General features: G+C 39.3%; 3 protein-coding genes across 14 annotated transcripts; 1 reads left to right on the forward strand and 2 right to left on the reverse strand.

Annotated features, from left to right (window-relative positions):
• Window positions 1-6,919: 6,919 nt before the first annotated feature.
• MSL3 (MSL complex subunit 3) lies at window positions 6,920-38,581 on the reverse strand. Of its 4 annotated transcripts, none has more exons than XM_058184514.1 (13): window positions 36,402-38,581; window positions 32,071-32,153; window positions 31,363-31,458; window positions 30,307-30,404; window positions 26,818-26,909; window positions 25,043-25,165; window positions 23,035-23,195; window positions 16,444-16,602; window positions 15,945-16,207; window positions 13,755-13,864; window positions 13,327-13,426; window positions 12,748-12,832; window positions 6,922-9,501 (listed from the first exon to the last, which is right to left on the reverse strand). In XM_058184514.1, coding segments are annotated over exons 3-13 (1,293 nt in total). In that variant the 5' UTR covers window positions 31,365-31,458; window positions 32,071-32,153; window positions 36,402-38,581; the 3' UTR covers window positions 6,922-9,401. The 4 variants fall into 4 exon arrangements, with proteins under 4 accessions (XP_058040496.1, XP_058040495.1, XP_058040497.1 ...); XM_058184511.1 differs by lacking the exon at window positions 36,402-38,581 and adding an exon at window positions 36,077-36,205; XM_058184513.1 differs by lacking the exons at window positions 12,748-12,832; window positions 36,402-38,581 and adding an exon at window positions 36,077-36,205 and having other exon boundaries at window positions 6,920-9,501.
• A 40,098-nt stretch (window positions 38,582-78,679) lies between these two features.
• Window positions 78,680-374,750, forward strand: ARHGAP6 (Rho GTPase activating protein 6). Of its 8 annotated transcripts, none has more exons than XM_058184503.1 (14): window positions 78,680-80,755; window positions 306,485-306,644; window positions 315,248-315,313; window positions 318,186-318,257; window positions 346,316-346,572; window positions 351,246-351,441; window positions 353,145-353,200; window positions 355,998-356,148; window positions 358,248-358,396; window positions 359,178-359,357; window positions 364,045-364,142; window positions 367,504-367,748; window positions 370,462-370,542; window positions 371,014-374,750. In XM_058184503.1, exons 1-14 carry the CDS (start codon window positions 80,204-80,206, stop codon window positions 371,706-371,708), a joined length of 2,958 nt encoding a protein of 985 aa, XP_058040486.1. In that variant the 5' UTR covers window positions 78,680-80,203; the 3' UTR covers window positions 371,709-374,750. The 8 variants fall into 8 exon arrangements, with proteins under 8 accessions (XP_058040486.1, XP_058040489.1, XP_058040487.1 ...); XM_058184504.1 differs by having other exon boundaries at window positions 78,682-80,755; window positions 367,504-367,709; XM_058184507.1 differs by having other exon boundaries at window positions 78,683-80,755; window positions 367,504-367,547.
• On the reverse strand, window positions 277,045-306,545 carry AMELX (amelogenin X-linked). 2 transcript variants are annotated; one of them, XM_058184516.1, is made up of 8 exons: window positions 306,436-306,545; window positions 299,141-299,543; window positions 288,319-288,575; window positions 286,905-286,975; window positions 282,794-282,832; window positions 280,368-280,412; window positions 278,366-278,764; window positions 277,045-277,297 (listed from the first exon to the last, which is right to left on the reverse strand). In XM_058184516.1, the coding sequence occupies exons 3-8, from the start codon at window positions 288,347-288,349 to the stop codon at window positions 277,292-277,294; spliced, it is 591 nt and encodes a 196-aa protein (XP_058040499.1). In that variant the 5' UTR covers window positions 288,350-288,575; window positions 299,141-299,543; window positions 306,436-306,545; the 3' UTR covers window positions 277,045-277,291. The 2 variants fall into 2 exon arrangements, with proteins under 2 accessions (XP_058040499.1, XP_058040498.1); XM_058184515.1 differs by lacking the exons at window positions 299,141-299,543; window positions 306,436-306,545 and having other exon boundaries at window positions 277,045-278,764; window positions 288,319-289,190.
• Window positions 374,751-542,907: the final 168,157 nt, after the last annotated feature.

Genomic DNA, 542,907 nt, shown 5'->3' on the forward strand with positions numbered 1-542,907 from the left:
AAATGCTCGGTTGGAAAAAATTACAATTATCATTATTGGGAGAATAGCAGCCATTAAAATGAATGTTTTACCTAGATTTTTATTTTTGTTTCAGATGATACCAATAATTAAGAAAGATAAAAATTTGGAAGAATGGCAGATTGGAATTAATAAATTTATATGGGAAGGTAAAAAAGCGAGAGTTAAAATGAAAATAATTCAAGACATACGGGAAAGAGGAGGTTTCAAAATGCCCAACTTTAAATTATATTATGAAGCAGCTGCTCTTTCGGTAATAAGTGATTGGTTTAACTTAACACAGGAAAGGATTTTGAATATAGAAGATTATGATTTACTATATGGATGGCATGCATATTTATTGTATGATAAAAAACTGGATAGAGCCTTTAAGAATCATGTGTTAAGAATTGCTCTTCTGCGTGTCTGGAAGAAATACTATTACAAGTTGAATTATAAAATTCCTATTTGGGCAAACCCCAGGCATGCAATAGAGAATATAAATATAGAACAGAAACAGGAATTGATTACTTATAAAGAACTTTTATATTTTGAGAGAGGTAATTTACAATTAAAATCCTTGCAACAATTAAAAGAAGAAGGGAGAAACTATACTTGGTTCCAAAATGGGCAATTACGAGCTAGGTGGAAAGAAGACCAGAAAATTGGTATCATGCAGAATGAAGAAAACTTGGTAAAACAAATTATAAATCAAACTCAGGTGCATATAAAGAGATTGTATAATGTGTTGATAGAAATAGATTCTGAAAGGGATTTAATAAAGGATTGTATGATAAAATGGGCACAAAATATTCAAGAACCAATATCTTTGGAAACTTGGGAAAAAATTGGGTTAGAAATGTTAAATTTACGCAAGCACAGAACTTGAGGGAAAATTTTTATAAAATGTTTTATAGGTGGCACTTAGACCCTAAGAAATTATCATGTATGTATCCAGATATGCAAGCAAAATGTTGGAGATGTAATTGTGATGATGCTACATATTTTCATATTTGGTGGACTTGTAAGAAGATTAAGGCTTTTTGGATGAGGATCTGGTGGATTATACAAAATGTTTTGAAAAAGAAGATAAAGTTCCTACCGCAATTTTTCTTTTTGGGAATTATTATGGACTACAGTAATTGAGACTAAGTTGATTTTAAATTAATAACAGTGGCAAGACTACTGATAGGACAATACTGGAAGAAAAAAGAGTTACCTACAATAGAAGAATGGATATTGAAAGTTGCTAATTTGGCTGAGATGGCTAAAATCTCAGCCTTTTTGAAAGACACTACGCAAGAAAAATATCTGAATGGAAAAAATGGATTGAATATACGCAAAATAGATATCAGATTAAGAGATATCAGATTGCTTTTGAATGATTAGGATGTATTTATTTTTGATTTGTATGGGGGAAGTTAGGATTTGAGAAGAAGGAGAGGATTATAATTTGTGTTAGGGAAAATTTAGCGAATGATTGTTTTTTCTTTTGAACTATACCTTGTATTTGTTCTGGGAAGTTGAGGGGGAGGGAGGAGGGTGGTTTTGGAGGGAGGGAGGAGAGGATGGAGTGGGGGGGAGGGGGGGAGGGGGGATAAAAGGGGGTTTGAAAATTTTTGTAAAAACTTTTTCAATAAAAAAAAAGAATCTTGAAGACTTAACCAACTTTCTGCTTGTCCCATCTTACACATGTTCCACTAAACAAAATTGAGGCAGAATTATTTTGAGTTTCTTTCATCTTTCTCAGAGCTCCTTCTTTCCCTATTCCCAAAGCCAGTCCTACATTCTTTGTATCACTTTCCCTGTCAGAAGTCATTCACCTTGGCACACAAAGATAGGCCAGATAATCTGTCAAGGGCAATAAATACAGAATTACTCCTCATCTCTCACTCTACTTGGAGATTGGCTCAACATCTCACCAAAGTTAATAGTCTGGGCAGAGAAGAGTTATATGGAGCTAGTAAGCAAGTGCCTGCTCCATTCCTATTACATGACAAACGTCATTGGAGAGTCTAATGTACAAAAAACTCCTTTGTCCTGGAGTTCACTGTCTATGGATAGGAGTTGGAAGGTAACAATAATGGTGCTTGTGTGTGAATTTCAGATGAACCAGGCAGGCAAAATGTGGTGCATGGACCATCTACATTCTCTCCCATGACCTTTCCAGTTCAGGATAGCCCTAGTCAGCCAATGTGAAGCATGATTGGTGGGGGAGAGAAAGCACTTAAAGAAGCCGGTTGTTGACCATTTGAAAATTGTATTAAAAGATAGAATACTGTCATAGTCTTTATCCCCCTTCTGCAGTAAACTATATATTACATTTCTACTTTATTTGAATAATCCTATATATAAATGTATAAGAAATCTTATTGCTCTACTAAGGACATTTTAGTCCTCTATTAAAATCAGATGCTAGATACGCTATGATCACCACAAAGAAGCAAAATATGAAAAATGAAGATGCTATAAAAATGACTCATGGATGAATTATTTATTATTCTGGTAATCTTAACATCCATTAATAGCTGATGGCCAGCAATGTAACTGATTATTCCATCCGACAGTCATAGAGCATTTCTCTATTATTAGAAACAGTATATACTTTAAGACAGCAGTTATAAATTTAAAAAGGGCATCCACCATCACAAGCACCAAATTCTTCTAGAACACCAATAAATGAACTTTACATTAAGCTGTAAATATTTATTTGTAGTTGCCATTACCCAGTCTTTCAAATAGTATGGCTGATGAGAATACAGAATGGAAAAGCTTAAAATTGCCAAAATTTTCTAGATTGTCTCGTGTTAATTTCAATAGGTGGAAAAAATAAATTTCCTCAATAACCATTATATTTGAGGTGATGGGCTTACAACATTCAGAGCTTTTTTTGTGTGTGGTGGGGAGGGGGCATATCACATTAACCTATGTGGTTTGGTTTAGTGTGTTACTGGTATCTAGGCACTGCAATATGTCATTGATAGGTTATTTAGATAACAAACCACAGTTAAAGAAAAATATAGCTTAGCCCAAGTTTTACAGCCCTGATATTTCATTAGTAGTTTCCCATCCAATACTACACAGATCTGGCCCTCCTTAGCTTTTCAACATCAGCCATGCTAGGGGTTGCTATTTAGCTGAATAATTTATTTACATAATGTTGCTTTTATTTAACTATTGAAATAATTTACTTTGCACTTAGTGTTGAAACTTGGAAGCACACAGCACTGATAAATTCCTGTTTGCCATTTCCATTGTCTCAGATTATAGAATATGCTAGCTAGATGTAATAGATATTACAGTTTAACATCACATGTTCTTAATTGTTCAGATGCCAATTTTTATGCCTTTATGCTTTTAAGCAATTATGGTTGTTGTTGATGCTGGAATTATGCCAATGAGACCATCATGGCTAAACACCCCAAGTTCCTGATTTATAGAAGAAAGTCATATGCCAATTGCTTAAATCTGTGAAGTAACCTTTAAATATACAGTATACAGTATTAGGAAAATATCACTTTGTCACAAATCACACTCTTTGAGCAGGGGACTTTGTTGCCCATAAAAGGCACAAAAATAAGTGATTAACTGAGGTTGGCTCTTATTGACAACTGTCCCTTTAGGATTTTGGATCATTGCTGTTAATTGATGCCAAACTGAGATTCTTGAAACTTCAGTTAATCTCCAAAAAACTTTAGACCAAAGGAGGTGGAATTAGAATAGGAGTAGATAAATAAATCAACAGGAATTACAAACATCTTTTTTTAAGAAGAGATACTGTATCATGAGTTAACAAATGGGAGTCTTTAGAAGATGTCATGCAGCAGTTGCTACGCACAACAATCAACTAGCTACTTTTCTTCTAACAATCATCTACTCCTCTTTGCTGCCCCACATAATTATTATAAAAATGACTCATGCTTCAGCTTCATAATAGCTGTGATTAAAATATCTAGTTTTCCATCAGAAGAGCCTACCGTGATTCATACCACTAATAGCTGTAAAATTCTGCGTCCAATTTTTAAAGATCTGGGACTTTGCAGCACCACATGAGCAAGTTACTAAACACTTCTACTATTCTGTTATTGTACACAGGATCATCCTGGAAGAAATTGTATCTGCATTAGACTCCCCATCTACTGTGGGGGAAAATAAACAGTTTTAAACATTTTCACTGTGCTACACAGGATTATTTTTCAGTTGTGGTGACCAATAGTAAATCTACATGCTTTTGAATTTAAAAAATAGCCACCTTCATAGGGAACCATTGTAAAACTGCTATTCCATGTATCATTTTGTCGTGGTCAATTTTTATTTTAATTTAGAGACAATACTAGGAGCTTTCTGTAAGTTGTTTTCTGCTTTTGTTTTCAAGTTATGCTTGGCATCTAGAATGACATGAACTTTTTTTGAAAATAGTTTGTGACTGCTTTTATCCTAGGGCTGAGACAGAATGATTGGTGCAAAATCATTTATTAGGCTCCCATGCCTAAGACACAATTAGAACTCCATCTTCCACCTTCTAGTCCAATTCCTTTAAATGGTATAGTAAATTGACTTATTTTCCGCATTGTATTTATCTTTTCTGGCAGCTATTGCAGTGAACCAGTTTTAAGTGCTGAAGGAGATGCTCTCCTTTAATTCTGTCAGCCATTGGGCAAAGAAGCCTAAAACATATCCCCCTCCTCAAATTATCATAGCTCCTAAACCATTATTTTGCCTACTTAGTACATTACAGCTGCTTCTTCACATTTGCTTCAGTTCAATATTCCCAGGAGTCCCCTTCCCCAAACAGCATCAATTCACTTAAGGTCTATTTTCTGTACAGGCAATAATATAACAATTTACACATTTTACAATTGTATACATTTACTTTTGAACATCACAAGAACAACTAGAGAAGGAAACAGTCAATTTGCCCATGACAAATTCTTACCAGTTGTCTGGATCAGATCCAATGTATTCAAGATTCTTAAAAAGCATATAGACCAGGAGTGTTAAACTCAAGGCCCGCAGGCCGGATTTGGCCCGTGATGTGGTCAGATCAGGCCTGTGGGGCTGTCCTGGTCTACCCAATGCGAAGAGAAAAGATCGGGCAAGCATAGCTTCGGCCCAGTCTACCAATGCAAAGAATGTTTGTAGAGTGGCATCAAGCTGGCTATGCCTACCCGATTAGCCACACCCACCCAGTTGGCCATCCCCACCTGGCACCCCAAGGTCAACCATAGGCCTGATGCGGCCCTCAATGAAATTGAGTTTGACACCCTTGATATAGAACATGCAGATATAACTGGAACATACTGATAACAGGAAACATGTATTTTAAAATGTAAAAGTGCAACTTGCCTACAGATTCATGATCCAAGATCACTGATTTTTGCATTAAGCGATAAGGACATTCTGCATTCTCACAGATTGTGCTAATTTTCTGAAACATCAATGCACCGACATTTTTTAGTTCCTATTATTATGTAGATTAGGGAACAAATTTGAATCAGATATGTGTAGATTCTTTCATAGAAACTCTTATAATCTGAACTCATATGGTATTTTCTTCTCAAAAAAATTATATTATATAATATAATATAATATTATATTATATATTATATTATATTATTACAATTCTCTGCAAATTAAAATACAATAAAACAGATACATTCAAATGAATATTTTTCTATTTATAAATTCTAAATAAATGTTCCAAAAAAGCTAACATGGAATAGACTGATCTTACTTGTTTATTGAAATCTTTTGTTAATCTATGGCAGGGGTGTCAAACTCAAAGCATGGAGGCCAAATCCAGCCCACAAAGTGCTCAGATCTGGCCACGGGGCCACCCTGGAAACAGTGAAGGACTGGCTCATGGTGCATCTGCCAACGAAAACAGCTCAGGAGGGCCACATGTGGCCTACCTGAGCTCTGTTTTTGCTGGCAGAAGGTTGTAGAAGGTTGTTTTTGCTGGCAGAAGGTTCAGGAGCCCATTTTCGGTAGCAGAGCACTTGGGCCACCACAGGCATCCTCGACACGAGTGATGGATGTCAAGCTGGTCATGGCCACCCTGGCTCCCCGAGGTCAAACACAACCTGATGTGGCCCTCAATGAAATTGAGTTTGACACCCCTGATCTACAGCTTACAATATCCTAATTATAATCCCAGCCTTAGGTACACTTTCTGCTTTTCTCTTGCTCAAATCTTACTGTTATTAACATGCAGGATATGTATATGTGTGGATGCACACATTCCAGATAGCTAGTATAGATGTCAGATAGATTTTACTATAATTGTCACAATTCTTACTCTGGTTTTCCATCCAGTGTAAATGGATTATTTCTAAAAAGATGACAACATAATTACATGCCAGCTGAGTGTTAATCAAGTATAATCAGAAGTGTTTCCAACTTCCATATCCATGTACACTAAAACAGAGGCTTCATTTATCTGGACTAGTGATGCTTATCTTGCAGTAGAATAAAATACTTATTCTAAACATTTTGGCCTTGAAATAGAATGCAACTTTTATGCCAAAATAGTTATCTGTAAAAATCCTTTCAATTAGGTACACTAAAATAGCGTATCTACCTTATTTTTACACGTTTGTATCTCCTATCATTACATTTTAGAAGTTTCTAAAAATAATTGGCTCAATATGTCAAGTAGAACCATTCCTCTAGTAAGGTTGAACAATGAAGTATCATTATAAAGCTTCAGTATACTCCTATTTATTTTTGTGATGTTTAAACACTTTAATGACTACATGAATTAATATAACATTAACACAGGGGTGTCCAAACTTGGTCCCTTTAAGACTTTTGGACTTCAACTCCCAGAGTTCCTCAGCCAGCTTTGCTGGCTGAGGGACTCTGGGAGTTGAAGTCCAAAAGTCTTAAAGGGACCAAGTTTGGACACCCCTGCATTAACAGCTTAATCAGAAAAGAAATCAGCCATTTCTATCTATGAAAAATCTTACCTCAATGTGGTGTATCTTTGTGGGAAAATTTACTTACCATTGCATACTATAGACATGTGAAAGTGAGAGCACAGCTAAGAAAAATGAATATATTGAACATCAAATAAGAAAGATGGAATGAAGTATTTTCAAATGCTGAACTCACATGAAGTATTTTGTGTTCCTGTACATACAAATGCTTCCCATTCCCATTCCCATCTAAAGCATAAGGGATTGGGTCAATTTAGCCATTGTAGGCCGGTTTTATATTACTATGTGTAGGAGAAAAGTGGGCTGAGCTGGAAGGCAGAGTTAAATTATCATCAGTTTGGAGTCACTGTGTTGTCACAAAAGAGCCAAGTTTAGCCCCCCACCCCCCACCCCATGAATACCGTTGACTCTTACCTAGTACCAATTTAGTTTTGACTGTTAGTTAACTTGATTCTTGTGCGTGAGTAACAACAAACTCTTCTGTGTTTTGAACTCAGTTAATGCTCCTGGTTATTTGTGCCTGACACCATGCATGATTTGGATGCAATAAAATACAGTGGTTAGCATTCAAACATGCTGAAAACAGAATGACAAAAATGTTATTTATTATTCTACATTCATACAACACTAATATTTAATTATATCTTTAAAACAGTATTTTACACCAAACTTAATAAATGCTTCACTCACAAGCCTGCAACCCAAAGTCTAAATTTGTTTTAAGATTTAGGACTTATGTCAAAAAAGTAGTGCATGCAATCAATCAACCAACACATTTATACTCAATTTAGCACCAAAATAACAGCTCACAAATTAGAGCTGGTCACACATTTTTTAACAGGTGTCCATTCAAATATTATTTAAGGGCATTAAGATAATTGCACCCATTTATATTAACATGCTTTTTAAAAAAAATTATCTATGTAACAGCAAGAATTTGGAAGCTGAATGGCAGGCATTACAAAGCATGACCTGAGTGTTGAAGACTAGTATCAACAAATTTTTTTTTCTACAGTTTCTGTGCTGAGATTTTTCAACATTTAGCTCTGCTGGTTGAGGTTGCAGCTATAGTCCATATCATCACAGAGATCACAACTGTTATTCCTGTTTTTAACTATTAACTACTTGAGCTTATGCTCTGAATTTCTAAAATAAGACAGTTAGGGTGCCATTACTTATTAGGATTACTTCATCAGGCTTAATTATCCAATTGGCAGAGTACAATATAAAGTATTCTATTTCAGCAGTCCCCAACCTTTCCAGCTAGTTGGCCCAGCGCACTTGTACTTGCACGTGAACCTCCATTCCCACAAAAGGAGCTTTGCATGAGCACAAGTGCTCTCCGCTCATGCGAATGGAGCTTCGTATGCACGCTTGCCTGCCATTCACACAAATGGAGTTTCACACTTGCACATGCTTACCCATCTCTCCCACAGCCCAGTTTTGAACAGGCTGCGGCCTGGTAGTGGGCCTTGACCCAGGAATTGGGACTCCTGTTCTAGTTAGCTTGCCTCATGCAAGCACATTATATTTGTAATGTATCAGATGAGTTGACCATAATAATCCTAGTGAAATTAATGGACTTCTCAAGATGATATAAGACCAATATAAGACTGGACTAACTGAATGATAGCATGACACTTCCATATTTATCAATTTTTTCTGGTTTAGAAGTCAGTTAGCTTTTGTTAACATGAACAAAATATTCTGATTCTTCTCTTACTTTCAGAAATAAATTCTAGTTGATTTACAAGCAAGAACTATAAAATTAAAACAAAACTCAAGTATTTCCAGATCCAAAATTTTGCCAAGTAACTATCACTTCATCATTCTTTCTTCCAAAAATTATGAAGTATATCCTCTTCTTAAATACCAAAAACCCTAACCCCCTAAAGCAATTCAAACAACATATGGGATTTATTAATTCCAATCAAAGCTATTTTGTCACTGTGAAATGGACCTACAGAGAATTAACAGTGCTTCCTTGACGGTATCCTCAAGTCCATCCCTCATACTTAATCACTTGAGATATAAAGGATACTAACATAGAAGTGGTTTCTTACAGATTTTATAGAAAAAAAATATGAACAACCTGCACAATGCAACTGCATTCACTTTTTAAATAGAAATGATGAGAGGTCAGCCTGAAGCAAGGCTATAATAATGTGGAACACAGGATGAATTAGTTCTTTTGAAGTCTGTTTCCAATGCAACCCTTCCTTTTTCTTACTTTATTTGTATGCAGTTCCATGCATTAACAGTTAATGCAGAGCTTCATTTATCTGGTGAGTGCTAGAATGCAACATCAGCATAGCTCTGAAATGAAATGAAATTTTCTTTATGTCAAAAGAACAACATTGTAGAAAGCCTTTGTGATATTATAATTATATCTTCCAATTTTTCTTGATCTTGAAGTAATAGGAGACATGGAACATGCCCAATTTGTACAACTGACTGCATCCAGTTTCAGTAGACAGCACGTGGATTTTTGGTGGTATAATAGGCCTCGCAGGCTGCTACATAAGCTGACTCTGGAAAGAAGTCATCATGATACTCGGCTAGGAACCTGTAGAAGTAAAATATGTATGATTTTTTTTGTTCTGTTAAATCATCCAAGATAATCTTAAAATGCTTCTGAAAAAGTGCTATATATTAACCCTGTACAAAGAATCCCATGCCATAAATCTTATAAATAGTTAATTGGGTATGGTTCCTATTATATCCAAGAGGTCTTACTTTTGAACTTTGAACAGTTGCAAGTAATCCACTGAAATACTTCTGGAAATGCTTTTGTTAAAAAGTAGGATCATTATTTGAACAGATTTTACATATTTTGTCTAATTTATGTAACTCATTTGAAACTAAAATAATTAGATAATATTATAATTTTATACCTGATTATTAAATGCTTCTTTCAGCACATGAACTTTAAAATAAAAATCCAATATATTAAAAGAACTTTTTGTTTGCTGTAGTAATTCAGTCTGGAACTATATTATCTGCATATTAGTACAGACTAGTGGTCACAGGCTATTACTGCAAGTTATATTACCTAACAATATTTTTTTCTACAAATATTCCTAAATATTTTAATTAGAAAACTGATAAAATAAACATTATGCATTATATGGCATTTGTTAGAAGGACTGATTCAGTGCTGCAGAATTAAGATATATTAATTTTGACTGGCAGGTATATTGTTCTATACGAAAAAATAGATCCTAAATATACATCAGCAATGAACCTGCAAGAGGTTATTATTGCATTATATGAACTGACAGTACGAACAAAACTATATTCTTTCACATGAACCCCTTCTTTTAAGAAATACAAGAAGAACAATTATCTTTCTAATCTACTGTATATGCAAGCTCTACATACACTGAAATGTCTCTTTAATCATACATCTGGCACAAAATGTCTGTCAATCTCTTATACACAATAAAACTAGTCTTTGTTTAGTGACTACCTTGATTGGCAACTGTTCACAGTTATAACAGCAATGAAAAGGTAATTTTGTGACCAATGCCCAAATTTACCTTTGCAGGCTCTCTCTCTCAATCATGTGTTCATCATTACAATCAGTTACTGGTTTGTGTTGTACTGGGCCTGACCCTCCCTCCCCCCCTTTCTCTGCTTGCAGAGTGGAAAGATTGCTAAATAAGCTATCTCTTGTTGAACTGTTTTTCTCTGCAGCACACCATATAACTATAAAAAGTGCTAATTTGTAATGGTATGTGGGAATATCCTTGAGGGAAGACAGGAGGAGATGCTGCCTACAGAATGACAAGGGGAGGAGTTAATGGTCAGGAAAAGAAACTTAGGAAGGACCCACTCTAATTGACCAAGGTATAAATAGTGAGTGTATGGGGGTGGGGGTGGGGATTTGTACTTTGAATCTTGCAGGATTGTTAATTTATCCTTATAATAAAATAGCATTAGCTTATCTGGTTGTTTCCTGTTTGGTTTACCTGAGAGCGCTGACATATTCACAAATTAACAAATTCAACTTTGTGATCTTAGATTCTTCTGTCAGCTCATACCTGCTGCCTAAAGTTATCAGGCCTTAATCGGTTTACACAGAAGGCTTTTGTTTATCTCCTAAGCAGCTATGAACTAGCATATTCTTCTAGATATATATTCCCCATTGTGTGCCTGCTTATTCTCTTGTAATCTCTTCCTCTCTAATGAATGTACCGTATTTTTCGGTGTATAAGACGCACCTTAATTTTGAGGGAGGAAAACAAGAAAAAAAGAATTCTGCCTCTGCCTATCAGCATCAGGATCATCGGCATCCTCACTTCCATTCGGATTTTGATAACGGATAGCACAGATCTTTTAATCAGTTTCAAACAAATCTTATCACTCTATTTAACTAGAGTGGGTAGGGTGTGGTGGGGAATGATTTTCATGGGGGCAGAAGAGGGACTTGGCACCGAAGGCTCCACTCTCAAGATGCCCCATCTTCCTATCTAGCACTTCAGTCCTCCTGGACGCTGCCATCATGTAAAAACAGTACCGGGCTTCCCAGCAAGCTCCCTGTGCCTTTGCTGCCTTGGTTGGACCCTTTTCTGCAGTTGGCTTCTGCTCCTGGCCCGGAAGGTGGATCTGGCCAGGAGGAAAGAGAAAGTGAGACTCCAAAAAAGGAGGAGGAGAGCGTGCAGTTTTGTGAATTGCTTTGGGCAATTGGGGAGGAAAAAGAGCATTGCCTCCATGCATTGCATTTTCTGGTGTTTTCCTCCTCAATTCTCCGAAGCAATTTACAGAAAAGGAGGAGGGTGTGTGGCTTTGCGAATTGCTTTGGGCAATCGGGGAGGAAAGAGAGCGTTGCCTCCATGCATTGCGTCTTCCGGCATTTTCCTCCTCAATTCCCCAAAGCAATTTGCAGAGCCGCGCGCCCTCCTCCTCCTCCTTTTCCGCAGTCTCACTTTCTCTTTCCTCCTGGCCAGATCCGCCTCCCGGGCCAGGAGCAGAACTGCCCTCAGCCTGGGTCGTCTGGAGAAGGGGCAGGCTGGGCTGCGAGCCACCTAGCCTTACACCTCTCGCGCAGAAGCGCCCACTTCGCAAGAGCATCGCCTCCATGCATTGCGTTTTCCTCCCCGATGCAATTTGCGTCTTCATGAAAACGCAGCAGCGGGGTTTTTCAGCTGGTTCCAAGCAGCACTCTAATGTGAGGATCCCCGCCGCCTGAAACCGCCAGAAAATGTGACAGACAATCTCTGAAGGGTGGGCAATGGCAGGTGAATGGGGCTACATTCGGCGTATAAGATGCACCCAGATTTGCACCCTCTTTTGGGCAGTAAAAAGATGCATTTTATACACCGAAAAATACGGTAAATACAAACATTAATTCTCTTCTTGCTAATTATCCTAGTACCAGGTGAGCATTCCAAAAGATAGAGAATTGGGGAAAAGAGCTATAAGATTTTATCCTTTTTTTCAGCTTCTTCATGTTCTAGAAACTTTCTCCACCATTTGGGCTCACCTGACTCTTTGGGATCATATCTTATGACACTGTACAAGCAAAGGACAACTGGAGTAAAACTGTAGCAGTCAGGTGAGTTTTCCCTTCACTTAATAATCATGTACCAGTCCTAATTATAGATGCCAAATGAGGATTACCTGTAATATTACAAGGAAAGTATTTTTTACAGAAGCTAAAACTTCCTGATTAGAATCTTCTACTTTTCTCATATAGGATGAATAAGCTACCTAACAAATAACTTTCCTATAACTAAAAAAATTGTTCTGCAAGTTACTAGTTGCTGTTGAATATTTAGGCTTCTAAATTTGCTTTTTATCCATAGGTTACCTTAGGAACAACTCAAAATGCTTTACTAAAGCTTTTAGATTTTTGTCAGAAAAGCTCATCTTCCCAAGTATCTCTGGAAGCTTTACTGTAAAAACAAAAAGGGAAAAAATGTCAACCTTTCCCATTTGACAGTTTTTCTTTCAATTGAAAGCAATTTACCACTAACACTTCCCCTTATTTATTAGTTCCACCTTTTTATACTTCATCTTTGTTTCAAGCATTCAAAGTTACCTTCATCCAATTATCTCTCTCTCCCCCCCATTACATCTTAAAGTAATTTGGGCTGAGAGTTAATAAGCGGCCTGAGATCACCCATGCTTTATAGAAATTATTATAAAAATTAGAAAGTGAGTTAGATTGAAATATAGTTTTGATTTTTTTAAAAAAAAAATCTTCTTAAGAGAGAGAGATATTTCTAAATAGATCAGATAATTTACAAGTACTGTTGCATATATGTACCTGAGTGAACTAAATCCTGCTAAGAATGCAGAATTAATTTCCAATTAAAATTCTCCAATAAATATAGTGCATAAATTAAAGTTATAACAAAAAAAAATTGTAGAAGTTCATATAGGTTACCAAACATGCGCAGCAAATGTTGAGATCCATAAATGTAAGAAGGTGGTGGCGGCTGATCGCCTGGAGGATAGCTTTCTGGCATGAGTTTCCATGACAACACCTAAAAATAAAATTAGAATAAACTTTTTCTTGATCTAAATCTAATTTAAAATCATGTCAGGATTCTACTAAATATTATCAAAATCTTTATCTTAGTAGTTTAAAATACATAAAACACAAAACTTCCTAATTTGTACAACTTTCTTCTGCATCAGAACCATTTTCAAAACTCTTTGTAATCCAACATACTTAGATAGGAAGAGGTTAGTACATATTAAACTAAAATGATGCAAGCTCCATTTCAATAATATCTGAAGGAATGTAGGTTCCTAGTTCAAAGACATCTTGATTCACATCTTGAATCAAAGTCTTGGACAAAAAAAGCTTACCTCATTCAATTCATTATTTCTTCTGCCTTCAAATCCAGCAAATACTGCATTACCCTCTTTGCTAGGGGTTAGCGTAATAGGAGATGACGACCCACTGTGGACAGGAGTTTCTTCAAGAAAAGAGAAGGATATATAAAGTACTCTTATTCAGTCATGAGAGATTCCTACAACTGTTAAGAAGCTCCTCTGACCTTTTTGTGAGTGGATGCTTTAAAACAGTTTATGACTCCTGGAAACTGCTTGGATTCCTCCTCACAGTTTTCTTGGCAAGATTTTCAGAACTGGTTTGCCACTGCCTTCTTCCTAGCTGAGAAAGTATGTCTGGCTCAAGATCACTTAGCTGGCTTTGTGCCCAAAGTAGAACTATAACTCACAGTCTTCTGGTTTCTCCTGATGTTTTAACCGCTGCCCCAAACAGGCTCTCTCCATTGACACAGGTAATCTTATTTTTATAAAATTTCAATTATATAAATGCATGTGATAACCACATTAGTATCTTTGACTAATATTCAAAAACTATAAGTGTATAATTTCTAATAATATTTTTAATACCCCAGTGTCACAATTCCTCACATATTAATATCAAGGAGCTAATAAGTTTAGCTCTGAGTGTGTGCTTTTGAATCAGTTTTGGATTCCTGGTGACTGCCTAAACTAGTCCATGCAATTTTCTTGACAAGATTTTCAGAAGTGGTTTGCTATTCCATTTCTAGGGCTGAGAGAAGTGACTAGCTCAAGTTACCTAACTGGCTTCATGTGTAAGGCAATACATTGCTAGTAGCTGAAATCAGACAAATTATTTTGCTAAAAAAAAATGATAATGGATTCTACAACATTATTAACATAAAGCAAGTTGTTTCACTGCTTCTACAAAACAATCAGAGCAGAACTGATGTTCAAAGTAATCTGCCTATTGCTAAAATTTAAAAAAAGGTTTCTAATATCTAGTCATTCAAAATACATAGTAAAATATAGCTCTGCTTATATTTCTGAGTCATCCTCCTCAAATACCATTATTTGTTGCTAGAACTATCATCATATTTAAGTGAAGACACTTGAAATGCATGTTATTATACCACAAGCATGCTTTTTATCAACTGCAACTGCTGTTATTACAACAAAAATCAGATCAGGAGACATCCCCATGACAAATCCAATATGGACTGGATGTAGCATACTAAGTATGACCCATCTGAAGTACAGGCTAACATTTCAAAGCAGCATTTTAAAAAATGGGGAAAAAAATAAGATTTTTAAAATTTAAATTGTATTTTTTTTCTTTTTATCAAATTTAATAAAATGCTTTTGGCGTAAAAATCTATCTAAAGATCGTTTTCTATTTAAAATACATTAATAATTTAGTTTGTTCAGGATGAAATGGAGCTTAGTTATGTAGCATGAGGCTGTATATTCTGCAATATTTACATTTTTGGTAAACTCATTCTATGAATCCAAGCTCTCCAAGCTGAGATAACATGCACTGCATTAATGCATTCACACAATTTCACAGTAACCATGAGATAAATCATAAAACAAAATTAAGGAATATTCCTTTATCCCATTGTTTTGCAAATCTATGTACACTACAACCTGTATGATTGTTTGAAGAGAAATGCAACTGTACCACCAGGCTCTAAGTGTGAGGAGGAAGGGCAACAGCAAAAATGAAAGTGAAACCTTCTACGCAGGTTATAAATATAATATTAAAGAGCACCTATCATTTCATATCCATCATGGCAATGCCTGTTAGCGGGCGTCACTCACCTGCTGCCTGCCATGTCCCTCACCTTGTTGTGTCACTGCTGCATCACCAACCATCCCATTAAAGTGTAACGGGACTGTCAGTGAGTCAACAGCAGGTCAGAGGAGGAGTCGCTGCAGGATAGAGATGACAGTTGCTCTTTAAAAATTACGATTTAAATTGAATTGATTTAAATCAAGCCTTTCTACTAGTGATTTAAATCGTAATTTAAATCAAATCCACCCTGTTTCAAATTCTATTAAAATAGAATTTTAATTATAAAAGCTTTAAGTACATATGCAATGCCTTTGAAAAATGTTCATTATTAGCACTCAAATTTATCATGTCCAAAGCTTCACTGAGCTTGTTAAAAGACAGCCAATAAACTGAAAACACTTTTACATCATTTTTCCCTTTTACATAATCAGTTATCTTAACAAAGAACTCACTTTTTTCAAGATGCAAAAACAATTTTGGCATTGAAGCAGGAGTCTCAATATTCCGCCTTTTTGGCTGTGGAGAAGCACTGCTTTCTGACAGCCTATCACAGTTGGATGTGTGACGCGTAGAACGTCTTAGAGACTGCAAAATTTCAGGTTCAGTTTTTCTGCGTTTAGGTGTTGCAGGTTCTCCTGTTACAGGCTGACTATCTGTGGATTGTGGAGTTGATGGATTCAGAAGAGGTGGGCTTGGAGAAAGCTCTTCTTGATTTCTGATCAAATAAAAAAATATGGTGAACCAGGATGTTGAGTAGTTATTGTGGGCCAGTACACAAGGCCAATAAAGAACATTTTAAATAGTAACAATGTAACTTTATCATTATTGAAATATCTTCCTTCAGCTTACTGGCTGGCAGTAAAAATTATAGTTTTATGATTACAGGTTTTAAAAAATGCTATTAAAACCATTCTATTTCTTGAAAGGGATGCAAAAAACCCACAAACCCACCTGTTAGAATTTGCTACACTCTCTTTTATTGGTAGAAAAAATTTGGAGGATGTCACCTTCTTAAACTGTGCTTGCTCATAAGGATACAGTAGAATAAGAGGAAGAGCGAAGTCAAAGGTTATTCTTAGGCCATCCACCATTTCTTTACATAATTCAACACTAGAAAAATAAGATTACAAAAGAAATAGGTACTTTACATAACAAAGTTTATGTTAATATTTGATTTATTTTGAAGAACAAAGTCATAACAATCAGTATTATTTATCAAACTTGTATGCTGCCCTTCTTGCCTAAGGCAACTATTATACTCTCTCATACTGTTTTTGGTATTACTATTAGCTCAAGTGTCTATTTGGGGTCAGAATCACACAATTGGAAACAAGCCAAAAATAATACCTAGACAGCTATAATGGAGTGACAACTTATTTTTTATGTGTTTTTTTCTACATTAAAGAATTGAAAGTTGCTCCCAACAATATATGTTAGTTACCCTGAGTACTATATGACCTGAATTTTTTTCATATCTCCCTTCTAAAGCCTGATTTTTGCACAGATTAATGAAATAACTTTAAAAATATTTAATAATTTTAAGTAATTACTAATGTAATAAAAGTTAAAGACAAATAATAGTTTAGATTAAAAGGAAAGAGAAAATGCAGTGATTTTGACAGAATTAAAAATTTTGAAAATTGATGAAAGAGGCTAAGAAAAGAATCTTCCCTAGGATGGAACTCAAACGCAATGGAATGATTTGGGATAGAACTGAAAAGAAGGAATATATGTACTCCTTGGCTTCCAATCAATTGCTTAGCAACCTTTTGAAGTTGTGATGGAGTGCCTCCATAAGGTACTTATGACCCAGTTCTGAAGTTGAGATGGCTGACACCCGCCCAAGTCATTTGACCACATTTTGAGTGCTCAGCAACTGACCTGCATTTATAGCTGTTTGCAGCATCTCGTAGTAATGTGAATGCAATTTATGAGATATTTGTCAAAAATTGCCCTTTTCATCCTGGTTTTGGCAAAAAACACCTCGTAGGGAATAATGGTTCACTTAATAACTGCTTATTTGCTTTATGACTGACATGATTTATAACCATAATAGACAGAGTCCATTAGAGTTATAAGTCGAAGACTACCTCTAATGAAGAGTATTTGAGAGATCTGTATAAGACTGATAGTGATACATTAAAGAATGGAACATAAGAAATGTATGTATGTCAGTAAAAATTTGATGAAAAGAGTACTGTACTGTATTATAGAAAGATTATAGTTGTACTACAGTATTATAGAAAGTTGAGAATTAGGCAAATGATATAGCTGGAGAAAAGTTAAAATATGAATATAGTTGCCTTATTAAATGGCTATATGACTTATTTAAAAGAACAGCATTATTTAAAATCCCCATTTTATTTGCTCCTCCACAGCGGGTGGGATTAGTACTGTCTATTTTATCTCTGATTAAATTAAAATCCCCAGCCACAATTACTTTCCCTACACTTTCATTCTCCAAAATTTTTGTTATTTTTTCAAGAAATTCTCTTTGTTTTTCATTCGGTAAATATAAATTAACAAGTGTCACTTTTTCCTCATTAAGATTTCCAACAATTATTACATATCTTCCATCTTCATCCAAAATTACCTTATGTTTTTCAAAGTACACCCTATCTGATATCAGTGTTGCAACTCCTCTAGCTTTTGAAGTTCCAAATGCTTTTTCATATATTTGCATACCTTTTATATACATTCTATTTGAATCTTCAGATTTCTGATGGGTTTCTTGTAAAAATAAAATGTCTGGTAAATCCCTTTTAATCTTAAGCTCCAATCTTCTTCTTTAATCTGATTCCTGTACCCTTCACATTCCATGACATTATTTTATAACTCCCATTTAAAATATAAATTTTTTAATCCTATCCCCGCATCTTCCTTTCTGTGCCCCCCACCACCCGACATTAAACTACCATATAAACAACAATAAGAAAACAGAAAAAAAACAAAAAACAAAACAAACAATAAAATACAAACAATCTTCTTCCCCCACATCCTCATCGGTTTCGCCTCTATAAAGAGAAAGGGGAGAGGGACGTGCCAATGCCCGGGCACTTCTTTCGGCTGTCTATTTAAATTCATCACTCAAAAAAAGATAGCGATGACCCGCATTCAGCTTCATATTTTCCAAGACTCTTATCTGCTTCTTCTCCTACTGTATCCTCACGACTCTTCTTCTGTTCAACCAACACAGGTGATATTTCTTTCCTCTTTAACCCTTTAGAGTCTTGCCCTCCAATAGCCCCTTTTTCTTCTTCTTAGGTTGGTGGTTTCACGTATGTTTCACCCATCTGAAGCATTTGATCTTTTATCTCCATTAAATCCTCCATCTCAATCAGTCCAAGCTCCGTAAATATAATAATGCATCTATATCTGGGGTGATTGTACGATCCTTCCTTTATAAAAAAATTTCAATTGTTGTGGTGGCCTCCAATTGTATTTAATTCCATTATCTCTCAAAACTTTTGTAATTGGTTTTAAAAAAAATCTCCATGCCCTTTCTTCTCTTGATATATCCGGGAAGACTTGAATAGTCTTCCCTTCAAACTTCAAAGCATCTCCCAACTCTCTTAACTTGGCCATAACTTCCAACTTATCACCAAGATTTGCGAACCTGACAAGCACATTCCTGTTAGAACCATTTTGCCTTCTATATCCAATTCTAAAAACGCTTGCCAGGTCTGCTATTGTGAACGTAAGTTGCGTATCCAAATCATTAATCCATTTCAAAACCCGCTGTTTCAATTTATCTTCCCTTTCTTCCGAGATTCCTCTAATAACAAAATTATATTTCCTCATCTCTTCTTCCAACAGACAAATTCTCTTATCTTGCTGCTCATTTTTATAAAATATTTTGCCAATTTGCCGATCTACTTTTGCCTCATGCACATGCAGCTGCTCCATTTCATCTTTAATCATTGTCATTTCCTCTTTTTGTTTAGCAAAGTTATCATTCATATCTTGCTTTAAATTTTGCACTTCGGATGTCAGTTTAAATGTCAAATTATCTATACGCTCTGATATGTGGATGCTTCGAAACGGCGTGGTTGATGTGTGGAGAGAGGTTAAAGGAATTGAGAGAGTATACACTTTTTTTTCTAAGATATATAATACATATTCTAGAATTGATTATATTTTTCTTTCTAAAGATTTGTTGAATAATGTGGATAAGGTAGATGTGGGAATTTTTAAAGATTCTGATCATGCAGAAGTTATGGTGGACTTAGATTTTAATTTTGAGAAAAAAAGAAGCTATTGGAGATATGACGAGAAATTGTATAAAAATGAAAAGGATAAAAAATGGATACTTAAAAAATTGGAGGAAAGTTGGAGATTAAATGATAACGGGGAGGTTAAATTTGAAATTGTTTGGGATGCGATGAAAGCGGTGTTTAGAGGAGAGTATCAAATTATCAAGTAGGAAATATAAAAATTATAAAATTAAAATGGAAAGAGATAAAATAAGATTAAAGAATTGAAAATCAATTTTGCTTACTAAAGAAAAAAATTCTTCAGGAGCTTAATATGTTAAGAAATAAAATGATAGAAGAAGATACAGAGTTAGTAAAAGAAATTTGAGATTTTAAATAGGAATTTTTGAATTTAGTAATAGAAATTCTAAATTATTGGCAAAGATGGCGAAAGATAAAAGAGAGAAGAGAGAAATTGGAGTTTTGATAGATGATAGAGGTATAAGATGTTATAAAAATTAGAGAAATGTGAAGTGGTTAGAAACTTTTTCAGAATCTATATTCAAAGAAACCAATTAATCGGGAAAATTGCAAAGCTATTTAGAAAAGTATGTGGTGAAAATTGATCAAACATATAAGGAATTGATGGAAGAAGATATAACACAAGATGAGATTAATGGAATAATACAAAATTAAAATTAGGAAAGCTCCAGGTGAGGATGGATTACCTGTTGAGTTTTATAAAGAATTTAAAGAATTAATAATACCAAGACTGCAAAAATTATTCAATGGAATATTACATGGTGGGAAGTACCTTCGTCATGGAATAGAACGGTGATATCCCTAATTCCTAAACCAGATAAAGATTTAGAAAGGATTGAGTCCTATCGCCCATTTCTTTAATTAATCAGGATGCAAAGATATTTACTGCTATTATAAGTAATAGATTAAATAGATTTATAGATAGATATATAAGTTATAATCAAGTAGGTTTTGTGAAGGGTAGATACATGAGTGATATTGTTAGAAGAGTATTAAATATTATAGATGTAGCTGAATATAATGGTGATAAAATTGGTATAGTATCATTGGATATTTTAAAGCTTTTGATTCTGTACAATGGGAAACAATTAAAGTAATTGTGGAGGCTTTAGGCTTTGGTAATAAGTTTATACATGTTATTTCAAAATTGTACCAAAAGAGCAGTGCAAGAGTGAAGGTGAATGGAATATTAACTGAAGAGATAAAATTAGAAGCTGGTACGAGACAAGGATGTCCCTGTCCCCAACATTATTTTTATTGGCTATGGAAATATTGACAAAATGATAGAAAAGATGAAGAATTAGAAGGATATAAGGGTATAAGATAAATTTGTATGGATGATACTTTAATTATTTTGAAAATGTAGAGAAAGATTTGAAAAGATATATAAGCATTTGATAGAATTTGAAGAAATGACAGGATTGAAAGTAAATTGGTCAAAGTCAGAATTATTGATGGATAGTAATGGTAATGAGTCTGAGAATATGCAAGAGCAATTTGGGATAAGGATTAAAACACATTGAAATATTTGGGTATAGTGCTTTCACTTAAGGTTAAAGAATTGAAAAACTTAATTATGATGTGGTGATTAACGAAATTGAGAAGAAGATAGATAAATATAAAATTTTAAAGTTGTCTTGGTTTGGTAGAATTGCAATGTGTAAGATGATGTTGCTGCCCAAGTTCAACTTTTATTCGAGATGCTACCACTAAATCTGACAGAGAAAGATATTGAAGGATATCAGAAAAACTGGATAAATTTTGCAATGGTGGCAAAAGACCCAGATTAGTGAAGAAAATGTGGTATCAAAATCAAAAGGAAGGTGGATTAGGAATCCCCAAATTATTTAATTATTACTGTGCGTATGGTATCCGGATAGTGGTAAAAATACTTAAAGGTGTAGATAATTATTGGAGAGATTTAGAGTTAAGGGATATAGAGAAATTTGGATCAAGGTGGTTTTAGATAAAGCAAATTTAAAATGTGTAAGTAGAAGTTATTGGTTAAAGGATTAAGTAAAATGTGGAACAAATTTGTTAAAATTTTAATTCGGATATAATCTTTTGGGGAGACAACTGAATTTGGCCGATTAAAATAATATAAAACGAATGAAGTGATTAAAGAGGAAAATATAGAAATTATTAAAGATTGATAAAAGTTATGGGAAATGAAAGGAGGAATAAAGAAATTATTGAAAATTAGGTTAAGTTGGTTTGAAAAATACAGATAGAAAATGGACAAAAAACTAAAGGAAAATTATTCGATAAATAGATGTGAAACTGAATTTGAATATTTAGTATCTCGGATTATGAAAGATGAAATTGGGCTAAAGGGACTCGTTAGTAGGGTTTATAAGATTATAAATTCTGATGAAAAATTACAAAGAGTGATGAGGACAAATTGGGAAAAAGATCTTAATATTGAAATACCAGAATCAGATTGGAATGTGAATTGGAAGAGTAGAATTATGAGAACTTTATCTATAAGGATTAAAGAGCACAATTATAAAGTTGTTTGGAAATGGTATTTGACTCCAGTAAGATTGTCACAAATGGATAAAAAACTAGTAAAAATGTTGGAGATGTGAGATGGAATTGGGGACTTTTGAACATATGTGGTATAATTGTGATAAGGTTAAAAAGTTTTGGCAACAATTGCAGAAAATGATATTTGAAATGATGGGGAAAGTAATAACATTGAGAGTGGAAACTATATTATTGTTGGTAATTAAGGAAATAGAATTAACAAAATATGAAAAAGAATTGATTAGAATTATGATTATAATAGGTAGAATTATAATAGCTAGATATTGGAAACTAGATGTGATTTTTAGAATAGAAGAGTGGAATTCTGAAATGTGGAAATTAGCTTTAAATGATAAAATGACATGTGATATTAAAATTAGAAGTGGTGTGTATAAAGAAGATATTTTCTGGAAGACTTGGAAACCATTTGTGGACTTTGCGCTTGGAACATTGGACGCTTCAGTACCTGTACCTCGAGAACGTGGATTTTGGCAATCATGAGGATATATCCGAAGACCCAAATCTTCCTTTTATGTATAGCACAAGGGTGTAATAATGTATTTTCTTTTTGTTTGTTTGTTGCAAAAAAAATAATAAAAAAAATATTAAAAAAAAAAAAAAAAAAAAAGAACAGCATTATTGTTCCTTTGTACAAAGTGAAGTGAATGCAAAACTATAGGAAATACATTTATTAAGCTTGCTAATACCTAATTAGTTGAAATGGAAGCTAAGCTTTTCATTTTAAAACATTTAGACATAAAATTAAATAGTATTTGCTCACTTTTTTTCTGGTGGGATATAATGGAGATTCAAGTTGGTATGCGAAGTCATTTGATGGTGTCGGGATCTCTCATTGGCTGAAAAAGCTGCATTAATGGCAAAATGCTTTACGTATGATTCCAAGATGGTTATTATATTTGTCTGACATGGCAGTTTCACAAGCTAAATTAAAAGGAAACAAATTAATTAATTTACACATTCTATGTTCATACTTTCAAATAAGCATAGTCTTATACAGACAAAATGGATCTTAAAAAAAAAGTTGGACACCCCCTCACACACCTTGTAGTCAAACCTATTCTCTGCTCTACTGTGACTGGTTTGCTCACTAGCCTACAATCTGGACAAACAAGAACAAACAAATATGATAGGAGTACAGCACATTTTTCATCCCATTAGCTTTATTTTTCTCATTCCTTGTCAAGCCTTGTGTAGCTGGCAAGACCAAAGAATCAACAACACAGATGTCAATAGGCTATACTTAAAGCCAGGGTGGAATAAATACAGAATTCTATAAACAATAATAGCTTCATATACTTGTCCATGCAGTTTGTGAGAATTAGACACAACTGAATGGAGGAAAAGAAATTATGGCTGAATGTCGCCGAGTGGTTTTTCCTACTTTTCTCAATAGTTGCCCTTGAATTGCCTTTTTTGAAATAAACCTGGAACTGACTTGACTCTAGCATTCCCACAATTTCTTGTTCCTTAATCATAGTTAAGGCTTTAAAAGGAAATTTAACAAACTCAAAGATAACAAATATATCAATGGTTATTACTCTCAGTTCTATTTCCAGGGTAAGAAATGCTTCAAATATCAGTTGCAGGGAAACCACAGCAGGAGACGGATATGTCTTCATTTCCTGTTTGTGAGCTGCCTACAGGCAATTGGTAAGTCCGTTACTGGTTGCCTGTAGAAACCATAAACAAAATGCTAAACTAAGATGGACGTTGGCCAGGCCAGAAGGGCCAGTCTTAGATTTTCTATCATTAAAACTCAGAGATCAGAAAGTCAGAAAAGTTGCAATAAGAATAAAAATAAAAGGGTGAGTTCATAGATTTAGAATTAAGAAACAAGCTGCCTTTCTGTTTTCACTAAGGAAACCGAGTTTACACTTTTCTCATATAAGTATTAGGTCCTTATTTTTTTCCAGTTTAGTAGCCTAATTTAAGGCAAGATATGAAGTTTCTTTCTTGTTGATATCATATGATTGATAAGGAAATGAATTAATTCAGATAAATAAGAAATTACTTCAATGTATTTAATAAGATAAAATCTATTTTTCCTTGACAACATCCAAGAATTTTAATGTACCAATGCTACCCCTATGCCACCTCAAGGCTAATATGCTCTCAGGGTAGCTGTGGAATAAAAAAAAGGGTGAGTTCATAGATTTAGAATTAAGAAACAAGCTGCCTTTCTGTTTTCACTAAGGAAACCGAGTTTACACTTTTCTCATATAAGTATTAGGTCCTTATTTTTTTCCAGTTTAGTAGCCTAATTTAAGGCAAGATATGAAGTTTCTTTCTTGTTGATATCATATGATTGATAAGGAAATGAATTAATTCAGATAAATAAGAAATTACTTCAATGTATTTAATAAGATAAAATCTATTTTTCCTTGACAACATCCAAGAATTTTAATGTACCAATGCTACCCCTATGCCACCTCAAGGCTAATATGCTCTCAGGGTAGCTGTGGAATAAAAAAGCAATCAAAACGGAGAATCCTGAAGATTTGAATTTACAGTTAATCTACTTCCTTCGAAGTCAGTAAAACAAATTGCTATTAAATTGTATCGAACACTTTTTCACTAGTTTCCATATTTGCTTGCATAGGTTGTACATTTATATACAGTCATCTGGTATCAAATCCTACTGAACTTAATCAGTCTTGTATCTGACAAATTGTGCATGTGATTGTACTGTCAAATAATGTTAATTTTTGCATACAAGTGTTTAATATTACTATAGCCAGTTATTTTAATTTGCATAAAATGTTTCATACCCGCTTTCGTCTGTTAATATAGTAACAATCCTCTTCAAGTTTCTTTTTCAAGATTTCAGGAATTTCAATGTTTATTGCTCTTTCTTCCATATCTCTTTTAGAATGAGTCTCTTGCTCTTCTTTCTGTATCAATATAATCAACATAAAAAAACTTAAATTTACTTATACTGTATTAAATAAAATAGACTTTTAGGAATATTGAAACTGTATAATGAGGCATATATCAAAGCCTGATAAATCCTGAAAGCACAGGTAAGGACCTGCTGCGGATCAAGGCAAAGAGAAACATCCAAAATAGTTTTATTCAAGATAAAAGTCCAATTCTGATCTATATCTTGGTGTTTTCGAATGATATATATCTCAGTGCTTTTACAAAATCTACTTTCTTTTCAGTCTCTTTCCTAATTATCCTTAACATGGATTTTGCCTTTTTTACAGCTATGAGTCAACATCCTTACTGATCTCCTTACAACTCCCAGTCTCATTTTCCTGGTTCATTACAAATAATAGCAATCCATTAAAGGACAAATCCTCTAATCTCCTAAATGCCCCATGACTGTTAAACTTCGTGAAATGCCTTTGACAAGAAACTTTATCAAAGTGTTGTTGAAAGTTAGGCAACGGTCATCCTCCTCTAGGTTCTTACTAATACTTAAAAAAAAATCCTCCAGAAGGTTGGTGAAGCAGGATTCACATTACAAGATCAAACCAATTTTCCTTCCAGCAATTCTTGTTCTTTTCTCTATGTTTAATTTTTTTTAGTTCTTTTTTTATTAACATTCTAACAATTTGTTCAGAAAAGTTAGCTGATCATCATGTAACTTCCCTATCTCCCTGCATCTCCTTGTCTTTTTAAAGAGCAGATAATATACTTCAATTCAAGACATGAATTACACAATGGATATCAGTAATCTGAACATTTCTTTTAAAAATTATTGTCTAGATCGAGGGTCATAGATTAGGGTAAGGAATTTTTCAAAGTTCTGGATCCAGCCCGCAAAACAAAAGTTGTAATAAGTATACATATTCTACAGTGCAAATTTGAACTGATATTAGATAATAAACGTTGCCTTATGGACAAAAAAGTTCACATATTTATAATTTCAAACTAAAATTTAAGATGTGTTATAGATAATTCTTGACTTACAACCATAATTATCTGGAATTTTGGTTGTAAGTCGTTGTGGTCATAAGTTGAATCAAGTGATTGGATTTGGTTTAATGACTGTTTTTGTGATAGTCATTAACTGAATCATTGTAGTTGTTAAGCAAACTACAGTTAAGCAAATCATATGATTTGTCGTAAATTCAAATCCAGCTTATGCAATAGGCATTTTTGCCATTTCTGTAGGATTCTGCAGCTGGCTGTCACGTGACCACAGAACATTGCAAGCCAGTAACATTGAGGACTGTTCATAACTTTGAGTCTATCATAAGTTTGAACAATCACTAATCAATTGGTTGTAAGTCAAGGATAACCTGTAGTTCTGACTAATTTAACAACTCAATATGACATTTTAACCCAAATGTTACAATGTCTCTATATTAACCTGTATTTTTAATAATATTTGTTAACATGAGCCTGAAAATGTGAAAATGTTTTATGAAATCATATGATTTATTGAATGAATTTATTTTATGAAACAAAGGTACTTTTTAATGGCTTCCTTTTTTCCCCAACGGCATCTGCATAACTTAATTATCCGCTCTAAAATTAATATTCTCATTCTTTATACTTAAATTGTTTTGACAAAATTTACGGTATATAAACATACCATTTCTATCTTTTCATCAATGTCACTTTCTTCACTCTTTAGCTCTTCTTCTGTTCCTTCATCACTATCATCATCATCAGAACTACTTATAGCTGTTTAAAAAAGAAATGAATTATCTTTCACATTTAATAACTTGCCACAGTGTTACATTGTTAAATTTCAAAATCAAGATAGCATATTAACTAAAGTTCCTAGCTGAATTACAGAATTTAAACAAACCACAAAAATGCTTAGGCTATTTAACTTCAATGATAGGAATTGGAAGTTTACCTCTACCAAGATGTAGAATGTTACGGAATCTCAATTGGTTTCATGGGGGTATTATGTTGGGTACCACTTTACTGAGAAGCATTTTTAATGACTGAAGCATTAGATAGGTAGGGCAAATTACTTACATCTTGTAAGGTTATTTGAGATTCTTTTGAGCTTGTGGAAGAGACAGAGGAAGCAGATGGGCTCTTCTAGAGCATGAATTCTGCTCCCTGCAAGCTGGATCAATGAATTGTGTGGATGGACAATATGTAGTTAACTTGGGAGATGGTAAACATTTAAGAAAGGGATAATGCCATCAGTCTTGAAAAAAGTGATTACATAATCACTTCTAAACAGATCATCTTTTGATCCAACCATGCAATAACCTGGTCAATATCCAATCTTTTCGATATGGTTTCAGAATTGACACGGAAGGGAAACAGCACTGCGCACCTTAGTGAATAATGGTCTGTATATGGAGGGAGGGAACAGCATTCCTCCTGGTTTCATTGGCATTTGATACTATCTATCATGCTATCCTACTAGAACGCCTAAAGCATTTAAATACTGCAAACACTGTTTTCTATTTGTTTCACTCCTTTAGCAGGTAGCTTCAATTACATGGAGAAGGTAGTTGTTCCAATATGAAATAACACAATTTTGATTTCTTTTCACACTATTTACCATCTACAGGAAGCTACTACAGAAGAAATCTGTTAGTTTGGGACTAGATATCACAATATGTGATATATTGTCATCCCAGAATATTATGAAAATACTGACTTGGTGTCTAGAAAGTCCAAAGCAAGTTGTACAAGACAGAATCCTGTCTATTGTTAAGAATTCTAGCTTTATTTTGGCTTTGATTTGAGCTTCTGGTGGATATAGTGATCCATACCTTAAAAAGCTGGTAATTTGGGATTCTTCTGGATTACAGTTCCAATCAAAGCAACAGATGAAAGATCTGGCCAGGGGTTGTTTTTTTTTTGGCTAACTCTGCTTAATGCAGAGGGCATAGGCAATGATTTGAAGAACAAGAAGAAGAGTCACTATCTAGGCCATGGGTATCAAACTCGCAGCATTATGTTGCCGTCACATGACATTTAGCGACGTTTTCCCCTTCACAGAGCTGGGGTGGGTGTGGCCTGCACATGACACATCTGGCCTGTGGGCTGCCAGTTTGACACCCTGATCTAGCCAGGAAAGTGGGATGTCATGTTATCTGTGGGGCCACCTCCTCCCTCAGGATATTTGCCCATCCACAAGTCAGGCCCCCACTATCAAATGATGTCCATTTATAATGATATGTAGAAATGATCCTGGGAGACAGGAGCAAGCAACATAAATTGGATAATTGGCATGTAAAATAGCAATAGCAATAGAACTTAGATTTAGATACTGTTCCATAGTGCTTCATAGCACTCAGTTTACAAGTGTCAGCATATTGCCCCCAACAATCTGGGTCCTCATTTTATCGACCTCGGAAGGATGAAAGGCTGAGTCTACCTTGAGCTGATCAGGATCTTGGCTGTGGGCAGATTTGCTTGCAATATTGCATTCTAAATACTGCGCCACCAGGGCTCAGTCCACAGAAGGAGAAGGGGAATGGAAAGCATTTCAGAAGGGATCCTCCCTAGTTTTCCAGAGAGTAAAAGGAAAGATGAGGTTACTGTCTTTTTTTACATAAGTGTTTTTTTACATAGGTGGTTTGATGATTGTTAGCTACTTAGGCTATATTGTAGAAGATGGGCAACCATATAACTTTTATGAATATATATATATATATATATATATATATATATATATATATATATATATACATATATGGGTCTTGGCGTATTTGGGTCTTTTCCCGTGTAAGGGTGAAAGTATCTTGGCGACGTTTCGACATGGTCTCACTCGTCATTTTCAGGCTGGTGCTTACGGCTTCATGCTTGTGCAAGCAAAGCATGGTCGGAGCTGCCGTCTCTCTATAAATACTGGTGTGGAGGTGTGGAGTGTTGGCTTTGTTGCTGTAAGCGGGTTGGTTGGCTGTATGATTGCATCTTGATTGGTAGATGGAGTGGATGTTTGCAGATTAGTCTGCTGTTTCGTAGCATCCTGTGTGGGTGTGATCCTAGTTGTGTGCCCATTAGTCTTCTGTGTTGTAATGACCTGGGTAATGGGCTGTGTGGAAACGTCCTGAGTTCTGGTAATGTGACCTCCTGAGTCTTGTGTTGTAATGACCTGGGTTTGCTCGCACAAGCACGAAACCGTAAGCACCAGCCTGAAGATGACGAGTGAGATCTCGTCGAAACATTGCCAAGATACTTTCAACCTTACACGGGAAAAGACCCGAATATGCCAAGACCTACATACCTATACCCGTGAAAACTTACGAATATATATACATACACATATACATATACATACATACATACATCAACACTGTCAGACTATTTACTGAATCTGCACTACTATTACTCGTTTCATAGTTCCCATCACCAATCTCTTTCCATTTATGACTGTATGACTATAACTTGTTGCTGGCAATCCTTATGATTTATATTGATATATTGACCATCAATTGTGTTGTAAATGTTGTACCTTGATGAACGTATCTTTTCTTTTATGTACACTGACAGCATATGCACCAAGACAAATTCCTTGTGTGTCCAATCACACTTGGCCAATAAAATTCTATTCTATTCTATTCTATTCTACATACATACATATATATACATATATACATAATAAAAATTAATAAACCTAGGTTATCCATCTGGTACTGTTGACAAATGCCTACATTTTGCTGAATATTTTAGTGCTTTGACTCTTTTCCTGAAATACATTTACTTTCAAAACCTGAACTCGGAAATCTTGTAAAACTTCTTTAAAGAACACTTGTTCAATAATATATAAAATAAGTGACCCAAAAAGAATCCCAGAGTATACATTTAGTATGTTCATTAGTATCTTTAATGTACTGGTTAAATTCAATTATCCAAGTAGATATTAAAAAGAGAAAACATTCCACAGGTCTATATCTATTTATATTTACAATTTATATAGTACAATATATATTTAAATTTATATTACAATTTAAACTACAACTATCTTAATCAACATTTCTTTTAAGTTGCAAGTACCTGTGGAAGAGAATGTAACCATTTTCCTGCTTATTAACTATAGTAATATTTAATTATTATATACAATTTTTAATTAGATGGAACAAGCATCCTCTATAAGCCAACTTACAATTTTCACTAGTCTTTTCATTCTCTTCAGTAGGAAGGAGCTTCAGTACAGAATCAACACCTGGCAATCTGCAACGCCCTTTCTTTCCTTTTCTTCTCCTAAAGAAGATAGAAGATAGACTACCATTTAGCTAACATGATTTTTTACATGCTTTAAAGCAGTAAAAGTAAAAATTAGGACTGAGAAAAGGGGGCATATTTGTGTCTTTCTCTGAACATAAAAATATAGTTTTCCAATATACAAGGGTCAATTCATACACAATACAAATTACAGTAACATATCTTCTTTTTCTCTCTCCATAGTTTACCATTGATCAGAGCCTAGTTTACTTTTGTCTAATAATCTATTATGTTATCTAAGCCAAAATAAAATCATTATTTTAAGAATTAATAAAAATAAAACAGCAGGATAAATCAGAAAGTAATTCATTCTTCCAGAAGAACAGCAAAAAAGGAAAACTTGTCTTGTTTTTCTACCTGCTACTAATAAGCATTCTCCCCATTTTATAAAACTCCTAATCAGAAATGATTTTCCTGCCATTATATCAGCAATGTGACCTTATAAGGCTGTGCTGGAGAACCTTTGGCACATGTGCCCCAGGTGGCACACAGAGCCCTCTCTGTGGGCACGCTCACCATCACCAGCTGCTCTTCTGGTTTCCAACTGGTCTTCGCAGGAGCCAGAGCGCTGGAAACCGGCCTGAAAACAGCCTGAAAAATGGCCTGAAGATGGCCCGGAAAACAGCCAAAAACAGGCATTCGCATGCCGGTGAGCTGGTCTTTGGATTTCCAGTGCGCGCACATGCACACATATGCATGCGCATTCAGGTTTGCCACTCGGTGCCGAAAAGGTTTGCCATCAGTGTTATAAAGGCACCAAATATTTTACAGTACAAAATATTGTATGCTTTAAAATAACAGTAAAAATAATCTGTACTTATAGAATAGCTACAGCAGATATCCAAAATTAAAGACACTGCAGTTGATACTGAAATTAAGTCATCTGAAAATGACGTAATCTATTTTTAAAAAAGTGTTAACCATATTTGGTCCTTACATGCGAGCCACAGCTTTTCTTGCCAATTTGCGCTGTAATCTGCGGTTTTCATCAGTATCACGAAGTACATGATCTTCAGCTGCCCATCTGTCCCAACTATTTTTTAAAAAAAATCAATAATAAAATATTTTATTATAGAGAATGTCTACCAAGTTGACTGAATGTATCAGATAAACAGCAAATGAATTTGAACGTTATCGTGCATATATCTCCTAAGCTCTCAACTAATCTTAAGTAGCACTCCGTATGAGCAGGTAAGATACATTGATTCCATTAATACAGGTGGTCCTCAATAGTTATCATTTAAACATTGATGTTACTATACAAATGGCATAAACCATTTGAAGATTTTTAAAAGTTAAGATAAAATTAACAGAATTGCCTTATTACAATTATGTAAGGCCATCTAGGGAGTTGTTGAGATAGAAATTTGATTTGCATATAAAATCTGACGAATCAAGATTTCAAATGACTTAAAAATAAAGACAGAAACATGCTGGCAACCAGGGTACTATGTAGATTAGTATGCAGATTAATTACCATGGACTTATGATTTAGCAGCACTTTGTACCAGCAGAAGCTTCCAAATCAATTTTAAAGTCAATCAGAAGAGTCCAAGCTTCATCTAGAGTAGTATGGATTATATCTGAATTACTAATTGTCTCCTATTTGGGAATATGTGATTTTTTAATTTAAATATATGCTCACCTTCTATTCCAACCATTAAAATGGATCAGATATTCTGGGACCTTTCTTCCTTTCTCATCTTTTCCAATAACAATATCAACAATCTAAAAATCAAACACATGTATGCTTATACAAACACTTTTATAGGCAGGCACTCAAATTATTAAAATCCTTTTTTACAATTCAATGGCTTATAACATAGGAGTCTAAGCAAAGTAATTAAGAACATATCCCACCACTTCATTTTAAAAGATTATATTTCAGAGATTAAATGCAGTATTTGGATGCAATAACATCTCTCCATTACAAAAAAATTAAACTGTCCAGAATAAACTACCCCAATTTGCAACAAAAATAAAATAAATAACTGTATTGAGTTTTGGTATTTACTTCCTTTAGAAGTCAGAAAGGGATAGGTGATTGAAGTGAGCAAAGGTGTGATAACATCACACAGCCTGCCACAGCAATATTTCCATAATGATATCACAACCTGTTATTTGGGTGTTATTGTGATGTGTGTCATATTCTATAGAACGGATCCAAGAACATTATCAACAGGCAATTTATCTGAATATAAATTGTCAAAAGTTGTTTTTCAGTTATACGTTTGTTCCAAATATGAATTAATTGCTACTTGTCACTGGATTTTCAAAATGTTATTTCTTACCTACTTTAAGAAATTCATTAACTCCCCTCCCAAATAGTAGAAATAATACCAATTTGCTTTAAAAACTGTTTATTTTGAAAAACTATTATGTACGATTGACGCATCTATACTATTGATATATTAAGCGTATATAAACTAAATCCTGTTGTAAAGTCCATATTATCCCTGCTTCATTTTATTCCCAAGCAAGCCAGATGACAAGAATCCAGTAAGGGAGCGGTTCCCAGCTCCCGGGTTGCAGCCCACTGCTACGCCATGGCCTATTCAGAACTGGGCTGCTCGAGCAGCAGGTCGGCGTCAATACATGTGCAGCTCAACTTGTGTGAGCGGCAGGCTGGCATGCATGCACACACACACACACACAGGTCATCTTCCACAAGTCAAGCTGCGTGCACGTGTGCCAGCCCACTGCTAGTGCAGCCTGATTTCCCTCTCCCCACCTCAGTTGGGCCACCAAATCGCAAAGGTTGGGGACTGCTGCAGTAAGTGAAGCATCACTCCTCATCAAGCTCAGCCTTCATGATTAAGTAAAAATCAATTGCTTCTTCTTGGAATATTCTTGATGTTTCTTCACTTATTTATTATCCTACCTTTATTATTTGAAACCTTTCAGGCTATATTTGGCCCATATGAAGTGGTTCCTGGAATTCAGGCATCTCACTTTGAAGCAAATTCTGTACAGATTATAGAGGTGGAAGGGATCTTAAAAGTCTTCTAGTCCAACCCACCCTGTTCAAACAGGAGATCCTGTATCATTTCAGACAAATGATTATCCAATCTTTTCTTTAAAACCTGCAGTGATGGAGGACCCACAACTTCTGAAAGCAAGCGGTTCCGTGAATTAATTGTTCTGTCATGAAATTTCAGCTAAGTTCTAGGTTGTCTTGTATTTTCTGTTATGGATTGCACCAGTAGAAGCTAAACCAATTTCGTTGTATACATGATGTACAATAACAGTGAAGGCTATTTTTTTTATTATTATTATTACTATTATTATTTCTCTCCTTGATGAATTCCCATTCATTGCTTCTTGTCCTGCCTTCAGGTGCTTTGGATAATAGATTGAAGCCCTCTTTTTTTATGGTAGCCCCTCAAATATTGGAACGCTGTTATTATGTCATCTCTAGTCCTTTTCATTAAACTAGATATACACAATTCCTCCGAAGGTAAGTAGTAAGGCAGCTCCACTACCCTCATCCCCACCCTAGCTTAATTTTTAACCCATGCATCCTGGAGTGGGTGGAGTCTTAATTAGGGCGGGATCTTAATATTGTGGGGGTAGGCTTATATTGGGCGCACATGTAAAAATCAAGCTAGGACTTACTGAGTAGGTCGTATTTTAGGGGCAACACGGTATACACACACACACAAATATATATATTCGTTCTTATGATTTGATGCTTTAAAATGGAGATGAGCACTGCCCCCTAAAGTTGGGAACGACTAGTACACATGTGCGAGGGGAACCTTTACATACATACATATAAAAAGGTAAAGGTTCCCCTCGCACATACGTGCTAGTCGTTGCCGACTCTAGGCGGCGGTGCTCATCTCCGTTTCAAAGCCGAAGAGCCAGCACTGTCCAAAGACGTCTCCGTGGTCATGTGGCCGGCATGACTCAACGCCAAAGGCGCACGGAACGCTGTTACCTTCCCACCAAAGGTGGTTCCTATTTTTTCTACTTGCATTTTTACGTGCTTTCGAAACTGCTAGGTTGGCAGAAGTTGGGACAAGTAACGGGAGCTCACCCCATTACACGGCAGCACTAGGGATTCGAACTGCCGAGCTGCCGACCTTTCGATCAACAAGCTCAACGTCCTAGCTCCTGAGCCACCACGTCCCACCATACATACATATACATATGTATGTATGTATGTATCATGTTTCCCCGAAAATAAAACCCTGTCTTATATTTTTTTGAACCCCAAAATAAGCACTTGGCCTTATTTTTGGGGACGTCTTATTATTTTGGGGCGTGTGGAGCAAGATGGGGCTCCTTTTGCTGTCTTACCTGATTTCCAGCTCTGCATTTAAATTTTTTCAGGGAGGGCTTCTTTTCAGGGGGAGGCTTATTTTAGCGCATGCGCTCAAAAGCCCGATTGGGCTTATTATCAGGTAATGTCTTATTTTCAGGAAAACAGGGTATGTGTATATGAGATAAAGCATCAAATCATTAGAATGAACAATATTTTGTGAAAATGGGTTGATGGGGACTAATTAGTGCATTTATCATGAAGATGAATATTGCTTTGTTGTAGACCCTGAAACTGTTATTGGTGCACATGATGCACTACAATTGTAGCACTGCATGCCATATAAACCCAGGACACATACTGTAGTGTTTTTCGCTTTCCAAGAGACTAAGAGTGGAATGGAATGTGGGAGGCCTATGTTTTACACCTGCTGTCAAATCTATTCTATAACATTGCCTCCACAAGACAATTATTTTGCCCTTGAATTTCATTCCCAAAATCATAGGTGGTCTGCTGGGTGAACCATGATTAAGCAAAGTGTTAAGAATATAGTCAAGTGCAAGCCACAATACTCTGAAATGAAAACTCATTTTCTTTTTAAAAAAGCTTGCATACCAGTAACCAATTAGCAAAAATGGCATTGGGACTGAATAGATATTAAGCCAGGGAACAAAAATAAAAAATCCATTGCCAATTAACCAGAAGAGAAAAAACCTGGCATTCTATGTCTGAAAGCAGTTTTAATATACACTATTGAGCGAACAGGCATGAAATGCCACAGGCAGTTCAACTGTGTGCATTAAACTGCATTGTATCTGGACTGTACTATAAACAAAATACCTTATTACCAAGCGTTTGCCTCTGATTAGGCACCGAAGAACCTGCTTATCTTACACTCACCAGAAAATAAAAGAGCAATCAAATTGTTACCTACACACAGCGTTTGCCTATTGTACCCGACCATTTACTAGTGTTATCCCTGAGGATCACACTAGTTTTAAATGCACATCCTAAAGGGATTGGTGGCCCTTTTGCAACAAACACGATTAGGCATGGATGGAGAGAGAAAGGAGAAGCTTTCTTTCTTTCATTCGGGGCCATCTCTTCCCTTATCCGGTGCCGTACATTTTCCTGCAGCGCCCGTTTCGAAGAGAGGCATCCGCAATCTTAATAATTTTAAATCCTACTTTTTTTTTTTTTAAGAGGGAGAAACGGAAATGGAAGAGAGCTGCTTCCTCTTTCCGAGCTCCTGTCAGAAGCCTCGCAAGTGGCAACAACGACACAAACAACGCCCGGAAGCGCCAGAGAGAAGGAGGCGGCTTCCGTTAGGAGGCGGCGGTTGGCGCGCGGGAAAAGAAGGGCCGCGCGCTGAGCGGAGAAATCCCACCTTGGCATCATAAAGCACCTTCGCCTTGGTCGGGTCCGGCTCGAAGCAAAGAACTCTCTCGCCTTTGTGGAATTTAAATTTCATTCCCCGCGAGGTCATTTGCTCATCATGGCGAAAGGCAAAGCTAGCCACGCCCCCCAGGGGAATGGGGAGAGGGAGGCGCAGCGCGGGCCGCCCAACTCCTGCTAATACTCCGCGAGGAAGGCGTCCTCGGGGCGCAGGCCCACGCGAGCCGAAAGAAACGGGCTGGTTTTATCTTCGCGTGCGGCGTTGAGTGTCGGGCGAATGCCTTCGTGCGGAGAACCGGTCGTCCCAGAGTGCTTACCTCGGACCATGGGAAGGCCGCCTCTTTCCTCGGAAGTACAGTCTTAGTCTAAATCCAGTTTCGAAGCTGTGTACGAAGTAGAGATCCTTGAAATAAAGGAAAAGAGCCAGCACCGTCTCCATTTGAGTTCCTCGGCTGAATAACAGTTGAAAAGGACCTTGGAGGTCTTCCAGTCCAACCCCATGCTCAGGCAGGAGACCCTATATCATTTCAAACAAATGGTTGCCCAGTCGCTTCTTAAACACTTCCGGTGTTGGAGCATTTACAACTTCTGGAGGCAAGTCGTTCCACTGATTAATTGTTCTCACTGTCAGGAAATTTCTCCTTAGTTCTAGCTTGCTTCTCTCCTTGATTAGTTTCCATTCATTGTTTCCTGTTCTGCCTTCTTGTGCTTTGGAGAATAAGTTGTCACCCACCCCTCTTCTTCGTGGCAGCCCCTCAAACATTGGAACACGGCTATCATGTCACCCCTAGCCTCCCGTCCCCCAATCATCTTTGTTGCTCTTCTCTTCACTCTTTCCAGAGTCTCAACATCTTTTTTTATATCGTGACTAAAACTATGCACTGTTCCAGTTATGGTCTTACCAATGGATTATAAAGTGATGCTAGGATATTGTGATCTTGATTCATCCTGTTAATGCAGCCTAGGACTGCATTGGCTTTTGGCAGCTTTTTTGGCAGCGGCAGCTGCTGGCTCTTATTCAAGTGATTGTCCATCAGGATTCTAGCTAAATCAAGACAGTTAGTACTATTGAGCAGGGTACCACCTATTCTATGGCTGTGCATTTGGTTTTTCTTGCCTAAATGTAGACCCTTACTTTTTTCATTGAATGTCATTTTGTTAGATAGGGTCCAATATTCAAATCTGTCAAGATCTTTCTACATCTTGAGCCTATCTTCTGGAGTGTTGGCTATGCCAGTTTGGTGTCATCTGCAAATTTGATGAGTTCACCTATTCCCTTATCTAAATCTTACGAAGATTTTGAAAATTTTGGTCTAAGGCAGAGCTTTGAGTTACTGCACTGCAAGCTTCCCTCCATGTAAATTCAGTTCCATTAAGTACTACTATTGGGCATGGTTCAGTGGTAGGTTGCTACTGGTTCTCCTGGTTCAGGAGAGACAAAGCGCGTGCGTGAAACGAACCAGTGGTAACACCGGTTAGAACCCATCACTGGAGTGGTTGGTCAGCCAGTTACAAATCCATCTCGGGGTGATGCTATCTAACTCACATTTTTCTATTTTATCAAGTAGGTTGTGGTCTTTATCAAATACCTTACTGAAGTCCAAGTAAATGATATCCACAGCAATTTGCTGCTCCACTAATTTTGTCACATTGTCAAAGAATGCAATAAGATTTGTCTGGCATGATCTGTTTTTGAGAAATCAATATTGCCTTCTAATTATGACTTTGTTTGCCTCTAGGTATTTGCAGATTTGTTACTTGATTATATTTTCCAGAATCTTCCCTCTTGCTGTATATTCCATTCATGAGTTTCATCCCAAGTTTTGGTAATAGCAACAATATGGTACCTGCCCTCATGTACTTGGATTTCTAGTTTACCTTTATTCCTCATACTGAAACAGATGTGAATATAATAAAGAACAGATGCATAACAGTGTCTTAATTGTCAACCTCAGTAGCTATTAATGCTACTGTGCTAATATTTTTAGTCAAGTTACTTGAATTCTTTGGATGAGTTAATATAGATTGTAGCAAAATCAACAGAGCAGATAAAAATTTAAAAAATGCAAGTCAAAGCTTCTAATCTAAAGTTCTTGGTTTTATTATGTTGATAGCAATAGCACTTAGACTTATATACTGCTTCACAGTGCTTTACAGCCCTCTCTAAGTGGTTTACAGAGTTGGCATATTGCTCCCAACAATCTGAGTCCTCATTTTACTGACCTGGGAAGGATGGAAGGCTGATTCAACCTTGAGCCAGAGAGAATCGAACTGCTGGCAGCTGGAAGTCAGCAGAAGTAGCATGCAGTACTGCATTTTAACCATTGTTCCACCACAGCTCTGATAATGGGTAATATGTGGATATGAGATAAAATTTACTTAATAGTTCAGTTCTGTAAATTTTAAGAGTCCATTCATCTTGGAAAAAATTAGTTAAGTTCAGATTGATTGGAATTTTATTGAATTACCTTACTCTATAGGGAATCAGAGTAATCGGAGTAAAGAAATCAGAACATCTTAAGGATACATGTTGGGAGTACTGACTTTGACATTAGTTAATAATCAGAGTTACTCTGTGTCTTACACAATTTACTTGTCTGCCCTAAAGCATCTGATGTTCCTTTGATGTAAAGTGACCCATTCCAGTCCATTTGATTTCTTTGGTTCCAAGATGGCTAATGTTCATTCAATCTTAACATTTCTGCTCTGAAAACATTAAATTAGCTGAACAATGGAAAAAATGATGCTTTTGAATTGTGGTGCTGAATAAAATTTTTGAGAATACCTTGAATCACAAGAACAAATCTCTCTCTATATATAAAAGCAAAAACCACTTATGCCGTAATCATGAAATCTCCAGAACTGTAAAGCCTACAAACTTGAAATTTGCCACATATTGGCTTCTAGGTGCTCACTAAGAAAGGATTTTTCAAAATGACCATCAGGGGCATTAGTATTTCCTCTATTATGATTAACATGCTGTGATGCTAAGGAGTTCTATTCCCCCTCCCCACCTGAAAAGAAATTGTTCCAAATGCAAAACACAAGCAGGGGAGAGGAGTTTCAGTTTCAGTTTTACTTTCACAGCAGGAAGCAGCTTTAATATAGAACACTTAAGCTAAACCACAGCCAGGCTCCTTCCTGTCTCCTTGCTCACACAGCAAATACTGCTTCACTTTCCAAACAGCCCTCTGATAAGGAGTTCTACGCCCCCTCCCCACCTGAAAAGAAATCTGTTCCAAATGCAAAACAAGCAGAAGTTTCATTTTTACTTTCACAGCAGCAAGCAGGGGATAGGATAGGGGAGGCTTCTGTGGGGCAAGCCTGAGGGAGAGAAGGGGATAGGATAGGGGAGGCTTCTGTGGGGCAAGGCTGAGGGAGAGAAGGATAGGATAGGATAGGCTTCTGTGGGGCAAGGCTGAGGAAAAGAAGGATAGGATAGGAGACGTTTCTGTGGGGCAAGGCTGAGGGAGAGAAGGTGGATAGGATAGGATAGGCTTCTGTGGAACAAGGCTGAGGGAGGGAAAGGGAGAGGAGAGGCCAATCAGGATCGAAAATTACTCATTAATTTTCAAGCTTTAACTGTCAATTTATCAAGCCCCATCACAGTTTCGTAGCAAAGCAGGGGTATCCTGTTAGTAATTCAATACAATAAATCTAGCAGCTCACTGCAAAGCATTAATAAAAGCTTAAATACTTTGGACACATAATGTAAAGGCACAAATCAATGGAAAAGTTAAACATTGAAAAATTATTTGGAAAAATTGAAGGCAATTGAAAAAGAAGAAGACAGAAGAGACCACGTACTGATGGCACAGGTATTTACACATGAGTTTACAAGAACTTATAGAAGTAGTTGCTAACAGACTTCCTGGCTAAATAAAGTCTTGGGTTATGAAAATTTGGAAGCAACTGAATAAAGAAAAAAAGGGTCTATAACTGGCAGATTTACAAGTAACAGAAAGGATTCTCATTTTTTAAAAAGCCTGTTTAGCCATGCATAGGCATTAGGAGTATTAAAACATAGATTATACAGGTAATTCTTAACTTACAATTCATTTAGTGACCAAAGTTACAGCACTAAAAAAAGTGACATGACCATTTTTTATACTTAAGACTATTTCAGCATCCCCATGGTCACATGATTTATATTCAGATGCTTGGAAACCGACTCACATTTATGACAGTTGCAATGTCCCAGGGTCATTTGATCCCCTTTGGCGACCTGACCAGCAAAGCCAGATTTAGGGGAAACTAGATTTAGTTAACTGATTATTTTATTTATTTATTTATTATTTTATATTATTTATAATTATTTTATTTTTATTTATTTAGTTTGTCACAAGCATGTATGAGAAAACAAGTATAAGTATGAACATATAAACATATAAGTATAAACAGGTATAAGTATATACATAAGGAATGAGTACGAATAAATGGGAATAGTAGGACAGGGACGTAGGCACGCTGGTACGCTTATGCATGCCCCCTTACAGACCTCTTAAGAATGGGGTGAGGTCCACAGTAGACAGTTTAAGATTAAAGTTTTGGGGATTAAAGTTTGGAGGATGTAACAACAGAGTTAGGTAGTGCTTCCAGGCTGTTGCTGAAGTATTTTCTGCAATCGAGTTTGGAGCGGGTTGCTTTGAGTTTGTATCTATTGTTTGCCCGTGTATTATTGCAGTTGAAGCTGAAGTAGTCATTGACAGGTAGAACGTTGTAGCAGCCAATTTTGTGTACTAAGCTTAGGTCAGACCTTAGATGGTGTAGCTCTAGGTTGTCCAGGTCTAAAATTTCAATCCTGGTTGCATAAGGTATTCTATTGCGAGCAGAAGAGTGGAGCACTCTTCTCGTGAAATACCTCTGGACTCGCTCAATTGTACTCATGTCCGTTATACAGTGGTCTAGCAAAGGTTTTGTATGCCCTGGTTTGCAGTACAATGCTACCAGAGAAGAAGCTTCGCAAAATTAGGTTAACAACTCTTAATGCCTTTTTCGCAATGCTGTTACAGTGAGCTCTGGGGCTTAGCTCTTTTGAAATGAGATCTTAGATCTGTTGAAATAATTTAACAACTGCAGTGATTCAATTAACACATGTGACAAAAATTGTAAAATGGGGCAAAACTCACTTAACAAATTTCTCACTGAACAACATAGGTTTTGGGCTCAGTTGTGGTCATAAGTTGAGGACTACCTGTATTAGAAATTACAGATTTCTCCACATAATCATCATAGGTGATGATTTAAGATGAAGACAATAATATGCATTTTTTTAATTTCCCACTAGATGGCCTAAAAGCCTACTTCTATTCAAGAATAACAATGGAAAATATTTATTTCACAAAACCATAGGTCAGACTAACCAAATGGAGCAATGAAACTGTTGAAAATGAATAACAGCTGTCTCTTATTTTTCCAAAGGAAAAAAAAAATCTCAAGTTCTCAGAGGAAATATGGTTGTTTTCTGGTGAATATTTTTTTGACCTTGTGAAAGCAAGATGATTGTTTTAGTGGCTACACTATTTGAAATAATCTTAGTAAATTTTTAAAAGAAGCATATCTAAATACTGATGGGCAGATTTAGAATAATATCAGTCTTCTCCCACTGGAGAATCACAACTGGTTTTTCTTTGTTTTTTCCTTGAAGACATTTTGCTTCTTATCCAAGAAGCTTTTTCTATTCTGACTGAATGGTGAGGAATGGAAGGATTTATATTCTTCTCATCATCTGGTTATTAGCACTCTGAAAGTCAGTCATTAATGTCTGATAGCCATTGAGGCCACTTTTTAATATCAATCTTTTCTAATAAGAAAGGATTATTGCAAATTCTTAAGCATTTGATAATCTTGATTGTTGTTGTTGTTAGTTGCGAAGTTATGTCCGACCCATCGCGACCCCATGGACAACATTCCTCCAGGCCTTCCTGTCCTCTACCATCCTCTGGAGTCCATTTAAACTCATGCCTACTGCTTCAGTGACTCCATCCAGCCACCCTCGTTCTCTGTCGTCCCCTTCTTCCTTTGCCCTCAATCTTTCCCAGCATTAGGCTCTTCTCCAGTGAATCCTTCTTTCTCATTAGATGGCCAAAGTATTTCAGTTTCATCTTCAGGATCTGGCCTTCTAAAGAGCAGTCAGGGTTGATCTCCTCTAGAACTGATTTGTTTGTTCGCCTTGCAGTCCAAGGGACTCTCAGGAGTCTTCTCCAGCACCAGAGTTCAAAGGCCTCAATTCTTTGGCGCTCAGCCTGTCTTATGGTCCAACCTTCACAGCCATACATTGCAACTGGGAAAACCATAGCTTTGACTATACGCACTTTTGCTGGCAGGGTGATGTCTCTGCTTTTTAGTTCGCTGTCTAGATTTGCCATAGCTTTCCTCCCCAGGAGCAAGCGTCTTTTAATTTCTTGGCTGCAGTCCCCATCTGCGGTGATCTTGGAGCCCAGGAAAATAAAATCTGTCACTACCGCCATTTCTTCACCATCTATCTGCCAGGAATTGAAAGGGACGGATGCCATGATTTTCGTTTTCTTAATGTTGAGTTTCAAGCCAATTTTTGCACTCTCCTCCTTCACCCGCATCAAGAGACTCTTTAGTTCCTCTTCGCTTTCTGCCATTAGAGTGGTATCATCTGCATATCTGATATTTGTTGATATTTCTTCCGGCAATCTTAATTCCAATTTTGGATTCATCTAGCCCCGCCTTTCTCATGATGTGTTCTGCATATAAGTTAAATAGGCAGGGTGATAGTATACAGCCTTGCCAGACTCCTTTCCCAATTTTGAACCAACCAGTGGTTCCGTGTCCAGTTCTCACTGTGGCTTCTTGAGCCGCATACAGGTTTCTCAAGAGACAAATAAGATGGTCTGGTACTCCCATCTCTTTAAGAACTTGCCACAATTTGTTGTGATCCACACAATCAAAGGCTTTAGCATAGTCAACGAAGCAGAAGTAGATATTTTTCTGGAATTCCCTAGCTTTCTCCATGATCCAATTATGTTGGCAATTTGATCTCTAGTTCCTCTGCCTCTACGAAATCCTGCCTGTACTTCTGGTAGTTCTCGATCCACATATTGCTGGAGCCTAGCTTGTAGGATTTTAAGCATAACCTTACTAGCATGTGAAATGAGTGCAAAGATGCGATAGTTTGAACATTCTTTGGCATTGCCTTTCTTTGGAATTGGAATGTAAACTGACCTTTTCCAATCCTGTGGCCATTGTTGAGTTTTCCAAATTTGCTGGCAAATTGGGTGTAGCACTTTTATTGCGTCGTCTTTTAAGATTTTGAATAGCTCAGCTGGAATACTGTCTCCTCCACTAGTTTTGTTGTTGCTCAGATTTCCTAAGGCCCATTTGACTTCACATTCTAGGATGTCTGGCTCAAAGTCAGTGACCACCCCATCGTGTTATCAGGGATGTTAAGCTCATTCTTGTATAGTTCTTCTGTGTAATTTTGCCACCTCTTCTTAATCTCTTCTGCCTCTGTTTGGTCCCTGCCATTTTGGTCCTGTATCATGCCCATCTTTGCATGAAACGTTCCCTTCATATCTCCAATTTTCTTGAATAGATCTCTGGTCCTCCCTATTCTATTGTTTTCGTCTATTTCTTTGCACTGTTCATTTAAGAATGCATTCTTATCTCTTCTAGCTATTCTCTGGAATTCTGCATTCAACTGGGTGTATCTTTCTCTTTCTCCCTTGCCTTTCGCTTCCCTTCTTTCCTCAGCTATTTGTAGAGCTTCCTCAGAGAGCCATTTTGCTTTCTTGCATTTCTTTTTCTTTGGAATGGTTTTAGTTGCTACCTCTTGTACAATGTTGCGAACCTCCGTCCATAATTCATCAGGCACTCTGTCTATCAGATCTAATTCTTTAAATCTATTTGTCACCTCTACTGTATATTCATCAGGGATATGATTTAGTTCATGCCTGAGTGGCCTGGTGCTTTTCCCTACATTCTTTAGTTTAAGCCTAAATTTTGCAAGAAGAAGCTCATGATCTGAGCCACAGTCAGCTCCTGGTCTTGTTTTTACTGACTGTATAGAGCTTCTCCACCTTTGGCTGCAGAGCACATAGTCAATCTGATTTCTGTGTTGACCGTCTGGTGATGTCCATATGTAGAGTCGTCTCTTAGGTTGTTGGAAAAGAGTGTTTGCTATGACCATCGTATTGTCTTGACAGAATTCTATCAGCCTGTGCCCTGCTTTATTTTGTACTCCAAGGCCATACTTGCCTGTTATTCCGGTTATCTTTTGGCTTCCTACTTTAGCATTCCAATGTCCCATGATGATAAGGACATCATTTTTTGGTGTTAATTCTATCAGGTGCTGTAGGGCTTCATAGAACTGGTCAATTTCATCTTCTTCAGCACCAGTGGTTGGGGCATAGACTTGAATTACTGTGATATTGAATGGTTTGCCTTGGATTCGGACTGAGATCATTCTGTCATTTTGGGGATTGTATCCCAGTATTGCTTTTCCTACTTTTGTATTGATTATGAAGGCCAGTCCATTTCTTCTGAGAGATTCTTGCCCACAGTAGTATACCTGATAGTCATCCCGGTGTTAGTGCTGTCCCGGTGTTTGGAAGCCATACGGGTCTGGATGGGGAGGAACAGGCTCAAACTTAATCCCTCCAAGATGGAGTGGCTGTGGATGCCGGCACCTCGGTACAGTCAGCTGCAGATGCGGCTGTCTATCGGGGGCGAGTCGTTGGCCCCGATGGAGAAGGTACGTAACTTGGGCATGCTCCTGGATGGTCGGTTGTCCTTTGAAGATCATTTGACGACCGTCTCCAGGAGAGCTTTTTATCAGGTTTGCCTGATCTGCCAGTTCTGCCCTTCCTGGACCGGGATGCCCTATGCACGGTCACTCATGCTCTCGTTACCTCTCGTCGGGACTACTGCAATGCTCTCTACATGGGGCTCCCCTTGAAGAGCACCCGGAGACTTCAGCTAGTCCAGAATGCGGCTGCGCGGGTTATTGAGGGAGCGGTTCGGAGCTCCCACGTAACACCTATCCTGCGCAGACTGCACTGGCTACCTGTTGTTTTCCGGGTGCGCTTCAAGGTATTGGTTACCACCTTTAAAGCGTTCCATGGCTTAGGATCGGGCTACTTACGGGACCGTCTACTGCCAGCCTCTATCTCCCAGCGTCCGGTGCATTCCCACAGAGAGGGACTCCTCAGGGTGCCATCAGCCAAACAATGTCGACTGGCGGCCCCCAGGGGGAGGTCCTTCTCTGTGGGGGCTCCTACCCTGTGGAACGAGCTTCCCCTCGGGCTTCGACAACTACCTGACCTTAGGACCTTTCGCCGCGAACTTAAAACCTATTTATTTTGTATGGCTGGACTGGCCTGATTTTAAATTCTAAATGTAAGTGTAATGTTATTTTAAATTTTCTGGCAAATTTGAATCAGTTTTTTAAGGGTTGTTTTAATTATGGTATATGTTTCTGTTTGTATTTTATTTGCCTGTTCACCGCCCTGAGTCCTTCGGGAGAAGGGCGGTATACAAATTAAAACATTATTATTATTATTATTATTATTATTATTATTATTATTATTATTATTATTATTATTATTATTATTATTATTATTATTATTATTATTATTATTATTATTATTGTTGTTGTTGTTGTTGTTGTTGTTGTTATTATTATTATTATTATTATTATTATTATTATTATTATTATTATTATTATTATTATTATTATTATCTGAATTAAATTCGCCCATTCCTGTCCATTTTAGTTTGCTGATTCCTAAGATGTTGATGTTCAGTCTTGTCATCTCTTGTTTGACCACATCCAGCTTGGCTTGATTCATGGATCTTACATTCCAGGTTCCTATGGAGAAAAAATCTTTACAGCATCGGACTTTCCTTTCACCACCAGATACATCCACAGCTGAGCGTCCTTTCAGCTTTGGCCAGTCGCTTCATTCTTTCTGGCGCTACTAGTACTAGCCCTCCACTCTTCCCCAGTAGCATATTGGACACCTTCCGACCTGAGGGGCTCATCTTCCGGCGTCATATCTTTTTTTCTTTTTGTACTGTCCATGGGGTTTTCATGGCAAAGATACTGGAGTGGGTTGCCAGTGGATTACGTTTTGGCAGAACTCTCTGCTATGACCTGTCCGTCTTGGGTGTCCCTGCACGACATAGCTCATAGCTTCATTGAGCTACGCAAGCCCCTTCGCCACGACAAGGCAATAATCCATGAAAAGGAATCTTGATTACTCGCATGCTTTTCTGTTTTGCATGTTATATATTATAGTAGCACAGTCTCAATGCTGAGCAGTTGTGCATTTTGGCAATAATATGAATAAGATTTCTTTCCCATGATTATTCAATACATTTATCACCTGTAACTAAATCAAAGCTTTTTTGCATAATTGTTATCAATAATAAATACAAATATTTATCATCAGTGCATTATTTAGCAAGCAAAATAAATAGCTAACTGCAAGCTTTTGTGGAAGAATGTGAAAATATATTTTGTGTTCCTTTGAATGCATATAGTATATTTTTCTCAAAGTGGAAGCATTTTATTTACTATGTCTTTGACAAATCTTATCAATTTTTGTATTGATGCAGTTTAAATTTCAGTTAGCTTTAATTATATGTAATAAGTTTAAGCAATTTCACTTAAGAAGGCATAGTGCTTTTTATATTTATTTTTTTATTTTATTTTGTCACAACAATGTATATCACAACTATATATATATATATATATATATATATATATATATATATACAAAAAATTATATATTATATAAACATATATATGAGTAAATATTAGGAGGTATAAGCATATATATATATATATAGGAAGAAGAAAAGAAAAAACAATATGCCAGGAACGGTAGGCACATTTGTGCTCTTATGCACGCCCCTTATGGTCCTCTTAGGAAAGGGGTGAGGTCAATAGTAGAAAGTTTTTGGTTAAAGTTTTTAGGATTATGGGAAGAGACCACAGAGTCAGGTAAAGTGTTCCAAGCACTTATGATTCTGTTACAGAAGTCATATTTTCTGCAATCTAGATTAAAGCGGTTAACATTAAGTTTAAATCTATAGGCTGCTCTTGTATTATTGCAATTAAAGCTGAAGTAGTCTTTAACAGGAAGGACATTACAATAGATGATTCTATGAGTTAAACTTAGGTCTTGTCGAAGGCGACGGAGTTCCAAGTTTTCTAAGCCTAGGATTTCAAGTCTGGTGGGATAAGGTATTTTGTTGTTTTCAGAGGAATGGAGAACTCTTGTAAAATATTTCTGGACACGTTCAATTGTATTGATGTCAGAGATGCGGTGAGGGTTCCAAACAGGCGAGCTGTATTCTAGAATTGGTCTAGCAAATGTTTTATATGCTCTGGTTAGTAGTGTAGTGTTTTTGGAAAAGAAGCTATGCAAGATTAGGTTAACAACTCTTAGAGCCTTTTTTGCTGTGTAGTTGCAGTGGGCTTTGGCACTTAGATCATTTGACATGAAAACTCCAAGGTCTTTAACGGGATGGGGTCATCTGTAAGGTAATGTCCATCAAGTATGTACTTAGTGTTTGGGTTCTTTTTTCCAATATGTAAGACTGAGCATTTGCTGGTTGAGATTTGGAGTTGTCAAGTTTTAGACCAAGCGGTTAGATGATCAAGGTCTTTTTGAATGATAGATGTATTGTCTGTGGTGTTAAATATCATTAACTTTGTTTATATATAGAGTTATTATATGCCTTACAATATGACCATCTTTACTATCTTTATTTGCTGCCACATCATTGCAAGCAAAAGTGTGGATAGATATGAATAAATTCTAGGAACATTTTTCAAATTGTACTGCCTTACTTAAATACTGTCTGCCCAATATAGATTTTTCAGGGATGCTCTTGTGTTATCCCAAGGATGACAAGACAAGGCAAGTTCACATAAGGATTTCAAATTGTGATTGTTTTAAAAATTGTCTTAAAACCATCACCTTCCTTTTGCATTCAAAGTGATCATCACTGATGAAATTGGTAATTTCTTCAGCCTTTCAACAGGAAAGTTAGAACTGCTGAAAAAAAAATTGCTACCAACCTGCCTCCCACTGAGAACCTATATATTGCAGGAACTTAAAAAGACGGCTGTGAAAATATCTACAGACCCCTCACATCCTGGACATAAATTGTTTCAACTTCTACCCTCAAAACGATGCTGTAGGGCTCTGCACACCAGAACAACAAGAACAGTTTTTTCCTGAATGCCATCACTCTGCTAAACAACTAATTCCTACAACACTGTCAAATTAACTACTAAGACTGAATTACTATTCTTCTTCTCATCCTTACTAGAATCTATCTTTTCCCATTTATGGCTATATCTATGTTGTTTGTATCTTTACAACTTACATTGTTTGTATTGTTTCTTAGTATAATTTGATTGCTTATTAGTATCCTATGACTATCACTACGTGTTGTATCCAGTGGTGGGATTCAAGTAATTTAACAACCGGTTCTCTGCCCTAATGATTTCTTCCAATAACCAGTTTGCCAAACTGCTCAGAAAGTTAACAACCGGTTCTCCCGAAGTGGTGCGAACTGGCTGAATCCCACCACTGGTTGTATTTTATGATCCTTGATAAATATATTTCATTTTTTCTTTATGTATATTTATTTATTTATTTAGATTTTTATACCGCCCTTCTCCCGAAGAACTCAGGGCGGTTCACAGCCAGATAAAATAAACAATAATATTACAATATAAATACTATTAAAATACAAATTAAAAAACTTATTCAATTGGCCAGGATTAAAAATTTAAAATGATAAAACCCATATAAAATTAAAAATCATATAAATCTAAAATCCTATGCCAGTCCTGCGCAAGTGAACAAATAGGTCTTCAGCTCGCGGCGAAAGGTCCGAAGGTCAGGAAGTTGGCGGAGTCCTGTGGGGAGGTCATTCCAGAGGGTAGGGGCCCCCACAGAGAAGGCCCGTTCCCTGGGGGTCGCCAGCTGACATTGCCTGGCCGACAGCACCCTGAGGAGTCCCTCTCTGTGAGAGCGCACGGGTCGGTGGGAGGCATTCGGTAGCAGTAGGCGGTCCCGTAGATAACCCGGCCCTAAGCCATGGAGCGCTTTAAAGACAGTAACCAAAACCTTGAAGCGCACCCGAAAGGCCACAGGTAGCCAGTGCAGCCTGCGCAGGAGTGGTGTCACATGGGAGCCACGAGGGGCTCCCTCTATCACCCGCGCAGCTGCATTCTGAACTAACTGAAGCCTCCGGATGCTCTTCAAGGGGAGCCCCATGTAGAGAGCATTGCAGTAATCCAAGCGAGATGTCACAAGCGCATGAGTGACCGTGCATAGGGCATCCCGGTCTAGGAAGGGGCGCAACTGGCGGACCAGGCGAACCTGGTAAAAAGCTCTCCTGGAGACGGCCGTCAAGTGGTCATCAAAAGACAGCCGTCCATCCAGGAGAATGCCCAAGTTGCGCACCCTTTCCATTGGGGCCAATGACTCGCCTCCAACAGTCAGCCGCGGCTGCAACTGACTGTACCAGGGTGCCGGCATCCACAGCCTCTCCGTCTTGGAGGGATTGAGCTTGAGCCTGTTTCTCCCCATCCAGACCCGTATGGCTTCCAGACACCGGGACAGTACTTCGACAGCTTCGTTGGGGTGGCCTGGGGTGGAAAAGTACAGCTGCGTGTCATCAGCGTACAGTTGGTACCTCACCCCAAAACCACTGATGATCTCACCCAGCGGCTTCATATAGATGTTGAACAGGGTAGGTGAGAGAATCGATCCCTGCGGCACCCCACAAGTGAGGCGCCTCGGGGTCGATCTCTGCCCCCCTGCCAACACCGTCTGCGACCGGTCGGAGAGATAGGAGGAGAACCACCGATAAACGGTGCCTCCCACTCCCAAACCCTCCAACCGGTGCAGCAGGATACCATGGTCGATGGTACCAAAAGCCGCTGAGAGGTCTAATAGGACCAGGGCAGAGGAATGACCCCTATCCCTGGCCCTCCAGAGATCATCCACCAACGCGACCAAAGCCGTCTCTGTACTGTATCCGGGCCGAAAACCGGACTGGAATGGGTCTAGATAGTTTCCACCATGTATTGGGGTAACTGACGTGCCACCACACTCTCTACAACCTTCGCCACAAAGCGAAGGTTGGAAACTGGACAATAATGTCCTAAAACAGCTGGGTCCAGGGAAGGCTTCTTGAGGAGGGGTCTCACCACCGCCTCTTTCAAGGCAGTAGGAAAAACCCCTTCCAACAAAGAAGCATTAGCAATCCCCTGGAGCCAGCCTCGTGTCACCTCCTGCGTGGCCAGTACCAACCAGGAGGAGCACGGGTCCAGTAAACGTGTGGTGGCATTCAATCTCCCCAACAACCTGTCCATGTCCTCAGGAGCCACAGGGTCAAATTCATCCCAAACAGTCTCAACAAGACGCGTCTCCGACCTCTCACCTGGATCAACCCAATTTTGATCCAATCCATCCCGAAGCTGAACGATTTTATCGTATAGATAACCACTAAACTCCTCGGCACGTCCCTGCAATGGGTCATCCCGCACCTCCTGTTGAAGGAGAGAGCGGGTCACCCGAAACAGGGCAGTTGGGTGGTTATCTGCCGATGCAATGAGGGAGGAGACATAGAGGCGTCTCGCTTCCCTCATACGTATACTGAGAACATATGCACCATAGACAAATTCCTTGTGTGTCCAATCACACTTGGCCAATAAAAGAATTCTATAAAAGAATTCTATATAGAAACATCATGTCTTTTCTAACTCTTAGCATGTTAGGAAGGCTTTCTATCTTCTACATCTAAGTCTAAAACTGTGCAGTATTGGAATTTTGTGAGGGAATAATTCAAAGTGATCAGAAAGCTTTTCTCATATTGTAGGCTTCATTACTTATTTATATGCAAAGTTTCTTAAATTTATTAATGTAGTTTGAACCAGCATTTGATTCAAGATTGAGTGTGTACTTTGGTCCACCGTCTTCCCCATTGCCATCTCTGTGACTTTATTAGCGTCTACATATTCCTTTTTGATGCTTGAAGATGGCTCAGGCAATAGAAAACAATTCAAAGGATAGGTTCTCATAACTTGCAAAGCCGCAGCAGTACATTTTGGTTTTGACTTAACATGGTGTAAATACCCAGTCACTGTTGTTTAAAGTGATTTAGAATGTTTGGGAATCCAGTCTATAGTGCTTTACTCAGTAAATCATGGCTAAACAAATCCTGGCTTGGTATGTGATTTTGAATTGTCTCCAGATTTGTAGAATCCAAATATCCAGTTTTGCATTTGCACTGACAGACTACTGCTGAAATTTATGGTGTAGCCAATTTAGTTCTGAATTGTCCGTACTTGATTAAAGTTATTTCATAGTGTTTTTCACTAGAATCATGTCATAGTTTCCAAGTGCCTCTGAGTGATAAATATGGTGAATTATGCCAGAACAGAAAATAATACTTTTTAAAAGGTAAAAAAAAAGGCTCTGACGATCACAGCTGAGCTGTGTTATCGTCAGAGCCTTTTTTTTACTTTTAAAAGCATTTTTTTACAACCTCTTTGGCCGAATAGGGTGTAAAAAAATGTTTTTAAAAGTAAAAAAAAAAAAGACTGTGTGCCACAGCTGATCACCCCCCACACCGCTGTTCTATTTACCCCATGCCTCCTTTTGGCATGCACTGTGCACATGTTCACCTCACATTTGCGCAGCCAGCAAACCGGTAGGCAGCTGGTTCAGATTTCACCACTGAACTAAAGTATAGCAAAATCCTAAACATATTTATTTTGATAAACGGAATGATGGATAGCCACCTTGGCTAGCCAATTTCTGAACCAAAAGATGACTCTTGGACATAATCATATACAGTGCATTCAGAAAGCATTCAGACCTTCCAGCTGATGTTGCAGCGAGATTGGCCGCAAGGAGCGGGTCTCCGTCCTGCCGTGCCGAATTTTCTCTGTTGGAGGGCTCCAAAAGGAGCTAAAGGATGGTGAGGAAAAGAGGGGCACCCTGTAGGTTGTGGAGAGTTGCATCTTTGCCCCTTGACCCAGAGCTTTTTTTCCTCTCATCCATGACAAGGAGAAGAGGCAGCCATTATGGCTGCCATGAAGCTGGGACAGCCGAAGCAACAAAGAAAGTGCAGGAGCGGTGTAGATGAACAGTGATTGGAAGATGATTCCTTCTTCACTTCACTTCCTAAAAGGAAAACAAAATTCAGAAAAAGAGACTCTTAGAACTATTTGTTAACGTAGCGAATAACTACTTAAAAAAAACCCAGACCCGAAAGAAAGGAACTAGGGGGAGAAAAGTAAAAAAAAAATTAAAACATAGAAAATTGGACTTTCAAACTGAGTAGGCGCTGCTTTTGGAAAGGCATTTTAAAGTACTGAAATTATTTACTTACTAGCTGACTTTGCTTCCATAAATTGAATTAAATACTTGTGAGATCTGAGACAATGCTGAAATTTAAGCTGAGGGCGCCATGTACTGATGAATGGAAAATATACCTTACTCCTACATGTCTGGGAAACTTTTTGATAAGAGAAATAAACAACATTTATCTGGAGGACTGCAGTGATACTTACTGTTCTATATTTATCTACTTTATGAGTACTGGATTCAACTGTGAGAACAAGGAAGATACCAAAGTAAAGTGACTTTTGAATGTTAAGATATTTGACTAAACTTATAGAGTGGATGTAAGGAGATAGTTGGAAAGCTTCTTGGACTATCTAAATGGAATTGATTGAATAATCCTGGGATATAAAGAACTATGTTTATTATACTCTCTGAGAAGCAACGTTAGGCCTGACTATATGGTTTTTGGACTATATGAGCAAGAGTGAGACTTATGACCCAGAGCATGACACAAAGGCAACACAGCCAGAGAACCGATATGAGTCCCTTTATTATCACCAGCTGTGCTTCCAATGTCCCTTTCCACTCTCCGGCCTGGAGAGAGTTCTTTCATCAGCCTGTAATAATCTTTGGCTGGTAGTACTTAGGTCCCAAACGTTGTAAGCAGAAAACTTCTAACAAAAAAATCCAAAGGCAAGACAAAGTAATTAATCCGGCAGGGCATGCAAAATAAGGAATTCCACAAGTAAAGTAGCACGGCAATAAATCAAACCAGTTGGGAGAATGCCAGGATTCAAAGAAACACCAGATAACTCAACATTTGTTCCTGAAAAACACCCCTCCCATTTGCCTTTCCTTTTAAACTCCATCAGCACATGTGCCTTGTAAGAGGATTGGGTCCCTTCCTCCCTCGTAAGCCACACAACCCATGTTGCTCTCTTCTCCGTTTCTCCATGCACTGCCTAGGATGAGGAGGGGTTGGGCCTTGGTCTTTATCTGAACCCCCTCTCCCTTGTTCTACCTCTCCCCTGCTCTGCCCAGCCTGACTTTGCTCTTCCCCAGTTTTTTCCACAGCCAATGGATCCACTATCTCACTTTCTGTCAGCCGTTCCTCTTCCCCTTCGGATTCAGACTCTGACAGGGGCATGACAGAGACTTACTAAAATAAGATGAGATGCTCCACCGGGGGAAATGAGTGGATTTAAAAAATAAATTGCATTGATGTTTCAAAGTATCAATGACACTGTGACAAAAAACTATAGGGAGATAAAGAACCTAATGCTTAGCATAGTTTGGAAAATGGATAATATTCTACAAGGGACAATGAATAAAGATCAAAATGTCCAGGAAAGGGAGGAGGCAACAGAAAGAATGGAGTAAAAGATAGAATGGACAAATCAGCAAATAAAGCAAGACAACAAGGAGGAGGAGACAATAAAGACAATAATGACTGATGAAATAAAGGAAAAAGTATTTTAAGAGATTTAAAAATGGAATTGGAAAAACAGGAAGATACTGTTGTGACCCAGACCCAAGTAGGTAGCAACAAACTCAGTCCGTGATAAAATAAACTTTATTCGAACAGCTGGGAATTACTTCATTCCCAGCGTCGTTCAACTCAAAGAAAAACAAAGGCCTCCCAAACACAAATTCTTCAGTTATCACAAACCTGAGTCCAATTAGGCAAACTGCCAAAGGCCCTTCCTGATAAATGTCCAGAAGTCACAAAAACACGAAGCAGAGGACGCAGCTACAACGTTGTTTTCCGGCAAGCTGAAACACCGGTGCTGGTCTGTTATTAAGCCTTATGGGAGGGGCCAATCATCTCTTGGCCCTTCTCCCGAGTTGTCCTTTCTGCTTAAGCTGCTCTTGCCTTTTGGCAGCTCTTCTCATGCGTGCATTAGGAACAGGCTCCTCCAGTTCCTCTTCCTCACTATTATCAGTCTCTGGAGGCTCAGGAGTCCGCACCTCACTTCCCAATGGCCCTGGCCTCACCTTAGCCTCATCGCTGTCCAACTCCATTGCCAGCACCGTAGGCTGCTGACGGACCACAACAGATACTTTCGAAAGGGAGATAGGGGCATGGATAGACACTCTGGAGGCCTGGCTGTATAAGAGACAAAGATACAAGAGAGGAATATGGGAGGCAAGCCAAAAAACGAATAAGAATAGAAGTATTAAAATGGGCAAGAGGTGATGGATAGAAAGGAAATGCCTTTTAATATAATAGTGGCTTGATTAAAGCTAGAATAGAGGTAGAAATAAGAATGCACATTTTTATATAATAGAATAAAAGCAATAGCTAGATGGAAAGATTAGAGGTTGAAAGATGGTATTATTATGTATGTTTAAATAATATGATGACTGGCATTAGAATGGCATATTGAAACACTGAACAACTAAACAATGAAGGACTATATTTCAATACAAACGTGTATCAACACTAGGAATAGTAATGGTGGCCTGACTAGAAGCTTGAATAGAGGTAGAAATAAAAAATAGGGGGAATATTTTTATATAATAGAATAAAAGCAATAACCAGATGGAAAGATTAGAGATTGAAAGATGGTATTACTATGTATGCTCAAATAATATTGTGGTTGGCATTAGAATGGCACATTGAAATTCTGAATAATTAAATAATGAAGGATTATTTTTTAATACAAACATGTATTAGCACTAAGATTACAAAAGTTTGACTAATGTAATAAATATTATTAATGTTATTACTGCTATTTGTATCAAAATGAATGATACCCAGATGCCACACTGTTCATGTATTGGTGCTGATGAATATTTAAAAATAAAATAGAAAATATACAAAAAAAGAGAGAAAGCATTCAGACCGCCTTCACGTTTGTCAATTTTGTTATGCTGCAGCCTGATTCCACAGTCGTTGAAATTAATTTTTTATCACTAATATACAGTATCCTATAATGGCAAAGTGAAAACAGAATTTTAGAAATACTTGGAAATTTATTAAAAAGAAAAAAGTGAAATATTATATTGGCATAAGTATTCAGGCCCTTTGCAACAACACTTGAAATTTAGCTCTGGTGCTTCCCATTTCTCTTGATTGTTGCTGACATGTTTCTACACCTTCATTGAAGTTGACCTATGGTAAAAAAAAATTAAATTTAACTTTTTTATTAGCTTATCGAAGTATAAAATACAAAGAAAAAATCATGGAAAAGTAAAAAGAGAGGGTGGGTAAAAGAGGGGGTGTAATTAACGGGAGAAAAGAAGAAAAAGGCACCAATTTCTGACTCTCTTTAGTACAGTAGAAGGTAACATTACAACCACAACTTTTTGCTTTTACACAACAGTATGTACAAGCCATTTCTATAACAAGCCTGTCTAGTTTACAAAAACAGAATCAAAGTTTCATTTTTTTTTCTCATTGCAAACACAAAATCCGGAAGTAATTTCAAAATAGAGACAAAATTAAATATAATCTCTTATTTGGATAAAAGAATCATTTTAACCACCTCTGCTTCGCCTTGCTGTGGGGAATAATATTCATTCTCATATTTTCAAATCTAGTCCATAATATGTTACCAATTTTAGACTATTATTCAGCATTATTTAAAGAACCGGCAGACCTGCTGTTGTGTCCCACTCCGACGAACGAGTCAAGGAAGTCCGTAATGAACTTGGCAATGAAGCCTTTGCAGCTTGCCAAGTTCCTTCGAGGTTTATCAGGGCAGGCAGGAGTCCAAGTTGTGACTTCAGCGATAGAGTCCGATATCAGCAAACTAGATAAAACTTTGCTTGGCTGAGATGGCTAAAATCTCAGCCTTCTTGAAAGACAATGCTCAAGAAAAATATTTAAAAGAATGGAAGAATTGGATTGATTATATTCAAAATAGATATCAGATTAAGAAATTTCAGATTGCCTTTGAATGAAGGACGTTGTTTTTGATTTTAATGGAAGAAGTCAGGTTATGTGAGAGAGAAGGATTATAATTGTGTTAGATTTTAAAAATTTAATGTATGATTGTGTATTGAACTATACCTTGTGTTTGCTCCGGGAAGTCGGGGGGGGAGGGGGTTTTGGAGGAAGGGGGGAAGGAGGGGGAGGGGGGAAGGGAGGGGGAAAATTTAATTGTTGTTGTAAAACCTTTTCAATAAAAAAAAAAGACTTTGCTTGACTCAAGGTTGGAATGCCAAAAGCAGGTCCTTTATATAGGCTATGGGGTGTGGTTCCATGACTCAGCATTTATCCAGGCCTGCCCCACCCCTCCTTCTGCTGGCGTCGCCTCTCAGATCTCCGGAAGCGAGGGTCCTCCTACGCTGAATTGTCTTCAGCTGGATCTGCTGTCAGGGAAAGGGAGGGGGTCAGAGGGAGTAGGGCTGAGTAATTCCAGCACCTGTCTGGCTTCCTGCTCTGACGGCTGAGCCAAAGGAACACACGCTGTATGAGTGAGGTTTATCGGGCTTGTCCTTTCACTCCTGGAATCCTCTCCAGGCATGGGGCCAGGGCCGGCGGCTGGAGGCATGACAGGCCGTTCATCTTCATTATCAGACTCGGAGTCTGATAAAAGGCTCGGTTGGAGACAGGAGAGGCCGGCTGAGGAGAGGAGGGAGGACGAGTCACAACACCTGCATATACATACATATTCATTTTATACATATAAAACTAACACATATATCACTTTTTTTAAAAATCCACCCTAATTAATTAAAACATATTTAATCTTATTACCAGCTTATCTTTGTAGAATAGTGTCTTTTTCTTCACTGGAGAGTCTATCAAGTCTCCTTTCCTGAAGAAGTTCTCAACTTTATTTATATCCATTAAAAAAAGTCTTGACCTCTTAAAAATTGTGAATTTACTTGATACAGTTGTTTCAGTTGCACTGGGAGGGTTGTACTCGCACCATCATAAGAACTGAAGTCAGTTTTATATTCTGAAGTTACAGTTAGGTTATTTGCATTATCTGGTATTTATAAAGTTGACACAGTAGGTTAATAATTTTCTACATCTAGTTGTGTCTCTTGTTCTATTTTAATATCTGTAGGATTAATATATTTTGGCTGATTCAGGAAATGATGAATCTTCTCCAATGACCGGTCAAGAATCTCTTTAATAACTGATACCAGCTCAGAATTAGGCATCATCGTAGCTTCCTCTAGTGGTCAGAGACTGTTATGTATTTAATTATTTTCCTCTTTTTCCAGCCAAACTGAGTCCTTAAAAATTGGCAGATTTCAACCACCCACAACAAAACAACACAGAGCAATTAATTATTTTAAAAATAGTAGATTAAAGTCACAACTTTTATCTTCATATTTCAAACAAAAGTATATTCCATGCTTCCTTATTTTGGCTGCCTCTAGCAATCCTCTTCCTGTTGTTTTATAGTAAAGAAGAAGTCTCCGAAATGGCGTTCAAAGCTTCAAAAGGGGGTGGTAAGCTGTAACTAAAGAAAGCCTCTTTAGCTTGTAAAGGTAATAGTCTCATAAATTGTTTAAGAAATGAAGGGCATGGCTTATTGCCTGTTTAAAAAATAAATTCCAAAATGGTGTTTTATCCAACAATGATGTGGTTTCAACACTGCCTGCCAGCTTCAGCTCACCAGTTATCTTGGAATCAAAAAAATTTATATGACATGTCTATGTAGTCACTAGAATTGAATCTAAGTTGATGGGTCAATGAGCCTTTAATCTTTAAAATACATACAGTATGCATTAATAGAGATGTTTAATTAGGTATAGAGATTATTGCATTATTTGAAGCATATTGCATTTTTCTTACACACAAAATTAGTATTCATTTGCTTGAACTCTAATTTATTTTTAATATCTGTTTTACTACTAATACTACTAATGGTCTATCAACAACAAACTAACTAGATAAGAACTTTATATTTCTTCTCATAGTATAGTTCGTGGTTGTTTCTGATATAGTAGTTCTAACTCAGATTAGAGTGTTGAATATCAGTGATTGATCAAGCTCCCAGTTCACATCAGGAAGTATTCAGCTGTTTATGCATTCCTCAGACAATACATAGGTCAGGGGCCGTATATTTCTCCTGAGATCATTTGAAAAAACAAAGATTAAAAAGAAACTTATCTTCATTGCAATCTACTCATGCGCCTCCAATATGCCTTGTATTTCACTAGTCCAAAGCTCAGCTATTTTTTTTCTTTTGTACCCTTGTAATTTACCTTTTTGTTGCTCCAGTAACAAGAAGTATAGAAAAAAATAATATCTCTGAATGTAAAATATTTACTGCAAGGGTCCCATCACATTATTATTCCATTAGTATAATATTAAGCCACCAGAGATCAAAGTGGTAAAAACAAGAAATTGAAAGCAAGCATGCATTAATAAAAGAAAAAGACCACAGTTGTACTATAAACATAATGGTAGATTTTTCAGTATAAAAATATCATCATTCTAAATTTAAGAGACTGTTTTATATTAGATATGATGTGTCTAGCAGCCAGAATACATGTACTCATTGACCAGAGTTGAAATTTCTAACCCTGACCATACTTTATCTTATACTAATGTCTGCATGTTTACTGGCTGAGGTCAACGATTGCTTCCCACTATCCTCTGACATTAGAAATCCACCAAGTCTACTTCAGATATCTTGTTTATTTTGTTTTCAACTTCCTGTCTTATACCCAGGGGATACATTCATTCTAGATTAAGTTCTCTTGGGCAAATGTATGTGAACTATACTTAATTTAGAGCACATTCAAAAATAATAATTTACATTTTTCATAAAATCCTTTTTCCCAAAGTAAAATTAATGCTATGTCCAGTTATATACTGAAAAATATTGTAACAGTAAGTGGAAGACTACTCAATAGAATTTCTGACTGAAAATCAGCCCAACATATTTTAGAAAGGAATAAGAAACTGATACAAGGCCTAGATAACAGCAGAAGTATGTTCTCAGTTGTGGCAATACGTGTGTTCTTTTAAAATAAGTACATCTTTTAAAATGCAACATGATGTGTGGCAAGACTGCAATTAAAAGATTCCAGCTCCTAAGGACTGAATATGACCTTGTTTTTCCATTAGCTTTCACATTTTGAATGGTTTATGGGACAGATGCACTAGCAATAATAATAAAGATTAAGACATAGAACATCAGTTCAGCAGACAGCTGCTCTAGTGTCATAAGATGATGTATTCAAGAACCAATGACAGTTGAAACAAGCATAACACCCATCAAGCATTGCCAATTTTTCAGCCTCTGTAGCTTTAACAGTTTAATAATGCAGACATTAAGAGCCAATGGATATTTCTGTCCATATGGAAATTGTGTAACTTTCTGATCACTATTGTTTGTTGTTTCTTGAAACTTTATTTTATAATCCTAACTGCTAAATGCTAAATTTAAATTTAAATTTAAATGCTAAATTCTTCATTTGAATACCTGTCTTGAAAAACACACTCACCAATGCACGCACACACACACACTCACACACACACACAATCCTAGATTTGTGGAGTATGGAGAGAATGGTATTCTGCATAGCATTAAATAATTTTTTTATCAAGTTTGTCTCAACAAACAGGATAAGGTATTCAGCCTCTGGTGAACATTTTGAATACTAGCAGGGGATATTAAATTGTTATTTTATTTCAAAGAAGAATTCAAATAACTAAGTATTTGAATTCCAAAATGATTTTAGACTTCATTTTTCTCCTATGTCATCTGATAAGCTATTTCTACTAGACCTTTAGAAATAAAACATTGAAAATGGCCAGGAAAAGTGAAGGCATGCATCTCTTTATGGGCCTAAGTAGAGGGCGCAGGGGAGAGCACTTCAAAGAAGCTGGAGTTTTCGGCCAGTGATGGTTGGCACTCGGATGATTCGAGTCCATGGCATTGTGCTGCGGAATGAGGTCTCATCATTTGCCCTTTGTTCTTGCCAACCAAGCAGTTTAAAAGCAAGTAAAAAATTCAAGTAGATAAATAAGTACCACTCTGGTGAGAAAAGCAGCATCCCATGTAGAAGTAGGAGCTGGCGCTGGATCTGCGTGGATATGAGGTGAAAGCTCAGATGACCTGACATCCCCTGAATGCTGGTGTTGTGACCCAGACCCAAGTAGGTAGCAACAAACTCAGTCCGTGATAAAATAAACTTTATTCGAACAGCTGGGAATTACTTCATTCCCAGCATCATTCAACTCAAAGGAAAACAAAGGCCTCCCAAACACAAATTCTTCAGTTATCACAAGCCTGAGTCCAATTAGGCAAACTGCCAAAGGCCCTTCCTGATAAATGTCCAGAAGTCACAAAAACACGAAGCAGAGGACGCAGCTACAACATTGTTTTCCTGCAAGCTGAAGCACCAGTGCTAGTCTGTTATTAAGCCTTATGGGAGGGGCCAATCATCTCTTGGCCCTACTCCCGAGTTGTCCTTTCTGCTTGAGCTGCTCTTGCCTTTTGGCAGCTCTTCTCATGCGTGCATTAGGAACAGGCTCCTCCAGTTCCTCTTCCTCACTATTATCAGTCTCTGGAGGCTCAGGAGTCTGCACCTCACTTCTCAATGGCCCTGGCCTCACCTTAGCCTCATTGCTGTGTGACTCCGTTGCCAGCACTGTAGGCTGCTGACGGACCACAACAGCTGGTAGTCATTGCTGAAAAGCTAATTTGCCCCGGTGGTGTACCATGGGTGATGCGCATGTATGAACAAAATGAACTAGCAATCTTAATCTGCCAAAAATACTGTGGTAAAAAGCATTATAGACAAAAATGGGCCTATGTTACTATTTAGATCAGTGTTTTTCGAGTTTGGCAACCTCTACATTTATGAATTCTTGGAATTGAAATCTACCATTTAAAGTTGCCAAGTTTGAAAAAAAAGGTTTAGATCAGGGGTGTCCAAAGTTTTTTTGGTGAGGGCCAAATACAGAAAAATAAGCAAAGGCCCGGGCCACACCATTGAACGGGGGGGGTGGGTAATTTTTTTTCGTACCAGTTCTGTGGGCGTGGCTTATTTTGGGGTGTGGCTGAGGAACTCTGGGAATTGAAGTCCACAAGTCTTAAAGAGACCAAGTTTGGACACCCCTGATCTTGACTTTTGTTTTGTATTTGGTATGAACTTGAAACTCCCTTCATTATTCCCTGCCCAAGGGGTGGAGGCGCGAGGAGCCTCGCCAGGCGGCCCGAGGAAGGCAAGGGTAGAACTGCTGGGGTCGGGCACGGCCAGCAGCCTCTTTCCCGCTCGCCGCCTCCTCTGCCCCCTCCCTTCATTATTCCCCGCCCATGGGGAGGAGCCGCGAGCCTCGCAGCGAACCACCGGGCAAGCACCGGGAGGCGGCTGGAAAGGGCCATATTCAATTATACTTTCAGAATTTGCTGCGGGCCAATAAAAACTGACCCGCGGGCCGCAGTTGGCCCGCGGGCCGTAGTTTGGACACCCCTGGTTTAGATCTTAAACTGTTTTTGTTTTTTTGTTTTAAATATTATATTTTCTCTTTCATGAGACATGGTCGTTAGAATAATTTACAATCTACAATCAAAGTAGTACAATATATTTTTACATTTATGTGGTTATGTTGAAAAGGCAACATGAAATATACTGCCCATCAGCTACTTCACAACTGCTTTCTGAGATCCAACGCAATCACTCTATCACATTGATCAGTTAGAAAATACTTTATAGAGCTTTTCCTTCAAGCATCAAAATACCATGGGTCATTTCTGTTATTATTGCTCTGTCTATTCCAAAACATTGCTATTCTGAGATTATAAATTAATATTTATACTATGTAATAATTCATTATGAATGATCTAATTTCAAAGAACATGTGCATTGTATGATAAAAACAATTTTACATATATGTTTTTATTTTAAGGATATTTTGTCATAAATAAAATTAAATGAATTCTCAGAAAATTTGAAAATACACACAAATAACTATTTTGTGTTAGGCCATAAAATCTAAGCAACACAAAATTTTGCTTCCAAAATCAAATGGACCATCAAATGAAATACTACAGATAGCACTAAGACCAGAGCCAAATCAGTTTCTATTTTTAGACTCATCTCCACAACATATAAAGAGCTAAACAAGCAAAAAGAGGGAAGGAATGCATTTTATTTTTAGAAATCTTTAAAGCTTTAATGTACGCAGAACTACATATAAAACATAAAAGAATATATTTCTGAGTGGATTTGTATACAGCAACTTTAGATACTCATTTTAACTGTATTCAGTTCATTACTTGGGCATTCCATAATTGTTACATATATATTTACTACATACTGTATATATTTATCAAATGGTAGTTTTAAAAATAGGTCCTCAGAATGTGATGCAATAATGTTAAAGTTCGTTTGATAAATGTAAGTATTTATAGGCTAAATCTTAATTTAAAAATTTATGATGTTGGAAGATAAGAGTAAGCATAAATGTGAGTTGCCATTTTAAGGAACTACAGGATCTGTATATTACTGAACTATATTATTATATTATAAGCCATTTTTTTTCTGTATTTATGCTGGCTTGACTGTAACCTGGTTTAAGAAAATTCTATCTGGACTGAGGTGTCTTGACAACAGTTGACAGCAGTGTGCTGAGTATTAAGGCTACTATGTCTTATAATTAGACAATCCTGCTAACCTTTAAGAATCGCACTGGAAGATTTGTCCCAGTAGAACACTAGATAGGTTAAGGAAAAGAAATACAGATAGTCTTGACTTACAAACGCAACTGAGCCCAGAATTTTTTGCTAAGCAAGACAGCTTTTAAATGTCACAATTGTCCTGCCACAGTTATTAAGGGAATCCCGGCAGTTGTTAAATTAGTAATATAATTAAGTGACTCTGGCTTCCCCACTGACTTAGCTTGTTGGAAAGTTACAAAAGGAGATCACATGACCTCAGGACACTGCACCCATCAGAGCCAATTGCTAAGCATCTGAATTTTGATTGTGTCATCACAGGGATGTTGCAAAGGTCATACATGTGAAAAACAGTCATAAGTCATTTTTTTCAGTTCCGTAGTAACTTCGAATGGTCATAAATGAAGTAAATCGAGGATTACCGGTAGAAGTTTAAAAAAATAATCCCGCATGGTTTCAGACCAATATTTTGGAAGTCAGGTAAACATTGTAATAACTAAGTCAGTGAAAAACGTTTGCAAGAACATGCACTGCAACAGACTTTATTGAGAAAAATGAAGTGCTGGGGTATTTTTTGGCTCTGGAAAGTAGCCAACGAAAAGGCAAGAGCCGGACTAGAAGAAACTAAAATGCAGCAGATAAACTGGAAAGCAGTGTTTAAAGTGGCAGCAGCTGGAAAACAAACCTGTGGGTTGCACTTATACAGGGAGGAGAATGAGTTAAAGGTAATGTCACCTGTTCCTACTGCTGAAACATGGCTGCTGGTCTGAGGTGGAAACAAAGGAACCTGCTAGTATTGATAAGTCCTGTGTGGCATATTAATTATGTTACATAGGATCATATTGTATCTGGGTAGCATAGAGAAGATTTCTTTTATGCACACTGAGAGCATATGCACCAAAACAAATTCCTTGTGTGTCCAATCACACTTGGCCAATAAAAAATTCTATTCTATTCTAATTCAAACCCGAGAACAATTATTTTGGGAACCGACATTTTCTTGCAAATACTTACCATTTAGAGCATTATTATTTTTTAGTGTATGATGAAAATCTGACATAAGAGAAGTAAATATATACACAGTCCACATCAGGGGTGTCAAACTCGATTTCATTGGGGGCTGCATCAGGGTTGTATGTGACCTCGGGGGCGGGGGGCAAGGTACACGGCCCTCCTGAGCTCTGTTTTTGCTGGAGACTAAAACATGAAGAATGGTTGTAGGATTTGGGTTTGGCTAATCTAGAGAAAAGAAGGGGGGGGACATGATAGCAGTATTCCAGTATTTGAGAAGACGTGGTCAATTTCCAAAGCACCAGAGAGAAGGACAAAAAACAATGGATGGAAACTAATCAAGGAGAGAAGCAACCTGGAATTAAGGAGAAACAGGACAATTAACCAGCTTTTCTTCAGAAGTTGTGGGTGCTTTATCACTGGAGATTTTTAAGAAGAGACTGGACAGTTACTTGTCTGAAATGGTATAGGGTCTCCTGTTTGAGCAGGGGGCTGGACTAGAAGACCTCCAAGGTCCCTTCTAGTTCTATTCTGATTGATTGAATGCAATAGCCAAGGCCATTGTGACTTATTTAACAATCTGAAAATCTTGTCAGTGATATTTAAACCAGTTACAGTTTATTGGCATTGTACTTTAAAAATCAAAATGTGTAAATTAGTCCTAAAATAATGTAATAAGAATAATATAAATAAGTACTGCAAACTAAATACTGTTCAGATTATAAATAGTGATTTTGAGTTTTTGTGTTTAATTCTACTTCTGCTGGCAGAGTTTAATAGAACTGGGAAATAAATTCTGATAGATTTCCTTCTCAGTAGTAAACACTTGCTCATAACAAGAAGATAACCAATGCCTTTATTATGAATATCTGGGAATGCATAAAATCTCAACACCATGTGGCTAATATATATGTTTAATTCCTCTAGAGTCGGTACATTTAGATAAGAATGAGGTTTTTTTAAAAAAAATCAGATGTGGTCTTTTCCATTGAAATCCAGATTATAATTACCTCTAATTATCTAATTTGATCAATGCATAATAAGCCTTTTTGAGAGGTAATGTTTTGAAATCAAAACCTTTCCTACTATACAGAAAGTCATGGACCATTTGTACTTTGTTGATCCATTGGAGAAAGTGAGTGATCAATATGATATGCAATAGAAAATTCTTGCAATTGAGTAAATTTAAAATGTACACTATAATTAGTATAATTGTCATTCTGTGGAATAATAGTAACATTTGCCACAACTACCGTATTTTTTGGAGTATAAGACGCACCTTTTTCCCTCCCCAAAAAGAGGGTGAAAATCTGGATGCATCTTATACTTCAAATGTAACCCTCTCCAGCTTCTCAAATGGAGGTGTCAGAGGCTGAAAAAAGCATCAGAAACGAAGCTTCAGAAAAAAAGTCTCCACACAGAGCTTCAGAAAAGAAAACCCCAAACAGAGCTTCAGAGGCTTTTTTTCTGAAGCTGTTTCAGAGGCTTTCAGAGGCATAAAAAAAAGTTTTTTCTGAAACAGAATTTCAGAAGCAAGGCACAGAGCTCACAACCAAGGAACCTATTACTAAAATTCACCTCTGAAACAGCTGATTGGGGATATTCCAGGAGGCCAATCCACCTGCCAATCAGTTTTTTTCTTATTTTTCCTCCCAAAAACTAAGATACCCTGTGTGTCTTATACTCCAAAAAATATGGTACTTCATTTGTGTCTCCCTCTATCTCCCTGAAAAAATTAAATGTGGTATTTAATACATCCATGCATACTATATATTTTTATAATATATGAACAGACATTTAGCTGAATCATAGAAAGACACAAAAAAACCAGCATGATGGAATGGATAGCAATTTAGTCTAATCATAATTCAATTTTGAAGTGTTCAAAATACTTCACATGCTATCTTAAATCTAGTACTTATATAGAAATTATATAGTATAGAAATTAGAACAACTCTAGAAGTAAGGGAAATTGTTAATATTATCAGAGTATAAATTTCCCACTTCAAGCACAATCCTGATAAAATTCCTTCCATACGCTGAAGTGGCAGACAATAGTTTCTCTTGCTAATGCATGCCAAAGGGAGTGATTTCAATGTGAATTATGACTGGATGAGAAGGATTAAATCTCCTCTTTCTGGGCATTTTGTTCTAGCTAGAAGTTGAGAGAAGCTAGATCCAGGGTTAATGGAGGGTGGAACTCTGACTTGACCACAAGCATGTTAACAATGTAATGTGACTGTGTAAAAATATTCAATATTCATTGAAAATTTTAACCCTAAATTAAGGTCTTGCTTTTCTTCCTCCTTTTCTTCATTTTAAAGCAGAAGACAGAAGTGAGAAATTTCACTTTCCGACTTGCATTAATTTCATTCAGACATCACTTTTTGGCTTAATAACTTCTACAATAAAATATCAATTTGCAAAAATAAACAATAAATCCTTACTTGTTTGTCCATCATTGGTTGTTCATGCTTTATGGGAAAAATGGCATTTTCCCTCTATATTTCAAGGCTCCATTGTCATAGTGGGGAAAGCCATAAGTATAGAAATAATCTTTTTGGTGAAAAGCAACAGGAAGTCTACTTGCCCTCATCCCTGATACCAATTAAATACTATAGTGAACCTTTTGCAGAAGTAGAAAGAGAAGTATTGGTTCATGCGTCTTATCTCATATCTAGGAATTTCTATGAGTTTAACCTACTCATACCTAACCTTCAATACTGTCTGCTCTGAATAACAGTAATTTTGAGAAAAGGCAACTTTTCATCTACCATCCTTCAGAGAAAGGATGTACCTAGAAAGCTTTTTCCCCCATTCTCATTTCCCATTACCTGATCCTTTGAACTTGTAATATTTAGTGTTTTCTTTGAGTGGAAGCTTCCAAGATAGCAGATAATTTGATCAAAAGGGAAAATAATGTCTTTTACCTAGTTACCAATTGCCCATATTTTGGGATACCTTAAACAAGGGGTTCTGAAATGGGTTTTGTGGCTACTTAAAATAATACATGTTTTTGTGTATTTCCACCTATTAAGATTCTATATTATTTATTTAGGGTTATGTTGAAGAAGAAATAAATGTATATATTACTAAAACTCAGTGTTTGTTTGTAACCTTCAATTAGTTGCAATGGTGCCACAAGCACGATTTTTAAACCAAGGTACTTCAAATCTATTAATTTAAAGAATAGATATAAAATCTGAGACCCATGGAATTTAAATTTCAAAGATCTTCAGACCAGTTGTATTTTTAAAGTTGTGACCACTGCAGCACTGCCAGGGTCAGCTGTGGTCAAATGGTCATGAAGTTCAGTGCTCCCTGCAAGCTTCTTACAAGCAAAGTCAATATATAATATATAACAACAGAGTTGGAAGGGACCTTGGAGGCCTTCTAGTCCAACCCCCTGCCCAGGCAGGAAACCCTACACCATCTCAGACAGATAGTTATCCAAAATTTTCTTAAAAATTTCCAGTGTTGGAGCATTCACAACTTCTGCAGGCAAGTCGTTCCACTTATTAATTGTTCTAACTGTTCTAAGTTGCTTCTTTCCTTGATCAGTTTCCACCCATTGCTTCTTGTTCTACCCTCAGGTGCTTTGGAGAACAGTCTGACTCCCTCTTCTTTGTGGCAGCCCCTGAGATATTGGAACACTGCTATCATGTCTCCCCTAGTCCATCTTTTCATTAAACTAGACATACCCAGTTCCTGCAATCGTTCTTCATATGTTTTAGCCTCCAGTCCCCTAATCATCTTTGTTGCTCTTCTCTGCACACTTTCTAGAGTCTCAGCATCTTTTTTACATCGCAGCAACCAAAACTGAATGCAGTATTCCAAGTGTGGCCTTACCAAGGCATTATAAAGTGGCATTAACATTTCACGTGATCTTGATTCTATCCCTCTGTTTATGCAGCCCAGAATTGTGTTGGCTTTTTTAGCAGCTGCTGCACACTGCTGGCTCATATCTAAATGGTTATCCACTAGGACTCCAAGATCCCTCTCACAGGTACTGCTATTGAGCAAGGTACCACATATACCATATGTGCATTTTGGTTTTTTTTGCCTAAATGTAGAACCTTACTTTTTTCACTGTTGAATTTCATTTTGTTAGATAGCGCCCAATGTTCAAGTCTGTCAAGATCTTTCTGTAACTTGAGCCTATCTTCTGGAGTGTTGGCTATTCCTGCCAGTTTGGTGTCATCTGCAAATTTGATGAGTTCCCCATCTATCCCCTCGTCCAAGTCATTGATGAAGATGTTGAAGAGTACTGGGCCTAAAAGAGAGCCTTGGGGTACTCCACTGCATACTTCCCTGCATGTGGGAGGGAATCCAATGGGGAATCCAATAGGAAATTAGAATTCGGTCCCGCTCCTGATGCTTTTTTGCCCACCTATGGTTATTCTGTTTATCTCTAGATAAATAAATATTGGCAAATATTGACCCAACAAGTCACAGGCTGTCTAGTATCAAATAAAACAATAACAATTATAAGGCAAATAAAACGTCCTACTTTTCAATATGACTAATGACATTGCTTAGTTTAACATAATTTGGGGATTCTAAAAGCCGGGGGTGTCACTAAACTATGAGCTGTGAGAAATTTGAGGAAGGTTGCAAATATTTTTGGACTTAAATGCATAAATAACTCATTGCTGTTCTGCCTGGACAAGCCAGCTATTATGTTAGGAAAGTCAGGGGCATGGTATGATAGGGTGCTAATTTTCTTTGCTCCTATGCATTTGTACAGGCAAGAGGCCCACCCATAAATTGCAAAATCATAATTACGATCATCATTTAACATTCAACACATTAAACAGAAATGGATCATCACGCACAGACTCAACAATTAGAGCTTGTACATAGCCACTAAGTCTTTAGCTGTCTTGTTAAGCATGAAAAACATAACCTTTGTTATTTCAGGTCTTCCTGAAATTCATGGAACTGAAAATGTATAATCTGAGATGAATACTGAGCACATATAGCTTTACAATTATGCCTTCACCTATGTTTATTTGCCTCACAGACCCAACAAAATAAAATATTAATACATCAAGAATTCTGGACAACCCAACAATCACTGTTTATATGCAAAAGATTACCAAATATACAGTAAGATATATCAATGTATGTGAAATACATTGAGCACACACAAAAATAGAAATTCTGACTTCTCTATTAAGAAATTGAGCCAGGAAGCTTACAGTATGTCTTATTGTTGCTCCTCTCTCATTTTACTCTCTCATTTAGGGGAGCTGCCAGAGGATTGGAAAAGAGCTGATGTAGTTCCCATCTTCAAAAAAGGAAAAAAAACAGATCCAGGAAACTACAGACCTATCAGCCTGACCTCAATACCGGGGAAGATTCTGGAAAAGATAATCAAGCAACGAATCAGTGAACACCTAGAAGCAAACAAAGTAATAACCAAAAGCCAACATGGGTTTGTCAAAAACAGATCATGCCAGACTAATCTTATCGCATTCTTTGACAAAATGACAAAATTAGTAGACCAGAGGAATGCTGTCGATATAATTTACTTGGACTTCAGTAAAGCATTTGATAAAGTAGACCATAACCTACTACTAGATAAAGTAGAAAAATGTGGGTTAGACAGCACCACCACCAGATGGATTCGTAACTGGCTGACCAACCGCACTCAACGTGTAGTCCTCAACGGAACTACATCCACATGGAGGGAAGTATGCAGTGGAGTACCCCAAGGCTCTGTTTTAGGCCCAGTACTCTTCAACATCTTCATCAATGACTTGGACGAGGGGATAGATGGGGAACTCATCAAATTTGCAGATGACACCAAGCTGGCAGGAATAGCCAACACTCCAGAAGATAGGCTCAAGTTACAGAAAGATCTTGACAGACTTGAACATTGGGCGCTATCTAACAAAATGAAATTCAACAGTGAAAAAAGTAAGGTTCTACATTTAGGCAAAAAAAACGAAATACACCGATACTGTGTATGTGGCACCTTGTTCAATAGTAGTACCTGTGAGAGGGATCTTGGAGTCCTAGTGGATAACCATTTAGATATGAGCCAGCAGTGTGCAGCAGCTGCTAAAAAAGCCAACACAGTTCTGGGTTGCATAAACAGAGGGATAGAATCAAGATCATGTGAAGTGTTAGTGCCACTTTATAATGCCTTGGTAAGGCCACACTTGGAATATTGCATCCAGTTTTGGTCGCCACGATGTAAAAAAGATGTTGAGACTCTAGAAAGAGTGCAGAGAAGAGCAACAAAGATGATTAGGGGACTGGAGGCTAAAACATATGAAGAACGGTTGCAGGAACTGGGTATGTCTAGTTTAATAAAAAGAAGGACTAGGGGAGACATGATAGCAGTGTTCCAATATCTCAGGGGTTGCCACAAAGAAGAGGGAGTCGGGCTGTTCTCCAAAGCACTTGAGGGTAGAACAAGAAGCAATGGGTGGAAACTGATCAAAGAAAGAAGCAACTTAGAACTAAGGAGAAATTTCCTGACAGTTAGAACAATTAATAAGTGGAACGACTTGCCTGCAGAAGTTGTGAATGCTCCAACACTGGAAATTTTTCAGAAAATGTTGGATAACCATCTGACTGAGATGGTGTAGGGTTTCCTGCCTGGGCAGGGGGTTGGACTAGAAGGCCTCCAAGGTCCCTTCCAACTCTGTTGTTATATTACAGTCAGCGTAATAATAATAACTACTATTACATCCTTTTAACTAACATCATTTCATCTGTTATATGTTGCCAAATATACACTGCAGGGATTGCTGTACTACAAGTTATTTTAGATCAGACACTTTTTTCAGCGTTTTTAATTTCCCCCTTCCAACAACAATGAATGTCAAACTGGGATGCTGAAAAGTACATCTGTGAAAACAAATCTCTATTTTGCTAGATCAGTAATAACAGACATATCTGGATTTTTTCCAAAAAGCATGCAATTCCTGTTAATTATTGTGGAATTGTGGTATTACAGTATGGTTCCGATTGCTTTATGCTAATAGAAAAACATTTTAAAATGATATTTCAGAATGCACATTTGAAACATGTGTAAATAGGTGTTAAATTTTATGTATTATATTAACGTTCTAACAGAAAATAAGAGAATAAGACAGAAAAAAAATCAGAATACCATTGCAATCAATGTTTCATCTACCATAAAAGTCAGTTGTTGGGTGCAATAATTGATGTTGCTTTCTGTTTGGATCAGTAAAGATCCAAGGACCAAGTGATGGGAGGCAGTGCTTTCCTATATGGACCTGTAATGAGATCCCTTAGTGAACTTTAGTGAAAGTTGAGTTTGCACAAATGATGGCCAAATATATTTATACCTTTATATATGTTGTCTACTCAATCTTCCCTGATAATATTTTTCTTCCCTCCTAACCTTCAGCCTTAAGTCGTAGCTGGTACTGGGGTTTATCAGGGAGATGCTGCATATGATTACTAACTAGCTTCTGATTTAGTGAATCATCAGCGTATTTCTTGCAATGAATTAGCAAGCTATAAGTACATCAGCCTAGTTGTTACTTGCATCAAAAGAACAAAAGATGGATCCAGAACGTTCTGATCTACTGGTTTGATTTCATGATCAATAAATTGATTTGAAGAACTGACTCTAATATTTGCTCTGTTCTGATTTATTTGAAACAATAGCAACTTTGATGTTTTCCTTTAAATCATAGCCCTGCAAAACTTGTTGATTATTCATTTGCCCAGAGGTTGGAACTCTTCCTTATCCCTCCACCCCAGGCTCCTGGGTCCTATAACTTTCTTCTCTTTCCTCCCTCTCAACAGATTTCAGTATCCTGTTTCGAAAGCTTGCCTCTATACAGTACACTTTTATAACCTATTTCCCCTATTATAGCATGTTGCCTCGGTTAGAGGTACTTGGAAAATGTCTTGTGGAAAATTGCCAATATGCTCTCATTGCTCTTTCACAACTCACAGAAACTTTAAAATACAACAGAGAATGATTTGGCAGCCAATAAAGTTTCCTTGGAATATCAATACTTTTGTTTAAATTCTTTACAATTCATTCTGTTGCTACTCAGATTTTTTTTTATAAGCCACTATATAAATATGCTGAAATACATTTCATACATGGTATCCTGAAACATGTTTATCATATGAATATCTAAGTTCAACTTTATTAGATAACTTTAGCAGAGATTGAATTTTGTATGCAACTACAGTATCATTAAATTCTCTAAGAGGATCCAAAACTATCCAAATATGGTCTCTGTCACCATATGTACACATCAACAAGATCCCTATTTTTCTCAGCCAATATAAGCTACAAACACTCCTTAAGACACACATAGACCGTATTAACACAACACGCTTAATCAACTTGCTGATAGGCTCAGTAGCTGCATTTATACAAACAAAGCTTGGTTATTTTCAATTATGAGGTTGGGCTTTGGGGAGAAGGTGTTAGTGTTTTATAGAGCCTCAACTATTTGGTTCGTTTATGACTATATGTCTTCTGTGAACCCTAATATCCCTGGTAAGTCTGTTGTCCAAATTCTGAAAGATAACTGCAACTCTCTCCTTCTCTTACACGCCTGCCACACATCCATCCACCACATAGCCCTTATTAGTGCTGCACTTTACAGTTTAGCTGTCCAGGCAGTGTTCTGCTGCCCCGACCAGATTTCAGAATCACATCTAGAATGCCTCCTACTATACTATCAAAATGTAATGACAACAGTGTGACATGCAGTTTCTAGGCTTGGGCAGTATTATGTGATTGCAACATCACTGCTGCTCTATGTAGTTTGCCTTTAAAGGTAAAGGTTCCCCTCATACATATCTGCTAGTTGTTCCCGACTCTAGGGGGCAGTGCTCATCTCCATTTCAAAGCCAAAGAGCCAGCGCTGTCTGAAAAATTTTCCGTAGTCATATGGCCAGCATGACTAAACACCAAAGGCTTACGGAACACTGTTACCTCACAAAAGGCTTATGGAATGCTGGTCCCTATTTTTCTACTTGCATTTTTTTACGTGCTTTTGAACTGCTAGGTTGGCAAAAGCTGGGACAAGTAACGGGATCTCACCCTGTTACACGGCACTAGGGATTCAAACCACTGAACTGCCGATCTTTCGATTGACAAGCTCAGCATCTTAGCCACTGAGCCACCATGTCCCTAAACCACTACAATAAAGCAGCATTTCTCTACCCAGCAAATGTCTACCTGCTTCTATTGAACTTGTTGACACCTAAAGCTATTCTTAAAATTTTTTCAGTGCGCTGTATTTCTGTAAAAATCTGAAAAAATACCTGTCATTGCTTTGTATTTCTTCACAAGACTGCCCAAGGAATTAAATATTGCTGGGGGGGAGGGAGGGAGGGAGAGAGAATACATGCACACAGTCTACATGTGAGTTCCTCCCCTAAGAATTGTTAGTTTCCCCCCAGAAAATAAGCATCCAGCAGTTCTTCTTTCAAGATTTGCCAACTTTTGGGGAATCTCTTATTTTGTTCTCTTGTTGCTATCAGTGTTTTCCAGTCATGACTCTGATGTTTGTATATCTTTGGAATGAAATCTGAAAGCAATCATTGCATTTTTTAATTATTTTTTTTATTTGCATTTATATCCCACCCTTCTCCGAAGACTCAGGGCGGCTTACACTATGTTAGCAATAGTCTTCATCCTATTTGTATATTTATATACAAAGTCAACTTATTGCCCCCAATAATCTGGGTCCTCATTTTACCTACCTTATAAAGGATGGAAGACTGAGTCAATCTTGGGCCTGGTGGGACTAGAACCTGCAGTAATTGCAAGCAGCTGTGTTAATAACAGACTAATAATAATAATAAATTTCCATTCAATAAATTTATAATCGTTTAAATATTTTTTCTTGGTTGCTCGTTTCATTCTCCAGCTAACTGCTCCATGGTTTTGAGCTGGTTTCCTACTAAACCCTTTGATAGTGTCTTTGAAAGACTATCCTATCTGTTTTTTTCATGCAAATAGTATTACAAACTGCACTTCTGGAACAAACAGTGGACTAGAGGAGCTATTTTTTTTAGCAGGATATTAGCAGGATTTCTTTCCCTCCAAGCAAAGCCTAATTAAGCATACTTGTTTAAAAGAACATGCATAATAATCTGTATCTTGTTTTATATACACATACACACACATAATTACATTCAATATTTTTTTATGTGTGTGTGTGTGTGTGTATATATATATTGTATATATATATATATATATATATATATATATATATATATATATATATATATATATATATATATATATATATATTGTATACACACACACATACACACATAGAAATGCCAGCACAGCTCTGAGATTCAGTTCCTTATCATTTTTATTTTTGCTGATGTAGTAAGATGAAAATCAGAGAGAGTCTCACCCTTTTGTCTGCCTATGACTTAATCACAGGGTGTGGGGAGACATACTATAAGCTTGTAGCTGCTAAACCAAAATCTTATACAGAAATCCTTGAATGGTTTTCATTTTGGGGATCCTCTAAATTAGGACTACCATCTCCATCATTCTCAGCTGGCTTAGACAAACTCTGCTATCTGAGGATGTTTGGAGAGGTCTATAATTTGGTATATGGTACTAAATTGGAAATGTCTGTAAAGGGGATACATGTACAAATAAAAAACCATGCTTTCTTTGCAGTGAGAAACATTTCAGAGTTCAAGAGAAAAAACTATTTAGAAAACATATAAATCTTTATTATGGATTTTGTATGTGTGGCTCATCCTTTCCACTTGATATGGATCTATACATTCAAGGTTTATATAGGAATTGCTCATAATTTCAGTACAATGGGAGAGAAAAGATAAGTTCTATACTTGATTAATTCTGTGAATACAGAGGTTTTAAGCAAGGAAACAAAAGTATTAACACAGCCTAAGCAGAAGAATGCTTGCTTCATTATATATTGTATATATGTAGCCCAAAATAGGAAAAATATGTGCTAAGGAAGTTGATTTGGCTCATATGTTGCTATGAATATACCTAGGCATATCTTGAAATAATATTTGGTTATATAGCCAGAGTAAATAGATTTTCCCTTATAAAATAAATGACATGCATTGCTCAGTTAAGGAATTCAAACAATTTTATTTTTTACATTAGAATAAGTAGATGTTCCAAACAGATTATATTTTTTTAAACTTACTAAACTTAAACTTACTAGCTTATTAAGGCTAGGTTTAAGAATTGTTTTTCAGTAGCACAGTATGTAGAATAATAATTCTATAGGCAATGACTAGAGGAGGGCAACAGATAAATAGAAAAGTTTATTCAACAACAATTTTGGATTTATCCCATAGGTGCAAATACCAGTAGAGTTGGTTACAATAATTACAAATGTGCATAGCACAATGTGTTTATTTTTCATTGTTGTATGCTTTATATATATTTCCATATATGATTAAACTTTAATTTTTTTTGCCCACCTAAAGCATTTTGTTCCTTATACAGTCTTTTGAATATTCAGACATGCACATTTATTTATTACCTTGGTTTCTTCGTACAATATGGGTTTGTTTAGAGATAATGGAAAAGGGCGCTTATATGTTCCCTATATTTCAGCCACTTCTATTGCCTCTGAAGTAGAATTTAAATGTTAACACAGGGATCATCATCGACCTAAGCTGTTTAATAAGAGATAGAGAGATAAAATATTGTGATGGCCATGTTTTGAGAAAATGTGGCTTTTGTTTGTTATTGACTCTGAACAGGCAGTCCTTCTACACCACCTGGGATAGTTGTTTGCCTATAGAGGCAGGTAAAGGAGTGGAAATGTAGTAATCTAGAAGCCTAAATTTGGTTGGAGACATTATTTTTGCTGGTGGACCTGAATGAACAGTCACTAGCTTTGCTGAGCCCTAGACTGGATTTAGTAGTAGAGACAAGGATTCTGGTGCATACAGATATTAACATTCTGCTTAACTATAGATAATAAGAGGGACATTAATAATCAGTCAAAGCTAATTGGCTGATAGTTGGTGGTGAAATACTGCTTTCCACAGGGTGGCCCAAAAGAACGTACAGATTCAATCCAGTGGTTCTGTTAAGAGGCTATGCATGACATTAGAACAGGGAAGAACATTAGACTGGAATGTATACACAAAAGCGGGACCATTCCTTTCCTCCAGGGACAACTTTCAATCTTTTAAACATGCAAATAAAAAAAAGTCATAGCCTTGGGCAGGTGGCATTTCAAAGTTTTTTTTCCAGAAAATGGAGGGTTATTAGGGGAGTCTATAAAGGCTTTTATGTTGTGATAGAAATCATAGAATGCTTAACAGACGAGATCTTGACTAGAGTAAACAGTTTTGAATTGGAGGAAAAAGCACATGATTTAACAAGAATGACTGGAACGCTATTGATATAGGCTATGGGGGTGTTTCCCAACCTTGGCAACTTTAAGATGTGTGGACTTCAACTCCCAGACTCCCCCAGCCAGGATAGGGGAGTGGAGTAACAGACTCTTTTAAGTTCAACAATATTCCTCCTTCCTTCCCTCCCTTTTATAGTCAAAAGAGCTAAGGTGGGACTAGTTTAAGTTTCTTTCTAATGTCTTCTTATCTTAACCTTAAATGATAATTTTCTAACTGGTATCACATAGTTTCTCCAAGGATATCTCTACAAGCATAATTAGTCTGGTAGCCTTTCAAGATTTGTTACATGAAATATAATTAGTCTGGTAAGCTTTCAAGATGCTGTTATGTGACCATTTGGAAACTGAAGAGCTGGGGTGGTAGTGGTCAAGAAAGCACCTGAATTCAGTCCTTCTGTTTCTATGTCTATTTTCTGAGCAAACAACATAGAAGATAATGGAAGAAACAAGGAGCACTGTAATGCATCATGTTTAACACAAGAAATAGCAAACTCACTGCTGATGAGGCTAATGAGAATGGCTTTTTAATATAATGCAGCAACACCAGAGGGCAGAAGACTAGCATGAAATAAAGGGAAACCAAAGCCAGGATTCGGAATTGGGGAACCTGAGGATGTGAGAAACACACAGCTTCACCAAGTTGGCTCCACAGGTACATGCAAAACCAAAATAATAATAATTATTGGTATAAATATTAATAGAGAAACCAGAAGCTAAAAGGCAAGTTCAGATCTCAGTGGCAACTTGAACAGAGATGATAGAAGGCAGAGCACCAGATTTAACATACTGAAAAAGAGTACATACTGAATATCCTGAAACTGGGTCAGGGATATGGTATGACCCAATAGTATAAAACTGAAAATCAACATTTGCAGTAGGAATTTCCTGAAAAACAGGACAAAGGAAAAGTTTAGCTGCATCTTAAAGAAGGTAATCAGAGAGCCAGTTTGGTCTAGCGGTTAAAGGACTACTAGAAATTAGAAATGAGGAGTGTGAGTTTTAGTCCTATTCCAAGGCATTAAAGTAACTTTGGGCAGTCATAATTTCTCAGCTCAACACATCTTACAGGGTTATGTTGTAGGGGAAAGAGGTGGCAGAAGATGCATTAGGCATGTTTGCCGCCTTGAGTTATTTATAAAGTAATAAAAAATCATGATTGGAAAAATATTCAGCAAGAGATAGGGTTGAACACCTGGATAATTCAAAGGAGGAAATATGGATGATTAACATTTGCTGAAATAATAGCATTGAAATGTCAATTATTTTGTACTAGATAGACTGTACTCTTCTCTTTCTGGTGTGTTTTTTTACACTAAATGTCAAAGGAAGAAGAAGAAAATGTTTTGCTTCTCATCCAAGAAGCTTTAGGTTGTGTCACAACTGATGAAGCTTCTTGGATGAGAAGCAAAATGTCTTTTTCTTCCTCAAAGAAAAAACAAGGTGTGTTTTGAAAAAACCACCTTTGAGACAACTATGACCTGGATGATTAAGAATCTCCTTAGAAATTTTGACACTAAGGCTGGAATTTTATAGGGACTGGAAATATATACCAACTATTATCATATTTCAGTAAACTTAGTTTTAGGGAATTACAAAATTATATTATGCAGGTCCCAAGATGTCGATGGAGCATAGAGTTCAAATCTAACACCAGCACCCAAACTTGATATATGGGATTCCAAATCATACCAACCATCATTGGGAATTTCTGAGAAGACAGTAGTGTTGGAGGAGACCAGCATCACACATAGCTAGAGGGTAATAAGTTATTTGTATCATCTGCATCAGTAAATAATTAAGAATACTGTACACTTATCTCAGTAGCACTGATGTAGGTGCTGTCCAGCAATATTTCTTTGTTTCAACCACTTGTTTCTTTAATATATCATTAGGTGTTTTTTGCAGATTCCTTGTAGGAGACCATTTTTGCATGCTTTTTCTGCCCCCAAATTATAACCTCCCCCAAAATATTCATCTTTCTAAAATTCCTTTAAAATACATTTTTTGCCAATATGAAAAGTTGCCTTACTAGGAACTGCCCAGTTGGATCTTAATGCATCCATCTATTCTATTCACATGGTTTTTTTTTTAATATTATGAGATCCATAAGTTATTATGTATATTGAGCTGAGCTCTTCCTGGAAAATCAGGAGCCACCAGACCATGTGAGCTAGACCTTATTGGCTCTTATGAGTTCCACTCACTAATTCTCATGATTTTTAAAAGGTTTAGAGTCTCTAGATCTCTGTCAAGTCACATATCTTCTTTACACAATTATCTTCACCAGGCTGGGCTTGGAGTAGAGGTCAGCAAGGGCAAGAAATGCGATAAGACTGAAGTTGTTGAATGAAGCCAGATCCCATTTCCCAAACTACACTGTTTCCAAATCTACTGCAGAACCAATTGTTGAGGACTATCAATTCTGCATCCAGTGAGTACAGAAAGTCAACAGCTAATTTTTTTATTTAGCAATGATTGTTTGATCTGCTCTGTAGAAACAAACATTGGGAGGGTTGTGTACTAAGAAGCATGCATAGCACAGTGTATCCATTTCTCAATGCTTTAATATATTAATTTGCTTTCTAGAGTTAAACTTTACATTTTTTTGCACAAAGACAGTTAGTTCCCTGTATGGCTTTTTAAAACACTAAAAAGTCATTGTCCAATCCTAGAATATCATGGCCTAGATACTAATTTATTACCTTGGCTTTCTTGTTTGCGATCTGTATTCTTAGAGATAAGACTCTACTTAGAAGGGATTGTCTTCAGTACATCTGAAGCAAACAAAAAAACTTCTACGCACCTGCACAGTATTTATCAGAAGTAAAAGCTTTCCGACAGGTATTTCTGGAAAGGATGGAAGATCTTCCAAGCTGACTTTTTAAGCAAGTTCTCTGCCACCCCAACTTTAGAAATCAAGTATTGGTGAGAAGAAAAAAGTTAGACTCAGTAACTGTAATAAATAATGAATAAAAATTAATTCATATTGGGAAAAAAGAGCATTTGAATGCTACCTATTTCTCTGTCTTCACTAGTCTAGACAACAATTATTCATTTAGTTTATGGATAGCTACAAAATACTGTTTTCGAAAAAATAAAAATCAGAATGGCCAGGAAGATGGGAGGCAATAAAAACATACAGGATCGGTAATGGAATTCAGCTCCGAATCAAACCTTGATCCGAAATAGTTCAAAGAACTTTCTGAATCCAAAAGCTGCGGGATATCGACCTGATAACAAAATACACCACAGCTCGTTGCGCAATCTTAAAGCGAGCGTTTGTTGAGGGTTGCGCAGCCCCAGGGCGTCTATTTGAGTCGTAGCGGACAACGCGCAAAGGTGGAGCGTGGGGACTCCAGAAAGGTCAAACTTGGAGGGAGGGCCTAAGGCACGGAGGAGGAGGTAGGACTCGCTTTCTCCTGCCAAATTAGGCTGTAATCACGGAATAAGGCTTAGTAATAGCAAGCGAGGATGCCGGAAGGCACGCGTGGGGCCACCCAGCCCATGAACTAGAGCCGAGCCGCACGTCCCGCGGGAGTGGAGGCCTGCGGCAAGAGAACGGGCTGAGATACCGCCGTTGCCAGAGCTGAGCAAGGGAGCGCTGTGTCTAGGGGTGGACCTAGGCGCTGGTTCGCGGGGCGGCTGGAGTAAAACTCGAGCGGCGTCCTCCGGCCAGCGCCAGCGTTCGAGGCAGCAGCCCGCGGAATAAAAGGCGGCAGCAGCGGCGCGAAGGAAGGAGAGATCGAGCGGCTCTTGCGCCGCTGCCGTCGGGATGTCCGCGCACAGCCTGCTCAACAGCGTCTTCTCGTGCTCCTCCTCGCCGGCTACTGCCGGCAGTCCTCCACTCTGCTCCAAGAGCTTGTCCAAGCGGGGACTTCGCCAGACCCGCAGTCTGGACCCCGCCGTGATCGGACGCTCCGGCGGGGAAGAAGGGACGGCGCTGGAAAGTTCTGGCCGCTCCGTGAGGGCCAAAGCGACGAGTAGTCCTTCGGCCGAATACTTGGCGGCCTTTTCTTCGCGCGCCCTGCTGCGCCCGCCCGGCGGGGGGCAAAGCGCCTTCTCGCTCTCCGTGCCCAGCACGCCCCTGGACAAGTCGCCCTCGGGCAGTTTCCACTTTGACTATGAAGGCCCTCGAGGCAAGAGGCTCACGGCGTGGGAGCTGCCTTTCTTGGCGCGCGCGCCCTCAGCCTCGGCTCTCAGCAGCGGCTACGGGGGCAGCGGGGCCAACAGCATCTTCTTTTCCCCCAGAAAGTGGCTCCAGCAGAGGAAAGGACAGCATCTGCCCAGCAGTCACGCCTCTTCCTACGTAGTGTGGAAAGCCGAGGTAGGAGCGTTGTCTTTAAAGCTTAGATTAATCATTGACCCTCTCACCACAGTCGGGTAACTTTTCAGTTAGGAGCTATAGTGGGGCTGATGGGTTGAGGACTTTAAATTAAAATGTCCTGGTTTATGAACTCTGCTGACCTTAGGTAATTATCCTCATCTGTGAAAAGGAATTGATAATCTTGTCTCAATAAAGGGGAATATTTGTAGCTCAGGGTTGAAATAAGGGGTCTTTGGTGCTCTCTAAGCTCCATGGTTGTTTTCTTGCAAAAGTTAAAAGTACTCAAACTGCCCCGATGATAGTTTATCTAGCTTGGGCAATGAAACGTCTGTAAGAAAAACAACCAAGCTCAGAGAACACTAAGGATCCCTCAATTTTGCCTCAGTTATAGAACAGGTTTGTAATTCTCAAGGTACCATATATACAACTATATATAAATACTATGTTAGTATTTGAAACTTTTAGACAAATGCATAATGATCTTTGCAATCTAAAATGGATCCAGAACAGGATGGAGAACCTTTAACCCGCCAGATGTTTGTTGATTCAGCAGTCTCAGTTGACATGATGAATGGGTGTAAGGGTATTGCAATTCAGCCCAAGAAAGCACATGCTTCAAATACTGTACTTGTTGAGAATATTGTTGTCCCATGTTGAGTGAGGGAATGTTCATCCTTCTCCATCATAAGAGTCTTCAAAAACGTATTTTATCAGTATCAGGTTTGCCTGGATGTGTGCCTTAAATATGGATACTTCTTTTTTCACCCTTTCTACCTTTCTCACAACTTCATTTGTTTAATTATGTTTAAACTTTATCCTAAGAGTTTAGTATGCCTGTATAAGAAAGTTTTTCCTCCTACATCGTTATTTTTTCTTGTTGCCAGGTTGCATCTCTTTGGTGATGTAATGGCATGACTGTGTTCTGTCCTAATTACATATAGTTTACAAAAATAATGGATAACATAAACTTGAGTGTTCAAAGAAAAACTCACCTCCCAAAGCATACAATTAATGTGCATAAATTGCAATTAGATTTTTATTGTCTAATCATACTGAATGTAGTCAAATATATATATTGGATTTCAAGAAATGATGTATTTCCAATAAACTGAGCAATAGATAAGCAAAATTCTGCAACATAACAAACTAATGGGAAAAAGGCACCAAGATGGATAGGAGGTTTTTAAAAAAAGCAGTTAAGAGCAAATCACAAATCTAATGACAAAAGAAAGAGGACAACAATATATAAGTGACATTTTTTATTAATAATTTGGATAAAGAGATGGGATAATCTTACCAGATTTGTAGATGACACATACAAGATGGAATACATAATACTACAAAAACAAAATTCAATATGATCATGACAAGCTGAAGGATGCACTGAAAATACAGAAAGAAAAATTAGTAGAAACAAATGCATATTTAAATTCACATTGTAATTTATAGGACATCCAAATCCACCAAGACTCTGGCAGCTTACAAATTTAAAAGTAAAGAACATTATTAAAAGAATGAAGATAATAAACCCTCTTTCTCCATAAAAAGTGAGCCTGGAAGGACTTAAGAAGCACAGATTAACTGCAAGGGTATGGATGATGGATTCCTGGTCAGATAGTAAATCTGAAAAAAAACTTGGAATAGAATTTGGTTACACACTTAATGAGTCAGTAATGTGACATGGATGTAAAGTATGTAAAGCAGGGGTCTCCAACCTTGGTCCCTTTAAGACTTGTGGACTTCAACTCCCAGAGTTCCTCAGCCAGCTTTACTGTTAAAGGGACCAAGGTTGGAGACCCCTGAGGTAAAGGACTATCACATGGAAGAAGGATATGATTTGTTCTCTGAACTGTCAGAGTACAACTTACAAAATCATGGTCTTAAGCTGCAAGAACATAATTTTCATTTGAGTGTTAGTAAAAAACAATAAGCATAGTCTGACAGTGGAGTCATTTACCTCCTAGACAGTGGCAGGATCCTCTTTGTTTTTAGTGTGTTTGAGCAGACCTGTATCTGGAAGGCTTTAAACTGGATTTCCTAATTTTATGAACTCAATAATTTTAACTCCATACCTAAATGGCTCATTCCAACTGTGTGAATCTAATATACTTGATTAGCTATAACTTCTCCCAGTCTCCCTGAGTTTCCACATATATAGACATCAACCAGCGCCCTTCTTCCCTGGCCTCCCTGCCTTTGCAAATATACACCCTGTGACCTCTTTCCCCAACATCCTAATGTTTGCACACACACATGCATCCAGTAATTCTCCACTTCCCTGGCCTCCCTGCACTCGCAACATGTACCCTGTACCTTCTTTCCCTGGCCTCCCTGTGCTCATACACACATGCACCCAAGCAGTGCCATGCTACCCTGGCTTCCCTGCACTTGCACATACGTTTCCACAATTCTCTCCTGGGTCTCCCTGCATTTGCACACACATGCATCCACTGGCATCCTTCTTTCCTGGCCTCCCTTGCTCACATACATCCAGATACACATGCATGGACCCCACCCCCTCCTCCTGCACTTGCACACATGCATCCTTCATCCTCTTGCCCCAGTCTCCCTGAGTTTATGCCACACTGCATCACTCCCTCACCCAACACACTTGCATGCGGACTGCACAGGCCTTCCAGGCCTCCCTTCCATTGTCTGGGAGTCACTCTGCTTCCTGCTTTATGACTTTGGGGTAAAACAGCAACCGGGATTGCCTAGATTGCCATTGTTAAATGAGTCATGTTATGCCACACTTTATGACTGCATCACTTAACAACAACTTAAGGGCCGCCGTGTGGCTCAGGCTGTAAGAAGCCTGTTACTAAACATAGCTGCTTGCAATTACTGCAGGCTCGAGTCCCACCAGGCCCAAGGTTGACTCAGCCTTCCATCCTTTATAAGGTAGGTAAAATGAGGACCCAGATTGTTGGGGGGGCAATAAGTTGATTTTGTATATAAATATACAAATAGGATGAGACTATTGCCTTACACAATGTAAGCCGCCCTGAGTCTTCGGAGAAGGGTGGGATATAAATGTAAATAAATAAAAAAAACAACAGCAATTTTGTTGTCAGTTGCCATTGTAGCATTGCAATTGAGTTGTTGATTAATAAAAGTTTGCAGAACCTGCATGTGTGAATTTATTTACTGTTGAGCAAAAATATTTTTGACACAAAATTTTATAATTAGTGGCAGACAAAAAAGAACCAAGAGTTTAGGCCTATATTTATCATAAAATATAGTGCATTTCTATTACAGCAGCAGTATTGTTTCAGTAAAATAACTGTATAAAATCTATTTAATCTAGGACTTCCTACTGAGCTCTCCTTTTTGTTTGCCTCCTCTTCCTCCATTTTAAAGTCGGGGTGAATCTACAACTTATTGGTTGAATGTGGTGCACCTCCCAAAATCCTCTAGCCTGTAGTTTCAAAAAGAAATATATCCGCCTGGCTTGCCTGAGAAAAGGAGAGAACAGTTTGTCACATCCTTCTGTAGCCGTTTTTGGCAATGCCTTTACAGTTCTCTTCACATGGGCAGAGTAAGAAGTCTTCTAGATAGCACTGGCAAGAAGGAGAAGGAAATAAAATGGTATGGGCTCTGACTGTGTGGAAGAAGATTGCAAATCTCTGTTATAGGTAATACAGTATATGTAAGAATTTTGAACAATTACAAATATGTACATTCTTCTTGTGTTCTGCATAGGCAGAATTACTGATGCATTTAGGCTAAGGATCTAATTAATTTTATTTATAAAATAAACGTAGCTCAGTTGGCCATAAGGATAAACCTAAACCCTTAGTTAGATAGAACCATTATTTATTCAGTTCAAAGGTCATCCCAAAACTGAACTTTACATTAGGGTAGATTTTTTTTAAAAAAAGAAACAACTTGCATTTTTCTCAAGTGACAATGTTCCTAAAAGTATAGAAACTTTTTAAAAGTTCTAAAATGTGTTCTTTCGTTAAACATATGCTTTTTATTTATTCATACAACTTCTTAAAAGACGTACTAGGGAAAATTATTGCTAATTTTGGTATCTTGCTGCGCCGGTTGGGGGGATTGGAAGTGGGAGGCACCGTTTATCGGTGGTTCTCCTCCTATCTCTCTGACCGGTCGCAGACAGTGTTGACAGGGGGGCAGAGGTCGGCCGTGAGGTGCCTCACTTGTGGGGTGCCACAGGGGTCGATCCTCTCGCCCCTTCTGTTCAACATCTATATGAAGCCGTTGGGTGAGATCATCAGTGGCTTTGGGGTGAGATACCAGCTGTATGCTGATGACGCTCAGCTCTACTTTTCCACCCCGGGCCACACCAACGAAACTGTTGAAGTGCTGTCCCGGTGTTTGGAAACCGTACGGGTCTGGATGGGGAGAAACAGGCTCAAGCTTAATCCCTCCAAGACGGAGTGGCTGTGGATGCCGGCACCCCAATTCAGTCAGCTGCAGCCGCGGCTGACTGTTGGAGGCGAGTTATTGGCCCCAAAGGATAGGGTGCGCAACTTGTGTGCTCCTGGATGAACGGCTGTCGTTTGAAGATCATTTGACGGCCGTCTCCAGGAGGGCCTTCCACCAGGTTCGCCTGGTTCAGCAGTTGCGCCCCTTCCTTGATCGGGATGCCTTGTGCACAATCACTCATGCGCTCGTTACCTCCCGCTTGGATTATTGTAATGCTCTCTACATGGGGCTCCCCTTGAGGTGCACCCGGAGGCTTCAGTTAGTCCAGAATGCAGCTGCGTGGGTGATAGAGGGAGCTTCGCGTTGCTCCCATGTAACACCGCTCCTGCGCAGACTACACTGGCTACCTGTGGCCTTTCGGGTGCACTTTAAGGTTTTGGTCACTACCTTTAAAACGCTCCATGGCTTAGGGCCTGGGTACTTACGGGACCGCCTGCTGTTACCTCATGCCTCCCACCGACCCGTACGCTCTCACAGAGAGGGACTTCTCAGGGTGCCGTCCGCCAAGCAATGTCGGCTGGCGGCCCCCAGGGGAAGAGCCTTCTCTGTGGGGGCTCCCACCCTCTGGAACGAACTTCCCCCGGGTTTACGCCAAATACCTGACCTTCGGACTTTCCGCCGCGAATTGAAAACACATCTATTTATTCGCGCAGGGCTGGCTTACATTTTATTGGTTTTAAATTTTCTATTATTAAGGGTTTTTTTAGTTTTATATATTTTAAAGTTTTTAGGCCAACTATATAATAAGTTTTTTAATCTGTATTTTAACTGTATATTGTACGTTTGTTTTACTTTGGCTGTACACCGCCCTGAGTCCTTCGGGAGAAGGGCGGTATAAAAATCGAATAAATAATAATAATAATAATTATTATTATATTCCTCATCCATATTTTATTTTATTTACTTATTTATTTAAAACATTGCCCATCTTACATTGAACTCAGTGTGGTTCGCAATCAGCAATTAAAGCAACACAATACAAAAATACATTAAAACCATAAACATTAAAAAAAACTGGCAACAAAGTTAAACTTTTAACATAAAGTCCCTCATAAAATCCTCTCACTTGAATGAAATGCTAGGTCCGTGATGGCGAACCTATGGCATGCGTGCCACAGCTGGCACGCAGAGCCCTCTCTGCGGGCATGTGAACCGTAGCCCAGCTCAGCTGCACATGCACACATGCCGGCCAGCTGATTTTTGGGATGTGCAGTGAGTGGGGTGCATGTGGGAGACTGTGTACATGCACAGGGGGTAGCGCAGGAGGTGCGGCACGTCCACCCCACAGCCTGTTTTTGGGTGCAGGAGGCTACAGGGAGGCTTCCTAGGCCCAAAATGGGTGGTGGTGGGGGTCGCGGCAGGGGTGGGTTCAGCCAGTTCGAACTGGTTCATGTGAACCGGATGCTAATTTTACATCTGGTTTGCCAAACCGGTAGTTGCAAGGACCTGCTGGCCCTGCCCACCCTGCCACGCCCCTCCCAGGAGTCTCCACATGGCCCCTTTTGGATGCCAGATAAGTGCAGGACCTGCATGAAGGTTCTGGGAGGGTGAAAAATGGGCCTCCCGGATGTACAGAACCGGGCCCATTTCTGATCTCTGGAAGGCCTCTGGAGCCTGGGGGAGGCCGTTTTCATCCTCCCGGAGGCTCGCAAAAAGTCTCCAGAGCCTGGGAAGGGAAAATGGGCCTCCTGGAAGTCCGGAACCTCCCTCACCATGGTGCAGGAGGCTGAGTACTCCACGCCCACCAGGGCCATACCCAACCAGCAACTGGACAGAGAACCGGGTGCTAAAGATTTTGAATCCCACCCCTTGCGCGTGCATGCGTGGGGGGGCGTGGGGGGATCACGTGCACATGCACAGGGGGTGGGGGGGTCATGTGCGCATGCACAGAGGGTGCATTGCATTATGGGTTCCGGCACGCGCGCATGCTGTCGGCACACGAAGAGAAGATTAGCCATCACTGTGCTAGGTCTTTGATCGTTTTTGGAAGGTTAGGAGGAAAAGGCCTGTTGAACTTCAGGGGAACAGTATCTATAGGGTAGGAGCTGTCACAGTAAAGACATGCTTTCTAGCTCCCAATGATGGCAATGCTAAAGGGAAGAGATTAGGAACGTGGCCACCTCATCTGAACTGGTAAGATTGATAGATGTCCTTAGGGAGAGCTAGACCTGCAGATCCTGTGCCATGTAGGGCTTCACATCACTTCTAGTAGCAGGTTGTTCTTTAAAGTTCTGTTCAAAGGTGTGTTTTCAGTTTGTAGATTCAATTTATTCCATACATAGTTGAAATGAGCATACAGAACTCTTTTTACACTGTGAATGCATAATAGTAACCACTAATAACCCTGCTAGGCTAATTATTTCTGCTATACTCGAGTTACTGTTTAAAAACCAAAAAATTTCATAACAGTAAAATTTAATTAGTAACGAAGTAATGAGGTTCTGAGGCTGACAGATATCTAAAGTTGCCATGACATCCATAAATACCTGAGCTTCTCCTTTTTTTAAAAAAAAAAAGAAAGTAACATGTCTGCAACAGTTGGAAATCTTCATCAGTCCATGCTAGATTCCAGACATTTAATAATAGTGTCAATAGTTCTGTGTGCCAGTTGCAGGCGTTTGCTGAGATTGTCAAAAAGAGGATTTTGGAACTGCTATCAACAATGTATCCTCACATGAAAACCAAAGAGTTGCATCTATATGTCTCCCATCTAAAATGTACCATACTTTGTAATATTCTTTTGTAAGAAATAATTTGTACAATATATTCATAAAAAAGAATTTTTGCAAGACAGTAAAATAAAACAGCTTTTTTAGAGTTTTGATCATTAATATTTCACAACAAATCTGATCAGATGTTCAGCTGATCAGATGTTCAGTCTGTCTTATATCAGGTAGCCTCTTTGGGAAAAAAAACCCAGCATACTATTGGATTTATAATATCAAAGTGAATTTTCAGCTGCTTTTTCTTTTGTAGATACAACGATCTTGAGAGAGAATTTCCTTGGTTCTTGGGGCAATTAAAAAAATGTCTTTATTGTGGTCAACGTAAGAAGAAATGTATACAAAGTCAAGGAGGAGGAGAGTGCATAAAATACTAAAAATGGATATTAAATTACTGACATTTATAATATATAGTGCATAAGTATAGTAAAATATTAAGACTACTGGCTAAGATAATCAATAAGTGGCTGTTAATTGCAGATGAACCATACAAAATTACATGGAAAATTTGGATGCATTCAACTTTAGTTTGATTATGTTTATTATTTAATTCCATTTATATGCAGTTTCAATTGCAGTAGAAGGCAATTGCAGTAGTATGGTGAATACAAGTTAAAAATAACAGCAAATGAAGAAAAATCAGCTACAACAAAAAGCGTTAAGAAACCCTGCAGAGAGCAAGGAATATGATATGGAATGGAAATATGCCAGCTGTGTTGCCAAAATGACAAGAGGCAAAACATATTTTACGTCCACAACAGCCAGATAATATTTGGAAGCAGCTCAGCAGACATTTCCCTAATTCACTGAGCTATAAGTAAGAAAAGGATGTATTTTTATGAAGAAACTCTCTAAAAATCACAGTACAAGAGAGCATAAATCAGTAATTGAGCTATGCAGACTCTTAGAAACAGATTCTGTTAGCATCTTTTAAATCTAGGATTTCTTGGAGTAACATTTGCATACCATATGAAGCACAGTAGTATAAAAATATATCTGTAATATGTAAATATTATTATTTTTATTATTATTTATTCGATTTTTATACCACCCTTTTCCCGAAGGACTCAGGGCGGTGTACAGCCAAAATAAAACAAGCAATACAATATACAATTAAAACCCGAATTAAAAAACTTATTACACCATTGGCCTAAAACTTTAAAACATATAAAACTAAAAAACCCATTAAAATTCATAGGAAAAATTTAAAAACCCAATAAAAACCCAATAAAATTTAAGCCAGCCCCGCGCAAATAAATAGATGTGTTTTCAATTCGCGGCGAAAGGTCCGAACGTCAGGTATTTGGCGTAAACCAGGGGGAAGTTCGTTCCAGAGGGTAGGAGCCCCCACAGAGAAGGCTCTTCCCCTGGGGGCCGCCAGCTGACATTGTTTGGCGGACGGCACCCTGAGAAGTCTCTCTCTGTGTGAGCGTACGGGTCGGTGGGAGGCATGAGGTAACAGTAGGCGGTCCCGTAAGTACCCAGGCCCTAAGCCATGGAGCGCTTTAAAGGTAGTGACCAAAACCTTAAAGTGCACCCGAAAGACCACAGGTAGCCAGTGCAGTCTGCGCAGGAGTGGTGTTACATGGAAACTACGTGAAGCTCCCTCTATCACCCGCGCAGCTGCGTTCTGGACTAACTGAAGCCTCCGGGTGCACCTCAAGGGGAGCCCCATGTAGAGAGCATTACAATAATCCAAGCGGGAGGTAACGAGCGCATGAGTGACTGTGCACAAGGCATCCCGATCAAGGAAGGGGTGCAACTGACGAACCAGGCGAACCTGGTGAAAGGCCCTCCTGGAGACGGCCGTCAAATGGTCTTCAAACGACAGCCATTCATCCAGGAGGACACCCAAGTTGCGCACCCTTTCCTTTGGGGCCAATAACTCGCCTCCAACAGTCAGCCGCGGCTGCAGCTGACTGAATCGGGGTGCCGGCATCCACAGCCACTCCGTCTTGGAGGGATTAAACTTGAGCCTGTTTCTCCTCATCCAGACCCATACGGCTTCTAAACACCGGGACAGCACTTCAACAGCTTCGTTGGGGTGGCCCGGGGTGGAAAAGTACAGCTGAGCGTCATCAGCGTACAGCTGAGGCGAAAGAGGAAATGATCTGACCATGACATCGGTTCTGTTACTAAATCATCTAATTCCAGATCATTAAACCACTGTCCAGAAATATAAATTAGATCCAGCGTGCCTCCTCCCATGTGGGTAGGGCCATCATTTACTCGAATCAGGTCCAAGGCCGTCATGGAAGCCTGGAACTCCCGAGCTGCAGTCGATGACAAGCCGGTCAATGGCAGGTTGAAATCCCCCATGACTATAAGTCTGGGGGTCTCAACCGCCACCCCGGCAAGTACCTCCAACAACTCGGGTAGGGCTGTGGTCACGCAGCAAGGAGCCAGGTACGCGATCAACAGACCCAACTGTTGGTGTGCCTGCTGTTTCATAAAGCATAATTTAATTATATGTTTCTAAAGATGACTATTCTCATGGCAATTTTTTTGTACTTCATTAAATTGCTTGAACTAGATGAAGGCATATTTAATATTAAGACATTTTGATAAATTGCTGAACAGTAAACATATCAAAATAGACTGCTGCAAAACATTGAATTTCAAAATGTTACAAATAGTTTTTAATTTGGATTTATTAATTTGTTAAAGTGGTCCTGGGAGAATTAAAAGAACCCAAATATGGAGAGAATTTGAGTTATTATTATTATTATATTAAGATTGTACTAAAGTTCATTTTATTACAGTATTTTTCATTAATTGTAAAGCTTCCTTGTCTTTCAGATTTCAGAACAATATGTAAAAAGATGGTACTAACACAAAGTCAGTTGGTTCATACATCCTGCTAAGTCATTAATCATAGTTTACAAACCATAATGAATGTGTTCATTGTTGAAAGCCAAAACCAAGACAAATGTTCAACATGACGAGTATACCCAGCCAATTTTTGTACATTTAGAGAGTAAGGACACACAAAATATTTATCGTTTATTATTGATTTGGTGTCTCTGTAGAACTTAGCAAGCAAACTATTACCAGCCTGCTATTTGGCATTTGTCAGCTAATGAAATCAAATTAGTTACTAGTAGAGACACACTTTTAAAAATTTATTCTAGAGTGTGATTCGAAAAGAACTTTTAAGAGACACAAATATTACTATTAGATATTTATCTTTGCCAATAACAAATTTAACAGGGCTAGGGAAGCAAGAAATTATTACTATTCTTTTTATTTGGAACTCTATATCTGGCATTTGAAGGGAAAATTTAAGGACGTAGTTCCATTGCTGTTGAATTTCATTTGTATATTAAAATTTATGGATGAAGGATGCATGTGATCAAGTTTTGAATTGGGAATAACATTTATTTGACTAGTGTCAAATAGTTAGAGCGTCATGTATTACAATAAACTTTTGAAGAAGGGTGTGCATAGGTGTGGAGTTTCTGAGCAGTTAGATTAAATGAAGATAGATTTTGGAAGAAAGAAATGTATTTCATATTTCCTTCTCTTTTATATATGATAAGGAAAGGAAAATTATGGCTCTGAAGTGAATCCTCAAGGCTAATATTCCTGAATTTTTAAATCCTAGAAGTCTCTGCAGCTAAAAGGAAGTTTGGAAGAATTTAGTTACATCAGAAACTTTTTCTCCCATCTAAATAAATCTCAGCTGTGGACCATCTTGGCCTCAAAACAATCTGAACCTCTTAAAATATTCTAGATGCATGCGGAGCAGAGGTGGTATTCAGCCAGTTCGGATGAACCGGTAGTGGAAATTTTGAGTAGTTTGGAGAACTGGCAAATACCACCTCTGGCTGGCCCCACTCCCTGCCCACCCAGTTGCCCGGTTGCCGCTTGCTCCTGTCCACCCTCTCACCGCTGGCCCTCCCCTGAAGTCTCTGAACTTCGCAAGATCTTTTTCTTTCGCGAGAAGTTGTAATTGATTGAGTGAATTTTTTTTCTTAGACTCACAAACTTTTTTTCCCCTGCACACAATGGTGAGAAACATGAAGGAGCTGGAAATCAGGTAGGCAAAGAAATCCTTGGGGAATTTGTTCTCCTAGCCAGCACAGCCATGTGACTTCCCGGCCAGGGAGGCGAGTGTTCCCAGCCAGTGTGGCCAGACAGCTTCCCGGCCAAGGGGGAGTAGCCTGCCTCCCAGCCAGCGTGGCCAGGCAGCTTCCAGCAACGGGGGAGAGCATTCTCCCAGCCAGCGTGGCCATGCAGCTTTCTGAGAGCGTTCTCCCAGCCAGAGCAGCCATGCAGTTTCCCGGTCTGCCTGGGATGCAGCCATAGTGGTAAAGCAAGGCAGGCAAGATGGAGACTGGGGACGGTGGAGGGTGCAGCTTGCTAGGCATTTTCTTCGCCCATCTTGTCTGGGAGGCAGGTCACTGGCTCCTGCCATTTCCCGCCATTTCCTGGTTGCCTGCACTGTTTGGAGGCAGGCCACTGGCCCCTGCCATTTCCCGCTTGCCTGCACTTTCTGGGGGGGCAGGCTGCTGATCCCCGCCATTTTCTGCCTTTTCCTGCTTACACATGCTGTCTGGAGGCAGGCCGCTGACCCGCCATTTCCCACCATTTCCTGCTTTCCCACGCTCTCCAGGAGGCAGGCTACTGGCCCCCACTCTTTCCTGTCATTTCCTGCTGTTTCCTGCCCTTTCCTGCTTTCCTGCACTGTCCAGAGGCAGTGTCGTGTCCCACTCCTCCGCTGACGGCCGGGTCGGGGAAGTCCGTATCAAGCGTGCCTCTGCAGCTCTGCCAAAGTCCTATCAGAGTTCTCAAGGCAGGCAGGAGACCAGGAAGTGACTTCAGCAATCCAAGTTAGACTTTGCCTGACTCAGAGAATGCCAGAAAGCAGATCCTTTATATAGGCCATGGGGTGTGGCTCCATGACTCAGCACTTATCCAGGCCTGCCCCTCCCTTCCTTTTGGTGACGTCGCCTTTCCATTCTCCAGAAGCGTGGGTCTATCCATTGCATCATTTCATCTCCAGCTGTTGGTAATCTCAGCTCGTGGCTGGCTTCAGGCGCACATGGTATCGGAGGGAGGTTTGTTTGTTCGGCCTGTCCGGGCATGGTGCCAGGGCTGGGGGCTGGAGGCATGACAGGACATTCTTCAGCACTATCAGCGTCTGGCAGGAGATATCATTCTTCAGCACTATCAGCGTCTGGCAGGGGGAGCGAGCGAGACACAACAGGCAGGCTGTTGGCCCCCACCATTTACCGCTGGCCTCTGAATGCCTGCTGAATGCTCTTCTCCCATGCCCTTTTGCCGATTGCTTCCCAACACTTCTCCTTGTAGCAGAGCTCCTTTGCTTTTGAAATCCAGCACTGCTTCTCTGGCTGCAGAGCCCAAGCTGCTGATCCAAGAGTGCTGGATTTCAAAAGCCAAGGAGCTCAGTGCTACAAAGAGAAGAAGTGCCAGGAAGCCATTGGCAAGTATCACAGGGCATTGCTGGAGCTGAAGAGCTGTTGCTGCCCCAGGAAAACTCCGAGGATGCTGCTTCAACTGCCTCCTCTGTAGGGGCTATCAGCTTAGCAAACTCTTACAACAGCCTGGCAGGTATGGTAGTCACCTGGATTTTTGCCCCGGGGTGGGTGGGAAGGGTGGGGGGAGAATGGTTATGGGGAAGGAAAGATTAATTTTTTTTAATAGATTAGAAAATAATATGAGGGACTTTTGAGGAGAAAGCCCTGCACATTTGTGGTGTTGGAATGGATTATATGGCAACTCCTAATGACCCTATAGATTTTAAGCGTTGGAATTAACCTCTTGGAAACTTTTAGAAGTATTCACTTTTGATGACTGAGGGCAAAAGGTTATTTAATGGTGGTACGTTAGAAGTACCTTAGAATTGAAAACAATTATTTTTTGCGACAATGCTTTATGAAAATAAAAATATTGGACCCTGTTTCCACACAGTTACTTTGTACTGTATTTTCCAGTTATTTAAATAAGCTCACGTGATAACTTTTCCTATAAACTGTTCATGTTGACTATTTTGATAGGCTCTCTGAATTTGCAGAAAGGGTCCTCTGAGAAGGGTGGATTTGCAGTATTAAAAAAGAAGACAGAGAATGGTGATTTAATGACTGATCTATATGCTCTATCAATTATCTGAGGCCTACAGTCCTCATTTCAGCGGTGAAAGCCAGCCGGATCTATCTGGCTCATGTGAAACACTATCAGCCAGTGTTTTGTTTAGAAGTGCGTCCACCTGTCTTGAAAAAATCAGAAAAATTATAAGCGTAGGACTGTGCTTTGCTATGGTGGACAGAGATGCATTTGTCTGCAATTCTTTAAACAAAATATGGCCTTTTCTGGGGAAGAAAGGCAGCTGCATAATCTCGGGAAAAAGGAGTTTCCACAGAAGATCACGGAGAATAATAGAGCTAAGAACCTGTGGGAGTTCCGGATTTAGAAGGATAGACAGGCATTAGGTAATCAACCAGAAACTGTAGTAGTCGACAAATTAATAGACAAAGACCAGAAGAACTCAGTGTCAACTTGCAAAGCCAGATCAGGCAAGCAGGGCGAGGCAAGGTGCCCCTCGATGTGAATGATGTGGAGTTGGCCACGTCCACCCAGTCACATGATCACCAAGCCATGCCTGTCCAGTCACACACACACCAAGCCACGCCCATGAAGCCGGTAAAACATGTGAATCCCACCATTGATGTGGAGGGATTATTCAGAGGCTGAATAACAATAGACATTCTTACCTGAACCTAATCCTCATTCCAGTGCTTTATATTTGTTTGTTCGTTCAGATCTCTCCATTTTTATACCACTGGGTTATTTTCCTTTGAACTTTCTCTTGCTTCATTGGTTTATATTGGTTGGGGGAAAAAAATGAACATGCTTAATTTTACAGGAATGTTTCTAAACTTTATGAGTCAATATTTTTCTGCATACTTTGGAAGATACCCACCCCCAACAGGTTTTCAGAAATACTTGTTATGATTTAAAGATGGCTCTATTTCATGCTTTGTAACTCATAAGGTCCAAATGAACAAGCTTGCTATTTGATAGATGTTCACATAAATGGGATGTGTGCTCCCGCTGCCTAAAAGAGGAAGTTATAAGACCATTATTGAACAGAGCCTTTATGTGACCTGAGATATATATACAATTAACGATTGGTCTCAAATATTCTGTTTCTGGGAAGGTACATTTTGTATGACTCTGATTATTTGAATCTGTTTCAAGCCATCTGTTTTGCAATGTTCACTTCCAGTCCTTGAATTTTCTGTTTTGTTGGGACATATTAATATATTGCAACATTGGTGACTGAGTTGGATCGTAGAGATGTTATATTTGGCCATATATATAAACAAAATACAATACCACACTTGAAGCTCTTCATTAACTCCAGTGGCATCAGTGAATAGTATTGGTTTCATACAGTGGTGGGATTCAAGTAATTTAACAACTGGTTCTCTGCCCTAATGATTTCTTCCAACAACTAGTTTGCCAAACTGCTCAGAAAGTTAACAACCGGTTCTCCCGAAGTAGTGCGAACTGGCTGAATCCCACCACTGGTTTCATATTTCTTTTCATTGTCTCAGTTTTCTGAAAAACTGAAAAAATATTTCTCCAGCAGGAAATGTTTTTCATTTGTCATGTTATTTGCTTCCCATAGTATTATTTCTAATTTACTGAATAAACATTTCAGTTGTATTCCCAAAGGTTCCTAGCAGTGGTGGGATTCAGCCAGTTTGCACCACTTTGGGAGAATTGGTTGTTAACTTTCTGAGCAGTTTAGCAGACTGGTTGTTGGAAGAAATCATTAGGGCAGAGAACCGGTTGTTAAATTACTTGAATCCCACCACTGATTCCTAGGTATTACAGAAATGTCAGTATATATAGCTCAGTCCTATTTTCAGAAAATATGCAAACTTTTATAGGGACTGGAAGCAATGGAAGATTGTAAGCTACATGAAGTGTGATAGATGGAGGACTAAGAGGAAATATATCCTGATATAATTTGATTGCGGATTAAAAAAAATAGTCCAGTAACATCACTTTGTACGTATTTTAAAAATGATGAATGAAGTATTTTTTCTTATTTTTTTTGAAAAAATGTTTGGGCCAAGCTTTCAAGTAGGGTGGATAAAAATTAATGATTTTAAAAAAATCAGATTTTTAAAAAATGTAAATTGGATTTGTTTTATTTTCATCAAATTGATTTTAATAAAATGCTTTTGGAGTAAAAATCTATCTAAATATAGTTTTCTATTTAAGATACATTAATAATTTAGTTTATTCAGCATGAAATGGAGCTTAGTTACGTAGCATGAGGTTGTATATTTTGCAATATTTACATTTTTGGTAAACTCATTCAATGAATGAGCTCTGCAAGCTGAGATAACATTCACTCTAAATAGGAATCCTTCATTTTGTTTGCAAATAATAATATTAAAGATTATAACTACTAGCAAGAATGAGTCCTTATATTTAAAGAGCACTTGTCATTTCAGATCCATCATGGCAGCATCTGTTAGCAGGCATCCACTCACTTTCTGCCTGCCATGTCCCTCACTTCGTTGTGTGACTGCTGCATCACCAGCCATCCCATTAAAGTGAATGGGAACTGTCAGTGAGTCAACAGCAGGTCAGAGGAGGAGCTGCTGCAGGACCAAGATGGCAGTTGCTCTTTAAAAATTATGATTTAAATAGAATTGATTTAAATCAAGGCTTTTTAAATCACGATTTAAATCAAATTGATTTAAATCAAATCCACCCTGTTTTTAAGTATTGAAGTAGAATTTCTTTTGTTTTTGAATACTTACAGAGATTGAACTTGAACAGTATACTTTTTTTCCTTCTGGAATCTTGTAGTAGCTCATGAGCCTATTTGGTATAGTTGCTAAGGTTCTGGCCTGGAAACCAAGAGACACTGAGTTATAGTTTCGCCTTATGCATGAAAGCTGAGTAACTTTGGACCAGTCAGTCTCTCTCAGCCCAACATACCTCACAGGGTTGTTATTGTGGGGAAAATAGAAGAAGGATAAAGTTATGTATGTTCACCATCTTGAATTATTGGTACTTACAAAGTAAAAACGGCAGGATAAAAATCAAATAAATAAATAGCTGCATATGGAAGCAAGGATGCCATTGAATGAAAGATAATTGCTGCATTTTAAGTGTTGCTAGAGGTTTGGCATTGATATACACAAGCCTCTTTTGCAAGCATTGCTCAGCAAACTTGTTTTGTTTTAGTGATTTCATACTACTAACAATACTGCCCAAATATTGTTGACTCAGTAAGGAGGAAAGGGAAAGCCCCCTCAGAGGTAAGCACTGGAATATAGATCTCTATGTACTGTGTGGCTTCGATTATGTACTCTGTAATAGGCATGTATTTTTACCAATAGTAAAGCAGATAGTCTGGGTCATGTACATTAAATAATTAAGTTCCTGAATATGTGGTTAGGTGTTTGGAGAATCAAGTTCTATTATCACATTGGTGTGAAGTCTGACAATGCCTTTTACATGCTTTGGAGCACAGTAAGTCTCCCATAGTGGCCATGCTGGCTCTAGCGTGGACATCTCAAGGGTACCAGTTATCACTCCCTGGATTAAAATGTAAGCACTAGTTTTCCAGTTTGACCACTGAAAAAGTGAACAAATGTACCTTGTTGTTTTGTAATTGTGATGATGATTTAAGTTAAAAATATAGATTGCAGCATTAATATTTGATGTCTGTTAACTTTGCTAATATGCTTGTTGATATTTGGCTATGCTGTAATCCTGAAGTTTTTACATTTCATATAATATGAAATACTACTTCTCAGATTATCATCTTTTCTTCTGAAAAGAACACTTGGATCAAACAAGAGTGAATCATAAAGGACTCTTTATAAATATTCTTGCTTTGAGAGGGGAACAGAGTGGCAATCAAATAGTAAACATTTTGACGTATATTAATCTCTGTAACAAACACTAACCATTTACAGTATTCACCTGCTATTAGAAAAAAAAAATTGAGTATTCTTGCTCTGGATTATAGCCATGCAAGCTAACCTCAGATCTTCCCTTCCCCTCCCCTCCCTTCCCTTGTTTTAGGAATTTATAATTTTCTAATTTTGTCTTTTGAACATTCTTCTACATGATGGAACTGCTGCCCCACTGTGTACCCACAATTCTATGGACCTAAGTAAGGTATTGTGCCTAGATTAGGAACATGAGCTGATTAATAGCTCAGCTGCTATTCTGCTACAGAGAATTAGATATTTTTCCAGTCATTCATTTCCCCAAGCCATGAGGAAAAGCAATGAGCACATTGAGACAGGAGTGTGCTAGGTTTCTACCCAGACTAGTATGTAGTTCAAAGACTTAGGAAGTTTTTGCAGTGTCATTATTAGAGTATGCAGTAGATAATTTTGCAGTAGATCTTCTAAATCATCTACCTGAATCTTGTTTCCATACTTTTTCTACAAATTTCTATTTTAATTCTAGATGAATTATTAAAAATTGCATCAGTGAAGTTTAAGGAAAGCCTTAATAGACTCCAATGGTCATGAGACTGAATGCAGGATAGAATATTCATCTAGCTACACCCTTGTTCATGCTGTAACTGAATTTAGTAGAATGTTACTGTTTAAAATCATGCTCATACATTGTTTATTTAACTCTGGCAGGGTATTGAGAAAGTCTCAATAATACTTTTGTTATGAGTCATGTTTATGTATAGCAGTATTAAAGTCTTGTTTTTTTCATTATTATTTGTTTCTAAAAGAAATGGATTCATCTTTGGTTTAAAATTAAACTCAGTATGAAGGTAGAAGCTATATTCATTGCTTTCCTGATAAAATTATAAAGTACTGTGAAGTCCAATTTGAAGTTCCCTGCTTTAATTAAATCTTTCTTATTTTATCTTCATATAGATCATCGCCAAAATTTTCCTTGTTTCTCCTCCCAGCCAATCCCTAATTCTAGCTATTACTAATAAAAAAATCATGTCCCTTCTCATGCTTTGAAAGTAAAAAGCAATATGGTACTATCCAGATGTTTTAAATTACCTTCTGCAATCTCCTACCAATTGATATACTAGATAAGAAAGCTTTAATAAATGACATCTGGAATGTACCAGTTTCCTGCCCCTTTCCTATATGAATGGACATGTGAATAAACATCTGGAACTACAAATGATTCTTCAAGTATATCTTTCTGTCATGAGAAACTCCATTCTATTTGTATCAGGAGATTTCTTCTTTTATCCCAGACATGTCAAACGCAAGGCCCGCAGGCCAGATCCGGCCTGCAATGTGGTTAGATCTGGCCTGCAGGGCTGCCCTGGAAACAGTGAAGGACCGGCCCGCAGCATCTCGGTGCAGCTCAGCCTGATGAGGTGCTGATCTACAACCTGGTAACAGCCATCCAGCCTGGAACATGGTCAGCCTTATATTGGCAGGGCCGCCATGGAGCCAGCTAGGAGCCACCTCAGTCCTACTCCCTTGGGCATGCGCACAGGAGGTGGTGACCACACAGGGCCTGGCATCCCTGAGGACCATATTGTCTCACAGGCTTATTGCATTTCCCTTTCACCCAGGATGCCAGCGCTTGCCGCCTCTTGTGCGCATGCCCAGGGAGCAGGGCCAAAGTGGCAAGGCAGTCCCTTGCTGGCTCTAGGGCAGCCCCACAGTTCAGATCTAAGGCTGACCGCGTTCCGGCCCAGATGGCCACCACAAGTTGTATATCGGTGCTACGCTTACACCAGCTCCTCCATGCCCTGCTCACCGGCCTGGCCTCACAGCCCACGAGCCTTCCCTTTCACCAAGGCAGCGAGGTGGCCCCTCGCTGGCTCCAGGGTGGCCACACAGGTCAGATCTAAGGCTGAATGTGTTCCAGCCTGGATGGTCATCACAAGCCTCTCCCCACCCCTGCGGCATGGCCACCAGCAGTGCTGCCAACCTCTCCCATCTCGAGGAAGGAAGGAGATGGGAATGAGAAGGAGGGAGGCAGGGAAGGAGGGAGGCAGGGAAAGAGGAAGGAAGGAAGGAGAGGCAACTTGGTTGAAGATGCCCCAATACACACAGTTTGGCATCAATCCTGGATCCATTGAGACTTGGACTCAAAGGAGAAAGCAATTTTGTGTTCTGTTTTGTCACAGACAAGACTTACTTGGCAATCCAAGTTAACATTGGTATTCTTGAATTGTGAGCTCTTAGGAAAGTATCCTTTTCTTGTGTGTTGCAAACAGCCATTTCCAGTGAGGAAAACAGAACAAAGCAGAGTGGGGAAAAATATTTTCCTTTGATATATTTCAGTCTTAATTTGACCATGGCAGGGTTCCTACAGGAGAGCCTTTTTAAGAATTATGTATTAATAGAAAAGCAATTAACTTACCTCTCTTCCTAAATGCTAAAGCTGTTGTAGATAAAAAAGAGAGGAGTTCTGATCAACTATCATAGCCACCATTTTGACAGTTTTGCTATACTGTTGTCTGTGGATGCCCCCACTAAATGGAAGCATGGGATAAACTTAGCCTGGTTTATTCTCAGTTTTTTAAGTGGCCACAAACTACTAGCAAAAGTGACATTTGATCACAAGGCAAGGAGGCATTGAGAAATGTTTTCTCTTTTGCATTTGAGCATCCAAGAAGGGACAGGAAGGGAGAAAGGGAAAGAGGAAATACAAAGAGAAGGAAAGATGGGAAGAGAGCAAGGAAGGAAAAAGAAGGAAAGAGGGGTAGAAGAAAGAAAGAATGAAAAGGGATGGAAAAAAAAGAAAAGGGAAAAGAGAAGGGAGGGAGGGAGGGAGGGAGGGAGGGAGGGAGGAAGGAAGGAAGAAAGGAAAAGGGTAGGGATAGGAAGAGTAATGGTGGGTTGAGAAGGAGAAAGAAGAAGGAAGAGAGGAAGAGGGAAAGAAAAAGGAAGTAGGGAAGATGGGAATGGGAGAGAAAGAAGGAAGGAGGGAAAAGGGTAGGGATAGGATGAGTAAGGGTGGGGAGAGAAGGAGGAGGAGGAGGAGAAGGAAGGAGGAAGAGTCTGAGGGAAGTCCTGCCTTAGCACTTGGCCACCAGCAGCCCTGCTGCCTTTTCGCCATCCCCTTGCCCCCTTCTCTCCTGGTGGTCTCCCATCCTATAGCTGAGGATGCTTTCGTTATAAAACTGGGTCTTTTTGCAAGGAGCACACGCTTTGCCCTCCCACACATACCATGAGCAACCTGGCCAAGGAGAGCGAGCATAGCAGCAGCAGCCTCGAGGAAGAGGTAAGCACAGCCAGGTACCCCCTGGGGAACCGGGGCTGGGCTGGGCTGTGGGATCCTCGTGCCCTGGAAGCTCAAGGGCCAGGCTGGGTGCTTGACCTCCACTTCCCAGGGCTTTGGGCAACCTGAAAGGGATGGCGAGGTTCCTCTGGTGGATAAGGGTTTGGTGCTTGCCCTAGTCTCGCCTTCCTTTGCTGGAGACAATGGATCCCCCAGCCCCACCTGGGCTGCCACAGCTGCCCTCGACATGAGCAGTGTCACCTGGCCACATTTTCCCAGCCCCCCAAGATCAACTACAACCCTGATGTGGCCCTCAACGAAGTAGAATTTGAAATCCCTGGTGTATATGGTTTATCTCTTATGTGCCTGCTGATATTAATTAGTACCAGGTTTCCAGTAATAACCCTAGTGTTTTTGGATTTAGCTTGGTGTAGAATAACTCAGTTTCCCATATAACTATGGTGAAATCCATGTGTTGTAAATTTTATTAAAGATGTTATCTAGCCAGGCAATGAAACCTCTGCGAGAAAACAACCAAATTCAAAGAGCACCCAGGACTCCACAAATTATAATTAGAATAGAATCCTGGTCATTATATTGTCTAAACTCAGACATTAGATTGAGCAAAAAATTTATGGTTTTAGCACACGATGTCAATCCAATTTAATGTTTCATGCTTACTAATCCTAGTGGAATTTTTATTATTTTATTTCTTTGTTATATTTAGATGCTACTTTTTATCCAGGAGCTCTCCTCCAAACAAGAAATCTGTGTAATAGAATATGTTGAGGAATTGTGGCTGGACCAAAGCTATGCAATAAGCTTTCACAATGAAGGTTGACTTTAACATGAATGTCCACGTTCATGTTATAAATTGATAATTGATACCAATTGATAATTGATATAACAATTATATCACATTGCAGTAATGTCTATAAGGAAGCAAAGGCAAAGAGGGTCTGATTGACCAAAGCAATATTGTTGGGTAAATCCTGCCTCTTTTTTATGTGTGTTATGATGGCTCCTCCAAAGAGGTGAAACTAGCATATGTTGTGGCATCACTATTTTCATCAAAATAGTCAAACTAGTGTGTTCCTGCAAATGCAGCTGTTACATTGGCTCTTCTTTTTATATGTTTTTATGATTTTATAGTTTTTGTAGTTTTTATTGTGTTTTGCTCTTCCAGAGTTGTGTTCTAAGATGGGCAGTCATACAAATCTTTTAAATTAATATGTGTCTCTGTTGTAGACTCCAGGTATGTATGTATGTGTAGGAGACTATCAACTATGATTTGTTGTGATGTCTGGATGCAGTTGCTGGATAAATACCAGCATGACGTGTACAATTTATAAAACATATTTTACAAATTTGAAAATGTAAGTTAGAAATATTCAGTGGTAATTGTTTCACCCTACTTCTAGTTTGTGAAAGAATTTCTGAAATTCTACTTGTTTATAAGGCAGATATGTATTTATTTAGTTGTTGGTTTACATATCTCTATTGTACTTGTGACAAGCATCAGGCCTAGCTATATATCAATTTGCCTTATTTGCAACAGGTTTGGCATTATTTGAGTCTGCAAATGGTTTCTTTTGTCAGTTCACAAATGGAAATTCTTACTACTCTGGTGCCATAGTTATTTAGATCACCCCAAATTAACATTGTGAAAGAGTGTTATGCTACAGTGTAAAAACATGTATAAAATAAGACTTTAACAAAAAAGTGAGGAAAAAAACAGAAGAGAGTTATGATAAAAATGAGAAAATGGAAAAGAGTTATGATAAAGTGACAAAATGGAAGAGAGTTATGACAAAATGACAAAGATTTAAAATGAGTTAAAAATCAAATTTCATTCATAAACATATACAGGAAATGCATGCAGGTAATCCCGTGTTATGACAGTTCACTCAGTGACTGTTTAAAGTTCTGACTTATGACACCGTCTCGAAATTACGAATGTTGTAGCACCACAGCAGTTGTTCATACTTATGAATGATTGCAGAGGCTCTGCAACATTCACCCTGCCTATTTCCCCCCGGCTCGGTCTCTACAGGCACTAGGCCTGTGGATAATCACCTTACAAAGATCTAGTGAGCCTTCGCTTTTTTTGGCCTGTTTGGTGCTTCAAGACTTTGGTGCATGAGATCTGACGCTACTGATCTTACCTGATCTCACGGTACTTTAGGCCTCTGTTCTCTGCAAATGTAGGCCTGGACAAGATCTGCAGCAAAAGGTTTTGCAAATGGAGGAAAGATCTGAAGCACTGAAGCCTTGTTTATAACTTGTTGCTGGCAATCCTTATGATTTATATTGATATATTGATCATCAATTGTGTTGTAAATGTTGTACCTTGATGAACGTATCTTTTCTTTTATGTACACTGAGAGCATATGCACCAAGACAAATTCCTTGTGTGTCCAATCACACTTGGCCAATAAAAAATTCTATTCTATTCTATTCTATTCTTTGTAAATGGACAAAGACCTCTTTGCCATTGAAAATGGAGGCTGGGACGGTAAGGTGACCAACTTTTTTACAATGAGAAGGAGGACACAAATAAATTGAAGAAAAAGAATATTGTAAATAAAAGAAACATTTTATTCTTTGCAACAATAATACAGAATACACTATAATATGATAAATGCATAACAAAAATATTTGTAAGAATAACATTTTATATTGTAATTATGCTTACATGCCTCTTAATTATTATTTAAATGAGTACTTTTCCATTGAATGAATATTTATTGTCAATGTATTATCTTCTAACAATATATTGGAAATATCTGAACAAGAAATATCCTTCATATTGAATTTTACGACAAGTGCTGCATCTAGAGTATCAACATTCAATCTCAATTTCTGACTTTTCCAAAAATCATTAGCAATTGAAAAAACCCTTTCAACTGCTGCATTAGTTCCAGCGCAGCACAATATAAATTGAACAAGAATAAATAAATTTTCAAATGGAATATGTTCGTTTTTGAAATGGCTGAATATTTCCACCCATCTTTTATCAATTTAAACGTGTTTATTTTCCCATTGTATTAATTTTTTAGAATTTAAAAATATATTCAGTCTTCTAATTTCTTCAAAGAGACAATTGTCTATTTTAATATCTGGCATTTCTTTAGATAAAAACTCTATGCAAGATTCAATATCTGTCCAATATACTTGCAATGAAGTCAAAAAACACCATTGAAAACTTATTTCAGACCATTCTTCAATATATTGAAAACATGTTTGGTAAAAATTCTGCACTTCTTTGATAAACTTTTCCGTTATGCCCGGATTTGATTCCTCTAAGTATGACAATTTTCTTTTTATAACTAAAGGAATAATTTTTTTTTCAAATCGAGTTTTATATTGAAGGATAAAGTCATTCAAAATAAGACTAACTTCTGTAGCTGAAATGTGTTTACCTTCAGTCTTTTGAATTATTTTGTGAAAAATAGATGCTTGATTATGTACAAAATACATTAATATCTCAGATATTTAATTATTGAAAAATGATTCCAGGATTTTAGGACATTTGTCAAAACTTAAAAAATATGGAGAGGCTCAAATAATTGTAAAACACGCTCTATAGCAGATGTTAGAGCAAGCCTTCTAACTTTTGAATATCCTAAAAGTTTCTTGTATTGAGCATTCGCTTCTTCACAAAATCGTTTTAAAGTAGCCACATGAACGGTAAAATGACTAAAATACAAATAAATTGTAGTTATTATTACTTCTACATCAATTGGTATGGCACATGACACCGTGTTGATTGCATTTGACAAAATATGTGCATTACAACCTATTCCTAGTATTTTCTTTTGGAGTAAATCTTGTAATTTTACATACACATTATTCACCCCTTTGCGTCTTCGCCCTTATACTGTGATTTACGTTTAATAAATATACTGTAGTTCTAGATGGGATTTGAGTATGGTTTGATTTTGAAATACTGATAATATCATTGTGCATTTCATTAATTAGACTCTGAAACTGTTCCTGGAGACACCAATTTTCTTGTAAATAACTCTTTTGGTGTCTACCAATTTTCCTGCTGAAATAGAAATTTGGCACTTTAGAAAAAGTGGATCCTGGAATGTTGCAAACCAATTTGCCTGCACGAGCAGCATCTGAGACATATATATATTTATTTGATTATAGAACCCTCAAAAGCTTCTTTTTTAAACGATTTTTTTATTTTTTACACACATACAAACAAACAAACAATACATTTTTTCTGAACAGAGTATTGGCCAAGTCACAATTTGTACCGCTTTTAGTTTTCTGCAACACAATTTATATATTACACTTTTTGCCATAATATTTTTTCTCTCTGAGCATGGGACCAGCAGTCAGGAATGGGTTAACTCTGTCATCTGATCCAGGACTGAGTCTGCAAGTTGTTAAGCTCCTCTCTTCTTCTTGCTTCCAAACTTTCAGACTCAGTGGATCTGGATGGACGTTTTTTGCTGAGCTGCCCATCTCTGCTTTTTTCAAGATTGTTTTGCTCCCAACAGTGGTCGATACGGTCCAGAGCAAGGTCTATCTTTCTCAGGAATACCTGTCCAGCTTGCGGTCGCTGGTCAGGTTGGTCATTTCAAGGAGGACCATCTCCTTGAGATCACTTTCCCAACTCCTCAGAAATATGGTGTCTTGCATTGGCATTGTTCCATGGGCACGGCTCCACTGCAGGGAACTGCAGTGGCTCCTTCTTCCATATCAACGGGCTCACATGAGCTCCTCTGCTTGCATGATTCGGCTGCCCCCCCCCAAAGTGATCCTCTCTCTCCGGTGGTGGTTGTCCCCACCTGTAACTAAAGGTCATCAGTTCAGGGAACCTCGCTGCCTGGTCCTTATCACGGACACTAGTCTTTACGGCTGGGGGGCTCACCTGGACTCAGCCATGGCTGATGGTCGGTGGACTCAGGCCAACCTCTGCCACAACATAAACAGGCTAGAGCTCTGGGCTGTTCATCTAGCCCTTCAAGTTTTTCAGGACAAAGTGGAAGGCCAACACATCTTGATTCGGATGGACAGTGGAGGAACCCACTCCCGGCACCTAATGCAGGAAGCAGGGAGGTTGGGTCTCTGGGCAGAGACACACCTACGATCCATAAGAGCTTCACACATATCAGGGAAGGCGAACACACAGGTGGATTGCCTCATCAGATCCCCGGTGAACTCAGGGGAGTGGCAACTGCCTCCGGCCCTCTTCCAACTCATAGTGAGGTGCTTCAGCTGTCCGTAAATCGACCTCTTCACCTCCCAGACCAATTGTTAAGTGGAGAGATTTTTCTCCAAGTTCCCAGTTCCGGGAGCGGAAGGAGAGGATGCCCGGCGCAGCCCTTGGCCACAAGGGTTGTTTTATGCCTTTCCCCCAATTGCGGTGATTCCCAGACTTTTTCGAAAGATGCTGGAGGAGGAGGCTCAACGCAACTTGATAGCTCCTCACTGACTGCACTGTCCCTGGTTCGCGGACCCAATGGCTCTGTCGGTGGCTCCTCCTTGGAGGCTTCCTCAAGAGAAAGTTATCCTCAGCCGGGGGCATTGGTCCACCTGTATCCCAGGTGGTTCCAGCTGACCGCGTGGTGATTGAGCGGTGCCTCCTGAGGTGTCACAGCCTCTCTTCAAGGGTCATTGCCACCATACAGGCATCATGCTGTCCCTTCACTAACCGCATCTATTCATCTACTTGGTCCTTTTTCACTGCTTTGTGAGAGCTGCAGAACCTGATCCCCATGGAGGCCTCCACAGTTAATGTTCTGGAGTTCCTACAGAATGGATTTGAGGCAGGCTTGGCTCCTAACACTCTGACCCTTTCCTCTGTTTTGGCATGCGGATCCGCAAGGTCCTTATCTGGCCTTCCCTTAATCCGACAGTTTCTCAGAGGGGTTGCGAATCTCCCCCCCCCCCGCACTTCATCGGTACCCTACCTGGGACCTTTCTAAGGTGCTTAATGCACTCAGTCAGGGCCCCTTTGAACCTCTGAGGGAGGTAAGCCTATGTTTCCTGTCCTACAAAGTGGCATTTTTGATCACCATTACTTCCGCCCGCCGAATTTCCGAGCTGGCGGCCCTTTCCCCCAGGGCTGACCTATGTATCTTTCATGCTGACCGGGTCATCCTTCGTTTGGACCCCACTTTTATTCCAAAGATTAATACACCCTTCCATCGGGCTCAGGAATTAGTACTCCCTAATTTTTGCCCCAATCCTTCCCACTGGTTGGAAACTATCTGAAACACTTTAAATGTTTGTAGGGCTCTTCGCATCTACCTTAAATGTACCTCCTCACTTCAGAGGTCGGAGAGCCTATCTGTGCCCTTCCAACTGGGCCACAAGGTTTCGTCATCCACCATTGGATGTTGGCAAAGCCTATGATTCTCAGGCTTTGCCAACTCCTTGAAGAATCACTGCTCATTCGACCCACAGTGCCGCGATTCCAGTGGCTTGGGCCACTCAGGCTTCATTAGAGGAGGTGTGCAGGGCTACTACTTGGCCGTCCCCTTCTCCATTTATCTGCCATTATAAATTAGACACCAATGCCTCAGCAGATGTGGGATTTGGCCGGTGGGTTTTACAGCAGGTTCATTCTGAGTGGGGGACTATGGACTGGTCAGTTCCCTCCCATTAGGATGAAAGCTTTGGCATGTCCCATTCCTGACTGCTGGCCCCACGCTCAGAGAGAAAGGATGTTGCCTTACCTGAAGGCCGTTCTGCTTAGCAGGAGGGCCAGCAGTCAGCCTGTTGTGACCCAGGCCCAAGTAGGAAAACTCAGTTCATGAAAAAAAACCTCAAACTTTATTCAAACAGCTGAGAATTACTTCATTCCCAACGTAGTTCAACTAAATTAAAACAATTAAATTAAAACAAATTCCTCCCAACACAAATTCCTCAGTCCTATCGCAAACCTTGGTCCAATTAGGCAAACTGCCAAAGGCCTTTCTTGGCAAACGTTCAGAAGTCACAAAAATAAATGCAAGATGTAGACGAAGCTACCAACATTGTTTTCCAGCAAAGCCCATATGCCGTTGCTGGTCTGTTTTAAGCCTTACGGGAGGGGCCAATCATCTCTTGGCCCTACTCCCGAGTTGTCCTTTTTTCTTGAGCTGCTCTTGCCTTCTGGCAGCTCTTCTCATGTGTGCATTAGGAACAGGCTCCTCCTGTTCCTTTGCCTCACTACTATCAGTCTCTGGAGGCTCTGGAGTCTGTACCTCATTCCCCAATGGCCCTGGCCTCACCTCAGCCTCATCGCTGTCCGACTCCATTGCCAGCTCCACAGGCTGCTGGCAGACCACAACCCAACCCCACCCTCGTCGGGGGTTGGTCATTTCAGCTCAGCACGCCAGTCTGCCATATCTCCCTCATCAGAAAGCTGGGAAGCAAGAGGAAGAGGAGGAGCATAATAACTTGCAGACTCAGTTCTGGATCACATGACAGAGTTAACTCATTCCTGACTGCTGGCCCCCCCTGCTCATCAGAACAGGCATTCAGGTAAGGCAAAGCCCGTTCTCTCCAATTTTTGTTTTATTTTATTTTATTTTTATTGAAAATTTTCCCCCCCTTTCCTCCCCTCCCCCCTCCCTCCCCTCCCCCCTCCCTCCAAAACCACCCTCCTCCCTCACCCCCGACTTCCCAGAACAAACACAAGGTATAGTTCAAAAGAAAAAACAATCATTCGCTAAATTTTCCCTAACACAAATTATAATTCTCCCCTTCTTCTCAAATCCTAACTTCCCCCATACAAATCAAAGATAAATACATCCTAATCATTCAAAAGCAATCTGATGTCTCTTAATCTGATATCTATTTTGCGTATATTCAACCCATTTTTTCCATTTAGTTAGATATTTTTCTTGTGTAGTGTCCTTCAAAAAGGCCGAGATTTTAGCCATCTCAGCCAAATTAGCAACTTTCAATATCCATTCTTCTATTGTAGGTAACTCTTTTTTCTTCCAGTATTGTCCTATCAGTAGTCTTGCCGCTGTTATTAAGTTTAAAATCAACTTAGTCTCAATTACTATACAGTCCATAATAATTCCCAATAAGAAAAATTGCGGTAGGAACTTTATCTTCTTTTTCAAAACATTTTGTATAATCCACCAGATCCTTATCCAAAAAGCCTTAATCTTCTTACAAGTCCACCAAATATGAAAATATGTAGCATCATCACAATTACATCTCCAACATTTCGCTTGCATATCTGGATACATACATGATCATTTCTTAGGGTCTAAGTGCCACCTATAAAACATTTTATAAAAAATTTCCCTCAAGTTCTGTGCTTGCGTAAATTTAACATTTCTAACCCAAATTTTTTCCCAAGTTTCCAAAAATATTGGTTCTTGAATATTTTGTGCCCATTTTATCATACAATCCTTTATTAAATCCCTTTCAGAGTCTATATCTATCAACACATTATACAATCTCATTATATGCGCCTGAGTTTGATTTATAATTTGTTTTACCAAATTTTCTTCCTTCTGCATGATACCAATTTTCTGATCTTCTTTCCACCTAGCTCGTAATTGCCCATATTGGAACCAAGTATAATTACTCCCTTCTTCTTTTAATTGTTGCAATGATTTTAATTTTAATTGTAAATTACCTCTCTCAAAATATAAAAGTTCTTTATAAGTAATCAATTCCTGTTTCTGTTCTATATTTATATTCTCTATTGCATGCCTGGGGTTTGCCCAAATAAGAATTTTATAATTCAACTTGTAATAGTATTTCTTCCAGACACACAGAAGAGCAATTCTTAACACATAGTTCTTAAAGGCTCTATCCAGTTTTTTATCATACAATAAATATGCATGCCATCCATATAGTACATCATAATCTTCTATATTCAAAATCCTTTCCTCCGTTAAGTTAAACCAATCACTTATTACTGAAAGAGCAGCTGCTTCATAATATAATTTAAACTTGGGCATTTTGAAACCTCCTCTTTCCCGTATGTCTTGAATTATTTTCATTTTAACTCTCGCTTTTTTACCTTCCCATATATATTTATTAATTCCAATCTGCCATTCTTCCAAATTTTTCTTTTTCTTAATTATTGGTATCATCTGAAACAAAAATAAAAATCTAGGTAAAACATTCATTTTAATGGCTGCTATTCTCCCCAATAATGATAATTGTAATTTTTTCCAACTGAGCATTTCCTTCTGAATTTTTTGCCATAATACTTCAAAGTTATTCTTATACAATTTCACATTTATTTATTTATTTATTTATTATTTACATTTCTATACCGCCCTTCTCCGAAGACTCAGGGCGGTTTACAGCCAAGTTAAAAGACATATACAAAAATTAAAACACAATATTTGAATTTAAAAATCTGAATCCATAGGCCGAATATTAAAATAACAAGTAATAAAACCACCCATTAAAAATTACCCTTAGGCCAACCCTGCTCGGTGAAACAAAAAAGTCTTAAGCTCGCGCTTAAAGGCCCGGAGGTCGGGAAGAAGGCGTAGCCCCAGAGGCACTTCGATTCATAGGGTAGATGCCCCCACAGAGAAGGCTCTTCCCCTGGGGGCCGCCAGCCGACATTGTTTGAAGAAGTAATATAAATCCCTAGGTATTGAACCTTTTTTACAGTTTCAAATCCTGTTGTTTCCTCTAATTTTTCTTTCTGTTGTCTAGTCATATTTTTTGTTATCACTTTTGTTTTATTCTGATTTACTTTAAACCCTGAAACTTTTCCATATTGATCAATTATTTCCAACAAATATACACTTGAATTTATAGGATTTGACAAAATAATCACCAAATCATCAGCAAACGTTCTCACTTTATACTCATGTTGTCTAATTTTAATTCCCTCTATCTCCTTTACCTCTCTTATTTTATCCAATAATGGCTCCAGAGTTAAAATAAACAATAATGGTAATAAGGGGCACCCCTGTCTTGTTTCTTTCTCAATCTTAAAAACTTCAGTCAAACTACCATTAACTATTATCTGGGCTGTTTGCTCTCCATAAATCGTTCTAATTATTCTCATAAAAGAATCTCCAAATTGCATTTTATCTATTAATTTAAATAAAAATTCTCAATGCAGTCGATCAAAGGCTTTCTCTGCATCCAAAAAAATAAATGCTGCAGAAATCTGATTGTTCTTTTCTAAATATTCCAATAAATTTACAATCTGTCTAACATTATTCCTCATCTGTCTCCCCTTTATAAATCCAGATTGATCAGTATGAATTCTTTGTTGCAAAACTAACATTAATCTATTCGCTATTATCTTAGCAAAAATTTTATAATCGTTATTCAAAAGTGAAATTGACCTATAATTCCCAGGTTTAGAACAATCCTGTTCTTCTTTTGGTATCAATGAAATGAAAGTAGTTCTCCATGATGGGGGTATTCCCCCTCCTAATTGTATCTGATTAAATAATTCCTTAAGTGGACCTACTATCTCATTCTGTAAATTTTTATAATAAATTGCTGTAAGTCCATCTGTACCAGGGTTTTTTCCCATTTTTAATTGTTTTATTGTCAGAATAATTTCTTCACAAGTTATAGGCCGATTCAATTCTTCCCTTTGTTCTAAGGTTAAACCTTTAGCCTTGTACTCTTTCAAATATTTATCAATATCCATGTTCAAGATTGTATCTTTAGCATATAAATTTGTATAATATTCTAAAAAAGCTTTTTTAATTTTATCCTGTTGATATCTCTCTTTACCTTTATATTCTATTTTTTCTATAATACGTGCTTTTTGTTTTTTCCTTAAGATATATGCTAACCACCTACCAGGTCTATTTGCATTACAAAAGGTATTATGTTTAGCATACTGTATATTTATTGCCACCTGGTCTGCTATTATCATATTAAATTGATTCTAATATCTTTATTGCATCTTTAAGCTTTTGATCATGTGGATTATGTATTAATAATTGTTGTTTATTTTGGATTTCCTCTTCTAAATACCTAAGCTGTTTTTGTTTTTTTATTATTTCTTTTTGTCATATACACAAACAATTGTCATAGATAAAACAACATATTTTGAAGAAAATATATATATATATGTAAAAAATATGCATCAACTATATTAATTTGATATAACGAAGGGAACAATAGGACAGGAAAGGTAGGTACTTTTGTGCTCTTATGCACGCCCCTTATAGCCCTCTTAGGAATGGGGTGAGGTCAACAGTAGACAGTTTTTGGTTGAAGATTTTGGTATTTTGAGTAGAGACTATGGAGTCAGGTAATGAGTTCCAAGCATTAACAACTCTGTTACAGAAGTCATATTTTCTGCAATCAAGTTTGAAGCGGTTGGCATTTAGCTTGAATCTATTTTTTGCTCTTGTAATATTGCGATTGAAGCTGAAGTAGTCTTTTATAGGAAGGATATTGCAATAGATGATTTTGTGTGTTAAACACAGGTCATGTCGAAGTCGACAGAGTTGTAAGTTTTCTAATCACAGGATTTCAAGTCTGTTGGTATAAGGTATTTTGTTGTTTTCGGAGGAGTGAAGAACTCTTCTAGTAAAATATTTCTGGACTCTTTCTATTGCATTTATGTCAGAGATGTGGTATGGGTTCCAGACGGATGAGCTGTATTCAAGAACAGGTCTGGCAAATGTTTTGTATGCTCTAGTTAGTAGTGTAGAGTTTTTAGAAAAGAAGCTGCGTAAAATTAGGTTTACAATTCTTAAGGCCTTTTTTGCTATGTAGTTGCAGTGGGCTTTGGCATTAAGGTCATTTGGTATGAGAACTCCAAGATCTTTGACAGGGTGGGAGTCGTCAGTTAGGTAATGTCCATCAAGTTTGTACTTGATGTTAGGGTTCTTTTTTCCAATATGTAAGACTGAGCATTTGCTGGTTGAGATTTGGAGCTGCCAAGTTTTAGACCAATCGGAAATTAAGTCAAGGTCTTCTTGAAGGGTAGAAGTATTATTAGTGGTATTAAATAGTTTGACATTGTCCGCAAAGAGAACACAATAACTTGAGATGAGGTCGCAGAGATCATTTATGTATAGTATGAAGAGTGTTGGTCCAAGAACACTACCTTGGGGAACACCACTTTTGACAGGAATAGGATTAGATATAGCGTTGCCAATTTTGACCACTTGTTGTCTGTTTGACAGGAAGGCATTAATCCAATTGTGAAGAGGTCCCGAAATGCTGTAGGATTTTAGTTTGAGGAATAGTTTATCATGTACTACTGAATCAAAAGCTTTGCAGAAGTCTATGTAGATTGCATCTATTGCTTTTCCTTGATCAAGGTTGGTAGTCCATATGTTTTTGCAGTGGAGAAGTTGTAGGTTACAAGACAATTTTATTTTTTTGTTTTTTTGTTGTTTACTTCTCTGTTTATTGTTCATATATATTAAGATTCCTCTCATAAAAGCCTTACTCGCATCCCAAACCATTTCTATCGATGTTACTCTATTCAAATTATCATCAAAAAATTCTTTCATTTGTTTTTTACATTGATTTACATTATTTTCATATCTAAACAAATTTTCATTTTTTCTCCAGGATTTTCTACCATCTTTTTCTTTTTGCAATTCCAACCATACTGGAATATGGTCAGATAAACACCTTGGAAATATCTTCGTTTTCTTCACCCTAAGAAACAAATCATTGGTGATTAATATAAAGTCAATATGTGAAAAAGATTGATGCCTATTAGAAAAAAAAGTAAAATCTCTGTCTTCAAGATTCCGCATTCTCCATACATCTCTCAACTCAAAATCTTCCATCATCTCAAAAAAGGATTTGGGCAGCTTTGCATGTGTAGGGATTTTCTTAGAGAGAATTCTCTTATCCTTTCGGGTATCTATTACACCATTCCAATCCCCTAGTATAATAAACGATTTATAATCCCAAAGAGTCAGCTTATCATACAACATCCTATATAATTTTTCTTGTTGCTGATTAGGTGCATATATACCAATCAAGAGTGTCTTTTTCCCTTCTAATAGAAGTTCAATAGCGATATATCTCCCTTGGATATCTGCTTCAATTAATGTAGCTGGTATATCTTTTCTCAAATATACCACTATACCATTTTTCTTATCCAAAGCTGAAGCAACAAAGTGATTTCCTAATTTTGAGTTTATTAGGTATTTTTGATCTGATAGTTTAATATGTGTCTCTTGTAAACAAATCACACCATTTTTAAATTGTTTAAAATAATGGAATATTTTTCTTCTTTTCTGTGCTGAATTCAAACCATTAACATTCCAAGTCAGGAATTTATTTTCCATCAATGGCCGCATGAAGCTTTTGAGCAATCAGCTGAAGATCCTCACTCCCCTTTGTCTTCGGCCTCGCTCCTCCCACTGCTTCTGCTTCTGTAGTAGAACCCTGACTTTTACTTTGAAGTTGATCCTCCTTTTCTTTACGCTTAGTAGCGCCCTTGTCATCCTTTGTTCTTGTGGCTGCTCTTGGGATAATAACATCAAAGAGGCCACGTCAGCTTCCATACTCATTTGCCTCTCTTGTGGGCTTTTATCTGTTGCTTTGGGATCAACTTTCAGCACATTAAAAAGAAACTCTTTCACTTTCAGCACAGTTTCAATACAATATCTCTTTCCCTGAAAAAACACTGTGAGACCAGCTGGAACCTCCCATCTAAATTGAATCTGGCATTTCTTGAGTTCTTGTGTAAAAAATATAAACTCTTTCCTATCTTTTATCATCTTAGGGGGAATCTCTTTCAGAACCATCACCTCTTGTTCTCCTATTTGCAACTTTTTCTGATATGTGGCTTGCAGAATCTGATTTCTCGTTGTTCTTTTTAACATTGTGTTAAAATAAACCACAGTGTCTTTTGACAATTTTTTTGTTTTTGTTGTTTACTTCTCTGTTTATTGTTCATATATATTAAGATTCCTCTCATAAAAGCCTTACTCGCATCCCAAACCATTTCTATCGATGTTCCTCTATTCAAATTATCATCAAAAAATTCTTTCATTTGTTTTTTGCATTGATTTACATTATCTTCATATCTAAACAAATTTTCATTTATTCTCCAGGATTTTCTACCATCTTTTTCTTTTTGCAATTCCGACCATACTGGAATATGGTCAGATAAACACCTTGGAAATATCTTCGTTTTCTTCACCCTAAGAAACAAATCATTGGTGATTAATATAAAGTCAATATGTGAAAAAGATTGATGCCTATTAGAAAAAAAGTAAAATCTCTATCTTCAAGATTCCCCATTCTCCATACATCTCTCAACTCAAAATCTTCCATCATCTCAAAAAAAGATTTGGGCAGCTTTGCATGTGTAGGAATTTTCTTAGAAAGAATTCTCTTATCCTTTCATGTATCTATTACACCATTCCAATCCCCTAGTATAATAAACGATTTATAATCCCAAAGAGTCAGTCTATCATGCAACATCCTATAGAATTTTTCTTGTTGCTGATTAGGTGCATATATACCAATCAAGAGTGTCTTTTCTCCTTCTAACACAAGTTCAATAGCGATATATCTCCCTTGGATATCTGCTTCAATTAATTTGGCTGGTATATCTTTTCTCAAATATACCACTATACCATTTTTCTTATCCAAAGCTGAAGCAACAAAGTGTTTACCTAATTTTGAGTTTATTAGGTATTTTTGATCTGATAGTTTAATATGTGTCTCTTGTAAACAAATCACATCATTTTTAAATTGTCTCAAATAATGAAATATTTTTCTTCTTTTCTGTGCTAAATTCAAACCATTAACATTCCAAGTCAGGAATTTATTTGCCATCAATGGCCTCACGAAGCTTTTGAGCAATCTGCTGAAGATCCTCACTCCCTCACTTGTCTTTGGCCTCGCTCCTCCCACTGCTTCTGGTTCTGTAGTAGACTCCTGACTTTTACTTTGAAGTTGATCCTCCTTTTCTTTATGCTTAGTAACAACCCTTGTCATCCTTTGTTCTTGTGGCTGTTCTTGGGATAACAACATCAAAGGGGCCACGTCAGCTTCCATACTCATTTGCCTCTCTTGTGGGCTTTTATCTGTTGCTTCGGGATCAACTTTCAACACATTAAAAAGGAAGTCTTTTGCTTTCAACACAGTTTCAATACGATATCTCTTTCCCTGAAAAAACACTGTGAGACCAGCTGGAACCTCCCATCTAAATTGAATCTGGCATTTCTTGAGTTCTTGTGTAAAAAATATAAACTCTTTCCTATCTTTTATCATCTTAGGGGGAATCTCTTTCAGAACCATCACCTCTTGTTCTCCTATTTGCAACTTTTTCTGATATGTGGCTTGCAGAATCAGATTTCTTGTTGTTCTTTTTAACATTGTGTTAAAATAAACCACAGTGTCTTTTGACAATTTTTTTTGTCTAGCAATCCAAGAATTAACCCTATATACTTTGTCAATTTGAAAAGCAACCTCTTGTGGATCACATCCTAGCATTTCAGCCAAAGCTTCTGATAGGATTTTCTTAAGATCTTCATCCTTTACTTCTTGCAAGCCCCTGATTCTCAAAGCCCCCTCCATCACCCTGTACTGTAATACCACCATCTGATCTTCATTTTTATCCACTTTTATTTGCAGTTCTCCCATTTTATTTTCCAAATGCTGATTAGACTGATTAATTTCTTCTACTTTCTCTTCCAAAACCTCCAAGTTCTTTTCTAAGCCTTGAAAAGCCATCAAAATGTCATCTCTTATTTTTTTATTCTTTCATTTCCTCTCTGGTCAATTCATTCACCTCAGAAATGTGGTTTATAACTTCTTTAAACCTTTCTTCAAACATTTTTATCTGTTCTTTAAACATATATTCCATACCCACTTCAGATCCCCTTCTTGTTGTAGGTTTAGGTGGTTTAGAAGCCATTTCAATTTCCAAGTTAAAATTCAGTTATAAAGTCAGAATCAAAGATATAAAGTTAAAAAAAAGAAAAAAAATTTCTATCTTCTTCCTTTCAATATAGGAGAGCCTCCACTTTGTTACAATCCACAAATACAGTCTCCACAGTCTCCACAAACAGCTTCCAACTTTCACTTCCTCTCAGCAATCTTAATTAAAACAATAGACAGTTTCTTTTCTTAAAGGGTAGAAGTCAGGTTTAATACTTGCAATCCCAATGATCGAACACTTGTGTTTGTTCCGTCTGCATCGAGAGATCCAAAGAAAAATCACTTGAGCACAGGTGGATGCTTTCTTCTTTTCCTGCTACTGCAGGAGCGTGCTGGATTCAGAGCTCAGCAGAGTTATGCAGGACTCGACCCTCCGAGGCTTCACTTTCATAAAGCAAAGCCTCTGGGGAGTTCTATCGCTTTTCCACTGCTCTTTCCCTTCCCTTTCTCCCAGGGAGGGTACTTCAAGCCAGCGAGCAGCTGATTTTAGCTGTTTTCGCTGGCTTTTACTATATCTCAGCATGGGGCGCCTTTACAGGCATCCAGCAAAGAGAGCGGCGCCACCGGAAATCCCCAATTTTTGTTTTATTTTCTTTCTGTTTCTTCTGGTATATAAACGATATTACCGTTGCCCTAATCCCTAATCTGGATCATTTTTTATTTTTTCTCCCTCTCATTATTTTTTTCAAGTTGAAACCCTTTAAACTAAAGTCAATCATTTTTCTAAAACCTAACCCCAATTCTAAATCAGAATTTCAAATGTTTCCCCTGGATTCGAATATTATAATTCTAAATATTAATATTCATACAGTTTTACATATATAACCCCTTTTTCCTCCTTTTCTATTTCTTTTTTATCAGCTTATACAAATAATACAATTAGTTATATTACTACATTTCACTTAAGTATATAGCAAATATACAGGGACGTGGTGGCTCAGGGGCTAAGACGCTGAGCTTGTCGATCAAAAGGTCAGCAGTTCAGCGGTTTGAATCCCTAGTGTTGCCGTGTAACGGTGTGAGCTCCCGTTACTTGTCCCAGCTTCTGCCAACCTAGCAGTTCGAAAGCACGTAAAAAATGCAAGTAAAAAAATAGGGACCACCTTTGGTGGAAAGGTAACAGCATTCCGTGCGCCTTTGGCGTCGAGTCATGCCGGTCACATGACCACGGAGACATCTTCGGACAGTGCTGGCTCTTCGGCTTTTAAATGGAGATGAGTACCGCCCCCTAGAGTCAGGAATGACTAGCATGTATGTGCGAGGGGAACCTTTACCGTTACCTTATATAGCATTAAAATCATTCATTTCTGTTTTTCAATTCCAATTGTTTTTTTAAATGAACCCAATTTTCCATTCCTTTTTCAAATACATATATAATTCCATTATTACAATTAAATATATTCTAAGTATTGCAGTCACATATAATCATAATCAGTAATATTTCCCCCTCCTGAAAATTAATTTCAATTATTGCTAACAGTGTCTTAATCTCTTCATATTAAACAGTAAACAAAGTCCAATTTTCATCTTCACAATACAATATAATTTCAAATGCTTTAGCTGAATTTCCTTATTACTATTAAAGATATCCCAAGTATTGCAATCACATATATTAAACTTACTATATAGATCTTACTACAATTCATTTATATTTCTACATATGTAACCTATTTTCCCTTTTCCTTTCCATTAACTACTCCTTTCTTCCTTTATCCCATTCTCTTATTTTCTTCTCCCCCCTCACTTTTTTCTAATTTTAAAATCCCTTACTCTTCTAATTTGCCCTGTATTTCCATCTGCTCTCCTCCCTTTTCCCCTTTTCATCTTTCTTATTTTACCACTGTTAATCCCAGTGCAATCATTTGAGTTTTTTGTATTTTGTCTCTTCCCTTCTTCTTTCTCTCCTTGTCTCTTTCTAACCTCTCTACTTTTGTCATTGTTAATCCCAATGTAATCTTTAAAGTTCACATTCATTTCTAATCTTTTTTCCTTTTCTTTTGTTCCCTTTGTTTCCTTTTTTCAGTTAATTTTCTTCTAGCTCCTCTCTTTTTTTCATTGTTACTCCCAGCATAATCATTTAATTTTTCATAATCAATGTCTTTATCTTAGTACTAATTTTTTGCTTTTCATTTGTGGTTTCTTTGTCCACTAGAGTATGTTCTAACACAGTCTCTGGTTCATCAGGCTTAGGTTTCTCATGCATTGTTATAATCATTTCATTTAGTTCCAATTTGAATGATATATACGCATCATTTTAATCATTTCAATTAGTTCCTGTGCCATTTTGTTGTTTCTGAGTTGTCTTTGTTCCAATTTTAAGTTTTATTATATTCCACCCTCTTTGGTTGTCGAGATCAAACAGCTTAAACTTAAAAACAAATCCTCCTCAAAAGTTCCCACCATTCTTATTACTTTAAGAAAAGTTTTTTTTCCAAAATACGTTAACTATTGTAATGTTTTTTCCCACCTGTAGATGTTTCTCTCCAATCAACAAGCTAAGAAAATGTCCAATTTATTTATTAAATCCAAGTTTCCAATGTGTGCCAATTTATCTTTTTCTTAATTTTGTATTCCCCAACTTCCAATTTAAAATCCAGTTCCAAATCCAATTAAAAAAAATTCTGTTGCAGGGCTTTTTAATTTTAATTTTTTCTTTGTTCTTCTTTCAATGGTCAAACATTTTAAAATTATCTCCAGTCTTTTTCACACCTATTTCGGGTTTCTTCTAATAATTTAATTATCTCCACTCAAATTCTAAACCAAAAATCAAATTCCGTTTTGGGCTTTACCACTTTAAACTTCCGCTTTGTTCTTCTCTCTCCATTAACATTCCCCAACACCCATTAGCGTCTGTTTCTTTGCTGGGGTACCTTTTAACAATTTAATATATTTCTTTTTATCTGTGAGCTGGCCAATCACTCACCAAATACTAGTACTCTGTCCAGATCACCGCTCCTGTTCAAACTTAGTCCAGTTGTCCCAGCTTTATGATGGCCGCTATGCTCTCCCCCCACTGCTGCTAGGTCGAAGAGTTTCCTCTGACCTCTGAGGAACTTGCCTGTTCCTCTTGGTTGTCCAAGGTGTTTCTCCTTTTTCTCCGTCCCTACAGGACAGAACTGGACCAAAGACCCCTCGACAATAGTTTGTGAGCCTGGAATTTCGCAGGGCTCATCAGAGCCTGCTAGTTCCTGACTGTCTCGCTGCGACACTTCCGGTTGAATGGTCCCTCAAAAGCTTCAAAAGCTGCATATGCTTCAAAAGCTGCATATGCCAAAGTCTACAGTTTGTGGCTAACGTAGAAATTTTGGAGTTGAAAAACAGATTAAAAGCATGTTGGTTTAATCTTCTGTTGGTGTACAAAGTAAGGAAGGTGACCTTGATGGAGATACTGTATGCAGGTATCATTTCCTATACACAAGGGCTTAATGCATTCTTAAAGTCCAGAAAAAGATAATATTTTGAAGGGGTTCAGGCAGACTGCCCCTAATTCATTGAAATTTTTGTGCAACAGCAGCACCAGTAGTACCATAGTAGTAGTAGTAGTAGTAGTAGTAGTATTAATAGTAATAGTAGTAGAGGATACAATGTAATCAGACTTGAAAGATTCTGTTACCATAGTCAGTTTCTATAGAAGGTTTTAACTTTCCTATGGAGTTGATTCCTGGTCTGGAATCTAGTGAGGCTGACAGTTGTAGAGGATCCCTGGACAACTTAGCAATGCATATTACCCCACTATATTTTTCTAGTTTCTATCTTGGCTGTTAGTGATGGAAGCACTTGAAGATTAAGGGCAAAGAAATCCAAGTCCAAATTTGGTGATAACTTTCATATGGTTCCTGATTATTAACTTAATATGCAGTCTTATTGTGTATGAACTGTTTTCCATCTTGCTTGACCATCCCATTTTTCTATCTGTTAGAATAGTTTGTACATAAATACATGATTGAACTTGGCTAGGCGGAAGGGGGAGTGTGCCAAAAGATTACAGCCATAGCAGTCAGAGACATTGCTATGAATGTAATGGCTCAGTAATTGAAACATTATCTGTGACAGAGTGGTCTCTTGAATTTGTTCTTCAAAAATTAAGGAGAAGAAACATTTCAGGCACAATAAACAACCTAAAAATAATAGGTTAGATTTTACATCAATCTTTGAATTGCTACTTTGATACATAAGTTTTCTCAGTCAGATACTGAAACTTGTCACTAAGTTGTGCAAGAAAATTTCTGTGAACCTTATTTTCTAATGTTTTGTCTCTATTGCTCTCTTTGGTTATAATGATAATAATGTTTTATTGATTAGTCAATAGCCATAATACTGGTAATCCTTGATTAATGACCATTCATTTACAAAGTGTTTGAAGTTGCAGCAGGGTTGAACGAGTGGTACATACAATCTTTTTAGATCTCTCAGCGGCTTTCGATACCATCGACCATGGTATCCTGCTGCACCGGTTGGAGAGTTTGGGAGTGGGAGGCACCATTTATCGGTGGTTCTCCTCCTATCTCTCTGACCGGTCGCAGACGGTGTTGACAGGAGGGCAGAGATCGACCGCGAGGCGCCTTACTTGTGGGGTGCCTCGGGTCGATTCTCTCGCCTCTCCTGTTCAACATCTACATGAAGCCGTTGTGCGAGGTCATCAGTGGCTTTGGGGTGAGTTACCAGCTGTACGCGGACGATACTCAGCTGTACTTTTCCACCCCAGGCCACCCCAACGAAGCTGTCGAAGTGCTGTCCCGGTGCCTGGAAGCCGTACGGGTCTGGATGGGGAGAAACAGACTCAGACTCAATCCATCCAAGACGGAGTGGCTGTGGATGCCGGCACCCCGGTACAGTCAGCTGCAACTGCAGCTGACTGTTGGGGGCGAGTCACTGGCCCCAATGGAAAGGGTGCGCAACTTGGGCGTTCTCCTGGATGGACGACTGTCATTTGAAGATCAGTTGGCGGCCGTCTCCAGGAGAGCCTTTTACCAGCTTCTCCTGGTGCGCCAGTTGCGCCCCTTTCTTGACCAGGATGCCTTATGCACAGTCACTCATGTTCTCGTCACTTCTCGTCTGGATTATTGCAATGCTCTCTACATGGGGCTACCCCTGAAGTGCACTCGGAGGCTCCAGTTAGTCCAGAATGCAGCTGCGCGGGTGATTGAGGGAGCCACACGTTGCTCCCGGATAACACCGCTCCTGCGCAGTCTGCACTGGCTACCTGTGGTCTTTCGGGTGCGCTTCAAGGTGTTGGTTACCACCTTTAAAGCGCTCCATGGCTTAGGGCCCCGGTACTTACGGGACCGCCTGCTGTTACCTTATGCCTCCCATCGACCCGTATGCTCACACAGAGAGGGTCTTCTCAGGGTGCCATCCGCCAAACAATGTCGGCTGGCGGCCCCCAGGAGAAGGGCCTTCTCTGTTGGAGCACCTACCCTCTGGAACGAGCTTCCCCCCGGTTTACGCCAATTACCTGACCTTCGGACCTTTCGCCGTGAATTGAAAACATATCTGTTTATCCAAGCGGGACTGGCTTGATTTTAAATTTTCAAATTTCTGGATTTTTATAATTTTAGATTGGGGTATTTTAGTATAGGTCAATTTGACGGTTTTAATTTGCAGCCATCTTTGAATATGTATTTTAATTGTTATTTTAATTCTGTATATTATTGTTTTAATCTGGCTGTATACCGCCCTGAGTCCTTCGGGAGAAGGGCGGTATAAAAATCTAAATAATAAATAAATAAATAAATAAACCCGGTTTGAAGTTCTGGCCACTCAAAAACCCTGTGGTCGCATGATCACAAACTGGGTGTTTAGTAACTGGCGGGTACCCTATGACAACTTGCAGTCATGTGATCACCATTTGTGATTTTCCCTGCCAGCTTCCCACAGCAATAACAATGGGGAAGCCAGCAAGGAAGGTCACAAGTCACTCTGGTAAGTCTTCATGACCTGGCAGAAGCCATCCTTGGCCCTCATCTACTTGGGCCATGCCTCATGGGCCAACTGTGTACTCTTTTCCACCCAGCAGAAGCTGCTTACCTGCCCACTGGAGGGACTTGGGAGCAACCTGGGACTTGTAACTTCTTGCCAATTTCCCTATTGATTGGCTTGTTGGAAATCTGCAGAAAATTGTGAGTAGGTCCTCACTTAAAATGACACATTATCCTTGCTTAACAATAGCAACCAGGACTGCCAGGATTGCTGCCAGGCTTGGTCACATGACATCATGCTTTAAAACCACAAAGCTTAGTGATGGACATTACAGTTCCAATTATTGTTGTTAAGCAAGAATTACCTGTACTTTATTGATTAGCCATTAGGTTATATAAAAAATAATAGTATAAACTACAGTACAATTAAAGACTGTATAATACAAGCTAGAGTAAAAGGCATAGCTAAAAGAATATGCATTCATATTTCTGGGGCACCTCTACAATTTATCACAGTCAGATCTACATATGCAGTTTTCAAATGATCTGTTTTGTTCAGATAAAGGGCCATACTATTTGAAATTTTGAGGTTCTGACTGCATATGAAATACGTTGTCTTAATGTGAGAATCCTAATAGGCCATTCATGTAAATCTCTCTAGATCAGTGGTGGCTTTCTACCAGTTTGCACCAGTTCGGGCAGACCAGTAGTAGTAATTTGGCCTGGGTCACCGAACTGGTAGCGACCCCTGGCTGGCCATGCCCCGAACCCGTAGCCCTGTCGCCGCTCGTTTGCCCCGCTCATCTGTACGACTGCTGGGAAGCAGCTGGCAAAGAGGTGGCAGTTGGAAGACTTCTCGCAGTAGCATTGAAAAAGAAAAAGCAGGCCACCGAAAACTAGCGGAGGTCACCGAAAAAGCTGCTGCTGTCGCATCTCATTGCCTGCTGCATTACACTTGGACTGACGCATTCCATCTCAATCTGAGCACGACACAGCAGGCAATGGGATGCACATGCACAGCTGGTGCAAGGAACAGGGCGGTGACAGCAGTGGCTTTTTCGGTGATCTCTGGTAGTTTTCTGCGGCCAGCTGCCACATATTTGAGACCCTCTTTATGGCTGTGGCAGATGACCACAGGCCACTGAAAACTACCAGAGGTCACCGAAAAAGCCGCTGCCATCACATCCTATTGCCTGCTGCATCATGCTTAGACGGATGCATCCCATTGCTTGCTGTGTTGTGGCCTTGGGGGCTTTTTCTTTTTCGATGCGACTGCGAGAAGCCTCCCAGACGCCTACTCGTTGCCAGCTGCTTCCAGCAGCGGTGGCTGGCAGGAGGCCACCGAAAACTACCAGAGGTCAGCTTGCCTTCCGAACTACAGACCAGCCACTGCGGGAGGAAAGTAAGCAGCCCGAAGAAAGAGGCGATGGTGGGGGAGGAAGTGGTGCTAGGGCCGTGGCTGCTGAAGGAGGGGAAACGGGGCGAGGCGTGCAACTGGCGAAGGGAGAGTGGGGTGGCATGCAGGAGGAGGCCTTTGATAGATTAGGCCAGGCCTGGGCAGAAAATAAGTAGATAGGTAGAAATTCAAAAAAATTTCCTACCTTTTTCTGTGGGCATGGCTGGGTGGAGTGGTCATGTGACTGAGTGGCCGGGGCCATGAGTGACGTGAAGTTGGCCATGTCCACTCAGTCACATGACCACCAAGCCATGCCCACAGAACCAGTAGTTAAAAATTTTGAAACCTACCACTAAAACCCTAAATATTGATCTCTCTTTTTCCTGTAAAGTTGACATTCAAATAATACATGTTCTATATCTGGGGCTCCACAAGTACAAGTATGTTCTTTATAAGAAATTTGGTCAAGCACAATATTTAATCATTGTGTCCATCAAGTGAAATTTCATTTGAGTAAACACACTACTAAGATACTTGAATATTTCTGTGTTAAGTATTTGGCAATTGGGAAGGTACATTTATAGTGTCTCATTTATTTTCAATGTGCTGGTCTTAATAAGAGTAACTATGACTCTTTCAGCTCCTACATCCAAAATCCTCTTGCAGCAATCTTTTTAATTTGTTTTCAAGGGACAATTGGATAAAAAAAACCTGGGAAACCACATCTCCTGATATAATTTATCTGCTGTACAATCCAAGAAAATTCTAATTGAGTTTTAGTCTGTTCTATCTGACACAATTTTGCGAGTCCATCGATTTTCATATTTTGCACTAATAATTGTATATTGTATATCTTGGTTTTAGACATAAATTGTATTAGTTCCCAGTTTTGCTCTAAGTGCAGCAGCTGAAATCTTTTTTATCTAGTCCCAAAATTCTTCCCAAATGCTGTGATTATATTTGTTCTAATAATGATACATGATAAAGCCCTAAACTTCAGCTCCATATAAGAACACAAGGATAACCTTGGCTATGTATACCTTAATAATTAGGACTAAGGAACGTGGATAGCAGTGATTTATTAATTTTAACAATGAATTCATATGTGCCCTCATTCTGAGTGAGCTCTTTTGATGATGAGGGAGCCATGATCAAATCTCAGAGAAGATTCCTCCTAAATAGAAGGGTATTGACTTGTCTATTGGCTCACCATGTAATATCCATCTAAGGCAGGGATGTCAAACTTGTTTTCATTGAGGGTCGCATCAGGGTTATGTTTGACCTTGCGGTGGGGCTGGCCAGGGTGGACGTGCTATTTTCGCTGGCAGAGGGTTGCAGGAGGCCACCACAGCTGAAAATGGAGATTGGAAGGGCCACATGCAGCCCTCCTGAGCTCCATTTTCATTGGCAGAGGCACTGCAGGCCAGTCCTTCGCTGTTTCTGGGGCGGCCCCATGGACCAGATGTAAGCAACCCGTGGGTCTTGAGTTTGATACCCTTATAATAGACTAATCACAAAATGACATGATTGTGTGCAATGCCTCTTGCTCCAAAAAAAAAGAAAAAGACACAACAAGATGTAGTTGTTTAATAGCACTGCTGACCACAACCCCCAACTTGAGAACACCAACTTGTGAACCAGTTCCATTTGAAGGAGCATGACCTCATCCAGAGCTCTAGAAAAAACTTACTTGGTTTCAAAAACTATAATCAACTATTGTGAGGGTGAGGCTGGAGCCCAGTGGCAGGAGTGTCAAAAACTAGATTTCATTGAGGGCCGCATCAGGATTGTGTTTGACCTAGGGGGCCAGGTGGATGTGGCCAATTCGATGTCACATGTGTTGTGACAGCCTCCTGAAGACCTCTGCCAGCGAAAACGGAGCTCAGGCTGCAGAAGGCCGTTGCTGCCAAAAATGGAGCTTGGGAGGCCACATGTAGCCCCCTGAGGTCTGTTTTTGCTGGCAGAGGCACCACAGGCTGGTCCTTAACTGTTTCTAGGGTGGCCCTGTGGGCCAGATCTAAGCACCCCATGAGCTGGATCCAGCCCACGGGCCTTGAGTTTGACACCCCTGATCTAAGGTTTTGATGTCATTTTCCAAAATACATGATTTTTAATTTTGATTTAGTGATTATCAGATAATCATTATGAAAGCCTACCCGATTGCTCTCTCTTTTAAAATGCATTAAGTTAGTTATATGAGCAATTAAAATTTCATAAGTTATCTTATTTAATGTATTGTAAGTGTCATGGTGGGCTCAGATTTGGCATCAGAGGAGGAGATCAATGAACAGTCAGCTCCAGAAGTGCCAGCAGAAAACAAGCAGCCAGCTCCAGTGCCACCAGGCAGACTGCCATCTGAACAGGCAGAGGAAATCAGGCCAGCAACCAGCATGCACGGCCACCATTGCTCTCTTAAGATGAGATGATCATGTGGATTTACTACCCTCTCCCAATGCAAGACCTTGGTGGGATGCAAAGAGTAGAGTGAAGGTGTCACTAAAACTTTCTTTTCATTAGACTAGCCAAACCCAAATCGCGCAATCATTCTTCATATGTTTATTCTCCAGGACTTTAATCATCTTAGGTGCTCTTCTTTGCACTTTTTCCAAAGTCTCAACATCTTTTTTGTAATGTGACCAAAACTGGATGTAGTATTCCAGGTGTGGTCGTACTAAGGCTTTATAAAGTCGTATTAATACTTCCTGTGATTTTGATTCTAGGCCTCTGTTTATACAACCATATTATTAGTATTAGCTTTTTTGGCTGCTGCTACACACTGCTGGCTCATACTTAAATGATCGTCCACTAGGACTCCAAGGTCCCTCTCATGGTTACTGTTTTTGAGCCAGGTTTTGCCTAATCTGTACTTGTATCTTTCATTTTTTCTGCCTAAGTGTAAAACTTTGCTTTTCATGTTGTTGATAGGGTCCATTCTTCAAATCTGTCAAGATCTTTTTGGATCCTGAGCTTGTCTTTGGGGATGTTGGCTATTTCTGCCAGTTTAGTGTCATCTGCAAATTTAATGTGTTCCTCTTCTATTCGCTCACAAAAGTCATTTATGAAGATATTGAAGAGTACTAGGCCTAAGACAGAACCCTATGGCACCCCTCTGCTTATTTCTCTCCATGTAGATTTAGTACCATTAAGAACAACTCATTGTCAGCCAGTTACAAATCCATCTGGTGGTGATGTTGTCTATCCCACATTTTTCTAGCTTTTCAAGAAGTAGGTTGCAGTCTACTTTGTCAAATGCCTTGCTGAAGGTTAAGTATGACCACAGCAGTTCACTGGTCTATTAATTTAGTCACTTTGTCAAAGAATGAATTAAGATTGGTTTGGCATGATCTATTTTTAACAAACCCATGCTGGCTTCTAGTTATAACTTTATTTGTATTTATATCCATTCCACCCCTAAAAGGATCTAACGGTAAAGAATGCAATGATGAAGCAGTTAAAACAAACCTTTTTAACACATTCTTCGGCTCAGTCTTTGTTAACAGCAATTCCCTAGTCGTACCAATAATGACTACAACGATCTAACACAAATAGATTTCACAGAAGATAATGTTGAAAAGGCACTACGTAGACTGAAACCATCTCTATCTATTGGACCTGATGGACTAGTGCATACTTCTTAAAAAAGCTTTCCACTGTTATAGCAGAACCCCTAAGCATATAATCTTTGAAAAATCTTTCAGGACCGGCTCCCTTCCCAATCTATAGTCACTACCCACGGACATTCCTGTCTTCAAAAAGGGAGACTCCAGCCTAGTTGAAAATTACAGACCAATCTCTTTATGCTGCATCACCTGCAAAGTAATGGAATCAATCATCAACCAATCCATTACCCTCCACCTAGAAACAAACAACCTACTCTCTAATAAACAATTTGGTTTCAGAAAAAAATTATCCTGTAATCTACAACTTCTACACTGCAAAAACATATGGACTACAAATCTTGATCAGGGCAAAGCAATAGATGCAATTTACATAGACTTCTGTAAAGCCTTTGATTCAATAGTACATGACAAACTACTTCTAAAACTAAAATCCTATGGCATCTCTGGACCCCTCCATAATTGGATAATTGCGTTCCTGTCAAACAGACAACAAGTGGTCAAAATAGACAGCGCCCTATCAAATCATGCACCTGTCAATAGCGGTGTCCCCCAAGGCAGTGTTCTAGAACCAACACTCTTCATATTATACATAAATGACCTTTGTGATTATATTATAAGTAACTGCATTCTCTTCGCCGATGATGTTAAACTATTTAACACTTATCAACAATGCTGCTACCCTTCAAAAAGACCTTGACTTTGTGTTGGAATGGTCAAAAAATTGGCAACTCCAAATCTCAACCAGCAAATGCTCTGTTTTACGTATTGGCAAAAAGAATCAGAACACAAAATACAAGCTAGGTGATGGCATGCGTATTTATTTTATGAAAAAAAAGTGGATAGGGCTTTTAAGAATCATGTGTTGAGAAGTGCTCTTTTGCGGGTCTGGAAAAAATATTCTTATAAATTAGATTACAAGATTCCTATATGGGCGAGCCCCAGACATGCAATAGAGAATATAAATATAGAACAGAAACAGGAAATGATTACTTATAAAGAACTTTTGTATGCTGAAGGAGGTAGATTGCAATTAAAATCATTACAGGTATTAAATGAAGAAGGGAGGAATTATACTTGGTTTCAATATGGGCAAATAAGTGCTAGATGGAAAGAAGATCAAAAGATTGGTATAATGCAAAGGGAGGAAAATTTAATAAAGCAAATTAGAAATCAGACCCAGGAGCATATAAAGAGATTGTATAATGTGTTGCTTGAAATAGATTCGGAAAAGGATTTGGTAAAGGACTGTATGATAAAATGGGCACAGAATATTCAGGAACCAATAATGTTGGAAACATGGGAGAAAATCTGGGTTAGAAATGTTAAGTTTACACAAGCACAGAATTTAAGGAAAATTTTTATAAGATGTTTTATAGATGGCACTTAGATCCCAAAAATTATCATGTATGTATCCTAATATCCAAGCGAAATGTTGGAGGTGTGATTGTGATGGCTACATATTTTCATATTTGGTGGACTTGCAAGAAAATTAAGGCCTTTTGGATAAGAATTTGGTGGATTATTCAAAATGTACTGAAGAAGAAGATAAAGTTCCTGCCACAATTTTTCCTTTTGGGAATTATAACGGATTGTACAGGGATTGAGACTAAACTGATTCTGAATTTAATAACAGCAGCAAGACTGTTGATTGGACAATACTGGAAGAAAGAAGAGGTACCTACAATAGAAGAATGGATACTGAAAGTCATTAATTTGGCTGAGATGGCTAAAATCTCAGCTTTTTTAAAAGACAATACGCAGGAAAGATATTTAATTGAATGGAAAAAATGGATTGATTATCTACAAAACAGATATCAGATTAAGAAATATCAGATTGCCTTTGAATAATTAGGAAGTTATTTTATGTAATGGGGAGGGGGTTGGGAGATGAAAAGCTTTGGATGAGGTTAATTGGATTGGAAGGGAAATTTTTATTCTATGTTTGGTTTATGTATAACAATACCTTGTGATTGACCCGGAAGCCGGGGGAAGGAGGGGAAGGGGTTTTCTGGGAGGAGGGGGAAAAGGGAAATGTTTTTGTTTTTTAAAAACTTTTTCAATTAAAAAAAAAAATACAAGCTAGGTGGGCATGACCTTGTAGATGACCCTCACTCTGTTAAGGACCTGGGAGTAGTCATATCAAATGATCTAAGTGCCAAAGCCCACTGTAACAACATCGCCAAAAAGGCATTAAGAGTTGTAAACCTAATCTTACGTAGCTTCTTCTCTGGTAAGATTACACTACTAACCAGAGCATACAAACCATTTGCTAGACCAATTCTCGAATACAGCTCATCTGTGGAACCCACACTGCATATCGGACATTAATACAATTGAGCGTGTCCAGAAATATTTTACAAGAAGAGTCCTGCACTCCTCTGCTTGCAACAAAATACCTTATGCCAACAGATTTGAAATTCTGGGTTTAGAAAATTTAGAACTACACCACCTTCGGTATGACCTGAGCATAGGTCATAAAATCATCTGCTACAATGTCCTTCCTGTCAATGACTACTTCAGCTTCAACCACGATAATACACGAGCACACAATAGATTCAAACTTAAAGTGAACCGCTCCAATCTCGATTGCAGAAAATATGACTTCAGTAACAGAGTTGTTAATGCCTGGAATGCACTACCAGACTCTGTGGTCTCATCCCAAAATCCCCAAAACTTTAACCTAAGATTGTCTACTGTTGACCTCACCCCATTCCTAAGAGGTTTGTAAGGGGCGTGCATAAGAGCACCAGCGTGCCTACCGTCCCTGTCCTAATGTTCTCTTTAATTGTATTCATTTTATGTATTCAAGTCATACTTATATATATTATTTAATATGTATTCGATAAAATAAAATAAAATAAAATAAAATAAATAAATAAATAAATAAATGTTCACAGATCTGGTTTTTTTTTATTATCTTTTCAGGTATTGATATTAGGCTGATTGGTCTGTAGTTTCCTGGGTCTGTTTTTTCCTTTTTTTTTTGAAGATGGGAACTACATCAGCTGTTTTCCAGTCCTCAGGTAATTCCCTGGTGTTTCAGGATTTTTGAAAGATATGGTACAATGATTCTGAGATTACATCTGCCAGCTCCTTCAGAACTTTGGGATGTAAACCATCAGGTCGCAGTGATTTATATCAAGATCAGATACATGTTTTCTAACTATTTTCTTGTTTTTTTAAATTTTTATTTCTAGTTTGTCTTTTACTGTTAGGTTCTTGGTAAGTTGGGCTATAGTTTCTTTTTGCATGAAGACTGATGCAAAGAATGAGTTAAACAGCTCTGCTTTCTCCCTGCTGCCTGTTACTTCCTTGTCATCTTCTCTCTTTTGTGCACCTACTGTTGCCTTGACTTTTTTCTTGTTATTTACATGTTGAAAGGAACTTTTTTTAAATTATGCTTTATTTTTATTGCAAGTCTTTGTTCATTTTGAGTCTTAGCTTTCCTGATTTCATCTTTGCAGATTCAGGCTATCTGCTAGTATTCTGCCTTAGTTATGTACAGTGGTGGGATTCTACCGGTTCTCACCGGTTCATTAGAACCGGTTGTTAAGTAGTTAAGCAGTTCAGAGAACCGGTTGTTAAAAGAAATCTCCTTTTGTTTTTGTTTTCACTTTACGGGCTTAATCCTGTAAAGAATTACAATTTTCTGTGTTGTTTTCTAGCCTAATCTTTATTGCCCTGCTTACCGAAACTGCCTCTCTGTTAACCCTTATTACATTCTTGGCAGTACTTCGGGTTCCGGAGCTTCTCAGAGTTTTTTTTTTCTTTTTTTTTGATTTTCTTAAAGGGGAAGGGTTGTTTTAAGCTTTTTAAACCTCTGTTGGGAGGAAATACTCCTCTGTTGGAGTTCATCCAGCCAGGATGCAATGATCAGCTCTTTGAAGAAATAATTGAATAACGAAGCAGAAGCTTTTAATGACAAGGAACCAAGCTGAGTGACATTCAGCAAGGCTTATTGGCTAACTAGAAAGATTGACATTCAAACGTAAGTTTACCTACCCTTTCTGACTTTTGGTCTAAAACTGGTTTTTGGTAAAGTTTAATTCTGTGCTTGGTGATGAGATAATTTTCCCTATTCAGCTTTGTTTGGAAGGAAAAACGTTAATCTCTGTTCCTGAAAGAAACTGTTTCGGATATCTGACTAGTTCCTGTATCTATTTGTTCTGGTAATTGGTAGATACTCCTTTTGTCCTTTGCTTCATTCTGGAGAGCTTAAATGACCTCTCTGCTAAAGGGTTTCACTTTATGAGCAAGAGTTGGCTGCTGATAGTTACCATTGCATTTTAACTACTTTAATTCCTCAAGGTGCTCTGGCACCCTGCCTGATTTGTATTTCCAGTTTGCAGGTATTTCTAATCTAATGATTGGTATTTAGGGCAGCTTTTTGTATTTTTGAACAGGTAATCCTTGACTTACAACAGTTACAATGGCACTGAAAAAGTGACTTATGACTATTTTTCACACTTACGACCGTTGCAACAAACTGTCATTAGGGCAAAGAAGCTATGTCACATCACCATCTGGCCATGCCCACCTGGTCACATGAAGCACCGCAGTTGTGAAATGAGTGACATGGTTGTTAAGAATGCTGCAACAGGCATAAATGATGACTGTTCATAAGTATGAGGACCGGTCAAAAGTGTGAGGACCTGTCAGAAATAACTTTTTTCAGCCCTCTGGGTAATCCCTATGTGCATAGGGACTACTTAGAGGGCTGAAAAAGGTACTTTTGACCGGTCCTCGCACTTACACCTGTCTCACATTTTACGTTTTGTGCCCTATCTTTTCACCGTGGTGAAGAGAAGCAGTTGTGAAATGAGTGACACAGTTGTTAAGAATGCTGCAACGGGCATAAATGTGAGGATGGTTATAAGTGCGAGGACCGGACAAAAGTGCGAGGACCCGTCAGAAATGACTTTTTTTAGCCCTCTGAGTAATCCCTATGCACATAGCCACGGCCACCTGGTCACATGACCTGATAGCCACACCCACCCAGTCACATGACCAGCAACCCACACCCACCCAGTCACATCACCAAGCCACGCCCCAAAATAAGCCACGCCCACAGAACTGGTTGTTAAAAATTTTGAATCCCACCGCTGGTTATGTATCCCTCTTTCCATTTTTTATACTTGTGCTATTTGCCTGATTTTCTTTGGGGGTAGGCATGTCTCTATACTACAAATGTGTATGAGCTGGCAAATTTCATTTAGGAAAGAGAACAAAATATATCTTTGTATGTGTTTGGCCTGAAACAGGACAGTAATAAGCTTTGATATTTTCCATTGTACATAACATTTGGCAGGATTTTTGCTATATTTTTAGTTGTATATGTTAATTTCACTTATTTATTTTATTTCTATACAATATCTGCAGTAAAAATAATAAAGTAATATTGTCAAGAATTAAAAACATTCATTATTAACTGAAAACCAGAATAATATATTAGAAGTTCCAATAGTACTTTTAATTAATTAAAAAGTGTTCTAGATGAGCTGCATTTTATCCTGATTCTGGAATATCCCAATTGAGCAGGAAGAAAGTTAACCTTTAATGGAAGAGTAATCCACAAGAAAATATATTTATTTAGTGAAATTGTGAGATATTTCCTGATAAAATAATATTGTAGATGCTTTCTGTATTTTTATCCAAAACTCTCTGGGTGGTTTTCAATAAAACACACTAAAATTTAATTTGAATAAAAATATAATAAAATCCAAAATAAAAACATAAACTAGGCAGCAGCAAGATGATAAAATCCGAACTAATAACATCTCCAATAATTTCTGCCCACCCAGTAAATTTGGGCAAAATGCAGTGATGGTATTCAGCTGGTTCTCACCGGTTTGGGAGAATTGGTAGCTAACCTTATGTGCAAATTGGTGAACTGGCTGAAGCCTTGCCCCTCCCCTCCCAGCCACTCCTCGCTTGGCCTTCGAAATAAGCACAACATGGAAGGCTTCAAAACCATGACCTAGATGACTGAGAACCTCTACAGACTTTTAGGCAGTTATATGTTTATGAGAGCCAATTGCCGAGAAAAGAAAGGTGCTTTTGCAAAGTCTTCCAATTTACTAGGTGGCCAGGCTGCTTTTGAACAATGCAATGGTTCCATGCTGCAAACATCTTTTTGCATGGAGAACTCCAGCTGGGAAATGCATGGGACATATGCAGAGTTGCAGTTTCAAGCTCCAGGTACTTAAGCTGCAACTGGACTGCACCTCCCCCCTAACGCGCTCGGCATACCCAGCCAGGCACCGCTCCTTTCCCACCCAATGGCTGCAACCTTGAAGGGAGAGAAATCCTTCCCAGACCCTGGCGGTGGCCAATCCACTTCTCCCAAAACCAGCTTCCCTTACACCCCCCTCTGCACCATCCTCCTGCCTCACCCACCTGCCTTGCAGATTTAGAAAGAAATCTAAATTTCTTTTCTACCAGTTCTGTGGGCATGGCTTGGTGGTGGTGAGTCATGTGAATGGGTGGGCTTGGCTATAGAACCATGTGACCAGGGGATCAAAAGACAGAAACTCACTAACAATATCCTGCTGGAGCAGGGTTGGACTAGATGACCTCCAGGTCCCTTCCAGCCTTGGATTATCCTCTGAAGCTGCATCTAGTGCCAGGTTTGTAGTCCGTCCTTCCTCTCCTTTTTCCCTCCCTCCCTCCCTCCCTCCCTCCCTCCCTCTCTCTCTCTTTCAAAAAACAGACCCCCCCACCCCCCAGTTTTGGCCTAGCAGGCTTCAGCGAAGTCTGCTGGGAGCAAATACGGACCCTCCCCCCCATTTTTGGCCTAGACCCCCTGTTTTTGGTCTAGCATGCTTCAGGGAAACTTGCTGGAAGCAAAAATGGACCCTCCCCACCCCTGTGATCATCGCAGCCTTTTTTTACTTTTTAAAATCATTTTTTTACTACCGGCTCGGGAAAACAGGTTGTAAAAAATGCTTTTAAAAAGTTTAAAAAAGGCTCTGAAGATCACAGCTGAGGTGTGCGAACGTCGGAATCTTTCTTTTTACCTTTTAAATGCATTTTTTTTTATTACTGGCTCAGATGAATAGGTAGTAAAAAAATGCTTTAAAAAGTAAAAAAAAGGCTCTGATGATCATGTGGCACAGCTGTGATCATTGGAGCCTTTTTTTTTTTTACTATTTTTTACTAATATTCATCTGAGCCAGTAGTAAAAATAATGCTAAAAAAGTAAAAAAAAAAAAAGTTCCGACAATCATGGGTCACTCAGCTGATCGTCGGAACTTTTTTTAAAAATATTTTTTACTACCAGTTCGGATAAACCGGCCTGAACCAGTAGCATTTCACCCCTGATCTAGTTTACAGCTGCAGTGCAGACAAGACAACAGTGCCAGCATGTAACATTCTGAGCCTAGCAAACTGGGTGTCTGACGTGGATCAGAAGTAGAGATCTACTAGATTTCCCTGCCTTCGAGATCCCCATCAGAAGCGTTGCTGCTGGTGTTATTTGGGACTGAAGCTATTTCTGTGATCTGACCTCTAAAGCTAAACAGGGCCAAGCCTGGTTAATATTAGAATGGGAATCCACTAGAGAGTGGTCGGAAATGGAAGAGTCATCTTGTTCCATAGAACACTGTAAGGGGTGGTCTACAAAGCCATCAGGAGTTGAATTAAGGAATTTTTTTCCAACAGAAGAATCAACCACCGGATCAGTTTGCCTTCAGAAGTTGTGGGAGCTTCATCACTAGAAGCTTTCAACAAGAGACTGGAATGCCATTTGTCAGAAATGGTGAGTGGGTAGCCGGGAGGCCAGGATTTGAGCTATCTGAGCAGGTGTGAGCGATCAGTTCGGCACAACTGCACACCATACAAGCAGCGCCCTGACGGGAGTGTGGAAATACCTGACCTCCTGGCCACCCACTCACCTGGGGAGGAGGCACCGGATTCCGAATTCGTAGTAAAGAACTACAGAGGGGTTGGATTTAAACACTTGTTTACATCCGTGTTCTGTCAGTTTTAAGACACGTTTCCGACACGTGTTCTGTCAATTTTAATTTGAATGTCATCATATAACTCATGAACATCAGCTTCCACATCAGTTGTTGGAGCATATATTTTGATGACTGTCATATTAAAGGATTGTTCATGAAATCTAATTTAGAACATTTTGTCTTTGGTTGTATTGTAGCAAAGTATAGATGATATTTAACGTATATCCATTCCTTCAACGATCTTTCAAAGTTATGATGGAGGTGAATGATAGGGAACTATGACAGGTCCTTGGAGTTCTGGCTGTCACAGCATCTCCGTGGTTGAGTGATCACAGTCTGGAGCTTGGCACCTGACTCATAATTATGACATTATAGTGTCACATGGTCACATAATCACAATTTCTGACATTCTGTGCTTGCTTCCCACAAGCAAAGTCAAATAGAAAGTTGGCAATAAGTCACAAGTTGCAGTCATGTGAAGTTCTTGCTTAATGACCCATGCTCCCTGGTTAGTGATGGCAACTGGGATTTCCAGAACAGCTATTACTAAATTACGTAGTACTGTGATATTGTGCATTATAACTGAATCATTTTGCAATGGCAATTCCAGTTTTAATATGTCATTATCTACTGCATACTCTAACAATGACAGGAAAAGATAAAGTAGATGAATGCAGGAAATAGACTGAAAAAAAGACAAGAATGAATAGAGAAACAAAATGAATAGATAGAAGAGTGAACAGGTAGTATATATGCATGACATGACATTATATTATATCAGCAGTTAAGACTGGAAAACTGTCAGCCCAGGTTTAAGACCTGAGCCCTGTGCAACAAGATGAGCTCCCATCCTCACGCCAGCTCCTGCCAACCTAGCAGTTCGAAAACATGCAAATGTGAGTAGATTAATAGGTACCACTTTGGTGGGAAGGTAACAGTGCTCCATAATGTCATGATCACAGAAATGTCTTCTGACAGGACTGGCTCAGTGGTCTTGTAACAGAAACACGCATTGCCCCCTATAGTTGGCAATGACCAGCGGCGTAAAATCCACAGGGACTCCTTTTTATAGTACAATCTACTGGTTTGTGTTTCTATAGAGTATTTAGAAAAAAACACTTGACCTCCTTTAGTACTTCATTAATAATGACTACATTATTAATCTATTGCACGCATGCATAGACAAACACAAACAGACATATATATTGTGTGACTGCAGTTCAAGATTGGTCAATGAATGTTTCAGACATCAATACCTGATAGAAATACTGTAGTGATTTACATATATATAATAGAATAGTGAACTTCAGGAAGTTTAGGCTATCTGTCTCCCACAGGCACATGCTTTTTGTGTAGGAATTAAATATGCTATATTTGAAAAGAGAGTGTATTGTATATGCAGTGTAAGTAATAACATTTTGTCAAGTTCTTTGTTGAGTATTTACTGACTTAAAAGTAAACTGTTCTGTATTCTCTAAACATGGCATTTAAAATGCATGTAAAGCCAGTAGGGCAAATTCATGGGGGGATTTGAATGTATTTATGAAAAAATGTTAAATAATTTCATGTTCTGCACTGAAGAAAGCCTAAGTGCATCCTTAAGGCTATCATTAGATTTTTTTAAGGAGCTGAGGATCCCTTTTGTGTCTCTTCATTTTTTAGAGACTTCCAACTTCCTAAACAGATTCCATAGTGGAGAAGAAGATGAAAGGTGCTGCTAAGCTTTGCATTATTTATTATGCTGATCCTCCCCCCCTTAAAAAGCTTCTGAGATAGACTCCCTTTGATTGCACTAGTACAGGTAGTCCTTGACTTACAATAATTCATTTAATGATTGTTCAAAGTTACAACAGCACTGAAAAAAGTGACTTATGACCGTTTTTCACACTTACAACCATTGCAGAATCCCCAAGGGCATGTGATCAAAATTCAGATGCTTGGCAACTGGTTCATATTTATGATGGTTGCAGTATCCCAAAGTCATATGATTACCTTTTGCGACCTTCCTGCAAGCAAAGTCAATGGGGAAGCCAGATTGACTTAATAACCACATTACTAACTTAACAACTACAATGATTTACTTAACAACTATGGCAAGAAAAATTGTATAAATTGACATTTAACAAATGTCTCACTTAGCAACATAAATTTTGGGCTCAATTATGGTCGTAAGTCGAGGACTACCTGTACTAAACAGATTGATTCTGAAGTTTTGCATCCTTGCTGTATCAGTAACTCTCTGTTAATGGAGGGGATTAGTACTAAATCCTTTTCCCATGAATTTGTTTTTGTGACTACAAACAGAATAAACTTTATGCATTTAATTATGTATTTTTTAAAATCTCTTTGAGATGTTTCAACATGTTAAGCTAAAATGAGTTCCTGTAAGAACCTTAATAATAACTTTTGTCTTTGTGGAATAATCTTGGAACTTCATAAAATTTGCATAGCTTACAGTTTTGAGGCAAAATGACTAACTTTTCAGTAGATTACTGTTTGTTAAAAAAAAGTTAATTGAAGAGTAGATTTCTTCTGTATTGTAACTTAACATTTCCATTCAAATTATTCATTAATATTATAATCAAGAGGAAAAAAAACATGGTCAGGTCTGTTTCACCAGATCACTTTTGTAGCATCTTAAATGGAAAACTGCTGTAATTTTAGATGTGATTCCTTCTTGTCGTGACCATAGCCACCTATGCCTATAGCTGAGTTAAAGAGCTTATGGTCCAATGAAACCCAGGTGAAGCATCTGAATGATTTCATTCCCACATTTTAGGAGACCCTTTTTAGTCGAAGCAATCATCATTATACTAGGATTTAGACCTTTTTATGTGCATAAACAGTATTGGATGTTGAAAATCTTGTCAAGGAGCCATGGAGATTAACAAAAATTGACTAATACGGTGACTCTACTTATTCATAGGAATTAGCTGAACAGATTTGGGTGTGCATTTGAAACAGGAGCTCTGAGGTCAAGACTCAAGACAAGACTTTAGCCTAACCTTGAATCTGTTCTGTACATGCCCCTTGGTTATAATGTCAACAGGAAGGTGGGCCACTTCTGATATGGGGTCTTTCATGCATTCTGAGGTTGGTGGTTTTTTTGCACACATTTCATTATCAAGCTAGATAACGTCATCTACCAGCATTTATGATGCTTCAAGATTTGCTTAAGACCTTGCCTGACTTTTGCTGCATTCAGTTCATTCTTAATAAAAGTACCTTTTCTCTGAATTTATGGAGTCAAGGGTTTTTTCTCCCCCTAGGAATTGATCGGAGACAGCCCTGACACTCTGCATTTCTAACCTGATACTTTAACCACTACATCAAACCAGCTCTGAATTTGACGTAAGAAGCCTTATGTACAATTTTGCTTTGATATTAGTGGAGATTATAAAGAAATTACAGAAATACTATCCTAAAATTAATTGGCTAAGATACTTTTCCCCCAGGAAATGACTTACAGGTAGTTTTCAACTTATAATAATTCATTTAGTGACCATCTGACATTATAATGGCCCTGTAAAAGTGACTTTAGAACTGTTTTTCATACTTATGACCGTTGCAACCTCTCCTGGTCACATGATCAAAATTTGGATGCTTGGCAACTGATGTGTATGTGTGATGGTTGCAGTGTCTTCGGGTCATGTAATCACTTTTTATGACTTCTGACAAGCAAAGTGAATGGGGAAGCCAGACACAACCCTTTTATTAATTTAACAGCTGTAGTGATTCATTTATAACTACAGTGGCAAGAAAGGTCATAAAATGGGGGCAAAACTCACTTAACAACTGTCTTCCTTAGGAGTGGAAATTTTGGGCTCAGCTGTGGCCATAAGTTGAAGACCATGTGTATTTCTTAGAAATACCTTTTTCAAAGTCTAGCTAAGATAGATGAACTAGTTTCAATTTTCAAATTTACATCAAATTCCAGATTTAAGAGACAAATAACAAATTAGTTTCCATTTCAAAGCTGAACCATCTTATAAAAGGTTAAAAATACAGTGATACAGTACCTTGATGAACGTATCTTTTCTTTTATGTACACTGAGAGCATATGCACCAAGACAAATTCCTTGTGTGTCCAATCACACTTGGCCAATAAAATTCTATTCTATTCTATTCTATATGATATGTAATATTCCAAATATACGTGGAACTTATACTGTGTACATATTATTTTAACATATTAGTCAAGAGATTGGCTGCATTTTTGGAAATGTTTACCTATTGTCTCAGGATCCATTTATTTAAGTTTAGTGCTTGTTAAGCTTTATGTTGATATCCATATTCCATCGGGGAAAGTGGTAAAGAAAACTATAAAGATGAAAGGCAATGAACCAACTAAATTTAGTAATCATAGGGATAAACAAATGATAATTTATTCACAAAAGGAAGCATGAAAAGGAAATTGCCATAGCCTAAGAATACTGAGTGGCAATTTACAAAACTAGCATTGGAGCATGCTTTTTCAGATTCTCTGACATCATGGGCACACTCTTAATGCAAAATTGAATATCCAGTGAAGAAACAGTTGTGGGAGATAGCTCTGTCTTGAAAAGTTGGTGGTATTCCTGATTGTCTTTCATTGAAAGATGAATGCATATCAGCTGAGTGGGGATAGCTTATATAAAAAGTTCTACATAAAAATAGAACGTATTTTAAAAAACACTTGTTTTGCATCTTTGCCCTTTTATGCCTGAGTTTCTGATTCAACTTATTTGTCTAGACTTTTGAACATTGACCTGATCCTTACTGTATTTTGTTCCACCTTTAATCTTCTGGATTTTATGGAATTATCTCTACCTACCAATGTTTCTCAGAAAATAAGACCCAGCCTTATTTACCTTTGGGCCCCAAAATAAGCACTTTTCGGGGAGGTCTTTTTTTTTATATGCAGAAGGCAGCAAGCTCAGGGGCTGATGGGATGGGAGAGCTACTACCGCCAGCTCCGCCCTCTGTCCCACCATCTACTTGTCTGTGGCTGCAACAGCCCAAACTCTTGGCGTGCCCCGGCCTTTGCCCTCCCTCTGCTGGCCCTGCTGCTGCTGGGACACTGGAGCTTGGGTCTTGTGCCGGTGGAGCTGTTCGCAGCAGAACGCTGCAAGGCTTGTCTCACTGGTGGAGCTGCTATCAGCAGGATGCCACGAGGCTCATTGTCCCAGTGGAGCCGCTCTCAGCAGGACACCGTGAGGATCGTTGTGCCAGTGCAACTGCTCGCGGCAGGATGCTACGTGGTGCATTGTGCTGTTGCACATGTGAATGGCTCCACTGGTGTGATGAACCTCATGGTGTCCTGCCATGAGTGGCTCCACTGGAATGATAAACCTTGCAGCGTCCTTCTGAGACTGGCTGCACTGGTGCAACAAATTTGGCTGTGAGCGGCCACAAGCGGCTGCGAAGAAGTCAGGCAGTGACGCAACGGGTGTCGGGGCATGGGAGGCCTAACTGCAGTGGTCCTAAGGTAAGCAGGTGCAGGGTGCATGGGGCACCTCCAACCCCCCACCCCTTCCATAGGTTGATTTTTATACCTGTGCCTTGACCCATCTCATACAACCAGAGTGGGTGGGGCTTAATTAGGGCTTATTTTGGGGTAGGGCTTATATTAGGTGCAGGTGGGAAAATTAGGCTAGGGTTTGTTTTGGTGGTAGGTTGTATTTTTGGGATAACACAGTACTTTACACTATTGGGCTTGGATGAATTCTGCCACAATCTTTCTACTATAAATGTTTTGTTGGCCTATTCTGTTATTTAATCTCCTGTGGCAAGAAAAGATCCATGCTTACATTTAAAAATAAATTTGTGGTTGCAAAAAAATCCAGTTAACCTCAGGAAGGTAACATGGCATTAATGTTTTCTATATTTATTTGTTGCCAACTAGTCCTAGTTCATATTTTTGCATCCCAAATCTGCAGTTCTAGCAGACTCCCCAAAGAACTGGCTCTTCAGTTTCTCTTCTGGAATCGGATCAAAATGTTGGTCATAGAAAGAGGGGCAACTGTTACCTGTTCTTTGATCATTTTCAGAACAAGTTTACCTATATCAAGAAATCCTCCACGGGATATGACAGGAATCCTCTCTAACTCTATTTGACTTGTTCAGACAAATTTAAATTATTTTGCTTATATTTGCTTTTGGCCCTTAATTGTTCTTTGTGCTTAATATGTTATATGTTTTACTTTTTCGTAATTTTTGTATTGCATATTTTATTACCCAGACAAAGAATGTTACAATTAGGGCATGGTATAAATATGAATCATAGACTTGTATGTTCTCCAAAAGTGAAGCAGGACAAAAATAAAAGGAACAGAATACAAAGATTCATATATTAATTAAAAAATGCAATATATGTTTTAAAAATCAGTGAAAAAATACAAGAGAAAAAAATTCAATATAGAATATAATATATTACAACAGTAAACAGTTACAATTCTATATAAATTATCTTATGCAAATATTGTGTGTGAGTGTGTGTAAATTGTAGCTACATAAGTATTTTAATTTATTGTATGTAAATACATATAACTATCATGTTTTTAGCTTACTGTAATTTATATAAATAAATCCCATATTTCATTATAGCAATATCACTTAGACTTATATATCACTTCACAGCCCTTTCTAAGCGGTTTAGAATTAAAGGATAATATTGTCTTGAATTACATTTCTATTACATGGAATTTGACAAATGGACAATGTAAGTGGATTGGCTTTGCCTTTATAATAGTTAAAATAGTTACATTGCAACATTGGAAAGATAAATATATGTCCCCATTTATTCAATAGATTGAAGAGTTGATTATACTTGCTACCAGTAAGAGGATTGCCTATAGACATAGACTTTGTATGAATAAATATAATGGAGCCAAGAATGACTTGAAGAAGTCTTTAAATTACTCTAGATTAGTTTATCTTTTTCGTATATTAGTGGATTTAATTATGTTCTGCATGGTTGAAAGAAATAAAAGAAGTGGAAGGTAACAGATAACATAGAGACAAGAACAAAAGAGTAATTGGATATAATGGGAACCTCTATTAGGTCAAGTCAGGATGGCAATAATTTATTTACATAAATTTATATAATCACCATATATGGCTGTGAAAGTTGGACCATAAGAAAGGCTGAGCACCAAAGAATTGAGGCCTTTGAACTCTGGTGCTGGAGAAGACTCCTGCGAGTCCCTTGGACTGCAAGGCGATCAAGCCGGTCCGTCCTAGAGGAGATCAACCCTGACTGCTCTTTACAAGGCCAGATCCTGAAGATGAAACTCAAATACTTTGGCCACTGGAGAAGAACCTAATGCTGGGAAAGATTGAGGGCAAAAGAAGAACTGGACAACAGAGAATGAGGTGGCTGGATGGAGTCACTGAAGCAGTAGGTGTGAGGTTAAATGACTCCAGAGGATGATAGAGGACAGGATGGCCTGGGGAAACGTTGTCCATGGGGTCGCGATGGGTCAGACATGACTTCGCAACTAACAATGACAAATATAATTACCAGGAGTATGAAAATTAACTTCCTAGTATTCATTTTTTTTTTAAAATTAAGAGCAGTTATATGTAATACCATTTTGCAGCTTGTGTGTGTATATGTGCATATGCACAAACTGGATGTGACATAAAATTTAATAACTGAAATGTATGGCTTAATTTTTATATTATTATTAGCACTGGTGGTCCAGGCAGTTTTTTTCAGGGCCACCAAGAGTAAGAGAAAAAGGATTATTTCATACTCCCCAAGCCTTGTAATACTGATGAAAATCTTCTTCTGTCCAGCAGGCCTACAAGTTAAAGTTATATTTGATTGGTTTGTACACCAAATAAGTCCAGCTAGAGATTTAGACATGGACAACTGTTAGTAAATTTCACTGTTTTGATATGTAATGATGTTTTTTGGATACAAGATATTAAGAAATGGTTGCAGACTCTATACTGATTTTGCCAAACTGTTCTGGACAGGAAAAAAATGCAGTAATCAGAATTTCTGAGGATGACAATTTTTTAAAATGACCATTTCCTATATATTCTTATTGGCATAATTTTCTTATTCTGGCCTTTTAATCTGTTTTCTATTACATTCAGATTTCATAAGGGTGGCTTACTTTTCACTAAACTGTTATGCCACCTGGAACATAGTTTGGTTGCAAAAATATGACTCAGATTTGCATGTGACTCCAGACACTAGGTGAAATATAACAGTGGCATAAGGGCTTGAAACTTTACCACAGCCAAGTTTTCAGTGGTTTATCAGTATCACTTTTATTATTAAGCATAATATTTATGATTTAGCACAGTAGTATGTAAATATTTCAGTTTGAAGTACAACTAATCATTTTGAGCTTTGGAAATGTACTTTCTGTGCCAAGCCTCTGATGTTTCACCAGCTTCTCTCAGTATCAGTATTCCCATCTTCATGAATTAGAACTAAGGCAAGAAGCAGGTTCATTTTATTGAAAGTCAGTCACTCTATTGCTTTGCCTAGATAGTGGCTTTAGTGGCTAGATAAAATGCACGTCTTTTTGGCAAACATAATTGCTCCAGTATCTGCTGCATATCCTGCAAGGTCCTTATCTGTGTGGAGTTTCATATCCCAGATCAACTTCACCATCGCTAACATAAGAACACATATTAAAAAATGTCTTGAAAATTCAGAAGTACATTTATTCAGGAGCTGTTCAACTGAGGTTTCAGCAGTTCCATCTGTCTCCAAATACTTTAAATAGAATCTGTTTCTAAATCTAAATTTCTAACTCTTTCTAAATTTATAATATTTTGTGAATTATAATGGTATAATGTTTGAAATTATACTTGATAGCTAATGATTCCTCATTATCTTAAAAAGAAAACCTGAGAAAAGTTTGCCTCCCCCTTTTTTGGTAATAACGAGTCCAAAGGCATCAATGTAATTTTTTTGGTGCTCCTTGAATCAGATTCAATATGCAAGCATTACATATTTAGACCATTACAGTGTATTTAGATAACTCTGGTTATCTTTGCCTTACTTTTTGGAATGAAGAAAACTATTCAAGATGTCGGAAGAAAAAATCTGGTTCCAAGCCGGGTGAAAAATGCTGGAAATAAAATGGAGGCAGACTGCAGGAAAGGAATTTAGTGACAGCAGTATGTTTCTGAGATGGCTGACAAAATGGAGTTGAGAGTAGGTGGATTTTTATACATTCTTTGGGAATGTATAAAAAATTGAGATGACGGTTCATGTGTAAGAATGGGAATCTTAATCAGAAAGCTTAATATTTTAATGGCTGTTGCCAAATTCCTATGTGGTCATGTACGGGTCATGGCTGGCTCTACAGGCAAGAGGGGAAATGCAAATCTTAGGTGTTTTGTTTCTCTAAGTAAGAGATGACATTAATCATGTTCACTGTAGGGCTATGAGATCTGAACTGCCAATCTATGGATGACCACTAGATGGAAGCTGACATACATAATATTCTAAATTTTTGATGGCATTTAATGGATGTCTAGGTTTATGTAGGAGAGTTCTGATTACCCTAATATATAGATTTGAATCTATATTTGTATATGCACCTTTAAGGAACAATAAATTCACATTAAAAAGAAAAGGTGTGATCTATTTCTATATTTGCTTTTCAAAGAAAATGTTCAAGAAGACACTAATGTATTGTGTTACAGTATATTTTTTATATGAAGAAAAACTTGGAAATGCTGTTACCAGCCTGTGTTACAATTCTCAAAACAATTAAACAAAATTGCAAATAGGTTAACTTATTTTAAGGCAGATCTGCCTTGGTGTGTAAAACAGGGTGGTTGCAATTATCAGAACAAAAAGGTCATATGAATAAGACAGCTGGATAACAAATCTATTGAAAATAAATTGTGAGTGGAGAGAATTCAGCTTTACTTCCTTTGCTCCTAACATTGCTTCCCTCTTTTAAATATAATTGTGTCTAAATTTGGGTTTCTACTGGAGGAATGTGGGTTCAACACTCTGAGTTTAGAAAGGTTAAGTTCCGTTAGACATTTCCCAGCATGCTAATAAATCAATGAAAACATGCTAATCTTTGTAAATGAAATGTATTTAGATGCTATGGGGGAATAATTATTATTTAAAAGAATGAAAGATAATTTTTATGAAATTCTGAAACAGCATTTCTCAGAACTTGCTTTAAAATGATAGACTGAGAGGGTTTTTGTGACTTGAGAAACTGACGGTAGAAGAATCCTGGCCAAATAAATGGGCAAGAGTACAACTTTTGTAAATTCCTAAAAACAATCCCAAGAGGGTAACTTCCAAAAATAGTATTGCAGGCTCCAGCAATCTAGCACGTGTCAGAAAAAGAAATTTTGGAAGGGATAAAAATGAAAGGATTTGCATTCCTGTTCTTAAAGTAACAGATTGCAATGGAAGCTGTTCTTATTAATCCATTATTTATAAATAAATAGTTCATGAAGCACTGTAACTGGCACACCAGCCAAATCTGGGTTTCTTTAGCCTGAGCTGACAGTTTAGTGCTCTTTTATAGAAAGTGGGACCAAGTTCTAACAATCATTAGAACTTTATTAGTATGTTTTTGAACACCACAAACTGGAGATCTTTATTTATTTATTTATTTATTTATTTATTTATTTATTTATTTATTTATTTATTTATTTATTTATTTATTTATTTATTTATAATTTAATTTCTATACCGCCCTTCTCCCGAAGGACTCAGGGTGGTTTACAGCCATATTTAAAAACCAACACAAAGTACAAACAACAAATTTAAAAGGCAAAATTAAAAACCAAATATTTACAATCGGCCAAATCAAACTAAAATGGTCATAGACCGACATAAAACCCATTTAAAATTTCCATTTAAAATTTCGCTTAGGCCAGTCCCGCACGATGAAATAATAAGGTCTTAAGTTCGTGTTTGAAGGTCTGGAGGTCGGGGAGTTGGCGCAACCCTGGCGGCAGTTCATTCCAAAGGGCCAGTGCCGCCACAGAGAAGGGTCTCCCCCTGGGGGCCGCCAACCAACATTGTTTGGTCGACGGCACTCTGAGAAGGCCCACCCTGTGGGAGCGCACAGGTCGATGGGAGGCTATCGGTGGCAGAAGGTGGTCTCGTAAGTAGCCCGGTCCTAAGCCATGGAGCGCTTTAAAGGTGATAACCAGCACCTTGAATTGCACCTGGAAGGCTACCGGCAGCCAGTGCAGGCCGCGCAGGATAGGTGTTATATGGGAGCAATGTGGTGCTCCCTCTATCACCCGCGCAGCCGCATTCTGGACTAGCTGGAGCCTCCTGGTGCTCTTCAAGGGGAGCCCCATGTAGAGAGCATTGCAATAGTCCAGACAGGAAGTGATGAGGGCATGAGTGACCATGCATAAGGAGTCCCGGTCTAGGAAGGGACGCAACTGGCGAATCAGGCAAACCTGATAAAATGCTCCCCTGGCGACGGCCGTAAGATGTTCCTCTAAGGACAGCCGGTCATCCAGGAGAATGCCCAAGTTGTGCACCCTCCCCCTGGGGGCCAGTAATTCACCCCCAACAGTCAGCGATGGCGTAAGCTGACTGTACCGGGACGCTGGCATCCACAGCCACTCTGTCTTGGAGGGGTTGAGCTGGAGCCTGTTCTTCCCCATCCAGACCTGCACGGCTTCAAGACACCGGGACATCACCTCGACGACTTTGTTGGGGTGGTTCGGGGTGGAGATGTACAGCTGAGTATCATCAGCGTACAGATGGCACTGCACCCCGAAACCACGGATAACCTCACCCAGCGGCTTCATATAGATGTTGAACAGGAGAGGCGAGAGAACCAACCCCTGTGGCACCCCACAAGTGAGACGCCTCGAGGTGGATCTCTGCCCCCTTGCCAACACCGTCTGCGAACGGTCCAAGAGATAGGAGGAGAACTACCGATAAACAGTGCCCCCCACCCCCAATCCCTCCAACCGTCGCAGCAGGATACCATGGTCGATGGTATCAAAAGCTGCTGAGAAATCTAAAAGGACCAGGACAGAGGAACACCCGCTGTCCCGAGCCTTCCAGAGGTCATCCACCAACGCGACCAAAGCCGTCTCCGGTTTACTCTGAGCTTGTTTTTTCATCCAGTGTTTGAAGCATCTCCACAACTACTGTGGGATGGTAATGCGTAACTGATTATCACAGGCGTACTATACTATTCACTATACTGATTATTTTTTTCAGGATGTTATGTAGTTGTTAAGCAGTATAGGGGGAAAGGTCAGGCCTTGGTATTGGAATGGGCAAAAGATCAACTGCCCCTTCCCCAGGGCTGTCAACTGGCTCACCATAAACCAATGCTCCTATGACCTCTTATAAGTGGTCCAAAAGGATTCTATTATTGATGGAATCAAATATGATTGTGAGGTCCAAAGGGATCAAAAGGTATAAATACTGGCATCCAGATAATAATACCTACCCCATACATATGGAAAGTGCTGTCTTGGCCCATGCCCAGATCTGAATTGCAACTGAAATGATCTAGTACCGGGGTGGCAAACCTATGGCATGCATGCCACAGGTGGCACACGTAGCCATATTGGTGGGAAGGCAAGCTCAGCTCCGGCGCGCATGTGCATGCCGGCCAGCTGATTTTCGGGCATTCTGGGCCCACTATAGGTAGGGAAACAGGCTGTTTCCTTCCTCCAGAGGGCCTTGGGGGGGGGAAGGTCCCACCGGAAGTTGGCAAATGGGCTGTTTTTGGCCTCCGGGGTGGGGTGGGGAAGGCCGTTTTCACCCTCCCCAGATTCCTAGAGAGGCTCTGGAGCCTGGGGATAGCAAAAAATAGGCCTTCTGGTCCCACCAGAAGTTGGCAAATGGGCCATTTCCAGCCTCAGGATGGCCTCCGGTGGGGGGAGGCCGTTTTCGCCCTCCTCAGACTCATAGAAAAGCTCTGGAGCCTGGTGACAGAGAAAAACGGGCCTACTGGGCCATCGTGTGCCAGGAGCGGGGGAGTGGGAGGATTGTGTGCACATGCACAGGGGCGGGGCACATAGATTTATGGGTGTGGGCACGCATGTGCATGACCCTCCCCCGCTCCTGGCACGTGATGGCAAAAAGGTTAGCCATCATTGATCTAGTAAATGACTATAAATGACTCTATGATTCCTCTATAGCTGATGTATCGCTATCTTCTCTAGAAACTTCCCAATATTTTACCACATTTATTTATTTTATTTTATTTATTTATTTATCAAACACAACAGTATATATAAGTATAAGCATGAAATAACCATACGAATTGGATACAATCAAAGGGAACATTAGGACAGGAACAGTAGGCACGAACATGAAGACTACTTCAGCTTCAATCACAACAATACATGAGCACACAATAGATTTAAACTTAATGTGAACCGCTTCAATCTTGATTGTAGAAAATATGACTTCAGTAACAGAGTTGTTAATGCCTGGAATGCACTACCTGACTCTGTGGTCTCTTACCAAAATCCGCAAAGCTTTAACCAAAGACTATCTACTATTGACCTCACCCCATTCCTAAGAGGTCTGTAAGGGGTGTGCATAAGAGCACCAGCGTGCCTACCGTTCCTGTCCTAATGTTCCCTTTGATTGTATCCAATTTGTATGGTTATTTCATGCTTATACTTATATATACTGTTGTGTTTGACAAATAAATAAATAAAATAAAAATAAATAAATGTGGTAAATCAAGAAATAATCTCTTCAAGAAGGTTGCACTATTACTTCATTCAGGTTTGAAGATGCTAGTAAATATGAAAATAAACAGCAAGTGGGAATGTTTCTTTGAAATAAACATTGTAAGGAAAATAAAAAATATGTAATACTTGAAATTATAAAAAATAATAGTATAAACTACAGTTGATGTGAAACTTGTCATCACTGCTTGCCTTCCAAATGGAAAATGCAACCAATCTCACAAAGTTCTTTGTATCACTTGATCCAGATTCTAGAGAGGCCTGTGCTAGACTGTGCCTCCTCTAGCTTAGGACTTTTACCATTGCATCTACACAGCCAACGAGAATTGTGGCATTGTTTACTGTATTATAATCGGGTGGGTTCTACTTACCTTTACTACTGGTTTGCAACGGGAGTGTGTGTGCGCTCTTGCTTCGTGTGTGCGTGCTTCTGTGCATATCATCCATGGTGATGTCTGGGTGGGTGGGTGGAGCCTCCTGCCGCTTTTACTACTAATTCGCAAGAACTGGACCAAACTAGGAGCAACCTACCACTCATTATAATATGTACAGTTATTGAATGCTATTTGCATGGGAAAGCATTTTAGGGATGATGTTCACCATAACAATAGCTTATTGAGAGCAATTTTTATTCATTAGGAATCTTCAATGACCGATCAGCCTTGTACTTCGAAAAACATCCTATCTGACAAATTATCCTGATGGTCTGACTCTGACCCTTTCTAATCTGGCTTTATATTTGTTTTTACCCTCTAGCATCTCAAGTATCACCTGTTTGGATATACATATGTATGAATATGTAAGCTATACATTTGCTACTTTGTCCATCTTAATTTATTATTACTGTAATATAATTAATTGCATACTTCTATCAAAGTTTGAATGTTGCTGCATATTTGTGACACCTGAATCTTATCTGTCCTCTGTAGAATGTACAGATGGGATCAATGGTAAAAGGACAAAAACATGACAACCTGCCATGTTACTTGGATAAAAGAAAGTAGATACTTGTGAGAAAAATTACAGTTTGTCTGATTTTCATTTTATTTTTCATATCAATTAATGCAGTTGTCAGATGCCCTCAAGTGGAAATCAGATGCACTGCATATGCCTTAAAAGCAATCATGAAATGTTTCTGCACACATCTTCAAACTGAAATAAACAGCAAACAAATGTTTAACAAAAGAAGCAAATGCTCCTTAACTTATGTTGTTCTTAGTAAGTTTATAATATACTCAAGACTTTATTTTTTTAAAAAATCTTTCTTCTCATAATAGTTGTTAGTTTGTATGAAATACATATCTGTAGATCGGGTATAATTTTTGAACTATTCGTTCTCTCACTCTCACCCTCACTGTATGGCTGTTTTTTTTATCCTTTACTGATCATTTGTTTTTAATTTTCTTGATGCAATCCTGAGCATTTTTATGTTAGAAGGATAAATCTATCAGTATTAGCTAAATAGAAATATGCATACTGTGACACAGTAGGCTATGTTTACATGGTGAGCTCTCTACCTTCTGGATAAAGATTTGTCCCTGCTGTGATTATGAGCATATTATGAGTTGAACATGGAATGCCTAGAAAAGCCTGAAGTTTGGGGACTATTTTGGCTGAAATGATATTACAGATAAGCTGACCAGACGTCCCGCTTTTGGCGGGACAGTCCCGCTTTTGACAAATTTGTCCCGCGTCCCGTAGCATTTTAAAAAAGCCCCGCTTTTTCCTGCGGAGGCGACAACTTTCAAGACACGTGGACTTCAACTCCCAGGATTCCCAGCCACGGCTTCCCGTGCTGCATCGCGATTGGCTCCCTCTGGCCTCCTCTCAAAAAGAGAGGTGCAGCTTTGCTATTGGTTGCACAGATGGGGCGCGCTGGCAATTGGGTGTTGCTAGGGAGACGGAGGCATGTTCCTGCTCCACCTGGGCCCCGTTCGAATCTCCGGCCTTGCACCTGCCTGGCGCCGGCGGATTAAGTTCCCTCAAGCCCGTCCCGACGGCAGGGAGCAGCCGAGCCCTCGTAGCAAGGTGGGTGCGTGGGAAGGCCCAGGGGTGTCGCTCGGTTCCCGCAGGAGGTCTCTGCACCTGGACTGGGCCATGAAGTGTGTTGTCCACCCAGCAGGACTGTCCTGCGGCCGCCTCCCACCCACGCAGCGCCAGCCTACCCTACCCCATCTGGAGAAAGAGTGATGGAGAAAAAGAGGGGGGCAGAAAATGATGAAGGAGAGAAAGAGAGATAAAGGATAGAAGGGAGAAAGATGAAAAAAAGAAAGGGGGTGAGAAAGATGGAGAGAAAGAGAGGGAGGGAGAAAGAAATTAAGGAGAGAAAGAGAGAAAGGGGGAGAAAGAGATGGAGAGAAAGAGGGAGGGAGAATTGATTTGTTCTGGTAATTGGTTTAACAAGCATGGCACTGAAAAAGTGACTTATGACTGTTTTTTCACACTTACGAACATTGCAGCAAACTGTCATTAGGGAAAAGAAGCTATGTTACATGCCCACCTGGACATGCCCACCTGGTCACATGAAGCACCACAGTTGTGACATGAGTGACATGGTTATTAAAAATGCTGCAACAGGGATAAATGATGACCGGTCATAATGTGAGGACTGATCAAAAGTGCAAGAACCTGTCAGAAATCACTTTTTTCAGTCCTCTGGGTAGTCCCTATGTGCATAGGGACTACCCAGATGGCTGAAAAAAGTGATTTCTGACAGGTTCTCACACTTTTGACCAGTCCTCACACTTATGACCGGTCATCATTTATCCCTGTTGCAACATTTTGTGCATAGGGACTACTCAGAGGGCTGAAAAAGTTATTTTTGACCTGTCCTCACACTTTTGACTGGTCCTCACACCTACAACTGTCCTCACATTTTACATTTTGCACCCTATCTTGTAACCGTGGTGAAGAGAAGCAGTTGTGAAATAAGTGACATGGTTGTTAAAAATGCTGCAATGGGCATAAATGTGAGGATGGTCATAAGTGCGAGGACCGGTCAGAAATTACTTTTTTTAGCCCTCTGAGTAGTTTCTTTCTTTTTTTTTTATTCAAAAAGTTTTACAAAAAAAAAATATCCCCCTTTCCCCAACCTCTCCTTCACAAACCCCTCCCCTCCCCTGGCTTCCCGGAACAAACACAAGGTATAGTTAAAATAAAACAAACATATGCTAAAAAATTTTTCCCAAAACTATTATACCAATTCTCCCTCTCTAGCTCTGACTTCCTCCTTACATAACCAAATCCTTCAAAAAATTAACAATAAACAGTAATAAAATATATAAATCAGTAGAACAAATTAATCCTAAAATATTTAAAACCAGCTAAAGCATAAAAATCCAATCCAGTTCAGAGAATATCTCCTTATAGCTTCTATAACCATATAACCATATAATTTCCCCAAGTCTTTCTTACATAAGATCTTTCAAGAATATTCTATTTAAAATTCAATACAACAGATTATAAAATTTATAAAATTCAATAGAGAAAATTACAATATTATTTAATTAATTACAATATCTATTCAACTTTAGTCCTTCCTCATCAAAATCCAGTATATCCAAATATCTAGTCTCTTATAATCACAAATTGCCTTTCGGGACACTAATATTTTGTCTATTAATATTTTAAAAACCTTGTTTCAAAATAATACTTTTGTCTCTTGCCATTTTTTGGTGCATTAATCTCTGTCTTTCCTTCGTTGCTCCTTTTAAAAGTCAATCACAATATTTCCTAGTAATTCCTTATGTCCAGAAATCCAAAAATTACTGCCGTATATTCCATCAGTCCAAAAGAGAACTCTTGGGAAACATTAAGCTTGTGAGTCTTTTCCATTTGAGGACAATCTCCTGTAGCACAAATTCAGGCAGCTCATCCAAACTATTTAAAGAAAACTTCTTTAGATCACCTTGTTTCTTCACGATCAAATCTTCATATTTATCCACTTTTATTTGTATGTCCTCCATTCCATTTTCCGAATAATTGCACTGGTTAATTTGCTCCAAACTCTCATCCAAAACGTCCCCATTTTTTATCAATTCGTATTTTTGAATAATTAAATACATACTTTCTGTGTAGTCCTGTATAAAGTCACGAATCCATTCTTCTGAAAGAACCTCCATAACAAAATTCCTGCTGAGAATCCCCTTGTAAAGTACTTAAACAGCGTAATATAATCCAACAGTCCACAGTCAAACACAATAAGATAAAATCTCCATTCAGTTTCGATTCAACAGCAAAGCTCCCTTTGATGTATCGCTCTGCTTTCAGTTTCTCTAAAACGAAACTGAAGGGGGGGCGGAAGTCAGAAAATAAAAAATACTTGCAAACCAATAATTGTTCCTCATACTCGTTCCACCTGCTTTTTGTATCCACAAAAAGAAATCAATTGATAGCAGAAGTGGACACCTTCCTCTTTTCCTGCTTTTTCAGGAGCGCAGAGAATACTGGAGATGAGGAGGGTAAATAAGGATTCGACCGTTCAGGACTTTGTATTACAAAAACAAAGCCCTAGGGAATCTACCCAATTCCTCCCCCTTGCTCTGTCTCTCTCTTTCAACCAGAGAGAGAAATGAAGCCGGGATCAGTTGTTAAATCCGGCTTTTACCATATTCAATGCGGAGTGCCATAAATTAGCACCCAGCGAGAAAGGTGGCGCCACCCAGAAGCTCCCCTCTGAGTAGTTTCTATGCCCATAGCCAGGGCCACCCGGTCACATGAGCAGCTAGGTTCACTCACCTAGTCACATGACCAGCTAGCCACGCCCACCCAGTCACATGACCACCAAGCCACACCCCAAAATAAGCCACGCCCACAGAACCGGTACTAAGAAAATTTAGAAAACCCCACCCCCACCCCAGTCAATGGTGTCCCACTTTACCAATGTTAAAATCCGGTCACTATAATTACAGACCATGGCTGTTTGGGACTAAAGCTAACTCATTCTAACTCCAATGCTGTTTCAATTTGGTTCTTATCATGACATAACTCTCTACTAGACACAGTTAACTGTGTGTGCGTCTGTGTGTGAGAGAAAAGTGCTGATTCCATATAGTTGCAGATATTGCAAAGGGTCCTGCTCATATATAATCACACCATTTTAAATTTAGAGCAGTTTCATTTTGAAAAGTTTCTGAACAAGTGCTAGTATACCTTTCCATTTCCCATGCAATTCTTGTGTCATATAATTATTCACAAAAATTGTGGAGAGATGGTTACATTTATATATTATTTTATCTTACACCATTTATATACTATAAACTATGGCTTATTTCTAAAATTCAACCTAAAACCAAATTTCATAAAAACATTACAATAATATAATTAGCTATTTATCTAATCAAGCAACGAACCACCGAACACCTAGAAGCAAACAGAGTAATAACCAAAAGCCAGCATGGGTTTGTCAAAAACAGATCATGCCAGACTAATCTTATCGCATTCTTTGACAAAATGACAAAATTAGTAGACCAGAGGAATGCTGTCGATATAATTTACTTGGACTTCAGTAAAGCATTTGATAAAGTAGACCATAACCTACTACTAGAAAAAGTAGAAAAATGTGGGTTAGACAGCACCACCACCAGATGGATTCGTAACAGGCTGACCAACCGCACTCAACGTGTAGTCCTCAACGGAACTACATCCACATGGAGGGAAGTATGCAGTGGAATACCCAAGGCTCTGTTTTAGGCCCAGTACTCTTCAACATCTTCATCAATGACTTGGACGAGGGGATAGATGGGGAACTCATCAAATTTGCAGATGACACCAAGCTGGCAGGAGCAGCCAACACTCCAGAAGATAGGCTCAAGTTACAGAAGGATCTTGACAGACTTGAACATTGGGCACTATCTAACAAAATGAAATTCAACAGTGAAAAAAGTACATTTAGGCCAAAAAAACCAAAATGCACCGGTACCGTATATGTTGTCGTGTCCCACTCCTCCGCTGATGGCCGGGTCAGGGAAATCCGAATCAGGCGTGCCTCTGCAGCTCTGCCAAAGTCCTAGCAAAGTTCTCAAGGCAGGCAGGAGACCAGAAAGTGACTTCAGCAATATAAGGTAGACTTTGCCTGACTCAGAGAATGCCAGAAAGCAGATCCTTTATATAGGCCATGGGGTGTGGCTCCATGACTCAGCACTTATCCAGGCCTGCCCCTCCCTTCCTTCTGTTGACGCCACCTATCAACTCTCCTGAAGCGAGGGTCACTCCAGTCTCCAGCTGTTGGTAATTGACCTTCCTCAGGCTCACATGCTGTGGGGGAGGGGGAGGGGTCTAGTTGCTCCGTTTGCCTGGGCATGAAGCCAGGGCTGGGGGCTGGGGGCACTTCTTCTTCCTCAGCCTGTCTGGGCATGGAGCCAGGGCTGGGGCCGGGAGGCATGCTAGGACATTCCTCAGCGTTCGGAAGCAGATAAGACGGGCCCGGCTGCGGGGGAAGCGAACGAGACACAACATATGTGGTACCTTGCTCAATAGTAGTACCTGTGAGAGGGATCTTGGAGTCCTAGTGGATAACCATTTAGATATGAGCCAGCAGTGTGCAGCAGCTGCTAAAAAAGCCAACACAGTTCTGGACTGCATAAACAGAGGGATAGAATCAAGATCACGTGAAGTGTTAGTACCACTTTATAATGCCTTGGTAAGGCCACACTTGGAATATTGCATCCAGTTTTGGTCGCCACGATGTAAAAAAGTTGTTGAGACTCTAGAAAGAGTGCAAAGAAGAGCAACAAAGATGATTAGGGGACTGGAGGCTAAAACATATGAAGAACGGTTGCAGGAACTGGGTATGTCTAGTTTAATAAAAAGAAGGACTAGGGGAGACATGATAGCAGCGTTCCAATATCTCAGGGGTTGCCACAAAGAAGAGGGAGTCGGGCTGTTCTCCAAAGCACCTGAGGGTAGAACAAGAAGTAATGGGTGGAAACTGATCAAAGAAAGAAGCAACTTAGAACTAAGGAGAAATTTCCTGACAGTTAGAACAATTAATAAGTGGAACGATTTGCCTGCAGAAGTTGTGAATGCTCCAACACTGGAAATTTTTAAGAAAATGTTGGATAACCACCTGTCTGAGATGGTGTAGGGTTTTCCTGCCTGGGCAGGGGGTTGGACTAGAAGGCCTCCAAGGTCCCTTCCAACTCTGTTGTTATGTTATGTTATACTAGGATAAAGCAGTTGCTCAAGGCCTGATAGCCTGTTTTCCAAATGCTGTATAGAAAATAATAATGTAAACTTATTTCCTGAAAATTAGGAGACCTTCTTACTTCCATAATGCCAGTGTGGTGATAGTTTCTACTGGATCCTCTCACTTACATGATCTGAGAGTCTATACCAGGGAGTCAAACTCAAGGCCCATGGGCTGGATGCAGCCCACAGAGTGCTTAGATCTGGCCCGTGGGGCCACCCTGGAAACAGCAAAGGACTGGCCCGTGGTGCCTCTGCCAACAAAAATGGAGCCTGGGAGGGCCGTGCATGTCCCCCCAAGCTCCGTTTTCTCTGGCAGAGGGCTGCAGGAGGCCTCACAGCTGAAAATGAGGCCTGTGGGGAGCTGCATGTAGTCCCCTGAGCTCCATTTTTGCTGGCATAAGGCTAGCAAAACAAACTAAAAACGAAACAAAAGGAGAAATGTTTCCCCTTTTGCATTTGAGCATGGAAGAATGGATGGGAAAGGAGAAAAGGAAAGAGGAAAAAAAAGAAAAAAGAAGGAAAAATGGGAAGAGACCAAGGGAGGAAAAATACAGAAAGAGGGAAGGAAGGAAGGAGAATGAAGAGGGAAGGAAAAAGAAGAAAAGGAAGGAAGGAAGGAAGATTATAATGAGAGTGAGGGAGGGTCTGAGGGAAGTCCTGCCTTAGCACTTGGCCACCACAGGTGCCCCCTGACACAAGTGATGTTGAGCTGGCCAGATCTACCCTGGCCACTCCCACCCCAGCCATGTGCCCCACCCGCCCTTCCCAAGGTCAAACACAGCCCTGATGCGGCCCTCAATGAAATTGAGTTTGAGACCCCTGGTCTATAGCAAGCCCTCCTGAAAAATTATACTTGAAGCAGATGGTCTCTCAGGTATCTGACATCCAAGTCATTACAAGCTTAACATGTAATAACATACAATTAAATTGTACTCAGAACTCTTCTTCGGGGTACAGTGCAAGCCAGTCTCAAACTCATGTTGGAACTATTATGGTTCTATTTCTGAATAGGCCACTGCCTCTCATTCATCCCTTTTAGATCCTCAAGTTAGACTTCAAGTTAGGCTTTCTACTGTACTTCTTTCTTTAAAATTCTGTGGGGATGGAATTTTATAGCTAGGTGTTATCAGCATATTAATGATACCTTATTCCAAATTGATAGTAATCTATTCTATCAGCTTCATGTAAATGTTAAATAAGATGCTGACATGTCTGAATCATGTTGCAAAGTGTATTCTGGGCCTTAATCTATCATGTTGTAGAATTATCCACATCCTTATATGTACTGCCACAAAGAAGGGGGAGGGGGCAATGTACAGTATTTTCCAAAGAAGCAGAATGCAAAACAAGAAGCAATGGATGGAAACTGAACAAAGAGAGAAGCAACCTAAAACTAAGGAGAAACTTACAGTGGAAGTTTCTTGTTTCCAGAGGTTCTGGGTCCTTGATCACTGGAAGTTTTTAAGGGAAGACTAGACAGCCATTTCTCTGAAATGGTATAGGTCCCTTCTAAGTGTTATTCTGTTATTCTGATACCTTTCCCAGGCTCTCTACTCAGATTTTGGCATCCTCAGTTTTCCTGCTTGAGCAGGGGGTTGATCTAGAAGACCTCCAAAGTCCCTTTCAAGTCTGTTGTTCTGTTATTCCTGAGCTAAATAACTAACACCCTCATTGGGATCCTATCTCTTTTGCTCCCTCTGGACTAATGAATTAAAGAGCTGCCACTAGACGTTCATTTTAATAAGGTGTTTAGAAACCTGCAGTTGAAAATTCTTCATGTCTCCTTACCCTGAAGACCCAATTTCATTTGGAATTTAATCCCAAACTGATTGCCCTTTTGTCATTTCTTCTCATACTTGTCCAAAATGCATCCCCAAGAAGCCACATCTCTCTTTTTCTCTCTCTCTTTCTCTCTCTCTCTCTCTCTCTCTCTCTCTCTCTCTCTCTCTCACACACACACACACACACACACACACACACACACAATTTAAGCAAATTACCTTGTCTTGGAGACTTCAGAATCGTAGGCTAGAAGATACCTTGAAGGTCTTATAGTTCAACCTCCTGCTCAAGACAAAAGACCTTATATATACTTGCGGGTTTGCAGACATCCTGGCTTTGGCTGCAAGAACTACAGGCAGCCTTCCTGGCCACACACTTCCTCGTCCCGTCTCCCCATGCAAGGTGGGAGGCCCAAGAGAAAGCACCTGGTCTGGGCACACAGCCCTTCATGACAGAGCCCTTCCCAGGGAGCAAAGCATGGCTGGACAAACTGATCCATCCCAAAGGCGAGCTCCAGAGTAGTGGCGGTTGCGGCAGAAGGAAGAAAGCGAGCTCCAGAGCAGCGGCGGAAGGCAAAAGGTGAGCTCCAGAGCGGTGGTGGTGGAAGGCGAGCTACAGAGTGGCTGCAGTGGCGGCACTTCAGGAGGGTCCCAGGGCACTGTAGTGGAGCAGCAGTCTCGGCCCCAGCGCAGCCCCCAGGGTGAGGGCCTCCCAACTACCCACTGGCTGGCTTGGCTCAGAAGCGGCGTGGCCCCCATCATGGGCTGGATGCGGGATCCGAGGCGGAGGGGAAGGCAAGCAGGTGTAAGTCGCCCAGAGGCCCCGCAGAAGCCGAACGTTCCTCTCCATGTCCCCCCTTGACTCTTTGGCCAAGTGCAGTCTCCTTCCCCCAACACCAGCATCGACCTTATCTTCCATGCACCTCTGCCGGCCTGAATACCATACCCTTCAGATCCCAACAGGGCCAGTGCCTGGCTAACCATGAAGGTAAGGCTGATGGTGGGCGGCCTTTGGGGGAGACACCACCATGGGGCTGAGACTGCTGATCCACTGCGATGCACATGTCCAGCCCTAGGACATCTGCCCACACTCTCAGAGCACTGCCACCGCCAGGTGCTAGCCCCATTGGGATCTGAAGGGCAGGGCACTTGGGCCTCAAGAAGCAGGAGAAGGCTAATGGAAGGAACAAATTGAGGTGGAGCAAAGCGGTAGGAGCCAGAGGGTGAGAGAAACAGGAGGCTTTGGACACAAGCACCCTTCCCAGCCCTGCTTCCCTGAGGGGGCACCTGGCCACGCTCACCTCTGCCTCCAGGCTTTTGCTGCTAGAACGGGTGGGAGCAGGCCAAGGCAGCTGGGCGAGTCTAGTCTAGGTGAGCAAGGAGGAGCAGAGACCGGTGAAGGAAGGCAGAGGCAGAGAGTTGGATTGCAGCCGCCATGTGGTAGGCCGCGGCAGAAGGCATTCAAGCTGGCTGGGCCACATGGGAGGCAGCTAGGCCGGGATTTGGGGCTTGCTTGCAGGCTCACTCAGGCAGATCAGGGCTGCTCAGCTGGGCTGCAGGGAGAGCGCTGTGTGGGATGAAGCCACAGCAGCAAAGGCAGGCAAGCTGGCTGGCCCGCAGAGACTGTGTGGTTGAGGCAAGCGAGGAAGGCAGACAGAGAGCAGCAGCAGCTATGCTGGGCAAGTGGGCAAGATGAGGACTGACTGGGCAGGGTGGGCAGAGCAGGGCCAGCACAGAATTTTTATAACAAGTTTCCCCAAACTGGCTGAATCCCACCACTTTGGGTGGGATTTGTTGCAGCTATTTTTTAAGTCTAGTCCTTGACTTACAACCACAGTTGGGACTGGAAAATCCATTGTATTTCTGTACACACTACACATTCTTAGAGACTTGTAGTTTAAACAGCAACATGGTTGTCTCCTGGCAGGAAAAATAATACTTCATTCCTTTGTTAAATGACTATATCTGCTAAATGACTATTAAGAAGTAATAATAAGCAGGTATCCATTTCTGTGTGTTGATATGGGAAAACAAATGAACATGTGCTTTTAAAATCTATTTGAAGGATTGCAACTTATATTAACAATCTCTTCTGAAACACCCAAAGTCAGAAAAAGTAAATGCACTCACTGATAATTTTTGTGAATGAACCTTTCAGAATGACTTTGCATTTAGATGTCTTTAGTTTATTGTTTTCCTTCCCTCTCCCCAAAATCCCTCTGGTGAACCCTTGCAAAAATGATTTTTAGGGAAAAAAGACAAATATATGTAAATAATTAAGGGTACTACTTAATTGGGAACAACTATATCTTTATCCCTCTCTGTTTCTCAGTGAATTACAGGAGCATGTTCTGACATTAGAATTATAAACCAACATAACAATCAAAGACAATTTCCTGTTTGTTGAGATGACCAGTAGTATGATACATTTGGCTGGTTCTGCAGCCAAATATGTTGTGTTCAAATATTTCCTAACCTCAAAGAATCAGCTTGCCCTTTCCTTCCTGCAGCTTTCTCTGTGACTCATTGTGTATCCTATATTACATTTTTAAAAATGTCTATGAACCATGAATGGTGCAGTGTCCTTTGGACATGCTACTATTATTCACCGTAAAGCTTCTAAAATTTTCTAGATGTAGAAAAAAGAACATGGGAAAGAGCAGGAAAACAAACACTGGAGCAATTGTTATTTCACTGCCAATAGTGACAAGATAGCTTGCTCTAGCCTTGTTTTCTTCATTGAAGGTAAAGGATGCAGCCTTCTAATGACTCTTAGTCATTGTATCAAACCTGCCCAAATCTGATCCCTTAGGAAAGAAAGGTCCTCAACTCCATTTGATTAAAGCAAAGGGTTCATTTACTAAAGGTGTTGGTTGCAGTAAAGTCAAGCCAGCTCTGAAATCTCCCACATTTGATAGATACAAAAAAGGTTTGCCCACAGCCCATTCCTCAGCCCGTGACCAGTCCATTTCCAGCCAACTGGAAGATGTTTTGAAGATGTTTTGAGAAGATGTTTTGAGAATACGGAGATGTTTTGGGGGTTATTACACATATTTCTTAGGATGCCTTGTTGTGGGATGTTGGCACAAACAGGATATGGCTGCTCTGGTTCTTATCACCTGCCATTCCCCCCTCCCTATTCCCCATCACATGTACACAAAGCTTTATTGCCCTTTCATCCCCCCACCCTTCCCTTTGATGGCAGGATCCCTTGAGGCTTCAAACCGAACCAAGCAGAGCTGACACATTGTCTTGTCTTCGAAGCTGTATCTCTTTTCAGTTTTAGATGTTGCACCAAATAAAAGTGCATTGACTTTTCATATTTATTTCTTTGAGCATTAGTTTTATGGCCACATGATGATGCTATAGCCTGTTTAATTGAATTGGTGGTATTGACATGTTACAGTACACACACCATAGCATAGTCAGGCCTGGGTTTAGAACACCTCCACACTTCTGTAGAATTGTTTTAGATTGATAATGCAGTAAACTTTAGTCTTATGATTAGCTGTATTGGGAAAACATAAAACAAAGAATTAAGGTTGACTTTCTGCATCAGTGAGAACCTAGAATGATATTTTTTGATAGTTTTATTAATTTTTTAAAAATACAAAGTTAAACAAACAGAACAAACAAACAGACATAGAAAATTACAAAAGAAAAAGGCTCAGAAAGGAATACATGTAAAAGTAGAGAAAAGAAAAAAGTAAGAAAAATAGGAAATAAATTACTTCCAACTCTTTTGGTACAGATGTAGATATAAGAATACATCACATTGTTACTCTAAGTTTAAAATTTGTGTATGTTATTTTAATAATTCCATCTAATACTAATCATCATCTCCCCAAATCAGCTTTTTATTTCTTTCAGTTTGCACAAAAAGTCTAATAATGCTTTCCAAGTAGAAATAAAATTTGCCAAAGTCTTTTCTTTCATCAAGGCTACCAATTTTGCCATCTCTTCTAATTTCATCAGCTTTATTATCTATTCTTCCATTATTTGTATTTGTAAGTCCTTCTATGTACCTTTGAGCATATAAAAGTCACATGTAAAAACAAAGTTCCATTAAGTCCAAAAAAAGTCTCTGGTTTCAATTATACATTAACTTTTAAAATCTTTTGCATGGAAATATCTACTTGAACCCAATATTTTCTAGCTTTGTTGCATGTCACCAAAGATGAAAAAATAGATTTCTCAGTTTGATCACATTTTCAACAAATATGTGAAATTCCCTTATAGAATAGAATAGAATTTATTGGCCAAGTGTGATTGGACACACAAGGAATTTGTTTTGTGCATATGCTCTCAGTGTACATAAAAGAAAAAGAAAAAAATACCTTCATCAAGGTACAACATTTACAACACAAATGTATAAAGTTAATGTATAATTGAAACCAGAGACTTTTGGTTTGAAACCAGAGACATTGTTGAGGGAATTATTTGTTTAGCAGAGTGATGGCCTTCGGGAAAAAACTGTTCTTGTGTCTAGTGGTTCTGGTGTGCAGTGCTCTATAGCGTCATTTTGATGGTAGGAGTTGAAACAGTTTATGTCCAGGATGTGAGGGATCTGTAAATATTTTCACGGCCCTCTTCTTGATTCGTGCAGTATACAGGTCCTCAATGGAAGGCAGGTTGGTAGCAATTATTTTTTCTGCGGTTCTAATTATCCTCTAAAGTCTGTGTCTTTCTTGTTGGGTTACAGTACCAAACCAGATAGTTTTAGAGGTGCAAATGAGAGACTCAATAATTCCTCTGTAGAACTGGATCAGCAGCTCCTTGGGCAGTTTGAGCTTTCTGAGTTGGCGCAGAAAGAACAGTCTTTGCTGTCCTTTTTTGATGATGTTTTTGATGTTAACTGTCCATTTTAGATCTTGTGATATGATAGAACCTAGAAATTTGAAGGTCTCTACTGTTGATACTGTGTTGTCAAGTATTATGAGAGGTGGAAGTATGGAAGGGTTTCTCCTAAAGTCTACCACCATTTCTACAGTTTTGAGTGTGTTAAGTTCCAGATTGTTACGGTCGCATCACAAGGCTAGTCATTCGACCTCATGTCTGTCTGTCTGTCTGTCTGTCTGTCTGTCTGTCTGTCTGTCTGTCTGTCTGTCTATCTATCTATCTATCTATCTATCTATCTATCTATCTATCTATCTATATTTGACAGCTTATTTGGCATCATATACCAAAAATACATCATTTTATTAAAAAATTCTTTAATTCAATGTAAATTTCAACCCATTGTTGAAATCTCCCATTGGTGTGATTATATACAATATCCAAAACTTTTTGCCCATTTTACTATACAGTCTTTAATTTGTTCATCCTCTGTTTCCATTTTCAACAAAAGTGCATACATCTTAGCAATAATATGATTATCACTTGTACAGAGCTCTACATCAAATTCAGTGTTACCCTTTTTAAATTGATAATTCTTCTTATTCAACTTAAATTTTTCTTTTAGATGTATATAGGAAACCAATGGCATGTAAAATCTAACTCCCAAGTTTTCTCTTATTTTTAAATTAAATTCTTAACTTAATTTAACAAATTTGCATAGGTTAACTATTTTTGTTTAACTATCATTTCCTTTCTAAAAAAGACTTATTGGGGTGACAATTATAAAGGGATTTTAGGAGGCAAATTTACATTATACCTATTCCATATTCTCAATATAGCAGTTCTATCAACATGATTTTTAAAGTCCACATTCACCTTAAGTTTATCCTACCACAAATAACTACCCAAATTTAAAGTCAATTCCAATATCCTTCTATTTCTTAAGGTCACCCACTCCAGAGTAACAGGAAGCTGCAAAATATGATTTCAGCTTGGTAACCCTAACCTGTTTCTTTAATATCCTGTAAGAGCTTAAATTTAATTCTTAGTTTCTTTCCTTGCCAAACAAATTTGGAAATATCTTTTAGCCATCGCATATATGCTATATAAGTTATCAGTATAGGTAACATCATATTACCTATAACAATTTAGATAAAATATTCATCTTGATCACAGAAATTTTCCCCAACTACGTCAGTTGTAATTTTTCCCACCTAAGCATATTTAAAGATCTCAATGAGATTTCCCATCTCGATTTTTTATTTTTAAACCCATTATCTTCTCATGTTGTCTAATGTCCCTATTCAAACAAGAACCAAAAGAAACAAAGGAGACAAAGAACAATTGTATATTATCTCTTCTGAATATCAAATGATTTAGTCAGTTCACCATTAACTAATTCAAGCTCTTTGTGATGTATATATTGACTTTATTCCATGAAGTAGATTCTCACCAAAATTCCTATGTTCCAGAACTTAAAAAAAGAATGGTATAAAATGTGAGTATATAATATTTTGTTTTGCTCTCTCATTATTGTCTGCTGGTTTTTATACTGTGGTTTTGTACTTTATTAGGTTTTGCAGAATTTTCAGCAACTTTGTTAGAACCACCTTATTTGAGTTGGGCAGCCATGTAACTATAAATATTTTGAATATTTTCTTTTAAAAAGTAATTTTTGTTTTAAACGTTTTTTTAAAAAAAGTATATACAATATTGAAGGGATCTCCAACCCCCGGGCCATGGTCTACTATCAGGCCATAGCCTGTTCAGAACTGGGCCGCGGAAGTGGTGAATGCGGGCACGCAGGTCCACTTGCACAAATGGAGCTGCCATCGCTCATGTAGAACTATCCCCTTTATCCCTAACCTGCCGGTCTGTAAAGCCAGAAAGTTTGGGGACTGCTGTAATATTGTGACAAGGGTCCTAAAAAAACTTTGGGGTTGGGTTTCTCATAGCTGATTTCTCCTCTGTGCTCCTTCTTTGTATTTTGTGAGGCAACAACATTTTCTATCTTGTCTGGGTCTCCCAAATAGAATCTTTGCTATTCTATTGCTTTGCAAAGCAATTAAAATATAGTTTTCTTTGCCTCAGGAAATATTTTTAAAATATTTTATTCATTGTGTTATAGAACGATTCAACATTTACTGTATTTTTTCGGAGTATAAAACGCACCAGAGTATAAGACATACCTTAGTTTTTGGAGAGGAAAATAAGAAAAAAGCTGATTGGCAGGTGGATTGGCCTCCTGGAATACCCCCAATCAGCTGTTCCCAGAGGTGAATTTTAGCAACGGGTTCCTTGGTTGTGAGCTCTGTGCCTTGTTTTTGTTTTTTTTTGCTTTCTTTTCTGCCTTTGAACTCCATTTCAGAAAAAACGTTTTTCTGCCTCTGAAAGCCTCCAAAACAGAGCTTCAGAAAAAAAGCATCTGAAGCTCTGTTTGGGAGCTTCTTTTCTGAAATTCCGTTTGGGGCTTTTTTTCTAAGCTCCGTTTGGGGCTTTTTTTCTGAACCTCCGTTTGGGGCTTTTTTTCTAAGCTCCGTTTGGGGCTTTTTTTCTAAGCTCCATTTGGGGCTTTTTTTCTAAGCTCTGTTTGGGGCTTTTTTTTCTGAAGCTCCATTCGGAGTATAAGATGCACCCAGATTTTCTATTTTCTCACCATTCTTTGTTTTTCCATTCTGCTTCTGTTCTGTTGCCATATTTTCCAACTTACTCATTAAGTCTTGATCAAATCCCTTGAGACTTCAGAAAGGGTTAGCTATTTAGATATGGCTGAAATGTAGATCTTTGTTCTTTTAGGTCTACTGAGTCAAGTTCAATAATTTACACAGCTATGTCCTGTAACATCAAACAGTTTTTTGTCATATTGACAGCACTTATATGACAGTATGTGTATATTATATTTTTATTTGAATGTGGGTGTATCTTCTCTTTTATTGAATGATAAACCAAACAGAAATTTTACTGAGCAAGAATCCAAACTGTGAGGGAAGAATAGTATATTTGCATATTTAGATATTTAAAAACTGAGTACATGGAAATTTAAGTACCGAAAAATAGGACATATTCAGGGGAAAAATGTATGATGGCCTTATATGCCTACGTTTAAAAGAGATCGAAAAAACGTGCCACCTAACGCAACTCATGATGCTTCCCCCCAAGGTGACTTTCTCATTATTTGAGTGTTAAGCCATCAGATTGGCTTAACAAAGATTATAGCCCTATTCCTACAACCAACCCTTGACATGCAATTTACCCCACAAAGTTTTCTTATCAGTTTTCTTTGGCACCCCATAGGCTCACCAACTGAGTCAAATTGTGGGAAGAAATATCCATCTGGTTCAGTTCCAAGCCAGGAGAAAGGTACTGGAGACAAAATGGAGGATGGAGGCTGATTGGAAAGAGGGTCCATTTATTGATGAATGTAACCACGTTTGTGGTTCTGGTGCAGCTGACAAAATGGAGTTGAGAGTGGAGGGTTTTTATACCTTCTTTGAGCTTTTCACTTGAGCTTCCTGTTCCTGTGCAAGAACATGTATTCTATTGGCTGTTGTCAGACTCCCATGGGGCCAAGTAGGGGTTATGTAGGGGTCATAGCTGACTCTACAGGCAAGGTCAAACCCTAGATGTTTGTCTGAGCTTAGTTTGGTTGAAGCTTGAACTGTTCTGAAAGGGTGTTGGGCAATTCCTATTGTGGCTTAATAGCTTTGCCCTGTGTTGGATCTTGAGTGAGGGCTAATCCTACGATTCTGCATTTGTTTCAAAATATCCTGTCTTGAATGGATTACCAAATCTGTATTTCTAAAAGGTGGCCTACTCAGTTTGGTTTCTGAATAGGCTGGCCCAGTCTTTCTTAATGGGCACAAAATATCTGCTGATGCTATGAAGAAAAGGTGGAGGTTGCTTTCTATCTCTAAAAAGCATGTTTCTCCATTTCTCCCTTTGGGAAATATAATATTCTACCTTTTTAATATTTCCCAAAATATTTCATTCTTCTAAGAGAGGAGTGGGTGCTAACTTTCTACGAAATCATCCCTTTGGGATTTACATAGTTCCCACCCATCTTCTTGTAGAAGTCCCTGTTTTTCTATGAGCCTTTGGCCCATATTGGCATGTTTTCATGGCATTGTCAGTATCTTCCTTGTTATCTAACAGGCAGCATTAGGCATGATTTGGCTTGTGACAGTCAGATTTCAGAAGTACTTTCTGTGCTGCCAGATGATGTCAGGGAATTTTTTTATAGAGCCACTTAGTTTTATCTGCTTTTTATTATTGTTTTCTTGAAAAACAAGGCAGGCAAAGCTTGCAGCTGATTTGATTTAGGGATTTCTGCAATGCAATTGATTTGATGGATTTAGTTTAACTAAGTGCATGACTGGCTTGTTTTTGGACTAAATTTAACTCCTGGGAATTTACTTCATTGGCTCAATTGACTTCTTTTTATTTTCCCACAATATAGCAATTTTCTTGCTGAGACATATATTCTTCAAACAAGTAACTTATATTTTATAAAATATTTGCTATATAATGTTACTTTATAGAGGCTTATATTTTATAAAATATTTGCTATATAATATTACTTTATAGAGAAACTAGAATTTTTCTAAGGTTCCGCTAAATGAAATAAAAGGGAATTCCCCACAAATTAAAACCAGGCTAAGTTATTCTGTTTTTTGGAACACAGTTACTGACACTGTGAAAACACTAGAGGGCAAGATCACTATGCTACTGTAAAGAAGAGAAAAGTCTGATTATTGTATGAAGTATTTTTCTCTCTCTCAATCTTTCTTTCGGTTTTCAATTTGAATTATTTCATTCTTTAAAAAGTTATATTACATATAGTAACATAGCATTTAGAAGGTGGCAAGATAATCGCAACCATGCCCTATTTGCTCTTGCTCTATTTGAGGTTAAATATCTGGTTCACCTCTTACTGGGTTTTAAAACTAACTAACAAAATCACAGTCTTTAAGAATACCTGGATTACAGTCTGATGGTACATTTGTTGACATATCTATAACTGTACAGTAGGTAAGTATTTAGAAAGTTAACCTCATGAACTGCTCCCAGATATATAGCTCACTGATAGTCCTTGTGAATAAATAACCTAAGCTTTTAACTCCTAAAAATCTTGGAAAAGGTTTACCAGTGTTAATCATCTCAGCTATTTCTGATGAATATGCTGTGAATTTACTGATCCTCCCTTTTAGAACAATGTCATTGATCCATCTGGCCAGTGTTTTTCTATTTTAATGATAATTACCTAAAATTCTGACAGAATACTACCAACCTTTGCACCCTAAAAGACTCTGTGTATGAGGAGTATGAGATTTTAAATCTCTTAATTTAAGAACAAGATCTGGTAAACAACAGTGCAAAGTTAAGGATGATTTGGTCTGAAAGAGGCAAAATATGTCTACCTTCTAGCTTAATAAAGGCTGAATTAACTGAAGCAGACCCACAATAAAGGAACTGGCCTAGGTCACAATTGTAGGGAAGATGGATACAAACAATGATAAAACATGCAAGGTTCTTCTGTAGATTTTGCACATTTGCATTTATTCATCAAGAATATTTTATGGAGGAGAAGATTTCATTCCACCTTGCTTGTCCAATTTCAGGCCAGAGTTTATTCAATAATCACATATTGTAATGCTGGCCATTATATTTATATAGCTACCTGAAAAGCCAAAAAAATTATTTTACATCCATACCAGTCTGAAAGAAGTATATCCTTAATGGTAAGAATCTTGATTTATCAATAAAAAATAAACTTGGTTAGGTTTAGGTTTAGGATTATAATTTGTTCAAACAGCTATAAAACCTTTTGAGCTGTGTGCTCTATCAAAACTTGAAATATTGTTTGCTATACCTTGATATGCTATCTATCTATCTATCTATCTATCTATCTATCTATCTATCTATCTATCTATCTATCTATCTATCTATCTACCTACCTACCTAGGTCGGCAGCTCAGCAGTTCGAATCCCTAGTGCTGCCGTGTAACGGGATGAGCTCCCGTTACTTGTCCCAGCTTCTGCCAACCTAACAGTTTCGAAAGCACGTAAAAATGCAAGTAGAAAAAATAGGGACCACCTTTGGTGGGAAGGTAACAGCGTTCCGTGCGCCTTTGGCGTTGAGTCATGCCAGCCACATGACCACGGAGACATCTTCGGACAGCGCTGGCTCTTCGGCTTTGAAAAGGAGATGAGCACCGCCCCCTAGAGTCGGCAACAACTAGCATGTATGTGCAAGGGGAACCTTTACCTTTACCTTATACCTTGATAGCAAAAAAAATTCATTATTGAATTCAGATTAAAATACTTCCTGGATTTAGTATTTGGGAAGTGCATATTTGAAATACTTGAATATGAAATAAATCAAGAATAATGTTGAACAATGAATAGATTTCTCATTAGGAAAAATTAATAATTTCATTATAGAGGTAGCAAAAAATTGGGAAGAGAAAGCATTGTAGAAATGGGTTTACTTATCATAAATAATTAAATACTAACTGTTTGTAATTATATAAACTATATACCGTATTATTTATCAAATTTATGCCTTGTCATCTTGCTTATATAGTTCAGGCAATTTATAATTAATAAAATAAATGTATAAAGCATAAAACAGACATTTGAAATTCCTAAACCCTGGGACAATGGAGGCAAAACACATTACCTAAGGACTGAGCTGTATATATTCTGTTATGTGTAACGTAGACCTTTCCCACATTCTACAGGTAGTTCTTGACTTACAACCATTTGTTTAATGGCCGAAGTTACGACAGCACTGAAAAAAGTGATTTATGACTGGTTTCCACAGTTATGACTGTTTTAGCATCCCTAGGTCATGTTATCAAAATATGGGTGCTTGGCAACTAGCATGTATTCATGACAGTTGCAGTGTCCTGGAGTTGTTTGATCGCCATTTGTAATCTTTCTAGCTGAGTTCTGGGGAAAAAGTCAATGAGGGAAGCCAGATTCACTTAATAACTGCTTGATTCATTTAATAACTGCAGTGATTTGCTGAACAGTTGTGGAAAAAATGTTATAAAATGAAGCACAATTCATATCATAATAGGAAAAGTAGGGTTAGGGTTGGGATCAGGATTAAAGTTAGCGTTAGGGTTATTAAATTATTGATGTAGTCTAGTGTTTTGGCTGTAATAGATAATAAAAAGTGCCCAGAAATTGCACTTAGTGAAACATGTGGCAGCTTAAACTGCTAATTAATATAAGGCCAATTGGATCGTATATAAAATATACTAAAAGACTTTTTACAGTCTATACATCATTTTTAAGGTAGTGCTGTCAGTCTTTAAAATTCTGCTGAATAACTTTGTTTTTCACCAAAACAATAACAAAAAATGCAGGCAACATGTGTATGTGGAAACAATGTGTTAATATTATAATGTTCAAGTTACTTGAAGAATTTCCAGGTTATTCAATTATTTGCTATAGCAGCAACTAATTTACATCACTTCTGCAGTACTGTATCGCTATAATAATTTGTTATACAATTTGACTGATATTATCCTATGCAGGATTCCTGAACATCTCTGTCTTTCAGCCCTTCTCACATTCATTCTCATTCTCTCTCTCCCTCCCTCCCTCCCTTTCTTTTTCTCTCACACACACACCTCTTGTAATGTATCTTTAAAAGTTTTGGCGGGGAAAAAGCACGTTGCTGATTGGTTGAAGCCACCTGCTAAACTGTATATAAGGAGGGGTTTTTCTGGGCACTGGTTGCTGGGTTCACCATATAGTAAAGAGCTGTTGTCACTATCCTGGTCTCCTGCCTCGTTATTGCCCGAATCTAACACCTCTATTGGATTATTTAACAAGCACTCTACCCTGCATTGCCATTCTGCATGGTATGTTGCGCTGGAGCACAGAATTTACAAGTAGTATTGAAGCGGGCCTTTTAATAAAATCATAGAATCTTAGGGCTGGAAGACACATTGCATATCTTCTGGTTCACCACCTGTTGTACTTTGACCTTGTGGGTCTGTAAAGTCCATATTTTGGATACTTCATTTGTTCTGAATTTTTTTTAAAAAAAAAAATTATAAACCCAAATTCAGTTTGGGTCTTTCCTGCCAAGATTGATATCTTCTTAGATTTCATAATGATTTTTATATCTTTTCACTGTTAAAGCACGACCTTCTGCAAGAATCACTTGAGAAAAAGGCATGATATGAAGACTCCTTTTCTAAACAAGTGCTAAAATAACAAGAGTCATGATTTCTCATTTTGTAAATTGACTCCCAAAAAAGGCACTATGTTCTAAATTTGTAGCTCATGCACTGTTGCTGGTTAATCTTGTAAATGGTCTGGAACAAAGTGTCCTAGTGGGCTTTCCACTCTATTTGCATCTCATTTCTGCCCCTTCATTTGGATTCAGTGATTATAATAAAACGTTTTAGAGAACTAGGTTCTTCATTTTACATTTAAATATCCAATAACCTAGGCTTTATAAATGTAATTAACTCCAGAAAAATGTTCCAATAAAAGCACACTGGGTATTAAAACTATCTTTCTAAAAAAAAGGCAAAATTGACCACACTGGATACATACAGCAGTTGATTTTAAGATATTTAGTGATAATGCTGTGTGGCCATTAGTGTTTTATATATTTGTGCCAAACTCTCATTTTGCAGCGATTAACATAATTTAAATTTTGTAATTGAGAACTCCAGTATTCAGAATATGTAGTACAAAATTCATAGAAGTAGGATTGATGCAAAACTTATGTAATCTATATTATTAATACCAAAATGTTTTCAAAAACAAGTGAGAATTTTGGTTATTGGAGATTTATATAATTAAGATTCCTGAAAATTTCTACAACCAACTTGTAAATTAATTATTAGCATATTTCTTCATGCTTTTCTAATCCTGATCAATCTCCATTCTTACAACACAGGACATGTGGTTAAACTATATTTTGTAGAAGTTACATTCTGAATTATTATTACATTTCTTAGAGAAACCGATAGATAAAAACCCATAAACATAAATTAGTTTCCATTAATAACCCAAATAACTTTTGTAGATGAAGATAGCATGTCTACTGATAGATGTATTTAGGGCTCACCAAAGTATAATTATTGCTTTCTGGTAATAATTTGCTCATGTTACCTGCATGCTTATTTTTCTTCCATAATCCCAAGACCTATTTCCAAATTTCTTTGCTTGGACCTACTGGAAGATGCATTCACACATTCTCATGCTCACAAGTGAAGCTGAGTTTTGGACCAATCTGTAATGTGGTTACGGAAGATTGGTTATTGCAAACTATCTCTCACACTCTTGAGGCAATTATGAAGGCACGCTTTGAAAATTCACAGCAGTACAACTTATATATGATTTAAAAAAAACATATATGTTCTTTTTTTACTTTTAAAATAATTTAAATAGCTTTATTTTCAAGAAGATTTATACATAAATATTTTAAAGTAGTATTTTATTTATTTATTATGTCAAATACATATTAGTTAATATATATATAAGCATAAATTGAAAACATAAAATGAATACAACTAAAGGAAACATAAGGACAGGAATGGTAGGCATGCTGGTGCTCTTATGCACGCCCCTTACAGACCTCTTAGGAATGGGGTGAGGTCAACAGTAGACAGTTTTGAGTTAAAGATTTTTGGATAGCTGAACAGCATTCCCAATGATATCGGTAGTAAACTGATCATAGAATTTTATGTATTTATAAAGATCTGCCTTGAATCAGAATCTGTTTAATTCCTTATTTAGAAAGCGTTATTTGAGAAGATATGAACATATTTTAGATTCCTCTGGGTTTTTTTAGGAGGCTCTGGCGTACTGAAGGCTGAATTTATTGACATAGCCCACATAGCAGTCTCTTTCTCAATTGAACATGTTAATAACATATAATATCAATGAGAAAATTGTTGTTGTTGTTTTGCTGTGTAAATGTGAATTTTAATTATTTTTAAAAATTCAGTCTATATACATATTCAGGAATAAGAACTAAAATTCAGTTTGTGGATTTCTTGTCTTGTCTAGCTTCCCTAAGTTTTGCCAACTATAGGCACAGAGCAATTTCTCCTGGTAGCTTGAAATTGCTTTTCTCCTATATTGGAGGCATGCTGGAAATTACTGATCAACTGGCAAAGATGCTGGCCCAATGTTCTGACCAGACCTTGACTATCATGGACTATTGAATTCCTCAATTTCTTCCCATCCTTATTAGAAAAGCAAGTGCCATTCATTTTTCTTTTGGTGAGTATGTCATTGGGAACATTTTGTTTCCGTTTGTGTAGTCATAGAATCATGATTGTTGACATCAACTAGTCAAATCCCTGCTCACTATAGAAGTTAACCAGTTCATAATTTCATTGTTCTTGTCCTTATTTAGCTAGAAAAGAAAACTGGCATGGTTCAGTCAATTTCAATTTTGCCTTTGCTTTCAGTTTAGAAAATGCCAAAGGATCTTTCTTGTCTGTTCTCCTTCTTGCAATATTCCCCTTCTGTTTACTAACCCACTTGAGGTTCTTGTCTCTGCCGTTTCTCTGTCTTAAAGTAATTTCTACGAGAATGAAAAAGACAATAACAAAGCACAAAATGAAATGTCCACGGTTTTAGCCATGATCTGGATAAATGAAAACAGCAATAATAATAGTAATAATAGTAATAATAATAATGATGATGATGATGATGATGATGGAGTTCGGCCTGGACAAATGTGCCACAGTGGCACTGAAGAAAGGGAAGATCGTAGAAAGTGATGGAATTGAAATGCCCAATGGACAAACCATCAAATGCAACCAACCCGAAGCCTACAAATACCTGGGCATACTGCAGCTGGACAATATCAAGCATGGGCAAGTGAAAAATGTGGTCAGCAAAGAATACACACAAAGGGTCAGGAAACTTCTAAAAAGTAAACTGAATGGCGGTAACACCATCAAGGCTATAAACAGCTGGGCCATACCCGTTATCAGGTATACTGCTGGAATTGTAAACTGGACACAGGCAGAACTGGACAGCCTGGATAGGAAAACAAGAAAACTGATGACCATACACTATGCGCTGCACCCATATAGTGACGTTGACAGGCTATATTTGCCCAGAAAGATAGGTGGCAGAGGACTTTTGCAAGTGAAGCAGACAGTTGAAGAAGAGAGACATGCTCTGGCAGATTATGTGAAAGACAGTGTTGAACCAGCTTTGGTGGAGGTCAACAAGAGGAAGCTGCTAAAAGTACGGCAAACCAAGTATTAATATAGGAAAACAGCGATGCAAGCTCAAGCTGACAGCTGGTATAACAAAGCACTGCATGGACAGTTCCTTGAAAAGATCCAAGGAAATAGATAAGGAAAAGACCTGGTTATGGCTGACCAATGGAACATTGAAGAAAGAAACAGAAGGCCTAATTCTTGCAGCCCAAGAACAAGCCATTAGAACAAATGTAATCAAAGCCAGAATAGAAAAATCTGCTGATGATCCCAAATGCAGACTCTGCAAAGAAGCAGATGAAACCATTGATCACATACTGAGCTGTTGTAAGACAATAGCTCAGACCGACTACAAACAACGTCACAACACAGTCGCTCAGATGGTCCACTGGAACTTGTGTCACAACTACCATCTGCCTGTAGTAAAGAACTGGTGGGATTATAAGCCTGAAAAAGTGATTGAAAGTGAGCATGCAAAACTACTGTGGGATTTCTGAATACAGACTGATAAAAGTTTTGGAACACAAATACCCCAGATATCACGATCGTGGAAAAGAAAAATGTGTGGATAGTCGACATTGCTATACCTGGTGACAGCAGAATTGATGAGAAACAACTTGAAAAAGTTACCAGATACCAAGATTTGAGAATCGAATTGCAGAGACTCTGGCATAAACCAGTGCAGGTGGTACTTGGCACACTGGGAGCTGTGCCTAAAGACCTAGGCAAGCACTTAAAAGCAATTGGCGCTGACAAGATCACCATTGGTCAGCTGCAGAAGGCCACCTTACTGGGATCTGCTCGCATAATTCGCCAATACATCACGCAGTCCTAAACACTTGGGAGGTGTTCAACTAGTGATCTGTGATACAAAATCCAGCATAGTTATCTCGTTTGCTGTGTATACTGTCATTTTTGTGTAAATAAAATAACAACAACAACAACAACAATAATAATAATAATACACACCATCCCGCAGCCAAACAAAATGACCTTGGTGGACAGTGACCAGTGACTAGAGCAAAAACTCATGTGCACACTAGATACTACCTACAATGAAATGCAGTAGCACAGACAATCCATACAGCACAGAGTGCCATTTGTGCAAGGAAGAAGTTGGAAAACATTCTGAGTAATCTATGGGGGTCAGATGGGGATGGAATTCCCTTCATAGAACAGATAAAAAGGAACAAACACGATATATGGGTGAGCAGAACAAAGTTTTAAATTTGATTAGTGTAAAATGGTAGATTCTAAATTACTATTGCATTCATTTTGGAAATTCCGTTTTTATTTTAACTTGGGGTCTGGGGTGGGAGTGTTAGTTTTGAAAGTAGCTAGCATTAAAGAAATTTGAATAATGTTACAAAGATGTGTTGATGAATTATTTAAATATTATCATATATTGGGAAAATATCCAATTCTGTAAAATATAGTAAAGAATATAGAACAACCAGATCACACATCAACAAATAACACAACCAGAATGCATATTGTATGTTACCTTATAGGGTGAGCTTATCAACAACATAGTCATGGTGTCTGAGGAAACTTAAAAGCTTTTTAAAGGCTAAGACAGTCAGGGCTTGTTGGATTGTGTAATAGTTCCTTTCCACTATATCATACAGCATATACTGAAGGTAGTCTGCCAAACCTGGAGCCATCTTTGACAATCTTCAGGGTTGCCACAGCAAGGCTGGATGGAACTGTGGAAAAGGGAGTGGGAAAAGAGATAGCTAGGGGAATATGTAGCCAAAATAACATTCTTTCTTCTGGGAAAGAAGGACACTCTCACCAGCACCTGGAGGGGTATGCATCCAGGACTGGGAGAGAGACCTGATTGGGGCATGTGATGGTTGTGTGTGATGGGGGGGGAAGAACTTTGGATTTTGAACTGGGTGGGGAAAACCCAGGGAACTTCAGAGTCGGGTTTTCACCAGCTATACCAATATGACATGCCTAATAAATCTATACTTTGAGGAACCATGCCTTGGAGTTTTGATTTCATATGGGCTGTTACTTGGAACCCTGACATAGTCCTTGACTTACGAGCGCAATTGGGACTGAATTTCGGTCATGAATAGAATAAAATGGAATAGAATAGAATAGGATAGGATAGGCTAGGATAGGATAGGATAGGATAGAATAAAATAGAATAGAATAGAATAGAATAGAATAGAATAGAATTTTTTATTGGCCAAGTGTAATTGGACACACAAGGAATTTGTCTTGGTGCATATGCTCTCAGTGTACATAAAAGATACGTTCATCAAGAATCATAAGATACAACATTTATTGATAGTTATAGGGTACAATAAGCAATCAAGAAACAATCAATATCAATATAAATCATAAGTATACAAGCAACAATGTTACAGTCATACAGTCATAAGTGGAAGGAGATGGGTGATGGGAATGATGAGAAGATTAATAGTAATGCAGATTTAGTAACTAGTTTGACAGTGTTGAGAGAATTATTTGTTTAGCAGAGTGATGGCATTCGGGGAAAAACTGTTCTTGTGCCTAGTAGTTCTGGTGTGCAGGGCTCTATAGTATCATTTTGAGGGTAGGAGTTGAAACAGTTTATGTCCAGGATGTGAGGGATCTGTAAATATTTTCACAGTCCTCTTTTTGACTCATGCAGTATACAGGTCCTCAATGGAAGGTGGGTTGGTAGCAATTGTTTTTTCTGCGGTTCTAATTATCCTCTGAAGTCTGTGTCTATCTTATTGGGTTGCAGAACCAAAGCAGACAGTTACAGAGGTGCAGATGACAGACTCAGTAATTCTTCTGTAAAATTGTATCAGCAGCCCCTTGGGCAGTTTGAGCTTTCTGAGTTGGCGCAGAAAGAACATTCTTTGTTGTGCTTTTTTGATGACATTTTTGATCTTAGGTGTCCATTTTAGATCTTGCGATATGGTAGGACCTAGAAATTTGAAGGTCTCTACTGTTGATACTGTGTTGTCTAGTATTGTAAGAGGTGGAGGTATGGAAGGGTTTCTCCTAAAGTCCACCACCAGTACTACTGTTTTGAGTATTTTTATTCCAGATTGTTCTGGTTGCACCATGAGGCCAGTTGTTCAACCTCCCGTCTGTATGCGGATTCATCATTGTCTCGAATGAGACCAATCACTGTTGTGTAATCTGCAAACTTCAGTAGTTTAACAGTTGGATTGTTAGAGATGCAGTCATTGGTATACAGAGAGAAGTGGGGAGAGCACACAGCCTTGGGGGGGCCCTGTGCTAATTATACAGGTGTCTGATGTGATTCTGCTTAGCTTCACCTGCTGCTTCCTGTTTGTTAGAAAGCTTATGACCCACTTACAAGTGTGTTCAAGTACCACTAGCTGGTTTAGTTTAGTCAGAAGAGTGTCTGGAATGATGGTATTGAATGCTGAACTAAAGTCTACAAAGAGGACCCTTGCATAGGTCTTTGAAGATTCAAGATATTGTAGGATGTAGTGCAGAACCATATTAACAGCATCATCTGTTGATCTATTTGCTCGGTATGCAAACTGCAAGGGGTCTAATAGCGGATCCGTGATGGTTTTCAAGTGGGACAGCACTAGCCTTTCAAAAGTTTTTATGACTACAGATGTTAGAGCAACTGGTCTGTAGTCATTCAGTTCCTTGATGGTGGGCTTCTTTGGCACTGAGATGATGGTAGAACGTTTGAAGCAAGAAAGAACATAGCATGTCTCTAGTGATTTATTGATGATTTGGGTGAAGATGGGGGCCAATTGGTCAGCACAGACTTTTAAGTAAAAAGGAATTATCTTGTCTGGGCCTGGAGCTTTTCCTGGCTTTTGTCTATGAAATAGATCTTGTACTTTCTTTTCTGTGATCACTAGGGGTTGTGAACCCAAAAGGGTGGAGTCAGTTGTAGGAAGCTTGGCTGTTGTTGGTGTGTCTGAGATGGGGGTTATGGAGATAGATGGCTGTAGTTTCCTTTTAAATCTGCAGTAAAACACATTCAGTTCATCTGCTAGTTGTTGATTTCTTTCAGCCTGGGAAGGACGTTTGCCATAGCCGGTGATATTTTTAAGAGTTTTTCATGTTTGCTGGTTCATTTGTTGAGAACTGGTTTCTTAGCTTTTCAGAATAGCTTCTTTTTTCTGCTCCAATCTCCCTTGTTAATACATTTCTGGCCTGATTGTACAACATTTTATCACCTTTTCTGTAGGCTTCCTCTTTGGAACGATGTAGCTGCTTAAGTTTAGGTGTGAACCAAGGTTTGTTGTTACTGTATATTCGCAAGTTCCTGGTGGGTACACATAGGTCTTCACAGAAGCTGACATACAATGTTACAGTATCTGTGAGTTCATCCAGGTCTGCAGAGGTATCTTCAAAAATATTCCAATCAGTGTAGTCAAAGCAAGCCTGTAGCTTTTACTTTGCCTCCTCAGTCTAAGTATTCACTGATTTAATTGTTGGTTTTATGGTTTTAAGTCTTTGTCTGTAAACAGGTACAAGGTGAATCATGCAGTGATCAGAGTGTCCTACAGCTGCTCATGGTAAAGATCGATAAGCATCTTTTAGTGTTGTGTAGCAATGGTCTAAAGCCATGATGGCAAACCTATGGCACTTGTGCCACAGGTGGCACATGGAGCCATATTGGTGGGCATGCAAGCATTCCCTTAGTTCAGGTCCCACCAGAAGTCAGGAAATGGGGTGTTTCCGACCTCTGGAGAGCCTCTGGGGGTTGGGGAAAGCAGTTTTTGCCCTCCCCAGGCTCGTAGAAAGGCTCTGGAGTCTGGGGAGGGTGAAAAATGGGACTTCCGGTCCCACCGGAAGTTGGCAAACAGGCTGTTTCCAGCCTTCAGAGGGCCACTAAGATGGTGGGGAAGGCCATTTTTGCCCTCCCCAGGCTCCAAGAAAGCCTCTGGAAAAACGGGCCTACAGGGCCCACCATGACATCGCGTGCCAAAAGTGGGGGGACGGCGGGGGGGTGTCATGCGCGCATGCACGGGGGCACATGTGCATGTGATCCTCCCGTGCTCCCCCCACTTTTGGCATGCAACAAAAAAAAGATTCGTCAGCACTGCTTTAAAGTATTCTTGCCTGTAGTGGGACAATTGACATGCTGAAAGTATTTTGGTAGCTCTTTCCTTAAATTTGCCTTGTTTAGATCTCCCAAAATAATGGCCAATGAATCAGGGTATTTGGCTTCAGCCTCCATAATTTGGTCAGCTAGAATTCGTAATGCCTTGTTTATACAGGCTTGTGATAGGACATAAACAGCATTAGAAGAAATGAAGACAATTCACGAGGCAAATAGTATGGTTTGCATTTGATAATTAATGTCTCTAAGATTTTGTCACAGAATTTATATATTATAGTTATATCCTGAGACCAACTGTTGTTGATATATAAACATAAGCCTCCTCCCTTTTTTTACCAGACGTTTCTGGAATTCTGTCTGATTGCTGAATCTGAAACCCTGGGATATACAGGCTGCTATCTTCAATTGATTCATTTAACCAGGTTTCAGAGAAGCATAGGGCTGCTGAATTGTAAAAATCAGAATTGTATCTCTTTAAAAGGAGTATTTCATCCATCTTATTAGCACGTGAACGTATGTTGGTTAGGAAAATTGAAGGCAGAGGAGTTTTATTTCTCCTATTCCTTAACCTGTTTAAAATTCCTGCCCTTTTACCTCTCCTTCGTTTCCTCCGTTTGGTCATAGGGCTTGATGCTCATAAGTCAATGCATCCATGTTTTATGATCATTAAGGAAATCACATAGTTATAAGTCTGAATCAGAATTGTTAAATGAATCATGCGATTGTGTGTACCCATTTTCTGGAAACTGACCAAAAAGTCACAAATCATGGTTATGTGACTATGGGATGCTGCAACCAGTTGTAAATGTGATCCAGTTACCAAATGCCCAAAATGCAACCATATGGTGGGGGCAGCACAACATTTTACAAAGGTAGGAAGTGATTTAGGTGGCACCTTTCTGAGGCTGTCATAACTTTGAAATGGTCACTAAATGACCAGTCATAAGTAGAGGACAACCTGTGAACACACTGATACTTTTATCCATTGATATCCTTATTCTTCACAATTTTATCTAATCCTGTTTTAATTCCTATATAATTTTATTACTGTCTACTACTTAATTGTATACCCGATTTGATTAAAAAACATTATATTTAATTTTAATGGTATAGGCAGAGTTGGCTATGGCTAAAAGAAAGAAGGAAAGGTGGAGCTAAAGTGTAATTCTCTTTGCTGAACTTCATTCTGAATTTTTAATAATGGATACTAAGCTAACTTTAGAATAAAATGCAAGGCATAGTTAGTTGGATAACTCAAGGTATCAGTTAGAATTTACAAAATGAAATTTCCTGTATTTTCATTAGTGAGGCATTCTCTTGCTGCTTTATTTTAAATAACTTATTGCCATTTGCAGCTTTTTTAGTTAGCTGTGGAAAATCTAATGTTACAAGTAGTTCAATAGTAACAATTCTCTATTACACTTAAAATAGGATATTAGCCTTTGAGTTCAATAACTCATGAGACAGGGACTTGCCTTATTTCCACTGCAAAAGTACAGGTTAGGGGAAAGGTTGGCTTCTTAAAGTGCAACTAGTGAATTTATGAATGAAATAGAGTTTAAATTGATATCTAGATTGCATATTACTAGCATACATTTCTTCAGAATTTAAATTCTGGAGACAGCGCACATGAAAGGTGTTCAACTTTCTCTTCTGCCATACGTAAAGGGTCCAAGACTCATTACAGTACAAGAGTGTGCTTAGGACACAAGCTCTGTAGACCTGGATCTTTGTATTTCTGTCAGCTTCTTATTAAGCCATACTCTCTTTGTAAGTCTGGAGCTGTGGTAGCTGCTTTACCAATATGTTTATTCAGCTCAGTATCTAAAGAGAGAGTATCAGATATGGTTGAACCGAGGTACACAAAGTCATGGACGACTTCCAGTTCTTGTGCAGAGATTGTAATACAGGGAGATAAATCCATGCCCTCACCCATGACTTGTGTCCTTTTCAGCTGATTGTTAGCCCAAAGTCTTGGCAGGCCTTGCTAAAACAGTCCATAAGTTGTTGAAGGTCTTTGGCAGTGTGAACAGTAACGGTAACATCATAGCAAAGAGGAAATCTCGTAAGCATTTCAGCTGGATTTTGGACTTTGCTCTCAATCTAGAAAGATTAAAGAGTTTTCCGTCTGATCTAGTCCGGAGATAGATACTCTCTGTTGCGGTTCCGAAAGCATGTTTCAGCATGACAGCAAAAAGGATCCCAAATAAAGTTGGTGCAAGGACACAGCCCTGCTTCACTTTATTTTGAATGTCAAAGGAATCTGAAATTAAGCTGTCAAAAACTACAGTGCCTTTCATTTCCTCATGGAAGGACCTAATGATGTTAAGGAGCTGAGGTGGACATCCAATCTTAGAGAGAATTTTATAAAGGCCGTCCCTACTAACCAAGTCAAAAGCTTTCGTAAAATCTATGAAGGTTACAAAAAGTGGCTGTCTTTGTTCCCTGCATTTCTCCTGCAGCTGTCTAAGGCAGTGGTCACCAACCGGTCCGCGAGAAAGTTTTGGTGGTCCGTGGAGAAATCTTTGTATTTTTGCCAGTGCACCCTGGTGGAGGAGCTGCGGCGCAAGTGGGCCAAAGCAGCTATTGCGATGCTGGAAGCTATGGGAGCGAAGCACTACTTGCACTTGCGCAGCATCAGCATTCTGCCTCAGTATATTTGCCCAGCCAGTGGTGCAAAGCAGCCCTCATCTCCTACTGCTTGGGACTGGTAAAGAATGGTAAATGGCAACTGATCCAGGGAGCAGCCAGATTTTGCTCTCTATTGTAGACACCAGATCGGCCCCCTGCAAGCTCTCGTCTCTCGAGGAGCACTCGTTGAAGCGGCATGGGAAACTTTGGCTGGGCTCCTCGAGAGATGAGAGCTTGCAGGGAGCAGGTCTGGCGTCCTCAATGGAGAGCAAAATCTGGCTGCTCCCCTGATCAGATGCCGTTTACAGCTCCAAGTCCCAAGTGGCAGGAGACGAGGGCTGCTTTGTGCCACCAACTGGTGCAAATATACCGAGGTGGAATACTGATGCCGCGCAAATGAAATAGAGAAAAAGAGACAGAATATTAAGAGAGAATGAGAGAGAGAGAGAGAGAGAGAGAGAAAATCAGAGAGTGAGAGAGAATGAGAGAATCAGAATGAGATAGAGAGACAGAGAAAGAGAATAAGAGATAATGAGAGATAATGAGAGCGAGAGAGCGAGAGAGAGAGCACCACCTTCTTGAAAGAAGTGCGGGGGGGTTGAAGGAGGATGTCTTGCATTAAGTATCGACCCCCCCACCTCAATTTCATGAGGTTGGCGCAGCAGGCAGTGGTCCTTCCAGGCGTGCCTTGTTTCTCTGGAGCACTCCCCCCCCGCTTCTGCCCACCTCCTCCTCCTGGAGTCTCTGGGCTGCTTACTTAGCAGAGAGAAAACTCAAAGAGTGCTCCGCTGCCTGGCTTGCCTGCCTCCCCAGGGATGTCACCCAGGGGGCCGCTCTCTTCGCAGCTCTTGTTTGAAACCACCTGGCTCTGAAAGGAACATGTGGAGAATCAGAGATAATCAGAGAAAAAATCAGAGAGTGAGAGAGAGAGAATGAGAGAGAATCAGAATGAGAGAGAGAGAATGAGTGGGAGAGAGAAGGGGGAGAGAAAGAGAGAATGAGAGAGAATGAGTGGGAGAGAGGGGGGAGAGAAAGAGAATGAGAGAGAAGGAGTGAGAAAAGAGAGAGAAAGGGGGGAGAGAGGAGGAGAAAAGAGAGAAAAGAGAGAGAAAGAGTGGGAGAGAGAGAATGAGTGGGAGAGAGGGGGGAGAGAAAGAGAGAAAGAGTGGGAGAGAGGGAAAGAGAATGAGAGAGAAAGAGTGGGAGAGAGAGAATGAGTGGGAGAGAGGGGGAAGAGATGGAAAGAGAGAATGAGAGAGAAAGAGTGGGAGCGAGAGAGTGGAGAGGGGAGAAAGAGAGAGAGAGGAGGGATAGTGCCTGAAGGACCCCATCCTGTCACTGGGAGTCCAGGCGCTTCAGCAAGTGGTGCGCTGGATTCGTATTAGTAGTCCATGGGATTTAAAATTATGAACTTGGTGGTCCCTGAAGTCCAAAAGGTTGGGGACCCCGGTCTAAGAGAAAATACCATGTCAGTAGTGGACCTGTTGGCTCAAAATCCACACTGTGATTCTGGATAGGCTCTCTTTGCAAGCACCTGGAGCATCTTCAATATGACACAGGCAAACAGCTTCCCTAGGACACTAAGAAGAGAGATGCCGCGATAGTTATTACAGTCACCCAGTCACCTTTGTTCTTATACAGTGTGATGATATTTGCATCCTTCATATCCTGTGGTACTTCACCTTCACTCCAGCAAAGACAGAAGATTTCATGCAATTCAGTGGAGATGTTCTCTTTGTAACACTTCAGAACTTCGGCAGGGATGTTAACTTCCCGGGTGCCTTGCCAGAGGCAAGGGAATCCATGTCCATGTTTAGTTCTTCTAAAGTTGGTTCACTATCAAGCTCCTCCAAGACAGGAAGGCACTCAATGTTATTTAATGCTTCTTCAGTTACTACATTTTCTCTGGAGTATAACTCAGAGTAATGTTGTGCCTAGTGTGCCATCTGCTGTGTTCGGTCCTGGATAACCTCACTTGTAGCAGATTTCAGAAGGGCAGATTCCTAGCGATCTGTTGGACTTTGCTACGAGCAGCTCACAGAACCTGTAGGTTGTGTTCAGTGGAACATGCTTTATATGCAATTAGAGCTCTCCTTTTTTCCTCAATGGCTAGCATCTCTGAATGGGCTTCAAACCAATCTGCTGTCCTTCTGGTCTCCTTACCATATACTGACAAGGTGGTGTTATAAACAGCATTCTTGAAATATTCCCATCGTTCAGTTGCATTTGCTTTAGCCGGGCCTGGGAAAGTTTCCTTGAGTGCTTGTGCAAATTTCTCCACTTTTCCCTGATTGTGGGTCTTGTTGATGTCAATTCGTGGTCTTCCTTCTTTGAGTGATGTAATCTTTTTGTTTGCAGTTCTGTTCTGCTGCATGCCAAAGAGTGGTCTGTATCACAATCAGTGCCCTGATAGCTGCATGTGATTGTAATATTGGGGAGGTTGGAGCACCTAGTAAGAATCAAGTCGAGCTGGTGCCAATGCTTTGATCTTGGAGGTCTCCAAGAGACTCTATGTTGAGGCTTTGTTTTAAAGTATGTATTACTAATGCAAAACCGTAGTAGCAGCAAAATTCCAACAGGCGTTGGCCATTTTCGTTCATCTTCCTGATGCCGAATTGATCTAAACAGGTGGACCAAGAACTATGATCTGCTCTAACTCTGGCATTAAAATCACCAAGAATAAACAATGGTTCTTTCTCAGGGATTTTCTTGATAGTAACAGCCAGATCGTAGTAAAATTTATCTTTGGATTCTACTGAAGGTGATAGTGTCAGTGCATATGCACTGATAAGGGTAGCCAACCCTGCTAACGAGTGGAACTTCATGGACAGAATTCTTTCACTCCCTGCAGCAGGTGGAACAATAAATCTTAGTAGAGTGTTTCTGACTGCAAGGCCAACCCCATATTCCCTGGACTTGTTTGATGGTTTTCCCTGCCCGAAGAACAAGAAATTTCTCTCCTTAACAGATTCCGAGTCTAACAGCCTTGTCTCTTGAAGGGCAATGATATCCCTCTGCAGTCTGCTCAGCTCCATGTCTATGACAGCTGTATTACGTATGTCATCTATTTCTTGTAAGTCATCTGAAAGACCGGGAGTCATTGTCCGAACATTCCAAGTGCCCAACTTTAGGACTAAAGTTTTCTTATATTTGTTGCATGGTGCAAGGTTATCGATCTGACCCTAAACCCCATGCACCCTGTGAGATTAGCAGACCGTGGTGGGGCAGCACCTTAGTGGCTGGGGGCTGCCTAGTTTAAGATGGGCAGTAGCTGCCCAATGAGATGCAATGACCTCTCCCACCATTGAAAGTGGCCCCTGGCATCACGCTCTATGCCAATCGAGCAAAGACTTATAACTGGTAACTGCCACTTCCCGTGTTGTTTCAATGCTGTATGCAAAGCTGAAGTATCCTCTCCAGTGCACGAAGCCTGAGTATATTAATATGGAGGATATACTGTTACCCAAGCAGCAGATCCCCCCTCTCCATGTTGCTGGAGTAGTCCAATGGAATGGAATTTGTGTTATTACAGCTGTAAATTATAATACTATACTAATGTTCTGTTGATATAAGAGCATGCCAATATTAACTATAATATTGAATTCTAATTTTGAAATTCTTGGGACTCAAATTAATTTTTTGGGCCTTTTTTTTGACCCACCTTCTCTTCATTACCACTGTACTATTCCATTCTGAAATAAGTGCATTATGCAAAGCAGAGAAAGGGAATAAGAAATAATAAGCCAAATAAATTGAAGGCAAGAGATAAGAATGGGGACTGTAGGTGAATCTAGTTTATACCAACACCATGCATTATGCAGTACTCTTCCAAACATTTCCAACCATAAAAATGGTCTTTACAAACCATCTTTACTTCCACTACAGCCATCCATACAATGCATTTTATTCTTTAATTTCCCATATCTGCCTTTTTGAGGATCTTATCATCTCCATTCAACTACAATTTTTTGTCTTTTTATTCTTGACCCCTTTACTCTTTCTTTCTGTATTTTTATTTTTGTAATTCAAACTAATCCATTCTTTCTGCATGGCCCAACCCCCTCAATATACTTGATTGATTAATCACTCTGAACAGTTGGCCGAAAGAAAATTGGAGGAGGCTTCAGCTGGCGAAACCTTGAAGTAGCAGACACCAGTGAAGAGGAGGAGGAACTTCCTCTGCACCTGATCCGAGAACATGCAGGGCAGAAAAAAGGCAGGAGCAATGAAGATCAGCCAGGCTACTCAGGAGGAGAAGCCCCCACCTGTCTTGATGGGCTGCACCGAAAAGTTGGCTATTTATCCCAGCAGACAGAAGGAGATGTTGCTGGGAACAATGTGTTGGCTTTCTAGCTGTTTTTTTGATCGTTGTGCTTTACTGCTTTACTGTGTTTGGATTTGAGCCTTGGAGAACTCTCATGTATGTATTTAAGTTTTGTCTGGTAGGTTTAAGTTTGTTTGGTGGAGTTATTTGTTTGAGCAACTTTCAATTGCTTTATGGGCTATTGGGCCATTGCTTTGTGGACTAATCCTGGCCTGCTTGTGGGTGGACTTAATTGGGACAGTTCTGAGTCTTGGTGAAGGGAATTGCTAGGGAACATTAATAAACTCGCTAAACTACCATTACGTGCGTGTGTCTGTGAGAGTGAGTGCGGCAGCACAAAAAGAGGCTTGTTAAAGTTTTGAATAATTTTGTGAGAAGATAGAAAGAAATGAAAGGAAATCAAATTCAAGAACATTATTTGAAGGGGCTAAAGATCAAGATTGTTAAAAGTAAAAGGAAGGAATGTAGTTTATTTGATCAAGTTAAAATAGACATGTTTTCTTTGGTAAAGTCTTAATGGACTTTTGCTGAAATTAGGACTGAAAGCACAAGGTTGTAAGGATTTGTTTATAGATAACTGATGGGATAGGGAAAGAAGAGATCATTTGTTTTATTTTAAAATAAAATAAATGACAAATTATTAAAATTGTTTATTTGTGATGAAGTTACAAATAATAATTTCTTTATATATTTCTATTCTTTTTCTTTACTATATTTTTCCTTTTTATATACTTTTTTCTGTTTTTTCTTTTCTGCACCTTCTACTTTTATTCTTTGTAAAATATCTATTAGTTTTGTTATACTTGTAATTTTTAATAAAATTGCTACTTAAAAAAGAGAGAATACTGAAAACTAAGCAGGTTTGCAAGAACAAAAATATTATGAATCATTCTGCCAGAATATTGTTTAGCAATTCATTTTGGACTGTAGAGTGACATTGCCTCCTTTTGATCTATGTGTCCAATCAATGCATGGAAAGGAATATGTCCTGCTATCCCCAGATGTACTTCCCAGGGCAGAGAATATGAAGCGGCTTCATTCATCTTTCTCCAATTCTTTCTGGACAGTGAATTGTGAAGAATGCCATTCTCAAGATTTAATAAAGATGTATGTAAAGTTTCTTCTTGAACTGTTTTCAATATACGCATAGCTGCTGTCAGCTTGGCAGTTTATGCTCAAATGTACAACCAACACTCGAGCAGAAATAATAACGAACATAGTTTGCTTCTGTAATTCAGTTGGCTCTAATTCACTTCTTCAGTGATTACCAAACAGCTTCCAGTAAATATTGATGTAAGCTCGAAGTTGACTATTCTGTAAGCAGGATTTCCTCAACTTCTACTGAAGCTCAACTGACCTGGAAGATTTTCAGCATGTGCTGTAAATACTCCATACTGGTTATCCTCCATGCATGCTGCAGGCAATTCTGCAATGTTTGCTGAAGTTGCCCAGAATCTGGAAACTCTTCAGCTAGTGCTCAGCCTTCTCTCCAAGTGCTATCCAAAGTACTCCCATGCTGAATGGCTTCAGAATTGGCCACAAGATGGGCTGATGTCACCCTGCATGGAGGGATCTTCAGCATCCACCAAGAGGGTTGCAAAGTATGACTGGATTTGTGTATGCATGCTGTGGGGAGTTATCTGCAGATATTGTATTTACTAAAGTATTCCATCTTGAAATCTGCTTGGTTTCACTGAAAGTCCCCTAGGCTTGCCAGTTTACAAAATTAGATGTATGCAAACAGATCACTAGTATTGGAAGGAAGCAGAAGGTGAGAAATTAATGGACAGAACACAGTTGCCAGTAGCTTGTTCAACCATTGATTTAACTGACATGTCCTAGTTATGACCTTTGGCCAGTTAGTGCTGTAAAGACCAGGCAGGTGGAAGAGGTTGCCCCACTGCCCCAGTTATTCACTTCCCAACAAAATAAATTATTGCAGTCAGTCTCTGGATGCACTGGAAGACGCAAACTTAAACTAGATACATTAAAAAAGCAAATACATTTGATTATACCAAAAACTGCAAACCTCACACAGTGATACATATGACAAATTATTGTACAATTTATAAATGCTTGTGATGATGAAATTAAATTAGCATTTGGGAAAATTTGGGCATTTACTATTTCACTATTTTTTATATCTGAACAGAACAAAAAGAAATACTTATTTTCAAAGTTGTGTCACTGTCTCTAACTTGGCATTAAATTTTAAGCAATATGTGTGCAGCATGAGTCAAGATTCTATATTGTGAATCTGTATTGTGATTAATGTGGATTGCCATATGTTTAAAGTGACCATTTTGAAGTATTATGGGAAATTTAATTGTGATAGAAGTGATTGACTTAAAGCTTTCAGTCAGTTGAATATGGAGATTTAGAAAATATATCCATGGTTTTGTATGTATTCAGGGTCAGATTTATAAGGCAGTAATTACAAAGGAGATGAGTGACACAGTTGTCTAGAGGTGAAGACGTTTGCCTCTCACTTGAAAAATTGAGAGTTCAATCCTAGGTAGTGACAGATGTTTTTCTATCAGGGCGCAAAGAGAAAATATCTGCTGCGAACTCTGCGTCAGGAAGGGCATCCAGCCAGTAAACACTCATCTTCATTCAGTTGCCCCAACTCCACCATAGTAAAAGGGATTACAGAGTCATAAAAAGAAAAAAAATTGCAAGGGAGATCATAACTGTCTGAAATGATAATTTCCTTTCTTGTCTGTATATCTGCATTCCAGGTTTGGGTAAAAGCAAAATTAAAAAATGTTTTGATGAGTGTACCATATATTGGAGTTGCTAAAGCTCCATTTAACATGTGACATGGATAAATAATTTTTCATGTAAATGCACTTCTGCCTAGATGAACCAAAGTCATGTGTATCAAATTAGTGTTGCTGACAAGGATTATGCTATTTCCTCTTAGGTAACAAGCACTAGTCATCAGTTTCGATTCCTGGAAGTCAAAATGAAAACAAGATGCTTCTAAGTTAGTAATGAATCCAGTTCAGTATTTTTTGTAAGAGGGATTTGAACAGCATGTCAACACTAGGGGGAAAGCCCATATGTTTTATAATACCTTCTCACTGTAAAACTTTTTCCCCATCCCCTGGAGAAAACGGCAGCATTTTAAGAGTTTATAAATTTCTTAGAAATATTTTGTCATTACAGGTCCCAAAGGTGATTTTTCAGGAAGCAACTGGACTTTCTTGTTTTCTTTTGAAGACATTTTGTTTCTCATCCAAGAAGCTTCTTCAGCTCTGACTGGATGGTATGGAATGGAAGGATTTATATTCCTTGTAGACAGCTGGTCATTTACATTCTTTTAGAGAATTGTGGAGGCCATTTGGAGGTTTATCTGTGTTCTCGAGGTCACCTGAGTAGTGCAAATCAGTGTAGAGCCTACTTGGCTGCAGGATGTTTTCTGCCATGTGTCCCTTCACTATTGAAGACAGGCAAAGGCTGTGTTGTCTGCATCTCAAACTGAAGTACAGATGGTTCCTGTAGTCTGCAATTTTTCTGGAAAACTGTTCATAGCCCCTCACCATTTGAAGGGTGTTCATCCCAAAGTGCATGGCTAAATGTCCCAAAGGTGCTTTTTCAGGAGGCAACTGGACTTGCTTGTTTTTCTTTTGAAGATGTTTTGCTTCTCATCCAAGAAGCTTCTTCATCTCTGACTGGATGATGAAAAATGGAAGCCAAGAAGGCCCCACACACATTTGGACTACTCAGGTGACCCTGAGGACACAGATAAACCCCGAACAACTCTTTAAAAGAAGTCAATTACCAACTGCCTACCAGGTAATATAAATCCTTTCATTCCCCACCATCCAGACACAGCTGAAGAAACTTCTTGAATGAGAAGTGAAGTGTCTTCAAAAGAAAAAAAAGAAAGTCCAGTTGCCTCCTGAAAAAGCACCTTTGGGACACCTATGACCTGGATGATTGAGAATCTCCATAGACATTTTGTTATTACAGTATGCTTGAAATAGAAGTAATTGAAATATAGAATAAAAGTTTATTAGAACAATTAATTACTTTCATGTCTTCCTATGAGAAAAGTTAACATCTTTATGTAAAAGTCTTCTGGCAAAAATTGATACAATTGATAATACAAGCAAATCAATACAAAAGAATCTTGGATGTTTGATATTCCAATCAAATTTTGCAGTGAAAAGTAATACTTCTACAGATATTACTATGAAATCTCCAGTGCTGAAACATTCTTTCAATTTCTGGTATGTATTATAGGCTAAAAAATTATAACAACATACTCTTTTTTCCTTAATACCATCCATGTGGTATCAGTGCCTAATTGACGTAGCCCAGTAGGAACATAAAAATACACAAAAATTTACAGTAACTGGCTTTGGTAAACATGCCATTTTATTATCTAAATTTGACATTTTTAGACTTTCTAATAACCACAGATCTCTATATGATGTACATAAAAATTGAACATATTAAAGATACAATGAGCAACTGAACATGTGAAGCCAACACCAAGCATAGATACATACTGTTCTTTAGAAACCATGAATGTGTCTAGCTGGTTTTTTTAAAAAAAATCACAACTTGTCATGCCATCTAGCCCACTGTGGTCACAAGTAATCTAAACTTCAGCTTTCTGGAAGCAAATTAACCTTAAATTTTGGTTTATTAAGTAGTTTGAACTGTTCACAGCTGAGTTTAATAACAGTTAAGGATTTGAAAGCTGTTTTACATTTCTTCCATGTGGCAGTTCAAAAAAAAAAAAAAGGTGGAAATCAGGAAAAAGTCCAAGGGAGGATAAAATCATTCTATGGGAGTGACATTTATCTGTGGGGGCCGTGGGGGCCACTGGTGAGATACCCAAGGGGAGCTGGAGGAACTGGAGGAGAATTGAGTACTGGCAAGCTGGAGCAAAAGGACCGGATGCTAGAGCAATTCATAAAGTTCCTGAGGGGGCTTTTGGTAGTTTCAAAGCTGGAGAAGCCCTAGCCTGAGTGGCACATCCCACTGACCAGCCAACTCCATCCATGGCAAGAGGGGGAAACTACCTGCCATCGCAATGGCAGCAGCAGTGAGCCCCTTGGCAACGACCACTGTCCCAGCGCCTGCACCAGGAGAGGACACTGTCCTTTAAGGTCTATCTCTCTACCAAATTCCTACAATCTAGACAACCGTCAAAAAAAATTGGGGCCGAAATATATTGGACCTTTCCCTATCAAAACCAGAAATCACATCTTCATTGCTTCCCAAATTGCCACCTCTTCCCAACCCTATTATGATCAAGGGAGAGCAGCACTTTGAAGTCAAAGATATTTTATTTATTTATTTATTTATTTATTTATTTATTTATTTATTTATTTATTTATTTATTTATTTATTTATTTATTTATTAAATTTTTATACCGCCCTTCTCCCGAAGGACTCAGGGTGGTGTACAGCCATATTAAAATACATAGATAGACAATGAATTTAAAATAATTTTAAATTTTAAATTTTATACCGCCTTCTCCCGAAGGACTCAGGGTGGTGTACAGCCAAGAAAATAAAACACAAAATATATACAATTAAAAACAGTATAAATTATTTATTTATTAAATTTTTATACCGCCCTTCTCCCGAAGGACTCAGGGCGGTGTACAGCCAAGAAAATAAAACACAAAATATATACAATTAAAAACAACAGTTAAAACATAGCAGATTAGAAAAGGCTGATAATTAAAATTAAAATTTTAAATTTTAAAATTCACAAAACCCCAATTAAAATTCAACACTATTATGCCAGTCCCGCTTGAATGAATAGATGTGTTTTGAGCTCCCGACGGAAGGTCCGAAGATCAGGCACTTGACGTAGGCCAGGGGGAAGTTCGTTCCAGAGCGTCACTGCCCCCACAGAGAAGGCCCTACTCCTGGGGGCCGCCAGCCGACACTGTTTGGCGGACGGCACCCTGAGGAGACCCTCTCTGTGAGAGCGTACGGGTCGGTGGGAGGCAAAGGGTAACAGCAGGCGGTCTCGTAAGTACCCGGGTCCTAAGCCATGGAGCGCTTTAAAGGTGGTAACCAAAATCTTGAAGCGCACCCGAAAAACCACAGGAAGCCAGTGCAGACTGCGGAGTAGTGGTGTTACATGGGAGCCACGAACGGCTCCCGTTACTACTCGCGCAGCCTCATTCTGGACTAACTGTAGCCTCCGGGTGCACCTCAAGGGCAGCCCCATGTAGAGAGCATTGCAGTAATCCAACCTAGACGTAACCAGAGCGTGAGTGACCGTGCATAAGGCATCCCGGTCAAGGAAGGGACGCAACTGGCGGACCAAGCGAACTTGGTAAAAGGCCCTCCTGGAGACGGCCGCCAGATGTTCATCAAAGGACAGCCGTCCATCCAGGAGGACGCCCAAGTTGCGAACCACCTCCTTTGGGGCCACTAACTCGCCCCCAACAGTCAGCTGCGGATGCAGCTGACTGTACCGGGGTGCCGGCATCCACAGCCACTCCGTCTTGGAGGGATTGAGCTTGAGTCTGTTTCTCCCCATCCAGACCCGTACAGCTTCCAAACACCGGGACAGCACTTCGACCGCTTCGTTGGGGTGGTCCGGGGTGGAAAAGTACAGCTGAGTATCATCAGCGTACAGATGATAACTCACCCCAAAACCACTGATGACCTCACCCAGCGGCTTCATATAGATGTTGAACAGGGTAGGCGAGAGAATCGACCCCTGAGGCACCCCACAAGTGAGGCGCCTCGAGGACGACCTCTGCCCCCCTGTCAACACCGTCTGCGACCGGTCAGAGAGATAGGAGGAGAACCACCGATAAACGGTGCCCCCCACTCCTAATCCCTCCAACCGGCGCAGCAGGATACCATGGTCGATGGTATCAAAAGCCGCTGAGAGATCTAATAGGACCAAGGCAGAGGAACAACCCCTGTCCCTGGCCCTCCAGAGGTCATCCACCAACACGACCAAAGCCGTCTCCGTGCTATAACCGGGTCGGAAGCCGGACTGGAACGGTCTAGATAGAGAGCTTCCTCCAGGTGCCGGGGGAGCTGCCATGCAACCACACTCTCTACAACCTTCGCCACAAAGCGAAGGTTGGAGACTGGACGATAATTTCCCAAAATAGCTGGGCCCAGGGAAGGCTTCTTGAGGAGAGGTCTCACCACCACCTCTTTCAAGGCGGCGGGGAAAACCCCTTCCACCAAAGAAGCATTTATAATCCCCTGGAGCCAGCCTCGTGTCACCTCCTGAGCAGCCAGCACTAACCAGGAAGGACACGGGTCCAGTAAACATGTAGTTGCATGTAACCTCCCCAGCAACCTGTCCACGTCCTCGAGAGCCACAGAGTCAAACTCATCCCAAATAACCTCCACAAGACTCAACTCTGTCATCTCGGTTGGATCATCGCAATCTTGGTCCAAACTATCCCGAAGTTGAACGATTTTATCGTATAGATAACCGTTAAACTCCTCAGCTCGTCCCTGTAAGGGGTCATCCCGTCCCTCTTGATGGAGGAGGGAACAGGTCACCCGAAACAAGGCGGCCGGGCGGTTATCTGCTGATGCAATGAGGGTGGAAACGTAAGAACGTTTTGCCTCCCTCATTGCCACTAGGTAGGTCTTAGTAAAAGACCTCACTAGTGTCCGATCAACCTCGGAACGGCTAGACCTCCAAGTACGCTCTAGGCGTCTTCTCCGGCGTATCATCTCTCTCAGCTCCTCGGAAAACCAGGGAGCCAATTGAGATCTACGCCGGGTCAGAGGCCGCAAAGGCACGACACGGTCCAAAGCCCCAGCCACGGCCCATTCCCAGGCCGCAACCAGTTCTTCAGTCGTGCCGTGGGTAAGATCCTCAGGAAGCGGCCCAAGCTCCGTCAGGAACCTCTCCGGGTCCATCAGGCACCTGGAACAGAACCAACGCATTGGCTCTGTCTCCCTGCGGTGGTGAGCGGCGGTCCGAAAGTCCAGGCAAAGAAGAAAATGATCTGACCATGACTCTCACATATATGGGGGGGGGACTTAGTATTTGATAGCCTAGAATTACTTTACCTCCCTCAGAAACTGAATGAGTCAACTACCAACATATTAAAGCCCCCAAACTACTTTGAAAATTCCATGACTGATACACAGATAAGCTGTTTGCTAATTGAGAAATGTGTATCTTTCTGTCCCCTCTCTTTTTTATTTTGTAGGACTAGCGTCTCTGTCAAGGGGGACAGAATGTCAGCTCAGCCTGGCTTGGCCTGGGGGCCTCACAGGCATCCTGCAATCAAAAGAAGAAGGGGGGGAGGATGAAAGGGCAATAAAGCTTTGTGTATACCTGATAGGAAATCAGGAGGGGGAGGGATGACAGTTGAGAAGGACTGATCCTGTTTGTACCAGGATCCCATGGCCAGGCATCCTGAGAATTATATGAATTACCCCCAAGCTTCTCAGAGTTCTCAAAATGTCTTGGTGAGCTCCAGTTGGCTGGAAACGGACTGGTCATGGGGGGAGGGATGGGATGGGGGGAACCTACACCTTATTTTTGTATATAGCAAGCACAATAATTTCAGAGCTGGCTTGACTTTACTGCAACCAACACTCTTAGTAAAAGAATATTTTGCTTTAACCAAATGGAGTTAAAGACTTTTCTTTCCTAAGGGATCGGATTGAGTCAGGTCTGACAATAATGTTCTCATTACATCCTCCTTCCAAACAGTTATTCACAATATAAAATTTGGTTTGTGGTGATAAATTTATCATAATTTTGCATCTTCTTAAATTAACAACCATTGGTGACTGCAATCATCATCCAGAAGGGAAGAGCATTAATAGTTGTAGTGAATTCTTATTTCTACAAATTGAATGTTTTTCTATTAAATGTTTTTGTGTGCAGTATTGGTGAAGGCTTTAGGCTTTGTTACCAACCATTACAAAAGACTGAAGAAATATAATATATATATTATATATATATAATATATAAATAAAATATAATATATATAATATACTATGAACAGCAGCACCAATTCTTTCATTTACATTGTGCAATGGCTAAAAAAAAATCACAGAATTCATAAATAAATTTGCCTTTTGCTGCACTTTTACAGGACCACCATGTGCTGTAGAAGATAAATTGCAAATTACAGTTTTTCAGAGAAAGGATAGTGAATACAGATAGTTCTTGTTTTAACAACCCTATTTGGGACAGAAATTTCCTCCCTAGGTGAAGCAGTCATTAGGCAAAACATCACCTGACCTTACCCTATAGCGACAGCAGTTCTGATAGTCCAGATTGCAGTTGTTAGGTGAGGACCTTATGCTTCTCCTGCTCTTCATGAATTGTTGGCTCTGTCCCACTAGGTCCTTCCCAGTCAGGCGTGGCAAGCTCTCTTTGGCAGAGGAGGCCACTTTTCCCTGCTTTCCCTTCACCTCCCCCATCTCTACTCTTTTGGCCACCCTGCACTTGGCACTCAGTCTTTTGGACTACCTTTCATTCTTCTGCTCCTTCCAGCCTGCGTCTTGAGGCATTGCAAAGGGCCAGCAGCTGCCTCAGCCAGAAGACAGCAAAAATCAACTGAGGATAGCAGGAGGCAGTGAAGTGCAGAGTAGAGTTCAGGGAGGGCAGAGATGGAGGGAAATAGGTGAGTGGTGCAGAAGTGCAATCTTCGGAGACCAGTGGTAGTTACTCAACTTCAACCAATCATTGAACAAATAGTATCTTTAATTAAGTGAGAACTGTCTTTAATTAACAGACAATTTAGCCAATTAGAACCAAACAAACCAAGAAGCAAGGGAGAAATGAAGGAAAATAAAGAAGTACTAGATTTAAGCCTTAGCATATCTCAGAAGGAAACTTGCCTTCATGTTGACAGAATAAAAGTCAGCTTCTTTTAAGTGACTTCATTCTAGTATTCTGTGCTGTATCAACTAGGCAACTCTTGCTGACTTACGGAGCCTGCCATGAATGCCTCTTTATTAGCAGCAGATATATATCTGGGGTAACATTACCCTTTAAGATTTCAGGAAGAGGCTGTATGAATTTCCAGAGCCAATATTATATTTGTTCTGTATCTGTTAGTATCTCTAAGCACAGATTTTGCTTCAAGAAGCTATTTTACTTTTCATTAGTCCAGATGAATTAGATATTTAGAAATAATCATCACATACAATTGGCACCAGTAAGCATACATTTCAATAGAATAGAATAGAATAGAATAGAATAGAATAGAATAGAATAGAATAGAATAGAATTCTTTATTGGCAAAATGTGATTGGACACACAAGGAATTTGTCTTTGGTGCATATGCTCTTAGTGTACATAAAAAGAAAAGATACACTAGTCAAGAATCACAGGGCTCAACACCCAGTGACAGTCATACGGTACAATAAGCAATCAAATCATACTAAGAAACAATATCAATACAATACAAGATTAATCTAATTTAAATCTTGGAGCAGCTTTCTCTCTCATTGCTTTGTAAAATAACCACATTCAACATTGCTATTGTTCCCAATATTTAAATGACCTTATTATTAAAAAGAAAAATCTTTTTAAAAAACTGTACTGCTATAGCCTCAGAAATTCCTGCCTGGTGTGTGTGTTTTTAGGAACGTGTCTGCAAGACACGTTGCATGGATGTTAATACTTAATTTCACAATCCCATGACCTTCACCCCCTCCTTCTAACACCTTATGATTTTAGCTCATCACTAAAACGGTGAACATGAGGAGTGGTTGAACAGAACTTAAGCCCGATTAGGGAATGCAGGTTCCTGGACCCAGACTCCTGGACTCGGATGATTCAGAAAATGAGGAGAAGACCTGGCAAGCCCTGCTTCTCTTGAGCCTCTCCTCCCTGGCACCCACTCAAAGGGAGGCCGGCAAGGCCTGATTCTCCCGGGCCTTCTTCTGATTTGCGCCCCAAGAACAGTTTTGGAGGGACGCAAGATTACAGAGGCTTGATCGGCGTGCGCAGAAGAGTTGGACAAAGCCAAGACATAATTGTCATGCAGTGACATCTGCAGAGACTATAAATAGGAGGCGGGACTTCCTGGTTTTTTGTCTTGGACAAAGCAATGAATTTGGCGCGAGCTAATTCATGGAGGGAAGAATATATTCGTGAGTAATTCTGGCCTTATCTATTATTTCCTCGTTATCTCCAGAAACTTGGCAGGCCCGTGGGTGACGTGGCCAGGACATGTATCTATGTAAATAAAAGGAAAAAAAGGAAGGCCTCTGGACGGACTCTTTGCTGGGAGTATTGGGGAAGGAAACAGAACATTTTGTCCAAGACCTGACTAAAACATCTTCCACCAAAGATGGATCAGCAGCAGGTACAGCAGCAGTTAGAGCAGCTACAGCAGCTAATCAACAGCTCCAGCAGCAAGTGGCTCACTTGGCAGGCCAACTTGCTGCCAGGAATGTGCCTGCAGCCCCCCATCCTCCCACTCCTCCTCGCCGCAAGTGCCCGATAACCGTGCGGATAAGTTTTCTGGGCAGCCTGAGATGTTCCCGACCTTCTTGGGACAGTGCCAGCTCTACATGGCTATGAGGCCAGAGGATTTCCCAGGCGACCGGGCTAAGGTGGCCTTCGTGATTAACCTTCTTTCCGGCTCGGCTGCTCGATGGGCCACGCCCCTCTTGCTCCAGGACAGCCCCTGCTGGCGGACCAACAGCGTTTTGGCAGCACCTGCGCACCATGTAGACCCGTTCGAATGCTGGCGGCAACCAGGCGCCTTAAGGAACTCCGTCAAACGCCCCTGCAGGAGTACATCGCGAATTTCGTCTTTTGTGCCAGGACTCTGACTGGAATGATGCAGCGCTGGTGGGCGTTCAGGAGGGACTCTCAGAGGAATTGCAAGGCGAGCTGGCCCGCGTGGGCGCGCGGACCCTCGACAACTTGGTGCCCTTTGTCTCCGCCTCGATGCCCGTCTGCAACGGCGACCGTCCCGTCGCACCCCGGGACCCTCCGTCGACATCTGCACCCCACTTCCTGCACCACCAGCACCCAGGGTCGCCCCACGTTTTGTAACGCTGCGGAAGAGCCCATGGAGTTGGGAGCGGCCAGACCTCGCCTAACAGCCCAGGAGCGGAACCGGGCGCCAAGGGGATTGTGCCTGTACTGTGGGGAGCCCGGCCACCGCGCTTCTTGCCCCAGAAAGCGAAGTGGGGCACGCCGCGCCGGTCCCGAATCACAGCGTGACCAATCGGGAAGCAGCAGGCCCGACCTCGGGAAACCCTAGGTCGGGCACGTACTAAGCCCCCACTGGCCGTTGCGGAAGTAGACTCTGGGCCCCCTCGGCATCTGATTCTGGACACACGGATATGGTTGGGGAACCAGTCGGACGGGCTCCAGGCGCATGCGCTGGTGGACTCAGGGGCCACAACAAACTTTATGGACCAGGCCTTTGTGACCCAGTTTGCGGTCCCGTGGTTCGGTGGACCCTCCGATGCGGGTAGAGACAATTGATGGGCGAGAACTGGTGTCGGCCCCATTAAATTTGCCACCCAGCCTTTGCGCCTGGCTATTGGGGACCATGAGGCGATCCAGTTTTATGTCACGGCGGACCTTCATTTTCCCTTGGTCCTTGGGTTGGCCTGGCGGACCCACGATCCTCAGGTGGCCTGGTCGCGGAACGCCATCTCTTTCCCGAGTCTGCAGTCGTCGATCACATCCGCCACACCTGTGCCGGCCAGAACGTCCACCGCTGCCATCACCTTGCCTCCTGAGCTGGACGGACTTCGCCGGCGTGTTCAGCGAGAAGGAGGCGGACCGACTACCCCGCGCCGGCCCCTCGATTGCCCGTGGACCTTCTGCCCAACGCACCACTGCCTGTGGGACGCCTGTATTCCATGTCGGAGCCGAGTTGGCCGCCTCAGGGACTTCCTGGACAAAAACCTGGCCCGAGGGTTCATCCGGCCTTCAAAGTCCCTCTCTCGGCCCCGGTCCTCTTTGTGAAGAAGAAGACAGGGACTTGCGCCTATGCTGTGATTACCGCCCGGTGCGGAATCGCTACCCCTGCCGCTCATCCGGAGCTACTGGAAAGGTTGCGGAGGCCACGATCTTCACCAAGCTCGATCTCCGGGGCCTACAACCTGGTGCGGATACGAGAAGGAGACGAATGGAAGGCGGCATTCGGCACCGACACGGACACTACGAATACACTGTCATGCCATTTGGGTTGACCAATGCTCCCGCCGTTTTCAGCACTTCATGAGCGTGTTCCGAGACATGTTGGATCGGTTCGTGGTTATCTACCTCGGCGACATCCTGATTTACTCCCGGTCCAGGAAAGCCACCTTCGACACGTCAGTCTGGTTCTGCAACGCTTGGAGCAACAACTCAATCTGAGCTGGAGAAATCGTCTTCTTCCGGACTTCCATAGAATTCCTCGGGCATATCATCTCGCCCGAGGCATAAGCCATGGACCCATGTAAAGTAGAAGCTTTGTGTAGCTGGGAAGCCCTCGTCGGGTGAAGGATGTTCAGCGCCTACTGGGCCGCCAACTACTACCGGACCTTCATCCCGGGCCGCCACACTGCAGCTCCACTTACCCAGCTCCTCAGGAAGAAGGTTGCATTCGGTGGGGTCCCCGCAGCAAGAAGCATTCACAGCCCTCAAGAAAGCCTTCGTCACGGAACCCGTCCTGAGGCATCCCGACCCGCTCCGGCCTTTTGTGGTGGAAACGACGCGTCAATGTGGCTCTGGGGCGGTGCTGCTACAGGCTCCGGCGAATGGTGGCACACTTTTTCCTGCGCTTACTACTCCGGAAACTCAACCTTCCGGCGCACTAGGGAAAGAGTTGCTGGCTATCAAGGCTGCATTCGAGGCTTGGACACCATCTGGAGGGCCCGACATCAGGTGGAGGTCGAGCGGACCATCGGAATCTCGAGCACCTCACCACAGCTCGGAAGTTGAACCAGCGGCAGATCCGGTGGTCGTTGTTTTGCCGGTTCAACTTCCGCGTGACCTACATTCCCAGCGGTCACAACCGGGGCGGATGCCCTGTCCGCAAGCCAGAGTACCTCTGCGCCAGGACCCCCTTCCTCCACGGACAGTGCTGCGGCAGAAGCCTTGGCCGCCTTGCGAGCCAGTGGACTTGCGGGCCCAGGTGCGAGGCGCAGCGCCAGGACGCCTGGTCGCAGCAAAGGAGGCGGAGGTGGGCCCCACGTCTCCTTGGACCTTGGAGGACTTACTCAAGTTTGAGGCGATTATATGTGCCCACAGGACCACTCGAGCCCTCGTCATGACCCAGTGCCACGACAACCCTGCAGCAGGACATTTTGGGTTCTTCAAGACCCTCCACCTGGTGACACGGACCTTTTGGTGGCCCAGTGCGGCATGATATACATGCCTCGTGACATCCTGCGTACCGTGCCGGCAAGCCAAGACCGCCACGGGGCCCCTCCCGGCTCCTCCAGCCCTTGCCGACACCCGACAGACCCTGGGCGATCTCTATGGATTTCCTGACAGACCTGCCCGTCCTCTGGGTTCACCACGGTGCTGGTGGTGGTGGACATGCTCACCAAGATGGCACACTTCATCCCATGCAGCGGACTGCCCACAGCCGCAAAAGCGGCCCGTCTCTTTCTGCAGCACATCTTCCGCCTCCATGGTCTACGGACAGGGTGGTTTCGGACCGGAGTTCAGTTCACAGCCCGCTTCTGGAAGAGCCTGATGGCCGCGTTGGAGGTGCAGGTATGTCTGTCGTCATCGCACCATCCGGAGACCGGCGGGGTACAGAGAAGGTCATCGGTATACTGGAACAGTATCTCCGTTGCTTCATCAACCAGCAACAGGACAACTGGGCCGACTACCTGTCTCTGGCGGAGTTTGCTTTTAACAACTCTCAGCACACCTCTACTCAGATGACCCGTTCTTTGCCAATGTGGGGTACCATCCGCGCTCTTCCCTCTGGCACCACCGGACTCTCCTGTTCCCGAAACACAGACCTTCCTGATGGAATTGAATGCGGTCCAACAGTTGGTACGTCAGCAGCTGGATCGGGCAAAAGATGACTACAAACGGTCCGCCGACCGCTCCCGACGGGCAACGCCCCCGCTGGCGGTTGGAGACCGGGTGTGGCTCTCCACCCAACACCTCCTGTCTGACCGCCCGGTAAAGAAGTTGGACCATCGATTCATCGGCCCGTTCCCTGTTGAGGCAGTCCTCAACCCGGTAGCCTACCGACTGACCCTGCCACGATCCATGCGGATCCACCCCGTTTTTCACCGGTCCCTTCTGGTTCCTGAGGCCACACCGAGTCCCCTTCGGTGCCCAACAGCACCCATCACTGTCACCGAGGGGCGGGTCGAGGAATCTGAAGTCCACAGCGTCTGAGACTCCCGCTGGCTGAAGGGTCGTTTCCAATATTTGATCGCGTGGAAGGGATACGGGACTGATTTCTCCTGGGTAGATGCCTCCGGACGTTCATGCCCTGACCTGGTGCAGGCCTTCCATGAGCAGAACCCAGCCTGACCGCATCCCGATCGTCAGCCCGAGGGAAGGGCCCTGCGGTGAGGATAGTGTTGTGACCAGGTTCCTGGACCCAGACTCCTGGACTCGGATGATTCAGAAAGTGAGAAGACCTGGCAAGCCCTGCTTCTTTTGAGCCTCTCCTCCCTGGCACCCACTCAAAGGGAGGAGGAGGGGCCGGCAAGGCCTGATTCTGAGCCTTCTTCTGATTGTAGCCCCAAGAACAGTTTTGGAGGGATGCAAGACTACGGAGCGTGACTGGCGTGCGCAGAAGAGTTGGGACAAAGCCAAGTCATAATTGTCATGCAGTGACATCTGCAGAGACTATAAATAGGAGGCGGGACTTCCTGGTTTTTGTCTTGGACAAAGCAATGAATTTTGAGCTAACTGTATCAATGGAGGAAGAATATATTCGTGAGTAATTCTGGCCTTATCTATAATTTCCTCGTTATCTCCAGAAACTTGGCAGGCCCGTGGGTAGGCGTGGCCAGGACATTTATCTATGTAAATAAAAGGAAAAAAAGGAAGGCCTCTGATGGACTCTTTGCTGGGAGTATTGGGGAGGAAACAGAACAGCAGGTATTTTTTAGAGAAATTCTCTATTACATATGTCCTTTCTTGTATCAAGAACTCCATGTGCATCATTTATTGCTTTGCGTGTAATTTTCCATGTACTTATGAACATCCTCTATCCATTCAGCCAGTGATGCAATCGATGGTTTTTAATTCAGAAAGTTCAGGAATGGGATAATTCTTGACCTGAAGCCACTTTAAGCATTGAACCCAGTGCTGCTATGAACAGAATTATTGTAGGCTACTTCAGCAAAAGATTATAAACCCAAGATTATCAATTTATTTAATTTTGTCATAACAGTATACATAAACATTGTCATAAGTAAAAACTTATATATTTAATATTCAATTATATATATATATATAAATATAATCCCCAAATGCTTCCAATTGAAACACTCCAATCTGCAGCCACCAAAATCCTAAAAGAACATAATTGTTTTAATCAGAAATGAACTCACTTTCTCCTAGATCAAATCAACAAAGATCTCCTCTTCACCTCAAACTCAGCAACAAGATGCACCCTGCACTTTGGGACAAATTCTAGTGACAAATTGCCGTCAGAGGCGAAACACAGACCATCTCAAGACCGATTAATCACCAACAAATCTCCCTCAAGTTTGCGCAGAAACAAATTCACCCTCACAGCAACACAGTTGCAGTGCATAACATCTCAGATAGGATCCTCACAAAGCTGAAAGATGTCTTTCAAAGATTCAACTTTGCAGTCACTATCTATCTATCTAACCATTATTATCAATCAAAATCACAAAAAAGATACACAAAGAAGGAACCCCTTCACCTCTACAAAACCTAGCCAAATTTCTCAGCCCTATGCAGAATCCATCACCTCACGTAAAAACTCATTCCAGTTCATAGAGATCATAAAGAAACAAAGATGTCATATCCTCTTCACCCAAGTGCCAATCAAACCAAAACAAATAAACCTCAATGTCCTAGGACAAGAAAGGCATGGAGTGAATAAGCACCAAGGAGCAGACAAGCTGGCAGTTCATGATTGCTGGATAAGGCACCCAAGATTTGAGAGGTTTCATTTCCTTCACAAACAGTTACCATTGGGAGCCTATCAGGTGTAAAGAACTCATAGTCTCCTGGTCTCTGTCTAAAATGCATTGTTCTTTGAATATATTCTTGGAAGACATGATAAAAGCAAACAGTAAAGATTTATTTCAATATAGGGTCTCAACTCAAGAGATACAGACACTTATTCCAAATTAAAGTGTCAAATATTGTTCCTCTTTACTAAATTTAAAACCTAATTACCAAACTAATCCAAAAGAACCCCCACTAAAACCAAGACAGAGAACAAGAAAAGCGGCACAGCCCTCCTCCCATATATAAAGGCACCACAGACAGAATCAGCAAGATCCTCCACAAACACAACATCAAGACAGCATTCTGCACAAACAGAAAAATATCCACCATCCTAAGAAACCCCAAAGACAAAATTGAGTTAGAAAATCAAGGAGTAATCCCATGCACTCTGCATACATTGGACAAACCAACAGAAGAATAAGTACGCATTGAAGAACACAAGAACTCAGTCAAAAGACCAACTTCTTCCTGGTCCAACACCTTAAAGCCACAGGACATTATTGACTTTAAAAGTCCTGGAATATAGAAAACTGAACACTTTAACAACAGAATAATCAGATATGGCTGAGATAGAAAAACCACACAGCATGAACATGGATGATCTGCCTAAACAATTTGGGTATGACAAGAGAGTCCCTAACACTGGAATGAACCCAGACTCCTCAAGTTCACACAGGAGCACCACCACATCACCCAGAAAGCAGACCCAAACCCACACTGATAATGAAGCCACGACCAAGGACCAGAAGCCTGTGTTGACATTAGCCATTTCAAACCCCTCAATCCATACATGCAGCAGTGATTGAAGATGTAGTTGGGCAACAATACAAACAAACAACAGCAAGTAGCTTTGCTCAAATTGGGCAATCAGACTAATTTGAATAGCCCCACCCAACAGGACACACTAGCCAATCAGAGCACAAAAATTTTGAAATTGGATAAGCTACAATCAGTTCAAACACTAATATATAGGAAGAAACAGCTGCGATACATATATATATATATATATATATATATATATATATAATATATAAATAAAATATAATATATATAATACACTATGAACAGCAGCACCAATCCTTTCATTTACATTGTGCAATGGCTAAAAAAAAATCACAGAATTCATAAATAAATTTGCCTTTTGCTGCACTTTTACAGGACCACCATGTGCTGTAGAAGATAAATTGCAAATTACAGTTTTTCAGAGAAAGGATAGTGAATACAGATAGTTCTTGTTTTAACAACCGTATTTGGGACAGAAATTTCCTCCCTAGGTGAAGCAGTCATTAGGCAAAACATCACCTGACCTTACCCTATAGCGACAGCAGTTCTGATAGTCCAGATTGCAGTTGTTAGGTGAGGACCTTATGCTTCTCCTGCTCTTCATGAACTGTTGGCTCTGTCCCACTAGGTCCTTCCCAGTCAGGCGTGGCAAGCTCTCTTTGGCAGAGGAGGCCACTTTTCCCTGCTTTCCCTTCACCTCCCCCATCTCTGCTCTTTTGGCCACCCTGCACTTGGCACTCAGTCTTTTGGACTACCTTTCATTCTTCTGCTCCTTCCAGCCTGCGTCTTGAGGCATTGCAAAGGGCCAGCAGCTGCCTCAGCCAGAAGACAGCAAAAATCAACTGAGGATAGCAGGAGGCAGTGAAGTGCAGAGTAGAGTTCAGGGAGGGCAGAGATGGAGGGAAATAGGTGAGTGGTGCAGAAGTGCAATCTTCGGAGACCAGTGGTAGTTACTCAACTTCAACCAATCATTGAACAAATAGTATCTTTAATTAAGTGAGAACTGTCTTTAATTAACAGACAATTTAGCCAATTAGAACCAAACAAACCAAGAAGCAAGGGAGAAATGAAGGAAAATAAAGAAGTACTAGATTTAAGCTTTAGCATATCTCAGAAGGAAACTTGCCTTCATGTTGACAGAATAAAAGTCAGCTTCTTTTAAGTGGCTTCATTCTAGTATTCTGTGCTGTATCAACTATCTAGGCAACTCTTGCTGACTTACGGAGCCTGCCATGAATGCCTCTTTATTAGCAGCAGATATATATCTGGGGTAACATTACCCTTTAAGATTTCAGGAAGAGGCTGTATGAATTTCCAGAGCCAATATTATATTTGTTCTGTATCTGTTAGTATCTCTAAGCACAGATTTTGCTTCAAGAAGCTATTTTACTTTTCATTAGTCCAGATGAATTAGATATTTAGAAATAATCATCACATACAATTGGCACCAGTAAGCATACATTTCAATAGAATAGAATAGAATAGAATAGAATAGAATAGAATAGAATAGAATAGAATAGAATTCTTTATTGGCAAAATGTGATTGGACACACAAGGAATTTGTCTTTGGTGCATATGCTCTTAGTGTACATAAAAAGAAAAGATACACTAGTCAAGAATCACAGGGCTCAACACCCAGTGACAGTCATACGGTACAATAAGCAATCAAATCATACTAAGAAACAATATCAATACAATACAAGATTAATCTAATTTAAATCTTGGAGCAGCTTTCTCTCTCATTGCTTTGTAAAATAACCACATTCAACATTGCTATTGTTCCCAATATTTAAATGACCTTATTATTAAAAAGAAAAATCTTTTTAAAAAACTGTACTGCTATAGCCTCAGAAATTCCTGCCTGGTGTGTGTGTTTTTAGCAACGTGTCTGCAAGACACGTTGCATGGATGTTAATACTTGAATTTCACAATCCCATGACCTTCACCCCCTCCTTCTAACACCTTATGTTTTTAGCTCATCACTAAAACGGTGAACATGAGGAGTGGTTGAACAGAACTTAAGCCCGATTAGGGAATGCAAAGTGAGTTGATCTGTGCTGGTGGTGGTGTGAGAGTGCATGCAGATAGCGGTTTGTGTGTTTCTTCTGGTAGATGGTGTGTCCTAGGAGCCATTGGGTTTCTTGTAGACTAAGACATCTAGGAAGGAGTTGGTTATGAACTGTATTTTGGGGTGTAGGCTATTGAGGTGTGTGAGGAAGTTTTCAAGTTTTCTTTCCCGTGTGTGGCCAGATTATGAAGGTGTCGTCTCGTATCTGAGCCAGAGTTTGGGTTTGTGATCAGATTTTTCTAGTGCTTGGGTTTCAAAGTGTTCCATGTAGAGGTTGGCAATGACAGGTGAGAGGGTGATCCCATGGGTGCGCCTTCTATTTGTTTGTATTTTTGTCCGTTATAGATGAAGTATGTGTTGGATAGGCAGTGGTTGGTCAGATCTAGGATGTGCTTGGGGGTTATATTTGTTTTGGATAGCTGTCAAGGCTTCTTTGATTGGCACTTGGGTGAAGAGGATATGACATCAAAGCTCACGGTAGGTCGCTGGGCTGTAAGTTTTGTTTCTTTATGATCTCTATGAACTGGAATGAGTTTTTTACGTGTGATGGATTCTGCATAGGGCTGTAGTTGTTTGGCGAGAAATTTGGCTAGGTTTTGTAGAGGTGAGCCTATGGAGCTGACTATGGGTCTGAGTGGGGGTTCCTTCTTTGTGTATCTTGGGAGGCCGTGAGCTTAGGGCATCTGGATGATTTCTCTCTGGGAATGATTCTTTGTTGGATTTCTTCGCTGATGGGGAGGCTTTTATTTTGGATCTAGTGGTTTTCTAGGTAGGTGGTGGGGTCTGTGTTTAGGGGCTTGTATGCAGGCTCTTGCAGTAGGTTGGTTAATTTGGTTTGGTAGTCAGATGTGTTCATAACCACCGTGGCGTTGCCCTTGTCTGCTGGTAGGATTATTATGCTGGTATCTTTTTTCAGGTTAAGTAGTGCTGTCTGTTCCTCTTTGGGTAAGTTGCTTTTGGGTGGCTTGCTGCTGCAGAGGATGTTGGTGATTTCGAGTCTGATTTTGTTAGCGTCATCGGGGTTGATTTTGGTCAGGCTGGTTTCAACTCCGCATATAATGGTCTCAGTGGGGATGTATTTGGGAGTGACTGCAAAGTTGAATCCTTTGGAAAGGACATCGGTTTCAGCTTTGGTGAGGATCCTATCTGAGATGTTATGCACTGTTTGTTTCATGTGTTGCTGTGAGGGTGGAGGGTTTGTTTCTGGCGTTCTTGTAGTCTTGAGTTTGTTGGTGTGCGTGTCTGTCTTGAGGGTGGTCTGTGTTTGGCTCTCAGGCGGCAAGTTGTTTTGGATTTGTCCCAAAGTGCAGGGTGCATCTTGTTGCTGAGTTTGAGGTGAAGTGTGAGGAGATCTTTGTTGATTTGATCTAGGAGGAATCTTTTGTGTGAAGTTCATTTCTGATTAAGGCCAATTCTGTTCTTTTTAGGATGCGTTTGGTGGCTGCAGAGTTGGAGTGGAATTTCAATTGGAAGCATTTGGGGATTAAATTTTCATCGCGGCAGTTTCGTAGGAATGCGAGGTCACATAAAATGGAAGCTCTTTGGACTTCTAGTTTTTCATAGGTCCTGGTCAGATGGTGGATTTCCTCCCCGTAGAGGTGCAATATTTGTTTTCTGAGGTTTTCACGGGTGTTTGTATATAGGTCTTTGGTTGTTCAGGTTTTCTCCCGTGTAGAAACCCAAGCACTAGAAAAATCTGATCACAAACCCAAACTCTGGCTCAGATACGTAGACGACACCTTCATAAGGGCCGGAATAGCTCAGGCTGTTAAGAAGCCTGTTATTAGAACACAGTAGCCTGCAATTACTGCAGGTTCAAGCCCATCCTTTATAAGGTAGGTAAAATGAGGACCCAGATTGTTGGGGGGGCAATAAGTTGACTTTGTAAAAAATATACAAATAGAATGAGACTATTGCCTTATACACTGTAAGCCGCCCTGAGTCTTCGGAGAAGGGTGGGATATAAATGTAAACAAATAATAATAATAATAATAATCTGGCCACTCGGGAAAGAAAAACTTGACAACTTCCTCACACACCTCAATAGCCTACACCCCAAAATACAGTTCACCATGGAAACAGAAGTTAACAACCAACTTCCCTTCCTGGATGTCTTAGTCTACAGGAAATCCAATGGCTCCCTAGGACACACCATCTACCAGAAGAAAACACACACAAACCACTATCTGCACATACTCTCACACCACCACCCAGCATAGATCAACCCCGTAGCCAAGACACTCATCTCCAGAACAAAACGCTTAGCTGACGAACAACACCTAAAAACTGAACTACACACTCTCACTAACGTACTAACATCCAATGGATTCCAAAGAAATAAGATTACCAAGCTAATCGAAAAAGAACCCCCCCACACTAAAATCCAAGACAGAGAACAAGAAAACGGCACAGCCCTCCTCCCATATGTAAAAGGCACCACAGACAGAATCAGCAAGATCCTCCACAAACACAACATCAAGACAGCATTCTGCACAAACCAAAAAATATCCACCATCCTAAGAAACCCCAAAGACAAAATTGAGTTAGAAAATCAAGGAGTATATGAAATCCCATGCACCGCCTGCCCCACCACATACATTGGACAAACCAACAGAAGAATAAGTGCACGCATTGAAGAACACAAGAACTCATTCAAAAAGAGGAACCAACTTCTTCCTGGTCCAACACTTTAAAGTCACAGGACACGATATTGACTTTAAAAAGACCAGAACTATCGCCAAAACTGAACACTTTAACAACAGAATAATCAGAGAAGCCATCGAGATAGAAAAACGCCCACACAGCATGAACAAACGAGATGATACCTCCCGCCTACCAGCCATTTGGAAACCTGCCCTTATTGACAAACGAGTCCCTAACACGAGGAATGACACCAGACCCACACTCACGAGGTCCACACAGGATGTCACCACCACACATCCACCCAGAAAGCAGACCCAAACCCACACTGATCAGGAAGCACGACCAAGGACCAGAAGCCAGACCGCAGCTGCAACATTAGCCATTTCAAACCCCTCCAATCCATACATGCAGCAGACTGACACCCACTATGAAGATGTAGCACGACCACGAACACGAAGTCAAACAACAGCAATGCAGCTCACCAGCTCAAATCCCCTGCAGCACAGATTAGACTGAGCACAACCAAGCCCCCACCCAAACAGGACACACCCCTAGCCAATCAGAGCACAAAAAACACCCCAGCCAATCAGAGCACAGCCAAGCTCCCACCCAATCAGTTCAAACCCCCACTAGCAGTTAAAAGGAAGAAACAGCTGCGATCGCATATTGCTCCCAGAAGCACGAAGCTGAAGCCTGAAGATGACGAATGAGACTTCGTCGAAACATCGCCAAGACACTTCCAATTTTATGCGGGAGAAAACCCGAATAACCAAAGACCTACATACAAACACCCGCGAAAACCTCAGAAAACATATATATATAAATATAACTTGTAGATAAACCACTGTTTGAAAAACCTCTGTGTATTGTATTTTGCTTCTGGGTTGTCTCAAAATAGTGGTCACACTATGCACACTCTGACAAGCTAATACTTAATTTTCTGAAAAAGACATGAAATTAATTCCATTATTTCTGTCTCAATTTTCCACAGGCAGTTCCATTAAATTTTAAAAAGTGATATCATTCTTGAAAAACCTATTGCTCCTTGCATATTTTCTGCTCACTTTAGCTGTATGAAATTTGTCCAATTTCAGATAGATGACAGTGAATATTATTCTCACTTATTCAAAATTCATCAGAGTATTCAAAACACTGTTACAGGAATTTCTACCGCAAAATATCTACAGTCCAAAATATTTTGGACTGTAGAATGAAACTCTGTGCCTCAAGTTTTACAATATTTATAAAATTTGTACAGATTTCATCTTACTCTGATTAAAAAAAAGTTACAACCACTTGTGTTTTCTTATGCTAGATTATTGGAAACATAATACTGTTTTTTAATTCAGGGTTTGGGAATTAAAGGCTTACCGTATATACTCGAGTATAAGCCGAGTTTTTCAGCACGTTTTTTGTGCTGAAAAACGTGATACTCGGGTCATCTGACTTATACTCGAGTTTTTTTCTTTTTCACATTTACCTGACGGTGCGGGAAGCCCTGCGGTGCAGTGAGAGGGAGGCGGGGCATAAGCCTTCTCAGCTGAGGAGGAGGGTTTCGGTGGTGCCTCATTTCCACCTCAACTGAGTCCCCAGTTTACCCCAGTTTTTGGGGTAAAATTGGGGACCTCGGCTTATACTCGGATCGGCTTATATTCGAGTATATACGGTATTTGTATTTGTTGGACCAGCAGAATAGGCAGACAGTATTTCTGGAGGGTAGAACAGAGGGCATCACCCTCCATTACCATCCATAATGTAATGATATGAGGGCCTGACTATGGGAGATAGGAGGAACAGCTGGACAATAGTCTGATAAATGAAACATGAGTCTAAAGGAGGAGCGGTGGAGAAATTGTCCCAAAAGGGACAATTTTTAGGAGAATAAAAATATGAGAGGGGTACTTTAAGCCTTGCAAAACTTTATTAATTTAACCTTACAATAAAGGTAGACCTAATATTCATTGTCATCTTCACTATTTGAAGGGCTAACATCAGTCTTGCAAATCTGAAAGTAACTCTTCTTTGTCTTTTAGTCTAGGGAACTAAGGAAAGTACCTTTTGTACTCAACTTCCTTTAAATTCTAATTTCATTTAGAATCTAGGTGATGGCTCTTCTTGTCTCTAAAAGTCATTTTCAAATACCATGTGTAATGAATGTGTAAAAACCATTCACCTATAGTTGTATTTTTCTTCTCCATTTCTAAAGTACACCTCCCTGTAACGTAAATTTTAGTGTTTTTGTCCATTTGGGCGAGAACATTTTAATTTGCTGCAGACTAATCTCGGCAGTTTATTGGCTATTTTGCAGATTAATAAAGAGATACAGTATCTGTCATATTAAATGTTACCAGACTATGAATAAATGAAAACATATGACCTTGGAAGGAAGAATAATTTTAGGGTCTTCCACATGAAATGGAGGAATAGGTAACCAGTAACATGTAAAGTAAAATGTAAAATATATCTTTAAATGTCAAAATATCATTTTTTGTACTTTATAGTGTTTTTTTGTGGGTAACTTTTTAATTAATTCAGTTCAATAAATATACCAGGAATTTTGAGTGAATTGAAAAAGCTAAGCCATTTTGGAAAAAAAGTAGAATTAAAATTGCTAATTTAACATGGCTATACTTAAAAAGTTGAGAATTCCTATTTATTAATTTGATGTTTGTAAGATTTCTCTTTGTCCCTTTTTCCTCAAAGAACCTTTTGTCCTTTTACCTTCCTTTCACCTTTACCAGCTTTTTGGCAGGAACTTCAGTACCTTCCTGCCAGAAGGGTGTGAACAACTGTTTGAAGCCAACGGCAATATTGGTCTTAGGAATCTGTTTTAACAACCCCTTCCAAAAATGGACACTTTTCCTATTGTGTTCTGAGTATTGCAACCCACACAGCCTTAGAGCCTGGGAATGTCATTCTATTCATATCTGAGAGAGCTTAGAAAACAAAAAAATGTATTTGGAACTGTATCAGTTTATTTTTGTTGAAGGGTTATGTTCCCTTTAGGATGCTTAGTTTCTCTGTCTTTCCGTTCAGCTGGAACATATTAAAAAAAGTCCAAAGCATGATAAAAGCCAAGTAAAGAACATACATGAATGTTGGTAATTCAGAAGTCAAATTGTTCATTCTTAACATAACATAAAGCATATAGAAGGATCCAAAACATGATGGTCAACTGTGTGTTCTAGAAAACAGAACTGCTTCAGTAAAATATTACATTTTCTTTCTCTCTCTCAAGAAAATTTAAGGAATTCACTGAGAGTGAGTTAGATGTCAGAAGTTGATAGCACCTGCCTGAACTTGTTTGGGCTCAGGCCAAATTAGTACTTGAATGGGGCAGCACCAGGAAATCTCATGGAAACTTTAATAAAACCCTGGACGGCAGCAACAATATATTTCTTCATTGTCTGCAATCTGGCAGCATTTCTAGATTAACAACATTGTATTTATGAGGTTCTAACATGTAATTGTGCATCTTTATAAAAAGAGCAGGACATGAGTAGTAGGTTCAACCATATTCACCACAAAGCAAAATCTGAATGTATATGGGACTTTTAAAATTTCCAAAGGAACAGCATTAAAAATATATATAAACATGCTAAAGTTAGAGCTCTTCGAAATTTGGAGACAGTTACTTAATTTAATTCTGCCAGCAGAATCTTACTTAATTCTGCCAGCAGAAAAAGTAAGACTGACTTCTCAAATCTACAGCACTGAGAAAGCCAGCTGATCCAGCTGGCCTTACAAATCATGATGCTGATGACACTCCCTGCCATCATTCTGTAAAAACCTATATACCACATTTTCTACTGGTAATCTCCAAGATGAGCCAACATTATCAAGCAAAGTTGAAACTAAAAACACATAATATTAGCCAGTAAACCCCTAAAATAGAAAACATATCCATACTCTTCACGATCACCACTCTAGTCTCCTGGTAGAGAACTACTTTGAGCGAGCCCAAATTTGGATTGTATACTTTTCAAGGAAACAAATGAATTATATAATCCCATCTGAGGTTCAAATATAAGGTGCAAGTCCTCGATTTACGACCACAATTGAGTCCAAAATTTCTGTTGTTAAGTGAGACATTTTTAAGTGAGTTTCGCCCCATCTTATGATTTTCCTGGCCACAGTTTTTAAGTGAATTACTGCAGTTATTAAGTTAGTAACCTGGTTAGTAAATGAATCTGGCTTTTCTATTTACTTTGCTTGTCAGAAGATCACAAAAGGTGATCACATGATTCTAGTACAGCAAAAGTCATAAATATGAATCAGTTGCCAAGCATCTGAATTTTGATAACATGATCATGGAAATGCTGCAAAGGTCATAATAATGAAAAATGGTTGTAAGTCACATTTTTCAGTGCCACTGTAACTGAACGGTCACTAAACAAACTGTTGTAAGCAAGGACTACCTGTACAAGTTGTGCAAAAGCTTCAGCTGAGAATATTTTTAGCACTGCTGGGGTAAATAATGCATCTCTGCAAAGTAAAAATGTTTCAAGAGCTGTTGTTTTTTAGCATCTTAAAGCATCTTTAGCATCTTAAAACGTAATTCAGATGTAGCCTATATTTGCCAGAGAGATTAATATTATACCTGAATATTGAAAGCTGTTAACTTGCTCTGTTCAGGTGCCAGGTATGAACGCTCAGGACCTTGGCAAAAATTAGGATCTTAATCTAGTTGAGCTTCAAAGTATCCTCTTTATAGTGTGCAACTAAACAAGCAAAAGTCAATTTAAACTTAGTAGCAACACTGTATCATCCTCATTCAGAAGGATCATGAATTGTTTACTCTGCAGCTTCAGGAAATAATAGCCTTTTTTGAGGTAAACAGTACTGTAAAAACAATGAAACAATTATTGATAACAGTGACAAACAATATTTGGTGTAAATCTTATTATAGCTGCTTAATTTCCAAAGGCCTTCCAGAAAAATAAGGTTAATCACTTTCAGAAGAATGAGAGGCATTCTTTACTTAGGAGGTGCATTGCCGGTTAAAAATAGCTTCTTGAGAGAAAGCAAAAAATAAATTGTTTTTTCTTAAGATGATTATCATTATTATTTCCTTGACTTTGTGAGAATCATTACAATGAAATTATTCTTTTAATTTAAAAGGAAAATTAAATGCATTGTTACGTCCTGCAAAGATACCAGAGTTCAGCAGGACTTTCTGGGGATAATCTTAACAATCTGCAGCAGCCATCTGACCACAATCATATAAATCATAGTTATGGATCAATATTTATATTAATTGTTGTAGCAATAATTACTGTACCTTTTTGTTAAAATATAAGGCTATATTAACACTAATCATAGCATTGTTGATTGAGTTTTGGCTTAATATATCAGCCAATATTTTTGTGCATAAGCAAGGGGAAACAGCACATGGCTGTTGTGATGTGTGAATCAGATGATATCTGATCCGTCTTGTTACCTTTTGCCTCCCACCGACCCGTACGCTCACAGAGAGGGCCTTCTCAGGGTGCCGTCCGCCAAGCAATGTCGGTTGGCAGCCCCCAGGGGAAGGGCCTTCTCTGTTGGAGCTCCTACGCTTTGGAATGAACTTCCCCCTGGTTTACGTCAAGTGCCTGATCTTCGGACTTTTCGCCGTGAGCTGAAAACGCACCTATTTATTCAAGCGGGACTGGATTAAAATTTTATTGGGGTTATTTATATTTTAAGGTTTTAAATTGTTTTAAATTTTTGGCCACATTATAATATGTTCTTTTTAATCTCTTTTAATGTGTACATAGTGAATTTTTACTTGGCTGTACACCGCCCTGAGTCCTTCGGGAGAAGGGCGGTATAAAAATTGAATAAATAAATAAATAAATACCATAAGTGAATTAGTTTGAACTGATATTTGGAAGTTTTCTAAATCTGCTTTTGTTTTGGGACCCACATCGAAGTAGGAATCCCTTGATGTCATTTCAGAAAGCCATCTATTTTCTAATTTATAGCCCAACCATGTTTTCTGTCCATGCACACCCTTTATGTATAGTAATCAAATATAAAAATTGATAGCTATTTTCATAGATTGTATCCAAAGTTAACATAGTATGGTAAAAAATGTTTAGAATCAGCACAACTGCTCATATATGAATTTATTTTCATTTAGTTCTTTTTCATTTCTTGGGGGGAGGCTAATACTGAGAATGCGTCCAACAGATCTTTGTTTCAGCATTGTTTTTGCATTCTGTAAATTGCAGGCTTGAGGCTTAAGTTGCTGTGTGAGAGGATTGGTTGTGTGTGCCCATGGGATATTTTCTGTGTTGCTATAAATAAATGTTTGTTCTTAGATTCTCTTATGTGTGGATTATCTCAAAACTTTCAAGTATTTCTTACAGCTTTTACTTTATTATAAATAGAGAAATGGAAAGAATATAATCAGTTCTTCATAAAAAATTAACACTGAAATTAATTGATCTTTTTATGGTTCAAAGAAATTATAACATCTTTGTAATCATTATGTACTTTTTCAAAAATGGCCTGAAATTAGAAGTTTACAGCATTGGATATTACAGTATACTTTTGAATGTAGGAACAAAATTAAGAACTAGGTAGGTCCTTAGATTCCCAAGCTGAACTATAAGCTTTTATTCTATGCTAAATGTGCAGTGTCAAAATATTATTAGCGACTTTTTCCCTCAGCAAGGCATGTGGTTGTTTAGAAATCCATGCAATTTGTGCATATGGTGTAGTGAGATTAATGATGGTTCAAACAATTAAGAATACCAATTCTATAATTGCATATACCACAATGAGTACCTAATATTATTATAAAGTTTAACAAAATGGGAAAATCAATAGGCTACTAACAAGTTTAACAAGGAATTTAATGAGAGTAAGGGGATAACCTCCTGGCAAACCTCCTTCCCAGGCTGAAGGTAATCAACAACTGGCAGATGACCTGAATGAGTTTTACTGCAGGTTTGAAAGGAAACTACAGCCACCTATCTCCACAACCCCCATCTCAGACACACCAACAACAGCCAAGCCTCCTACAACTGACCCCATTTCATTGGGTTCACAACCCCTAGTGATCACAGAAAAGGAAGTGCAGGACCTATTTCACAGACAAAAGCCAGGAAAAGCTCCAGGCCCAGACAAGATAACTCCTTCTTGCTTAAAAGTCTGTGCTGACCAATTGGCCCCCATCTTCACCCATATTTTCAATAAATCACTAGAGATGTGCTATGTTCCTTCTTGCTTCAAACGCTCTACCATCATCCCAGTGCCGAAGAAGCCCACCATCAAGGAACTGAATGACTACAGACCAGTTGCTCTAACATCTGTAGTCATGAAAACCTTTGAAAGGCTAGTGCTTTCCTACCTGAAAACCATCACGAATCCGCTCTTAGACCCCTTGCAATTTGCATACCGAGCAAATAGATCAACAGATGATGCTGTTAATATGGCTCTGCACTACATCCTACAACATCTTGAGTCTCCAAAGACCTATGCAAGGGTCCTTTTTGTAGACTTTAGTTCAGCATTCAATACCATCATTCCAGACATTCTTCTAACTAAGCTAAACCAGCTACAGGTACCGGAACAGACTTGTAAGTGGATCACAAGCTTCCTAACAAACAGGAAGCAGCAGTTGAAGCTAAGCAAGATCACATCAAATACCTGTACAGTTAGCACAGGGGCCCCCCAAGGCTGTGTGCTCTCCCCACTTCTCTTCTCTCTGTATACCAATGACTGCATCTCCAATGATCCATTTGTTAACCTACTGAAGTTCGCAGATGACACAACAGTGATTGGTCTCATTCGAGACAATGACGAATCCGCATATAGACGAGAGGTCGAACGACTAGCCTTGTGGTGCAACCAAAACAATCTGGAACTGAACACACTCAAAACCGTAGAAATGGTGGTAGACTTTAGGAAAAACCCTTCCATACTTCCACCTCTCACAATACTTGACAACACAGTATCAACAGTAGAAACCTTCAAATTTCTGGGTTCTATCATATCGCAAGATCTCAAATGGACAGCTAACATCAAAACATCATTAAAAAGGACAACAAAGAATGTTCTTTCTGCGCCAACTCAGTAAGCTCAAACTGCCCAAGGAGCTGCTGATCCAATTCTACAGAGGAATTATTGAGTCTGTCATTTGCACCTCTATAACTGTCTGGTTCGGTTCTGCAACCCAACAAGAAAAACACAGACTTCAGAGGATAATTAGAACTGCAGAAAAATAATTGCTACCAACTTGCCTTCCATTGAGGACCTGTATACTGCGAATCAAGAAGAGGGCCGTGAAAATATTTGCAGATCCCTCGCATCCTGGACATAAACTGTTTCAACTCCTACCCTCAAAACGACGCTATAGAGCACTGCACACCAGAACAACTAGACACAAGAACAGTTTTTTCCCCGAAGGCCATCACTCTGCTAAACAAATAATTCCCTCAACACTGTCAGACTATTTACTGAATCTGCACTACTATTAATCGTTTCATAGTTCCCATCACCAATCTCTTTCCACTTATGACTGTATGACTATAACTTGTTGCTGGCAATCCTTATGATTTATATTGATATATTGATCATCAATTGTGTTGTAAATGTTGTACCTTGATGAACGTATCTTTTCTTTTATGTACACTGAGAGCATATGCACCAAGACAAATTCCTTGTGTGTCCAATCACACTTGGCCAATAAAATTCTATTCTATTCTATTCTATTCTATAAGAATGACTCAGATTTAAGCATATACTTTGAAATTAATGTCCAAGCAAATATAAAATTAAGAAAGGAAATACATTGTTCATTGATGAGGTGTTTGTAACTCAGAATTGTTTCTGAGTCCTGAACTGAATTTGCAACTGAAAGATTTTTAAAATGCTTAGGGAGCAGAAACTTGTGATTATCTTCTCAATGGTTGATTCTTGATAACTCCTGAGAATCTTTTTTTCAGTTCTGAATGTCTTCAGGACTTTTATCATAGGAAAAAGCCTCTTACAATCTTTCAGTCCCCCACAGTGATCCTAAAATCATAGAAGCCGGGGTCCCAACATAACATAGAAAGAATCTCTGCAAAATAGTTATATATAAAACTAAGACACTGTCAGAATAGGAAATACCTCTGAAATCTGATGGATGTAGCAGATAAACATAAGGTACCCTAGGATACAAGTCATTTATGTTGACACCTGTATAAGGGATCAAGCTGCTTATGAAGGATAAACACAGAACCTGGATGGATAGGCGGTTCATGTAAATCAAGGCTGTCAAACTCCTGGCCCATGGGCCGGATATGTCACCTACTGGCCACGCCTATGCCCGGTTTAGCAAAGGGGGGAAAAGTCCCAATACGTCACCTGACACTGCTATAACGATGTGAGTTTGAAACCCCTGATGTAAATTAGTTTAAGTTGTCCGTGAAGTTATCTAGGGCCTCTGGTGGCTCAGCAGACAATTACTGCAAGTTCAAGTCCCACCAGGCCCAAGGTTGACTCAGCCTTCCATCCTTTATAAGGTAGGTAAAATGAGGACCCAGATTGTTGGGGGCAATAAAAGTTGACTTTGTATATAGTATACAAATAGAATGAGACTATTGCTTAACACAGTGTAAGCCACCCTGAGTCTTCGGAGAAGGGCGGGATATAAATTCAAATTTAAAAAAAAAATCTATCTGAAGGATGTTCTCACTTAGAACATCTAACTTAAAAGCCTATTTTATAGCAATAATTATCAAATTTTCAAAACATTCTTGCAGCTATAGTTCTAAAAGATTCTTTACTATGCTTTCTGTTGTCAGTTGGCTTTTTAATTCGGTATGATAGTCTTGTCCTAGTCATTTCTGTATCTTCATACTAAAATGTTAACTGCATTCCTTGTTAACTTATATATGTGGCCACTATCTGATTCCTTTTACTCAAGTCTTGAACAGACTTGCCTATCTGGAACACTCCCTACTTTCACCTTGACATGCCACCAGGCTGTAATACATCAGTAAATACATTGTACATTCATGTAGTTGCTGCCTCATTCAAACTTTAAAAAAATAGTTTTAGATTAGGTTACCACATTTCTGGCTGAAAATTCTACTAGCAGATCTTCAAATGGGTCTACTGAAGAACCTGCTTCTCCCTCCCCTTCCCCGGCCTCTCCATAATCATGGGCCAGAGCCTGTTTATACCTTAGCTTTTTCTCCCTATGTGTGCCAACGCTAAGCTGGCAAGAATATATTCACTGTATCATCCTATGTATGCTGACAGTTAGCTTGGTGGTTATTTAGTGGCTGAAATATGATTCACTGCATACATATTAATGCTAATATTCAGCTAACAGACAACAATCAACAATCTTTAAGTGCAATAATGACTACAAAGTCACATGTTCTATGCTAAGAATTATGGTCTCACATTTGCAATTTCAAAAGTACGGTGCAAAGAGGATATTTCATGTTAAATATTTCAACATGGGATTTCATTGGGCTGCAGGTCCACTTGTTTCCAGCCACTTAGTATTGTGTACAACATTGTGCAATATTGTGCTTATGTACAACATTGTTGATCAGCATTCTTGTTCTAAAAGTTTTTATTTTTGTATTGAATAATAAAAGTATCCAAATTGTAAATAAACATTTAATTTGGATTAATTTTTTGATACAGATTTTTGTTTAAATGAGGAAAGGGGAAATTATATTCAAATGCAATCTTAATATTTCCTTTATTTGCCAAACAAGTGAATTCCAATTCACTTAAAAACGGAAACCTAATAAGGATTTATTTCTTTCATTGGATTGTTCCCCTCATTTTCCAAATGTTTCAGTGGTCCATTATCGCAAAATGTTTGAAATGCCAGCATATTTTGTTGTAGTGTTATGGCCTTCTGTAGAAAAATTATATATTACTTTTTCTATTATATTATTATTATTATTTTGTGGCTATTTCACATTGCCTTTCTTTTGATTGAATACATATTATGTCAAAGATTAATTTTCACATTAATACATTAAATGTATCTTCCAACATTTAGCTGATTTATCTTTAAACATTTTTGCTAGCCTTTCTGGTGGCATGTGCCATCTATAAAACATTTGATATAAATTTTCTTTTTATGCAGTTGCCATTGTCAATTTATAATTCTTTTCCCATAGTTGTTTCCTAATTCTATTGCATAACCAAAAATTTTCGCCCATGTTATCATTGTCTCTTTTACTTCTTCATCTTCTAATCTAATTTGCAATAAGTAATTATACAATTTTTAAATCATTTTTTCATCCTTTCCAGTCATTATCTAATCTAACTCTGATTCCCCCAAATTAAAACCATATTGTTTCAAAACTTTTATCATATCTTGATTGTATCTGCAGTCTTGTATACCAATCAGTTTCAGTCCCTTGTTTTTCTAGATCTTGTTTATGTTTTAGTTCTCCCTTCTCTGTTAAAATGTCCTTATACCTTACAATATTGTCCATATTAATCATATTTTGATGTGTCAACGCTTCTATTGTTGAAAGCCACATTGGTATTTCCATATAATGATTTTCTTTCTTTCTTTTCTTTCATACTGTTAACAAACCATTTCTTACACAATGTCTCTGGAAGTATCCATGTATCCTATTTTTTCCATACCGTAAGAAGGCATGCCCAGCCTAGTTGCAAATCATGTCCTTTCAAAGTCAATAGTCTTGTATTTCTCAGTAGAATCCATTCTTTAACCCAAGTTAACATCGCTGCTTGGTGATAAGGTTCCCAGTTTGGTAGGCCAAATCCTCCTCTAGTCCTAGAATCTTGAAGCAATTTAAGATTAATTCTTGTTTTCTTCTCTTGCCATATATATTTCCACATCATTTTATTCAGACTCTCAAAATATTTCTTCTCCAGTTTTATCAGAATTGTTTAAAAAACAAAAAAAATCTCCGCAATACATTCATTTTGATTAACGCTATTCTTCCCATTAATGATAGTTGCAGATTTTTCCATTTTTCCAAGTTTATTTCAATTTGATTTCTCAGTTTATGGTAGTTATCTTCCTTCACTGTAATACATCTTGAAATTAATTGGATGCCCAAATATTTCATTTTCTTCACTATTTGAATATCTAACTTCTCCATTAATTGCATCTTTTATTTTTTTCTCATATTTTTAACTATAATTTTTGTCTTGTCTTTATTTATTTTCAATCTAGCTACTTCTCCATATTCCTCTATTTGCTCCATTAGCTTTCTATTGGTTCTTCCATAATGAATACTAAATCACCTGCAAATGCTTGTAACTTATATTCTTCTCTTTTAATTTTCATTCCTTTTATTTCTTTATCTTATTTTTCTGTTTAAACTTTCTGGCGTCAAGATGAATAACAGTGGAGATAACGGACATCCTTGTCTAATTCCTTTTCTGATATCTACTTTCTCTGTCATTTCACCATTCATTATTACCTTTGCCGATTGGTCTATATATAATCTTAACAATATTAATAAATCTATCCCCAAAGTCCATCTTTTGTAATTGTGTGGTCATAAATTGCCAATTCACATTATCAAATTCCTTCTGCGTATCTAAAAATAACAATGCCATTTGTTTCTCTGAATGTGCTTCATAATATCCGCAATGTATCCAATATAATTTGTATATTGTCTCTAATTAATCTTTTAGGCAAAAAACCATTTTCATTTGAATGTATAAATTCATTTAGCAACCTCTTCAATCGTTCCACCATGATTGATGCAAATATTTTGTAATCTGCATTTAATAGTGAAATTGGTCTATAATTCTTTATTTGTTGTAAATCTGTTTCCTCTTTTGGAGTTATATATGCCTCCATCCATGAGTTCGGAACCTTGGCTTCTATTAATAAATCATTAAATACTTCTAACATTTTATTGTTTACTACACCTTGTAATTTTTTATATAATTCTACTGGTAATCCATCTGGTCCTGGGGTTTTTCCATTCTTCTGCCTTTTAATTCCCTCCACCAATTCCATCATTGGTATTCTTTCTTCTAATGCTTTTTTAAATTCTTCTTGTATTTTAGGAATCATTGCTTTTTCCAAATATTGTTCTATTTTCCCTTCTAATATCTGCTCTTGTTGATATAATTTCTTGTAGTATTCCTCAATTTTTTTTCTTTTCCTCATTTTGATAACATATCTTTCCATCTTGATCTAGTAGTTGAGTTATCAGTTTCTTTTCTTTTTCCTTTTTCCTTTTATATGCCAGCCATTTTCCTGGTTTATTTGCATTTTCAAAAAAAAATGTGCTTTGTTGATTTTATTTTCCTTGCCCGGTCTTCATTCTTAATTAAGTTCATTTTATGTTTTTTCAAGTCCATTGGGTTTTTAATTTTTTTATCTTGTGGGGTTTTTTTGCAAATCTTTCTCTAATTTCTAATATTCCTCCTCCAATTTCTTTTGTATTTGTCTATTCTGTTTATTTCTTTTCCCTGCATAAGTCATTGCCAAACCTCTTATATATGCTTTACTAGTGCCCCATACATTTGCAATGATGTATCTTCTTTTCTATTCTCTTTGAAGAAAAAAGTCAATCTTTTTTCCATATATTGTATAAAGTCTTTCTCATTTAATAAGCTTTGATTTAATGTCCATCTCATTCTTTTTCTTTGTCCTTTCCATACCATCATTATCAGATTGTGGTCTGCCCATATATTTGTCTCTATATCAATCTTGTCTATCTTAGATATTAAATCTGTAGACATCCACGTCATATCTATTCTTGAACATGACATATGCCTATTTGAATAAACTGCTTTTCCTTTAGGTTTCTTTTTCCCCAAGCATCTTGTAGATTTAATTCATTTACCATTGTATAAAATGCTTTCAGGAATGTCTTCCTTGGTTTTTTTATTCACTTTTGTAGATTTATAGTCTAACTCGTTATCAATTATTGCGTTAAAGTCTCCTATTGTGCAAATACCTTCATATTCATATTCTAGTATTTTTCTGTGTAGTTTCGCATTAAATTCTTCTTGATTTTCATTTGGAGCATATATACCCACAAGTAATTTTTTTTTATAGTTTATTACAATTTCTACCATTAACACTCTTCCTTCCTCATCCTCAAATATTTGTTTGGATTGAATTGATATAAAATACTACTCCTCTTTTACTTTGAGAAGCCAATGTGGTATACAATGTCCCCAATTTTGTTCACTCCAAAAGTTTTTTATGTTGCTTTCTAATATGAACTTCTTATAAACATATAATTTCCAATTTTAGCTTCTCTAATTTGTTAAATATTTTCCTTCTTTTAATTGCCGAATTTAGTCCATTTATATTCAAAGATATTACTTTAATTTCTTCTTCCATTTCTTATTTATTTGTTTTATTGATCTAGTCATTCTTATCTCTCTTTGTTCTTTAACTTCTTTCGCTCTTACTCCTTCTCTTATTGCTCTCTCTTCTTGTTCTTTAGTCATTTCCCTTGGCTGCTCTTTCTTCTCCTCCTGTCGTCCATCTCCTTTTTCATCTCTCAGTCTTTCTTCCTCTTGAAAACCTATGTGTTGTTCATAAAATAACTCTGCTTTTTCTATTGAATCTAATCTGTATCTTTACTCTTGCCAATTCACCAATATTCCTTCTGAAACCAGCCATCTAAAATTTATTCCTCTTTTTATCAAACATTTTGTGAGGAATTGGTATTCTTTTCTCAGGTATCTCACTCTTCTTGGAATTTGTTTCAGTGCCACTACTTCTCTTCCTTTGTGCTTTATCATTGCATTTCTCATAATTTGCAATATCTCTGTTCTCAATGTTTTCTTAGTGAATCTGATGTGGATTTCTCTGGGTAAGTTGTTTCTCATTGCATATCTTGTGTGCATTCTATATATCTCATCAATCCCGTTTAAAATCTGTTCCTTGCATTCTTCTATTACTTCTGCTAATATCTCTGCAATTTTCTCTGCTAGATATTCTCCCTTTTCTTCCTCAATATTTTTGAATCTTAAATAATAATCAGCTTTATCCATTTCCAGGATTATAATTGTTTTTTCCTGATTTTTATCACTGCTTGTAAGTCTATAGTCCATCTCTTCAATTTTTTTCTCCGTTGCCTCTGCTTTTTCTTCCATTTGCTGCAATCGTTGTTTGTTTTTCCCTATCACCTCTTTTACTTCTTTCAATTCTCCTTCCATTTTTTCCATGTTTCCTTCCATTTTTTCCATTGTCCCATCTACCTTGGCTAATCTTGTCTTAAGATCTTCATATATAGTCTGTAACATATATTTTTTTAATTCCGTGTTGATTTTCTCTTGCTGTGATGCAGTTTCTGTTGTGTGTTTCTGTTTGCCCTGTGACACCCGATGCTGTTGATATTGATGGTGATGATAGATGTTATGTCATTTTCTTCATCTTGTCTCTTCAAATCACACCACCCAATTTGTAATCCAAATAATCCAATTCTTAGGTTCCAGTTATCTGTTTATTTAAATTCCAAATTCAAATTCCAGATCTGCTCCCAAATCAATCAAACGCTTCAGGTTGTTGATACCCTAATCCACATAGGTTTAATCCATATAAGAAAAAGGTAGGACGGCTATGTCAGAGAGAAACAAAAAACCCAAAACAAACAACCCAAAAAGCCAAAGAAGAAAAAATACAAAAAGGAGGAAAGAAAAAAAAACAGATCAGAACAAAAATAAAAATTCACCAATTAAAAATTCCAAAGTCGAGGTATTCACTTGAAATATCCAATCAAACAATAAAAAATAGAAAAAGTGTAAAATACAATCTCCCACGAAAAATTAACAAAAATGGGGGGGAGGCAAAAACCATACCAGTCACAAAAATTTAAATCCAGAAAGAAACAAACAGAAGAGAAAACAAAAAAGGGAAAAGCAGAAAGAGGAAAAAAAATTCCAAAATACCACTATTCCAAAATCTTCCAAAATTTATAAATTCATCAGGCGAAAGGAAAAAAAACCAGACAGATCAATCCTAGTAGTTTACAAAAGCTTTCGTTCTTCTTCCCCCCCCTCCTTCTGTTACAAAATCACAAGACCACTTCTTATCAAAATCTTCTTGCCAGTTTCCAAAACATTGTCCGAGGTCATTCCACTCTCACTCTCATTTATTCAGTATGTCTATTTAATTTTCTCTGTCATCACTACGGGACCGCCTGCTGCCGCCAGGTTCCTCCCATCATCCAGTGCGTCCAGTGCGCTCTCACAGGGAGGGCCTCCCCAGGGTACTGTCGGCCAACCAAAATCGGCTGGCGGCCCCCAGGGGAAGAGCATTCTCTGTGGGGGCTCTGGCCCTGTGGAACGATCTGCCTGTGGGACTGCGTCTTCTCCCTGATCTTCAGACCTTTAAGCGTGAGCTCAAGACCTTCTTTTTTCACCAAGCGGGGCTGGCCTAATTGATGATTAATTTTAACACTGTGGGTTTTTAGTGGGCTTTTAATAGGGGTCTTAATCTATTTTGTAATTTTGTAATTTTCTTATTTAATATTTTTAACATACAGCTATTGAATTAGATTTTTAACTGGATATTGTACTTTAAAAATTTTTGATTATTGGTGTTTTATTTTGCTGTACACCGCCCTGAGTCTTCGGAGAAGGGCGGTATAAAAATTTGAAAAATAAATAAATAAATAATAAATAAATAAATCACTAGATGGCATTGCAATTTACTTAAAATAATCTTAAAAATATCAATATACTTTTCTTCTTTCAAGTTTGTGCTCCCAGCTACAAAACTCAATTTTTGAAAATACAATTCATTGGCCAAACAAAATCTCTTTGTCTAATCTGCTTTCAATTCATTGATTTTTCAGTTTTCAGTAATTATTCTTTATTAATGGCTTCCGCTTCTTCACCGCTGTTCCGGAAGTGGGGAGGTAGCCTTATTCTGCTCCCTCCCCTCTCCTCTTTGCCATGTCTCTCAAAGAGATATTTTTAAAAATTCAGGAGTTAAATATGTAAAAGGAATCTTGTTTCCAAGACCTCAGTTTCTCACCCAGATGATTGTCTTGCTCTTTTTTCTTTTCTTCTTTTGTGTGGCCGCCCCGGCTTTTGGCAGCTCCTAATGGCTGTCAAATGTCTTCTAGGGACGTGGTGGCTCAGGAGCTAGGACGTTGAGCTTGTCGATCGAAAGGTCGGCAGCTCAGCGGTTTGAATCTAGTGCTGCCATGTAATGGGGTGAGCTCCCGTTACTTGTCCCAGCTTCTGCCAACCTAGCAGTTTCAAAAGCACGTAAAAATGCAAGTAGAAAAAATAGAGACCACCTTTGGTGGGAAGGTAACAGCGTTCCGTGCGCCTTTGGCATTGGCTCATGCCAGCCACATGACCACGGAGACGTCTTCGGACAGTGCTGGCTCTTCGGCTTTGAAATGGAGATGAGCACTGCCCCCTAGAGTCGGCAACGACTAGCACGTATGTGCAAGGGGAACCTTTACCTTTTTAAAGGCTGTCTTCCCTCACCGCAGGGTCAGAGGCTGATGTCGGCACTTCAGGGAACTTACTACTTCCCTGTTCATGCCAGCCTGCACCTCTGTTTTTCAATGTCCCTACATGACAGCTATGATCCCTGGGGATCCCCTGGAACAGCTGGGATATCAGTGTTTTTCCGGAACCCTAGAATTCCACACCGTACCACCGCGACGCTGGTGACATCCCCCTCACAGCACACATTTTCTATGTCTGTTACCAGTTTAGAATGATCAGTTATTCTTGATTTAAGATGTAGCTTCATGCTGTATTTATATAATATTTCTTTCTTGTAAAATTGTGTTTATAAATTCCTTTAGTGGAAGCTTCTTTTATAACTTTACAGACAGAAGGTTCATGGGTGATCAGAAAAATAAAAGGCCTTATTTGATAAATTTGGCAGTTACAATTATTTGTTTCTTATATTTCGCATTCAATTACAGACTACTGTATGTTCTTTTATGTCTCGTTCTTAATTTTATGATTGTTTCAAATATCACATTAAGTAATCATATGGCTGATTGGCTCCGGCATACAGTAGTTTCCTGTGTGACTCCACTTTACAGTTGATCAACATTGTATATGAATGAATGACTGAATGAATCCAATAATTGTATTAATCACTAAACTGCCTAAAGAAACTGTGATTTATTACATTATGGAAACCTTCTGAACTTCCAGTAAAAGAAGCCTTAGGCTAGGGTGGGATTATAGGATCATATAAATATGGAGCACTGGTAGGAATTTCAGAAATCATTTAGTCCAATCCTCTGTAAGTGCCGTGATCCATTACTACAGCATCCTTGGCAAATGGCTACAGAACCTGTTAAAATGCCTCTAGCAACATTTGTTGAACAGCTCTTACTATTTGAATACTTTAAATTGATATCCAACCAAAATCAACTTCACTGTCTCCTAAATCCATTGTTGCTTATTTTGCTTTTTATAAAAATTCTGAACAATTTCACGTCATCTTCTACATCACTGTTGTGTAGGATAGCTGTTCATAACTTCCCAGAGGGTTTTCTTGATGATTTGTTTTCTTGGCTGTCCACAATATTTTCAGGAGTCTTCAGCACCAAAGTTGGATATTACCTTACAGATGACCCTCCACCCTGTTAAAGACCTTGGAGTTTTCATATCAAATGATCTAAATGCCAAAGCCCACTGCAACTACATCGCAAAAAAGGCTTTAAGAGTTGTAAACCTAATCTTGCGTAGCTTCTTCTCCAGAAACACTACTCTACTAACCAGAGCATGTAAAACATTTGCTAGACCAATTCTTGAATACAGTTCGCCTGTCTGGAACCCATACCTCATTTCAGACATTAATACAATTGAGCGTGTCCAGAAATATTTTACAAGAAAAGTTCTTCACTCCTCTGATTACAAAAAAATACCTTATGCCACCAGACTTGAAATCCTGGGTTTAGAAAACTTAGAACTTCGCCACCTTCGACATGACCTGAGTTTAACTCATAGAATCATCTATTACAATGTCCTTCCTGTGGAAGACTACTTCAGCTTCAATTGCAACAATACACGAGCACACAATAGATTTAAACTTAATGTTAACCGCTCCAATCTTGATTGCAGAAAATATTACTTCAGTAACAGAGTTGTTAATACTTGGAATATACTACCAGACTCTGTGGTCTCTTCCTAAAATCCCCAAAGCTTCAACCAAAAACTGTCTACTATTGACCTCATCCCATTCCTGTAAGGGGCGTGCATAAGAGCACAAGCGTGCCTACTGTTCCTTTCCTAATGTTCCCTTTCATTATATATCGTATAGTTATTTCATGCTTATGCTTATATATACTGTTGCAATAAATAAATAAATAAACAATTAAATAAAAAGTTCAAAGATGTCAATACTCTTTCTAGCCTGCTTCTTCATAATCCATAAATTTTTTTCCCCCAAGATGGCGCCGACGAAGGCTGCCTCGGTGAAATGCTCTCTAATTTTTTCTTTATTTCTAATTGTTCTCTGTGACTCACTACGGATTTCCTACTCACAAGACCATCTGCTAAAAATTAAGGAACATTTCTTTAAGGAGCAGCTTTCTTTGATCTCACCCCCACCTGTCTTTACAAACACGGAGGAGATTCTAATACAGGAGGAGGCAATTCCCATGGAGCCATGGATTACCAAAAAACAAGCAGCAAGCGACGGAAGAGAGGTAAACGAGCTGGGATCTTAAACAGATTAAGAAGTCGCATTAAAACTCCTCTGCCTTCAATTTTCCTAACAAATATACGCTCACTTGCAAATAAGATGGATGAAATACTCCTCTTAAACAAATACTATTCTGATTTTCGCAATTCAGCAGTCCTATGCTTCTCTGAAACCTGGTTAAATGAATCAATTGAAAATAGCAGCCTGAACATTCCAGGGTTTCAGATTGAACGATCAGACAGGATTCCAGAAACATCTGGTAAAAAGAAAGGAGGAGGCTTTTGCCTATATATTAGCAGAAACTGGTGTCAAGATTTTAAAATAATTTACAAATTCTGTGACAATAATTTAGAGACTCTAATTATCAACTGCAAACCTTACTATTCACCTCATGAATTTTCCTCATTTCTTCTAATTGCTGTTTATGTCCCACCACAAGCCTGTGTAAACAAGGCATTACGAACTCTAGCTGACCAAATCATGGAGGCTGAAACCAAACACCCTGATTCACTGGCCATTGTTTTGGGAGATCTAAACAAGGCAAACTTAAGGAAAGAGCTACCAAAATACTTTCAGCATGTCAATTGTCCCACCAGAGGCAAGAATACTCTAGACCATTGCTACACAACACTAAAAGATGCTTATCGGTCTTTACCACGTGCAGCTGTAGGACACTCTGATCATTGCATGATTCACCTTGTACCTGCTTACAGGCAAAGACTTAAAGCCACAAAACCAATAATTAAATCAGTGAAGACCTGGACGGAGGAATCAAAATTAAAGCTACAGGCATGTTTTGACTGCACTGATTGGAACATTTTTGAAGATACCTCTGCAGACCTGAATGAACTCACAGATACTGTAAAATCATATGTCAGCTTCTGTGAAGACCTATGTGTACCGACAAAGAACTTGCGAATATACAGTAACAACAAACCTTGGTTCACACCTAAACTTAAGCAGCTACGTCATTCCAAAGAGGAAGCCTACAGGAAAGGTGATAAAATGCTGTACAATCAGGCCAGAAATGTACTAACAAGGGAGATCAGAGCAGCAAAAAGAAGCTACTCTGAAAAGCTAAAGAATCAGTTTTCAGAAAATGAACCAGCAAACATGAGGAAAACTCTTAAAAATATCACTGGCTATGGAAAACCTCCTTCCCAGGCTGAAGGTAATCAACAACTGGCAGATGACCTGAATGAGTTTTACTGCAGGTTTGAAAGGAAACTACAGCCACCTATCTCCACAACCCCCATCTCAGACACACCAACAACAGCCAAGCCTCCTACAACTGACCCCATTTCATTGGGTTCACAACCCCTAGTGATCACAGAAAAAGAAGTGCAGGACCTATTTCACAGACAAAAGCCAGGAAAAGCTCCAGGCCCAGACAAGATAACTCCTTCTTGCTTAAAAGTCTGTGCTGACCAATTGGCCCCATATTTTCAATAAATCACTAGAGATGTGTTATGTTCCTTCTTGCTTCAAACGCTCTACCATCATCCCAGTGCCGAAGAAGCCCACCATCAAGGAACTGAATGACTACAGACCAGTTGCTTTAACATCTGTAGTCATGAAAACCTTTGAAAGGCTAGTGCTTTCCTACTTGAAAACCATCACGGATCTGCTGTTAGACCCCTTGCAATTTGCATACCGAGCAAACAGGTCAACAGATGATGCTGTTAATATGGCTCTGCACTACATCCTACAGCATCTTGAGTCTCCAAAGACCTATGCAAGGGTCCTTTTTGTAGACTTTAGTTCAGCATTCAATACCATCATTCCAGACATTCTTCTAACTAAGCTAAACCAGCTTAGTACAGGTACCGGAACAGACTTGTAAGTGGATCACAAGCTTCCTAACAAACAGGAAGCAGCAGGTGAAGCTAAGGAAGATCACATCAAATACCTGTACAATTAGCACAGGGCCCCCCCAAGGCTGTGTGCTCTCCCCACTTCTCTCTGTATACCAATGACTGCATCTCCAATGATCCATCTGTTAAGCTACTGAAGTTCACAGATGACACAACAGTGATTGGTCTCATTCGAGACAATGACGAATCCGCATATAGATGAGAGGTCGAACGACTAGCCTTGTGGTGCAACCAAAACAATCTGGAACTGAACACACTCAAAACCGTAGAAATGGTGGTAGACTTTAGGAGAAACCCTTCCATACTTCCACCTCTCACAATACTAGACAACACAGTATCAACAGTCGAAACCTTCAAATTTCTACTACCACCTGAGCTACCACAGGGGCCGTGGTAGCTCAGGCGGTAAAGAAGCCTGTTATTAAAACACAGCAGCCTGCAATTACTGCAGGTTCAAGCCCGGCCCAAGGTTGACTCAGCCTTCCATCCTTTATAAGGTAGGTAAAATGAGGACCCAGATTGTTGCGGGGGCAATAAGTTGACTTTGTAAATATACAAATAGAATGAGACTATTGCCTTATACACTGTAAGCCGCCCTGAGTCTTCGGAGAAGGGCGGGATATAAATGTAAATTAAAAAAAAAGAATTCTAGGTTCTATCATATCGCAAGATCTAAAATGGACAGCTAACATCAAAAACATCATTAAAAAAGGACAACAAAGAATGTTCTTTCTGCGCCAACTCAGTAAGCTCAAACTGCCCAAGGAGCTGCTGATTCAGTTCTATAGAGGAATTATTGAGTCTGTCATTTGCACCTCTATAACTGTCTGGTTCGGTTCTGCAACCCAACAAGAAAAACACAGATTTCAGAGGATAATTAGAACTGCAAAAAAAATAATTGCTACCAACCTGCCTTCCATTGTGGACCTGTATACTGCATGAATCAAGAAGAGGGCCGTGAAAATATTTACAGACCCCTCGCATCCTGGACATAAACTGTTTCAACTCCTACCCTCAAAACGATGCTATAGAGCACTGCACACCAGAACAACTAGACACAAGAACAGTTTTTTCCCGAAGGCCATCACTCTGCTAAACAAATAATTCCATCAACACTGTCGAACTATTTACTGAATCTGCACTACTATTAATCGTTTCATAGTTCCCATCACCAATCTCTTTCCACTTATGACTGTATGACTATAGCTTGTTGCTGGCAATCCTTATGATTTATATTGATATATTGACCATCAATTGTGTTGTAAATGTTGTACCTTGATGAACGTATCTTTTCTTTTATGTACACTGAGAGCATATGCACCAAGACAAATTCCTTGTGTGTCCAATCACACTTGGCCAATAAAAAATTCTGTTCTGTTCTATTCTATTCTATTCTATTCTATCCTATCCAGCTATGTTTTCCAAGATCTTCATGGCTTGCTCTGCCAAGTGCTAGTCTGAGGACATTTCTCAAACAGTTGTTGCTTTGCTATCAATAGTTGTTCCTAAAAGGCAGAAACTGTTCACCTCACTATTATCTCCGCTGATAATTCTACAGCTGTTCTATCTATTCTGTATCCATTGTTATCCTTGATTTTATCTTGTGTTACTTTGTGTAAATCGAAAAACATATCCAATCTAATCCAGTATAATCTAAAAGTAGGCAATCTATACTATAGCATATGAAAAATCTCCCAACCCTAACAGTTGCTTATATAACAGCAGACAGCCTCCCACTACTTTCTTTCCCATATACGTAAAATGTAAACATGGTATCTGCCAAGTTTTTGCAAACATACCTGTGGAAACCAGATGGAATCACAATCATTAGATCTCAGGAAGAACATACTTTTTTATAACAAATGTTTTATCCTGTTGAGTTTCAAAATAGCCAATTTTTTCAGGCTGACTAAGGCTTTCTTCCTTTCTTTTAAAATTTTTAATCACTTTGTCAAAAAAGCTATCTAAAACAGGGATAAACAGACTAGCATTTTTTATATCAAAGGTCAGATTAATATTGGCCTTCTACCAACAGTGGCATCAAAGCCAGAGTACAAGAGGCAATGGTGGCAGGGCCATTCCTTCTTTTGCTATCTTAATAGCCCTTTTGTTTTATGTCTCTTTTGTTTGATTTTCCCTAATTTACATAAACACAATGTGTTTGTTAGTTTTACTTTACAGTGTCACATGAACTTACCTGCTAAGTTTTAAAAGACGATAGGTTGGTATCATGTATAAACTTAAGTTTCTTTATTTTTATTTCTTTTCTGTATATAATTTATAGATGGCTGCTCAAAGAACTTAGCCCTTCTCTAAAACAAATGTGGATAGATCTCAATTTAATTTTCAAAAAATCTCTTGAAAATATGAGTACCATCCTGTTGTTCTAAAAAAATTAGAGATTTTAGGGAATTATTCACCTATTTTTATTTTAGGGAATTATTCACTGGCTATGGCAAACCTCCCTCCCAGGCTGAAGGAAATCAACAACTGGCAGATGATCTAAACGTGTTTTACTGGTTTGAAAGGAAACTACAGCCACCTATCTCCATAACGGCCATCTCAGACACACCAACAACAGCCAAGCCTTCTACAACTGACCCCATCCCATTGGGTTCACAACCTCTAGTGATCACAGAAAAGGCAGTGCAGGACCTATTTCATAGAGAAAAGCCAGGAAAAGCTCCAAGATAACTCCTTCTTGCTTAAAAGTCTGTGCTGACCAATTGGCCCCCATCTTCACCTATATCTTCAATAAATCACTAGAGATGTGCTATGTTCCTTCTTGCTTCAAACGCTCTACCATCATCCCAGTGCCGAAGAAGCCCACTATCAAGGAACTGAATGACTACAGACCAGTTGCTTTAACATCTGTAGTCATGAAAGCCTTTGAAAGCTAGTGCTTTCCTACTTGAAAACCATCACGGATCTGCTGTTAGACCCATTGCAATTTGCATACCGAGCAGATAGATCAACAGATGATGCTGTTAATATGGCTCTGCAGTACATCTTACAACATCTTGAATCTCCAAAGACGGGTCCTCTTTGTAAGGGTCCTCTTTGTAGACTTTAGTTCAGCATTCAATACCATCATTCCAGACTTAATTAGCTTCTAACTAAGCTAAACCAGCTACAAGTACCTGAACAGACTTGTAAGTGGATCACAAGCTTCCTAACAAACAGGAAGCAGCAGGTGAAGCTAAGCGGGATCACTTCAGATACCTGTACAATTAGCACAAGGGCGCCCAAGGCTGTGTGCTCTCCCCACTTCTCTTCTCTCTGTATACCAATGACTGCATTTCCAATGATCCATCTGTTAAACTACTGAAGTTCGCAGATGACACAACAGTGATTGGTCTCATTTGAGACAATGACGAATCCGCATATAGACGTGAGGTCGAACGACTAGCCTTGTGGTGTGACTGTTACAATCTGGAACTGAACACACTCAAAAACTGTAGAAATGGTGGTAGACTTTAGGAGAAACCCTTCCATACTTCCACCTCTCACAATACTTGACAACACAGTATCAACAGTAGAAACCTTTAAATTTCTAGGTTCTATCATATAGCAAGATCTAAAATGGACAGTTAACATCAAAAACATCATCAAAAATGGACAATAAAGACTGTTCTTTCTGCGCCAACTCAGAAAGCTCAAACTGCCCAAGGAGCTACTGATCCAGTTCTACAGAGGCATTATTGAGTCTGTCATTTGCACCTCTATAACTGTCTGGTTTGGTTCTGCAACCCAACAAGAAAGACACAGACTTCAGAGGATAATTAGAACTGCAGAAAAAATAATTGCTACCAATCTGCCTTCCACTGAGGACCTGTATACTGCACGAATCAAGAAGAGGGCTGTGAAAATATTTACAGATCTCTCACATCCTGGACATAAACTGTTTCAACTCCTACCATCAAAATGACGCTATAGAGCATTGCACACCAGAACAACTAGACACAAGAACAGTTTTTCCCCGAAGGCCATCACTCTGCTAAACAAATAATTCCCTCAACACTGTCAAACTATTTACTAAATCTAAACTACTATTAATCTTCTCATCATTTTCATTTCCACTTATAACTGTATGACTTTAACTTTTTGTTGCTATCATTAAGGGTTAAATTGCAACCTATGACCATCATTTGTGTTGTAAATGTTGTACCTTTGATAAAGGTTTTTTTTTTCTTTTTCTTTTATGTACACTGAGAGCATATGCACCAAAACAAATTCCTTGTGTGTCCAATCACACTTGGCCAATAAATTCTATTCTATTCTATTCTATTATAAATGACTAATTAAATATGAATAATTATGAATATATTATATAACTATAGCATATATATGATAATAGTAAATATTTCATTTTACATAGTCTTCTTGATGTAGGATAGTCCAAATAATTTCTTTGCGTACTGACTCCATCTTTTTCTTGAACTGTAACATTAGCAAATGAGAATCCCATGACTTTTAAATTGATGTTTGCCTGTATTTATTGTATGAAATATTTGGTTTAGATGGAAAAGGTGGTAAAGAAGCATATACATAGATTTTCTGATAGTTATAGCACAACAATCTATTCTATTTTATCCTTTTCTTTACTTTACACAAACAATCTTACATCTAGCTAACAACAGAATTGTTTCTGGTAGATAGATGTTTTAGGCCTTTCTTGGGCAAACTTATCTCTTTATTGGTTTCATTAATCTTAGACTTTTGACTGATTTTAACATACTGTTCCAAGGGAATTCTTTTCAATTGTTTCTCCTTTACAAAACAATTTTTGGTTTTATTCTGTGAAAGCCAAATAAATACGTATATTCAGGAACAGTGTAAGTACAATTCTTGTAAGTACAATTCTTGAGGCGAAATTCTTGAGATAAGCAGTTGCCATTATATTCCACTAACAGGTTCTATGAAACAATAAAAGAAGCAGGGAAGGACATGGAGCTTTCCAGATAGCCCCTCCCCCAATTTGTTATATTCCAGTTTCTGTTGCAACATTAGAAAAAGAAGAACAAACTGTCTATTCTTGCATTGATTTTCCTCCCGATATATGGAATTTGTAGTATATTATTTTCCTACCCATAAGCCTTTCTCCAATTCTATATTATTATTATTATTATTATTATTATTATTATTATTATTATTATTATTATTATTATTATTATTATTATTATTATTATTATTCTGAATTGACTATTGTCTAAAAATCTTTGAGTTGACATGAAACTTATAAGCATAGTTCATACAACCATCCCTATCTTCTTTTTCTTGTCTTTCTTGTCATCTAAATTCCCTGAAAGATAAAGGTGACAAAGTCTAATAAAACTACTCACTTTGAAGGTGTCCATGGACAATGTCAGAATAAAAGATAAACACGACTTTAACATTATTACTGCCTGAAAGAATAATTGGATCTGTAATGACTGATTTAGACATGTGTGGACTGATAGTGGACTATCTCATAATGTGGATAGACAGATGGAATACAATGTGTTTTGATGAGGATTTCAGATGGATCATTTGCTCGAATTGAGATCATCGGGGATGCACTTTTTTCTGAGGTTCCGTCCTTTTCCTTCCTCTCTCTCCGCGAGTTGCTGTCGTTTTTTGTTTGTTTGTTTGTTTGTTTGGTGAAAGCCAAAAGGTGTTGATTTTCTGCCACAGCTCAAAGAACGGTGTTTCTGTTGAACGTCTGGTTCGTGCAGTTGTTATGCTCACCAGTCTTCCTATAGCGAAGCAAAAAGTGGCAACCTAAATCTATAGTACGGTAACCTTCAAGTAACGAGAAACTGGTAAGTGGTCTTTGGCTGGGCGGGGGACAGGAGTTTTACGTTGGCTACCTGAGGAAATCGGATGCCATTTTCTTCTTTCTATCGATTATCGCCAAATAATTCGCTCTGCCAAATCTCCCTCATTAAACAAAAATTCTGAGGAACAAAAAGAAGCTCCTTCCTTCCAGCTGCGGAGGGAAGACGGGTTTGCGAGCCCCCCGGCGCCTTCCTATCTCTCGCTCTCCCCTCCCTCTACAAACTGCTGGGTAGCTAATCGTCGCTGGGAGAAAAATCAGGCCCGCCCTCTTGGCCCCACTCAGGCAGCAAGAGCGGTGCGGCAGCAGTTGTAGTTGAATCTCCAAGCCATCCAGACTTTGCGGAGTATTAGCCATCTATAAAGCCGATTTTTCGAGGCGATGCGGTTCGTGTTGACGCTGCGAGGCGGCGGAGGCTGCTGTCTCTGAGGCGCTTCGAGGGAAAGAGGAGAGGCGACTGCTGGCCCGGGGGACGGTCCCGCCAGCCATGCTGCAGCGTCGGGGGGACCTGGGGGCCTACCCCCAGGCGATAGCAGACCCGGTGTTGTTGAACGCGAAGCCTAAACTCTACTATGCGGTGAGTGCTGTCTCCTTCCCAAGAGCAAGGCGTCATTAGGCGCCAAAATAACGGGGGTGGGTGGGCTGCTATGGCTTGTTCAGAGGGTGGATTGGAGAAATAAATGTTCCGTTGTAGATTTATCATACCCTTCGCAGAGGCTGTTGCATCGCTTGCGTGCATTCCGAACTGCTTTGGTGGAAGGGCGGGGATCAGATTGGGGGCGGGTGTCTTCCCTGCAGAATTTCGGAGTGTAACGTGTGAAGCTTTCATCTCGGTCCGGAATGTATTTCCTCTCTTGGGGCTCTTTTAAGAGACCGCTACTTGCAGTAACGCCAGTTGGATCTCTCATGCGCACACCTGCTGTTGTGGACCTAATACTTAAACCTCCCCTCTCTCATCTATGAGTTGGAGTCGTTTTTAGAGGGGGCGGGAAGAGCGATTTTCATTTTTCTACCTAAGACGTTGGGGAGGACAAAGTGCTTCGGAGAAAGCAAACATTTTCCTTTTGTGAGTGCGCTCAGTCTGGGCTGGGTTTTTTGTTTGTTTTTAGTTTGTCTGTCGCATCTCTTCTTCCCCCTCTCAGTTTCACAAGACTAGTCTATGAGGAGCTGGCTGAGTTATTTATACAACGTGGTCGTCTAATGTTTAAAGGAAAGGGCTTTGAGTAGTTCCTCATGGACATAAATCATTTGGGATGCCCCATCACAAGCTGTCCTAATGTAAATTTAACATAAGTTGACTTATAAACAAAATGTATTATGCGGGTAATGTATTTTTTACTCAAAATTCGGATTGTTTCGATGCCTGGAATTATTATGGCAGCTATAAATCCTGCAAGCTGCTGCAGAGATGTACAGTAACAATTCTTGGAAGGTCTGAGCTGTCACAGCAACCAAAACACCTTTTCTTCCCATTAAGGGTGAGGATCAGTTACACACACACACACACACAATTTTGCTTTGTGACTCAAAGTGGAAAACTGTTGAGATGAATTGATACTGCTTCTTCCAATCACTGTTGTCTCACTTTGATCAGATTCTTTTTATTGCCCTTGCTTAGAGCTAGAAGGCAAGTAAGCAAGAAAAGATAGCCTCTTCAACATATATTTGGAATGGATCCAGTGACTTAGGGAAGTATGCAAACTCAGAAAAAACAATTGGTTTTTGCAGAGCAATTCTGCCAGTTTGTTTATTCTATGTATATCCTCTCTTGGTAGGGTTTATAAGGATGGGTCATTGCCTAGAGCAGGGATGTCAAACTCAATTTCATTGAGGGCCGCATCAGGGCTGTGATTGACGGGGGGGCGGGGCGGTGGGCATGGCTGGGGGGGTGGGCATGGCCAGCCTGATGCCACTCACTAGGGATGGCTGACTGGAATAGAATAGAATTTTTATTGGCCAAGTGTGATTGGACACACAAGGAATTTGTCTTTGTGCATATGCTCTCAGTGTACATAAAAGAAAAGATACGTTCATCAAGGTACAACATTTACAACACAATTGATGGTCAATATATCAATATAAATCATAAGGATTGCCAGCAACAAGTTATAGTTGTTGGATGGGCATGGCCGGTTGAATAGGCATGGCCAGTTGGGTGGATGTGGCCAGTTGGGTGAGCATGGCCAGTTTGACACCACTCCCAAAACTGCTGGCATGTTTCCTCTTCGCATTTGGTAGACCGGACCGAAGCAATGCAGGTGGACATGGGCTGGCCCCTTACATTTTCCAGGATGGCCCTGCGGGCCAGTTCTGACCACATTGTGGCCGAATCTGGCCCACGGGCCTTGAGTTTGACACCCCTGACCTAGAGAATGAGCTCTCTCCTTGAATGAGGAGGTGAAAAGTTTGCAGGAGGTGAAATTGCAAAATATTGCAGGAGGAGGTAAAAAAATTGAAAGGAACTACCAGTATCTTTTTTTTTTCATGCTGTATTGGTAGTAAGGAAACATAGGAAAACTTTTCATCTCTCAGGTCCAATGGGAGAAAGAGAACACTTTTGGCAATCCAGTTAAATTCAGACCGTCTAATACCCGCAGATTCCCAGGGCATTATATATTATAAGCAGCTCCTGTCAGTGTTATAAGTAGGTTTAAGAACAATGTTAGTATCCAAAACATCTTAAGTTTCCCTATAAATTTAGAATATTTTTTTAGTGCTGTTATCCTACTTTGGTTTTAATTGATATAGAAGTATATGATGGGCTTAAGGTGAGGCATTTTTCTTAAAAGTGTAAAGTATTAATCAGTCTTTGAAGTAAAGCTCACTGGTAAGAATTAAGGTATAGGCCATTTTAGCTAGTGTTGTTTGTCAGGGAAGGAGCACAGAAGTGAAGTTACAGTACTTTGATTTTCTGTGGATGGAGTATTTGGGAACTTGGGTGAGGATGCCAGAAGCCCTGCTCCATTTTCCTATCAAGTAGTTTGTCCTTGCTAACAGCACAGTGGGGGATGCTGGTTAAGAGATATTAACATTAAGTCAAGCTCAGCATAACATATATTCTTTTAAACATATGCAGAAATTCTTGTAAGTGCTATAGTACCTTGATTCATAGTGACCTTTTACAGTATTTGTCCTTTCAGTGTTCCAAATGCAGGGCAGCAACTAGTTTCTAGTTTTTTAAAGCTTTATTACTGTGTTTTCAAGGTTTAAGGAATCAATCAATTGCATTGAAGCTTTATGCATTTCTCACCTCTCTAAACTGAAGGATGACTCATTGGTACTTAGTATTGTTAATAAGTTCTTTGTTATTTTTAAGCTTTTAGTATTATTAGATTGCATTATATGTAGGTCTGAGGAAGTTGGGCAGTTGACAAACCATTTCCTTCATACCATTTATACTTAGGGTTTTTTTAAAAAAAGAAAACCAGCTGCTTATCGCTGTGTAGCTTCTTGTAACCATATGTAAATATTAAAGTGGCTTAACCATATGTAAAACTTGTTGCTGTTATCTTTTCTGGTTTAATAATACAAAACATCACTTGAAAAAGAACGTGACAAGTCACATGTGTTTAATATTAGTGGAATTCAGTTGTTTGGTTTGATATAGTCATATCCCTGTTTAATTTGAGTCTAAGTCTCTACATATGATAGATAGAAAGTTGTTTTTTCCATAGAATATCATTTGAAGAGTGAACATAATAAATTGCGCTGAGTGCAAAATCATGTCTTTAATGCCATTAGAAATAAGTATACAAATACATAACACATCTTTCTTTATATGGAAGAATCTGTTGAGAGTTGAAGTTAATCTCTTAATCGGTTTAAAATTTTAGTCTTGAATAATGGAATTTAGCAGTAAGTCCTATTTTAGTAATGGCAAAAATAGTTATTAATTTAAAAAAAAAAATTTGCTTTTTATTGTTTGTTTTTATTCTACATTATCCTGAGTCAGATTTATGAGATGGACAGCTATATAAATTTGAGAAATAAATAAGTACTCAAATATTCAATGTTGAAAAATATTTTAATACTCACTGACTCAGGTTACTATGTTAGAATAGCCTTTAAAACCTGTTTATGCTGATACAAATGTTTAATAATTGGACATTTTAGTGGAAAAGCATTAATTTAAAAAACATACATTTTTCCTTATGCATGATTAAGCTGTAATAAAATAGCTAAGAGCATAAGGTATTTTCCATATACCTTGTATGATGGATGACTAGTTCAGATTTTCTTGTTCTTTGTCTAAAACAAATTAAGTTACTCTTGTTATTGTTGTTCTCTGCTGGTGATGAAAAGTAATGAACAGTTCATTATCTCAGGTTTGTATTTTGGACTTCTATGAAAAGAATCGCTCAGAGTCAACAAGCAGTCCCTTCAGAAGCTTGCTATTATATTAATGTTCTACTGGCAAAAAAAGGCAGTCTATTGGTGACTAACATCCACACTTAACATTAAAGGGTGGCTGAAGATAGAATTGCAAGTCCCAAGTGGATAGGGATAGGAATTTTTTTAGGGGTGGTCTGCTTTTCAACTGTGCTGTACATATTTACATGGTTTTTATGTATAAAAATAATCATATTCCTAATTTAAATTGCCATTTTATTTTAATAAGATATTGAATGTTTGTGCAATGTAATCAGATGTACCCAAATGTTTTAAATAAATGAAATGTCAGTGTCAACTTTGTTTATTCACAGTTACAAGATCTGTACTGCAAAAAATCCAGTCATTAGATGATGCAAACAAATATTAAAACTCTTAACTCTGCTGATTTTTAAATACCTTTGGTGGCCATCTTGACTTGACTCAAGATTTAAATCATAACATTTCTTCAAACCTTTGTAGATGCCCTGTGAAGACATTGGTCTGCGGACCACAGGATGAGAACCTCAGGCTTAAAGGTTTAATTATTTGGGAAATTGCTATGGTTTGTGTAAATTTATTCTAAAAGAATGAATATCGTCATCTATGTTGATCTTTAGAATCTATCTAATATTAATAATTCAGGATTTACTCCTCAGAGAACTATTTTTGTAGCAATAGAGACGTTTTGAAGATTGTGGGAAGAAGAAAAATGACGGAAAATCTTGAAACGGGGATGTACCTTCCCTTTGGTAAAGGTTGAATTCTCATAACAAATACTGATTAGTTATTGTTAGTTGGTACAGGTAGTTCTTGCGTAATGATTGGCCTGTTTAGTCACTGTTGCTGAATTACTAATTTTACAACTGGTCCTCATACTTCTGGCTGCCACAATGTCCCTGTGATCATCAAAATTTGGGGCCCTTGTAACCAGTGGGCATTTACAGCCATCACAACATCTGGTGGTCAGGATTGCCATTTGTGTTCTTCACAGTTGGCTTCTGAAAAGCAAAGTCAATGGAGAAGCTGGCAGTAAAATCACATGTTACAGTCACATGATGTCTCACTTAACAACTGTAACATCATTGACGTAAGGCTTGCCCATCCCAGTTGTGGTTGATAAGTGATGGCTATTTCATTTTAATATGAAAAGAAAATGGGATACTTTTTTCATGGTATTAATTTAAATAGAGTAAATTCCTGGAAAATAATTCAGGCATCTTTATATTTTTATTGTGAATAAATAGTATGCTAAAAAGTGCTGGAATAGTTTATGGATTTATTTATTGTTTGATAAACAATATTTATTGATTGATAAAACAGTATTCCCATATCCTAATACAGACTTTGAAAAAATGTCATGAGAAACTTTGAAACAAAAACTGTTTTTATGCAGATATGTATTTCTGAATGCTATTTTTGTTGAGTGTATATATGACTTTTGGATGGCTTCAATGAGTAAGATCTCAAAATTGCTCTTAAGCTAATGGTACTGTGAAATACTTAAATACCATTATGGCTTGAGTGTTCTTTCGGTTTCCATCATTATTTGAGCTCAATTTACTTTAAGCTAATCTTAGTGTAAGCCATATTCACAGGAAAAGTAGTATGACTAATCTCTTCCATGTATTCAATTCCAGTTTTCTCATAGATACAGCCTCTTAGTATGCTGTGCCTGTGAATCAAAAAGCTCAATCTAAGATAAATAAGTAGACTAAGTGCTGTTAGCATTTAGGAATGATACAATGAACAAGACAGTCACAATTGTTCACTATATTATATGTCTTTATGATCGTAAGAGATATCAAGCTATTGTCTAGGATAATCTGCAGTTCCATGGAATTTGTGCAATACAGGTTTTGTGTCTGAGATAAAAAACAAAGCTTCATATATAGGTATTAGAAATTCAGCTGTAATTTATGTATGTAATGTAATTCATAGAATTCACCTGTAGTGTATTGAAATGCACTTGTACTTGCCTCCAGAAAAGAATGGGATCAGTCATCATTATAAGTAAATGAATTTATATGTACAAAATAAGTGCTTAACTTAATAATAGATATATTACTATTTAAAAGATTGAAATTTTATGATACCTATTTATAATTTAAGAAAGTTTTGAACTTTGTGAGTTTCTATTTCTACAACTTTCTGTACTAATTTATAACCTATTTCATCATTTCATTTCATCTCATCTTCAGTAATGTATTTTATTAACATCTCTGTTCCTATATTTTACTGATTTTTTTTCTTACGTATTCTATTTTTCTTTTTACTTATTCTCCTTTCTCCTTTTTAGTAAGCTCACTTCTTTATTTCTGCTTCAGTCAGGTATTTTATGTACCATTTGCTGATATTTCTGACGTACCAGTTCATCCTATTTTCTGAAATTTGGAGCCATAAAACAGTACACTGAGCCACACTGCACTGAAGGGAGCAGGGAGATAACCAGGCACAGGAATGAGCCGAGATTCAAGCCTATATTGTTGCAGTAAGGATGGCAAAACATGGTTCAGTATTATTATATCCACAGAATGCTAAGACTTGTTAACCATTTGTTTTGTGGATAAAATTGTTCAGATTTGCTGTTGACAGGAAACTACATTATCAGAATTAAGTAATTTGATGGGATCGTGTTCCGAGATACTATATTAGGCATTTTTTCAGAATAGATTTTGAGGAAATGAACAGTCTTTTGTGATGCCAGTTCTGCAACTTATTGGCTTGGGTTGATTTATTTAAAACATGCATGTAACAACTATATTAAACCTATTAAAACCATAAATATTAAGAACAAAAACATGGAACCACCAAGTTTCTGACATACAATCACCTTATCCTATCTCAGTGCTTGGGGGATAATCCAAGTCTTCAGTGCCTTTCAGAAGGCTAGGATGGTAGGTAGACTTGTTGATCTTCAGAGGGAAATTATTCGAAAGAACAGGGGCTCCCTCAGAAAAACTTCCTAGCTCTAATAAAGTAGCAGTGTTTTAGGGAAGAGACTAGGTGCATGAGCATCTTGTCTAATCTGATATGATGACTAGATGTCCTTAAGGAAAGAGGGTCCTGCAGATAAACTGGCTCTGTGCCATATAGAACTTTAAAAGTAATAAGCAACATTTTGAACTGCACCCAGAAGGAAACTGGAAGCCAGAGCAGCTCACGCATGGATGAATCTAGGGGTGCCCATCCTGGCATGTGCCACCATTTTCTGGAACTGCAGAATCTGCTTACAGATCTTGCCTTGAAATATGGCATATACACTTTATCCTAGAAGCCAGAATTCAGTTCAGCCATTTTAGATAAATATTGACCCTTCTCACCATAGGACCTTATGATGGTTAGAAATTAGGATGCTATATGTCAGTGTCTTTCCCGAAATGGGCAATTTTAGTTGGTGGGGGACACAAACTTGTGCCTGTCCCCCATTCTATTCTATATCTACATAAAAATGTTAGGACAAGTTGTCCATCAACTACCTGTGTATTGCCCCAACCCCTCAATGTTTGTACATGCCCTCCATTACTTGCACACCTTCTCTAAGCCTCATGCTCATGCCACACCTCCTTGGCCACTTGAACACCCTTCCCTACACAGCAGCACTCATGCATGCTTGTGACCATCCCTACCATTTGCTCATTATCTTCCATCTGGTAACAGAAGCCAAAGCCCAACTCACACTATATGTCTGTAGCTTCCTCATCATGCAACACTTACCTGTCTGCCAGCCTGTTTGTGATCCATCTGGTAATTTCTCCCAGCTTTCCTATTGACTTTGATTGTTGGAAGCCAGCAGGAAGTTGCAAATAGGGGCTGTCTTAGCAATATATGATCCTTGAGGACAATAGTGGGAACAGCAGGGGTTGATATCTGTAAGTGATATGGTCAGTGACATTGCACTTCATGATTGGATTACTTGGGGATGCAAATTCCTGTCCCTATTGTTGTCATGACTGAGAACTACATGTATTCTCTTTGCAAGAAGCTGCTCATGAAAATCACTTAGGAGATAAAACAGAATGGCAGTGATAAGAGAGCAGGGGTAGGCAATTTTCCCAATGGACCACATGAGAAACTGGGACTGATATGGAGGGCTGAACCAATAGGGCTGTGAAGGTGCACATGCAAATTGAAAAAAAAAAATAGAAGTCACCATCAAAATAAAAGCAATCCATGTGGGCTGGACCGAGGCAGCCAAAAGACTGGATGTGGCCTGGGGGCATAAATGCCCATGTCTGTATTAAAGGGTTTGCACTAGTAATTGGCTAGCTTCTAGATCAGACTTAAGATTCTGGATATTACCTATGTGGCCCTTTATACAGTAGCTTGTGTCTTCATTACATCCATGCCTTTCTGGTCAAGCCATACTTGCCTTCTGTCCCAAAAGTGCGTTTTTCAAGAGGCAACTGGACTTCCTGATTTTTCTTTGAAGACGTTTCGCTTCTCATCCAAGAAGCTGCTTCAGCTGAAGAAGCTTCTTGGATGAGAAGCGAAACGCCTTCAAAGAAAAACCAGGAAGTCCAGTTGCCTCTTGAAAACAGAAACTTTGGAACAACCATGTCCTGGATGACTGAGAATCTCCATAGACACTTGCCTTCTGTATTTATGCAAAATGAGAGGGCATGCTACAGGTTCCATTTCCCAGGAGATAAGAAGGATTGCAATGTGGAGCTAGCTTTTTTAGTTATAGTCCTTACTTCTGGGGTACCTTGGTCTCCTTTAAGGTGAGGGTGACTCCTTATTTATTCTCATTGAAGGAAGCAATAAAGCAATTCCTGCTTTGCTTGGAGTGCCTTTGGAAAGGGCTGCATGAAGCAAAAAGTATCTTATTGGGAAGAGAATGGTAGTGATTTATGCATTGGCCAACACAACATATTATTGTTTATTTCTGTGGATTGATGCATTATATTGTTTTATGGATGTAAATTACCTAAACTGTGTAATGCGTGTATGTGTGTTTATGGGTTCAATATTTCTGAATTTGAAAGTGCTATCTTCTTGCATTTATTTCATTCAAATCATACATTTTTGTAACTCCATAACTTGTGCTTTCAGCATTTATTTATTTATTTGAACTTTTTGTATGGCGAAAACATGGTACATTTGATTAGGTAATATATAAAGGTAAAATGTTCCCCAAATTGGAGATTGAGTCATGATGACATGTCTCCAAATAGCAAGGGAATGGGAAATGTAATATTGTTACTGCTTTCTTATTCTAGGATGGTTGGCTTGTTTGTTTGTTTTTTGTCTTTCAAGTCTAATCTATAGCATTAGGATTTCCTGTATGTATTCCATATAAATAATAGCCAAGTTCAGCCCTGCTTTGTCTTTCAAGATATGCCATTGTTATCTAAATAGTGCCACATCTTCACCTTGCATAGAATATCTCAAATTAATTTGTACTTTCGCTTAATACTTGTATTTTGCAGTTTTGCTACCGCATTTAAATATTCATACTTTTTGAAATAATAATCCACTTACATGTTTGACTGGAGTAATTTGAGTAATATAAATTTCCTCTGTAAGTTTCATAACTAAGCATTACAGCTTTATATCCAAGTGTGTGTTTGTGTAATACATTTGTATGTCTGTAAATATATATAAAGATTATGTTTATAAAAAGATAAATGTAACTATTTTTCCAGTTTTAATTTTACTTGGAATTTATATATGTACCAAAGAAAGCTTCAAGACATTCAGAAATTTCAAAATTGAATCTGGTTATTTTAGATACAATACATACTGTAGCATAAAATCACTCAGTATGACCTGTTGCTTTAACTGGGTCATGTTTATTGCTTTTTCATCAGCAGTGCAGAAATATTCTATAATATTCTGAAATATGAACAAGCAATAAACATTTTTTAATATTCTGAAATATTCTTTATTCTGAAATAAAGAAATACTCTGTAATATTTCTGCCTAAATATGCCTATCCTAGTCTGCATAGGCAATTAATGTTGTGTTCATGCATGTTAGCTGTAATGGCACCTTGATCCAAACTGGTGAAAAGAAAATTGAATTTTGCCTTTACAAAAAAGCAGTATTGTCTGTTTTCTCTGATTGTCAGGTGCAAACATTCAGATTCAGACCTGAAGAGTTCAGTTAGCTACTTTATTGCTCATGCCTAATGTAGTTCACAGGAATCTTCCCAGACTCGTAGTTTGTACCTGGAATAGACTAGATATAAAGTTCAAAGGCATTCAAGGATGGTCAGATCTTGCCCTCTTTTTCCTATGTAATGTCTCCAGACAAATTCCTTGCTTGATTCCTTCCCTCTGGCTCAGCTAGGCTGCCTCTTACATTGATAGTTGAAATAGCAGTATAATTTAAACAAAATTATGGGGAAAAGGATAGACAAATTCTAGAAGACAGCTCACCTGTTTGGAACCCTCACCACATCTCTGACATCAATACAATTGAACGAGTCCAGAAATATTTTACAAGAAGAGTTCTCCATTCCTCTGAAAACAACAAAATACCTTATCCCACCAGACTTGAAATCCTAGGCTTAGAAAACTTGGAACTCCGTCGCCTTCGACAAGACCTAAGTTTAACTCACAGAATCATCTATTGTAATGTCCTTCCTGTTAAAGACTACTTCAGCTTTAATTGCAATAATACTAGAGCAACCAACAGATTTAAACTTAATGTTAACCGGTTTAATCTAGATTGCAGAAAATATAACTTCTGTAACAGAATCATCAGTGCTTGGAATACTTTACCTGACTCTGTGGTCTCTTCCCATAATCCTAAAAGCTTTAACCAAAAACTTTCTACTATTGACCTCACCCCATTCCTAAGAGGACCATAAGGGGCGTGCATAAGCGCACAAATGTGCCTACCGTTCCTGTCCTATTGTTTTTCTTTTCTTCTTCCTATATATATATGCTTATACCTCCTTATATTTACTCATATGTGTTTATATACTATATAATCTTTTTTGTATGATACCTACATATATTGTTGTGACAAAATAAATAAATAAATAAATATATATATATATATATTGTTGTGACAAAATAAATAAATAAATAAATAAATAAATAAATAAATAAAAACCGATACTAAGTCTTGTTCTTTTGATAAGTATTATTTTAGTTTGGATTTAACTAGATTAATTCCAGTATTTTAATTGCATGTTAGCCTTTTCCTGTATTTCTTTTTCTGTCTAGTACAGGGGTGTCCAAACTACGGCCCGCGGGCCAACTGCGGCCCGCGGGTCAGTTTTTATTGGCCCGCAGCAAATTCTGAAAGTATAATTGAATATGGCCCTTTTCGGCCGCCTCCCGGTACTTGCCCGGTGGTTCGCTGCGAGGCTCGTGGCTCCTCCCCATGGGCGGGGAATAATGAAGGGAGGGGGCGGAGGAGGCGGCGAGCGGGAAAGAGGCTGCTGGCCGTGCCTGACCCCAGCAGTTCTACCCTCGCCTTCCTCGGCCGCCTGGCGAGGCTCCTCGCGCCTCCACCCCTTGGGCAGGGAATAACGAAGGGAGGGGGCGGAGGAGGCGGTGGCGAGCGGGAAAGAGACTGCTGGCCGTGCCCGACCCCAGCAGTTCTACCCTCGCCTTCCTCGGGCCGCCTGGCGAGGCTCCTCGCGCCTCCACCCCTTGGGCAGGGAATAACAAAGGGAGGGGGCGGAGGAGGCGGCGGCAAGCGGGAAAGAGGCTGCTGGCCGTGCCCGACCCCAGCAGTTCTACCCTTGCCTTCCTCAGGCCGCTTGGCGAGGCTCCTCGCGCCTCCACCCCTTGGGCAGGGAATAACGAAGGGAGGGGGCGGAGGAGGCGGTGGCGAGCGGGAAAGAGGCTGCTGGCCGTGCCCGACCCCAGCAGTTCTACCCTCACCTTCCTCAGGCCGCCTGGCGAGGTTCCTTGCGCCTCCACCCCTTGGGCAGGGAATAATGAAGGGAGTTTCAAATTCATACCAAATACAAAACAAAAGCCAAGATCAGGGGTGTCCAAACTTGGTCTCTTTAAGACTTGTGGACTTCAATTCCCAGAGTTCCTCAGCCACACCCCAAAATAAGCCACGCCCACAGAACTGGTACGAAAAAAAATAGCCCTCCCCCCCCTCCCCGTTCAATGGTGTGGCCTGTGCCTTTGCTTATTTTTCTGTATTTGGCCCTCACCAAAAAAACTTTGGACACCCCTGGTCTAGTACTTCATCTTGTATTTTGTAGAAATATATGAAATATGACTTATGTATACACTTTATATGCAGCTGGATTCTTTAAGGTGACAAGTGCTGCAGAAACTAGCATCACAGTTCAGGCACTTGAAGGAATTTTTTTAGACAGAAGCTTTGCAACCTTAAAAGGGCTTGTTTAAATTTTTATGATGTCTATGTGTATGCAGGATATGTAAAGTCTCTAAAAACCCAGCAAAGTTTACTGCTCTTAAAGTTAAGAAATCACTCTTGTGTTGTATGCTAATAAATATAAACCCTGTATCTTACTAAAGCTGAGTTTTGTATTGAAAATGCTTTCATTTTGTTTAATATTCTTGTTATTTAAAAAGGCAGGCATGTCAGAAGAAAAAGAATCTGTACAACCTTGACATTGCCATCACAGAAACTCAGATGTAAACAATACCTTTTAAGGTTATATTAGAAGTACAAATAGTTGTTGAGCTGTATATGCTCTGTAAATCATCAAATGAAATAATATATGAAAGACTGAAAAGAACTAAAAATTGGAACATAATACATAGCACTGTTAAAGTGTTCTAGAAGAAGTCAATATCTTTTAACTCTGTTCTAAAAATAGGTACCTGTGGTTAAGAGAAAATTATGTTCTTAAGAATTGATAGAAGGATGAGAGTAGCCATTTAAAAGGAATCAGTTTAAAATATTAAAACTTCAATGGCTTCAATTTAATTAAATATAGCATATAGGAGAATATGGGATCTTGAATGTAAGACCCATTTAGTTAAACTTGAGTTACCCTCAGATCGGTTTAAATCATATTGGAGTTATAGTTGAACAATGTGTGTTAAATTAACTGAGTGTTTCTTTGAGAAAAGAAACTGGAATTTTCTTTTAGTATTTTCTGTTAAATCCTCAAAAACACGCAGTCCTCAACTTACGAGAATAAACGAGCCCAAAATTTCTTTTGCTGAGTAAGACAATTAGTTTTAAGTCCCGTACACCGCTGACCAGCTGCTCTGCCAGAGCCTCGTCCAGGTCGCGGAAATCGCATTGAGGGCGGCTATGTAATCGGCCACATTCTCCCCTTCTTTCTGGAACCGCCGGCGGAAGGCATGACGTCGGGCGATTCGAGACGGGGCAGGGGCATAATGAGACTGTAGTTTGTCCAGCAGGACCTCCCACGGCATGTCCCGTAGCAGCTGTGGAGCTGCCAGGGCATTCGCCGTTTGAAACACTTCACGGCCACACAGGCTGAGGAAGTACCCCTTCTTTCGTAGGGTGGACATATCTGTGGACTCGTTAGCCTGCAAGAAACACTCAAAACGCTCCAGAAAAATGTCCCATGTTTCGGCCGCTGGCTCAAACGGGCCAAAGGAAGGTTGGGTAGCCATAGCTGTTTGAGTGAATGGGGCTAGCCGCCGATGTCTGACCTTTACTGTTGTTGAGCCTGAAATCGTCCAGCTCCCTTGCCTTCGTCGCCAATGTTGAGTATGTTGAAAGTGGGTAGGAACGAGACAGGCTTCAATGCAACAGCTTTATTAAACTAGCGCAACAAGCGCTGAACAAGAACAGCTGGCTCTGACAGCCAGAATTCAAGAACGAACTGCTGAGGAACTTTCTGACAGCTCTTAAATAGGCTGCTGTCAGAAGGCGGCTCCAATCGCCGCGCACCGATTTTCCCGCTCTCTAGCCGGCTTGCGCCTTAGCCAATCAGCAGTCGTCTGCTGTTGGCAAGGCTCGAGCCGGCGTCGTAAGTCCGAGGACTTTACAATTTCTATTGAATTTTTCTTATAATTTTGGATTGAAATGTAGAGGGGTATATGTGTGTGTATTGGTTGGTTGTTCTTTGTTCCCTGATTAAGTTCCACAGATTAAAACTGCTGAACAGTGTCTGAAATCTAAGAAAGAATGGTGGAAATACATGCAGTTTCTAGCTGGTTTTCTCTTATATAAATTTGATCAAACTTTAATGATTCTTCAAAGAATGTTACAACCTGAACTTTAACTTTGGATAAAGGTAACAAAAGGACTTTGATCCAGTTCCAGATCAAAGAGATAATCTAACAGCTGAAGAACCAACAAAGTGGATTTCATTTGTTGTTTAGAAGTTTAAGTCTGTATATTTTTTCAACATTAGGGCCTCAGCTGGAAGAGAGGGAAACAAATTCCTTTCTTTTATGAAGGAATCCTTTTCCTCTATGAAGACAGAGGGAGACAGGATGGATTTATTACATTGTAACATTAACTGGTAATTACTTTTGCTTGCACTCTGACTCGAAGATAGACATATTCTGGAGACTGAATTTACTATATTTAATTAAACAACAATTGACAAAAGAGGATATTAAGAAACAAACATGGATGTTTGATCCAGAACAATCTATTTATAACTTTTGGAATGATCCGGGATAGTTAAGATTCCATGGTAAATTTTCTGCTAATGGATTTCAATAACAACTTGTTATCAGAGAGATTTGAAACTTTAATTTTGTTCTCTTTTACTATTATTGTTTTTCCTGTTAAGTACTTTGTCACTAATCTAATCTATAGAAGACAGATTAACAAGTTACGAATAGATTTAGTAATTTAAAAAATTTGGGAGGGCCTGTTTCTCAAGGGGGGGGGATTAATTATAGTAATATATTAATCAGTGTTCAACTAGAGGGGATAATATGTGTATATAGGTAGTCCCCATGTTACGAGAGTTCCCTTAGCGAACATTTGAAGTTATGTGATAAGTGCCCTCTAGTGTTTATGAACAAGTCCTGAAATTATGAATATTGCAGTACCATGGCAGTTGTTCGCTCTTACGAATGACCACAGAGGCTCTGCAACATTTGCTCCGCATATTCCCCTCAGTGTCTTTACAGGCACTTTGCCTGGGGAGACTCGCTTAGCTTGCGAAGTTCTTTCTGTTGCAATTACTTTGCCTGTTCCATTGCTTCAAGCTTTTGGTGCATTCATAGAGAACAGAGGCCTAACGCGAGATCATGCGAGATCTTGTGCTACTGATCTAGTGTGATCTCGCACTTTAGGCCTCTTCTCTGTGAATTGAAGCCTGGACGTTGCCATTTCCTTTGCAAACCTGCAGGGAGATTGCGTTTCTGTAGGCTTTGGCAGCCTTTTGCAAAAAGCCTTCGTTGGCACCAGTGAAGCTTGGGAGGGGCAGATGCCTCCTCCTGAAGCTCTGTTCCTACTGGCAAAGGCTTTTTGAAAAGGGGTGCTGAAGCCTACAGGGACACAATCCTCAAGTGCTTTGCCAACGTGAAAGGAAGCCCGGAGGGCCATGCACGGCCTTCCAGTCCTCCTTTTTTGTTAAAGGAGGCCTCATCAAGTGGATCTCTGGTGAGAAAGGAGGCCCGAAAAACCATGTGCGGGCCTCCTGGCCTCCTTTTTCATCACTGGAGGCCTTGTCAAGCCCTTTGCTGATGAGAAAGGAGGAAGCAGCAAACAGGCTGGAGACAGATCTTCATAAGGTAACTCACCTGGCGCAGCAGGATGGGGGGGATTCGATTATAGAATGTGTGGATGAAAGCAGGGAATGCTCTCGTTTAAGGTACGAGTTTCAGTCCTACAGATCCTCGGGTTACTAATGGAATGGCCATGGTCTATTACGTTTGTAACTCAAGGACTACCTGTAATGTGCTATTGTTGTTTTTGATGTACCCTTTTAAAATGTTCTGATTATTTCGTGTTTGTTTTTTCTTTTATTTCTTTTGTCTTTTAACTTTGTTCTGAATATGAATATATATATATATATATGAATACCTGTGTAGCTCTGAAAGATTATATTTCTCTCCATCTTTTTTTTAGTTGGAATGTGTGAATGGAGCAAACATTGAAAAATCACGAGCCCAGGATCAAGACTTGTAGCATCCATGTTCGTTGAAACCATCAATGTCAGTGGCTCGTGGATCCACTTAATAAATCCACCCTATAATTAATTGCCTAGCTAATAGGATGCTGATTTTGTCAGCTGTTTCCTAAAGTGAAGAAATATGTCTCCAACATAAAACATCTAAAAAAGTTGCCAGTTATAAAATGAGAATAGGCTAATCTGCCAATCTAAAAATTCTGTCACATTGTGATTTTGGAATCTTCCTTAATGTAGTTTCAGATTTCCTACTTTGCAGTTCCTGTATCATCCCTTTTCTTCTTTGTGGCTCAATATATACATTTTTTCAGTCATCTGGTGCTTTTGTATTAGCCAGAATTTTCAAAAATAGATAATAGGTTCAGTAAAACAATATCGAACTCCTTGAAAGCTGGTTTAATTTAGCTGGTCTTGTTGGAATTTGAATGATCAGTCAACAGTCTTTATGTTTCTGTGAAGTCATGTTGCAAATATGGTCCTTCAGCTAGCTTATTATAATTGTCTTGTGGAATGTGTATTTTCTTACTTGAACAATCAAATCAATAGTTAATTTTTAACTTTGGCAGCTATGTTGCCTATATATAGAGGATATCTTTCCCTCCCTCCCCCCTTCCTCCCAAGAAATATAGCACAGAGTAGACCATGTTTACCTCTGAAGATGTTAGCCATAGTTGCTGGGAAAATGTTAGGCCATTTCCTATTTACCCTGAAGCTCATCACCAGCAGTTTTCTACATGTTTTAATTATTTTGAAACTATGAAAAATTAAACTCTGTTTGAACTATTCTACTTTTGATACTGAATTAATTCTTGAATATAGTTAACTTTTTAATGGAACCATTACAGATGGTATATCTATAATATGAATACTAATTAATATTGCCTATGCCCTAAATAATTTTAAGAGTTCTTGCAATTTTTCTATTGTAAAATTAGTTTCATTTTTTAATCAAACGCAGTGTAACATTTGAACATCATTTAATTTAGACAACTATTAACTTGTTTTCTTTCTTGAATTTTTGTTCACTTAGAGGTCTTAAGAAATGTTAGAATTTTTTGGGATTGTGCCAAAAAGTGATGTAAGTATGCTAAATGATCAGCACTCTTCCCTTATGAAGTAATAATTTTAATGAAAAAAACATGCTGTTTTGAATGAACTATAAAATTGTTTCTTTAAAAGTTTCCAGTATTGAGGTCATCAGGCATTTATTACAATAGACCTATGGCTTTTAAAGTATGCTCTTAAAGGTAGTTTAAAGCTTTAACGTCAAAAATACAACTAAACACGGTACATTACTAAAACCAATAGCAAAAAATTATTATTGCTAATATTCAATCTAACACTTTCAAATTCTTGTTTTGATTTTTCAAAGTTTTTGAACAATAAATAAAATCAGAAGCATAGTATAATATACACACATGAAATAACTGTCTGAAGTTCAATGCTTAGTCTGAGTAAAAAGTAATTTTTCAAATTGTTCATAATAATGAAGCTTGAATTTACTTATTTAAGCAACACTGATAAATCAGCATGTTGTTTCAGATTTAGTTAAACCATTGATCAATACAGTCCAGCATTTTTAATAGATTAACAGAGTTCTAAGGGACCTTGTAGGTCATCTAGTCCAACCTAGCCCAAGCAGGAGATCTTACACCATTTCTGACAGATGGCAGTCTAGTCTCTTCTTGAAAGCCTCCAGTGATGCAGCTTCCACAACTTCTGAATGCAAGCTTTTCTGTTGGTTGACTGTTAATTTCTCCTTATTTCTAGGTTAAATCTCTCAGTCAGTTTCCATTCCTTATTCCTTATCTGGCCTTCAGGTGCTTTGGCAAACAGGTTGACTCCCTCCTCTCTGTGACAGCCCTCATGTCAGGGTTCCAAGTAACACCCCCAATGAAAGAAAATTCAGAGGCTTGAGTTTTCTCAAAGTTACATTTTATTAGAGATGTCATATTGGCACATCTGGGAAAATCTGAATCTGAAAGTTTCCAGGTTTTCCCCACCCAAAGAAAAGTTCAGGTCCCTGTCCAACACCCACAAGTCCATCACATGGTCCAATCAGACATCTTCCCAACTGGAGATGCCTCCCAGCTCCAATCTCCCAGGTGCAGGGCAAGTTTTCCTTGACTTCTTGAGAAAGGAATGTTGTTATGACTATATATATCACCCATACTCCACACAATCCCCCCTCCCATTTCCTACAGTAGTAAATGAAGGCCTGATACAAAAGATGGCTTCCAGGCCTGACACCTCAAATATTGGAACACTGCTATCATGTCTCCCCTAGTACTTCTCTTCACTAGACTAGCCATACTCAGTTCCTGTAACCATTCTTCATATGTTTTAGTCTCCAGTCACCTAATCATCTTTGTTGCTCTTCTCTGCACTTTTTTTTATAGTGTGTGGTGACCCAAACTGGATGCAGTATTCTAGGTTTGGTCTTACTAAGGCTTTATAGAGTGGTATTAGTACCTCACTTGATCTTGATTCAAACCCTCTGTTAATGCAATTTAGAATTGCATTGGCTTTTTTGGCTGCTACTGTACACTGCTGAGTCAAATTTAATTGATTGTCCACTAGGACTCCACGATCCATCTCACAATTACTGCTATTATGCCAGGTTTCACCTAATCTGTACATATATTTTTGGTTTTTCTTGCCAAAGTGTAAAACGTTACTTTTTTCTATGTTGAATTTCATTTTGTTAGATAGGGCCCAATGTTCAAGTCCATTTGGATCTTGAGCTTATCATCTAGGGTGTTGGCTATTCCTGCCAGCTTAGTGCCATCTGCAAATCTGATGAGTTCCCCTTCTATTCCCTCGTTTATGAAGATATTGAAGAGTACTGGGCCTAAGATAGAACATTGTGGTACTACGCTGCTTACTTCTCTATATATAGACGTAGTACCATTAAGGACTACTTGTTGAGTATGGTTTGTTAGCCATCTGATGGTAATGTTATCTATTCCACTTTTTTCTAGCTTACCAAGAAGTAGGTTGTGCTTTACTTTGTTGAATGCCTTGCTGAAGTCAAAGTATACTATGTCCACAATATTTTGCTGGTCCACTAATTTAGTCACTATGATGAAGAATGAAATAAGATTGGTTTGGCATGATCTGTTTTTAACAAACATCTAGACTTTTAGTTATTACTTTACTCATTTCTAGATATCGGCAGATCTGTTTTTTTTATTATCTTTTCAAGTATCTTCCCAGGTATTGATGTTTGGCTGATTGGTCTGTAGTTTCCTGGGTCTTGTTTTTTCTTCCCGTTTTTTGAAGATAGGAACCACATCAGCTCTTTTCCAATCCTTTGGTAGTTTTCCAAGGATTCAATGAGCATTTCTGTTGAATATTACTAGACTATCAAAAATTTGGAGTGTTCTGATTAAAAGCAGATATTTTCACTGCTGAATTGGTTCTCCATTCACAGAAGCATCAGGCAGTTAATTAAGTTAATGCAAATTTTTAGGGACTTGGGTGTGCTAATGAGAAAGACGTGATATTTGGATAGATTTGTACTTTTGCTTGTATTAATTGGACTCACCAAGGGGCAGCATGGACAATTCGAGCTGCCACCACGGCGTCGTTCTTTAATAGAACTACATTACTTTGGCTTTACCAACTCCAGGACAATGCTGCCAGCGGACGATGGCAGACTATAGCAAGATTTGAATAAAATCATTGCAGCGGTCCAATTCTCAGCTGACGCTATACTGAACTCTGCCTGCTTTGCCTCCAAGACTATGGCTTCCAAGGTAGCGGCGCAGCGCCTACTCTGGCTGAGACACTGGCAGGCTGATGCCCGTCATAAGTGGGGCCTTGCTTTGCCCTCTTTGTGGGGGATAAATTATTTGGTCCAGCATCAGACCCTTTACTCATTGAGACAAAGGACAAGCGTAAAATCTTGCCTACCTCTCAACAAAGAGGCGATTTCTGCTACTCCCCGTTTTTCCATTGGCCTCAATTTTGGAGATCCGAGTGGGGTGCTGGAACTTCATGTTCTCAGGGGTCTTTCACACCAAGGCAGAAGGGAAACCAAGAAAGGCCAGCTCGAGGTAGACCTTTCCCAAGTAAATGGCCCTTTCGAGGGGGAGAAGTCGTTCGCTCTGATGCCAGAGATAACTGCATTCCCGACTCTCCCATTGGCGGCAAACTAGCTCTATTTGCAATCAATGGGGAGAACTTACGTTGGACACCTGGGTTAGGGATACTGTATGATTTGGCCTATCCCTAGAATTTCTTACCCTGCCCCCGAGGTTCTTTATACGCTGCCCAGTCTCCAAAGATAGGAGCAAGAAAGCTCTCATGGATAAGGCTGTACAATATCTATTGGACATCAGAGCCATACAGAGGAGGATCAGATAGGGCAGGGGTTCTACTCTCTCTTGTTTGTTGTTCCCAAGGCCTCGGGTAGGTGGAGACCGATTCTCAACTTCAAAAGGTTGAACCGATACATTGTGTATAAACCAGGGGTGAAATGCTCCCGGTTCGGACCGGATCAGCCAATCCGGTTGCTATGGTGGCAGGTGGTTCGGAGAACCGGTTGCAAAAATCTCTGCCTCCCCCCCCCCCGCCCATGCCCACTGAATTGCCCGGTCAGCTGCTTGCCCACTTGCTTCTTTTTAAAAATACTTTTAAAAGGTTAAAAAAGGCTCTGATGATCACAGCTAAGCCACGCGATTGTCAGAACCTTTTTTACTTTTAAAAGCATTTTTTACAACCTATTCAGCCAAAAGGTTGTAAAAAAAAGTTTTTTAAAAGATTGTGCGCCATAGCTGATCACCTCCTCTGCTCTGTTCTACTTACCCCATGCATCCTCTTGGTGTGCAGTGTGTGCACACTTGCCTCGCATTTGGTGCGTGGTGCGCACTTTGCATGCGCATATAGAGCACGCATGCACAGCCAGGGAACCAGTAGTAAACCATTTCAGATTTCACCACTGGTATAAACGGTTCAAAATGCAGTCTCTTCAATCTATTCTCGCTGGTGTCAGGAAGGGCAACTTCCTCACTTCTATTGACCTAACTGAGGCATACCTGCACATTCCGATCATTTCTTCTCATCAGAAGTTTCTCAGATTTTGTTATGCAGGCTCATTTTCAGTATAGAGCATTATTCTTTGGACTTTCCTCAACCTCCCGTACATTTATTAAGGTACTGGCTGCCTTGGTGGCCCACCTCAGAGCCATTCCTATGTGTGTCCAATGTTACTTGAATGATATATTAATTCAGTCATCCTCTAAACAACCATCCTTAGGGGATCTCCAAGTAATGATGCAGTGTCTTAAATATCACGGCTTCTTAATTAACAGTGAGAAGAGTCACTTGACCCCTGCGATCCATCTGTTCCACCTTGGAACACTGATAGGGTCTGTTGAGGGTAAAGTATATTTGTCTCCCGAGTGGCAGGCCAGCCTCAAGAACCTGGCTAGTAAGAGTTCAGAAAGAATGTAGGGTGCCCTTAGCACCCTTATATGACAACCCTAGGAGTTGTCAAAGCTCCCAGGCAAAATGCTGTCTGCAATTCACATCACTCAGTGGGCATGTCTACATACCTTCAATAGTTTCTTTAGCCTTTTCAGAGGGCAGGCAGAGGCAATTTGCCAGCCAGTGTCCAGACTCCCGTCAACGTCATCAGATCCCTCAACTGGTGGAGATTGCCAGCCATCTCCGAGGGGTGACTTTTTCATGAGCCCCAGTGGCTGGTGGTGACAATGGATGCCAGCCTTTTCGGTTGGGGGGGCATATCTCCAGCCACATGTGGCTCAGGGCAGATGGTTGCCCCGCAATCTACAACAAAACAAGCGGTTTATCTTGCCCTTCTTCACTTTCAACGATTGGTCACAGACAAACGTGTTGGTGCTAACCGACAATGTGGCTATGAAGGCACATGTAAATCGTCAGGGGGGCACCAGATCCAAGGCTCTGATGCTGGAATCCAAGAGACTAGGACTCTGGGCGTAGCATCACCTGCGTTCCTTGATGGTGGAACACATCTCTGGGGTGTCCAACGTGCAATCGGACTGGTTCAGCCAAACTATCATCGATTGCGCAGAGTGGCGCCTGCACCCATCCCTTTTCTGGGAACTGACGGATCTTTTTGGCATCCCGGAGGTGGACTTGTTTGCCACCCCAGAGAATTTGCAGCTCCCTCAGTTTTATACCAGATTTCCAGCTCCAGGAGTGGAGGGAGTGGACGCTCTCCACAGCCCATGGTCACCGGGACTACTTTACGCATTTCCTCCCCTTCCACTCTTCCAAGGGTGGTGTGGAAAATTCTGGAGGAGAGGGCGGAGGTCCTGCTCCTCGCTCCTCATTGGCCCAGGAGGCCTTGGTTTGCCAACCTCAAGACCTTGTCAGTGGCTCCACCCTGGAGGATCCCTCAGGTCATAGCTTCACCTAACCAGGGGGCGTTGGTCCACCCGGACCCACAGTGGTTCCAACTGACTGCCTGGTGCTTGAGCGGCATGCTCTGAGTGGGGACAACTTCTCCAGGCTCATCAGAACTATTCAGGCTTCTTAAAGGCCTTCCACTGAACGTATTTATTCTGTCACTTGGCAGGCCTTTTGTACTTGGGTGTCTCTCCCCTCATGCCCTCGATAGCCCAACTCCTGGAATTTCTACAGGATGGACTCAATAACGTACTATCGCCTAACACCTTTCGGAGGCAGGTGGTGTCCCTTTCATCTGTACTAACTTGTGGGTCCCTTGATCCTCTTTCTCAGCACCCCATCATACGTAGATTTCTTAGGGGAGCAACTAACTTATGCCCCCCCCGTGGTACACAGGTACTGTACATGGGACCTGTCTCTCATGCTGAGATCCCTCATGGGGGCCCCATATGAGCCTTACGAGTCACCAGCCTTCATATTTTGTCCTGTAAAGTCACCTTTTTTGTGGCAATTACCTCTGCAAGACAGATTTCTGAGATTGCCCTGCTCTCGGTAAGGAGTGACCTCTGCGTGTTTCACACTGATTGCATAGTGCTCCGGCTGGATCCCTCCTTCATTCCCAAAATAAACACGCCCTTTCATAGATTGAAAGAACTGATCTTACCCAACTTCTGCCCTAACCCTGCCCACCCATTAGAAAGGCATTGGCATACATTGGATGTCCAGAGGCCCCTCCATATTTACCTTAAGAGGACTGCTGATTTGAGAAAGGTGGAGTCATTGTTTGTCTCCTTTCTCCCAGCTTCTTTAGGTTGCAGAGTTACACCTTCCACCATTGGCAGATGGATTCGACAAACTATCACAAGGGCGTATGAGCTGCGTTCCCTGCCGCAACCCACATGAGTGATGGCACATTCAACTCGCAGTGCAGCCACGTCAGTGGCGTGGGCCACATAGGCGTCTCTCATGGAGATCTGCAGAGCTGCCACTTGGACCTCCCTTTCTCCATTTATTAAGCACTATAAATTAGACAAATTCACCTCAGCTGAGGCAGCATTTGGCCGCTGAGTATTGCAACGAGTTCACTCGGGAGGGGAGTCTTCTGACCAGACTGGAACCCGCCCATAATTGGTGGGACAGTTGGCTTTGGTATGTCCCATTCCTGGCTGCTGTGTCCACCACTATGGAGAAGGGGTGTTGGTCTTACCTGAGACACACCTTTTTGTTGGGTGGAGACAGCAGCCAGCCCTATCCATTGGGCAAGTCTGGTCTTCTCTCATCAGGGCACAACTTCTAGTCCGACATGTCAAGTCTGCTTCTTCATCAAAAGCTGGAATCCTTAGCAACAAGGGCAGGACTTGCAACTTTGACAGACTCACTCCTCCAACTGAACAGAAGAGCCATTCCTGGCTGCTGTCTCCATCCAACGAGAAGGTGTGTCTCAGATAAGACCAATGCCCCATCCAAATCCATGCCCAAGTAATTATTGGAAAAATTAGCAATAACAATGTTCAGATGAAATATATATATGGCAAAATTATATATACTATAATTTTGTGAAAAAATATGAAATATTGCTGGAATGTGACTTAGAAATAATGTATCTTAATGTTATCTTCCTTTAAAATGCAAGAGTCTAAATTGTATTATCCGGTTTTGCATAAATAAGCTATTTAATACATCCTGTGTACTGAGCCAGAAGTATTTAAAATCTTGTCCTTGAATCCAGTTTAAGAAGTTATTACTTGGCTTGATATCAACAGATTTTTTTTTATTACAGGATATAGGCTTTTGCAGTGTATTGGCTCCAGTATAAAATTTCTTAGTTGCTAGATAGAAATATATTATATAACTAATCTTTGCTAGTTCAGATTTTATTTAATTTTATTACAGCATTTGATATATGTATGAAAGGATATATATATTCTTCATTATCATTTCTTTGCGATATCTCAATCTCCAATCCATATCGTGCATCAGTTCCATCAACTCCCTATGATTCCTTATCATGGTTTCCTTGATATCTTGAAACATTAATAGTATTTCCATTTGAAATGTATTGATTTCTGCTTGTTGTAACATTTTGGTTTATTTAGTTGACGAAGAGTTATTCAATAATCCATCCAAGTCCCTATGTCCCAAGTTTTCAAGAGTGTTGAAAAGTCAATGTTAAACGAATTTGCTTGTCTCTGAATTGTTCCTCAAGATCAGTTCACTATTGCAGGATTTTTTGCATTTTTTAATTTATAAATAAATGTGATTAATATAAGCAAGTCTATGCAAAGATGGTTGGTTTTTTCAATAAGAAAGCCTAATATTCAAAAAATAGGACTTATTATAATATATACATATATACAGTATATACATATATATTAGATGGCAACTAGATATTGTGAATCAATTAAATATACTGGCTTTGTTGACACATTAGTTTGAAGCAAAATAGAAATCTTCCCCCACCTACCCCCAGGTTAAAACAAAACAGCTCTGCTCAAAATACTCTATCATAATACAGTAATAGAAGGTGTCTATATCTTCTATGGAAACAAACACATTTAAATCAGCTCAAGTATTTTGTTCCAATATCAGAACTAGGTTCTTGGAATTTCCCACCTCCTAAACCTTGCAGCAGGCAAGGTTGCAACAACCTTGGCTTGTTTCAAGGTGCTTTTCTTTAATTTAAAAACTCAAAAATACTGCTACTAAAAAATGTCAACTTTGTCAAAAATGTCAAAAGAAAGTGCAATTTTATCCTATTCAGCATAACATGCTTGGAATATATGAAGGCTTTTTCCCAGCTTGGTACATTCAAAAATGCTATTTTGAGCTTGAAACATTTTCCATACCACTAGAATCTATTAGAAATAAAGAAAGTATTATTATCATGAAGAGTGTACCCTCTGGGACTATGCTCTAATGTGGTCTAGCATCTTCTCTTTTCTTATGGGCCTTAAGACACATTCCATGCATACATCTCTACGTTTACTCTCTTACTGTATCTATCCAAGGGAAAGAAAATTTACCACTTCTCTAAACAATTGGTTCCATTGTTGAAACTCCATTAACCCTTAAAAGAAATTTTCCTTGAAGTAATTTCTATTGCTATTTTCTATTTTACATGATAGTCAACAATTGTGAGCTTTTCTTTATGTAAACCTTTCAGGTTATTTTTAAAGGGTTATGTGTTCTCAGTCTTTCCTGGCCCAGATATTATGAATATTCATATGGGTCTACTCGGTGCTTTTATCTAACTTCCCTATAGTCAAGGGATTAGAAGTAAATGTTGGTTCTTGGAAAATGATGTCATTAATAAAGATTGGTAGATCATGACCTTCAACCATTTAACAGTTTCTAAGCAGAGTTGAGATGTACTTAGAGCCGAAAAAGATGTGTTTGGCAAAAATCATTTCTGGAGAGCTTTAAACAGAATTAGAAGAAGGACATAAATACAAGTATACAATTGGATAGGGAAGTGTGTGTTTTAATAACATGAATGCATATAATAATGGAATTCAGGAAGGGATACAGGGAAAACATCAACATTAACATGGATATCAGTAAACAGTGGCATCCCAAATTTCAGTGTTGGAATATCAGAGATCAGAATATGGGAAGCAGAGGAAAGCAAAAGGGTTGCTGGTTTATCAGCAGAATCTTTTATTTCTCAAGAATAAACATAGAATATGTAAGGTAGTTTTTGATTTAACAACAGTTTGCTTAGTGACCATTCGAAGTTACAACAGCACTGAAAAAAATAGCATGACTATTTTTCACACTTATGACCATTGTAACATCCTCATCGTCACATGATTTACATTCAGATAATAATAACATAATAATAATAACAACAGAGTTGGAAGGGACCTTGGAGTCCAATCCCCTGCCCAGGCAGGAAACCCTATACCATCTCAGACAGATGGTTATCCAACATTTTCTTAAAAATTTCCAGTGTTGGAGCCTTCACAACTTCTGCAGGCAAGTCGTTCCACTTATTATAATTGTTTTGTCAGGAAATTTCTCCTTTGTTCTAAGTTGCTTCTTCCCTTGATCAGTTTCCACCCATTGCTTCTTGTTCTACCCTCAGGTGCTTTGGAGAACAGCCCGACTCCCTCTTCTTTGTGGCAACCCCTGAGATATTGGAACACTGCTATCATGTCTCCCCTAGTTCTTCTTTTCATTAAACTGGACATATCGAGTTCCTGCAACCGTTCTTCATATGTTTTAGCCTCCAGTCCCCTAATCATCTTTGTTGCTCTTCTCTGCACTCTTTCTAGAGTCTCAGCATCTTTTTTACATTGCGGCGACCAAAACTGAATGCAGTATTCCAAGTGTGGCCTTACCAAGGCATTATAAAGTGGTACTAACACTTCACGTGATCTTGATTCTATCCCTCTGTTTATGCAGCCCAGAACTGTGTTGGCTTTTTTAGCAGCTACTGCACACTGCTGGCTCATATCTAAATGGTTGTCCACTAGGACTCCAAGATCCCTCTCACAGGTACTGCTATTGAGCAAGGTACCACATATACAGTACCTGTGTATTTTGGGCTTTTTTTGCCTAAATGTAGAACCTTACTTTTTTCACTGCTGAATTTCATTTTGTTAGATAGCGCCCAATGTTCAAGTCTGTCAAGATCCTTCTGTAACTTGAGCCTATCTTCTGGAGTGTTGGCTATTCCTGCCAGCTTGGTGTCATCTGCAAATCTGATGAGTTCCCCATCTATCCCCTTGTCCAAGTCATTGATGAAGATGTTGAAGAGTACTGGGCCTAAAACAGAGCCTTGGGGTACTCCACTGCATACTTCCCTCCATGTGGATGTAGTTCCATTGAGGACTACACGTTGAGTGTAGTCGGTCAGCCAGTTACAAATCCATCTGGTGGTGGTGCTGTCTAACCCACATTTTTCTACTTCATCTAGTAGTAGGTTATGGTCTACTTTATCAAATGCTTTACTGAAGTCCAAGTAAATTATATCGACAACATTCCTCTGGTCCATTAATTTTGTCACTTTGTCAAAGAATGCAATAAGATTAGTCTGGCATGATCTGTTTTTGACAAACCCATGTTGGCTTTTGGTTATTACTTTGTTTGCTTCTAGGTGTTCGGTGATTCGTTGCTTGATTATCTTTTCCAGAATCTTCCCCGGTATTGAGGTCAGGCTGATAGGTCTGTAGTTTCCTGGATCTGTTTTTTTTTCCCCTTTTTTGAAGATGGGAACTACATCAGCTCTTTTCCAGTCCTCTGGCAGCTCCCCTGTGTTCCAGGATCTTTGAAAGATATAGTACAGTGGTTCTGAGATCTCGTCTGCCACTTCCTTCAGAACCTTGGGGTGTAATCCATCCAGTCCTGGTGATTTGAACTCATCTAGGGTAGACAGGTGTTCACTTACCATTTTCTTCCCTATTTTAACTTGTGTTTCTAATCTGTTTTTTGTGGTACTGTTTTTGATAGGTTGGATTGTTTTTTCCTTTTGTGTAAAGACAGATGCAAAATATGAGTTAAGTAGATCTGTTTTCTCCCTTTTGCTTGTCATCTTCTTGCCACTTTCTCCCAGCAATGGGCCAATTGTTTCCTTGACTTTTTTCTTGTTTTTAACATGTTTTTTAAAATATTTTTTACTTTTGTCGCTAGACTTTGTTCATTGTGAGCCTTAGCTTTCCTCACTTCATCTTTACAGGCTCGGGCTATTTGCTGATATTCTGCCTTAGTTATTTGCCCCTCTTTCCACTTTTTATACTTGTCTTTTTTGTCTTTCAATTTGTCAGATAGTTCTTTATGCATCCATGCTGGTTTCTTTTGAGATCTATTATTTTTCTTCTTCGTTGGTATTGTGCTAGACTGCGCTTTTATAATCTCACTTTTCAAAATTTTCCAAGCTTCTTAAGTTGTTTTCCCCTTGAGGATTCTCATCCATGGAATCCTTCTCAAGCTCTCTCTAAGTTTATTGAAATTAGCTCTCTTAAAGTCCAAGACTCTCGTTTGACTTTGACTCGTTTGACATTTGACAAGATGCTTGACAACTGGTTCATATTTATGATGGTTGCAGTGTCCCAGGGCCATGTGATCAACTTTTGCAACCTTCTGATAAGCAAAGTCAATATGGAAACCAGATTCACTTAAAAACCATATTACTAATTTAAGAACTGCAGTGATTCACTTAACAATGTGGCAAGAAAAGTTGTAAAATGGGGCCTTATTCCACCTTATAAGTCCTCAAAATCTAGTAACATGGAACTAGGATATCTATTGAAGCACATATTTTGTGTCTTCATTTGTATAGGTGTATCTCAGATCAGTGTAAGATACTTTTTTAGAATTCATGTATGATTAATTTGACAGATCTTGAAATAATCATGTATATGAATTTTACATATATTGTTTTACCATTCATCTTACAACATCTTCTATACAAAATACACTAATTCCGTTTATTCTTTATGCATATGCAGTATATATCTGTGTGTCTGTACTTTGCTATTCCTTTTCTGATTATAAATTACTTAAAAGCTGTGTGTGAGTTTTATCATAATTATTTGCCTAACCTTAGTTACTATACATAACAGCTGGAGGTTGTTTTAATAAAACTAGCATAAAAATGGTGCAGTTCTGCAACTATCCAATGCTTTTGGTAAGTTATTTATGTGTGGGAAACATGACATGCTTCTAATCGGATAGTGGGAATGTTTTCTGTGTCCTTGAGTCATTTATGTGGAATGTTAAGATTTAAGTACCAGATGATTTCTGTCACTGCTACAGTAATGAAAATAATTTGCTTTTGAATTTGACACATACTTAAATAAAAAAGTCAGATATTTATAATGTGAATAGAAAGGCTGGATTAAATAAAAAATGAATAAATTAGTTCCAGCAGTTCTATATTCTCATTATTAAATTGATCTCTGGTTGTACTGCTTAATTTAGCTAGCATGGAATAATTCACTGTTGTAAATAATTTTAATACTTGCATTGTCATTAAAATTCTTTATTTACACAACTCTAATTTTGCTTAGATATAAAATAGAATTTGTTCTGTACTATGATCATCAACATCTTAACTTGAAAGTAAATTGCGTTCAATTAGGGTCACTGTCAAATATGTAGCAATACTAACTATATCCTACAGCTTTAATTTATAAATATAAATCATCCTTCACTGACTGCAGTTTTAATTTATAAATATAAATCATCTCTCACTGATATCAGTGGTGTTCTAAATATATCTAAATATTAAAAAGTGCTACAGCCAATCCAGAAATATTGCCTCTCATTTATAAGAAGTTGTGGCACTTCAGAGATATATTTAATTCTTTATTATTTATTTATTTTTATTTATTTATTTGTCAAACACAACAGTATATATAAGTATAAGCATGAAATAACCATACAAATTGGATACAATTAAAGGGAACATTAGGACAGGAATGGTAGGCACGCTGGTGCTCTTATGCACGCCCCTTAAAGACCTCTTAGGAATGGAGTGAGCTCAACAGTAGATAGTCTTGGGTTAAATTCAGATGATGTCAGGCGTGCCTCCATTCAAAACCCAAGAAAGAAAAACCCCAACTCCATGTTTGTAGAGAAAGGTACTTTTACTGAGTATGAACTGAATACAACAAAAGAAAAGCAAGGTCTGAGGCAATAGGCATGAAAATTAGATATTGAAAGAAATCCCAAATCCCTCCCCTCAAGGATCCACATTGAGTGACCAATCCACATCTCCCCAAGGTGTCATGTGGGGCCCTTCTTCAGATGGCCCCCATCTATCTGATATGCCGGAACGATTGACCTAGACAGCTATCAGTTCCTTCCACAGCTGCTTGAAGCCTGTGAAAAGTTTCCTACCTTTTCTCGGGACGTTTCCACCACTCGCTTCCCCCCCACACCATATGAGAACTGGCCGTGGCTGGGACCGTGTCATGCCTTTGTGGCCTCTGACCCGGCGTAGGTCTCAACCAGCTCCTTGGTTTTCTGAGGAGCTGAGGGAGATGAAACGCCGGAGAAGACGCCTAGAGACTGCCTGGAGATCCAGCCGTTCGGAGGCTGATCGGACACTAGTTAGGTCTTATAGTAGAACCTACCTAGTGGCACTGAGGGAAGTGAGGCGTTTTTACGTCTCCTCCCTCATTGCGTCGGCAGATAACCGCCCGGCCACCCTGTTTCGGGTGACCCGCTCTCTCCTTCAACAGGGGTGCGGGATGACCCGTTACAAGGGTGTGCTGAGGAGTTTAGTGGTTATCTATACAATAAAATCGCTCAGCTTCGGGATGGTCTGGATCAAAATTGGGTGGATCCAGGTGAGAGGTCGGAGACTCGTCTTGTTGAGACTGTTTGGGATGGATTTGATCCTGTGGCTCCTGAGGACATGGACAGGTTGCTGGGGAGGTTGAATGCCACCACATGTTTGCTGGACCCGTGCCCCTCCTGGTTGGTGCTGGCCACACAGGAGGTGACACGAGGCTGGCTCCGGGGGATTATCAATGCTTCTTTGTTGGAAGGGGTTGTCCCTGCCGCCTTGAAAGAGGCGGTAGTGAGACCACTCATCAAGAAGCCTTCCCTGGACCCAGCTGTTTTAGGAAATTATCGTCCGGTCTCCAACCTTCGCTTTGTGGCGAAGGTTGTAGAGGGTGTGGTGGCATGTCAATTACCCCGGTACCTGGATGAAACTGTCTATCTGGACCTGTTCCAGTGTGGCTTTCGGCCCAGATACAGCACGGAGATGGCTTTGGTCGCGTTGGTTGATGATCTCTGGAGGGCCAGGGATAGGGGTTATTCCTCTGCCTTGGTCCTATTAGACCTCTCAGTGGCTTTTGATACCATCGACCATGGTATCCTACTGCACCGGTTGGAGGGTTTGGGAGTGGGAGGCACCGTTTATCGGTGGTTCTCCTCCTATCTCTCGGACCGTTCGCAGACGGTGTTGGCAGGGGGGCAGAGGTCGACCCCAAGGCGTCTCACTTGTGGGGTTCCGCAATGGTCGATACTCTTGCCTCTCCTGTTCAACATCTATATGAAGCCGCTGGGTGAGATCATCAGTGGTTTTGGGGGTGAGATACCAACTGTACGCTGATGACACTCAGCTGTACTTCTCCACCCCGGGCCACCCCAACGAAGCTATCGAAGTGCTGTCCCGGTGTCTGGAAGCCGTATGGGTCTGGATGGGGAGAAACAGGCTCAAGCTCAATCCCTCCAAGACGGAGTGGCTGTGGATGCCGGCACCCCGGTAGAGTCAGCTGCAGCCGCGGCTGACTGTTGGGGACGAGTTATTGGCCCCGATGGAAAGGGTACGCAACTTGGGCGTTCTCCTGGATGGGTGGCTGTCATTTGAAGATCATTTGACGGCCATCTCCAGGAGAGTTTTTTATCAGGTTCGCCTGATTTGCCAGTTGCGCCCCTTCCTTGACCGGGATGCCCTATGCACGGTCACTCATGCTCTCGTGACCTCTCGCTTGGATTACTGCAATGCTCTCTACATGGGGCTCCCCTTGAAGAGCATCCGGAGGCTCCAGCTACTTCAGAATGCAGCTGCGCGGGTGATAGAGGGAGCCGCTCGTGGCTCCCATGTGACACCACTCCTGCGCAGGCTGCACTGGCTACCTGTGGTCTTTCGGGTGCACTTCAACGTTTTGGTCACTATCTTTAAAGCGTTCCATGGCATAGGGCCGGGTTACTTACGGGACCGTCTACTGCCACCGATTGCCTCCCACCGACCCGTACGTTCTCACAGAGAGGGACTCCTTAGGGTGCCGTCGGTCAGGCAGTGTCGACTGGCGACACCCAGGGGAAGGGCCTTCTCTGTGGGGGCTCCCACCCTCTGGAATGAACTTCCCCCAGGACTCCGGCAACTTCTGGACCTTCGAACCTTTCGCCGTGAGCTGAAGACACATCTATTTATTTGCGCAGGACTGGCCTAGGATTTTAGTTTTTAATGGGGTTTTTTACTATTTTAATTATAATTTTAAATTTGGCCTAATTTAATAAGTTTTTTAAATATTGTTTTTATCCTGTATTTATTCTTGTTCTATTTTATCTGGCTGTAAACCGCCCTGTGTCCTTCGGGAGATAGGGCGGTATAAAAAATTGATTAAATAAATAAATAAATAAATAAATAAATAAATAAATATACCAGCAAAACCTCCCCCCTCCCATTACAATGGCAGCCGTAGCAAGCAAGCATCATAGGCAGAGGCTGACAGATGGCCACATTCATCACAATCAGTGCACTACAATAAGCTCATCAGCAGCCTAAGAAAAATAACTTTGTTTGCTTATTTATATCTCATCTTTGTTATTTTTATAAATAACTCAAGACCATGAACATACCTAATAAGTGTTTCATCTTATGTGTATAATAATTTTCTTTATATGAAATAATATATTTATTGGAGATATATGTATTTACTTACCAATGGTCCTTGAAGTTCTGACTGTCACAGTACTCCTGTAGACTTGTGATTGTGATTCAAGCACTTGGCAACCAACTCGCACTTAAAATGGTTGCAGTATTATGCAATCGTATGGTCACCATTTGCAACTTTCCCTGCTGGCTTTCCACAAGCAAGATCAACGGAAGCTAGTAGGAAAGTCTCAAGTTGCTCTGCAAGTCCCCCTCACTCCTCCTGCACACTATGTTGCACCTCCTTCCCTCAACCTCCCTGTGACCTGCATGAGCTTGTGCTCTCCTTCCCTTGGCGTGCCTTCATTTTCCTCAGCTTTCCTTCCCTTGTACCAACCTGTGCCTTTCTTCCCTTTGCTTTCCTGCCCAGAACCACAGCATCACCTCCCCAACTTTCATGTAGCCTATGCAGAGCCTCCCAGGCTCTCCCACCTAAACTCCCTGCAGTAGCCACATTCTTATCTGGAGCTTTTTACTTAACTGCCTGGATTGCCGTTATTATTAGGCAATGTATTACATCTGCATCACTTAGCAACATCCAATACTAATCTCAGTTGCTGTTGTAACCTGAGGACTACCTGTAGCTAACATCCATTATTGCTGCCAGTTTCAGGTGAATCAAATAACGTGTACAATATATCTCATGAAGAAAAGTTTAAAAAGAATTAATTTTTCAAAATCCCACTTTCTTGGCTTTTGTATTACCTGTCTGTATCTTATAGCCTCTATCAATTTATTGATATTTAAAAATTAGGACACAGAATGATAACACATGATGTGATCAATCTAGATCATATTAAATTATATTTTGTGGCATATTTTTAACATTAATCCAGTGTTAGAGGGATTCTGATGCATTTTCATGCAAGCAAATCATGTGGAGCCTCTTTTCTTCTTGTTTTCATTGTTGATTGCTTGCTTCTGCAAAAGTAATACAACTAATGCCCCTTTCGTGAGCTGGAAACTATTTGCAAATCTTTGTTTTTAAAGAAATAATTTATACTATAGAAAGAAAAGAGTAATGATCGTTCATAAGCATGAAAAATGAATTAGTTTAAGAAAACAAAGTATTACAAAAAATTTATAGATTAAATATGGTCCATTATGTAGAAAACAATATAATGTATTACACAGATTTATTAACCATATATTATATAGAATTATATAGCTGTAAAATAATATAACTGAATTAAATCAAGCTCATCAGCAGCCTAAGCAAAATAGCTTTGTTTATTCATTTATTTGTATCTCATCTTTGTTATTTTTATAAATAACTCAAGTCCATAAATATGCCTAATACAGCTAGCCCTCAGCTTACAACATTTCATTTAGTGACTGTTCAAAGTTACAGTGGCATTGAAAAAAAGTGACTTATGACATTTTTCATACTTACTTGCAGCATCCTTGTGGTCATGTGATCAAAATCGGGATGCTTGACAACGGGTTCATATTTATGACAGTTGCAGTGTTCCAAGGCCATATGACAATGGGGAAGCCAGATTCACTTAACAACTGTGTTACCAAATTAACAACTGCTGTTATTCACTCAACAACTGTGGCAAGAAATGTCATAAAATGGAGCAAAACTTACTTAACAAATATCTCTCTTAGCAACATAAACTTTCAGCTCAATTATAGTTGTAAGTTGAGGACTACCTGTACTCCTCCTAAATATATTGTTATAATAATTGTAATTGTATGTGTATACACAAACAGAGTACTTTGGATTTATAGCAAAAGAATTACAGGGATCTCATATTTCAGGCCAAAGCCCAGGGAGGAGACAGTGAGATCCAATTGAGTCCAGTCTTTTATTTCCTTGCATATAGTGATATATATTGGGACATATTCTAAGAGATTCTAGGATATGGTTACCTTGAATTTCCTTTCCCCGTTCACCATTTCCTTTCCCCGTTCACCGTTTCTCAGGACTGAGAAATCTTTTAATTGGCCTCCTTCTGGGAAGGCTGTGAGTTGGCAAAATATTCTCTCTCTGCTGCTGCAGTGCACATTCCATTACATCTACTACCTGTCAGCAATTTCCAGAAGCAGATGCATTTTTCCCCCAGTGTCATGCTGTTGTTACTCCAGCCCACCTCAAGGAATCTGTTTGGTTTAAAGAGTTTTCATCACGTGCTACCAATCAAATCCTGTGCACTTCCCTTCCCACATTTTATATTTATTCCCCTAGTTATTTTTTTACAAATATCTATATTACTAATTACAATAAACAAGTAAGTAGGAAAATAATAGCTTTCCTTCCCATTTCCTTGCTTCTGTTTAAATTATTATTTTTTATTTACTTCATTTGGTGGTCTTCAAAGGTTGGAATTTTATTTATCAGAGATGGCCTAGTGGACGTTGCAATGAACAGCTGTTTGTAGCAAAGGACCTCTGAGGTCCTTTCCAACTCTATGATTTGTTTATATCTATATGCTACTAAAACTGTCCTGTAACTTTCAGTTAGGCAAAATGGTGCATTATAGGGCAACAATTTTTGAATTAAAGTAAGTCAAATGGGCTAATTTAAAAATGTGTCCAACTCCTGTGAGATTGAAGTTTCAAAACTCAGCACATTGTTGCTCAGGCCAGTTGCATTGGCAAAGTTACAGCCATTGCAGCAACACTGTGCCACCTCAGTCACGTGATCTATGATTTTGATAGTCTCTGCCAGCTTCTCAGAGTCAACCGAGAAGCCAGCAGGAAATTTCTGTTGCTGCTTTTTTGCCCACGCATGGTCATTCTATTTATCTGTTTAGGTAAAGAAATGCCTCTGAAACAGTAACCCAATGTCTCATGGATTGTCTGATTATTTATTAAATTTGTGTGCATTGACTACTTGTGTGACATAATAGTCAGATAAAGAGTGTCTTTACCATAAACAATATCTTGAGAGATAATTTACAGAAAACTATACTAGATAGGTTGTCGCCTGGGTCACCCAGGATCATGCTAAACATTGGTGTTCCAGGACATCTGGTGACAAATGTGCAATAGGATTGAGGTCTGTTGCTGAGCAACCAGGGCCAGCAGTTGCAGCATTACTGGAAGAAAAGTTGCTTACTAGACAGATGTGCCACTCTTACCATAGGCAGGGGAAAAATAATGAATTTAAAGAAATCAAGTTGCCATATAGAAATAAAATCAAGAGTCTTGATGAAGAAGATGACTACAAATATTTTGAACTGACATGAAGCACATTGAAGTGAATCTATCATGAGACTGAAGAAGATCTTAGTCGAAATTCAGTGGAGGAAATACTGTCAAAGCAGCTAACTACAAACAATGGCATGATAACAATGACGCATTGGAACATCTGCAAGAAATACCATTTGCCTGCAAGGAAGAACTGGTGTGACCACAAAATAAATAATTAAAGTAATAGAAAATGACAAAGCTAAAGTGCTTTGGGAGTTTAGAATTCAAAGACACAGGTATCTGCCCCAGAATCCCAGGTTCGAATCCCAGAAGGGTATGGCTAGCTGACGAGAGCTAAATAGCTTGAAATAGATCTATACTAGTCTCCCTTTATTTCTTTGTCAGTAAATATAAAGATTTAACTCAAAGCTAGTTTGTCACGAAAGAGATTGCCTGCAAAGGAGGAGTTTTCATGTCAAATGATCTAAGTGCCAAAGCCCACTGCAACTACATAGCAAAAAAAGCTCTAAGAGTTGTAAACCTAATCTTGCGTAGCTTCTTTTCCAAAAACACCACACTACTAACCAGAGCATATAAAACATTTGCTAGACCAATTCTAGAATACAGCTCGCCTGTTTGGAACCCTCACCACATCTCTGACATCAATACAATTGAACGTGTCCAGAAATATTTTACAAGAAGAGTTCTCCATTCCTCTGAAAACAATAAAATACCTTATCCCACCAGACTCGAAATCCTAGGCTTAGAAAACTTGGAACTCCGTCGCCTTCGACAAGACCTAAGTTTAACTCACAGAATCATCTATTGTAATGTCCTTCCTGTTAAAGACTACTTCAGCTTTAATTGCAATAATACTAGAGCAACTAATAGATTTAAACTTAATGTCAACCGCTTTAATCTAGATTGCAGAAAATATGACTTCTGTAACAGAATCATCAGTGCTTGGAATACTTTACCTGACTCTGTGGTCTCTTCTCATAATCCTAAAAGCTTTAACCAAAAACTTTCTACTATTGACCTCACCCCATTCCTAAGAGGACCATAAGGGGCGTGCATAAGCGCACAAACGTGCCTACCGTTCCTGTCCTATTGTTTTTCTTTTCTTCTTCCTATATATATATATATATATGCTTATACCTCCTTATATTTACTCATATATGTGTTTATATACTACATAATCTTTTTGTATGATACCTACATATATTGTTGTGACAAAATAAAATAAATAAAATAAATAAATAAAGGCTCCTGGATTGGGGCTGAAAGGTGAAAGCAGAACCATCCCATATTTGGGTAGACCAGGTTGCCCTGATAAAAAACATATAACTCCCCAGTCTTAACAATTGTCAATATGAAAGACTAAGTCTGGACAGTGAATGTGACAGTACCTGGGGACAGCAGAATAGAAGAAAAAGAATCAGAGAAAATCTGATTTTCTCTGATGATGAAAATTGAAAAGTGATGCAAAGTTAAACAGAAACAGCTAAATCCAGTGAAATATATATTGACAAAACTACAATAAAGGAGCAGTTTGTATTTGCAACACTCCCAGTTCTCCACACTTTCAGATAATATTTTAAATCATTTTCTGAAAAAAGAGGAAAATAGGTTCCCAGTGCACAAAAGAACTTTGAACATCGTGCTGCTTTCATTAAAAGGATGGGTAGTTTCGCCTCTATGGCCTAAAGCTCTTCAAAGATCAGCATTTGATGGTAATCCTAAAATCTTGGAATGTACTTGCAAAGTACTCCCAACACTCTCTTTTGGTTCCTTTGACTGCATAGCAGAAGTAGAATAATATAAATTACAGACAGGGCTTTTTCTAGCAGAGCAGTTTTTCCATCGAGGGCTGAAACTATCCCCAGTGGAAACAAATGCTCTACTTATTTCCATTAGAGGAAATTACCACTAGAGACTTGTAGGGAAAGATTCTCTCTTTCAGTATATTTTTTCAGCAACATCTAACAATCATGAGGAATTGGGCAAGGACTATGTTTTATTGTCCTTTATCTTTTCCCTTATCTTATAATCACTGGGCTTTTTTTTCTGTTTATCTCTTGTGTTTTGATTGCATTGCCTCACTTTTGGCTGCTACTTCTCAAGTCTCTGTGAGGACCCATGAGTTCAAAGAGTGTCTTTTCAAATCTGTTTTAATTTTGGAAACATGATACCAACCAAATTGACTTTAGCCCAAACATTGTCTTTAAGCTGCATCTACCTCACAGACCTGTGTATAAATATTGGTTAATTTTTCACTTAGGAAAACTTAGGTTAATACTCACTTTAGCTAAGTGTTAACATGTATGAAAGGTTTTCAAACTTTTACATTGTGGCCCCAAAGCTGTACTGGTCTTTGGATATGGCAAGTTAACTAAATACCACAACTCAATCCAAAACAGACAATTAATTAATGTCCCCCTAGAAGCAAGTAGACTACTTTTTTTTCATGATCTCCTTTTATATCTTAAACAACATATTTATTTATTATATTACTGTATGTAAAATATTAAAGCATGTTGGTTGATGCCTTTCCTTTCTCACTTGATACTATCTAAGAACAGATTCCAGATAAGATTTTTTTTAAAGTTCGCATGCTGACAGAAACACCCCGGACATTCTTAGCTTCTGAGATCAGGTGTTTTTGGGGTAGGATGGCTGTAGGTTCGTCTTAAACATTCTTGAGGTATTTCTTCCTTTGAATTATGAAGAATCTCATCTGTGATTTTAATCTGACTAATATGGTTATTTTTCATTAGCATTTTTCTGCATTAATGTATGGCGGTGTTGATTAGGTTAACTTTTAGGAACAGTGTTATTTTAAACTTCTTGGAAGGAGATCTGCTTTTTCCATCAGCAAAAGGAAGATTTCTGGCTTGCAATCAATTGTTGCTTCATAATTAATCATTACTCCCCCTCTTTACCCAGGGTTCTCAGATAAAATACAGCGAGGAGGTGAACTTCTACCAAGTGTTTTTAAAACCTCTTCATTTTTAAATTCATTAATTTAGAGTGTATTAATGAAACTAGCATTGCATGCGCAATATTTCTATTAGAATATTTTAATTTGCAATTAACAGCTAAAGTATCTCATAATTGCAGGTTTTAAAAGTGGTTAGTAAAACTAATGAAAATTAGCAGATAGGAAATGGTAAAATTGTAAAGGTGTGCTTTTTTTTTTTAAAAAAAGGAAGAAAATAGATAAACATTTAGCTGGAGATTCTTGATTGCCTGCAACTAAGGAGAGGATAAGAATGAGGTACATCTTTGCAAGCAGCTTTTTAGGGAGAGAAAAATTAAATGCTGGCAGAGGTTAAGTATGTAAAAAGAGATACAGAAAAGGAAATCAGAGTAGTTAGCAGCATGGTCCAGAGGTTTATTTTTAATTTGGTACATAACAAGGATCTTCAAAAGTACATGTAGTCCTCCACTTACAACAGTTCATTTAGTGACCATTCAAAATTACAACAGCACTGAAAAAAGTGATTTATGACTGTTTTTCACAGTTACAACCTTTGCAGCATCCCCATGATCATGTGATCAAAATTCAGATGCTTGGTAACTGACTCGTATTTATGACTGGTGCCATTTCCCAAGATCATGTGATCACTTTTTGCTAACTTCTGACCAGCAAAGTCAATGGAAATGCCAGATTCTCTTAGCAATCGGGTTATTAACTTATTAACAGCAGTGATTCACTTAACAACTGAGGCAAGAAAGATCCTAAAATGGGGCAAAACTCACTTAACAAATGTCTCACTTACAGAAATTTTGGGCTTAATTGTTGTCATAAATCAAGGACTATTTGTATTCTAGACAGATAGATAGATAGATAGATAGATAGATAGATAGATAGATAGATAGATAGATAGATAGATAGATAGATAGATAATACACATTTGTTGACATGTAATATTAATATAAAGTATTTCATGCAGATGTTGCAGTTCTGCAAGACAGTTTATCTTGGTATTCTGTGGTTTAACAAGACAATGTTGATCTAACAGTTTTCACAACAATCTTGTTGTGAAAGATTGTTCACAACAATCTCTGTGAACAATTTTTCAAAAGATTGTTCAAAATTTTCATCTTTTTGTCTTTTAACACATAAAAACTATACTTTTGTAATCTTTTAGGCAATAAATCCCAATTATATATTTTTGGACTTTTGTAAGTCATATAAACAACAGCACAGTTTCCCCCTTTGACAGAAGAGACAATCTTCCACTATAATGATGCTATAGTACTTTATTGGTTATACTTCAAAAATCATACCTCCACAATTACTGATTTGAACAATGTTTATTTTCTTGTTTTATCTGCTTCTATCTATAATTTTATAAATCTGGATTAATAGAAACTTTTATTACTGACTGCAGAAAAACTCTGGACTCTTGAAAGCATGTAACAGTATCTAAATTATTGCTTTGCTTGCACTATTCTGGTATCTTGACTTCTTTAATCCTGGTATCTTCATTGTTTAATCCTAGAAAAAGTAAAACCAAGATAGTTATGAGAAACCTCACTGTGATAATTGGGTTTGCCAGTTCTCTTTTTTAAAAAATAAAAGCCATAAGCCATGTTCAAAGCGGCATAAGTTACAAGGTGTCTGGTCGTACCATTTATAAAGCAACAAAGTCTTGGAAATAGATACAGTTTTATACAGTTTCAAAGATAGAGTTGTGTCAGGGAAGGGGAGTTGTTTTCCTCTGAAGTGAACTAAATGACAGAATTATTTTATAGCATTTCTTTTCATTGAATTTGGCCTGGATATAATAATGCCTGGAAATCAATTGAGTTGATAAATAGAAATGTTGAATGTTATATAAGTAACTGATGTTTTTTTTGTTTTTTTTTGCTGAACCAGTTGTGACACGGAATCCAGAAAAGAGTGCGAACTATAGGTAGTCTTTACTTAATGCCCAGTCTCTTAGGGAGATCGGCCATTATGACCGATCTCCCCAGAGCTACTTATGACCCAGTTCTAGAGCTCTGATGTCTGCAATACCAGCACTACCTTGAGCATTCATGTGATTGTGTTTTGGGCATTTGACAAGCAGCTCACATTTACAGCTTTTTGCAGGGTGCTGCACTCTTGTGACCATGATTTTCAGTTTTTTTTGCTGATTAGTAGCATTTACTTCCAATTTCCAGCAAAAAAAATACTCATTGAAGAAAATTGAAGAGTTCATTTAACAACTAGTGTTTGTTTACTGATCATCATTAAAAAAGTTGTAAAATTGGATGTGGTCCACTTAATAACTGCCACAATTTACAACTGTAATTCTGGGCTCAATTATGGTTGTAAATCAAGGAGTATCTGTATTGCATAAAATCACTATGTATATATTTTGCGTGTTGACTAAGAAGTAAAAGAGATAATGTGTGTGTGCGCGCGCACATACACATACAATTTAACATATAATTTATTTTCAGAAGTATAACAAACATTTTGATGCTACCATGGTCCTTAAAAATGTTATTTTCTAATAGGGAGAAATAGTCACATAGCTACTCTTCTGGAAATTGCAATATTATAGTAAAGATTACTTACTACTTCTTCTTTCTTGGTTTTATCAGCTGGCCACGATTCAAGAGGTGTATCTGGGATAAGGGGAGGTAGTGGGTACATGGGCTGATTGCCATTCCCTGGTTGCTGAGGGTTCATTGATTGATTTGGATTTACTGGTGGTAGGGGTTGCATTGGATGCTCGCCTGCTTGTGGTTGAAGTGGATGCTGATAGTGTGGAATTAATGCATTATGCCCATTTAGTGGAACAAATGCGTTAAGGCCTGGTTGCTGCAAATGTGGGTTCTGAGGAAGCTGTTGTGGCTGCCTTTGATGGAGAGCTGGGTGTATTGCATGGACCCCATGAAAGTGAGTTGGGTGCATCATTGGTCCTGCATTATGGTGCATCCACCCTCCCATGGGCTCATAGCCGTAACGTGGATACTGAAATGAGAGAAAAAAAGATTATTCATGTGCATAGAATGTCAACTACTATAAATCATACAGCTTGATATTTTTCACAAAATACTGTTATTATACAAATATTTCTATAAATTGTATTCATGCAGCATCAAGAAAGTTAATAATTTATACAGCTATTTGAAGTATAGTGGCTGGAACAGCTATTATTATAATACAATATGAGTTGATCACATGTAATTTAACGATACCTACTAACTTCTCTATAGCAGTGATGGTTAACCTTTTTGCCATCACATGCTAGGAGCAGGTGGTGGGGGTTTGCAGGCACATGTCCATATCCATAATTCTATGTACCCCTGCACATGTGCGCGTGACTCCTCCGGCTCCTGGCACGCGATGTCCCAGGAGGCCCGTTTTTCTCTCTCACCAGGCTCCAGAGCCTTTCCAGGAGTCTGTGGATGGTAAAAACGAACTTCCCCAGCCCCCTGGAGGCCCTCTGGAGGCCAGAAATGGCCCTTTTGCCAACTTCCGGTGGGATCGGAAGGCCCGTTTTTTGCTGTCTCCAGCCTCCAGAGCCTTTCTAGGAGTCTGGGGAGGGCGAAAACGGCCTTCCCCACCCTCCCGGAGGCCCTCCGGAGGCCAGAAACAGGCCAGTGGAGGTAGTTCTCGACTTACAACAGTTACAATGGCACTGAAAAAAGTGACTTATGATCCTTTTTCAAACTTATGACTATTGTATCATCCTCTTGGTCACGTGGTTTACATTAAGTTGCTTGACATCTGACTCTCATTTATGACAGTGGGCAGTGTCTCAGGGTCATGTGATTGTCTTTTGCAACCATCTGACAAGCAAAGTCAGTGGGAAAACCAGATTCACCTAACAACTGTGTACTTCGTGAACAACTGTTAATTAAACTTAACTAATGAGGAAAGAAAAATCATAAAATGGGGCAAAACTTACTTAACAACATAAATTTTTGACTCAATTGTGGTCCAAATTGAGTGTGGTACATTGAGGACTATATTTTTTGTTTCTGGGCTATGAGCATTAGGTTGATTGCATCAGGAATACACATATGTGGACAAGGAACATGTGAAAATCAACTCCAGATTGAAGTACTTTACAATTTTGACCGGAGTTCTAATTATGGATAAGAAAACTTGAGTGCCCAAAACTAATGTGAGTAGAATCAGTTGGCCACCTATTTTGTACTGTATTGAAGACCATTTATTATTTTTATCAGGAGGAAAGGGTGAAGTAGTCCTTAAAGCAGTACCATATCAATTTTGTCAGTACTTTCCTAATCTGCAGAGAAACAGTTGGCACTATTTTACAGTTACATTTCTGGCATATCGGGGAAAAAAATTGTTTGCAGTAGTTTAAAGAAATTGTTTTAGACCTTTATGATAGAGATTATAAGAAACCTTTTTCACACGCAAATATATAAATATTTAGAATTCATGGCCTCGGGAATCACCTGAATTTTAGGACATATTAAACAAACAGAACAATGTGGAATTACGCATATCTGAGATAAACTGTATATCCCATCTCTGTCTCCATTATTGTCACTGTTCCGAATTTATGAACAGTTTCTCATAAGAGGCAAGATATCTGACATACCTGGTGTCCAATTATGCTCTGATACCATTTCAAAGGTGTCATCACCTTAGAAGATACAAAAACAAGCATAATTTGTGAAATCTAAGAAGCCTGGCTTTCATACATCATACTCAGTCAGTGTCGTTTTATTTTTTCTTATTTTGTCACAACAGTATATATAAGCATAAGCATGAAACAACTATACAACATATAAGTGTATATATAATGAAAGGAAACAATAGGACAGGAACGGTAGGCACTTTTGTACTCTTATACACACCCCTTATAGTCCTTTTAGGAATGGGGTGAGGTCAATGGTAGACAGTTTTTGGTTAAAGCTTTTGGGAGTTTGAGAAGAGACCACAGAGTCAGGTAGTGTGTTCCAAGCGTTAACAACTCTGTTACAGAAGTCATATTTTCTGCAATCAAGATTGAAGCAGTTAACCCTAACCCTAACCCTAACCCTAACCCTATTGTTGGAGTCGGCGGAGTTCTAAATTTTCTAATCCCAGGATTTCAAGTCTGATGGTATAAGGTATTTTGTTGTTTTCAGAGGAGCGGAGAACTCTTCTTGTAAAATATTTCTGGACATGTTCAATTGTATTAATGTCAGAGATGTGGCATGGGTTCCAGACAGGTGAGCTGTATTCAAGAATAGGTCTAGCTAATGTTTTGTATGCTCTGGTTAGTAGTGTAGAGTTTTTGGAAAAGAAGCTACGCAAAATTGGGTTTACAACTCTTAGAAGGTTTAGTAGTAAGGTTTTGGATAAGGATCGAGAATCTAGATTCAAGGCATTATTTTGCTATGGAAACTCACTGGCTGACCACCACTTCTTCTCATTCTGAGTTAACTCACAGAGTTGTTACTATAGGAAAATATTGGAGAAAGGAATGCTATATGCACCATCTAGAAGTAAGGCTAGATATAAATTGTTTATAACGTATGAACAATTTACAGTGATATTTTATGATTTTGGCTTAATGTGGTCTGTAAACCCAGATTGTATAAAATGTGCAATTGTTTTTAGAGTAACAAGTTTTTATTAAGAGGCATTCTTAATGCATCAAAGTATTACTTACAAATATTCCGTGCTACCTTTCTATGTCTTTAATAATATTACATGCTACAGAATTAGAGCATACAGCATATTGCCAGTATTTTATATCTACTAGTAAATTATATTTCATTTAGGTAGTTAATCGCATCATTTTCAAATAGGTAGTGGACTGCTTTTAATTAAAAGCCTATATTGTACGTGCCTAAGCATTTGGTTAATTATTTTCCTTTTGTATAAAAACAACTAAAAAGCCACCATTGCATTGCTTGAACAAAGTTTATTTATCACATTTTATTTCCATTTACAATAGCCTATGGATAAAGTGAGAGATTGTGGAAATACTGGTAATGGAAGGAATGTTAGATATAAACAACTAAGAGATAGGAGGGGAATGCATTGGTAGCTTATTCATAAACAGCATTTAATCCAGGTGGCTAAAATCTTAAGGCGTTGGAGAACTATTCAGAATGTTATTAGACACTCCACCTTAATGAACTCATTGACAAATGAACATTGGAAATCTTAGTTTCTAAGTTTCTTTATTTACTCCTAAAACTAACATACCAGTCACTTTACTGAAATATTGATATATGTAAATCTTCCTTTGATCTTACTTAGCTGATAGGTGTACAGAAATTAAATTCAGGATAAAACAAGACAGTTGGAATGTTTTTCAGAATGTTTGGAGTGTAATGCTGAGTAAATAAAACTCAAAATGACTTCAATTCCATATTCCACTGGAACTAATTAGGAACATTTTGGCGTATTGTGCCATGGGAATAACGGGAAATTCAAACGATTCTGGTTGTTGTTTTTTTATCCTAACTTTCCCCCATCCTCCAAAAAAGGAAATAATTACATGCTACCTATCATCTGACCCATAAAAAACTTGGCCTGTTCTCTATCTCTGAAAATCTACTTTCCTAAGCTCTTCAATTAACCAGTGAGTGGAAACAGCATCTCCAAATGTGTCCTCTCCAAATCCCCATGGTTTCAAACACCTTAAAAAAGCAGATTAGTGCAGTATGTCAGCCACAGTACATATGTAAATAAAATTATTTGGATTTTAGTGCTCCAAAGTTTTGTTTCAGGAGCATGGAATGCTCTGAAAGGCTGTTTTAATTCCTAGGATACTTTGAACACAGAGTGTTTAGCATATGCTTCATGAAACTTGTTTCCCAGCGTAAACAGTAAAAATTTCAGCATATGTTGTACTTGATCATTTCACCTGAAAGTAAGGTTGTATAAATTCACTGTATTCTTCCTTGCTAAAAGTTATCAAGTCAGTTGAAGAAAAACATTAGACTTAGCTCTGAGTAATCCTGTGCTCTCTAATCCTTTACAGTACATATATGAATACAAGCGAAACACAAAATTTAATTTTTTTACCTCGTAACTGAAATTGATATAACCAGGATGTTGTGGTAGCTGGAAAAAATGAGATATTTACAGTGTGAGAGAGAACCTATTCCAATTTTTAAGATATCCAACAGTAAGTATATCTGGAACTTTAGTGGGCTGAATAAATTGAGATAGCTGCATTCTTCATTTTATGAAATAATAAGCCAAATCCTATACTGCTTTAAATGTATATATGTACATGTATATACTTTAAACTAGACAACCAAGAAAGGTGAAGTTACTATCTGAAATTATATATTGGAAAAGAAAAATAATGTTCAATTATAATATTTCAAACCTGAATAAAATACATTTAAACTGAACCTTGAAATTGGAGATGAAAACTCACAAGGAGAAAGAATTCAAAGTAGGAGTCTCTATTACAACAAGGAACTATGAGGTATGGGATTCTAACAAAATTAATAATAATTTTTTGAAACATGAACAGCATAAGATGGCAGAAAGAAGTAGACAAAATTTTCTTTTATGGTTATCTGAAAAGAAAGATATATATTATATTAGAAGAAAAAGAAGTTACCATACATATAACTGAAATTTTAGAGGTAACATCAGGAAAACTGAAACCCAAATGTTGATAAAAGGATGCCAAAAACAGTTTTTTAATTATTTTTTTCTCATCTGTTCAACTAATACTTGCTTCTGAGTTAAGAAGCAAAATGATGAAAGTAATAGAGAAAGACAGATATGTTCAACTCATATTTTGACTTAGTTTTTTTTAATTACAAACTGTAATAGCTGGTTCCCAGATTCAAGTTACTGTTATGTATGGTAAATAGCTGGGTTAAACCTTCTTTATACAAGAAAAATGCAGTCTCGTAGACATGTCACAGGAACGCTATTAGAAAGAAGATCAGAAAGGTTCCACTCTTATGTACACTGGGATGTATTGGTTCCAAATGGGAATAATTCATCTCACTAAATCTTGATAAAGAGAGTTCTTAGAGAAATTTGCATGTAAAAGCATCACTTTTGGTTTAAGGCAGTTTAGGCAAGGAAGCTGATGTGAAGGTGTGTATATGTACTGTATATCAAGCAACTGTTAAGAACAAGATGAAGCAGCAAAATAAAAGCCTGAAATCAATAGAAACATGATTAAAGAATGCCTGTTTATTTTGGACAAGTTTAATCCAGCTGAATTAATTTCCAGGATAATGAAATAACTTGCTGTTGATATGGCTGAGCCTTTATGTATTTATCTTTAACAAATCCTACAGAACAGATACAGTGTGAGGTGATTGCAGGGGATGAATATTCGTAGCATTCATAGCAAGTGGAAAAAGGAGTTTCCATTTTGGTTCAGTTTAGTTATCAACAGAGTGGTTGATTTGTAATCCCCATTGAAAATGCTAAATTTCCAAAATGTAAAGATTTATCGAGAGAAGGTTTTTGAAACCAACCTTACCTTGCTTTTTGACTGTGTAATGTTTTTAGTAGATTGACGGAATGTCAAGCAAGTATTTTAGTAAATTGAGGAAATACCATTCATACTGTATTTCATAAAGTGTTTGAAAAAAGTATCATGTACATACAGGTAGTCTTCAACTTAGGACAGTTTGTTTAGTGAAGTTACTACAGCACTGGAAAAAGTGTCTTATGACCGGGTTCCACACTTATGACCATTGCAGCATTCCCATGATCACATGTTCAAAATTCAGACACTTGTCAACTGATTCATATTTGTTACAGTTGCAATGTCCTGGGACCATGTGATCACCTTTTGAGAAGCAAAGTCAATGGGGAAGCTTGATTCACTTAGCAACCATGTTACTAACTTAACAACTGAAGTTACTCACTTAACAACTGTATAAAGAAAGGTGATATGATATTCACTTAACAACTGTCTTGCTTAGCAAGAGAAATTTTGGACTTAATTGCGGTTGTAGTCGAGGAGTACCTGTATATAGTTTGTTTGAAAATAATACTTGGGGTGCCCATCAATGGTTCTTCATTGGATGGAGAGAAATATCAACTTGTGTTCCACAGGTCAAATGGGTAGACTTTAAAGATGATATGATGAATGATTTGTATGAAAATCACATGAAAGTGGACAAACTATCATTATCTTAGAAGACAAAACTAAATTTCAAAATGATCTTAATAAATTGAATAAATGGAAAAAATGAGTAAATTTAACAGACTAATTCAGAAAAAAATTAAAACATATAGAATAGGATGGGACTACTTGTCTTTGTAACTATATTCATGAAAATGATGTTGGAATAATGGTTGATTACAAGCTAAATAGTGTGATGAGCAAGAAAAATAGCAAATGTGAATTTTATCCACATTTTGGTCAGATCTTACCTCTCGTATTGCGTCTAATTCTAGATTTTAAACATTAAAAGGATTCAGACAAAAAAAAGGTTTAAAGAAGAGCAGCAAGAGTTAAAGAAGAGCAACAAGAGGGGGTTAAAAATCAAACCTTTAAAACACCTTTAAAATCAAACCTTTAAAACCTTTAAAACAGAGTGAAGGAACTAGAATTTCATGAAAAGATAAAACTGGTAGGGCTTATAATGCTTTTCAAATATTTGAAAGGATGGCACGATGAAAAATGATTAAGGCCTGTTATTTGTCATTCCAATATGTAAGACACAGAATAATAGGATTAAGTTACTAGAAGACAAATTCTAATTGAATGTTGAAAAAAAATCCTAAAAGTAGGAGAAATTTTACGATGGAATCAATTCCTCAGAGGTGATGTTCATGTGGAGATTGAACAACGTCTGCTTGGTGTGTTTTCATTGGCTTCTGCGCTGAAGAGCAGGTTGGCCTTTCCAACTAAGTGTTTGTAAAGAAATAATTTCCATGGATTTCCCCTTTATAAAATTCAATGCCCTAGTAAGAATGATTGGATAAAAAACCCTATTTTTGAAAGTTAAAACGGAAACTATTGTTGAAACTACAATAGTTATAGAAGCTAGGTATAAATCCGAAAATATATGGATATAAAGCAAAGTGTATAAAGGAAGAAATATACAGATATAACTGTAACTTGATATCAGTACTAATACTACTCCTTAGCACAGTCTTCTCAGCAGAACTCCACCGTTGATTAATTTTATCCTTTACATGCAAATATATATACTCCCCTTTTCTTCCTGAGCTTTCCAAAGACCAACATTTCTTTCTGAGATACAGTCCTAGTCTTTCTTTCTTTCTTTCTTTCTTTCTTTATTTATTTATTTATTTATTTATTCGTATTTGTATACCGCCCTATCTCCCGAAGGACTCAGGGTGGTTCACAGGCAAGTAAAAACATATATGTACAAATTAAGATAACCATTAAAAAACTTATTCTAAAAGCCAAATTATTAAAAATAGTATAAATATTAAAGCCAATTAAAACCACTATAAATTTAAAATCTAGTTCAGTCCTGCACAGATGAATAAATGTGTTTTAAGCTCGCGACGGAAGGTTCGGAGGTCCGGAAGTTGACGGAGTCCTGGGGGGACTTCTATCTGCACCCATTCTCTTGATTTGTCCCAATTTCCATCTCCCCAACTTCTGTTCATTTTAGATACTCCAGACCTTTCTGGTTTACTCTTCTGCCATTTCTAACCTTATCCCCCTTATCAACTAATAGTATTGTGACCAGTCAGGTTTTTTTGGGGGGTGGGGGGCAGCGGTGGGAGGATCAGTGAATAGTGAAGCACTGATTTCTAGATGCTATCTTTATTAGCCTAGAATAGGCTAAAATTATCTAGGGACTAAAGATGGCAGGCAATTAAGAGCTCAATCAATTTATTATTATAGCCTTAGACCAGAACAAACTAAGAGCTATTGATTCAAACAGTACTGTGTTTAATTGTAAAAACTCGATAAAACAATTTTTTTTTAAAAGTACTGAAGCTCCTGTTTGGAGCAGTTCTGGCCAGCTTAAAAAAGAGCCTATATAAAATACTGAATTTTATAAATTTGGGATGTGCAGGAAGTGTGTGGGGCACCATGTTTACTATTCCCAAATTTGGTAAAAGATGTTAAACCTGGGCATTCATTGTAGTTATTTCATGCATTTTCACTTGTCATGAACTGTTAATTCAATACTTTGAGTTTACAATATTTAATAAAACTTACTGGGATTGCAAATGCAGTACTTAAGAGGCACATAACCAAAGTCCAGCTCTCCATCTTTCTCATGAAAAATCCTACAGCATAAAAAGAAATATTTTTGTCTTATGATAACATGAAGCCTAAAATATATATTTTTATATTTCCTCGATGTAGTGTTAAAACTATTAATTTTTAAGGGTAAAGGAGAATATTGTATCTCTGTAGAATAATAATGGCTGTAGTTATAACAGGAAAAATATCCCCTTTCCATTGAAACTAATGAACTTTCAAGTGCTTAGTTTGTTAGGTTCACAGAAAATGATAGTGGTTGTTTTCTGAAGTTGTATCTTGGCATGAATACACAGTATGTTTCCTTAGTTTTAAGACAAAACCAACACATTCTCAGATTATTTTATATACTGAAGACTATTTCTAATATATTTCACATCCTGAAAATTCAAAAGATTTTTTCTGAATTCAATTCTGTTTCTATTTCTGACAAAATTTGCTTAGGACATATAAACCAATCCATCATTTTGTCACTACTAACTTTAAAGTGCTTGTGTTGAATAAACAGAATGAAGATTTCCATGACATCCAATAAGATAATATATTAGGGTGATCTGCCTGCCTTTGAACGTGACTGTGGAATATCTATATACATGTTCTATAAGTTAAAGTATAAAATGTAAATTATCTGTAGTTTCTTGTGAATTCATGAACCCACAAAATATATTGTATATAAATTTAACATTAGAAAACTTGTTGATAATGCTACTTTGAACTAAAGCCTGCTTGATCATTGAAAGGAATAAAGAAAATATGTGAAACAAGCAGCACTTAATTAAATGTTAAGGATGAATAAAGAAATGTCAATAACTCAATAACTCAAAAGCAAATTTTGAATACTCCCACAATGTGAATTTAAGTATTATTGAAATTCAGAAACGTATCTTGTTTTAAAAGTTCAAAGCTTTTATTAGATTATTTATTTTAAACATAAAATAAACAATACTGAGATATGTGTTTAGATATAAAAGTACTAGTTGATTCATTTTTGCCATTTCAGAAGAAAAACTGTATTTATATGTCAGTTGTATATGTCTATGTATCTATGTCTTGATTTGACTCCAGTTTTATTCTGTAAATAATGAAAATGAGCAATAACTTGAGAAAATGAATAAGCTTACCTTTGATAATTCTGTTGGATGGTTTGCTTCAGAAGCCTTGGTAGTTCAAGGATTTTTTCTTTGTTTGGCTCATATTTAAACAGTTTTTTCATAGGGAACAACCAATCAGCCTTCACATTTAAATATCAGTTGTATCATATATTTTGAGACATCAAAACGCACATGGAAGTGAGTATTATGGTTAAAGTATGCAGTCTTTCATTATGCATGCATAGATTAAGACATATTATTTTGTTTCTTCAAATTACCTGGGTTGGCTGAGGTGATGGTTGATTTCATCCTTGCTTTCAATAATGGTTTTTTTCATTATGGTCTTATTTTATAAATAATAAAAATAAAATTTTCTTCAAGTAGAATTTGATTTCCTGGAGACTGCATGGACATATCCATGTTATTTTCATGGCAATATCACAGTAATATTTCTTTGCTTTTTCCAAAATAGATGGTCTCCTGTCCAGAACCAGCCTGACCATAACTAGCTTCCGAGTCAAGGCTAATACTATCTCTGTAAAAAATTATTTTGTAACTGTTGTATAAAATTATCTAAAATAAATTAAAGAATATTTCTTGAAATTAACTCTTGTTCTGCATTATTTTTTTTACACAACACAATTATTATTATGGACATTTAGTGTTTATACACAAATGCACACATATACATATATACATGTTTCAGATCAGCACAATGGGATCATTGTTTTTATAAATTAACTTGAGAGGTCCATTTAACATATAACAAGAAAGATGGAATATTAATTCAATATAAGTAATAAAATGGAAAAAAACAATTCCAGCTCTGTCTTGAATTATTCATAACCCTGAATTCATTTATAGAGTCCAACACGTCTGCTTACTTTCCTAAGCCTATAATTTACTTTCTCCTTTTAAAAAAAATTCTAACACCTATTAGTCCCATGTCTCCAATCTATAATGCACACCATGTATACTTTTATACATCCATATATTTTTTTAAGAATAATTGATACTGAATTTTATAAATAAAGTATATTCAATGAAATTTAGTTTTTCTGTCAAACCATACTTGTAGTTCTTTTTGTATAAATAAATAAGATTTCCATTTGAGGGGGGAGTTATAAGCAAAAGAATACTTAAAATTGAGCAAAATTGATAAACTCTTACAATTATTTTAGATAAAAATAATATTATAGATAACTCAGAAATCAGATTGCATAAAAATTTAGTTGATTAGACTCAAATGGGATTTAAAGTTTGGATTTTTCCAAATAAAGTTTGGATTTATTTAGAGGTATTAATTTTCACATATGATTTTTTTTTGCAGTTTTGCTTATTTTTTCAACTGAATGTATCACCTTCATGGAATACCAACATTTGGTGCTTTTGTCATTTCTTTATGGTTATGCAGCATGCACTGTGCCCTAATTTATATCAATTTCACAGACTTCCCTCATCGAAGTAAAATTCTTACCTCAGAGATTCTAAAGCATATTATGTGCCAGTCAAAAAGGTTTCTGGAGACTTCTGTTAAAAAAAATATGACCCTATCTGTCTGGTAGTTTACAAAACCATTTCTAAAGTTCTGGAGTACCCCTGATTCACATAAGAAGCAAAGACTTGAAATGGAGACAGTTTGGAACAAAATCATTTTAAGAGTATAGCGTAAAATCATTAGGGAGGTAAAGTTAATTCCCCATCCCTTCCCCACAGAAATATCCCAAGGATTTGCTGATCTCACTTGACAAAAATCAGTGTTCATGATTTCACTATGACAAAAGCACATAAGCACATGTAAAACTGGGCTTCACATGAGAATGACAATACTAAGCCATTGCTCACTAAGACATATACTAACTTTTTATCTACATTTGCTAAAAATCACCTGGCTGATTCTGGTATGGGTGTTAAGTCTGATAGAAATCAAACACTGCTTTCAATATGAATTTTATAACAAGCAGGGAGGCTATAGTGTCACCCCAGTGATGGCTAACTTTTCCAGACCGAGTGCCCAAAGCGTGCAAACCCCCAAATTGCAATGTGCACGTGGCCCCTGCACATGCATTCTGCCCCCATGCATGTGCGTGGTCCACTGTATGCGCCGCGCCCCCGTGCATGCGCTCGCAGTCCTGCACGTGCACCCTGTGCATACGCACAGCAAATACCTGAAAACCAGCTGGGCAGCGGGAGGTATGTGTGCATGCGCAGCAGAGCTGATCTGGGGCGACGGCTCACGTGTCATCAGAGAGGGCATTGCATGACATCTCTGGCACGCATACCATAGGTTATCCTTTTGGAATGGTTTGCTTCCTCAGACTTTGATAAAGACCAGCTGCCCAGTGTGCATGCGCACAACCCAAAATAGAGCAGCTGTCAGGTGCACATGCACGAGACAGAACCCAGAAGAGCAGCGGGTGATAGCACGTGAGCCCACAGAGGGCTCTGCGTGCCACCTCTGGCACACGTGCCATAGGTTCACCATCACGGTCCTATGTCAATCAGTGACTCAGAGGAAACTCTTTGGAGGCAAATATAAAAATGGCTTCAGAAAAGCTGAAAGGGTGTGCTTCACAGAATGTGTGTATTACTCAAGATTGATAATATGCACACTACAATGTCTATATGTAGATATATACATATATGTATAAACATACACACATGTAGGATACATACTGTATAGTTGTCTTAAAAGTTTCTGGCCAATGTAAATCATATAGATGTGTTTGCCTAATTACAATAAAGTAAAGAATGCACGTTTGATTATTTTAGGCAGGCATAATTATGAAGTTAGAGTCAGTGCTTAGTTCTATGTTGGCTTTATTTGCAATTTTTAAACAACCTTAGTCATGTTATCTGTTAAATTTATGGTTTTAGGCAGTTGAAAGAGTTTTGTAATTAGATGTCAGGAAAGCTTCCTTGACTAAGCAAATATGATGTAAATAAATAGCATTTAGGGTGAGAGGTGACTATTTAAAGTAAAAAAAATGCCTGTCTAAATTAAGTGACTGCATATAATTAGATTTTTTAAAAAATAATCTTAAATGCTAAGTAAACCTGTACTAGATAAATATTTTGGGGCATATACTCTGGTTCTTCAAGGTAATAAAACAATTTGTGACACTGGACACTGGGATCTGATGAAGGCACTCTCCTAACTTTGGAGTCACAGACCCAGGTGCTCCTACCACCACTGGGACAAATTTGGCCTTTACTTTCTACATCCTCTCTAGTTCCTCCTTCAGACCCTGGGGCTTCTCATACTCCTCCTTCCTGATATTGCTGTCACTTGACATCACTACATCTATCACCACTACTATATATCTATAGATAATCCTTGACTTACCACCACAATTGAACCCAAAATTTCTGTTGATAAGCAAGACAGTTGTTAAGTGAATTTTGACATCATAATGAAAAAACATAAGAATGGCATGAAAATTACCATAGCCTAAGTGACATTTATAAAAACTAAATTTTGATTAAAATGTTTATGAACAGCAAAATAATAGAGTCTGATAGAAGTTAATGATTACTTATTAACAAAACCAATTCATTCAGGGGTAAAATGCTCCCGGTTCAGATCCAATTGCCCGATCCGGTAGTGATGGTGGCGGGTGGTTCAGAAAACCACTGGCAAAAATCCCTGCCCCCCACACTCCCGCCCATGCCCAGCTGAGCTGCATGATCATCAGAGGTTGGTGGTTTTTTTCACTTTTAAAAGCATTTTTCCTTCGGCCGAAAAAATGCTTTTCAAAGTAAAAAAAAAGCCTCTGATGATCGTGCAGCTCAGCTGGGATCGTCAGAACCCTTTAAAAGCATTTTTTTACAACCTCTTTGGCCGAAGAGGCTGTAAAAAAATGCTTTTAAAAGGTTCTGGCGATCAGGCAACTCAGCTGGGATTGCCAGAATCCTTTAAAAGCATTAAAAGGCTCCTCTGACGATCCCAGCTGAGTTGCCTGATCACCAGAGGCTTTTTTTTTCTTTTAAAGGCAAAAAAAATGCTTTTAAAAGAAAAGAAAAGCCTCTGACGATCAGGCAACTCAGCTGGAATCGTCAGAGGAGCCTTTTAAAAGCATTTTTTCTTTGGCCGAAGAGGTTGTAGAAAAAATGCTTTTAAAAGTAAAAAAAAAAGTCACCCATGCCCACCCAGTCACTTTACCTCCACCCCCATCCCCACCAAGCCATGCCCACAGAACCAGTAGTAACAAATTTTACATTTCACCTCTGAATTCATTTCTGTTGAAGCTTAGAGAATTATTAAAAATCCACTATTTAAATTCCTTTTAAGAAATTAAAAATAGCTTCATTGTAATGAATTACATTTTCTTCTCCCTAGTAACTTATTATCAAATGTTACTGTATATCAGAATATATAACATAACAAAATTGTAAAAGAAAGTAATAGAAATTTAAAAAGTGCAGTTGCATGTCATAATATTTTAGAATATTATAATTTCTTAGAAGTGAAAAAAATCAAATTTACTATTAAGTCTATATGAATTTCTTCATCTGTTGATCTCTATTCCAGCTTGTAGATGAAAGCTGAGACATTAGAAGGAAAATGAGACTAAATACACATCCTGTATTTGAAATCTTATACAATGCCTTTGAATAGAACAAAGATAATTGTGTAATGGTTAAAAATAACATAAGATGTGATCATAACTGTGCAGCATGATGATATGGATACATCTTTTTATTTAGTAAGTTTTTAAAATATACCACATATATAATTGAAAGGCAATGGAAATAACCAGGGAGCAAAAACTGAAGATTGGGAATGAATCCACAAATTCAGAAATGGAAAGGAAGGAAATGATAAAAATCACAAATGCTTGGGAGAAGTAATAGTTTTGAGGAGAGACAGATAAGGGCAGTTGTGGTATGTCTTGAAACTAAATGCAAATATTGTTAATCAAACAAGTTCTTGACCTCAACCATTCGTTTAGTGATCATTTGGAATTAAAATTGCACTGAAAAAAGTGACTTATGACTATTTTCAGTCATAAGTCATGTTGCAGTTGAGGAAAGCTTGATTTGCTTAAAGATCACAAGATTTACTGCAGTGACTCGTTTAACAACTGTGGCAAAAAGATCATAAAATGGGGCAAAACTCACTTATTAAGTTAGTAACACAGTTAAGTGAATCGGGCTTCCTCGTTAAGTGAATCTGGCTTCCTCTGGCTTGTCTGAGGGTTACAAAAGTTGATCACATGACCGTGGAATACTGCAACCATCATAAATACATGTCAGTTGCCAACCATCTGAATTTTGATCATGTGACCATGAGGTTGTAACTTGAGGGCTACCTGTATAACTGAAGTTAAGTGTGCTGATCTTCCTTTTAAAATGTCTGAAACTTAAAGATATAAAAACTTAGTTTGTTTCTATCTCTCACTCTTTTTATATCTTGTGTTAATCAAAATCTATATGACTTTTCTACAAATGTATCTTCACAGTTAATAATGTTTGAAGCTAACTCTCCCATTAACATATTTCTTGCTTTTTCCTTTTATATTTTTGTTGGTGGGTACATCTCTCTGATTTTTGAAGCCACACAAACTATTTAACCATTGCTATAAGCCGTAGTGGTGCAATGGTTAGAATGCAGTATTGAAGGCTAGCTCTGCCGACTGCCAGGAGTTCGATCCTGATTGGCTCAAGGTTGACTCAGTATTCCATCCTTCCAAGGTCTGTAAAATGAGGACCCAGATTGTTGGGGGCAATATGCTGACATTTGTAAACTGCTCAAGAGAGAGGTGTAAAGCACTATGGAGCAGTATATAAGTCTAAGTGCTATTGCTATGTCTTGTCTAACAATAAATTCATAAGCTATTGATCCTTTGTAGAAAATAATCATATTGTATTAGGACCTAATGTCTACTTTTCTTTCCTTTTTCTCTGAAAAATTAAGTCAGTGTGGCGATAAAGGGAATCGTTCCAAGATACATCATGTCATTGAAGCAAATGATGAATCAAACTGCATAATATTTAGAACTTTAATGATTAGGGGAGAAATCCAATCTCAAACTTCTTTGTTTTCTCCTTTTAATAAATTCCTTGTCCCTAATCCAGTGCAAATCAAATTGTAACCCTGAAGACAATAAGATTTCCTCTTTTTTCCAAAGTTTAAATCTGAACAAAGATTTGTTTGGTCTTTATATTTGTAGTATGCAGGTATGTCTTTGAACATCACAGTTCCTATTAGTTATCATGGGAATTCAAAGACACATATTTATTTTATTTATTTATAATTTAATTTCTATACCGCCCTTCTCCTGAAGAACTCAGGGCGGTTTACAGCCATATTAAAACCAGAGAATATACAAAATATAAATAACAAATTTAAAACGAATTTAAAAAGAAATATTTACTAGGCCAAAATTATTAGAACGGTCATAGACCGACATAAAACCCTTTAAAATTTTAATTAAAATGCACTTAGGCTAGTCCTGCACGATTAAATAGTAAAGTCTTCAATTCCCGCTTGAAGGTTCGGAGATCGGGGAGTTGGCGTAACCCCGGAGGTAACTCGTTCCAAAGGGCCGGTGCTGCCACAGAGAAGGCTCTCCCCCTGGGGGCCGCCAACCGACATTGTTTGGACGACGGCAATCTGAGCAGGCCCACTCTGTGGGAGCGCACAGGTCGTTGGGAGGCTATCGGTGGCAGAAGGCGGTCTCATAGATAACCCGGTCCTAAGCCATGGAGCTCTTTGACGGTGGTCACTAACACCTTGAATTGCACCCGGAAGGCTACCGGCAGCCAGTGCAGGCCACGCAGGATAGGTATTATATGGGAGCAAGGTGGTGCTCCCTCTATTACCTGCGCAGCCGCATTCTGGACTAGCTAGAGGCTCCTGGTGCTCTTCAAGGGGAGCCCCATGTAGAGAGCATTGGAATAGTCCAGGCGAGAGGTAACGAGGGCATGAGTGACCGCGCGTAAGGAGTCCCGGTCAAGGAAGGGGCGCAACTGGCGGATCAGGCGAACCTGATAAAATGCTCCCCTGGCGACAGCTGTCAGATGTTCTTCTAGGGACAGCCGATCGTCCAGGAGAACGGCCAAGTTGCGCACCCTTCCCCTGGGGGCCAATATTTCACCCCCAACAGTCAGCGAGGGCGTAAGCTGACTGTACCGGGACGCCGGAACCCACAGCCACTCTGTCTTGGAGGGGTTGAGCTGGAGCCTGTTCCTCCCCATCCAGACCCGCACGGCCTCAAGACACCGGACCATCACCTCGACAGCTTCGTTGGGGTGGTTCAGGGTGGAAATGTACAGCTGAGTATCATCAGTGTACAGATGATAATCCACCCCGAAACCACGGATAACCTCACTCAGCGGCTTCATGTAGATGTTGAACAGGAGAGGCGAGAGAACCGATCCCTGAGGCACCCCACAAGTGAGGCACCTAGGAGTCGATCTCTGCCCCCCTGCCAACACCGTCTGCGAGCGGTCAGAGAGATAGGAGGAGAACCACCGATAGATGGTGCCTCCCACACCCAATCCCTTTATGCAATTAAAGCTTAAATTTAAATTTAAATTTCGGCCTTTATTGAATAAGTTTTTAATTGTTATTTTAAGTTTGTATATTTAACTGTTTTAATGTAGGCTATACACCGCCCTGAGTCCTTCTGGAGAAGGGCGGTATAAAAGTTTAAATAATAAATAAATAAATAATAAATAAATAAAGCTGAAAAGGCAATAACAGATTTAAGTGGGTAAAGCCAAGGTAGAATGGGAGCATATAGGAGAATAGGTAGATCAGAACTATTGGGAGTACAGGTAGTTCTTGACTTACAACCATTTACTCATAACGCTATTCAAAGTTACAATGGCATTGAAAAAAGTTACTTATGACCATTTTTCACACTTACAACCATTGCAGCATCCCCGTGCTTATGTAATTCAGATGCTTGGCAGCTGGTTCATATGTATGATAGTTGCAGTGTCCTAGGGTCAAGTGATTCCCCTTTGTGGTTTTCTGACAAGCAAAGTCAATGAATTAGAATAGAAATTTTTTTTTATTGGCCAAGTGTGATTGGACACACAAGGAATTTGTCTTGGTGCATATGTTCTCAGTGTACATAAAAGAAAAGATCATCAAGAATTCTAAGATACAATAGTTAATGACAGTCATAGGGTACAAATAAGCAGTCAGGAACCAATCAATATCAATATAAATCGTAAGAATACAAGCAACAAAGTTACAGTCATATAGTCATAAGTAGAAGGAGATGGGTGATGGGAACAATGAGAAGATTAATAGAAGTGCAGATTTAGTAATAGTTTGACAGTGTTGAGGGAATTATTTGTTTAGCAGAGTGATGGCATTCGGGAAGAAACTGTTTTTGTGTCTAGTTGTTCTGGTGTGCAATGCTCTATAGTGTCATTTTGAGGGTAGGAGTTGAAACAGTTTATGTCCAGGATGTGAGGGGTCTGTAAATATTTTCACAGCCCTCTTTTTGACTCGTGCAGTATACAGGTCCTCAATGGAAGGCAGGTTGGTAGCAATTGTTTTTTCTGCCAGATTCACTTAACAACCATGTTACTAATTTAATGACTGCAATGATTCACTTAACAACTGTGGCAAGGAAGGTTGTAAAATGGAGCCAAATTCATTTAACAACTGTCTTGCTTGGCAACAGAAATTACGTCCATAATAATTTCTTCCTTTTTTGATAGACAGTGAGAAGTCTCTGAGAGCATGGCTGGGTTGGCTTGGCTGACCAGTCTTTTTGGATTTGTATATACTTTTGTTTTTTAGAATACTATTATAGTATAATATTATACTATTATAATATAATTTGAGTTTTATAATATAATACCCCAAAAGCACCTAAGTCATAGATGTACCAAATACTATGGCAACCAAAATGCATACCGGTAGCATTTTCTCTCATGTCTAATCTTGCACAGTATTATTTTATTTTACTAATTATGGTTGGAGACTGAATAAAAATAGAAATGCAATGCTGTGCATAGTACAAAACACCTCAGATTTTTTAGATTGCTAGTCGTAGTGATTTTGCTACACCGTGACCAAGTCCAATACCTTTTGACCACAGTGGTAACCAAACAGATCCTTACTACCTCCCTTGAGATTTTGGGTGAGGTGTCTGCAGGTAAGAATATCTGTAGCAGTCCAATCATGCAGTATGAAAAAGTGAGAATATAAGTGAGGCATACTAAATATAGTAGAAGCGTCAGTGGAATAAAACTTCCTGGGGCCAAGCGTAAAATAGTGGTAAAATAGTGTTTAGAATAATCTTGCTCACTCTTTAATATATAGGGTTTCATGGCATTCTCTCAAGTTCAAAGGACTACTTGAACAGTAGCCAATGGAGCATCTGAAGTACAGACTGAATTTACAAAATGATGAGGCAATCATAATGCACAATATTTTCCAAAATCTAGTGTTAATTTGTAAATCTCTTATTTACCTCATTTACAAAATAGAAATATATCTGAACAATTGTTTTGTTTTGACCATCTGATTTCTATTATTTTTTGAAGCCATTTTCCCCCAAACCATATTATTCTTTATGTACAAGACCCAATTGTGAAGAAAGAAACTAAATGACTGATAGACAAACTATGACTGTTCGATATAGTGTAAAATATATATATATATATATATATATATAAAAGAGTTTTTCCCTGTTCATTCCATTCTATGTTCTTGGTAGAAATATAAAGAGAAAAGTGTAGATTCCAAAGTATGAGTGGTTGCATCCAATTTGATTTTGATTTAGACAACGTTTTACCATAGCTCTCCACACACTAATAACTAGCATGAAATCTCCATAGATTTCTGCCAAAAAATTTCCTACCTTAGTTTAATAAGACTAATTATTGAACCTAATTTATCGATATTTAATATTATAATACAGATGCAGAAAATGGTAGCAAGTAGTTTGATAGTTTTGTTCTAAATGTACTGTAGCATACTATGCAGTAATATCTGGTTTGATAGAGTCAGAAAAATTGTAGAAAACCTAAAAAACAAAGAACTGGCTGTCTTAGACAAGACCAGGAACGTCGGATGTCCTTGCCATTCTTGAAGAGATTTTACCAGATGTGTGCAGCATTCTTTGGAGTGTTCCTAATAAGGAAACCTTGTACAGTTACAGAGCAGTTCTGCATTCGTATAACCATGTGGAAAAAGATTTTATTTGAAAGGAGGGGAGAGATAACCACTCCTTGTATTACTTCAAAAGAATATCTTTGGAATTAGCAGCATTTATAAGCTAACTCTTCTTTTTTCTCATATTTGGAAATATTAAACTGGAAATCCAGTTAAAAAATAATTTCCATCTCTTTTTAACTGTTCCAATCGATGGAGAAACTAAAGTGATTGTTGGAGTTATAGTTTCATCATTTCTAAGTTATCTGATGTACAAGGCTGCAGGAATTTTCTGTGAGTCATAGTGGATTATTCTTCAATGTTAACTTTGTCAAGCTATTGAAGAACTTTGGTGGAAAATTCAGATTTGGTTAATGGGTAAGAAAGTACTTTTTCCAAAGCTTTCATTCTGTTGTTTTATTATTATACTTGAGATTGATTTTTTATTTTGCTTTTAATTTTATAAAAGTATTATAGCCAAATAATATTGTTCTATCCACAATATTTTTCTTGCTTGGTAAGAGAAACAGTTCTACCTACCACTTAAGCAAAGAAGTCAACAAACAGCATATTTTCAAAGATCTTTATTTTTGTGTTTTCATGATCTTACACTGCTAACACTCCAGTGAGGGGCAAAAAGTCCTTCAGTCAGCAGGAGTATTGTGTAATTAAAGTCAATTATATGACTAGACTATACTGGTTTAGTTTAAAGTACTGAAATGTCTGATAAATTTTTGTCATCTTTATAACAGAATCTGTAGACTCTATTATTCTAGTTACTGGTAGCTGCCAGGTGGGGCATGCTAGACGTTTAATTATGTTTAACTGCAGGCAGTGTAGTTCACTGTATGTAGAGTCTTCCTTCACATTTTATAAAGCATTCTAACAACAACAAAAAATATCAATCAGCACTACGTACCAGCTCTGACCTCTACATTTCTAGTAACCTTAGAAATTTTTCATAAAAGCATACTCACCAGTTACCTCTGTGTTTAAATGTTTAAGTTTCATGTTGCCAAAAAATAGAACACTTCCATAGTGTAACATAAAATACCTTTAGCATTTGTATGTAAAGGTCCAAATTGTACTTGAGAATGTGTGCTCCATAAAGCTGTAGAACTTTTGGTGCTGGATAGGATATCTTCCAACTTTGCCTAGATATTGGATTAATACATCATGTGATCATTCTGAACTAAATTTTCATATTTATATTTTTTTTTCAAAGTATGATAATCCTAGATTAATATTTATCTTCTGACTTAAAATCTTGGGAGTATCTTGTAATGCTAGGAATTGTTTCTGTTTTTCGTAACCCTTGGAAATCTTAAGGGCTTTTTTCCTTCTCTTTGTCCAAGATAAATGTACTGTTTAGAACAAAGTCTGAAAAATAAAGGAAAACACTTAAATTATTTGATTTTTGGAAATATGCTCTATGCTAATTGGTTTCTAGAAGATTTCAATTCTGTCTTGGGAAAGAAACAGAAGATGATACCCCAGATTAATATCTTCAGTTTGCTTAATCTTTTAATAAAATGCACTGAACTTTGATTATTTTAGCCAGGATTAAAGTAGCCAAATCTTACATATCCCAAATGCAGTTCAGCAGAAATAGTATTTTCTCTAACGCTTGGCAGATGATGATAAAGCCTGTGTTCATTGTCTGCCCTTTATATTAAACTGTATATATTAACCTGGAATGTACAAAACATAATGACATAATACAGATCCAGCATATTGTGATTTATACATGATGTTATTTCTTAGCTGAGTTAGTTAAATGAAATAGTTGCATGATACATAAGGTAATTAGCATTACATTGTAATTTTCACCTATTGTTATTAAATTCCATTACCAATAGTATGTTTATTACTATAGAATTTATAAATATAATAAACATCAAAATAACATCTTTGCAAAAATAGTAGTTATAAAATAAAAGCCTAAGGAACATTCACCGACCATAAATCAAATGAATGTTTTATCCATGATATAAATATAAACATAAATCTTCTGCAGATTGATCTTTTTTTATTTTTAAGGATTTGGCAATTGGATTTATATTGCATAGTGCTCAGAAAGGCCAGGTTACTGAGGAAAGAAAAAATAGTTAGACAAAGCATTGGGATCCAGGTTTGATTATCTGTTTGTTTTCACAGTTTCATATATCTTTCCATCCCATTCAGTTTTCTCAATCCACAATTAGATTTGCATGTACATGTGCAAACTTCATGTAAAACTATACTGAACTTAATAAACCAGTTCAGTTATAACTTAATATGTTTGATAGAAGTTATGATTACAAAATACAAATAGTAAAAAAATTAAGGGAAAGCCTCCAAATCTCAGAAATAATTTATATGGTCAACAGAATATTTTTTAAACATGGGAAAATGGAGAAATTGTAGAATATGTAAACACTGGTAGAAAGGTAATATGTGGTTTCTTGTTAAGAGTAAGAAATTAAGATAACTGTTAAGAGTGTTTTCTTCCACTTTGTTATGTGAGAGTTGACTGTCAGTAGTTAGAAATGAGTATTTGTATAGAGTGGTGATTTCAGTCAAGTCCCAGAAGAGGATGAAAGATTTACAAATTTGTTTCCAATTATTAGGCCCCTGAGAAAATATTACTCTAGCACACTTCTCCCTTTATCCCAAAGATCACTACTGCAATCTTTTCATCTTTCCAAATAGTTCTTTGCACAATTCTGCTAGTGAATTTTTTCAAATTTATCAATCAAACTCTGCAGAAAGGCAGTGCAAAGGTGGGAAATAAAGAGGAGGCTGAAATTGTTCTCCTGTCTAGCCTGTCAATCAATTTACACACCCAACCTTCCTGTTTTTCTGCAAAATCAGCAATTGAAATAAATGGAAGCATGTTGACTCAGAGGAATTTGGAAAAAATCTTTCTCAGAATAAGGGTGGGAGCGGTGTCTATGAAGGTCAGCATTAGGGGAAAAAAGCAAAACACAGAAGAGGACTAGTTGCACTGGGCTTGGAGAAAGTCCAGCAGCATTAGACAAAGATTGAACATTATTTTGCCAGCTCTCCTTTAGTCCAATATCTGCAATATTCATGGGATGGGATGAGAAGAGAAAATACTCATAAAAATCTACTTTGTATCTTTGTTTGCTTTATTTAGCTGTTTGCCAAAGTGAATCAAATATGTATATTACTGGCCTAAATGCATGGTTAAATATTGCCACGTTCTGTTCCTTAAATACATGTACGCACTTGAGGAAACAATAATGTCCAGTCCATCCTGAATGTCATCATTTTAACAATAACTTTCTACAATGACATCCTATTTCATTATATGTTCAAAACATGAAAATATCAGTAAAATGTGTGAATTAGCATGAAAAATAAATAGAGACAAATTGACTACCAGACTCTAGACTCACCTTCCAAGAATGATATTTAATGTATTGAACTTTATTTTCCATTATCCCTACTGTAAGTATACTATAGAACTATTTGGAATTTCAGTTGAGCTTTATATCAAGCAGCTATAGAACTGCTTTAAAACATATTGCTATGGAATTACAACATTACAGAAGTTTGTTGCAATGCAACAATTTTTTTAAAGTGCTAAAATGGAACTGACCAAAGAGTGAAAGAAAAATAAATAGATAGAAATTTTGATCTTAATAAACCCATTCTTTTTATTATTATTGCTTGATTCATTTGCTTTAGCAATAGAAAAAAAATGTTCTTGAAAAAAGTTAAGTAGCGTCAAATCTACTTTGGAATATCTAGCATGGAAAACCACTAGGAAATTTCAGGGTGTTCCATGCTAAAGCTGGAAAAACATCTCAGAAAGCAATGTCAAACCATTTTGTATTGCTGTCAATAAAGCCATTTTGTTGTCTCTATCTAGCCAGAGAAATCAAGCTCTGGTCAAAGGAGACTTTGGCTAAACTCTGTAGCTTAAATCAGATATTATTCTATAGCCGTGATGGCGAACCTATGGACGCGTGCCACAGGTGGCACGCAGAGCCACATCTGTGGGCACGCGAGTGTTGCCCTAGCACAGCTCCAGCACGCATGTGCGCACCGGCCAGCTGATTTTCGGGAATTCCGGGTCCACCAGAAGACTGGAAACAGGTTGTTTCTGGCCTCTGGGGTAGGGGGAGAGGCCGTTTTTGCTCTCCCCAGGTCCCAAGAAAGCCTCTGGAACCTGGGGAGAGTGAAAAATGGGCCCACTGTGCCATCATGTGGCAAAAGCGGGGGGAGCACAGGGGGGGTCATGCACGCATGTGCAAGGGAGAGGGGCACATTGAATTATGGGTATGGGTGCATGTGAACCCCCCCCCCCCCGTGCTCCCCCTGCTTTTGGCACGCAATGGCAAAAAGGTTAGCCATCACTGTTCTATAGTATCCAGGTCTCTACCAGAAACTAATGTCTGTTTGTTCTTTAGATGATGATATATAGTAGTTCTTTAGTTTTAGGACCTATTTAGGTCCTAGTATTCAGTAGTTGCAGGAAGTGGCATCTGGAAGCTCTATCACAATGGTGTATCTATAGTCTACCTTCCCTTAAGTTTTCATAACAGAGAGATACAGATATTCTAAAATGTTACATCCCATGTTTTACATGACTTTCACATTTAATTTTACAAAATGTATATTCTGTGTGGTATTTTCAAATACATTATCACTAGAAGGTACCACATGTATATAGGTCACTGACTGTAGTCATATAAATTTTGAAGGTCCATAAATTCAATTTCTGGTAAAGGACTTGAACATTATAAATAATATCTAATTACCTAAGCTTAAAGAGTCTCTATAAGAATGAAGCCGATCAATACAACTGTAATCGTATGTGGGAATGGTCAGGGGCTGGTGAGTGAAAATGCTGCCTAGGGAACAATCAGATAAGAGAGAATGTAGTCCACAGCTGTGTAACATGCAGAGAAAGAAATTTAAAAATGAACCTCCCATACAGGAGGTAAAAGAATGGTGGAAAATTTGTACTTTCAGACTTGCAAACTCTCTGTTAACAATTACAATAAAGTAGAATTAGTTCACTGGTTGGGTGTTTTGTCTGGATTACCTGGAAAAGCTGACAGTAAATGAAAATATTACACAGGATAAAATACAATACTGTATTAAAATTGAAAGTGGTGGAAGCCTGTTCATCAGATTCTGTTTTCTTTTATTGAAGCGCTCCAAGAAAAGGGGTCCTGGCTAGAAAATGCCAAGGAACCTCAGAAAATAGAATTAAAGAAAGCTTTATATATTTTCACTAAAGCAGAAGTTGGGATAAGGAAGGATATGTAAAAAATATTTAATAAACATTCTAGTAATACTTTCAGCATGTCATTTGTCCCACTAGAGGCAATAATACGTTAGACCATTGCTACACAACACTAAAAGATGCTTATCGGTACAGCTGTAGGACACTCTGATCATTGTATGATTCACCTTGTACCTGCTTACAGGCAAAGACTTAAAACCACAAAATCAACAATTAAATCAGTGAAGATCTGGACGAGGAGTCAAAATTAAAGCTGCAGGCCTGCTTTGACTGCACTGATTGGAACATTTTTGAAGATACCTCTGAGGACCTGGATGAACTCACAGATACTGTAACATCATATGTCAGCTTCTGTGAAGACCTATGTGTACCGACAAAGAACTTGCGAATATACAGTAACAACAAACCTTGGTTCACACCTAAACTTAAGCAGCTACGTCATTCCAAAGAGGAAGCCTACAGGAAAGGTGATAAAATGCTGTACAATCAGGCCACAAATTACTAACAAGGGAGATCAGAGCAGCAAAAAGAAGCTACTCTGAAAAGCTAAAGAATCAGTTTTCAGCAAATGAACCAGCAAACATGTGGAAAACTCTTAAAAATATCACCGGCTATGGCACACCTCCCTCCCAGGCTGAAGGAAATCAACAACTGGCAGATGACCTGAACGTATTTTATTGCAGGTTTGAAAGGAAACTACAGCCACCTATCTCCATAACCCCAATCTCAGACACACCAACAACAGCCAAGCCTCCTACAACTGACCCCATCCCATTGGGTTCACAACCTCTAGTGATCACAGAAAAGGCAGTGCAGGACCTATTTCACAGAGAAAAGCCAGGAAAAGCTCCAGGCCCAGACAAGATAACTCTTTCTTGCTTAAAAGTCTGTGCTGACCAATTGGCCCCTATCTTCACCTATATCTTCAATAAATCACTAGAGATGTGCTATGTTCCTTCTTGCTTCAAACGCTCTACCATCATCCCAGTGCCGAAGAAGCCCACCATCAAGGAACTGAATGACTACAGACCAGTTGTTTTAACATCTATAGTCATGAAAGCCTTTGAAAGGCTAGTGCTTTCCTACTTGAAAACCATCACGGATCCGCTGTTAAACCCTTGCAATTTGCATACCGAGCAAATAGATCAACAGATGATGCTGTTAATATAGCTCTGCACTACATCTTACAACATCTTGAATCTCCAAAGACCTTTGTAAGGGTCCTCTTTGTAGACTTTAGTTCAGCATTCAATACCATCATTCCAGACACTCTTCTAACTAAGCTAAACCAGCTACAAGTACCTGAGCAGACTTGTAAGCGGATCACAAGCTTCCTAACAAACAGGAAGCAGCAGGTAAAGCTAAGCGGGATCACTTCAGATACCTGTACAATTAGCACAGGGCCCCCCCAAGACTGTGCGCTCTCCCCACTTCTCTTCTCTCTGTATACCAATGACTGCATCTCCAATGATCCATCTGTTAAACTACTGAAGTTCGCAGATGACACAACAGTGATTGGTCTCATTCGAGACAATGATGAATCCGCATATAGACGTGAGGTCAAATGACTAGCCTAACAATCTGGAACTGAACACACTCAAAACTGTAGAAATGGTGGTAGACTTTAGGAGAAACCTTTCCATACTTCCACCTCTCACAATATTTGACAACACAGTATCAACAGTAGAAACCTTTAAATTTCTAGGTTCTATCATATAGCAAGATCTAAAATGGACAGTTAACATCAAAAACATCATCAAAAATGGACAATAAAGACTGTTCTTTCTGCGCCAACTCAGAAAGCTCAAACTGCCCAAGGAGCTACTGATCCAGTTCTACAGAGGCATTATTGAGTCTGTCATTTGCACCTCTATAACTGTCTGGTTTGGTTCTGCAACCCAACAAGAAAGACACAGACTTCAGAGGATAATTAGAACTGCAGAAAAAATAATTGCTACCAATCTGCCTTCCACTGAGGACCTGTATACTGCACGAATCAAGAAGAGGGCTGTGAAAATATTTACAGATCTCTCACATCCTGGACATAAACTGTTTCAACTCCTACCATCAAAATGACGCTATAGAGCATTGCACACCAGAACAACTAGACACAAGAACAGTTTTTCCCCGAAGGCCATCACTCTGCTAAACAAATAATTCCCTCAACACTGTCAAACTATTTACTAAATCTAAACTACTATTAATCTTCTCATCATTTTCATTTCCACTTATAACTGTATGACTTTAACTTTTTGTTGCTATCATTAAGGGTTAAATTGCAACCTATGACCATCATTTGTGTTGTAAATGTTGTACCTTTGATAAAGGTTTTTTTTTTCTTTTTCTTTTATGTACACTGAGAGCATATGCACCAAAACAAATTCCTTGTGTGTCCAATCACACTTGGCCAATAAATTCTATTCTATTCTATTCTATTATAAATGACTAATTAAATATGAATAATTATGAATATATTATATAACTATAGCATATATATGATAATAGTAAATATTTCATTTTACATAGTCATAAATCAAGAATCACCTGTAATAAAATAATAAAACTTAAATGGTCTATTTAAACAATTAAGTCCAACTATCTATTCAACATTCAGTTGAATACATTTCTTTAATACATATAAAATCAACCAAATAAAATGGAATGTTGTTGCAGGTTAATATCAAGTATAGCTTAATAAAGCCTGACTTATATTTTTAGGGTTGTAAAAGTGTCAGAACCCAAGTAGGAAGCAAGACCAAGGAAGCAGAAACTACAGATTTCAATAAATTATTTTCAACACTAATCCGAGATAAATGTAGTATTTTGGGGGCTGTATTAGAAATTTCCCAGCCTTATTGATGGTGAGTTAATTAAGGTGGGGACTCTGAATGCTTTGTTCCAGAATCTTCCCCATCTGGATTGAGCTGCCATTTAAAAGAGAATCTGCCCACTGTTGATTCTCCATTCCTTTCCCAGTCAATCTCCCATATAGTAAAATAATATTTTGCTCACTTGTTGATGTATATGTGACATGACATATTTCCTGCTTGAATTCTTACAGGGTGATTTCACTTGGAACAGCATGTCAGGGCGCAGCGTTCGACTGAAATCTGTTTCTATTCAGAGTCTTTCAGAACTGGAGCGTGCCCGACTACAGGAAGTGGCCTTCTATCAGTTGCAGCAGGACTGTGATTTAGGATGCCAAATAACCATTCCTAAAGGTAAGAATGAATCCAAATGCTTAGATGCTAGCAATGAAATGGTAAGTATTGAAGAGTAAATCATAAGCTAATATTTTATTTTACTTTTTTGTCTTCTAATCAAAAGATAGAAGATTGCTTTACACATCCATAATTAAACATTTAATAGTTATTCCAGCTGCCATCATACCTCTTATTCTGATTGTTTTGTCATTATGTAAAAAATTAAAATTATATCCTTTTTTATCATTATGGGTATATCATTTGAGTAGCAACATAATTATGGAGATTGCATCATTTGTAGAATAATGTCATGACATCTTTATACAAATAATATACATTGCGGTAAATATCGAAATCTTAAAGCCATATTCCTATATATTCAACTGATTGTCCTCATTATTTGACATGCAACAGGTTTGTACATTAAGAAGACGCTTAATGTTGTTAAGAGGATGATTTTGTTGTTTTGCATCAAAGTTATAATCCGGAGATCAACATTTATGGAGGTGTTGAATCTGTCTTTTGTAGGAATTTGTCATTCTTACACCACCCCAACCTTTTCTGGCAAGCAATTGGAGATCCTGAAGGTCTTACCAGCTTGCAGTTGATTTTGTTAACCAATTGATTAATTTTAATTCACTGATCACTAATTGAGCTCAGTTATATAAAAAGAAATTATTTTAGAAAGCTGTATCCAAAACGAGCACAACTATTTCTCAATCGGAACCTTTATTATGCGGTATTTGATTTTGTGCCCAGTATGTTTCTGTTCTGTTCTGAATAAAAATGGGAATGTGCTTTATGTGTTTGTTTTGGCATAAAGTAGATTATTGAAGCTTTGTTTTTTCTACTCTTTATGTAATTTTCTATTTTTCTTATACAGTGTAAATGGTAATATTTATAATCTGTGCTTTAGTGTTTTCGTGGAAGGTTTTCGTCACTTTACATTATTACTCTTTACTTATTTTTTATCTGTGGACTTAATATTTAGATATTTGTAGTAGTAGAATAGAAACAATTTGATTCAAAATTTAGTAGCACTTAAAAACTCTGAATTATAAGTAATCCCTTAATGCATTAGTCAGCAGTTTTAGAAAACAGAAGTCCTTGTCATTAAAAAAATATAAATAATATAATATAAACAATAATCAACATCATAAAATGAGGGAGAAAATCAAAAAATGATACAGAAAGCATCTTTATTTAGCCAACTCAAGGTTAAAAAATTATTTGCAAATTTTCGTGCATTATCCTCATAGAGGTTTATGCAAAACTAGGCTACCATTAAAATAGATGGATTTTGAATCTATTTTTTGATGTTTACTATTCATTTAGAGTTTTGCATCTGAGATCTGGTAGGTCTATACTAGACTCTGTTGTCAAATGGACTAATGGGAAACCAACAGTCATGTAAAAGTGTTTTTATCAAGTATACTATGTATTAGGTAACAATAAAATCTTTACTTGACTTTCTCAGAAGAACTAAGCAAACTTCATTTCCAAAAATACAAATCCAGTTGCTAAAAGTCAAAATAAATTTCTGCAGTCTATTGTACAACTCTGGTTGCTGGAAAAAATAAGAATAAAAAATTAAACTACCTTTGAATATATTTTTATTAAGAATTTAATTACGATAGTGAAAATAAACCCAAACTAAATTTAGAAAATGGAAAATAAGAATAAAAAGTATAGGAAAAAAGAAAATTAAAGAATGTAATAAATATATAAAGAAGTGACTTCCAGCCTGCATTGCAACAGGCATATTTATACAAATTTAATAACTCTTTTCCCTCTATAAGGTTATAAACAGATATCTCTTCATTCCTTATCCCATCTATAAGCAAATTCATAAAACACTTTCAATCCTAGTATCAGCAAAAAGTTCATAAAGAGTTACCAGGCCTTTGCAAAAAAAAAGTCTTCTCTTTTAACTTCGATCAAATAAACCATTTTTCCTTCTAACAGTCTTAATTTTTAATTCAATCAAACGTAGAATAGAAGTTCTCTTCAATTCTTTTTTACCCCATTCCATATACCCTATTTCCCCCACAATAAGACATCCCCTGATAATAAGCCCAATCAGGCTTTTGAGTTCATGGCAATAAGGCCAAGAGCTTGTTTCAGGGTTCAAAAAAATATAAGACAGGATCTTATTTTAGGGGAAACATGATATTTCTTTAAGACTTTAACAAGTCTCTTTAGTAGATCTCATAAGAATTTTTTTTTTTAATTTTTTTTTATAATAATTCAAATTAAAAAAAACAGTGGACATGGTTTAACATCTCTGGTTTTAAACATTGCCGTCAAATTTAAGCTAATAAATAATCTACTTTTTTATCTTTGTACAAATTTACATTACTTCTTACATGTCAATTATATAGGTTAATTCCTCCTAAACAGCTACATCCATACTCAATATAATCATATCTCACATACAAGTTTAACATACACTGACATACCCATTTCTAGACATTCACTACCCCTTCATCTTAGCATTCCTCTTCCTGTCCAACCATTCATAAAATTTAGTCCAGAATTTTTTTCTTGGTCGTTACCCTTAATATTTGAATTTCCTTTTTAATTTTTAAAACAGCCAATTTACTTTCTGTATCCAGCAGTGTCCTTTTCCAAATCATTCTCTTGCTGTGTCACTTGTAGTCTCTTTTTCAGTTTGTGCCATGTCAGATAAAATTTGTTCCACATCTGTCATTTCTTCTTACCATCTTTCAAAGTTAATTAGAAGTAGCATGTATTGAATTTGCAACCTTCTTCACTTTACAGATAGTCTTCGTCTTAATGACTAGTCATTTAACAATAGTTCAGAGTTATGATGGCTACAGAAAGATTGCTTTACAGCCTGTAAAGCACTCCATAGCAAAACATTGCACCATCTGCCCACATTCCATCATTTTGGGCACTTGGCAGCCCAGTCGCATTTATGACCAGTTGTATTGTCCTGCAGGCATGAGACTGATTTGTGATGTTTTTTGTTGGTTTAAACACCCATATGGGACAATGAATTTGTTTAACAACCATGTCATTCACACTTAAAACAACATCATTCACTTAATTACCACAATAAAAATAGTTGAAAAATAGGGTCTCATCACATGGGTTTCTTGACTTACAACCACAATCACTTAACTACCAAAACTCAAGTCCCAACTGTGGTCTTAAGTTAAGGACTACCTAAAATCCTGTAGCCTGCAGCCTCCTCTTTGTGTATCTTTGATGTTGATAGGACAAAGCATTTCAAAACAGTGCTAATTAGTTGAGGACAGGGTTATGGAGTGACCTCATGCTCAACTAAAAAAATTTAAGAATCAATCCTACCCTCTGGAACGAGCTTCCCCCAGGACTTCGACAGCTTCCTGACCTCCGGACTTTTCGCCGCGAGCTGAAGACGTATCTATTCTTCCGAGCAGGACTGGCTTAATAGGGGTTTTTAATTCGATTTTAAATGGGGTTTATTTTATATTATACATTTTATATCTAAATTTAGGCCATATTGAATAAGTTTTTTAAATAGTTTTTATTGTAATATATTGTATTGTTTTATCTGGCTGTTCACCGCCCTGAGTCCTTCGGGAGAAGGGCGGTATAAAAAATTAAAATATTATATTATTATTATTATTATTATTATTATTATTATTATTATTATTATTATTATTATTATTATTATTATTATTAGTGAATAATTTATTTTGTTTAACAAAATAATTCATAAGCTTCTCTAAACAAAGTGTATATATTCAAGGGGAGTATTCTTGTGCAAAGATTTCCAGCACTATATATATTAATCAGACTGAATGTCAGTGACAGAAATGTAATGATAGTTACATTTTTGCAGCTTTATTCTTTCATTCCCCCCCACCGCCCGAAGCGTGCAAGTAACCTTTCCCATTTGATGCTAAATACTTTCATCTGACTGTGATTTATTTACAAGCCCTCAGATCTTGTAGAACTGTTTCTGATATTCTTATGGGATGGATTTTACTCCAAACAATTTGTTTGGATAGTTTGAAAAATATGTAAACTAAAGTGAACTTCAATCTTATGATGTTTTTCAGTAAATAAATAAGGCATCAGATTGGTGGAGGCCACACTAAATGAAGCTGCAGCTGGGTACAGTATCTGAAGAACGCTTTTTTAGTATTCATGATCATAATGCCTTTGGCTCAGATAAAATCTGTACTGACTGTATTATCTGTATTAATTTTTGTAATATTGTATTAATTTTTAATATTTCTGGTTAGGTGTCTAGTTGCTTATCATTCATCAGTGAGATACATTATTCAGTAGATAATGATGCTGTTTTGGATCTGAAATTCTTTTGTCTCAACCTTTCTAATTTTTGTAGTTTCTCTAATCTATTCATCTTGCCTGCAATGAATAAACATTGTTTTAGAGTCCCCTTTATTGCAGTAATCACCCACAGAGAAATAGATATCTTGACACTTAGCAGAATAACAGGTTTGTTTCTATCTGCCATGGCTAATTTGGTTGAACTCTGATTCGTTTTATTTTCATTGCTTGGTTGAGACCAGCTCACTTAATTAGAAAACTAAGTTATTTGCTGATTAGGAAGACTGATTAATTAATGATCATCACATTCTATTTGCTAAACTTCCACTGATAAATTTATCTACTTAATTTCTCTTTATATTGACACTGGATTCTCAGGATTACCTCATATTAATGGTCTCCCTGAAACAGGTGGGAGAGATTATCAGCATGCTTGATTATAGCCAACTCTATATCACTACTGATTCCTGGCCTGTGGAAGTCTTGATTCTTGTCTAGAGGCTATACTATAAGGAATTGAATCGGTTAAAATAAGCTGAACTTGAATCTCGTAAGATGGAGTTAGTTTGAACCTTGCAGTACTTGCTATGCTCCAGAGTTGTTTCTTGAGTGGGAAGTTAGGATCTTCTGGATTCATGTGTACTATTTTATGAAGATGTAGTCAGGTAGGCCATAGATAAGATACTCAGCTGCCTTTCATGTCTATTTGTAAGACATAATTAGTGTGGAATACAGTGGCCCATTGGAGTCAATCCATTCAATAGCCTGCTCCTAGAAATAGGTGTTAGTTATTACCCACTTTCCTAAAGTGAAGGAAGCCAAGAGACCAGGAGTTGTTCTGTTGGGGCCCTGGCCCTGTAGAATGGTCTCTTCAGTGGTGGGATTCAAATAAGTTAACAGGTTCTGTGGGAGTGTCTAGGTGGTCATGTGACTGGGTGGGCGTGGCCAACTCAATGTCACTCACATCAAGGGGTGCCTCGCCCTGCCCCTCCCCTCCCCTCCAATCCTTGTTGCGCCCAGACTCAACATATCTATAGTTCTGTAAAAATGTTATTCACCTTTTTTGGATTAATTACTTTTTTTTTTTGCTATAAAGGTATAATTTTTTCTGCTATCTATTCTGTTAATATAACTAAATAAGCCATTATACACTTGAAGCATTGTGAAATACAATCTGATCAGAAACAAGAAATTTGACAAGCCTAATGTACAATGCTTGATAGTAGCCTTATAAAAAGACTTTTCCATTTAATATTTAAACACTTAGAATTTTTAAATCTGGCAATCTTATGTCAAAAATAGCTAAAATGATATGAATACTTTTGAAACATGAATTCTGTGACATGGATTTCAAGAGCTACAAGAAGACAAAACTACATTAGTTGTTCAGTGAAGTCTCATTCTAACATTAGCAAAAGGTTTCTCACAGACTCTCTCAAGCAAATATAAAAACTTGCTGGATTTGTGATTATTCCCCCTATATTGGAAACTGTTCTTCTGCTAATGGAAGCAGCTATCTGTTAACATAGGTACCTTCTAAAATGTTAGCAAGTACCAGTATATATATATTTGGAAACAGTAATAGCTGTATTTTAAAGTCATTGTACTGCTTTTTACTGTGGTAATAAGAGCACTTTAGAGACCACTAGGGTCTCTATATAGCTGTAGGGATTTTGCTCTCTTAGGAATTCTGTTGCCTTTTTTTCTGCTTCCTTTTTGTTGTTCTAAATAGACAAATTATTAAGAAAAATCAATTAAGGAGTAGAACTTTAGAGGATGGTGAGAGAGGAACTACTTTGAAGAAACAGATGGATTCTCCATGAATATTCACTTTTCTTTTATCAAAACAAAAATTTGCTACAAAAATCAAAGGATGGAAATAAATGATTTAATGGCATTTCAGGGACATTTTTAACATATAGTTCTTTTATATTTTTAAACATAATCTTAATAGGTTACATTCATACTAACCTAATTACCTATATTTCTCACTGAAAACAATGGAAATGTTAATCATGCCATTTATTTTATTACTTACTTTTTGAAGATCTTATTTTTTTGAAGATCTCCAGAGGTTCAGAAGAGGCTGAGCCACTGGCAGAGAAGCCAAAGTGTTTTATTCAGAAGGTGAAACTGTAAGAACATGAAATCTAAGGAAAACATTTTCACCAGCTTCTGAGTAAAAGCGTTTGGCTGGGGTCATGTGGTCAGCAGGCCTAGGCCTGGAAGCTTCCTGCTTCAGGGATTGAGGCAGCAACTAATGAAAAGGGAGGTAGCTTCCTTTGTCTCATCAGGCCAAACTGCAAGGCCCTTGTTGATTGGCTGCCATGTCCCAATCCCTGAAGCTGCTCATTCGAACTAGCCAGTCAGCAGCAAGCAGACTGGGCCTAAACCAGGGGTCTCCAACCGTGGCAACTTATTTTTATTGTAAAAATATTTTACAAGAAGAGTTCTCCGCTCCTCTGAAAGCAACAAAATACCTTATACCACCAGACTTGAAATCCTGGGATTAGAAAACTTAGAACTCGGCCGACCCCGACAAGACCTGTGCTTAGCTCATAGAATCATCTATTGCAATGTCCTTCCTGTTGAAGACTACTTCAGCTTCAATCGCAATAATACAAGAGCAAACAATACATTTAAACTTAATGTTAACCGCTTCAATCTTGTTTGCAGAAAATATGACTTCTGTAACAGAGTTATTAACACTTGGAACACACTACCTGACTCTGTGGTCTCTTCTCAAAATCCCAAAAGCTTTAACCAAAAACTGTCTATTATTGACCTCACCCCATTCCTTAAGAGCACAAAAGTGCCTACCGTTCCTGTCCTATTGTTTCCTTTCATTATATCAAATTAATATAGTTATTGCATACTTTTGCTCATATATATGCTTATATGATATGTAGATATTTTATGCTGATGCTTGTGTATATTGTTGTGACAAAATAAAATAAAATAAAAAACTTTAAGCCTGGAGGACTTCAACTCCCAGAATTCCCCAGCCAGCAGAGCTGGCTGGGGAATTCTGGGAGTTGAAATCCTCCAGGCTTAAAGTTGCCAAGGTTGGAGACCCTTGGCCTAAACTAAGCCTGACCAGACTGGGTTAAAAACTAAACCTGCAGGCACTCATGGCATAGAAGCCGAAGTCTTTTATTCAGATGGGGAAAGCTGTTTTCCTTACATCTCACGTTCTTACAGCTTCACCATGGGTTCTCTGCCATGTGGCTCAGCCTCTTCTGCAGGTCTTTGGAAAGTAAGTTCAGTAAAGTCATGGGAAATGGTGTGGGGAGGGCAGATCGGGGCCAGGGACTCTCCATTTCAGCCTGTAAGAAGCTGGGGAAGCCCTAGGATGGCCCAGAAAGGGCCTGGGAGGGCAGATTGGGGCCAGGGAACCTCCATTTTGGCCTGTAACAGGCCAGGGGAGCCCCAGGAAGGCCCTGTAACAGGCTATTTGCACTGGCAAACAGGCAAAGGAAAGCTCACCAGACAGGCTGCACTACTACCACTACCCCGGGCCTCATTTTGGGTCTAGGAGGTTTCCCTGAAGCCTCCTGGGAGCAAAAAAAAGGGCCACAGAGGTGCCGCACCTCCTGCGCCCCATTTTGGGTCTAGTAGGCCTCCCTGCACTTACCTGGCAGCCAAAATGGGGTGCATGGGGACTCCAGGAAGGGGTGGGGTGAGCCAGCAATTTAACTACCAGTTCATCCGAACCAGCCCAAACCGGCTGAATCCCACCACTGGGTTTCTTCCTATAGTTAAATCTGCTCCCACATTAAGTGCTTCTAGAACATGTTAAAAGTAGAGCTTTTCTGCAGAATTTTAAATGCAAAATTGTCTCCATTTCATTTTGGATTGTTATTCATTGATGTTATCCTTTTATGGATTATATTGGGGATTAATGACTCTGTTCCAATTGGATTAGTTTATTTAAAGTATACTTTTATTTTTACTATGGATGTTTTAACTTCTGGTGATTAGTTATGTAAAGGATAGCGTTCAACTGATTTTAATAATAAATAAACACAGCATTCCATATGGGTGTTTAACCATGAGTTTTTTTGTCTCATATTTTTTTCTATTCCTATAAAAGCCAGATAGATAAAAATTAAGAACTCCTCAAATATAAATATATTATCAGCCTTTCTGTAATGTTTCTAGTGACTGGTAACCAGTGGTGGGATTCTACCGGTTCGGACCAGTTCGGGTGAACCGTTAGCTCTGACTATCAGCCGTGAGCGAACTGGTTTGCTCCGATTTTGAAGTGGGCCTGCCCCTGCATTATATTTACCTATATTTCCGTTTCCAAAGCCCAGCTGATCGGGGCAGCAGAGTGGATTGCCGTGCCTCCATTGTTTTCCTTGCTGGCAGCAATGCGGAAGGTGAGTTTTCTCCAAAGTGTGCATGCACACACAGCGCTTCTGGCGCACTTAGTGAACCGGTTGTTAAACCGGTAGGATCCCACCCCTGCTGGTAACCTACTGCTTCTATTAATAAAAGTAATATGTAATCATTTTATCTAAAAGTTATATATTATCATTTTATCTAACATATTGCTTCTATTAGAAGTAATATGTAATCATTTTATCTAAAAGTTATGTATAATCATTTTATCTAACCTACTGCTTCTATTAGTAGAAGTAATATATAACCATTTTATGTAGCTATTCATTTTGTAATCCATGTCATGTAAAATTGTCCAGTTTTATTTAACATTTCACTCAAGCTTCACTCCTGTAGGGACGGTGGGGGGGGGGATAAAGAACACTTAAAACAGAAGTGAGTTGCCATTGTCTTCTTCAAAGTTCCTAAAATCTGATTCTGTATAAAAAAGTTCCTCATAGTCTCCTTCTCTCTTAAAACTGGATCTTACTAGCACTCTCATATCAGTGTGCTTCATGCAATGACATCTAAAATATAGTCAAAATATCTATAGAGAATACCATAGGTTAGCAAAATATAAAGAATGTTTATTGTTGTCTGTGCATAATCTTTCACAGTTGAATTTCACTGGATGTCCCAAACCTATCCAATGTCTCTATACTACACAGACTGACTTTGAAGTCAACCTGTAAACCATAAGTACAGAATGCTCCAGCTCTTGCCTTTTCCAAAGTAAAAAACTTCAAATGTTTTAAATTTAAGGGATAAAATATTCTGTGTAATATCAGTACTTATATAAAGATGTAATGACATTCATGATATTTTCTTTATTGCTTAACATACTGAACCATTCAGTTAATGTCTTCACACTGCCATGATTCCCAGATAATTCAAATCGTGTAATATTTGTTTGCAGTTGGATTATTAGCATTTTACTTAGCATGCAACGTTTGCTGCTGTAATTCAACTTTTGTTGCAGTAATTCCTCCAGATTGGAGAAATATCAATGTCTCTTTTTATTTTAACTTTCCGGAGCAATTTGCACAGTTGTCCCTTTATATCATTTCTGAACAAATTAAAAGTGCCAATCCACATGAAGTCGATGTGTTTGCATCCCAACATTGCATGAACCAAGCAGAGATATATTATTTTACTCTCTGCGTTTTGTTTCTTATTCAGTTACCATTACAAAAATAAAATCTCTTATCCTATTTTTAATCAGTTTGCTTAGGAAACTTTCATGAGTAATTTTATCCTTTAGTTTTAAATGACAGCAGAAGAATTTCTGTGGCGAAAGGACAGCCAAGGAAATGGTTTAACAGTTCTTCCCTACATCCTCTGTGATTCATCTCTTGCTAGTCTCTTTCAGAAACCTTGTGTATTTATCAAGGGGGGGCAGCTCTACGCATGTAGAAAGTGGTAATTGGAGCAGAAGCCAGAGAGTAGCATCTGACTATTTATTTATTTTTTTTAAATTTAGAAGTTGGGCACAAAAGTGTATTTTTGCCTCCAAAGAGTAATTCTGTCCATTACCTTGAAATGTGTATTTGTTGAGACAACACTTATTGGACACTAATGGAATTATTTTACTAATGTTTCTTGGATTGGTGAATTCCGCAAATAATGGGAACTGTTTATCGTAAGCCGCATTAAATCTGTCATGGAATTAACGTGATGTACTTTTTGCTGTTTATACCCCCACTTTTTGTTGAATGGAAAAGCATTCAAACCAGTCTGCAATTTAAAGTAGCATAATTCGGTTACAAGTCCATCCCTTAAATATTCTGAAATGGCAAGCTGAGGCAAACAATTAAGTTCTCCAGTTGAACAACTATCTGCTTAATCACCTAGAAAATTAGCGGAAGTCTACTTTACAATTCATATGCTAAGATGATATGTTAAAGTAGTTTAAGTTTCTTAATCATATTAGAACATTTTATTATAAAATATCTTTTATAAAAGTCTATTTACAAAAATAGATGCATTAGAAAATGTTAGCTAGTATGGCTTCCACTGTTAAAAGAATAACTTATCTATATATATAAAAGTGAAATACCACTCATGCATCATCACAAAATCTCCAGAACTGTAAAGCCTACAAACTTGAAATTTGCCATGTATGTCCCTCTTGGCTTCTAGGTGCTCACTAAGAAAGGATTTTTCGAAATAACCATCAGAGCATTAGTATTTCCTGTATTATTATTAACACACTCTGATGCTAAGGAGTTCTACTTTCCCTCCCCACCTGAAAAAATCTGTTCCAAATGCAAAATACAAGCAGAGGAGAGGAGTTTCAGTTTCAGTTTTACTTTCACAGCAGCAAGCAGGGGATAGGATAGGGATGGCTTCTGTGAGGCAAGCCTGAAAGAGAGAAGGGGGGTAGGGTAGGGTAGGGTAGGGTAGGCTTCTGTGGGGCAAAGCTGATGGAGAAAAGGGGATAGGATAGGGGAGGCTTCTGTGGGGCAAGGGTGAGAGAGAGAAGGGGAGAGGAGAGGCCGATCGTAACTACTCATTAATTTTCAAGCTGTAAGTGTCGATTTATCAAGCCCGATCACATAGTTTTGTGGTGGAGCATGGATATTCAGCTAGTACATAATAAAATATAATGTAGCCTTAATCTCAAGGAGATATGAACTTTTTATTATAAACCAGTAATAGTTTTTATAATGGACATGTTTATTTATCAGCCTATTATAAGATTTGTAGAATCTTAAAAGAAAATAAACAAAAGATATTTTTCTAGGTAACAGCCCATTATTTCAGATAGATAAAATGATTCATGTGTTATCTGGCATTTGGTAAATTAAACTTGACACCTCATGCAGACAACACTTACTGCATTTGCTAACATTTATTGCTTGTATGTTCTAGATGGACAAAAGAGGAAGAAATCATTGAGAAAGAAACTGGATTCCCTTGGAAAAGAAAAAAACAAAGATAAAGGTATTAAAATGTATGGATGTACATAAACTGACACATGGCATATGATTACTTTTTAGTTAATTTATATATTTAGTTTTAATCATGATCTCTTTCTGTCACACATCATTTACTTCAGCTTTCCCTGGTTTGGTTCTCTAGCATCTGTTTTAACTAGCTGGCATAGCATCCATAAATCTGTGAACATTGATTTGGTATTCTTAAAAGTGTAATCCAATGTTTCTAGGGGTATGAGAAAATTATTATATAGAATATAATAATATATTAGTGATTTTTTTAAAAATTAAAATGAATATTAACCCAATATAAGAAATACCAGTTTTACCAGCAAATATTATTTGCCCAATTTCTTAAAATAAAGTTCCCAGCTGGTTCTTTATCCTAACATGCCATTGATAGACTTGATTAAAAAACAAAAGCAAAAAGAATTATAAACTGAGAGTCTACTATACGTACTACAGGTAGTACAACTGCCTGCTCAAGCAGGAGACCTATACCATTTCTGACAAGTGACTGTCCAGTCTCTTCTTGAAAGCCTCCAGTGATGAAGCACCCACAACTTCTATAAGAAAGCTGTTCATTGGTTGATTGTTCTCACTGTTAGAAAATTTCTCCTTATTTCCAGGTTAAATCTCTCCTTGATCAGTTTCCATCCATTGTTCCTTATCTGGCCTTCACGTGCCTTGGATAATAGATTCTCCCTTTCTTCTCTGTGACAGCCCCTCAAATATTGAAACACTGCTATCATGTCACCCATGGTCTTTCTCTAGACTAGCCATGCCCAGTTCTTGTAACATTCTTCATATGTTTTAGCCTCCAGGCCTCTAATCATTTTTGTTGATGTTCTCTGCACTTTCTAGAGTCTCAACTTTTTTTTTTATTGTGTGGTGATTGGGGTGGCCTTACTAAGGCTTTATAGTATGGTACTAGTACCTCATGTGATCTTGATTCAATCCCCCTGTTAATGAAATTTAGGATTGCATTGGCTTTTTTGGCTGCTGCTGTACACTGCTGACTCATATTTAATTGATTGTCCACTAGGACTCCAAGATCCATCTCACAATTACTGCTATTAAGCCAGGTTTCATCTAATTTATTTATTTATTTTATTTATTTATTTATAATTAGATTTCTATCCCGTCCTTCTCCCAAAGGACTCAGGGCGGTTTACAGCCATATTAAAATACAAATATAAATAGCAATATTTAAAAAACAAATTAAAACCAAATATTTAATGGCCGAAATACTAAAACGGTCAAAGACCGATTTAAAACCCATTTAAAATTACAATAAAATATTTCTTAGGCTAGTCCCGCACGATGAAATAGTAAAGTCTTCAGTTCACATTTGAAGGCCCGGAGGTCAGGGAGTTGTCGTAACCCCGGAGGCAGCTCGTTCCATAGGGCCGGTGCTGCCACAGAGAAGGCCCTCCCCCTGGGGGTCGCCAACCGACATTGTTTGGTCGACGGCACCCTGAGGAGGCCCGCTCTGTGGGAGCGCACAGGTCGTTGGGAGGCTATCGGTTGGCAGAAGGCGGTCTCGTAGATAGCCCGGTCCTAAGCCATGGAGCGCTTTAAAGGTGGTAACCAACACCTTGAAGTGCACCCGGAAGGCTACCGGCAGCCAGTGCAGGCCGCGCAGGATAGGTGTTACATGGGAGCAACGCGGTGCTCCCTCTATCACCCGCACAGCCGCATTCTGGACTAGCTGGAGCCTCCTGGTGCTCTTCAAGGGGAGCCCCATGTAGAGAGCATTGCAATAGTCCAGGCGGGAAATAACGAGGGCGTGAGTGACTGTGCGTAAGGAGTCCCGATCAAGGAAGGGGCGCAACTGGCGAATCAGGCGAACCTGATAAAATGCTCCCCTGGCGACGGCCGTCAAGTGTTCTTCTAAAGACAGCTGATCGTCCAAGAGAACGCCTAAGTTGCGCACTCTTCCCCTGGAAGTCAATACTTCCCCCCCAACAGTCAGCGATGGCGTAAGCTGACTGTACCAGGACGCCGGAACTCACAGCCACTCTGTCTTGGAGGGGTTGAGCTGGAGCCTGTTCCTCCCCATCCAGACCCGCATGGCTTCTAGACACCGGCCCATCACCTCGACGGCTTCGTTGGGGTGGTTCGGGGTGGAAATGTACAGCTGAGTATCATCAGCGTACAGATGGTAATCCACCCCGAAACCACGGATAACCTCACCCAGCGGCTTCATGTAGATTTTGAACAGGAGAGGCAAGAGAACCGACCCCTGAGGCACCCCACAATTGAGGCACCTTGAGGTCGATCTCTGCCCCCCTGCCAACACCGTCTGCGTACGGTCAGAGAGATAGGAGGAGAACCACCGATAAACGGTGCCTTCCACCCCCAATCCCTCCAACCGCCGCAGCAGGATACCATGGTCGATAGTATCAAAAGCCGCCAAGAGATCTAACAGGACCAGGACAGAGGAACATCCCCTGTCCCGAGCCCTCCAGAGGTCATCCACCAACGCGACCAAAGCCGTCTCGGTGCTGTATCCAGGTCTGAAACCGGACTGGAACGGGTCAAGATAGACAGTTTCCTCCAGGTATTGAGGAAGCTGATATGCCACCACACTCTCAACAACCTTCGCCAAAAAACGAAGGTTAGAGACTGGACAATAATTCGCTAACACAGCTGGGTCCAGGCAGGGCTTCTTGAGGAGGGGCCTCACCACCGCCTCTTTCAAGGTAGTGGGGAAAATGCCCCCCAACAAAGGGACAATTTCTTAAAATAAAGTTCCCAGCTGGAGTTACCAACCTGGTAACTCCAGCTGGGAACTCCCAGGAGCCAGCCTCGTGTAACCTCCCGTGTGGCCAGTACCATCCAGGAGGGACACGGGTCCCATAAACATGTGGTGGGATTCAGCCTACCCAACAACCTGTCCATGTCATCGGGAGTCACAGGATCGAACTCAGCCCAGATAATATCCTCAAGACCTGTCCCCGCCATCCCACCCAGATTATTATTATTTATTCATATTTTTATACCGCCCTTCTCCGAAGACTCAGGGCGGTGTACAGTCAATAAAACAACAGAAATCATAAACAAATTAAAATACTATAACAAGTGATTCAACCGCTGTATACTTAAAATATTAGCTAAAATTTTTCAAAAACTAAAACCCTATTAAAAACCCGCTAAAACCCCCCATACTAAAATCAATCAGGCCAGCCCCGCTTGGTGAAAAAAGAAAGTCTTGAGCTCGCGTTTAAAGGTCTGGAGATCAGGGAGGAGACGGAGTCCCACCGGCAGCTCATTCCATAGAGCCGGGGCCCCCACAGAGAACATTCTTCCTCTGGGGGCCGCCAGCCGACATTGACTAGCCAACAGCACCCTAAGAAGGCCCTCCCTGTGAGCGCGCACTGGACGTACCGGACAATGGGAGGTAACTGTCGGCAGCAGGCGGTCCCGTAAATATCCCGGTCCAATGCCATGGAGCGCTTTAAAGGTGATAACCAACACCTTGAAGCGCACCCGTAAGACCACCAGCAACCAATGCAGCCTGCGCAGGAGAGGTGTTACATGGGAGCTATGGGGAGCTCCCTCAATCCCCCGCGCGGCCGCATTCTGTACCAGTTGGAACCTCCAGGTGCTCCTCAAGGGGAGCCCCATGTAAAGAGCATTGCAGTAATCCAGAAGGGAAGTGACGAGGGCATGAGTGACCGTGTATAACGAGTCCCGGTCCAGGAAAGGGCGCAATTGGCAAATCAGGCGAACCTGATGAAAAGCTCCCCTGGCGACGGCTGTCAAATGGTCTTCTAAAGACAGCCGTGCGTCCAGGAGAACGCCTAAATTGCGCGCCGATTCCCTGGGGGCTAACGATTTGCCCCCACAGTCAGCAATGGGGTAAGCTGACTGTGCCGGGACGCCGGCATCCACAGCCACTCCATCTTGGATGGGTTGAGTCGGAGCCTGTTCGTCCCCATCCAGACCTGAACGGCCTCAAGACACCGAGTCATCACATTGACGGCTTCGTTGGGTGGTTTGGGGTGGAGATGTACAGCTGAGTATCGTCAGCATACAGCTGACAGCTCACCCCGAAACCATGGATGATCACTCCCAGCGGCTTCATATAAATGTTGAACAGGAGGGGTGAGAGAATCGACCCCTGTGGCACCCCACAAGTGAGTTGCCTAGGGGTCGATCTCTGCCCCCCTGTCAACACCGTCTGTGAGCGGTCGGAGAGGTAGGAGGAGAACCACCGTAAAACGGTGCCTCCCACTCCCAAGCCCTCCAACCGCCGCAGCAAGATACCATGGTCGATGGTATCGAACGCCACTGACAGATCTAACAGGACAAGAACAGAGGAACAACCTCTGTCCCGTGCCCTCCAGAGATCATCAAGCAACGCGACCAAAGCCGTCTCTGTGCTGTACCTAGGCCTGAAGCCGGACTGGCACGGGTCTAGATAAACAGTTTCCTCCAGGTACTGGGGGAGCTGCCAAGCCACCACACTCTCCACAACCTTCGCCAAAAAGCGAAGATTGGAGACCGGACGATAATTAGCCAAAATAGCTGGGTCCAGGGAAGGCTTCTTAAGGAGGGGCCTCACCACCGCCTCTTTCAAGGCGGCTGGGAAGACTCCCTCCCTCAAAGAAGTGCTGGTAATTCCCTGGAGTCAGCCTCGTGTAACCTCCTGGGTGGCCAGTACCAACCAGGAGGGACACGGGTCCAATAAACATGTGGTGGCATTCAACCTCCCCAGTATCCTGTCCATGTCATCGGGAGTCACAGGGTCAAACTCAGCCCAAACAATGTTCTCAAGACGTGCCCGCGTCATCCCTTCCGGATCTACCCAATCTGTGTCCAGTCCATACCGGATCTGAGCGATTTTATCGAGCAGATAACTTCCAAATTCCTCAGCCCATCCCTGCAAGGGGTCCTCCCGAGCCCCCTGAAACAGAAGGGAGCGGGTCACCCTAAACAAGGCGGCTGGGCGGTTATCTGCCGATGCTATAAGGGCGGCAAAGTATACTTGCTTAGCCATCCTTATTGCCACTAGATAGGTCTGAATATGTGACCGTACTAGTGTTCGGTCAGATTCGGAGCGGCTGGCCCTCCAGGCGCTCTCTAGGCATCTTTTCTGGTGCTTCATATCTCTCAGCTCCTCAGTAAACCAAGGAGCCGGTCGAGAGCAGTGCTGGGTCAGAGGCCGCATCGGCACGACGCGGTCCAAAGCCCCCGCTGCCGCCCTTTTCCAGGCGGCAGCGAGTTCTTCAGCCGAGCCGTGGGTCAGATCCTCAGGAAATGGCCCAAGCTCCATCAGAAACCTACTCGGGTCCATCAGGCGCCTGGGATGGAACCAACAAATTGGCTCCGTCTCCCTGCGGTGAGGGTCTGTGGTCTGAAAGTCCAGGCAAAGGAGAGAATGATCTGTCCACGGCAGGGGAGTAATGACTAAGTTCCCCACATCCAGATCATTCAGCCACTGTCCCGAGATAAAAATCAAGTCCAGCGTGTGTCCCCCAGTGTGTGTGGGCCCATTCACTAACTGGGTCAGGTCCAAAGCTGCCATGGAGGTCATGAATTCCCGAGCTGACGACGATGACTCACCTACCGACGGCAGGTTGAAATCCCCCATGACCATAAGCCTGGGGGTATCAACTGCCGCCTCGGCTATCACGTCGAGCAGCTCAGGCAGGGCTGCTGTCACGTAGCAGGGAGCCAGGTACATGATCAGTAAACCCATCTGAACCCCATGGCCCCACCGCACAAAGAGAGACTCACAGCCGGCTGTCTGCGGGACAGAGACCTCCCTCGGTTCCAAACTCTCATTTATAATAACCGCAACCCCCCCACCCCTGCCTTGAACCCTCGACTGATGAAATGCACGGAAGCCCGGTGGACACATCTCAACGAGGGGCACGCCCCCTTCTGTGCTCAGCCAGGTCTCCGTAACGCCCATCAGGTCCGCATCCCCCTCCTGTATCAGATCTGAAATGAGGGGGGCCTTATTAACAACGGACCTGGACCTGATCTATCTAATCAGTGTCCAGTCCGTCCCGGATCCGAGCGATTTTATCGGACAGATACTGTACATGTACTTTTGGTTTTTCTTGCCTAAGTGTAAGACATTACTTTTTTCTATGTTGAATTTCATTTTGTTAGGTAAGGCCCAATGTTCAAGTCCATTTGGATCTTGAGCTTATTATCTAGGGTGTTGGCTATTCCTGCCAGCTTAGTGTCATCTGCAAATCTGATGATTCCCTCATCTAAATCATTTATGAAGATATTTTGTTTTGTTTTGTTTACATTTACATTTATTATATATATATTGAAGAGTACTGGGTGTAAGACAGAACCTTGTGGTACCCCACTGCCTACGTCTCTCCATATAGATGTAGTACCATTAAGGATGACTCATTGAGTATGGTTTGTCAGTCAGTAACAAATCCATCTGGTGGTGATGCTATCTATCCCATTTTTTTCTAGTTTACCAAGAAGTAGGGTGTAGTCTACTTTGTTGAATGCCTTAATGAAATCTAAGTATACAGTATACTATGTCCACAGCATTTCATTGGTCTACTAATTTAGCCACTTTGTCAAAGAATGAAATAAGATTGGTTTGGCATGATCTGTTTTTAACAAACCCATTCTGACTTCCAATTATAATTTTATTTGTTCACAGATCTGTTTTTTGATTATCTTTTGTAGTACTTTCTCAGGTATTGATGTTAGGCTGATTGGTCTGCAGTTTCCTAGGTCTGATTCCCACCCCCCTTTTTTTTTGAAGATGGAACCCACATCAGTTCTTCTATGGACATAAGCATATACATGGAACTGTTTCATAGATCACAGTAGTATCAGTTCATTTAAACATGTCAAAGTTTAAAATTGTCAGTGTTGAGTGGGGCTTAAATGCACTAAGGTTCATTCTTATCCTGTCATGGAGTGCTTTATAATTATCTCTCTCCTCCTTGCCTTGTTGTGATCCTTTCCCTCCTTGCCTTCTTATGAGCTTTATTTATCCCCTTCTTATCTGCCTTTTCATGTTCCGGACTTGTTATTGTCTACTTAGCCTACATATTTATGCCTTGATTCTTTGCCTTGTGTTCTGTAGTCGTTTTTATCCTCTCTTCCTACTTGCCTTTTTCCTGCCATTATAGGATATTCAGCCCTCCCTGCTTTCCTCTGTCCATGTCATTGCCCCACCCGACTGTTAGTCTGCCATACTGTTCTGTTGCCGCTCACAATCACCAGTTCACTGGTCCCAACGACAGACACCATTTCCACAGTTACTCCCTGTCACTTTCCACACTGCCCTCCATGCTGCTCTCAGGCTCTGGTTCATTGTACTGTATAACTGTATTTATTACAATTACACTTGGTCAGTAGAGTACACTCCAAATATATTTCTAACAAACAGGAAGCAGCAGGTGAAGCTAAGCAGAATCACATCAGATACCTGTACAATTAGCACAGGGCCCCCCCAAGGCCGTGTGTTCTCTCCACTTCTCTTCTCTCTCTATAACAATAACTGCATCTCTAATGATCCATCTGTTAAACTACTGAAATTCGCAGATGACACAACAGTGATTGGTCTCATTCAAGACAATGATGAATCTTCATACAGAAGGGAGGGTGAACAACTAGCCTCGTGGTGCAACCAGAACAATCTGGAACTAAACACACTCAATATCATAGAAATGGTGGTAGACTTTAAGAGAAACCCTTCCATACGTCCATCTCTTACAATACTAGACAACACAGTATCAGCAGTAGAGACCTTCAAATTTCTAGGTTCTACTTAAAATGGACAGCTAACATGAAAAACGTCATTAAAAAAAAGTTCAACAAAGAATGTTCTTTCTGCACCAACTCAGAAAGCTCAAACTGCCCAAGGAGCTGCTGATCCAGTTCTACAGAGGAATTATTGAGTCTGTCATCTGCACCTCTGTAACTGTCTGGTTTGGTTCTGCAACCCAACAAGACAGACACAGACTTCAGAGGATAATTAGAACTGCAGAAAAAACAATTGCTACCAACCTGCCTTCCATTGAGGACCTGTATACTGTGAAAATATTTACAGACCCCTCACATCCTGGACATAAACTGTTTCAACTCCTACCCTCAAAACAACGCTATAGAGCACTGCACACCATAACAACTAGACACAAGAATAGTTTTTTCCCGAACGCCATCACTTTGCTAAATAATTCCCTCAACACTGTCAAACTATTTACTAAGTCTACATTACTATTAATCTTATCATCGTTCCCATCACCCATCTCCTTCCACTTATCTGTATGGCTGTTACTTTGTTGCTTGTATCCTTACGATTTATATTGATATTGATTTATATTGATACTGATTGCTTATTTGTACCCTGTGACTATCATTAAGTGCTGTACCTTATGATTCTTGATGAACGTATCTTTTCTTTTATGTACACAGAGAGCATATGCACCAAGACAAATTCCTTGTGTGTCCAATCACACTTGGCCAATTAAAAATTCTATTCTATTCTATTCTATTCTATTCTATTCTATTCTATTCTATTCTATTCTATTCTATTCTATTCTATTCTATATATATGTTCAGTAATATTTCAAATAGATTGATAAAGAGAGATAGAGGAAAGAAACCCAGCTCTGCATCATATTTAAAATTTGACAATATTTTTGGGTGTGAAGGCACAGATCAGAAAGGCAGGTCTGTTAAGTGTTTTCTCTAAAGTTGGTAGACTGATGATAAATGATACACAGTGTTTGATTTCTTTAAGGGCTCTGTAATTCTTTTAGTCCTTCCTCTAAATTGCTTTCATTTTCATAGTCTCTTTACAAGTATTTTCTGCGTATTTTCTTAGTCCTCCAGCTCATGTTACAGCCATATTTCTTTCTTAGAATTTCCATGCGGATAAGATACTTGGAAGTAGACTTCACCTTTTTTCTTGGAATATAAACTGTTTCTCCTTTGCCTGCCCATAGCTCTCTGCTCTTGGCCAACTCTCCTTCTTTTTTGTCAATCCTGTGTGATTCATTATGCTCCCATTTCATTTTTTTTCCTGGATACATATTTTGTCTTGTTTAGATGAATTTATATGCTGTAGGCTTAAATATCAGTTTCATTTGTGACACACTCCAAACTCCAGCACCATCAGCAGTCCCACATTCCAGCCTCAGCTGTCTTGCCTCGAGCCATTTCCTCTACTTCCTATGAGTTCTATTTATTGGCTAGCAGCTGGCAAGCAGGGTGAAAACATATGAAGATTTTTGTTTCTTCTACAATAATTTGAAAGTACTGAGCAATGAAGAAGATTGTTCAGAAGATGGTTGTTTTTACAAAACAAAAGAGGGGATTTAAAAAAATGTGCTTCTCTGTATACATGCATTAAAGAATGAGTTCACATTTTCCAGCATCCTCTATGTGAACTTCCCTCCATAGCTTCATCAACAAGTAGACAAGTATTTATTTATTTATTTTATTTATTTAATCGTATTTATATACCGCCCTATCTCCCAAGGGACTCAGGGCGGTTTACAGGCACTAAAAACAGATAAATAGAATATAAATACAATATAAAACATTTAAAAAACTTATTCTAAAGCCCGTCCAATTAAAAATAGAAATAAAACCCAATTTAAAACCCAAAATTTAAAATCTAGCTCAGTCCTGCACAATTAAATAAGTATGTTTTAAGCCCGCGGCGGAAGGTCCGAAGGTCCGAAAGCTGACGAAGTCCGGGGGGTAGATCGTTCCAGAGGGTGGGAGCCCCCACAGAGAAGGCCCTTCCCCTGGGCGTCGCCAGACGACATTGCCTCGCTGACGGCACCCTGAGGAGACCCTCTGTGAGAGCGCACGGACGGTGGGAGGTATTCGGTCGCAGTAGGCGGTCCCAGAATAACCCGCCCAATGCCATGGAGCGCTTTAAAGGTGGTCACCAAAACCTTGAAGCGCACCGGAAGGCCACAGGAAGCCAGTGCAGTCTGCGCAGGATAGGTGTCATATGGGAGCCACGAGGGCTCCATCTATCACCCGCGCAGCTGCATTCTGACTAACTGTAGCCTCCGGATGCCCCTCAAGGGAGCCCCATGTAGAGAGCATTGCAGTAATCCAGGCGAGACGTCACGAGTGCGTGAGTAACCGTGGATAGGGCATCCCGGTCCAGAAAGGCGCAACTGGCGTACCAGGCGAACCTGGTAGAACGCTCTCCTGGAGACGGCCACAAATGCTCTTCTAGAGACAGCCGCTCATCCAGGAGGACGCTAAGTTGCGGACCCTCTCCATCGGGGCCAATGACTCGCCACCGATGTTCAGCCGCTGGATTTAGCTGACTGTACCGGGATGCCGCATCCACAGCCACTCTGTCTTGGCGGGATTGAGCTTGAGCCTGTTTCTCCCCATCCAGACCCGTACGGCCTCCAGACACCGGGACAGCACTTCGATAGCTTCGTTGGGGTGGTTCGGTGTAGAAAAGTACAGCTGAGTATCATCCGCATACAGCTGATACTTAGTCATTACTATTTTCAAATCCTGTTTCCCCCTACATCTTTAATGTAATGTAATGTAATTCTATGTTGCATACACATTAGGGGACTTTCCTCCTCAGAATAAAATAGGATGATATTATTTATTTATTTATTTATTTATTTTATTTATTTATTTGATCATATTTATATACCGCCCTATCTCCTGAAGGACTCAGGGCGGTTTACAGGCACTTAAAAAACACATAAATACAATATAAAAAACAATTAAAAAACTTATTCTAAAAGCCCAATAATTAAAAATATAGGAATAAAACCCAATTTAAAACCATAAATTTAAAATCTAACTCAGTCCTGCGCAATTAAATAAGTATGTTTTAAGCTCGCGGCGGAAGGTCCGAAGGTCCGGAAGCTGACGAAGTCCGGGGGGTAGCTCATTCCAGAGGGTGGGAGCCCCCACAGAGAAGGCCCTTCCCCTGGGCGTCGTCAGACGACATTGCCTCGCTGACGGCACCCTGAGGAGTCCCTCTCTATGAGAGCGCACGGGTCGGTGAGAGGTATTCGGTAACAGTAGGCGGTCCCGTAAATAACCCGGCCCTATGCCATGGAGCGCTTTAAAGGTGGTCACCAAAACCTTGAAGCGCACCCGGAAGGCCACAGGTAGCCAGTGCAGTCTGCGCAGGATAGGTGTCATATGGGAGCCACGAGGGGCTCCATCTATCACCCGCGCAGCTGCATTCTGGACTAACTGTAGCCTCCGGATGCCCCTCAAGGGGAGCCCCATGTAGAGAGCATTGCAGTAATCCAGGCGAGATGTCACGAGTGCGTGAGTAACCGTGGATAGGGCATCCCGGTCCAGAAAGGGGCGCAACTGGCGTACCAGGCGAACCTGGTAGAACGCTCTCCTGGAGACGGCCGTCAAATGCTCTTCTAGAGACAGCCGTTCATCCAGGAGGACGCCTAAGTTGCGGACCCTCTCCATCGGGGCCAATGACTCGCCACCGATGTTCAGCCGCGGATTTAGCTGACTGTACCGGGATGCTGGCATCCACAGCCACTCTGTCTTGGCGGGATTGAGCTTGAGCCTGTTTCTCCCCATCCAGACCCGTACGGCCTCCAGACACCGGGACAGCACTTCGATAGCTTCGTTGGGGTGGTTCGGTGTAGAAAAGTACAGCTGAGTATCATCCGCATACAGCTGATACTTAGTCATTACTATTTTCAAATCCTGTTTCCCCCTACATCTTTAATGTAATGTAATGTAATTCTATGTTGCATACACATTAGGGGACTTTCCTCCTCAGAATAAAATAGGATGATATTATTTATTTATTTATTTATTTATTTTATTTATTTATTTGATCATATTTATATACCGCCCTATCTCCTGAAGGACTCAGGGCGGTTTACAGGCACTTAAAAAACACATAAATACAATATAAAAAACAATTAAAAAACTTATTCTAAAAGCCCAATAATTAAAAATATAGGAATAAAACCCAATTTAAAACCATAAATTTAAAATCTAACTCAGTCCTGCGCAATTAAATAAGTATGTTTTAAGCTCGCGGCGGAAGGTCCGAAGGTCCGGAAGCTGACGAAGTCCGGGGGGTAGCTCATTCCAGAGGGTGGGAGCCCCCACAGAGAAGGCCCTTCCCCTGGGCGTCGTCAGACGACATTGCCTCGCTGACGGCACCCTGAGGAGTCCCTCTCTATGAGAGCGCACGGGTCGGTGAGAGGTATTCGGTAACAGTAGGCGGTCCCGTAAATAACCCGGCCCTATGCCATGGAGCGCTTTAAAGGTGGTCACCAAAACCTTGAAGCGCACCCGGAAGGCCACAGGTAGCCAGTGCAGTCTGCGCAGGATGGGTGTTATGCGGGAGCCACAGGGGGCTCCATCTATCACCCGCGCAGCCGCATTCTGGACTAACTGTAGCCTCCGGATGCCCTTCAAGGGGAGCCCCATGTAGAGAGCATTGCAGTAATCCAGGCGAGACGTCACGAGTGCGTGAGTGACCGTGCATAGGGCATCCCGGTCCAGAAAGGGGCGCAACTGGCGCACCAGGCGAACCTGGTAGAACGCTCTCCTGGAGACGGCCGTCAAATGATCTTCTAGAGACAGCCGTTCATCCAGGAGGACGCCTAAGTTGCGCACCCTCTCCATCGGGGCCAATGACTCGCCACCGATGGTCAGCCGCGGATTTAGCTGACTGTACCGGGATGCCGGCATCCACAGCCACTCTGTCTTGGAGGGATTGAGCTTGAGCCTGTTTCTCCCCATCCAGACCCGTACGGCCTCCAGACACCGGGACAGCACTTCGATATTCTATGCATTGAAGTTGTACATCAATCCCTGAAGGTCCTTTGAGCCACAGTTTTTACCTAAAAAAATGTCTGAATAAAAGAGTTGTCAAGACAAACGAAACCTGTAAGATAGCTGGTACTTTTATCCTTTTTTTTTATTTCTTTTTGTCACAACAGTATACACAAACAATTGTCATAGATAAAACAACATGTCTTGAAGAATATATATATATATATATGAGTAAAAAATATGCATCAAATATATTAATTTGATATAATGAAGGGAACAATAAGACAGGAACGGTAGGCACTATTGTGCTCTTATGCACGCCCCTTATAGTCCTCTTAGGAATGGGGTGAGGTCAATAGTAGACAGTTTTTGGTTGAAGATTTTGGGATTTTGAGTAGAGACTATGGAGTCAGGTAATGAGTTCCAAGCATTAACAACTCTGTTACAGAAGTCATATTTTCTGCAATCAAGTTTGAAGCGGTTGACATTTAGCTCCCTCCAGTGATATGGACAATATCTAATGGAATTAATCATGATTTACTAGTACAGGTTCTGTTCAATGTAAGTTATTTTGACATTTGCAATATTTTATTTATAATTGGCATTGGTGTTAAGCTGCAAAGGCAACTATTATTGTTAATTTCAAGGCAGTTTATATGGGGCTACTCTTGAAATATACTCAGAAGCTGCAGTTGGTGCAGAAGGAGGCAATGTGAGCAGATATATTATGCCCATGTAACACTTCTGCTGTATGAGCTGTACTGGTTATCAGTAGGCTTATAAGTGCAATTCAGGAAGTTAGTTATCATTTATGAAATCTTATCATCTCTCTCCTTTGGCTTCTGCTCACTCTAGAAGAAATCAGAAAGTGTATCCTCTTTGTCAAAACATGTTTCCTCTGGAATAGTACCCTTGCAGAGACTGCCTATTGACTTGTCTTTACATAAGCATTGAAAACCTAATTACAGGTAGTCCTCAACTTATAACCATTTGTTTAGTGGTTGTTCAAAGTTACTGTGGTTCTGAAAAAAGTAACTTACCACTGGTTTTCACACTTGTGACTATTGCAGCATCTCCATGGTCCCATAATCAAAATTGAGACAACTGGGATGTATTCATGAAAGTTGCACTGCAGTGATTCGCTTAACAACTGTGGCAAGAAAAGTTGTAAAGTAGGACAAAACTCACTTTAACTGCCTTGTTTAGTAACAGAAGTTTGCTAAACAAGAAATTTACTCCAGATCTTCGACTAAACATAGACATTTTATGAGATTAAATTATAAATGAGAATTTGTATTATTCTCTTTGGGTAACTGTCATATTTCTCGATGCTGTGATGTTTATTCAATTTTTAATTTTGGAATTGGGATAGCTCTAGAAATATTTTTATAAAGAATTGACAATAATATATAGATGCAACAATATTAAAGACAAAATCATGGGGTCATATTTTACAGAGAGAAAATTAGTTTAGAGCAGCAGTGACAAGACCAGCCAAACTACGATCATTACAGAGTAAACTGTTTATATTACTATACCCTTCCATCGGCCGCAGTTCATTTCACATTGAAAACTGCCTTGAAATTGAGTACACATGGATAATTTTTTGAACTTGTGCTTTTCCTTAAAATTTTCCCTTGAGAACCTTTAAAATACACTACATGCCTAATCATCTCTTGTACAAAATGTACCCTTTTGCTTTGATAAGCAGTCCTACAGGGTTTCTGGAGAAAACATGCTTTTAGTGAAACTGTTGGTGTATGCCTTATGTCAGAGCTAAGCTTGAAGAAACTTGAAAAATTGATTGCTTTCCAAACAGATTATACCTTTTTTTCTCTTTGTGAGGTTTGTGCATTACATATTACATATTTTGCCTTGGCAATTAAATAAATCTCTGAATTGCTCCTCTCAGTAAGAATATGAATTCACTGCAGTGACTTGATGTTTGGTCAACCTACTCTGTCCCAAAGAACATTCATAGTCAATTGCCAACCCCCTATCCTTCTTTTCATGTTTAACAATGAGTTGAAAAATGCTTACACAATTGTGGGTTTTAATAAGCATTTCAGAAGTTTATTTTATACAGTGAATGCCTTCCTTTGCCAGGCAACCTGTCCAAAATAAATGCTCCACTTTGTATGGCACAGCACATGTAGGTGTCCCAGCACAAATGTGTTTTGAGTATTCTCATTCACAGTGTCTCTCTGATTCTGTTTTGCTATGAGCATGTTTTGCAGCTATCTTGCTTATATGCAAAGCCTGTGGTTCCAATCTTGTAAGTTAGTAAGATGTAAAAAATAGACCTAAAGAAGAAAGGGATTAGAGGATTTTTAGATCATGTTTCAGATGTCTTACTGTATTAGGAGTTTGGGCAGATAATTTTTAAGGTTTTAGAAAACTCATTTGTTGACTCATCTTGTAACCTATTTTTATTTTTTTCAATCTAAAGATTTTTTTTAATAAATTCTGTTCAGGTGATAGCTTCATAGGCAGACTTCAGTCAAAGGCCCAGTGTCAATAGATGAAATATAATTGGCTGCATTAAAGCTCTTTTGCTTGTATACAAATATTTATGGATAACTATACTGTATATACAGTATGAATGACCATCTGTTCATTGACATGAGATCATAATGTAGAGAGAAAAAAGGCTGTTCACTACTTGCATACTAAAGTATTGCTGGAATATAGCTTTGGAGAAAGAAAATTGGAGCTACTGCTAGTTTATGGTTGTTTAGAATCGACAGATATTTGAGTACATGCCTAAGCTGGCTCTATAGCTCATACTCCATTTGTCTTAGAAACTTGAGATTTTATTTCATTTCTCATACTTTACCATTTGTTTTATGTTGTTGGCTTTCACTTGAATAAAAGATGGTCCCTTATTCTTTTAGGAATATTTAAATCTTACTGCTTCAGGCACACTGAGATCATGTTAACCAGTTGGTTAAAATTAGAGATATGTTACACAAATATTTATATAGATAACCTTTTTTCAAGCTGTTGTTGTTTATAACTGAATTCTTTTCCAGAGGAATTATGGAACAAACTCTTTAAAAGTGTTTGGAAATTTGTATAGCTACATGTCAACATTTAGGCATCTTTTGGTCAATTTATATGTTTAAAAGATTCCCTAATTTAACAGAAGCTAACACAATATATCAGGTTAAATTTAACAACTTTCTACATATATGAATATGTATTGTTTTCTTACAAATCTTTATATAGATTTAAAATAATAAAACAGTGAAAATGGCAGATGCCAAAGCGTGGGCACCATGTAATGGTGTTCTGTAACACTTTGTCAGAAGTAACAATTTCTGTCGCTTTTTGAAGCTAGCTAATACTCTTTTTATTTTTCCTTTTGGCCTTTTTTCTATTCTTCTTTGCAGAATTCTTAGATCTCCTTATATGCACCTCAAGTTTTCAATAGTAATATTTGAGACTGTTTCCTAATTTTTTTATGTTTACACCATGGATGATTTGAAGATTTTTCAGATCATTAACTGACTGAAATATCCAACCTCTTTTCAACTTCAAGTTTTCACTGATTCAACATTAGCTGGGCAGTGATAGTGAACCTATGACATGTGTGATCTTTTGTGTGGCCCATCAGCATTAATTGACACCACAACTATTCTTGAAATCAGGCCCTATTCTTTGCAGGGAGACATCACAGTTGTCTAAGCCCCAATACCTGCTGCAACCAAGCTTGAAATAGATGGATTTTATGCCATGGCCCAAGAAACAAGTGTCAAAAATGGTGTTTACATTTTGGGTAACTTTAATGCAAAAGTTGGTGAAATAAGTGGAGAATGGCATCATTGGTAATTTTGAACTAGGTGAGAGGGAACGATGCAGGTAATCATTTGATACAATTTTGCCAAGAAAACAGACTTAGGGTCATGAATACAAGGTTCAAACAGCACAAGCACAGCTTATACATTTGTACCTCACCAAATGGATAGCACTATAACCAGATCGACTATGTCCTTTGCAATCATCGATGGACCAGCTCAGTCCTTGCTGTTAAGACATATCCAAGTGGTAATTGCAGTTCAGATCATGAATTGTTGGTGGCAAAGATTAAAGCCAACTTATGCACCATCAAAAAGGCGGTGCCTCCAAAGAAGTTTGATGCCATCAAAATTCCTACTACATATACAATAGAGGTGGAAAAATAGATTTGAACTACTGGACACGCCTTATAAAGCGTGGCAGAAAACTCAATCAACCATGAATTGCAGAAGAACACATACCACACAAGAAGCCAAAGAAAAAGTGACTCTCAGATGAAGCCATCAAAATAGCTGAGCAAAGAAAAGCAGCGAAGACAGTAGACAAATGGAAAGAAGTAAGAAGACTAAATGCAGATTTCCAGAGAGCAGCAAGGAAGGATAATGACGTTCACTGGGATGAGTGGTGTAAACAGTTTGAAGCAGTTCTGATTAAAATTATACAACAGCATCTAGCACTAACCATCAAAAGGGAATTACCAGATGTCTTAAGCCAGCTTCCAAAGGGGATATGGCACCCACAAACTGCACTGGATCATGGAAACCATTGTCCCAAAGGTGCTTTTTTCAAGAGGCAACTGGACTTTCTGGGCTTTTGGTTTTTTTGAAGATGTTTCACTTCTCATCCAAGAAGCTTCTTAAGCTCTGATTTCTATGAGAAGTGAAACATCTTCGAAGAAAAACCAGAAAGTCCAGTTGCCTCTTGAAAAAAGCACCTTTGGGACAACAATGACCTGGATGACTAAGAATCTCCATAGACATGGAAACCATTGCAAACCTTACACTGGATCATGGAAAAATCTCATGAATATCAAAGGATCATTTATATGTGCTTCATAAACTGAGAGAAAGCCTTCAATTGCATTGATCATGAGAAGCAATGGAGAGCCCTACACAGGGGTGGGTTTCAAAACCTGTTGCTACTGGTTTGCTTATGGGCATGCGCTTGTAACACTTCTGTGCAAAGCTTCTGCACATGCGCAGAAGCATCTGGATTGGTGGGTGGAGCCTCCCACCGCTACCGGTTTGCCCAAACTGGGGCAAACCGGTAGCAACCCACCACTCGCCCTACAAGACCTGGGGGTACCAGCACCTCTGGTCAAGTTAGTGCAATCACTGCACACAAATCAGGAAACTATTGTGTGAATACCATGTGGAGACACCGATTGGTTTAAGATAGAGAAAGAGTGCGACAAGGTTACATTTTCTCCCCTTTCTTATATAACCTGAATGCCAAACTGATCATGAGGAAGGATCTTGAAGAATCACAAACTGGGATAAAGATGGGTGGAAGAAACATCTTCGATATGCTGACAATATAACTCAGAAACCAAAGAAGACCTGGAATATCTGATCAATAAAACTGAAGAAGAAAGTGATAATTTTGGTCTCTTCTTGAACATCAAAAGACCAAATTTATGACCCCCAAGGAAGGGAAACATCAAAATAGTAATTAACAGTGAAGAGATAGAATGTGTGGAAAAATTTCCTAGGATTACAGATAACTCAAAGTGGTGAATGCAGCACAGAAATAAAACATTGGATTGCATTGGATCATATCGCAATGATGAACATGAGTTGAATATGGAAAAGCAAGATATCAGCCTGGCAACAAATGTGGGTTAGTTCATTCTATTGTAGCTATCTTATGGTTGTGAAAATTGGACCTTAAAAAAGCAAGACAGGAAGAAAATCAAGTTGTTTGAGCTGTGATGCTGGAGAAGGTTGCTGCATAGGATCTAAGACAACTTGGCACAACCAGCTCAGTGAGACCTGCTCACTGTTGGCAGCTCGCCACCATCAAATGACCTCTACCAATTTACCACTTCCAAGTCACCTCAGGATAACTCCAAATGGCAATTCACCATCCTATTTTCACACCTACCACCGCTGCTGCTATGCCAAGTTCCAGGTCAAAGAGGCCAGGCAAGGCAGCAGCAGAAGAGGGTATGTAAAAATGAGACACCCCTGGCTGCTGCCACCTCCCTGCCGCCTGCCCCACCCACAATCATGGGGATGGGAACCCCCCAGCCACTGCCTCCACCATTCTGCTCTCTGCCTACCCACTCGCTCCCCCACCAGCCCAGCTCTCCCTCTGGCTGCCCACGGCAAGTTGACACTGTGGCAAATTGGCCATGTGGAGTTGTCCTGTGGTGAGTTGGCAGAGGCAATTTGGCATTGGCGAGCTGGCAGTGGTGAGCTGGCTGTGCCAAGCTGGCCATGCCGAGTTGTCGCATTCCATCCTGCATATTCCTTGGACAGCAAAGATGCCTAACAAGTACCAGAATGCATAATACAAACATGTCACTAGAAGACAAAATCACAAAAGTGTGTCTCATTTACTTTGGTCGTGTTATGCAGGGGAATTCATTAGCAAAATCAATTATGTTAGGAAGAGTTAACAGTAAAAGGAAACCAGGCATCAAAGAACACAGTAGCTGGATACTATCAAAACTGACAACAACCAGGGCATAGAAAAACTCAAAGAAGTAGTGCAAGATCAGAAGATGTAGAGAGACCTGGCTCATAGACTTGCCAAGAGTCAGACTCAGCTGAATGGGTAACATCGTCGTCGTCATCATCATCATCATCATCATCATCATTTTATTGTGCACTTTAAACAATATAAGAAAACTACAATTTAAACACATTATATTTAACTGGAGAATTTTTTTTGACAAAAGTATATTCTGGATAATTGAAGGGCTAGAGTCCTACAATCAAAAAAAGTAGACGTATGAAAAACATTTTGAATTTCAAACACTAGGAGGTTTAAATGTCTTGTTTCAGACTTTGAAACAATTATACCAGGCTTGAAACACTTATCTCACTAAAAATGGCCTGGTGCTCGTCCAGTCATTTCAGTCTTCCAAGTTCAAAATTGGTCTACTTTTAGTATAATTAATTTGAGCTCAGATAGACTGTTTCAAGCTTGAAATCATTCCTGAAGATTGAAATAGCTTTGGAATATTGGAATATTTCTGGCATAAAACATTTCCAATTCAAAAGTTTTTGCATACCACTGAGCGTAACCTTTTGATTAAATCAGTTTAGGAAGGCAAGATCAATCTCATCATCGGATGTGGCAGAAATAAAATTTCAACCTAAGAGCAGGCCAACTACTACCACTGATCTTAGAATAATTGCTATTATGTTTTATACACATTTCATAGATATTTATTAGTATCATTTAAGCCTACATTCATAACTGAGTAAAAAATTATGCATTTGGAGTTTTGAAAGTAAACAAGCCCAATTTTTATATCTAAACAAAGTGTACACTGAATTGCTATTTAGAGTCTGCTATATCGCTGAAATAAGTCTGTCATATTTTGGCAGCTTCAGTCAGACTCTGACTTAGATTTGCTCATTCATTCAGCTTTTATCCCATCTTTCTACTTAATCAGATATTTAAGGCAGCTAACAAAACTAAAGAAAATGTGAAAAAATAATTTAAATTAAAAATAATGCTGAAATTAAACATTTTTACCCAGATAAGCAAAAACTCTTTTCTTATTTCCTGCAGCTGACAAAGAATTAAACCAGAGAAGTTCCTTTCTTATGAATCTTTTACAAGGGGGCACTTCTGCAGGGCTGTTCTTTATATATTAACTCCCCAGACAGATATATAATAGGATAAGCCATTCTCAGTCAGATTACAAGAAGTTTAGAGCTTTAAGGATTAATAACAATATTTTAATCAGTTGACAATTTATGCACATTTTTCATAAAGGCATCATATCATCCCAGCATACCCTAATTAAGAGCCTAACTTCTCTATATCAAAGTGGATGGAAGCATGTAGTGAGGTACCTCAAAGTTCTATCTTGGGCCCTATGCTGTTCAACATCTTCATCAATGACCTAGATTAGGGTAGCGAAGGGGCACTCAACAAATTTGCAGATGAGACCAAGCTTGGGGGATGGAAGAATTACTAATACTTTGGAAGATACTCAAGATTCAGAAGGATCTTGGTAGATTTGACATTGGGCCCTATCCAATAAAATGCAGTTCAATGGTGAGAAAAGGAAAAGGTATTTTTTCCTAGACCTTCTTGAAAATAAGACTAAATAAATAAATAAGACTACAACCAGCAAAGCTCTGTGACTTGGCTATGTTTCTTCTCTCTAACAGAATAGCAGAATTGAAAGGTGTCATGGAGGTCTTGTTAATGGTGAACATATGGCATGTGTGCCAGAAGTAGCACACAGAGCCATCTTTCCAGGCACACGGACCGTCACCCCTTGCTATTCTGGGTTCCAGTGCATCGGTGCACCAACTGGTTTTCATGCACACGGGCATGCCGGAAAACAGAAGAGCAGCCACCCATTGTGCATGCACGCTCCAGGAAGATGATCTTCCTGTTTCCAGTGCACACATGCGCATTGGCCACTTGGTCTTCTGGTTTCTGGCGTGCATGCACGTGCAAAGACTAACAGTGAGAGCAACAGGCGCACATGCTAAAAGATGCAGAGTGGGGATCCCGGCAGTCACTTCCTAAGGGAGCAGAACGTCGGTCAGGATGGATAGTCCAGGGCTTTCCTCCCTCCCTCCCCACCTGAGTGGGCTTTTTGCATGGTCCAAGGCAGTCCAGAGCACCTGGCCGGCTTGGGTGCCTCAGAAGATCCGGCCAGCCCTCGCACAGGCCCCCCCACTTCTGCAAAGGAAGTGTGACCACTTATTGGCCAGCGCGCTGTCTCCGGCATTCTTCCTGCACAGCCCTGCAACCCCAGAAGAGCAGAAGCAGTGGCAGCTGCAGGGGGAAGGGGGAAGGGCAAGAGTGAGCGACCAGCTCAGGTGCACGGGGGAGCATTTGCTGGCTGGGCGGCCAGCTGCCTCGCCCACTGCTCCTTCCCCTAGCTATGTTGGACTTTGACAAGTTTAAGCGGCAGCTAAATGAAAACAAACAGGGTAAGCAAGCATGGTTGGGGGCAAGCAAGTCGGCCGGTTTCAATGCCGGAGGGAGAAAAAGAAGTACAAAGTAGCGATGATGGCAGCTCTCCTCTTTCATTGCTGGCCATTCCGTTCTTCACACCACTGGTTTTCAGCACAGCCATTGGCTGGCCCCATTTAAGAGAAGGGTTGGGAATCCTCATGTGCCCGACTGCCTCTTCTTTACCACCCCCTCCCTCTGCCTAACTTGGTGCAAGTCTGAAGTGGTTCATTTGGGGGAAGGAAGCAAGGCCCCAGAAGAGCAGCAGCAGTGGCAGCTGCAGGGGGAAGGGCAGGAGCAACCAGCCAGCTCGGGCGCATGGGGCAGCAGGGCGGGGAGGGAGGGAAGCCCGGTCTGCCTGTCCTCACCACCGCCTTCCCCTTGACTCCAGCAGCAGTAGCTGTCACACTGCCACTTGTGGTTGGGATGCTTGAGTAGCCAGGAGAAGCCGCTGGCAGGGAGGCAAGCAGCTCCAGGGTTGCACCAATCTTTGCTAGTGCAAATGGCCTGTCACTGCCACATCTTTGCAGAGGCAGTGCCTCCTCCTCCTGCCAGCCTCACGCTCCAGGCAGCATCCAGTATGGCTGGAACGGCTTTGCAGGCTGTTTATACCGGCAAAAGTTGGTGCAGGAGGCTTTCCAGGCCCAAAACGAGGCGGGGTGGGGTGCATGCACAAGGGGGAGCATGCGGGGACGTGCCCGCATGTGCAGGGGGTCCACACATTGCATTATGGGTGCCAGCACACGTATGCACTTTTGGCACACAATGACAAAAAGGTTAGCCATCACTGTTCTAATCCAACCCCCTCTCAGGCAGAAAACCCTATACAATTTCAGACAAATGCTGTCCAATCTCTTCTTAAAAACCTCCAATGTTGGAGCATCCACAACTTTTGGAAGCAAGTCATTTCATTTATTAATTATTCAAACTGTCAGGAAATTTCCTAGAAATTAGTTCTAGATTTGTCTCTCTCCTTGATTAATTTTCATCCATTGCTTCTTGTTCTGCCTTTAGGTGGTTTTTATTTATTTATTTATTTATTTATTGCATTTGTATACCGCCCTTCTCCCGAAGACTCAGGACAATTAACAGCCAATTTAAAAGATACAATAAATATACAATAAAAACAAAACTAAAATTTATATAAATAGTGGCCAAAATTAAAAACTAAGTAATATAAAAACTAAAACCCCATTTAAAATTACTTAATCAGGCTAGCCCAGCTCGACGGAATAAAAGAGTCTTCAGTTCACGGCGGAAAGTCCGAAGGTTGGGGAGTTGGCGAAGCCCCGGAGGCAGCTCATTCCACAGAGAAGGCCCTACCCCTGGGGTCCCCAGACGACATTGTTTCACCGACGGTACCCCAAGGAGGCCCTCCCTGTGGGAGCGCACAGGTCAGTGGGAGGCTGTTTGTGGCAGTAGGCGGTCCCGTAAATAGCCTGGTTCTAAGCCATGGAGCGCTTTGAAGATAGTAATCAACACCTTGAATTGCACCCGAAAGACCACCGGGAGCCAGTGCAGCCCGCGCAGGATAGGTGTTATATGGGAGCCACGAGGTGCTCCCTCTATCACCCACGCGGCCGCATTCTGGACCAGTTGGAGCTTCCGGGTGCTCTTCAAGGGGAGCCTCATGTAGAGAGCATTGCAGTAGTCCAGGCGAGATGTGACGAGGGCATGGGTGACTGTGCGCAGCGTAACCCGGTCCAGAAAGGGACGCAACTGGCAGATCAGGCGGACCTGATAAAAAGCCCCCCTGGCGACGGCCGTCAGATGATCTTCAAAAGACAGCCGTGCATCCAGGAGGACGCCTAAGTTGCGTACCCTCTCCATGGGGGCCAACGACTCACCCCCAACAGTCAGCAATGGAGTAAGCTGGCTGTACCAGGAAGCCGACATCCACAGCCACTCGGTCTTCGAGGGATTGAGCCGAAGTCTGTTCCTCCCCATCCAGACCCGTATGGCTTCCAGACACCGGGACATGACATCAAAGGCCTCGTTGGGATGGCCTGGGGTGGATATGTACAGCTGGGTGTCGTCAGCGTACAGATGACATCGCACCCCAAAGCCACGGATGATCTCACCCAGCGGCTTCATATAGATGTTGAACAGAAGAGGCAAGAGGACTGACCCGTGTGGCACCCCACATAGGAGGTGCCTCGGAGTCGACCTCTGCCCTCCTGCCAACACCGTCTGCGACCGGTCGGAGAGATAGGAGGAGAACCACCAATAAACGGTGCCTCCCACTCCCAGCCCCCCGAGCCGTCGCAGCAGGATACCATGGTCGATGGTATCGAAAGCTGCCGAGAGATCTAATAGGACTAGGACAGAGGAACAACCCCTGTCCCATGCCCTCCAGAGATCATCAACCAACACGACCAAGGCCGTCTCTGTACTGTAACCGGGCCGGAAGCCGGACTGGAACAGGTCTAGATAGACAGTTTCATCCAGGTACTGAGGGAACTGTCGTGCGACCACACTCTCAACAACCTTCGCTGTGAAGCGAAGGTTGGAGATAGGACGATAATTCGATAAAATGGCTGGATCCAGGGAGGGCTTCTTGAGGAGGGGCCTCACCACTGCCTCTTTCAAGGCGGAAGGGAAGACACCCTCCATCAAAGAAGCGCTAACAATTTCCTGAAGCCAGCCATGTGTAACCTCCCAGGTGGCCAGCACCAACCAGGAGGATGGTTTTGGAAAATAGGTTGACCCCCTCTTCTTTGTGGCAGCCCCTTAGATATTGGAACCTTGCTATCATGTCACTCCTAGTCCTTCTTTTCATTAAACTAAATATACCCAATTTCTGCCACTGTTCTTCATATGTTTTAGCATCCAGTCCCCTAATCATCATTGTTGCTCTTCTTTGCACTCTTTCTAGCATCTCAATGTCTTTTTAATATCGTGACCAAAACTGAAAGCAGTATAGTCTCACCAAGGCATTATAATGTGATTGTAACACTTGATCATGATTTTATTCCTGTTAATGCAGCTTGGACTGATTTGGCTTTTTTGGCAGCTTTGAACACATATTTAAGTGAATGTCCCCTAGTACTCCAAGATCCTTCTCACAGTTAATACCATTGATCCAGGTACTGTTTTTCTCCTTTTGTGGAAAGACAGAAAGACAGATGCAAACAATGAGTTAAGCAGTTCTACTTTCTTGCTGCTGTTACCTTCATGCCTTTTTTCCCCATTATGGACCAATCATTTCCTTGACTTTTTTTTTTAACACGTTGAAAGAAGCTGTTTTTTGTTCTTGTTATTTTTGACATTTGACACCAACCGTAGTTCATTTTGAGACTTAGCTTTCCTGATTTCATTTTTACAGGTTCGGGCTATTTTCTGATATTCTGCCTTATTTATGTGCCCTTCTTTCCACTTTTATACTTGTCTTTTTTGTCTTTCAATTTATCAGAAAGTTCCTTTTGCAGCCATGCAAAAGCCATGCACTAGTTTATTTTGAGATCTCTTATTTTTCTTTTTCATTGGAATTGTGATAGAGGTGGGTTCTACTTACCTTTACTACCGGTTTGTAATGGGAGTGCACGTGTGTGTTTCTGTGCATGCGCAGAAGCTTCTGCACATGTGCATATCATCCATGATCACGTCCAGGTGGGTGGGCCGGACCCAACTGAGCAATGGGAGCAACCCACCACTGAATTGTGCTAGACTGGGCTTTTATAATCGCACTTTTCAAAATTTCCCAAACTTCTTGTGTTATTTTTCCATTGACGATTCTCATCTATGGAATCCTTTTTAAGCTCTCTCTAAGTCAGGGGTGTCAAACTCAAGGCCTAGGGGCCGGATTCGGCCCACAGAGTGGTTAGATCTGGCCCATGGGGCCACCCTGGAAACAGCGGAGAACTGGCCCGAGGTGCCTGTGCCAGTGAACACGGAGCTCAGAAGGGCCACGGGCAGCCCCCTGAAGCTCTGTTTTCAGTGGCAGAAGATTCCAGGAGGCAGTCACAACCAAAGCCAGAGCTTGGGAGGGCCATGGACGGTCCTCTGGAGCTCTGTTTTTGTTGGCAGAAGGTTGCAGGCGGCCGTCGCAGCTAAAAGCAGAGCTTGGGACCCCCTTTTTGCTGGCAGAGTGCTTGGGCCACCACAGGCACCCTTGAGACAAGTGATATTGAGCTGGCCATGCCCTCCCTGGCTCCCTGACATCAAACACAACTCTGATGTGGCCCTCAGTGAAATTAAGTTTGACACCCCTGCTCTAAGTTACCGTATTTTTTGGAATATAAGACGCACCTTTTTCTCACCTAAAAGGGGGTGAAATTTTGGGTGCGTCTTATACGCAAAATGTAGTCGTACTCCCACCCACTGGCCCCCACCCTTTAGCCTCTGCCTCCCAGCAATTTACCTCCTTGCAGCAAGCACCAAGAAGAAACAGCCCATTTCAGCTTCAGCAGAGCCTAATTAGCAGAAGTTGATTGTCCCTGACTCTCAGCTGTTTCAGGCTGCAGGGATTGCCATTGCCTATTGCTGTGCGGGCCTCTGCTGCTTGCTGCAAGGTGGTAAATTGCTGGGAGAAGATTTTTTTTTCTTGTGCTAATCAAGCTATACTGAAAACAAAAATGAAAGTAAAGCAGGCTGTTTGCTGCCACGAGACAAAATTGCTGGGAGGTAGAAGCAGATTTCTTTTTGTTTGTTTGTTTGTTTGTTTTCCTCACCAAAAAAGGTAGGTGCGTCTTATAGTCCAGTGTGTCTTATACTCAGAAAAATACGGTAATTGATAGCAGCTCTCTTGAAGTCCAAGACTCTAGTTTCACTTTGTTCTATTTCTTGTGCTTGCATTATGTTGAATTTCAATATTGCATGGTCACTATCTTCCAAGGTTCTTCAACCCATTCTATAATTTTATCTCGGTTAATGAGAATTAAGTCACGTATGGCTGACCCTTTCTCTACCTTTCCTATAATCAATAGGCTGCAAATCCTGTTATTGCTTAATTGTTTTCATGCTATTTTCCACAACAACTTTATTCTCTGATAAAGATTAGATTCTACTAGAACATAATGAATTAGTATAATGAAATAGGAATTTTAAAAATAAATGAAAGAGAGGAATAATGTGTTCCAGTGTAAATTTCCTTTCTACTTTGAAAAGACATGCAAATAATACCCTTGATTGTTCTAGCTATAGTAAGTATGTAATTTGACAATTGCTATGAATCCTCTATTGGCTGCTTTTATTATACCTAATGACATGCTAGAATTCCATACCTCATTCCATTGCTGATTATTTCCAAAAAAAGGTGCACTGCTGTGAATAAATATTTGATTCTTCATGTATTATAACCCCCAAACCAGATATGTTCTTCTCTTGTGTTTACTTTCTTCTTGCTCTGTGTTATTATAACACATTTTTATTGTTTATGTTTAACTTGTTCCAATAATAATTCCACTAGTGATGTTAGCATGCAACTGTGTATATAGACAAAAAAATATAATCTCTTACTAATATTGGAATGGATAGTCCTCATTTCTTGGAAATTACAGTATTTAAAGCATTTGTTCTATATTTTGCTGCTGTTTAAACTTTGAGGTTACACTCTTTTATAATAACATTGTAGCTACATTACTTCAGTATTAGTCAAAAGAAATCCTAAACCCGTGATGGAGAACCTATGGCATACGTGCCAGAGGTGGCATGCAAAGCCCTTTCTGTGGGCACACATGCCATCGCCAGCTGCTGTTCTGGTTTCCGGCATGCACATGCGCACTGGCCAGCTGGTTTCGTGGGCACTGGAGTGCCAGAAAACAGCCTGAAAAACATACCATTTTTTGGGCCATTTTCCAGGCCAAAAATGGTCCAAAAAAACCCTGCCCTGAAAACAGGCAAAAACTGTGTGAAAATGGCCCAAAAAACAACTTGAAAACGGCCAAAAAAAAAAAACCAGCCCAAAAATAGGCATGCGCACCGGCCAGCTGGTCTTCGGGTTTCCGGTGCTCCGGTGTACTTGTGTTCTGGTTTGGGTACTCAGTGCCGAAAAGGTTTGCCATCACTGTCCTAAACCATGGTCTAAAAATATACATTCACAAGTTATTAACCATTGATCATTGAAAAAGATAATTAATATTCAGGTTTCTTGCTCTGAATTCTAAATAGGAATTTATTTATTTATTTTTTTGTTATGGCAGATGTTCACCTATGTTTTACCTGGCTTTCATTTTTTTATTTCGTTGTCTTTTTTAAAACCACTTAAAAATATTTGGAAGTTCAGGACTTTTAACTAAGCAACCAATGTTAAAAGATGCTCAGAAAATCTGTTAGCTGAGGATTTATTAAATCCATTTTCAGAATATTGACTGCTACAGTTATTAGCCTTTGATACATAAGGTTTTGTTTGTTTTTCAGAATTCATACCCCAGGCTTTTGGAATGCCTTTATCACAAGTAATAGCAAATGATCGGGCATACAAATTGAAGCAAGATATTCATAGAGAAGAGCAGAGAGATGTTTCAGAATTTGTAACGTCACTTTTACCTTTTGGGAGTAAAAGACAGAACAAAGAACTCTCAAGCAGTAATTCATCTCTTAGTTCCACCTCGGAAACACCAAATGAATCTACTTCACCCAATACACCAGAACCAGCCCCCAGGGCACGGAGAAGAGTAAGTGCCTCTGCATTGCTTAGTGGTTACTGCAAGTATTGTGGGACCTGTCTTTGCTTACTGAAGTTGGAGTCTCTGATTTGTTAGTTGATACTAAAATTAAAGTCAACCCTAACAGAAATGATAGAAATTATTATTTTAATGGTCATTGCCTTTCCCAGCTGTTCGTGGGAGAGAACAAAATGGACACAAATCTCTTGCCAGCACCTCAAGGGACATAAGAATTCTTTGGAAACTTTCCTTTTCCCCAATCAGTTTCCACTTAGTATTTCAATTTACTGAAAAAGAAACTCATCTCTCTCTTGTACACTCTCTCTCTCTCTCTCTCTCTCTCTCTCTCTCTCTTCCTCCCTCCCTCCCTCCCTCCCTCTCAAATGCACACACACAAATCCAGATATTTCTCCACCTCATCTCAGCATCAAATATGTTTATAGTATAAAAGATGGTTTATGTAGTTACAAGATTAATGTTCAGTCATTTAAAAACATTGGAAGCTGCTCTATACTGAGTCACTCCACTTACGCATCTATTATCAACAAGTAGCGTCTTTCCAGAATTTGTTTAATCTGGAGTTTTTCCAATCTTGCCTGTGAATTTTCTTTCTTTGCAATGCATACAGTCTGCCGCATCAGTGAATTCATATTGCATATTAAAAATTACTTGTTCTGTTCTAAAAGAATCTAATAATTCTCATGAATTATCTGATAATCTTACCATCTTTTGAATACTGGGAATCCATTGGCACCTAATAATCTGAAGTCTAGATTTTTCCCCCCTAGTGACTTTGTACATATGTTATTTTAAAAAGCAAAACTTATTGCTTTAACCTACAATGTCCCCTTTCATTCCGCAAGAGGTAATCCTCAATTTACAATGGCAATTGGAATTTCCATTGCTAAGAGATATCATAAAGCTCAATATCAGGTGACCACATTGCTTAGTAACAGAAATCCCAGTACTCCCTGTTGCCATTGTTAACCAAATCCTACCAATCGTTAATTAAGGACACCCTCTTTCCAACCCCAAACCTTGACTCTTCCAAGGAAATAGGCTGCCTCCCTTCAACTCCCCCACCTACCTATTCCTCCCCATCTCTGCCCTTTTGGTTACCCTGCACCCTGCTTTGTGGGGTGTCATGTAGCCCCAGAACTGTGCGATTCATGAGCTTCATGCCACACTATGGCTGTGGGGCTGCAAGAAACCCTTGACCCACAGCCAAAGTCACAGCTGCCCTCAGAAAAGTCAGCCCAGGCCCATAGGGCAGCATGAAGCTGTAGCTGCCCCAGCCTATTATGAAGCCACAGGCAACCCAGCCTGTGCAGTGTAATCCAGCAGCAGGCTGGGTTTGTGCCAGCGGCACAAAGTCATAGCCACCCATTTGCTTTTCCAGATGACTTTCACCACCTTCTTTCTCCTATTTCTGATGAGACATGTCTGGCCAGGCCATCCACAAGGCAGCTGCTGACCACTCAAGGCCTTCTTTCTCAGATCTCATATGAAAACTGACTCTCAGTAACTTGGGGGCTCAGCATAAGTACCATTTATTCAGTGCTACTGTTAGTTTGGATGGTTGCTGAATGAGTGGTTGTAATTCAACTACCTGTAATACTATTTCTTTAAAGTGCGGATGGCAAGAGTACTTGATGCTGCTTTTGAAGACTGAAGCTAAGGTGTTTTTGATAGTTGATACTAAATACTAATAACTATAGTATTTAGTTCATGTACCTTTGGACTTATAGAGATTATGTATTTTGGGAGCCATATTGCCTTTAATAACATTATAGAAGAAAATATTGCTCATTTAGTTACTTTTGTAGATAGCAAGACGGCTGTTTCATATTATATGCTGTATTTTGTATCTCAGAAGTCTTTCTGAATAAAAGTAAAGCTTAATTGTTTCAAATATCAGCTATATACATTTTTTGAATTGTTGCTCTATGATATGAAGACTAAGGAAAACTAAATATCATACAACATTTCTATTACTTTTGTTCTAATTAGCAAACATGCATAATCCATCAGCTACAGTACCCTTCTGGGCAATTGCAATTGTAGGCAGTGTGTATTGGAGACTGATCAGCTGCGCCTGTGGTTGCTCCAGAGTGGCGTACTGTGTGGTGTTTAATATCTGCATAAAGCCATTGGGAGGGGGCTTGTTTGTAGTATCACTAGTATGTGATGATGCACAGTTGTATGTTGCCATCATAAACTAGACCAGGGATGTTGTTAAATGTTGAACTAGTGTCTACAGGCTGGATCAAAACAAAGTCAAATCTCTGAAAGACTGAGGTGCTATTTGGTGATAATCAAAAATGATTTGGGGATTACCTGACAACAACAATGATTTGGGGATTACCTGACAACAGTGATTCATGCCCTCATCACCTTGCAGATAGACTATTGCAATGCATTCTATATTGGAGGTTGGAGGTTACAGTTGATCCAAAATGCAACGCCTGTCTTGCTAATTATTGGTAGGAGAATTACAAGTGTGCACACATACTAAAATCACTATACTGTTCATTGGTTTGCTTCCAAATCCAGTTCGTGATGCAAGTCATTACCCATGAAATCCTGCATGGCTCAGCTCCTCATACTTATAGGACCATTTCCATGACAGTTTAAATGATATGCAAGTAATAGTGTCTGACGATCAGTTAAAATCAAATAAAATTACTTTTATTCTATTCATAGAAACAATTAAGATATTTTGATAAAATGATGGTGGAGCCTGTAAAGCTAGTGAGGGCTATACTGAAAAAACAACAAGCCTCCCAACTCTATGCCAAACTCTCCAAGTACAAATCTCATCAGGAAAAAAACAGATTACTTAGGCTATCGTATTTCTCACGAGGCATCACATTGGCTGGCCAGGGGACTGGTCATGGGGGAAGGGAGTGGAAAGTGAAAAGAATAGCATTATATTTTGGGTGGGAATACCAGATTACACCTGACTTTACAGCAATCAGTTTTTTTTCAGTAAAAATTCCTTTACTTCAACTAAATGGAATCACGAGTTTTACTTTCCTGAAAGAGTGAACTGGGGCAGGTTTCTACCATCTAAGTTTCTACCATCATTTCTAAGGGGAATCTCAGAGGCCTATATTCCATTACATGTTATGATCAGAGCAGAACATTGACAGAGGTATAAATTTGCAGACAGGTATACACACTGATACATTTCTCATCAAGCAATTAGGATTCACAGAACAACGTGGTCTATTTTATAACTACTGCAGAATAAACAGTTGAATAAAAAGTGATAAAATGAAACTATTTGAAAGTATAGATGCACAAGTTCCTAGTATAGCTTTTAATGCACACTTTCAACAGATTATTTTAATGCTTATAACATTTAATCTATATTTCAAACTTTGTATAAACTGTTTACATTTTTGTTATTTGCCTTAAATCCTTGCTAGAAGAAATTAACTAATAATGATACTAGCACCCAGTAAATGTTACTAATACAGAATTATTGTGTTTTTCAGAGTATAAGACGCACTTCCCCCCCAAAAGAGGGTGAAAATTTGGGTGCATCTTATACACTGAATGTAGACCCGCTGGCCCCCACCCTTCAGCCTCCGTGCATGCTCTCAAATGGAGAGCTTCTCAAACAGCCTCCAAAAGCTCCGTTTGCAAAGGAGCTTCTCTTTGCAAATGCAGCCTCTCTAACAAAGCTTTTGGAGGCTGAAAACTCAGCCTCTCAAATGGAGCTTTTGGAGACTGTAAAGGCAGCCTCTCAAACGGAGCTTTTGGAGGGTGAAAAAGCAAGGCGCAGAGGCCAAAATGGTAACCCGGAACAGCTGCTGCCTTGTCAGACCAGTTCCCCTGCTGGAGTGCCCTGCAACAATCAGCTGCATTTTTGAAGCTGCATATCTGCCCCAATGAGGCGGGTGTGAGTGTAGCGAGCACATGTGCTCACAACCAGCAAACCTGTTACTAAAGTTCACCTCTGGGAACAGCTGATTGGGGGTATTCCGGAAGGCCGATCTCCCCGCCAATCATCTGCTCGTGCTGAATCAGGTTAATGTGCTGAAGCTGACCAAGCTGTTTGCTAGGGACGCTAGCCAGATGAATACCGATGGATGCTGGTAGGCAGAGGCAGATTTTTTTTCTTATTTTTCTCCCCCAAAACTAAGGTGCATCTTATACTCCGAAAAATATGGTAATAGTAGTGGTTGGGCAAGAAGCCGTTTCTAGACAAAGTTGTGTAGAAAACGGGATTTATTACCTTTGGAGAGATGTTACTGTTCTTTCCTCATCTTCTTAAGCAAAATGTTTGCAATTTGCCATGTCTAGTGAGCAGCAATTTTCAGATGAAAATACAAATGTTGCTGGGTATGGCAGCAATTGCCTCTATTTTGACTGGGAATAGGAACAACATGAATGAACTGGAGTAACTGATGAATAGGAGTGCAACAAACAATGGCAACCTCTGTTTGGAGAGGCATGCAACAAGTAGCATGTAACATGATTAGTAAAGTCATGGCATTTGTCTTGAGCTACCTAGTTACAGCTATAATAATCAATTGTCACTTAGAGGGGAGTTTAGAATAGATTTCTGCCCCAGTTAATGCATTCTGTTATAGGTTAATATTTTGTTTTATGATGAATTAAAGAGAGAAGTGTCCTTCTTCCATCTTTACCAAATGCATGTTTGTATATTGTAGGGTGCAATGTCAGTGGATTCTATTACTGATCTTGATGATAGTCAGTCTCGATTACTAGAAGCTCTACAGTTATCCTTGCCTGCTGAAGCACAGAACAAGAAAGAAAAATCCAGGGACAAAAAATTAAGCCTCAATCCTATTTACAGGCAAGTTCCTCGGCTTATAGATAGCTGCTGTCAGCATTTAGAAAAACATGGTAAGTATATTTTATCTGAAATGTACACACAGCTTATAGTACAAAGATTTGATTTGGAGTTTGAAAGCAATTTGATTTCGACTCTCCAAACTAAATCAACTTTCCAAATTTGGATGAATATAAATCAGATGTCATCAAAAAAATGGAATTGACTCAAAATGTTGAATTAGATTAATGAATTGAATACATGCCTATTCACAGATGGCTAAAAATCATATGGATTCTATTCAATTTAATGAAAGCGTAATGATTCAAAGTATAGCTTTTATTCCATGAAGTAAAGGCTGTGAACCCAGTGAAAGTATGTTAGTCTTTGACTTCTGACCCTAATGGAGTCTCCCTATTATCATCTTAAGTCGTGACAGCCATAAAGTGGGTCACCTACTGTATGTGACTGATCAAATTTCACGATCTTTTTGTAGCAGTCATTAAGCAGTGGCAATCATTAAGTGAATGCTATGTTTGTTAAAGTGAACACAGCAGTGTAAAGTGAGACCATGGTTCACTATGGGTTTTGGTTTTTTTTTGCTGAAAACCAGAGTAAATGCCAGGTTTTGGCAAAAATGTCACAAAATGTGTTCACATGACTTCAAGATGCTGCAAATGGCAGTAAATGCAGACAGGTTACCAAAGGCTCAGCATGCAGTTACATTACCACAGGAAGAGGGCAGCTGTCAGAATTTTGGAACCAGCTTGTAAATTCATTATAACTTCAAGTGGTGACCAGTTGCAAGTTGAGGACTATTATAGTAACAATTGAGTAAAGCAATTTCTACTTCTACTGCAGAATTGCAGAATTTTTGGATATTTTGTTTTTCTGTAGCTGCTGGGAGTGAGAGTTTTAAAAAATAGAGAAAGAGAATAAATAGAGAAAATTGTAAAGTGCCACAAATATTTTGGTCAAAATCACAATCAACTGTTGTATGATGTAGGGATATATTGTATATTGAGAGATAGGCGAGTAAATCTAATTGTTGGCTTTACTTGGTCTAGGAACTTAGCTATAATAAGCCTTCAAACTCTAAAATAATCTCCTGCATGCAACTGAGATTTACATTTGAGATGGGATATTAGTAATTTTAATGTGGGTTAGCACACTGTGCTAAAATTCAAAGGAAAATCAACCATTGGTTTACTAATTTGCTGAGTTTTGGTCTCTAGTGCTGGAAGGGCTCTGGAAATTACATGCAGCCTGAAACCAAGGCTAAATATTTCACACCCATACCTATTCTAATCCTTTTTTATTCCTCTTATAGAAAATAAAATCAGAGCTGGTACAAAGAATATTTGTGGGTTTTTCTAACCAAGAGCTGTGTGTATTTTTGAATATAGAAATACAAATTCATGTGAATTCAGGGCTAACATCTTTTTATAAATATATTATGCAATTTTGTATAGTCACCATTGGTCTTAGGCTTCCCTCTAGTGTCACTTTTGAACAATGCACTATATTTTTTTAAAAAAACTAGAATGGTGTACAAGGAGGCTTTACTAAAGTAGATTTCACTGAACACATTTCCTCCTAAATTGTTTGCATATTTTGGATTTATGCTATCTATCTTCTGACAGGGTAGGAATAAAAAACACAAATATTACAATAATTATATACATCATAGTGATGCAAAATAGTTTACTAATGTTCTAACTTTATTGTATATTTATATGCATTTAATACTTTATTAAATTGGCATACCATTTTACAGGTCTCCAGACTGTAGGCATATTCCGAGTTGGGAGCTCAAAAAAAAGGGTAAGACAGGTAAGTTGTTATCATTCCTCATGAATATCATGAAACCCACTATTTTATATTTATATATTTTGGTCAGTGTCATCTTTCATTATAGTCCTACTCTAAATATGCAATGGTAATGTAACCATGAAAATATCAATATTTTTTTTAATGTGTTTTTTAGAACTGGGATCTTTCATCTATATATTTCCATTAACGTTAGTGTCTGTCTTTAAAATAATTTTCAAGTTCTTATCTGGAACCTAAATGGTATAAGAAATATAAGGCATCTGAATACCAATTATGTATTATGTTAAAATTACAATCATTTTCCCCTCAAAACATTTTTTTATTTCTATATCAGTTTCAGTTTTCTATGCAGTACATTTGAAAGAAACTTGCTGAGCTAAGGTGGATTTGCTTCTGTTTCTATGAAACATTTGATTAAATTCATTTTAATATGTCACCAACAAATATTTCAGAGAGAGACATCTCTTACATTTATTTAAATACTTCATGAAATAATGGCTGCAATTTCAAGAGGAATATTCATGTTATTAGTATTAAATATTAGTACAAAATACCATTGCTATTTCTTCCTAACAAGTTATCAGTTTAACCATGTAACCATGTAAACCAGAAATAGGTAACCAAGTTTTAGATATTTCCTGAAAGCATTATGGCCAATGACCAGGAATGTGGGTATTAGAATAGAATAGAATAGAATAGAATAGAATAGAATAGAATAGAATAGAATAGAATAGAATAGAATAGAATAGAATTTTATTGGCCAAGTGTGATTGGACACACAAGGAATTTGTCTTGGTGCATATGCTCTCAGTGTACATAAAAGAAAAGATACGTTCATCAAGGTACAACATTTACAACACAATTGATGATCAATATATCAATATAAATCATAAGGATTGCCAGCAACGTTATAGTCATACAGTCATAAGTGGAAAGAGATTGGTGATGGGAACTATGAAACGATTAATAGTAGTGCAGATTCAGTAAATAGTCTGACAGTGTTGAGGTAATTATTTGTTTAGCAGAGTGATGGCCTTCGGGAAAAAACTGTTCTTGTGTCTAGTTGTTCTGGTGTGCAGTGCTCTATAGCGTCGTTTTGAGGGTAGGAGTTGAAACAGTTTATGTCCAGGATGCGAGGGATCTGCAAATATTTTCACGGCTCTCTTCTTGATTCGTGCAGTATACAGGTCCTCAATGGAAGGCAAGTTGGTAGCAATTATTTTTTCTGCAGTTCTAATTATCCTCTGAAGTCTGTGTTTTTCTTGTTGGGTTGCAGAACCGAACCAGACAGTTATAGAGGTGCAAATGACAGACTCAATAATTCCTCTGTAGAACTGGATCAGCAGCTCCTTGGGCAGTTTGAGCTTACTGAGTTGGCGCAGAAAGAACATTCTTTGTTGTCCTTTTTTAATGATGTTTTTGATGTTAGCTGTCCATTTGAGATCTTGCGATATGATAGAACCCAGAAATTTGAAGGTTTCTACTGTTGATACTGTGTTGTCAAGTATTGTGAGAGGTGGAAGTATGGAAGGGTTTTTCCTAAAGTCTACCACCATTTCTACGGTTTTGAGTGTGTTCAGTTCCAGATTGTTTTGGTTGCACCACAAGGATAGTCGTTCGACCTCTCGTCTATATGCGGATTCGTCATTGTCTCGAATGAGACCAATCACTGTTGTGTCATCTGCGAACTTCAGTAGCTTAACAAATGGATCATTGGAGATGCAGTCATTGGTATACAGAGAGAAGAGAAGTGGGGAGAGCACACAGCCTTGGGGGGCCCCTGTGCTAATTGTACAGGTATTTGATGTGATCTTGCTTAGCTTCACCTGCTGCTTCCTGTTTGTTAGGAAGCTTGTGATCCACTTACAAGTCTGTTCCGGTACCTGTAGCTGGTTTAGCTTAGTTAGAAGAATGTCTGGAATGATGGTATTGAATGCTGAACTAAAGTCTACAAAGAGGACCCTTGCATAGGTCTTTGGAGACTCAAAATGTTGTAGGATGTAGTGCAGAGCCATATTAACAGCATCATCTGTTGATCTATTTGCTCGGTATGCAAATTGCAAGGGGTCTAAAAGCGGATTCGTGATGGTTTTCAGGTAGGAAAGCACTAGCCTTTCAAAGGTTTTCATGACTACAGATGTTAGAGCAACTGGTCTGTAGTCATTCAGTTCCTTGATGGTGGGCTTCTTCTATAACCTACACCATTTTATAAATTTATAAAATAAATTTAGTTTATCAGGAATATGCTAGTCAAAATGACTATATCAAAGAGCTGCTAAGAGCTACAAATAGATTAATAATGTGGTATAAATATAAAGCATTATTATCATTTATTATTACAGAACTATTTTGTAATTATTCCAAAGATTTATTATTATTTATTATAAAGATAGGATTTATTCAGAGGTGAATAAGAAATATAAAACACAATAACAAAAAATTGTGTCGTTGTTAAGTCTAGATATGTAATGCATGGTAGAATTCATCTAATATGATATCAATTTGGAAGAATAATCTTTACTGTTAATAGTGTTATTTTCTTTTAATAACCCAACACCCCTAGAATATTGAGGTTTTGACAATTCCTAAATTCTTTGTATGCTGAAAATTTTAATTCTGAAATAAGTTCATTCTTCAGAAAAAAATATCATTACATCAATTTGTTCCATGTACAGAGAAAAATGCATACGCCAAACTTGGGAAAGGGTCTGACTACAAACTAAAGCTATGTCATCACGTTTTTAAAAAAAAACTGTAATACAATCATGTAAATGTTTGACATGATTTCTGTTTCTAGTTACGTGAAGAGTTTGACCGTGGTGTGGATGTAGTGCTGGATGAAGAACAAAGCATTCATGATGTAGCAGCTTTATTAAAGGAATTCCTTCGTGATATGCCTGACCCACTCCTGACCAGAGAGCTTTACACTCCTTTTATCAACACACTCTGTGAGCAGTCTGTCTGACTATATCTCTGTCTGTCTACCTATCTGCCTATCTAAATGGTTGATAAACTGCAGCCCTTATAAATCAAAATCAATTTGTGTTTATCTTTATTTAAACTCTGGGCATGTTTCTGATTCCAATGATTCATAATTTATGAAGATATGGAGAAGATTTTAAGCTGTCAACTTAAATCGCCTGATATGTCTCAGTGGATGGGTTTCCAAAATTAGATATGGGATAACATACTAGTTAAAATGGTTTATTCTAAAAATCATCTTCATACTGTCTTGTAATAATTTAATGTATAGAACTCTAAAGAGGACTAGGCAATTCAAAATAGTCCACATGTTTTGATCTTTGGATCACATATATTTTGGCTATGATAATATATATAACTCTGCTGAGTCATCACATCTCTCAAAATCTTACATAAGGTAGGGTTTTGGGTTTTTTAATATAGTCATGTCCAATTTTCGGAGACTTCCCGGACAAGTACCTGCAGTTTTCTTGGCAAGGTTTTTCAGAAATGGTTTGCCATTGCCTCATTCTGAGGGCTGAGAGAAAGTGGCTGACATAAGGTATCACCCAGCTTGCATTGTGTCTAAAGCAGGACTAGAATGCATGGTTCCCAGTTTCTAGCCTGATGTCTTAACCAGCACACAAAATTGATTCTTAGGTTTTTCTACACTCTCTCAAGTATAATAACTGAATGTTCTAAAATGTTTAATTCTTCAGATGTTACATAGCTGTACTAATGAAATGCCATTGTTAAAATGACAATATGAAAATATTAAAATGTATAGAACAGTGGTCACCAATCTGTGGTCCGCAGACCACTGGTAGTCCGTGAGAAAATTTTGGGGATCCGCAGAGAAATCTTTGCATTTTTGCATTATTGCACATCAGCTCCTCAAGAGACGAGAGTTTGTAGGGGGCCGATCTAGCATCCGGGCTGGCTACAAGAGAAATATTTATTGGCCATATTTGAGATTTCTAGCTACAATGGACAGCAAAGCTAGGGTTGACCCCGGGCGCTTCTCTCTGCTAACAGGCGGCCAAGCTAACTGCCTGAAGGACCCCATCCTGTCCCTGGGAGTCGAAAGCACTGAAGCACGAGTGGTGCTGCAAACTTTGGCTGGGCTCCTCAAGAGACGAGAGTTTGCAGGCAGCCAGTCTAGCGTCTACAATGGACAGCAAAACTAGGGTTGACTCCAGCTGCTTCTCCCTGCTGTAGTGCTTCCTGGATGCGGTTTACCGCTCCAAGCCCCAAGCTACAGGAGACGAAGGCTGCCTTGGCACCACCAGCTGCGCAAATATACCGTGGCAAAGGTAGAATGCTGATGCCATGCAAATGCAAGAAGTGCTTCGCTCCCGCATCTTCCAGCCATCGTCACCACCGCTTTGGCCCTCCCCCCACCACAACAGCACCATTACCTCATTCCAGCTGGCAAGGGCTGCGCTTCTTTTTGCATGTTGCACCACCTGCAAAGTTGCACATTCCACGTGCCACCACCTATGGCAGAGATTTACAGTCTCACCATGGGCTGGTCCCATATTCCAGAGCTGTAGTAGTCACAGGACTGGCCCTTTGGTCATCCTGAAGCAGCTCCTTCACACAGGAGCACCGGCCTGCAGGGGAGCTGCCTGCTCCCCGGTAAGCCACTGCACCTGGGTGGAGGAGCTGCTTCAGGATGACCAGAGGGCCAATCCTGTGACTACTACAGCTCTGGAATATGGGACTGACTTTCCCACCAACATCAGCAAGCCACCATCAGTCTGCCCGTCATTGTTTTTGTTCACTCAGATTGACTAAGCTTATTGAGAGAAGGAATACAAAAGAGGTTTCCAAGCTGTGTGCCTGAACCGGGCGCTTTCTCTCAGGCCTCCCACCCGGAGGCCTCACAGAAGCAGAGAGGTAGACCCAAAAAGCGGCTGAGCCTCCTTCCCCCGTAGCCCGTGGGATTTAAGATTATGAATTTGATGGTCCCTGAGGTCCAAAAGGTTGGAGACCCCTGGTATAGAACACTGAATTATCTGATAATAGTGTTACACAAAGTAGTGCAATCAATGCGTATTTTTAAAAAAATATTTTTCTTTTTTAGTAATGGACCCCCATGAACAACTAAACACTCTACAACTTCTAATTTATCTTCTACCTCCCTGCAACTGTGACACCTTACATCGACTCCTTCAGTTCTTAGCTACTGTAGCCAGCCATGCAGAAGACAGAAAAGATGAAGATAGCCAGGAAGTAAGTTTATTTCACTGATTTTTATTGTGAAATTAGCACTGCAGTTCACCTTGAAGCAAAATAAATGGCAAGCAAATCAAATAAATAAATAATAACATTTTGATCAGCACTGTGATTAGGAATACAATCTTTTGAACCCATCTTTGTACTATTTCTAAACAAGCTATTATAATTTAGGTTTAAATCAGTCGCCTCTAGTGGCTCAGCAGACTAAGTCTGTCTGTTATTAATACAGCTGCTTGCAATTACTGCAAGTTCAAGTCCCACCAGGCCCAAGGTTGACTCAGCCTTCCATCCTTTATAAGGTAGTAAAATGAGGACCCAGATTGTTGGGGGCAATAAAAGTTGACTTTGTATATAATATACAAATGGATGAAGACTATTGCTTAACACTGTGTAAGCCGCCCTGAGTCCTCAGAGAAGGGCGGGATATAAATTCAAAAAAAAAAAAAGAGTATATTTGGTTTTATTAATGTCACTTGCTTTAATAGACTTAACTATGTTTGTATCATTCTCTCTTTTATTCATGCAAAAGGATTATTCCTGCATTCAGAAACTTTTAGAACTTGCAGGTTTGTTGGGAAAAGTACCACCCCTCAAATTCCACACGTAACTTGGCTCCTATTGATTCCCCTCGGTGGAATGCTCTTTATATACGGCACAAAGTGACTTAGAAAAGGCAGGATCCTAGCCAGGTTAACTAAACCAAAACCACCTACACAAAGTGTTAGGAGTCCATTGCTAGTTAAATAGTACAGCATTTTATTTCTTTTCTTTTTAGATCCCTGGGAACAAAATGACATCACTCAACCTAGCCACCATATTTGGACCTAATCTGTTGCACAAGCAGAAGACAACAGACAAAGAATTTACTGTTCAAAGCACAGCACGTGCAGAGGAGAGTGCTGCCATTATTGCTGTTGTACAGAAGATGATAGAAAACTATGAAATGCTCTTTATGGTAGGTGAAGATTTCCTTTCTCTTTTTGCATTTAACAGAAGTTTTTATAAAATAATTTTTAGTTTAGTCTTTACTTTTTGAAATTGGACACTACGTAATATTGTCTTTTTAACATTGAAAAATATTCACTCATGAGGCAATGTTTGTACAGTGACTAAATAAAATAGGACCATAATAAACAGAAATGAAAATTTGGCATGGTGAACTACTGGTAGCAAATAGATGCTGATAAAGGAAGCCCCTTAGCTAGTTTAGTTTTGTGGAAACATAGCTCTTAAAATTTAAAGAAAAAGGAAAGTACATATGAATTTATTTCTTTATACTTATTTCTTCAAAGAACTTCTGTGATAAGGCTAATTATGTGTTTATTTCAGTAGGTTTATAGAATAATTTCAGAGCTGTTAGATAAGGAGTAAATCATCAAAATGTATTCAAGTTTTCTGTTTATTAAATATGCTCATGTTTTTAATAAAAATTGTATTTTTAGTGCAGGGATCTGCAGCCTTAAACACTCAAACAGCCATTTGTACCTGTTTCCCACAGAAAACAAACACCGGGAGCCACAAAATCTGGGTGGGCGTGGCCAACTTGATGTCACTCACTCCCACCCAGTCACATGACACCCCCCCAGCCATGCCTACCGAGGTTTTGTGGCTCCAGGTGTTTCATTTTCTATGGGAAACAGGTATATATATCACTCTCCCCACTCCCATCTCTCTCTTTCTCCCTTTCTTTCCCTCCCTCCCTCCCTCCCTTTCTCTCATCTCTTTCTCATCTCTCTCTTTCTCTCTCCCATCTCTCTTTCTCCTTCTCTATCTCCCTCCCTCTCAACTCTCTCTTTCTCTCATCTCTCTTTATCTCCCTCCCTGTCTCATCTCTCTTTCTCTCTCTCTCTCTTCCCCCCTCTTTCTCTCATCTCTCTTATTTCTTTCTCTCCCTCCCTCCCTCTCTCTCTCTCTCCCCCCTTCCTTTTCTCCCTCCCCAGGTGCCCCCAAAGACACTTGGCAGGCAAAGTACGGGATGACACACACAGCCACCATCACAGGGGTGAAATGCTACCGGATCGGAGGGGATTGCGCGATCCGATAGCGATGCCAGCTGCTGGTTCGGAGGACCTGTAGCAAAAATCCCTGGCCCCACCCCCCCTGCCTATGCTGAGCTGCACCATCTGCAGAGGTTTGTTTTTTTTACTTTTAAAAGCCGGGCCTTTAAAAGTAAACAGGCCTTTAAAAGTAAAAAACAGCAGAACCTTACTTGTACTCTTACTTGTAGAAAACATGTTTCCTACAAGTAAAAGTAGAGATTCTAAGGCACTTACCTGATTACTGAAGAACTCACGGCTCTCTTTCCAGCCCGAAAGCTCTAGTTTCAGTTTCAGCCCAGACAGAATCAATCTATTCTGCTAATCTATTTCCTCGGTGATCAACTGGCTGGCTTTGCTGAGGAACTCTGGGATTTGAAGTCCACAATAAAATAAAATAAAATATTTGTGCAGCTTTCTGAGATTTGGTGTGTTTCTGTAGTGTTTCACTCTAACTACACAAACACACAAAATCTCAGAAAGCTGTATGTGGCATATTGTGTGTGTGTGTGTTAGTTGTGTGTGTGTAAAGTGTGAAAGTTGGTTTTTGAGCTTTTTGTGGCTATGTGAAGTGTGAAGTGCAGCTGCTTTTACATTGTGTGTGAGTCAGTTGTGTTGTGTTGTGTGTACAGTGTGAAAGTTGGTTTTTGAGCTTTTTGTGGCTATGTGAAGTGTGAAGTGCGGCTGCTTTTACATTGTGTGTGGGTCAGTTGTGTTGTGTGTGTGTAAAGTGTGAAAGTTGTTTTTTGGTACCTCTTATTGTTTTTTATACTTTGTTTATTATTTTTATTATTTATTGTTATTGGCCACGCCCACCAAGCCATCTGACCACCAAGCCACGCCCACCAATTAAGCCACGCCCACAGAACCGGTAGGGAAAATTTTTAGATTTCACCCCTGCACCATCACCAAGGCAGCATCCGCTGAATCCTTGCCAAACTGGGCAAATGCAGAGAGAGGGGAACAGACAGAGCCGAATTGAGCCAAATCTATCTCTGTCTGTCTGTCTGTCTCTCTCACTGCCCAATTGCAGCAGGAAATGGGCAGCTACTTCTGGCTTTGTTGGTGCTAGATGCATGACCTGCTCTCTGTCTTGAGAGAGAGAGTTGCCAGGGGTGAGTGGGCCAGGGGATGGGCTTCAGGAGGAGGAGTGGACCCAGTCTCCCCTATTGTGAAGTGTGCTTTCACCGTGCTGCGCAAGGCACCGCGAGAGCAGCAGGCAGATCATGGAGGGGATATTGGCTCTTCCCCCCACCCCATGCCAAAAGGAAAGCCAGCCAGGCTTCTCTGAAGCCCCACTCCCCCTGCTCCTTTCCCCCTACCCCCCCCCCCCCACTCAATCTACTTTGGGACAGAGGAGTGCGTGCTCAGGCCCTTGCTGAGGAATTGGGGAAGCAACCCTGATGCCTCTTCTGCCTGCTCCACACGGTCCCAGCCATCACTGCTCAGCTTCCTCAAAGGTGCGGCGCATTTCAAAGGTGGCAGTTCGCATTGGAGGTGCTGAACAGTGGGACAGCTGTGAGAGCTGGTCCAGGCCTCTCCACTATTTGACTCTCCAATGGGAGCGCTTCTACTGGACCAGCCACCACCCCCACCCCCACTGGGCTTTTTTGCTCGGTGCTTGGCCAGGGAGGAGAGCACTTCCCCACGCCACCCACTTTTTTCTCTTGGCCCTGCTGACGAGGGAGGATGAAGGCCAGGCTTGAGGGATGGCTCCCACCCTGCAAGATCTGCCTCTGCCATTCTCTCCCAGTCCTCTTCACTAGTGGCAACAGCAAATATACCAGGTGAAATCCTGTTGCCGCACAAAGGCAAGTACAGGGGCACTTCACTCTCGCACTAAGGTGACAGTGTTGCAGTTCTTTTATCCCTCTGCCGTGACAGGGCCACAGGGAGCCGCAGCAGAGGGGTGAAAGAGCCACATGTGGCTCTAGAGCTGCAGATTGCTGACTCCCGTTCTAGTGTAATGGTATTTCCCAGTGGTGAAATCCAAATTTTTTTTACTACCAGTTCTGTGGGCATGGATTGGTGGGTATGGTGTGGCTTGGTGGGTGAGGCAGGGGAATTATCCTGCAAAATCTCCATTCCCATCCCACTCCAGGGGAAGGATGCAGCAAAATATCCATTCCCAGCCCACTCTGGGGCAAGCCAGAGGTGGCATTTGCTGGTTCTCAGAAACTGCTGGATTTCACCCCTGCTTTACAGGCATATTTGGACCCTTTAATACTGGGTTTCTCAACCTCAGCTACTTTAAGATGTGTGGACTCCAACTCCCAGAGTTTCCCAGTCCCTGAGGAATTCTGGGAATTGAAGTCCCCCCATCTTAAAAGTGGACAAGGTTGAGAAAAGCTGCCTTAGAAAAAGAATCCAAGTTGCAAAAGAGAAGTTTTCTTCTGCCTCGAAAGATTTTTCCCAAAGATTGCACCGCATATCTGGAAGGGAGTTTGGGAAGAGCATATAAGAGAACTGGAGCAAAAGGACATTTGGGGGAAAATTCTCGTTTGACAAGGAAACTAACTGGAGATGATAAAGTCCTACAGAATTGGCTAAATGGAAGGTAACACTCACTGAAATAGATTCTCAAGGCCAGAGCTGCAGGCAGCTACTGAGGAATGGCTTCATTATGGTGTTTCCCAAAGAAAGAGCCACAACAGAAGTTTGGGGCCTTCAGGCTTCTACCATAAATCTCAGATTGGAAGAAACCGTGTCTTCCAATCTGCCCCCTTTTCTAACCTTGGGGGGGGGATCACTAGGAGCAAATGAATTGCACCAGAAAGGGGTAAGTTGCAGACTTGTAACCAATGGTAGGAAAAAGCCAGAGGGAGAGTTATATGCAAAGGATATAAATGGGAGCAAGTCTCTCATTTTTCCAGTTTCGCTTGATAATGGCATTGTTCTCTTGTAAGTGATAGTAGGATTTCAGAAAGCGTCTTTCAGATCAATAGTCACGCTGCTGTTTTCCCATCTAGTTATTTTCCAAAAGTGGTTTATGAGTGTTTCTAGGTGCATTTCTTTCTTTCCCTTTCCTATACCTTTAAAAGCATTTTTAACTACCAGTTCCAGAGAACCGATAGTAAAAAAACACTAAACAAGTTCCAAGGATCGGGCATCACTCAGCTGATCATCGGAACTTTTTTTTTTTACTTTTTAAAGCATTTTTAACTACTGGTTCCAGAGAACCAGTAGTAAAACAATAAAAACACATTACTTAAAAAACACATTACTTCCTGGTTAAAACCAGGAAGTAATGACAACTGGGCGGGTGGGTGGAGCCTCGTGCTGCCATCGCTACCGGTTCTCTGAACCACCCACCACGATCACTACCAAATCACCTGATCCAGTTTGAACCAGGAGCATTTCACCTCTGGTATTTCCCCATTATTAAAATTTACTGATAAATTGCATAAGATAGCACATGTATGAGTACTGTACTTGCTGACCCAACATGACTCAATAATTCCCATAATCCTCTCAGGAATAATTTGCATACTCATCTATCAATCTATTTATTTAGATTGTATTAGATTTGTGATTATATTAATTCATATTTAAAAATATATGTGTATAATTTTGCTATTTGTTTTTTGATGTTTCATTAATGTGTAGGTCCCAGCAGACCTTCAAAACGAAGTTCTAATTAGCCTGCTTGAGACTGATCCAGATGTTGTAGACTATCTGCTGAGAAGGAAAGCTTCCCAGTTATCGTGAGTAATTTGTTAATTTTCTTTTATTTTCCTCCATTGGGGAAATGTTTATCATAATTTATCACATTTTATCATAGTTGTCCAAAGGCTTATTTCAAAACCCCTGGCATATTTTTTAAAATAGCAACTATGAATAATGTTAACCATTATGAACTTAAATTATCTACTTTTTAAATAAAATGCTAGTAATTAAAACCTTTATACTTAATACCTTTAGAACAATCCTTTAATGATTTTTATATGAAAATCTTAATTTCCAAGCATATTTTAATAAAATTAACTTTAGTTAAATGTCCGAGATTGTCCAAGGCCTTTTGTGCTCCATCTGCACTAAAACCTGGGTTCATACATCATGGCCAAAGTGTCTGCAGTTAGAACTTCCTGGGTTGATGGTACATCTAACATTTACATTGTAATAGAATTTTAAATAAACTATTAAACAGAAGGTTAGCTATGTTGCTAAGAATTGAACTCCAGCATTTATTTCTAAAAATGCTTCTGGGTCCCACAAAGAGCAAAGAAGCATTTTACGTAATCACTAAAATGATAGCCAGACTGCAGCACAGTGCTTTGTTGGTATGTGTGCCTATCTGTCTAGAAAAACGACCAGCTCAAACTGAGAGAGTAGACTACATCCTGGAAAACTGTGTGAAGTAACACCTTAACAGTGTGACTTTCAGTCAATGTTTTGTATTTGGTCCTGCCCATGATAATATGCCATTTGTGAAAGTGCTTCTAAATGCTTTTACAATTGAAAATGAACCTAACAGTTGGGAATCTCTGTTAATGAACTTAAGTTCCATTCTTCTACCTTTTATAACTATGATATAGCTATGAGGGCATAGAAATCCATTGGATGAGAGCTTTCCTCTTGCTCAAAAATATCTCTTAAAAGTTGATTCCTATTCAAACCTAAAATATCTGCTCATATTGCTTAGTTTAAGAATGTTTAATAATACAGCTGCTCAAATCTATTTATTTATTTATTTTATTTATTTATTTTGTCACAACATCATACAAAAAGTTTATATAGTATATAAACATATATATGAGTAAATGTTAGGAGGTATAAGCATATATATATATATATATAGGAAGAAGAAAAGAAAAACAATAGGACAGGAACAGTAGGCACGTTTGTGCGCTTATGCACGCCCCTTATGGTCCTCTTAGGAATGGGGTGAGGTCCATAGTTGAAAGTTTTTGGTTAAAGCTTTTAGGATTATGAGAAGAGACCACAGAGTCAGGTAAAGTATTCCAAGCACTGATGATTCTGTTACAGAAGTCATATTTTCTGCAATCTAGATTAAAGCGGTTAACATTAAGTTTAAATCTATTGGTTTCCCTTGTATTATTGCAATTAAAGCTGAAGTAGTCTTTGACAGGAAGGACATTACAATAGATGATTCTGTGAGTTAAACTTAGGTCTTGTCGAAGGCGACGGAGTTCCAAGTTTTCTAAGCCTAGGATTTCAAGTCTGGTGGGATAAGGTATTTTGTTGTTTTCAGAGGAATGGAGAACTCTTCTTGTAAAATATTTCTGGACATGTTCAATTGTACTGATGTCAGAGATGTGGTGAGGGTTCCAAACAGGCGAGTTGTATTCTAGAATTGGTCTAGCAAATGTTTTATAGGCTCTGGTTAGTAGTGTGGTGTTTTTGGAAAAGAAGCTACGCAAAATTAGGTTTACAACTCTTAGAGCTTTTTTTGCTATGTAGTTGCAGTGGGCTTTGGTACTTAGATCATTTGATCTATATAAATCTGTATAGAGCCTCACCAAATAAGAGAAATCAAGTAGATAATAGCACTTTGGTGTCTTATTCTAGCAAATTATAATTGAAAGATATAGCCATCTGATACTGGGAATAGTGTCCTTATTTTCTACATTCAACTTTGCCTTAGTACAAAAAAAAAATATGTGCAGCATGGCTGCTTTGTATGCTTATTATTTTATTCTACTTTGGAAATGAAAGATGACATGTTACTTCTTTAAGCCCTGATCCCTTATTTATTCTTAAGTCGTCATTTAAATCTCCTGAGAAGAAATATATCTTTTTAACATTTTCCAATAAATCATTGGAAACCATTTATTGTAATTCACGGTTGATAGGACAGTAATTGTGCTACTTGAAAATGATAGAATTGTCACTTTAGTTTTGTTCTCCTCTTAGATGCCTAATTAATATTGAAGTGCCCAGGAATCATTTTTATATGTTTTGATACTAGCATGTTTCCAGCTGTAACTACGAAGTCATGGGAAAGAATTTGTCTAAAAGATTAGAGAGACAATTTATTCATCATGAAAAGAAAATGACACTCATAGGACACATCTTTTTTTCTGTGTCATTCTGGAGAGACGACTACATATTCACTGGACTATTTTTCCTGATAAGCTGGAACCAAAAAATGAGATACACGTGTCTTGGGACCATCTTAATATTCTTGATAATGGATTTCAAATCTTGACATGAAAAACTGTAATTCTGCATTGAGAAGTGAGCACATGTCCACCAGTAATTGGTCACATAGCAAACTTCAGTTGCAACTTGTGAAATGGGCATAGTGTCTTTCTATGTAAACATTTATCTTGATCAAAACACTTTCTTGAATCTACTTTTGCTAATAATTTCACCACTTCACTGTTTTTCCTTTTAACTGGAAGATTATCTGAAACAGTACAACATTATATAACACTGCTTGCTACTAACAGTACAGTGCTGACTGCCTACTTCTAGAGTCTTCTTATCGTTTCTAATATGACTGGATTTGTCAGGAATTCATCGCTAACTCCATACTAATCTAAAATTAAACCATCATTTGAAAATGAAACCAAGGTTCTTGCTGTGAAGGATCTCTTGTTAAATCCTAAATAGAGCATGGAGTGGCCAGTTTAAATTCTCAATCAGGGAATATTTTTGAGAAAAAATTATAATGTTCAACATTTACTCAAGGTAAGGTATAATTTGAAAGCTTTTATAAAGTTTTATTTTATTAAAAGCAGTATTTAAAAAGAGGGTCCTTTGTTCTATAATTATTGTTTGTTGCAGTTACCTGTTTTCCATCTATTTCTTCAATTCATTACATTGTGCTCAATAATTACAAAACATTCCAGTGTTACATTCAGACTTACAATTTGTTCTTAAAGCTTTCTTTTTTTAATTAGAATCTTGGATATAATTGTCTTGGATATAATTTAACAGTAATTTCACCTATATTGTGTTGTATCCCATCTTATAATTGTTCGCTATTAAGGCAGTTACCTTCTGAAATTTTAGTTTTATTCTGTCCACATATTGTTCAGATACACTGTTCTTTACATGAACTAAGTTTTATTAACTCCTGTTTATGTTTCATTTTATCAGAAGCCCTGAAATGCTTCAGTCTGAAAGATCATTCTCCATAGAAGGTAGACATTCATCCATAGGCTCAAACCGAACCTCAAGTGGCGATATATCACCATATGACAACAACTCTCCAGTGCTGTCTGAAAGATCTGTTTTGGCAATGCAAGAAGATATATCCCTTACTTCTGATAAGTTACATAAAGTACCAGAACAGAGCACATTAGGTAGCAATTTTCAGCCAAAATCAAAACAGAATTCTTTTGGTATGATCAGCATATATCATAACTATGAGCATTCATTGGTTCTAATATCATTGTGAATAATCTTTTATAGTAAAATTATTTTTATTGTAAATATTGTTTTTCTTAGTGAATTGATTTCCTTAACAGAATAGAGTCAGACTGCTAAGGTTGGACAGATATAGTTTATCAATTTAAATTGCAGTTTCTAACAGCGAATTTCTGATTTTAATTTAAAGATTGTGTGAGAAAACATTTTTTGAAAATGTTTGATAAGATTTTAGAAATATCCAAACAATATCTGCATCCAGGTGAAAAGAGCCTTTATACCTAACTCAGTAATTTAGAAGTGCAGAGTTTGTATATCAATTCAGATGTACAAAGTCAACTCACCTGCGAATACAAAATTCATTCCATGGATTGTTAAACTAGAATTACAATGGCATAATTATGTCTGTGGTTAAGTCATAGTTTTAGTGTTCTACTATATGAACATCTCAATATTTAACCTGCATAATATCAGTGCAGAAATTCAAAACATTTAAAAAATGAAATCAATTCTAATTCTTTGCAAATATTTTGAATTAAAGGTATTGTACTATCTTGAATTTTATCTTTGAATTTTTGAAAATCACATCTTTTATTTTCCAACTGAGGAATGTTTGGGCCAGAAGCAATCACAGTATGAAAAAATTTGTGAACCTAAAGAAAATTATTTTGCTTAAAAGGGGGTCCCAATATTTCATGCTCCTTTGCATCTGAGAATTCATCTGAGAGTTTCAATGAGTCATTCACATGGGGATCTAGTGCTCATATTGTAAATAAATCCACTGAGGTAGCAAAAGTTCTTGACATTAAACTAAAACATTGTTTAGATCCTAGCTGTTGTTTCTGTTCTTAGGTTATGACCCATTAAGATTTTAGCTTGATATCAAAAGCTTTGGCTACCTCTGGCTGCCTTGTCTTCTTGTGGTGAAAGTAAATTGCAATTTTATTATATGCTGATGGATAAAAAGTGTTTCTGTCACAAATGTCAGTTGGACTGAAATGAGGGTTGCATGTCCTAGCCATTAATTGTTCTTAGGAAGTACTTGAAATTAGATATACTAAAACTAAGATCTTATTTTTGGCAAAATAACCCAGGGTCCCTAACCTGACTAATCGAAATCTTTAAACATTTGGATGTGGTTTTTAATAATTCTACCAAATACAGGTCACTCTAAAATTATATAATTCAAAATGCACAAAAATTAGTGGTCTCAATGCAATCCTTCTGCTTCACTAGATATATCGCTTCTTTACCCCTCTGGAAAGATTTAGTTTAAATTATTAGATACTATATTCCAGGTCTGACTAAAGTAGAAATGAGTGTGCGGATTTGTTTTAATCCTAATGGAAGAGAATACATGTAGCCCAGGGTTGAAGTACGGAATGTCTGTTGCTCCCTGACCCTGGTTGCCTGCCTATAGACTGAAAGAGTGGGCTGATGAAGGCTGCCTTCCTTCCCTCCCAGTGTAAGAACAGCAGAATAGTCAGTAAAGCTACAACCTTGAAACAAGTATGGAGGAGGAGACCCACATTTTCTCTGTAACCAGCAGCAAATAAAGAAAAGCAGCTGAATAAAAGAAGGCATTTTTTCCTTCAAAGGGAATGGATGGTTCAGAAGAACAAGAAATATAAGACACACAATAAAGCAAAACAGACAAACAAGCAAAAAACAATACCATAATCAAGGAATTACCATGGAGAAAGCCACATACTGATTAATACTGATTATGTTATCTAGTTGGATAGTGAAATAACTACAAGCAAACAACAAACTCAGGACACCAAGGACTCCCCATTTGTATTGATGCCTGGCTAAATTTGTTGGGGTTTTTTTACTTAGAGGGTCTAGGCAATTGACTCTTAGCAGATAATTATAAATTAATGAAGAAAAGGATAGCCCTGAAAAAAAGTACAAAATTTTGGACTCATAAGAGCAGCCAACCAGATAAAGGGAACATTTCCTGCATTCAAATGGTAAAGATTTGAAAACTCATTTGGAACAGTCCAACTTAATCAAAGTAGTCAGTCGGGTTTTTAGGTTACCAGTTTCTTTATTCTATTCAATTGTGTCCAGTGCTATGTACTCCAAATAGTACCAAAATCAGAATAGCTGTCCTCAAGAAAAAATACTTAAAATTCCTTAGGACTTAACTTTGTGCCTTTGTGTGAAAATGGAGATATTGAGTGCATATGTCATGTCCTTTTACATTGCACCTTCTATAAGGAAACAAGGGCTCCCTTTTATCCCTCAGACAGGTCTGATTTATGTTTTTATTTTGCTATATTTGAAATAATTATTTTAATTATTTGGTTAACTGACAGAATTCTGGTAGGGGACTGTAACAAAGAATACTACCAATGCTAGAGAATATATGTAAAATAGGATTGAACTGTTGGGCTCTTGGTGGTTCTCTCAATTTGATAGTTTCTATGGGGTGTCATTTCTTTCTTGATAATTCTTTAAAAATACGCTTAAGGAAGATATCCTCCCCCGCCAAGACTAGAAGTACGAGATGCTTCAGTCCCCTATATACTGATGATGTTACCTAGCATAGTACAGCTGCAGGAAAACAGCTAATTTCAGAGAACACTGAGAGACCAAAGATTATGGCTGCTGCTATTTTTTTCTAATTTATATCTCTGTTAAATATTAGGATCACCTGCATTTATATTCCTTCTAATCTTATAGATGTGTCAGACGACTATTTCAGCATCTGGGGCACCTGGCATTCAACTCTGAAAAGTGGTTCCAAGGGGCTGGGAATGACAGGTATACATATTGTTTCTGTTTTCATGCATCAAATAATTATCTGATTTGACTATTCATATATTAGCACTATTTCATTATAGTATTGTACTAGAAGAGGACTACTAATTCTCTTTTTCCAAAAGCCATCCATTTTATAAAGCATATGGTTCAGTAAACTATAGTTTACAACACTTTATACCACATTAGATATTTTTTGTTTTGTGTGTCACAGGAGTTTCCACAACAAACATTTTTTTTGCAAACTTTCAGATATTATGATATTCAATTCAAGGCACAACTATCCGTAGAATATTTTGCAATATAGAGCAGGACTATATGGAAATGTTGTGCCTGTATATGTGAGTAATCAATAGTAATTCTAGATATCATTCCGAAACCTGATGTAAGATCCCAATGCCCACGTCATTGTAGATTATCTCAAAAACAATGTATGATTTGCTTTATTATTGATAGTTCTCTGTGGTTTTTTAGGGTCATATGGAGACATCTATGAGAGCAGCTCCTTGCGGCCAGGGCAGTGTTCCCTTTCTCAAGGGAGCCTATCATTGTCTTCTCCTCAATGGCAGGAAAGCAATACAGAGCTAGACAATGAAAAACAAGTCATCCGGAGGAGTCAGACGACAACTGCCCTTCCTAGTTGCTGTTCGCATCCCCCTCTGTCTCAGGTGTACAGCACCCCACAGATTGAAGTAGGTAGAAAGAATTCCAGCCAGTCCAGTTCACCTGTAAAATATACAGAGAACTTGATGGAGTATGACTCAGATGCAGCTTGTCCACGTGCTACATTTAAGCCATCGTCTCTAAGGCAAGCTGAAGTAATTCGAAAAGACAGACCACCACCTCCTTACCCTGAAACAGCAAAACAGAGTAACTTATCATCCCTCCAGCCAGCAGTGTCTTCTACAGGGTATCCATTGTGGAAGCTTCAGAAGACAGACTTGTCTGGGGCCCAGGGAATGAGGATCATGACTCAGGTGCCTGAACAACCTATCCAGCATGAGGAGCAACAGAACCAGAATGAAAGAAAGTACTCATTCCCAGACAGTGAGCAGAACAGTAAAAATTTGTCAGAGACAGACTGGCATGGGTGGCAAAGCGATCGATGGCAAATTTGGGAGATTTTATCACCTGATAATCCAGATGCGCTCCCTGAAACTTTAGTATGAGTGAAGAAATCAGCAGGTCTTTTCCAAGTAGGGAAAACAGTGGACTGGATTTATACTGAATTGTTTTTTTAAAGATACATTTACTTTATGGAGTATTTTAAAATTAAATTTATTAAAATAATTTTAATAGCCGTGTAAAATTTAAGGCCATGTTTTTGGGGTTTTGTGAGAAATGTGAGATGGCAATTTCAGTCCAAATTACTCTGTGAAATATAAGCTGTGTACACAATAAAAATGACCCTCTTGGTGTTGCTAAGATACATTTATGTATCTGCAGCTCAAATGACTGTATATTATGCAGATGTTTTATGTACAATAGCATTGTGTTTATATGCAAAAAATAATCTTGAATGCTTTTTTGAAATTATATTTTAATCATGCACTACTATTAATATACAATATATTGATATCGTTGGAAATGCACAAACTGGTTTCTGTGCTTTTAATATGTTTGTGAAAGATATATATTTTCACTGACAAATAAGGTGGAATGAGAACATTAAAAGCCATATATTTTATAATAAGGAAGTTAAAGAATATCTAATGTACTATTTGCTTGCAAGGAAAAATTAACGAACATATATTTTTACTCTTTTAGATAGCAGTCCAATCACCTCTTCATAAATATGTCCATATTTACACCATATACAAAAAGATCCCAAAGATTCTTCTACCCACTCCACATTAGGCTTATAAAAATTTGGCATGGGTGAGGAAGTACAGGAGAGGGTGTTTATGAAGTTATGTAAAGACTATGTGACAAGAGTCTTTTGAATTTTCAATATTTCTGGATAAATATGAACTAAAATGTGTTCTGCTCTCACAAGTCCTAAAACTAGATAAAAAGAACCCAAATAAATAAATAAGCCAAAAATCCTAATCCTTATATTAAGGAAAATTATCCAAAGGTATATATTTATGTATTGTAAAACTAAGTGAACCTTTGTGTTTCAATAACTTGGATGCCCTAAATATGAAATATTTAGTTGTTAATAGCAACTAAATATTTCCAATAACTATTGATCCTGCACATTGGCTTGGAGGAATTCTAGCTCATTCCTTCTTAGAGAATACCTTTAGCTCAAGGATGGTAAGCTTCTTTGCATAAATAGTCCAGTCATGTTCTTCCACAACTCTTCCATAGAATTACAGTCAGGAATTTGACTTAGCCATTCCAGTCTTTAACTTTCTTTTTTAACCATTCTTTGTTTTGTACAACTTGAGTATTTGCGGTCATTATCTTGTTGCATGACCCATTTTTTCTGAGCTTCAGTTCATGGACTATCCTGCTATTTTCCTGAAGAATTTGCTGGTAAAATTCAGAATTCCATCAGTGATGGTATACTATCTTGGTCCATAAGGTACAAAGGAGGCTCAAATATATGATACTGCCACTACCATGATTTACAAATAAGTTTCTTACATTACAACAATAACAATAGTATTTGCCAAACATAATGCTTTTTAATCAAGCCCAAAAGTTCTATTTTGGTCTCACCGTTCCATAAAACATTCTTTCAATAGCCTTCTAGCTTATCTACCCTGTTTCCCCCAAAATAAGACATCCCTTGATAATAAGCCCAATCACGCTTTTGAGCATGGGGCAATAAGGCCAAGCACTTATTTCAGGGTTCAAAAAAATATAAAACAGGGTCTTATTTTTGGGAAAACACGGTATGTGTTTTTTGCAAATTTTAGATAGCAATTGTACTTAGACCAGGAGTGTCAAACTCAAGGCCTGCGGGCCAGATCCAGTCTGTGGGGTGTTTAGATCTGGCCCACAGGGCCACCTGGAAACAGCGAAGGACCAGCCTGTGGTACCTCTGCCAGCAAAAACAAAGCTTGGGAGGGCCATGCACAGCCTGCCTGGGCTCCATTTTCAGCTACGACAGCCTCCTGCAGCCTTCTGCCAGCGAAAACGGAGGTCGGGGAGGCTGACCTCCGTTTTCACTGGCAGAGGGCTGCAGGAGGCCATCACGGTTGAAAACAGCCTTGACAAGTAATGTTGAGTTGGCCACGCCCACCCTAGCCACGCCCCCATCCCTCCGAAGTCAAACACAACCCTGATGCAGCCCTCAATGAAATTGAATTTGATACCCCTGACTTAGACTTATATACTGTTTCTCTGCTCTCTCTAAGTAGTTTACAGAGTCAGGATATTGCCCCCAATAATCTGGGTCCTCATCTTACCGACCTCAGAAGGATGGAAGGTTGAGTCAACCCTGAGCTGGTGAGAATCAAACTGCCAAACTAGTCAGCCGGCAGTCAGCAGAAGGAGCCTGCAGTACTGCATTTTAACCACTGCACCATCACGGCTTGATGAGATGAGCAGCAATGTCAGCTTCATTTTTTATTTCTCTCCCTTGTATGAGTCATGAAAACTTACCCATAACTTCTACATACCCATAATCATGTACTTTAAATAAGGAAGGACCTCCCACACTCACACTTGATTATCATCTCATGGATTGAAACACTTGATTCTTAATTTCCCCTTCAAATGAACATATAATCCTAAAGGTTCATATACATGTTTTGAATCATTCTCCAATAAACAAATGAACAAGTATAATGCTTTGACTCATTAATTTAATTGTATTCTTTTACCTACAGTAGTTTTAGGACTTTTGTGGAAAACAGATAATGTTTTAGGACATATCTATGCAGAAATATTAAAAATTCAGAAGCGTTCACAAACTTTTAAGCACCACTGTACTGTTTTATTTTATTTTATTTTATTCATGGGACCTGGAATTCTGACAATTAACTGAAATATTTTCCTTTTTAAAGCAACACAGTTTTCAGTATTCACAATTCCTAAAATATTGACAGAATTCCACAAGATGATTCCAGTGCAATGTTGTATTTGTTAAATGTTAATATTCTGTGGTTTTAAAAGTTTTATTATCATTCAGCATGGGAGAGGTCCATCTATTACATTCTTTTATTATAAAAATGCTTTCCGTAAATTTCAGTGGAATTTTATCTAGTGGTGTCTTTTAAGTTATATCTTGTGCAATAGAATAAAAGTCTTGCAGAAAACTTTGTTTCTATTTATTGAGTAAACATTTTGGGCATATAATCCATGAAAAGTAAGTACTGTAAACAGTAGTGCATAATTGCTATTTGAAGGGTCGAGGTAATTGAAAGCTTTCACTTAACGAACCATTTCAATGGAAACACCATGTGTAGGTGTTTCCATGTGAAGAACAGAATAAAGAACTGGCATGCTTCATTCTAGTTACTAAATGGGCATGAATTGATCTCTATTGGGCTCTTGCTTTCTGTTTCCAAAACAATAAAGTTATAAATAAACTAAAGTTATAGAATAATTACATACGTCCTTAATGCATCATCACACCTCAAAAATTTGCTGTGCATGGCTGTAATTAAACTCTTCAGAGATAAGGTTGAGAATTACCTATTTTGTGAAGTATAGATTTGCAGCTCTCTCAATGTGACTGAAATGTGTCCAGTCAACAAATTCCTAGCTGCTGTTTCACATGCCCAGATGTGCCTGCAATTCTTTATTAAAACTAGAAAAAGGCCTGAGTTTAAACCTAAATCTGTTCCTGACATTTGAGATCACATAGCCTTTTGGAAAATCCTTTAGATTTGGCTCATATAATAACTTTATGCCATTATGGTCAATTGAAATAGAATCTAAATTAAGACTGAACTTTCCATACAATATCTGTCTTGGATATAAAATAGCTCAGTCAGAAAGAAAGCATCAGATTACAGGTAATGCTTGTTAACAACAGCTTGTTCAATGACAAGTGACAATGGTGATAACATGACAATGGTGATGAGAAAGGAGATTTATAATCAATTTATGAATCTGCAGCTATCACAGCATCCCACACTCATGATTACAATTTGAATACTTGACAATCAGTGCATTTATGATGGTTGCAGCATCTTTCACATGATCACCATTTATGTCCTTCACATGGCTGTGATTTGCAATTTCTTGCCAGCTTCCCCATTGACTTTGCTTGGCTCCCAACAAACAAAGTCAATGTGGAAGCTGGCAGGAAAAAACAAGTCACAGCTACAGGTATGTGACATTGTATTTAATAACTGCAATTGGAAGTGACATAAGTGGGGCATGGTTGTGTGATGTTTCACTTTTTAACTACATTGCTTAGCAGTGGAGTTGCCAGTCCCAATTTGATTAGTAAGGAAGACTACCTGTATTGACCTAGATTTACAAAAGGATCTAAACTTTGTTCCACAAATACTACAGGAATGCAAGGGAGAGCAATTCACAGGAACCATTTTTTTATCTGACACAAAAGAGTTTTGTTTTCTTTCAGGCTTTATAGAAAGTGAATTCCACAGCCTTCAAGACAAGGTCATTTAAATTTAAATTCTTTAGAAATAATCAAATTCACAGTACTTTATTTGCTGCTTTCATATAAATGAAGATCTAATTATACTTCTTTTAACTCCAGCATATACACTTGAACTTATTTCAAAGATGACTTCCAGAAGCTATATTTCAGTCAATTGCCATTGTTGCTTGTTGTAAAATGGATGAGTCACTCCTGTTTAAAATTTAAGGGCACAGGTAGAATTTTATTTTTTTCTTATGGTTTTGGAATTTAATAAAGTTTACTGGCAGCAAATAATTTTATATTTATTATTTATGCTTGTCTCTTTACAGCTATCACTTCGGTAATCAAAAGCTTTTAACCCTTTACTGTACCAATATTTAGTAATAGTTATTTGTTTTGATAATTCTTGAATTAGCCTTGGGTATTTTTAGTGGTTTTCATATTTTTACAGTGTTTTATGTTTTACTTAATTATTGTAAAAATGTACTCATAATAAGAAAATATTCTGACTGAAATCCAAACTTTTTGTTGCAAAAACTTGACACTTATTTTCATCTTTCTAAATATTTTTATTTATTTATTAAGTTTTTTTGCCGCCCATCTCACATGAGGTGACTCTGGGTGGCTTATAATGTTTATTGTTTTAATTTCAGAGATGGAATTAAGAGGCCAAGAATCTGTTTTCAAAGTATCTGACTTAAAATAGATTGCTAAGAAAGGCTCTGTTTTTTCCCTTCATTTAATGATTTCCTGCTATACTATAGATGTTATACAGCAGCACTGAGCGTAAGGATTGATTGTCTTCAACCAATCAGCAGATTACAGGTAGTCCTCACTTAGTGACAGCTCCTTCGGTGACATAAATTAAAACAGTGCTGAGCAACTTTGTTATAGAGATATCCTTAAGGCTTATGTACTTGTGTTTCAGGTTGAAATGTTCTCTCTTTGCAAATCAACAATATTTTGCATAAAATGATTTTCTATTTCAGGCATAGATAACCTTTTGTTTTGATTCAGTAATACAAAAAAACCATTAAAGATACCTGCTAGATTCAAAACAGAAAACATTTTTAAAACTCATTTTTCCCCAAAACGTTTCTTCCCATTTTTTTATGATGGCCTTTCTTACCAAAATTATATGCATCAGCTGTTAAGTCTCATGAGAGGGAAGGCTACTACCCTATTTCCCCCAAAATCATCCCCTGATAATAAGCCCAATTGGGCTTTTGAGCACATAGCAATAAGGCCAAGCACTTATTTCAGGGTTCAAAAAAATATAAGACAGGGTCTTATTTTGGGGGAAACAGTATGCATCTACTCATCATCCAAACTGAATAGTTTTTTTATAATGGCAAGAGTAATGGAATGCATTAGTCTATAATGGGTGTCAAACTCAAGGCCCATGGGCTGGATCCAGCCTGTTGGGTGCTTAGATCTGGTGCATGGGGCCAGCCTGGAAATATCAAAGACTGGCCCGTGGTCTGTTTTCCAAAAATGCCCCCCATGGCTTGTTTTCAGCTGGTAGAGTGCTGCAGGAGGCTGTGGAGGCTGAAAAGGGGCTGCAGGGGGGGTGCATTTTGGTCAGCAGAGTGCTAAAGAAGGCAGTGGAGGCCAAAAACACACTGCGGGGGGGACATGTGCTCCCCCCTGTGCCCCATTTTGGCTGGCAGAGGCACCACAGGCCAGTCCTTTGATATTTCCAGCCAGACCCATGGGTTGGAGGCAGAGTGCTGCAGGAGGCAGAGACATCCTGCGGCCCATTTTTGCTGGCAGAGTGCTTCAGGTGGCAGCACCTTCTTCACCTTCTATTAAGTAGTATCTACCAATTACAACTAGGTACCCTCCAATGTCTGGATGGCTGCTGTTCAGAAGAGCCAAAAACATCTGGCTCTTCACCCAGGTCTTTGATGAGAGAGAGTGAGCCCCCTCGTATCATTGAGTTTGTTATCTTTTATCTTAATCTTTTACCTGGGATTGATTTAATTGTAATTTATTTTTATTTTTGTGAGTCACCCAGGGTCATTGAGAATTGGATAGTATATCAATTTTATAAATTATTACTAATATTAAGTCTCCTCTAGGGCTATGTCAGAGGTAGTAACAAAGATTGATAAGACTGTTGGACAGACAGTTTTTAGAGACATCTGGAGAAATTGTCAGTTCATTTATGCTCTGTTCCTATACAAAAGAGTCAAGCCCCATAGCAGCTGGGGTCACTACATGTCTTTAATCTCTACATTATGGAATTGAGACTATTTGTGCCAAAAAGTAAATCTCCCTTTGTCTGGAATAGCTGTTTTGAATGCAAAAGGAAAAAATGCATTTGAGCCTATGTCAAACACCCACCATGGCCATGCCCACCCCTATCCTTGCCCAATCCCACCCCCCGGCCTTCCGAGATCAAACACAACCCTGATGTGGCCCTCAATGAAATCAAATTTGATAGCCCTTGTGTATATGAAAAACAGCCCACTGGTAAGAATGCTTAAAGAGTAGAGGGGGTGGTGGATGTCGCAGTGATACGACGCATCCCGCAAGGCTCCATGGATTGGGCCAAAATCCAAACTTCTGGGAGGTCCGGACACACCGAAAATCACCTTGGAGGGATGATGAATAAAGAGAGCACACTCCATTGATCTTAGGGAGCCTGCAATCTCCCTTATTGATCTGGAGAAGGCTCTCAAACCTGATGGAAATGAAAAGATGGCCATTACGTGCTGGATCGAAGCTATGACAGCCACCAGAAAGAAGCATTAAAGACTGAATGACAGTGTGATTGATCTGGGTGAGAGATTTCCAACTTTGAATTTTTAACTTTAGTGGAAGGAAGATCCTGCTGGAAAACATCTGGGTGAAAGTGGGGCCCAAAAGGAGGACGTGGAATTGTTTTTTTCTTCTCCACCTCCTGAGAAAAGCGGCAAGGAAAGCCTAAGAGCCATTTTTAAAACAGGAAGTTAAGCTAAAAAACGTTTTAGAAAAAGTGAAACACTTCGCAATTAGAAAGCTGGACTGGGTACCTCAAATACAATATTGAATAATTTAGAAGCTTTTGGATACTACAAAACTTAAATAAGTTTTTTTAAATAAAAAAATATACAGAATTGTCTTTTTTATTCTATTTCTATAAAATCTGAATACTGCATAAAAGGAGAAAGAAAAATAGAAAGAAAGAAGCAGAGCTACAGTGCCACCTACAGGCAGAAGTGGAAGCTGGGAGCTGGGAGCTGCAAGGAGAAAGAGGAAAATATATATAAAATATACAACTTTGAGAGACTGTGAGACTACAGATAAGAACTGACTGTTAGAGAAACAATTCTTGTGCTATAAACTGCTTAGATTGAATAACTGAGATAGAGAGCAAAACATCAAGATCTGTTATTTTTAAATAGTGTAGCTCTTGGAACTCAAATGGAAATATAAACAGCAAATACTCCCCTTTCTCTTATTTTTCTTCTCCTCTGTGAACTCTCTGTGGATATAAAATAACCGGTAATTGAATTTTAGGGCTTGGTGGGCCTATGTGCATTATAATTTATCAATTTATTATCCCTCTTTTTTGGATAAAAAGGGATTAGGGTCTGAAGGACCTGAAGAAAATAACAAGAAGGATGGAGTTAAAAGATTGATAACCTTTGGGTTATAATCTATATTTTTTCTTCACTTTTTTGTTTTTTTTGTTTTCCTCTTGGATTAAAATTGATAACCTTACCCTTTACTTTTTGTGGATTACAAATACTAAAATATTTTAAAATGAGGAAAATACCATCTGCACTATCTTCAGCAGCAGCAGCAGCAATATCTAGCCCATCAGGGCAGAAGACTTTGGATGCTATGTTACAGCAAGAGAAAACAAATGTGATGCAGGTAGAATTAAAAGGGATTATTCAAGCCCAACATGACAACGTCAAGGAAAAAATAGGGAAAGTAGAGGACAAATTAGAGAATGTTCAGCAAATGATGGCAAACAGTTAACAACACATGCAGAAAGTAGAAGAGAAAGTTGAACAAACAGAAAAAAGAGATGAAGAAGTTGATTAAAGACTTACGCTGACAGACAAAAATAAAGAACAATAATATCATTAGAGATGGGTAGGGCTGATTATTACCTGCAGTTCCAGAATATCGAGGAAGAAAAGGGAGAAAATTTAGCAGAGATATTGGCAGAGCTGCTGGTGGATGTCTTAGAGGTGACCAAAGAAAAAATTCTTGCAGAGATTGATGAAATATTTGGAGTTAATACCAGATATGCGATAAAAAACAGACTTCCTAGAGAGAAATATGTGAGGTTCACTAAAAAAGCAATGAAAGCAGAGATTGTACAAAGCAAGAGATAATCCTTTAAAATACAAAGGGAAAGAAATACCAGTAGTAGTCTTAAAACAGATTCAGAGAAGAGTTAGAGAAATAAGGAAGGAATACCAATTCCTGACAAAACAACTAATTAAAAATGGAGTGAATTTCAGATGGCTGGTACCGGAGGGAATATTGATGACTTGGATGGAGCAAAGACATAAATTGGATTCCATAGAAAAAGCAAAACAATTTTATGAGCATTATTTTCGACCACAAAAGGAAATGAGAATAAGAGAAAAAGAAGAGGACAAGCGATGAAAGGAAGCTACAGGAGAGAGAAATATACAACAAAAAGGAGATGAAAGAGATTTGGAGGAAATAGCAAAAAGAGAAGAAGCAAAGGCAAAAGAACTGAGAGAGATAAGAGCGACTAGAACAATAAAACCCATCTATAAGTAAATTATGGAAGAAGAAATAAAATTAATGTCAATTAATATAAATGGACTGAATTCAGCAATAAAAAGGAAAAGGATTTTTAGTAAATATTTAGTAAATATTAAAGTTAGACATAATCTGCTTGCAAGAAGTTCGCATTAAAAAATGACACAATAAAATATTGGAATATCCCAAAATTGCAAAGTTTTATACTTCTCTATCCAATAAAAGAAGAGGGGAATAGCCCTTCAAGTAAAAAAGACAATAAACATTAAATAAATCTTTATGGATGAGGAAGGGAGGATTTTGATGGTGGAGATAACAATGAACTATAAACAGATATTCTTAGTAGTAATATATGCACCAAACATTAATCAAGAGGATTTTTATGATAAACTTCATAAGAAAATAACAGAACTGGAGTTGGAAAACATATGTATAGTAGGAGATTTTAATGCAATTGTGGATGCAGAATTAGATTACAAAACCAGAAAGGTAAATACAAAAACCAGGAAAACACTTCCTAAGGCTTTCTTCAAAATGACGGAAGAACTAGGCAATCAAGATGCATGGTGGGAGATACATCCTAAGGAAAACCAATACTCACTTTACTCAAATAGACATCTATTGTCTTGGTCAAGAATAGATATGATATGGATGTCAGCAGAGTTAAAATCTAATATACAAAAAATAAATATAGAAACAAGTAATTAGGCAGATCAGAATCCAATAAAAGTTATATGGAAGGGACAAAAAAGTAAATTAAGATGGACATTGAATCAATCAATACTAAAATAAAAGGAATTTATTCAATTTATGGAAAAAGAACTGGACTTTTTCTTTAAAGAGAACAGAAAAGAAAAAACTTCATTACAAAATCTATGAGACACAGCTAAGGCATATATTAGAGGATTAACTGTAAGATATATAGGAAAGAAAAACAAAAAGAAGAGATAAAATTGAAAGATACTAGAAGAAGAATATAAAAGACTAGAGACAGAACTACAAAAAGATCCACAAAAAAAGAATATAAAAAACCAAATGGAATTAATGAAACATAAGATTAATCTAATAGATAAAGAACTAGCACAAAAAAATAGAAGTGTAAACAAAATTTCTTTGAAAATGCAAACAAACCAGGAAGATGGCTTGCATATTGATTGAAAAATGAGAAAGAAAAGAAATTGATACACCAACTAATGGATGATGAAGGAACTCTTCATCATCAAAATGACAATAAAAAGAAAGTGATTCAAAATTACTATGAAAAACTATATGATCAAGAGTCAATCTCAGAAGATCAAATAAAACAATATTTAGAAAAAGCAGAACTACCTAAAATACTTGAAACAGTGAAAGCAATGCTAGATGAACGTATATCAATGATGGAATTAACATAAGCAATCAAGAGGCAAAAGAATGGCAAAACACCAGGTCCGGATGGATTACCAGCAGAACTATATAAAGACTTACAAGGTACGTTAAGTATTCCAATGTTGGAAGTATTCAACAAACTTTTGTTAGAAGTGAAAGTACCAAATTCATGGATGGAAGCATATATTACTCTCATACCGAAAGAAGATGCCGACCTACAATGGATAAAAAACTATAGACCGATACCTTTACTGAATGCTGATTATAAAATATTCACTTAAATAATTGCAGAAAGGCTAAAAAGATTTTAAAATCAATTTATACATCCAGATCAAAATTGTTTTTTTTTACCTAAGAGACAAATTAAAGACAATATGAGAATAATTTTAAATACATCGGACTACTATGAAGTATATCCAGAGAAGCCAATGGTGTTGATCTTTCTCAACACACAGAAAGCATTTGATAATGTGAACTGGCAAGTACAACTAAAAGATATGGACTTTGGGGAGAGATTTATTAATATGATCAAGGTGATATATTATAGACAAACTGCAAAAGTGATGGTAAATGGAAATATGACTGAGAAGGTTAGCATTAAAAAAGGAGCTGCTGATACAGTTCTACAGAAGAATTATTGAGTCTGTCATCTGCACCTCTATAATTGTCTGGTTTGGTTCTGTAACCCAACAAGATGGACACAGACTTCTGAGGATAATTAGAACTTCAGAAAAAACCATGGTTATCAACCTACTTTCCATTGAGGATCTATATACTGCACAAATCAAAAAGAGGGCTGTGAAAATATTTACAGACCCCTCACATCCTGGACATAAACTGTTTCAACTTATACTCTCAAAACGATGCTATAGAGCACTGCACACCAGAACAACTAGACACAAGAACAGTTTTTTCCCAAATGCCATCATTCTACTAAACAAATAATTCCCTCAACACTGTCAAACTAGTTACTAAGTCTGCATTACTATTAATCTTCTCATTGTTCCTATTACCCATTTCCTCCCACTTATGAATGTATGACTGTAACCTTGTGGCTGATATCCTTAAGATTTATATTGACTGTTTCCCTATGACTATCATTAAGTGTTGTTCCTTATGATTCTTGATGAATGTATCTTTTCTTTTATGTATCTTTTCTTTTATGGAGCGTATGCACCAAGACAAATTCTTGTGTGTCACACTTGGCCAATAAAAAATTCTATTCTATTCTATTCTATTCTATTCTATTCTATTCTATTCTATTCTATTCTATTCTATTCTATTCTATTCTATTCTATTCTATTCTACAAGACAATGATGTCCCTTGTCTCCCCTATTATTTGTATTGACATTGGAAGTATTAAATAGAAATATTAGACAAGATACAGAGATAAAAGGCATGGAAATAAAATAGGAAAAGTATAAACTACAGGCGTTTGCAGACGATTTAGTTTTTATTTTGGAAGATCCACAAGAAACAGGGCATAAACTAATAAAAAAATAGAAAAATATGGTCAAGTGGCATGTCTGAAAATAAACAAAGAGAAAACTAAGATTTTAGTGAAAAATCTTACAGATGAACAGAAAAAAGAGTTAATGAAGATAATAGATAGCAATAGCAATAGTACTTAGACTTATATACCGCTTCACAGTGCTTTGGTTCCGTCCCAGGCGCCTGATGGACCCGGAGAGGTTCCTGACGGAGCTTGGGCCGTTTCCTGAACACCTGTCCCACGACTCGACTGAAGAGCTAGTTGCGGCCTGGGAACGGGCCGCGGCTGGAGCTTTGGACCGTGTCGTGCCTTTGCGGCCTCTGACCCGGCGTCGGTCTCAACCAGCTCCTTGGTTCTCCGAGGAGCTGAGGGAGATGAAGCGCCGGAGAAGACGCCTAGAGAGTGCCTGGAGATCCAGCCGCTCTGAGGCTGACCGGACACTAGTTAGGTCCTATAGTAGGACCTACCTAGTGGCAATGAGGGGTGCGCCCACGCTTCCTCCCTCATTGCGCCGGCAGATAACCGCCCGCCGCCCTGTTTCGGTGACCCGCCGCCTCCAACAGGAGGGGCGGAGGACCCCTACAAGGCATGCCGAGGAGTTTAACGGTTATCTATACGACAAAATCGTTCAGCTTCGGGACGGATTGGATCAAAATTGGGTAGATCCAGGCGAGGGTTCCGAGGCCCGTCTTGTTGAGGTGGTTTGGGATGACTTTGATCCTGTGACTCCCGAGGACATGGACAGGTTGCTGGGCAGGCTGAACGCCACCACATGTTTACTGGATCCGTGCCCCTCCTGGTTAGTACTGGCTACTCAGGAGGTGACACGAGGCTGGCTCCAGGGGATTACAAATGCTTCTCTGCGGGAGGGGGTCTTTCCCGCGGCCTTGAAAGAGGCTGTGGTGAGATCCCTCCTCAAGAAGCCTTCCTGGACCCAGCTGTTTTAGGAACTACGCCAGTTCCAATCTTCGCTTACGGCGAAGGTTGTAGAGAGTGTGGTGGCATGTCAGCTACCCCAGTACCTGGATGAAGCTGTCTATCTAGACCTGCTCCAGTCCGGATTCGGCCCGGATACAGTACGGAGACAGCTTTGGTCGCGCTGGTGGATGATCTGTGGAGGGCCAGGGATAGGGGTTATTCCTCTGCCCTGGTCCTATTAGACCTCTCAGCAGCTTTTGATACCATCGACCATGGTATGCTGCTGCGCGGTTGGAGGGTTGGGAGTGGAGGCACCGCTTATCGGTGGTTCTCCTCCTACCTCTCTGATCGGACGAGACGGTGTTGACAGGGGGCAGAGATCGACCCAAGGTGCCTCATGTGGGGTGCCGAGGGGTCGATTCTCTCACCCTCCTGTTCAACATCTATATGAAGCCGCTGGGTGAGATCATCAGTGGCTTTGGGGTGAGATACCAACTGTACGCTGATGACACTCAGCTGTACTTTTCCACCCCGGCCACCCCAGTGAAGCTGTCAAGTGTTGTCCCGGTGTCTGGAAGCCGACGGGTCTGGATGGGGAGGAACAGGCTCAAACTTAATCCTCCAAGACGGAGTGGCTGTGGATGCCGGCACCTCGGTACAGTCAGCTGCAGATGCGGCTGTCTGTCGGGGTGAATCATTGGCCCCGATGGAGAAGGTACGCAACTTGGGCGTGCTCCTGGATGGCGGTTGTCCTTTGAAGACCATTTGGCGACCGTCTCCAGGAGAGCATTTTATCAGGTTCGCCTGATCCGCCAGTTGCGGCCCTTCCTGGACCGGGATGCCTTATGCACAGTCACTCATGCCCTTGTTACCTCTCGCCTGGACTACTGCAATGCTCTCTACATGGGGCTCCCCTTGAAGAGCACCCGGAGACTTCAGCTAGTTCAGAACGCGGCTGCGCGGGTTATTGAGGGGGCGTCTCGGGGCTCCCACATAACACCTATCCTGCGCAGACTGCACTGGCTACCTGTTGTTTTCCCGGGGCGCTCCAAGGTATTGGTTACCACCTTTAATGCGCTCCATGGCTTAGGACCGGGCTATCTACGGGACCGCCTACTGCCGGCTTCTATCTCCCATCGTCCGGTACGCTCCCACAGAGAGGGACTCCTCAGGGTGCCGTCAGCCAAACAGTGTCGACTGGCGGCCCCCAGGGGGAGGGCCTTCTCTGTGGGAGCTCCGACCCTGTGGAACGAACTTCCCCTCGGACTTCGACAATTACCTGACCTTAGGACCTTTCGCCGCGAACTTAAAACTTATTTATTTCATATGGCTGGACTAGCCTGATTTTTATTTTTATTGGATGGGTTTTTAAAATTGTGTTATTTTATAGGGGAGTATGTTTTTTAACGTTTTGGGCATTTAAATTAGTTTTTTAAGGGTTGTTTTTAAATTATTGTGTGTATTTATATTTTATCTGCCTGTTCACCGCCCTGAGTCCTTCGGGAGAAGGGCGGTATACAAATTAAAATATTATTATTATTATTATTATTATTATTATTCTCTAAGCAGTTTAAAGAGTCAGCATATCGCCCCCCCCAACAATCTGGGTCCTCATTTTACCCACCTCGGAAGGATGGAAGGCTGAGTCAACCTTGAGCCTGGTGAGATTCGATCTGTCAAACTGCTAGCAGCCAGTGATCAGCAGAAGTAGCCTGCAGTACTGCACTCTAACTTCTGCGCCACTCTTCAGATTACCAGATATTCAGATTACCAAGAAAGTAAAATATTTAGGGATTCAGCTGACAGCAAAATGTGTAACGATTAAGGAAGATAATTATTACAAACTGTTGCAACAAATTAAAATAGATCTGGAAAAATGGAAAACTCAGCAATTATCACTGATAGGAAGAACAGCTACAATTAAAATGAATATATTGCTGAGATTATTGTAATTTATTTCAAACAATTCTGATAAAATTGGAACAAAAATACTTTGAGGAATTTGACAAAACAATATTAAAATATATCTGGCAAAGGAAAAAAGCAAGAATTAGCTTAAAAATGTTGCAGGATTCAAGAAGTAGAGGAGGTTTTGGATTACCAAATTGGGAATTGTATTACCAGGCCTCAGTATTAACATGGATGGAAGAATGGATTATATTGAGGCATACAAGATAATTGACTTTGGAGGGACATGACTTGCAACTGGGTTGGCATGCTTTCTTATGGTGTGGGAAAAATAAGATACATGGTTACTTTCAAAGACATTACATAAGAAATGCATTAATGTTAGTATGGGAGAAAATTAGAGAGCAACATTATTTGAGGATACCAGTTTGGCTTTCAACAATGGACGCACTGATTCACCCAAATGTTATTAACATGGGAAATATTTTGAATGAAAAGGGGGAACTCAAAACTAAACAAGAACTGAGTGATCAAGGGATCGATATGGCATGGTATTCACAAGTGCAAATACATTCTAGATATGAGAAAGATGTTAAATTATATGGTTTCTATAAATAATTGACAGAGTTAGATAAGATATTAACAGGGACAGAAGAAAGATTGATAAAGAAATTGTACAGCTACTTATTGGGCATAAAACTGGAAGATGAACAAGTGAAGGAGACAATGATAGCATGGGCAAAAAAATTTGGTCATAAAATAGAATTAAATAAATGGCAGAAATTGTGGGACAGGAACTACAAATTAACAATGTCAACTGCATATAAAGAAAATCTGTATAAAATGGCACTTCGCACTGGCAAGGTTGGCAAAGATGTTCAAAGATAAGTCAGCCAAATGTTGGAAGTGCCACCAGATACCTGTGTCCTATTATCATATGTGGTAGACATGTGTAGAAGCAAAAAAATACTGGACAAAAATACATTCATGGCTGGAAAAGATGATAAAGCAGCACATTGATTTAAAACCAGAAATATTTTTGTTGGGGATTTTACCTGAGACTTATTGTAAAGAAAACATATATTTAATTATCATCTATTAGCTGCAGCTAGAATTTTATTTGCACAAAATTGGTAAAGTGAAAAGATCCCTACCGATGAGAATTTCTTTCTCTTTTTCAAGGCATTTCTTTCTCTTTTTCAAAAGAGAAGCACGTGAGTACAGCTGCTGCTTTAAAAAGGAATAGGGGGTGGGGAAACTCCCTGCATTTCTTTCTCTTTTTCAAAAGAGAAGCACGTGAGTACAGCTGCTGCTTTAAAAAGGAATAGGGGGTGGGGAAACTCCCTGCATTTCTTTCTCTTTTTCAAAAGAGAAGCACGTGAGTACAGCTGCTGCTTTAAAAAGGAATAGGGGGTGGGGAAACTCCCTGCATTTCTTTCTCTTTTTCAAAACCCGCGCGCCTAACGGTGCACGAATCTGATCTATTCACTATAAATCAAAAATAGCAATAATATATTCAGGGTTGGTCCACTTGAGATTGTGATTTTATTCTATTCAAAATGACTGGCTTAGTTCAGTGCAATACTTGTTTTGCAGCAGTCTTTCGCAGTACTCTTTTCAAATTTGGATACTGTCCTCTTTGTAAACAAATTAGCAGTCTACGTGGACAGATTACATATCTAGAATCTCTAATCTATGCTTTCCAAGCAGAAATTAGCTACCCAATTCAGCCATTCCAGCTGCTGTGCCATCAGCCCCCTCTACCACAAAGATCCTGCAGGAAAAGGGCAGTATGGACAACCGTGGGATCTGGCAGGGTGAGAGCTGTGAACCATAAACACAAAGCTTTTACAGTGTCCCAGTATAACAGATATAGTGCCCTTGATGACCTAAATAGGAACACTAAAGTGACAGATCAAGGTAGTTGTGATACTGATAACTCAAACAATCAAGGGATTATGGTCCGAGATGAAGAACTTACTTTGGAAAAGTGTGTATCAAGTATTACAGATCGGTCACACAAGATGAGCACGGTATCCAAAAAGAGAAGCCACCTTCTGATTGGTGATTCAATTGTAAGGGATGTAAATTTAGGAAAGGATATGGAGGTTTTGAAAGAGGTCAGGTGTCTACCTGGTGCTACTGCCAGCAGAGACAAGAGGCGTATTCTTAAGATAGTCAAGAATGCCAGTAAGGATTCTGATGTTGATGCTATTATACATCTTGGCACAAATGATTTGTCCCAAAAGGATGTGCTTTCTGTGCAGAATGATTTCCAGAGCTTGGGGTATGAACTTAATAGCATAGGTTGTAGGCTTAACTTTTCAGAGGTTTTACCAGTACATAAGGAACAAAAAGGTAAAGGCCAGCGTGTAGTGGAGTTTAATGTGTGGCTAAAGGAGTGGTGTAAAAGGGAAGGCTTTGGTTTTATTAGTCATGATGTCTGCAACTGGTCCAATGAAAAATTGTACAAAAGAGATGGATTGCATCCATCAAAGAAAGGGACTGAGTTACTTAGCAATACATTCACAGATTTTCTGGATAAACATTTAAACTGAACAGTGGGGACAGAGAATTAACTGATACAAAAAATTTCTGTCCCCAGCAATCGAAAACTAAAAGGGTTATAAGTGCATGTAACATAGATGTCTGTATGGGTAAGACTAACAGCCCTGCTATCAAGCAAAACCAAGCATTTAACAGTGAGTGCCATACCATGTGCACTAAACCAACAGGTGGCAAGAAAGTAGGGGCAGTCAACACAGGTTATATAGACAGTAAACACAAGGTCAATCCAAATGGACTCAAATGTCTATACACCAATGCACAGAGTATGAGGAATAAACAGGGTGAATTAGAAATTCAAGTAAATGAGGGCAGATATGATATTGTTGCCATTACGGAAACTTGCTGGGATGAAACTGACAAATGGAACATACAGCTAGAGGGATATAAATTATTTAAAAGAAATAGACCAAATAAAAGAGGAGGTGGAGTTGCACTATATATAAGAAATAACTACATATCTACAGAAATAGAGCACAACAATGATGAAAATCATCTTGAATGTATTTGGGTCAATATAAAAGGGGTGAAAAACGATATTGCCATAGGTCTATACTATAGGCCACCCAACCAAACAGAGGAAGTAGATGAACTTTTTGCTAGTCAGCTAACTAAGGTATGTAGGAAGCACATCACAGTAGTAATGGAGGATTTTAACTACCCTGACATCAACTGGGAAACAAACTCTGCACCAAGTGGAAGATCCAACAGGTTCCTAACAAACCTAGCAGACAACTTTGTTTCCCAAAAAATAGAGAAGGCGACAAGGGGATCAGCCATATTGGACTTAATTCTCACTAACAGAGATGAAATGATAGAAGGTGTTGAAGCTACAGGAACCTTGGGGCAAGTGACCACGCAATATTGGAATTCGACATTAAGCAAATACAAGTAGTAGAACAAAGTCAAACTAGAGTCTTGGACTTTAAGAGAGCTAATTTCAATAAACTTAGAGAGAGCTTGAGAAGGATTCAATGGATGAGAATCCTCAGGGGGAAAACAACTCAAGAAGCTTGGGAAATTTTGAAAAGTGAGATTATAAAAGCACAGTCTAACAGAATACCAATGAAGAAGAAAATAATAGATCTCAAAAGAAACCAGCATGGATGCATAAAGAACTATCTGACAAATTGAAAGACAAAAGGACAAATATAAAAAGTGGAAAGAGGGGCAAATAACTAAGGCAGAATATCAGCAACAGCCCGAGCCTGTAAAGATGAAGTGAGGAAAGCTAAGGCTCACAATGAACAAAGGCTAGCGACAAAAGTAAAAATAACAAAAAAGCTTCTTCCAACATGTTAAAAACAAGAAAAAAGTCAAGGAAACAATTGGCCCATTGCTGGGAGAAAGTGGCAAGAAGATGACAAGCAACAGGGAGAAAGCAGATCTACTTAACTCATATTTTGCATCTGTCTTTACACAAAAGGAAAAACAATCCAACCTATCAAAACAGCACTACAAAAACAGATTAGAAACACAAGTTAAAATAGGGAAGAAAATGGTAAGTGAACACCTGTCTACCCTAGACGAGTTCAAATCACCAGGACCGGATGGATTACACCCCAAGGTTCTGAAGGAACTGGCAGACGTGATCTCAGAACCACTGAACTATATCTTTCAAAGATCCTGGAGCACAGGGAGCTGCCAGAGGACTGGAAAAGAGCTGATGTAGTTCCCATCTTCAAAAAGGAAAAACAGACCCAGGAAACTACAGACCTATCAGCCTGACCTCAATACCGGGGAAGATTCTAGAAAAGATAATCAAGCAACGAATCACCAAACACCTAGAAGCAAACAAAGTAATAACCAAAAGCCAACATGGGTTTGTCAAAAACAGATCATGCCAGACTAATCTTATCGCATTCTTTGACAAAATGACAAAATTAGTAGACCAGAGGAATGCTGTCGATATAATTTACTTGGACTTCAGTAAAGCATTTGATAAAGTAGACCATAACCTACTACTAGATAAAGTAGAAAAATGTGGGTTAGACAGCACCACCACCAGATGGATTCGTAACTGGCTGACCAACCGCACTCAACGTGTAGTTGAGTTCTCAACAGAACTACATCCACATGGAGGGAAGTATGCAGTGGAGTACCCCAAGGCTCTGTTTTAGGCCCAGTACTCTTCAACATCTTCATCAATGACTTGGACGAGGGGATAGATGGGGAACTCATCAAATTTGCAGATGACACCAAGCTGGCAGGAATAGCCAACACTCCAGAAGATAGGCTCAAGTTACAGAAAGATCTTGACAGACTTGAACATTGGGCGCTATCTAACAAAATGAAATTCAACAGTGAAAAAAGTAAGGTTCTACATTTAGGCAAAAGCAAAATGCACCAGTACCGTATATGTGGTACCTTGCTCAATAGTAGTACCTGTGAGAGGGATCTTGGAGTCCTAGTGGATAACCATTTAGATATGAGCCAGCAGTGTGCAGCAGCTGCTAAAAAAGCCAACACAGTTCTGGGCTGCATAAACAGAGGGATAGAATCAAGATCACGTGAAGTGTTAGTGCCACTTTATAATGCCTTGGTAAGGCCACACTTGGAATATTGCATCCAGTTTTGGTCGCCACGATGTAAAAAAGATGTTGAGACTCTAGAAAGAGTGCAGAGAAGAGCAACAAAGATGATTAGGGACTGGAGGCTAAAACATATGAAGAACGGTTGCAGGAACTGGGTATGTCTAGTTTAATAAAAAGAAGGACTAGGGGAGACATGATAGCTGTGTTCCAATATCTCAGGGGTTGCCACAAAGAAGAGGGAGTCGGGCTGTTCTCCAAAGCACCTGAGGGTAGAACAAGAAGCAATGGGTGGAAACTGATCAAAGAAAGAAGCAACTTAGAACTAAGGAGAAATTTCCTGACAGTTAGAACAATTAATAAGTGGAACGACTTGCCTGCAGAAGTTGTGAATGCTCCAACACTGGAAATTTTTAAGAAAATGTTGGATAACCATCTGACTGAGATGGTGTAGGGTTCCTGCCTAGGCAGGGGGTTGGACTAGAAGGCCTCCAAGGTCCCTTCCAACTCTGTTGTTATGTTATGTTATGAGAATGTGATTAGGAAAATATTAGAATTTGCAGAAATGAACAGATTAATGCTTGCAATTAAGGAGAAAGAACAAACTGAATATTATATGATGTGGGAATCATTTTATCAATGGTTAGAGAATAAAAATGGAAGTTGGAAATAAAAGGAGATTAAAGAAGAGTAGAAAATATGTTAAGATAGAAATGTAAACAATATGATAATTGTTATTATTATGACTATTGGGATTATTATGCTTAATATTATTATTATATTCTTATTAGAAGATATGTTAAGAGGAAAAAAATGAATAGTTTTACTATGTTCAATACTACAATTATAAGATCAGAGAATTAACATCAATCAGAGGTGGGTTTCAGCAGGTTCTGACCAGGTCTGGAGAACCGGTAGCGGAAATTTTCAATGGTTCAGAGAACCAGTAGTAAAAATTCTGACTGGCCCCACCCCCATCTATTCTCTGTCTCCCAAGTCCCAGCTGATCGGGAAGAAATGGGGACTTGGCAGTAACCTTCCCCTGGACTGGGGCGGGAATGGAGATTTTACAGTATCCTTCCCCTGCCATGTCCACCAAGCCATGCCACGCCCACCAAGCCACGCCCACAGAACCGGTAGTAAATTTTTTTGAAACCCACCACTGATATCAATGTAATGAATGCTGTTGTAAATCTTGATAGTTATTGCAGAGATATTTGTGCACAGATGACACACTGTTTAAGGGAAGATGGAATGTTTATATTAAAAAAAATTCTTATAAAGAAAAAAAGAATGCTTAAAGAGCAACATCAAGTGAGTTGCTGAGTTAAAAACATTTTTAACTTGTTTTCACCTTCTAGTTTTACAGTACTATGCAGAATAACGAGTTTGAATTGCTGAATCTAAATCAAAATATAAATAAATGCCGATTCCTGTTTTTAAATAATGGTCTATAGCAGGGATGGGCAATTATTTCCCAAGGGGCCAAATGAGAAACTGGGACTGCTGTGGCAAGCAGAACCAATAGGACCAACACATTACTGTCAAGGCGCATAGGCACACACACATATATATACATTAAAAAAAATAGCAGTAACCTTCAAAGTAATGCAATTGTATTGCATTCACAGTAAATACTTATTTACATTTGATTTCTAATTTCCAACTGACATTATATGGGCCAGATAGGGACAGCCAAAGACCAGATGTGGTCTGGGGCCCGTAAAATGCCAGTGTATGAGTGAAGTAGAATGCTTTGACAAGTCATCTTCCATCTTGATATATAGTGAAGTCAGGATATGATAGACTGCAAATGCTTGATGGACTTTTTAGAAACGCAAATACCTTTTTATCTCTCACATGTCATCAAAATGTCAAGAAATGTTTGCTATTTACATGTCATGCTTTAAATTGTTTGGCTTCTAATCAGCCAATCTTTGTAACAGGGCTTCTACCTCACCCTCTTATGTTTGGTTTTATTCCAATATCAGTACACAAAATATGAACCCGTTTAAAATATTTGGCATGGAATTGTTAACTGGATATGAAAATCTCTCTTCTGTGCTCTTCTGTCTTTCATGCTGTGCATGAAAAACTGTCAAATCTACAAAATATTTGTAATGTAGCCAAGACGCAGAATACTTTGCGGTTGGCTGTGGCTGAAAATAATATTTATGGAGGAAGGTCCATTAGAATTTAAGTGTTTTACTTGAAATAAATGCACGTATTAATGCATAAATTCAGAAGGAGTTGTTACATAACCAGTAGGAGGCTCTCTGATCACGCAGCATTATTATTCCAAATCTGTTCTGTGTTCTCAAAGCCAGGGAAAAGGTTTTTTTCTTAATATATTAAAATAAAATGTCATGTTGGATAAATACCAAGAAACATGCATGAATACAAAAATTGTATATTTAAATAATTACCAGATAGGGTGACTTTACATAATCTCTGTCAGCTGAGCAACTAGTGAATCTAAAAGGGAATTCCTGTGACGTTGTTCTTCCCAAAAAGTAAAACTTTATTGAATATACTACATTGGCACAGAAGAAACGAACGTAGTTCTGAGTTTCCTGCGTGAATGCCCACATAGTTAAACTTTCTTTTCCCCTTTGGCCAACCCCCTTAGTTCATTGTGTTACCCAATTAAATCTGCTTTTGTTATGAGAACAGCCCACATCGGTCAAGCACCTGAGTGGCATGACATTGGGGGTGGCAGCAGGGTCTCACAATCTGCAGACAGAGTCTTGGCATTCCATTCCCACCCCAGACATTCCAACCACCCTCCTACTGATTGTTTTCAAGCTCAGAGAGAAGAAGTAACTAGGTGAAAGAGCTAATTACTCTTGACAGTCTCATGATTAACGTTATGAATATATTGTCAAGACTGATGAATTGTTATTCTGGAACCATTAATTCAAAGTAATAATGTTGCATCTAATGTCATATGAAATATTTTTAAATTATGGGCTGGGATACACCTGGAATTTAGAATCAGAATAGAGTTGGAAGGGACCTTGGAGGTCTTCTAGTCCAGCCCCCTGCTGAAACAGGAGATTCTATACTATTTCAGACAAGTGACTGTCCAATCTCTTCTTATAAACCTTCACTGATGAATCACCCATAACGTCTAAAGGCAAGCTGTTCTACTGCTTAATTGTGCTCACTGTTAGGACGTTTTGCTTTAATTCCAGGTTGCTTCTCTCCTTGATTAGTTTCCATTCATTGTTTCTTGTCCTACCCTCTGATGCTTTAGAAAATAAATTGACCCCCTTCTCTCAAATACTGGAATACTGCAATCATGTCCCCCAGTAGTTCTTCTTTTCTCTGGACTAGTGATACCCAATTCCTGCAACCGTTCTTGATATGTTTTTGACTCCAGGCCCCTAATCATCATAATTGCTCTTTGCACTTTTTCCAAAGTCTCAACATCTTTTTTGTAATGTTACCAAAACTGGATGCAGTATTCGAGGTGTACAGCTTCTTACTAAGGCTTTATAAAGTGGTACTAATACTTCAAGTGATTATGATGCCTCTTGGTTTATACAACCAAGGATTGTATTAGCTTTTTTGGGTGCTGCTGCACACTGCTGACTCATGTTTAAATGATCATCCACTAGTTACTCTTTTTGAACCAGGTTTTGCCTAATCCAGGGGTGTCAAACTGGCAGCCCAGAGGCTGGATGCATCACGTGCAGGCCACACGGACCCCCAGCTCCACGAAGGCAAAAAAACATCACGATATGTCAAGTGATGCAATCGAGTTGAACATCCATGGTCTAATCTTTACTTGTACCTTTGGTTTTTCCTGCTCAGCTGTAAAACTTTGCTTTTCTTCACATTAAATTTTATTTTGTTGGATTGGGCCCAATGTTCAAGTCTGTCAAGATCCATCTGGATCCTGAACTTGCCTTCTGGGGTGTTGGCTAATCCTGCCATTTTAGTGTCATCTGCAAATTTGATGAGCTCCCCTTCTATTCCTTCATCTAAGTCATTTATGAAGATATTGAAGAGGAGTGGGCCTAAGATAGAACCTTGTGATACCCCACTGCTTACTTCCCTCCATGTAGATGTAGTATCATTAAGCTACTCATTGAGTACGGTTTGTCAGTTAATTACAAATCCAAATGGTGGTGATAGCATCTATCCACATTTTTGTATTAATTAATGTAAGTAAAATATCCAAAAACACTGTACGCTCACAAGAGTATTGTGTTAGTAATTCGAATATCTATAAATAAAAGTAATATGTCCAATATTTTGGAAAGAAAAGATATTATTTTTAGCTATCTACTTGTATAGATTAACTCTATAACAAAAAGAAGAATCTAATGTGGTGAAGAACCTTGTGATAGTTTTAAAAAACCTGTTTCATAAATAAGATATGACTGAGGAACAATACGTGATCTAAAGTAAGCTAAAGGAAGCCAGTGGTGCAACCTAGTATTCTGAAAAAATACAACATTTATTTTAAGAACAGATTTGATATGGATGAGGTTGTGCTTCTATTAGATAGCTTTAGGTTACTGGATGGTAAAAGAAATAGCGAGGTGTTCTTTAAAATTACATTAGATAGATGATGATAGATAGATGATATAGATAGATAGATGATAGATAGATAGATAGATAGATAGATAGATAGATAGATAGATAGACAGACAGATCTTTATTTCCATATCAAAACCATATATTTTACATTGTGAACTGGGATAACTAAACAGATATGTGACAGTTGATAATGGAGTACAAAATTCTCAATGTTTTTACATTCTCTCTCCAAGCAGAACAATCGTCTAGCACAGTGGTTCTCAACCTTTATAGTGCTGCGACCCCTTTAATACAATTCCCCACGATGTGGCGATCCCTTTAATACAATTCCTCACGATGTGGCGACCCCAACCGTAAAATTATTTTCGTTTTGAATTTATCGCACCTGAAGCCGTATTGGCTAGCAATCTGAACTGCTTGCGATTGCCTTGAGGACGAAGGCATTAAAGTGGAGACTCCTCCCCTATTAAGTTTATTGCGCCTGAAGACAGATTAGGCTAGTGATTGGGAGTGATTGCAGCTGGCTTGAGAGGGAGACATCAGAGCAAAGATTTCTCTCTTTTTTTAATTCATCGCGCCTGAAGCCGAATTCGGCTAGCAATTTGAAGAGCCTGCAGCTGGCTTGTGGAGTCAACCATTGGAGCGCGATTCTTCGACTTGCAAGTATACTTCCCATATTTCCGATGGTCTTAGGCGACCCCTGGCAAATTGTCATTCGACCCCAACGGGGTTGCGACCCACAGGTTGAGAACCGCTGGTCTAGCAGTCGTACCACTCCTAACTGTTTGTGCCTTTGCGCACAGGTTAATTACTTTTTTAAAGCAGTTGTAAGCGCTTGGATAGAATGTCCATGTAAGACCTGCCTTCTGGAAAACATGAACATTAAGAAAACATTAAGAAAACTAAATCACAGACCAGCTTAAAATACGATCAGGAATAACTGCACCCATTTTAATAACACTGAAAAGTGTAGGAAATAAAGATACTATAACTAAAAGTTGGTTTAGCTAACAGAATGCTATAATATTAAAACAATAAAATATCTTTATAAAAATTTTTAATGTTATGATCAAAGACTGAAAATCTGATGAATATAAAAAGGATATAAAATCAAAGATTTTTAAGAAAGACGAATTCTCAGTAACTTTTTTCATGCCCAAAACTCTTAATTATCTGTTTGCAAATCTGAATTGCTTCCAGACAAAACCTTCTTTGTTACATGTAATAAACAGTTTATTTGAGAGGAGAAAATTAACATTTTTGTTATGACTGTCACAATCATCAATAAAGAAAGGGTAACAGATTCCCAATGAAAAGCCAAGGTGTGAAAGTCTCAATAGCATTTGTGGACTAGACAAGCTCTCATACACATACCCTTTCCCATTAATATCCCAATAAGAACTACAAAAGGTAAAACATCAAGCATGCTTCTGAGAAAGAATCTTGGCTGAGTAGGGAAGTCCAAAATAATAAGTATCTGCCTTGTATCCATCTGGAATAAGTTATGCAAACTCTAAAGTGGACAGGGATATGGCTGAACCACATTCTGAAACTGCGTGTCTAGAACCCTTCCTGTAATTATTTTTTTGGCCTCTTTCAAACAGCAGTAGCTCAAATGATAAGTCATAATGGGCAAGTTTCCTCAGAATTGCTTGTTGGCATAAAGACTGAAATTTGGGTTGTCAGGAATAATAGAGTCAGTCCTGAGAGGCATTATACAGGAAACTACTTCTGTAGAAACAATGCCAAGTATTTTCTACAACTGAAGCCAAATGCCCATGGAAGGCAGTGCCCATGTGTCCATGTAATATGGTAGATCAGGTCTTATACCAGGAGAAAAAGAAAGACATTACTATAGAACAGCCAAAAAGGAAAACCCAACTTTAACAGTAAAAAAGCTGAGATGACATCAAGCTGCTTCAGCTGTGGACTAGGGATGAGAGAAAGGCAAAGTTATGCGTATGGATAAATACTAGGAAGCATTTGTGCCATTATTAGGGGATTTCACAATTATTTATTTTATTTATTTATTTGTCAAACACAACAGTATATATAAGTATAAGCATGAAATAACCATACGAATTGGATACAATCAAAGGGAATATTAGGACAGGAACGGTAGGCAGGCTGGTGCTCTTATGCACACCCCTTAAATGAATGAATCCTTAAAATGAATAACTTCCCTCTTCAAATATTTTCAGTATGGATAAACAGAATGATTGTGTTCTCATTAGATTCATATAAATTATATATCTTAGTATATATAGTATTTGATCTCAACATTTTGGCCTGCCATGTTTATAAAGTAATGTCTGATTACTTAGTCCACCTTTTTGTTTCTAATTACAACTCATCCAACCTTGATTAGGCCAACCTAATTATTTTTAAGAATTTCATATTACGAGGCCTTAGCAAGTATTGCAATAGTGGCGAATATCTGTAGCTCGAGTGTAGGATGAGGATGAGGGTTCATTCTCTGAACTTGTGGGTTGGTTTCTGAACATTTTGTTAGCAGGTTAGGTAAATCTGCAGTGGAGTTTAGGGGATGTCAGTGTCCTTCTGTTTATAAGGGCTTCAGGTGTGGGTGTGTCAAATGATGGTCTTGATGTGAGTCATCAATGTCTATGGAGATTCTCAGTCATCCCGGTCATGGTTATCCCAGAGGTTCTTTTTTCAAGAGACAATTGGACACCAATTGGACAATTGGTTTTTCTCTGAAGACATTTCACTTCTCATCCAAGAAGCTTCTCTGGATGGTGGGGAATGGAAGGATTTATATAGCTGGTCACTTGCATTCTTTTAGCAAGTCATTTAGGTCACCCGGAGGTTTATCTGTGTCATCAGGGTCACTTGAGTGATGTGGAGGTGGAGTGGAGCCTTCTTGGAACTGTTGAAAGGACTATGTTGTAGATTGGAGATAGATGATGTTGTATCCCTCCCCCTCTGTTAAGAAAAGGCTGTTCATTTTTGACATAGATGACCTCTTTGACCCCTCTTTCAAACCAGCAGTTCTCTCTGTCCTAAATCATCTTAATTGCTGTTCTTCATATGGAGCTAATTGCTCCGTTCCCAAGTGTTCCATAGGGCAACCAAACACTTTTTGCCTGGATGGAGAAATGATAGAGACTCAAAGCTTTGTGTGGTTGCAAACGGGATGGTTTGAAACAGAGCGATTAGCTCCATTTCAAAGTGTCTCCTTTGGAAGTACACAAAGCTTCATCTCCCTTTAGGTGAAAAGCGTTTGGGCAGCTACCACAGCCCTGCCCTCTACACTCCACTGTCTGCTTTCCTGCAGCCTCAATTGGAGCCAAGCTCTCAGCACACCCCAGCCTCCATCTGCCCTACCAGGAGGGTGAAGAGCTCCCACGAGACCAGCAGCAGCATGGGCAGCCACTTGGTGGTCAGCACGGTGCCCGCTGCAGCCAAGAAATGTCCCAGCAGCAAGTGGGCCAGCTGGCAGGGTGGGTGGAGGCCAGGGCATGCTGAGAGCTTGGCCCATTGCAGTTGCAGTGGGATGGTGAGACGGGGCCAGCAATAGCTACGTCCCACTCCCATCAGCCCCTATGCTCGCCATCTCCTGCATTTAAAAAAAATAAGACCTCCCCAAAAATAAGCCCAAGTGCTTATTTTCAAGCCCCCCCCAAAATAAGACCAGGTCTTATTTTCGGGGAAACACAGTACATGCGGTTTTGTTCACCACATTACAAAAAAGATGTTGAGACTTTAGAAAAAGTGCAAAAAGAGCAATTAAGATGATTAAGGGCCTGGAGACAAAAACATATGAAAAACGGTTGCAGGAATTGGGTATCTCTAGTCCAGAGAAAAAAAGGGCTAGGGGAGATATGACAGCAGTATCCCAGCATTTGAGAGTCTTCCACAAAGAGGAGGGGGTCAATTTATTTTCCAAAGCATCAGGCAGGGCAAGAAACAATGGATGGAAACTAAACAAGGAGAGAAGCAACCTGGAATTAAGGAGAAACTTCCTAACAGTGAGGACAATTAATCAGTGGAACAGCTTGCTTCAGAAGTTGTATGGGGCTTTATTACTAGAGTTTTCTAAGAAAAGAGTGGAAAGCCATCTGTCTGAAATAGTATAGGGTCTCCTTCTTGAGCAGGGGATTGGACTAGAAGATCTCCAAGGTCCCTTCCAACTCTATTCTGATTGATTAACCACAAACCTCCCTAGGACAAAAAAAGGCAAATAATGGTGTAGGAGATTCAATTCTCAAGGGAACCAGCCATCTGGACACCAGACAGTCACTCTAGAGAGGTATATTGTCTCCCTAGAGCAAAAATCAAAGATGCGACTGAGAACCTAACCAAAATAATAAAACCCACAGATCACTATCCTTTTCTACTAGTACACACAGGGATGAATGACATGAAAATGAGTGATTACAAACAGCTAGGCGAGAAAGTTAAGGAGTTAGGTGCACAAATAGTTTTTTTTCCATCTGTACTACCAATGAAAGGTCAACACCAGGTAAGAGAACAAAGGATTCTAGAAGAGAACCACTGGCTAAAAGTTGGTGTCACCAAGAGAACTTTGGATTCCTGGACCATGGTCTGTTCTACCTCCTTGATGGGCTTTTGGCAAGGGATGGGCTGCATGTCATAAAAACCGGGAAGAATGTTTTTGGAAAATAACTGATTCAATTTATCAGGAGGGTTGTAAACTAAAATTGAGAAGGGAGGGTGACCAATCTCTAGGATCTCCAAGACCTAATTCTAAGCAAATACCCAAATAAAACAAATCAAATGATGAGATAAGGAGAGATGGGAAGGAAGACAAACTCAACCAACAAATAGGAGATATAGGAAGCTTATATAGAGTCAAATATAAAGATCTCAAATGCCTATCTATAAATGCTCAAAGTTTGGGGAATAAATAGGGTGAACTTGAATTATTAGTACATGAAGGAAGATACGATATAGTTGCAATTACCAAAACTTGGTGGGATGAAACCCATGGTTGGAACATACTGATAGAAGGATAGAAACTGTTGAAAACATAAAGGCCCCCATAAAGAGAAGGTGGAGTTTCATTGTATGTAAAAGACCAGTATATTGCTACAGAAATTCATGAAACTAAAGATGAAAACCTCCTAGAATGCATATAAAGAATGACATTGCCATAGATGGATACTGCAGGCTACCCAACCAAGCAGAAGAAATAAAATTAACTTTTTGCTAACCAAGTAATAAATATATATAGGCAACACACTGCAATAGTAATGGGGGACTTTAATTATCCTGACATCAACTGGAAGGCTAATTGTACATCAAATGAGAGATTGAATAGGTTCCTGACCAACCTAGCTGACAACTTTGTTGTCCAAAAGTTAGAGGAGGGAACTAGAGGGTCTTAATTCTTACTAATAGAGAAGAAGTGATAGAGGGAGTTGAAATTACAGGAATCTTGGGCGAGAGTGACTATGTCATATTGGTATTCAATATAATGGAAACACAAGCAATAGAATATAATCATACCAGAGTCTTATATTTTAAAAGAACTGACTTTAACAAACTCAGAGAGAGCTTGAAAAAGATTCCTTGGATGAAAATCCTAAAGGGGAAAACAACTCAAGAAGCATGGGAAACTCTGAAAAATGTGATTATAAAAGCCCAGTCCAGCACAATACCACTGAAAAAGAAAAACAAGAAATCCAAGAAGAAACCAGCATGTTTGCACAAAGATCTCTGATAAACTGAAAGACAAAAAGGATAAGTACAAAAAAATGGAAACAGGGATACATAACTAAGGCAGAAATCAGCACTTAGCCAGAATCTGCAAAGATGATGTTAGAAAGCAAAGCCTCAAAATGGACAAAGACTTGCAATAAAAGTCAAAAATAATAAAAAAAACATTTTTTTCAACATATAAATAAGAAGAAACATAGTCAAGGAAACAGTCAGTCCACTAAAGACAGGAGATGGCAAGGAAGTAACAGGTAGTAGAATGAAAACAGAACTGTTTAACTTATTCACTGCATTAGTCTTCACACAAAAAAGAAACTATAGCCCAATCTACCAAAAACATAACAGTAAAAGACAGACTAGAAATAAAAATTAAAATAAGCAAGAAAATGGTTAGAGAGCATCTATCTGATCTTGATGAATATAAAGCCTCGGGACCTGATGGATTACATCCCAGAGTTCTGAAGGAGCTGGCAGATGTCATCTCATAACCATTGTACCATATCTTTCAAAAAATAAAAAACAGATCTGTAAATATCTAGAAACAAATAAACTTATAACTAGAAGCCAGCATAGGTTTGTTAAAAACAGATCATGCCAAACCAATTTTATTTCATTCTTTAATAAAATGACTAAATTAGTAGGCTAGCGGAATACTGTGGACATAGTATACTTAGACTTCACTAAGGCATTCGGCAAAGTAGACCACAACTTACTTCTTGGTGAGCTAGAAAAATGTGGGATAGATAGCATCACCACCAGATGGATTTGTAACTGGCTGGCAAACCATACTTAATGAGTAATCCTTACTGGTACTACATCTACATGGAAGGAAGGAAGAAGTGAGGTACCACAAGGTTCTGTCTTAGGCCTAATACTTTTCAATATTTTCATAAATGACTTAGATGAGGGAACAGAAGGGGAACTCATCAAATTTGCAGATGATACTAAGCTGGCAGGAAGAGCCAACACCCAAGAAGATAAGCTCAGGATCCAAAAAGATCTTGACAGACTTGAAAAATGGTCCCTATCCAATAACATGAAAATCAGCATAGAGAAAAGTAAAGTCTTACACTTAGAATAGAATAATAGAATAGAATTTTATTGGCCAAGTGTGATTGGACACACAAGGAATTTGTTTTGGTGCATATGCTCTCAGTGTACATAAAAGAAAAAAAAATACCTTCATCAAAGGTACAACATTTACAACACAAATGATGGTCATAGGTTGCAATTTAACCCTTAATGATAGCAACAAAAAGTTACAGTCATACAGTCATAAGTAGAAAGAGATTGGTGATGGAAACGATGAAAAGATTAATAGTAGTGTAGATTTAGTAAATAGTTTGACATTGTTGAGGGAAATATTTGTTTAGCAGAGTGATGGCCTTCGGGAAAAAACTGTTCTTGTGTCTAGTTGTTCTGGTGTTCAATGCTCTATAGTGTCGTTTTGATGGTAGGAGTTGAAACAGTTTATGTCCAGGATGTGAGGGATCTGTAAATATTTTCATGGCCCACTTCTTGATTCGTGCAGTATACAGGTCCTCAATGGAAGGTAGGTTGGTAGCAATTATTTTTTCTGCAGTTCTAATTATCCTCTGAAGTCTGTGTCTTTCTTGTTGGGTTGCAGAACCAAACCAGACAGTTATAGAGGTGCAAATGACAGACTCAATAATTCCTCTGTAGAACTGGATCAGTAGCTCCTTGGGCAGTTTGAGCTTTCTGAGTTGGCGCAGAAAGAACAGTCTTTGTTGTCCTTTTTTGATGATGTTTTTGATGTTAACTGTCCATTTTAGATCTCGTGATATGATAGAACCTAGAAATTTGAAGGTTTCTACTGTTGATACTGTGTTGTCAAGTATTGTGAGAGGTGGAAGTATGGAAGGGTTTCTCCTAAAGTCTACCACCATTTCTACAGTTTTGAGTGTGTTCAGTTCCAGATTGTTACGGTCGCACCACAAGGCTAGTCGTTCGACCTCACGTCTATATGCGGATTCGTCATTGTCTCGAATGAGACCAATCACTGTTGTGTCATCTGCGAACTTCAGTAGTTTAACAGATGGATCGTTGGAGATGCAGTCATTGGTATACAGAGAGAAGAGAAGTGGGGAGAGCACACAGCCTTGGGGGGCCCCTGTGCTAATTGTACAGGTATCTGAAGTGATCCCGCTTAGCTTTACCTGCTGCTTCCTGTTTGTTAGGAAGCTTGTGATCCACTTACAAGTCTGTTCAGGTACCTGTAGCTGGTTTAGTTTAGTTAGAAGAGTGTCTGGAATGATGGTATTGAATGCTGAACTAAAGTCTACAAAGAGGACCCTTACATAGGTCTTTGGAGATTCAAGATGTTGTAAGATGTAGTGCAGAGCCATATTAACAGCATCATCTGTTGATCTATTTGCTCGGTATGCAAATTGCAAGGGGTCTAACAGCGGATCCGTGATGGTTTTCAAGTAGGAAAGCACTAGCCTTTCAAAGGCTTTCATGACTACAGATGTTAAAGCAACTGGTCTGTAGTCATTCAGTTCCTTGATAGTGGGCTTCTTCGGCACTGGGATGATGGTAGAGCGTTTGAAGCAAGAAGGAACATAGCACATCTCTAGTGATTTATTGAAGATATGGGTGAAGATGGGGGCCAATTGGTCAGCACAGACTTTTAAGCAAGAAGGAGTTATCTTGTCTGGGCCTGGAGCTTTTCCTGGCTTTTGTCTGTGAAATAGGTCCTGCACTGCCTTTTCTGTGATCACTAGAGGTTGTGAACCCAATGGGATGGGGTCAGTTGTAGGAGGCTTGGCTGTTGTTGGTGTGTCTGAGATAGGGGTTATGGAGATAGGTGGCTGTTGTTTCCTTTCAAACCTGCAGTAAAACGCGTTCAGGTCATCTGCCAGTTGTTGATTTCCTTCAGCCTGGGAGGGAGGTTTGCCATAGCCGGTGATATTTTTAAGAGTTTTCCACATGTTTGCTGGTTCATTTGCTGAAAACTGATTCTTTAGCTTTTCAGAGTAGCTTCTTTTTGCTGCTCTCCCTTGTTAATACATTTCTGGCCTGATTGTACAGCATTTTATCACCTTTCCTGTAGGCTTCCTTTTTGGAATGACGTAGCTGCTTAAGTTTAGGTGTGAACCAAGGTTTGTTGTTACTGTATATTCGCAAGTTCTTTGTAGGTACACATAGGTCTTCACAGAAGCTGACATATGATTTTACAGTATCTGTGAGTTCATCCAGTCTGCAGAGGTATCTTCAAAAATGTTCCAATCAGTGCAGTCAAAGCAGGCCTGCAGCTTTAATTTTGACTCCTCGTCCAGATCTTCACTGATTTAATTGTTGGTTTTGTGGTTTTAAGTCTTTGCCTGTAAGCAGGTACAAGCTGAATCATACAATGATCAGAGTGTCCTACAGATGCATGTGGTAAAGACCGATAAGCATCTTTTAATGTTGTGTAGCAATGGCCTAACGTATTATTTCCTCTAGTGGGACAATTGACATGCTGAAAGTATTTTGGTAGCTCTTTCCTTAAGTTTGCTTTGTTTAGATCTCCCAGAATAATGGCCAGTGAATCAGGGAATTTGACTTCAGCCTCCATGATTTGGTCAGCTAGAGTTCGCAATGCCTTGTTTACACAGGCTTGAGGTGGTACATAAACAGCAATTAGAAGAAATGAGGAAAATTAGACAAGAAAAACCAGAAGTACTTATAGTGATTAGGTGAAACCTGGCTTAATAGCAGTTTTTCCCCTGAACGCTATCACTCTGCTAAACAAATAATTCCCTCAACACTGTCAAACTATTTACTATGTCTGCACTACTATTAACCTTCTCATCGTTCCCATCACCCATCTCCTTCCAATTATGACAGTATGACTGTAACTTTGTTGCTTGTATCCTTATGATTTATATTGATATTGATTGTTTCCTGATTGCTTATTTGTACCCTATGACTATCATTAAGTGTTGTACCTTATGATTCTTGAGGAACGTATCTTTTCTTTCATGTACACTGAGAGCATATGCACCAAGACAAATTCCTTGTGTCCAATCACACTTGGCCAATAAAAAATTCTATCCTATAGATAAAGTTAAGTGAATCCTTTTACATATAAAAATCTCAAGAAGTAGGATTTAAAAAGTACCATTCCTGTCCTTAGTTGAGCATACATTTTGGGGGAGGGTACTAAACAATAAGTGAACAAATTTTCCAGCGATTAAGGGTAATAGAAATATAAGACTGCAAAAATATAGAAAGAGATAGGAAATTAAGGTTAAACAGAATAATAATATTGAACAACTCTACCTCTTGTGAACTCAGGCCTTTTTATTTGGACACACATACCACATGTATTATATACACATACACACAGAACTACAATGAAACTTCTGGTCACATATAGAGCTAATCTATACCATTTGAAACAAATAGTTGTCCACTCACAACTTCTGAAGGCCAGCCATTCCACTTAACCTAGATTATTTGGTATTGGATATGTAAAGGTAAGCTGTAAAGGTGAGCAAGAAGAAGATGGGGTAATTATTCTTTAGTTGCTTAGCCTTGGGATATATTTTTTTACTGAATAATTAGAATATAAATTAATAGGGTTGGAATGGACCTTGGCAGTCTTCAGCCCCTGTCTATATCAAAAACCCTATAATTGATCTGAAACTTTCTAAGTAAGTTTGTCCAGGTTCTCAAATGAAATGAACCTGGACATATCTGGCCTGTTTCAGATTGATATCAATGTCTGAATGCGCATGCAAAGGCAGAAAGTATTATAATAATTTTTTTCCATAGAAAATATACTGTGTCCCTGCAACCAACTACAAAATTGCAGTAGAGGTTCAGAATATAGTAAAAAAAAATTCCAGTAACAATGGAAATTTCAGAGAATGAAACCACTTTTCATCATTTGAGAAACTCCGAAGAAAAAGGTATAAAGGTAGTTCTCAAGCTACAACAATTCATTTAATGACCATTCAAGGTTACAATGGCACTGAAAAAAGTGACTTATGACTTTTTTTACACTTACAACTGTTACACCATCCCTATGGCCATGTGATTAAAAAGTGGGCTCTTGACACCTGACTCATATATATGATGGTTGCAGTATCCCAGGTTCATGTGATCACCTTTTGCAACTTTTTCACAAGTAAAAACAGTGGAGAAGCCAGTTTCATTTAGCAACCATATTACAAAGTTAGTAACCACAGTGATTCACTTAACAACTATGGCAAGAAAAGTCTTAAAATGGGATAAAATTCACTTACAAATATTTCACTTAGCAACATAAATTTTGGGTTCAATTGTGGTTGTAAATTGAGGACTACATGTAGTAGATTGGAAAACTCTTGTGTTATGAAAACTGCCAGCAGGGGACACTTAAGGCTGAAAGCTAAAAAAAGGCTTTTCAATGTCTTAGACTGAGAAATAATCTGAAATTTAGGATTTGGTTACAGGCTGATGATATCCAACTTTTTCTTTTATTTCCATTCAAAGATGGTGTTCACGTTTTAAAATTACTATATTATATGATACTAGAAATAGATAATATGAAATAACAAAAGTAAATGAATCTAGGCAAGATAAACGTATTTTAGACAATCGAAAGAAAGACAATGAATAAGATTAAATAAAATAACCAATATTAAAAAATCAAAAGTTAATTATTGTTAGATAGGATTATATTCCTGAAAATTCCAGTCTGTAGTTTGTTTACTGAATTCAGCCCTGAACCTAGATCTGTGATGCCGAACCTATGGCACATGTGCCCTAAGTGGCCTGCGAAGCCATGCCTGTTTGTCTTCCGGGTTTCTGGTGTGATGATCAGCTGTCCTTCGTGCACTCAGTAGTGCCGAATACCGGAGTATGCATGCACACCAGCCAGCTGATTGTTGGGTACGCATTTGCATCAGAACCTGGAAATTTGGCTTTTTCAGAGCACAATCCCTTCACGAATGTGGCAGTGCCGAAAACTGGCCTGTGCATGTGTGCCGGCCACCCGATCGTCGGGCGCGCATGTGCACTAGAACCCGGAAGTTTTGGCTTTTCTGGAGCATGGTGCCGACGAGCACATGCATGATGTTTCCGTGCAACCATCATTGACCTAGATGGTTGTTTTCTATTCCCAAGAATAGTTCTGCATAATTACATTGCAACAGCAAACTGTCCACATTCCTGTACATGTCAGGTCAGGTCATGGGACAATGTCTTAATTGCATTCTGTTTAGACTACTGCAATATACTTCTAATAAAGCTACTACTGAAGGTGTTTGGAATTACATACTAAAAAGGGAAGCTCTGGTTAGCCGTCTCTGATTAGACATATATTTATTTAGTTAGATCACTCTCAATTAAAATGTGCTAATTATTATTGTTGTTATTATGATTTTGAATCAGTCTTGACTCCTCATGACAGCCTGGGCAAGTCCATGCATTTGTCTTGACAAGCTTTTGTGAGTGCTTTGCCATTTCCTTCTTCCTAGGGTTGAGAAAGAGTGACTGGTCCAAGGTCGGTCAGCTGGTTTTGTGTCTAAGGTGGGCCAAGAATTCAGGTCTCCAGGTTAGGGCTTGGTGTCCTAACCACTATACCAATCTGGCTCTGTCACTGATTATATTAACAGTATATTTTAAATATTATGCAGATATTTAAGCAACACAATTGACTGGCTGTGTGTATGTGTCTGTGTATACGTATACATATACCTGACTACTTTCAATGTCATCCTTTCATAAAATGATAGGATACATTTTAAAAATAGAATAAAGTGGAGTCCTTGGTGCTCTCTGAACTTGATTGTTTGCTTGCAGACATTCATTGCCTGACTAGGTAATATTATCAATGCTAGTGAATATTGCGTTTGCTCTTTGATTACATATAATAGCTTGCCTTGACAGTATTGATGGGAGAATGGTTTTCTCCTTGGTACTTGATTAAGGTATTGTTTGTCTGCTTGATTGTTTGCCTCCTTGGCAGTTCCTTCATTATTTTTCCTGCTTTATGGTTTGTCTGATGTTAATCCCTGCTTATTTGGGAGAAAATACTGACTTATGCTGAAAGTGCATGCATTAAATACAAATGTGTGTAACTAGTACTTTAAAACTGCACTGAGGCAGCTTGCTCATATAGGGAAAATGAATGAGGATCAAATTCAGAACAAACAAATGATGAAAGAATTAAAAGGAAATGGAAAACCCTTGAATAAAATTGATATGATCTTTATGGTTGAGTGGTTGAGATCTTCAAAAAGAATCAAGAGGTTCAAATAACTTCAAAGAAGTTTAAAGAGGTGAATAGCCATTGGGGACACAAGCATAGCTTGTGAAGATAGAAAGATACGTAGAATAGATGATATTAATATAAGCTCAATTTAACTATATTATTTATCTTTTTATCCTCATGCCTTAATTCCTTTGGCTTCATTTTTCTTCCTTGTTTTCTGTACTGATATTGCTTATCCTGAAAGAAAACTATGAATATCAGAAAAATAATGTGTGATTCATTGTTCAAATCCAGATCAACAGGCTTATGGACAGCTGCATTACTAAGAAGTATTTGATTGTTGGAATGTATGCTAGGTCAAAACATAAATTCCTACAATGTAATCTTGTGACCGGGCCTTATAGGATAGGATAGGATAGAATAGGATAGGATAGGATAGGATAGATGGAAGGGACCTTGGAGATCTTCTAGTCCAGCCCCCCCCAGCCCCCCCAAGCAGGAGAACATATACCATCTCAGACAAATGACTGCCCAGTCTCTTCTTAAAAACCTCCAGCAATGGAGCACCCACGATTTCTGAAGGCAAGCTGTTCCACTGGTTAATTGTCCTCACTGTTAGGAAGTTTCTCCTTAATTCCAGGCTTCTGCTCTCTTTTATTAGTTTCCAACTGTTATTTCTTGTCCTGATCTCTGGTGCTTTGGAGAATAATTTGAGTAAATGAGTAAATGAGATAATACATTCATGGAAAATATGTACATGTGCATGTGTCTGAAATGTATTGCATTGCTTTTTAAAAAAGATAATTAGCTAAAACTAACCATTGCTCTATCTACTTTATAGGACATCTGTACTCTTAATTACTGTATTATTAAGACTGCCAGTAACTTATGAAAAGTCAGCAATATCAGACTATAATATAATGCCTCTAAACATAGACCAGATGTTTAAAGTGACAAAGACCACATTAGCTGCATATTTACATTAGAAAGAAGATAGTTTGTTATTTTACATGGAAAGTTTGGGGAAAGATCACAAATACTAAATAGTAAGGTAGAAAATGATAAATATTTGCAAATGTTTATGCAGGTGCCCTCAAAAGTACACTACTGAAAAGAGTAAAGGAAATAGAAGTTGCAAATATGACTGAGAAAAAGCTTCACAGATTCCTCTCATTTGGTTGATGGGAGAACAAAATCACATATATATCAGATAGAGCAGGGCAGTGTACTGCATACATTGAATTCCTTTCAGTGTTAAGCAAGCTGAAAATATGGTTCACTGTAAATGACAAACAAAATTATCCAGGGCAGATCAAGAAGAGGTAAAGAAAGATATCGTCTTTAAAACTATTTCTTTCTTCTTTTTTTGTTCCTTCTTTCAAAAGACAGCCTGTTTTTATCTAATAAGCTGTGTTTCAACAACATATATCAATTCATCCATGTTCTAAATTCTGAAGGAATTTAGGCTTTTTAGCTTACAATTAGACTGAAAAGTTCAAAAATAAATAATAATAATAATAATAAATCAGTACTGATTATGAAACAAAATCTATTATTCAACATGATGTGTTTTGATACAATGGTTTTTACAGAAGTTGCCAACATCCCAACAGTATTTTTCTAGCTTCACCATATATATAAAATAATTATTTATTGAAAACCAATCCCATTTGGTTGAAGTCTCTGCAAGTTAACACTTGATCAAATGTAATTATTGCACATGTCCTTATGAAGATACAAATAAAGGTGCTCAAATTCAAAAGAATGACTTTTTAAAAACCCATCCATTTATCTTCAGAATGATCAGCTTTCTAAATGACATTAGATGGCTATTAAAGAGGCTTGTTCCTTTCAAAACCGCCTGAAGATAGAAAGCACAAAATGATGCTTTTTAGTGTGCTATAATCAAAGACTTAAGCTCCTAATATAAATATGAGAAATATAGGAAAGGTATTACAGCAGTAGTGGGTTTCAATTTAGTTTGCTACTGGTTTGCTTGTGCTCACGCAAGTGTGACACTTCTGTGCATGCACAGAAGCATCTGGGCTGGTGGGCGGAGCCTCCCACTGCCACTGCTACCGGTTCGTCTGACCTGGGGCAAACCGGTAGCAACCCACCACTGTATTACAGTGATTTGTGTAGACAGACACAGAGAGAGAAATAAACAGCCAGATAAATAATCAGATATCATAAACTATGTCTAGTAACTAGTGCACATTTTGGAACAAGTATCATACATGAAGTAATATGAATAAGAAAGACTGCTGGTTTTTCTCCTTTGGAGAGACTAAAATGTATCAGAAAAAACACTGTTCAATTTTTTTTAATAAAAAGGAAAATTTGTTAAGATATTAAATTTAGTAACTGGAACCGTTAAAATAGATCAGAACACACAGTTGCAGTTGAATAGAGAGTGCTGACTAATGCATGGTGCAATCTATGCTATGATTGATTGCTGAAGTGTAAAGGGGGATTTTCCCTTTTCCCTCATCATTTTCTTCTCTGTGTTCTGTATACTGTTAGGTTTACCTCATAGATTTACCTCATGATGTTCCTGTGTTCCTGACTATCTTGTGTTTGTTCTCTCTGGATGATAAAAAAGACTGCTGTAAGTTAGAAAGTTAAATATATTTATTTATATTAAAAACTACATGTTTGTGTCAGTGTCTCTGACTTTATTTAGACAGCTGCTGCCCAATTCTATGACAAAGCTGCTACATATGTTTCTAATATATAATTGTCATAATCTCTGTAACTGTACTGGATGTGTCCTTGCATCATTACCTATAACACTGAAAAGAACATTGTTTTATTCTGACATTCTATTCTGTTCTGTTCTGTTCTGTTCTGTTCTGTTCTATTTGATTGTTGAAATGTTTGTTAGGTCAAAACATACATTCCTACAATGTAATTTTGTGGCAAAAACTCTGATCGCTGCCTTAGTATTACCACACATTTTGACATCTATAAAGAGATTTTAACACTTTTTTCGATAAAGATTATTTATGAATGAAATATATCTCCAATGGCTCTTTGATGGGAACTTCCCAGGGAACATTGATTTGACCAATTACTTCTTCTAATAGACAGCACTCCAAATTCAAAGGGAGACTTGGAAATTTCCTTTCAAGTAGTCCTTGTTTAGTGACCATAATGGCAGCTTGGTTGTTAAGTGAGGTGGTGAAACCACAATTGTGCTTATGGCCTTATTTCAGCTTGCCTTTGCTTTATAGACCTACAAAGATTACTTTTTCATCATTGTCATAACTGCAAACGATCACTAAACAGAGCAGTCACCAAACAAGAACTACCTCTATAAATGTTTATCACTAATTTTTATTGTACCCAGAATAGCTCCTAGTCTTGTGCCAAAGCCAATAAAGACCATCAGACATGAGGAATGACTTTTTTCAGCGTCTTTTATTGGAGTACTCCAGGAAAACGGTCTCAGCAGCTAAAGGAGCCAAGACCTCGAACAATGCATAAGCACAAATTTTACAGTTAAGGAAGTTAATACCCTAAGAATCACACATTGGTTCCTTGGCACATGTTTCTTTTGATTGGATTCTTTTACTTTGCCCTCCTTCTTCGTACATCACATGTTTATGTTAATAAGCTTTCATATCAAAAGAGGTGTGTCTTTTACTATTATAATAAGCTAGAGTTTATCGAAGTTTATGCATCTACATGCCTTATCTAGCATCCTTCTAGCATGTCCTTTTAACGTGTAACTTTCTTGTTGCTAGGCAATAGTGTCCCACCATTTGTCACACTCATCACAGCTGCAGCTTTCTGTATCAACAATTTTTTTTAAATTTTATTTAATTTTGTCACAACAGTATACATAAACATTGTCATAGTAAAAAAAGAAAAACATATCATGAAATATAAGTAAATATAAGTAAATATTATATAATATTATATAATATAAGTAAATATAAGTAAAGGATATGTGTAGCGTATGAGGCACCCGTCGAGGCTTAAGCCTAATAGGAGACACCTGGGGATCAAGGTTTAGAGATATAGGGTTGCCCTTATATTGACCCAGGGAATCAGCAAATACCTCAGCAAACTCAGACATCAGGGCCTCGAACCCATCTGTGGTGGTAGAATGAATGCCTGTGATGTTAAGGCCCAATGCTTACGGGGGCCGTAATAGCTCAGGCTGTTAGAGCCTGTTATTAGAACACAGTAGCCTGCAATTACTGCAGGTTCAAGCCCGGCCCAAGGTTGACTCAGCCTTCCATCCTTTATAAGGTAGGTAAAATGAGGACCCAGATTGTTGGGGGGGCAATAAGTTGACTTTGTAAAAATATACAAATAGAATGAGACTATTGCCTTATACACTGTAAGCCGCCCTGAGTCTTCGGAGAAGGGCGGGATATAAATGTAAACAAAAAAAAAATGCTGAGAACCAATCCAACCCCAATAAGCTGGGTAGGTCACCCTTAACTACAAGCAATGGGAGGCGACCGGAGAAAACACCTTTCTCCACCCGAAGGCGGGCACCTCCAAGAATGCACCTCCAGCGAACCTCATATGCTGCAATATGCATAGCCATATTAATTAGATATAATAAAGAGAACAATAGGACAGGAACAGTAGGCACTTTTGTGCTCTTATGCACGTCCCTTAATTTCTTTAACAAAATTTCCTAATTCCAACCTGAGTCCTTCACTTTAGATTTTTGGACTCCAACATTGAAAAAGAACAAAAGGAAATGGTGTCCTGTGCTGGATCTATACATTCTCAGAGGGAAGGGCCTGCAAGGCCTTGCACAGTACTAACAGCTATCATTGCTCATGGAGCTGCCACCCACACCACCGTCCTGTCTTCTCCTCTGCCTCTGTCTGTTGCCTGCTTCCCTGCTGGTTGCTAAGTTCCCTTTGGCAGATGAGGCTCCATCTGCTCTATGCATCCCATAGACTTGTCCACAATGCCTGAATCTGGATTAGTAATAGGAAGAAGACAGCAAAGATTGGCTGGGGATGATGGGGAGTCAATAGGGGGTGATGGGAGTCGAGAGGGGGTGATGGGGTAAGTGGTGGTATGAGTACCATTATTGTAGAATGTTACTCCTTTGTGCAAAATGATAGGTTATTAAGTACTGTCATATTATACTTGGATTTTACTCTAGAATATTTTAATCTCTTTGTAGTTCTTTACAAAGAACCAGTATGTGGTTAAGGTCATAGTGGTTAAGGTATCAGGCTAGAAAAGGGAAGCCTGTGATTTCTCATCTTGCCTTGGGCACAAAGCCAGCTAGGTGATCTCTCAGCTCTAAGAAGGAGTTAATACCAAATCTTTTCAGAAAAACCTTGCCAAGAAAGCAAGGATTTGTCCAGTCTCTAAGAATTGGACGCAACTGAATGGGTGAAAAAGGTCTTTAGGCATTGTTTCATTTCAACATTTCTGTTCTTTTATTCCTATTTAAATGGATAAAACCAATACGCTATATGTTTTATCAGTGCCCAAAAAGAGAAAATACTTAAGAGTTTGGTTCTTGCTCCCTTATATTCTTATACAAAAACATTTGCATTTGACAAATGTATTTCGATCTTTGAACTATATTAAATGTACTTCGATGACTCTTCCAATAAATAATCTGAGCCACAGAAAGCCTGCTTTTAAAAATCAGCCATGTCTGGAGCCTTCAAAATTAATGCAAATAAAAACAAATTGTGCTTCATAGACGAAATTTATTTTATGTTCAGAAACATGACTGCAATGATATCATTCTCACAGCGCAAAGTGTTTTCTTTGTGAATTAGTTTCAATGCTATTCTTCAATGGACTGAAGAAAAAAAAAACCTAGGCTACAGGCTGAATCAGGATCTACTGTGTAGCGTTTCTAGAATACCAGATATTCTTACACATAATATATAATTAGCCATTTCTATAACAACACCAGTGGTGGGTTGCTACCTGTTCGTACCGGTTCGCAAGAATCGTTAGCAAAAATTAGGCCAAGTTCGCAGAACAAGGGCCAGCTGGCCACTCCCCCAACCGGTTCTCTGGTTGCCTGCCTTTCCCTAAGCCAGCAGACTGCCTTTCCCCAAACCAGCAGCCTGCCTTGTGAGGGGAGAGCTCAGGGATCCCGGCAAAAGAGCTCTTTCCCTGCCTTTCCCCAAACCAGCAGCCTGCCCTGTGAGGGGAGAGCTCAGGGATCGTGGCAAAAGAGCTTTTTCCCTGCCTTTCCCCAAACCAGCAGCCTGCTTTGTGAGGGGAGAGCTCAGGGATTGTGGCAAAAGAGCAGAGCTCAGGGATTGTGGCAAAAGAGCTTTTTCCCTGCTTTTCCCCAAATCAGCAGCATGCCTAGAATTTCTTACCTTGTCTGCTCTAATATCTTGAATATTGCATAAAAATAGAAGTTCCTGGTTTATTAAAAGAATGATTTAGTTTTGGTGGTTCATACTAAAATTTTGTGCAAAAAGTTAACCAAAACCAGGTTCTTTTGCTTTTTGGAGTATGCTCAAGTGACAAGAGATTTTTGTGGGATTGCCCCCATCTGGTCTTCAGTATGTGGCTCGTTGACCTCTGGACGTCAGATTCCCACCACCCAGCACCAGTTCAGTGGTTTCTTTCCCTGCCCCCCACCACAGAGAGAGAGAGAGGGACGGAGGGAAATTGAGAGACAAGAGACACAAACAGAAAGGGAGTAAAGAGAAAGACAGACACCTGTTTAAAAGAAAATAGAAAAATGGCTCTTTGAGTGTTTAAACCCCTGGGTTAGGCAAACACCATGGTCGTTAAGTGAACCTTGTGGTCATTAAGCGAACACTGGTTGTTAAACAAGTCAATTTTCCCCAATGGGCATTTTTAACCAGAAACCAGAAGGAATTGTTGGAAACTGGCAAAAAACATAGAAAACCTCAGTCGCATGACTGTGTGGGATGTTGTAACTGGACATAAGTGTGTGTGTGTGCATGGCTGTCAAAACTCCAAAAACAGATCAAGTAGCTCTGGGGAGGTCAGTTGTAAATTAGAACACTTGTTAAGCAACCAGCCAATAAGCGAGGACCACTTGTATTTGGTTTGCCTTAAGGGTTCAGAGCTGTATGGAATCTGGTAACCTTTGACCCTTTGGGGGATTGCAAAAGGTCCGGATGGGGGAAATCTCATAGGGGGAACTATGATCGTAACCACCTAGCCATGCCCACCCAGTCACATGACCACCAAGCCATGCCCAGTGTCACATGACCATCAAGCCACACCACAAAATAAGCCACGCCCACAGAACCGGTAGTAAAAAAATTTAGAACCCACCCCTGAACAACACATCTATCTAATCAGCAAAACCAAAGTCAAAGTTTCATTTTTTTTATCACAAGCACAAATTACAGAAGTAATAATCAAATAAAACCATAAATATATTCTCATTTTTGAATAGAACAATCAATTTAACCATTAATGCTTTAATCTTCCTTGCTGTTGAAATATGTATTTCTGTTTGCACTTAAATAACCTTTATAAGCTATCACAATTTATATTGACAAAATTCACTGTATTTCTTCAGATTCTTTAACCTTGAAGGGAAAATTATTTTTTCACCCATTTAAAACTAAGCTTTTCTTTAAAAACATTTCTGAAATTAAAACATTCTAACACATCTTTTTAACTTTTTAACTTTTTTTTAATTGTCAGACCAATAAAATTCCAACTAACTCCAGTTAACTGATTAAATTTAGATCACTCAACCAATCAGAATAGAGCTGGAAGAAACCTCCAAGGTTTTCTAGTCCAACCCCTGCTCAAGCAGGAGACCCTATATCAGTGTTGGCGAACCTTTTCGGCACCAAGTGCCGAAACACGAGTGCGTGTGCATGCATGGGGGAGCGCTGGAAACCGGAAGAACAGTTCCCTAGCATACACGTGTGTGCCAGGAAGCTGAGCTTCCGGTTTCTGGCATGTATATGCACACAAAGACCAACAGTCCTGTGCGCATGCGTACACTGGAAACTGAAAGCTCAGCATGCCGGTTCATGCATGCATACCCGAGGGCTGCTCTTACGGTTTCCAATGCTCCCGCACACACGAAGACCAGCTGGCTGGCGTGCATGTGCATGCAGGAATCTGGAAGAGCAACGGATGATGGCTGGTGTGCCCGGAGAGATGACTCTGTGTGCCACTTCTGGCACATGTCCAGTAGGTTCATCCTATACCATTTCAGAGTATGTATCTGCCCGGTCTCTTCTTTAAAACCTCCAGTGATGAAACACACACAACAACTCTCCTTGATTAATTTCAATACATTGTTTCTTGTCCTGCCCTCTGGTGCTTTGAGAAATAAGTTGATCCCCTCCTCTTTGTGGCAGCCTCTCTCTCAAATACTGAAATGCTCTCTCATGTCATCCCTAGTCCTTCTTTCCTCTAGACTAGCCAAATCCAAATCCTGTAACTGTTCTTCATATATTTTGCCCTTAATCGTCTTAATTGCTCTTCTTTGCACTTTTTCCAAACTCTCAACATCTTTTTTGTAATGTGACCAAAACTGGATGCAGTATTCCAGGTGTGGTCTTACTAAGGCTTTATAAAGCAGTACTAATACTTCATGTGATTTTGATATCTATGCCTCTGTTTATACAACCAAGGATTGTATTAGGGTTTTTTTGGCTGCTGCTACACACTGCTGGCTCATATTTAAGTGACTGTCCACTAGGACTCCAAGGTCCCTCTCACAGTTACTGTTTTTGAGCCAGGTTTCACCTACTCTGTATTTGTACCTTTGGTTTTTCCTGCCTAAGTGGAAAACATTGTTTTCTCCACATTAAATTTTATATTGTTGGATAGGCCCATTGTTCAAATTTGTCAAGATGTTTTTGGATCCTGAATTTGTCTTCTGGGGTGTTGGTTGTTCCTGCCAGCTTAGTGTCATCTGTAAATTTGATGAATTCCCCTTCTATTCCTTCATCTAAGTCATTTATGAAGATATTGAAGAGTACTTGGCCTAAGACGGAATCTTGTGGCACCCCACTGCTTACTTCCCTCCATGTAGCTGTAGTACTATGAAGGACGAGTTTTTGAGTACAGTTTGTTAGCCAGTTACAAATCCTTCTGGTGGTGGTGTTGTCTATCGCACATTTTTCTAGCTTACAAAATTGTAATTTGTGGTCTACTTTGTCAAATCTCTTGCTGAACTCTATGTCCACAGCATTTTGCTGATCTACTAATTTAGTCACTTTGTAAAATAATGAAACAAAATTGATTTGGCATGATCTGTTTTTGACAAAACCATACTGGCTTTTAGTTATAACTTTATTTGTTTCTAGGTTTTCACAGATGTGTTTTTAAATTATCTTTACCAGTATCTTCCCTGGTGTTTATGTTAAGCTCATTGGTCTGTAGTTTCCTGTGTCTGTCCCCCCTCCCAAGCTTTTTTTTTTGAAGATGGAAACTGCATCAGTTCTTTTCCAATCCTCAGGTAATTCCTCGGTGTTTCAGGGTTTTGAAAGAAATGGTACAATGGTTCTGAAGCAACATCTGCCAGCTCCTTCAGAACTCTGGGATGTAATCCATCAAGTCCAATGATTTATATTCATCAAGATCAGATAGGTGCTCTCTAACCATTTTCTTATTATTTTAATTTTTATTTCTAGCCTGTCTTTTACTGTTATGTTTTTGGTAGATTGGGCTATAGTTTCTTTTGTGTGTGAAGACTAATGCAGTGAATAAGTTAAACAGCTCTGTTTTCTCTCTACTACCTGTTACTTCCTTGCCATCTCCTGTCTTTAGTGGACTGACTGTTTCCTTGACTATGTTTCTTCTTATTGATATGTTGAAAAAACTTCTTTTAATTATCTTTGACTTTTGTTGTAAGTCTTTGTTCGTTTTGAGGCTTTGCTTTCCTAACGTCATCTTTGCAGATTCTGGTTATCTGCTGATTTCTGTCTTAGTTATGTGTCCCTTTTTCCATTTTTTGTACTTATCCTTTTTGTCTTTCAGTTTATCAGAGAAATCTTTGTTCAACCATGCTGGTTTCTTCTTGGATTTCTTGTTTTTCTTTTTCAGTGGTATTGTGCTGGACTGGGCTTTTATGATCATATTATGATCATATTAAATGGTTTTTTTTAGCTTATTATATATTTTACTTCTCAGGCCAATTTTAAAATAAGTTTTTTAACTGCATTTTAAATTTGTATATTGTACCGTCTGTTTTATTCTTGCCTGTACACCGCCCTGAGTCCTTCGGGAGAAGGGCGGTATAGAAATCAAATAAATAAATAAATAAATAAATATTTTTCAGAGTTTCCCACGCTTCTTGAGTTGTTTTCCCCTTTAGGATTTTCATCCATGGAATTCTTCTTAGAGTCTCTCTGAGTTTGTTAAAATCAGCGCTTTTGAAGTTTAAGACAGTGGCTGGATTATGTTCTATTGCTTGTGTTTGTATGATGTGGTCACTCTCAGCCAAAGTTACAGCAACTTCAACTCCCTCTATCACTTCTTCTCTATTAGTAAGAATTAGGTCCAGTACAGTTTTTCCTCTGGTTCCCTCCTCTAACTATTGGACAACAAAGTTATCAGCTAAGTTGGTTAGGAATCTGTTTGATCTCCCACTTGATGCAGAGTTTGTCGCCCCGATATCAAGGTAGTTAAAGTCTCTGATTACTACTGTGGAATATTTCCTATGGACATTTGTTAATTGTTTAGCAAAAAGCATATATTTCTTCTGCTTGGTTAGATGGCCTGTAGTATATGCTTATAGCAATGTCATTCTTTTTTTCTTTTATATTGACCCATATGGATTCTAGATTTTCATCCTTGATTTTGTGGATTTCTGTAGTGATGTAGTGATCTTTTATATATAACCTTCATCTCCTCTTTTGTTACGTCTGTTTCTTTTAAATGGCTTGTATCCCTCCATCAGTATATTCTAGACATGAGTTTCATCACACCATGTTTCAGTAATAGCAATTACTATTCAGTAATAGCAATAAATATATCATATTTAACTTCATGCACTAGTACTTCAAGTTCACCCTGTTTGTTCCCTAAACTTTGAGCATTCGTGTATAGGCATTTGAGTCATTTATGGGTCTTAGGTATATTTCTTATATCTTCTACTTTGTATCTGGGTTTTCCATCCTTTCCATCACTCTCTACTTCATTGGGTTTTTTTAAGTTACCCTCATAGAATTGCTCTTCTTCTTGTATACATCCCTTTTAAAACTCTAGATTTTTCTTTAAGCTAATACATCTTTTTCTTTAACTTTCTCTTACCATAAGGTAAAAGGTAAAGGTTCCCCTTGCAAAGGAGAACTAGTCATTCCTGACTCTAGGGGGTGGTGCTTATCTCTGTTTCAAAGCCAAAGAGCCAGGGCTGTCCGAAGATGTCTCTGTGGTCATGTGGCCAGCATGACTAAATGCCGAAGGCACAAGGAACGCTGTTACCTTCTCACCAAAGGTGGTCCCTATTTTTCTACTTGCATTTTTATGTGCTTTTGAACTGCTAGGTTGGCAGAAGCTGGGACAAGTAACGGGAGCTCATCCCGTTACATGACACTAGGGATTTGAACTGCTGAACTGCCAACCTTTCTGATCGACAAGCTCAGCATCTTAGCCACTGAGCCACCATGTCCCTTTTCTCTTAACATAAATATCTTCAAATACACTTTCAATAATATTTTAAAAACTTTAAGAATTACTTAAGCATTATATATAAAGAAAAATACATTTTCAAACTTTAAATTAAGACTTTCTTTCAATTACAAATATCAAACCAATGAAAATCTATGCTAATTCCAATTGACTCATTAAGTTTAAGTCACTCGTTCCAGCTTGTCTTCATGGAATAAAATCTTTTTCTTCTCTGGAATGTTTGTTAGATAGTTATAAGGTTCTCTTTTTCTCAAGCATTTCTCAATCTTGTTATTATCCATGAGGAAAAAGTCCTAAACCTGTCCTTTTAAAAGTTGCAAATTTTCTTGGAGCTCTTTCAATTATGTTGGGAGGCTTCTATTTAAACCACCATAATAAAAATTGGTGTCAGGTTTATATTCCAAAATTACAGTTAACTCCTCTGCATTGCTAGCTACTTGTGAAATTGCCTCAGTGGATTGATAACTTTCTACTCATATTTGCATCTCTGAAGTACTTTGAGTAATCTTTTTAACATCCTTGGAGCATAGCTGTTCTATGAACTGATGGGTTTTATTTAAAGATTTTTTCAAATATCTTCTTAACTCCCTCTTTAGCCAAAGAGTAGGGTTTTTGTAAGTCACTTAAGAATTGCTGACCAATCAGGAATCAGAAAAATCAGAAAGTTTTAGTCACCTAGAGCAAAGCAAAGCAAGCTACAAATTACTAAAAATAATAAACTAGAACCACAACTTTCTGCCAATATATTTCTCCATTATTTTTTTTAAAAAGATAATTCACAGTTCCTGATTTTAGCTTGTCTTAGCATTCTTCTTTGTTGTTGTTTAACAAGAAGAAATCCCAAAATGGCTCAGATCTTCACAAAGAAATAAGAGGCTATTAAGCTTAATAGTCCTTAAAAATGATTAAGGAATGAAAGGCACAACTTACTTATTTGAAAAATAAATTCCAAAATGGCTGCTCCTTCAACAATAAACTGATTGCAACCCCACCAGTGGCGGGTTCCTACTGATTTAATAACCGATTCGCTGAACACGTGCTTCACATGAGCACTCTCACTTTGCTCACTTGTGTGTCAGACGTGTGCTATGCGCGCATGCACTGTTTGCAGAAAATTCACCTTCTACATTGCTGCTGGCAAGGAAAATGGAAATATAGGTAAGTATAACACAGGGTCGGGTGGGCAGGCCACTTTAAAATTGGAACGAACTGGTTCACTCATGGCTGAAAGTCAGAGCTAATGGTTCACCCGAACTGGTGTGAACAGGTGCGAACCAGTAGAATACCATCACTGAACCCCACCCCCCAGCTTTCAGAACACAGGCTGTTTCGAAGCACAGCTCCTGAAGCTACTTGCAGATCTTTGCAATATTGGAGGATCTTGAGGAATAATTATTTCCCTAACCCAGGAGAGTCATATAAACTAAAGGAATGCTGGTTCCTTCTGTCAATAGTTGAAGAAGCTACATTTCAGGGAAAAACTCCTCAGGGATCCTTCTTAGGGCATGTTGTCAGTTGGCCATCCTTTCACCAGAAATGGAAAAAAATCAGTTTTAAGTTGATTTCATCAGAAGCAAAGAATGGCTACATTCACTGTTGTAGCCTGAAAGCATTTGCCTTTTAATTAAATTTGATAGTTGGAAAAGGAACTAACTTTTGAATATATTTTTTGCCACCATAGACTACTTTGGGTCTTCTAAAATATAAAGAGATGCTCAATAACACAAATTGATAATTGACATTAATTTGTATTTGTATCTAATAACATTGGCAAAATTTGAAATTGGTTGATTCCTATATTTGCAATATCTCAGAACTTTGAATTTATCATGAATTGTGGTTTAGATCTAAAAAAACTAATTTTTTAAAATTTAAAATGAGTTTCCATTGTCTCCCACTACACACACACACACACACAGCACAAACACACACACACACTGCATATAAGCATTGAGGTTCACATGATTTGGCATATGGACATATTTCTTAATAAATGTACAATAATATAAGATAAAGTTTGTTTATTGTGTTGCTTAAAATTGTTGAAACTGCAGGTTGTGGTATATTTTTAAATATGAAGTCAAAATTGCCCCGGAATCATAAATTTGTCTCTAGGGCATAGTTCAAAACTAGTGAGATATGATTTCAGTAAACAAAGATTAAACTTTCATGATTTAATTTACATTTAAAATTACCACACAATGCAAAATGGGAAGAATTTGGGTTTCTTCATGCCATTAAGTGCAGAAAACAATATGATTTGATTTTTTATCATCTTGTAGATAAACTTTTAAAAATTTGTACACTATGGATAGGTAGAACTCTGCACAAAGACGCTTCTAATATAAAAGTGAACCAAATGTGAAATAAAGACAGAAAAAGATCACTGTCAACAGATAAATTTGCTTGATTTGTACTTGGTGTTCCATTCAAACAGATGATGAAAAGAGTTATGTGAACAAAAATGGAAATATAATCAAACAGCATTACTAAAATATATGTATGCAAATGAAATATAATATTAATAGCAAGAAATAATTCAAAAGTCTGAAATTATAAGGCAAGACTCAAGTCCCTTCCTAAAACTAGATTGATCTAAAAACATCTCTCTCATCTCTCTATTTGTGAATGAACTCTACTTTGTCTTCCCAGCCGGCTGCACTTGGATTCAATTATTTAAAGGTATCAAATGCTTATTACAGAAAGTTTAATTTTTTTAAAAAGAAGTTTACAGAAGATGATAACTTTTTAATACAAAATATCTGAAGAGGGATGAATGTATTATGGGACTTTTCATCCAAATACTGTATGCCAGTTATGGGACAATTTATATTTGAGATTGTGTTCAAACTGAAGAGTCATAATACAATTTATGCAAATTTCACTGTTTCTAAAATGTAAAAAACACATATTATCTAAAGCAATTTTTAATAATATTCTCTAGCACTTTGGGATTTGAATAACAGATGTAACAATGTAATAATGTGTAACAATGAAATCATGCAATTAACTTTTACAGTATATCCTGTTGTATAATTAGATTTCCACCCAAATGCTATTGAGATGGCAAATAGGAATATAGACAAATTTGCTCAAAGGAATTGTTGAAATGGAAAGGAGAGTAATATTTAATCATTTCCATGGATATATTTAAGAAGTTATTTTTGAGGAGTTGTATTGTGATCTCTTACATTTTTAAATGTCTGACATGAATTTAGAATAATAGAACATTTATCTTACACTGAAGAAACCTATTATTAAACTGAAGCTGTTATATACAGTACACCTCACTGATTCAATAGACATGATGGCAGATTTTATATGATTAATTAAATGCCCCAATTTGATTGTTACTTGGTCATTATTCATGCTCTCTTCTGTCAATGAAAAACAAAACACTTCAGCCACCTCATTTTATCCATAAAGTACTGCAATCAGAAGAAAATACTATTCTAGCATAAATATGAAGGGTACATTGTAACCTAGTTTATATAATCTACTTATCCTTGGTTTTCTTGTTTATAACATCCTGGAGCACAGGGGAGCTGCCATCCTGGAGCACAGGGGAGCTGCCAGAGGACTGGAAAAGAGCTGATGTAGTTCCCATCTTCAAAAAAGGAAAAAAAACAGATCCAGGAAACTACAGACCTATCAGTCTGACCTCAATACCGGGGAAGATTCTGGAAAAGATAATCAAGCAACGAATCACCGAACACCTAGAAGCAAACAAAGTAATAACCAAAAGCCAACATGGGTTTGTCAAAAACAGATCATGCCAGACTAATCTTATCGCATTCTTTGACAAAATGACAAAATTAGTAGACCAGAGGAATGCTGTCGATATAATTTACTTGGACTTCAGTAAAGCATTTGATAAAGTAGACCATAACCTACTACTAGATAAAGTAGAAAAATGTGGGTTAGACAGCACCACCACCAGATGGATTCGTAACTGGCTGACCAACCGCACTCAACGTGTAGTCCTCAATGGAACTACATCCACATGGAGGGAAGTATGCAGTGGAGTACCCCAAGGCTCTGTTTTAGGCCCAGTACTCTTCAACATCTTCATCAATGACTTGGACGAGGGATAGATGGGGAACTCATCAAATTTGCAGATGACACCAAGCTGGCAGGAATAGCCAACACTCCAGAAGATAGGCTCAAGTTACAGAAAGATCTTGACAGACTTGAACATTGGGCGCTATCTAACAAAATGAAATTCAACAGTGAAAAAAGTAAGGTTCTACATTTAGGCCAAAAAAACAAAATGCACCAGTACCGTATATGTGGTACCTTGCTCAATAGTAGTACCTGTGAGAGGGATCTTGGAGTCCTAGTGGATAACCATTTAGATATGAGCCAGCAGTGTGCAGCAGCTGTTAAAAAAGCCAACACAGTTCTGGGCTGCATAAACAGAGGGATAGAATCAAGATCACGTGAAGTGTTAGTGCCACTTTATAATGCCTTGGTAAGGCCACACTTGGAATATTGCATCCAGTTTTGGTCGCCACGATGTAAAAAAGATGTTGAGACTCTAGAAAGAGTGCAGAGAAGAGCAACAAAGATGATTAGGGGACTGGAGGATAAAACATATGAAGAACGGTTGCAGGAACTGGGTATGTCTAGTTTAACAAAAGAAGGACTAGGGGAGACATGATAGCTGTGTTCCAATATCTTAGGGGCTGCCACAAAGAAGAGGGAGTCAGGCTGTTCACCAAAGCACCTGAGGGTAGAACAAGAAGCAATGGGTGGAAACTGGTCAAAGAAAGAAGCAACTTAGAACTAAGGAGAAATTTCCTGACAGTTAGAACAATTAATAAGTGGAACGACTTGCCTTCAGAAGTTGTGAATGCTCCAACACTGGAAATTTTTAAGAAAATGTTGGATAACCATCTGACTGAGATGGTGTAGGGTTTCCTGCCTGGGCAGGGGGTTGGACTAGAAGGCCTCCAAGGTCCCTTCCAACTCTGATGTTATGTTATGTTATGTTATGTTATAACTTATTATGTAAACCTCAATCAGCTGATTATACTAAATATGCTACAGAATGTAGTTTTTAAGTCATGTGAAGTCACATCAGAGTAGAATGTGTGAACTCTGCTTTCAAGTATTAAAAAGAAACTTTGTTCCAGAGTTGTAATTTTACTAAGAACCAACAGATTGTTTCATATAAAGATTTCTATTACATTTTTGTGTCACCCACAAATCATTCTTAAACTGTAATCTTGATAACATAGAATAATCCAGATTTAGAAATAAACTGTGGGACTGATTAAATTCTGGCTGGGAAAAGAAAACATGATAATAACTATACATATTCCAAGTAACAACTAAAAACGCTAATAAACTCTCTGAAACATGTAGACAAAATCTTATTTACATACCATCTTTTACATAGAAAAAGAAGCAGATTGGTTCATAATTCTGCTCCCAGTCTACCAGATTGTAAAATCTGAATCCAAAGAAGCAGGTTGAAGAATCTATAAGAGATTTTCTTTGCCAATTCCATAATAAGGATTGTCCCAATGATTTTAAAAATTATAATGATAAAAGGAGAAGAAAAACCAAATATATATTATAGTGATAAAAATGACATAAAGTGTTTTTAAAGAAAAAAATCCATATAATGTTAATATATAACTGGCTCAATTTTTAAATATTAAGTAGAGACAATACAGAAACATAGTGCTTCATCTTTTCATTTCTGTAATATAAAGATATTTTTTAAAAGGACAAAGAATTCATCTCTTAAATCCACTGTGTGGATGTGAAGGGTTTCTCATATGAAGTGCTACTGTTTTTTCACATGAAGATTGTCTTACGTTTTATCTCAAGAGACTCCAAGTTTCTCATAAAATTTCAAATTACATTTCTGGCAAGAGAGGAGTATATAGTTCAACATTCAATTTACATCTAACAATGTTCCCTAAATTTGTGCTAACATATGTAATAATTTGAAACCAAAAAGGAGACAAAAAGAAACATGACTGAATCATGGTGATCAAAAAGCCCTTACATGTTTACAAAAACTTCCACTATCCACCCTTTTAAAAATATTTTTGAGGAGCCTAAATAAATACAAAACAAAATATTTGATGAATTAACTTTATCTCTAAATCATATGAAATATACATTGGTCTACTGATAATGTTCAATGTCCATTTTATCATAGTTGAGAATCTCATTCTCATTATCATAATTGAGAATTTCATAACCTACTACTTGATAAAATAAAAACACTCCAGAACCTTGATGGTGAATCTATGGCTCATGTGCTGGAAGTGGCGCACAGAGCCATTTCTCCAGGCACACAGAACTGTCGCCCATTGTTCTTCCAGGTTCTGATGTGCCAGCCACTTGGTTTTCATGTGCATGGGTGTGCCGGAAACTGGAAGAGCGGCCACCCATAGCACATGCGTGCTCCAGGAAGATGATCTTCCTGTTTCCAGGGTGCACACGCGCACCAGCCAGCTGGTCTGGTTCCTGGCATGCCTGTGTGCATAAAGACCAGCAACAGGTGCATGTGCCAAAAGAAGCGGAGGCGGATCCCGGCAGTCGCTTCCTAAGGGAGCAGAGCAAGGTAAACTGGGGCTTTCCTCCCTCCCTGCCTACGCGGTCCCAGGTGGTCCCAGGTGGTCCAGAGGACTGGTGGACCAGCAACTGGGGAGGGCGGGGTAGTGGTGGGCTTCCTGTGCAAATGACCCCATGGCCGCCATCAAAGCAGGGTCGAGATGCCCTTCTTGGCTTGCTTCACCAGCCGCGCAGGTTGTCTGGCCTGCGTTCCTCCTGTGCAACTGCACCACCCCAGAAGAGCAGCAGCAGTGGCACCTCCAGGGCAAAGGGAAGAGCGACCAGCAGACTCAGGCACACAGGGCAGCATTTGCTGGCATGGCAGGCAGCTGCCCAGCCCGTGGTTCCTTTCCCAGCATATAGCTGGAGAGCCCGGCTCAGCTGGTGGCGCAGCCTCGGCAAAAAAATTTGGACATTCAATTGAGTTAGACAGATGGCAACAGTTATGGGAAAGGAATTATAAATTAACAATGTCCACTGCATATAAAGAAAATCATTATAAAATGTTTTATAGATGGTATATGCCTCCAGAAAAATTGGCAAAAATGTTTAAAGATAAATCAGCTAAATGTTGGCAATGCCATCAGATACCAGGATCTTATCCTATGTGGTGGACATGCCCAGAAGCTAGAAACTATTGGAGTAAAATTAAGATATGGTTAAAACAAATGACTCAACATATTGACTTGAAACCTGAGCTGTTCCTATTGGGTATCCTTTCAAAGAAAATCAGTAAAGAAAATATATATTTGATTATACATGTAATAACTGCAGTGAGGATAGTATTTGCACAAAGATGGAAAGCAGAAAAAATCCCTTCAGAAGAAGTAATTAAAAAAAAATCTAGCTTGTGCAGAAATGAATAGATTAACTTTGATAAAGAAAGAGAGGATACAGAATATTTTAAGTTATGGGGACAATTTTATCATTGATTAGAAAAGAGATATAGATAAATAAATTAATAGTTAAATAAGAGAATGGTATAATAAAAGTATTGTATTGTGGGAGTGATGTTGTAATAGATTAAGAAAAAATGAAGATAGGAGGAGTAACAACAACAACAACAAGAAGTCATGAAGAAACACTGAGATGACACACGGAATGACCGATGTATTATGTGTTTGTTGTGTATAAAATTTTTAAAAAATGTACAAAAAAGGAGAAAGGGGCGGGAATAGTTTATGCAAGCCATGGGATACAGCCTGAGCCTCCTCGATCGGGGCACCTCCCTGGGAATTGCTGCCCAGCCTGGCCTGGGTTTTTGGAAAAACAGTACACTGCTGGAAGGGGAAGGGGAGAGGAGGAGGAGGAGAGGCATTACACAGAGGCCAGCCAGCAGATAAAAGCTGCAAGGCTCTGCCATAGTTCTTTTGGGCAAGGCGTCCCCGCGCAGTTCTCAGGTCCCTGCCCAAACTAGCCTGGAAGCGGCACGTCACCTTACACCTGCAAGTGAGGCGGTGGCTGCTCTGAGCAGTAACTGAGTCCGCAAATTGGTGTGGTGGGCTCAGTTACCAGTGACAGCAGCCACTGCCTCGCTCCTGCCTTCTCATCCAAACTGCCGGTGTTGCTCCAGTTCTTTTTGGCACAGCCGCACAGCCTTTTCTTCCAATTCTAGCTATGCTTTGGCACTTGCAGCCATGGCAGCCCAGCACTGCGGTTCCCCTCGCTCCAACTAGCAGCCTCTGCTTGTGTCATGAAGCAGGCAGTCGGACAGGAGGAGGACAAGGATAGGCGCAAGGTGACGCGCAGCTTCCAGACCAGCCGGTGAGTGGGTGAGCAGGCAGCCCTCAGGGAAGAGCACTGGGTGACACACCTCCTGGTCACGGGCTGCATGTGGGACCCAAGGTGGAGAGGTCAGCTTCCCCGACTGGTGCATGGTGCTGCCAAGGTGGTGGGGCCAAGAGTGCTGCTGCTGGCCGGGAAACGGCTGTCTCACCAGGGAATGGGCCAGTAACTGGTTGTCCTCCAGTAAGAGACATGCTGGCTCTCTTGGAAAAAGTGGGGCACATGTGTGTGGGGTACGCACATGTGCAGTGTGGTTACATGCGCAGTGCACAGTGCAGGGTGCATGTGTGCATGTGTGCATGTACAGTGCAGGGCACATACACATGGGAGAGCGTGGTAGGGGTTATGCACGCATGTATAAATGGGGGCGCCCATTGCATTATGGGTGCTGGCACGCTAGAGCATGTGAGCGCTCGCACGCTCGCACTTTGGGCACGCAACGGCAGAAAGGTTTGCCATCACTGCTTTAGAAGATAGGCTTAAGATACAGAAGGATCTTGACAGATTTGAACATTGGGCACTATTTAACAAAATGAAATTCAACTGTGAAAAAAGTAAGGTTCTACATTTAGGCAAAAAACCCCAAATTGCACAGGTATAGTATATATGGTACCTCACTCAATAGTAGTAACTGTGAGAAGGATCTTGGAGTCCTAGTGGGCAACCATTTAGATATGAGCCAGCAATGTGCTGCAGCCGCCAAAAAAACCAACACAGTTCTAGGCTGCATAAACAGAAGGATAGAATGAAGATCACATGAAGTGTTAATACTTGGTAAGGCCACATTTGGAGTACTGCATCCAGTTTTGATTGCCATGATGTAAAAAAGATGTCAAGACTCTAGAAAGAGTGCAGAGAAGAGAAACAAAGATGATGGGACTGGAGCACTGGTGGGATTCAATTTTTTTTACTACCGGTTCTGTGGGTGTGGCTTGGTGGACATGGCATGGCTAAGTGGGCATGGTTTAGTGGGCATGGCAGGGGAAGGATATTGTAAGATCTGCATTCCCACCCCACTCCAGGGGAAGGATATTGCAAAATCCCTATTTCCTCCCAATCAGCTGGGACTCGGGAGACAGAGAATAGATGGGGTGGGGCCAGTCAGAGGTGGTATTTACCAGTTCTCCAAACTACTCAAAATTTCCACTACCAGTTCTCCAGAACTGGTTAGAACCTGCTGAATACCACCTCTGGACTGGAGGCTAAAGCATATGAAGAATGGTTACAGGAACTTGGTATGCCTAGTCTGATGAAAAGAAGGACTAGGGGTGACATGATAGCAGTGTTCCAATATCTCAGGGGCTACTACAAAGAAGAGGGAGTCAAGCTATTCTCCAAGAAGCAATGGCTGGAAACTAATCAAGGAGAGAAACAACTTAGAACTAAGGAAAAATTTCCTGACAGTTAGAACAATTAATCAGTGGAACAACTGTGGAAGAAGTTGTAAATGCTCCAACACTGGAAGTTTTTAAGAAGAGATTGAATAACCATTTGTCTGAAGTGGTGTAGGGTTTCCTGCCCAAGCAGGGAGTTGGACTAGAAGACCTCCAAGATCCCTTCCAACTCTGTTGTTCTGTTGGCTTTCATTCCAGAATTGCTAATTGTTACTATCTGTAGCGAAAGCGTGAGTTTAAGATTTTCAAATAACTCTTGATGAATTCTATAAGAGTATGCCATAATGTGGGTGAAGTGGAGCAAATGGATTGTTTAAATATTTGTGTTAGTTTAGAAATCCCAACTTATATTTCAGAATGATGCATTATTGTTTATACTTGGAAGCTAAATTCAATTGCTGTTATGAGTGATTATCTAAGAGTGATAGTTGAAGACAGCATATTGTTTACATCACCTGTTGCATTTATTTTAGCAGACTGACAAATACAGAGAAATAAAGATGTATATATACTGTAGCAGGAAGATATTTTCAAATGTCCTTTTAAACTGTATGTTGAGACAGTTGGAAAAATTACTTTATGTGTGAGAGACTAAACTAGCATAAAATGTCATTCTCAGCACAAAAATCCACGTTTGACAGTGTCTATCCTTACAACAGTTTCTTTCTTTTGCTGACCTTATATCTTGTTCTAGTACATAATATGTTTTCTGTGTTATAACTTCTACAATATATCACAAATAATTTTTTCCTCTTTATTAAAGCAAACACTATATTAACCACTCTGAAAATCTTTGTTGAGGGTTAACTTGCACAAAAATGTTTTTATTATATTTATCTATGCTTTCATTATTACTTCAGAATAATATGTCTGGACACCTTAGAATGGAAATCAGCATTAAAGTAAAAACTTTTCAAAACATTATGGGAAAATGCCACATCAGAAAAATATTCAAATGCCAAGTTCAGATTTCTGTATATGGAAATCTGAAAAGTGATACTCATTTAAAAATGCCAACACAAATACAATCTATTCTGAAAATGTTCCTGATATTACACAAGAATATGACTTTGCTTTGGGGAAAACAAACTGACTTGTTTAACTTTCAGTAATAAATCTTTATGTTCATTTTATTTATTTTTGCTTTCCCTTCCCTCTGGTCCATTCTTATGTCTGCTGAGGCTTTTACATCTCTTTTGAAATTGTTGCAAGATGAGGAAGTGATGTATGGATGCTCAGCTTTTTAAAAGCCAGTTCAATGTTCTTAGATCAAAATCAATGTTTTTCTCCAACATTAAAAGCAGAATGTTACATTTGCAAGTGGGCCTCTGGTGGCTCAACAGACTAAGACAGTCTGTTATTAACACAGCTGCTTGCAATTACTGCAAGTTCAAGTCCCACCAGGCCTGAGGTTGACTCAGCCTTCCATTCTTTATAAGGTAGGTAAAATGAGGACCCAGATTGTTGGGGGCAATAAGTTGACTTTGTATATAATATACAAATGGATGAAGACTATTGCTTAACATATTGTAAGCCGCCCTGAGTCTTCGGAGAAGGGCGGGATATAAATGCAAATAAAAAAACACAAAAAAACTAAAACTGAATTTTGTCTTTACACATGGCTTTTATACTTTTAAATCTATGCCTTGAATCACTCTAGAAATTTTTCTAGTACTAATTTGTATAGATATAGTACAGGAAATAAGAAACCAATTTTAGAATTGCCATGGACTGGAGGCATCTCTTTGATTATCATGCAATTGCTACAATCGCAGCACCCAATGATATTACGGGTCAATGAGTACGGGTCTGGATGGGGAGAAACAGACTCAAGCTCAATCCCTCCAAGACGGAGTGGCTGTGGATGCCGGCACCCCGGTTCAGTCAGCTGCAGCTGCAGCTGGCTGTGAAGCAGTTATTGGCTAACGGAGAGGGTGCGCAACTTGGGAGTCCTCTTGGATGGGCGGCTGTCGTTGATCGATCATTTGGCGGCCGTCTCAAGAGGCCTTCCCTAAGTTCGCTGTGCCAGTTCGCCTTCCTTGACCGGGATGCCTTATGCACGGTCACTCATGCCTCGTAACTTCCGCCTGGATTATTGCAATGCTCTCTACATGGGCTGCCTTGAAGTGCACCGGAGGCTGCAGTTAGTCAGAATGCAGCTGGCGGGTAATAGTGGGAGCAACTCGTTGCTCCCATGTAACACCACTCCTCGCAGTCTGCACTGGCTTCCTGTGGTCTTCCGGTGCGCAAGATTTTGGTCACCACCTTAAGCGCTCCATGGCTTAGGACCCGGGTACCACGGGACCGCCTGCTGTTACGTTGCCTCCCACCGACCCGTACGCTCTCACAGAGAGGGCCTTCTCAGGGTGCCGTCCACCAAACAATGTCGGCTGGCGGCCCCCAGGAGTAGGGCCTTCTCTGTGGGAGCTCCCACGCTCTGGAATGAGCTTCCCCCTGGTTTACGTCAAGTACCTGATCTTTGGACCTTTCGCCGTGAGCTGAAAACGCACTTATTTATTCAAGCGGGACTGGCTTAAAATTTTATTGGGTTAAAATTTTATTGGGTTATTTATATTTTAATATTTTAATTCGTTTTAAATTTGGCCATTTTATAATATGCTTGTTTTAATTTCTTTTAATATTGATATTGTGATTTTTTACTTGGCTGTACACCGCCCTGAGTCCTTCGGGAGAAGGGCGGTATAGAAATTGAATAAAATAAATAAATAAATAAATAAATAAAGAAGAAAGTGATGCTCATGTTACCACACACCAACAGACTTCTAAAAACTAGCTAAAACGGAATTATTCTTGAGGCAAATGTGTAAACAAAAATCAAGATGGTGGCTGCAACTATCTGTTCCCTTGTATGTACTTTACAGTAAAAATGATCTGGAGGCTATGATTGTAAACACAATTTTGATCTTTTTTCATCCCAGTACCTTAGCAGAAGTTCCTGTCTGGAGGGCTTTTGGTTGTTAAAGCAATGTTGCCAGGGTTGTAATTTAAACATTAAACATTTTTAAACATTATTAATTTTTAGATATTTTCTGTATTTAATTTAGAAAAATGTAATTATGCTGATTAAATCTCTCCAGGTTTGAGTCAGATATAATGAAAAGGTGAGTTTTATCAGTTTAGTTCAATAAAATATGATAGTACTGTTTCTATCTTTACTTGGCATCATTTTGTAATACTCCACTTCCTAATCTGAATTCCTGGCTGGGTTCTCATTGCATGCCTAACTTTCTCACTGATTTGACCAATTTTCTGAGTTCTAATAGAATAGAAAAACAAATTCGGGGAAATTATTTATTTGTCTCTGTCTGTCTGTCTGCTTTCTGTGACTAGGAATCTAATCTGAGCTTAGTTAATGATCCAGTTAGTAGTAGTTAGCTTCCATGTTTCCCTGAAAATATGACCCACCCCAAAAAGATGCACTATCATGTTTTTTAATGCATGCGTTAAAATTAACCCCAACCCTCAAATTAGCCCTAATTAATACCCCACCCACCCCAGGGTGGAGGGGGTGGTGCAAGGCACACAGGTAAAAATTAGTCTATGGGATGGGGGTGGCCTACTTATCAGGCCTCACACACCCTAACACCTGACTCACCTTGCAGGCCCACTTCTGCTGTGGCTGCTTGCCACCACTCACATGCATCACCCCTGGCCTCCACTTCATCATCAGAGCCTTCTGGAAAGCACCCTGCAGCCAAGAAACGAGGCCCAGATTGATGTGTGTGGTGCCTCCCCAGTCTCCATTTTGCCTTCAGATACCTTCCAGAAAGCCATCTGTAGCCAATAAAAGAGCTCTGGATTGATCCAGATGGGCTGTCGATGCCACCATGGCAAAGTGAATCAATAATTAGACTTAACCAAAAAGAAGCCCTAGCCATTTTTTTTCGGGGGTCAAAGGAAAATAAGATCTGGTCATATTTTGGGGGAATCATGGTAGTTAGTAATGACCCTATTACTAATCCAGGAAAAGGTTAAAGACATAGAGAATGGGTATTGGCAAAGCCTATAATATAATTATAATCATATAATTATAATTTCCTGGCTAACTATGTCCCATGAGAGTCAGTTTGGTGTAGTGGTTAAGGCACCAGGCTAAAAACAAAATACCATGTTTTCTATCTTAAGCACAAAGCCAACTGGGTGACCTTGAACCAATGATTCTCTTTTAGCCCTAAGAAAAAGGCAATGGTGAACGTCTTCCAAAATCTTGCCAAAAAATCTACAGAGAATAGTCTAGGAGTCAACACTGATTTGAAGGAACCAAAAAAAAAATACAAAAACAAACAAACCAAACACCAACACCAACTTACAAAGAAGATAGGAACAAAGGCAGAAAGAATGACAGTAAGAGATCAAGAGTAAACTCTTAATCCTTAATGCTCTATCTATAATAATATTATTATTAAAAATTGCTTTAGATTATCTATCAAAAGTCGTGGTGGCGCAGTGGTTAGAATGCAGTACTGCAGACTAAGTCACTACTCACTCTAGGAGTTTGATTCTAAGTGACTCAAGGTTGATTCAGCCTTCCATCTTTCTGAGATCGGTAAAAGGAGGACCCAGATTGTTGGGGGCAATATGCTGACTCTGTAAACCACTTAGAGAGAGCTGTAAAGCACTGTGAAGTGGTATATAAATCTAAGTGCTATTTTTATACCAAATGTTCCTTCTGGTTAGAAAACTGTGAGGTGCTGAAGTGCCATGAGTTACACTGCATATATTGAACTGCTCTGATTAACATCTTGGCAATAAAATTGAAAGGATCATTTCCTAAACAAAGTACTTTTTGAAGCACCAGACAAGTTCTTTTATAGGGAAAAGGTGTTTTTAAATCAATAGTTTCTTATCCCTAAAATTATCTATGGTGGGTTATTATAGAACCCCAGTTCTGATACCTTCTCCCCAGTGGTGGGTTCCAAAAATTTTTACTACTGGTTTTGTGGGTGTGGCTTGTTTTGTGGTTGTGGCTTGGTGGCCATGTGACTATGTGGCCATGGCTTGGTTGTCACGTGACTGTGGGCATGGCTTGGTGGTCATGTGACTGGATGGGCATGGCCAACTTGACATCACTCATGTCAACGGTTACGGTTAGGGTTAGGGTGCCTGGCCTTTCCTCGCCTCAAAGAGATACAATTTCCCTGTCTATTTATTTACTACTACAGAACATCCAAAATATGCTATTTAATCCTATGTATATATGCCATATGTGTACATACCATGTTTCCCCAAAAATAGGACATGTCCTGAAAATAAGGCCAAGCCTGATTTTTGGGGTGGGTATAAATATATGCCCTCCCCCAAAAATAAACCCTAGTGAAGGGGTGGGAGTAGCCAGCACAGGAGGCAGCCCTTCTCTTCCCCGGTCACCTCCTGGAAGTTCAGCCCCTTAATTGCTGCCCGCTGGTCAGCTGAGCCAACGAGGGCTGTGCAACTTGGCCCAGATACCCGGAGCACCTCCCCAGCTGCCAGCCTCCTTCCCCTTTTCCTGCTGATCTTTCTTTACTTGGGATCGCATTACAGACACACATCCCCAAAGTGCTCTATCCGAAGCCTTCAGCCTTGCAATTCTGGAAGGGGCATCTGTGTTGCGATCCCAAAGAAAGAACGGTGTGTGTGTGTGTGTGTGAGAGAGAGAGAGAGAGAGAGAGAGAGAAAAAACTGCTTTGACATTTCTCCAAAGCAGCGACCAGCCAGAAAAGGGCACGTCCTCCCTAAGCAAATAGGCATGCTTCAGGAGCCTCGGGCCAGGGAGGCAGCAACCGAAAGCGATGAGGCTTTGGATGGCTTTGGCTCATTGTTTTTTTTTTTTTTTTTTTTTGCAAATTTTTTTTATTTTTCCATAATAATTCCCACAATTTGACCAGTGTACAATACAATCACTTATCCAACAATCAGTCCTATACTCAAATTATACTCAGTCAGGGCTGCTCGACTGCCACTTCCCCCTTTAATCCTTTCTTCCCTTCTCATCCTTCTTAAACTTCCCCCACCACCTTCTCCTCGCTTTCCTACTTCCCCTCCTCTTTCCCACTTCTCACTACCATCCTTTCTAACCCTCTATCTTCTCCTTCTTCTCCTCCTCCTATCCTTTCTTCTCCTCCTTCTTTCCTCCCTACCCACCTACCTACCTACTTTCTTCCTTCTTTACTCCTCTTTCCTTACCCTTTCCCTTGGGAGTGTTTGCGAGCAGTCCCGACATTACACCATTCAACTTGTTTAATTCTACCATTATTCCTGTACAATGGCAACCAATCAATTTATAGTCTTCCCTTCCCCGCCTCCTTCCCCCGAGACTTCCCAGAACAGAATACAGGGTATTGTAACTAACAAACATAATCTAAAATATAACATAAAACATATTCCATTTCACACCATCACACTATCAATTCCTTCTTTCTTAAACTAATACATAATAATTCTAACTTCACTCAAAAACTAATTGATATTTTTAATCTGATACTTATTTTGAATATAATCAATCCACTTCCTCCATTCCAATATATATTTTCTTGTGTACAGTCTTTCAAGTAGGCAGAAATTTTGCCATTTCTGCTAAATTTGATACTTTACTAATCCATTCTCCAATTGTAGGTAAGTCTTCTTTCTTCCAATATTGTGCAATCAATAATCTTGCAGCAGTTATTAAATTCAGAATCAGTTTTGTCTCTATAACAGTGCAATCTGAGATTATTCCTAATAAAAGAACTGTGGAACAAACTTGATCTTTTTTTTCAAAATGTTCTGCATAATCCACCATATTTTAATCCAAAAGGCTTTAACTTTTTTGCAAGTCCACCATATTTCATAATAGGGAGCATCCTCACAATCACATCTCCAACATTTTGCTTTCTCATTTGGATACATACATGACAGTTTTTAGGATCTAAATGCCATCTATAAAACATTTTATAAAATTTTCTCTTAAATTTTGTGCTTTTGAATTTAACATTCCTCACCCAAATTTTTTCCCATATTTCTAACATTATAGGTTGTTGAAAATTTTGTGCCCATTTTACCATACAATCTTTAACCAACTCCATTTCTGAATCAATTTCAACCAATACATTATATAATCTCTTTATATGCTGTTGACCTTGATCTTTTATTTGTTTTACCAGTTTATCATCACTTTGCCTTATACCAATTTTCTGATCTATTTTCCATCTAGATTGCAATTGTCCATACTGGAACCATGTATAATTTCTTCCTTCATCCCTCAATTTCTCCTAGATTTCAACTGTAATTCCCTTTTCCATAGTCAAAAGCTCTTTGTAAGTGATAACTTCCATTTTTTGTAATATATTTATATTCTCTATCATATGTCTGGGGATGGTCCATATTGGTATCTTTCCATCTAACTTATATTGATATTTTTTCCAAATCCTCAACAACACTTCTGACCATATTATTCTTAAATGTCTTATCAATTTTCTTGTCATATATTACATATGCCATCCATATAACAAACCATAACCTTCTATATTCAAAATCCTTTCCTCTGTTAAATTAATCCAATCAGAAATTAAAGTTAAAACAACTGCATCATAGTACAATTTCAAATTAGGCATTTTAAACCCCTCTTTCCTAACGTCTTGCATTATTTTTAACTTTATCCTCGGTTTTTTACCTTTCCATACAAATTTATTAATCCCTTTTTGCCATTCTTGTAAATTTGCATCTTTCTTCAAAATTGGAATCATTTGAAACAAAAATAAAAATCTAGGCAAAACATTCATTTTATAGCTGCCACTCTTCCCAACAATGATAATTGTAACTTCTTCCATTCTCCATTTCTTTAATTACTTTTCCCCACAATACCTCATAATTGTTTTTATATTTTACATTCGATGCTGTAATGTATACTCCTAAGTATTTAACCTTTTTAACTACTTCATATCCAGTTATTCTTTCTAATTCTTCCCTCTGATGTGTATTCATATTTTTAATTATCATTTTTGTCTTCTGTTGATTCACTTTAAACCCAGATACCTTACTATACTGATCAATTGTCTCCATCAAATATACAGCTGAATGTATTGGTTGAGATAAAGAAACAACCAAATCATCTGCAAACGCTCTTAATTTATAATCTTGATTTTTAATTCTAATTCCTTTTATTCGATCTAAACCCCGTATCTTACTCAATAATATTTCCAAAGTTAGAATGAATAATAATGGTGACAAGGGACATCCTTGTCTAGTCCCTTTCTCAATCTTGAAAGATTCTGTTAATCCACCATTTACTATTATTTGAGCTGTTTGCTTGGCTTTGGCTCATTGTTGTAAGCGAATTTGTGTGCACCATCCCTCCCTCCTTCAAAGTCTAGGAGAGTGAGACCGGGAGGCCTGTGAGAAAGCGCCTAGCAGTGGTGGTGACACCCAAAATGGGAGCTTCAGGCTGTGGCAGGTAGTAGTGGCGGTGGGTGCTGAAACGGGAACTTCAGGCTGTGGCAGGCGGGGATAAGGGCCAAAATGGGAGCTTCAGGCAGTGGCAGGTGGGGGTCGGGTGGGGCCAAAACAGGGACTTAAGGCGGTGGCAGCAGCTGCTGAAATGGGAACTTCAGGCCGTGGCAGGTGGCGTCAGGATGTTCCAGAACTCTGGGGGAGTTTTTCTGCGTGGCTTTGCCGCAGTAGGTATTGGCGGTGGTGGCATCAATGGCGAGGCATCCCAGAAGTCCTGGGGAGATTTCCTGTGCGGATATATAATATACAAGAAGTCTTGGGCAAAGTTTGTCCATGTGTTCCCCTCCTTCTTGGCCTCATATCATAGAACAAACACGCACAGTCATTTGCTCACACAGGCTGAGAAGGAGGAGAAGACTTAGCCGAACTTTGGAAGAATTTTGCCCAAGACTTCTTGATATTCAGGGGCTAGCCTACACCTCTCCCAATAATGACTTGGTGGCAATCTAAGGAAACTTATCAAACAGGCACTAATCAAACAGGTGGCAAGAAAGTAGGGGCAGTCAGGCACAACACAGATTATGTAGACAGTAAACACAAGGTCAATCAAAATGGACTCAAATGTCTATACACAAATGCACAGAGTATGAGGAATAAACAGGGTGAATTAGAAATTCAAGTAAATGAGGGCAGATATGATATTGTTGCCCTTACGGAAACTTGGTGGGATGAAACTGACAAATGGAACCTACAGCTAGGGGGATATAAATTATTTAAAAGAAATAGACCAAATAAAAGAGGAGCTGGAGTTGCACTATATATAAGAAACAACTACATCTCTACAGAAATAGAGCACAACAATGATGAAAATTATCTTGAATGCATTTGGGTCAATATTAAAGGGAGGGAAAATGATATTGCCATAGGTATATACTATAGGCCACCCAACCAAACAGAGGAAATAGATGAACTTTTTGGTAGTCAGCTAACTAAGGTATGTAGGAAGCACATCACAGTAGTAATGGGGGATTTTAACTACCCTGACATCAACTGGGAGACAAACTCTACACCAAATGGAAAATCCAGCAGGTTCCTAACAAACCTAGCAGACAACTTTGTTTCCCAAAAAAGTAGAGAAGGGAACAAGGGGATCAGCCATATTGGACTTAATTCTCACTAATAGAGATGAAATGATAGAAGGTGTTGAAGCTACAGAAATCTTGGGGGCAAGTGATCATGCAAAATTGGAATTCAACATTTTGCAAACACAAATAGTAGAACAAAGTCAAACTAGAGTCTTGGACTTTCTCTAGCTCTCTTAGAACTAATTTCAATAAACTTAGAGAGAAGCTTGAGACGGATTCCATGGATGAGAATCTTCAAGGGGAAAACAACTCAAGAAGCTTGGGAAATTTTGAAAAATGAGATTATAAAAGCGCAGTCTAGGACAATACTAATGAAGAAGAAAAATAATAGATCTCAAAAGAAACCAGCATGGATGCATAAAGAACTATCTAACAAACTGAAAGACAAAAAGGACAAGTATAAAAAGTGGAAAGAGGGGCAAATAACTAAGGCAGAATATCAGCAAATAGCCCGAGCCCGTAAAGATGAAGTGAGGAAAGCTAAGGCTCACAATGAACAAAGGCTAGCGACAAAAGTAAAAAATAACAAAAAAAGCTTCTTCCAACATATTAAAAACAAGAAAAAAGTCAAGGAAACAATTGGCCCATTGCTGGGAGAAAGTGGCAAGAAGGTGACAAGCAACAGGGAGAAAGCAGATCTACTTAACTCATTTTTTGCATCTGTCTTTACACAAAAGGAAAAAACAATCCAACCTATCAAAAACAGCACAACAAAAAGCAGATTAGGAACACAAGTTAAAATAGGGGGAAAAAATGGTAAATGAACATTTGTCTACCCTAGATGAGTTCAAATCACCAGGAGCGGATGGATTACACCTCAGGGTTCTGAAGGAACTGGCAGATGAAATCTCAGAACCACTGAACTATATCTTTCAAAGATACTGGAGCACAGAGGAACTGCCAGAGGACTGGAAAAGAGCTGATGTAGTTCCCATCTTCAAAAAAGGAGGGGAAAAACAGATCCAGGAAACTAGAGACCTATCAGCTTAACCTCAATACCAGGGAAGATTCTGGAAAAGATAATCAAGCAACGAATCACCAAACACCTAGAAGCAAACAAAGTAATAACCAAAAGCCAACATGGGTTTGTCAAAAACAGATCATGCCAGACTAATCTTATCGCATTCTTTGACAAAGTGACAAAATTAGTGGACCAGAGGAATGCTGTCGATATAATTTACTTGGACTTCAGTAAAGCATTTGATAAAGTAGACCATAACCTACTACTAGATAAAGTAGAAAAATGTGGGTTAGACAGCACCACCACCAGATGGATTCGTAACTGGCTGACCAACCACACTCAATGTGTAGTCCTCAATGGAACTACATCCACATGGAGGGAAGTATGCAGTGGAGTACCCCAAGGCTCTGTTTTAGGCCCAGTACTCTTCAACATCTTCATCAATGACTTGGACAAGGGGATAGATGGGGAACTCATCAAATTTGCAGATGACACCAAGCTGGCAGGAATAGCCAACACTCCAGAAGATAGGCTCAAGATACAGAAAGATCTTGACAGACTTGAACATTGGGCGCTATCTAACAAAATGAAATTCAACAGTGAAAAAAGTAAGGTTCTACATTTAGGCAAAAAAAACAAAATGCACAGGTACCGTATATGTGGTACCTTGCTCAATAGTAGTACCTGTGAGAGGGATCTTGGAGTCCTAGTGGACAACCATTTAGATATGAGCCAGCAGTGTGCAGCAGCTGCCAAAAAAGCCAACACAGTTCTGGGCTGCATAAACAGAGGGATAGAATCAAGATCACGTGAAGTGTTAATACCACTTTATAATGCCTTGGTAAGGCCACACTTGGAATATTGCATTCAGTTTTGGTCGCCACGATGTAAAAAAGATGTTGAGACTTTAGAAAGAGTGCAGAGAAGAGCAACAAAAATGATTAGGGGACTCAAGGATAAAACATATAAAGAACGGTTGCTGGAACTGGATGTATCTAGTTAATGAAAAGAAGGACTAAGGGAGACATGATAGCAATGTTCCAATATCTCAGGGGTTGCCACAAAGAAGAAGGAGCGAAGCTATTCTCCAAAGCACCTGAGGATAGAACAAGAAGCAATGGGTGGAAACTAATCAAGGAGAGAAGCAACTTAGAACTAAGGAGAAATTTCCTGACAGTTAGAACAATTAATCAGTGGAACAACTTGCCTGCAGAAGTTGTAAATGCTCCAGCACTGGAAATTTTTAAGAAAATGTTGGATAACCATTTGTCTGAAATGGTGTAGGTTTTCTGCCTGGGCAGGGGGTTGGACTAGAAGACCTCCAATGTCACTTCCAACTCTGTTATTATTATTATTAAACTTCTTCCAGCTCCTTAAGATCAACTTTAAAAGTGCTTTAAAAAAGACTTATCTTTAAAAGAGAAGCCAAGAGCAAAAGTAGCAGTGGTGAGGGTGACAGGGGCATATGATGTGTCCCTCCACAGTGCCCTCCTGGGTGACAGCCAGGGCTTTGCTGCCACCTCTTTTCCACAGAGTCCTTGTGAAGGGACACATACACCCTGTTGCCCCTGCTGCTGCTACTTTTGCTCTCGGTTTCTCGGTGGTCTTAAAGTTGATCACCAGTGCCTCTTTTTCTCAGAGGCATGGTGTCTACCACCCTTCACATCTGGTGCACATGTGCAGCAGCCTGGGAAAACTGCTTGCCCTCCCCGACCTCAGAAGGCAAAGGCATGGGGGACCGTCAGGAAGGCTGTGTGGAAGGCAGCCAAGCATGTCAGGGTTGCAGGGAAGGGAATAGGGTGCTAGCTCCCTTCCCTATGGCCAGGCAGTTGTGACATGCTTGCCTGCCTTCCATGGACCTTTCCCAGAGGTCCTGTGGCCAGACCCGCTTGCCTGTCTTCCTCCCCCACCACTGCCTCTTTGTTTGGCTGCTTACCTTCTGCGGCGGTTGGTCCAGAGTCGGGAGGGCAAGTTGACTGGAGTTTTTGATGTGCCCCAGCCAGACGCTGCTGCTGCAAAGGAGCTGGCAAAGAAGCCTTCGAAAAGGCTTCCCCACAGGCCGCCAAAAAGTACCGGCAGAAATAGCTGCTGCCGTCACCACCATGTTCTTTGTGCACGCACATCCCATTGAACTTGCAAGGCAATGGGATGCGCATGCGTGAAGAACATGGCGGTGATGAATATGGCGGCCAGTGTGAGCAAGCAGTGACCTGATGACCGGTTCAGGGGAATGGCCAGCCAGCCATTACTACCGGTTCTGCGAGTGACTACATATTTTTACTACTGGTTCTCCCAAACCGGTGTTTAACTGGTAGCAACCCACTACGGCTTCTCTCCCCAGTCTTTGAAATGCAGGCACATGGAGAATAGTAAAATCTATCTTGCTTTCTGCCAAAATTCACTGGAGCTGATAACTGGACAGTCCTACCATTTTCAAAATAATATCTTCTTTAGCCTTCCAACTGAATGGTTGTGGTTCATTTTTGCATTCCAAAGTGGATATCTCACGGACATGAAACATTAAAAGTTATGCAGCCCATTAAAACCTGGCTCCTAATCTTTGTCTTATGTACTCCTCCTTAATTTCCCATTAGATGACACAGCCACAAAAGTAGGTTTCCATTTTTTAGCATATTTTTCTCCATTAGCAAAGCAAATCAGAATAAATTATTTTTGTATTAGATTACATTATGGAAAGTATACCTCTCAACAGAGGAAAGTCTGATGTCTTCTAGGACTCACAAGGGCACAATGGAGGCTGCCAACAAAAATGTAAAGTAATACAGATTCATATGAACCATGAAAATAGTATATTACAACTTAAGTAGTAACATTTAAACCTTAGAATGAGAACAACAAAAACACCAACTGGGAATTTGACATGTTTGCATATATACATAGTTTCTGAGGTCTGTGGTCTCAGATCGGAATTTTATTTTTAAGCTGGAAAGAAGCCTAGACATGAAATCAGAAATCCACAAACAAATTGGAAACACTATAATTTTCATGAAACCTTTTATATTTCGTTTCTGCTTTTTTTCTTTAGTCATAGATCAATGTGGTTGCAACTGCATCAGTGCATATCTCTGTTTAGATCTGAAAAAGATCCCTTTCTTGCTTGTTTTCCTTTTAATTTTGCTTCCTATAGGGACTCTTCTCAATAATATCATGGCAATACTCAGTTACAGAAAGGTTAGTGAGCTTTGGTGTTGTTGCTGTGTACTGAATTAGGAAAAGACAATGACTCACTATACAGGCCATTTGGAGTTCCTTAGTTTGTATTATGCCATCTTTTGAGGTCTTCCAGTTTGAATTGCCAAAATTTTGCAGGGAAACTGATGATTTAAAAAAGAGATTTTTGTTTGTTTGTTTAAACAATAATAATGTGGCTGCATTTAGCCACTCATAGGCTTAGAATACTATTTTTACTTTTAAAGCTTCTTTAAAAAGAGGCAAAATTCCTTCTCCTTGGCTTCCCTGGTGATCTCATTATATCACTGTGATACTCTATGGTGCTCAGGAAGAACCTCCTCCTAATAACTTAGAAGAAAACTCTGTATCATTTGAACTCAAAGAGCTTGTCCATTTTTTATTTGGTGAAAACTATGAACTGAGCCCAGGATCTCTGAACAATGTTCTGTTCTAGGAGCAGATGCTTTTGGTAGCTGCAAAAGGAAGGTACTTGTGGTCATTTTTCTTCAAATTATTCAAAAGAGTTAGGTGGACTTTCTAAACTAGGCAGGAGATAATTCAGGATCTGCAAAGCAAAGAGGCCATTAGGGAAAATAATTTGCAAATGTTTCGATTGGCTCAAGGTACTTTTCCATTGGGAGAAGGACACCTTGGAATTCAACTCTCTTATATTTAGCCTGGAAAATACATTTTTTTCAAAAAAGCATTGTTTGTGGGGACCTTTTACATATTTACACATTAACATTGGTTTATGCTATAGATTATTAAATCAAATATTGAAAAACTCTTGGGTTGCAGAAGAGATGGTGCAAATAGTCCATATAATGGTGTTTTCAATCAATACAGAATACAGTTCTGTTGTTAGAATCGGTAATCAATTTTGAATTTAAGATTGTAATTGTTGTGTTGGCTAATCCCCAAGCAAATATGTGTAAAATTTTGCTATTAGGATGGAGAGATACCAGCAGCTCTTCCTCATTGACATTAATTGGAGTTTTTTGTTTAAATCTAACTGCTATCGGAGAATGATAAGGTAAGAAGGAGACATACAGAGACAAAAGAGAGAGAGAGAGAGAGAGAGAGAGAGAGGGAGGGAGGGAGGGAAGGAAGGAGGGAGGGAGGGAGAAAAGAGGAGCAGGGGGAAAAAGGAGAGAAAAACTTCACTTTTTGGTCTCATTTCTGAACCTCTGCCTCCCTGAGGGTGCAAGCAAAACAATATGGTCTTCATGGGCCACAGAGAAAGAGTTTTACTTCTATATTAAATGACAGAGCCCATTGAAAATAGTATCACTGAATAAAACATATTTAGAATCTTCTTCATAATCAACCAATAGTTTCTCTTGCTACATCTTATTTATTCATAGCATTATGCTATCTTAATTCTGATGAATATACATGTATATGTAATATCAGGAAAACTGGGACTGAAAAAAAATAAGCAAAATTAAAACAAATGTGTGTTATACCTACACTCACTCATCTAACTCTACTAAGGGACTAGGTCTGGGACATTAGAAAAAATTTGAAAGAAAAATACACAAAATATTGTTTATTTTTTTAAAAAAATAATAATGTTATGCTTTATATATTACACCTATATGCCAAGAGTTGTTGATTTATACTTTGAAACTGTTCCTTTGCAAATATCTGCATGTACACTGACACAGAATAACAATATTCAAGGTACATTTAAGCAAGCCTATTTTCTCTCTAAATTGTTTTGAGTTACCAACTTAATCTCTGCACAAAAATAGTTCACAGTAAGGGTACTTAGAATAACTTATAAAAAATAGTTTCCTTAATTTGATTTGAAATGAAAGAAGGGCTAACCCATCCCAAAGAGCAGGAAACTAGGCTGAAGGCAAACCAGCAGGAAAAGTGGTGGTTTTGAAACAGTCCATGCTATAATATAAGCAAGCATGCTTGTAATTTAAAGCATTTCCTGATGAAGAAGTAACCAACTTGTCTTCCTGTACTATTATCATATTCTTAAGAATTTGCATTGATATAACTTATCTCTTGGCTATGCTTGAACTGTGTAGCTAATGAGTAGGAAGTCTGTTGAGTAAAGGACTTACTTGGGATGTGCAGTTTGGTGACTAATAACCCAACTATTATTTATTTAATGCTTCTATTTTGGTAGAATAGATGAGCTATGCAAGTTCCACAACATAATGTTGTACAATACCTTAGCAATAACCATAAAAAAACTCTAACCTTTTTGGCTCTTTGGCTTTCCCCTGAGATTCTACATTCATGAGTATGATTTCTTGAGATTTTGTTCTTTCACAGAACTCACAATATGTCCCACAAGACCACTGAGTTGATTTGATGGTTTCATTGTATATTAATTATTGAAATATGATATTTAAATCATAATTTTAATTTAATGGGCAGATAAGCATATCTTTTAGAATTTCTTAATTGCTAGATATGTTAAACTTTTGTCAATAATATGTATCTGTATCTGTAATATATATGTATGTATGTATATAAGATATTATATTATTATGGTATTATTATTATCCCAAAACATAAATCTGATTAAAGTTTCAAATTTCTAAGATGCTGGGGAGTCCCAGGAGATTGAAAACAGAACACATGCTTCCTGTAGTATTGTTTCTGGAGAAACACATAAAATGTTCTGCTAGGAAACGCACTAGGTTTAATTTCTGGTTGTGAATAGGCCAATTATCATTGTACCCTGCTCTTACTTCATGTAACACTAGTGAATTATGTGTTGCCTTACACAATATATGAATTGCCTTACACAATGTAAGCCGCCCTGAGTCTTCAGAGAAGGGCGGGATATAAATTCAAATTAAAAAAAATTTAGCCCTTACTTTTATTTCTGGTTGGACATGCATACCATGCCTTAGAGTCAGACATGACTTTTTAATAAAATTTGATTTTGTGTCTCTGTTGTGAGATTGGTCTATTGTATGAAGTTAATAGGAAGGGGAGATGAAGAGTTGAATATAGCCACAGACTTTCATGCTAAAAAACCGGATAGTTGCATTATAGAAATTATTTCACATATATAGGCAGTACGTGGACTATCAAAATGTTACCATCAGAGGTGGTATTCAGAAGGTTCTGATCAGTTCTTGAGAATCAGTAGCGGAAATTTTGAGTAGTTCAGAGAATCGGTAAATATCAGCTCTGACTGGCCCCATCTATTCTCTGCCTCCCTAGTCCCAGCTGATTGGGAGGAAATGGGGATTTTGCAGTAACCTTCCACTGGAGTGGGGAGGGAATGGAGATTTTACTGTATCCTTCCCCTGCCATGCCCACCAAGCCATGCCCACCAAGCCACGCCACGCCCATGAAGCCATGCCATGCCCACCAAGCCACACCATGCCCCAAGCCATGCCCACAGATCCGGTAGTAAAAAATTTTGAATCCCACCACTGGTTACCATATAGAGGACTTAGCATTAAGATGTGAAGATTAAGAAACTACTTAGAGGGGTGGTTTGAGATTCTCACATTCCATTTTATAAATTCAGTTGTCCATTACATAAGATAAGAGAGATTACTATTATTACTAGAAGAATTCTTAAATCTTCTGCTCAAAGTAAAATTTCCTATACCATCATGCTTGAAATTTTAGGTCTAGATAGCCTCGAACTATGTCGTCTAAGTTCTGACCTATGCTTAGTTCATAAGATTATTTACCAAAACGTTCTACCTGTAAATGAGTAATTTCAACCATAATAACACAAGGGCTATTAATAGATTTAAACTCAATGTAATTCGCTCTAATCTTAATTGTAGGAAATATGACTTCTGCAATAGAGTAGTAAATGTCTGGAATGCTCTACCTGATCCTGTTGTTAGTCTCTCTAATCCCCATACCTTTTACCTTAAACTGTCTACCGTGGACCTTTCATGTTTCTTAAGAGGTCCCTAAGGGGGCGTGCATAAGCACACCAGCGTGCCTACCATCCCTGTCCTACTGTTCCCAATTATATGTAATCATTCTATGTGTTTATGGCTATGTTTTGCCTATTTATATCCTTTTTTTGTGTCAATTTTTTTTCTTGTGTCCATGTCTATGTTTATACTGTTACTTTTTTCCTTATACTTGTTGGCAAATAAATCATCATCATCATCATCATCCTTTTAGCCAACATATATGAGGTTACACTGTTGTACCAAACTACAACCCACAATATTTAAAACCAGCTAAAGCATAAAAATCCAATCCAATTCAGAGAATATCTCCCTTATAGCTTCTATAACCATATAATTCCACCCCCAATCTTTCTTACATAAGATCTTTCGAGAATATTCTATTTAAAATTCAGTGCAAGACATTATAAAATTTCAATACAGAAAATTACAATATCTATTCAACTTTAGTCCTTCCTCGTCAAAATCCAGTATAGATCCAAATATCTAGTCTTTTATGATAGATATAAAACATATAATCAACCCATTTCTTCCAGATCTTCCTCACATACTGTCTTTCCGGGACACTAATATTTTTGTCTGTTAATATTTCAAAAAAACCTTGTTTCAAGGATAATACTTTTGTCTCTTGCCATTTTTTTTGATGCATTAATCTCTGTCTTTCCTTCATTACTCCTTTTGAAAAGTCAGTCGCAATATTTCCTAGTAGTTCCTTATGTCCAGGAATCCACAAATTACTGCCGTATATTCCATCAGTCCAAAAAGAGAACTCTTGGAAAGCATTAACCCTGTGAGTTTTTTCAGTTCGGGAGACAGCCTCCTGTAGCACAAATTCAGGCATTTCATCCAAACTATTTAAAGAAAACTTCTTTACATCAACTTGTTTATTCACGATCATATCTTCATATTTATCCACTTTTGTTTGTATCTCCTCCATTCCATTTTCCAAGTCCTGATTTCACTGGTTAATTTCCTACAAGCTCTCATCCAAAACGTCCCCATTTTTTATCATTTCGTATTTTTGAATAATTAAATACATTCTTTCTGTGTAATCCTGTATAAAGTCACGAATCCATTCTTCTGAAAGAACCTTCATGAGAAAGTTCCTGCTGAGAATCCCCTTGTGAAATACTTAAACAACGTAATATAATCCAACAATCCACAGTCCAACACAATAAGATAAAATCTCCATTCAGTTTCGATTCCGCAGCAAGGCTCCCTTTCATTTATTGCTCTGCTTTCAGTTGCTCTCAAACGCCGTTTTAAACAATTAAAAGAAGGGGGGGGATTCTCTTTTTTAAAAAAGGTGGAAGTCAGGAAATCAAAAATACTTGCAAACCAATAATTGTTCACTCATGCTTCTTCCGTCTGCTTATAGATATCCACAAGAAGAAATCAATTGTTAGCAGAAGTGGACACCTTCCTCTTTTCCTGCTTTTGCAGGAGCGCAGTGAATACTGGAGATTAAGGGAGGATTCAATGGGATTCGACCTTTCGGGACTTTGCATAACAAAAACAAAGCCCCTAGGGGAATCTACCATTCTCCCCCCCCCCCCCGCTCTTTCTCTCTCTTTCAACCAGAGAGGGAAATTGAAGCTGGGAACAGCTGTTCGTTGCTGTTTTCACCGGCTTTTAAAATATCCAGTGCGGAGTGCCATAAATTAGCACACAGCGAGAAAGGTGGCGCCACCCGGAAGTCAATGACAACTATTCTTAACTTGAAGGTTAGATATAGGACTCAGACATATTTGGCATTCCACTTAGAAAAATTGCCACCAGTTTCCTTGGATTGAAGCACAAATATTACAGAAATCAGAATAGAATAGAATAGAATAGAATAGAATAGAATAGAATTGAATTGAATTGAATTGAATTTTTTATTGGCCAAGTGTGATTGGACACACAAGGAATTTGTGTTGGTACATATGCTCTCATAAAAGCATAAAAGCATTGCACATTCTTGATTTACATACCTGCCCATATTGCTTTTTGGATGAGCAACTTTTTACAAAACATATTGTACATGAGCTAAGATCCAATGTGGAAAAGGAAAGTCTGTTTTTCATATTTTGTGATTTAGGAAAGCTTTTCTGAACCAAAATGAAAGATCGTCCCATTCTCACCATTATGACTTTGATGTTGTTGCTGTCAAATCACAACTTCTGTATGACCATCATTTATACTTAGTATTCTGCTGGTAAGTAAACTGAAATGGGAAATGACTATTTTGTTCCAGGATGACTTTTTTGATGCGTTCATTTATTTTTCCAAGGCTACAAAAGAAACATGACTTTAAGGGACACAGGTGTTGGGAGTGACATTTGGGTAATTGCTATAGATCATCCACATAATCCTTTTCTTTCTCTATTATTACTTTGGTTGCATCCTATAATTGTGAATAGAATTGTTAAGTTCGGGAAGTAACGAGGCTGGAGACCAGGGTAGTGACAACAGCTCTTTAATATATGGTGAACCCAGCGACTAAGCTGGGGAAAAACCTCTCCTTATATACAGTTCTACTGATGTCCAATCAGCAACGTGCTGATTTCCCAAATATTTAAAGGTACATACATGAATACATAACACTCCTCCTTCCCAGAAAACACTTTGCTTCTATTTACATATTATTTACATGTTATTTTTCGAATAGTCACGCAAATAACCTGGGCGTCTCTAATTCTTTCAGACCTCGCGGTTCAGTCCTGGGTGGTGTTTTGAGCTGGTCGGAGGGCTTTTTCTCCTCCCAGCTCTTTCTCTAGGCCATCGGGCCCTGGATTACTGCAGACTCTTTTCTTGGCCATCCGGCCTTGGATTACTTTTGTACTTTTCCTGCCCGTTTCCTCGGGAACCTGATGGCGTCGCTGGACCTCCGGGACCTCAGTTAAGTCTGCGCCTCCCGGGTCATGGTCAGCTGTGGGTTCAAATAAGGAGTGGTCATGATCTGTTTCATTTGGCTCGGGTTGTTCAGTTATTCGCTTCCTTATCTGATCTATGTGGCGCCTCCATACTCGGTTGTCTTGTAACTCACCAAGTATGATTTTGGACCGGTTGCTTTTATGATTTGCCCTGCGAGCCAACTTGGGCCGTCCCCATAGTTGCGGCCCACACTGGTCGCCTATGCCCATTCCTTGTTTTGTCTATTTCCCTTGTAACCCTCTGGTGTGTAATGGGATTCAAACGGTCAAGTGGGCACCGGAGTTTCCGTCCCATCAATAATTCGGCTGGGCTTCTGCCGTAGCAGTGCTTGGGGTTCTGTGCTGAACGGCCAGAAAGAAATCTATCTTTGTTTGCCAGTCACCTGGCTTGAGCCTGACACGCCTCCTTAGCGCCCGGACGGAACGCCTGCAAGGCCATTCGTCGCAGGGTGGAAAGGCGCAGAGAGGGCATGTCGGATGCCCTCCTCTGCCAAGTATTCCTCAAACTGGGCTGCCGTGAATTGCGGGCCGTTGTCGGACACCAGAGTGTCAGGCAACCCGTGGGTTGCGAATAGGTGGCGCAGGGCTGCGATTACTGCCTCGGCCGTAGTGGATTTCATGAGTATGATCTCCAACCATTTAGAGAATGCGTCGACAACCACTAGGAAGGTTTGGCCATGGAAAGGGCCAGCAAAATCAATGTGGATTCTTGACCAGGGCCCTTGGGGTTTTTCCCATTCCCTGACTGGGGCCGTTGGGGGTAGAGGTCTGGACTCTTGGCAAGCCTGGCATTTCCCTACCCTCTCAGCAATCTCTGAGTCCATGAGTGGCCACCACACATAGCTTCTTGCTAGCCCCTTCATCCTTACGATCCCTGGGTGACCCTCGTGGAGGAGGTCCAATACCTTTCCCCTTAATTTATCCGGAATTACCACACGATCACCCCATAACAGGCACCCCCCTTGAGCCGAGAGCTCATCACGTTTTTTTACAAATTCCTTAAACGTCGCCAAGCATGGGCCACCCTCTTTGTACCCAACCGAGTACAGTCCTTAACATAATGTCCCGGTATGATGCCCGAGCCACTTCCTTAGATGTGACTGGGCCAGAGTCCAAAGAGTCAATAAGCAGGATGGGCGTCCCCGGAGTGGGGTCTTCGATCGCCCCTGGTAGTGGGCATCTGCTTAACGCGTCTGCATGCCCCACTTCTTTTCCCGGTCGATGCTGCAGCTTGTAAGAATAAGCGCCAAGAAAATAGTCCATCGAGTCAAACGTGGCGAAAGTGCCACAGGCGCTGGGCGGTCGCCAGCCAGTATTCCTAACAGCGGTCTGTGGTCAGTCACAATTTCAAAATCCGCCCAAAAACATATTCGTGGAATTTTTACCCTGACACAATTGCTAGCGCTTCTTATCTAATTGGCTATAGTTCCTCTGGGGAGGACATTGTTCTAGAGTAGAAGGCTATAGGGGCTTCTGTGCCGTTTGGAAGTCTGTGGCTGAGTACAGCCCCACCCCATAAGGGGAGGCATCGCAAACCAGCACTAGGGCAATGAGTTATGATATTGGATGAGCAGGCTATCACTTGAGAGCAGGTTTTTACTGCTTCAAAGCCCTATTTTCCGACTTTCCCAAGACCAAACAGTATTTTTCCTAAAAGCTTATGCAGCGGTTCAGCAACGGTCGCTTTGTTTTTTAAAAACCGCGTAAAATTCACTAGCCCAGGAATGCCTGTAGCTCTGCTTTGTTTTTGGGCGCTGGAGCCTTTCTGATTGCCTTGACCTTGCTCTCAGTGGGTGAATTCTTCTTGTCTATCCGTAGCCCAAGAATTCTACGGATTCAATTCTATCTGGCATTTGTTTACTTTAACCTTTAATCCGCTGTCCGGAAAATGCCCAGAACCTTTCTCAAACGCCTCCCCAATTCCTTCCATGTTTTCCGCTGAAATCAAGACATCATCGAAGTAGGGAACTACCCCTGGGAGCCCTTGCAGAAGTCGTTCCATTAAGTTTTGGAACAGCCCCGGTGCCACACTCACCCCAAATTGTAATCGGGTACACTTGAATGCACCCCTGTGAGTTACAATCGCTTGGGCTCGCTGTGTTGTCGCTCACGGCAGTTGTTGGTAGGCTTGGGCCAAGTCTAACTTTGCAAAGACCTTGCCTCGCCCCAAAGAGTGCAGCAAGTGTTGCACCACGGAACCGGGTAAGCGCTTTTCTGTAAGGCTTTGTTTAGCCGCCTTGTAGTCAGCGCAAATTCTAATTGACCCATCTGGTTTTACTGGGGTGACGATTGGCGTCTCCCACTTTGCGTGATCGACTAGTACCAAAATTCCCTGATTTATGAGCTTATCTAGCTCCTTGTCAATTTTTGGCTTAAGGGCAAAAGGGACTCTCCTCGCCTTTAGCCTAATGGGAGCTACCTGGGGGTCTAAGTTGAAGGAAATAGGGGTCCCCTTGTACTTGCCCAGGCAGTCCTTGAAGACATCTTCGAACTCGCTCAAGAGAATGTCTTTCAGGTTACAGTCACTTCTGTAGATGCCAGTCACCCCATGCCCAGGGCACGAAACCAGTCTAGTCCCAACAACTGGCAGAGTCCCTTCACGATCGTGATGGGCAGGGTCTTCTTGTGTGGTCCGTAGACTGGACGGAGGTGGTCCTCGAACAGGGATGCGATTTCCCTGGTAGTCATGGGACCCGTAGGCCGCTTGAGTTTGCAGGTGGCGCTCGACTGCTGGCAGTGACTTCGCCAAAGTGTCCCAGGACATGATGGTGATCGCTGACCCGGTGTCCACTTCGAGTCGGCACTTACTCCTTCTATTTTGGTTTGGTGAAGATCTTCTTCCACTCGGTTGAGGCGCGCCTATGACTACAGTCGTTTGGTTGAATCCGCGCTTTTTGTTTGAACCAATCGCGGGTCGCCTTTGCCGATCCGGCCTGATTGGCCGACGGAATTTGAAGGGCGGAAGGTTGGGCCGCTCGACAAACTTGAGCTAGGTGCCCTTTCTTTCCGCATCACCGACATGTGCGTCCTTAAACTTGCAGCGTGGCGCTGGTGTTGACCTCCGCAGCTTCCACATTCGCCTCGGTCCTCTTTGTCGCTTTCTCGGTTCGGCAGACCCTTCCTCATCTTCACCGCCGGATTCGGTCTGAATCTCCTCCTGGTGCACTGGAATTGGCTTTGTGCTCGCCTTTGGTGGGAGAGGCTTTTGCAGTGTCTCCGCCGCTTGGTGGATATTTCATGTGCTCTGGCGCCCAGAGCGCTGGCCAGCGTTAGGTTGCTCTTTGCTAGCAGCCGCCGCAAACGGATGTCTCTGACCCGGATGAGTTGCTCGAGCAGCACCGCCCAGGTCTCGTATCCGCAGTCCTTGACGCTTTCCTTAGGGCGGCCATGTAGTCACCGGCGGATTCGCCTCCATCTGTCTTCGCCTCCAATTCAAACCGCCGCACGTATTTGGACGGCGCTGCCAAGTGGTTTTTAGTAAAGTCTGCAGAGTTGGCCACGATACCGATTGTATCGGCGTTGGCTCTGCCAGGGCTTCCGCGATATCAATGACCTCCGACCACAGTGGCTTAAGAAATAAGCCCTTTGCGGTTATCTGGAACTCCTTGCAGTTCGTTGGCTTTAGAAAGCTTTCAAACGGGTCATATACGCCCCATTTCTCTTTAGCCGGGTCAAACGGTGCGGGCGGAGTGTAACTGGCCATCTCCGCTTTTCTGCCCTGTGTTTGCTGGGTTCGGTTCTTCGTGCTTCAGCTCGGTTCTGGTTCTCCTTAGCCTCGAGATCCCACCCTCGCCGCCAGTGTTAAGTTCTGGAAGTAACGAGGCTGGAGACCAGGGTAGTGACAACAGCTCTTTAATATAGGTGAACCCAGCAACCCAGGCTAAGCTGGGGAAAAACCTCTCCTTATATACAGTTCTACTGGCGGCTTCGTCCAATCAGCAACGTGCTGATTTCCCGCCCAAATATTTAAAGGTACATACATGAATACATAACAAGAATGTTATAATATGTCCAGCATTTCTGCTGTTGATGGTTTAGATTTTTCAAGGTATTTGCTCTTTGACACCTTGATAGAAGATGATTGAAAGGACTTGGACATTTCAATTTTATTTTTTAACATTGCAGGCAAAATCTTTTCCCTGTGCTTGAAATGAGTGCACACTATATTATTAACTCTTGGAAGAGCCTACCAATCAAGACAACTGATAAATAACGTAGAGTACTTACTGCAGGAATTGTTTATTTAAAGTAAAGGAGAAGTAATAGGGAGCCCATGGAAGTTACATGTCCTTTACATATTTTTTAAAAAATTAATTTTGAATTGTTATGCTTGCTACAAAGAAAGAATAATATAGAATGGGGTAACTATAAATGTAATAAATACACTGTATGTTCATGATAAAACAGGTGGATATTGGATATATCATAATATTATATCTATCTGAAAAACTTTTTGAAGGTGTTTCTAATGAAACGAAAACCAATTTTCCCATTAAGATACTCGGGAAGGAGAAGTTAAAAATACTTTCCATCTCTGAAAATGTTCAGAATATTCCTGCTTGATATCAATACCCTTTGTCCAGAGTATTTTCCTAGATTGCAGTTGTCAGTAGAAGGAACTGGATTGTAATAATTCACTCTCATTTGGAGAATTAATTTCTTGATTTTGTATTGGATGAGTATTTAGTATTTATTTTTAAGTCTGTTATTAGCATAAAACCTTTGATAGAATCAATTTGGAAAATGAAGCAGTGTCATCAATATGCATCTTCCACAAACACTTTTATTTCTGTTCAGAATCTCTTTTTTCTTCTCTTCTTATCAGCAAACTTCTTAAAGTCTCTTGTCTTTATGAAACACATTTTCTTGTGAAATTTATTAATATGTTGATACCTATAGCTTGCTTTTACAAAATAATACATTGTGTTGAGTAGTTTGAATTGAGCAGCATTGTCTTTACTGGCCTTTTAACAGTAAGTGACTTGGACAAGGGGATAGATGGGGAACTCATCAAATTTGCAGATGACACCAAGCTGGCAGGAATAGCCAACACTCCAGAAGATAGGCTCAAGATACAGAGAGATCTTGACATTGGGCGCTATCTAACAAAATGAAATTCAACAGTGAAAAAAGTAAGGTTCTACATTTAGGCCAAAAAAACAAAATGCACAGGTACCGGATATGTGGTACCTTGCTCAATAGTAGTAACTGTGAGAGGGATCTTGGAGTCCTAGTGGACAACCATTTAGATATGAGCCAGCAGTGTGCAGCAGCTGCCAAAAAAGCCAACACAGTTCTGGGCTGCATAAACAGAGGGATAGAATCAAGATCACATGAAGTGTTAATACCACTTTATAATGCCTTGGTAAGGCCACACTTGGAATATTGCATTCAGTTTTGGTCGCCACGATGTAAAAAAGATGTTGAGACTCTAGAAAGAGTGCAGAGAAGAGCAACAAAGATGATTAGGGGACTGGAGGCTAAAACATATGAAGAACGGTTGCAAGAACTCGATATGTCTAGTTTAATGAAAAGAAGGACTAGGGGAGACATGATAGCAGTGTTCCAATATCTCAGGGGTTGCCACAAAGAAGAGGGAGTCAAACTATTCTCCAAAGCACCTGAGGGTAGAACAAGAAGCAATGGGTGGAAACTAATCAAGGAGAGATGCAACTTAGAACTAAGGAGAAATTTCCTGACAGTTAGAACAATTAATCAGTGGAACAACTTGCCTTCAGAAGTTGTGAATGTTCCAACACTGGAAATTTTTAAGAAAATGTTGGATAACCATTTGTCTGTGTAGGGTTTCCTGCCTGGGCAGGGGGTTGGATTAGAAGACCTCCAAGGTCACTTCCAACTCTGTTGTTGTTGTTGTTGTTGTTGTTGTTGTTGTTGTTATTAAGTTTATTTCAATTGAATTGTATTCAGTTAAAGTCCTACATGTACAGGACTGCAGCCTGTCAACTTCAGCTGCTATTTATATGAAGGACAAGGTGCAATTGGCTCCAATTATGTAATGTTTCATCAGTAATCAATATCTTAGTAATAACACTTTTTGTGTTCAGCAATAAAGGAATGACATTCTGCTAAGCTGTAGATAAAATAAGTTGCAGGAAGTTACAGATCTGGTGTCAGATATCTTTGGCTATAGCTAAAAAAGTTTAGCAGAGGTTCTCCAATGTTTTAGTTAGTTAAATTCTCATATAGACAAAAAGGTCTGAAGCAAGACTTATGTTCTATGTTCCCAGTGCCTCTGGAAACAATGGCAAACAGGAACACAACACAATAGCTTTAGAAGGAAAGAACTGGAAAGAATCCAGACAAGATTGCAGCACTTATATATTTCCTATCTCTGCAGGAAGTATTTGCTATTTGATAGTACGTAATTATCACCCCTTTTTCCTTTGGGCAAAAACATATTTGAAGTCATACCAGAGATGTCTGCCACTGTAGAGTCTGTAGGATGGCTGGAATCATTGTTGGTTTGATCAGCATTTATGGAAAAATGGACACTAGACTGGTTGGAACTTTATATTATGCAATATGATCATATCTATTACACTCAATGATAATATTGTTCATCAAACAAAACATGCCAAAGTCCTTAGAAGTATTCTTGAAATGCATTTAAAATATTTCTGATCTGATATGGTTCTCTTTGGGACTCCGTGCAGTCGGTAAATATGTTTTAGAAACAGTTTCGTCAGCTTATGGGCTGAAGGAAGACTATAAAATGAGCAGGCTATAAAATGAGCCTGCTTGGAGAAATGACCAATAACAGCCACTTGAGCTTCTCGAAGGCTCCCTAGCATTCTATAGTCCACTCTAGTGGTTGGCTGAGCCAAGGCCTGACCCCCATTTTCCCTGTCTTTAGCAGTTCAGTGATCAGCAAGGCTGTCTTGGTGAAGGAGGATATGAACTGCTGGTAGAAGTTTGCAAACCCCAGAAAGCCTTGTAATTGCTTGTAGGTTTGCAGTTCCAGGATGGCTTTTACTTTTCCTGGGTCCATCTTAACCCCTTTGTTTGACACTCAATACCATTGTCATGTCCCACTCCTCCGCTGACGGCCGGGTTGGGGAAGTCCGTATCAAGCGTGCCTCTGCAGCTCTGCCAAAGTCCTATCAGAGTTCTCAAGGCAGGCAGGAGACCAGGAAGTGACTTCAGCAATCCAAATTAGACTTTGCCTGACTCAGAGAATGCCAGAAAGCAGATCCCTTATATAGGCCATGGGGTGTGGCTCCATGACTCAGCACTTATCCAGGCCTGCCCCTCCCTTCCTTTTGGTGACATCGCCTCTCCATTCTCCGGAAGCGTGGGTCTATCCATTGCATCGTTTCATCTCCAGCTGTTGGTAATCTCAGCTCGTGGCTGGCTTCAGGCGCACATGCTATTGGAGGGAGGTTTGTTTGTTCGGCCTGTCCGGGCATGGTGCCAGGGCTGGGGGCTGGAGGCATGCCAGGACATTCTTCAGCACTATCAGCGTCTGGCAGGAGATAAGAGGGGCCCGGCTCCGGCAGGGGGAGTGGGCAAGACACAACAACCATAGATAGTCAAGGTGGGTCTTGTGAAACTTACATTTAGACAATTTAGCATACAGGTTTGCGTCCAGGTGTTTTTTGTGTATCTGTTGAACCAGTCTGATGTGCTCCTACATCATTTAGGTGAAGATGAGGATGTCCTCTAAATAAACTAGGACCCTCTTATAAAAGTGATCATGCAGCACGAATACGGCAAGGGCCCTTTGGAACCAGAAAGATTCAGCTGCATGAATACGGCAAGGGCCCTTTGGAACCAGAAAGATTTTCACTCATCCCTCTTTTTAATTCTCACTCTATAGTATGCCTCAGGTGCAACTTAGTAAAGATTTTACCTTTTGCCAGGTGGGCAAGCATGTCCTTCATTAAGAAAAGAGGGTACATCAGGGCTGTCAAACTCGATTTCATTGAGGGTTATGTCAGGGTTATGTTTGACCCTGGGGTGTGGGTGTGGGTATGGCCAGCTTGACATTACTCATGTCGGGGGCACCTGTGGTGACCCAAGCACTCTGCCAGTGAAAACGGGTTCCTGAGCTCCGTTTTCAGCTGTGATGGCCTCTTGCAACCCTCTGCCAGCAAAAACCGAGCTTGGGAGTGCTACCTGCGGCCCTTATGAGATCCATTTATAGCTGCGATGGCCTCTTGCAACCCTCTGCCAGTGAAGACAGCGCTCAGGAGTGTCGCATGCAGAGGCACTGCAGTCCAGTCTTTCACTGTATCAAGGGTGGCCCTGTGGGCCAGATCTAAGCACCCTAAGGGCCAGATCTGGCCCCCAGGCCTTGAGTTTGACACCCCTGGTGTACATGTTCTCCACACACATGCCATTTATCCCCCTAAAATCAACACATAATCTCATCATCCCATCATTCTTTTCTTTGAACAGCACATGGGCCACCATGTGGGACTTTGCCAGCTGGATGAAGCCCTGGCTAGATTTTTGTTGATGTACTCCCTTAACTCCTTCATCTTCCTTGAGGCCATGGAATACTTCTTTGGCTTAGGAAGTTTTGCTCCTGGCAGGATCTCAATTGCACAATTGGTTGGGTGTGGGGGGGAGCACATTACATTCTTTCTCACTGAACACCTCTGCTAGGTCCCAATACTCTTTAGGAATGAGCTGGGTCCCTGGTGGTCACTCCAACATGGTTTCAGAAACTCGTTCTTTTTATTTCCCGCTCTCTGATTCTCTCTCAGGTTTGCTTTGAGGGGGGAGAGAGCCTTTTCCTAGTCTCATTTTCCTCTCTCCCCCTTCCCACTATATCATCGGGCCCCACTTGTCTAGCCAGGACAATCCCAGAATTACTGCCTCAGTCGTTTTTGGGACTATCACAAAATGGATAGTCTCCCAATGCTGGCCCATCTCTAGCCACACTGGCTCAGTTAGGTGCATCGCAGAGGACTCTCCTATTAGTGACCTGTCAATCTCCTTTAACCTCATGGCTTGGGGCATTTTCTTTTCTCAGACCCCCAGTTTTAGCACTGTCAGCAGGCTAATTAGGCACTGGGTGCAGCCTGAGTCTATTAGGGCATCCACCTTTCTCTGGACCCCTGACTTTGGCACCATGATTTTTCCAGGGATGGTGAAGGGGCAGATGGCTTCATTTACCATTGGGTCACCTTTGTCTTCATCTTTGCTGTCATAGGGGGCAGGTTTCTGGTCCCCTTTGGTCAGAGTTCCCTCTCCCTCACTTGAGGGGCCTGGTGCATCAAATTTGACTTCCCCTGACCCTTCCACTGTGGCTTTTTTGTCACAGTCGAGGCAGGCAGATTGCTCCTTGGTGTGTGTGTTTGTGGGTGCTAGGCATTTGGCTACTCAATCACCTAGCTGGCCACATTTGATGGGGGTCCTGACTGGAGCAATGGGAGAGCTAATGGACAGAGTCATGACAGGCCTCTGTCTGAACTGGCACCTCTCCTGGCTCTGCTTCAGTTTCAACTAGGGCATGCCACACTTCTTACATTGCTTCAGCTCAAGATCTAGCGCTATGGCCATCTGGTACCATTTGTGGATTTGTTCAGGGATTCCCCAGTAGATGCAGGCTTGGAGCAGCTCTCAAGCCAAGCCCTCCTTGAAGTGGTAGACCAATAGCCACTCCAGCCACTGCCTCAGCTTGCTGATGACCCTGTGGAACTCCCAAATGTATACTTTTGCTGGCCAGCCCTTCTGCTTCAGATCCTGGATCTCTGCCTCAGCTTGCAGAGCCTGGGACTCATCCTCCAATCTGGCTCTTAATTCCTCCAGAAAACTGTCAATATTCGCTAGCTCTGACACATCCTTGCTGTGGAGTCTTGTCACCCACACTGTGGCCTCTCCCTCAAGGTTAGTTGCCACTCTGTATTCATCATCACCACCTCCATCGGGTAGGCTAGAGCATACCACACCTGGTTTAGGAAGAACGCTAACTTTTCCAGGTCCCTATAAAAAGTGGCTTTCATTGGCAGAGGGTCCTTCAGTGGAGGGGATGGTCAACAGTCCAGGGAACCAATGGGGCCTGGATAGTAAGACCATGGTTGAGGTCCAGGCCACCCAGGGGAGAACTGATGTTGTCTGGCCAGACCCGCCATCCTCTTGCTTGTCCCACTCAGCCATCCTCTTCACTCTCCATCTCAGGAAGAGGCAGCCAGCACCTGAGGAGACATCAAAGGGAACTCTGCTTTGGCAGCTTTTGGCATCCTCCTGTGCCAGGCTTCCCCCTCCACTCAATAGAGGTCTCCAGTGGCTAGGGCTCCTCCCTATACCACTTGATCTTCAGTCCTCTCTGCACAGAGTTTTGGTCTGACTGCCACCAGAGGGACTTCCTTCCCAACTTGGCCAGCCGGTTGTGCTCCACCAGTCAGGGCTGCACTAGGTTTGGTGGCAGCTTCCCCTTTCTCACATGAGTCTTCTCCATTCTCCCAAAGTGACTGGATGGATGGCTGGGGCTCAGCACTCCAGATGGTTGCCTTTTTCCAAAGCAAAACTTACGAGAGTTGGTTTAATGTGAAAGTTCTGATTAACGAACCCAAAAAATCACAGCTCTGATTCAGGAGACTGGAATCTTCCTGAAAGGACTTCTTTATTGGGTAAATCATATTGGCATGGTTAAATGTAAAACCAACTCTAAATATTCCCCCCAGTTTCAGTATAATTAAAATAATAAATGATTCCCTCCCCAAGTGTCACAGGTCAGTTTGTCCAATTAGGTTAAATGACAGGCTCCTTAGGCACACCTTTCCATCTTCATCCAACACCTGTGGAGATGACCTTGGTTCCCATGACATAGATCGGTGTTGTGTCTGGCAATGCATTCACCTGTCCACTCCATCCCACCATCTGCTTTGCTTGCCCACAGTCTCAATTGGGCAGGCAGCCATATGGCATGTTCAGCAGGCTGGATCACATGCCTCCCTCCATGCCTCAGTCTCTGCCTGCTGCTTGGAGGGCTGGTCCAACGGTCACAGTGCTCGGACTCCCCTATGCTGTGTGGGCTGTGCCAGAGTGCATCAGCCACATGACCATCTGTCCATTCCATCCCACTGTCTGACTTTGCTTGTCTGCAGCTGCAATGGATTGGGAGGCCGCACAGCACATCCAGTGGGCTAGGAATGGGGTGAGGTCAACAGTAATGGCTATGTCCTATTTTGGCTACGTCCACCCCCAAAGGCCTGACGATCTTAATGGGCTTATTTTTGGGATAGGGCTTATATTAGGCACACCCTAAAAATCATGCTAGGGCTTATTTTCTGGTTTGGTCTTATTTTGGGGGAAACACAGTATGAAGAACTTTCAGACAACATAAAAATTATAAATAAAATTAAAAGAGTGGGACTCTTTAATACTGTAAGTTCTGGGGACTACATGGCATGTTCACACAAAGGTGGGCTGCCTGTTTCCAAGACATATTTCATTGTCTCAGTCTAATCAACTGCCTGATATTTTCTGGTAGTCTTCCTCCTAAGTAAGATCTTTACAGACCTACACTGATCTTGGAAGTTAATAAAGATTGACCCTGGTTAGTGCTTGGATGAAAATTCTAGAGCAACGGATTTAGATTTGGAAACAAACAAAAACAAACCCTCCTGAAGACAGCAAATGGATCTCGAGTTTTTTTGCAGTGAGAGGGCGGGGCGGGGCGGGGGAGCCGCCAGCCTTCTCAGCTGAGGGAGGGAGGGTTTCCCCAACCGGTAGGTGCCTCATTTCCCACCCTCGGCTTATACTCGAGACCCCAGTTTTTGGGGTAAAATTGGGGACCTCGGCTTATACTCGGATCGGCTTATATTCGAGTATATACGGTACATAGATACAGTAATTAGAAGTCAACTTGTCTCAAGGATGTCTATTAAGTCTATTGCCATGAGTCAGTTTGGAAATTGGTTATATAGATTTGACTAATCATTTTCATTTTTACTAAATAATTCAAAAAGGTTTACTTATAAACAGCAAGATAATCTTTCTTGCTGACTCATGCTATAGAAATAATACACTTTGTATTTTTTTGTATATAGCTATTCTGTACCTAGGGAGCTGATAACTGAATCAGATTGTTGGATCACTTCATAATAGACCAGTGGTCACCAAATGGTGTTCCGCAGACTACTGGTGGTCTATGAGAAAATTTTGGTGGTCCGTGGAGAAATCTTTGTATTTTTGCCGGTGCACCCTGGTGGAGGAGCTGCTCCAGGATGACCAATGGGCCAATCCTGTGAGTGTGATTACTACAGCTCTGGAAATCTCTGCCCTGGGGTGGCACGTGCAATAAACAAAAAGGAGTGCAGCCCTCTCTGTCTGGAATGAAATAATGGTGCTGTTGCTGTGCAGGAGGGGGTAGCGCAAGTGAGCCAAAACAGCGATTGTGATGGCTGGAAGCTGTGGGAGCAAAGCACTACTTGCACTTGTGCATCATCAGCATTCCACCTCGGTATATTTGCATCAGCCGGTGGCACAAAGCAGCCCTTGTCTCCTGCCACTTGGGACTCGGAGCGGTAAATGGCGACTGGTCCGGGAAGCAGCTGGATTTTGCTCTCCATTGTGGACATCAGATTGGCCACCTGCAAGCTCTCGTCTCTCGAGGATCCCGGCCGAAGTTTCCCACGCCGCTTCAGTGAGCGCTCCTTGAGGGATGAGAGCTTGTAGGGGGCCAATCTGGCATCCACAATGGAGAGCAAAATCCAGCTGCTTCCCGAACCAGTTGCCATTTACCATTCTGAGTCCCAAGTGGCAGGAGATGAGGGCTGCTTTGCACCACTGGCTGGCGCAAATATACTGAGGCAGAATGCTGATGCCACGCAAATCCTGATGCCGCACTACAGCAGAGAGAAGAAGTCAGATTTTGCTCTCCATTGGAGATACCAAATTGGCCCCCTGCAAGGAGTGTTCGCTGAAGTGCCGTGGGAAACTTTGGCCAGGCTCCTCGAAAGACAAGAGCTTGCAGGGGAAGGGGACCAATCTGGCATCTGCAATGGAGAGCAAAATCCAGCTGCTCCCCGGACCAGTCACCGTTTACCGCTCCAAGTTCCCTTGTTGGTGCTCCGCACACCTCGGTCCCTCAAGGAGATGCTTGACTTCCTCTCAGCCCCAAGACACTGGCTGGCCCATGAGATGAGAGAGACAAAGAGAATGAGAGAGAGACTATCAGAGAGAGAACGAAAGACAGAATGAGAGAGAGAGAATCAGAATGAGAAAGAGAGAGAGAAAGAGATATAGAGAATGAAAGAGAAAGAGAAAGAATGAAAGAGAGAAAATGAGAGAATGAGAGAATGAGAGAGAAAGAGACAGAGAGAGAATCAGAATGAGAGAAAATGAGAGACACAGAAAGAGACAGAGAATGAAAGAGAATGAGAGAGAGAATGAGGGAGAAGAGACAGAATGAAAGAGAATCAGAGAGAGAATCAGAATGAGAATCAGAATGAGAAAGAGAGATGAGAGAGAGAGAATGAGTGGGAGAGAGAGAGAAAGAGAGGGGGGGAGAGAAAATGAGAGAGAAAGAGTGGGAGAAAGAGGGGAGAGAGAGAGAGAAAGAAAGAAAGAGAGAGGAGGGAGAGTGCCTGAAGGACCCCATCCCATCACTGGGAGTCTAGGCGCTTCAGCAAGCAGCGTGTTGGATTCATATTAGTAGTCCGTTGGATTTAAAATTATGAACTTGATGGTCCCTGAGGTCCAAAACGTTGGGGGACCCCTGTAATAGACAATACATTTGTTTCTGGTTCTGGGTAGCACTTCTCCAGACTCACTAACTTTATTTCCCCTCCCCCACCCAGTCCTTCCTGAAAAATAACAAGATTACAACCAGCAAAGGTGCTGTGACTTGGCTACATTTCTTCTCTCTATTCTGCTTGATTTTTTAGTTTTTGCTTCTAAGTATTCTTAAGAGAGACAACACAATAACAGGTATCCTCATATAAAACTGCATTATAAAATTCCAACTTTGAGCAAGAGCTTTTCTCGCAGAGTCTCCCACTGGATCCTTTTCCCATCAGGATAATCCAGCTGGGGATGTGTCACCAATCTAGCCATCCCAGGCTAATAGCAAATGCTAGGGTCACAGCAACTGTTTCTGAGGTTACCTTGCTTAATATCATCCCTATTTATTAAAAGTATTTATCTTTATGTTAAGCTAATATGCATGTGCAATCAGAATTAAACGAGAGCTGGATTTTTATCACAGTCTTCTACAATTACCTGGAATTCTGAAATATTCTATTCAGTAGTCCTTATCCCCACATGGCTACTTTCTGGTTGTAAAATGTAAACTTATAATGTTCAGATACATTTTTTGCAGTATTTCTGTTATTCTTTTTCCATCCCCAGTTCTTAAAAATGCCGCCCAAATTTTCATTTTCTTCTCTCTCATATTTATTCAGCTGTCACTGTTGTACAAAGTAGAATGGCAAAATGTCAGGTCTTGTCAAGTGTTGATGTATGTTTTCTTTGCTTTCTTTATTTATTAGTTACATTTTTGACCCATTTTCCTTCAAGACTCCAGGTGGCAGAAACATATTCCCTCTTTCAACTTTTCCTGACATCCACCCTTTGACTGAGAGAGTGTGACTGACTCATGGCACTTCCATAGCTGAGTGGGAACATAAACCTCAGCCTTGTTAGTTCCAAGCCTACAGCTTGGAAAGTAAGTTATTTTACTGTAACAGGTGTTTGGACTTTGGTATCCAAAAGGAGATATGCAGAATAAAAACTTGTTCATGCTTCACATACCACTGAAGAAAAGATCTTCCTTCACTGTTTGTGAATCTGACTTCTTGTTAAGGATAGTTGTGGGATAACCTGGCCAATGAATCTTTCCCAGCAAGTTCTGTTGTAACAAGCGAAGGTTGTTCTGTTCTGTTCTGTTCACGGCGAAGGTTGTTGAGAGTGTGGTCGCACGACAGTTCCCTCAGTACCTGGATGAAACTGTCTATCTAGACCCGTTCCAGTCCAGCTTCCGGCCCAGTTGCAGCACAGAGACGGTCTTGGTCACGTTGGTTGATGATCTCTGGAGGGCTCGGGACAGGGGTTGTTCCTCTGTCCTAGTCCTATTAGATCTCTTGGCGGCTTTTGATACCATCGACCATGGTATCCTGCTGTGACGGCTCGGGGGGATAGGAGTGGGTGGCACCGTTTATCGGTGGTTCTCCTCCTATCTCTCCGACCAGTGGCAGACTGTGTTGGCGGGAGGGCAGAGGTTGACGCCGAGGCGCCTCCTATGTGGGGTGCCACAGGGGTCGGTCCTCTCGCCTTTTCTGTTCAACATCTATATGAAGCTGCTGGGTGAGATCATCCGTGGCTTTGGGGTGCGATGTCATCTGTACGCTGATGACACCCAGATGTACATATCCACCCCAGGCCACCCCAACGAGGCCGTTGACGTCATGTCCCGGTGTCTGGAAGCCCTACGGGTCTGGATGGGGAGGAACAGACTTCAACTCAATCCCTCGAAGACCGAGTGGCTGTGGATGCCGGCTTCCCGGTACAACCAGCTTACTCCATTGCTGGAGGCAATGCTCCATTGCTGTTGGGGGCCAGCCGTTGGCCCCCACAGAGAGGGTACGCAACTTAGGCGTCCTCCTGGATGCACGGCTGTCTCTTGAAGATCATTTGATGGCCGTCGCCAGAGGGGCTTTTTATCAGGTTCGCCTGATCCACCAGCTGCGTCCCTTTCTGGACCGGGTTTCTCTGCGCACAGTCACCCATGCCCTCGTTACATCTCGCCTGGACTACTGCAATGCTCTCTACATGGGGCTCCCCTTGAAGAGCACCCGGAAGCTCCAACTGGTCCAGAATGCAGCTGCACGGGTGATAGAGGGAGCCACTCGTGGCTCTCATATAACACCTATCCTGCATGGGCTGCACTGGTTTCCGGTGGTCTTTCGGGTGCAATTCAAGGTGTTGGTTACCACCTTTAAAGCGCTCCATGGCTTAGGACCGGGCTATTTACGGGACCGCCTACTGCCACAAATAGCCTCCCACCGACCTGTGCGTTCCCACAGGGAGGGCCTCCTTGAAGTGCTGTCGGCGAAACAATGTCGACTGGCGACCCCCAGGGGTAGGGCCTTCTTTGTGGGGGCTCCTGCCCTCTGGAACGAGCTGCCTCCGGGGCTTCGCCAACTCCCCAACCTTCGGACCTTCCGCCGTGAGCTGAAGACTCTTTTATTCCATCGAGCTGGGCTAGCCTGATTAAGTAATTTTAAATGGGGTTTTAGCTTTTTGTATTAGTTAGTTTTTTAATATTTTTGGCCACTATTTATATAAATTTTTAGTCTGTTTTTAATGTGTATTTATTGTATCTTTTAAATTGGCTGTTAACTGCCCTGAGTTCTTCGGGAGAAGGGCGGCATACAAATGCAATAAATAAATAAATAAATAAATAAATAAATAAATAAATAAATAAATAAATAAATAAATAAATAAATAGGCATTTTCATGATTACCTTTCTATTTAAATATTTATAATTAAATAGCTAGAGAAACTGAAAATGCAGAAATTAAAAGTGTCTGTTCAGGAGGCAATCTGTAAATTGTTCACTGAAATGTTATTGCATTTTTAAAAAGTGCAGGAATCTCATAATTAATAATCAACAACAATTTAAGTGGATTTCAGCTTACTTGATAATAAAGCACATTGCTGTCTTTTAATTCTGTTCTAGGAAATCTAATGAAAAAAAATTATTTAAAACTTTTATATGACCATTTGTGTTATATTGAACTCTGGGTGGCTCTATTTTTTATTTTATTTTTCTATTTATTTTATTTATTTATATAGCTACCCACCTTACTGACCTATAAAGAGGTCTTCTCCTTCTCCTCCTTCTCCTTTTTCTCCTCCCCTGCTCCTCCTCATAGCCTTTCATAGAAAGTAAGTTTGTTCTTGCCAGAAATAGGAACTAATTGATTGCAAAGAGTTTTTTAAAAGCTTCTCAGGGTTGTATTCATCCCTTCAGCTACAGTCTGCCCACCTCAAACTAAAGCATTGCCTTATGTTATTACTTTGATTCTGCTGGCACTTTGCAGAAGTCATTTGAGCTTCATTACATATGACTGCAGTGGAATATGTTATTTAAGGAAAAACCAGCTGTATTATATAAAAAAGGCTCAAGGGATTTTCTTTAGCTGTGCTGTACATTGTCTTTCATAACCACAGTGGGAAATGAACACATGTCCAAATCAAATAATGGCTGAAGTGCTTTCCTCCTTTTTCTCTTTAACCTTCATTATTCCAGCTGGGGAAAATTAACCAAGTATTCTTGATACTATAGGCATAGCATTTTGTTAACATTCCCCTGCTAGGAGGTAGAGGTAATATGGACAGGAATGTAGACAGAGTAAAACTGATATAAGCTTTAATCCTCAATTAGTTAACTCATATATCAATCAGTCAGTTTAACAATGAGCCTTTAGTACCCTTCCAATTTTTTAGTATTTTAAATTTGTTCTCGTTTTCCCATTCCACAAGTTGCAAGACAGAGTTCTAAGCAGGAGTAATGCTTCCTTTGCTCTGTGTAAGCAGAGATCTCTGGACACACAATCTACTTTTTAACATTTAGATATATTACAGATATCATTGTTGAGCTGAGTAAGACACCACTGAACTGCAACAGTTGAAAATGCTTTGGCCAGGCTATTTGATAATTCTGGGAGTTGTGGCCTTCAAAGTGTCTTCAGACTCACAGTAATAGTTCTCAGCTCAGTGCTCCCCCTCTTTCTCAAAATTGTTTGATCAAAGGAGTGTCATATGTCTCCATTTTCATTTTAGGAACTTAACATCATAGTTCTTCTTAACCCAACTCTTTCAAAATTACATATCAGAAATTTGCAACAACAGCACCTCTCTTGGACTTTAAAGATCTAAAGATATCTAGTTGTCCTGGTCTATTATTCATCTATCTAACCATAGAAAATGGATATTTTGAAAAATAAATTTTGAGAAACAGGCTAACTACCCATTTGGATTTCTTGTGCAGGTCTTGCTGAAGTTGCCAAAGTAATGAAATAGACAAAAGAATTTATGTGAAAGTATGCAATTAGGAATCTAAAACTGATGCGAATCAGAATTCTTTGGAATTTAAAATTGCCTTTTAAAAACACAGATCTATTGGACCAAGCTTAGCTACTTTGGAAAGCTCTTTTTTATACTTATGTAAGTTCCTTTTTACATAAGACATCCATTCTCCAAAGTAGATTAGGAAGGAGAGACACAACAATAATATGGTTGGCACTGATTCCAAAAAAGTTTCAAATTATTTCTTTAATTTTTAAGCCAATATACCATTATTTATTTTACAAACATTTTTCTTAACTGCTATGACCATGGTTAAAAGGTGCAGCAGTGGCTGGAAGCAGTGGGGTGCATGGTAGGGATATATTCCAAATAATGTCTACACACAGGCACCAGAATTTACTGTGGTTTGGCAATCTTAAAACTCTGCTCTAAATTTATGGGCTTGAAGAAAGAAGCTTCTATTAATGGGGTAAATGACAGTCCAGAAGCCCAGAACTGAAAACATAAAGATCACTTTGGATTATACTTAACTGAACCAAAAAGAAAACGGCTCAATTGCTCATATGTATGATGCCGGGAAGACAGGAAGAAGTTTCTACTTTGAATCAAAGAAGCCAACAAAAGTTTTCTATTGTAGGATGATATTATCCAAGCCTGTTCTTCAGAGTTCAGTATCGGTACTTCATAAAGTTATCTTTTATTAACTTTTCCTCTTCAGAGGCCCTATTTATGACCTAAGTGGAGTCGCTTTCACACTAGGAATCAGGGAGATCATTATTCTTAACCATTTTCTGTAATTCAGAAAGAAAGAGTTTCTACTGAATGGGGCTTGTATAGTATCTGCTAATATTTTAAAGTCCTTTAAAAGGTGAACTAGCATGCAGTTTCCAATTTATGAAATGAGACTATGGGCAATTCTACATTTCAGCCGATATTTCCTGTACCCCACCCAATGCTGCTTCCAGCTATTTTTTAAGCCAACTTTAAAAAATTGTCTGAACTGATCTCACAATGGGGTTGGGCTGATGCTTAGTCTGAGTTATGGCCACTCAGAACTGATTGGTCTGACCTGTGCTTCTTGCCCTGCTCATCCTCTAGGCAAGACAAACCATGCTGCCTCTTTTTTGGGGTGGATTATGCCTGCCTTTTTTTAAGGGATTATTGCCTTCTCATTGGTCTCAGTTCCTTTCCTTTCCTTTCTTCCTTCCCTCCTCCCCTTCCCTCTTCCCTTTTATTTGCAGAGATAGAGTTCTTCATATTCACTTTCCCACAGTATCTCCTTTGACATAAAACAGATCCTCCCTCCCCTCTCCCTTATACTTCACTTGATGCTCAAATAATGAAAACAATAGGGAACAAATTGTTCTTTTGTTTCTACATTCCTCTGGAGTTTCACGGAAATTCTGTAGTGGGGAAGAGCTGAAAGTTTCGTAACAATAAAATAGTAATGTTCTTAAGTTTCATTCATTCAACAAATTTCAGAACTGCCAGACTTGGAATGGCTCTTGGCATTAGAACTTAAAAGATGTTTAAAATAGGGTTTAGGAAGATGAACATTTCTATGGACAGAGGGTAGGAAAGCAAGGGGACAATGTTTCACCAACTTAGACATAAATAGAATGGGTACCTGCAGAAGATGGAAGACTTGTGAGAGCTTCTGGGCTTCTGGAGAGTATATTTAATGAAGTGGATCAACTGCAAATTAGCAAAAATGAGCTAAATCGGTTAAAAACATAGCACCCTTGGAGAAGCAGGCTACACAGGGCAGTGATCAGAGGAGTGGGGGCATATTAGGTATTGCAGCCAATTGGGACATGGGCTTCTACTGGAATGAAGTGCTGAAGATCATCTGCTTTTGAAAGACATCTTAGGATGTAACTAGAAACTGGCTATGGAGTGCATTTCCAGTAGACTGGGAATGGAGGAAAGAGGCTGTCCTTCATTTCTGCACTCATGAAGCAGTGATACACAAGGAAAAATTATGGCTTTCCCCAAACCTATGTAGGTTGTATTTTAATATTTGTCTTTTGGCTATTTATCCCATCTGTATTTGAAACACTAAAACAACTGGAAAAAATTTCACTAGATTTTGAAAACAATATTCTACAGATTGGCTTACTCCACATTATTACCTTCAAAACCCTAACTTTTCTTACAAATACCTTATATAATATCATGTACAGGTAGTCTTTCACTTACAACAGTTCATTTAGTGACCATTCAAAGTTACAACAGCACTGAAAAAAGGGACTTATGACCATTTTTCACACTGATGACTGTTGCAGTATCTCTTTGGTCACATGAACAAAATTCAGATGCTTGGCAACTAACTCATATTTATGATGGTTGTAATGTCCTGGGGGTCATATAATCATCTTTTGCAATCTTCTGACAAGCAAAGTCAATGGGGAAGTCAGATTCACTGAACAACCGTGTTACTAACTTAACAACTGTAGTAATTCACTTAATAACTGTCGCAAGAAAAGTCATAAAATGGGGCAAAATTCACTTAACAAATGTCTCACTTAGCAACAGGCATTTTGGGCTTAACTGTGGTCATAAGTCAAGGACTATCTTTATATCAATCAATTTCTTCTGTACGTTTACTAGAAACTATTTGACTTAGTCCCAGTTTTCTAAAAGTCATTCACAAAATGTGATTGTTGATTTATATTGTTATATTTATAGTGCATTAATTTTTCAGTATTTGTGGTTTAATTAAAAGCAACTGCTCTGCATTTTGATGCATGTGCCTTCCATGAAAAAACTATTTCAGATGGGAAGCATTGGATATGCATCCAAATTTGTACACCTGCAGAAAAATAAAAGGATCAGTCCAATTACACTAAAATGAAACATCTGTTTTGTGTACAGGACTACAATCTCATTTACAGTATTCTTATTTAAAATCTGACAACAGATTGTAAATAGCATTTTGAAAGTGTGTATAGGGATATGAGGTCTTCTACAAATGAATTTTTTAAAAAGTCTAGCTAAGCCATTTTAAAGCTAAGATTATAAAGGTCAATTTAAAGTTACCAGACTATCAAAAAAAGTAAATGTTATAAGGAGAGATATAATGCACAAGTGTTTTTAATTGGTGGCCTTGAAATCAAAGTGGTGGCAAGTTTTTTAATACTGTACTATCCTCCAATTAAAATAACTTGTGGAATGCTGCCATGTGAAAATTTTTAACTCTCATTTAGACTGCCTTAGTTTTGGACTGTGAAAGATCATTAATTTGCTTAATTTCCTTAATCACACAGACAGGATTTGTCTAATGTAACAATTAGTTTTAAAAATTTACCTATATTATATAAATATGTAATCATTTTTAATGAAAATCAGAAGGAGCCCAAGTATTTCACTCTGTCAAGTTACAATTCAAGGTGTTGGTTACCACCTTTAAAGCGCTCCATGGCATAGGACCGGGCTATTTACGGGACCGCCTGCTGCCACCAATAGCCTCCCACAGACCTGTGCATTCATACAGGGAGGGTCTCCTCAGGGTGCCGTCAGCCAAACAATGTCGGCTGGCGACCCCCAGGGAGAGAGCCTTCTCTGTGGGAGCACCTACGCTCTGGAATGAGCTTCCTCTGGGGTTGCGATTACTCCCCGACCTCCGGACCTTCCGCCGTGAACTCAAGACCTTTCTGTTTTACCACGCAGGGCTGGCCTAATACACTGCTGTTTTTAATTGGGGTTTTTATTATTTTTCTATTATAGTTTTTTAAATGGGGTAGCCAAATTGAATAAGATTTTTAAAATGTTTTTTAATTCTATTTATAAAATTGTTTTTATGTTGGCTGTAAACCGCCCTGAGTCCTTTGGGAGAAGGGCGGTATAAAAATCAAATAAATAAATAAATAAATAAATAAATACTGATACATTTAGTATATACTGAGTAATGTAACTATTGAAACAATATAGGCCTTGCCTGATCAGATGATGTAGTTGTTTTAAAGCATCGTTTTCGTTTTCACAATGAGTTTCTGAATCCTTATACATTTGTTATGGCGATGGGTTTGTTTTAAGTCCTCATGAATTTTCATGAGGGCTTAAAACCGCTTACATCAGTGGTTTCAAACTTGCAATGACACGTTGTTGTCATGTGACATATCGCAACTTTTCTCCCCTTCACTAAACTGGGGGTGGGCGTGGCCAGCGTGTGATGCATCCGGCCCATGAGCCAGGAGTTTGACTCCCCTAGTGTAAGCCGTGAAATCCATGAGGGCTCAAAACAAACCCATCACCATAACAAATGTGGAGAAGGCCATTTTCGCCCTCCCCAGGCTCCTAGAAAGGCTCTGGAGCCTGGGGAGAACAAAAAACGGGCCCTCTGGTCCCACTGGAAGTCAGGAAATGGGACGTTTCCAGCCATCGGAGGGCCTCTGGGGGGGTGGGGAAGGCTGTTTTCGCCCTCCCTAGGCTCCTAGAAAGCCTCTGGAGCCTGGGAGAGTGAAAAATGGGCCTCCTCTCCCTGAGGCCCTCTGGAGGCTGAAAGCAGTCTGTTTCCTGACTTCTGGTGGGCTTGGAAGCCCCAAAAATCAGCTGGCCATGTGCATTGGAGCTAAGCTAGTGCAACGCTCACATGCCCACTGATATGGCTCTGTGTGCCACCTGCGGCACGCGTGCCATAGGTTCACCATTACGGATCTAGAACTTTTTTTTTTTTTGTTTTGTTTACATTTATACCCCGCCCTTCTCCGAAGACTCAGGGCGGCTTACAGTGTATAAGGCAATAGTCTCATTCTATTTGTATATTTTTACAGTCAACTTATTGCCCCCCCAACAATCTGGGTCCTCATTTTACCTACCTTATAAAGGATGGAAGGCTGAGTCAACCTTGGGCCGGGCTTGAACCTGCAGTAATTGCAGGCTTCTGTGTTCTTAATAACAGGCCTTACCAGGCTGAGCTATCCGGCCCTTACTTCTTTGTGAATCATGCATACATATTATAAGATGTATGCATTTTGTGTAAAATATTCCAGATGTATGCATTTTTCCACACAACCTACCTAAATAATGAGCATTAAATACAATTTTGAGCCATAAAATATTAGTGGATTCTGAGAATTATGAATACAATTGTATTACAAGATTTCACTTGGCAGCCACACTATATTTCATTTTAAAAGAAATATGTGACAGATTATTCTGACATTTCTGACTGAAGAAATTAGGCAGACAAATTTTCTGTTAATGTAGTTATATATTTTTCAGATTCTTTTTATTATTTTGGTGAACCTTTATTTTTTTAATTACAGTGGGTAAAAATGTTTTAAAACAGCCTAGCACAGAGAGCTGTGTGCTCATATGTATATATGTATGTATGTATGAATGTGTATATGTGTGTATGTATGTATATATATATGTGTATGTGTGTGTGTGTGCGTGTGTGAGTGTGTGTGTATACACACACACATACATTATATACATACATATATATGAGATATAGAATTTGTTTCTTCCTGGAGGAAATGTAGCCTTTAGATACATATGCATATGTAGCTACACAAATAGAGAGTCCATTCTTGTTTAGTAAATAGACACCTTGAAAGCTGAAATTCAAAAACTGAAATACTTCTTCATTGGTTGACAGTTTAGCTATACAGTACAGCAAACTTGCAAAACATTTCATGATATGATTGATTTTTTATATTTCAAATATCCTTCTGTTTTGGGAAGTGACTACATTGCTTAGGCATTTTGTGCAATAAAGGAAAACAAGAATCCTTTATATGAGACTGATCTTTTTTAAAAAATCATTTTAATTGATTTTTTATTCCCCCCACACACATATAGTTTATGAACTGAGAATTGGTCATATCATATCTTATACAACTTAACATAATCAAATACATTTTACTTAGTTACAATTTCTGCCAAAATATTCTTTTTCCATATTTTAATCATGTCTTAGTATTTCCATGCTCATTTATATAAACCACATCTTCTTTCGCCCTCAAGTTCTAATTTCTCCATTTTTACTAATATATTCTCTTTTATTATTTTTTAGCTAATTCAATTTTTATCCTGATATATTCAAACAGGTTTGGGGTTGTCTTTCTTCCATTTTATCTTTTCCGTTTTACAGCACTCTTTCTTCTCTTTCTCATTCCTCTCCCTCCCTTCTTTTGTCCTTCCTACTTTCTTCTCTCCTACTCCTTCTCTACTTCCCCTTCCTTCCTCCCCCTCCTCCATCCTTCCTCCCTATCTAAAACCTTCTCTCCTACTCTTATTTCCCCTCCTTTTCTTCCTCTCCTCTTCCCTTTCTTCTTTCCATCTCTCTCCTTCTCCCTTTCTTCCATCTCTTTCCTTCTTCTAATCTCTCTCTATTTCTGTATTCATTTTTATTTCAATATTTTTAACTATGGTGTCCAGACAACCTCGATTTTCCCATTTATTGAGTATATTTCTCAGAATCCCCTTGTATATTTTAATTATTAACACTGTCTTTCCTCTTATTCCATTTTTACCTTACAGCCTTTTAATTAATACAACCTTCCACCTCTTGTTTTCTTTAAATTCTTGTTCTCAGTTCAATAATTATTTTTCTCTTTCATTAGGATACATCATTTACTAACATTTCAATTTTGTTCCATTTTACATCTCATTTTCAATTATTTTCATGTATAAACCATTCTCTCTTTCAAATTTCATCTGCTGGACTATTTTTCTTAAACAGTATATTTCTTTCTTTTTTACAGTTTTATATCTTGATTTCAATTAATTTCTTTATTCTTTTCTATATTTAAAATATATTTCTTTACCATCCACTCTAATTCTCTCCAATTCCATGCGTCCTCAGACAATAAAACATGTATCCCATTATATCTTTCACATTTCATCTATTTCTCCATTTTACATTAAACAGCATATTTCTTCTTTTTTGCTTCTCACATACACTTCATTTCATCCTTTCTTACTTTCCTTTTACAATAATCTACATATTTCTTCTAATTTACTTCTTACACAAAATTTCTACAACTATTTTAATTTCTTTTCTGCCATTCATTTTTCTTCCCCCTTTTAACCATTTTCTTTCAGTCTCTCCAAAATTCCATTTCTTAATATTTTCCTCCCTTTCTCCCATTCTCTTATTTTCTTCTTTTTCTCTTTCTTGTATCTTCCTTTCCACCTCCTTTCTCTAATTTTTATTCTTTTGATTTTCCCCCTCAATCTTTCCCCATTTCCTCCTCTTCTCTTCTTTTTTGAGAAATACATTACCCTATGTATTTTTGGTCTGTCACTGTCAATCCCAGTGTAATCATCTAATTTTTTCACTCTTTTAATTTCCCCCCTCAATCTTTTCCCGTTTCCTTCTTTTCTTTTCTTTTTTGAAATATACTTCCCCCTATCCATTTCTATTCTATCACTGTCAATCCCAGTGTAGTCATCTATTTTTTTATCTTCAATTATTTCCTTTTCAGCATTGTATTCTTGTTCCTATTGCTTCTCCCTCATAATTTCTTCATCCTTTTTTTACTTTTTAGGCACTCCTCCGCTTCTTTATTTCCCTTAAATGATTCTCGCACCATTTGAAGCATGTCCCTTAATTCCTCACACTCATCCTCCCAACTCTCCATATTCTCAATTTAAGGAGAAAATAAATTTATTATTTTAACTTATATATAGTTCAAATTCAAGTCCATATAATGTCTCTTTTTTTTCTTTTTTCTTTCCATATCATGTCCAGTTCAGATGTTTCTTTAAGCTGTTCCAATTTAAATCTTTGTTCTTCCTAATCCTTTTTGAAGTCATATTGCAGCTATTTAAACAAACACTCCTCCAGTCGATTCCCATGGTAGTCTAAGCAATACAATATTTTCTTTCCTCCAGCAGATGTCTCTCTCCAATTCACTAATCCCTGGCAACAAAATGTCACTTGATAATCCACAATGATAATTACTTCATCTTCCTCAATTAAGTCCTTTTGTTAGTAAAATATGTTTTTCCTCAATTTTCTTTTCCTTTTATTATTTTTCTTCCAGGTCCAATTTTAAATCCAGATGGAAAGTTATTTCTTTTAGAGCTTTAATCTTAAAATTCCTCTTTGCTTTTTGTTTTACTTCACTTTAAATTTCCGCGTGCCAGTTAGCCGCTAATTTCAAGTTGGAACTTCTTTTAAGCTTTAAAATATTTTCTTCTTACCTGTGAGTTGGCCAATCACTCACCTGATAACAATACTCTATTCAATCACTGCTCCTGCTCAATTCTTTTGTGTGGCCACCCCGGCTTTTAACAGCTCTTAATGGCTGCATTCCCTTGCTGTTGGAGGCTAATGCCAGCGCTCCAGGGAACATGCAACTTCCCTGTTTGCACCGGCCAGTGCCTCCTTTCTTGGCTGTCTCTACAGGACAGCTATGATCCATTAAGGATCCCCAAATCGACTGAGATATCGGTGTTTTCCCAGAGGACCAGGATCCATGCTATACCGCCACGATGCTGGCCACACACCCCATATATGAGACTGATCTTTAACATGATTTTATTTTTGCAAATAAATGAAAACATACAGGCCTTTTGTATTTAGAATCTGTGTTTATCTGTTGCTGTTAGTTGCAAAGTCGTGTCTGACCAATCGCGACACCATGGACAACATTCCTCCAGGCTTTCATGTCCTCTACCATCCAGGAAAGCTCATGCCTACTGCTCATGCCTACTGCTTCAGTGACTCCATCCAGCCACCTCATTCTCTGTTGTCCCCTTCTTCTTTTGCCCTCAAACTTTCCCAGTATTAGGCACTTCTCCAGTGAGTCCTTCCTTCTCATTAGGTGGCCAAAGTCTTTGCGTTTCATCTTCAGGATCTGGCCTTCTAAAGAGCAGTCAGGGTTGATCTCCTCTAGGACTGACTGGTTTGATCGCCTTGCAGTCCAAAGTACTTTCAAGAGTCTTCTCCAGCACCATAGTTCAAAGGTTTCAATTCTTTGGTGCTCAGCCTTTCTTATGGCCCAACTTTCACAGCCATACACTGCAACTGAGAAAACCATAGCCTTGACTATACACACTTTTGTTGGCAGGGTAATGTTTCTGCTTTTCAGTATGCTGTCTAGATTTGCCATAGCTTTCCTCCCCAGGAGCAAGTATCTTTTAATTTCTTGGCTGCAGTCCCCATCTGTGGTGATCTTGGAGCCCAGGAAAATAAAATCTATCATTACCTCCATTTCTTCCCCATCTATTTGCCAGGAATTGAGAGGGATGGATGCTATGATCTTAGTTTTCTTAATGTTGAGTTTCAAGCCAACTTTTGCACTCTCCTTCTTCAACCACATCAAAAGGCTCTTTAGTTCCTCTTCACTTTTTGCCATTAAAGTGGTATCATCTGCATATCTGAGGTTGTTGATATTTCTCCCGGCAATATTAATTCCAACTTTTGATTCATCTAGCCCCACCTTTCTCATGATGTGCTCTGCATATAAATTAAATAGGCAGGGCAACCATATACAGCCTCGCCAGTCTCCTTTCCCAATTTTGAACCAATCAGTTCTCACTATTGCTTCTTGACCCGCATATAGGTTTCTCATGAGACAAATAAGATGGTCTGGTAGTCCCATCTCTTTAAGAACTTGCCATGATTAGTTGTGATCCACACAATCAAAGGCTTTAGCATAGTCAATGAAGCAGAAGTAGATGTTTTTCTGGAAGTCCCTAGCTTTCTCCATGATCCAGCATATGTTGCCAATTTGATCTCTAGTTCCTCTGCCTCTACAAAATCCTGCCTGTACTTCTGGTAGTTCTCGATCCACATACTGCTGGAGCCTAGCTTGTAGGATTTTAAGCATAACCTTAATAGCATGTGAAATGAGTGCAATGGTGCGATAGTTTGAACATTCTTTGGCATTGCCTTTCTTTGGAATTGGAATGTAAACTGACCTTTTCCAATCCTGTGGCCATTGTTCAGTTTTCCAAATTTGCTGGCAAATTGAGTGTAGCACTTTTACTACATCATCTTTTAAGATTTTGAATAGCTCAGCTGGAATACTGTCTCCTCCACTAGCTTTGTTGTTGCTCAGATTTTCTAAGGCCCATTTGACTTCAAATTCTAGGATGTCTGGCTCAAGGTCAGTGACTCCATTGTGGTTATCAGAAACATTAAGCTCGTTCTTGTATAGTTCTTCTGTGTAATTTTGCCACCTCTTCTTAATCTCTTCTGCCTCTGTTAGATCCCTGTCATTTTGGTCCTTTATCATGCCCATCTTTGCATGAAACGTTCCCTTCATATCTCCAATTTTCTTGAAGAGATCTCTGGTCCCTCCTATTCTATTGTTGTCTTCTATTTCTTTGCACTGTTCATTTAAGAAGGTATTCTTATCTCTTCTAGCTATTCTCTGGAATTCTGCATACAATTGGGTGTATCTTTCTCTTTCTCCCTTACCTTTCACTTCCCCTCTTTCCTCAGCTATTTGCAAAGCTTCCTCAGACAGCCGTTTTGCATTCTTGCGTTTCTTTTTCTTTGGGATGGTTTTAGTTGCTATCTCTTGTACAATGTGCAAACCTCCATCCATAGTTCTTCAGGTACTCTGTCTATCAGATCTAATTCCTTAAATCTATTTATCACCTCTACTGTATATTCATCAGGGATATGATTTAGTTCATACCTGAGTGTCCTGGGGCTTTCCCTACTTCCTTCAAATTAAGCCTAAATTTTGCAAGGAGAAGCTCATGATCTGAACCACAGTCAGCTCCTGGTCTTGTTTTTACTGACTGTATAGAGCTTCTCCATCTTTGGCTGCAGAGCACGTAGTCAAACTGATTTCTATGTTGACCGTCTGGTGATGTCCATGTGTAGAGTCATCTCTTAGGTTGTTGGAAAAGAGTGTTTGCTATGACCATCATATTCTCTTGACAAAATTCTATCAGCCTGTGCCCTGCTTCATTTTGTATTCGAAGGCCAAACTTGCCTGTTATTTTGGCTTCCTACTTTAGCATTCCAATCCCCCATGATGATAAGGACATAATTTTTGGTGTTAATTCTATAAGGTACTGTAGGGCTTCATAGAACTGGTCAATTTCATCCTTTTCAGCACCAGTGGTTGGGGCGTAGACTTGGACTACTGTGATATTGAATGGGTTGCCTTGGATTCGAACTGAGATCATTCTGTCATTTTGGGGATTGTATCCCAGTATTGCTTTTCCTACTCCATTTCTTCTGAGGGATTCTAGTCCACAGTAGTATACCTGATAGTCATCTGAATTAAATTCACTCATTCCTGTCCATTTTAGTTAGCTGATTCCTAAGATATCAATGTTCATTCTTGTCATCTGTTGTTTGACCATGTCCAGCTTGTCTTGATTCATGGATCTTACATTCCAGGTTCCTATGAAGAATAGATCTTTACAGCATCGGACTTTCCTTTCACCATCAGATGCATCCACAGCTGAGCATCCTTTCTGCTTTGGCTCAGTCGCTTCACTCTTTCTGGTGCTACTAGTACTAACCTTCTGCTCTTCCCCAGTAGCATATTGGACACCTTCCAACCTGAGGGACTCATCTTCCAGCGTCATATCTTTTTGCCTTTTGGTACTGTCCATGGGATTTTCATGGCAAAGATACTGGAGTGGGTTGCCATTTCCTTCTCCAGTGGATCATGTTTTGTCAGAGCTCTCTGCTATGACCTATCCGTCTTAGGTGGCCCTGCACAGCATAGTTCATAGATTCATTGAGCTATGCAAGCCCCTTCACCACAACAAGGCAGTAATCCATGAAAGAGCTGTGTTTATCACAACTCTTTAATTTGGGTGCATCTAATTAAAAAATAAATTTGAGCAACTTAGCCCTGCAACAATCTTTAGCAACTTGATGAATTCATACTAGGCCGTGCTACATAAAGCATAATCTGATATCACAATTCTGTTTTTCATTTGTTAGAGTGAATATATAAGGAAAAAATGTAATCTGGTCACTTAACCAGATTGGAAAAAGTATCCTTTTGTAACCTTTTGATACAAAATTAAATCCTGATCTTCAACCGGTATGCCTCTAATATCCATACAAGCATTCCTTTGGTATTTCCTAAGATGTAGTAATTAAGGTGCTGGCCTAATAACCAGGAAATCATGAGTTCTAGTGCCGTTTTAGCTGTAAAAAACGGGCTGGGTGACTTTGGACCAGTCATTCTCACTCAGCCTAATTCACCTTACAGGGTGGTTGTTGTAGAAAAATAAGAAGGAAGGAGTATTAGATATAAAGGTGGGAAATAAATAACTTTAATGACTAATGACAGAAGTCATATCCTTGTCTTAGCTGCTGCCTTTGGTTGAGCCATTCACTATGCATTCTATTTAGTCCCCTGTATGACATAATACTTTTCATGTTGCTACATGCAGCTTCCATATCTTCTTTCCTTATATTTATTTTCTATTCTGTTGGAAGATTGAACTATCTTCTAATGAACCTTGGCTTGCGTGTGAGCCTTCTGTATTCTTTTTTTTAGTCTAATTTATTTCATATCTTTCCTATCTACTCTTGATAATACCATATTGTTGTTTGTCCTATATTCAGAATCTCTCGTCGTAAAGTACTTGATGTCCATATATCCTTTCTTGATTCATTAAGCCTTTCTTGATAAACAATCAAAAGCTAGATTTAAACTAGACAACCCATAGTGTTTGGGACATCATTACAGAGAATTTTTTTTACTTAAACAGAGAAACGGAATGAGTAATGGCAAAAAAGGTAGAAATATGAGTGACATCTGACATCTGACTTCCTGCCAGAAATATGAGTGACATCTGACTTCCTGCCAGCTTCTCCATTGAGTTTCCTTGTGGAAATCTGGAGGAGGTATTGGAAATCCTCCCTTACTCCCTCACTCCCTCCCTCTCTTGTAAGCAGCTGCTACTGGGTGGAGGGAGATAGCAAGGAATGACTTCCCCAATTTTCATTCCTTCCAGGGAGATGGGTTGTGGGGCACATTTTGTAAACTAGCCCATTTGAGGTACCTTGGTTAAAAAATTGTTGCCTTATGCTATACAGTTTCAACCAATTAAAGGTCAGAATAATGAGGTTTTAATAGTATATAAATTCATTGGATGGAAACTAACTAAGAAGAGAAGCAACCTAGAACTAAGGAGAAAATTCCTAATGAGTAGAGCAACCAAGCAATGGAATAGCTTGCCTTTAAAAGTTGTGGGTGCTCCTGGACTTCCAGTTGATGTTGCGGTGGGAATGGCTGGAGAATAGTGGAGCTCCACCAGGCTCCATGAAATGCAGCCAGCAATTGCTTGCCAGGAGACCCTACAAGGTCAAGCTGCTCTGGAGGGGTGGTGAAGGAAGGAGAGGCACATTGTCAATCACAAGGAAATTGCAATTTCCTTGTGGATCCAAAGAAAGCTCTCCCAAACAGCAGCAGAGATGATGGCCATTTTGGTCAGTCACAAGTTGGGACAACCAGGACACTAAGATCTTATGCTGGAGCGGACCGTGGACAGAGCAGTGAAACTGGGTGAGGTAACTTTTGCCTTTGAGATTTAACCCAAGTAAAAAGACTTAAAGACTAAAAACTAAAGAGAAAGATTAAAGATTAAAAACTCAGTTGCAAAAGAAATATCTAAAGGATGCTTTAAAACACAAAAAGCCTGGGAAAAGCCGAATAACATTGGGAAAAGTGATTATTGAGAGAAACTGTTTTTTTAAACTCTAAACCACCCTGATTGGTTGACAATCAGCTGTTTTGACTTTTACACTCTGTTGAATGTTGGAATTGGGAGCAACTCTACTGGAGGAAGAAGATTACTGCAACATGGGAAACTCAAGTGAAAGTGATGAAAGGAGAGAAAGTAAACAATACCTGGAAGGCTTGACTTTGTCTTAGCAGGTGATTTGAATGCTTGGAAATATTTAGTGAGCTTTTTGAAGATCTCTAAGGCAAACTGAACTGGTTTGAGGAACCTGGTGGGCCAAGTTGGATTTGCCTACGAGGCAAAAGAAGAAAAGCAATAGAAGAGGGAAAAAATAAAAAGAAGAAAAGACAGATAAGAATTTATAATTTGGACAACTGGGAAAGTGTAAACTGGAAATTATAAAGACTGTAAAGTATAAATTTATAGCTTTTAACTACTAGAAATTTAGCAGACTTGGAGTAATAATTCTGGGATTGACTAAATGTTATTAATAGACTTTTTTGGGAGTTTTTTTAGATATTGGGAAGTTGGAATATTAGAGTATATTGAGTAATTTTTAATATATTAATTTGGTACAAAATGACCCAGCAGAAAACAAAGTTCTAAGAAGAAATGTTAGTGATGGTTAAAAGTATTTATGAAAATATGACAAAGAATCATAGGGAGATGATGGGATTGTTCAAAGATAAAGATGTGAGTGTAGAAGACCCTCAACAAATGTTGGGAAAATATAAACATAATATGTCAGAAGACAGATGCCAGCCGCCCCTCCCTCGCCGGGCCAAGCACTTTGGCCAAGCACAGGCTGCTGCTGTGAGAATGGTGCAAGTCCCATGGACTGGAAAGTAAGGCTGACAGCGGGGAAGGAAGATCTGCTCTGGTGAGGCTTGACTGTCTTTTGGGCCCTTCTCTGGGCTGCCACCTGCTCGACCTCCGCTCTGCCTCAGGTCTTGCATCCAGCCTGGAACAAGGAGACATGCCACTTCTAGGCCAGCCTGGCTAGCAGATGACCGAGTGGGTGTCTTTTGGGAGAGGCATTTTCTCTCTCACCTGGAAAGCCCCACGGAAGCCAAAGCTGAGCCTAAAAGGCAGCCAAGCCTTGCTGTATCCCCCACACAAAGAAGTAGCCCTTTGGCTGAGCGCAGCAAGCCTGGAGCAGATTTTCCTTCTCCGCTGTCAGCATTACCTTCTAGCCCATGGGGCTCTCACCATTCTCACAGCGGTAGCCCATGCTCAACCAAAGTGTGAGGGATGGTGGGCATGAGAGGGAAGGGTGGCAGGCAATGGGTGATGTGGGTGGCATAGCGTTGTGATCCTTGGTAGCCCCCCCGCCGCAGGCTGCTTGGGACCTTAGTGCCGATGGCTCAGCCCTGGCTTGCCTTCCCCTCTGCCACCAGCTGCGGGAGGAAGATAAATTTATGAGATGATGAAAGAAGCGGTCATAGGGAAGAAGTGGGGAGAGTAAGTAAGGGGCCTCTGAAGGAGGGGAAACGGGATGGAGGAAAGCAAGCTGTTTTGGCAAAGGGTGAGACAGCGATGGAAACTTGCAGGAGCAAGTGGAGCAGTAGGGTGGGGAAAAGTGTCCCTTTATAAAGGCAGGAACTGGCACATCCCTGGACTCGAGGAAAAGGATGGCATGTGGCAGAGGCTCCGGGAAAGGCTAGAGCTGGAGACAGGCATATCACTCGACCTGAGGCAAAGGGCGAGTGGGTGGCATGCAGGTGGAGGCCCCGGGAAAGGCCAGAGCGAGGGACTGGCATGTCCCCCGATCCAAGGTGAAGGACAAGCCGGCACATGCAGAGCCAGGAACTGCCATGTCTCCCAACTGCATGGGAAGGCAGGCAGGCTGGCCTGCAGAGGCCGTGTAGTCAATGCAAGCAAGGAGCCAAACAGAAGCAACAGCTATGCTAGGGTGGGGAGATGAGAAGTGACTGAGAGGGGTGAGTGGGCGGGCGGAGGCAAACAGCAAGCAGGGGGGCACGGTGACCGGGCAGGCGGGGGAGGGGGCAGCCAGTGGTGAAGTTTGCCAGTTCTCTGAACTGCTCAAAATTTTCACTACCAGTTTTTTTTTATTTGCATTTATATCCCGCCCATCTCCGAAGACTCAGGGCGGCTTACACTATGTTAGCAATAGTCTTCATCCTATTTGTATATTTATATACAAAGTCAACTTATTGCCCCCAACAATCTGAGTCCTCATTTTACCGGCTGAGCTTCATTTTAAAAGAAATATGTGACAGATTATTCTGACATTTCTGACTGAAGAAATTAGGCAGACAAATTTTCTGTTAATGTAGTTATATATTTTTCAGATTCTTTTTATTATTTTGGTGAACCTTTATTTTTTTAATTACAGTGGGTAAAAATGTTTTAAAACAGCCTAGCACAGAGAGCTGTGTGCTCATATGTATATATGTATGTATGTATGAATGTGTATATGTGTGTATGTATGTATATATATGTGTGTGTGTGTGTGTGTGAGTGTGTGTGTATACACACACACATACATTATATACATACATATATATGAGATATAGAATTTGTTTCTTCCTGGAGGAAATGTAGCCTTTAGATACATATGCATATGTAGCTACACAAATAGAGAGTCCATTCTTGTTTAGTAAATAGACATCTTGAAAGCTGAAATTCAAAAACTGAAATACTTCTTCATTGGTTGACAGTTTAGCTATACAGTACAGCAAACTTGCAAAACATTTCATGATATGATTGATTTTTTATATTTCAAATATCCTTCTGTTTTGGGAAGTGACCACATTGCTTAAGCATTTTGTGCAATAAAGGAAAACAAGAATCCTTTATATGAGACTGATCTTTTTTTAAAAATCATTTTTAATTGATTTTTTATTCCCCCCCCCACACACACATAGTTTATGAACGGAGTATTGGCCATATCATATCTTATACAACTTAACATATCCAAATACATTTTACTTAGTTACAATTTCTGCCAAAATATTTTTTCCATATTTTAATCATGTCTTAATAGTTCCATGCTCATTTATATAAACCACATCCTCTTTTGCCCTCAAGTTCTAATTTCTCCATTTTTACTAATATATATTCTCTTTCATTATTTTTTTAGCTAATTCAATTTTTATCCTGATATATTCAAACACATTTGGGGTTGTCTTTCTTCCATTTCACCTTTTCCATTTTACAGCAATCTTTCTTCTCTTTCTCATTCCTCTCCCTCTCTTCTTTTATCCTTCCTACTTTCTTCTCTCCTCTCCTACTCTTTCTCTACTTCCCCTTCCTTTCTCCCCCTCCTCTATCCTTCCTCCCTACCTAATCTTCTCTCCTACTCTTATTTCCCCTCCCTTTCTTCCTCTCCTCTTCCCTTTCTTCTTTCCCTCTCTCTCTTTCTCCCTTTCTTCCATCTCTTTCCTTCTTCTAATCTCTCTCTATTTCTGTATTCATTTTTATTTCAATATTTTTAACTATGGTGTCCAGACAACCCCGATTTTCCCATTTATTGAGTATATTTCTCAGAATTCCCCTCATATGTTTCAATTATTAACACTGTCTTTCCTCTTATTCCATTTTTACCTTACAGCATTTTAATTAATACAACCTTCCACCACTTGTTTTCTTTCTTTCTTTCTTTCTTTCTTTATTTTATTTGATTTTTATACCGCCCTTCTCCCGAAGGACTCAGGGCGGTGTACAGGCATAATAAAACCGACAATACAATATACAAGTTTAAAATACGATTTAAAAAACTTATTTTAAATTAGCCCAATAATTAAAATTTACCATACTAAGAAAACCCCGTTTAAAATTAATAAATTTAAACATTAAAATCCCAATTTAAGCCAGCCCTGCGGATAAAAGATGAGTCTTGAGTTCACGAAATGTCCGAAGGTCGGGTATTTGGCGTAAACCCGGGAAGTTCATTCCAGAGTGTGGAGCCCCACAGAGAAGGCCCTTCCTGGGGCCGCCAGCCGACATTGCTTGGCGGACAGCACCCTGAGAAGTCCCTCTCTATGGGAGCGTACAGGTCGGTGGGAGGCGTGTGGTAACAGCAGGCGGTCCCGTAAGTACCCAGGTCCTAAGCCATGGAGCGATTTAAAGGTCATAACCAACACCTTAAAGTGCACCGGAAGGCCACAGGCAGCCAGTGCAGTCTGCGAGGAGCGGTGTTACATGGGAGCTACGCGTAGCTCCCTCTATCACCCGCAGCTGCATTCTGGACTAACTGAAGCCTCCGAGCGCACTTCAAGGGAGCCCCATGTAGAGAGCATTACAGTAATCCAAGCGAGAGGTAGCAGGCGCGCGGGTGACTGTGCATAAGGCATCCCGATCAAGGAAGGCGCAACTGCGAACCAGGCGAACCTGGTGGAAGGCCCTCCTGGAGGCCGTCAAATGGTCTTCAAACGACAGCCGATCATCCAGGAGGACACCTAAGATTATCCTTTGGGGCCATTTCACCTTTTCCATTTTAACAGCCAGCGCTGCTGCAGCTGACTGAATCGGGTGCCGGCATCCACAGCCACTCCGTCTTGGAGGATTAAGCTTGAGCCTGTTTCTCCCCATCCAGACCCGTACAGCTTCCAAACACCGGGACAGCACTTCAACAACTTCATTGGGGTGGTCTGGGGGTGGAAAAAGTACAGCTGAGTGTCGTCAGCGTACTGCTGGTATCTCACCCCAAAACCACTGATGATCTCACCAGCGGCTTCATGTAGATGTTGAACAGCAGGCGAGAGAATCGACCCTGTGGGACCCCAAAGTGAGGCGACCTCTGCCCCCCTGTCAACACCGTCTGCGACCGGTCAGAGAGATAGGAGGAGAACCACCGATATACGGTGCCTCCCACTCCCAATCCCCCCAACCGGCGCAGCAGGATACCATGATCGATGGTATCGAACGCCGCTGAGAGGTCTAATAGGACCAGGGCAGAGGAATAAATTCTTGTTCTCAGTTCAATAATGATTTTTCTCTTTCATTAGGATACATCATTTACTAACATTTCAATTTTGTTCCATTTTACATCTCACTTTCAATTGTTTTCATCTATAAACCATTCTCTTTCACATTTCATCTGCTGGACTATTTTCTTAAACAGTATACTTCTTCTTTTTTACAGTTTTATGTCTTGATTTCAATCAATTTCTTTATTCTTTTCTATATTTAAAATATATTTCTTTACCATCCACTATAATTCTCTCCAATTCCATGCATCCTCAGACAGTAAAACATATATCCCATTGTATCTTTCACATTTCATCTACTTCTCCATTTTACATTAAACAGCATATTTCTTATTTTTTGCTTCTTACATACACTCATTTCATCCTTTCTTACTTCCCTTTTACAATAATCTATATATTTCTTCTAATTTACTTCTTACATAAAATTTCTACAACTATTTTAATTTCTTTTCTGCTATTCATTTTTCTTCCCCTTTTAACTGTTTTCTTTCGGTCTCTCCAAAATTCCATTTCTTAATATTTTCCTCTGTTTCTCCCATTCTCTTATCTTCTTCTTTTTTTCTTTCTTGTATCTTCCTTTCCACCTCCTTTCTCTAATTTTTATTCTTTTGATTTTCCCCTCAATCTTTCCCCATTTCCTCCTCTTCTCTTCTTTTTTGAGAAATACTTTCCCCTATGTATTCTTAGTCTGTCACTGTCAATCCCAGTGTAATCATCTATTTTTTTACTCTTTTAATTTCCCCCCTCAATCTTTTCTGTTTCCTTCTTTTCTCTTCTTTTTTGAAATATACTTGCCCCTATCCATTTCTATTCTATCACTGTCAATCCCAGTGTAGTCATCTATTTTTTTATCTTCAATTATTTCCTTTTCAGCATTGTATTCTTGTTCCTCTTGCTTCTCCCTCATAATTTCTTCATCCTTTTTTTAACTTTTTAACCACTCCTCCACATCTTTATTTCCCTTAAACGATTCTTACACCATTTGAAGCCTCTCCCTTAATTCCTCATACTCATCCTCCCAATTCTCCATATTCTCAATTTAAGGAGAATGGATTTTTAAATTTATTATTTTAATTTATATATAGTTCAAATTCAAGTTCATATAATGTCTTTTTTTCTTTTTTCTTTCCAAATAATGTCCCGTTCAGATGTTCCTTTAAGCCATTCCAGTTTGAATCTTTGTTCTTCCCACTCCGTTTTTGAAGTTGTACTGCAGCTGTTTAAATAAACACTCCTCTAGTCGGTTCCCATGGTAGTCTAAGCAATGCGATATTTTCTTTCCTCCAGCAGATGTCTCGCTCCAATTCACAAACCCCCGGCAACAAAATGTCACTTGATAATCCTTTTGTTAGTAAAAGATGGTTTTTCCTCAATTTTCTTTTCCTTTTATTATTTTTCTTTCAGGTCCAATTTTAAAATCCAGATGGAAAGTTATTTCTTTTAGGGCTTTAATCTTAAAAATCCTCTTTGCTTTTTGTTTTCCTTCACTTTAAATTTCTGCATGCCAATTAATCGTTAATTTCAAGTTGGAATTTTTTTTAAGCTTTAAAAAATTTTCTTCTTACCTGTGAGTTGGCCAATCACTCACCCGGTAACAATACTCTGTTCAATCACTGCTCCTGCTCAATTCTTTTGTGTGGCTGCCCTGGATTTTGACAGCTCCTAATGGCTGCATTCCCTTGCTGTTGGAGGCTAATGCCAGCGCTCCAGGGAACATGCAACTTCCCTGTTTGCACCGGCCAGTGCCTCCCTTCTTGGCTGTCTCTACAGGACAGCTATGATCCACTAAGGATCCCCAAATCGACTGAGATATCGGTGTTTTCCCAGAGGACCAGGATCCATGCTATACCGCCACGATGCTGGCCACACACCCCATATATGAGACTGATCTTTAACATGATTTTATTTTTGCAAATAAATGAAAACATACAGGCCTTTTGTATTTAGAATCTGTGTTTATCTGTTGCTGTTAGTTGCAAAGTCGTGTCTGACCGATCGCGACACCATGGACAACATTCCTCCAGGCTTTCATGTCCTCTACCATCCAGGAAAGCTCATGTCTACTGTTCATGCCTGCTGCTTCAGTGACTCCATCCAGGCACCTCATTCTCTGTCATCCCCTTTTTCTTTTGCCCTCAAATCTTTCCCAGCATTAGGCTCTTCTCTCATGAGTCCTTCCTTCTCATTAGATGGCCAAAGTATTTGAGTTTCATCTTCAGAATCTGGCCTTCTAAGGAGCAGTCAGGGTTGATCTCCTCTAGGACTGACTGATTTGATCACCATAGTTCAAAGGCCTCAATTCTTTGGCGCTCAGCCTTTCTTATGGTCCAACTTTCACAGCCATACATTGCAATTGGAAAAACCATAGCCTTGATTATACACACTTTTGTTGGCAGGGTGATGTATTTGCTTTTTAGAATGCTGTCTAGATTTGCCACAGCTTTCCTCTCCAGGAGCAAGTATCTTTTAATTTCTTGGCTGCAGTCCCCATCTGCAGTGATCTTGGAGCCCAGGAAAATAAAATCTGTCACTACCTCCATTTCTTCCCCATCTATTTGCCAGGAATTGAGAGGGATGGATGCTATGATCTTAGTTTTCTTAATGTTGAGTTTCAAGCCAACTTTTGCATTCTCCTTCTTCAACCACATCAAAAGGCTCTTTAGTTCCTCTTCACTTTCTGCCATTAAAGTGGTATCATCTGCATATCTGAGGTTGTTGATATTTCTCCCGGCAATATTAATTCCAACTTTTGATTCATTTAGCCCCACCTTTCTCATGATGTGCTCTGCATATAAATTAAATAGGCAGGGCAACCATATACAGCCTCGCCAGTCTCCTTTCCCAATTTTGAACCAATCAGTTCTCACTATTGCTTCTTGACCCGCATATAGGTTTCTCATGAGACAAATAAGATGGTCTGGTAGTCCCATCTCTTTAAGAACTTGCCATGATTAGTTGTGATCCACACAATCAAAGGCTTTAGCATAGTCAATGAAGCAGAAGTAGATGTTTTTCTGGAAGTCCCTAGCTTTCTCCATGATCCAGCGTATGTTGCCAATTTGATCTCTAGTTCCTCTGCCTCTTAAATCCTGCCTGTACTTCTGGTAGTTCTCGATCCACATACTGCTGGAGCCTAGCTTGTAGGATTTTAAGCATAACCTTAATAGCATGTGAAATGAGTGCAATGGTGCGATAGTTTGAACATTCTTTGGCATTGCCTTTCTTTGGAATTGGAATGTAAACTGACCTTTTCCAATCCTGTGGCCATTGTTCAGTTTTCCAAATTTGCTGGCAAATTGAGTGTAGCACTTTTACTACATCATCTTTTAAGATTTTGAATAGCTCAGCTGGAATACTGTCTCCTCCACTAGCTTTGTTGTTGCTCAGATTTCCTAAGGCCCATTTGACTTCAAATTCTAGGATGTCTGGCTCAAGGTCAGTGACTCCATTGTGGTTATCAGAAACATTAAGCTCGTTCTTGTATAGTTCTTCTGTGTAATTTTGCCACCTCTTCTTAATCTCTTCTGCCTCTGTTAGATCCCTGTCATTTTGGTCCTTTATCATGCCCATCTTTGCATGAAACGTTCCCTTCATATCTCCAATTTTCTTGAAGAGATCTCTGGTCCCTCCTATTCTATTGTTGTCTTCTATTTCTTTGCACTGTTCAATTAAGAAGGTATTCTTATCTCTTCTAGCTATTCTCTGGAATTCTGCATACAATTGGGTGTATCTTTCTCTTTCTCCCTTACCTTTCACTTCCCCTCTTTCCTCAGCTATTTGCAAAGCTTCCTCAGACAGCCGTTTTGCATTCTTGCGTTTCTTTTTCTTTGGGATGGTTTTAGTTGCTATCTCTTGTACAATGTGCAAACCTCCATCCATAGTTCTTCAGGTACTCTGTCTATCAGATCTAATTCCTTAAATCTATTTATCACCTCTACTGTATATTCATCAGGGATATGATTTAGTTCATACCTGAGTGTCCTGGGGCTTTCCCTACTTCCTTCAATTTAAGCCTAAATTTTGCAATGAGAAGCTCATGATCTGAGCCACAGACAGCTCCTGGTCTTGTTGTTACTGACTGTATAGAGGTTCTCCATCTTTGGCTGCAGAGCACATAGTCAATCTGATTTCTGTGTTGACCATCTGGTGATGTCCATGTGTAGAGTCGTCTCTTGGGTTGTTGGAAATGAATGTTTGCTATGACCATCCTATTCTCTTGACAAAATTCTATCAGCCCATGCCTGCCTCATTTTGTACTCCAAGGCCAAACTTGCCTGCTATCTTTTGGTTTCCTAATTTAGCATTCCAATCACCCATGATGATAAGGACAACGTTTTTTGGTGTTAATTCTATAAGGTGCTGTAGGGCTTCATAGAACTGGTAAATTTCATCCTCTTCAGCACCAGTGGTTGGGAAATAGACATGGTCTACTGTGATATTGAATGGTTTGCCTTGGATTTGAACTGAGATCATTCTGTCAATTTGGGGATTGTATCCTAGTATTGCTTTTCCTACTCCATTTCTTCTGAGGGATTCTAGTCCACAGTAGTATACCTGATGGTCATCTGAATTAAATTCACTCATTCCTGTCCATTTTAGTTAGCTGATTCCTAAGATATCAATGTTCATTCTTGTCATCTGTTGTTTGACCATGTCCAGCTTGTCTTGATTCATGGATCTTACATTCCAGGTTCCTATGAAGAATAGATCTTTACAGCATCGGACTTTCCTTTCACCATCAGATGCATCCACAGCTGAGTATCCTTTCTGCTTTGGCTCAGTCGCTTCACTCTTTCTGGTGCTACTAGTACTAACCCTCTGCTCTTCCCCAGTAGCATATTGGACACCTTCCAACCTGAGGGGCTCATCTTCCAGCGTCATATCTTTTTGCCTTTTGGTACTGTCCATGGGATTTTCATGGCAAAGATACTGGAGTGGGTTGCCATTTCCTTCTCCAGTGGATCATGTTTTGTCAGAGCTCTCTGCTATGACCTATCCGTCTTAGGTGGCCCTGCACAGCATAGTTCATAGATTCATTGAGCTATGCAAGCCCCTTTGCCACAACAAGGCAGTAATCCATGAAAGAGCTGTGTTTATCACAACTCTTTAATTTGGGTGCATCTAATTAAAAAATAAATTTGAGCAACTTAGCCCTGCAACAATCTTTAGCAACTTGATGAATTCATACTAGGCCGTGCTACATAAAGCATAATCTGATATCACAATTCTGTTTTTCATTTGTTAGAGTGAATATATAAGGAAAAAATGTAATCTGGTCACTTAACCAGATTGGAAAAAGTATCCTTTTGTAACCTTTTGATACAAAATTAAATCCTGATCTTCAACCGGTATGCCTCTAATATCCATACAAGCATTCCTTTGGTATTTCCTAAGATGTAGTAATTAAGGTGCTGGCCTAATAACCAGGAAATCATGAGTTCTAGTGCCGTTTTAGCTGTAAAAAACGGGCTGGGTGACTTTGGACCAGTCATTCTCACTCAGCCCAATTCACCTTACAGGGTGGTTGTTGTAGAAAAATAAGAAGGAAGGAGTATTAGATATAAAGGTGGGAAATAAATAACTTTAATGACTAATGACAGAAGTCATATCCTTGTCTTAGCTGCTGCCTTTGGTTGAGCCATTCACTATGCATTCTATTTAGTCCCCTGTATGACATAATACTTTTCATGTTGCTACATGCAGCTTCCATATCTTCTTTCCTTATATTTATTTTCTATTCTGTTGGAAGATTGAACTATCTTCTAATGAACCTTGGCTTGCGTGTGAGCCTTCTGTATTCTTCTTTTTAGTCTAATTTCTTTCATATCTTTCCTATCTACTCTTGATAATACCATATTGTTGTTTGTCCTATATTCAGAATCTCTCGTCGTAAAGTACTTGATGTCCATATATCCTTTCTTGATTCATTAAGCCTTTCTTGATAAACAATCAAAAGCTAGATTTAAACTAGACAACCCATAGTGTTTGGGACATCATTACAGAGAAATTTCTTTACTTAAACAGAGAAACGGAATGAGTAATGGCAAAAAAGGTAGAAATATGAGTGACATCTGACATCTGACTTCCTGCCAGAAATATGAGTGACATCTGACTTCCTGCCAGCTTCTCCATTGAGTTTCCTTGTGGAAATCTGGAGGAGGTATTGGAAATCCTCCCTTACTCCCTCACTCCCTCCCTCTCTTGTAAGCAGCTGCTACTGGGTGGAGGGAGATAGCAAGGAATGACTTCCCCAATTTTCATTCCTTCCAGGGGGATGGATTGTGGGGCACATTTTGTAAACTAGCCCATTTGAGGTACCTTGGTTAAAAAATTGTTGCCTTATGCTATACAGTTTCAACCAATTAAAGGTCAGAATAATGAAGTTTTAATAGTATATAAATTCATTGGATGGAAACTAACTAAGAAGAGAAACAACCTAGAACTAAGGAGAAAATTCCTAATGAGTAGAGCAACCAAGCAATGGAATAGCTTGCCTTTAAAAGTTGTGGGTGCTCCTGGACTTCCAGTTGATGTTGCGGTGGGAATGGCTGGAGAATAGTGGAGCTCCACCAGGCTCCATGAAATGCAGCCAGCAATTGCTTGCCAGGAGACCCTACAAGGTCAAGCTGCTCTGGAGGGGTGGTGAAGGAAGGAGAGGCACATTGTCAATCACAAGGAAATTGCAATTTCCTTGTGGATCCGAAGAAAGCTCTCCCAAACAGCAGCAGAGATGATGGCCATTTTGGTCAGTCACAAGTTGGGACAACCAGGACACTAAGATCTTATGCTGGAGCGGACCGTGGACAGAGCAGTGAAACTGGGTGAGGTAACTTTTGCCTTTGAGATTTAACCCAAGTAAAAAGACTTAAAGACTAAAAACTAAAGAGAAAGATTAAATATTAAAAACTCAGTTGCAAAAGAAATATCTAAAGGATGCTTTAAAACACAAAAAGCCTGGGAAAAGCCGAATAACATTGGGAAAAGTGATTATTGAGAGAAACTGTTTTTTTAAACTCTAAACCACCCTGATTGGTTGACAATCAGCTGTTTTGACTCTTACACTCTGTTGAATGTTGGAATTGGGAGCAACTCTACTGGAGGAAGAAGATTACTGCAACATGGGAAACTCAAGTGAAAGTGATGAAAGGAGAGAAAGTAAACAACACCTGGAAGGCTTGACTTTGTCTTAGCAGGTGATTTGGATGCTTGGAAATATTTAGTGAGCTTTTTGAAGATCTCTAAGGCAAACTGAACTGTAAATACTAAAACTTTATTGAAACTGTTCATTGAAAGGTGGATTTGAAAGGTTTGAGGAACCTGGTGGGCCAAGTTGGATTTGCCTACGAGGCAAAAGAAGAAAAGCAATAGAAGAGGGAAAAAATAAAAAGAAGAAAAGGCAGACAAGAATTTATAATTTGGACAACTGGGAAAGTGTAAACTGGAAATTATAAAGACTGTAAAGTATAAATTTATAGCTTTTAACTACTAGAAATTTAGCGGACTTGGAGTAATAATTCTGGGATTGACTAAATGTTATTAATAGACTTTTTTGGGAGTTTTTTTAGATATTGGGAAGTTGGAATATTAGAGTATATTGAGTAATTTTTAATATATTAATTTGGTACAAAATGACCCAGCAGAAAACAAAGTTCTAAGAAGAAATGTTAGTGATGGTTAAAAGTATTTATGAAAATATGACAAAGAATCATAGGGAGATGATGGGATTGTTCAAAGATAAAGATGTGAGTGTAGAAGACCCTCAACAAATGTTGGGAAAATATAAACATAATATGTCAGAAGACAGATGCCAGCCGCCCCTCCCTCGCCGGGCCAAGCACTTTGGCCAAGCACAGGCTGCTGCTGTGAGAATGGTGCAAGTCCCATGGACTGGAAAGTAAGGCTGACAGCGGGGAAGGAAGATCTGCTCTGGTGAGGCTTGACTGTCTTTTGGGCCCTTCTCTGGGCTGCCACCTGCTCGACCTCCGCTCTGCCTCAGGTCCTGCATCCAGCCTGGAACAAGGAGACATGCCACTTCTAGGCCAGCCTGGCTAGCAGATGGCCGAGTGGGTGTCTTTTGGGAGAGGCATTTTCTCTCTCACCTGGAAAGCCCCACGGAAGCCAAAGCTGAGCCTAAAAGGCAGCCAAGCCTTGCTGTATCCCCCACACAAAGAAGTAGCCCTTTGGCTGAGCGCAGCAAGCCTGGAGCAGATTTTCCTTCTCCACTGTCAGCATTACCTTCTAGCCCATGGGGCTCTCACCATTCTCACAGCGGTAGCCCATGCTCAACCAAAGTGTGAGGGATGGTGGGCATGAGAGGGAAGGGTGGCAGGCAATGGGTGATGTGGGTGGCATAGCGTTGTGATCCTTGGTAGCCCCCCCGCTGCAGGCTGCTTGGGACCTTAGTGCCGATGGCTCAGCCCTGGCTTGCCTTCCCCTCTGCCACCAGCTGCGGGAGGAAGATAAATTTATGAGATGATGAAAGAAGCGGTCATAGGGAAGAAGTGGGGAGAGTAAGTAAGGGGCCTCTGAAGGAGGGGAAACGGGACGGAGGAAAGCAAGCTGTTTTGGCAAAGGGTGAGACAGCGATGGAAACTTGCAGGAGCAAGTGGAGCAGTAGGGTGGGGAAAAGTGTCCCTTTATAAAGGCAGGAACTGGCAAATGCCAGATCGGGGTTGAGTCTGTGGAATTCCTGGGCTACCGGATAGACAGGGAAGGGATTCACCCCACTGAGAGCAAGGTACGGGCCATCAGGAAGGCCCCGTTCCAAAGACCAAAACGGAGTTACAGGCATTCTTAGGTCTGGTCAACTTCTACGCAGTATTCTTAAGAATAAGGCAACAGTAGCTGAGCCGCTGCATAAATTATTAGCAAAGACGGCTGCATGGTCTTGGGGAAAGGCGGAAGCTAGGGCATTCAAGGGTAAAAATCTCCTATCAGTGATAGCCTCCTTATCCAGTACAATGGCACACTGCCATTAGTGTTAAGCTGCGATGCATCTCCCTATGGGGTGGGGGCTGTGCTCAGCCACAGGTTACCAAATGGCACAGAAGCCCCTATTGCATACTACTCCCGAACCATGTCATCAGCTGAAAGGAATTATAGCCAGCTTGATAAGGAAGCCTTGGCTATAGTCTCAGAGTAAAGAAATTCCATGAGTATGTATTTGGTCGTGATTTTGAAATCATCACGGACCATAGACCTGCTAGGCTGTTGGCAGGCGATCACCAACGCCTGTGGCACTTTCGCCAAGACTGACCCGATGGACTATCTTCCTGGCAGCGTATTCTTACAAATTACTACACCGGCCAGGAAGGAATTTAGGGCATGCAGACGCACTGAGCAGATGCCCGTTACCAGAGACTATAAGACCCCACTCCGGGAATACCAGTTCTGCTAATTGACTCTTGGACTCTGGCCCAGTCACATCCAAAGAGGTGGCTCGGGCTTCGTATAAGGACATTACAATAAGAACTGTAATTGGTTGGGTACAAAGAGGTTGGCCTGCTGGGGCGAGCGTTTTAAAGAGTTTGTAAAAACGGGGGAACTCTCGCTCAAGGGGGTGCCTGCTATGGGGGATCAGTGGTGATCCCGGAGAAATTGAGGAAAGGTATTGGAGCTCCTTCACGAAGGTCACCCAGGGATCGTGAGGATGAAGGGTCTAGCGAGAAGCTATGTGTGGTGGCCCTTAATGGACACGGAAATTGCTGAAAGGGTAGGGAAATGCCAGGCCTGCCAGGAGTCCAGACCGCTACCCCCAACGGCCCCGATTCGGGAATGGGAGAGACCCCAGGGCCCTGGTCTAGGATCCATATCGATTTTGCCGCCCTTCCACGGCCAAACCTTTCTGGTAGTAGTCGATGCCTACTCCAAATGGCTGGAAATCATTCTCATGAGATCCATGACAGCCGAGGCAGTGGTCTCAGTCCCACGGCACCTATTTGTAACCCATGGGTTGCCCGACACGTTAGTATCCGATAACGGCCCGCAATTCCACGGCAACCCAGTTTGAGGGTACTTGGCAGAAGGAGGGCATCCGGCATGTCCTCTCGGCGCCTTTCCACCCTGCGACGAATGGCCTTGCAGAACGCGTTCCGTTCGAGCGCAAAGAGGCATTGTCCAGAATCAAGCCAGGCGACTGGCAAACAAAATCGATACCTTCCTGGCCGTCCAACACAGAACCCCTGTGTCACAACTGGCAGAAGCCCAGCAGAGTTATTAATGGGTCGAAGCTCAGGTGCCCACTAGACCGCTTAAACCCAAACTACACCAGACGGTTACAAAGGGTACAGGTAAAACAAGAGGATGGCAATAGGGATAGTGTGGGCACACAACTACAGCGAGGCCCGACCTGGTTAGCAGGAAAAATCCTAGAAATAACAGGTCCCAAGTCATATTTAGTGGAGATAAAGGATGGCCGGGTATGGAAGCGCCACATAGACCAAATAAGGAAACGATAACCGAACAACAGAATCAGACGAAACAGGCCCTGACTATACAATGTTTGAATCCACAGCTGACTCAAACCCGCAAACGCGAGACTTATCTGAGTTCCAGGAGGTCCAGCGCGCCAACAGGTTCCCATCCTGAAAACAGCAGGACGACTCTGCAAATAATCCAGGGCCGGATGGCCGAGAGGAGGAGCTGAGAGGAACAGACAGTCCCTCCGGTCAGCTCGACTCACTCCCAGAGAATGAATTGCGCAGGTCCGAAAGAGTCAGGAGACACCCAGTCTACTTGCGTGATTACGTTGAAAAATAATATGTAAATTTTTATGTAAATAGTGGTAAAGTGTTTTCTGGGAGGGAAGGAGTGTAATGTATCTTTAAAAGTTTTGGCGGGAAAATAGCACGTTGCTGATTGGTTGAAGCCCCGGTTAAACTGTATATAAGGAGAGGTTTTTCCCAGCACTGGCTGCTGGGTTCACCATATAGTAAAGAGCTGTTGTCACTATCCTGGTCTCCTGCCTCGTTATTGCCCGAATCTAACAGGTTTTCATTTCCTACTTAAGTTCATTTGCTTTATAGTATAGTTTTGAATATTAGTTGTCTGATTTTTCAAGTTACTAACTGTTCCAAAGGATTTGAAACAAAATTATAGATAATTTCCAAATAGGCTAAAGGGTTCAGAAACATTTTCTTGGCAAAGGAATAGTTCTTATCATCACATTCCTTCCTTTTTGTTGGAAACTCAATTCAGTTAGCAAAAATATAGCTTAATTTTATTAAATAGGCAAAAAAGGGTAAAAAGGCAGAAGCAGAGTGAGATGAATAACAGGCAAGGATTGACAATTTCTCTCTTTTTTTCAAGAAGCAGAGAATTTCCAGAGCCAATGGAAACATGGACAGTCCCAAAGAGAGTGGCCTTTGGTCATTCCAGCTCTAACTTTCTTGTGTAAATAAGGGCAGCAGAATAGAGACAGGAAGTAGGATGCCAATGACCTCTCCTCTATTCTGCACAATGAAGGAAACAATTTGATGGACAAGACTGGGATATCCCACAAAAACATCACTTGGCCTAAAATCATAAATAGTGCCAGAGGTTTTGAACCAGTGAAGGGCCAGGATCCTGTTGTGTTCCATTGAGACAGCTTGTCTGGGAAGGCAGCTGCTGCCCTATTTCCTGCTATAGATAACCTGGTTACTCTGACAAGACTCATGGATGTACTTTTGGACCTTGAAAACCTCTGACTCTGCCTGTAATTTCAGTTTCTTAATGCATAGACTATGTTGTCCTCACATTTCCTGACCCTACTAGACTGTTTCTGCTTGTTTTATCAGTGTATTTGAGATCACTGGACTTTACTTAATCAGAATTAAGTCTCAGTTTATACTTCTGCCTCCACATATGTGCTAATTAAAAATAACCTTAATAGGCTTAACAGCATCAAGACAGTTGCCAACAATCTCTTTTGGCAAAGAAATGAAGCATGTTCTCATATACATAACAGTTCCAGCATTACTTCTGTGCCCTAGACACCTTTCTTTGAACACTAAGTTCAGATCTCTCTCTCTCATACACACATTTGGTCATCCACATTACATGCAAGTTATTTGAAATAGATCGGCTAGAAAAATGTTTAGGGGTAAAATATTTTCTGTAAAGTCAGATGAGCAAACACACTTTTGTATACATTTGAATGCAAGCACAGATAAAGCATAAACTTTATTTTGTTTTCAGACAGGATGACTGAAGCTAGCTAATGCAGCTGCAAATTGCTGGGTTGCTGAATGCAGGTTATTTGAGTATGTTTTCTAGCAAGCTACTCTCTAAATTGTTTGTATTTATGAGATTGATGGGTCCCTTGAAATATCCACTGCTATGATGATTTTGCACATATTCCTGAGTTGGCACTAGAGCTCATGTCAGAAGTTGTATGTTCCCAATAGTTTATACAAACTAGGTTTTAAGCAGAAGATATACAATTATTCATTTTCCTCACATAATTCTATGATGTAAAATATTCTTTTTATTAATGGAGAATACAATTCATTGTGGACATCCCTGGATTCAACCTAACTTATTAAAACAGAGAAAAAGTTGTCTACATACCACCAACTCATTCAGTATTTCTGTCCTCCTTCTACACTCTTAATTTTCATCACTGCTAGCCATGATCACAAAATACATAGATAATATTGTAGGAAAAATATGTTTTCCTGAAAACGCCTTCCCCATGAGATAATGATTTATACCCTTTTCTTTGGATATTTCTATTTATATTCAGGCCTGCTCCTGAAAGTTTTTTTTTTAAACTTTGATTATATTTTTGAGCTTTCTTGCAAAATGCCAGGGAGTGCTGTTGTTTTCCTATTATACATGGTTATAAACCAGGGGTGTCCAAACTTGGTCCCTTTAAGACTTTTGGATTTCAACTCCCAGAGTCCCTCAGCCAGCTTTGCTGGCTGAGGACTCTGGGAGTTGAAGTCCAAAAGTCTTAAAGGGACCAAGTTTGGACACCCCTGTTATAAACCTTGAAGTCTCATTGTTTCCACCCCACCCACCTTTTCAACCAAATCACCACATGCTTCCAGATTTGAAAGAGCTCTGTGGGAATAATTGCTTTTGGTATCTTTTCTTGGTATTTAACTGAAGTGTTAGAGGCTAGACAGACAGCAAACCATTGGGCAGTTGATTGTGCAATGAAAAAAGGAAACTCCCACATATTTGCCCTTCTTGTAAATCCTGCATTCCACATAAGAATCCCCTGCTCCTTTCCCTTATGCATAAATAAAAAGTCATTTCTTCTTTATCAAGCTAAACAGCAAAAGTTATGATGGAAATGTGGAAAACATGAAGGATCGTTTTATAAAGCTTGGTGGACTTTTAAAAAAGCTAGAAAATTTTAGGTTCAGATATACACAGTGTACATACAAAGAATTTGAAGGATTAGTATTTAGCTAAAACCAGATTATTTTCTTGCTGGGGTTAATGGACAGGCAACTAAAAAAACACGGTATGTTTTTGTACTTGGTAACTAAACAAGATAGTTATATGCACAGGGATGGAAAGATCCTAAAATAGAGAGGTAGAAAATATCAGCAATGGATGAAAGCACACAAAATTAGCTCATCAGAATCAGTTATTGCAATTGTTTTTAGGAGCAGGAAGCCTTCAAATATGCCAAATAATGTGATATAAAAAAAAAGTTACCTATCATTTTTCCAAATAATGTATGCAGCCACCTGCTGAATAAAGAGGTGCAAGAGACCTATTAAATGTAGTAAATTAGTAATTACATAGTTTACAAAGAAAAAGATAGCATCTCTTCTGCTATGCAGCCAAAAATGTTACTTGCTAAGCAGTATATTAAAGTACATTAAAGTTGCTTACCAAATTACCAAATAATTTGAAAAAAACCCTCAATTTTCAGTGAATTATTCTTCTTACCAAATTAGCTGGCAATGACCATGAAGTGGGACAATAAGTAGTTATAATTTACACATACACACACAAACACACGAAGCTGGTATTATCTGCAATATTTATCATGCCATTTTAGGACTCTGTCTAATGATGACTTTACATGACAACCAGAACACACTTGATTTTGTATGCTCTGATAATGAAATGTTCTAAGAGGGAAGAAATAATACCAAGAAATGTTTTCTAATTTTTATATATATATATATAATATTTGTATTTGGGTTCCATTGTACATAATACCATGGGCTTAAAATTTGCAATAATTCAATGATAGATAAACAAATCGACACTTGTAAGTGCATATTCACCCAGGCATCCCAATGAAAAGCATAAACCTTTTATGTACTTGAATGCATTATTACAACAAAAGTATAAAAGGATAGTGTTTGCACTGTGATGTCACAATACATGCTTTGTCATATTGGTGTCATAGTAGCTAGGAATCTCAATTATGTGCCCTTTCACTGGCAAGTGATATAATTAAAAGCTGCTAATATTCTGATGCCAACTTCTGCCAAGTCCGCAGCAAGACGTCAGTCACTACACCAATATAAATCAAAGTAGAAAGCTGTAAGGGGATTTGGAGACTAAAAAAAAAATACCAGAGCGGCTCAACTAGTCCATATCAATGAAACCTGATAATCCCCTGCTCTCCTGAAGTCTATCCAGGCTAGACACCACCTGTTTCTTTGCTTCAAGGCACAAAGGGCCTGGGGTTTTGCCGTTTGACAGGCCATCTCCTTCTTAGCCTTTGCCCAAACATGGGTTTTTCCCTTCCAGACTTCTTTTGCTCTACCAAGACCCATTCTTTTGCTCTACCAAGACCCATGGCCTTTCTACCATGACCACGCATACAGGCCCTAAGTGCCTCCTGATTTAAATTATATCTTGTATGCATTATTTAAATAAAGGACTTAAATAAAGGGCTGGAGAAGTATTTGGAAGGGTGGAATGAACGGTGCACTATATGTGTCAACATCATGGATTGGCTCACTTATGTCTATGTGCTTTTTGTGGGAATGGTGAGGAATTTTGTGGTATATAATTATAACAGATAACACATCTTCTGCCAAAGAGAGATCTTGTTCTAGGAATTTCAAAGTTGCTATTTTTTTTTTCCACTTGAAGATGAAGTGCTAAAAATTAATAATAGCACACTTCAGATATTGTGATTCATTAGTTCTGCCAAATATCCATTGTGAATTGTATCATAAGGAACTAATTCGTGGAGCTATCACTGGTTGGTACATCCAGTATAAGTTTACTAGAGGGAGATGCCAGAGAAAGGTGTTTTTTTCTTTAAATAAGAGGAAGGTAAATGTAACACAATATTGAATTTAAAAATATATTTATTGACTTACAACTATTCATTTCGTGACCATTTGAAGTTACAATGGCATTGAAAACTGACATGACTTTTTCACATTTATGACCATTGCAGCATTCCCATGGTCACATGATCAAAATTCAAACATGTGGCAACTGGCATATATTTTTGACATTTGCAGTGTCCCAGAGTCATGTGATCAACTGCTATGATCCTCTGACAAGCAAAGTCAATGGGGAAACCAGATTCACTTAACAACCATGTTACTAATGTAACAACTGCAGTGTTCATTTAAAAACTGAGGCAAGAAAGGTCATAAAACAGGGCAAAACTCATTTAACAATTGTATTACTTAGCAATGGAAATTTTGGGCTCAGTTGTGGTCATAACTCAAGGGCTACCTGTATTATGAAAACTATTTTGCTGTGTTGGTAATGTAAAAAAGAATTGATGTTTCTTTGCTGTGTTGGCCTACCTTCTCAGGCATACATCTTATTTCTCAGGAATTTCATTTATATAGCAAAGTTGTTATTTCTAGTTTGTTATCTCAGTTCAGTAAATATTTACGACCTTGGAGCATGTGGCAATTGTCTATCCTGGATTGGATCTAAACTTTCTTTTATTTATTGTGTCCCTATTCTATCAAATGACTTGCTTGCCTGAGTTAGATTGTGGTTCCAAGGGAAACAATGTAGCCAAGGTTAAATAAAAAAGAGTTGTTTGAGCCTTGTGACTTTTATCAATCATGTTCGCAAAATGTAGACCTGCTATTTCCTGAACAACTTAAGAAAACATAGATCAGTGTGATAGGAAATGTTATGGTAACAGCTCAAAAATTCTTGCATATTTTAAAATAAGGGCCAGCCTTCTCCTGGGAGGAGAAGGGATTTTAATATGGAGAAAACTCCATTAATGAGAGAAGGAGACTGCCTTTCCAAAGAGCATGACAGGTGGTCTAAAGAGGTCTAAACTGGAACAAACAACCTCTGCATTTTTGTCTTTCTAGGACAAAATCCTTTCAGAGTTGGGTGCAATCAAATTTGCCCCTCTTCTTCCTCCCTCCCTCCCTCCCTCCCTCCCTTCCTTGACAGTACAATTTAACTGACTAGTTTTGTTGATCTGATCGTTTCAAATAGTGTGACCCTCAGCACTTCTTCCCATTGCTTTTCCTTTGTGTTTACATGTGCTCTTCTATTGCATCATATGTTTAACATTGTTTTATATTGCCTTGTGATTTAGTCAATTGTTTATTTTAATTCAGTAGATCTTTGTCATTCCTCCAGCGTATCAGCTGTTGTGCTTTTTCTGAATGGGACAAGTTGTCAGAATGCTTAATATACCGTTTAACTTTTGTGCATGCAATTGTTCAAAAATTATTAGCATTTTATTCTTATATTTTAAGGATTATTCTTTATAGTATATAAACAAAGTACATAGTCTGGTCTTATAAATCAAGTACCCCTTCAGCTAAAAATGGATCGTACCACATGACAAGTGCAGCAAAGGCTAGTGAGTGAAATAGAATAGAATAAAGTTAAGTGCTTTGATTATTGTCAGAAGATATACTTAATTATACCATCTTTATAAACATTTGATTGCAGTAAAGGATTTGGCATCCTGAACCTATCACTAAAAAATCCATGGATTACACCAAATTTAATAAAACAATCAAAGCAATACTACTTACTGGGTTTCAACAGTGCTTCTGTCTTTTTCTGTCTCCACTGATGTCTATCATTCATTTTTTACAATAAGCTATTCAAATAGATGCCCCATGCCAGCTGGATGTTGAACAAAAGAAGGAGATTTTCAAATGACTTGCCGACAGTTAAAGATACAGCCCAAAATGATTACTATACTGTATATCAAGCATCTGGTCCAAGGCAGAAGACATCTGTTGTCAGAGATCAGAACTGGTTTAGTAGTAGCTATTATAATGGACTAAATATGCTTGCCCCTGACCCTACTGATAGAAAACAAAAATCCATTGTGAAAGAAAAAAAATAATTGTGGTCTTGGGTTTGCTCTCTCTGTATTCCCACTATGTTTTAGTGCTATGTTTGGTGCTGTTTTGTTTTCCTTATAAATACACAGAAGTCAAATATACTGGGAACAAAACTCCAGTTTTATTAGATATAACAGAAAGATACACAAGAGTTATGAAACGTGGTAAAACTGGAGCAACCAAGTTCCAGAGCTTAGTTGCCTTCAAAAACATTTGTTGTTTTAGGAGACATCTGTTGATATATTTGTGCAAATACTCTCAAAGACAACTCTTTTAAATAATCAATTAATTAATTGTCTTTACTTTTCGGTACTATCTTTTAAAGACATTGTTCCAATTCAGCCTCAAACAACTGTAGCTTAATACATTATAGGATAGAAAACACATTTTCAAATGACAACTTTTTTCTCCAACTTTATACTGAAAATATTAGGATGAAAGTAATAATAAGCATATTTGTTGAAATAAAGAATTTTGTTTATTAGAGTAAAAAAATTCTTTATTTTATTTATGTATTTGTCAAGAACGTATTAGATAATATATGTAAGTATAAGCATGAATTGAATACATAAAATAGATACGAATAGAGGAAAGAATAGGACAGGGACGGCAGACACGCTGGTGCTCTTATGCACGTCCCTTGCAGACTCTTAGGAATGGGGTGAGGTCAACAGTAGACAGTCTTAGGTTAAAGTTTTTGGGGTTTTGGAATGAGACCACAGAGACTGGTAGTGCATTCCAGGCATTAACAACTCTGTTACTGAAGTCATATTTTCTGCAATTGAGTTTGAAGCGGTTCCTTTTAAGTTTGTATCTATTGTGTGCTCGTGTATTGTTGTGGTTGAAGTCATTGACAGGTAGGACATTGTAGCAGGTAATTTTAGGAGCTATGCTTAGGTCATACCGAAGGCAGCATAGTTCTAAGTTTTCTAAGTTCAGAATTTCAAGTCTGGTGGCATAAGGTATTTTGTTACGAGCAGAGGGCTCTCCTTGTGAAATATTTCTGGACATGTTCAATTGTATTAATGTCTGATATGCAGTGCGGGTTCCAGACTGATGAGCTGTATTCAAGAATTGGTCTAGCAAATGTTTTGTATACTCTGGTTAGTAGTGTGATACTAACAAAGAAGAAGCTACGCAAGATTAGGTTTACAACTCTTAATGTCTTTTTTGGCGATGTTGTTACATGGGTTTTGGCACTTAGATCATTAGATATGATTAAACCAAAGTCCTTGACAGAATGAGGGTCATCTACAAGGTTGTGTCCACTCAGTTTGTATTTTGTGTTCTGTTTCTTTTTTGCCAATGTGTAAGACAGAGCATTTGTTGGTTGAGATTTGGAGTTGCCAATTGTTTGACCATTCTGACACAAAGTCAAGGTCTTTTTGAAGGGTGGTGTTAAATATTTTTTTATCATCGGCAAAGAGAACGGAATTACTTACAATATGATCGCAAAGGTCATTTATATATAGTATGAAGAGTGTTGGTCCTAGAATGCTGCCTTGGGGGACACCACTATTAACAGGTGCAGGATTTGATAGGGCGTTCCCTATTTTGACCACTTGTCTGTTTGACAAGAACACAGCAATCCAATTATGCAGGGTCCAGAGATGCCATAGGATTTTAGTTTTTGAAGTAATTTGTTGTGTACCACTGAATCAAAGGCTTTACAGGAGTCTATGTAAATTACGTTTATTGCTTTGCCCTCATTAAGATTTGTAGTCCATATGTTTTTGCAGTGTAGAAGTTGTAGATTACAGGATAATTTTTTCTGAAGCCAAATTCTTTATTAGAAAGTAGGTTGTTTGTCTAGGTGGAGGGTAATGGATTGGTTAATCATTGATTCCATGATTTTTCAGGTGACTCAGCATAAAGATTTTCAACTAGGCTGGAGTCTCCCTTTTTGAAGATAGGAATGACCATGGCTAGTGACCATTGGTTGGGTAGGAAGTTGGTCCTGAAGGATTTTTCAAAGATTATGCTTAGGGGTCCTGCTATAGCAGTGGAAAGCTTTTTTAAGAAGTATGCACATAGCCCATCAGGTCCAAGATAGAGATGGTTTTAGTCTGTGTAGGGCAGTGGTGAAATGTAAAATTTGTTACTCCCAGTTCTGTGGTAGTGACTTGGTGGTAGTGGAGGTAATGGCCAACTTTTTTTTTTACTTTTAAAAGCATTTTTTCTACAACCTCTTCAGCTGAAGAGGTTGCTGAAGAGGTTGTAAAAAATGCTTTATAAAGGCTCTGACAATCCCAGCTGAGTTGCCTGATTGTCAGAGGCTTTTCTTTTCTTTTAAAAGCATTTTTTTGCCTTTAAAAGAAAAAAAAAACTCTCTGATGATCAGGCAACTCAGTTGAGATTACCAGAGCCTTTTAAAAGCATTTTTCTACAACCTCTTTAGCCAAACAGGTTGTTAAAAATGCTTTTAAAAGCCTCTGACAATCAAGCAACTCAGCTGGGATTGCAGAGCCTTTTAAAAATGCTTTTAAAAGGCTCTGACGATCCCAGCTGAGCCATGCAATCATCAGAGGCTTTTTTTTTACTTTTAAAAGCATTTTTTCAGTTGAAGAAAAAAATGCTTTTAAAAGTAAAAAAAAAAACCTCTGATGATTGCGTGGCTCAGCAGGGCATACGGGTGGGGCAGCGATTTTTGCTACCGGTTCTCCGAACCACCCACCACCATTGCTACTGGATCAGGTGATCCGGTCTGAACCGGGAGCATTTCACCCCTGGCGTAGGGTCTTTTCAATGTTATATTCTGTGAAATCTATTTATGTTAGATCGTTGTAGTTATTTGTAGTACAACTAGGGAATGTTGGACATGAGCCATTGCTGTTTACAAAGACTGAGCTGAAGAATGTGTTGAAGAGGTTGGCTTTAACTGCTTCATCATTGCACTCTTTACTGTTAGGTCCTTTTAAGGGTGGGATGGATCTTGCGTCTTTAAGTTTGTTGTTTACAAAATTATAGAAGGTGTGGTTGGATTTTGTGTGCAGGAGGTTCTCTTCTTGTTTGGTGTGGTAATTGGTGCTTTCAGTCTTTATTTGGTGACATATATTTTTGTAGCGGCCTTTAAAGTTAGCTACATAGCCAGTTGTTTTTTTTTGCCAGAGGGATTTTTTGGGGGATTGGATATTTCTTTTTTTTTTATTGAAAAAGTTTTAAAAAAAACAAAGACATTTTCGCCCCTTTTTCCCCCCCTCCCTCCCAAAAAAACCCCTTCCCCCCTCCCTTCCCCCCCCCCGGCTTCCCCGGTCAATCACAAGGTATTCTTATACATAAACCAAACATAGAATAAAATTTTCCCTTCCAATCCAATTAACCTCATCCAAAGCTTTTCATCTCCCAACCCCTCCCATTACATAAAATAACTTTCTAATTATTCAAAGGCAATCTGATATTTCTTAAACTGATATCTGTTTTGTAGATAATCAATCCATTTTTCCATTCAATTAAATATCTTTCCTGCGTATTGTCTTTTAAAAAAGCTGAGATTTTAGCCATCTCAGCCAAATTAATGACTTTCAGTATCCATTCTTCTATTGTAGGTACCTCTTCTTTCTTCCAGTATTGTCCAATCAACAGTCTTGCTGCTGTTATTAAATTCAGAATCAGTTTAGTCTCAATCCCTGTACAATCCGTTATAATTCCCAAAAGGAAAAATTGTGGCAGGAACTTTATCTTCTTCTTCAGTACATTTTGAATAATCCACCAAATTCTTATCCAAAAGGCCTTAATTTTCTTGCAAGTCCACCAAATATGAAAATATGTAGCATCATCACAATCACACCTCCAACATTTCGCTTGGATATTAGGATACATACGTGATAATTTTTTGGGATCTAAGTGCCATCTATAAAACATCTTATAAAAATTTTCCCTTAAATTCTGTGCTTGTGTAAACTTAACATTTCTAACCCAGATTTTCTCACATGTTTCCAACATTATTGGTTCCTGAATATTCTGTGCCCATTTTATCATACAGTCCTTTACCAAATCCTTTTCCGAATCTATTTCAAGCAACACATTATACAATCTCTTTATATGCTCCTGGGTCTGATTTCTAATTTGCTTATTAAATTTTCCTCCCTTTGCATTATACCAATTTTTTGATCTTCTTTCCATCTAGCACTTATTTGCCCATATTGAAACCAAGTATAATTCCTCCCTTCTTCATTTAATACCTGTAATGATTTTAATCTACCTCCTTCAGCATACAAAAGTTCTTTATAAGTAATCATTTCCTGTTTCTGTTCTATATTTATATTCTCTATTGCATGTCTAGGGCTCGCCCATATAGGAATCTTTTAATCTAATTTATAAGAATATTTTTTCCAGACCCGCAAAAGAGCACTTCTCAACACATGATTCTTAAAAGCCCTATCCACTTTTTTTTCATAAAATAAGTATGCATGCCATCCATATAACAAGTCATAACCTTCTATATTCAAAATTCTTTCCTCCGTTAAATTAAACCAGTCACTTATTACTGAAAGGGCTACTGCTTCATAATATAGTTTAAAGTTAGGCATTTTTAAGCCACCTCTTTCCCGTGAGTCCTGTATTATTTTCATTTTAACCTCGCCTTTTACCCTGACATATAAATTTATTAATCCCAATCTGCCAATCTTCCAAATTTTTATCCTTTTTAATTATTGGTATCATCTGGAACAGAAACAAAAATCTAGGTAACACATTCATTTTAATAGCCGCAATCCTTCCCAATAGCGACAACTGCAATTTTTTCCAGACACTCATATCATTCTGAACTTTTTGCCATAGCAAGTCATAATTATTCTTATAAAGTTTCTTGTTCGATGAGCTAATATAAACCCCTAAGTATTTAACCTTTTTTACCACCTCAAATCCTGTCATTTTCTCTAGTTTTTGTTTCTGTTGCATAGACATATTTTTAATTATCACTTTTGTTTTATTCTGATTTATTTTAAATCCTGATACCTTTCCATATTTATCAATTACTTCCAACAAAAATCTACTTGAATTTATAGGATTTGTTAAGGTAACCACTACATCATCTGCAAAAGCTCTAACTTTGTACTCATATTGTCTAATCTTAATTCCCTCTATTTTCGTTAATTCTCGTATTTTATCTAATAATGGTTCCAAAGTCAAAACAAACAATAGTGGTGATAAGGGACATCCCTGTCTCGTTCCTTTCGCAATCTTAATAACTTCTGTCAAACTACCATTTATTATAATCTGAGCTTTTGCTCTCCATAAATCGCTTTAATTACTCTACCAAAACAATCTCCAAAATGCATTTTCTCTATTAATTTAAATAAAAAATCCCAATGCAATCGATCAAAAGCTTTCTCTGCATCCAAAAAAATAAGTGCTGCTGAAGTATTCTTCTTTTCCAAATATTCCAATATATTAATAATCTGTCTAACATTATCCCTCATCTGCCTCCCTTTTATAAAACCAGATTGATCAGTATGAATTCTTTGTTGTAAAACTAACATTAATCTATTTGCTATTATTTTTACAAAAATCTTATAATCATTATTTAAAAGTGAAATCGGCCTGTAGTTACCGGGTTTAGAGCAATCTTGCTCCTCTTTTGGTATCAGTGAAATAAAAGATGTTTTCCATGACGGGGGTATTCCCACTCCTAATTGTATCTGATTAAATAGTTCTTTAAGTGGGCCTAATATTTCATCCTGTATTTTTTTATAGTAACTTGCTGTAAGACCATCTGTACCAGGGGTTTTCCCCATTTTTAATTGTTTAATTGCCTCCACTATTTCTCCAGTAGCTATCGGCCGATTCAACTCCTCCCTCTGTTCTAGTGTTAGAATATTAACCTTATAATCTTTCAAATAATCACAAATGTCCCTATCCAATATTTTGTCTTTTGCATATAAAGCAGTGTAAAATTCTGAAAATGCCTTTTTAATTTTATCCTGTTGATATATCTCTTTGCCTTTATATTCTATTTTTTGTATGACACGTGCTTTCTGTTTTTTCCTTAAGTTATATGCCAACCATCTCCCAGGTTTATTTGCATTACAAAAGGTATTATGTTTAGCATATTGTATATTTGTTGCCACCTGGTTTGCCATTAACATATTAAATTGACTCTGTAATATTTTTATAGCCTCTTTAAGTTTGTGATCTTGTGGGTTTTGAATTAATAACTGTTGCTTCCTTTGAATTTCTTCTTCCAAGTACCTACACTGCCTTTATTTATTATTCCTTTGCCTGTTGTCCAAGTATATCAATATCCCTCTAATAAAAGCTTTACTCGCCTCCCACACAGTTCCTATAGGTGTCCCTTTGTGCATATTAAAATCAAAAAATTCTTTCAACTGTTTCTTACAATGATTTACATTATCCTCATATCTAAACAGATTTTCATTCAACCTCCATGTTCTACCACCTTTTTTCCCTTGTAATAATTCCATCCATACTGGGCTATGGTCAGTTAAACACCTCGGAAATATCTTCATTTTCTTCACCCTAGAAAGCAAGTCATTAGAAATTAAAATAAAATCAATACGTGAGAAAGATTGGTGCCTATCGGAAAAAAAAGTAAAATCTCTCTCGTCTGGATTCCGTAACCTCCATATATCTCTAAACTCAAAGTCTTCCATCATTTCAAAAAAGGATTTTGGTAGTTTTGCATGTATAGGTATCTTCTTGGAAGAGGTTCTCTTATCCCTTCTTGTATCAATTACTCCATTCCAGTCTCCTAATAAAATAAACGAACTATAATCCCAGAGGATCAACCTCTCGGAGTAACATTTTATAAAACTTTTCTTGTTGCTGATTAGGTGCATAAATACCTATCAGCAAAGTCTTTTTTGCATCTATCACCAGTTCAATAGCAATAAATCTTCCTTGAGTATCTGCCTCAATTAACTTAGCTGGTATATCCTTCCTGATATATACAACAATTCCATGCTTCTTTTCCAAAGCTGATGCAACAAAATGTTTACCTAATTTTGAGTTAATTAAGTATTTTTGGTCTGATAATTTTATATGTGTCTCTTGCAGGCAAATCACATCATTTTTAAATTGTTTCAAGTAGTGAAATATTTTCCTTCTTTTCTGAGCTGAATTCAAGCCATTAACATTCCATGACAAAATTCTATTTGCCATTACTGGCCTCCTGAAGCTTTGAAGCCAACAACGGAAGATCCTCCTCCGGTATCTTCCGTCTGGCTCCTCCCACAGCTTCCATACTGGGGTCCTGACTTTTACTTTGAGACTGTTGCTCTTCTTTACGCTTAAGAGCTCCTCTTGTCACCCTTTGCTCTTGTGGTTCCTCTAATGCTGGCAGCAATAAAGGCTCTTGGATCACCACGCCTTCTTGAATCTCTTGAAGTTTTTCTATCACTTCTGTTTCAACTTTCAAAACTGTAGAAAGAAAATCCTTTGCCTTTAAAACAGTGTCAATTCTATATCTCCTTCCTTGATAAAATACTGTCAGTCCAACTGGCACCTCCCATCTGAATTGAATCTGATGTTTTTTAAGTTCTTGTGTAAAAAAAACAAATTCCTTCCTATCTCTTAACATCTTGGAAGGAATCTCTTTCAACACCTTCAGCTCCTGTTCTCCAATTTTTAAAGTTGTCTAATATGAAACTTGCAGAATCTGATTTCTCATAGTCCTTTTCACAAAATAAACCACAATGTCCCAAGGAAGCTTTCTCTGTCTTGCGATCCAAGAGTTAACTCTATATATTTTATCAATTTGGTAAGCTACCTCTTGGGGTTCCACTTCAATAAATTCAGCCAATGCTTCTGATATAATTTTTCTTAAGTCTTCTCCTCGCTGTTCTTGCATACCACGAATTCTAAGAGCTCCTTCCATAAGTTTATATTGTAATATCACAACCTGATCTTCATTTTGATCCACTTTTTTCTGAACACCTTGCATTTTATCTTCTAAATGCTTATTTGACTGAGAGATCTGTTGCATTTCCTCTTCCAATCCCTCAATTTTTTTACTCAGTCCTTGAACTGCCATGAGAATATCTTCTCTTATTTTTGCATTAAAATTCTCCATCATCTCTTTTTGCCTATCTTCAGAAAGTTTTAATTGTACTTTCAATATATCCTCAAGACTTGGTTCAGATCCCCTTCTTCCAGAAGGCTTTAAAGGTTTAGCTGCCATTCTGTCTTCAAAGAGATCAGGAATTTAAACTTGACAACTTCCCTTTACTCCATTCAGTATAAGAGAACTCCGTTTGTAACAATCCACAAATAACGCTACTTTGTTGTACTAAAAAATTTTACTTTGACTTTCAGACGCCATTTTAAAAGTCAATTAATCAGAGACAAAGAAAGGTTTCAGGTTTCAAAAAGGGAGTCGGTATACTTGCCGTACTGATTCTACATCAAAGATCGAACGCTTGTGAAATTCCCGTCTGCTTAGAAAATCAATCAATTTAATAAGTCCTTTTGAGCAGAAGCGACTCTCCTACTCCTTTTTCCTGAAAAAAAAACAGGAGCGCGTTTGAAGTTGGAGGTAGTGGAATTCGGTGGGATCATAAATCCAGGAAAATTCGCTCTTAAGAGCAAACCCCCTGTCTAGATCTACCACTTTTCCACAGCTCTGCATAACCCTCTTTTGCCCAAAGGGTATGCTAAGGTCAGTGAACAGTGATTTATACTGTTTCACTGACTTTTACAATCTTCTAACGCGGAGTGCCCTGTTAGAGCACCCAGCAGGAGCGGTGACATCACTGGAGCCTTGGGATTGGATATTTCTTATGGATATGGGTAATTCGTTTTTCATGGTTTTGGTGATCATTAGTGGTACATATAGTTTAATAACTCTACTGATTTCGAGCAAGAAAATGTTACAATGGTCTTCGGCAGTGTTACAGCCAGAGAATAGAATTTGCCAATCAAGATGGGGCATTAGTATAGAGCATTCTTATGCAATTAACAATAGCTTATTTACTAATTTTCAAAACAATACTAGTAGTCCGTGACTTACAACCATTCATTTAGTGACCATTACAACAGCACTGAATAAAGTCCTTGCAGCCTCAAGATCAAAATTTGGGCTCCTGGCAATGGGCATGTATTTACGGCAGCTGTTTTTAGTGGTGATCTGTCTGAAGGATTACGTAAGAATCATTTCTGGTAAATGTATTATGTGTTGCTTTTATGACCAATGTGAAACAGAAAAAAGTTACTTTTTTCACCCCTCCTTTCCCCTAACTATGTACTGCTTTTGATTTTAACTTTTGGGAGTTCATCCAACTTGACACCTAGCAATCTCCAGCCATGTGATAAGGCCTTGGACTTTCTCAAAACATTGCCTCTGAGAAAAGAACAGTTCCCCCCCACTTTTCCATTACAGAGAACACGTTCTGAGGGCTTCCTTGATGTGTTTTAGGTTTTTTTTCTTTCCCACCTTTGCTGGTAGGCAGGCCTTCAATTTATTTATTTATTTTATTTTTATTTTATTTTATTTGTCACAACATCATATAAAAAGGATTATATAGTATATAAACATATATATGAGTAAATATTAGGAGGTATAAGCATCAATATATATATAGGAAGAAGAAAAGAAAAGAAAAAGAAAACAATAGGACAGGAACGGTAGGCACATTTGTGCACTTATGCACGCCCCTTATGGTCCTCTTAGGAATGGGGTGAGGTCAATAGTAGAAAGTTTTTGGTTGAAGCTTTTAGGATTATGGGAAGAGACCACAGAGTCAGGTAAAGTATTCCAAGCACTGATGATTCTGTTACAGAAGTCATATTTTCTGCAATCTAGATTAAAGTGGTTAACATTAAGTTTAAATCTGTTGGTTGCTCTTGTATTGTTGCAATTAAAGCTGAAGTAGTCTTTAACAGGAAGGACATTACAATAGATGATTCTATGAGTTAAACTTAGGTCTTGTCGAAGGCGACGGAGTTCCAAGTTTTCTAAGCCTAGGATTTCAAGTCTGGTGGGATAAGGTATTTTGTTGTTTCCAGAGGAATGGAGAACTCTTCTTGTAAAATATTTCTGGACTCGCTCAATTGTATTGATGTCAGAGATGTGGTGAGGGTTCCAAACAGGCGAGCTGTATTCTAGAATTGGTCTAGCAAATGTTTTATATGCTCTGGTTAGTAGTGTAGTGTTTTTGGAAAAGAAGCTACGCAGGATTAGGTTTACAACTCTTAGGGCCTTTTTTGCTATGTAGTTACAGTGGGCTTTGACACTTAGATCATTTGACATGAAAACTCCAAGGTTTTTAACGGGGTGGGGGTCATCTGTAAGGTAATGTCCATCAAGTATGTACTTAGTGTTTGGGTTCTTTTTTCCAATATGTAAGACTGAGCATTTGCTGGTTGAGATCTGGAGTTGCCAAGTTTTAGACCAAGTGGTTAGATGATCAAGGTCTTTTTGGATGATAGATGCATTGTCTGTGGTGTTAAATAGTTTGACATCGTCAGCAAAGAGAACACAATTACTTGCGATATGGTCACAAAGATCATTAATGTATAGTATGAAGAGTGTTGGTCCAAGGACGCTGCCTTGAGGAACGCCACTCTTGACAGGAACAGGATTTGATAGAGCATTGCCAATTTTGACCACTTGTTGTCTGTTGGACAGAAAAGCAGATATCCATTTGTGAAGGGGTCCTGAAATGCCATAGGATTTTAGTTTTAGGAGAAGTTTATCATGTACTACTGAGTCAAAAGCTTTGCAGAAGTCTATGTAGATTGCATCTATTGTTTTGCCTTGATCGAGATTTGTAGTCTATATGTTTTTACAGTGAAGAAGTTGTAAGTTGCATGATAATTTTTTCCTGAAACCAAATTGTTTATTGGAGAGTAGGTTGTTAGTTTCTAAGTGTGAGGTAATGGATTGGTTGATGATTGATTCCATGACTTTGCAGTTGACGCAGCACAGAGAGATCGGTCTGTAATTTTCAACTAAGCTGGGGTCTCCTTTTTTGAAGATAGGGATGACTGTGGGTAGTGACCAAAGTTTGGGAAGGGAACTGATTGTGAAAGCTTTGTCAAAGATTATGCTTAGGGGTTCTGCTATATTAGTGGAAAGTTTTTTTAAGAAGTATGCGCATAGTCCATCAGGTCCAATAGATAGCGATGGTTTCAAGTTATGAAGAGCTTTTTCAATGTTTTCTTCTGTGAAATCTATATGGGTTAAGTCATCATATTCAATGCTAGTGCGTTTATGGAATGTCGGATATGTGTTATTGCTGTTAACAAAAACTGAGCCAAAGAAACTGTTGAAGAGGTTAGCTTTAACTGTTTTGTCATTGTATTCTTTGTTGTTAGAATCTTTTAGTGGTGGGATGGATCTTGAGTCTTTAAGTTTATTGTTCACAAAATTATAAAAGGCACGATTGGAATTTGTGCGCAAAAGGTTCTCTTCTTGCTTGGTGTGATGATTTGTGCATTCAGTTTTTATTTGGTTGCATATATTTTTGTAGCGGATTTTGAAATTTGCTACACAGCCTTTTTTGTTTCTTTTCCAGAGGGATTTTTTTTTTGATTGAAGCTTTTTTATTGATATGGGTAGTTTGCTTTTCCTGGTCATGGTGGTCATTTGTGGTACATATAGTTTAATGACTTTATTGATTTCAAGTAGGAAAACTCTATAGTGGTCTTCAGCGGTTGTGCAGGTTGCAAACAGATTTTGCCAGTCCAGAAATGAAAGATCGTTGTTTATAAGATCGTAGTTGGCTTTTTTGAAGTTGTAGCTGGGAATACTATTGTTATTACGATTTAAGTATGGACGTATATTGAGACGAAAATCAATCATGCAGTGGTCACTGTTGGAAAAAGGTTCTTTAATTTGTAGTCCATAAATTGAGTTGGAGTTGTTGCAGAAGATGAGATCTAGGCAGTTGTTGAGTCTTGTGTTGTTAGTTACAAGTTGTTCAAGACCTAGGTTTGTAACAGCGTTGTATAGTGTAGTATGGATTGGATCAGTTGTACATTCATTAATTATCCAGTTTGTGAGAGGTAGATTTAGGTCACCCAGGAAGATGAGAGGATATGGGCAAGAGGTAGCCCATGTTAGCAATGAGGTTAGCATGTTTGCATGGGTAATGTCATAGTCAGGGGCTCTGTAGCATAGTAAGAATCGAAGAGTAGTGTTGAGGGATAGGTCGCATACAATAGTTTCAGGAAGAGAAAGTTTTTGTGCAACCTGGATATTTTTTAGATTCAGTGACTTTTTGTAAAAGATAGCCACTCCACCACCTCTTCGGTTTTCACGATCTGATCGATAAACTTGATATTCTTTGTTCGAGATAATTGAGTCAGGAAGGGATGAGTTCAGCCATGTTTCACAAACAAAAATAATATCTAATGTACCACTGTTTAACAAGAGGATAAATTCAGGTAATTTGTTAACAATACTTCTTGCATTTATCAATTTGCTATTTGGTGGTGTAGGGTTCTGATGACTCCCATTCTGTGCTCCAGTGAGTGATGAGAATCAAAATGTAAATCTTGATCTCTGTGTGGGCGTTTTCTGTAAACTTCAATCTTAGGGCTTCTGTCTTCCTTAATGTGTATTTAACAGTCCAGAAAAGCTAGACCATTTTCTTTAACATTGTCCACATACCTATACCAGTGAGTAAATTCAGTGAAGGTTTCTAGAGACAAAAACATGGCTCTGCCATAGGTTCACCTGTGTCCCCCATTGTGTCCAATCTACATGGAAGAGGTAGAAATCAAAGTTCCTTCACAGGAATTCCACCCACTCACTGGTATAGGTATGTGGACAATATTTGTGTTGAGATCAAAAACATAGGAATTGGAAGTGTTCACCAAACGTATCAGCTCTGTGAACAGATACTTAATACTGTGACTGTTGTTTTAAAATACTATTTCCTCTAATACTCTGTCATTGGATTTTCCCCTAAAGGAAAATTATTTCCTTTATCGGAATAATTTCAGAGGGTATCTGCTAAGCATTTGTTCATTCAATTTCTCCCTAATTCTCTAAGGAAAATAGTTTAGCCTTCCTGGACTGTGCAGTATACATTAAGGAAGATACAGATCAATATTTACCCCACCCACCCATGATTCCCACCACCCACTGGAGTACAAAATGAGAGTCATCAGAACTCTACAACACCGAGTTGAAGGCCTGCCTACCAGCAAAAATGGGAAAGAAAGAAAAAACCTAAAACACTTCAAGGAAGCCCTCAGAACATGTGGCTATCCCAAGTGGGCCTTCATCAAATCTCAAAAAAGACCCTACAGGAGCTCCTCCATAACAGACAACAAACAGAACTGTTAAGTTCGGGAAGTAACGAGGCTGGAGACCAGGGTAGTGACAACAGCTCTTTAATATATGGTGAACCCAGCAACCAGGCTGGGGAAAAACCTCTCCTTATATACAGTTCTACCGGCGGCTTTAACCAATCAGCAACGTGCTTGTTTCCCGCCAAAACCATTTAAAGATACATTACACTCCTTCCCCCCCAGAAAACACTTTACCCCTATTTACATGATATTTACATATTATTTTTCAACGTAATCACGCAAATAGACTGGGCGTCTCCTGACTCTTTCGGACCTGCGCAGTACATTCCCTGGGAGTGGGTCGAGCTGACCGGAGGGGCTGTTTGCTCCTCTCAGCTCTTTCTCTAGGCCATCCGGCCCTGGATTATTAGCAGAGTCGTCCCTGCTGTTTTCTACTGGAACCTGTGGGCGTCGCTGGACCTCCGGAATTTCAGCTAAGTCCTGCGAATTCTCCGGGTTTGAGTCAGCTGTGGAATCAAACATTGTGTAGTCAGGGCCCGTTTCTATTGATTCAGATTGTTCAGCTATGCGTTTTCGTATTTGGTCTATGTGGCGCCTTCATACTCGGCCGTCCCTTAATTCTACTAAGTATGATTTGGGACCTGTTCTGTTTAGGATTTGTCCTGCTATCCAGGTTGGGCCTTCACCATAGTTGTGTGCCCACACTCGGTCGCCTATGTCCATTTCTCTTGTTTTTCCTATTTCCCCCTTGTAACCCTCCGGCGTATAGTTTGGATGTAGACGGTCTAGGGGGCACCTGAGCTTTCGGCCCATTAACAATTCGGCTGGGCTTCTGCCGGTTGTGACACAGGGGGTTCTGTGTTGGACTGCCAGGAAAATATCTATTTTTGTTTGCCAGTCACCTGGCTTAAGTCTGGACAATGCCTCTTTAGCGCTCCGGACGGAACGCTCTGCAAGGCCATTCGTCGCAGGGTGGAAAGGCGCCGAGAGGGCATGTCGGATGCCCTCCTCTGCCAAGTATTCTTCAAATTGGGTTGCCGTGAATTGAGGGCCGTTATCGGACACTAGCGTGTCGGGCAACCCATGGGTTACAAATAGGTGCCTTAGGACTGAGATCACGGCCTCGGCTGTCATGGATCTCATGAGAATGATTTCCAGCCATTTGGAATAGGCGTCTACTACGACCAGGAAGGTTTGGCCGTGGAAGGGCCGGCAAAATCAATGTGTATTCTAGACCAGGGCCCTGGGGTTTCTCCCATTCCGAACCGGGGCCGTTGGGGTAGCGGTCTGGACTCCTGGCAGGCCTGGCATTTCCCTACCCTTTCAGCAATTTCTGAGTCCATTAAGGGCCACCACACATAGCTTCTCGCTAAACCCTTCATCCTAACGATCCCTGGGTGACCTCGTGGAGGAGGTCCAACACCGTTTTCTCAATTTTCTGGGATCACCACTCTATCCCCCATAGCAGGCACCCCTTGAGCCGACAGTTCACCACGTTTTTTTACAAATTCCTTAAAACGCTCGCCCGCAGCGGGCCACCCTCTTTGTACCCAACCGAGTACAGTTCTCAAAGTAATGTCCCGGTATGATGCCCGAGCCACCTCCTTAGATGTGACTGGGCCAGAGTCCAGAGAGTCAATTAACAGTATGGGTGTCCCCGGAGTGGGGTCTTCGATCGCTCCTGGTAGTGGGCATCTACTTAATGCGTCCGCATGCCCCACCTCTTTTCCCGGCCGATGCTGCAGTTTGTAGGAATAGGCGGCTAAGAAGATAGTCCATCGGGTCAGTCGTGGCGACAGTGCCACAGGCGTTGGGCGGTCGCCAGCCAATATCCCTAACAGTGGTCTATGATCTGTCACAATTTCAAAGTCTCTACCAAAAACGTACTCGTGAAACTTTTTTACCCCTGACACAATAGCTAGCGCTTCCTTATCCAACTGGCTATAGTTCCTCTCTGTCGAGGACATCGTTCTGGAGTAGAAGGCTATTGGGGCTTCTGTGCCATTTGGAAACCTGTGGCTGAGCACAGCCCCCACCCCGTAAGGGGAAGCATCGCAGACTAATACCAATGGCAATGAGCTATGATACTGAACCAGTAAGCTATCGCTTGAGAGTAGGTTTTTTACTGCTTCGAAAGCCCTGGCTTCCGACTTTCCCCAAGACCAAGCAGTATTCTTTCCCAGTAACTTATGTAGCGGCTCGGCAACGGTTGCCTTATTTTTTAAAAAGACCGCGTAAAAATTCACTAGACCCAGGAATGCCTGTAGCTCTGTTTTGTTCTTGGGCGCTGGAGCCTTTCGTATTGCCCTGACCTTGCTTTCAGTGGGGTGAATTCCCTCCTTGTCTATTCTGTAGCCCAAGAAATCTACGGATTCTACCCCTATCTGGCATTTGTTCACTTTAACCTTTAGACCGGCTGACCGGAAAATGCCCAGAACTTTTCTCAAACGCTCCCCCAATTCTTCTAAATTTTATGATACCAATACATCATCGAAATAGGGACTACCCCGGAGCCCTTGCAGAAGTCGCTCCATTAAATTTTGAATAGACCAGGTGCCACACTCACCCCAAACTGTAACCGGGTACACTTGAAAGCACCTCTGTGAGTCACAATCGTCTGGGCTTCGGCTGTGTTGGCGTCTACGGGTAGTTGTTGATAGGCTTGAGCCAAATCTAACTTGGCAAAGACGTGTCCTTGCCCCAGCGAGTGCAGCAAATGTTGCACCACGGGGACCGGGTAAGCGCTTTTCTGTAAGGCTTTGTTTAACGTCGCCTTGTAGTCAGCGCAGATTCTAACTGACCCATCTGGTTTTACTGGGGTGACGATTGGCGTCTCCCACTTTGCGTGATCGACTGGCACCAGAATCCCCTGACTGATGAGCTTGTCTATCTCCTTGTCAATCTTAGGTTTAAGGGCAAAAGGGACTCTCCTTGCCTTTAACCTAATGGGGGCTACCTGGGGGTCTAAATTGAAGGAAATAGGGGTCCCCTTGTACTTGCCCAGGCAGTCCTTGAAGACATCTTCGAACTCGTTCATGAGTGTGTCTTTTAGGTTAAAGTCACTTCTGTAGATGCCAGTCACTCCCATGCCCAATGCAGAACCAGTCTAGTCCCAACAGACTTGGCAGTGTCCTTCGACTATCGTGATGGGCAGGGTCTTCTTGTGTGGTCCGTGACTGACGGACGGAGGTGGTCCTCGAACAGGGATGCGATTCCCTTGGTAGTCGTGCTCGTAGCCGTTGTGTTTGCAGTTTCGTTTGGCGATTCTCGCAAAACTTTTAAAAGTGTCCCAGGACATGATTGTGATCGCTGACCACTTCTAGTCGGCACGGCACTCCTTCGATTTTCGGTTTAGTGAAAATTTTCTTCTCGACGCGGGTTGCTGCACGGCCTATGATCACGGTCATTCGATTTGAGTTCGCGCCCTTTTTGTTTTGACCAATCGCGGGTCGCCTTGCTGATCCCGCGCTCTGATTGGTTGGTTTGAATTTTCGGCGGGAAGGTTGGGGTGCTCGACAGACTTGAGCCAGGTGCCCCTTCTTCTCGCACCGCCGACATGTAGCGTCCTTGAACTTGCATCGTTGACGCTGGTGTTGCCCTCCGCAACTTCCGCATTCATCCCGGTCTTCTTTTCCCCTTCTCTCGGTGAGGCAAACTCCTTCCTCATCCTCGCCGTCTGACTCGGGCTGGATTTCTTCACTATGGACCGGGGTTGATTTCGCGCTTGTGTTCGCCGTTGGCGAGAGTGGCTTTTGCAGGGTTTCCGCCGCTTGGGTGGACATCTCATGAGCTCTGGCTTCGTCCAGAGCGTTTGCCAGCGTTAGATTGCTTTTTGATAGCAGCAGCCTCCGCAAACACATGTCTCTGACCCCACGGATGAGTTGCTCTAACAGCTCCTCGTCCAAGTCTCGGTACCCACAGTCCTTGGAGGCTTTTTGCAGGGCGGCCATGTAATCGCTGATGGATTCGCCCTCTTGCTGTCTGCGCTCCCCAAATTCAAAACGCCGTACGTATTTGGACGGTGTTGGCGCGAAATGGTTCTTCAATAGATTTTGCAGAGTTTGCCACGGTACCGATTGTACCGGCGTTGGCTCTGCCAGGGCTTCCGCAATGTCGATGACCTCAGGACCGCAGTGGCTCAGGAAATATGCCCTTTTGCGGTTGTCTGGAACTCCTTGCAGTTCGTTTGCTTCTAGGAAGCTTTCGAAACGGGTCATGTGTCGTTCCCATTTCTCCTGGCTGGGTCAAGCGGTGCGGGCGGTGTAGCTGGCCATCTCCGCGTTTCTGCCCTGAGTTTGCTGGGTTCGGTTCTCCGTGCTTCAGCTCGTTCCTGGTGCTCTTAGCCTCAAATCCCATCCGCCGCCAGTGTTAAGTTCGGGAAGTAACGAGGCTGGAGACCAGGGTAGTGACAACAGCTCTTTAATATATGGTGAACCCAGCAACCAGGCTGGGGAAAAACCTCTCCTTATATACAGTTCTACCGGCGGCTTTAACCAATCAGCAACGTGCTTGTTTCCCGCCAAAACCATTTAAAGATACATTACAAGAACAATAAACAAAGCAACATTGTCATTCCATACGTTGCAGGAATATTGGACAAGGAGGATCTTCAGCCAACACAACATACATGCAAACTTCAAACCCAAGAATACACTAAGGGAGAAGCTTGTCCACCCCAAGGATAAAACATCCAGAGATAAAATGAGAAATGTGATATAGGCAGTGAGCCATATGCAGATCTGTACATTGGGGAAACAAAACAACCACTTCATAAATGCACGGCACAAAAGAGGGGGAGGGATATGACATCAGCTATCTCCAATCTATAACATAGTCCTTTCAACAGTTCCAAGAAGGCTCCACATCCATTTGCACTATTCAGGTGACCCTGACCGCACAGATAAACCTCCAAGTGGCCTTCATAACTCACTAAAAGAATGTAAATTGCCAGCTGTCTACAAGGGGTATAAATTCTTCTATTTCTCACCATCCAGTCAGAGCTGAAGAAGCTTCTTAGATGAAAGCGAAACATTTTCAAAGAAAAACCAGAAAGTCCAGTTGTCTCTTGAAAAAGCACCTTTGGGACAACCATGACCTGGATGACTGAGAATCTCCATTGACATCTCTCTCAAAAATCACATCCTTGATGTCTTGCCTAGTTCTATGTCACTAGCTTATCTTTTTCTGACATAGCTATAGTCTCTATGTTCTATAAATGCAAAAAAAGCTACTCTTACCAAATCCAAGTGGCCAATCAAATCAGATTGATTGTACTTTAATGCTCTGCTAGTCAACATACAATCTCAGGGCTGAGGACCTCCATAAAATGAAGCAGATTGCAAGTCATGTGGCTTTAGACTTTTTAGTGTTCATGTGATATATGGTCTGCAACTAAGCCTCTAGCATTTTAATACTGCCATTAGTTAATAATGACACCAGCCATTCATTATTAATTGTGCAATAAAATAGGCCCTATTGCCAACCATGTGTTGTCTCCATCTAACATATACTGTTTATTGTGAATCACATACTTCATGTAACTTTTCATGGTGTCATGCTATGTGTCGCTGTTCCAAGTTTGTCCAACAAAGGAAGAGACCACCCTATCAACATCTGAGAGTTGGAGTTGCCACTATGTATATGAATCAGGGGTGAAATGCTCCCAGTTAAGACTGGATTGCCCAATTTGGTAGTGCTGGCGGCGGGTGGTTCAGAAGACCGGTAGCAAAAATCCCTGCCCCTCCCCGCCCCAGCTGAGCTGTGCGATCATCAGAGGTTGTTTTTTTTTTACTTTTAAAAGCATTTTTTCTTCGGCCGAAGAATAAATGCTTTTAAAAGTTAAAAAAAAGCCTCTGATAGAATAGAATAGAATATTTTAATTTGTATACCGCCCTTCTCCCGAAGGAGCCGCGATGATCGCGCGGCTCAGCTGGGATGTCAGAACCCTTTAAAAGCATTTTTTCTACAACCTCTTTGGCCTAAGAGGTTGTAAAAAAAAAGCTTTTAAAAGGCTCCTCTGGCGATCCCAGCTGAGTTGCCTGATTGCCAGAACCTTTTAAAAGCATTTTTATAACCTCTTCAACTGAAGAAGTTGTAGAAAAAATGCTTTTAAAAGTTAAAGAAAAGGTTGGCCACGCCCACCCAGTCACATTACACCCCCCCACCAACCCACGCCTACAGAACCAGTAGTAACAAATTTTACATTTCACCCCTGTTATGAATGTTTATTTTCCTGGGCTCCAAGATCACCGCAGATGGGGGCTACAGCCAGGAAATTAAAAGATGCTTGCTCCTGGGGAGGAAAGCTATAGTAAATCTAGACAGCATACTAAAATGCAGAGACATCACCCTGCCAACAAAAGTGCATATAATCAAGGCCATGGTTTTCCCAGTTGCAATATATGGCTGTGAAAGTTGGACCCTACAGAAGACTGAGTGCCAAAGAACGGAGGCCTTTGAACTATAGTTCAACCAGTCAGTCCTAGAGGTCAACCCTGACTGCTCTTTAGAAGGCCAGGTCCTGAAGATGCAACTCAAATACTTTGGCCACCTAATGAGAAGGAAGGACTCACTGGAGAAGAGTCTAATGCTGGGAACGATCAAGGGCAAAAGAAGAAGGGGATGGCAGAGAATGAGGTGGCTGGATGGAGTCATGGAAGCAGAAGGCGTGAGCTTAAATGGACTCCGGGGGACAGTAAAGGACAGGAAGGCTGGGAAGAACATTGTCCATGGGGTTACAATGGGTCGGACACCACTTTGCAACTAATAACAACAACAACACGAATGTTCTGATCAAGATAGTCTAGCTTTATATATTATATTGCCAATTACACATTACAAATGCATAAAATTCCTTAATTTCTTAATACTGTGACTGTTGTTTTAAAATATTCTTTTCTCTAATACTCTGTCATTGAATTTTCCCCCATTCCTTTATCTGAATAATTTAAGAGGGTATCTGTTAAGCATTTGTAATGGTTCATACAACTTCTCCCTAATTCTCAACACTGAGAGACAGCATATTATACACAGTACAAAATTTAATTGATTGATTGATTTAGTCTTTATGTATTTTTAAGTATTTGTAATCTATTTTGAATTAACATTTGGATCTCTCTTTTTTTTCCTTTTTGGATTTTGGCAGGTTTGACACTGTAATAATTCATGCAGAAAGAACATTAATTTTAAGAGACACTGCTGAATTACTGAAAGCACTGTTTTGGCAGATTCATTCTTTTGCTCTTTCTAATTTTATTCAACTTTCTTTCTTGCTTCCATATCTAAAATCTTTATACAGGCCTTGTTCAAATTGGATTGTTGCTTTGGATATGCTGCATATGTCAAGCCCCAACTGGCTTGCCATACCTAGTGGGGGAGAGGGGAAGGCAGAAACAACTGCTGCAGCAGGAACAACTGTGTGGTGCAGCGATGACTTGGCTGTGACGAGAAGCCCGTCAATATGAAATAGACTGAGTATTAGCTTTCCGAGTCCACAGGGGCCAATTACAATATCTGGTGTGGTGGAAAGGGTACCCCTCGACAAAGGCCACCTGTGTGGCAGAGAGGGACATGCGGGCTGCTCGACTAATCTGAAAATTTCACAAGATCTATCCTCATAAACCAGGGGGGAGGGATGAAAACCAGGCACCTGTGGATACACAACCATGATTAACATATATATGTTTATTGTATTTCAGGTGCGGCCCTGGTAGGGGGAGCCGCCTGTCAAGCCCCGACCGGTTTGCCATACCTGGGAGGGAGGGGGGAAGGCAGAAACAGCCATGGTGGCAGGAACAGCCACATGGCACAGTGTAACCCAGCTGTGATGAGAAGCCCAGCTGGGAAGGCATCGGCTCCAGCTGCAGTGAATGCAGCAGCAAGGCTGTGGCGGTGTTGTCCCCCGCACAGCTGACTGGCAGCTTCACAGAGTTCAGCTGGTAGCGCTGGATGAGACAGCGTGCGGGCAGAGGTCAGAGGGAGGCCAAAGGCCTGAGCGCTGGATGGTGGGCTGCTAATGCGGAACTGAACACCAACGCTGGATACTGGTTGTGTGGGTGGGGCCAGGGAGGCATGGCCCCGCCTATATGGAGCGCTGGGAGGCGGTAACTCCCAGCATTGACTTTGCAACAGACTTTGCTACTTACTCATTTATGCCAGACCTCAGGTTTGAATAAACCTGTATCAAACAGTTCCAGAGCTTGTTTGTTGCTGCGTTTGCAAGGCCTGGGGATCTGGAGAAGTGAGAACATGCTTGTTAAAATTAGAACTTATATAGGTCTAGTTGATGACAAATCATCCTTACGTTTTTGTTGCTAAGCATTATTTTCTGTTGTCCTATGAAAGCTATTCCCCAATATGGATTTTAATTGATTTTTTCTGTTCAATCCGTCTAGCATTGATTTGCCCTAGAGTCTTTGTCTGAAATGGGGCCACTTTGTACTCTCAATTGCTTCAACAGGATTTTTTCAAGCCCGAGAATAAATATCCCAAAGTAATTGAAAAACAGATTCTTGCATTCTGTATAAAAACACATTGTTCATTTTCTCTTTCTTGTTATTCATATACAGTGTTTTCCTTTAAAGCAGTTTTAAGTCATTCCTTTTGAATGATTTATCATCCTCTTGACAAAGTACATCTGTAGCTTGGCCTAGAGAACTTCTGCAACTCATCTCCATCTTTGCACATGGCAGGTTTCTTCCAAATCTTTTAAATAGTCTTCGTTTTTGTCCCCAGGTTTGTTAGCTTGTCATATGTGAATGTGCTGGCTTGGGAGAAGATAAAATATTGTTCTGGCCATGGCCAAATACGTTGATCACATATATATTTCTTAAACAACAGAAGAGAACATTTATAAAAGTGTTTATTTTCACTTAACCTTTTTTATTTTTTTCATGCTGCCTTGAATAATTTCCTTACAGCCTTTATTTAGTCTTTTTGTCAGTGTAATTCATCTTCAGTGCTCCTTGTTCACATGTAACCTGCATGACCTAGATAACTGTTTTAGGCATCTTAGAAGCTGGCTTGGTATGTGGGGAAGGAAGTGGGAGCAGGAGGAGGCCCCAAAGCAATAGGGAGAATACCCAAATTCAGAGTGATGGATTTTACTGTTTAACAATATTCAGCAGAGCTCTTAACTCTGGCAAACATTATCTGAAGAAAGGAAAATGCTGAGTCATCCACAACTTTGTTCTGTAACACGCCCAAATACTTTTAAAAGTTAAAGAGGAAAGAGGAAAAAACTTCTTATTTAAAGCAGAGGCTAAACAAGGAAGATAATAGAGAATATGTACAAATGAGAGTTTTTTAAAAAAGGTAAAGAACTGGGGAGACAACACAGAGTTAATGATGAGGGAGAAAACAGGATTGCCTGTAAATGTGTTCATGTGTCACCGGAAACATATTGCATAGGGCAACACCAAGGGGTGTGTGAGGTGTGTGAAGGCTCACATACTTCAGATCTGATCAAAATATCTCCATCTGATCCAGTCTCTCATCTGATCGAAAGTAAGCAAACGTCAGTATACTGAAGCACTTTTGAAAACAAGATCCCAATAACCAGGGCATTCAATATGGATCATAGCCTTGTTCAGGTAATGCCTCTCTATAGCTCTCAGTTCAAGAAGAATGGTGAGCAATTCTTCCCATTGGCACTACTCACCAACCAGTTGCCTACAACTGCAACTGTACAGTGCAATTACTTGTACCATGAGTCTCTGCAAACATGCAAGAGCTGCCACATAAGTCGGAACTCAAATTGTGATAGTTTCCAACTCATAGGGAAGAGTCTGGGGATGAGCAAAGTATCTCTGTTGTATACGATTCCTGCAGAATTTCTCATGTGCAAGAAAATATATGTATTGACCATGTGTTGTTTATAACTATTAGTAAGACTACAGACAAATCTCTAGATAGCATCCTGACACTAATAAAATAAGGTGTAACATTAAAAAAAATAATGGTGTTGAACAGTGAGTTAATAAAATTATTATTGCCAATGGTGAACATATTGAATTGTTAAAAGTATTTGGCCAAATAGAAAACTCTTCTGTGTAACCAAAAGGTACTAAAGCAGATGCCAGGTAGAGATTATTACATGATATGAGACAGAACTGAAGTGTTGAAGAAAGCAGACATTGTCAGGTGAAAGCCTTACATTCATAGACGTTGTTTCTCCATAATATGCCAAAGTAGAACAAAAGACCAAGTCTTCCTAAATATTGTGCTTGAAGAAGAAAGGTTTTTGCCCTTTGACTCAAAATGCCAAGCTAATTTCTCTGAAACAAAACAACAACAAAACGGTTTAAAGTTATATGATTGGATGAAAGTAACAAGTGCCTTTTCTTTGTATGAGCAAATCTAGATGTGTCTCTAATTTTGCTATATGTTCATTGACTGTACACAACAAAGAATAGACAATAGAACCTCACCTAGTCTTCAGCACTATAAGAAAAGCAGCTTTTCGTTGCCACATACTGTAGCTATGGTAGAGACCAGGGGTGAAATCCAGCAGGTTCTGACAGGTTCTGGAGAACCGGTAGTGAAAATTTTGAGTAGTTTGGAGAACCGGCAAATACCACCTCTGGTTGGCCCCAGAGTGGGGTGGGAATGGAGATTTTCCAATATCCTTCCCCCAGGAGTGGGGTGAGAATGGAGATTTGGCAGTATCCTTCCCCTGGAGGGAAGTGGGAATGGAGGTTTTGTAGTATCCTTCCCCTGCCAGGCTCACCAAGCCACACAATGCCCACCAAGTCACGCCCACAGAACCGGTGGTAAAAAAATTTGGATTTCATCACTGGTAGAGACATAATTTGAGATCAGATTCAGGAAAGGTCTGTATATTTTTTTCTATGAAGAATGATTCAGAAATTGGGAATTTGCTGCAATTGTCTCAATCAAATGCCATATCTATGCTTATAAAAGTTAGCAATAATTTGACTACATAAATCCATTGGGGCTTTTCTGATTAAAGCACAGATTATCTGTTTAGTTTTGCAGTACTGTGCTAAACAATAATGGCTAAGACTTTAAAACATCCCTGCCCTCCTTCCAAATCTACCCACTTCCAGCACACTTAGCATCTCCATTCTGGGACTCACCCTGAAGATTTGGGGTCAAAGTGTGGAAACTTTCTGTAGCAATGATCAACAATGTGATTTACTTAATTGAATGCATTCATTCATTCCTTAAGTGATTAATCTCATATTCAAAACAAATCACAAATCTTAGGGTGTTTTTTTTTTGTTGCTTTGTATTATAACACAGCCAATATTTGTCACCACTTCCCTTCCCAGTTAGCTTTTGTTTAATTCTGTATTCATAATTGTAAGTTGAGGTAACCAACTGGAGTTTATAAGAGACAGAGGAAGGAAAAGTATTCTGTTTATTTTTAAGAGAAAAGAAAAAAGGAAGGAATTTGGAGTGTATGTTTTCAATAATAGGAAAACAGTCTATGCAGAATTTAAATTCATACACAGCTCTGTATTTATTTTATCAACCTGAAAGACAAAGGCTAATAGAGTCAAGTTCATGATACCACTCAGCTGTGAAAATTACTGTGTGATTTTTAAGCCAGTGTTTTTTCCTCAGCCCACTCTAGTGTACAGAGTTACTTTTAACACACTAATAACACTGAAAGATGCAACCTAGTATGTTCCTTCTTTTCTTAATGATGTTAAATTGATCACATTGTTATCTTATTTAATTATTTCATTTGAATGCAGACTTTATGCAAAATAGACATGAGATTTGGAGGACTGGGAAGTTAAAAGTTATAAATAATTAATCCAAACATTATCATATATTAATTAAATACATTCCCAAATAAGATTTAGGAAAGGTAAAAAAAATGCTGCAGAATTTTGCAATAAATTTGATGGTGACAGATTTGATCAGTTTCATCTGATAAATGAATCAAGAATAACAAATAAAACAAAAAATATGATTTAACATGTTAAATTCCTTTCACCTAATAGAAGTTAATGCTTCACAGAGAACTAACATTTTGAGACACAATGTCAATATCTGTTAAAGCTCTTTTTCAGGCATTCTGATTTTAATTCTTGTAATGATTATAGATAGTACTGAATATATGCACCTATTCAGCCAGGTTAAATCTTTCCCTATTTCTGAAACTATCTGACACTTTATGTATAAAGCCCAGATCGATGAGGTGCTTAATTTCATTCCCTCTGGAGAATGCCTAAACTGAAAAGGATCTGTGCTTGGGCAATCTATTTATAATTCTTGCAAAAGATAAATATGTAGTTTGCACAAACATTTAATTTTGCATGCAAAGTAAAAAAATCCAAGGAATGACTTGGATATTGTCAGTTCTACTAGGTTTGTCAGACCAGGAAATCAACTCCGCAGGAAAGCTGAAACTACTTTTGTTGTGATTGGTTATAACAAAAAATTGCAAGTCTGATTATCTCAAACCTCCTTCTCCTTCTAATACTTTGATGAATTAGGGAGTGACTTTCACATTATCTCATTAAGAAATTTAAAATGCCTCAGCCCCTTTTGTCTAGACCAGGGGTAGTCAGCTTTTTTATACCTACCGCCCACTTTTGTATCTCTGTTAGTAGTAAAATTTTCTAACCGCCCACCGGTTCCACAGTTATGGTGATTTGTAAAGTAGGTTTTGGGGGGGAGGCGCCAGCTACCAGCTCTGCTTGTCTGTTACAGTTGTGTGGTGTGGGGGGAAATGCGCGAGCTATTCTGAGATGAGGCTCTTTTGTTTGCGGTCGCACTATAGCGCCATTTAGTTTCACTTACATAACGTGAACTAAACTTATGCGCGGGCGATACAAATAGTATATTTTCAGAAATTTAAATTGTCACGGGGAATTTTATGGAAACCTAATGAAAATATTTTTAAATAATGCCATGAAAAATTTTTTAAAAGTCAATTACATTAAAAAAAAGGAAAGTGCTTCAGTATCGGACAAAACCCCTACCGCCCACCATGAAAGCTGGAACGCCCACTAGTGGGCAGTAGGGACCAGGTTGACTACCACTGGCCTAAACAATAGAACATAGAATAAAAGAGTTGGAAGGGAGGTCATCTAGTCCAAGGATCCCCAATCCCTGAGCCATTGCCCAGTACCTAGCCATGGTCTGTTTGGAACCCATGCAAGCGGTGGGTAAGTGTGTGAGTGACAGGGGATTGTGTTCGTGTACAAAGCTCCATTTGTGACAGCAGTGGGCCTAACCCTAGCCTGCTCACACAAATGGAGCTGCACCCACTTTGGCACTCTCCAGCTGCACATGCAGAACCATCCTCTCTCCTACCGGCACTGGCATCAGTCTGCAAAGCTGGAAAGGTTAGGAACCACGGATCCAGTCCAATCCCCTGCATGAGCAGGAGACCCTATCCTATTTTAATAGATTCTGCATACCTCCTTGAAAGTCAGGCTTGTTTGTTCGTAAAATTTATTAGGCATCCATCTTACCATAGGGTAACTCTAGGCAGTTTACGTTAAAAAGATAAAACTATATAAAACTTAGATGATAGAAATAAAATACTTTAAAGATCCAAATACTGAGCTGTAACTAAAAGATGGGAGAGGGAGGGAGTAAAATGAGAAGGAGGGGAGGTGGGAATTTGTTATTAATCTATCAACCACCCCTAATATGAAACTCCTCCATTGGAGCCCCAAGCTAACAGGTAGAGCCATGTCTTTAAGCACTTGTGGAAGGTCAGGACCATTGGAGCCAACCTCACTCCAGGGGACAAGATGTTTCAAATAGCGCAATGGCAGAGAAGGCTCTTTGCCTTAAAGGCTAATAGTTTCTTTTTAAGCTTAGGAAAAAAAAGATGTAATTCAGTCTTGAAATAATTGTGTGTAAAAGGTACAATAGTTCTGATTTTCTTTTTGTTCTATCCTGCTTGCAAGTAACACACACAGAGAGAGAATTATTCAATTATTAACTTTGATGCTTAATCTTTCTACCATTTTATGTGCATCTGATCTCTATTTCACCAGACATGCAGGTACCCAGAATAAGCAAAAGCAATTCTAAAGCTGTCTTCCATGAATGTGAAATCTAGTAATGGTCTCTTCAGTTCCAAAGGGTGAGAATTCTGGTACACACATACTGGAATTTTGTGATTCTGTAGAAAGAATTGAGAATGGAAGTATCCGTTTCGGGATTTCAGGATGGTACTTATGTATGTGTAGAAATGGGTGAAAAACTAAGAAAAGCTGAACAGACATACTAGGACTTGAGATAGAGATCACAATGTAAATAAGCCCATGGAAAGCTATAGCTATTCCCCATTAAGAATAAGAAAAAGAAAACAATGAAAAAACTACAGAGGAAAGCCTACAGTCTTGTTTCTTGTAGAGTCAAAACCAAAGCTCTGGGCTAAGAATACGTAGCAAAACATTCAGATAAGTGCTGTGCTTTGTTACCAATCCTGCAGAAGTTACTTCTCCTTTTGTGCATGACAGCAACCTCTTTTTGTAGACTCATTGGTGGAAAGCAATCACCAGAAAAAAAGTAAATTGGGCTTAGTTCGTCAAAATCAATTAATACAGTAAGATACTAAACAGCCTAACAACATATTTAGTCATTCTCTCATAGTCCTGCCTTCCTTACAGAGTTTGGTAGAAAGAAAATGACACTAGATAATTTTTTGTATACTGTCTTTACTTTTGAATGAGAGGCAAGACCTAAATCTAACACATAAATATAAATGTTGTTGATAAATGGCTGGTCTATTACTCCTTAGATTTAAATTTCAAGAAATGTAGAAATAGCAGGCACATGGACATGATAAAGAAGGAAAATGTCAATAAATCCATGTTTAAAAGGTAGTGGATTAAAGCAAGGCCAGAGAATTGATGACCTTTCAGATGTTGATGAAATATAATTGTTAGCAGCCCCACCAATGCAAACAATTGGAGAAATGCTGGGAATTATAATTCTGTAGAATTTGGAGCATTACAAGTTCACTATCTCTGTTCCTGGATATAGAACTGGAATGCCTTAAATTTGTGTTGGAGACAAGTTTGTAATTCATAGTCATTACTCCATTGACTTCTATTGCATTGTTATAAGATAACCAGCCAAACGTCTGGCCAAATGGTTTGTAGATGGCTCTGAAACAGAAATATTGAACTGATGACATTACTGGGAATAATTCCAAGCCAAGAATTTGAATGTATTCCTCTGCAAATGGTAGATAACAAAATCTACTCCACCCAACAATGGCTTCTAAAGTGGTTCAACTTTTTTTTTTAAGTGGATCATCACTACCTATAGCAATAAATGGTGGGTAGAATGCTTGCTTTTATAATTGCAGAATAAAGAAATAGCATTCTATACTTGGTCTAGTACACTGATCCTAGATCAAGCAATTGTGACTTCATCCTACTTTAAGGAATTATTCCAGAAACATTTGCATTTGCATGAACAGAAGTGTATTTTTAAAATATTTTAAAAGAATATAGATATCCCTATAAGCCATCTGCTATTAAAATCTTGGCTGCCTTTTGTGCTTTAGTTTAGTTTAAAGACTGCATCAGGCCTGGAATATATAAAAAGAGAAACAAAGCTTGACTTTTATCCACATTCTAATAACTCCAAGCAGTGATGCTATCTAGTAACCTTTGATATTAAACAAGGATATACATAATCAAATGTGAATACTATCTGTTTTAAGTCTTTGTATTTACTCTCCATTCGTGAAGCAGCAAAGTACTGAAACACAACCCAAACCCAAAATATATTTGAATTATCTCAAATGTTTGTTTAATGCATTTATTATTATTTCTGTTTTGGGCCTTTGGCTATGCAACAAAAAAAGAAAAAATCCGCAAGTATGCATTTGTTTTTGAAAATGAAGATATGACTTGACATGCTTCTTTTGTGGGTCTGTAAGTTTGGTAAACATTTCAGCTTTTTTTCCCCAGCTGCAGATATGAAACAATATTATATAAAGAATTATTTATAAATTTATTATTATTATTATTCATTTTTCATTTACTTTTACAAAAACAAACTTTAGAAATTCTTTTCAAAGGAAAGAGAAATTTAAATAAACTCTTATAAAAGAATGTGGAGTTTCTGCATTTATTTAATGACAACTGACCAGTAGACATGTGTCCAATGGTCTGTTGCTATCTTGGTTTTCTAAACTTTAATCACACCAGAAGACATTATTAAGGTATTCCTTACACTGAGATATGCTTTAATAGGGGCACTAATTTATTTCAAAGTATTCAGACAAGAAGGCCACACAATGTTTTGACACAAATTTTTAGAATTTCAAATGGTTGTTTCTGCCCAGTTATAGGTGAGCTAAATCTCTGTGATCCTAGAAAATATACGGTAATACATATTGTGTAAATCAAATAGCATTTTAAATGCACACAAAAACTACACGGTAACACACACAAACACACACATACAATTGCCACTTTTACGAAACTGGGAATCCTCCTATGCAGCTGGAAATAAAGTTATATTGCATACAGTATTCTAGATGATTAGATTTTTTCCCCCCAACTAATTACCTACCATTCTTTATTTTACTGCTATACTAGCATGTCTAGTCATTTTCTATCTCATGGAAAATGCAGTTGCTGGGATGAAAAAGTTATAATTGCCTTATTTTCTGAAAATAAAGTAAGACCTCACAGTGACATATATAGTGGCAAAATTCTTCATGATTTGAGTCAGTTCCATGGAAATCAATATGGAAAAATATGTCAGCTCAAAATTTCAGATTTAAATAAAAGTACATCTACAAAGTTAAGTAATATCAATAGATTTTGCTTACTTTTTTCATAGTACTGTTATTTGAAAATGACTTACATGTAAATGAAAATGACTTAAAAGTAAATGAAATTTCTAAATATTAACACAATTTTGAAATAATTACATTGGATAAAAGATAAGCAAGGCAAAACATACATGCATACATACTACTGTGTTTCCTTGAAAATAAGACCCTGGCGTATATTTTTTTGAAGCCCGAAATAAGGGCTTGGCCTTATTTTCGGGGGAGGGGTGTCTTATTATTTTGGGGCACAATTTGGGGGTGGCAGGTGGGGAGGGGGAGAAGCGAGGGGCAGGAAGCCCTGCCATGGCCAGCAAGAGAAGAGACGACAAGAATCACAGCTGCAAAACACTGCAAAAGCAGCAGGAGGCCCCACGTTGCCAAGAGCTTGGCCCTGATTGAAGCCCCTGGGGTGGATCCCACAGCTCGGCGCTTGAGAGGGTCTTGGCGGGGTGGGGGGAAGCCTCTTTATGCAACCCAGCTTTTCTTTCAGGTGGGCAGGATAAAAAGCATCCATGAAAGAGACCAATCCACAAGATGCATTGATGACATCAGCAAGTATTGCGGGTCCAATTGGCAAAAGAAAGCTCAGGTTAGAAACATGCAGAAAAGGCCTGCACTCTGCAGTGGGTAGACAATGGCTAAAATGATGATTATTTATATATGTATGTGTATGTATATATGTCACCTCAGAATTTCATCCTTACCCTTCCTTCTGGCTATTTTTTTTTCCAGCCTTGAGACTGAAACTTTACAGAACAGATCTGTCTGGAGCTGAGTAGCACTGGTTCTCACCTTTCCTTCTTTATTTCTTACTATCTATATACTCACAAACTCCCATATGCACACACAAATGTGTGCATAAACACATCTGTGCACATACATACTTCAGCTGACTAAAAGTCAGTGAAAATTAATAACTATGAGCCCCTCTATTTAAGACATGGCATGTGGGATCTTTTGACTTGAACTGTAAAATTAGTAAATGGTAAAGAGCATAAGTAAATACATAAAGAACAGTAAATATGCCAGTATGTCTGGGAAACTACAGTAGAATAAAGATAAGTCTATAACTGATCTGAACCTAGTTTCTTTTTTTGAAGTGGAAATGATGACATTGCTAAATAAATGTCAGAAAGTGAACCTTTAATTACCAATTAAAAGTCTAAAATGTATGTCAATAAGTAGTAATTGGTGCCATCCAGATTGTTGCAGTTTTGTTGTAATTTAAAATTCATAGCTTAGTGATAGTTGCCTGTTACACACTAATGAACGTTGATAATGAGAGTCTGGGAAACTAGTAAACATTACTGTGGAACATGAATATAGAAAAAAGAACCTTTAGGCAACTTGAATAGATGAATGGGAATGAGATAAAAAATATAGAAAAAATTATTAGAGCCAAGATTACAAGACTGTCTACATGGGAAGCAGAATACCAAAATGGCAGTCTCAGACACATTATTAAAGCCCCACACATTGGTATGTGTATGCAATGTATACATATACAAAAGGGTGGGGCCTTGATCCTGTGGTTGCATCAACCATTTTGACCTTTTACCCCCATTCTCCATTGTAGACACTTCTGACTGTCATTAATTAATCTTTATCATCAAATATACAGTATTTGGTAATGGTAATTAGTGCAAACGTCCTCTAAAAAGTAGGAGTATTCTACTTTTTAGTGTATAAAATCACATTTTATAGATTTTTTGTCTGTTTCCTTTTTGCTTCATTTTATATTAAGAAAAATACATTTTATTCAATAAACCCATAGGTCCAAAGCTTAATTTGTTATGACCGCCCGTTTCTGGCCTGCAGGGACAATATTTCTGAGCATGACATTATCTAAAAGACATTCCAATACATTTTGGATGTGTTTGTATATTATACATGACACATATTAGATTGACTAAGTTTAGTGCACTCTATGAGGTTTCTGACACACTGAAATCTATGGTTTGGGGAGTAGATTGTTCTATTAATTTGTAATGAGGAATCAACTCAGTCTGAAGTTCAACTCATACTTTTCATCTAGTGTATAGTGACCAGATGTCCCGCTTTTGGCGGGACAGTCCCGCTTTTTAAAAATTTGTCCCGCGTCCCGTGGCTTTCTAAAAAAGTCCCGATTTTAACTTAACTTAAGCAAGCTCTCAGGTTTCTTTATATTCTTTCCTGTTAGGCCTGCCTTACTTGTTCAAATAACCCCTCTGGCTACTTTTCATTCTGCTCCTTACCAATTTCAGTTCAATTTCTGCTCCGCTTTAGAGTGTTAAAATATAATTTCCCCGCCCCCCCCCCGAACGTTTCCCTTGTCTCTTTAAATAAATTCTGCTGCTGATTGGTGCGGCTGGAGGGAAAGAAGCGTTTTCTGTTCTCTGATTGGCTGCTTAGTCCACGCCTCTTTTGACATGAAGCGCTCGCCAGTCAGCTCTTGTCTTCTCACTTTGTCTGTGTGGCGCTTTCCTTCGGAGCCATGTGGAACAACCAGTTCTTAAAGCCCCCATTTGTCCTGGGGCAACGCAGCCCTTTCCGGGCGCAGTCTGCTTTGGCCCAGCTCAGGCGCCTGCTGGAGGGTGAGCTGGAGGGTATGGGAGGGGCTGGAACCGGGAAGAACGAGAGGGTGATAATGTGGAAGGCAGCCGAGGAGGTAAGCCGTTGGGAAGGAGAAACGAAAGAGAAGAGAAGCTTTGGAGAGGGGGCAATAGTTTCAGGAAATCATGTTCCTCTTTCTTATTAAACTGACATATTTGGTAAGCAGAAACCAGACTACCATCTGATGTATGTTCATGGTTCTCGTAAGTAACAGAACTGTTGTGTCCCACTCCTCCTCTGACGGCCGGGTCAGGGAAGTCCGTATCAAGCGTGCCTCTGCAGCTTTGCCAAAGTTCTGTCAGAGTTCTCAGGGCAGGCAGGAGACCAGGATGTGACTTCAGCAATCCAATTTAGACTTTGCCTGACTCAAAGAATGCCAGAAAGCAGATCCTTTATATAGGCCATGGGGTGTGGCTCCATGACTCAGCACTTATCCAGGCCTGCCCCTCCCTTCCTTTTGCTGACGTCGCCTCTCCACTCTCCGGAAGCGTGGGTCCCTCCAGCCTCCAGCTGCCGGTAATTCCAGCTCGTGACTGGCTTCACACTCCCCAGGCTCACATGCTGTGGGGGAGGGGCCCAGCTGCTCCGTTTGTCCGGGCATGGTGCCAGGACTGGGGGCTGGAGGCATGCCAGGACATTCTTCTGCACTATCAGCATCCAGCAGGAGACAAGAGGGGCCCGGCTGCGGAGAGGAGAGCGAGCAAGGCACAACAAGAACAGAGTTGGAAGGGACTTGGAGGTCATCTAATCAAACCCCCTGCTCTTGCAGGAGACCTATACTATTTCTGATAAATGTCTCTTTTTAAAAGCGTCCAGTGATGGGGCACTCACAACTTCCCAAGGCAATTTCTTCCACTGGTTAATTATTCCCAGGAATTTTCTCCTTAGTTTAAGGTTGGTTCTCTCTTTGGTTAGTTTCCATCCATATATTTTTTTTGTCCTGCCTTTAGGTGCTTTGGTAAATAAGTTGGACCCTCTTCCTTGTGGAAGCTTTTAAGTATTGGGAGACTGCTATCCTGTCACCCCCTGGTCCTTCTTTTCACTAGACTAAGTATACCCAGTTCCTGCAATCCTTCTTCATATATTTTAGCTTCTAGGCCCCTAATCATTTTTGTTGAAAATTTTTTTGTATTGGGTTGACCAGTATTACAAGTGCAGAATGGGAAACTTGCTGCAGCCAATTTGCCATACTGAACTCGCCACAGCCAACTCACCGCAGAACAACTCACCACAGGACAATTCAGCAATTCAACTTATTTGAAATAATTAAAACATTATTTTAATTTTTGACATTCACGTTTCATTTTGTCCCTCCTTTGGCATCTTTAATGATTCTATTCCACTATTTCTTCAATATTAGAGCAATTCTTGTCCTATGGCGAGAAGGCTGCAGTGAGTTGCCCATTCTGCACTTAGAATACTGGTCAGCCCACTCAAGCCCATCCCAACGGCGGGGAGCAGCCGAGCCCTCGTAGCAAGGTGGGCGCGCGGGAAGGCCCAGGGGTGTCGCTCGGTTCCCGCAGGAGGAGGAAGGTCTTGGCGCCTGGACTGGGCCGCGAAGCGTGTGTCAATCGCCTCGGCCTGCTGCCCACCCAGCAGGACTGTCGTGCGGCCGCCTCCCACCCACGCAGCGCCAGCCTACCCTATCCCATCTGGAGAAAGAATGATGGAGAAAAAGAGGGGGGCAGAAAATGATGAAGAGAGAAAGAGAGATGAAGGATAGAAGGGGGAGAAAGATGAAAAAGAGAAAGGGGGGAGAAAGATGGAGAGAAAGAGAAGGAGGGAGAAAGAGATTAAGGAGAGAAAGAGAGAAAGGGGGAGATAGAGATGGAGAGAAAGAGGGAGGGAGAATGGATTTGTTCTGGTAATTGGTTTAACAAGCATGGCACTGAAAAAGTGACTTATGACTGTTTTTTCACACTTAACATTGCAGCAAACAGTCATTAGGGCAAAGAAGCTATGTCACATGACCACCTGGACATGCCGACCCGGTCACATGAAGCACCACAGTTGTGACATGAGTGACATGGTTATTAAAAATGCTGCAACAGGGATAAATGATGACCGGTCATAAGTGTGATAGGGACTACCCAGACGGCTGAAAAAAGTGATTTCTGACAGGTTCTCGCACTTTTGAACAGTCCTCACACTTATGACCGGTCATCATTTATGCCTGTTGCAGCATTTTGTGCATAAGGACTACTCAGAGGGCTGAAAAAGTTATTTTTGACCTGTCCTCACACTTTTGACTGGTCCTCACACCTACAACTGTCCTCACATTTTACATTTTGCACCCTATCTTGTAACCATGGTGAAAAGAAGCAGTTGTGAAATGAGTGACATGGTTGTTAAAAATGCTGCAATGGGCATAAATGTGAGGATGGTCATAAGTGCGAGGACCGGTCAGAAATTACTTTTTTTAGCCCCCTGAGTAATTTCTATACCCATAGCCAGGGCCACCCGGTCACATGAGCAGCTAGGCTCACCCACCCAGTCACATGAGCAGCTAGCCACGCCTACCCAGTCACATGACAACCCACACCCCAAAATAAGCCATGCCCACAGAACCGGTACTAAAAAATTTAGAACCCCCCCCCCCCCAGGGGTCAATGGTGTCCCACTTTACCAATGTTAAAATCTGGTCACTATAATCTAGTGTCCTAGGTTTTAAGTTCTACTATCTAATCTTTATGCAAACTTTCGGCATAGTAATCCATCATTGCCCTGTTCTTCTGATTAGGAAGCTTTTCTTTATCTAATCTAAACTGGCTCTTCTTTTATGCAAAGTAATGTTTGTAGAGATAATTCATCCTCCAGTCAAGCTTCAACTTCCTTTTCATTGTTTCTCTCAGTCAATATTTTTGCTGGCATTGATTTTTGTATTTTCCCCCCAGAAGTCCAACCTTGGCTTGAAATGGAAATGGGCTGATCTGAACCATTACAGTAGAATATTAATATCTCTGAGGAAAAAGGAAGTTATAACTAACTATAGCATCCATGAAAATGTACTAAAGATAATGTTCCTGTATAGTTCAGAATAATATGAGCTTAAGACTCGTGTCTTGCTGCTACCCAGGAAATAAATAAATATTATAAGGAGGGAAAGCTAGGACTGAGAAACATCTCAAACTTCTACTAACTCTGGGTCACAGCATGTCAGAATATGTATCTGGCACAAGTGCAGAATTAAATGTTAAACTTTCTGACTTATAGGCAATGCTGTAGTTTAAAAAAATGCTGATATTTCAGTACGCTCAATGCAACACACAATCATACCTCCCCCATTGCCTGGGTTTATCCATTATCTTCTGAACTGAGCTATTTTGGATGCATGGCTAATTGGAGCCTAGAAAATTGACAAGTCCGAGGATTCAAAAATGAACTTGAATTCATTGATCTCAGGTCCAGGCCTGCAATATATTTAGTTTTGTTCTCATTTTCTTCAGGAAAACATGGATGACATATATGTACCAAATGTCTTTGTGTTATAGGAACAAATGAATGAATAAATAATAAATAGCTCCAAGATTTTTCTCAAAGTGTTTATACCAATTAACAAATTTGTCTAACTAGGAAGAATGTATCTTTGTTTACATACAGAACACAGTAAGTGTGGTCAAAGGTAAACTCTTGTAGGAAGAATCATAAGAACCCCCCCCCACCGCCCTTATTTCCATGTTCCCAGAAAAGGCAAAGAAAAACCATCCACAGAAGTCAGAAAATACAAAGCCACACAAATTTTCCCCACTTTTCCCACCTTTCCCAAAGGCAAGCCTTGACCCTGACCACCACCTAAAAAACCAAATAGGGATAATTAGAATACAAAAAGGCACATTATTAATCTAATCAGACAATCCCATTAGGCATCTCAATCTCAAAGGATAAAAAAATCACTTTACTTCCCGTGCCAGGCTGTCAGCTGTCCCAGAACCAATGCTGAGTCACTTGGCTTCTGATTCCTAAATAAATGGACACCTCTTTTTCCTGCAGCTTGCTTCCAAATTCATTGGCTCCTACATCTTTCTCCCAGCTTGGAATCGGACTGGATTTTACGTCCAATAATTTGATATGGCAATACCTGGCCAATGAACCTGGCCCAGGTAACCGTTCACCTTGCCAGCAGCAGATCCCTTATGACTATGGGTGGTTTTCTCAGACCTTGGCCATTTGGAGCAAGGGTAGAAAAGGGAATTCTGAGTCTTGTGCTCAACGGAGGTGAGTACCATCAAAATTTTACTAGATTGAAAGCCCAGGAGAGCAAGTGAAGTGTGTGAGTATAGAATAGAATAGAATAGGATAGAATTTTTATTGGCCAAGTGTGATTGGACACACAAGGAATTTGTCTTGGTGCATATGCTTTCAGTGTACATAAAAGAAAAGATACCTTCATCAAGGTACAACACTTAAAACACTTAATGATGGTCATAGGGTACAAATTTAACACTTAATGATACAACATAGGGTACAAATAAGCAATCAGGAAACAATCAATATCAATATAAATCATAAGAATTACCAGCAACAAAGTTACAGTCATACAGTCATAAGTGGAAGGAAATGGGTGATGGGAACGATGAGAAGATTAATAGTGCAGATTTAGTAAATAGTTTGACAGTGTTGAGGGAATTATTTGTTTAGCAGAGTAATGGCGTTTGGGAAAAAACTGTTCTTGTGTCTAGTTGTTCTGATGTGCAGTGCTCTATAATGTTGTTTTGAGGGTAGGAGTTGAAACAGTTTATGTCCAGGATGTGAGGGCATAAAGTATGAGTATGCCTGTGTGTGAGCAATTGCAGCTGGATCCTGCTCCCTCTGAGCCTTTTCTAGCTGCCCTCAGCCTTTCGCTAGTGTTTTGTCCTCCTTTGCCTCCATCTGAATGATGGCTTAATTAGCCGTCACTATCAGCTCTGGCAGCAGAATAGCCAGCGTATGCCAAGAGCCTCCGTTATCTTCCACGACGCTGGTGAGTCACCTAGAAACAAACTTCAGCTCTTAATCAGTGGATTTGCTTGTTACAAAGAGACACAGCAGCTCTGGCTGCCTTTTATATCCTGTGGGGTGTGGCTCCATGACTCAGCACTTCCTAGGCCTGCCCCACCCTTGCTTCTGTTGTTCCCTCCTCTCCTGCCTATGAAACCAAGCCTGATTGCCATCAGCTGGGTCTGCAGGCGTGGCCTGGGGGGGGAAGAGTCAGGGGTTGGAGGCCTCGTTATCTCTTCCACCTGGCTAGCTATTCTGGCTCCTGGAGCTGAGTCAGGCAAGCCGGTGCTCCCGAGGTAAGTCCTGACGGCCCTTCCCCCTCACTGTCCAAGTCACTTTCTGGCAGCAGGCCCGGCTCGGGGGGTGCAGACACAACAGCTAGTCCCAAAGCACCATGACTGACAGATTCTGGAAAGCAAGGGTGTTGGCTAGAGCACAAGCCCTTCTGCTAAGGAAAAAAGAGACCATGTGGAAGTGACACTGAAAAGTGAGGGACAGAGACGCACATGGGCAACCAGCTGGGAAATCACAGAATAGAGTCCTATTCCATAAGTAGGGGCCCATACTCAGGGGTGGGATTCA

Source organism: Ahaetulla prasina, chromosome 5 (genome assembly GCF_028640845.1).
Source record: "Ahaetulla prasina isolate Xishuangbanna chromosome 5, ASM2864084v1, whole genome shotgun sequence".
Taxonomy (NCBI): domain Eukaryota; kingdom Metazoa; phylum Chordata; class Lepidosauria; order Squamata; family Colubridae; genus Ahaetulla; species Ahaetulla prasina.

Coding starts and splice junctions, on each gene's coding strand:
- MSL3 (XM_058184511.1), bottom strand. CDS start 36,175: ATGACCTCGCGGGGAATGAAATTTAAATTCCACAAAGGCGAGAGAGTT. Junction 31,459..32,070: donor TTTAATGGTTGGAATAGAAG/GTGAGCATATAT, acceptor TTTAAAAAATAG/TTGGGACAGATGGGCAGCTG. Junction 26,910..30,306: donor TGAAAAGACTAGTGAAAATT/GTAAGTTGGCTT, acceptor TTTTTTAAACAG/CTATAAGTAGTTCTGATGAT.
- ARHGAP6 (XM_058184503.1), top strand. CDS start 80,204: ATGTCCGCGCACAGCCTGCTCAACAGCGTCTTCTCGTGCTCCTCCTCG. Junction 80,756..306,484: donor ACGTAGTGTGGAAAGCCGAG/GTAGGAGCGTTG, acceptor GAATTCTTACAG/GGTGATTTCACTTGGAACAG. Junction 359,358..364,044: donor ACTATGAAATGCTCTTTATG/GTAGGTGAAGAT, acceptor ATTAATGTGTAG/GTCCCAGCAGACCTTCAAAA.
- AMELX (XM_058184515.1), bottom strand. CDS start 288,349: ATGAAATCAACCATCACCTCAGCCAACCCAG. Junction 280,413..282,793: donor ATATCAATTTCAGTTACGAG/GTAAAAAAATTA, acceptor GTATCTTCTAAG/GTGATGACACCTTTGAAATG. Junction 278,765..280,367: donor AGAGCATAATTGGACACCAG/GTATGTCAGATA, acceptor CTCTCATTTCAG/TATCCACGTTACGGCTATGA.